Genomic DNA, 529051 nt, shown 5'->3' with positions numbered 1-529051 from the left:
TTTGCTATATATATGTTACTGTAAAAGCCCGAAGTACGGCAAAACCTAGGTTTTACCGGTAAATCCTAGTTTTTACCGATGCCAATCGGTAAAAGCCCGAAATGTTAAATCTTACTAGTTTACTTCGGGCTTTTACCAACACCCATATGGTAAATCCTAGGTCTTACCACGGCGACCGGTAAAGTTTGAATCATGCACTGATTCTTGAGATTATTAGATGATAATTTTTAAGAAAAAAAAACCGACTTCTATGGGGCCCGAATCGGCCCGGTGAAAGATTATGGTAGATGTAGAAAAGGAGGTAAAAACCACCCATTTTTCTAGTAGCATTTCGTTTCTGTAAGGGTCGCAGTTCTAACCTAACCTAACCCACTTTTGTTCGGTTCTGTGAGGATCGCAGTTCAAACCTAACCTAACCCACTTAACGGCGCATGCGGTGCGGTGTACGGGGGTTTGAGCGGGAGGGGTTGAGAATCAGTGCATGATTCAAACTTTACCGGTCGCCGTGGTAAGACCTAGGATTTACCATATCGGTGTTGGTAAAAGCCCGAAGTAAACTAGTAAGATTTAACATTTCGGGCTTTTACCGATCGGCATCGGTAAAACCTAGGTTTTACCGGTAAATCCTAGGTTTTGCCGTACTTCGGGCTTTTACAGTAACATATATATATAGATTATAGGTATATAATTGCCCAGATGTGTGCGTAAGACCTGTCTGTCTGTGTCATGCTTGCGGACAAACCTGCTAATATTTGGCGAATGTCAGACTCAGATGTATTTGCCGGAGATCTGTCCGCAGACACATCTGTGCCTAATTCCCGCTATTCATTACAGATTTGTCTGCCAAACACATAATAAAGAGCGTACTTCCATCTTAAGGGCCGGCGACGCACTTGCAACCCTTCTGTTATGCAGGTGTCCATATATGCGACATCAAACATCAAACATCAAACATCATCATTTATTCAGCAAATAGGCCACAAGGGCACTTTTACACGTCATCATTGAATTTACATACAAGCAAAAATAATAACATCAACAATTTTATAAAATAAAACTAACACGGTAATTGCTTACTCGTTTGCCTCTTATATTATAAAAAAGATCTAACAATACATTTGTACGTAAATCCCTACTATCATTCCCAACAAACAATTTAGTCGTATAACAAGTAGCTATACGACACGAAGTACTATGTATAAAGGTAGCATAACAGTCGTCATTTTGACTATTGGTGCATTATGCAACTAAATAGTCGGATAAACTTATTGTCGGGTAGCAAGGTCGAATAAATGTTTATTCGACCATTTTATACAACTAAATTTATAAAACTTATAGTCGTATAGCAAGGTTACCGCAAAAAAGTTAGAGTTTGTCGCGTCACCTCGTTTTGAGAGCACTCCCCTGAGTGCCGCAGCCAGTATCGGAATCCTTGGTGTCGACATTTCGAGTGAAGTCCAGTTCCGCGGTCATCTAGAGGGTAAGGCTAAATTAGCCTCCAAGAAGCTCGGTGTGCTCAACAGATCGAGACGGTATTTCACACCTGCCCAGCGCCTACAGCTTTATAAGGCGCAGGTTCGCCCACACATGGAATACTGCTCTCATCTGTGGGCAGGGGCACCCCAATACCAGCTTCTCCCTCTGGACCGCATCCAACGAAGAGCGGCTCGAATTATCGACTGCCAGCGGCTTTCGGAACGGCTTGACTCCTTGGCGCTGCGTAGAGATGTGGCCTCGCTCTGCATTTTCTATCGCATGTATAACGGGTAGTGCTCCGAGGAATTGTTCGGATTAATCCCTGCCGCTTCTTTTCGCCATCGCCCTACGCGACAACTTTACCATCTTCATCACTTGGATGGATGGCAGTCCTCAACTGTGCGTTTCTCCAGAAACTTCCTGCCTCGCACAGCCAAACTGTGGAATGAACTGTCGCCTGCGGCATTTCCGGACCGATACGACCTTCAAACCTTCAAGAAAAGAGCGTACTCCCATCTTAAAGGCTGGCAACGCGCTTGCAACTCTTCTGGTGTTGCGGGTGTCCATGGGCGGTGGTAATCGCTTACCACCAGGTGATCCGTCTGCTCGTTTGCCTCCTATTTCATAAAAAAAAAAGGTCGAATAAACGTTTATTCTAGCATTTTATACAACTAATAGTCGGTAAACTTATCGTCGTATAGCAAGGTCGAATAAACGTTTATTCTACCATTTTATACGACAGTCGTGTAGTAGGTATCACGACGACTCTTATAAAACTTTCTTACACGACAGTTGGTCGCCTAGAGGTCCTCATTATTATGGTCATAATAATGTCGTAGTCACGACAATTTTGTGGTATGAATGTCCATTATGCGACTTTTAAACTACTTATAGTTGCTTACACGTCGTAAAAGTGTTACTTATAGGACAGTCGACTAACTGTTACTATGGCGACCGCTATGCGTATTTAACACATTCATTGCCAGCGACTTCCTAGGGGAGTTCACTGTTCGTAGACGCTTTTCGCTACATACGGTTTTTCCCGTGTCATCGGCTACGCTCGTAGCGCGTAGCTCGGGCTGGCACTGAATGTGTTATACTACCGCTATTTAACCAACAGTCGAATAGATGTGGTAAAATAAACTTTTATACAACTTTTGAAAAGCTATGGCGACCATTCCAATTCAAACGTATAGATTATAGAACCTCAAGTTGTATAACTGTCGCATAAGGCATCTGCTTAATAATTTGTTAATCAAAATAATTAAATAAGTAAGAATTTTAAAAGCGCATCAACAATTAATTATAAACTTATATAAATTTAACTGCGCAGTAGTTTACAGATATTATATACTGTCTCCTATTTCATAAACCACCAACTTAATAAAAATGGCTACTTATACCTCCTTTCAAAGATACAAATTCATACCACTTGCTGTTAATATTGGTGTCATTTTTGACACAAGCCGACGCGGAACTTGCGTTGAGAAATAAGCTATTTATACGACTTTTAAGCGACGATAACTCAACTTAAAGTCGTATATTATATCGTATTTATCACCACTACTCTTCCTTAAGTCGAATAAGCGTCGTAGTAGTTACTATTTATACGACGAAGTGTTGAATCGGCGACGCATGTACGACGACTATGCAACTAAATAGGTATTATCACGACCATTACTCAACTTTTACGACTTTAAGTTGAATAAGCTGCGCCCAAATCGCGTCGTATTAACGTATATACGACGTTTATACGACCATAAAATTTGGTCGTATAAACCTAAATTTTGTCTCAAATTGTTAGTTGGGTTGTTATCTATAGATAACACACAGGGGCTAGGGGTACATACCTAGTGTAAATTTCATTTGATAGCGTGCCGTGACGTACGCGTTTGCGTTAAGTGTCATTGTGTATGGGATTTTAAGTTACCAAAACGTCCCACTTGGCGCGCTATTAAAAATCACATACATTAAAATAAGTTTTTGGCAAAAAAATCATTTTTGGTACAAGCTTTTATCGCTGACTGTACTTTTCTTACAACAGACAACTAATACTCATCGAGACAATTCTAAAAACCCCTAACACAATTAGGTTGCGTTGTTTCATCACAGAGTTCCTATGGCCACCTCCTGTCTCCGTTATCAGATCAGCTCAATGGTACCATAATATTGCATTGTCATCCGATTTATACATGCATGCAAAATTTCAGCTCAATCGGAAGCCGGGAAGTGGATCAAATTTAACTTGCAAGATTTGATTACACCCAGACAGACAGACAGACAACGGTCAGGTGAAACTAAATAAAAGCTTGTGAAAATAGACACGAGAACACTCGTCACGCCATCGTTTAAAATTTAGTCTAGGGGTTCTGAACTCGCTTAAGACTCGTTTATTTTGATGCGTCTTGGATATGAGTCACATTATTTGCCACAAACGTCTACTAAAATCCTTTTCCAAATAAAAATAAACCCTAAGGACTATTTTACAATCCCGATTTACGTGCTCAGACGCCATTTTTACTCCGACAAACTATATAAACTATTCGAAACTACTACTGCGCGGTGATTTGGCAACCAACGAACCCTAGTGTGGCTCATTCAAAGCAAATCTACTGACTAGCGTGCAGAGTAAAGAAAATAAATATAATTCTACGTTAATCTGTGGTGTAGGGTAGCGATGTGAGCATAATAATGCTGCCAAGAATATGTACAGTGTGGATAGACGAGGGAACTTCCCCCGAGAATTAATAAAGCAAATCACAATTCGTAAATGTAATATTTCAATATAAGTATTACGACAGCGAGGAAATGCTGACAGTATCTACGGCACCATGCCGCAGGGGAATAGTTCTTAGTTATTTATTTCAAGATTTGTTTTATTTATTTTTAGATTTCGTATTTAAGTTTTATAGGTAAGTTATTTACAGGTAATTTTGTTTTATTTATTGGTAATATTAAGTTTGTAAGTAATTTGTCTGTTTATTTCATTGCCCAAGAATATTTTTTTTGTTTACCATATTAAAATTTGAGCTCAGAACTTACATTGAACCTTCAAGTTTAAGGAGGAACTTGGCCTCCTTGTGAGTGTTCTACCGCTTTACAATGGGCGGTGCTGAAGAATTGCTTGACAGGATGCCAACGGCCGCTTTCTATCACCGCACCGCTTGCCGTCGGCAGGGTGTTCATCCACACCCTAGAACCTAAATGGTTGCAAACTGTGCGGTTCAAGAGGAATTTGCTCCCGGCTATGGAATGAGCTCCCGGCCGAGGTTTTCTGAGATTAAGTCTGAGAGAGAGAAAGGACTGTACAGGTATTTAAAGGGTCAGGAACGCGCATGTAAAGTGCGCATACCCCATAAGCTGCCGTCCTTATAAGGCAGGCAGTAGGTATTCTTGTTTGCTACCGACGTAGTATAAAATTACGCACAAGAATGTCTTACAAAATTGTCACAACTTAGGTAAATTAGGATCCACTATCCCACAGTTACGGGAGTCCGTCACAAATAAGGTCGGTTTCGTGTAATCCTGTCCCTAAGTGTTATTGGGACGTTTTGCGGGTCCAATGGGCTATGACAACCAAATACTGGGTACGATTCGACGTGCACGGGTCATATGACAACCTGAGAGGCTTAGTTTTATAGTAGCCTACAAAGGCTCGAGTGATGACAGGATTTTACTTGATTACTTAGAAAGTCAGATTCAATGTTACGAGTATCTCTCTTCGAAATTTTACTACCTGTCTTCAGTTTTTGATGTCTTATACGAGAATAATCGACGCTATATACAATGTAATAGCGCTGCACGCAGCGATGACATCAATCAAGGGACCACGGCCTTACAAAATTGACACAATCAAGGTAATTTAGGATCCCACATTTACGGCAGTCCGTTACAAATAAGGTCGGCTATGGTGTAATCCTGTCCCTAAGTGTTATGGGGACTTTTTGTGGGTCCAATGGGCAATGACAACCAAATAGGTAGTGTCTGCGATTCAAAAGCACGGGTCGTATGACAATATGGACAGCTTAGCTGGTTGGTCTACGAACAACGAACTAGATTAACTGCTTATAGAATTATGACCAACTATCACGGTAACCGAAGACAATACTAGGTATGTATTGTTTAAATTCTTCCTATAGTAAGGGTGACAAATTTTCTTCCAAACACACATATTTTATTCCAAGTTAAAAATGTAAAGCCTGACAAAATTTATCTAATTAAATACATTAGTTGAATTAAAAACCAATTTTAGAGTCATCGCTGGTGTATTACAAATTACTTTGCTGAAAATCGCAGCTAAATTTATGTACAGTCCGCATCAAATCAAATAAATGCAATCGTATGAAATAAAGCGCCAAAATTATCTGCCACCGTATGATATAAACCACTACAGTTCGTGTTCAAAAGTATATGTTATAGTGTAATTGTTTTATCTATATATTTAGACATATATCTCTTTTTGTTAAGCTGTAGAGAATGGTAGTAGATACCTACTTTTGACGCATAGTCTGTTGTCTGTCTGTCCGTAGCGTTGCTTTTGTTGCTGAATGTAGGTATAAACAAAATATACAATCAAAAATGCCTCTCACCCGAAACGCACACATCGTCTCAGTTCCAGTAGCAAAACAGGCAATCATAGTCACTTCAGGTACCTAATTTGAACCCGAATTTGGATAGAATATATTTTCTTAACCCGCAAACCTATTCGAGAATCCAATATTACAACGGTCCAGGATCGATGCCAATACGATTGAAACGATTACCGCAACATGTGGACTACGTCTCATAGACTCCACAGAACAAATGTGCAAGTTGCGGAAAGTTTCCGAAAAGTATTGCGGAAATTTATTGTGACGAGAGACCGAAACTTTCGTGGCACTTTTGAATTGTCATAGTGACTTCTCATTACTCAACTTCCGATATACACATATCGATACAATACAGAACACAACACAACATTATTAAAGAAGATAAAAAGTAGTGGTAAACAACAGGCGGTCTTATCGCTAAAGAGCGATCTCTTCATAATTTTTGAGTATGTAGTTGAAAATATGAACATGCAATAAAAACAATGAAGTGTTCCCTAACAATCAACTATTTCACATTTAATGAGGACTTTTCAGTGTTTTTTTTTTTAATTTCATGTTCAAAGTCTGTTATAGTGCTAAGTAATGTTCTATTAGTTTCTCTATAAATTCAAAAGTGCCTCGATAATTCCGGTCTCTGGTTGCGAGTCACATCTTGTGAACAAGAGTCGTCTAATATATATATACAGTGGTACTACTAAACGAAATTAATAACTAGCTTAAATCTAAAATAGGCCCTTGAGGCATTGTACCAAGGATGCTGGCGGCATTTCCTCGCTGTATCGCAATGCTGATACGTTGTGCGAGGTAGCCGCCAGCTCTTCGGTCACCAGTTACGTCAACCAGACGCTTCGCGATTTCTGCGAACAACTTATGCGCGCTGGGACCCCATGGACCTAGAGTTTCAACTCCAAATGGTACAAAATGGTACTCTCTACCGAGGCTCTTATATTTGTTACGTTTTAGAATTTCGGCGCTTTCCGCCGCTCCGCCCGCTTTTACAGTAGTCCGTTGGAGGTGGGACGGTGCCAGTGTGTCTACGCAGGCAGCATCCCACACCAACATCCGTCCCAAGCTCCAAGGAACTAAGGACACTCCAGAGTCGTCTTAAATGCTCCATCTAGAAGTACATATTAACTCAAATTTATAGACGGTCTATCGCGAATTTATTTTATTACCTTTATTTGCCGACGTTTCGACACAGGTATCACTGGTCGTGGTCGCGGCTAACTGATGTCCCAGCAAAATGTCAAAACAGAGATTTGTGCAACTACCCGACGAAAAGCGTATGAAAAAGTTTGGGGTAGACATCATATTTTCAAAGATAAAAGATAAAGATAAAAAATAGTTTATTCAAGTAGGCATATTACAATGCGCTTATGAACATCAAATAAAGCTATACCGGCTCCAACCGTACACCTCTGCCTCGAGAAGATTTAAATCCCCCCAAACCACAAACAAACCACCTACTACACGTACTTAATGTTCAAAACGCGAAAGTTTTAAATATTATATAGCAGTAAGTAATCCGTGCAACACCTTCATTGGCGCTCAGCGTTATTGCGTGTTTATTAGATTTGGGCCGTAACGGCCGTGTTATTTGCAATACGATAGATTTAATGGAAAAACGTTTGCAAGCGTTGAATTAAGCTATTATGCGGTAACCATCTGGCAATAATGGGCTTCACGGGGATTGCTTTTAAATTCGATTTTGGTATTTTTTTTATTTCCCATTTTTCGATGGTCTTTAGACCTATACCCTGCGTATCCAATATAATAACATTTTCAAAATTATGTTCGGGCTTCCTCGATCCTGCAGCGCCTCTGGGATGTTTGCCGATGCTAGTTTGCCGTAGAGATGTCAAATTTATTATAATTAAATTAATTTATTATGTTAATAACATTATAATCATCACCAGTAGCCGATTTAGGTAGGTACGTCCCATATTGAGTGCATCACCAGTAGCCGATTTAGGTAGGTACGTCCCATATTGAGTCCATCACCAGTAGTCGATTTAGGTAGGTACGTCCCATATTGAGTGCATCACCAGTAGCCGATTTAGGTAGGTACGTCCCATATTGAGTGCATCACCAGTAGCCGATTTAGGTAGGTACGTTCCATATTGAGTCCATCACCAGTAGCCGATTTAGGTAGGTACGTCCCATATTGAGTCCATCACCAGTAGTCGATTTAGGTAGGTACGTCCCATATTGAGTTCATCACCAGTAGCCGATTTAGGTAGGTACGTCCCATATTGAGTCCATCACCAGTAGCCGATTTAGGTAGGTACGTCCCATATTGAGTCCATCACCAGTAGCCGATTTAGGTAGGTACGTCCCATATTGAGTCCATCACCAGTAGTCGATTTAGGTAGGTACGTCCCATATTGAGTTCATCACCAGTAGCCGATTTAGGTAGGTACGTCCCATATTGAGTCCATCACCAGTAGCCGATTTAGGTAGGTACGTCCCATATTGAGTCCATCACCAGTAGTCGATTTAGGTAGGTACGTCCCATATTGAGTGCATCACCAGTAGCCGATTTAGGTAGGTACGTTCCATATTGAGTCCATCACCAGTAGCCGATTTAGGTAGGTACGTTCCATATTGAGTCCATCACCAGTAGCCGATTTAGGTAGGTACGTCCCATATTGAGTGCATCACCAGTAGCCGATTTAGGTAGGTACGTCCCATATTGAGTGCATCACCAGTAGCCGATTTAGGTAGGTACGTCCCATATTGAGTCCATGACCAGTAGCCGATTTAGGTAGGTACGTCCCATATTGAGTCCATGACCAGTAGCCGATTTAGGTAGGTACGTCCCATATTGAGTCCATGACCAGTAGCCGATTTAGGTAGGTACGTCCCATATTGAGTGCATCACCAGTAGCCGATTTAGGTAGGTACGTCCCATATTGAGTCCATGACCAGTAGCCGATTTAGGTAGGTACGTCCCATATTGAGTCCATGACCAGTAGCCGATTTAGGTAGGTACGTCCCATATTGAGTCCATGACCAGTAGCCGATTTAGGTAGGTACGTCCCATATTGAGTCCATCACCAGTAGCCGATTTAGGTAGGTACGTCCCATATTGAGTCCATGACCAGTAGCCGATTTAGGTAGGTACGTCCCATATTGAGTCCATGACCAGTAGCCGATTTAGGTAGGTACGTCCCATATTGAGTCCATGACCAGTAGCCGATTTAGGTAGGTACGTCCCATATTGAGTCCATCACCAGTAGCCGATTTAGGTAGGTACGTCCCATATTGAGTGCATCACCAGTAGCCGATTTAGGTAGGTACGTTTCATATCCGCGTGAATTTGACCGTACATAAATTCAAAGAAAGTTTAAGATCAAAACATAACACAAATTGTTTAATCAGAATCAGCCTCCAGCACTTTATTAAAAACTAGACATTTTAAAAAGACCTCGAAAAAGTACCCCGGGGAGCAAGATACGAAAAATAATCAGGAACGCCGCAAACGAGACCGCATTGTCTTATTAATTTAATAATTTCATCTCATTTCTGTAAATAAATGACCTTATTTATAAACGACTGTTTTTGTTAGAGCTAAGAATTGCGTAACGCTTATCGCTACAGCCACAAAGTTAAAAGGGCAAATTAATATGATTTTGATAGTGAGATAAGGCGTTTTGGTTTCGAAATCATCAGTCCTTGCGGTATACTTTGATGTATCTAAGTAGCGGTTTAGGGATGAAGGTTCAAGGATTTATCCTAAGTTGGAATTGGCCTAAAATACTTAAGGTGTAGTAGGTTTGGAAAACGGACTTTTTAAAAAGTCGTTGCGCTTTTTTTCCACATTACGACTGACATACATTTAACTAGCAATCTTGAAGCCTTTTTTGAGGGATTAAATGGATTTGAATCCTGATTTTTTCGACATTCGCTCAATAGAAAAAAAATACGAAACTATGTCTCAAATGCACTTTAAAAAATAGTAACAAATTTTACTCAAAAGCTAAAAATATGAAAATTGCTTCTACAAACCGGCAACATAATGTTTGAGGGGACTTATCGATCTCTTTTTTATTTATTTAAAACTTACAAAAATTTTAATTAAAATACATGGTATCCGCGCCACACACATCCATCTCGCTCACGCTTACGCTCAGTGAGAGTGAGGAAGAACACGAACAAGTAATGTGTTAGGACGCTGGGTAGTGAACAATGGTAATTTAACTATTTTTTTTAAAGTTTTTTTTATATAAGAATACCGTTACAATATACTAAAATTGGCCCCTTCTTCTTCTTCTTCTTTCACAATAACAAATGCATTGACCTAAAATTACTTAAAGATGCCATAATGATTAAAACCCGTTTGAATCACAAGGGAGATCAACTGACCTAAACAAAAATGACATCGAGGTCTATTTGGAAAATTCCGTCATGAATAGCTTAATGATATTATCAAAGAAATACGAGCTCAGAATAATAAAGTATTTTCTTATAATAAAGTTGTGATTCGCACGTACGTCGGAATAATGCGATGAAAAATAATCAGCTCGTAAAAGATTACGAGGTATTTTCGGAGCCAGTTTCTGAATTGTGCTCAGCTACGATGAAGTTTATTAAGATACTTCGCTGGCTCGTAGTTTAAAAGTATGAAAACGTGTACTAATTTATGAACGCTTGAATCTTGCCTGATTGCCCTGATTTGATCAGGGATTTTTTTTCTTACCTCCGACGCTTTGAGGACGGCATTGTCCCCGTGGTCTCGGAGAAAGACTGGCTAAAGTTGACATCTGACGTGGGTAGAGCGATAGCAAAAAGAAGCGGCAGGGATAAATCCGAACAATTCTTCAGAGCACTACCCGTTATACATGCGATAGAAAATGCAAAAAGTGTAAAAGGATCGGATTGACAAAGATACAGCGGTGGCAACAAGGACGACGCCACAACAGTAATGCCAAAGAGAATAGAGTGTATAGCGAGTTACTGTCATGGTAAATTATGTAGCCACAGTAAATTTACTGCCATCTTTTGACAGAATATTAAAACTGTTAGAACGCCATTTGGCTTTGATCTTTATTCTTTCACTGATATGTGTTAATTTGTTAAATATTGAAAAACGCCATCTACTCGACAGTAGGCCAAAGGTATGGTGCAATCTCTTCGAGCGATGGCGCCATAACCTTTGGTCTACTAAGGATAAGAATAAGGATCAAAGTCAAATGGCGTTCTAACAGTTATAATCTTCTGTCGAAAGATGGCAGTAAATTTACTGTGGCTACATAAATACTTTGACAATCAGTCTCTATTTCAAATTATCTTTGGTAATGCACTTGTAGTTCCGAACGTCCGAACGTCACATTTAGCCATTTAAAGCGTCCAACAGCAGCTATTAATAGTAAAACGATCGGCCCGTTTCGAACGACATGAATTCGATATGTCAGTGTCAAAATTTACGTTTTTTTTTTTCAAATAAAAACGTCACTTTTGACACTGACATATCTAATCTATATCGTATCTAGACGTACTATTTGACGTATCTTAAAGTTCGAATCGGGCCGAATATCAGTTAACTGTTTATGCGTATTCCCGGTGAGATTTTTAGTGCAGGCCGTAAAGGGATTATAACAACGACAACAATAAAACATGAAAAGTGCGTTAACGGCCTATATAACCTAGTTTATTGCCGTAGCTCAACCGAATTGAACGCTGACTTGGATTGAAATCGGTTAGGGCCATTTGCATCATTCGCTAACCCGGGGTTAACCGGTTAAACCTGGAGTTTCCATGGTTACCAGTATAATTAGACACTGGGTTAATATGGTTTAACCGCGGTTAACCCCGGTTTAGTGGGATGGCGCTTATTGTTTATTTAATATTTATCTTACTTGTTGCAGAATCTTTGCAGGCATATTCTTTTTCTAGATTAAATGAATCCAAATCGCATTTGACCAATTAAAAAATAATCTTCAAGTTATTGCAATAACAAAAAACAAACTAAGTAGCTAAGTAAATATCATAACGAAAACAAGAATAAAATTTAAACTCGGAAAATCTTGTATAATTTTTATCCTGAACAACTTTAAAGCGATGTGAACTATAAAAGTTGGATTCATTAATAACTAGCAAAGTGGACGGTCAGCAAGAATGCTCCGCTATCGATTATTCATAGTTTCTCGGTTGGAGGAGCATGACTCGGCTTGTTTTTCTATAAAACACTAGATTTATGGATTTTAAAATGCAGTTTGAACGAGTTTACTCTTATAAAACAGTTTTTCGCATATTAGCCAAGTATTAGGTAAAGCTACGGTTTAAGATACTATTTACAGATATAATATAATATGGGTATATTTTTTGCCTGAAATAAATTTGATTGATTGATAATAATTATATATAATACTTATATCGGTGCTGGAAAAAACTTGGCCCTTTTTTTAAACTGCTACATAGCTAGCATAGCGACATTTTTGCCTGAAATCAGTAAAAAGCTTCATCAAAAAAAATGTATAGTACATGTAAAGCTAATAAATCTACAAATGCAGCTCAATTTGCTAGAATCAATATTTATAAGTAGTATTTTGTTTAGATGCGTATAAAACAATTTAGAAAAGATATTTTCATTAAAATCCTACAGAAAAAAAAACATTTGTAATATTGCATACATACTTGTGACGGAAAGCATCGATATTTTGTTAGATTTTAGTTCGAATATAATACTAACATCATGATATATCGGTCAAACCATTACATCACCGGTAAACTGGGGTGACTTTGAATCGCGGGAAACATTGATCATCGATTTTGTAAACTACCACCTACCTACCTACCTACCTACAACTACCACAAATTATAAAACTCTTAAGGGGCCCACTGATTAACAGTCCGCCGGACGGTATCGGCCTGTCAGTTAGAACAAAATTTTGACAGTTCCGAACAACTGACAGGCCGATACCGTCCGGCGGACTGTTAATCAGTGGGCCCCTTTAAGCTTGCGTTCAAAATTAAACTCCCTATTTCTCAGACCTATTTTATTTGTTTTAAATTCACCATTATATCCGGTCCGTAAAATGACTGGAGTAGGTACAGTCGCCATCAGATATATCGGAGCGGCCAAGGTGTTCACAATATCTGAACACGCGCTCTAACGCCCTGACAATAGAGGCGTGTTCCGATATTTGTGAGCACCTTGGCCGCTCCGATATATCTGATGGCGACTGTACATACCATGAACCTTCTATACAAATAGCAAGAGAAATATACGTTACGTCCAGATCGCATAGTCACCTGCAATAATATGTTATGTTATGTTACAAATAAAATCGTGTCAGATATTTTTGCGGCCTTCGTTGTGTAACATATTGTTGCATTGCAGGTGCCTGTACGTGCCGGAGAGTTGTCAGTAGATAAAATTAGTGCCTGATTTCCACCAGACATTGACATAATATACGTAACGGCACCGTGATTATATTTGTGCAAAATGATATCGAAATAAAACTGATACTGTAATGTTAGTGACGTCATCAATTATAATGGATTTACGCTTAAATATGTATTGTACATAATACAACAATGATTCGCACACTATATTCTGAGCAGAGTGTATTCAGTGAGCTTAACAAGAGTTAAAACCCTATCGCTTTAGTTTATTCTATACATTTGCTTGGTGACGCGTGTATTTTGTTAAAACGACACAGTATTTTCTTGAGCAATGCACACGACGTTCACGCTTGAATAAATGTTCATCGTTCACCAAACTTAGTCAGCCCTAGCCACTTAGAGCTATTTGTTGTAGATATGACAGCGTCAAATGTGTCGGTCCGATTTCACGAAAAAGTGCGATCCCCTTATATCTCGGAAAGTTGTGAAGATATGATATTAAAAAACACGCTCAAAAGACGCATAATCACGAGAGCTGTAAGGTGCAAAAATAATTATTCGAGAAAGTCAAAAACAAAAAAAGTTATGGTCGAAATAGTGAAAATAAAATTCAATTTTTTCCGAATTTTTGATTTTGGTGCTCGATAATTTGGAAACGAAGAATGATATCAAAAATTTGAGAAAAACGGCTCTGGACAATTTAGTCAGCTACAATTTGAGCCTAAAACAAAGACGATCGGGTTAAGGGTTTGCCCTGTAGCCTAACCTTAAAATAGTCAAAAAGTCAGAACGACATTTTTCACAGGACATTTATGACTTCATGTTTCGCAGAGTTCGTTATCGGTGTTTGTTGTGAAAAAAGAGGGAGAGGGAGAGGGAGAGGGAGAGGGAGAGGGAGAGGGAGAGGGAGAGGGAGAGGGAGAGGGAGAGGGAGAGGGAGAGGGAGAGGGAGAGGGAGAGGGAGAGGGAGAGGGAGAGGGAGAGGGAGAGGGAGAGGGAGAGGGAGAGGGAGAGGGAGAGGGAGAGGGAGAGGGAGAGGGAGAGGGAGAGGGAGAGGGAGAGGGAGAGGGAGAGGGAGAGGGAGAGGGAGAGGGAGAGGGAGAGGGAGAGGGAGAGGGAGAGGGAGAGGGAGAGGGAGAGGGAGAGGGAGAGGGAGAGGGAGAGGGAGAGGGAGAGGGAGAGGGAGAAAATAAAAACTTATACAGAGAAACATAAAAAAGAAAAAATGCCACGAAATGGTCTCACCTCAGCATGTTGCTGGCGGCTGCTAGCAGATAGCTGATGCTGAACCCTGGCAGTACCTAGTGGAGCTCGGGTTTAATACAACATAAACACACGCTGTTTTGGTCATCGGACTCGCCTCGATGAGCACTTAGGAGAGTAGTACCCAAGATAGAGCTGATGCTGAACCCTGGTTGTACCTAGCGGAACTCAGGTTTGGTGCAACATAGGCACACGCTGTTTTGGACATCCGATTCGTCATGATGAGCATTACCCAAGATAGCTGATGCTGAACCCTGGTAGTACCTATTGGAACTCAGGTTTGGTGCAACATAGACAAACGCTGTTATGGTCATCTCTCGTCGCGTCAAACTGCTGTCAAGAATATTTCATATCTTGCAGCAAATGGGCCGCTGCCGATCACCACTTCTCGAGTTGACTACGGATTTGCCGTGTAATAATTTTCTTGTACTTTGAACATTAATATATCCTGCTTATTCATCGAAAAATGAAATATGTACCTATACTTATGCGCCACGGCGACAATTATTCAAACTTGGATACGCGTGTGGAAATTTTGCAATTTGTTTGTTCACATGCGTTATGTCCAGGATACTTGTGTTAGTCTAAGAATAAAATAATTATCATTCAACGTTGTAGTTTTATTTTGTAACTTTTTCCTTATCCAGACTTTCTCGTCGCTCAGCGACAATATTTTTTCGAATTCCGTAGATTCATTTCCAATGTGCTCGATAGTCGTGTGAGGCACGAAATCTGTGAATTTTTTCAAACAGAAACGTTAGGGTGATTCACTTTTGTATGGAGAAAAAAAAGTTGTAATATTCAAACAAACAAACAACAACACCAACACAATTCAACACAACACAACAACACAACAACAACAACAATTTGTAACAATTCTATGGATAAAATTTATCTGAAATAAAGAATTAATAGGTAATTAATAATATTTTTCCTGACTTTGCTCACCAATGGAGTCTCCCCACACTAAAAACTATCTATTTCAATTTTCAAAAGAATCGAATAACGTTTAGAGGTTGCACAAGTTGAAAAGGTAGAGTGAGAACCCCATACATTACATGAAAATGAACTATGTTCTAAAATGACAAAATATAATGAACTGATACTAAAATCAAACGAGAAATCTGAATTTTGCGTCTAAAACACGATAAAAGCACTTTTCCTTTGGAAACAGGCGGAAAAACTGAAAAATCTTAATTAGAACATTTATCGAGTAACCAAAATCCAAGTTTACTACTAATTTTAAAATTTATCTATATGTAGAAGGTTCAGTATCACACTACTCTCCGCTGTGATGGTAGCCGCTTAAACCATTTTCTACCCTCCGATGTAGAGTCGTTGGTTATTTGAAAAATCTTTGTTGATGTTGTGCAACCTCTAAATGTTGACCGATTTTTTTTTAACGTATAATATTTTTTTATCAGTTAGAACAAGAATTCGAGCAAAGTCAGATGAAAATCGAAAATTCGGAAAAACGAAACACCCTAAGAAACGTAATATTTGACGTATTCTAAAGTTCGAACCGGGCCGGAAATCTTATTTTAGGCATTTTATTCGGATCGTGCTTAAACTCATTGTTTGCTAGATTAAACTAGTGTTATCTCAATCTTTGAAGTCCCCCCTTGAAGTTATTTCGCGAGCCTCTCATACCTCTAAAGACAAAACACGTTTTAACTTGTTAAGATCTATGCCCCAAAGAACAAAGGCAAACTAAAGTCATTTGCCCTAATGATTAATCTTCAAGAGTTCCTTTTACAAGTTTACAAATATTTTTAATGAAATATTTTGGGAACTTCTTCAGGGTTTTAGATACCTATTCTCAGTAAGAAATTAAATGTAATGTAAATTGAACGCACGTGTAATTTTTATGGAACCAATAAGGATAAGCATTTTTGTAATACTTGAGGTAAATTTATGGATGATCGAGCAAATTTGGGAACGTACACGTGTATGGTATTAAAGATTAAAGGCCAGTAAAAACGGGAACAATTTTTCGCTAATCTAATTATATTGTGTGATCAAAGCAGGTGGTGTGGACACAAACGCCAATTATTTGGCTCGCCTATTCAGACCGCCGATTATGACCGATATTACCGATAAAGTGGAGGTGCGGACACAAGAATACCAATTTGTGACATGTTTGCGTTTGGGGGCATAAATCTAAAATTGGTGATTAAATTGAGATTGACGCCAATTTCTTTTCTGATCAAGTCGGTCGATTTGATCATCTCGTCTGACCGGCCTTAAACAATATATTTGTGTTGGGTGTGAGAAAAAAGCGTAATTGGTGAAACTAAAAGCGCCGTCAGTACACGTTGCGAGTATTGTCCACGTTTTGGGCACAAAAAATTGATTTACTTCACCTGTCCAATTAAGTACCCATATACCTACCTACACAGCCATGAGGGCTGGATATAAGATCCAAAATAATCATGTTAACAGTTGAATTTTTAAATTTCTTTGAAGTTTTTAATATTAGTAAATACAAGATAATCTTGAGGGGCTATCTCTGGTCTAAGTTTTTTCAGAGTTTTAATAAAATTCAGTCGCAAACAGCCGAAACTTTAACTAAAACTTAGCCAACCTAAATATCAAGTTAGTGAAAACAAACCATCTCATTTAAGCGGTAGACCTATAAACTGAAATTAATGGCATATACCTACTACTAAAGTGACCCCGGAGTTACGGCGATGGCGTTAGCCACGAATGCTGAAGCGATCGAATCCAGCCTCGAACACTGGCCATATCATGGTCACTTTTTTTAAATTCTATACCTATTTAAGTACTTTAGTTTGTGATTTATCCGGTTGTTTCTTCTTTCAAGTAAGACATCTAAATCAAATAATTAAAATTTTCTTTCTTGAACCGGTAGACCTAGTTTAGCACCGTAAAGAAAAAATACTTACACAAACGGGTCTACCGCGATGTATAAAAATTTAAAGCGAGATTTTAAAGTGTTGTATTATCGGGTATATATATTAAGGCGCTCTTAAGGGGCCCACTGATTAACAGTCCGCCGGACGGTATCGGCCTGTCAGTTGTTCGGAACTGTCAAAATCTTGTTCTAACTGACAGGCCTATACCGTCCGGCGGACTGTTAATCAGTGGGCCCCTTTATACTCGAGTTTTACGTTTTCAAGAGGGTGAAGCAGACGAGTGGTAGAACGGGCAGGCGGGCGCCCCGCGCGGCGCACCGCACCGTTCCCGCGCAGCACGTCTACGTCCTTATTCTGACGACATCGGTATTCTGAATTGTCAGTTCCGGGATTTTTAGTTCGGCAATTCATATTGAATAAGATTTATTAGTAAATTCGAATTTTGATGAGTACTTAATGAAATTAAAAACCGGACAAGCGCGAGTCGGACTCGCCCACTGAGCCCACCGAGGGTTCCGTACTTTTTAGTATTTGTTGTTATAGCGGCAACAGAAATACATCATCTATGAAAATTTCAACTGTCTAGCTATCACGGTTCGTGAGATACAGCCTGGTGACAGACGGACGGACGAACGGACGGACAGCGGAGTCTTACTAATAGGGTTCCGTTTTACCCTTTGGGTAGGGAACCCTAAAAATGGTATATAAGACGGTGAGGTCGGTGAGTGTACCTAAATAGTTATTAATTATATACAATATGAGTGTATACTTGACTGATCATGTTTTTGTAAAAATCGATTTCGACTGGCAAAACATATTATTTTTTGGCAACCGGGTTTTTTAACCTAATTAGACCCCGCTGAATCCGAAATTGCCGGTTGCTTAATCGAATTCTTGACTGGAAGTGAGATAGTTGATATTAAAGGTCCCTTTTTTTAGTTTTTCGTAAATAACTCTTAAACGGTGGCGCATAGCAAAAATTTTCTTAAACATAAATAATCTGCATAAAATTGCCTACATGAAAGATTCCGTACAATTTTTCGCTAGGATCAATATTCAAAGAGATATTAAGGCGGGAAAGTTAATAATTAACTTTTTGAAGGTCTCTTTTTTTAGTTTTTCGTAAATAACTCGTAAACGGTGGCCAATATAAAAAAAAATTGTTGACACAACATTTTCAATAAAAAAAGATTTAGTACATTTTTAGCAGGGATCAATATTTAAAAAGATAATAAAGAGGGAAAGTTAATTATAATAAATTCTAAGGTTCCTTGTTTTTATTTTTTCGTTAATAATTTGAAAAGTATGACTCATAGCAAAAACAAATTTTACACAAATAATAAACATAAAATTTCCTACAAGAAACATGTAGAACACTTTTCGCTAGGATCAATATTTAAAAAGACAAAGCATCCGGTAAGTCAATTATAATCAATTTTAAAGTCCCTTTTTAGTTTTTTGTAAATAACTCGTAAACGGTGTCCCATAGCAAAATAGGTTTTTATGAATAAATAATCTCCATAAAATTTTCTGCAAAAAACATCTGAACACTTTTCTCTAGGATCAATATTTAAAACGATATTAAAGGAAGAAAGTTAATCACAATCAGTTCACAGGTCGCTTTTTTTTTCGTAAATAACTCGTAAACGGTACCCCCGTTGCAAAAAAATATTATACACAAGTATTGAACATAAAATTGTCCACAAAAAAGGTTTTGTACACTTTTTCGCTACGATCAATATTTAATGAGGTATTAAAGGGGGTAAGTTAATTATAATCAATTTCCAGGTCCCTATTTTAAGTTTTTCGTAAATGACTCGTAAACGGTGGCCCATAGCAAAATAGGTTCTTAATGTCAATTAACCCCCCTTGGCTAAAAAGTGGCCTCCATGTTTAAAATTCATTTGTTAGTAAGATGTCCGTCTTTGGGTCACGAATTTACATGTGTGTACCAAATTTCAACTTAATTGGTCCAGTACTTTTGAAGAAAATGGGCTGTGACAGACGGACAGACAGACAGACAGTCGCACGAGTGATCCTATAAGGGTTCCGTTTTTTCCTTTTGAGGTACGGGACCCTAAAAACTAAAAAAAGTGACATGTGAATTGATTGTAATGAACTTTCTTCCTTTAATATCGTTTTAAATATTGATTCTAGAGAAAAGTGTTCAGATATTTTTTGCAGGAAATTTTATGTAGATTATTTATTCATAAAAACCTATTTTGCTATGGGACACCGTTTACGAGTTATTTACAAAAAACTAAAAAGGGACTTTAAAATTGATTGTAATTAACTTACCGGCTGCTTTGTCTTTTTAAATATTGATCCTAGCGAAAAGTGTTCTATATGTTTCTTGTAGGAAATTTTATGTTTATTATTTGTGTAAAGTCATACTTTTAAAATTATTAACGAAAAAATAAAACCAAGGAACCTTAGAATTTATTATAATTAACTTTCCCTCTTTATTATCTTTTTAAATATTGATCCCTGCTAAAAATGTACAGAATCTTTTTAATTGAAAATTTTGTGTAGATTATTAGTTCATTTTTTTTATATTGGCCACCGTTTACGAGTTATTTACGAAAAACTAAAAAAAGGGACCTTTAATATCACATATCTCACTTCCAGTCAAGAATTCGATCAAGCAACCGGCAAATTCGGATTCAGCGGGGTCTAATTAGGTTAAAAAACCCGGTTGCCAAAAAGTAATATGTTTTGCCAGTAGAAATCGATTTTTACAAAAATGTGACCAGTCTAAATTATTCAATTTGATTAATTTTATAGCCTTTTAAAATATGTTTATACAATTTATCAATCGTGACTGAATTCCGGATTGGTTAGATGGGTGTGTGCCTTTGCTGCCCAACTTGTTATAAAATGACAATATGACGGACGAATGTCTGAAATGTCACCGTATTTAAGAATTATTTTGCTTTTCTTCGTAAGTATGTTGAAAAACATTGTGTGTATAACATATTTGCATATTTATACTGTGATTACCCATTTTATGAAACGTCCGCTAAACTAGCACAGGTCCGACGCTGACAGTGGTCACGGGCGTACTGGCGTGAGGAATAGGCGCAAGGTATTGCCGCGTAGGGTGTAATTTAGTAGGCAAAATGTTGAATTCATCAAATGATGAATGAAAAAATTAACGTATCGATAAAAGGACAAGCAATAATGAAGATTTACTTAAAAGCTATCGACTGAAGTAAGTTTCATATACATTTTCGTCCTAGTACTTCTAACATAAGGAAATAAAGACAGTGTTAGGCATGTTTTCAACTTAAGATTCTATCGAGAAAATAATGAGCCGTCGTGTTTCTGACAAGCAATAACGTAGTTCAAGGACTGAAGTTATACATACTAGAAAATAATGCATGAAATCCTTGTAAAAGTCTGTAAATATGGTGACAAAAAAGTGCATTTTACTACACACCGCGCCTTAAGCGCGCGGGACTGCTGCGACTCGAGCCGCATAGACTAGCTAAGTCCAAAAAACTCACCCACGTCATGGGCCGTAAGGTGTACAATCATCTACCGCGGGAAATTATAACAGCACAAAGTGCTTCACTTTTTAAATCAAAACTTAAAAAATGGCTTCTCGAGCAGACGTTTTACGACCACAAGGAGCTATTTAATTAATTAATAATGTAAGTTAAACCTATGGTTTAAAATTTTATTTTTGGGATGAAATCTTATTTTATGTAGTTACACACTGTAATCTAGTATTGACATGTAATTTTTATTATCAATAAATTATAAAAAAAATATATATATATACTTATATATAAAAATACTTACGTCAACATCAATCCCTGGTTGAGGGAATATCCTCGTAAAAGGATACTCCTTAGGCAGATAGCTGAAGAACTCCTGCCTGCCCCGATACCACTTCACACTGTAAAGGGTCTCATTCCCCTCCAGCGTCCACTTGCAGCCAAGTTGCACCTCGTCGCCGAGGCGGACGGCAGATGGCGCTATTAGTTGGACGTCTTTTAGGGCTTTTGTGTCTGGAACAAGGAGATACATATATTTAGTTGAAAATTCTACTATTACACTTTAGAACAGCGGTCAGCAACACTTGCGGCCCGCGAGCCTCCCTGGCTATTTTGTATGTAATATTGACAAACGACAATGTCTGATAAAGTCATAAATATTAACAAAGTGCGGCCCGCGTCAACTTCGGTAACTACTATTTGGCCCTTGGCTGCTAAAAGGTTGCCGACCGCTGCTTTAGAACAATGAAAAGAGTAAGTCTATGGATGGCGTCTTTTCTTCAACGACTTTTATTTATGAACTTTGCGTGTTTTCAGATAAAAAGAAAATAGTTCAAGCTTTTATGTCAACATGGTTTAACAGGCAACCACATCCATTACATTCAACTGTTGCTTAATGAAACTAATTTATATTTAACGCTCTGACCAATTTGTGGTTTTTCCAATTTGATTTTATTTCGAACGAAGTTGTCATCGTGTCAACTAAATTATTCAAAGTTATTTTTTGAACTAGTAATCAAAACTAAATAAATAGTTTTCACCAAGGCACGTCGTGAAAACTAATTTGACTGAAAAAGCCCAGTTTAATCTAGTTGTCACCGAGGTCTTACGGAAAACTATATTTAACAAGGGAAAACCATTTTCATTAAAAACAACAACAGGCATATCCATAAATTCTTGGAAAAACCTTAACAAGGGGCTTCCGAAAATTCAGGGCAATGTATTGTATATGTAAAATGTACTAGTTTTTGTTGTTGCGGGCAAAACTGTGTGTGTGTGTGTGTGTGTGTGTGTGTGTGTGTGTGTGTGTGAGGCGGTAATTACGCACTGATGTGTTTTCCGGAGATTTGTTCCCAGACATATATTCTGTGCCTTATTCCTTGAGCTGTATTCAGAACTTGTTACGGTTTGAACTAGTTTGATACGACCTTGTTGATCGTCTTGGTGATTATCGCACGAGTTTCGCATGGACCATGCATTTCAAGGTCATATCAAAATAAGATCACAACTGTAAGGTGTTAAATCCGTCCTACATTGACAAATTTGGTGTTTAATAGGAGGGATACATTGACAAATTTGTCGGCCAGACACATAAGTGCGGACAACCCTAACCGGCGACCGCAACAATCACATTAACCGCTGCTGGATGCAATTACCGCCACGCCCGTGCTCACGACGGATAACCTATTAAACTTCGACGACGTATCAGTGGCAATGAAGGAAGATGTCAAACATAGCCTACCAAGCCGTTTCCGTCAGTGGAAAAAAGCGGCAGATTACAAAAATATAGGCGCAAAAGGGTAATCGTCCCCACGAATTAATAAATGATTGTCCCATAGAAAGTTTGAATTTGGCGCCTTTTTCTATTGACAACGTTGTTTGACCGGCTATTAATAACTAATAACTAGTGGTTCTGTGAGCTTTACAATTCGCAAACATAATAACTGATTTAAAAAAACGAGAGAATCGGGTGAGAAATGTGATCTGTAGGTAGAAGAGAATAACAACCAAACAAATCGGTCTATAATGAATGCATTTTTATCCAAGCTGAAACGGAGGTGTTTTTTCTTTTTTTTCCCATTCCAATAACTGTGTATGTTTGTAAATATATTTATTTATTTATATGAGCTTAGAATGTCCCAAGGCGCAGCGTGGGTAGACCCCACAAGGTGGACTGACGACCTGGTTAAGGTCGCAGAAGGCCGCTGGATGCGGGTGGCGCAAGACCGGTCATTGTGGCACTCTTTGGGGGAGGCCTATGTCCAGCAGTGGACGTCCTCTGGCTGATATGACGATGATGATGATGATGAGAATGTCCCAATCCTGGATAAAAGCCTCCGCTCCCTTTCCAAGTATCCCGGTCTTGACCTGTCTTCCACCGGTTTCTGTGGGCGGCGAGGTGATTTCGATAGCGACTGCAGGCGCGGCTCGCCCTAAAGAGCGCTTGTGCGGTGCACTCCCATTAATAATCAAAATGAAATCATAGTACCTAATTAATATAGTAATATATTAATTAGGTACTAGTATAGTAATATATTATTTAGGTAATATAATATTTAAGATCTCTCGTAAAAAAGTCAATATCAATTAAATAATTACCGTTATTCATTATAAGTTTATAGACCGCCTATACTACTCGCCCTACTACTAGCGAGATCGCCTCTGTCGATTGTTGTAAAATGCTTTGAAAAATAAGGGGGGGGGAGTAAAATTTCTAACGTCTGAAAACTCATTAACAGCAAGTGTTGAAGTGTTCACAATACAATAATTGGCTGGTAATTATTATACCTTCGTGTGACGTTAGCCGATCGTTTAAACAAGCGGTAATGGCGGCTGTGGTAATTAAGGACAGTTTAATGTAATCGGGTCGTTGGATTTTGTATTATTATAATATTTGATAACAAGGTAGTAAATTAGCAAGAAATTACATATATTAGTAAAACCAAGGCTATACTTTCTTCCCTACAGTTAAAAATAAATAAAAATAAACGTTAAAGCAATAAGGTGCATTGGGATAAGTTCGAACGCGGGATAATTTTGAATATAGCAACACTTACAGTACTGCAATGCTTACAATGCTATCTTGGTTACTGTTGCTATTTACAATAGAAAGCGCTTGTAACTCTGGAGAAATTTAAAAGAAAGTTTAATTACTAATTTTGAAATTGCGAACGATGCTATTAAGCTTAGAATAAATTTAAAAGTGGAAAAATTACTGTCTTGGGCGAGACTTGAACTCACGGCCTCTGGATCGATACTCTGCCATCTGAGCCACCAAGACCTCATCCATAGCCAGCAAACCTTTCCACCATATTATAGGTCAAGGGGACCCTTAGCGACATCTACCGCAAGAGTGTTACACTTCTTAAACGAAATACTTAATTTTGAAATTACTTACTTTAGGTGCCGTAATCCAGTCATTAAACTTTTTTTGCGTTTCTCTAAATTTGTCCATGAGTATAGTTTAGTAGACATTTGCCATTTAAAAACACCACTCTACGTAAGTAACCCAATATATATATATATATATATTTATATATTTAGCCTTTAGTCGGACAATACATTATTCATGTTCGTATATTTCACTTTTTTTCCATTTCTGTGTGTCCGTTTGCCAGATGCCTCTTCCAGTCTTCTCCATTCTGGCCTTTCTGTGGCCACTCTACCCCAAGTTGTTCCTGCGACCTGTCTTATGTCGTCGTCCCACCTTCTCTTTGGTCTACTTTTCTTTCTGTTTCCATCTCTTGGGTACCATTGCGTGACTAGTTTGCTCCACTTGTCTTTTCCTCTGACTATGTGACCAGCCCATTTCTATTTTTGTCTTCTTATCTTTCTAGTTATATCCTGAACTTTAGTCTTGTGTCTGATGTTGCTATTTCTTACTTTGTCCGTTCTCTTGATTCCTATCATACTTCTTTCCATCGCATGCTGGCATATGGAAAGTTTACCTGACATGGCTTTTGTTAGAGCCCATGTTTCGCTTCCGTATGTTAGTACAGGTAGGACGCATGTGTCGAATAGCTTGCTTTTAGTTGATATGTGTAAGTTTTTGTCCTTCATTATTTCTTTTAGTCCCCAGTATTTATTCCAGCTGTTCGCTATTCTTCTTTGAATTTCTTTCTTTATACTGTTTTCTGGAGACATTAATTGCCCAAGATATATGTATTCTTCCACATAAGATATTTGATTTATTAGATTAGTCATAATTTTAGTTTTTTCAGGGTTTAACTTCAGTCCAGCTCTTTCACTTTCCGATGCTAGATCATTAACCATCTTGTTTAGGTCACCAGATGTTCTTGCGAATAACACAATGTCATCCGCGAATCGCAAATGCGTTAGTGTGCGACCACTTACTGTTATTCCTAGATAAGTAACCCAAAAACAAAGTAAAAAAAAAACATGTTTGCAAGCTTATATTAGGGCGGCTACTTCATGGCCGTGAAATAAAAATCTATCAAAGTTTTTAGTATTCGACATAGCAAATGTTATTCAAATCTTTCAGTGAAGAAACATAGAGATCAAATGTATATTTACATATGTAGGTAAGTATCTACCATCTTTCACGTAACCTTTGTTTAACAAAATAAATGAACTGAACTGAACTGAAGAGCTATTCTGCCCTCCTACGCCAAATAGCGCTATCTCAATAACAAAATGATAATGAAAATGGAATTATCATCTATAAGTTAGCAATCAATTTTCTTTTGAGATAGCGCTATTAGGCTTAGTAGGGCAGAATTAATGTGCTAATTGATAGTCATTTAAACACGTGTAACAGTAACCGACCCGTTAACATGCGGCAATGGCGTCGGAGCGTAATCATAATATATTGCATTGAGTTTTAATGTGATTGTTGCAACACTCGCTATTACCACGCCTGTAGTTAAGTTGGTTTCTGTCAATACGTATTTATAATTTCTTTCAAGTTTCACTGTGTACTTTCCTTTGCTAAGTCTGGGTTTTTGTGATTTTACCCGTATTAATATTTCGTGCGTGTTTGAAGTTTATTTAAAGTTGTACAATTCACTTTTCACCTCAGCAGCTCGAACAAGGGTACTTTGCTTCTTAAAAACAGTGAGCAAAATGCGATTTTGCTCACTGAGTGAGACAAAATGACATTCAAGTGACCTTTATAGTCATTTCAACATGCGGGGTCTAATCAATCATCATCATCATCAACTACACCGGATCAAAGTTATTTACATCTCGTGCGCTTTTGAATCCCTTACTACGCTCAACATTCTAAATTAGATTCAACTACACGAGATCAAAGTTATTTACATCTCGTGCGCTTTTGAATCCCTTACTACGCTCAACATTCTAAATTAGATTCACTCGCTACGCTCGTGAATCTATTATAGAATCTTTCGCTTGCACGGGACTCAAAATAAGCACTCGAAGAAATATCAAACTTTGATCTCTTGTTGTACAAATAACTATTTTTACATATTTGTAATTTTGTATGTTATTGCCCCTGAGAAGAAATCACTAGCTGTTTCGATCCTAATAAGAGAAGCAATGTTTCCCTAGATTTTTATTTAGATTACCATTTTTCATTGTATGGTGGTCGGAAGGCAAGGAATAAAAAACGTATGGGAATATTGGGACACTTTTTAATATCATATTTGTTATCATAGTTAGTAGAGCTCGTGATTCTGACGGCTCGATTCGGAAAATGAATTAGATTTCTACTAGACTTCAACAAGTTACGATACGGATAATTTAAAGATATTTGTAAGATAGATATGTCAAATTTGACGTTTCCGCGATTCTGGAGGTCCTCTTGAACGATTTCGACAAGTTATGACTTAGATATCGAAGTCACATCTAGTCGATATCTAATGTAGATCTAGTTGATCTCTAAATCGTCTTAAGATCTTGTGATTACTCGAAATCCGAATAGGCCTGTGAGTAGGACTATCATAAAAATTCCCAAATCTGTAAAAGTGTACTACATATATATCCTACATATAACTCCTCCATCAGCCCAGCTTGATCAGCTTCAGAATATATGTATATATATATATTAATTTTTAGTAAACAAAAAACACTTATATTAAAACTACGAGTATTATAAAACTTCGCCAAACTGCGAAACAGTTTGTTGGCTAATGTATCAGATTTTTGTCATGTAATTTTTGTACCGTAAAACGGGGTGAGTAGGTTTCGCGGGGAGATGTGGGTTATGAATGGGGAGAGAAGGTTTGAGAGGGGGGTGAGAAGGGATTTTAAGGCTACTGCTACAAAAATAATGTATTCCAATTTAAAACGGAGCTATAGTTATACGCATAATAAAAAAAAATCAATCCAACAATCTTCCAAAATCACCTTTGTATGAAACCCCTCTCACCCCAAATACGAGGCACTACGGGGTGAGGTGGGTTTTCCTCTTTATCGTCAAAGTTATGAAATGGAACTACCCAAAATAAAATAAAAACTAACTTAATATATACACCATTCAGTTTTCATATGTAAAGATAAAATGTTATCGAGGTTTGAATTTCAGTTTTGACCCTACTCACCCCATTTTACGGTACTCCATAATCAATTTGGCTCCCTTCTACTAGAGCTGGTTATAATACGTGGAACAGTAATCGATCATTTAACGTGCGGGAACGATGGCGGGTAATTTCATCAAGGACGGCTTAATTCAATTGTTACGGTGCTTTGCACGGTGCTTGTATTTAGGCCCCGTGGGTTCAGGTTCTTCTCTCACTCTCACTGAGAGTAAGCGTGAGCGAGGTGGCTGTACTATCTTATCTGAGTAATGAAAATTTAAAAAGTTTATAGACACGACTTACTTACACGGGGTTTACTTACTATACTATTTCCTATTATTTCTAGACAATAAATAATTTCTATTCTATTCTATTCTATGAACTATTAAGAAATACAGGCGGATTTATTTAATTATAGGATATTATTAATTTTCCAAGTTTTTAAGCAATTAACTGCCAAAATAAATATTTAAATAGAATTAAATTAAATTCTCCAGCACTGGAATTCTTGGTCAATGCTTCTTTAGTATTTATGACTTCTAATTTCAGTTTATAATCTATTTATACATACTTATATGGTAGAGTGTGTCTAGGTACCTACTTAAAAAACATCAAAATATAGGTAAGTGTATAGTAAAGCTATTATTTATTATATAAATCGACAATAACCAATAATCATAGACAGAGCTATTTATCTAACGGTCCTAGTAAATTGAGTTGATTTGGCACGATGCTAAGATAAACATACAATTCGAAGGCTCTCCTACGCAAATTCGCTTAAGCCTACTAAGTGGGCACTGTTATGATAATGTATACGGGCCTACGGGGAATACACAGTTAAGAAGGGGCTTAAAGCAAGTAAATTAGAATGAAACAAAAGATATGGCGCACCGGATGAAAGTTGCGATGGAAGATGTGGCCGTCGCGTGTTTTTTTTTTAAATCTTTTTTCTCAATTAGGTAGGCTGAAAATATACTTCAGTTTAAAATTTTACACGTCAGATCTCGCGGCTATAGGTATCACTAGCTATTTTATACTCAAAAAACTTCACAATTAATGATTACAAGTATAAATAGTATATCTGGTTTAACTTATCGCCAGTATTGGATTAACACGCTGTATACGCACTGGTACGTATGATTAGTGTCGGTTAAGACTCGAGTCCTTTGATTTCTCTGCTTCAAGACTCGACTCCGTTTTTGAGACTTTTATAATTAAGTCGAGTCCTCTGCTTCAAGACTTGCTCGTTTTTGAAACTCTTATAGTTAAGTCTAAACTCGAGTTCTTTTCAACTTGTTGGAGACCCGAGTCTTTTGTAGAGACTTGAGTCCTTTTCAGAGAACTCTTGATTAAAAAAAACAAAACGCATTGTCTTTATGTAAAATTCGTGAATTAGGTACACAAATCATACAATAACGCCTAATTTCTTTACTGTTATTTAGGAAAAACCTTTTAAATTGTTGACGGAGTCTTTATTCGGGGACTCGAGTCCTTTTGAGTTGCTCTTAACACGTTCACTGCGTTACGGGGGCTTTTGAACCCCGTACGATGTCATCATTCAGTGCGGAGACTAAAAATCGTGTTTACTCGCTGGTGCGGAAGCTGTATCTTGGATATTTTTATGACTATGATAAAGACAAATATACATTTGAGTTTCTTGTCAAAAGTATAACCAAGTGGTATATTCAAAATATACGAGGTCTCAGGAACCCCGTACCGACCAGGGAACAAATTTCGCCTTCTAGTGCGATACGGGTTCCAGTGAACCCCGTATAGATTTCAGCTGGCCCGTACGGGGTTATGACCACAAAGTCACTAGTGCAGTCAACATTGCAAGACTTCTTATCGATAAATTAAAAATAATGCATTTGGGACGCATGCTAGAATGGTGTTATTGCAAAAACAATGTAGTTAACAATTGGTATAATTTAGAACAAGTAATATACTTCACAAGATATCATATCACTGAATGTGATGTATTGTTGACGGCTGCTCAGTAATTAATTTTTACACCAATCAGTTCCAGACATGTTGTGTCCGAAAGTGACGTTTTTAATATTAAAACTTTAGGTTTCAACCTGGAAAACGATGTCTAATTATTACTATAGTAAGCGTTAAAATATCGTTTGCTTTATTTCCCATCACTATCAATTTATCGACATAAATAAGGTATGTGCGTTACGGGGTTTGCTAAGCCCCGTAGTTTTTCAATTTTAGTGCGATACGGGGAGTAAATAACCCCGTCTTTTCATTTCTCTATAATTTCATATGTTTTTATCGTATCTACGTGCGAAGGGAACATGACGTAGGTAATTTCATACTCTTTAAATTTGTCAGAAAAAAAATTATACAATAAAATATTTCAGGACTTTATAGCAGTTTTAACATACTTGGGTGTACGGGGCACTTTTATACCCGTAACGCACCAAGGTGTAAACCACTACGAGGCGGATTAGGCCTCGTAACGCACTACATTTTGGGTAAAGGTTTTGGCTTGCCGCAGTGAACGTGTTAAAAAAGACTCAACAAAGGACTCGTTCGGGACTTAAAAGACTCAGAAGTTCTTTAAGCGCCGTTTTGTAAAAACGACCTGATTCCGTCAAATTCAGACTACGTACCATGATAAGATAATACAGTGAAACCTGGATAAGTGAGACTTCAAGGGACGAGCAGATTTGTCTCACTTAAAGAGGTATTCCACTTACCCAGGCTCTCAGTTAGCCAGGTATAAATAAATTTCTGTCTCATTTACAGAGGGTCCCATTAATAGAGGTGAGAATAGAGGATATATCTCAGTTATAGAGGTGGTTAATAAGGTATTTTGTAATTATCTTTAAATGTTTACGTAAAATAATCCTTGTCCCTAAATATTTTTTAAGTCTGTTTATATATTTCTATGAATTTATTTTGAATGATTTTCCAAAGGATAGATTTTTTCAATTAACACGGACTTCATTGCGTCTTAGAAATTTATTAAATAAAAAAAAATGTTTATTCTTGTTACACAAGATTTCAGCTGTCGTTTCGATAATTTTAATTACATAAAGTAACTAAATGATACTTGAAGTCGTTTAGACACAATTAAGCACATGCGGAATTTGTGGATAGACTAAGAGTTAGTAAGAATACGGAAATAGATCAATAAAGTCCAAGTTAGAGAGGTCATAGATTGACGTTATCTCAGATACAGAGGTAATTCGTATAAAATTCTAAAAAAACAATTAGGAAAATGTAATCTTATAAATATAGTCTCAGTAAAAGAGGTAAAATACACTCTCTGTCTCAATTATAGAGGTAAATGTGACTATAAAATTACAACAATTAATCCCAGTTATAGAGGTTCGTTTTATCTCACTAACAGAGGTAATTCAGTGCTAAAGTGTCGGGACCGCACCATGAGTCCCAGCTATAGAGGTTTCTCACATATCCAGGTCCCACTTAACCAGGTTTCACTGTATATCCATACGGGAAATATACTGTAAAATTATAAAGCAACAGAGCTTGTATATTCATTGGAAACACTGTGAGCGAAGCTAAATAATATGGTGTGCGGTTTACAAAGTGGTGGGTTTATCCAGATTTTGGAATATTGGATTTGCCGAAACATAAATGGGTGTACGAAATATCAATTTAATTTTATCAGGTAGCACTTCGGCGAATGACATTACTAGGAAACGGGACTAATCCCAACAATTTGTAGTAAAAGTACCTACTGTCTGATATTATTACGATTTAAAATGAGTACTTTTTTTATTTAAACCAGCAATGTTTAATTATCTCTTAGTTTTGTAATTTAAAAAAAAGTAATATGTTGTACACTTGAAACGGGCAAGATTGTTGATATCTTAGGTACCTATTTTTATGTAAGTATAACATGTTATAAATTTTGACACAAAGTTGTCAATAAATGTTATCTTATCTTATCTTATGGCCTAGTGTCTCTTTAAAGTTGTAAAGTAAAATTTTAGTCGTTTTCTTAAAAACAGGGCTTGCGGCGAATTTTGGATTGGTATGCTTAACGAACCAATTAAGCTAAGACAAAAGTGCTAAGTAAAATAAAATAACATTGTGATTGTTTTCGTTTACATGTTATTTTTTATTACTTAAAAAAAGTAATTTAATCAGACCCCAATCGACATCACGCGAGCTAGCAACGTTCTACTGGTCGAATTACTAACAAATCAGTTTTTTATTGTTAAAGAATTAAGCGAGTACTCAGGAGGCCAATTCCGAATTAACAATTGGTTACGATTTTGATCTTGTTTTGATATGACCTTGACGATCTCTCCCGCTAATTAGTGCAAGCGACATGCGATGGTAGTCGTGTCATTAAACATCTCGCTGGCGCTTTTTGGTGCGCGTGAAATACACTGCGTCGTGTTAAGACGAAACAGGAGCTGAGTTTTAAATATTTTAGGTAAATATACCCGTCTCGCTAACGGAAGCGGCACCTAAAAGTAGTGCGATACGGACAAGGCGAAAAATCCTGCGTAAAAATCTCAAAAATCGAGGTTTCGTACTCCTCTGTTTCCTCCTCCAAAACTTAACCAATCGTAACCAAATTTGGAAATCTAAATGATTATGAAATTATCTGTGTCGGACCGTTTTGCTTTTTGGCTAATTGATATCAGTTTTGAATGCCACGCCTCTCATTGCGGCATAGTCAATTAAATTTCTAAAGTAGAATCAGCCCCAAGCCCTAATCAACACCTCTTCTTCCTTGAGTTATCCTGGCATTTTCCTGCAATCTCATGATTTGACGTAGGCACTAGTTTTTACGAAAAAACTGCCATCTGACCTTCCAATCGAGAGGGGAACTAGGCCTTATTGGGATTAGTCCGATTTCCTCACGATGTTCTCCTTCACCGAAAAGCAACTGGTAAATATCAAATGATATTTCGTACATAAGTTCCGAAAAACTCATTGGTTTGAACCCGCGACCTCCGGATTGAAAGTCGCATGCTCTTACCGCTAGGCCACCAGCGCTCTAATCAACACCATATAGCATAAATGTGTGCTATTAGCTGAAATCACCAACAAATCCAATTTTCTGGTCACCAATTACAGTCTGTCATCGTAGGCAAAAGCTACATTTAATGTTTGACCAAGCTCGCAAGCCACAAATCGCCACCACACAATGTGGGAGCCTAGTTTATTTATTTAGTAGGTACATCAAATGTTCGCGTCCGTACTTCCGTGAATTCATACAAACTGTTTACCAAATATCACGCGAGATGGCGCTGTACCCGGAGCGGCGATTTCTATATCGCGCTATTGAAATGTTATATCTAGGTATTGTATATAAGGTTGGGATTATTTTTAATATATTTGCTTTTATGACTGGTTGTTTATTTTCATAGTCAATTCTTCTATAGTAAAGTGCGCCCTTTTTGAACGAGTCAGGAGTGCATATCTACTCGTATTAATTGATAAACAAGAACTGTAAGTTTAAGGTTTAAGCATTTTGTAAATTACTTAGCGCAATAGGTACACTCTGTAGAATAAACACGCTGTAACTCCGTCGAGCTCCGAGCTGGCGGCACTCAATCAAAAAGTAATGTTACGCGAGCCCGCTTAGAATAATTGCGCAGCGCTTTAATTGCCAGCTTGATTAATTAGTCTTACTTCAGATTACCTGCAAATTCTGCGTATTAACTAGTTTATTTAACATGCTTCACACCGAAGCTGCAGGAGCGTATTATGTGCACCCGTAGCGGTTATACCGTTATTTTATGTAGAGGTTTTTAATTATCTTTCAAACATATGGATATCTAATACATTTTAGATGGTAAGTGTGGTTACCATTGTGTTTTGGGTTTTAAAAATAAATAATGTTATCAAAATTTAAATAGGTACCTATCATAAAACCAATTTTTTATCAAGCAGATAGGTCTGCGAACGATACTGCCATTTTTTATATTAAAGGAAAAATGAAAAATTCATTGATTCTGGCTCTTGGCCTTTGTATGGAGGGTTGACTGACTTGGCCGACTTGCCCAATGTTAAACGATAATTCAAAATAAAAACTGCGTCAAAGATTATTTCTTCTACTTTTTCCTAATCAGAAAACTATACCGAATAAGCCCTTAAAAGGATCCCCGCTATTTTTGTTACAGCTTGTATGGGTAATATCGTATTATCTAATCTAAAATCACTGATTGAAATTGTGTTAATTCCAATAGACGGTATTGTAGGTATAAAATCCACATAAACCTCGTTATATAACTGGCAAAATAATTACGTATCAGGAAAATGTATTCGTCGAATAAAAGGTGTTAACTTTGGCATTTCCGTATAAAATTAATGAAATAAAATGTTCCACGAAGCTTACCTATATAAACCGTTCCTAAAATAGACGCTTTATTTCAATGTGTCTGGGTAAATCTGATGCGGGCAAATAATTGAATTATCATCAATTCCAGCTAAACTCACGTGAGGGATAATTTTCATGAAAATGGGAAAATTGACAGTGTAACTGGGCATTTTGACCGGTAAATTATGATTTAACTAGTTACTGAATAATCGACTCGGCTTTCGGCCGACAAAGAATATTGATCGGAAAACGGTTTAAAAAATGAGAAGATTACAGAAATAAAATTTATTAGAGACTTTTTTAGTTGCGGTTAAAAAAGACTCACTAAAAGGACTCGACGCGGGACTTAAGTTTACTTTTCAAGTTTTTAAAGACGCAAATTCCTTCCAACACTACTAATAGCTACACTTACAAGTAGTTATTTGTACTAGAATATATAACAGAACTACATACATATATAAGTTACACTACGTGACCGTTTCCTTAAAAGCTAAAGATAGCGGAGAGGTAACGAGTTCCTGGCATCAGCTCACATAAGGATGTGTAAGCGCCTTACAAAGGGCAATGCTTCCTTAAACGTTGTGCCCGCCCTATTCATATTGAACATTTTGTTAAGATTTTGATCTCATTTTGATACCACCATTTTGATTAGTGCAAGCATTGTGTGCGTGTGTGTGTGTGTGTGTGTGTGTGTGTGTGTGTGTATGTATGTGTGTGTGCGTGTGTGTGGCTGATTAGTGGTGATTAGTACGATCGTCAAGGTCATGTCAAAACCAGCTAAAAACCGTAACAAGTTTAAAAACTTATACCGTGATTAAATGTGAATCGCGCTCCTAGCTTCGTTAAATCTTGTCCTGGCTAAAACGACACCAGCGCGAGTATGAAAACGACTCCAATGCGGAAGTGACATGGGAAATATCATAAGGATTATGTCGCAAGGTATTAAATAACGTTTCACTACACCACTTAGTAAAGGTTCTCTTAATACATCAAAAATTATGGCAATTTTGAGTTATTTCCTCATTTTACCAAAATACTTCTTTGTACCTGAACTAAAAACTAAAAGAAAGCCAAGCCGTCGTAAGCGAGGAAACTCGAACGCATAAATAAGGCATTAATGGTCCAAAAAATATTTAATGTGGCGGAATTGTTTGACATGTAAATGAGATGTACATTCAATAAATCATCTGGAATATATATTACTTAAAATTGTTGTTAGGTATATGAGTTGTAGGTAATTAAACAAAAAAGTAGCATACCTATTATTAATGAGGTGGACACACAGATCTAGAGTGACGCTTACGCATAAATCACACATTCAGCTCGAAATTTCGTTAATATTTATCCGCAGCAGCACGATGAGATGACTTATTTTGGCGCCCAACATCTGTTAACAAAATATATTTAGAAAAATCTTACACTTACACCCAAGCATACGTTTTAAATTGCTTCCTCACACGTCACAAACAAAAAAGCCTTCATTGTTCACCAACACGACCGCCTAACAAAGGCTTAACTTGAGCTTCCATTCATATTCAAAATTTCTAGAAAATAGTTCAGAAAAACTTCCAATTTGCCGACTATTGTATCTTGACCTGTGTGCTCTTTGACTTTGCTCTGTTCGAAGAAAAAGTGCTATTTGGAAGATAGGTCACTGTTATTTTGGTCAGTTTCCCGGCCGCCGGGCCCAATGTTGTCACCGCTCCATCGCCACACTTTGACATTAAAATGTAAATTGAATCCTGTTTTTAAGTCGGCATGCGTGGGCGGTGTGCAACTAAACTTCAAACTCAATTTGGGTTTAGGTTTTTAAAACAGCGGAACAGTTTGGAATGCCGGTGCAATTGAAGCAATGGTGTTTTTTTTTAGTTTTATCTGCTAATAGATACTGTTATTTAGAACGAGCATAGACCAATTCAAATGCTGTTTTCATAAAATTTTGTAGTAAATTCAAACCAAATGTACGCAGTTATGTATGTAGTTAAATCTCAAAGGCTTTGATCCATTTTCATTGGTCTTCAGTAAATTTTTTGTATACAAAAAACTTATGTATAGGTATCTAGTTTAAAAAAAGTAAATTTAAAGAATTTCCAAACGGTTTTATGTTAATTTAACTTTAAAAATCGTGATTATAATTACGGGATATTTTTTTTTTTATACTATTTTCAGTATCCTTCGTGTACCACTGTCACATACAATCGGACAGTAAAAACCCTTGTACAACCCATAATTTACAAACAAATCCCTCTCACAATACTGTCTAGGTAAAAGAAAACCATATTTATATCTATATCAAATAATTACGTACAAACATGTTGGCAGAACACCGTACCTTTGGCAACGAAATTGCCAATTAAATACCGCCTTATACTCACCAGAATAAAGTTCAGAATTCGGTAAATTCGCAAGTTACAAGGTTAGGTGTTCAGCTCATATTTTCGCTGGTTAATCCATATTTATTCGGGTGACCCTACCACAGCTGCTAGCCTCCGATAAGGCTTATTACATTTTTTTTAGGAAATAGTGTTAATATTTTTGTTACAAGCTCTTTCCAAAGGGGGTTTTTACGAGCATTTAGTACATTTACTTTCACGGTTTCGTTATGGAGGGTGCTCTTTAGTATCGGGACTCGGTTGGGCTTTATAAGTGTACTCTCTGGAATAAATTATATTTTATATGTATGTGCACTTAACTTATGCCTTTTTTATATATACAGAGGTATAACATGATCGACTGTTAATATCAGACGTTGGATTTTAGGGGGCATAATTTAATGACATGTTGGATATTCCTATATCGATTTAAAAAGCATTCTACAGCATTGACGAATTTATAAATATTCGATGAGGTCGTTGACTACTGCACCATAATTAAAATTGTATTAATGTTAAACGTAATAAGTAAATTAATGTTTTTGTTTAAGAAAATGTTATGTAATAATTAATTTAATTAAAGAACATATGTATGTACCTACTAACATATATTTTATGTAAATATGTATAAAATGTGACCTGTAAAATCTGCTTTTACTAATAAAGATCTGTATTCTGTATTCTGTATACTCAATTATCGATACATTTCCTATAAAATACTTAATACTACTTGATAAAATCTGGCCATGCATGATATGGTAAGGGATGACTCACGTTAGACCAGGCCGGGTCCGGGCCGGAGCTTCCAGCGCTTCGTTTTCTATGGAAAGCATCACATGATCGCCGGTCATATGTCATAGAAAAGTAAGCGCTGGAAGCTCCGTCCCGGACCCGGCCCGTAAGTCTTCCATAAATCTAATTTAAATGAATGCATACAACATGATAACATTGAATAATTTTACGGTTTAAGGCCCGATTCGGATTTTGAAATAGACATCTATTAGACATATTTTAGACATCACCAAGATACGATAACGATATGTTTAAGATCTAACCTGTCAAATTTCACATTTGCGCGATTCTGGAGATACTGTTGAACGATTTCCACAGGATATGACTTAGAGATCCAATTCACATCTAATAGATATCTTACTCTATCTAACGTAAAAGTGACATTGGTTGCCCGAATTGCGCTGCAAAAGAGAACTAGTTGATATCTAAACTATAACGTATCTAGAATGGATCTAGTACGTGTCGTCTCTTGTGAATATCTTGAAGTTAGAATACGGCAGTTAGACTCACTTGTTTTTATTCACTCGCGCGACATGTTTCGGAAAACAAGTGAGTCTAAACCGTAAAATTATTCAATCCTTAAATCTTTTAAATTAATGTTATTTTTCCAACAGTGGCATATCTGATGCGTAGAATGCCGCAATCCAGTTTCACTGGCAAGTTGCAACTGATCGTGACGTCACAAATAGTTAAGCTTTGAATATTGAAGAGCATTATCGCGCCACGGCCTACTTCCGAACAATGCGATAGTCGAGTTGACTGATCGCGACAGTGGAAACTACGGCTAAGCGATGTTATTCGGTTGGAGCTTGCACTTTTACGATATTGTCTAAGAATATAATGTTTTTACAGATATGTTAACAATGTTAACATGTTAGTAAATATATATTTATGTTTATCACCAGACGGTATAAGAAGAAAACGGCTAGGAAGCACAAACGTACCTGCCAGTTAATGATCTCACAAATGGGGATTCAAAAGACCGTGCAATGTGGAGAGGAAAAACCAAAACGCCAATTCTAGCAGTCTGTAGTAGCGACTGGTATAAATAAACGAATTAATTAAAAAACGCTTTCTAAATCATTTAGAACTGATCATCCGTCGTTAGTCAGACCGTCATTGAGGCCAATCCTAACCTACATTATAGTGACAAAATTATGTTATTTTGCTATGATTCGCCCGTGCCTCTCGCTCGCGGCAATACATGTGTAGAAGAGTGTAAGGGAACCTTAACAGTGACTTAACGCTGCCTTAACAAGACTAACCTGATACCTAAGACATCTAGCCCCGCCCTCTGCTACTATTGACAGCTACGAGGATAGGATCTATCTCTGTAACTGAAATGTTAACTTGAAATATAAAGTGGTATATTCTTATAAAATAAACTACCATTGAAGACCTCAGATATTGTTTTATTAAAGAATAATACAACATGTATAAACAAGTATGTGGCGAACCTTTTTTGGTCGGCTTACGGCGGTTTTCGGTGAAGGAAAACATCGTGAGGAAACCTGCATACATCTGCGAAGAAATTCAAAGGTGTATGTGAAGTCCCCAATCCGCATTGGGCTAGCGTGGGGACTATAGCCCAAGCCCTCTCCCGCATGAGAGGAGGCCTGTGCCCAGCAGTGGGACGTATAATAATATAGGCTGAATTATTATTATTATTTTTACGGCCGCCTGCAAAAGCAGGCTGCTAAGTAGATTTTATTATTTTGGTGTCACTTGAACTGTCTTAAGAAATATATGCTTTTCAATGTCAGAATAAATATACTTAATACGTTTAGATTTTACAGGAATTAATTATTTCTTTATCTTAAAATAGGATAAAGTATAAGCGAAGTACACGCGCGTCTAATAATCATTATGATATCAAAACATAAGTTCGAATTGGCCTCACTGACGTTGAAACTCGCCATCACCTCTCGAATCTCGTTTGAGTCGGTAAACGCGTCCATTTGCAATGTAGAACGCGGACAGAGACTTTGGCGTACGTCCGATTTGTATTGTCACGATGGACAGTTGGGTCTGTGGTTTGAAATATAGGGAACGTTTTCGACTAAGGTATAATTAGATGTTGATGACTGGGTTTCGAAATTTAACAGAATAAATACAACTCTGTCTAATTGACAGAAAATTTAAAGTTTATTGAGGCCTACCACAAATGAATGCGTTGTGTACCCTTGCCGTAAAGAGATGCACGCTTTAGATGCACACTTTATGAAATAATTTAGTAAAAATATGTAAATGATGAAAGTACTGACGTGTTAAACTGAGTAGGTATACCTAAAAGAAATGAACTTAAAAATAAATGCTTGCAAGCACCATGATATGAAAAGATAAATTAATGAAAAAAGAAACTATGTAGGTACGTACGTACTTAGAAAAATAATAAACATGGACAAAGCTTTTTATTGTATTTTCTGTGTGTGTGTGTGTGTGTTTTTTTAGGGTTCCGTACCCAAAAGGTAAAACGGGACCCTATTACTAAGACTTCGCTGTCCGTCCGTCCGTCCGTCCGTCCGTCCGTCTGTCACCAGGCTGTATCTCACGAACCGTGATAGCTAGACAGTTGAAATTTTCACAGATGATGTATTTCTGTTGCCGCTATAACAACAAATACTAAAAACAGAATAAAATAAAGATTTAAATGGGGCTCCCATACAACAAACGTGATTTTTTACCAAAGTTAAGCAACGTCGGGCGTGGTCAGTACTTGGATGGGTGACCGTTTTTTTTTGCTTTTTTTTCCGTTTTTTTTTTTACGGAACCCTTCGTGCGCGAGTCCGACTCGCACTTGCCCGGTTTTTAATTATTGATTTTTGAACTTTTACTTGATATACAAATGTTTTCTTATATTATGGAATTTCTTTTGTGTGAATTTAAAATTATTTTGTTAATTATCTTAGAGATTAGAGAAAACATATTATGTAAAAGTTTCGTTTCGTCATCAAGGCACGAATTTGTAATTAAGTGATTATATTATAAAATTAAGTACTTATGCATGCTTAAATTTTAATCATCATGTTTACGCGTTATGGAAATAGCTATTCCATAAATATAAGATATTTCTTTTGTTGATTTTACATATAAAAAAAAAAGATATATTAAATTGAGGATTTCAAAATTAGGAACTTTTTGTTTTTGTTAATTATCTAAATGTCTTATTTTAATTTTTTTTCGATATAAAATTACAAACATGTATTTTTTGAACTATAAATGTACCAGTTTAAATAAAAAAAAAGATTATTGAGTTTATTATATTACGGTAACCTATTTTTTTTTCTCAAGGAATGGAGGTGTAGTGGGTGTGCTTCGCGAATACTCACACTACCTTAGTTTAGCCCTATATAAGCCCTTACATTATGTTATTCAAGACATTATAGATCGATACTACAAGCAAGTTGTTTCATTCAACGTCCCACCTCACAGTAGATTCTCTTTTGAAAAACAGTGGTTTAGAAATGAAGGAGTTTTGAGGTACTTAACAAACATTGAAGTTGTAAAAAAACATTCAACCGCACGAAAACTACAAAACAAACTGTAATATAAATAATATTAAAGTGGCAAGGTATTACGGGAATACCTTGGCATTTCTGATAGATTGCCTGGAAACGTTTTGTGATGTAATCTTCTTAGGAAACTGAGTAATTTCATTACCTACATCGTCGTTTTATGAAGCCGCTAGCAATACCTACTATTTCGTTAATAAGATTTTTTTTATTCAATTATAAATCACTACACCTTATAAAACAAACTCAAAAACGACTGAACGGATTTTCATGCGGTTTTAACCTATCAATAGAGTGATTCTTGAAGAGAATTAGTTGTATAATTTGTTAACCCGTGCGAAGCCGGGTAGGTCGCTAGTATAATTATAAATAAATGTATATATTTAGCAAAATAAAAAAATATGTCAAAAATCCAAAGAAGCTTAATTGTACAAATTACCTACAAGCTATGTGTGTAGAATTAAAATGATTTTTAAGTAAGGAAAACTGACAAAACAACCGTCAAAGACAGATTATCCTTGATATAATATATGTTCTCTAACTCTAAATCCTACAAACATTAATCATCAAAATGCCGTTAATTCTTATATTATTATTCATTACACTTTCTCGTAAAAGGTTTTGTTACATGTAGCGTCGCCTACATTTTCTGCAGAAGTCTTGTAGCGCGAAGTGACTGCCAATAAATTACTATCGCCAATAAATGTCAAAATCAAGATTGCTTTTGACATTTGCCGCAGCACAGCATTCGGTAGGTAGTATTTGGTAGTATTGTCGCGCTCCGAACTTAAAATTTTAAAACTAATCGGTTTTTAAATTTACATATCTGTGACATAAACTCTATACTGGTCATAGGGAATACCTATGTGTATTCCATAGAAAACGATCAAGATAAATTACCCTTTTGTCCAGTTACGAGTACCTATTAATTCACACAAATGCTTTGCGGTGTGCCCTCAAGACGTTGTTTCTTTCAATTTGCCGGACAAGTGACAATCGAGACAGGTCGTGTAACAAAGGACAACGTGCAACACCAGACACGAACAGGGTATACCTACCCATTATTTTTATTAGCTTGAGAGATTGTACTTGATGCTTAGATTAACCGCTTAGAATTTTTCATAGAGCGTGCTCGTGTCACCGCCAAGTTTTGTCTTATAATATATCAGACTACGGCAGTTAAAAGGTTGATACCTAAATATAACATAATATAAGAGATATTAAAGCGGATCACTCACATATTTTAAGTCAAAAATTGCTCGACATGTCTCGCTCGAGCAGCTTCAACTGGAGCGCGCGTTGGCTGACCGACACAGAAAGCGAGTCTCCGCGACCGATTATCGGCGAGATGCGAGAAACTACCCACGTTATTTTTTATTTCATTTTTGGTATTATTTCAAATGATGGGTTGCACACAAAACTCAACACGCAATTATCGACCAATACGATTATCGAGCAATTTTTGATTTAATAACTGGTGACTTGGTGAAATGTTTTAGGTTTTAAAGATACGGAGAAACAGCTAGAGCTCAAACTAGACCACCGGAACCGCCTATCCTCCCTCCCTTTTTGAGGGGTAGCCAAGAGGTAATCTCGTGGCTATATACTCACTGCACTTACTTTTCCCACTATAAATACACATAAAATATCAGTTTACTCTACCTAATTCTAGATACGACTGTAATACGGAACTAAGACAGGCACTTTACCAAAATCACCTGAATAACCAAGGCTCTGTTTAAACACCAGTTTACATAAACCCTTCTCATCATTAAATATACCAAGTAAGAGAGGCCAAGATGAACTGGTCACCTCACATTGTTTGATCCTCCAATGCCTGATTGTGTCGTAGGTCACATTCGATTTACCACACTGACAAGGCAACGTTTGTATCTGGGCAGACGGTGTTGGAAATGTACAAAGGCGCAGGTAACTAGAAGGATCCTAGATGTAATATACGGATCTTGACTAGATCTCCGGCCTCTTTGTCAAATTTCACTCGTCTAAACTCTAAAGAGAATTTTGTACATTCCGTTATGAAAATCCTTTGCTTATGTCCAGCAGTGGACCTCTTTCCTGAAAAGATTAGGGTAACATACGGGTTTAGACTGCACCAGATACACACAGTACGAGTATAACGCTGTTGCATTCTTAATCTTAGAATTACACCCAACTTATTTGGACACTAAACTTAAACTATACATGTGTACCTACATGATTTTTTTTTAAATATTTTATTCATGATCAACTAAAATACATTTTATAAATTAGGCACATAAAACTCGCCAAACTGTGAAGTTTGATGGCAAGGTACGCTCTTTTTTATATGCTAATAACTTAACCTAGTTATTTGGGTCATACCCGTTTTATAGTATGGTTACCTCGTTTCCTGTAGACATCGTAAAGTTAATTTGAATGTTGCACCCTTACAGGCGGGTTGCATTTTTCGAGTAGGTACTTGAGACTCAAGTAATAAATAATAATAATAAAAAACGGGTTATATATGTACCAGAGTCGTTAACTTTTATTGTATTATCTACAGAAGTGACCTTTTTCTAAGACGTGTTTGACCCATTTACTTAATTCTAACAATTTTACAGTAATATATAATATCACATAATAATAATATTACTTATTTATTATTATGTAAATGTTAACAAGGCATTAAGATAAATTGCGGTAGGAGTAGTAACCAGATTTTCGAGGATACGAATGTCACACAAAATACTTTATCTCAGCCCTAATCGAATTGATTTCGCCTGTATTTACACAGCAGATGTCTAAACGATACCAAAAGAACAATAAGCGTTCCAAGAAAATCCACACACAGCTTGATACAATTTGAACCTAATGCTCCACAGGTTACGATCGGAAATTGAATGTATTATTTGAACGAATTGAACTGACCGCAGAATCAGCCCGCAATCTATTTTCAACTTAGCGGTTTAGGACTCAGGGTTCTTATTGGGAAGTTGATAGTTTTGCAGAGAACTGCCCATGGCGTATTTTCGGTGATTTATATGAAACGTAATTGGTTTTGTTTTGGTCAAGGACGCTATTAACGATAGTTTTATAAGTGTAATGGTCGCAATAAGCGAACCTTCTTTTAATATTAAATTTGTCGATATTTTTTTCCAAACGATTTTGTATTGGATAAATATTATCTATGTTGAGCTATAGGAATTAGATCACTACTAATTCCTATAGTTCAAGATAAATAATATTTATAAATATGTTCTGTTAAGTTTGTTTATGAAGATTGTAATATAATATTTTTTTTATCTTAATTGGATTAATACCTATATATGTACTTTTTTCGGCCATAACCCCCTAAGACCCACCATATTGATAAAAAATGGCAGTTGAATTTGATATCAATACTGAAGGAAATATGGTTAAATTTCAATTGTTGCTCGTATAAAATCGAACGAAACAAAAGAGACACATTTACGGTAATCAAAAATGTATCGTTAATAACACACGTGCGTTATCTAACTAGTGAATAAATAAAATATAATTTTTATTGCCTACTTACAGCTATTATCGCCGTCTAAATACATCGAAAAAATAAACCAAGATCCGGGCAAACATAAGCAGACGTTATTTTTATAACCCTTTTTGTTGAAATCGACATAAGTGCTCGTTGAACGATGTAGGGACCCTCAGGAGGGTGCGAGTGCAAACATTTTGAATTAAAGCTCTGCTTACCGCGGGGGTTCCCTGAATAATTGCGGTTTAGAATTTATCGTTTTATGCCCACCTACGTAATGCTATTGGGATATTTTGGGCTATTGGGATACCAGAAAGCGAAACTTTAGTGTCGATGATAAACGTATTTCTTTATATTCAAGTAGGTATTTATATCTATTTTATATCATAACAGTTGATTAATGATAAAAAAGTTAAATCGCACGGAAGATTGACTGAAAAGGTATCATTGCGAGGGCTGGCGATTATACAATTTTTAACGAAAAAAAATGCATTGTAATTGAAGGTACTTTTCAGAGAATGCCATGTGGCACTAAGTCCGCCTTTTGTAGCTTTTTCATGTGCCATAAAGTTTTTAATAAGAAATACTAAGTACCTATTAGAATATACCTTATAAGTTATTACATTGCTATACTATATTTATATACCTACTCGTACAAGTCAAGCGCGATTATATGTCATGCCGCAGTGACGGGGTTAAGAGAATGGACGGAATACTAAACAGAGACATCGATATAGCCATACTAGAATACCCATTTCGATTTTTAATAATCTAGTATAACTTACCTTTTATAAACAGCTTTAAACAATGCTTGTTAGGCAGATTGGCTTTTCAAGTCTTCTTTTTTAATTAAATTTTTGTCAGACATCATTGTTGTAACATATAAAAAACACCTACACTAATTAACCGTTTCGATTTTCTCATTTGACGAATATAAATCTTCTTCGAGGATTTCCATGACGTTGTGATCGTTATCCGACTTTTTTAGGGTATTACATTTTTTTAATACCCCAAAAAAGAAAAGAAACATAAAAAGTAAAAGGAGGCAACAAGTGATCCGTATTTTTCTTGCAACCTAGCAAGTTATACCATCCAGTAACCTCTTACCCATGTATGAAACTTCTATTATTTTCATTAACAGACGCGTGACTGAAATAAAGCGAGCCTTTCAGCGGGCCCCAGCGAAAATTATAAAAAGGATTCATCCAACCGAACACAGATAAAAACTTTCCCTAATTTAATGTCTGAGACGGTGGGATTGGCTAAGAAATGTAGATGGCAGGTGATTTCGTTTTCAATTTTATCTGACGTGTTAAGTTAAGCTTTCAACTCTCAGGCCAATTCGAACGTACACTGACATCAGAATGATATTTGAATCATCAAATTTTAATTATCATTGTGCAGTCATTTCAGATTTAAAAATATCATTTCAGTTTTCTTTTTTTGGGAGTTAAACTAAGTTAGGAGGTTTGGTGTGGCGTGGCCAACGTGCCATCGTTAACGCTCTGTAGCGTATCGTAGTCATCTCTCTCTATCACTCTTCCACACTAGTGCGACAGTGACAGTTGCGTTTCTTTCGCTACGGTACGTTAACGATTGCACGTTGGCTACGCACCCAGTTAAATGCCATTCGTGTATGCCATAACGTTCAAATTGGCCTGTCTAGTTATTGATATCGAGTCACGTTCTAATTATAATAATAAGTTATGAATTTGATCTTAATTTGTTATGGATGATCTTTCAATGACAATAGTGCTGTTTCTGATTGAAGAAATATAGAGACCAATTCTAACGTACTCTTGACATCAATACCAATGTTGAACGGACTATAGAACTAAGTGCAGTAGAATTAGAGCAATTTATTGTTGTCTGTGTGTATAGGCCGCCATTAAGTAATTTTGAATTATTTGAAAACATAATGGAATCTGCCCTACTTAAAATATCATCTTCTAGTAAGAAATTGCTTATATGCGGCGACTTTAATGTAAATATTATGGAAAATTCAACAATGTCTTGTAGATTATTGAATCTTTTTAAATCTTGTAATCTCAACCACATGTTTATGGAGCCCACTAGAGTGACTGCTACTAGTGCAACCTGTATAGATAATATTTTCACAGATATTTTTCCTATTGCTAAAAAAGTTATCAGCAATTTAGAATCAGACCACTTAGGTCAATTAATGGTATTTGAGGCATTAAGGAAAAATACCATGAGAAAACAAATAACTTTTGTACCAGTAACCTCGGACCGCGTGGAAAGAATGAAGCTAAGTTTAGTTCAGGCGCTACCCTTTTTGTCTTCCGATATGAGTCCTAATAGTATGTATAATTCATTCTTTCACACTTTTATGGATCATTATAATGCGATATTCACCTCAAAATCGGTCGTAGTTAGTGGTGCATCAGTTTTTAGTGAGTGGGCTACTGCGGACTTACATCAAAGAAGACGTCAACTGTATGCCTTATATGAGGAACGGCGGTTTAATCAGAGTGATGAATTTAAAGAACATGTGAAGGAGTATTCGAAGAAGTTTAAAGTAGATTGTCATATAGCTAAGCGAAATTATCTAAGTCAGAAAATAAAAAGTAGTTCCGACATTGTTAAAGCAACCTGGAAAGTTATAAATGTGGAGACTGGTCGCTCTAAACACACAATTAAAGAGCTTAAACTAAACATTGATAACAAAATTATAGATTCCAATTTAGAAGTAGCTACAGAATTTGAAAAATTTTTCACCGAGGTACCAGTATCCACAACTAAGGATTTAAATTCATCACCCTCATCTGCTGTTACATTATTAAAACATAACGCTCCAGAGTGTTGTGGAGACCTTCATTTTGAACATGTTTGTACCTCAGATGTAATAAAGGCGTTTAAATCAATTAATGTCAAAAAAACTAATGACCTCTGGGGAGTCTCTGTCCATGCTGTCAAATCCTTAGTTGAAATTGTAGCGCCTGACTTGGTAGTTATATTTAACAACAGTGTTGATTGCGGCGAGTTTCCTGATCTAATGAAACATAGTAAAGTAATTCCTTTATTTAAATCTGGTAGCAGCTCTGACCCCACTAACTTTAGACCGATATCTGTGCTACCAACATTTAGCAAGATTTTTGAAAAATTAGTTCTTTCTCAATTAGTACGACATTTTAACGTTAATAATTTGATGCATAATAAGCAGTTTGGTTTTACACGGGGTCGCTCAACAACCGATGCCGGTGTTGAGCTAATTAAGCATATTTTCGATGCCTGGGAGGAGTCACGAGATGCTTTAGGTGTCTTCTGTGATTTATCTAAGGCCTTCGACTGTGTTTGTCATGAAACATTAATCAGGAAACTTCATTATTACGGAGTTAGAGGATCGGCACTGAATTTACTTAAGTCCTACTTAAATGGTAGAATACAAAGGGTCGATGTGAATGGACAGCGATCACCTGGGTCATTGGTCTCTATGGGTGTACCACAGGGGTCAATATTGGGGCCTTTCCTGTTCCTTATCTACATAAATGACTTGCCATTCCTTGTTAAGACCCACCATGATATAGTATTGTTTGCAGACGACACCTCACTTATTTTCAAAGTCAAACGACAGCAACAAGCTTACAATGATGTAAACAATGCCATTTCAAAAGTAGTAAATTGGTTCAATGTTAATAATTTATTGTTAAATGAGAAAAAGACTAAATGTATTAAGTTTGTCACTAGTAGTAACGTAAGGCATGTGCAAACAAGTGTCATTGTGAAGGATGAGGAATTGGAATTAGTTGATAGTACAGTTTTTCTTGGTATAACTTTAGATTCTAAACTCCAGTGGGGTCCCCATATTGCTACTCTTTCGAATAGACTGAGCTCTGCAGCTTTTGCAGTGAGCAAAATCCGTCAGTTAACTGACGTGAAAACAGCTCGATTAGTATATTTTAGTTACTTCCATAGCATTATGGCATATGGTATTTTACTGTGGGGCGGTGCTTCAGAGATAAATACCATTTTTGTTCTGCAGAAGAGGGCTATTCGAGCAATATACAAAATGAACCATAGAGACTCACTTAGAGATAAATTTAAGGAAATTGACATAATGACAGTGCACTGTCAATACATTTATGAGAATATTCTGTATGTACATAAAAATATTGTAAATTTTAGGAAAAATTGTGAAATTCATAATATTAATACTAGAAATAAACATAAGCTCGCAGTGCCCTTCACTCGGCTCCATAAAATTAAAAAATCATTCATGGGTAATTGTGTAAGATTTTATAATAAACTTCCAAACCATATTACTGAATTATCTATTAATAAATTTAAGAATTATGTAAAGCGTAAACTTATTTCTAAAGCTTATTATACCACACAAGACTACATGAATGATATTACAACGTGGGATTAATTGTTATTCGAAATGATTATTTATTTATTAGGTACATTTGATTATTGATGAGGAAATGGATATTCCGATGTAATACTATCTACTTCTTTTGTTACTTATGCTTTTTTTTGACATTTAGATTTTATTCTAGAAATTCTAGACTAGTATTTTTTTATACAATCTTTTTAATGTTTGACGATTCTTTTGTGAAATTCTTAGTGTTAAATTTGATATGTATAATAATCCAATTTTATTATGGAATAATATTAACATCAATAAATTGCTCTGATAATTAGATTAAGATTAATTACGATTCATAAGAGCTTGTTGCTAGGCCTACATGAATAAAGTATATTTTTGATTTGATTTGATTTGATTTACCCTGTCTAAAATGATATCAATAAGTTATCATTCGCGCTTGGACTTATCCGTACATTATTTTATTAGCGCGAAAGAAGCACTCGCGAATGACAACTAACTGACATATTTCAAATATCGTTTCGATGTCAAGTGTACGTTCGAATTGCCTTGATAATCTTATAGGCCAATTCTTCAGGGTTTTTTCCCTTATTTCATAGTTATTTCTTATTTCAAGTTTATATTTTTTCGTATGCCTAGTTGTAGTAAATGCCTAGACTATCGTAAAGCCTGCTGCATATGCACTATTAAGTGACAAATCGTCGCCTGAGAATACGTTTGTGTCATATCCATTTTTGAGCAAAATCGTTTTTAATGATTCCTATAATACGATAATACGCTATAATTGATTGATACTTACTAATCGGTAAAAAAAAATTTTTTTCAAAAATGTTGTGTCATATCCGCACTTTACTATAGGATAATTACACTCCGTTAACAGAAAATTATGACATATCTAAAACATTTATGTCATGTCAAACATTGTACATACGTTTATCATTAACTCATCAAAAACGACAATAAGAAAAATGCTTTTATTTCATGATTACCACTATATTCACAATATCTGTATGGACTAAATAGTAAACATATTATTATTATGTGCCTACATGATAAATAAGCTCAATATTTCGTAAATGTACAACTTTTCGAAAATAAAATATTTTTTTCTGCTTTTCGCTCTCTTGCAAACCAAGGTGGCATATGGCTCAAACGTAATTCTCACCCGCCGAAATACAGTATGTTCCTCCAAATCTTATCAGATTCTTTTTTGGCATAACATCCCACAAAATGATAAACTTGGATGTCCAATTTTCCCTTCTATTAGATTCCGACAACTCGCGATTATTATCTTCATTTTCTGACCGTACTGTGCCAACTTATTGCTGCAGTTGAACAGATTAGGAGCCAGTCGATTCTCGTACAAATTTAACGGGTATGTCCCAGAGTGGTGCTATGGAACGGCAAGTATAAGTTTGTGGGATTGTACTTTTATTTTAGTCACGCGTGCAACTTGGTATTGGAGTTGTGACTTTTGCTGCAGTTAGCTTCCCCATTTGAAATAAGTTCGTTCGTTAGTAAAAGGAATGGTGGTAGCTGTAGTTTTATTGTGAACTATAGAAGTTGTTGACAGTTTTGAACAAGCGTCATTAATTGGTGCATCTTCCTTTATAAATGACGACCGGTCTAGCCTAGTGGGTAGTGCACCAGCCTGTGAAGCCGATGGTCGTGGGTTCGAATCCCAGTAAGGGGATTTATTTGTGTGGTGAACACAAATATTTGTCCCTGAGTAAGTATGTATTTATCTATATAAGTATGTATACCGATAGTACAAGCTTTGCTTAGTTTGGGGCTAGGTGGATCTATGTAAGATGTCCCCTAATAAAAAAAAGGTTCCTTCTTAACGACAACGTTATACTTAGTTGGTAATTAACTGTATAGGTACGTAAGTACATACACATAACTAGCATTACTTTATTCGCTATAAATATTGCTTATTTATTATTTGTAGAGGTACAGAATTAGTATCCTCCATTGCGATTAGATACGGATACAACAGAGCAAATCACAATTCAAAGTCGGCCGGGGCCAGCATGGCGCATGTCGCTTAGACAATATGTCTTTTATCGACGCTTGCACTTGGCAAGTTGGCAGTGTTGGCTTTGTTATGCTAAGCGGGCATTGATTCGGACGGAGCGGCCTGGAGAATACTGGAGCTTTCATTTACAAAAAATAGGAGTCAGCATTGAGGTAGATTCTCGCATGCCCTAATGATGTAGAGTCGGACCAAGCTCACTCTACAGAGCCATTGCAATAAAACAACAAAGTGTGACAATGTCTTATTTTATAAAAATGGCTTCTATCAAATTTATGATGATTTCGCTAATGTCAAAAGTGTGCCCGTAGAGTATAACGTTGTTCGGTAGTTGCTTTTAGAATAGTGATAACAGGACTTTCAAATAGCCACAATGGAATGCTGAGTGTTGACTAAAGTAGCTAAGGTTAAACGCGTTTCAAGACTACTTCTTCATTATTTCACGTTACTTCACTGCATAATAAACTATAAATTTTACACTTTAAACAACAATGAGCAAATAAAAAACAAAATTATACCTATTCTCGATACGACTTCGCTATTTTGAAGTTCCGTCGCCGTTTTTAATAAACCGTCAAATGTTTTTTGAAAATATTACGTTAATAATGACACTTCCACACGTTCTGTCAAAGTTTTATTTACTATTTATATACACAACACACAAACACATCACTTGACAACTTTATACTTATATTTTCTAACATACTTTATAAAATAAATTTGTCACTGTCATCGCGTCACACCAGTGTTTTCATAATAGGCCATAAAACCACACATCGCTGAATAATTAAAATTAATAATTAGTGTAAGTTAAAATATAGTATTAAAACCATTCATTTATCCCGAATAATAAATTTCAAAACCATAAAATAACCTAACAAAAATTCTCCACCGCAGCATAAATAAATCATCCAATGTGTTAATTTAAGCGAGATAGTTCAATAAATGGATAATATTTGCAATTTGTAGTCTGACCTACATAAATTACTCGTTATTCACACGCTATTGTAATACATTTGGAATTAATGGCTTACGATGGTGTTTTATTAATTTTGGGCTTAAAAGTTATAGTCAATTCATCGTTTTACATATTAAAAATACCTTCAATTTAAATGGATATTTATTTTCGATAAAAATTGTATAACCGCTTACACATTAAAATCCCAAAAACGTGTGATAGGCTTTTATGACTCTGCGAAAATTACTACGTTAGTTATTTTTGTGAAATTCGCTGTTCAAAATCTTATCGCAGAAGGTTCACGAAATATAAAGTGAGCCGATCTCTCGAACAAGTTTGAACAACGGTTCGGTATATTTCGTTAACTTTAACAAGGGCATGTGTTTTTTCTTCACCTAAGCATAATGTCACTTATTATTAAGATGATGTTCAGATGTTACTCATTTTATTAAGGAAATTAACATCCAGTTGACATCCAAACGTCACCTTTATTGAGCATACTGTAGAGGTGTAGAACTAACTAGGTCGATTCGTGTAAAATTTTCTTATACATACCTATTAATCTTATTGAATTTGCAATAGCTGACGATACATTTATTATACCTAACAATAATGTGAATTATTGAACGCATGCAATATATCTCCGCCAGTACGTCAGTAACTATTTGAAAAAATGGCGCAAGGAATAAGCGACAAAGTAAAACACTTTGTGGCGACAAATGAAAAGCTGACTTTTTATAGGTACAGGATGTTTTTACGTTTAGCCATATGTTGAATCGTAATTAGGTTATTGCCGATTAAATGTGTAATTTTTAATGGAACCTTTTTTTTTGTTTTCCGGATTGGTCCTACGATACCTAAAGTCATTCAGTACGTATTTATCCCGTGGAATATGGAACTTAAAAAAAAACACTGATTTTAGTCGTCTATGTGTCCACTGTATCCTTGTTTGTATGTTCTAACGCATCTTTAGAAGAATTTTGAAGATAAGTTGTAAATTTTTGGACCTCAGAGTCCATTAAAAATAATTCCTATTTTTTCATTTAAGAATATTTAATAATGCTATTTGACATTTTACAAAAAAATAGCCCTACATTCCACATTTTATGAATTTAGATAGGTATTGTATCGACTGTAACAGATTAGGCGACTCTGTAAAAATGACTTATAAATAAATAAACTTATATTTTTGAAGTAAAATGGGTGTACCTGATATATAGACGATTGACATACAACAGCATTTCATAACTACTAAAGTTTTTTTGCCATTTTGCTAAAAAACCTTAAAGTGCCTAGATTTCCTTCCTGACCTAATATCACCAACTAATATGATACTGAAAAATGGCACATCCCACGTCTTCACACTTATGATATGCGCCCCACGCCCGACGTGTAAACGTGCCGGGTGATTTATAACGGCCCGATCAATGCCCGCCTTTATGCTCGGAATTTAGAGCACCCTGTACATTAGGTGATGCGATCCGTATGGAATCTGCATGCGATCCGATGATATGAAAGATTTGGTTTGATAGATATTTTCTTCCGCGCTTTGTTTTCTGATTCGTAAACTCTAAAAGAGCTCGTAAGATTGCATGGATGAACCAGAAGAAAAGAAAGCCGTTAGCGTTAGAGCATAATCTATCCCTTGTGTAAATTTCATTCGATAACATGACGTGACGTAAGCGTTTGCGTTAAGATTAAGAGTCATTTTGTATGGGATTTAAAATTTTCAAAACGTCCCTTTTGGCGAGATAAGAGTGCAAATTTTATTTTTAAGTGAAATAAATATTAAAATAAAATTAACATAAAACAAGACATAAGATTATATACGTAATATTTTACAACAAATTAAGGAGCCTTTTCCAGTTAATTCTTGAGAAATATAGGAGAAAATTATTATTGCGACTATCCGTGTAAACATTACACAAATCATATCACATAACATCCATTTTCCACAGAAATATACAGCAAAAAACACAAGTAACATGATTATTCTCAGATCTACTGTGCTCAGTATGAAAAATAAAGCTATGAGTGAGCCAGTAAATAAGATGCTACGCTGTTCCCATACATTACATCGTGGTTAGCCGAGTTATATTGCATCAAACCTCCTAGCAAGCGCGTCGGTATTGAATATCAACGACTATTTTAAGGAAGACCTCTAATTACATTTAGTTGTTACAGGGATTGAAGAACTATTATATTGGTTCGTATAAACGAATCGGCTCGGTTAACAGTAGGAATAGCACTGTACGACCTTCGTCTCTGAACTATGAACTTTGTTTGTTTTTCCAGCTACCTCCCGTTTTCCAGCTAGTCGTTGCGTCGCTTTTAAGAGGAAAGTTTAGCCTGATATCCGCGTCCATTTTGAGGTCCCTTTTGACATTGGAAATGTCTTTTCGTTCGCTCCAGTATACGGTCCGATTTCACGAAAAAGTGCGATCCCCTTATATCTCGGAAAGTTGTGAAGATATGATATTAAAAAACAGGCTCAAAAGACGCATAATCACGAGAGCTGTAAGGTGCAAAAATAATTATTCGAGAAAGTCAAAAACAAAAAAAGTTATGGTCGAAATAGTGAAAATAAAATTCTATTTTTTCCGAATTTTTGATTTTGGTTATCGATAATTTGGAAACGAAGAATGATATCAAAAATTTGAGAAAAACGGCTCTGGACAATTTAGTCAGCTACAATTTGAGCCTAAAACAAAGACGATCGGGTTAAGGGTTTGCCCTGTAGCCTAACCTTAAAATAGTCAGAAAGTCAGAACGACATTTTTCACAGGACATTTATGACTTCATGTTTCGCAGAGTTCGTTATCGGTGTTTGTTATGAATTATCGGGATTATGACGGCAGAATAACACTTGCACTGCGTGGGCTTTCAAAATCGCTGCAGATTTTTCTTGGTCTAACTCTATCTATCCTGTTTGAGACGGGCGTAGATAACGCACTATTCGACAATCTATGCATTCTTGTGGTGGTGGAAATAGAAATAGAGATAGAAATAGAGATAGAGGCAGAGGTAGAGGGAGAGGGAGAGGGAGAGGGAGAGGGAGAGGGAGAGGGAGAGGGAGAGGGAGAGGGAGAGGGAGAGGGAGAGGGAGAGGGAGAGGGAGAGGGAGAGGGAGAGGGAGAGGGAGAGGGAGAGGGAGAGGGAGAGGGAGAGGGAGAGGGAGAGGGAGAGGGAGAGGGAGAGGGAGAGGGAGAGGGAGAGGGAGAGGGAGAGGGAGAGGGAGAGGGAGAGGGAGAGGGAGAGGGAGAGGGAGAGGGAGAGGGAGAGGGAGAGGGAGAGGGAGAGGGAGAGGGAGAGGGAGAGGGAGAGGGAGAGGGAGAGGGAGAGGGAGAGGGAGAGGGAGAGGGAGAGGGAGAGGGAGAGGGAGAGGGAGAGGGAGAGGGAGAGGGAGAGGGAGAGGGAGAGGGAGAGGGAGAGGGAGAGGGAGAGGGAGAGGGAGAGGGAGAGGGAGAGGGAGAGGGAGAGGGAGAGGGAGAGGGAGAGGGAGAGGGAGAGGGAGAGGGAGAGGGAGAGGGAGAGGGAGAGGGAGAGGGAGAGGGAGAGGGAGAGGGAGAGGGAGAGGGAGAGGGAGAGGGAGAGGGAGAGGGGAGAGGGAGAGGGAGAGGGAGAGGGAGAGGGAGAGGGAGAGGGAGAGGGAGAGGGAGAGGGAGAGGGAGAGGGAGAGGGAGAGGGAGAGGGAGAGGGAGAGGGAGAGGGAGAGGGAGAGGGAGAGGGAGAGGGAGAGGGAGAGGGAGAGGGAGAGGGAGAGGGAGAGGGAGAGGGAGAGGGAGAGGGAGAGGGAGAGGGAGAGGGAGAGGGAGAGGGAGAGGGAGAGGGAGAGGGAGAGGGAGAGGGAGAGGGAGAGGGAGAGGGAGAGGGAGAGGGAGAGGGAGAGGGAGAGGGAGAGGGAGAGGGAGAGGGAGAGGGAGAGGGAGAGGGAGAGGGAGAGGGAGAGGGAGAGGGAGAGGGAGAGGGAGTAAGAATAAAATAATTATCATTCAACGTTGTAGTTTTATTTTGTAACTTTTTCCTTATCCAGACTTTCTCGTCGCTCAGCGACAATATTTTTTCGAATTCCGTAGATTCATTTCCAATGTGCTCGATACTCGTGTGAGGCACGAAATCTGTGAATTTTTCAACTGTTTCCTGTTGAAAATTTTAATTCAAAAATACCTTTTTACTATACGGGATAATGATTGATTTCCTCCTCGATATTTTTGGTATTTTTGGCATTTATAAATTACTCTAGTAGGTACCCGTATTTGAATACCAAGACAGAGATATAGGGGCCTCTTAGAATAGGGATGTCGATATTGTATTGCATTTCTTACACCGTGTCGCTGTTGAGACGAGATCTTATAATAAATATGCATTTATGAGGTAATTGAATGTTTTCGATCGGGAAAACTGCTCCACCACGCGTAGGTATCAGCTGGAACAGCTATTGGAAACCCATTAAATTGTGTATCGTATTCTTGTGCAATAAAGTCCAGATTCCAACTGATTTGCCAATGTGTCTTATGACTGATGAATTGTGAAGGAATTGCGGGCATAATCCGCTTTCCGTGAGTGGGTCGACAAGACTCAACCGAATTAGTAACTTGACAGGGAGATTAATTTGACGATCGGTAGAATCGCAAGGTGATAAAGAATTTCGATAATGTTAATTAAGACTTACTTTTATCAGGGAAAAAGTACACTACTTCTTCCTCATTTTGCCACGTCAGAGGGGAAACTAGGCCTTATTGGGATTAGTCCGGTTTCCTCACTATGTTTTCCTTCACCGAAAAGTGACTGACAAATATCAAATGATATTTCGTACATAAGTTCCGAAAAACTCATTGGTACGAACCGGGATTTGAACCCGCGACCTCCGGATTGAAAGTCGCACGCTCTTACCGCTAGGCCACCAGCGCTTCTGCGCTTACCGCTAGGCCACCAGCGCTTCTGCTCTTACCGCTAGGCCACCAGCACTTCTCTAAGCCACCAGCGCTACAGGGAAATAGTACACTATGCTATAAAAACTTAAAATGAAATATACATAACAGACTTTAACTGTTAATAAAAATATACTCTTACTTAAAGTGCCGTATCAAGGATGGTCGTAGCATTCCATCCTTTTGTGGCAATACTGATGCGTTGCGATAGAAAGTTGCAAGACAGCCTTCTAATCTGCTCTCTGTTGGTAATTAGCCTTTTACTTAAAACTTTTCATAGTCAATAACTAACAAATCATATATAGTTTCCAGCCCTATTTGATAATACTTTCAATTGTAGGTAAGATTTTGACTACTGTTTTTTGACGCGTATTTTTAACTATGTAATATTTTTTATTCCCTCGAAATTTGTGAACTATAATAGATTCTTTTTAATGATCAAATTGCCAGTGCCTGTAGATAGTTAAATTGTACATACATTTTTAATTAATTAGTAGCCTTTAGTTGCGATAAACAAACTAAATTAAAATTTACGTTTTGATTTTGGTCAAGAACAGTTTATAAACGAACTTAAATATATTCCAGGCTTGTCAGCATTCCACTAAGCAAAATTCACAGACATTATCTTAATAGACTTCGGGATGAGACTAGTTCAGGATCGGGATAAGTGGCGTTCACTATGAGAGGCCTATGCTCAGCCGTGAGCGACAAGAAACTAAAATGATTATGATGAAAAACAGAATAGGTGAGGGAGTGTTTATTAAATAATTTATTTTGCCCTCATCCTTTTATTTTTTCAAAATTAACTCACACATACTCAAAGCTTGGAAGTTCTGAATGTAGTAAAACTGACAGTGAGTCGTGTTCTGCGGAACACTACGGAAGTATACCAGAATGTTTACAAACAATGGAAAAGTGGAAAACTTACTGTCTGGGTGAGACTAGCAGGCCTATTCGGATTTCGAGATAATCACAAGTTCTTTAGACGATTTAGAGATCAACTAGATCTACATTAGATATCGACTAGATGTGACTTGGATATCTAAGTCATAACTTGTCGAAATCGTTCAAGAGGACCTCCAGAATCGCGGAAACGTCAAATTTGACATATCTATCTTACAAATATCTTTAAATTATCCGTATCGTAACTTGTTGAAGTCTAGTAGAAATCTAATTCATTTTCCGAATCGAGCCGTAGGACTCAAGACAGTCGAGACTTCGGAATACCGGCCCATCGCGCTACCAACTGAAGGTCCTAAGGCGCATATGAAGGATATGGTGGAAATATTCGCAGGCATCGGGTAAGTCTCGGCAGCTCAGTTGGTATAAGCAATGCGCTGGTATCCTGGAGTCGCGAGTCTGAGGGCCCGATTCGGATTTTAAAATAGACATCTATTAGATATCTTTTAGACATCACCAAGATACAATAACGATATGTTTAAGATCTAACCTGTCAAATTTGACATTTGCGCGATTCTGGAGATACTCTTGAACGATTTCCACAGGATATGACTCAGAGATCCAATTCACATCTAAATATCTTACTCTATCTAACGTAAAAGTGACATTGGTTGCCCGAATTGCGCTGCAAAAGAGAACTAGTTGATATCTAAACTATAACGTATCTAGAATGGATCTAGTACGTGTCGTCTCTTGTGAATATCTTGAAGTTCGAATCTTATTTGTAAACAGATTAGTATCTATGGTCGGGTAATCTACTGTGTAAAATGTCTGTGGCACAATCTGTTTAGTATTCAGTAATAGTCACGATAGTTTGAGAAACAATTTGCAACTGACGTTTCGATCTTATACATACCGCGGGACGTGAGGGTACTGCGCAAGTGTAGTTATAGTTGCCCTAAAGTATAGTGGGTCCAAGTATAGGGTCAGAAACGAGTGTAATGTTAAAGTTTAAAGGGCCTAAAGGCATTGCTGCAGTATTGCAGCATGACATTGCTGCAGACTGGCTTGCTGTCGCAGTCCTTAAATGTGGCCTAAGAACATAATATATTTGAGCTAATTTCTTATACCGGGTGTGGCCTGTAATATGAGCAAAAAATTAAACTGTAGGCTGTACTCCTCATACTGACCAACATTTGTTCAGCGACTTTTAAAAATAACTTGTGGTTTGATTTTTAATACACTTTAAAATTTATTCTAAGACGCAATGTATTGCGAATTTTGTTATGTTTAAGGCGTGACAAGCAACGTCAATCACAATGATATGGCGTGGCGATGGCGTCCATTGAAGATAATATTTATTTTGTATGAAAAATAAGGAGTCTAAATACTTCATAATTTTTAAAAGTTGTTGAACAAAAGTGTCACCGTTTGAGGAGTACAATATATGTTTTAATTATTTGCTCGTGTTACAGGCCACACCCGGTATATAGATCTGTCATTTATTTGACGTTGTTGGTAAAAAAAGTTTTTATGGTAAACAATGGACTCTTTGATGTCCAAAAACTTAGCTTCTTTAGAAAACCACCGCGTAACTACTATACGAACCGCCTTATTTTAGAGGTAAACCTGTTCAATACCGCGGGTAAGTGTGGATCACACACGCCGCGTGTTTGACACATTACAGCATTGATTAGTGCTTATTGCGAGTTCTATACTTGCTACTTGCGTTTAGAGGCAAATTTATGAACTCGCAATAAACACTAATCAGGCGCTAAATGTGAAGGCCAGCCATACTTATCCCGTAGCCACGCTTACAGGCCTATTCGGATTTCGAGATAATCACAAGATCTTGAGATGATTTAGAGATCAACTAGATCTACATTAGATATCGACTAGATGTGACTTGGATATCTAAGTCATAACTTGTCGAAATCGTTCAAGATTCGAGGATCTCCAGAATCGCGGAAACGTCAAATTTGACATAATATATCTAGCTTACAAATATCTTTAAATTATCCGTATCGTAACTTGTTGAAGTCTAGTAGAAATCTAATTCATTTTCCGAATCGAGCCGTTAGTGTATTGACTTTAGTTTTCTCTTAATGCCGGATTTAGTAAGTAACTTAATAAAAACCCCATAAAAAAGCTAAACACATCAATTTTCCCTAATAAAGTCTAAGTACAAACTGAATAAGCAAACATGTCACATTCCTCACAAACAAACTACCCATACGTACACGAAATCACTCTTAACTGGTGGACCTTATTATTATAGTAGTAAGGTTTATAATTTTTCAGCTTCAGGATATGATACCTACTTGTTTTCTCCCCCAACTCACTTTCTGGTCGACTTAGCAGTCCCTATGCTAATGCGGAGCAGGCATTCCTTTGTAAGGGACAGGACTATCCATTGTTGATAGCATAATACTGGGAAAACAAAAATAGTATACCGTATACTGGGAACACAATAGGTCTATCCATGCATTGCAAAGCGTGTGTGAGTCTAGTATATATACCGGGTCAAGCAGATCTTGTCAGTAGAAAAAGGCGGCAAATTTGAAAAATGTAGGCACGAAAGGACATCGTCCCATAGAAAATTTGAATTTCGCGCCTTTTTCTACTGACAAGATTTGCTTGACCATCTATATTTGACTAATTTTAGCGTATCAACACTCTCACCTCGATATAATATGAAAATGAGTAAATTGAGACGAAAGTGGAGGACCGCGGGAAATCGCCTTTTCATAAAAACTTAGTCCTCATTTTCATCTCTGGATATTAACATCATTGAAAATATTTTGACACAATTTGTTGTATATCAACCACAGCCATGCCACAGTTAGGGTTCATTAGCGTAACATTCCATTTCTGACCGCAGCTGCAATACTAGTACGAACGCGTCGGTGTTATTGTCAATTTCCATAGTAAAAATGGTAGTGCTGCTGTCGTTGGAAATGGACTGTCACCTTTAGACGGCACGCGAGCTCGCATGCATTACATTGCGGACCATTGAGGTTACATCAAACCAGCCGACCGATCAAGTAACGCAATGTCATGAAACTCGCGTGCGGTTCTCGCACCGTCCCGTAAATGAGCCCTTAGGAGCATTTAAGACTTGTATGAAATCGGTTATTTGCTCCTAATTTTTACAATAAACAACAAATCGTAATAAGTCAAACGTCCCTACGTAAAAGTCAATTTAGACTAAAATATAACTAATTTGCTCCAAAATTCGGTACCTAATTATTTTATCAGTATAATATGGAAGTCACAGAATAGGTGGCCACAATTAGTTAGTTAGTAGTTTAGCTTAATTAGCTGACATATAATTAGTCGGTTACCAACGTTTGCTCTGCGGTTAATGGAATATTAAATTATTATTCATTTATCTTTCATGAAATTGTAAATTCGCAACTTTAGGCAGTATCACAAACGCGAAGCCCATTATTTGTGCCAGCAAATATTATTTATATATGGAGGCCAATTCTGTTTTAATAATTTGTGATTTGAATATTGCATTGCGCGAGCACCAATCTGTGCGAGCAATCAGAGTCGTGCCATTAGACATCTCGCTCGAACTTATTGGTGCGAATGAGATACCCTATGACGTGAGTGTCGTGACTCACAGGCCAATTTTGTTCAAACTTACACTGATATTATAATGACATATGTATAACTTATATCATTAAGTTAGGTATCGTACATTTCACTCGTACTTGGTCTTGGATAGACAGTTTTTTATTGATATTAATCATACGCATTCAGTTACTTACTTTGCAATAATTAATTACAGAATGATAATAAATTTACATTCACATGCCAATAATTTATAAATTCACATAACTATAAAAAGGGAACATTAGGCAAAGCTCTGCGTAGTTGGCACCACTAGCACATACAGTAAACAAACCTCATTGACATCACCAATGACACATCATGCGTCACTAAGTCAATCACATGGCCTACCGTGAAACACGACAATCGAAAGTTCGGTTTCTGCCTCTCTAGATATCACTCTTGCTTATTCGATCGATAGAGAGGCAGATAAAGAAATTTCAATTTTCGCGTTTTGCGGTAGGCCACCTGTAAACAAACCGCCTTGGTGCATCAATGTCACAGTGAAAAATTGTCAAAAAACTGTTTAAGGCCTAGTATGTATATAAGTTACTCTATGGTTTACTAAACAAATTAATGCTGCACTCTGGCGGCAGAACATTGCAGTAATACTCCCTATTGATAATGTCAACAATTCTATAATTCAACTTCATTAGAAAAATTAATAACAATAACATAAGATATAATTCAAATTACAATACAATTACATAAATTATCTAATCTAAACAATCACGGGGCCTTAGTACCTAATATTAATTGTCAAGGTCGTACGTGTGTTGGCGCGGGGAAGACGCACGATAACTAAATAACATGGTTCAAATAGCATACTGTACGGATATGATGGTCGTTCTTGTCTACGTGACAGCGTGATAAAACGGTGTCCGTCACTTTCTATCCCACGGTGTTAAAACTGACAGTTATTTTATCACGTGGATAAAGATGGATAAAGCCATCCATAATACGCCGGCTGACGTCAGTGTGCGTTCGAATTGGCCTGTCAAAGTCTTATCAAAACAATATGAAAACCTTTAAAAAATGTTAAACTCCCGCTGCACTCGTAGTAGCGCTACGTACCTACTCGATATTTTTAGGCCAGTTTAAACGTACACAGCCGACATCAGAATTATATTCGAATAAATGTTATATATTGTAGTAGTTAATATATACATACTAACTATTATAGGTATATAACATTCATTCGGAACAGTATGTGCTATTCGCAATAAATACTAAAAAATAATTCTTAAGAAAGGAACCTAGAACCTACATAAATAATGACACTTAGAAATCAATGGACATGTCAAGTAAACAAAGTTACAGGAAATGAGAGCTTTTCGCCAAAATGTACAATTTCAAAGATCAATTTCAATTTCCTGTTCCAAAATTAACATGAGTTTTCTTTTGTTCTGTATTGCTTAAAACACAACTCACGTTTCCTCTTAAAAAGCTTTTAAAAACAAATGCCGAATATCATTAATCGTCCACATAAAGCGTTGACTATCCCGTTTACTTTCATCCCGTTAGTTTAAACGTATCAAAAGAATAGCCAACCAAAGGACAATAGGTTCGTGTACGAAACAATTGCCTTCGTAATTTATGGGACCGCAACATCCCAGCAAATGGGACCATAGCCTATTTGCATGTATCATTTTCTGTTTTAGTCAGCTACCAAGCGTATAGGGGCGGGAGAATTCGCTGTTATATTGGTATAAATATTATGATAAGCTGAATACGGGTTAGCAAAATTATTTTGGTATTTTAGAGGCTGTTATGTAACTTTTATATAAGTAGGTAAATACAGGTAAATTATTGAAAAGCGACTAAAAAGTAAGTTTTTACTAACAATAAAATGACCAATATTTATTTTGCAGAGGTTAAGAAGACAATATATTATAAAATTAAATCTAACAAACTTTCTAACAAAGGTAGACTGTGCGAACCTAAAATTAGAGTAAGAAAAAATGAAATGTAACGAAGTAAAATCAAACAATTTAACAAAAAAGAATTATTAATTTCGTTTTAAACGAGTAATGTCGTGATCAAAAGTAAATGATATAATTGATAAATAACCTTCCTTAACCTTTTTTAATTCGTACAAAATTAAGTAATATTAAAATATAAAATCTTTCAATATTACGTTGTGGATTCTAGAAATATAATAGTATTTGCGTTTTGTCCCTCGAGGCCGCAAAGATCAAATCATTTTTTTGTCTCAAGTACAAGTTGAGCGACTGGATAACATTTTATTTAATTAGAACATCGCATGGGTTGAGGACTAATCCCAGATCGGTTAGCCAAGAGAATTCAGAATTATCATAATAAATTTTATGAAAACTTTCGTATCTGAGACATATTTTTAGGACCAAACTTTCTTCGAATAAGTTTTAACTCAATTGCGTTGGAGTGCTAGGTATTTTACCAGTTCTTTTCTTAACTTTCAAGCTTCAAAGTCATCGCTATACATTGTAAAACTGTAGCACGAATCAGGTGTGAGTGCAAAAAAAATATAATGAGTCAGAAATATTATTGTGTTCTTGTTACATCGTAGTTTTTCATCATGTAAATATCTGATAAAACTTAAAAATACTAAATCAGTTTTCCTTGCTAGATATGATTATGCGGATTCATTTCTATTATGAGCTTAGGTTAACCACTAGACCGCAAGGTAAATAGAAAATCGGAAGCGTACTTGGAAAAAGTCGCCGATGGGGCTGCCAACAGAACCTCATACAACGGACTAGCTCGCATTAAGGACGATTCACATCAAACGTTCCGGGTCCAGGCCGAGACGTCCACTTCGTTTTCTATAGAAAGCATCATGTGATCACCAATCGCCCATCATAACAGGAAACGAAGTGTCGGACGGCTCGGACCAAGCCCGGCCCAATAGCGTGAGTCATCCATAACTGTAGGTACTACCTAGTACATTTCTATTGGATGTAAGCCATCCATCTTTATGTTCAAACATACCGACTTCGCCAAGTCAAACGTCATATCCAAACAACAGACTTAGACATAGCAGTTTATTTGCTTACTCCCTTGCATAAACACCACATATCAGAAACGATCCGCACTTAGTTCTCTCGATGAAAATTATACGCTATCGCCAACAATATTGCGAACAATATCACTACGATTATTTCATCCCCACACTGGCCATGTTGACTTATAGAGGGCTTAATTTAGATATTCCGTTGAAATTATGTGCTAATCGTTAGGTTGGTAGGGGCTAAATGTATTAAATTAAAGGTTTGTTGGGATTCGGGACCAATCTAAACTTTCGTAGTTTTATTGAAAATTTTGGTAAAATTGTAGACAAAGGATTTCATCTGCAAAAGTAATACAATGTACCTGAGTCTTTAAAAATTAGGTTTTATACTGAGTATATTCAAATAAGTAATATAATGTAACCTTTGTTTTGTACATACACCTTTTATTATACATTCTCGTGATACAGGTACTTTTCAAAAGAGATCCAGGAAACTTCATCAACTACAAATAGAAGCAGGTACTCAAGGTATGTACGTATTTTCTCGGAAACGTTCGTATTTGTCATGCTGCTTCAGTCAACCTCAGTACTTTTTGTACTGAGACTGACTGAAATAGCAAGACACGTTCGTACGTTTCCGTGAAAATACGATGGAAAATAATGATGCACTACATCTGTATATGATGAAGGACCAGTAACTCTAGTAACGGTGGTAGTTTTTCTTCCTTGACGAATCATAAGCGCATTGTAATGTGCCTGAATTGAAGAATAAATTTTTGACTTTAACTTTGTGCAATTGGCCCCAGCGTTCACTTTCGTAACGGTTTCCACCTCTCTTTACCCAATCATCATTAGTGATCGGTACGGACAGTGCCACACCGCGGGTTTCCGAGTAGAAATCTTATTTAGAATAACACTGAATAGAATTACTTTTTCGAACAAGATCGTGGCATTTTAGTCATGTCCATTCATGTCCAAATTAAGATTTTTGTTTAGCACCCATAGTACAAGTTTTGGGACTAGGTTGATCCGTGTAAGATATCCCTTAATATTTTTTTTATTTATTACTTGTCTATTTCCACGGATTAGGACTGTTTTCTAAACCTCCCAATTTTCAGAGCAGCAGTCTTTGCATAACAGTAATAGTTGGCAAAGCGTTCTGGCAGAGCGCTCCGTTATCTCCGCTTTGAGTAATTTATGATATGAAAATATTCTCTTCAGTTATCTCCGTTTAAAGGATGCATTTATTTTACACGCAGATGGGGATAATGCTTAAATCGTCAAAAACATCTATAATCGTACGTACGACTTTTGGAGCGTGACATGCTTTTACTTACATCGTTCACAGTAAAGTCCCGTTTTAATTTAAAATAATCTGGGCGACTGAGCTTTGCTCGAAAAGCATAAAAAAACTCAAAAATGCGCGTTTACCCAGAGATAAAACCTAGCTAGATCGATTTATCAAATTTCATCGAAATCGTTAGAGTCATTTCCGAGATCCCCGAAAATAAACAAGAATTGCTCTTTTAAAGGTGTTAGATTAGATTAGTTTAGATAGATAGATAGATTAATGTTTCACTAATAACCACTCTATGTGTCACGATTGCTATGAAATTCTGATTAATATCGCCCACAATGGGGTTATGTCAAGCAATGTGACATTTACGCCACATTTCCCGATTTGAATAGTAATACAAAAAGTTCTTGGTTCGCATTACGTCTCCACTGACACGCTTGAGTGCCGAAACACACGGCTTATTTCAAATTTCGCACACGCGCGACACGTTTAAGGAAAAGTGTGACAAATTTTATTAACGACATTGACGTGAGCAACAATGTTCCCTTAAAATCGTTACGTGTTGTGTTACGGACCATAGAATGTAAAAAAATATAGGTCTTATTTAATCTAAGATATATCGAAATAAAATTGTTGCGTTAAGGTGACATTTACGGCCTGGCCACGATATTACGCGACTGGCTTCGGCTAAGGCGACAACCATAGCTTGGAGCGAGATCGGATCTTTCGTTCCCACCTATGGTTTTCGCCTTAGTAAGCCAGTCGCGCAATGTAGTGGCCATGCCGTTAGATTGTGACTGCACAGCAGCGTAAAAGTGCCATTTGGATGTCAACACATTAACATCAATCACATCAATACGAGCGGTATCATGGTCGCATTTTTATCACCTGTGTCACTTTCGCAGTTACATATTTGTTAGAACGTGAAAGGCTTGGTGACAGATGACTATTTTCTTGATGAAATGAGTGACGGAATGATTGTTCAAAGAGTGACATTACTGCGGCGCTGTTGATGCCGCCACTGTATTTCTCTTAATTTCCTTGACAATATGAGTGACGGATTAACACATTCACTGCCCCCGACGCACATGTGCGTTCACCGTCATACAAGTTTGTTCCTAGGCCACGCCCCCTGGCAGTGAATGCGTTAAACATTTTATTTTATTTTTATTTTATTTATTAAAACTTTACACATACTCGTATATAAGTTGACAGTATAGCACCAAAGCACTTACGTGGTAAATACATATTTAAAATTCAAAATTGGAAATTTAACATAACATAACAGAAGAAAGCTTAACATTAACATTAGGTACTTACCATAGAGTTATATATTTGACAGAGGGAATGTCACTTAAGACAAACTGTGACACTGCAATGGCGGACGGTTTGAAAGTGTGCGTGTAGACGAGTGATAACCATGTAACACAAATTCTCCCCTAATGGTGAAACAATTATTTTCAATATCACCCTTGTTTTCAAATATTAAAATAGGACAGTTTTACGTTAGACAATAAAAAAGTGTGTACCTAACTGATTTTATAGGTCTTGAAAAATGCGCATTGTTGCACAATTACTTTGTGCAAATATTATTTTCAATACCTAATGATATTTAACTTGTAACATATCTGGTTTTAAACAAAAAATAAATATAAGGTTAATGTACTAGTGCTCGACATGTTAATGCCCAATAGATGACACCTTGCTGTCACCTGTATTGACAATGACTTCAGTTTCAAGATGACATGTACTGGACTGGGACCGCGTCGAGCACCATGAGTATGGTTTACCTTACATAACAAATAAACGTTAACTATCAAACATTATTCATGTAAACGTCTTTAATCTCCTTATTATCGGGAAATTACCATACCGACCTAGTTTGAAATGCAAAATATAAAATTTAGCTATTTACCTAAATATCCTAAATGATCTCTTATATACATAATGATTTAATAAGAAGGGCATCAATTACCCTACTTTCGGGAAATTACCCTATTCAACTTACTGGCCACACTCCTGTTTCGCATTTATAAACAATGAAATATGGAGATTTTATGTACTTACCGTGATAATTGATAAAATTAGCTATGAAAAGTTATTCCGTCAATTTTTTTCTTTCGATCGGTACAATTCTTGCAGGATTTAACTACGCATGCCGGCATATTTTACATTTTTCTTGGATAAATTTACTTCACTGACGTTTCGATCCGTCTGACGGCAAATTGGTGGATGAGGGCATTGAGATAACTGTCAATGTGTGTGTGTCACGCGTAAATACTAGGAAATTGGTGGATGATGGAATCACAGTTTTTGTCTTAGCAAAACTACGTCCGTAGTATTCTAGGTCCATGGTACTTACTAATAATAAAGAGATCAGGGATATATTTTAACATTATATACAGGGTGGCCGCCTTAGATCGGTCAGTATGGGATAATCCGAAACTATAAGACATACGACGATCTCTTCCCAGGAACCATGTCATCGATTTTAGTAACAAGAAAAACTGCATTCATACATTATAGTCGCTACAATAATGCGGCGGCAAACGTCACTCATTTTATCAAGGAAACTGACAGATACATCAAAGGCATCAATGCCGCCGCAGCAACGTCACTACAGTGATTCAGCTGCAGTTGACATCCGAATGTCACCTTTCCTGTTGCATTATTGGCGAGGGCGATGTCACTATCAATCTCTTTTATAAATTGAGGCATGTTACAAGTTATATTCGTAAATGTCGAATAGGTACGATCCTTACGTCGGTCGGAGGATCAGCTGGTACTATATCAGCGGCACGGCACTCGGAAGCAATTCCGTTCCGATTTATTACATCTATGTCGTTCAGTGTGTTTGTACCCTCTGATATATCGGGCTGTTTGGAAGGCCCTTAATTGTGGGCGGGACGAGGTAATTTGTCAAGTACGGTTATTATAAACAAACTTTACGTGGGTTATTTTTGAAAATAATAAATGTCCTATAGGTCATTTTTAAAAATATTGTTATAATGTTAACTTAGAAAATAAACTTTTTTCGTTATGTGTATCCTCTAGTCAGTGAGTCAATACTAGTTTTCACCAAGGTAGGTACTTTAAGAAAACTAGTTTTGGCTAAAAAATCCCAGTTAAAACTAATTTTCACCGATGCCTTACAGAAAAGTAGTTTTAACTAAATAGTGAAAAGGCGTTTTTTACTGAGTCGATACGGAAAACTAGTTGTAACTAGGGATAATGCGTTTTCACTTAAAACTGGTTTTTACGGTAAAAAATACACCATTGAACCACTTGAAATAACTTAAACATTGCAACAACACAACACTTAAAACTATTTGACTTTGCCATGATCCAAAATAGTGTCGTACCTACGTTAGTTGATATCGTAAGTCGATACAATCGATGTACTTAATTTGAAAAGCATCCATTTAAATCCCAGATACCAGAATCCAGATAAAAACCGTTAAACTGACTTCTCTTTGTTATTACTAAACTGGACTCTCTCCCCCCGTAAGTAATCCGTCCCCCCATTTCACCTCCTTAAAAAAGTAACCGCTTACCGATACATCAACAAAAAGTCGATAAAAAGGTGGCATGACCGAACAGAGGGCTTAAGATGGTCGCTTTTTTATCGTCTAATCGTGGTGGTCTAATCTTTACAAGAAGTCAGGTAAGGATGACGTAACAGACTGGCTAATGCAAACTTTTCGTTAGTACCTACATTTAATTTTTACTCATTTTAAATCGAGGACAAATGCCATGCAAACAATTGCAAGGGCAGACTTTAACCAAAATCTTCAAAACACGAAAACATGTATAATTTTAAATCATTTACAGTTCTACAGGATGATTCATGAGACGTGAGCAGGATCAAGCCTACGCATACAGTAAGTTATAAGCAACTGTTCCGTACCAGTATTTGTGGTTAATCTCACAAATTTATTTTATACTGTTTAAAAAAAAGTTTTAATTTATTTACGACATTTATGGTCTCCCTCTTAGTTTTATCCATTACAACTGCCAAATCGAATGACATCAGTCAGGTTACTTTTGAAAAATCGTATCTCGCTACACTTAGCACACATACACATTTTATTGTTTCATATTAAAAGTGCTGTCATAACGGTTAAAAAGGTTAAAATCTTTGTCAATTAAATATTGTAGGGTCACCATGATTGTAGATAAATAAATTTGTCCTTAGCAAAAAGTTTAACAACAGAACAAAAACGTGATTGTTTTATTAAATATTGTGGTGAACGATTCATTAACATTTACTGATTGTGTAGACTTATTCCTGCTCACGTCTCATGAATCACCCTGTATATCCGAGAGATCGAACAAGAACATTTTTAAACAGAAGTATATTTTCAGAGCAATTCAGTTAAAAGGTAAAAACCCATGCGATAGCCATTTCTTCCGTCGCATATTTTGTGTGGGTGCCATATCTTGTTTTTCTGAAATAAAGATTAAATTAATTACCTTAAATTAGACATCTTTTTTTTTCTATCGCGTTCGTGCCAAGCCGCGTATTTAAATGTTCAACAAAATAACATTTTGAACCAGTCTTATATATAAGCTTGATAAAAAAAATCTGACTCCTCCCTTGGAAGTAACGACTATTGTTCCCTGTATGTTTGGTATAACACTCTTTACGAGCATGTGTTAAAAAAGTATATTTTATAATCCGACTTTAAAACGTTACTGAAGTGTTATCATCACTCCCGAGCATGTAAGCAGATGGGTGTTATACCTTCCACTTTATTACGGTAACTTGAAAAAACTGCCATCAAATTCTACGACAGTTAGAACTTTGATGCCGCACTGAGTTTTAATAGTTCCCCTACATAACAATAAAACCTTAAGGACAATGTCCGTATCCCTGCCAACCGTAAAAAACAAATTCTGTTTACCTCCTTTTTACTCAAAAGAAGGCCAATAATAAGCCTGAAAGGAGATAAAAATGGTAACGAACCATCTACATAACAATACTCCTTAGAGCAGCGTTCGAACATAAAAATCTGTTATTGATATTTCATTATTAGCAACGCATCTCGCTCGCACCAATATACAAGTACCAGCAAGAAGCGCTGGCGGATGGTAGCAAAATACGATCAAGTTTACATGAATTCCTCAGTTCGAATCTGGCTCCTGTTATCGGCCTAGCCTCTTTATTGGGGATGCTTTGATGTAAAAATTTATTCTCGACCTCAAAGAAACGAACTGTCCCTATCGGGGACTAGTTTGGCATCTTAGTTCGTTAGATTTGCGTGATATTGATATATCGTTTGTGAAATTGGCGGTATTTTTAACTAGCTTACTCTCTTTGTGTTATCATTTTTTTCTGATTACCCACACCAAAAATTCTTCAAAACTATTAAACTTTAAGTTTATTGTGCTTTTCCCGTCTATTAGTTTATTTGTTAAAACAGTAGGTACAGTCAGCATTGAAAGTCTCTGTAGATACTTTAGAATGCATACTGTACAGAAAATGTTTTATTCAGAAAAGAATTTCAGGTTGGTGCGTTGTTTCAATACGTTAAGTATTGACGTTGTCTGTACATCAAAAAGTAGGAGTAAATAAAGAGATTGGTAATTAATTGTTTTATCTACACACTACTTACTTGTGCGTTCAAAAACCGCAAATTACGAGCAGTATAAAGATAATAAGGATTTTAACTAAATAAAAACAATTCGTGATGATAACGAATGGTGTTTGTTGTCTTGACATATTGTGTAAAAGAAGTACATATTATTCAAAATGTTCCTTAGCCAGTAACTTACAATTTTAGGTAACCAGCGAGATTAGTGACCTGTCACTGAAGGTCGTCCGACGCTGACGTTGAGCGGTGGAAATGTAAGGAGGAGAAATTGAATATGGACTCAGGCCGGGGTGAAAAGGAAAAGAGGCCTCGCACACATGAGAAGGATTGAGCTAATAGTCCCAACGCTAGCTTAAAAGCGGGATGTCGACTTCAAATTCTTTGCAGACATTTACATTATCTATCATCATATTTATACATAAGCAGGTCAGGTCATGATGTTTACTTGAGCTTATATGTGTGTAGATAAAATAGTGTATGTAACTGTATAGGTAGGTACATAATTAGGCATTAAAACATTTGTGTGATCCTATTATGAAACTCACTTCTCTCGTATTTTAATGCCTTTTAAAATAGAGCAGTTCATTTTGTGTCAAAGTTGGGACGACTCTGAGAATGTAACTATTTGTCAAAAAAAATTGCTTACACTTCACATTAGACTACCTTTCACGCATCAAAATGTAGTTTTCTAAAGAGTTGCTAACTATTGAAATATAAATATTTTTTTAATATGACAAAATACCACGCTTAGAATGATTTATTATTGCTATTCGTTTTATTTATTCATAAATCGATTTTATCAAACGACCAAACGATTCTAATCCATTCCATCCGGTCTTTGAAATGTCAATCTACATATTTCACAGTCCAAATTTCTAGCGCCAAATAAATTAAAACGTCAATCCTTATCCGTAAAAAAAGGTAATCGTCGACATGTCAACTCGAAATTTAAAATTCCGCTCTCTTCGTCAACTCGTCAACCGTACTCGTCGTCCGTTATAAATTTAACCTTAAATTCGAGGGCTTACAGTTGATTTTATAAAAAAAAACCGGCCAAGTGCGAGTCGGACTCGCGTTCCAAGGGTTCCGTATATTACACAATTTTTAACAATCAGTGCCGGATTAAGATATTTTGATGCCCTAAGCATTTCTAGGTGCCCCCTCTCCCTAGGGTCATCAAGATTACATTGATTTTTTGGTAAATTGAGAGAAGTTCATTGCCGCATTACAGCTGAGAATGGAAATCAGTCACATCATTTTATCACGAAAATTGACAGTGCCGCAGCAGTAATGTTGCAACAGAGTACCTAATGCTGTTGCAGTCGCCACCCGAATGTCACCTTTATCATAGCTTAGAAAGTAATAGAAACGCGAGCGAAGCGAGCGCGGAAATTTTTCGATATAAAAACGCAATATGATAGACAGTTGTACATTTTTACTTTTAGTATGGAAATCAGTCACATCATTTTATCACGGAAGTTGACAGTACTGCAGCAGTAACGTTGCAACAGAGTAATGTTGCTGCAGTCGCCACCCGAATGTCACCTTTATCATACCTTATAAAGTTATTGAAAACGCGAGCGAAGCGAGCGCGAAAATTTTTCGATATAAAAACGCAATTTTAGTTTTAGTCCCAACCAAGCGCGAATCCAGGATTTCATACAAGGAAGGGATGGGACAGTTTTCTATCAGCCTAGCTTCGCATAGGGCTCGATATTTAAGGGTCTCAGCGAGGTTGTTTTCATGCATAAAATATGCAGGAAAGCAGAGCTTGGAATTGAATTGGCGAAGTGTGAGAAAGGCAGTAGGCCCAGCTGCGAAAGAGGAAAGCTTGGATTTGGATCCACGCCCAAGTGTAATTAAGGCAGAAGATCAACTTTGCCGTAAGGCAGAAGGCCTCGCATAAGACCTAACGCCGAACCGCAAAAGAGTGGGTTGAAATCGAATCTATGCATGTAATCACGACTCTTCTACTGCGACCGATTGTTTCCCAAATAATTACGCGCCATTATTTTTGCAAATTAGCTTTTGGACAGCTAAAAAAATCGTGTGGTAAAAACGATGTGTCTGTCCCTAATTTTAAAATTTGTTCACCTTTTTCAACCTGGCATTTTGGTGCCCCCCCTGAACGTGGTGCCGTAAGCACGTGCTTGTTTTGCTTATTGGTTACAAAGTCTTTATTAATTCAACCATTAAAGTCGACAAGTACAAAAAACTTTGAGCTAGCTCTCAATTTAACATTTTTTTTAAAACATTATTTTTAATTTGACCTTACAATTACTCGTAAGTAGGTAAGACCGTTAAATATTTAAAATGATTATCTTATCAGAAAATTATCACCAATTACTATAAGAAAACTACTACTCTAAGTAATCCGGCACTGTTAACAATGTATTTTTTATGTGAAACGTGAGTGAAATCTCTTTAAAAAATCCGTAGGGGTCGGATCAAAAACTGTAATTAAGTCCGACTCACGCTTGACTGTACATTTCTAATAGGTTTTCCTGTCATCTATAGGTATAGACCTATTTTATGTATTTTTTTTTAAATTTAAGACTTAGTAGTTTCGGAGATAAGGGGGGGGGGATGGTCATTTTTTGCCTATTTTCTTGAATAACTTCTAAACTGTTTATTCGAAAATTATAAAAAAAATATATTTGAGATCCTTACAATAAGCTCTTTCATTTGATATGTAACATGATATAGTTTGAAAAATTAAATTTTTTCATTTTTTCATTTACCCCCCAAAAGTGCCCCCCATGTTTAAAATTCATTTGTTTACGTTACATGTCCGTATTTGGGTCACAAACTTACATATGTGTACCAAATTTCAACTTGATTGGTCCAGTAGTTCCGGAGAAAATCGGCTGTGCCAGACGGACAGACAGACAGACGCACGAGTGATCCTATAAGGGTTCCGTTTTTTCCTTTTGATGTACGGAACCCTAAAAACATAGATGAAATATCACAGAATTCTGTCGAAAACTGTATTTCTGATAATACTAATAACGTCGGGTCAGGGAAAGTCATTCCGGAACTCTGGCAACAAACTTTCTTCAATATAACGAATTATTAGATTTGAAGACGGCCAAGAATATCTGATATTGGAGATATATTTTTAGAAAGGTTTGCTTTTTGTCTAGAATAATAATGAAAGACCTTAATTTGGGTTCATTTAGGTCGGAAATTTGTTATATCTCGTGATTGTTGTTAGAATCTAGAAGCGAACGTGATTATTTATGTTTTATGGATAAAATTAATACACTCTGTTTTTTTTAACTCCGTTAATTTTCCTCGGTGAAAATTAAGTTAAACTACCCAAACGTTCTGTACTGCAAGACTACAAGTTTGCGGCATTTGTAAACTGACAATACCCTCCCTGGTCGGCGGATAAATGAAAGCCTTCATGAGGGCCCTGTCGACACGGCTGGTGGACGCCTCGGGAGACCACCACTCACTCGCACCCTCGTTCTCGGCTCGGCTCGCTCGGGCTGGCGCTTACCTTACCCAGCGGGACAACGCCGCCATACAAACAAAGTTACTTTAATTGTAAATAAAAACAAGCATCCGTCAAGTAATTAATAAATCGTATTATAGAACCCAGCATTGAAACCTTTTATTGGAAAGCGTCGTGGTAAGAAAAAGGTGAAATCATTTCACGGTACCGCCATCATAATTGGCATCCCGCTATAAAATCCTATCATCTTATTACATTACCGTCCCTTTCAATATAGTGAGGCTTCTTATTATATAAGACTATTATAAGGCCCATATATAATGTATATTCCTAACCTACCTACTTCGATCTTGGAATTATCGGACATGGTCAGCACGCGCGGTATCTAAATAGGTCGGAGTATCGCATGTGAAACCCTACACTCGCTCTATTGTTACATGCTAGCCGAGCACATAGTAATCAAATAGAAAGGTATATCCTTGTGTGTGAGAGGTAGTGTTTTAAGGTTTCATTATTTTTAATTACACACATATCATAAGCGTAAAAAAAACTGCAAATTCCGGCCAGCATATAGAGATGTGCCATGGGTACGCAATTCATGTTTTGTAGAACGAATTTCTTTCTTTCTTTCAGCATTGCGATACAGCGAGGAAATGCCGCCAGCATCCTTGGTACAATGCCTCAAGGGCCTATTTTAGATTTAAGCTAGTTATTAATTTCGTTTAGTAGTACCACTGTATATATATTGTATGTAAATAAATGTTTTAATCCATTTCTTATCGTATATCTTATAATTCGATTTTATAATGGCATTCTTTCAACATCTCTAAAAAACAAAAGAATTTCATTTGATTTCAATCCTAGTATTAGTCATGATAACGTTTTATTCGAAAAAAATGTCAATTGAAAACAGTGTAGTCAATCCCGCAACGGTTCTTGAACACATCATAAAGAGGTTTTTCATAATATGTGTAGATAAAGCAGTGTAATATACACGTAATGTAACTGTACATAATTAGGCCCTAAAATACGAGTGTGGGTTAATGAAATGAGCAAAGCGAGTTTTACAATACGATCACACGAGTATCATTATGTAGGCAGGCATACATTACTATATTATGCAATGGCAATTCCTCCAGACTTCGAGCTATCCCAGGCGTATTTCCCATTTCTAATATACCGTTTAGGTATTTTCTTTAAAGTATTAGTCTTTAAAGGCGCATTAATCAGACTTATTTAATTATTAAGCAAGTTGCATTCCTATAACCGCATCAAAACTACCTTAAAGCACTTCAATCTGCAATAAATTAACTCGTTTCTTAATCCTCGAAGTAAAAAGGCTTTTAGCTGATTAATTTTTCAACCCCCTGGAGCCGGTCCAAGGCATAAATCCTGAATAAAACAATTAGAGTTAATCTATGTTTAAACAGCGTCTCTTAGCTCGGAGACTTGTGTTTTTGTACAGCTTTGTTATTGTGAATGGAGATAAGTAAGCTTTTTGGTAACCCGTAATGATTTGTACTTTAGTTTTAGCCAAGGTAGGAAGAAGAGGGGGCTAAATCCTGGGTTTTAGACACACTATTATACAGGATGGCTAAAAAATAACTGCATTCCCGTTGCCAGGGAGATTTTGGGATTATACTGAGCAACTTTTACTATGGAACCAAACCCGAAATTGCGAATTTTGTGTATAAGACCGCTTTATACGTTCTTTATTCAGCGACGCATTACGCTTCTCTTTTCACTTCGCCCATGTTTACTTTGTGTTGTCATGCCGGCTAAACAATGTGGAAAATGTTTTTAAATGTGTTTGTTTTGTGGCTGAGGCTTGAAAGAGTTACTGTTTATTTATTTGTGTGTCGGTTGATTCAATCCTCAGTATGATAATCCACTGAAACCCCGTCCTAAGTGATTTAAGGTTTTTGCTCTTAGTAAAAGTGACATTAAATGTTTGCGCCTGATGTATTAATGGTTTTACACACTTTTATTTAGCTTCACTGCGATATTTGTACATATATTTATTTCTATATGTGTTTCAATACCTTGTAACTTAAATTAGAACCACTTCCGGGTGTTAGATTTAACTGAAATTATAATATAAGTAACAGTGAAATTTCCACTGACAATCTTTGTGGGCTTACACGTTTCTACCGAAAAATCGCAAAGTAGTTTTATCAACAATTGTAAGTTAAGTAATTAAAGTAAAGAAACTTACATTTTTAATGAACTATTATTAAAATTCAAATGTTTTTATACACTTACCCGTTATCCAGCCCAGAAGTAACACCAGCATCAGCTGACACACACCCATTTTCAACATTTATTACGAGTTTACTTATATTTAAATTCTCGTGAGCTCTTCGCACTTTTCATACACATACTGGTATTTTTTAATCACGTTTACACAATATTTTAACTTTTATTGCGTTGTTCATTGTTGATCGCCACACGCATGGCTGCCGTTATCTGTAACAAAAAAACAAACATTACTACATTAATACATTTGATAAATTCAATTCGATGGATGAATGTGATTCACTCTGGATTCAAATTGTTTTTTGTTAGTTATACCATAAAATATTTAATTAACAAACGTACAATGTTTAATATTAGGATGCCGTCCATTTGGATGAATCCATTGTAACGGCATCCATTTGGAAGGCTCGTCAGTGGCCTGCTTAAGAATAGCAATATTTCCGCCATAATTTACATTGTACGAGAAACAAAATAATAAATAATAATATTTTAAATTTTGGAAATTTTTCGCAGTCTACACATTGTATTTGTAGTTGTGACATACAGCATGACAGAAACAACAAAATATAGTTACTAAGTTGTTCTAAAATTTTGTTGATCATTAAACATATAGAATAACTTCTTAATTTACTTTTCCATAACATGCAAAAGCGGCAGTTTATTTTCAAGCATCTTCGAATATAAAAAATAACAAATTCTTAGAACAGAATTTTTGACCGGGCCATTTTTCCACACTGAGTTTTTAACCGGGCCGTTTTTCCGGGCCTAAGTGAATGTGTGAAGCCATTGCCCATGAATGATGGATGCCGCGTCGCCGTGCCGGGTGACAATAATGATGAACAGTCAGGTCCATAAATATGTATACGACTTTCATCCTATTTCAATTCATTAAGGTGAAATAACGTTTACATATTAATAATTGCCTTGTTTACTTATGAGTAAATGCTGATAGATGTTGGCCAAAAATGAAATACTAACTCCTAACGTCTACGTAACTTACTTTCTATGCATCTCGCTCGTACTGACATATTAGTGCGAGCGAGATGTATAGAAAGTAAATTACGTAGACGTTAGCATATATTATATGTCAGTGTTGACACTGTGAGTGAGTCGTGGTACGGGTATAGGTTGCCTTTTGTCCCCGCCGTCACTCGGGCATCGACAAATCAATTGAAAAACGTCCGTCTCGCAGTTGTAAAGCAACCCCTTTAATTAACCTCCACGGGCAGTTTATACCGGTTTAATGCCCGGGCAGTTTATACCCGGGTTGGAATACCCGGGTATTGTGTGAAGTCAATATCGGTTGCCTTATTGTCGATGTTCGAACAAGCCTTTGTCACGAGTCAGTCGATATTATTCGGTTGATTGAGTTGACTCGGATAGCAAGGATACCTATATATTAATCTGAGTTGAGACATTTGATAATGTCTGGATTTGTGATCGAATACCTAGTGCTTACTGAATATTATATGCCACAGGATTATATCAAACAAGTTCTAACTGAAGTTAAGTAACTACACGATGTTATATAACGATAGCTGTGGCGAGAAGCATACAGAAAATTGAAAATTGTCTGCGTCCCTGTCACTCCAATATTGCAAGAGTGATAGATGGGAAACTTCCGTGAGACATTGATCACACTGACATTATTAAATAGGTATATTATTTTTAGTTTATATACGTGAGTTTTTTTTAAAGGGCTAATTTTTATTAAGACCCGGTTTAATATTTTTTAAAAGGGCTAATTTTTATTACGGGTACAATAACATGACATAAACGATAAATAATAAAAACTTAAAATTACAGTTAATCTAAATACAAACTATTCTAAAATAAAATTATTTTATTATATTTTATAAGCCTATGGGAACCGAGTTCGAGAAATAACTAACCAATAATAAGTAGATAGACACCGTAGCCAAAGGTTTATACCCGGGTCAAAGTAACCGGGTATTGTATTAAACTATTTTGGTTAACTTATTGTGGAGAAACGTAGCTTTTGTCACGACGCAGCCGATATTATTCGGGAGATTGGGTGTTGTCTATAAAAGCGAGGATATTATAATATTAATCTGGCTTCAGACCGCAAATAACCATTTCGGGGACCAACTATGGACACTGAATCTTAAATATTAGTTGTTTAGTTTGAGTTTGATCCAAATATTATCGACGATAGCGATATCACTATAGTAGCAAACAAGTGTTTGATCAGTGTGATGGTGAGCGGCCACCGTAGCCATTGGGAGCTAGCAGCAGCACCGTATACCGTAGCCAATGGGAAAAGAATTCTTGCATGCACGTGTAAATGGCATGGTAATCACCTTAAAAACTATTCAGATTGATTTTACGCCTGCTACCAAACAGTTATTTATCCGTTTATAAAAAACTAAGTTATACCAAAAATAATAGAAATATCTTCAAATCGACCACCGATTTTGGGAATCGGTTTAAAAGAAAACAAAATCAAACATCATGTTACGCTCTTACACCAGAACTTTTATAACCCTTTCTGTAATTGAATTTTATTTTTCCTAATTCGTTCCTTTGTTGGACAGAACAAAGTCATATTTGCTTTGTACCAAGAGCCCTTACAAAGACAAAGTGACTTGAGACTTGAAAAGGGCCGAAAGCGGATCTTTTTGCCTTTATCAATCCATGTCAGCCTTATGAAGTTCAGTGAAATAATGTGGTAATCGGTCTTATCTTTTCAGGTAAATCAGAAATAAAGAATATTTTTAATAAATATAAAAATACCGGCCAAGTGCGAGTCGGACTCGCACGAAGAGTTCCGTACCATTACGCAAAAAACGGCAAAAAATCACGTTTGTTGTATTGTATGGGAGCCCCACTTAAATATTTATTTTATTTTGTTTTTAGTATTTGTTGTTATAGTTGCAACAGAAATACATCATCTGTGAAAATTTCAACTGTCTATTCATGAGTTACAGCCTGGTGACAGACAGACAGACGGACCGACAGCGTAGTCAAAGTCAACCAATTTGTCAAATTTAAGAGTCCGCAGCAAGCTCGGCCGAAATTCACCTTCCCATACAAACGGAGTTTCGTTCTCAGTTTAAAAATACCTGTTGGATTATAATGAAACTTTGCACATACAATGATATAAGGTATGTATTAATTGCCTCCAGCTTATAAAACAAACGAAATAGAGCAAAATCTAATATTGAATGAAAAACTTAAAAAAAATCGCAGATAAAGTGACAGCAGTGTGTAGAAAACACCAAACAAAGCGTACAGATTACAGATGTAGTGCATAATTGTTTTCCTTCGTAATTTCACGGAAACGTACGAACGTGTCTTGCTATTTCAGTCAGTCTCGGTACAAAAAGTACTGACGTTGACTGAAGTAGCATGACAAATACGAACGTTCCCGAAAAAATACGCAGGAAAACAAGTATGCACTACATCTGTCGATACATAATTTGTGGAAAATTCACGTCAATTTTCGTTGCATCTGTCATCCTGACACATTCATACTTTTCGACATACCATTGTCATCTTATCTTCAGCCCCCGGTCGATCAAGCGTTTTCTAAAGCTTTTCATCTGTCCAATAAAAGTTGTTCATTTCAGTACAACCCGGCAAAAGTATTATCTGTCATATTTCAAAAGGGGCCGAGTCACTTCGTATTTCTACGAGTATATTAATGGATTGCCCAGCGTTTATTCAACGATTCTCGGTCAATCGCTGCGGGTTGCTGGTCTATTATCTGGATTTTAAACCAACCACCGTATCCTGGTCTCTCGATTCACATAATTACTTTGTAATCGTAGAGCGCACTTAAACTGGATGTTTGTAACCTTCGAGTTCCTTGGTTGATAATGATAAGCGTCTGGATGCTGGTCTATTGTTAGGAAGAATGATTGATAAATTGAATTGAGACGGAAGAACGTTTGTCATAACATTGTCATTCTCTAACATTTATTGCGTTGATTTGAGAGAGATTTTAGTTATTTTGGTTTTAATTAAAATGAAAAATACGGCCTTTGACCGGACTTATTTATAACCTTAGCCTTTGCTCCATCGATGGTAATGGCGCCAAGCCAATGTAACGGGTGCAAATCCCGCTGAGGCCATGTAATTTTTCATTTAACTATCTATAAGTAGAACATGGTAGAACATAGGAATAAAATTTTCAAAGTTTTCTAATTCGAAAAGATACTTTTAAATCTAATGTTTAAAAAACCGGACAAGTGTGAGTCGGACTTGCCCACCGAGGGTTCTGTACTTTTAAGTATTTATTGTTATAGCGGCAACAGAAATACATAATCTGTGAAAATTTCAGCTGTCTAGCTATCACGGTTCATGAGATACAAGCCTGGTGACAGAGAGACAGACGAACAATGGAGACTGTATTTAAATAAAAGTAAACAAACAATTTGAAAATTTTCGGGTAGTTAGAACATTTATTGGTTAACCGACAAAATACAAAACCGCCTGGATCAGTCACTAAACGACCTGACTTTAACCTACATTCTAGTCAGGGTATAAACTTGCAGGTACCTAGTTATATTGTAAAAAAACAATAAAAAAATGAACAGTTCTCCATATGAATTTTAAGGATTTTTTCTTCTCAGTAAATATAAAACATTATTGTTGCCAACGTTTGGTTATTGGTACCTATAGGTACCTTCTTGTTATACCTTCGATATTTTGCAAAAACTATAGGTAACACAAAAAAGAAAACACCAAATCTTACTGTAAAAAAAATCGATACATTGTCCTCCTTTTAAAAAAAAGGAGAACATCAACTTTAAATTTACCACAATCAACTGCTTACACACATTAAAATGTTATCTTATTTTGTTCTACAATTCAAAAGCAACCTTATATAACAAGAGGTAAAGTTCGCTTTCCCAAAACAATGAATCGTCAGATACGCGGTGCAAGTAGATATTATCGCTTTTTCACGTCAAAGGAATTCCAGCTTTATTTCATATCGCCACATACGAGTTTGTTTAATTTTCCGCGTAGCCCGAGGCTCCCACTGACGTATCAGATGCAGGTTAAAATGCAGCGAATTATTCCGTTCTGTCGCAACTATTACAGAATAGCATGACACTATCAAAGTGTTTTGTGTAAATTCTGCTTTTGTGCCGTGATAAATGCTGTTTGTAAATTTTAAATATTTTTAGTACAGCCATTGTGTAATACAGGCGTTATAGGATGCGACGCTTTTAAATTACCTGCTCGAGCAGTATAACAAAAGATACGGTGGCTTTGTTTAAGTCACAGATTAGTGGGATTTTTTTCTATCTACGTGTAACTTTTGTGTGTTGTGACATATTTTTTTCTTTTCATGTCTGGAACAGTCATTGTCTTCTTCGATGAAATCTACTGTCATGAACATGTTATTTAGCTATCGTGCGTCACGCCCGCGTCAATACATGTACGGATAAGTACGAGAAATGCACGATAGCTAAATAACATGATTCAAATATTTCAAATATCATTCTGATGTCAAAGTATGTTCGAATTAGCCTGTGTGCCTTCAAATTGACCCCAAATAAAATTCTGAATACGAAACAAAGGTTAAGTCACCTTCACACAGCCTATATTAGCACTAATCGCGTCACAACCCAATAGCCTACTCGTCTAGACTTGTTATGTGCATCCAACCTGAAAATAGGTCTGAAGTGTATCGATTTGGGTAATCGGAATGGAAAATCGACGTGGGTGTGAGCGGACTTTATGATGTCAATATTTAGGACACGGCGAAGAATAAAGACAAAGTTTGCTGAACTCGCTCTGTTTCGAACTCGGAAAGCATGTTACGCGAGGCACGCACCTACCACGCGTGCTTTATCATTTCTACATATTATGCTCACTCAACACGTTGACGCTGACATGTTCGCCGATCGTTTAGCAAACTTGTGCAAAACTGCTAGACAATTTTTAAACTTCCATACTGCACGACATTGTATATGTATTGTAATCTTTTTTTTTAACATTTAATTTACTTTATATTTATTGTTTTACCCTATTTCTGATTTTAATTTCTTGTTTTCTTAGAGTGTACCTACGTAAAAATATAATTTTAATGTGTATGACATTTTTATGCGCATGATTTTATATTTTTGTATGTTTTTAATTGTTACTATTTTGACAATGTATCTGTTTTTCTAGCGTGCAAGTGACTTGGTCTGTAACTGTAAGCTTACATTAAAAAAAAATAAAAAAATAAAGGGGACGGCCGTTTCTCCATACAAACGTAGTCCCCATTTTCCTCTCTGGATATTAACATTATGGAAAATATTTTTACATAATTGGATGTTTTTAAACAGAGCTATGCCCGTACGTTTGATTTTTTTAAATATTTTGATTTTGGTTAAAATTAGGAGCGCAATACAGATTTCATACAAATGTTTAAAGGCTCCTCTATCTATTATAATAATAATTAAATTATACTAAAACATACATAGCTGTGGTTGATGTACAACAAATTTTGACAAAATATATGATATATGATGTATATTCAGAGGGGAAAATGAGGACTACGTTTGTATGAAAAGGCGGTTTCGCGCGGGTCCTTCACTTTCGTCTTAATGCCTCGGTCACGAAACGCACGCTCCGAGCGTTTACGCTCGACGCTGACGCCGACCGCCATACATTAGTTTTAACCAACAAAGAGCGTTAGTTTTAACCAATGGCGTTCGGCGTCAGCGTGGAACGTGCACGTTTGAAGCGTGCGTTTCTTAGTGTGAAGCCAGACGAGAGTAATTTATTAAGTTGTGAGTCGCGTGATCTCGGTTAAGTCACCTTGTACAATTTAATAATGTGTAAAAATCGTGAAAATTTAAATAAGAATCTTTACTGTTGGAAATCAATAACCAAACAAATATGAATCAACAACCTTACCACCTTACCTTTGTTCTTTATTAACAAATATGAATGGGTCTGTCAATCAAAATATGAATCGATTTACCTTGATTTGATGGTGGCACGAAGCTAAAATTACAATTTATTTATTCTTGTTTGACTTTCAATATGAACGAATTTTTCACCGTAAAAAGTGTTTCTTAGAAAGCTTTTTGAACTGGTCTTGAGGAAATATCACAGTTTTTAATAGGTAATTAAATATTTTTCTGCAGAAAACCCATAAAATTAATTTCAAAAATTTGAGAGTCTCTTCAACAATATCATTCCATGAAATCACGTTTTATGAATTAAAATAATTGTGTTCTACAAGGATGACTTACTAATAAGTGCTTTACATGAGCTTTACATGAGATGGCTACAAAAACAGGTGTAGCTTATGTAATTTGTTACCTTAACGAGCACCGTACCACAGCAGGCGACAATTCCCTCATAACCTCCTTTGAGATACTTAGGCATCCTCACTAAGTACCCATTATGGCTGCGGCAGACACTTTATCAAACAGACTTCCTGAAGTTGGTGTAATCTTGGAAGCTGAATAAAATGATTATTATCGAGTCAATATTGCTGGAGCATAGCTCTTAGTGTTCTCGCTACGTTGTTATCTTTGGCACAATATTCCTTATTCCTTTTATAATAAACCTTATCTAAATGTTCAGGTGAATAAACAAAGTGTTCTGTTTTGTCAAGACAAGTTTGATAATTTCATTCTGTGATGTGACGTAATCACTATTTAAACACTAACTATATTAATTTTATTGATTTCCAAAACCGATTACCGTTTGCAATATTTTTGTAACGAAAGTTCCAGGATTTTCGGCGCCTAACTATTTCTGGCGTTACAATAAACATTTCTTAAATGTTACAAAACGTGGGTAATCGTTTGTCCCATACCGCCATTTTGACATTTCTGTTGGTTAGAAAGAGACAAAATTAACAGAAGGTTGTATGAGGTTGCTAAGTTTTATGAATGTTTCAAGTTTCAATATAAAAAAAAAATTTGAATGCTGGGTCTAGAGCCTCAAATGACGATACATTCATTAAAAAATCACAAAATATATAAAGTCGTTAGCACTAAACAGCCTTTCAACACATCTGTGGCCCAGTTTACAGATATTTAAGTAATACTTAATTTACGAAAAATAAGGCTACATTTTGCCCTATTAAAATTTACAAAATTCAACTACATTGGGAAAAAGAAACATGGATCTTTGCACTGGGCAGTTCCAGCGTGTGCTGGACAAATATACCCCAAACTAAAACCGGCGAAGCTACATATTCATGAGCTAACTTAATAAAGCACTGTCCGAACCCATCCCAAAAACAGTTTGTTACCCGTCAAAACGCAGGAGACGTAACAATATTGCATTTCTTAAATTCCTAAAGTGGCTTACGGAGAATTTGACAAATTGTATCAGCGTACGTGGTGGCGTTGCGTGCATGCGAATCTGTTGCAAACGGATTTGTGTCTTATTGTAATGTGATAGGGTTTATTCGCGGGTTTTGGGAGGAGACAATAAATCTCTCGTGCTATTTCGAGATTTGATCTCGTGAAGCCTTATCTGGTCTGTTGACGTGCTATTTTGCTTTGCGGTTATTTAGGACCAGTAAGAATCGAAGTAAAGGAAAGATTAGGTTGCGCAACATGTATATGGTCGGCATTATTTATTTTACGGTTGAAATTTTGTATGTGTATGTAGGAATATAATACTTAATTATGGAATATTTTTTTTTCGTTAAAAAAAATCCTGGCTTAAAGGATGACTCACGCTAGACCGGGCCGGGGCCGGGCCTGAGCTTCCGATGCTTCGTTTTCTATGGAAAGAACCACGTGATCACCGATCAGCCGTCATAGAAAATGACATGACGGACGCCTCGACCCGGGCCCGGCCCGGTCTATCGTAAGTCATCCTTTACGCCTCCTCTCAAGATGAAGTGAAGAAATATTGTTCGTAGCAAATGTATATTTTCTCTCTATCTCGAAATTAAAGCTGAACAAACAGAACAAATATTCCAAACTTCCAGAAATTATTAACAATAAAATTACGCTATAATATTTAAATATTTTAAATTGATGAACAACACTGTAGAGGACTCTGAAAGTGAAATTAGTTTTAATAATATTGAAATGAAATCAGACACTAACCGATTCATCCTGCTACTCCATGTTAATAATTAACACTCAAAATAATATTTAAATTTAAATACGTTAATGAAAATACGAATGGCTTTTTAGTGATAAAATAAAATGAATAACAACCTCAACTCGAGAACTTATACAGAACAATAATCAAGAACCAAAAGTATTTAAGTAGAGACAAACAAGTGACAGTGGGCACTTAGAACGCGAAAAAACAAAGGAAAACAACAGAACATTAAAGTTATTATAAAGTGAGGCACTTAGCCAGGAAACGGTGTTATTTTCACTGCTAACCTACTATCCGTTTCTCGAAATCACGATCTGAAACTATTGTAGATACTAGATAATTGAACTAGTTACCAAAACCAGTACAGTTTTGTTTGAGGCGATAGCTCGCTTGAGTGGGAATAACTTCATCTTACGGAGTGTAGACGAGCTTTTGCCTCGAACTGTTATTTATAAGTATGAACTCTGTTATACCCACATGGATGTCGTGAAGTTATAAATGTAATTTATCCTTAAATATTCTTGAAATCATTTAAAACTGTGAACACTTTGTTTGTGGGCGTATGATAATGTATCACTTAGATGCTCTATATGGAAATATGTAGATCAACCTAAATATAAGTATCCTAGACGTCCTAAAATTTTACATAACAGACGTTGACACACCGTGACGTCTCATCTACAGTTGAAGAGGTTTTGCTTATGGAGCCATGCTAAAATGTATTGTTTGAATTATCACTACCTTAAGACGAAATAGGAGCTAAGTTTTAAATATTTTAGGTAAATATACCCGTCTCGCTAACGGAAGCGGCACCTAAAAGTAGTGCGATAAGGACAAGGCGAAAAATCCTGCGTAAAAATCTCAAAATCGAGGTTTCGTACTCCTCTGTTTCCTCCTCCAAAACTTAACCAATCGTAACCAAATTTGGAAATCTAAATGATTATGAAATTATCTGTGTCGGACCGTTTTGCTTTTTTGGCTAATTGATATCAGTTTTGAATGCCACGCCTCTCATTGCGGCATAGTCAATTAGGCCATTTTGGCCATTTTTGAAGGGCTCTAGGGCCTTAAAAAACAAAAATATTAATAAAAGCAAAACGGTCCGACACAGATATTGACAATATTAATCTGTGTTGAAAAAATCATTGCTCTAGCTTCAAAAACCACGGAGGAAAACGAGGAGTACGTTTGTATGGAGAAATGACCACTCCCGTTGGCTCTTAAGAAACATAGTCCCCCGCCGCGTCTGTCTGTTTGTACACACACATACATACATGAAAATTCGTTCAGTAGTTTTTGACTTTATGACAAACATACCATGTATGTTCGCCATAATGTCAAAAACTACGGAACGTATTTTCATGTGGTTTTTACTTATCGATAGAGTGATTCTTGAGAAAGGATTACGTGTATAATTTGATAACCCGTGCTAAGCCGGGCGGGTCGCTAGTGTAAAATAACAAAATATTTAAAGAAGGTATACTACTTGCTAGTTTCTCTTCTAGTTATTATGAATTTCTAGATCTATTTAGTCTGGTTAGCGCAACTAATTCGGGATAAGCAACAAGAAGATCATCCCAGGAGCCGGCCACTTAAGGCGGCGCCGACCGACTTCGTTCGGAGACGGCAGATGAATAATGGCCCCTTGACGGCGAATCTTCCAACATTGTGTCGTTTTCTAATGCGTCGCTTTAAACTTTGTTCTGATACTACAGGGTGATTCATGAGACATGAGCAGGACTAATCCTGCACACTCAGTAACTGATAATTGATCGACCACCGTCGTATTTAGGTGAACCAACCACACTTTTTCCTATTTTTTTACTTTTCTGTGAGGCCAAATTTAATACTCTACAATCATGGTCACCCTACAAGCCCTAATTAATAAACATAAAACCTCTTTAACCGTAATGACAGCATTTTGATTACGAATAAAATAAACTGTCAAACTTGAGTGCGATACGAGTTTTCAAAAGTAACCAGACCGTGATGACAGTGATGACATTCAATTTGACACGGAATATCGGTAGTTTAGTATTCTAATTTTAGGGTGACCATGCATGTCGTAAATAAATTAATAACTTTTTTTTTCAACACGACTAGAAAATTAACGTTAACCTCACTAATACTGATACGAAACTGTTGCTTATAATTTACGAAATGCGCAGTGTTAGTCCTGCTCACGTCTCCTGAATCACCCTGTATAGTCCGTATCTTTAGGAATTTAAATAAAAGTAAACAAGCAATTTGTACATTTTCGGATAGTTATAACATTTATTGGTTAACCAAACAAATACAAAACCGCCTGGATAAGTCACTGAACGACCTGACTTTAACCTACATTATTTGATCATAGTAATGTTTTCATCTATCCTCAACTGGCTTTAGGAGCCACTTAGGAGCCATTTGAGGGTAGATTTTGTTTACTTTCATTTAAATACCTAAAGATATACCCCCTTATTCATAATCGTCTACTAAAGTTGACAAGCCGATAATAATCGTTTGTCCCTTTCCATCATACCAATACGTCGGAAAGGGACAAACGATTATTATCGGCTTGTTAACTTTAGTAGACGTTTATGAATAAGGCGGATAGACTATACAGACAGAAAATAGCTATAAGATCAATACAGATGTAGTGCATGATTATTTTCCATCGTGTTTTCACGGAAACGCACGAACGTGTCGTGCTATTTCAGTTAGTCTTGGTACAAAAAGTACTAAGATTGACTGAAGTAGCATGACAAATACGAAAGTTTCCGAGAAAATAACTACGATGGGAAAAAAATTATTCACTCTATCTATAGTGGGGTGACTTTAAGATGTAGTTGTCGCCTTTGAAATTTCATTTATCCCTTCGGGTGGCAGCACCTCCGGTTGAACGGTACGACAAATGGCGCGGCCATTTTTTTAAATATGCCTCGGCGTGGCAGAGGCCGCGAGAAGGTTCGGTCATAACAAGCCCGTAATTGGCAGAGACCGTCTCGCGGCCTCTGTGCGACGCTGCATTTCGCGCCTAAAATAAAACCGTTAAAACTATGCCTTGCTTGCTCGCTCTTGCAATTCGTCAATAAACAAGGATGGTATTCCCTAACGGTCGAATTCCCGCGTAAAACAAAGTTTGTTAGAAATGACGTGATGTTCCTGCCCCACCTCGCCCATTACGCGCCGACCGTCGTCGAGCCGCGAACATTCAAACGGAATACGCACTGATAAAAAGTGAAATAAACTGTGTGAATCGTGTTAAATGTATTGTTTTGTCATAAAGACTGCTTTTTCTACAATAAATTGTTTTATTTCGTAACTATACGTATTTTTACATGAAAGTAGAAAAAAAATTGGTAATATGAGATTAGAACAAGTCTAGCATAATTCACATAAATAGAATAGAATTCATTGGTATACAATCAAATAACCCATTTTATGCTGAATTCAGTGATATATAGTTTGTATATATCATTCATAGATTTTTTTTTGGGAAACGGTCATATTTCTAACACGCGCCAAATTCGCGATGATCACCCGTTGAGGCCCCGCCACTTGACGTATATTTTTCCAAAATGGCGGCGCCACTCAACCGGCTTGTTATGTCTGTCCGTCTCGCGGCCACCGCCACTTACCGTAGAGACCTCGAGGAGGACAATGCCACTCGAAGGGTTATTAGACTAAATGAAAAGTAGCGGTAATAGAAGTATCCCAGAGCTTGTACCTATAACAGGTTACAAGCTTTCGCAAATTGGGTTTTTGGTTTTATTTAAGTACATGTAGATTTAAATACTACACAAGCTAATTTTTTACGTTATTTTAGGCAATTAAAAAAAATCCAGAAGGGAGGTCACGACCCTCATTACTGAGGATTACGACGCAAGGAGGAGGGGAGGAGGGAATTTTTTTTTTGCGAGCATCCACTATGAAAAGGATTTTGGCGCAGTAGCGCCACCATACATAATATCATTAACCCTCTATGATGCGTTCAAAACTGCAAATTAGTTTTGTTAGAAACATTTCTAATATGTGAAAAAAAAATATTGCGTAAATATAACGTCGATATCGATTTAATGACATTCAAATTTTGAACATCTCTGAAAAGCAAAGAAATTTCTAGTATCAGTCGAGTATGTAACTAACTGTACATAATTAGGCATTATGTAGCTCACTTTTAAACTAATATGAAATATTAATTTTACTACGTACAAGTTTTTTCAAAGTTATGAACATAAGTACTTAATTAATTTGAACAATAAAGTGTTCAAAATTTAACTAACTTATTCAAAATAAGAACTTTACGGCAACAAAAAGTTAACACTTTCTTGAAACAAGTCTTCAACTCGTTAATTTTGTAAGTTCCGAGAAAATTTTATTTAAGCTTGATTGACGAATATTTATTTTACAAAAAAACAAATTGACAGTCTTAATGTCTTAATAAATTTCCTACAATAAAACAGGGCTCAATAGTAACTTGTTAGTAGGGCAGTACTTTGAGCAATCCTGGGCACTCATAATACTAGAAATTTCTCTCGGTGGGCGAATCCGACTCGCACTAGGCCAGTTTTTTTTTTAATCTATTGGTTCTACTTTTGGAGTAAGTAATCATATTAGTTGAATTATCCCATTGCAGTGCAAAAGTGCCCAAAAACTACCACGCTTATCTTCGAAAAAACTAATGAAAAACTTTAAACCCAGCGTCGAAAGTAACAAAACAATTGCCGAACCGTAATGAATTAGCTGAAAGCCCTCAGTCGCGCAGCCATAACTTCCAATTACCACGCTTGGCACAATTAGCCCGCCTTATATATTGCCACGGCGCTTACCAAATTTCTAAGTCTTAATGAATTGATTCGGGATACCGTACTGCGAAAACATTTGGGATTCCGGATGCGAAAACAACTATAGGAGCTGAGGTTGCTAGTTGAATTCTAAAAATATCGGTATTTTCGGTTAAATGGTAAGTATTTGCACAGATGTATATACACAGAGAACATCATATAACTATACAATATTATATATATAATAATATAGTCGTCTACAAATTTTGTCTGTATCTTTAGGTATTTAAATAAAAGTAAACAAAATCTACCCTCAAATGGTTCCTAAAGCCAGTTGAGAGTAGATGAAAACATTACATAATCAAATAATGTAGGTTGAAGTCAGGTTGTTCAGTGACCGATCCAGGCGGTTTTGTATTTGGTTGGTTAACCAATAAATGTTATAACTACCCGAAAATGTACAAATTATCTGTTTACTTTTATTTAAATACCTAAAGATACAGAGTATAGTACCCACAACACTTAATGAGCACCGGGGCACTAAGTCGATCTATGTAAAATTTGTCCAATAATATTACTTTACTTACTTTTCCTATTCTGGATATCAATATTACCTCTACAATTTTGGCGCCGTAGTATTGCAGGTAGTATGACAGTATTAACCAGAGCTTAAAGCCCTGCTTTCCCAGTCCGTTTCGCACTCCATTAGCCAGTCAGATAAGCTGATTAAGCTTATCAGATCTGATCAACGATTTTTGGAGCTTTTAAATGTATCTGATCAATCGGAGATGGATTTGTGACGATGGAGCGTGTTAAATGCAATCTTTGTAGTTTGTACGAGCTTTTATTTTGTCTGGAAACTCTATTTATTGTTATTTTGATCCGGGACAACAGAGTCCCGGAGATTTGGGAGACGTACGCGGAGCCAAAGCCAATACGTACGGACCCTTTTGACAACTTAATTAAATGTTAAGAAAGATAGGTACAACAAATTTTCAATTAGTAAGGTGTCTGAGGCTTTTTATTCGTTCAAAATAGAATAATACTGTTAGCGTCGGACGGAAAACAAATGGTAAGTATAGAGTACCCCCCCACCCCTTATTCATAAACGCGCTACAAACCTCGATTAGCTAATTTAATCGTTTGTCTTTATCTGTCATTTTGAATTATGTATTTGTAAGAAAGGGATAAAACGTAATTTAACTAAATCAGGCCCGTAAAAATTTATGAATACGAATATACTAAGCTGCCACCAGGTAAGTAAATGACATTAGAGATAATCTGTAGGTATGAAACGTCATTTTCTTATTTATTTATTAATGAACTCAATAATAATTTTACTAGTCAAACCGGTTTCTTGTCTCTTCCGGTGCAAAAGTGCCCATAATGCTCGCAGCATTACCATGCTGGATGAATACCTAAATATCAGTATGAATAAAAAAAAATGTTGCATAGAAAAATATTTGTATGAATTTTGATCGTTCTGTTCGAGAATACGGCACATTATATATTATGATTGATGCGTCGTGGAGTAGGTACCTAGGTAGTATATAAATCTCTTGCTATTTTAAAATCATTTCTATCGAAAATTGTCAATCTAATTCGCAAAACGTCACCTCAGTCAGTTCGAACCGTTACATGGCATGACCTTTTTCTTCCAATAAAGATTGAATAAATAGGAACGCCCCCTTGTTGATAAAGGTTTTTTTTTTCAATATTACAGGATGGCCCAAAAACAGATGATGATTTATATTAAACGTGGTAGTGGCCTTATCTTGCTTATACCTATTGATAGTCTCTCAACTAACCCGCGCAACTGAAATTTTAATAACTTGAAATTATTCTGCAAAATGGTTAAACTTTTAATTTAAACGCGTTCATATTAAAATTAAAACATTCCTTCATCCGAAGCAAGTTTGCTTTGGCCAATCTAAGTTTTCTAGCTCGTCACAAAGTCGACTATTGCTCGTACCTAGCAATAGAAGCTTTTCTGTACGCGGCGATGAGCTAGAATAAGAAGAAGAAGATTTAAGAAGCTTTACTAGAGCTTACGCTAAGTAGTGTAGGCATCAGCACACATTCATCAATTTCATCATCATCATAAACCTTATTCATCTCATTGTTATCTTATCTTATCTTATTCCAGTAGTATATTCTGGTTACCTGAAAGCCTACTTTGCGAGAAGTTTCGATGATGCTTATATTTTTTAATAAACTGGACCGTCATCCGTAGGCTCCTGTTTAATCCTGTCCTGTTAATGTCAGCTCATGTTTGACCGTAACCGTAAGCACTAATCCGCATTATACTTCAGAGCATCTTTGACCTTTTCAGCAAGTCCATCAGCAAGTTCCTTTAACCTCATTAAGAATTCCCAATAACTCAATAACCAATTCTCGCTAAAGTCTTAAAACAGGGCGCTTCCGAAACGCAATATACGATAATACATAGTCCTCCTTTGACCTAAAGCTCTCTATCCAAACTTATCTCTGATGTAAAAGTCAGGAGCCTCAAGGGAAGTAAAACTTTATCCCAATCTTGATAAGACCGGTTTTGGCTTGGAAGTAAATAGTTGAAGTCTTACGGTAGTTTCATTGAGAAGGTTCGATATCGCAGATGTGATCTGGGTAGCCCTTGTTTCCTTATTTTGGGCTGTATTTAAAGGATGAGCGACATTCGGTATTGACAGTGTGTAAGATTTGGAGGGAAATGGAATAAAGATAGCATCTTGATGGCTAATGAAACTTCACCTTTGAATGGTTCGTTTCGACGGGTTATAATAAAAGCGGGTTTTACGAGTTCTGATCTTGAAATGATCGTATAGGCTTCGATAGAATAGTATATAGAAACAGATAATTACATATAATAATAATAAATATTAGGGGATATCTTACACAGATCAACCTAGCCCCAAACTAAGCAAAGCTTGCACTATGGGTGCTAGGCGACGATATACATACTTATATAGATAAATACATACTTATATACATAGAAAACAGCCATGACTCAGGAACAAATATTAGTGTTCATCACACAAATAAATGCCCTTACTGGGATTCGAACCCGGGACCATCGGCTTCGCAGGCAGGGTCACTATCCACTAGGCCAGACCGGTCGTCTGTATGTATAGGACACCTACAATGATCTGAGAGCTGCGACCGAGATTTAAATAGTAGATTGTTAACCAAGGGATGAAAAGCACTCATTTCAGCAGAGGTAGTTTGCCGTAAAAAAAATAACAGGCCAAGCGCGAGACGGACTGAGTTCCAAGAGTTCCGACTCCTGCTTAACTGTAGATTTCTTATAATGATAGGTAAATATCAATATTTTGTTTTTTCCAAAAGTTTAAGCCTAGTGGTTTGGAGCTAAGGCGAACAAAAAGGTTTTTTTTTTTCCCATTTTTTTAATAACTTCTAAATTATTTATCTTAAAACTATTAAAATTTGTGAAACACAAAATTTTTCACCACACCAACCCGAAGCACATATTAAATGTAAAATATCAAACAAAATCAAACCAAATCAAATCTAAATGAATGTTATTAAATATTTATCATCTAAACTTATCATTTAAAAGTCAATTATACCAGCAAACATAAGAAAACAACTCAAAATTTGCATTTGTTTACTTTGCCTCATATGTGAATAAAATGCAACTCTGCTATCAGTTTTTGAAGTGCAAAGTAAGCCTTTCCGAGCTGGTGTAGTGAAAAATTATTTGACATTCTTACAACAGACTCTTCCGTTTGATATTTAAAGTGACATAGTTTGCATTTTTTTAAATATAATTTAAGCCTCAAACACTCAAACCTAATAATTGTCTGTATAAACAAAATAACAAACTGAAAATGTACCATCAAATTGGCTACTCGTATTCTTATCGCAAATAATGTATTTAACGACTCACATTTTCACCAAGAAGAGTTTAATTTGACACTTTACTGACAATTCGACGCCAATTACTTTCGTGATTTGTTTCGACTATCTTTCATTTGTTTACACAATGTAGCACAAGCTCATAGATTACCGCAATTAGATTCCGCATTATGAAACGTTGTTTAAGAGGAAATGGGACGATCGCTTCTCCATACAAACGTAATCCCCTTTTTAGGGTTCCGTACCTCAAAAGGAAAAACGGATCACTCGTGGGTCTATCTGTCTGTCCGACCCCCCCCCCCCTTTATCTATCTCTGAAACTACTGGGCCTAAACTTTTGAAAAAAATACACAAAATAGAACTTTACCTATAGATGGCAGGAAAACCTATTAGAAATGTGCAGTCAAGCGTGAGTCGGACTTATGTACGGAACCTTTGGAACGCGAGTCCGACTCGCACTTGACCGGTTTTTCCTATCTCGATATTGACATTATGGAAAATATAACACTTTAAACTCTCGCGTTTTGTACACATATTTAATTACACAAACGAATTAAAGGTAAAAACAATGAAATTATATCGCGGTAGACCCGTTTGTGTAATTAAATATTATGGAAAATATGTTAACACAATTTGATGTATATGAACTATAGCTATGCCCCTTCGTGTGACTTTTTTCCAAAGAATAATTGCCCTAATTAAATGGCCCTAACTCTTACTTACCATATTTTAAAAATTCGAAAAAAATCAAACGAAGAGGCATAGCGGTAGTTATATACATCAAACTGTGTAAAAATAATTTCAATAATGTTAATCCCTAAACAATATAATATATGTGATACAAACTTAATATTAATTAAGTGCGTCGGTTGCACTGAATTCATGTTATCATTGGTATCACAGTAAAGTTAAAAAGGCATAAGTGCAATTATATATTAAGTATGTAATTTAATATGTGAGCGCATATTTGCGCACGGTTGTACAGCAAACATAAATGCTTATTAAGACTTCTGTCAGAAAGTTAAAAAGATTGCGAAATCTACACATGGAAAAACTTCGGAACCTTCTCTATTTATCATATTCCATTTCCAAAATGAAAGAATCCTTTGTTTCCTGTAAATTTTCCTGATATTTCCGAGAATTTTTCCAACGTTTTGCAAATTTCCACAACTTTCACATCTGTATTAAATGCTCTATCTAGTCTAACTGATCTGTGTACGATATATAAACAAGCTCGCGATGTCATTCCGATCTGACAAAGTTAATTACGATTGCAATTAATACGTAATGTATAATTAACTTTAAAACTGGGTCAGCGTGTTAATAAGAAGGCATGCGAAAATTTATTTTAATTTTAACTTCACTATACATGATGATTTTTAATCGGTGATCAGGAGTAGAAAAATATTAATATCTAGCCCAAATTAAACTTATTAGGCCAGGCGGCTTAGCACGGTCGCGTTTTTATCCCTTGTCACCATGCCTGTCACGTTCTAACAAGTACGTAAGTGCGAAAGGGACGCGCATAGTGATAGACGATAAAAATGGAACCGTGCTGCGCCCACAGGTCACACGCAATTATCTCATTGTATAATTATTTAAAAATTTAAACATATTTATAACTAATAACCACTAAATACCATGGTTATCCTACATGAAGTAACTACGATACGTCAAGTGTCATCGATATGGCGGGAAATTTGACGGATCTATGACTTTGTTTATGCATAATGACCTTCGAGCAACACGGAAGGGAGGCGGCATTCGCACTATTTCCCCTCTGCCGAGGTACAAGATTAGCGCGTCAATCTAATCTAGCGCGGGTAATAAAACTAGTTGCACTTGGATTTTTGACTAGACCGAGTCCAGACGCGCGCGTGAACACTGCTGCACAAAAATGCCTGTTTGCTCGGTTTTTTGTTATAAAAAGAGGTCGGGGACATCAAATTTACAAAAAGAAGGTGTTACATTTCACATGTAATATTTTTTTTTACATATCATACGTTTAATTACATTCAAACACAATTATTATATTTTAGTCTCATGTAATTGTTGGATTTATCGATTTTGCTCGCTCAGTACAAATTGCGGATCGGTCGAGCGACAAATCCGACTTCTCATCTCTCAGAATACAATAACATACTTCAACGAAAATGTGTTAGTGTGCGTGTTGTGACACTTGTCACTCGTCCGTACATAAAAAGAGACCGAGGTTTGCAAGATTTGTCTTTGACGTGTGTCATTTTCTATGTATTAGTGTCGTCATTACAGATTGGATTTTGTATGTAAGTGTGTGAGAAGTGCGACTGTGTGCACCTTTCCCCCCGCGAAAAATGGCAGAAAGATTTGTACGGTGAGATATCGCTTGGGCCCCTCCCTTCCGATGTGTCGGAAGCCGGTGTTGCTCTAAGATAATGACAATAACAATAACAAGTTATTACTCATAAATTATCAATTGCCATTAAGTTTGTAAAGAGGCTAACTCATAGATACCGATTAGTAGAGTGACAAGGTTTTTAGGATTAAATTGATCTCAAAAATAAAATTATGAAAAAAAAGCAAGTTCCATGTAATTACGACTTTAACGTGATCTACATCAATTACTGAGTTCGAAAAAAATGTTCCTGATCACCGATTAAAAATCATCGTGTATATGTCTAGTAATTGTTTTCAACTGGTAACTTTATTGTGTGTTAGACAGTATGATAATTTTGCTGATTGGCTTGAAACATTTTCCTCTTAAAGAGTATTTTGTATAGATATCTTTTTTGTATCTCTACTAAATACTAATATTGGAAATGCAAAAGTGTGTATGTATTACCTCTTCATGCTTAAACCGCTGAACGAAATTTGGAAAGGACCAGGGACGGACATTGGGTAGTTTATATCAATCATCATCATGATTATTCTTCGCAGACAAAGTCGCAGGAAGCTAGTTATAAAATGAATGTTAAAGTAGTAGTGTTTGGATTTCCCTAAAAAACGGAATGCAGATAAAGGTAATAAAAAAAACCCCTATATATATATATACATATATATATATATATATATATATATATATATATATATATATATAGGGTTTTTTTATTATATATATATACATAACACGTAACATCATAATACTTTTTACTTCGGGAATCATTAACTGAAGGGTTTATGGCTAGGTATGGTTTCAGTAGTTTGATCAAACCTGTCTCGTATCAGCCGTTTTCCATCACAACGTCAAAGCAAGCTACTTCAGCCGGAGGCCATGCGAAGTTTACCCTACTCGCCACCAGACTTAGTTGTTAGGATATGTACATAATAAAATATACTGCATATATTAATAACTAAGTCTGGTGATACTACTAGATTCAACATTGAAACACACAATTCTTACAAGCAGTTTTACTCAAAGTTGTACACTTATCTTACAAATTTGGGATTCCTTATGTTTTTTTCTGCTCAGAATCATGAACTCTTGCAATCCTAGTAGGAGCAAAATATTTTCAAATTGTTCCATACAGTTTACGAACATTCCGTTCCATGACTATCATACGAAGTCTATGGAAAATGGTAACGGAATGGAAATACACATCTTGGGACTCTTATTTTCTCCTATTATGAGACAGAAAAAGTGTAGTGTATTAAATAAAATTAACCACAATTTGTATGTATGCTATAGCTTGAAAAATATTAAGCTTCAGATATATGCAACACTTATAGTTCTTATAAATATTTTCTTACTTTTCTCTTTACAACATTTAAACTTACGTCTCCATTTAGAAGGGATCGGAACCGGTTTTTTGCAAAAACTTCGAAATAAGCATATATTTTGCATTACTTTATACTCGAAATGTAGGACTCAGTTGTGTTTTTAGGTAACGACTTCGTATTATTAGATTGCCTAATTAGAAATTAAATAATTAACAAGGAACGTATTCGTTCCCATACAAAAAATACCGGTATACGATCACTGCTATTTAGCCCTATCGTTCACCGGTAGAGTGTCACATACACATGAGCAAGAGTTGGATTGTTTTAAGTTCGAAAAGTTCTCCCTTTACGAATTATCTCACATTTTTTTTTGTTTTTTTTTTGTTTAAAAAGTAATTAAATGTAGCATATAGCGTTGTTGTAACACGGGCATTACATTTAACTCAACCAAACAATTGAAATCTGTGACATATCAATGTCATTTCGTACATCAATCGACCGAGATTGTACTTAAGTTTAGTAGCAAATGTATGAACTCATTCTAAACACTAATCAATATGTAAGCCGGCCCTAAGGCAAGTGTACACGCTTGTAGAGGCCTTATAGGAAAAAAATAAATTATGGATTATCTCCGAAATGGACTTAATTAGAACATCGGTGTCTTTGAGAAAGTTACTTGATTTAAGCTCAGGAATGCACCCTTGAAATTAACGGAAATAAAAAAAACACGGTGTATAACGTTACATTGCATAAATGTGAAGCGGTCTTAAAATAATATGCTGTGTCTAGTGGTTAGTTGTTACCACTACTTAGACGTCTTACATTAGCCGACCTATAAACTTTGGATAGGTGAGGTTTAACGCAAATGTTAAATAAGAGCTACTCTCATCGCAAACCATCCGTGCACCGTATGTCGTCATGTGACAAGCAAAACACACTAATTACTACCACAAGTTAATAGCCATAGTGAACCATATTAATACCTAAATAAGGTTGATTTTTGTTTAATATTTTTTAGTAATTAGTGACGTTTGCTTGTCACCTGACGATGTTTTTGCAGTAAGGTTTATAAATTGTCAGTTGAGAGAGGGCTAACGCAAAATTGTAGTTGTTATATAAATTTTTTACACATTTTAATAAACGGCAAATACCATGTAAAAATCACGCGGAAACTACATAACACATAACACTTTATTTGGCCTTGGGCAGACTCCAAACAAAACTGTTAAAGGTGAAGTTAGAAAAAAATTACAAAAACATGTCTAATTTTCAGTGGTACATCGTTACCCTATCACCATAGCAGTACCTATATTTTTAGTCATCATTTCAGCCTATATACGTCCCACTGCTGGGCACAGGCCTCCTCTCATGCGCGAGAGGAATTTTTAGTACTTAAGTATAAATTAGCTACCTAGTGATACAGCCTGAATTTTATAACAAAAATATATTTTCAGATCAATTGCAAGAAAAGTTTTTAAAAACCCGCGCGAATGAAACTGTTTTGATTCACGTTTATTTAACCTAAAAAATATATTTACAGTAAAAATATAAACATATTTTTATGCTACGACTATTCCTTTTATTTCAAAATTTCGTCTTACAAATTTAACACAAAATTTTTCCCTTGTCGTCGCAATTTGATTAACGCCCTCTTTTTTCTCTTTAACAATTCTAATTCACTCAATTCCACAGAAACTCTCAAACATCGTTACCAAAATGAGACTAAAGTACCCCTATTGACAAGTTTCCCGGGAAAGAAAACAATGTAGTCCTGTTCGGGCTATATTTTACACCATTGTCCTCTTGCCGGGGCAATTTTTCATGTAATTGCACTTCTCGACTTGGTTGGTAGTGAGTTTTTAGGCCCAGAACACACGTTGCGGTACAATACATCAGGCGGTCTAGCATGAGCTGCATTCTCGCGCGACTCCGTACATCAAGCGCGATTTCAAGTATGGTCTCGCGCGCGAGAACGCAACTTATGCTACACCGCCAGCGCGTTGTGTGACATAGATTTTCTTGAACGCTGAGGGCCTTTAGCATTGCAGGCAGAGGATAACACATTAGATAGGTACTCGTTTATTACGTGATTGATGGAAATTATGATTATGGTTACGTTGGTCGACTGTGTTGACGATAATTGTATGACCTGGCCAATTTTTATATTTGTGTCGTACTTCGCAACATGTCAGATGATTTCTAATAAAATATTACATATAAGTTAATATGTACGTAATATTTAGGTATCTCACCAATTTATTTTTCTATAAACAGATACGAAAATTGGGGTATTAATCATCTATACATATAATAAAGCTGAAGACGGTCGAAAGTCTGTACATGGAAGATATTTGAAAAAAAGTTGGCTGGGGATACTTAGAATCGATAACAGAACACGTTCCAAAAGTTTTTAGAATTTTTGTCTGTTTGTCTGTTTATCTGTTTATCTGTTTGTCTGTTTATTTGAACGCGCATCACGTGAAAACGGCTGAACGGATTTTGATGAAAACTTTACTAATCTGTCGAGAAAATCCCCGGCCAGGTTATAGGCTATAAAAATTCAACCCCTAAAAGGGGGGGTAGCCACAACACTCGATTGACTTAAGTTTGCCCCTGAATCTTATGGCGCTACTTAGGAAGGAGGGGCAAACTTTTTTCAAATATGTGCTACCACTATTGAGTACCCTGGTAAACTAACAGATGGCGCTGAATTTAATACGTTGTGACATGAATAAGCCACGGAGGAAAGATTTTGCCAAATTAACTCTAAGTTTAGAAGAGAGGGTACGGATATCAACAAAAATAATTGAATAATTATGTTGATTTAATAAATTAATAATACAACAAAATTAAACGACAGTAAATTAATTGCCCCTCATTGCACAGTGCCATCTTTTGGGGAACTGAGTAAACATTAAGTAATCAAGAAAACTAAAAAAGAAGTTTACATAGTTATCGTAGTGGTAAAATAAACACACATATCAACACGCGTATAATTGCATAATTATTTAAAATTAATAATTTTCTCCATCATGAATTATACCTAATCGTAATTATATCGCACCCATATCAAATCCATATTCATACGTAGGTATCGCCTCCTTTTTTAAGCACTTAATAATGGCCACGAAGGTGGGTACTTTGAAAAAAAAAACATTGACCTCTGTCATTTGCAGTGCCGGCCATTTAAGCAAAATAAGCACTTGCTTAGGGCACCACATCTAGGGGGCACCAAAACCAAAACCGTAGGCAAAAAAAAGCGCAGGCTGCATCAGCATTGCAGTCGTCGTGGAGTAGGTACCTACATGAAACTTTTATACGTGTACAAGTACCCATCTAATAACGAAGGGTTATAGGGATCAAGTAAGAGAGTGAGGGTACGTAAGAACATCTCCAACGTAGTCTTTCGATTTGAACTTACGCGGAGGCCCTTAAAGTCATGGAAAAAAATCTTGCTTTCGGGCTTGCGGCCAGCCGATTTTTTCGACATAGGTTTATAGCAAATTTTGCTCTCTTGCACGCCAGATTTGTCGGCCAAGCCGAGTTGCTCCTTAGCCGCGATCCTGAGACCTAACTGTCAAAGTGTTATAACGGGCCCCGTGAAAGCCGAAAACTAAAAGCATCCTATCGAGTAGCGCTTTCGGGTGAAGCTAAAGAGCGAGCAGTAGAAGAGTCGTGATTACATGCATAGATTCGATTTCAAGCCACTCTTTTGCAGTTCGGCGTAAGGGCTTATGCGAGGTCTTCTGCCTTATGGCAAAGTTGATCTTCTGCCTTAATTACACTTGGGCGTGGATCTAAATCCAAGGTTTCCTCTTTCGCAGCTGGGCCTTCTGCCTTGCTCACACTTCACATTGGCCAATTCCAAGCTCTGCTTTCTTGCATCTTTTCTGTATGAAAACAACCTCGCTGAGACCCTTAAATATCGAGCCCTATGCAAAGCTAGGCTGATAGAAAACTGTCCCATCCCTTTCGCGCCTGGTTGGGACTAAAAGTAAAAATGTACAACTGTCTATCAAATTGCGTTTTTTATATCGAAAAATTTTCGCGCTCGCTTCGCTCGCGTTTACAATAACATTATAAGATATGATAAAGGTGACATTCGGGTGGCGACTGCAGCAGCCTTACTCTGTTGTAACGTTACTGCTGCAGCACTGTAAATTTTTGTGATAAAATTATGTGACTTATTTCCATACTAATAAAAGTAAAAATGTACAACTGTCTATCAAATTGCGTTTTTATATCAAACAATTTTCGCGCTCGCTTCGCTCGCGTTTTCAATAACTTTCTAAGTCAAATGGCGTTATTTATATCGAAAAATTTTCGCGCTCGCTTCGCTCGCGTTTACAATTACGTATGATAAAGGTGACATTCGGGTGGCGACTGCAGTAGCATTACTCTGTTGCAACGTTACTGCTGCAGCACTGTCAATTTGCGTGATAAAATGATGTGACTGATTTCCATACTAAAAGTAGAAATGTACAACTGTCTATCAAATTGGGTTTTTATATCGAAAAAATTTCGCGCTCGCATCGCTCGCGTTTTAAATAACTTTCTGAGATATAGCAACTGCAGCAGCATTACTCTGTTGCAACGTTACTGCTGCAGCACTGTCAATTTTCGTGATAAAATTATGTGACTGATTTCCATACTAAATTTACTAAAAGTAAAAATGTACAACTGTCTATCAAATTGCGTTATTATATCGAAAATATTTCGCGCTCGCTTCGCTCGCGTTTTCAATAACTTTCTAAAATATGGCGACTGCAGCAGCAGTACTCTGTTGCAACGTTACTGCTGCAGCACTGTCAATTTTCGTGATAAAATTATGTGACTGATTTCCATATTAACAGTAAAAATGTACAACTGTCTATCAAATTGCGTTATTATATCGAAAAAATTTCGCGCTCGCTTCGCTCGCGTTTTCAATAACTGTCTAAGATATTGCAACTGCAGCAGCATTACTCTGTTGCAACGTTACTGCTGCAGTACTGTAAATTTTCGTGATAAAATTATGTAACTAATTTCCATACTAAAAGTAAAAATGTACTTACAACTGTCTATCAAATTGCGTTATTATATCGAAAAAATTTCGCGCTCGCTTCGCTCGCCTTTTCAATAACTGTCTAAGATATTGCAACTGCAGCAGCATTACTCTGTTGCAACGTTACTGCTGCAGTACTGTCAATTTTCGTGATAAAATTATGTGACTGATTTCCATACTAAAAGTAAAAATGTACAACTGTCTATCAAATTGCGTTATTATATCGAAAATTTTTCGCGCTCGCTTCGCTCGCGTTTTCAATAACTTTCTTGAATATGGCTACTGTAGTAGCATTACTCTGTTGCAACGTTACTGCTGCAGCACTGTCAATTTTCGTGATAACATTATGTGACTGATTTCCATACTAAAAGTAAAAATGTACAACTGTCTATCAAATGCGGCAATGAACGTCACTCAACTTACCAAAAAAATTCAATGTAATCTCGATAACCCTAGGGAGAGGGGGCACCATGGTCTAGAAATGCTTAGGACATCAAAATATCTTAATCCGGCACTGGTCGTTTGCGGAGTCAAACGATTTAGGACTCGCATTTTATACGCATTACCATGCCTTCCCGAAAAAAATCGAATCATTCGTGAAAGTCTCGCAACGGATTGAGGTTAGAAGGGGCACGTGGTCTTCCTCAGGAGTCTGAAGAAGACCACGGTGAGTGGCGCTCTAGCCAGGCAGGCCGCTTCGCTTTCGCTCGCGCGCGTATACCTTACTGTATCGTCCGATATACATCTACTACTCTGTCGTTTAGATCACGTGTAAATTTTGAATAAGGGCGAAAAAAACTATTAATTTTGGAGTGTAGTTTTATTTAGTGGTACCTAATTGTAAAATATTTTATCTGGACTACAATCCTCTAGCATATCCATCTGTCAACTTTACTTCAAGTTCCGCCTCCAGGGGATAGGGAGAAAAATTAGGATTTGAAATTAGCCGCTTACTGACACAGACCTAATTCCACGCGGGCGGAGCCGCGGGCACAGCTAGTAAAAAATATAATAATAATTCCTAAATGTTCAGCTGAAAGGTAAAATCGGTCTAAATTCGACAAAGAGATCACCTTTACTTAAAGCCTGATACACGTGTGTTTTCATACCCCTTCAAACAATTTAAGCGGTATTTTAGATTTAGATTGTTGTAACTTGTACACATTGCACACACAAACGCACATTTTCACACAGTCTAACGTGTCAAAGGACATCAGTAGCATTGGTCTCCAGTTAACGCCGCGCGCGGTATGCTACGTACAGTCGACGTCAAAGATATGTTTACACTTTTGCACCTTACCCCTTTGTAATAAGGCGAAAAATGTAAACGTATCTTTGACGTACTGTACAGTGTCACACACAGGACAGCAACAATTCAATAGATCGTGTCCAACGTGTCGCAATCACATCAAACAGAGACGCAATCCTAAGTCGCATTAAAGCTGTGTGCGTGCGTTCGTGTGTACCACTCCTAACCTAAGTCTTTATGCCGATGGAGTCATTGTTTGGCCGGGAATGGGTCTGTCGGTCGATGCCGGCTATAGAGGGGAAAGTTACTTAATTGCAATGTTTTCAGTTGCTAAACATACAGCTCGGGAAGTTTTTACACAGCCCTATTCAAAACTAAGGACGGAACACTCGAGAATGATGCTAAAGTTTTATCCAAAATTCTACGTAAATAATTTGACTTGAATATTTATAATTATTTATATTTAAGTACTTACCTTATAAAATAAATTAACTAAAACTAAACCTAACAAAAAAATAACATTCCTAAAACCTACCTTCTAAGCCTATGCCCCTCGGCAAGGTGCCCATAAGTAAAAGTAAGTAGGTAAAAAAAAACTTAAGTAAAAAAAAACCGGGCAAGTGCGAGTCGGACTCGCGAACGAAGGGTTCCGTACCATAATGCAAAAAAAAAAACGGAAAAAAATGCTAAAAGAAAACGGTCACCCATCCAAGTACTGACCACGCCCGACGTTGCTTAACTTTGGTCAAAAATCACGTTTGCTGTATGGGAGCCCCACTTAAATCTTTATTTTATTCTGTTTTTAGTATTTGTTGTTATAGCGGCAACAGAAATACATCATCTGTGAAAATTTCAACTGTCTAGCTATCACGGTTCGTGAGATACAGCCTGGTGACAGACAGACGGACGGACGGACGGACGGACGGACAGCGAAGTCTTAGTAATAGGGTCCCCCCTTTGGGTACGGAACCCTAAAAATATCTACAATGTTATTCATACCTACTTGCTGAATATCACCTTTTTGTTATATGGGGTAATATAACGCCCAGGATGCCTAGCCAAGGTGACAATCGCTTGCACTACGACAACGAAACGCTTTGTGTCTCTCTATCACTCTTCCATATGAGTGCGACAGTGACAGTTGCATTTCGTTCGCTACGGAGCGTAAACGATTGGCACGTTGGCTATGGGGCCTGAATATACTAATAGTTTATGTGAACTCTTTGAGGTTCCAGAAATCCAGACACTCTCTTCTGCTCATTGAGTAGAAGTCAGTTTTTTCCACTGGGTCGAAAACGATTTATCGGCCATAATATGGATTTATATTATCAAACCTAGTAAATATTTGTATACATACTATAGTATGTACCTGGACACACCGCTCCCTAAAAATAATGAATCGGAGTATGTTATAAGGAACTTAACCACAATATCTTCTCTCATGTGTGAGAATACCTAATTTAACTCGGTCTTGAATTTTTTAATGCTTAGCCATTTGAATAGCTTATTGTGTATAAATCGCTTTAAACGGTAAAACAACAAACGGTAAAAAATATCAAAAACAGAAAGATCCGCACAATTGTTCATTCACTATGAAAGCAAACAACTTTTTATGCCAGGAGGTACGAGAACTACCACAGCAGCCTTAAAACAGCCCATTCACTTTAATTATTTGTGATCATCAACATAATTCTTAAGAGCCTGCCTCTTGTCGGTGGAGTAACCGCTATACCGTTCTTCTCTCCGCCACTATTTTGAGCTCCTGATACGTCACTAGGTACGTTGATTATCTCTTCGGCTTGGTCCAAAAATGCACATCTCGGTCTTGCCATGCCTCTCTTTTTTCTATTCTTCCATCAATTATTACTATTATTAGAATTATTAATGTAAAGAGGCCTACAGATTAACAGTTCACCGGACGATATCAGCCTGTCAGTTAAACGCAAAAGGTGACAGTTCCGAACAACTGACAGGCTGATAACGTCCGGCGAACTGGTAATCGGTGGGCCCCTTAAGTATCGTGCCGTATCAGGTGCCCCAACATGTTTCCTCTTCTGTTTTCAATAGAGATCTTTTCTCACCTACCATTGTGATATATGTACAAATATGAAAGATGCTTGGACACCTTAAACCAAAATTTAACAAAAACATCATAGAAGTGAGAATTTGAAGAAAAGAGGAAGAAGGGGACACCAAGGAGAGCGTATATGGATGAAGTAAAGAAAAACTCAACGTCGTGACGTATCAGGCTGTCAAGGAGAAGGCAGAGGGATGACTTTCCTCCATTGAATGTCCTTCGCATATTTATCAATAATTGATAAGATATGGATCGAGGTAACGTACATAACATCTTTAGATAATAAAATCTGGGTTGAATGAGCTCCATGTATAATTATATTCCATTGTCATCAACACATGCTAAATTTCAACTCAATCAAATCATAACAATAGTGTATAGAAAAACACTGTATATAAAGTGAAACTAAAAGCGTGAAAAAATAAATTGAAACTGGCAAACGCAATCTAGCATCACAAAGTGGTCAAGCTGTTTCAATCTGTGACCGTTTAAAGCAAAGGAAACAGAAAATAAGAACCGAGAGCACTAAGAGGTAATTTCCATTTCGCGGCGAAGTTGGGATTCCTTTACCCGTTAGAACAACGCAATTAACAGAGCAATAACGTTATTTATTCATTACCACTAATTTTCTTTGTTAATAAAATAATTTATGTCTTATGTTTTAAGAAATATTTCCTTTTGAAGTTTATCTTTGAACCTGTTTCTATTGAACCTTCTGTTTTTTTCTTAAAGTGACATTGTGATGTCTCCCGCAGCTGTTTTACTGTTGAGATATTACCGCGGCGGCATCAATTTTATTTTTATTTTATTTTATTGGTATTCAGGACAACAACAGCCGTTATATAGGTCCTTGGGGGCCAGAGGCAGTCAAACTTTTACAAAAACTAAAATATATCCTAAGCCACTGGTGACCTCGTTCCTCGCTCAGCGCATTGGCATTGCCATCCAGCGAGGAAACGCTGCCAGTCTTGTGAGAACACTACCAATAGCCAGCGGAATATATAAAATTTATACCATACATATTAAGATAAGTTTAGTTTTAATTTGTATATTATGTTTATTGAATTGTATCAGCATGTATTGATTTTTAGGTTTAAATGATTTAAGTTTTTTTGAAAATATGACGCTTATAATGACACTCGTTCACTTTGTTCTATTAAAAATCGGTGCAAAGTTAACGTAGACGGACTCTATACCTATATATTTCAACTGTCTACTTATTATATATGTAAGGTACGTAATTTTCTGTTGAGATAAGAAAAGACCAACATTTTCGTAACTCAGAGAAAGATTTTTAGGATATAACGAATTAGGTACCTACGGTAAAATTGTGCTGTATGCGATTTATCGCGGCGAAAAAGAATAGAAAACTATGTCTATCCCCCAAATTTTATCGAAATCTGACAAAACATTAAAATCAAACAACAAAACAATATCAACCCTAACATTGTCACGTAAAATTGGCAACAATCGCTCCGGCGCGGCGTAGATAGACAGTAATTAATAATGAGCCCGCGTAATGATGTGGGTAATCGTTCGCGGCGGTAGGGTGTTCAGTTCGTGGCTAAGGTTCGACAATTAATCGCTTCCGGTTTGATTTTGAAGCGGAGCGGATTTTGGATTTTATTGGGCATTAATTAAACTTTGCATGTGACTTAAGGGGCCCACTGATTAACAGTCCGCCGGACGGTATCGGCCTGTCAGTTAGAACAAAATTTTGACAGTTCCGAACAACTGACAGGCCGATACCGTCCGGCGGACTGTTAATCAGTGGGCCCCTTTAAGGATGACTCACGCACGCTAGACCGGGCCAGGCCGGAGCTTCCAGCGCTTCGTTTTCTATGGAAAGCAACTCGTGAGCACCGACCGTGACATAGAAAATGACATGTCGGACGCCTTGGCCCGGGTACAGCCCGGTCTAGCGCGAGTCATACTTTATAAGACGAGGACGATCTGAGTCAAGATCGCTCGGAATATTGGATTTGGTTTTAAAAAAAAATAGAAAGGAAAAGAGTCAAAGCTTAATGACTAAGGTGTTGCTACTGATGCTGGACGCGGTCCCATCAGTACATATGTCATCTTGAAACTTAAGTCATTGTCAATAGAGGTGACAGCAGGGTGTGATCTATTGGGCATTTTAGCATGTTGAGCACTAGTACCACCACCTTACCTAGTTTTTTGTATGGATGTGATGTCAGTACAGTTCGGGGCTAAGGTTTAATGAATATCTTCCGGTTTGATTTTTTAGCGGAGCGGATTTTCGGTTTATGACTTTAATTAAACTTTGCAATGATGTGATTTAAGATAAGCGGAGATTTGATTACGATTGTAGGAATTGATGGATGTGTTTTTAAAAATGTGTTGGTGAAGGAAAAGGGTCAAATCCCATTAATTACAGTTTTCTGTATTTTTGTGCAGAACGCAGTTCAGTTTATAGCTAAGGTTTAAGGTTCCAGTTTAAGAGATTTAAGATAAGGATGTTAAAAAAACATGGGATAAGGTTGCCAAATTAAAGCAAACTATTTAATAGAACGAGCTTAATTTATAATTTGTGCTAAAAATTAGACAAGTGTTATTTTAGTGGCATTAACTCTTTTGTTAATTATGAGTTTCGCTTAGGCTTTTGGTGGCATTAATTATAGCACTATATAAAAATAAGAACCATTTTTAAATGACGTTTTTCGATTTTTCAAAATTGAAACACAGATGCCGCTGATTTATATTACGGCACTATGGTTCTCTAAGATTGCTTATTGGCTGCAACTCCGAAAAAACACAATTTTTTCTAGTAAATAAGTACGTATTTTTAGTATTTTCCCGCGCTATGCCAGTACTTGTAATGTACTATTAAAAGACTAGGTCTGCCTCTCGAGACGAGCGGGTCGTTACGGAACTGAGTCAAGGGGCCGCTACATCGTTACGTCACATTACTAGTCTTCAGTGGATCATGACCTGAGGTTAGATCGTTTACAGCAGTGTCATGAGGTTACATCATAAATGATAGTAATTTGATGGTCATTTGAGAAGAAAAATATGATATTATGAGAGGAATAGACAAGTATGCCTAGCATTATTTTGGTTTTACAACTTTACCATTTATGTATGTTACTAATAATATTAGTGATGTTTACTTTTTGTGTTGCTTTAGATATTGGTGTAGCAAATGAAACCGGCCAAGTGCGAGTCGGACTCGCAAACGAAGGGTTCCGTATCATTATCTATAAAAACGGTCACCCATCCAAGTACTGACCCCGCCCGACGTTGCTTAACTTCGGTCAAAAATCACGTTTGTTGTATGGGAGCCAGTGGCGTAGCTAGGGGGGGGCGGCGGGGGCGGCCCGCCCCGGGTGTCACCCATTTGGGGGGTGACACCCGACCGTGAACATCAGTAGTGCCATCTATAAAAATTCGTAAAACTGTGGCAGATTGCACAACCGCCATTAAGGAAATAATATACAACATGCCCACGAGGAACCCGAGAGATTTTGACAGAATATTCCTGATCATATTTAAAGACTAAAATGTCCTATAAACTGTTTTGGAATTCGCCTAGTTTCATAGTCCAGTAGCACCAGCATAGCAATGTACAAATTGCAGAACATTCCCAAAAAGCGGAAACGTTCTCGAGAATGTTCTCAGAACATGGAAATTATTGTTCCGCCATCTTGGATTTTTTCCAAAAAAACTTTTTTTTGACATAGGAATCTAGAGGCCTCTATCTCCCGCCATGCCAAATCTCAGCGCGCTCGCACCAACTTGAAAAAAATTAAAATAAAAGTCGGCCATTTTTTTTTTAATGCATTTTGTTTTGTCTCGGGGCCGTCTATGACATTTGGGCTGTAACCGCGAAAATCGAAGTTCGCAAATTGCGGGGATTTTTCTCTGTCACTCTAATTACGCCTTCATTGGAGTAAAAGAGAAAGATCCCCGCAATTTGCGAATTTCGATTTTCGCGGTAGCCGCTTTGGTCGAGCACCCCCCACCTATCACGCACCGTTTAAAAGTTGCCATACAAAATAAAAGTGGCCAGTTTTCCCGCAATTGTAGCATTTTTCCAAAAAAACAATTTTGATAGGTGTTTAGGGGATCCCGAGATTCCGTGGCCAAAATTTCAGCGCGCTAGTGCAAACTTGAAAAAAATTAAAAAAAAAGTCGGCTATATTGAAAAAAAAACATGGCGGCGTCAATATGACATTTGGTCGAGCACCCCCCACCTAGGTCTGACCGTTTGGCCGGGCCGTCATACATTTTTCTGACCGGAAGCGGTAGACCAAAAGTCGGAATTTTCTGGGGGTAAGGATACTACACCTAAACTATCGTGAATATTCATGGTATAAACTACGATAAATAAATAAATTGTCGTTCTCGAGAACATTCTCAGAAGTTACCGAGAAATTCTCATGTGGAAAGTTTCGCAACTTTGGAATTTTTTTTTTAAATTATGTGATTATTTCTGTAATTGACAAAAAAAAACTTAAAAGTATTTTTGGGTGACAGTTTTACAAATTATAGCATTTACATTTTATGTACAAATAATCGAAAAACGAGAAATCCTCATGTGGAAAGTTTCGCAAATTTGGAAAGTTTTTTTTTAATTGTGATTATTTCTGTAATTGACAAAAAAAGTAAAAATTATTTTTGGGTGTCAGTTTTACAAATTATAGCATTTATATTTTATGTACAAAAAATCGAAAAACAATTTTATTTTGGCGAAATTGACGTAAACTCTTTTAGTATTTTTTCCTTATTTTGGCCTCAGAAATGCATGGTTAAAATCTCTCGGGGTTCCTGGTATGTAACAATAATATGTTGGTGCCTCGTAGGTTTTTTTATTCAGAAAGTTTTTTTTAATTATGTGATTATTTCTGTAATTGAGAAGCTATGTCACTATTTCTAATTGGGTGACTCTGGACTATTTGAAATTCATTGTGAAATGGGATTTTACAGAATCTCTTTGAAATCGCGCACTTGGCAAAAAAAGTTTTTAATTTTTTTTTAACGTAAATTATTCGTATATCTTTCACGGGACAATGATGACTCGGACTTTTGGGAGGCGTGCGCGGAGCCCAGGCCAACATGTAGACCCTTATGACACTTATGAAATGTGGGTTACACCGAGCGGATGCTGTCCTTGCCCGTGTCATAGAACGCGCGCAGAGGCAACACCCGCCAGGGTGTGGACTATTGAGAGTTCATGGAATCTAAAATGAAAGCGATGGAGTAAATTGTGAGCTATGGAATATTAAACGTAATTTTATAATTGTAAAATATTAAACATATTTTACAATTTTGATTGAATTTTGGGGTGACACCCACAATTTCCGCCCCGGGTGCCACCCATGCTAGCTACGCCACTGATGGGAGCCCCACTTAAATCTTTATTTTATTCTGTTTTTAGTATTTGTTGTTATAGCGGTAACAGAAATATATTATCTGTGAAAATTTCAACTGTCTAGCTATCACAGTTCGTGAGATACAGCCTGGTGACAGACGGACGGACGGACCGTTTTACCCTTTGGGTACGGAACCCTAATAATGTAATCGAACGAGCGAGCGAAGCGAAGCGAAGTTCTTACATTCGACTTTGAACACGCGGCTGGCTAGCGGCACGCCCCGGCATTTCGATGTTTTTAAGCTGAACTGTCAGAAGATAGTTTGATACTCAATAACTTAAGTAAATTTGTTCTAATATAAATGAAATTGGGTAAACGTGTAGTCGAGGGCATTATATTTTAGTCATTAAAATATGAGCAGGCCCGATCAAGGGGTAATGAGCTAGAAGAGCTTAGAAGGCCAAAAAGCTGTTTGTGAGAGGTCTTGCGATTCTGGTCATTTTTTTTGCAAGAAACATGGTCGAGTTTAGTATCAAATGAAAGTGCTCGACTTACACTTTTATAGTATCGTTTTTAAATTTACCATTTTGAAATAAATAGCAAGATAAAAATAAAATAGAATAAACATAATATATGTATTTGATATTTGACAGGAAATATTTCGGCTTAGCACAGATACAGTTTATTTTAATCTCTATGGTGGTGACTTAAATTCAGGGGAGTTACAGCCGTATACGAAGCCCTTTATTCGAAAAAATAGCGCCATCTATATTACTTAACGCTAAACTTGTAAATGGCACTTCAAAATTGATGCAAAAAAGCAAATCTAGTCAGTAGAAAAAGGCGCGAAACTCAAATTTTCTATGAGATCATATCCCTTCGCGTCTACATTTTTTCTACTGACAAGAGCTGCTTGGCCAACTATATTATACATACTATTCTTTGCTAAAATCTATTAGCAAATGGCTCCACAGACCTTGCAATAAATCCACGCGATCTTTGATCCATTGCCGCCTGTAGAGCGACATAAAATAGTAGAAATTAAATAAAATGGAACTCAAAAATGTCCATACTGAATTGTTGCCATGTGTAAGCATTTTACGTCAAAAATGTGACAGTTACGTAGAAAGTGGCGCCCTCATTTATTTTCTATTATTTTATGTCGCACTATACGAGTACCTAAGTAGGTGCAACAAAGTCAATCGCTATATAATTTTTGGTTAACCGCGAGTTCTCAGTTCGGGGCGAACTACTAGTTAATAGTTGTGTTTTACTCTTAGCACGGGCCGTAGTAAACATTGTTCAGTATTTGCGCCGCCATGATTGTTAGCAATTTTTGTATGTTTACCATTTCAGAAAAAAATTGCATGTCTGCATAAGGCTTACCGAAAAAAATTGGTTGAATGTTGCGTAGGTAGGTATATTTAGTGATGGCAGTTTGTTCTAAGTGTTTAATTTAAATGGTATGCAATAAATACGCGCGTTTACTGCAAACTCGAACAATCCAACACCTCTAAACACGTTTAATTAAAAACTGAACAATGAAAAACACGAAACTATTACCATTCAGTATCACGACAAACGCGGGCACAAAGGCTAAACTTCGTTCGTTGAAAATGTTGCAAATGGTTTTGACATCTCATTTATTGAAGAAAAGAGTTTGAAGTAAAAGTTAATTCGCATTAAATTAAACAATGCATTAAATATAGTTGCATTACATCGTACAAAATATAACATATTGTGGTTTAAAGGGAACGAAATTGATAATAACATTTTTACCTACAAATAATGTTGAAAAAAAAATCTATAGGTAAGTAAACAAATTAAAACGCAGTCGGTTTGTCAATTCGTTAAGTCATTTGAGTCGTAGAACAAGACAATAAATACATACGAGTTATTATTTAGTTAAAAATTAAAATTAGTTATATGGGTATGTATGTGCGTTGTAAAGGAAGCAGAATCTCCTTTTTAATTCCTTTTGTTACAACGATATTCTCGCTTGCATTACAAGTTCGTAAAATGCCACCAGGGGCCTATTGCATAACAAACTACAACTAATATTACAAGCGGAACTCCTTTTCTAATTTCACTTATTAAATAAGGAGTTCCGCTTGTAAAATTAGTTGTAGTTTGTTATGCAATAGGCCCCAGATCGTTTCATTGCAAGCCACCAAGTTCTGGCAGCATGCAACTCAAATCGAAATCAATCCAAATATCCGCAATGTTTTCAAGATGTCTTATCTTTTAAGAGTGTGAATGGTGTATACGACCGTTTGGAAAGCAAGCAGTGTTCAAAAACTTCATTTTAGTGACACTATCGAGCACAGACGTCACAAAGACAGCTAGTCCTTTTGTGTTGCGAGGAACCTTTGTGGCTCGCTTTTATCTGAGCCCAATGCTCTGTGGACAGAAGTCTGTGCGAAAGATTATCAGATTTTATGACGTCGGAAATGTGGTTAATATCGAAATTGCAGATATCTATTAAAATACTTACAAGGTTACATTTAGAATCTTCAAAGTGACTCAAACTTTCTCAGGTCTAATCTATAATCTATATCTTTTTTCAACCGTGAAGTTAAATAATTGTTTAATAGGTACGTCGTTTTACCTATTCAATTGCAGAGTATGAATAAGAGTTGAAAAGCACATTGCACCTATGTGTATAAATATATGTATGACATATAAACCAAAAAATATCGTATTTACTGAAGAAATTATTTCCAGAATTAGTCTAGCCGTGTTTAAAAAATCGCTAACCTACAAAATAGGATGCCGCATTCCCAACCCGCACTTTTTACGAATCATTTAGTAACAAAGTACGAACCCAAAAACATTAAAATATCTAGTAAGTAGTAACACAGTTGATTTTCATGTCGAGTAAGCAGTCAATTATTTTTAGTGACTACACAACTTTCTAATGATTATGATGGAGCTGCCAAGTGGTCTAAGATAAAAGTACTTTCAGTATCAAAGGTAAAACAATACTGAGCTGCTTTAGATGGAAAAGCATTATAATTAGAAAAAGGAAAACAATAACTATCATATATACCCAGGCTTCTTAAAAATCTTTAGTTATTTCTAAAATTAAAAAAAAATCTATAGTAGCCGCATTGAACTTTAAAGAGTTTACAGTCTCAACAGGTTTGAATGTTGATTTGACATTAGTTGCATCTTACAGTCAATATCAAAACTAAAGTATTAAACCTCAAAATTTCTAAATATGACTGACGTATTTTCATTTTATTTTACTTTGTATATTTAGATAAATTTAAACTAAAAGTTTTTAAACTACCTTCTTAAAATAATATTATTATTTATTGCTCTTAAATATTTTTATTTTTCCTCGAACAACAGGGCGAACAAAATCTAAATCTTTAAATGTAGAAACTTTTTCAAAACCATACTACTGAACTAAATTTATATCTAAATATGGCAATGTAAAAAATTGCCATAAAAATATCAACCTCTCGCGACTCTACGTGCCTACGAGAATGCTGCATCTACATGTTAACACTCTATACATCATTTTCACCCCATGGGATTGAATTAAAAAAAAACATTTCATTATGGCTCTGGAAAGATGAATTTTTATTTTCGTTTCGCTGACTCAACCCTCAATTTTCATTATGATCGCAATGTCAACTAAGTTTTCTAGCCTACATAATTCACTTTAATTACTCTAGAGGGCAAAACCTAGTTTACTGTCTAGATAAACACAGCTTATTTTATAAATAGTAGTTAACAAGGACTTTGCACATTAAGTAGACTCATTAGGCTGGCCTGGAAAAACTTTTATTCCTCAGGTCACCTAGATAAAAGGACTGGATTAACTTTGCTATTTAATTACAGCAACGGTTATTTTTAAAATACTTTGATGAGGTTTTTAATTGAAATGAAAACTTTTCATGCATGAATAGCTTTACTTTCCGTATAGTGTCAAAAGATAACTACTAACCCCCTTATTCATAAAACTTTACGGGCCTGATTTAGTTAAATTATGTTTTGTCCCCTTCTTACAAATACATAAGTCAAAATGACAGATAAGGACAAACGATTATTAGCTAATTGAGGTTTGTACTTGTAGCGCGTTTATGAATAAGGAGGTAAGCATTTTCATCCTACTGCCCAGACTTTGGAAAAATCAGTCAATTGTTTACCGAATTTTTATTCTCTCGAGATATTATTTATATTTATATTTTCATGTCTCAATGATGTCAGTTTGTTAACAATTTTATAATTCGCGCGCATTTTTCTACTTGCATTGGCCTCATGGTAAATATATATGGAACTGTGTAAAAATTTTCTCCATATTGTAAATATTCAGGGAGGGAAATTGAAACTACGTTTATATGAAGTAGCCGTTGCCCACTATCCTCTTAAAGGGTCTTAGCATTCGAAGCGATAATAAACCTTAACATGCCTTTGTGCGGTAAAATACTCTCTACTTTTTGTGACTTTTTTTTAAATTGAAATAGGTTTTTGACAGACATTGGACGTAATACTTTAATGAAAAATAAATCCCCACTAAAAGAAAATAGAGGACTAGTTTGAAAAAAATATACTTTCATAAAAACTGGATTATTTTCCACTAAAGTACCTAAAAGTTTTAGATATCAACTAGCAAATAGCATAACTGATTGGTACCCGTGTTCTAACTGGGTCCCACAGGAGAATAATGGACGGCGTCATGCAAAATGTTGTTAACGAAAATATATTTTTGGCAAATTTTGAACTACGACTCATCAGATAAGTTTATTATATCGGCATGGTTCTCTCGTTATGCATACAAAGGTAGTATTTAGTAAAGTAGGGGATATACTTATCTCATACGTACCTACAGCTCTTACTTTTCTATATCTCCTATAAATATGTGTCAGGGGATCAAAGCAAGTTCAGGAGGTCAATTAAAACTTACGTTTTGACGTTAAATTTATATCTAAATGATGTAATTTTGTTCTCATTCGCTCTTACGTCTTGCTTGTGCCAATACTAGTTTGGCCAAGTACGAGGGAAATGGACACTCGGATGATAACTAAATGACATTATTTAGATATACCTTTGATTTTAAAGTATGCGTTCGAATTGACCATCAGATTTGAAAGATGCACCGACAGTAAAATATATTATAATAAGTGTGAACAATTAACCCTTGGACACATAGCTATAACACCACACTAAAGCTAAAATGTCAAATTCTGCATTTCGCATAAAACCATCCGCTTGAGTGCGTAGCGTGCTGTAAAGGACGTGAAACAAAAAACCCTGGCAGTGTGTTTTCAATAGTTGTGTGAGGATGACGAGCCAAATTTTTGATGAAACCAGGATCCCTGTTCGACTAGCGACGTTTGACGTATTGTGTTGATCTCCCGTTGATGTAGGAAAAAACATAAGTTCTCGAATACGTACAATGTCAACATTTACATGTGACATTAGCAATCCACAGTTAGGTGAGAACCAAACCGATCCACCCCGAGTTTATAGTTTTGGCTGTACCAAATGATTTTATCCACCGTTGATCGAATCAACACTTGATAGAATCAACATGCAATAAAATCAACTATTGATTTGACGTAGATGCGAAATCTGACAGTTGTACATGTCGAATTTGGCCCCATTATTAAAGCGATCACATATGTATTGTTATGATAAGATAAAGATAAGATAAAAAAAAGTTTATTCAAGTAGGCATATTACAATGCGCTTATGAACGTCAAATAAAGCTTTACCAAATATTATGATAGGACTTACCACACTTTTTTTAGCAAATCATGTCATAATAGCATCACATTTTGTCATTGACATAAGGAATAGAGTTGCTCTATCTGTAAATTGACGTCAATTACATGTAACTGACATCAATTTGTAAGTTCGGATCGGTCTTCTGTCTATAATGACTTGAGTCTGTGACTTATAGCCACTCTACTCCAGTCAAAGATAAAACTGCAGTCAAAAGTTTGGACAGGCATTATAGTAAGTGTAAATAGAATCCTGACTTTACAGTAACAGTCCTCAACCTAAGGACTCGACTGATTTATTGTAAGCAGCTTAGACTAAATGAGTACCTAGTCCTAAAGTAAAGAACTCCAAATACTCGATGTTTATAAATTATGGAAAAGTGGAAAAACTCATAGTCTCGGGCGAAACTCGAGCTTGCGACTTCGGGGTACCAGCCCGCGCTTCTACCAACTGTATAAAATTACTAAGGTTACCGGGGCTAACCGATTAAACCTGGAATTAACATGGTTACCAGTACAATTTGACACTGAGTTAACGGTTTAACCGGTAAACCCCGGGTTAGTGGGATTGTTCAAGTGGCGCTAAGACTTACCCCAAAGAGAATTAAATCGTCGTTTACTTATTTACCCGTTCACAGCGACCACCATATATAACAGCGCCCAGCGACATCTACCGTATGAGTATTACACTTCTTAATATGTAACGTTATCTGTGAAAAGGGTTATCGACGTAGTATCGTTTGCTGACGTTTCTGTTCAAAATAAAATTAATCCTAATACTCGAGCCTACACTCTTTATAATATAATGCCTGTCTAAGCGTTAGTCTCGCCCGAACTCTGCATGCAAATTGAAATGACACTGGATGGACGCAAAGGACAATGTGTGCAGAGCTGTCACTCACGTTTTGAATGGCGTTTTTTACGCTTTGTTCCAGTGAACGCGCTGTTTTTACTTCCAATTTTTTCGCACAATACTTTACAATAGAAGTGGCCAGGAATGAACAGATATGGCTTTTTACTCCGTTACCTTTTTTAATGATTGAGCTGTTCGAAATGATGAATCAGAAATACTTGGTTTTTAAATGCTTTTATTCAGTTTTACTCTCTCTTCGTCTGTTTTGTTTGTATGCGTTGTTCAACTAATTTTTTTGCTGCATTCTTTGTTTTCTATGTTATTCATTCATTCATTCATTCATTATTTATTCATAAAACATAATATTTTACATGTCAAATAAGGTTCATAAACTATTTATACACTAGTAGTCGAGGGTGGAAGCCCTAAACGACGGCGTTGAATGAACAAAAGATTTCCTTTGGCAGGATTGATCCTTAGGACCCAAGGATGGATTTAAGAAGTGGAGCCACCGAGATTTTTGATTTAAATTTTTAGGAGGAGGGCTCTCAACTTTATCTTGATATCTATATCATTTTAGTTACTAGGCCAAGTTTGGTATCGTTTTCGTATAAATCGGGGATGCCGAATTCATTTATGATATCATTCCGGAACCATTCTGAAGTAAAAACACATAGAATATGAAAAAAATACTTTTTATTTTTCCTCTTCACGCTTAAACTGCTGAACCAATTTAGTTGAAATTTGGCATAGAGATAGTTTCAGTCCCAGGGAAGAACATAAGATACTTTTAATGTCAAAAATAATCCCTAAAGGGTGTAAAAAGGGAGGTGGAAAATTGTATGGAGATTCAATAACCGCTGAACTGATTTAGATAAAATTTGGTATTGACGTAATTTGAGTCCCGGGGAAGAACATAGGATAGTTTTTATTCCAAAAAAAAAATCCTTAAAAATGAAAGGTAAGGTGTAGGATTGTATGGGAAATCAATAAACGCTGAACCGATTTGGATGAAATCTATATCTACATCTTTGATTTAGTTGAAAATGATACTAAACTTGACTTAGAACCTCAACTTAAAGAATTATTAACCTCAGACGTCGCAGACGCTTAAAAACCCCCCCACCCCCCACCTGCATCAAAAATCTGGGTGGCTCCACTTCTTAAATCCATCCTTGGGTCCTAAGGACCAATCCTGCCAAAGGAAATCTCTTGTTCATGCAACGCCGTGGTTGACCTTTTTATGCTCTGTGCACACTCAACTATACGTCTGAGGTAGGTAAGTATTTAACAGGTAGGTACATAGATTACTAATTTATTTATGCATGCATTGCATTATTTTCTGAGTAGGTTTGGAAAAACAGTTCATAACTTAAATTTAAATATTTGGGTCACTACACGCGTGTTTTATCTCTAAGGAACTATGAGGAAACTTTATCCTATAGGATAAGAATGCGATGATTTGTTCCCCTAAAATGTGACTGATACATAAGGAAGATTTTATGAAACGAGCGAACCGAGTTTCAGAATAGGATCACACCAGTGTTTTAATGCCTAATTATGTACAGTTACATACATTGTTTCATCTACACACATTTTATAAGTTCTCTATTATGTATTCAGGACCCCAATTTACTACGGGCATTGTGTGATGAACACAAATATTTGTTCCTGAGTCATGGGTGTTTTCGATGTAAGTATTTAAGTATGTATGTATTTATCTAAGTATATAAGTATGTATATCGTCGCCCAGCACCCATAGTATCAGCTTTGCTTAGTTTGGGGCTAAGTTGAGCTGTGTAAGATGCCCCCTAATATTTATTGATTTTTTTATTTACCTATTCATATATTGTAAATACTTTGACTTATTAATTTAGGGGACCGAGCCTCAGACTAGGTCTATTCACGCTACCTTTCTACGTAAAGAAATTTTTGGGGTGTAATACGTAGACTTGGCAAATGTTATCTCAACTATGAAACTCTGAAACAATATTTTAATTAGCAACGACCCCTCCCAGGAGAGGCTTTTGCTAATGTTCAAACGTTTTAATATATGAATATGTATATTTTTCATAAATTATAAAGCATTTTACTAATTTAGCGCTGTTTTCAATTTAAGTGGTTCTGACGTAAAAATTGTAGTTTTTATATTGAATTTCTACACGTTTTAATCAAGGCAAGTGGCATGAAAATATCAGACGGAAACTAAACTATGTTTGCAAGGGCAGAATCCAATCAAAACCTTAAAAAGTGAACGTTGGGTCGATGGAAAAATCACCAAAATATGTTTACTTTTCATTTATTTATTTTGAGTTGTATATTGTTACCCTGCATACCATAGCAGTATAAGTTTAGTATAAAATAGCTAGTAATATAGCCGAGGGATGTGACGAGCAACATTTTAAATGAGATATTGAGATGCTATCTATATCTTCCGGCGCAGCGCGACGCGCCATATGTTATGTTTCCTTCTAATTTTCGAGCTTTACGCTAATATAGCCTATCGGTAAGGCGACTTTCAAACCGACGGTCGCAGGTTCAGACCCTAGCTTCTGTTCTTACCAACCGTAATCAAGATGCCTTAGTAAGCGTTGGAGTAGCGTAAGTGTTGCTAAAGTACTTCATAGTGCTTCAGATATTTGCCATTTTCCAAATTACCCGCTTTTGAAGTTACTTTACCTACTGACCTTCCAGAATTGTTTACTTATAACACAAACATCAACACTACACGCCAACCCTACCCTCGTTTAGCTGCGGGTCCTGTCTCATATAAAAACTTTGTTTTTTGCTTACTTAGGCGGCACCAATGATTAATTGTTGAATCTACAAAATACCTGGACGGTTCATACAATAGCTGACCAACCATTTTTAAGAAAAACCATTTTAAGTATGATCCTTGATTGAATCTAAATCTCACGCCTGTTAAGTTCAATTTAGGTAGTTTTCTGAGGCGAATGCTTGGTAAGGGTCATGATTAGCAGCCCTGGATATTCGCTTCGAGAACAAATCTCATTAATCTTTGTTTTCCAAATGTTTTGTTGTTTCTCCCTCTTTGTTTTATAATTTGTAATTCGATCACGATTCGTCGCGGATGTGTCAAGCGATGATGTTTAGACTTTATTTAAAATAAACCAGAAAGAGATATAAATTGAGGGATATTCCTTTTTTCCCATCTACGGTTACCTTTGAGGATATTTTTTAGAATTGTTTTCTCACGAGAAGTCCACTTGACCCAGACATTATTGTCTTTTATTATCAAATAGCTTTTGCCCGCGACTTCTTCTGCGTCTGTACTTATTGGAAACTGTGATTATTAATTGATAAGTTGAAACTCTAGGTCCATGGGGTCCCAGCGCGCATAAGTTGTTCACAGAAATCGCGAAGCGTCTGGTTCACGTAACTGGTGACCGAAGAGCTGGCGGCTACCTCGCACAACGTATCAGCATTGCGATACAGCGAGGAAATGCCGCCAGCATCCTTGGTACAATGCCTCAGGGGCCTGTTTTAGATTTAAGCTAGTTATTAATTTCGTTTAGTAGTACCACTGTATATATATTGTATGTAAATAAATTATTTTAAAACCATTGATAATAAGTAAGTTTATCTTACTTAACTTTTTTAGGATGGTAATACTACAATAAGAAACACTCAGTGCGATTTATATAAAGAAAACTAAAGGCCTAAAGCGCCACTTGCACCATCCCACTAACCCGGGATTAACCGGTTAAACCGTTAACCCAGTGTCAAATTGTACTGACAACCATAGTAACTCCAGGTTTAACCGGTTATACCCAGGTTAGTGGGATGGTGCAAGTGGCGCTTAAAAGCATAAAATGCCTGCTTAAACCAATGCCTACAAGTTTATACTTCCAATTGTAAGACATTTTTATATCTTGTACAAAGTTTTTACTGAAAATAAAATAGATTTTTTGTGTTTTAAATGAAGCAAAGAATACCCGTTTAGTTTTTTATTTGAGTCCCTTTGTTTGAAGCTCACTTTTTTCACAATATTTTATTTCAGCTCAGGATCACATTACATTGTGAGCTAAATAGCTTTATTTCGATTTAAATTCTAAGTAATCCTATACGCATAAATCAACAAAGGTACCTATTACATTTCGGGGTATTTGTTTAAAGCCCAAATATTTGTAAATGGATTCAGGTTTTATCAATGACTAATGGTAAATATCACAACAAATTAAACACCTAATTGAAGCCAGCTAAATTATACAGTCGCCATCAGATATATCGGAGCGGCCGAGGTGCTCAAAAATATCTGAACACGCACTCTAACGCCTTGACAATAGAGGCGTGTTCAGATATTTGTGAGCGCCTTATCCGCCCCGATATATCTGATGGCGACTGTACACCAAACTTGCAGAAATTATCATCATCAAACTTGCATAAATCATTTTTAGGGTTCCCAAGGGTAAAAACGGGACCCTATTACTAAGACTGCACGGCCCGTCTTTGTCTGTCTGTCTGTCACCAGGCTGTATCTCATGAACCGTGATAGCTAGGCAGTTGAAATTTTCACAGATGATGTATTTTCGTTGCCGCTATAACAACAAATACTAAAAAAATAATATAATAAATATTTAAGTGGGGCTCCCATACAACAAACGTGTTTTTTTGTCGTTTTTTACGTAATGGTACGGAACCCTTTGTGCGCGAGTTCAACTCGCACTTGGCCAGTTTTTTGCAAATGCCGAATGTCCAAAGTGCTCGGAAGGCAAGTTGAATAGCAAATAAACTTAGCAAATAAATTATGTTATCTAAGTTCGTTTGAGTTATTTTCGTTTCGTAGTTCAGCAGTTAAGTGACCAAGTTACGTAAACTTACATTTAATTAATAAACAAACACCCGAAGTTATATTTACGAACCAATTTGCAGAGCCATTTGGGTCCTAATTGTGTTTATTAAGAAGTTTGCAACATTGATTATTATCGTGTTATTAAGAAATCAAAATGTTTCGCAAAAGGCTCTGATTTGTGGTAATTGAACGTGTTTCACGTCACTTTATAAGACACCCGCCCACCCGCCGAGTCTGTCTGTTTGTGTATATGATTGTTCTCGATAAACTCGAAAACTATTGAACGGATTTTCATGCGGTTTTCACCTATCATTAGAGTGATTATTGAGGAAGGTTTAAGTATATAATTTATTAAGGTTTTGTGTAACCCGTGCGAAGCCGGGGCGGGTCGCTAGTTATGAATAATTTCCAATTGCGACTGGGTGAATGTCATTTATGGTTGGTTGGTTACAGTGTACAAGTTAGTTATAAGAGTTTTTTTTTTTCTTTCTGTGTATGTATTGTATAACTGTGTACTTATACTGAAATAAATGGGATTCTATTCTATTCTATTCTATTCTATTCTATTTATCAAAGACTTACGGCTCGAATCGGAAAATGAATTAGATTTCTACTAGACTTTAACAAGTTACGATACGGATAATTTAAAGATATTTGTAAGCTAGATATGTCAAATTTGACGTTTCCGCGATTCTGGAGGTCCTCTTGAACGATTTCGACAAGTTATGACTTAGATATCCAAGTCACATCTAGTCGATATCTAATGTAGATCTAGTTGATCCTAAATCGTCTCAAGATCTTGTGATTATCTCGAAATCCGAATAGGCCTGATTGACAATGTAGCAGCAATGCGGCCGGCAGCACTCTGCACGGAAATTAGCTGTTGTTGGAAATTCAATCTTATTCCAATTCAATACAATGTAATTTTGATGGCTTTTAAACTACCTGAGTGCTATTTTATACTATACTTTGAGTACCTAGCGAGCGGCCTCGATGAAGTCAATATTTAAACCTTATTGAATTTGTTTAACGCATTCACTGCCAGGGGGCGTGGCCTAGGAACAAACTTATATGACGCTGAACGCACATGTGCGTTGGGGGCAGTGAATGTGTTAATTAGCCGATTGATAAAAATGTTATTCAATAGTCTTAAACTAAAAAGAAATAAAATGGCGTTTAAAATATTTTAAAATTAATTAAATTGCATTATTCCAATTCAAATGCTTGATTTATTCTTCTTCTTCCATGCCCTAACGGACGTCGGCGACCACCTTTGCCATCTCTCTCCTGCTCTTAGCCATTCTTGCCAGCGTGGCTGCGTTATCCACGTTCGTCCATTTTTAGGGTTCCGTAGCCAAATGGCAAAAAACGGAACCCTTATGGATTCGTCATGTCTGCCTGTCTGTGTGTCTGTCTGTCCGACCGTATGTCACAGCCACTTTTTTCCGAAACAATAAGAACTATACTCTGTGAACCGCATTAAGATTTTCACACAAAAATAGAAAAAAACAATAAATTTTGGGGGTTCCCCATACTTAGAACTGAAACTCAAGATTTTTTTTTCATTTTATACTTGTGGGGTATCTATGGATAGGTCTTCAAAAATGATATTGAGGTTTCTAATATAATTTTTTTCTAAAATGAATAGTTAGCGCGAGAGACACTTCCAAAGTGGTAAAATGTGTGTCCCCCCCCCTGTATTAGTAAGTAAGTAGTTTTTTTAATACGTCATAAATCGTAAACCGCAATTTTATTATGTTACTTGCTGCTACGGAACCCTTCATGAGCGAGTCCGACTCGCACTTGGCCGCTTTTTTAACACATTAATCGCCACTAAGTGCTACGGGTTACGCTCGTAGCGCGTAGCCACGGTTTTGCCGTATGTAGCGTGTAGTCGCTACGCACAGTGTACCCGACAGTCGGGTTCCAGGCCCTGAATGTGTTAAAGTTGTTAAGCCAGGTGACCCTCCTTCTTCCCCTTCCCCTCTTATTATCAATTTCTCCTTCCAATATTAGTTGTAGTAGTCATTAAAAATACAAACAATTCAAATTTTTTATTAATAATACAATCTATATGTTTGCCTATTATATTTGAGGAGTTCCCCCGATTCCTCATAGATCTCATTAGCAAAAATCTGTGAACACACAAATAAATGCCCTTACCAGGATTTCAACCAGACCTCTTGCTCCGTAGGCTCCAGCAGGGCCAGATTACATAGTAAAATAAAAGCTAATATTTTACATACAAAATAACTAATAGTATTAGCTTGTATTTTATTATGCAATAGGCCCCATGAAGGTAAAACAAAGTCAAAATTTGAAACAATAGTTATTTGTACAACAAGAGATCAAAGTTTGATATTTCTTCGAGTGCTTATTTTGAGTCCCGTGCAAGCGAAAGATTCTATAATCTAATTTAGAATCTTGAGCATAGTAAGGGATTCAAAAGCGCACGAGATGTAAATAACTTTGATCTCGTGTAGTACACAAAATTTTTCACCCTAAGCAGTGAGAACATACCTAGAGGGACAGAGATAATAGAACCCAAGTATATCGAACTTGTATTAGACCCCGCATGTTGAAATGACATTTGACTATAAAGGTCACTTGAATGTCATTTTGTCTCACTCAGTGAGCAAAATCGCATTTTGCTCACTGTTTTTAAGGAGCAAAGTACCCTTGTTCGAGCTGCTGAGGTGAAAATATTATTATCTATTAACTGAAATAGTTATCATATACTAAAGAAAGTTTTTTCTTTTAGTATATGACGTCTATTTCAGTTTATAATTTATTTTTGTATATTGTATAGTAGTAGTCATACCTACTAGTATACAATATACAAAAATAAATTTAATAAACACAAATCAAAATATTTGATAAAATTAAATTACTTTGTTTCCAAAGCTGTAAAATAATATTTTACAGCTTTCGAAACAAACTCAATTATTTTATCAAATATTTTGATTTATTACTTAATTATTAAAAGCCACATTAACGATGTCTAATTTGAAGGGCCATTAACCATAACGTTAACATTTATTATTGTGCCGGCAGTCGGAAACCAGTGTTTGTTGGCACTAATACGGGAAAATCCAGTTTAACTAAATTGCTATTTGCCTTAATAGCATGTTTTTCTTTACGGTTTAGCCTTAATTTACATATTTACGTAAGTTTTATTGTTTTAGCTTAGCTTATTAACTTAACTACGTTTTTATAAATATTAATATTTTTTGTCACGAAGCTATGTGTGTTTGTTTTTTAATATCACGCTTTTCATGCTATAATGTTAGTATAATTTCGTGTGAGGTAAAAATAATAAATATGTGAGGACAGTTATTTATACAAAAAAAACAACCGCATAACCCTGTTTAGTAACAATTCCCAACAGAAACATTTTTCAGCATCTGTGATCGAACAGTCGTAATGTAAGCTTTATTAAAAAATCGTTGTCTATTAAATTTTAGTTAATTAATAGGTATAAGCTTCTAAGTACACATTTTTTACGCACCACAAACACAAAAATAATACCAATTTTTTTTTTCAAAAAACTCACCTAAATAATCACTCCGTTCACAAAACACACCACAACACTAAACGCACTGCAAAACTGTCACCGTTCTCGTTCCCGATCGTAGCGCCGAGCGGTCGTAGCACTCAGGCGGCCGGCGCGGTTCAACTGAGCGCGTAGCACGGCTACGCGGGTCTACGGCGCGCGCAGCTACGAAAACGGTAATTCAAAATACACTGAATTGGACTAAATGATGACACTTAACTCGATAAATGATTTAACTGGTTAATTTAACTGGTTACTGATGCTTGGCTGAGCTTGAGTTTAACTTACTTGCAAGACTATGGTGAACTATAACTTTAAGGAGTATTGTGGAATCGAAATTAGATTTAACATAAATTGTTTTGGCTTCAGCTTACAAAATAGACAGTTGATTAATGGTTTTAAAATATATTGGACTTAAATTTTAATTGACAGCAGCGCAGGTAAATAAAAAACACTTTTTTTCAGTATCTTGTTTCTTTTCGTGGCGTAGTTTATAGTCCGTATTAAAATTTTGAGCATTTTACCAGTGGATTCTAAAGAGACAAATCACCTTCACCAACCTTCATCAATTAATCTAATCGTGCGTTAAGTCCCACATAATCACAAAGAGCCACAATTAATATTTTAATTATAAATCAAATTAAAATATCTTATGTTCTTGTAAAATTTAAGCAAAATTCTAGGTCCTATTATACACCCTTGCAGTACTCCTCTAACTACTAAATAATTATACGTTTTCGTCTATAGTGATTCTAGCGACTCTTATAAACATTCGTTAAATGATCAGACAAACTACAGACGTAAGTTTAATAGTAAGGTTTCAGGTACGGAACCCTACAAACGCGGTAAAGGAAGATGTTAACACTAGTCAAACTAGTCAAAGGGCTTGCTAACATCACGCAAACACCTCCAAAACTCTAATTTGTTATCCAAAGGCCCTTGTATTTTCTTCGGAAAACTTCGACCATTGTCGGTTTGCTTCGCGAAGATCCAAGCCTTTTCGCGTCATACAATAAAATTCTTAACTTAGTTTTTATTGATATGATACAGAGGCGTATTCTTATTGTAATAACAGGTTATGAATTTGATACAGATTTGTTATTGATAGTGATCGTACATTTTCCAGCATTTTTGGTGCAGCAGAGTGGTGTTAACGGAATTGGTATAGATAATTTCAACTGAAATGGTAAATTAAGGTTAATATTAATGTAATTAACGCTAATTAATCATTAGGGTTGAAATTATTTATACTATCGATTGGTCTCCTGTGCTCTCGACCTCATCAACTGACGCTAAGGTCTCTCTGTTTAATGATGCGATTTTAGGGCTTTTCGACAAACATGCGCCTGTTCATACAGTTAGAGTTCGGCGTCCGCCGGCTCCTTGAATCACTGAGGGCGTCCGAATGGCAATGAGGAGGAGGAACAGAGCTTTCGGGCTCTTTAAACGTGACCGCACGGATGACAATTGGAAACTCTTTAAGGCAGCTCGTAATCGTTGCAACCAGATGGTACGTACAGCGAAGCGTCAATTTATTCACCGTAATGTTTCCTCTTCATCTATGGCCGATGTTTGGAAATTCCTCAGATCTCTTGGCCTGGGAAAACCCCCCAATAGTTTTAATGGCAGTTTATTTTCTCTCAATGACCTTAACAGACATTTTTCCTCCGCTCCTTCTATTGACACCGCTATTAAGGCCACTACCCTATCTGACATCTCTTCTTTGCCTTCTCCTGTCACAGATTATTTCTCATTCTGTCCTGTCTCTGAATTTGATATAAAAGTCATTATTAAGGCTATCAAGTCAAAAGCCGTGAGTTGTGATGATGTCAGTCGTTACATGATTGTGTCAGTCCTCGACTGTGTGCTTCCTGTGATAGCTGACATCATCAACTCTTCACTGGCCTGTGGTGAATTCCCTTCTCTTTGGCGTAAAGCTTTTGTGATTCCGCTGCCTAAAATTAGTAATCCCACCATTCTCAGTAACTTTAGGCCCATTTCAATTCTCCCTTTCCTTTCGAAAATCGCTGAAGCGGTTGTACATAAGCAACTTTCGGCCTTCGTTTACTCGCACAACCTTTTAAGCCCTTTGCAGTCCGGTTTCCGACCAAGTCATAGCACCAGTACTGCGCTTCTCAAGGTAACTGAAGACATCAGGCGGGGTATGGAGAATCAATTGGTCACGGTCCTTATTCTTATTGACTTTTCTAACGCATTTAATACCGTTGACCATGACATTCTCCTTGCCTTGCTCAAACATATGAGAGTCTCTGAAATAGCCCTTCACTGGTTGGGTGCCTACTTGCGGGGGCGCAGCAGGCAATCCGAGTTGACCGGTCTTTGTCTGACTGGTATGATCTGGCGACTGGCGTGCCTCAAGGAGGTATCTTATCCCCACTTCTTTTTTCCACCTTTATTAATTTTATTACACCTGACCTTCGCTGTTCCTACCATCTGTATGCTGACGACTTGCAACTCTACGACCAGTGCTCCGTGACTGACCTCCCAACTTGCATTGATAAACTTAACCTGGACCTTTTTCATATCCAGAAGTGGTCTGAGAGGTTTGGCCTCTTTGTAAATCCGTCAAAGTGCCAGGCTATTGTTATAGGTAGTTCCAAACAGCTTGAAAAACTAGACTTGGACGCACTTGCACCTGTAATCTTTAACGGCTCCCCAATAACATTTAGTCGGAGCGTTAAAGACTTGGGCGTTCTTTTCGACAACACCTTGAGTTGGAGAGCACAGGTTACTGAAATCAGTCGTAAGGTCATGGGCTCACTTCATTATCTCAACAAACTGAAACACTTCTTACCGGCCAAAACTAAAGTTGCATTAGTTAACGCCCTTATACTACCCATTATTGACTATGGTGATGTCTGCTATCCGGACATAAACGAAGAGCTTCTTGATAAATTGGACCGCCTGCTTAATAACTGCATTCGCTTTATTTTTTGCCTCCGCAAATATGATCACGTTTCTTCTTTTCGCTCTCAGCTTGGCTGGCTTCCCATGCGACAACGTCGCAATATTCGCTTGCTTTCCACTCTTTTTTCTGTGCTTAATGATCCACTCTCTCCGGAATACCTCAAATCCTTCTTTCAATACTACGGCGTTTCTCGCGTCCGCCAACTTCGCTCTTCTGGCAATATGTCTCTGTCCATCCCTCCTCACCGAACCGGGTTCATGTCGAATTCGTTCACTGTGCAGGTGGCGCGTCTTTGGAACGGACTTCCTTTCAACATAAAAAATGCGCCTAATAAGTTCGCTTTCAAAAAATCCGTACGTGCTTTCTTTGCTAGCAGAATGAAAAAATCTTAGTGTATTATATATTAGTTTCATAATGTTTCGTCGTTATTTATATATAGGTATATAATATATACATGTACATATATATCATAGTATATTTGTATACGTAATTAATATGTTATTCGTAATTTATTGATTGTTTTTGCTGTTATAATTGTAGCACCGCTCACAATCTCTCTGCTTAGCCTTAAGGTTGACTGGTAGAGAATGCCTTATGGCATTAAGTCCGCCTTTTGTACTATAAGGTTTTCTTTTGTGCAATAAAGATTAAATAAATAAATAAATACCAATTCCGTTAACACCACTCCGCTGCACCAAATCGATTCGCGTGGTGTTAACGGAATTGGTATAGATAATTTCAACTGAAATGGTAAATTAAGGTTAATATCAACGTAATAAACGCTAATTAATCATTAGGGTTGAAATTATTTATACCAATTCCGTTAACAACACTTCGTGCACCAAAAACGCTGGAAAATGTACGATCACTGGTTATGGATATGAATTGTCAGATTGAAAAATGGCACATCTTCAACCAGAAACCTCACTTTTGACACTGACAGATCAATTCTAGATCAAATTGACTAACTACAGCATTAACAAACTATAGCAATACGACTTTAATTCTCAGGCGTTTGGTAAAAAAATGCTAGGTGATTTTCTATATTAGTAAAAGGTAGCTGCGCTTAGGGACTAAAGCTAGTTTAGGGTGGTATTCCATCTGCCCAATATCTTTGTCCAGTGTGTATAGCGTCTCACATTTTGCTTTAATGAGAGAGTGAGACGCAATGACATTGGACTAGACATGGGGTGGAATACCACCCATATATGCATTTTTATTTACTTTCAACTGACATGACCTGACCAGAATAATTCTGACCACCCGCCTCAGTTAAACGGTAGACATACCTATGCATCTTGTGATTTATTAGTGTGCTCAAGATGCAAATTGTGTGAAAAGAAACAGACATACATGTACACGTAACAGTAACATACGTACGACAGACATTGACGTAAATGTATAGTCTGAGTATCGATCAAGGTCATTGTTATCTTGCAAACTTGTGAAAGGTCAAAGTTGAATTGTTTAACAGTAAGGGACGAAAACTTTGGATATAGGTCTATACCAATGGGCTTGTACGGGCTAGCTATAGACGAAGAGTAAAGCCAGGGCTACACTAGGGGAAAATATCCCCCGACGCGCCAAATAAAAGAATCGCCCCAATCACCAAGACCTGGGGTCTCCAAACTTTTTTACCTGCCACCATATTGCGCCATCGGCGCCCCGGGGGGGGGAGGGGGTGCTGCTGTTAGGGCTGAAAGAACCTGGCTCCCGCGGGCCGGACGCTTTGGGTGTCGGCGGGCTGGATTGGAACGCGTCGCGGGCCGGGGTTTGGAGACCCCTGGCCAAGACCATCGTCAAGGTCGTATCAAAACCAGATCAAACCCATAGCAAATTAATAAATCTGAATCGGGCTCAAGGTAGCCCCTATTATAATTTTGTGGGGGTTAGAAACATGATAATAGCATAGACTAATATAAGTAAGTAAAGAAAGAGTGGTAACTACATACATCAGTTTTCTTACCAAAACGCGCGTTATTTCGTAGTCGACATCTAGCGTCAAGTCGCGGAATATATTAGTACTGCTAGTCGACAATAGATGTCGCGGCGAACAAAAACTCTAATGCTTAACAATTTTCAGGTAATATTCTAACCTGATTAGGTACTCGAAACTCTATTTTCGACTCCTTCTGCTTCCAATATTAGTTGTACTGTTTTAGCAGTACATTTTTCGTCATTAGCGACACTTCTGCCATCTGGTGTCAAGTAGCGGTACTGATCGTTCCACTACTTGACGTTCGATGTTGACTACGAAATAACGTGCGTTTTGGTAAGAAAACTGATGTATGGAGTTACCACTGTTTCTTTACTTTACTCTATGATAATAGTGAGTTTAGCGTTACATACGTTGTAGTATTTTCATTGAAACAAATACGTTGGAAAAGGGTCATTCCAGGTGATTTCAACAAATCGAGTGTGCCGTATGATTTTTGATTTGAATAAAAAAAATTGAGGATATACTTCATGGTGGCAGAAGTGCTGAACCACCGCCAGTTTTTTTTTTATCTTTTAATTTCCAAGTTTTGCCAATTCGAAGTTAGCAGTGGGGTTAAATTCCTGCTTTTACAAAATCAGACCTAACTTTTTTTCTATAAAAGGTAACGAAATAATTATTACTTTTTTTGATTAGGTAAGAAATGTGGATATTATACTGTATGACAAAATTTATCTGAATTAACTACAAAAAAAATGGTGACCACCCGAAGTGTATACCTAATTGGTCAATTATTGCAATTTTAAATTGGTTCTTGTGCCAACCCTGGTGCATATCAAATATTACTTTTTTCTGAAATATAAAGTACTTGCCGTGTTCATCTTGTAAAAAAAATATAATTGTGTTAGATCAATTACTTCTAATAGAAAAATATAAGTGAAAATTGAGAAATTCGAAAAATGCTCATGTTTGACTCTAAAAAAATCCATGTGGAAGATAAAATAAAAATTTGATTTTAGTCAGCAAATATAGCTGATATCTTCGTTAATTAGATTTAGAAAAAAAAGTTTTGTTATTTTGCCTATTTTTTGAAATATGATTTTTTAAACTGCTCATCTCATACATTTTCGCTCTTGTTGTATTTATGCAGATTAAAATACATATGACCTTAATCTTATAAATATGAATGAATTCGATGGAAAAATATAAATAAAATCCAGACGATTGAAATTTACTTTATATATTTATACAAAAAAAAATCATTTGCAAACCTTTGCTACTTCAAAATTTTCTGAAGTTGAATAACGTCGCACTTTTAATTCACCACTTCATTATCTCCTAGATAAATACGATTTCCTATAGAACTTCGATAAGGATTATTGGGCCGTTTACTTATTACCCATGTAACATGCAAATAAAGCTTGTTAACAAGTCAGGAGGCGTCGGTTATTCACTACACGGCCATGGTATAATAATATACTCCGCCTGGTACTCTATTCCCGTCTTTTCTAGGTCACCTAACTGACACAAGCCTACGTCATCATGCGACAGCGCTATATGATAATATGCGATAGCGCTATACATAGCGGCCATGTTATTGTGACGTAGGCCTGTGTCACTCAGGGAATAGAAGACCATGTTTTATTAGACCATGTACACGGCTAAATTAAGAAACATTCGCAAGTGATTCACAATCCTTGTCAGGTAACAGTGCATTGTCGAATTTCCACCCTCATTAAATTTACAAATGAAATTATTGCCATGTCAAAAAAAATATTTGAACATAAAAAACGTAAATAATATCCGTATGACCAATTACCGTCCCATTTTTATTAATTTATAACATAAAACATTTTGTATCGATAGTTGTAAAAAGTAGCATGTTAAAAAAATCATATTGCAAAAAATAGGCAAAATAACAAAACTTTTTTTTCTAAATATAATTAACGAAATTATCAGCTATATTTTCTGACTACAATCAAATTTTTATTTTCTCTTCCACATGGATTTTTTTAGAGTCAAACACGAGCATTTTTCGAATTTCTCAATTTTCACTTATATTTTTCTATTAGAAGTAATTGATCTAACACAATTATATTTATTTTACAAGATGAACACGGCAAGTACATTATATTTCAGAAAAAAGTAATACTTGATATGCACCAGGGTTGGCACAAGAACCATTTTAAAATTGCAATAATTGACCAATTAGGTGTACACTTCGGGTGGTCACAATTTTTTTTGTAGTTATTTCAGATAAATTTTGTCATACAGTATAATATCCACATTTCTTACCTAATCAAAAAAAGTAATAATTATTTCGTTACCTTTTATAGAAAAAAAGTCTGGTCTGATTTTGTACAAGCAAGAATTTGACCCCACTGCTAACTTCGAATGGGCAAATATTGGAAATTAAAAGATAAAAAAAAAAACTGGTGGTGGTTCAGCACTTCTGCCACCATGAAATATATCCTCAATTTTTTTTATGCAAATCAAAAATCATGCGGCACACTTTTTAATTCAAATTTGTTGAAATCACATGGAATGACCCAAAAGCAAAAGTATCAGAGTGGCTATCGCACTTGACCGAATTTATTTTTACTCCCAGTCTACCCCTTGGAAGTTTGCAAAGTGTAATTCCATCGGTTCCTGGCGATCGCGGGGCCATTTCATCTGTTGTTCCTAATGCTTACAGTGCGGCCCGCCAATGACATACTATTGGACTCGCCATTTAGGAAGACACGCTTTTAATCTCGTCATCTAGGAAAAGGAGGGGCCAAGATAATGATCGTTTATCAAAAAAAGCTAATCGAAAAGTAAGATATATTTTTATCGTATGGCGATTAAACTAAAAATGAATTATATTCACCTATAACAGAACTCATTTTAGTATAAGGCGGCTAGTTATTGAAGGGTGGGCACTTGGCCAGTTATTGAAACCTTAATACTAAAATGAATTCGGCTTATAGGTGAATACAGTTCATTTTAGTTTAGGGTTGCCAGTTATTAGCCAGTGGCCAGTAATTGACGATTTACCCTATTACACCCACGGGCTCATCGTACTTTGTCAGTGAGCACTCCAAGACGGTATGTGAAATAGTTTGCTTTGGGCCTCCGCATTTACGGTCCCGCTTAGCGCCACTTTCACCATCCCACTAACCCGGGGTTAACCGGTTAAACCTGGAGTTACCATGGTTACCAGTATTTGACATTTGACACTGGGTTAACGGTTTAACACATTCATTGCTACTAAGTGCTACGGGTTACGCTCGTAGCGCGTAGCCACGGTTTCGAACAGTGTACCTACCCGACAGTCGGGTTCTTGGCCCTCAATGTGTTAACGGGCCCTTAGACTCCTAGAGGTCTCAGTAGACGGGTTGGTCAGAAAAGCTCTGCCAACGTCGGTAAGAGCGTGTACAAACAGAGCAGTTGTTTGCGTCGTATTAATTGATTTCATTAGCGCCGATGAGAGCAACTATTTGCACTGTTTTAATGGACTTCGATTTTTGTAAAACACGCAAATGGTTTAAAATGACGTTATACTAATTTCAAATTATATAAATATACTAGACGGGCTCGCAGCTCCGCTCGCGTAAATGAAATAAAAAGTTTGTCTTATGTTTAGTTAAATACCGACATTATTATGTATTCAACCCTGCCAGGGTTTAAGTATAACTGTGATAGGGATTTCTTATTTGTAGCCGTTATTTGGATAACTTAATTCGCAAATTTCTCAAAAAATTATGTGATTTGATGAAAGGCAAGATTGTATTTTTTCATCTACCTACGTAGGTATTTATTTAAAACTTGTTTCAACATAAAATATTATTTATTTTTATAAGCCTAGTTGCAAAAACGTTCATTAGATTAATTTCCGCCTTAAGACGAATATGGACGACCACCGCCCATAAATCGCCTTTTCATGCAAACGTAGGTAGTCCCCATTTCCCTTTCTGGATATTAACATTACTTACTACGGCTACGGTGACGCAACGACCCAAAGTGAGTCCTGGCCTCCGACACCAGATACGCCATGTTTCTCGGTCTTGCGATAGCTCTCGCCAGTCGCCAACGCCATGGTTGAGGTTGAGCAGGTCTTGCAGCAACTACGTCGTTTCAGCGGCACCTAGGACGTCCACTCGGGCGTGTCCCATTTTGTTGTCCCAAGTACGCTCTCTTCACGGCACGATCCTCTCCCATTCTCTCTAAGTGTCCGAGCCACTAAAGCGGCTAGCTTTGGTCTCTCAATATTGCGCCACTATATCGGAACACATCCTTATTTCTATGGCAACAAAGTTATATTAAGATATTTGGCTGACTGCTGACTGTACATTTGCTTATTTTCACCAGGTCGCTCAAAAATATCTGAACATGCACTTTATCTACCTACATTATAACTTACTATCAACTTTGTATTTTTGACCCATTATAACTTAAAAAAAAAATGTTCTCGGTGAGATATGTTTAAGGAAACAGCATAATCTATATTGTACTAGTTACGTATATTCTATCTATATTGTTCTTCACTTGCATGCTTCTGTTTTATCTCCTTGTATTAAAATAATAATAAAAAAAATAATAAATGACCACCGGCAGCTTGGGCCTTGCCCCGCTGCTGGCGGCACCCTAGGTTAGGTTTTTTATAATGTGTTTATATGTATTTTTTATCGTTTTGTAAGTAAGTGTTTTTATATTTTACTTTTATATTCATATTATAAAAACCCTAACTTAAGACGAAAAATAAATAAAGAGAATAATAATAATAAAAATAATAATAATAAGTACTTACCTGCGCCTGTTCTCGAGAATGGTCGTGCCACGCTCTATTGGGATCGATCTATCATCACCGACAGGACTATTGTCGCCAATAAGCCTGACATCGTGCTGATAGACCGATCGCAGCGCCGGGCCGTGCTCGCCGACGTCACCATCCCCCATGATGAGAATCTCGTGAAGGCCGAGAAGGACAAGTCCAGCAAGTACCTAGACTTAGCTCACGAGATTACCGCCATGTGGGATGTTGACTCGACGATCATTGTTCCGATAGTTGTGTCAGCGAACGGTCTCATAGCGAAGAGTCTCGACCATCACCTAGAGAGACTCTCGCTGGGTGGTTGGATCAAGGGTCAGATGCAGAAGGCGGTAATATTGGACACGGCGCGTATAGTACGTCGGTTCCTCACTCTGCGGCCCTGACCACCGGCAGCTTGGGCCAAGCCCCGCTGCCGGCGGCACCCTAGGTTAGGTTTTTTATAATGTGTTTATATGTATTTTTTATTGTTTTGTAAGTGTTTTTATATTTTACTTTTATATTCATATTATAACAAACCTAACGTAAGACGAAAAATAAATAAAAAGAAATTTAAAACAACAAAATACAAATTATTAATAATATGATAATTGACCGAAGCGAAGCGAAGGTCTACGTTTTGACTCGGGCATTTTGCTTTCGTATGTCCGGATGTTCTCCTCTACAGGTCGCAATTCTTAACCGATTCTCGTGAAATTTTGTGACCGAATTTTATGACTAAATAAAATTTTTTTGTCAATCCGGTTTTTGGAATTTTTTAAAAATGGCGGAGTCGTGATACCTGGCGCCTAAACAAATAGTCGTATCGATATCATAAGACTTTTTTCTTTTTGAAACATGTTTACAGAGTTAATAGCAAAAAACCGGGCAAGTGCGAGTCGGACTCACGCACGAAGGGTTCCGTACCATAATGCAAAAAAAAAACAAAAAAAAGCAAAAAAAAAAACGGTCACCCATCCAAATACTGACCACTCCCGACGTTGCTTAACTTTGGTCAAAAATCACGTTTGTTGTATGGGAGCCCCATTTAAATCTTTATTTTATTCTGTTTTTAGTATTTGTTGTTATAGCGGCAACAGAAATACATCATCTGTGAAAATTTCAACTGTCTAGCTATCACAGTTCGTGAGATACAGCCTGGTGACAGACGGACGGACGGACGGACGGACGGACGGACGGACGGACAGCGAAGTCTTAGTAATAGGGTCCCGTTTTACCCTTTGGGTACGGAACCCTAAAAATGCAGAAAAAAATTATCGCTGGTTTAGGCGGTATTTAGATATTTAATTTTAACTAATTTTAATTTGAGAAGGAGTAGCTAAATTTCGTCAACCCATCTAAGAACTATTTGGCTCAGTTTGTAAACGTTCGCTTTTTCTGTTTGCACAGAGGGTCTGGGTTCGATCCCCAGTAATTGTATGCTGGGATATTATAACTTTTTGTATTTTTTTACACATAAATTTCGTATTGTTTTTCTTTAATTTACTATACACCGTGTTTTTATTGAATTCCGTTAACTTCGGGGTATAGTTAAGTACGTTTATAAGAACTAAATGGCATAGTCAATTTTCAAAAAAAAAAATTTTTTTTGTTTTCTTTTTTGTTTTTTTTTTGTTTAAAAAGTAATTAAATGTAGCATATAGCGTTGTTGTAACACGGGCATTACATTTAACTCAACCAAACAATTGAAATCTGTGACATATCAATGTCATTTCGTACATCAATCGACCGAGATTGTACTTAAGTTTAGTAGCAAATGTATGAACTCATTCTAAACACTAATCAATATGTAAGCCGGCCCTAAGGCAAGTGTACACGCTTGTAGAGGCCTTATAGTAAAAAAATAAATTATGGATTATCTCCGAAATGGACTTAATTAGAACATCGGGAGTCTTTGAGAAAGTTACTTGTATTATTTTGATTGATAATGATAAGTCATATATGGCATAAGTCACTCGTATATTAGGCTATAGACCAGCGGTCGGCAACAAGCGGCCCGACTCGCGGCAACCTCTCACTTGTGGCCCGCGACCTCCCTTGGCTATGTTGTATGCAATATTGTCAAACTACAATGTCTGATAAAGTCACACATATTAACAAAAGTGCGGCCCGCGTCTACTTCCTTAACTACTATCTGGCCCTTGGCTGCTAAAAGGTTGCCGACCGCTGCTATAGACTAAGGTTGAGATTGACAGCACTTTTTATTTTACTTCGTGTAAAAAAACGCCGAAATAACTGTATACCAACATAACAAACATAATTTAGGTTACTTTAACTTACGAATAATTTGGTCTAGTCTGTAGCACCACCGAAACGAAACTAACCGAGAGTTGCCGAGAAACGGCCGATCGTCGTAAAATAAAGATTGTTATGGAAATTTCTTTTGCTTATTGTAAATTAAATACGTATCGAAAGCGATAGTTTTTATGCTCTAGTCTATTCCCATATTTAGATAATAGATTGAAACAGTTTTTTCTTATCATACGTGCGTCGTATTTGAGAAACGTGTCAAAAACTTTTTTAGTAATTTGTAAGGCGCCATCTCGCTTCTTCCCTCGTTTTTTATCCCGTTCTGGTTTTCGATTTTATATATATGATAGGTAGGTATAGCCAATTAGCCAGTCAGTATTTATATGCTTACCTAAAACTTGTGTATGGAGATCACGGTCAGTTTTATCATCTATTGTGTCATATTCGTTAGATACTAAGTTATGTGTTCTCAGTTAGGTACATAATTTTGAAAATGACGGCAACCATCCCAGTCGACAAAAGCGCGACCATCATGAGCCCACTGCGCAGGTTTAAATTCCATCTTCACGATATTTTCCTTCACCGAAATGCAACAAGTAAAATTTATTTTTTTTAACACATTCATTGCCAGCTCGAGGAAATAGCACGTGTAGCGAAAATCACCCACGAACTGAGAACCCCCTCTAGCGGGTCGCTAGCAGTGAATTAACACATTTAGTTCTACCACGAGCTACGCGCTACTAGCCTAAGCGACAACACGGAAAATACCGCATGTAGTGAAAGGCGCCTACGAACTGAGAACACCGTAGCGGGTCGCTAGCAATGAGCACCTAGCAGTAGCGGGTCACTGGCAGTGAATGTGTTAAAGCAGTTTTTACTTCACCTGATGGCTAATCAGTGGAAACCTATTATAGGTAACTACGGAAGCCTAGGGGCCCACTAATTAACAGTCCGCCGGACGGTATCGGCCTGTCAGTTGTTCGGAACTGTCAAAATTTTGTTCTAACTGACAGGCCGTTACCGTCCGGCGGACTGTTAATCAGTGGGCCCCTAGATTCCGAAGTCGGCAAACGGTCGGCACAAGACGACAAACAAACAGATCGCGACGTGTTTCCTTAATTAGTCGGGGATCAGCGACACGCCATTTATAATTGCACTCTGTCTCGCGCGGCGGCCGTAGAACATGTCGATTAAAATTAAAAAATTATTTTTATAAACCAATCAGGGAATTAATTTATAAAAATTGCGTTAACTTAATAATTGGGTACTTTCCTCTACTTAAACTGAATTATTTCGCACTGTGCACGAAATAAAACACCAGATAATTATTAGAAAAACATAGATAGCAGTTATTGTTAACCACAATTTATATGTAATAAATTTGATTGAAATATAAAAATAGATGAGTTGACCGTGACGTCACTATACACGTTTTCATATAAATTCCATATTAGCAAATCGTTTTGACAATTCTATAAAAGAAGCTGATTTGACTAGTAGGAAAGTAGCCTATTAGGTAATAATGTTTGACACTCTCGCGCCTTGAGAGACTCTCGCTAGGTGGCTGGAACAAGATGCAGAAGGTGGTCGTTTGGATACGGCGGGGGTAGTTCTCTCTCTTTCTCTCTCTCTCTCTCTCTCTCTCTCTCTCTCTCTCTCTCTCTCTCTCTCTCTCTCTCACTCTCTCTTTGCGGCCTTGACTACCGGCTACCCGATGAAAGTCGTGCTTGAAATGCGCGGTCAAGGTCATATCAAAACCAGGTATAAACCATAACATTGTTATATAGGAATCGATCAAGTACAACATTTAAAATACTGCGGCTCTTGTGCCGCAAACCCTTTCATGCATTTTTTTTATTACGTTTTAATTATTTTCTACTTTTTATTTATCTAATTAAATTTTATTGCTATACAACAAAAATATTGGGTTGTACAGTCACCACACGGGATTGTTATGACATTAAGGCTCACTTGCACCATCCCACTAACCCGGGGTTAAGCGGTTAAACCGTTAACCTAGTGTCAAATTGTACTGGTAACCATGGTAACTCCAGGTTTAACCGGTTAACCCCGGGTTAGTGGAATGGTGCAAGTGGGCCTTAGGGTTCTTGCTAAATTGGAAATTCTATAGCGTAAGTATTGAACTACCAATTTAGACAGGACCCTATATGGCGCAACAATCGCGGAGCGTAATGGCACCTTGCGTTTCCATAGAGCCACATTAAAAGCTACAATAGGTACATTTTAACATTGCAACTCAAAGAAATACCAAAGGTAGCAACAGAAAGTGAAATGTCTGTTAATATCTTCTCTGCGTCGGTAGCTTGTAGCAATTATCATATTCTAAAACAATTCGATTTGAAAGTAAGATAATGGGAGTGTTCCTGCTGTAATTAATTTAATTAAATCAAGCGACGCTCGCTGGCAGTTAAATTGTGATTTTGGATGTTGAGTAGGAAACTGACGGGGAGTTTGAGAGGAACAGTGTTATTGTTAAGATTTTCGAAAGTGGGCCTATTTCCCCCTTAACTGTAAACGGGCCCGGGGATCCGAGCAATTTTGAATTTTATATATGTCATAAATATATATCAAATTTGATATAGCCTGTCGGGCTTTCCCACAGCTGAGGGGCAAAGAGGGTAATATTTATGAGTACGTATCTTCATATATATATTTTTTGGGTATAATAACTGGACACATTTTGCGACGGATTTTATTGTATCTCGAAAATTGTGTCCTGGGAATGATTAATTAATTGATTGGTAATTAATTAATCATCTGGGTTCATTAAGTGTTATTTATTTTACCTCATAGTTGTTACTAAATATATACTCGTATTAAGTAAAGCTCACTTCTCAGAAGAAATGCTAGTTGGACACAAAAGTTAATAGAAGGGGCAAGATGGTTGGCCACCTGATACGGCACGACAGATTCTTTCTAAACATCCTGGAGGGCAAGATTGAGGGGAAAAGACGCAGAGGAAGGCCCAGGCTCACATATCTTAGCCAAATAAAAGATAGAGTTTCTGTCGTGTCGTACGAGGGAGTTAAAAGGCTGGCCCAGCAGAGAAGAGTGGCGATTACTCCACCGACGAGAGCATAGCTCTTAAATATTGGTGATGAAATAAAACTTTAAAATCAGAAATATATCCTGTTTCAGAATTCCTTTGATCAACCCAACCTAGAATTATATTTGCAAAAGCAAATAAATAAGCGCAAAAAATTTGATGATCAAGTTTGTTAAAATAAACGTATTTGACAGGTTTCAAATTGATGGTTTGCTTTGAGGAACACTTTAAAATTACATAATTAATGTCATTAACGGATCTAACGCGATTCAATTTCATTATTTTACTTTTAAATTACTGGTACATACAATTTAATAGCATCATTGGAACTTCTATTAGACTCAGTCTGGTGATCTCAATTAACCTCCTAAGGGCCACTTGCACCATTCACAAACCCGGGGTTAACCGGTTAAACCTGGAGCTACCATGGTAACTAGTACAATTTGACACTGGGTTAATGGTTTAATCGATTAACCCCGGTCTAGTGGGGTGGTGCAAGTGCCGCTAAGGTTCACAGTCCTACCTATTATATAGTTAAGTATTTATTTGTGATTTAGTTCGATGAAATTTAAATCACGTTCTATTTTGAAAACAAAACGACGTCAACTAAATTTCTTAGCGCACGTTGCACCATTCCACTAACCCGGAGTTAACCTGTTAAATCGTTAACCCAGTGCCAAATTGTAGCTAATGGTAACCATGGTAACTCCAGGTTTAACCGGTTAACCGGGTTAGTGAATGGTGCCAGTGGCCCTTACACTACAAATTTTGGCCTTTATTTCTTGTATTGTATGGTTCAATTGGGCCTTAGGAGGATAGGATTCATAGGCCTCCTGCACGGATATGATGGTCGTTCTTGTCTACGTGACAGTGTGATAAAACAGTGTCCGTCACTTTCTATCCCACGGTGTTAAAAAGTGACAGTTATTTTATCACGCGGATAAAGATGGATAAAGCCATCCATAATACGCCGGCAGTTCTTCTTAGAGTTTATCAATGATCATATTATATCTCTTCCCATAATCATAATACAAATTCAGCAGTTCTTTATACTATCTTTGATATTTAATTGTTTGTCCCAATCTCCCTCGGAATCCAAAAATAATGTGCACACCTTAATGTATTCATATTTTTGCCACTTTAGTCTTTCGGTTATTAATACCTTGTTTGTACCTCTATACTTTGTATCTTTAGGTATTTAAATAAAACTAAACAAACAATTAGTAAATTTTCGGGTAGTTATAACATGCCCCAAAATAACCAAAACAAAATCTATCCTCAAATGGCTCCTTAAGCCAGATTTTGTTTACTTTTTTAAATACCTAAAGATACAGAGTATAGTCTCATATATCAACTGGCATTATAATAAATCAATAAAAAATATTTTACAAATAAAGAGTTGGCAATATGACACCTCAGAAATATAATTACAACACGTGGGCCGTAATAATATTGTTCGACAGCCTCGTGGTATTAAAATAATGTAACACTAGAATAGATTATGTTTCGAACGCGAACTAAAAGTCAGGATTTCAAAGTCAAAGTCTATGATAAAGCTTGTTTTCGAGCGTTCACTCGGATATTTATAAATTTAGTTTGACAAACGAAGCAACTAAGCTTTAGATACGTCACTATTTAATTTACATCAAATGAAACGAAAATCGTATTTCGGTTTCTGCCTTTTTATCGGTTGTTCGAACTTGCGTATTCGAGCGATAGAGAGGCACGTAAAGAAATTTTTAATTTTCGTTTTTCACGGTAGGGCTTTTAATACCTACTCATATAATGACCTGGCAATCACGCGCGCGCTTCCCGCGCATCAACAGCGTTTTTAAGCACTCCATAATAAAATAATTAGTTTAACTGGTTTAAAATATGATTTGTGACTCGTAACTTATACTAAAACATACCTAACAACTTAGTGGATCAATAACAATAAGTGTAATAAAAAATATAAGTCGCAATAAAGTACAAAGCACAGAAAACCCGGTCCGTCTCAGTGAAACGTGTAACTGTATTCAAAATCGCCCGCACTTACGCCCTTTAGTATACACAAGCTAGCTGCATAGTGACGGCGAGGGATTTCCAGGAATCGCCGCGAACTTTGGTGAACTTTATCGCTAGTGCAACATTCCTTTGGCAATTTGGCACCATGAGTACCTGTGACGAATGCCGAAGACCAGTGAAACTTGCTGAAAAGCTTGTATGTTGCAAATGCAGCTCACTATACCATTTCATTTGCGTGAACCTAACTGCATCTTATTTTAAAAAGAACTCAAAAACGAACTGGACGTGCGTAAAGTGCACCCCTACCGCCGCCGGACAGACGCCGCCTGTCAGGACCAGTTCACCTGATAACAGAGCTGCAGAGGAGCAACATACTCAACCGGAGGACATGAGTTCGCTGATATCAGAAATCCGCCTACTGCGTGACGACATGGCTGAACTTCAAAAAGATTTTGCAAGTCGCTTTGATTCTTTAACCGAAAAACTCCATGCCTATGACGCGCGCATTAGCCACCTAGAAGAAAAGGAAAAGGAGAACGTTCTACTTAAAGCCCAAGTTGCAGACCTCCAGAACCAACTGAATCAGCAAGTTCAACACACACTCAATTCGGAACTGGAAATTATAGGCCTCCCTGAGACCCAAAGTGAGAACCCGTACCACATGGTATTGACTACAGCCTCAAAGCTGGGAATGGCCCTCGAAATGGAGGATGTGAACTACGCGTCGCGAGCGGGACCGCCGCGCCGCAGCGGCGATAAGAGCAACACTCAACCACGATCGTTAGTAGTTTCCTTTGTGCGGAGGGCGAAGAGAGAAGAGTTTCTGAAAAATGCTAGAATCCGGCGCTCATCGCTTAATAGCAAGGATGTTGTTCCGGCAGAGCCCGAGAGGAAAATGTATGTAAATGAGCGGCTGACTAGTGACAGTAGGCATTTATTTCGAGACGCACGAGCTTGGGTCAAAGAGCATGGATACAAATACTGTTGGACACGCGGAGGGAAAATATATGTTAGAAAGCACGAAGGCAGTGATGGAAGCCCAGCCATACAGATCAGATCGGATGCAGATCTTCAGAAATTGTCAGGGAAACGAGACGAATAACTTAAGTAAGATACCTTATATTTGTTGGTTTGTTGTAGCTGGTTTTCTCCCATTAATAAGATTGATATTACATTATTTATATCCAATATAAAAATTACTCTACTTGGAATCGAATATACATACACAATACACTATCCTAACACTTAATTATACAAATACACATATTTCAAAAACACATAACTTAAAACACACATCTAGACCTACAACACACATTATTCAGGGTAAATATTTATTACTTCTAAGGGACGACGCTCATAATACATCATGGCATTTTCTGCTCAGAGCACTACTATTCCTAATTTTCATTTTTTCTCTATGGCTGCGCTAGATTTCATGACTGAAATAGACAATTCTTTTAATATTGAATGCCATGAAATTCCAACTCCCGAAGAATGTAGTCCCTTTATCACGAAATATACATTTAAACTTCTTCATGTAAACATTAGGAGTATGCAACGGAACTTTGATAACTTCTTGTTGATATTTTTCAGATTAAACATTACTTTTGATGTAATTATCTTTAGTGAGTGCTGGATTAACGATAATTCTACGATTAAACAAATCGAAGGATATACATCATTCTGTACGAAAAAATACATAAATAAATCCGGCGGGGTAATAGCTTATGTTAATAACAAATGGTCACCAAACGTCTCGGAACCAGATATAATTGAAGCAAACTGTTTAAAGATAGAAGTTCCAAATATTTTTACTGTTCTAGGCTTATACCGGTCTCCGTCATTTCTTAATACTGATAATTTTATTTTGTCCCTAGATCAGCTCCTTAAATCTGTTAGTCGAAATCCCTGCCTTATATTGTCCGGTGATATAAACATTAACATTTTAGATGCCGCATCAGACGAAGAACATGTATCCAATTACTTGGAACTGCTTACTTGTTATGGGCTACTGCCGTACATAAACAAACCGACACATGGTAAAACCTGCATAGATCACATATTCGTAGAAAGCACATCTGAAGCTGAATCGGTCGTTTGTTCTACTGACCTCACTGATCACAGTTTGATTATGATAGGCATTAAAACACAACATCAGAAAAACGCAGCTCTGAAAAGATCAAAACTGAAAGTTGACTATGCAGGGCTTTATAAAAGTCTTGAATCTGTAGAATGGTCTCCCCTTGGAGACACTAAATCGGTCGACGACGCCGTGTCTGAATTTTCCACTATAATCTTAGATGCTATCTCCAAAAACTCTAAACTCGTCAAAATAAGCCGTTCCAAGTTTTGCATACATCCGTGGATGACTCCTGGACTCATTAGGTGCTCAAAACAGAGAGACAAACTCCATCTCATTTCCAAACAATTCCCGGAGGATGATAATAAAAAACTTATTTACGTAAGATACCGCAACTTTTTCAATAACCTTCTCAGAAAGATAAAAGCTGAATACCATAAAAAAGAACTGACAGCTCACCAAAAGTCTCCCAAAAAGTTGTGGCAAACCATTAATAAAATTACCCATCGCAATCCATCAGCACCCGCGGCTCAAGATCTGACCAAAATTGAAAACAATGAAAGGGATTCATTAAACATTTGCAATGAGTATTTTTCCTCAGTCGGGCAAAACCTTGCAAACAAAATACTCGTACAGGAGAATGAAACCGAAGAGTCTCTTGCAAATAAGCTCAAAATTAATTGGTCCCCATCGAACTCTTTATTCATGTCCCCAACAGATAAACAAGAAATCCTTTGCCTCATTCAAAAATTAAACCCTGACAGCTCCCCGGGGCTAGACAACATAAACAATAAAATTTTGAAAGCCATTGCCCCAGTGATTGCGGAACCGCTTGCTGCGATATTTAACTTGAGTATTGAGACTGGTGTTTTCCCTTCTGCTTGGAAAGTAGCAGCAGTGGTACCGATTCATAAAGGAAGCACAAAAGACATACCCAGTAACTATCGGCCAATATCTCTATTAGGATCTGTTTCAAAGCTCTTAGAGCGAATTGTTAGCAAAAGATTAGTGGCTTATCTAGAAACTAATTCTCTGCTATCAAATCGACAGTTCGGCTTCCGTAAAGGATTATCAACAGAAGATGCAGTGTCGACGCTAACAAAAACAATCTCAAAGCACTTGGACGAGGGGCGGGCCTGTGTCGGAATCTTTCTGGATTTAGCAAAGGCATTCGACACAGTTTCCGTTCCCATCCTGCTGAAAAAACTGGAAGCGTATGGAATCCGCGGCAAAACATTACATTGGTTCTTCAGTTACCTGACTAATAGAAGCCAGTGCGTTAAAATCGGAGAGCACTTAAGTGATGTAAAACCAATATCGTTCGGTGTACCACAGGGCAGCATTTTAGGTCCCACCCTCTTTCTCTTATACATAAATGACATATCGAGTATCCCAGTAAAAAATGCCGACGTATTGTGTTACGCCGACGACACGGCTATAATTTTCCACGGCCCTTCTTGGGATACTGTCATTGACACTGCCGAAAACGGAATTTCTCTAGTATCCAAGTGGCTGAAGCAGAATCTTCTCACCCTGAACACATCAAAATCCAAGTTTCTTTGTTTCCATAAAACTTCTGCATCATCTCCAAGACTTCAGCGTAATCTTAAAATCCATAGTCCTAATTGTCTTTCCCATGTAACTCCAGCTCAACACTGCAATTGTGACTTCATGTCAAGAGCTAGTTCAATTAAATACCTCGGAATTTTAATAGATGATAAACTTAACTTCAGAGGGCATATGATTGCTGTCTCAGGAAGAGTAAGGAAACTGATATATACAATGAAAATACTCCGTGAGTCTGCTAACCTTTGCCTACTTAAAACAGTTTATTTGGCCCTTGGACAATCAGTAATAAACTACTGTATTCTGGCCTGGGGAGGCACCACATCGACAAACCTTTTAAAACTTGAAAGAGCACAAAGAGCAGTTCTAAAAGTAGCCCTGAGAAAGCCGATTAGATATCCCACTGTTAATTTATACCGTGAAGCTCAGGTACTCAGTGTCCGAAAGCTATATTTATTAAGAGTCGCGTTACATGTACACAAATCAGTCTTAAACTTGCCCCAATATAATACATTACTTAAATATCGAATATTCAAAATACCTATCACCTCAGTCAAGACTTCATTTTCTCACCGCTTTGCAATCTTCCTGTATCCCCGTATTTACAATCGCTTAATTAGGCTCTATAAATTTCAGGAAAACTCAGTAATTCAAACAAAAAAACTATTATTAAACTGTTTGATGCACCTATCCTACTCAGAGACTGAAAACCTCATAAGGATACCATATTGATACAAACCTTCATACTCATATGGACATAAACATACGCACTCAATCACACACATACACACACAACACATCCACATTCACAAGCACCCACACATACACACACACAATCATAAATTAGACTAGTAACTTAAATTTATTTTTATTATGTTAAGTCATTATTTTTCCTTCTCAGTTTGTTTTACGTTCCTTTCACAGTGTTCAGTATTACCTGCTGACTAGCTTTGTATATATTCTAAATGATAAAACTAGTGTAATTCAGTTTTGTAATAGTCTCACTGAAATACTTTATAATTATTACCTTTACTGTTATATATTTTTTAGATAGTATTATAAAGTGTCAAGCTCCTCCACAGGACAGGCGTTGCCTAGTGTGGAGGTCAGTAAAAACTGTACCTTTGTGAATATTCATTAGAAAATAAACATTTTATTTTATTTATTATTTTTATAATCGCACACAATGTTTTACTTGTACTCGTATGTGTATTGCTCAAACTGCATGTCATTAGGGCTAGCGCTATGTCCAATTAGGATTACTTTAATAAGTTGACGAATTATCCTTTTGCCATTATGTAGCCGTGCGATTGCCAAGTTATTATAAGTATTAAAAAAACGGGTGTTACGGTTTTAACACCCCCTGACACTGAATAAAATAAGCGACTTCGCTTTACATTTCAAAACTTTTTTGTAGTAGAAGAATTGCGTTGCATCTTTTTACATGTAGGTACCTAATGTTTTCGATGGGTATATTTATCGTCAAATTGTGGATTTATCATAGTAGTGTTCGATTAACGAATCTACGCAATTAGAAAACTAATTCAACTTGCTGCAATGAGAACATATTTGCTTGTGATTGCGTCTGAAAATCCTCTTCAAACAGAAAGTTTTTTATTTATTGCGCCTTTTTAATATAACAGCAATTAATATATTAGCATATTTTATGAAAGTACTCAACTGTATAAATACATATAATAGAATAAAATAGAAATATAGATCTATACAGATGAGCACTTTGCACAGGCAAAAGTCCTGCTTTGTACCACGTGTGTTTGAAAGGATTGAAAGTCTGACGTCATAAATATCCACTCAGCCACCACCGCTTCAACTTTAAAAAAGAAAACAAAAACACGATATCCTTAACGGTAAACTTAAAGTGGTCCATCCGTTCCATAAAATAAATAACCTACCAAGAGGTAATCTTGGTCAGCTCGAACCTAAAAGCACATACCGGTCTAGCTCACAAATACCGGTACCTAACGTACAAATACCGGAGTTTAGGTATCTAAAGTGTAGGAATACCGGGCTGAGACGGAAGTGAGGTGAGCGTCACGTCGTCGCCACTACCGGCCGCGTATTACTGAACCCTACTCGCTGAATTGATGTGCCGTCGGAGTTTCGAAAATTGCGTAATTTCCACATGAAAAAGTAGCAAAAACTTCTCATAAGGTAGAAATACTAGTGCTCGACGCTACACTAGTATTCGACATGGCGACATGGGCACTTTATATCAAAGTAACAAGGATTAAATTTGAATACAGAAAAATCTTCGCCGTTCAAATTTAACCTATATTACTTTGGCATAAAGTGCCCTTGTCGAATACTAGTGCAGCGTCGAGCACTAGTACTTCTACCTTATTTGTCTAAAGGACTCAAAACTGTCTATTTACAAAATAATTATCTCCTTATTTTTATATTTTTTATACTTTGTAATAAAACAACGTTACTTCATTAAAATCGCCTCGATAACTAACTTTACACACAACTTTACTTTCGCAGATAACTTTTTTAAAGAAAAGTACAGTCGTGTAGAGTTAGACCAAGAAAAGTCTGCAACGATTTTGAATACTTTGATAGCTCACGCATCAGTGCAGGTGTTATTTATTATACGTCATAATTTCATGAATGTGGATTTATAATTATTTTATTTAGCTACTTACATATTGTTTAAGAATGTTTATGTAGGTATACGCCATACGATTAAATATATAATTTCATAGAAGTTTGACGTTTAAAATAACACTTGCACTGCGTATGCCATCAAAATCGTTGCAGACTTTTCTTGGTCTATCTCTATAAATGCTTGTATCAAAAATTACAAAGAAAAATGATAAAGTCTTATATAGACGGACGAGCATGAGCCATTTTTGTCACAAAACCTACTTATCTTACTCTCTACATTTTCAGTTAACTATACCGTCTTGGCTGGGAGTTTGTAAAACAAACCCTCCTCAAAATCAGCGCGCTCTCTCAACTGTACTTCAAATACGCGACATCCGCTATCTCGCTCTGTTTTAGCACCTGCCTCCGGAGAAACCTAAACTTTTATTCCAAAACGACACAAGTCCACGTAAGTACATACATAATTACGATTTTCATAAAGTCACGTCGGAGAATACAGTAACACTTTTGTACAGAAAACTCACTCAAGGAATTATAGTAAAGTAAATTTATGCCTAAGTAAGAAACCTAATTAGTTGATAATTATAAACTGGTAAGTACTGATAAAATTTAATGTGTATTTTTTATTTAACAAGGCCTCTATTGTCCTAGGCTGTGATGAAACCAATTTCTATTATGGCGTTGTTTAAATATGGCCGCGAATGCAAAAACCGCTAGTTTGTTTCTAAGTAGGTACCTCTAGCCCTAAGGTACGAGTATTCGAGTTTTTAAGTTATCGAAAAATTGCCGTCTATAGTGAAAGAAGCGCTGGTGGCCTAGCGGTAAGAGCGTGCGAGATACTTTCAATCCGGAGGTCGCGGGTTTAAACCCCGGCGTACCAATGATTTTTCGGAACTTATGTACGAAATATGGTTTGACATGTACCAGTTGCTTGTCGGTGAAGGAAAATATCGTGAGGAAACCAGACTAATCGCAATAAGGCCTAGTTTCCCTGGGTTGGAAGGTCAGATGGCAGTCGCTTTCGTAAAAACTAGGGCCTACGTCAAATCATGGGATTAGTTGTCAAGCGGACCCCAGACTCCCATGAGCCGTCGCAAAATTCCGGGATAAAGGGAGGAAGAAGAAGTGAAAGAACTTAGCTAAGTACCATGAAGATATACTTAACTACTGTTTCTATGTTCTTCGATTTCGCTTTTCTAGGAAACGGACCATTGTGTACGTATGTATTTGCCTTAACTGTTTTTTTTTTACTTTTTTGTAACCCATTTGGCGATTAGAGATTGACCCAACATCCAGGTCAGTCAATATCCACAACACAATTTATGCCCGCGGACGGTCTTGCCCGGCGAACCGGGTAACGGCACAATAAATTGACTCGGCTTATCTCTTAAAAGCTTTCGGCGAAGGGGTATGTCAACTTTTAGGTTAGGGTAGCCATCGTTATACAAACGTGACGTGGGTAGGTAATTTGGAAAAATGTGTTTTGATGACGCGCTGACCGCGACGGCTGCTAACAAACGTATGACCCGTCTTATTGTATGCGCTACGAATAGTCTATGATATTAACAAATAATAAAAAACCAAAGTACAAAAACGGACTTTGTGGCTCATGACAACTTCCTGCCTTACACAGATAAACTGTGGTATAAACTGTCGCCCGCGGTATTTCCAAAGCGGTACGACCTTCAAACCTTCAAGAAAAGAGAATATTAGAAATCGAAATTTTGGAATTAACTTTTATGGTAGATTTTAATTTTGTCTGTGTGATCGATAAAATTTCCACCCGATTTTTTATTATAGTTTTTTCATAACGGTAAATAAACTGATAAAAATTTTATATGATTAAAAATTTAAATATATATAGGAATAGACACGATTGAGCCTCAGGATAAAAAGCGAAACGAAAAAGAAATTACGACTTGGCAGAGTTTTTAAAATGTCAACTCGTTCGCAGAGTTTCAGTGGCTAAATTGAATCATTCCTATGGATACCAATAACTAAAAAAAAAAACATTTTATTTGATAGATTTTCAAAGCGCTATTATTAATTGAATAAACAATGGCAATAAAAGCATTCGACTAATTACTTTATAGTTTGTTTTTACACAAACTGCAGCACAAATTCGATATACATACAGATGTAGTGTATAATTATTTTCCACCGTATTTTCACGGAAACGTTTCGTACGTTTCCGTCTCTTGCTGTTTAAGTCAGTCTCGGTACAAAAAGTGCTGAGGTTGACTGAAGTAGCATGACAAATAGAAAGAAAGAATATACATTTATTTAAGTCCACAACATATTAGGTACATATAGAAAAGAAGACATACAGACATAAAAAAACATTGGACGCTAAAATAGAACCCCCGTTCAGCATAATGCCCCGGCAATCCGTGGCGCTGGTTTTCAGTGGAGACCTGACTTAAAATTATGAGACGACACTTGCCAACGACAACTCCTAAGTCCCTGCGTACAATTTTTTGTACATATTCCTAAATCTATTTTGAACTTTTATTGTGTAACTTATGGTTCCAATTTATAAAACAAAACAATCGCTTCTGGGTCTCAGGAGGTTAAAACAACAGGTCACCGCCTAAAAGGAGCTTAGCAAAATAAAAAATGCAAGAACGCTCAAATGAGGTTTTTAATAGGGAAAATCTCGAGCGCGTAATTAGACCGGCGGTCCTAAGATGTATTCAAATTAAAATGGACGGTGACAATCACAAGGCTTTGTTCTCTGATGGTAATTCATTTAGGTGATAAGAGTTGCTAAACCTTTGATGGGTCTATTTGAAAGATTCTTTTATGTAGGTAATAAGGGCAGACCTAAACAGAAATATCCCGTACCTATCTACCTAATACCTTAGTACTAAAAATACGTGATTTCCGAACCAGGATTGCCTGACTCGTAATACCATACGTCCTCACTCACGCTCGTCTCAAAAAGCATCACGCGTTCTAAAGAATCTCGCGGTATGGTACTAAGGTTAGGGATATTCAGACTTGTAAGCTATAACGTTAATTTAAGGCCTGTAGGCTCAGAGAACGGAATATTTGAAAAGTCGTAGCGCTTTTTTAGATCACAATACGGTTGCCAGGGACTGTAGCGATTCGAATTCTGTGTTTTTGATTTTCGTACATAAGTTCCGAAAAACTCATTGGTCTGAGCTGGGTTTTGAACCCGCGACCTCCGGATTGAAAGTCACTAAGATATTATTTTTTGACCAATGGTGACATTAAAATTTTTAACAAATCCCCAAGATCTCATTATACTTCTGTTCGAAAAAACCGAAGTCAAAAAGTTTCTAAATGTTTTTCTTATTTTAATGCGACTTAAAATAATTCTGGCTTAAGCGATGATTTTAACAACTCGACAATCCCTATAATTATTCATAAGAGTGCTTAACGAATTAGGGGCGTATTACGAGTCGAACAAAAGACAAAACCTTCTAATTACGCGCAATAATAAATTCATCTTTAATTATACCGGGCGGAGCGATCTCGTCAAATGAGCGCGCATTAACCGAACGATTGAGTCATTATGTTACCGCAGTAGACTTTAATTGAGTCTGAATGTTGGCTTTATTATAGTCATTTGTGGGTCATGGTTCATAATCAATCATTTATGATAAACATGTCCCTCGAAGGGATAATTTCGCCTTTGTAGGTACTTAGATTTTCCTAATTTTAAGTTACTTTTTGTTTTTATACTACAAAAAAAGAAATAATACGTTGAATTACGGAAAAGAACAATAAAATGCCTTTTTCTAATTCCCGTTTCAATTTATCCCCAATATTATGACTATTTCGTATAATAAAATGCCTATTTAATTAATAGAATAGTATGTTTAAACGCGATAGTACAGTCAACAACACTCCCAGCTGTACATCGGTGGACTTTATGCCTTTTGTAATAAGGTCCACCGATGTACAGCTGGGAGTGTTGTTGACTGTACAAACAGCAACACTCCTGTACATCCAGGGTTGGGCAAAATACTGGCTTCCACGTATTTCAAATACAAATTACAAAATACATTTTTAAAAGTATTTGAAATACCAAATACAAACTACTTCGGTGACGGGTATTTGAAATACAAAATACAAATTACAGTGTGTAAAATAATGTATTTCAAATACAAAATACAAAATACCTTTCAATTTTTTTGTTTAACCATTTAGTTTTCTTAACGAATATCCTTTCTTATAGGGTCATTGCGCTAGTTTTCGTCTAGCTCTAGTTTTTGTCCACTTGACGAAATTTGAATATAAACCTACATTGTTGCACAAATTTGGACTGATTTCAATCCTTAATGTCGAAACAATAAAAAAAACGATCCATTTTAGGATTATAGAATTTAATAAAATGTATTTTGCAGAAATGTATTTTGAAGCTTGAAGTATTTGTAATACAAAATACTTAATACATGTGAGTGCAGTATTTGAAATACCAAATACAAAATACTTTTCTAGGTAGTATTTGAAATACAAATACAAAATACTAAAATGTATTTCAAATACATGTAATTGAAATACTGCCCAACCCTGTGTACATCGGTGGACCTTATTAAGTTATTGCAAAAGGCACCGACGTACAGTGAACAGTGTGAGCGATGGTACCAAGTGGGCCGAAAATCGATGATCCCTATCCAAAAAGTACCTTAACAATGAAAGGAATTACTCAAATTCCCTGTAAATATCCGGAATCTAATTAACAAATACTTCCAAGCGATATTTCATTGCTGATTTATCGTAGCTCGGTAAATCATTGCGTAGTTATACTTAGAAATAGGAGTGAAGGGGGTTAACTTGGATTTCTGGCGGAAAAGCCACTCGGAAATTTGGCTTATTTTCTTGAGCCAGCTATCAGAATAAGGTAGACATCCGAATGCTCGTCACTTTTCCACTGCGAGTCATTTTTATTAAACTGGCGTTATTATCCATAGAGGTGTTATTTTGTGAGTGCTATTTATTCAGCAATAGAATGTCGAGCACCAGGAAGTATGCCCTATGTGTGCGTAGCACTGTACCAAGGAGAAATTCCCGAAGTTGCCAAATATCTACAGGAAAAGTTGTCAGAAATTTAAATTTAGGAAAAAATGGACCAGACCTTAATATAATGAGAATTTTTACTCATTTTATTTGGTATTTTTAGACAATCCTTTTGGCATTGTCGTTAAAATTACCATAAGGGCTAAGATAGCCGGCTCTTTACTATTTGTCACCAAGCCTGTCACGTTCTAACAAGTATGTAAGTGCGAAAGTGACGCATGACACAACAGGCGATAAAAACGCGACCATGATACCACTTGAGGAGTTCTGCAGGCCTAAGTATTATGGATGGCTTTATTCACCTGGCAAAATATGTGTCACTTTTTAACAGAGCGCGATTGAAAGTGATGAATACCGTTTTATCGCACTGTCACGTAGACAAGAACGACCATCATATCCGTACTGAATTCCAAAGTTTGTCTACAAGCTATGCACAAATAGTACGCGTTCCATTAGACCCCGTGTAGTAGGAAATCCAATCGTGCTCCCCAAGGTGTCACCCGGCCGCTCATATCTGGAGTGGTAACTCAAGCGACTAGATACAGCGATTAGGTCTCAACCATAATTGTCGGTGACCTGAGACAACTAATGGAAGCACAAAAGGCGATCAACTGAGGAAGGTCGGGTAAAGCGAACACCCCAGGCAAAGCGAATTCGGGCTCCCAATCCTAAACTATTCGACTTTGTCGCACCACGCGCCTATATGATGTTCAGGATCCTTCGCTCTATGAGCGGCAAGCGTCACAGGGAGCGGTCGCTGCGAGCGTCGTCGGTGACGAGTCATAATATGCTTTTAGTCCAAAATATTCGATTTTGAAAGGTAAGTACATTGTATGTTATTTTGTCATAGTAATTATCTCGAATTTTAATTCAAGATGCTTCTATTGCTTATTAAAGTATCTTCCTTTTACAACGCATTTCTTTTAAAATAATCCAACGGTTATTTTTTTTTTAATTCTTAATTTCATTAACTGACTGAATGGGCAAAGTGGATCGGGCAAGGCGGATAGCGTGTTCACTTTGAATTTATTAGGTAATTTTTTTTATGATAATATTTTGTTACAGATGGTATATAATATAAATATCAAAAAAAGATCGATCATGGCTCCTGCCTAACAGACGTCATGGAACCATTTCCATGACGTCTGTTATCAAAACGTGGATTCGCTGTGTTAAAATGTCTTCAGAGATGCCGTGAAGACTTATGCTTATGAAATTAGTGAAAATATATCAAAAGTTACTTGTGACAGCTTTTTCTAATTAATATTATTGAAATGATCTTATGTTGATTAATTTTCACTTAGTTATTAAGTTCACTAAGATTTTATGAGTGATATTTGCTTTGCCCGGTGGCCTGTTTCACTTTTCCCGGCACCCTGGGCAAAGCGAATAAAATATCTTTTTTACGTTTTGTTCAAAATTGCAGCAATTATTAAACATCGGAGGCTAGTGTTGATTTAAATTAAAAGTTTATTAAATAAAGACTTATTATTGACCCTTTTTTTCACTTCTTCCTTGTTAAATTTTTCTGTTAAGTCATGTCAAAGCTTAAGGTGTTCACCATAGTCTAATAAAACATGGTCTTCCATTCCCAGAGTGACACGGGGCTACGTCACAACAACATGGCCGCTATATATAGCGCTATCGCATATTATCATATAGCGCTGTCGCATGATGACGTAAGCGCGTGTCAGTTAGGTGACCTAGAAAAGACGGGAATGGAGTACCAGGCGGAGTATATTATTATACCATGGTGTTCACTATACCCAGACTTCCCCTACTTATAATACCGGTTTTATCGTGAAAACGCAATGTCTTCCAGATAAATTTCAGTAAAATAACAAAAAAAATCTTAATGTCTTAAATGCACTCAGGTGTGGATAGCTTTCATAAACTTGCGTTATTCTTATCTCCAGCTCCTACCTACCTTTACCTTTACCATACTTTAGTCTGGCTTTAGCTCAGTCTAACTGCGCGTAGCAATCAATATTTCTTCGTTTCGTCTGCAACACAAATGGAAATGTGTCGTCCAGGATATTAAAATGTTAGAAGCCTATGACTTGCGGCAAACGCTCAAACTGTCAACTCGCATCCACCAGTCTGTTGTGGCTTTCAACACTATCGAAGGTAACCAGTTATTTGATGCCGCCAACTAAAGTGTTTCTGTTTCGCTTGCAGAAAGCTTCGCTTTAATACCATTCGTTTACCATTAATTAATTAATTTTCTTGTTATTTATGTTACCTGTCGTGATTGTTTCACCGGATGGTCTTATCGGAAGATCAGCGCTGGAAGTCGCCAGCAACATGCTGAGGTGAGACCATTTCGTGGCACTTTCTCTTTTTTATGTTTCTCTGTTCAGGCCCCGTAGACAATATGCCAATCGCTAACGCTCCGTAGCAAACGAAACGCAACTGTCACTGTCACACTAATATGGAAGAGTGATAGAGAGACACAAACCGATTCGATGGCGAAGCGATGGCGATCGTCACCTTGGCTAGGCCGCCAGTATAAGTTTTTATTTTGTGTTTGTGCTCACGAATAAAATTATTTCTATTTCTATTTAATAGGTAGGTACATTAAGAATGCATATTGCATAGGGTCACCATATGCTACACCGTGATGAGCCCGAACCGCTTCCGTGTAACTTGAAACTACTATTTGGCTTTAAGGTTCTCCTTATGCGAATTTCGTACAATTTTATTGATAAATTTTCTCTTAATACGTAGATTTACTGCACTTTAAACCTTGATGTTTGGGTAGTACATAATCGTTTGTCGTCGCCAAATTAAAAATAAAAATAAAATTATAAACTGACTTTTGTTTTTAAGGCGACAAATGACATTCGGATTCAGACCAGCAGCAGTAGGTATCATGGTCGCATTTTTATCACCCGTCATGCCACGCGTCACTTACATATTTGTTAGAACGTGACATACATGGTGACAAATGATAAAGAGCCGACCATCTTTGCCCTACAGCATAACTAAATAAATATTAGAGGGACATCTTACACAATCAACCTAGCCCCAAATTAAGCAAAGCTTGTACTATGGGTGCTAGGTGACGATATACATACTTATATAGATAAATAGATACTTATTTATATAGTTATATACATAGAAAACACCCATGACTCAACAACTCAACGGAACAAATATTTGTGTTCATCACACAAATAAATGCCCTTACCGGGATTCGAACCCAGGACCATCGGCTTCGCAGCAGGGTCACTACCCACTAGGCCAGATCGGTCGTCGAACTGCAGCGCGACATTACTGCCGACTGCATTGCTGCCGCCATTGGGCCCGATTCGGATTTTGAAATAGACATCTATTAGACATCTTTAAGACATCACCAAGATACGATAACGATATATTATGTTTAAGATCTAACCTGTCAAATTTGACATTTGCGCGATTCTGGAGATACTGTTGAACGATTTCCACAGGATATGACTTAGAGATCCAATTCACATCTAATAGATATCTTACTCCTACTCTATCTAACGTAAAAGTGACATTGGTTGCCCGAATTGCGCTGCAAAAGAGAACTAGTTTTTTATCTAAACTATAACGTATCTAGAATGGATCTAGTACGTGTCGTCTCTTGTGAATATCTTGAAGTTCGAATACGGCAGATTGTGTCTTGTATTATTCGTCCATGGTACTAGTCAAAATAAACTGTGCACAGTGAGCTCTAGGAATAATAACACCGTTCATTTCGACGCAACCGTTCGTTTTGTTTGTACAAAGCGAATCCTTTGTAAAACAGTTTATTGCCTTTATTGAGCTATGTGTGGTTTGGGACTACCTTTATTTGGTTATAGGTTTTTTCAAATCGAAACTGCAGTCGTCAAACAATTAATAAAATGTTCAAAAGCGGGAGCATTTGACCGTTACGTAATCGACATTTGCAGTCATTTTTAGGGTACCGTACCCAAAGGGTAAAAACAGGACCCTATTACTTAGACTCCTCTGTCTCCTCTGACTCGTCTGTCCGCCTAGCGGAAGTTTTGCGAACTCTTATTTTCAATAAATTGCAACATTGATTGGTCGCTAACTATCAATGTTACAAAACCCCGTTGAACTCAAATAAAACCCCGTTGGGTTTGATTATGACACATCCGTAAAGGATGACTTACGCTAGACCGGGCCGGGCCCGTGCCGAGGCGTCCGACATGTCATTTTCTATGACGGCTGATCGGTGATCACGTGCTGCTTTCCATAGAAAACGAAGCGCTGGAAGCTGCGGCCCGATCTAGCGTGAGTCATCCTTAATATTGGCTTTCTCTAATGTAAGCTTTCATATAATATAAGTGGGATATATCCTACACGATCGAGGGTCAGCCCTACACGTTATATTTCATTTCTCGTTATATTTCGACATGATATTAATAATTCTTGGCGGATTGGAACGACTGACAGCTTTCAAGTCAAAACCCCATTTGCTATTCAGGGCTGCGCAGCGCTTATATTTTTATATCAACTTTTTTATTTTTTTTAACTCTATAGCTATTCAATTCAAGTATAGCTATTCATTTATCGCAGATAAATGATCCATGTTACATTAAAATCACGAACACAGTTAAAATCACAATAAATAGCTACCTATTTATTTATTTATTTGTACCTAGATGTACGTACATTTTATTAAAATATTAAAATAAATAAAAAATTCCGTCATAAAACAAATAAAATGCCACATTAAACAATTACAAAATTAATATTAATAATTGCTAAAATTTCGTCAAATCAATACATGTATGCTATTCCAGTGTTTCGCTATGGGGGAGTCCTATTGTTGTGCGTATAACAATCTGAAACGTCAAGATGTGTATACTGTATACAATACCTAACAAACAACAACATACTGCATAATCCATTTCAGTATTTTCTTAATTTAAACAACGATACGATATTGATATCGAAATGTTGATAATCTGCCGTATTCGAACTTCAAGATATTCACAAGAGACGACACGTACTAGATCCATTCTAGATACGTTATAGTTTAGATATCAACTAGTTCTCTTTTGCAGCGCAATTCGGGCAACCAATGTCACTGCAAATATCTGCAAAATCGCGCTAATGTCAAATTTGACAGGTTAGATCTTAAACATATCGTTATCGTATCTTGGTGATGTCTAAAAGATATCTAATAGATGTCTATTTCAAAATCCGAATCGGGCCCAATGACATTACTGACCTGGAGTGGGGCGACATTACCTGTGAGTCCTAAGAAAGGTGTCCTTATTGTTTTGTTTTTACAAGCTGTTATTTAACTTGCAATGTACCTATGTATGTAACTATGTTTGTACGGGTCAAATCTTGTAAGTTAAATTTGACCCACTTCCCACTTCCCGGTTTGCGATGAAGCTGAAAATTTGCATTCATATGTAAGTCGGGTGACAATGCAATAATCGAGCTGATCTGATAATGGAGACAGGAGTTGGTCAAAGGTACTCTGTGATAAAACAACGCAACCTAATTGTGTTTGGGGTTTTTAAAAATAGTTTCGATGAGTATTAGTTGCATATGTAAAGAAAAGTACAGTCAGCGATAAAAGCTTGTACCAAAAATGAAATTTTTGCCAAAAACTTATTTATGATCTAGGCCAAATCTCATAGAACCAAACTAGAGACAGGTAAAACCTATGATGTCACTGTTTACACAAACCTTTGACAGTGGCCAACCCCATTCGATAAACATGAGCCTACTCTAATCCGGATACAACTGTACATAAACCAAAGGCCGCCCCAAATCAAATCGCTCAAATTGATCATATTCGATAGTAAAAAGGGCCCACAGCCGACCCTTGTGGCATTCGGCAAGGTGTTACATGGCAAAGCTCTCAAGTCAGTCAAGTGAGACCTTTAGACTGCCATTACCGCGTCACACGTCATAGCACCCAGGGTGGTTAGTATGTAGACTGGACAGTAGAGACCCTACCTATAGCTGGCTGTAGGTTTGATTCACAGTACGTATGTAAATGCAATATTTTGCCAGTTGCTTAAATGTATGTATGTAAACACTTAACAGTCTGTTCTCTAACATAAGAATCCACTTTTCTATACAATTAGTATGCCATTTTGGGTACTTAAGTTGGGGCACCGACCCTGTACATAAGATATTTAATGTTGCAGTTAGTATTTTCCTCGCGTTGGTGTGGTGTAAATTTGTGTGTTTCACTCGGGAGCAGAGTTTGTCATAGCCTCGTGCCTTGAAATCCTCGCAATACTACTCGAGGTTCAATTTTGGAATCTTTCGCTTGCTCGTCTATCATATTAGCACAAGAGGTTAAACAACACTTTGGCTCCTTGTAAAACAAATGACTATTTACAACTTCTGCGCGGATTAAATTACAAGTGGAAAATTTAAGTACATAGTAGTTGGAGGCCCGGGGAAGGCTATATAATAGTTTTTATTCATCATCATCATTCCATGCATACGAAGTCGCAATCAGAAGCTAGTTATAATACATAGAAGGGACCTACATATTAAGGATGACTCACACTAGATCGGGCCGTGCCCGGGCCGGGTCGCCACACACGTAATTTTCTATGACAGCAGACCGTAAATCACGTGGTTCTTTCCATAGAAAACGAAGCGCTGGAAGCTCCGGTCCGGCCCGGTCTAGTGGTCATCCTTTAGGCAGAAAGACATGTTTCAAATATACTTTCTGACGAGTTATCTAATCTACATAACGACTTACATAATTCAGTAACACAGTGTAGTATAAAAGCGATAGTCGCAACTACTTCATAATAACTCCGCGCGTTCGCAAGTTTCCAACAAAAAGTTGCTCTCGTTATCGTGACATCGTTTATCTCAACAATTTCGCTCCTAACTAACATTATTTCTTTAGCTTTTAGATAATGAGAAACATTTTATCAAACGATATATTTTTTGCGCAACATAGGTTAGATTATTTCTAGTTTTTATCATAATTCTCACTGGAAATTTTGCTCTTTCAAATAGGTAATATTATAATATATAACTACCTGATTTATTTTTTATATTGATTGTTTTGGCTCGTTGCTTGTTACCTACCGTGATTCTTCTCACTTGATGGTCTCATCGGAAGATCAATGCTGGAAGTCGCCAGCAACACGCTGAGATGAGGCCATTTCGTGGAACTTTCTTCTTTCTTAAGAGAAACGCTTCTTATATGTTGGTATTATGTTTGGTTTGTGTTTACGAATAAAAATATTTATTTTCTATGATATTTCATTATGATTTTTCATTATGAATTTTATAACACTCCGTTGGAAAACAAGATAGTAAGTCGGTTCCTGTATCCTATGGTTGCTTACAATGCTACAGCATCACATTGTTGATGTTCCTATAAAATTTGCTATGTTCATATATTTTACTTAACAAAATTACTCAATTTTCATTTTATATACCTCAAATTAGGACTTCTACTCAATTAATTAGTAACAAAACATTTGCGAAAACTAATACAAAAGTGTTGTTAAACAAAAACTAAATCCAAAAATAACTCCAATCATTCTGCTCTAAAACTTTCCCCGTTAATTCTCGCAAACAAGCGAAAATGAAGCGCGCATTCGTCTTCTCCCTAACTTTCTGTTTGGGGCACTGTTTCTTCGACATACGAGATATAATGTCGGGCACTATGAATCGTCTCCCAGGGGAATTCGCGGCGGCCATTAAGGACATCGCGGAGGGTCTGCCCGCGAAAACGATGACCGTTGTCCGGGGGAACTCGACGAATTTAAGGTAAATAATTGGGTTGTAATCATTTTGAGTATTTAACTTGCTGTGTTTAAGGATGACTGACGATAACCGGTTCGGGTCCGAGCCGAGACTTCTGACACTTTATTTTCTATGACGGGTGATCACATGATGCTTTCTATAGAAAACTTAAATGTCAGACGCCTCGTTCCGGACCCGGGCCATTCGAGTTGGAGAACTTACATGTAATATTATGTACAGCGAGCTGCAAAATTGTATGGACACATTTTAAATGAGCTCATTGATATCTCCATCAGATTTATTCGCTCTATTTTATGAATAACTTTTTTTTGTAACGAAAACTAGTGTTATAGACATAGATGTTACGTAAAGTTCATACAAGATTCGTGTAATTAAAGCACTTCGTTTAAAATAAAAGCGTTAGTTCCAAAAGTGACTTAGAAGACGTAACCAATGGCAACGACTTAAAAGAACAAGTCCCGTCCAAATAAATACATTTTCACCACACCAGCTCGGAAAGGCTTACTTTGCACTTCAAAAACGGATAGCAAAGTTGCACTTTGCTATCAGTAATTCACATGTGAGGCAAAGTAATCAAATGCAAATTTTGAGTTGTTTTCTTATGTTTGCTGGTAGAATTGACTTTTAAATGATGATTTTGGATGATAAATATTTAATAACATTCATTTGAATTTGATTTGGTTTGATTTTGTTTGATATTTTACATTTAATATTTGCCTCGGGTTGGTGTGGTGAAAAATTTTGTGTTTCACTCGGGGGGAAATTTTGTTTAACCCTCGTGCTTTGAAACCCTCGCAACGCTCAAGATTCCATTTTTCGTACCAATTTTGGAATCTTTTGCTTGCTCGGGTATCAATATTAGCACAAGCGGTTAAACAACAACTTTGCCCCCTTGTAAAACAAGTACCTATTTTAATGTTATAGTGCCGAAGATACGTACGAACTTTTCTGCTTGCTGAGCGCGCACTCGGTCCAAGTTATTAACTTAGACATCAAGACAAAGGAGAACAAAGAAAAGGTAATACATTTAAAGAACCGTTAAAAGATAAATATATTATTTTTTGGAGTACCGTATTCAATTAGGTAACCTTATAGTTTCGCCATGTCCGTCTGTCCGTCCGCGGTTTTGCTCCGTAATCGTGAGCTGCAATTTGGCAATTATATATAAATTAGTCACGCCGACAAAGTAAGGACTTTTTTTTCACTTCAACCCTTTAAAGTGGGGTGTCCTTGGATAGGTATTTCAAAACTAATAGGGTTTTTTGATAAAAAGAATATTTTCTGAAATACTCGCTCCGTAATTGAAAAAAATGTGTGTAATCTAGTTTGTGCGGAAAGCGTACAGTCGTGGAATGTATGGAGCCCAATACATTCCACGACTCTTCTCTTTCCGAACTTCTTTTTAACTTTTGAATTAAGCATATATCCTGACATGCTCATTCCCGGTTTTTAAGGGTTTCCTAGGGGCTTTAACCAGGACCTCCACTATACGTTTGTTTTACTGACTACCGAATAGGCAAGTCAAGTCGTCAGACTCGACTTGTTCCCTTGTACTCGTATAAGTAACAAATGGCTAAGTCATCATCATCATCATTCAGCCTATATACGTCCCACTGCTGGGCACAGGACTCCTCTCACTCGCAAGAGGGCTTGGGCTATAGTCCCCACGCTGGCCCAATGCGGATTGGGGACTTCACATACACCTTTGAATTTCTTCGCGGATGTATGCAGGTTTCCTCACGATGTTTTCCTTCACCGAAAAGCAAGTGGTAAATATCAAATGATATTTCGTACATAAGTTCCGAAAAACTCATTGGTACGAGCCAGGATTTGAACCCGCGACATCCGGATTGAAAGTCGGACGTCATATCCACTCGGCCACCACCGCTTCTGGCTAAGTATTATGCTCATAATATACTTCTTCACAGTATTACGCTTTGGTAAAAGAAGCTCTGGACGTCTCTGACGAAAGAACGAGCCTCATACTCTGCGAGCCATATGAATGCGAAGCAATTCTATCAGAGGTTTGTATTCACGTAAGAGTGACAAGAACTAGCCTGCAATCCCGTTGCCAGGGAGGTTTTGGGATTTATATATACTGAGCAACTTTTACTATGGGACCAACCCCGAAATCGCGAACAAAAATTTGGCTGTTTCATACATAGTTATGGGCTGGTCGATTTTATAAGGGAGGGTAATTTTTCGCGATTTCGGGGTTGGTCCCATGGTAAGTGTTGCTCAGTATAATCCGAAAACCTCCCTTTTTAGCCACCGTGTATAGTCCGACAAGAAATTGTAGAAAATTATTGAGGGCGCCACTTCCCAAGTAACTGTCACATTATTGACGTAAAATGCTTAAACATGGCAACAATTTTAGTATGGAATTTTTTTAGTTCTATTTTATTTCATTTCTACTATTTAATGTCACACTATACTCATGGACAAATTTAGAGGAACGCAAAAAAGGGTTTAATTACTGGATTACAGCAGCTAAAGTTATTGGAAAATTACTTTGACTTTGACTTTGATTCGTACCTAATTAAACTTTTATGTTTGCGTTTCACTAAATTTGTCCATAAGTTACGCTCTCATTTTAAAACGACGTTCTGAAATAACATGAATTAATTTTCGTTGTTAGAAATTGTAATAGTTAGAGCGAGAAGAAAATTTTCTACCCGCTCTATCTTTTTTGTAGGTACCTACCTATTTTTTAGCAACGAAAACAACCAGATATAGATATATAAATGTTGTTGTTCATACCAATTTCAAGTAATTTAATTATGTCGTTTTAAAATGAGAGCATAACTACGATTGTATGGGAGCGGCTTTTTGGCGGCTGGTTCGTATGATTCTATGTTCCTATCGTCGTTTCCGTGTACATCGTCCGTAGCATTACGAGACAGACAATACACAGACGTAGATTTGACGGATTTAGGCGGCCAAAAGTCGATTTTGCAAAAATCAACATATTGATAAAAAAAATATCACGTGGGGGTAGCCTATAGACCCAGGTACATATTGTGGTACCCTCCCCACTCCTTATCGTCAAACCTGAGCTGCACAACAGGCAGTCGAACTTTGACTATCGCTCAGAGCGCATGTTCTGTTCTCGACGCTCCTAAAAGTTTCATGTTTTCCAAAGTGTATATTTTTTTTCTGGTATTTTCATAAAGTTTTATTGATGGAATCCAGTTATTCAGGGAAGAATTTATATATTTAAATCATTTTATATTATATTTTTGACGTTTATCATATATTTTGAGCCAGTTAAATATGACCTTTCACAAAATGTTGTTTTTTTCATAGATTTAGTTTTTCAAATGTCTTTTTGTTATACTTCGGGGTGCGTCCCTGTAGTGTGTTGTATACATTTGAATAGAATGCTTATTCCTCTTTATGTTGTTTACAAAAATAGCCGCAAATAGCCGCCAACGCCGGCCTTCGACGCTTTCAAAGAAAATTCCTTTTCTTTTAAATTGATTTCTTTTTCTTTTTACAGGTAGGTATTCCTAGTACTTCGGGGAGAAAAGTTCCCACTCGAAAATATATTTTAGAGTAAATACAAGAGCAAAATTTACCTTTTTTTAATTTTCTTTATTAATATTTTTAAGATTTTTTTTTATTTTTTTTTTTATTGATAATATATAATTGTCTTTAATATAAAATCACGTTTTATAATGTTTTATCCCATTTTGAACTAATAAAAACCCTAAAATAATTTTGGCCGCCTAAATCGGTCAAATCTACGTCTGTGCAATACGTTAACCATTATTGCAAATTCACCAAATTAACGTACGTACTGTACGTAGGAGTTTTTAGATTCAGACAAATTGTCAAAAAGTCAGTAACAAAAATAAAACAGAAAAGGAAATAAAAATTCATGCCCTTAGATAAATGTTCGAAACACAATATCATAAAAATAAAATTATATAAGTGGGCGTAACAGCTGTGTTCATGTTCGTATATTATGAACGCCTTTTTATAAAAAGAAAATATAACAATATTAAAGTTATTGTTAATACGAAATTGAATATTTTCAAATGAATGTAAGAGCGAGTTTTGAATCTTTAAAATACTAATAAAGATCCTGATGAACTGAAAACCTCATCTTTTGAAGTCGGTTAAAAGAGACAGTGGTAATGTTCCAAAAACTATGAATAACATTAGCTATTACGCACAAATTCGTTCGCATAAAATCTGAAAGTAGGTTAGGTAAGTACCTCCCTACGTAGACTGTATCATAAATTATTAATATCGTTTTCAAGAAACAGATACTTAGGCCCACTTGCACCATTCCACTAACCGGGGTTAACCGGTTAAACCTGGAGTTATCATGGTTAGCAGTACAATTTGACACTGGGTGACGGTTAAACCGCTTAACCCCGGGTTAGTGGGATGGTGCAAGTGGGCCTTATAGTTCGTTTTTTTAGCATTAGAAAGAACTTCAAGGAAGGAAGAACATAAATGATCGTATTAGATTCATAATTGTTACATATTTGCCGTAACTTATTTTTAAAACGTGTTTTTCAATTAAAAGACATATCAAGATTGTTTACCTTATTTCTAATGCTAAAAAAACAAACTATAGTTACCTAGTTCTTTTGGTAAGGCTCAGGTAAGGTTTAACTAAATTATACCGACTTATACCTTTTTCATGAAATTGTATTGAATATATTAAAACGGGTCACTCACGTATTTTTAAGTCGAAGCTTGCTCGACATAATTATTTCGCTAAATAACGAGAGGCTTCAGCGGGAGCACGCGTTGCCGGAACTCCTCTTCTGAACACTGTGAAACTCCTCTCTATGGAGCGAAACATCAGGAATCTTCGACTACAAAAAATACGTGAGTAGTTTTAATATATTTCATTAGTACTGAAATTAGGTACCTATTTATGTTGTTGTGTGTCTAGTTGACGGAAAACAATCTGATCCACCGCACGATCCTGTACCTGTTCTACTGGTCGTACGGGCCGGTCAGCAAGCGGTTCCTACTCACCCTCTCGGAAGCCATGAGGGTAGCTGTCGTCACCAACCCCCGGCCTGGTGTGTGAGTACATTTATGTTGTGTTAGTTGACGGAACAATCTGATCCACCGCACGATCCTGTACCTATTCTACTGGTCGTACGGGCCCGTCAGCGAGCGGTTCCTGCTCACCCTCTCAGAAGCCATGAGGGTAGCTGTCGTCACCAACTCCCGGCCTGGTGTGTGAGTACATTCATGTTGTTGTTAGTTGACGGAACAATCTGATCCACCGCACGATCCTGTACCTGTTCTACTGGTCGTACGGGCCCGTCAGCAAGCGATTCCTACTCACCCTCTCGGAAGCTATAAGGGTAGCTGTAGTGACCAACCCTCGGCCTGGTGTGTGAGTACATTCATGTTGTTGTTGACGCAACAACCTGATCCACCGCACGATCCTGTACCTATTCTACTGGTCGTACGGGCCCGTCAGCGAGCGGTTCCTACTCACCCTCTCAGAAGCCATGAATAGCTGTCGTCACCAACCCTCGGCCTGGTGTGTGAGTATAATTGTTTATTTAGGCATTTATATAAAAAAGAAAAAGCGGTGATATAATGTATAAGTCTTGATTTACTTATTGTCCTATGTCCCCTAGGTGGGCCAGAGGGCGTCCACAGTGCGCCGCCATCTGGATCGGTTTTGAGGTTCGTGCTTGAGTTCGCTCCAAGTCTTCCAGATAGCCTTCGCCTCTGCAACAATAGTCCGGCGCCAGGTCTGTTTTGGGCGGCAACGTTTCCTCTTTCCTTGGGGATTCCAGTCGAGGGCTTGTGTCAGGATCCCTTCGGAGTGTATGCCCAATCAAACTCCATTTCCGGCGCTTGATCTGCTGGTCGATCGGGGTATCATTGCAGCATCTCCACAGGTTGGCATTAGAAATTTTCTCGGGCCAGTATATACCGAGAATGCAGCGGAGGCAGCGGTTAATACAAACCTGAAGCTGGCGCGAGATGTCTTTTGTGATCTTCCACGTCTCGCACCCATATAGCAATACGGTTTTTACGTTTGACCGGAATATTCTGAGCTTGACTCTCCGTGTCAGTTTGCTTGATTGCCATACGGGGCGGAGCTGTGCGAAGGTTGCTCTTGCTTTGACTATTCTCGAAGCGATGTCCTCCTCGGTCCCTCCAGTTTCCGACACGACGCTTCCGAGGTAAGTAAATTTGTGGACTTGCTCCACAGCCTCTGTGCCAATAAAGGTGACACAAAGGGACACAAGTACCGTGCCGCTCCGCACGGTACTTGTGTCCCTGCACCTCATCTCCTGCGTCTTCCGGGTGTTGACTTCGAGTCCCGCCTTCATTGCCTCACTTCGAAGGTCGTCCAGCTTGGCTTGCATATCAGCGCGTGTGTGGCTCAGCAGGCATAGATCATCGGCATAGTCCAGATCTTCTAAGATGTTGGACAGTCCCCACTCTATGCCGCGGCGCTTATTGTCAATCGTTTGATGCATGATGCCATCGAGAACAACAAGGAAGAGGAGAGGAGAAAGAAGACACCCTTGTCGCACACCAGCATTTACTTGGATATCCTCCGAGACGAGGCCATTGTGCGTCACTCTACAAGAGTAATTCTTGTAGATAGCCTTTATGAGGTTAGTGATTTTCTCGGGGACACCAATTTCACGCAGCCTGTTCCAGATACTAGCCCACCTTAGCGTATCAAAGGCTTTTTCGAAGTCTACAAATGTTAGGTTTTTTTTTTTTAGTTCTAACATACACAATAAACAAATTTACACATTTGAAATTTCGCCAAACTGCGGAACAGTTTGTTGGCGAATAAAAACACTCTTTTCTTAACCTATTGTGTGCGCTTACATAAATTACATAACTTAAAATAATACACTATACATCTACTTAATTGTGAATCTAATTCTACTTGCTAAATAAACTATTTTAAACATGCAGATACGTCTGCGAGCGATATTCTACTACTTGCTAATTCTACAGACTAATTACTTGGGTTCTGTTTCACAGAATTGTCTAGTAATGACGTTTTTACCTTATTTTTAAATATTTGTTTAGATGAGCAGTCACTTTCCGGAGGAATGCTATTGAATATTCGTGGTATCAGATACTTTCGCGTTCTCTGTCCGTAATAGTTACATGCTCTCGGTTCATCATATTTCTTACGTACTAAGTTTCTTAAATTTCTACGATATATTTTTGGAGTTTTAAATAACGGTGACATATATTGTTCTACAGCTAATAAATATCTAAACTTTTCTTGAACAGGTAATATTTTAGTTTTTTTAAATAGTATATTGTAGTCCTTGTTACATTTTTCTTTAGTTTATTTGTCAACCAGCATTTTAATTAACCTAAGTTGTAAGCTTTCAATCTTATGTAGCTGTGTTTGGAATGTGCGGCCATAAGCCACCAGTCCATAGCTCAACGACATACATTACATACATTTCCCTCTGCCATTCAGTAGCCTGTTCTAAAATGATACGCAGTGAGTTGACTTGATCCGTGCATGATCTGTGGGGTCGGAATCCAGCTTGCTCTTTGCGTATGAGAGGTTCAACGGCCCTCGACAATCTATCCAAAATGATCTTGCAGAGCACCTTAGATGGGGTCGAAAGCAAAGTAATGCCTCTCCAGTTGCTACAATCGCTGAGGTCTCCCTTTTTTGGCACGGTGATGAGAAGTCCCTTGTTCCAGTCATCCGGTAACTCTTCAGCAAGCCAAATGCTATTCAAGAGTGGTGTTAGGGCATTCACGGCGGTCGGCAAGTCAGATTTTAGCATCTCCGCTGTGATGAGGTCGACTCCTGGGGCTTTGCCGTTTTTGAGCGATTTGATGGCATTCGCTACTTCTTGATTCGTAGGTGGAGACACGTCGATATTCAGTCTCAGCAAGGGCGAGCTGTCTGCAGGTGTGTTGTCAGTGCTGGGGTCGTTGGGGACGAATGTATAAGTAGTATGTGAAAAAATCTTTATGTCGCGCTGCAATACTGCTCCAATAATGCTGCCGACTGCATTCTGCAGCAAACGTCAAATTGAATATTAATATATATCTCATTAAAATTACCAAAAGAATTACCTTTTTAAAGTTTCCAGCAACAGTAATGCTGCTCGTGCAGTCTGAATTCGAACAGTACCTTTAATGTGGGGTCCCTTTGTTTCCCATAAAGTCTTAAGTCATAATGTGTTGTTTGTCATATTATCATTAGTCCTAAAACTGAAACGGTTAACTATTCAGGATTTTCGTAAGGTTATCCTATAGATAGGTTAGGTTAGGTTTGTTTTATGGCAATTCTGAAAAGTTACGAGTTTCTGAGAAAATCAAATTATGACTAACGAAAATTCCGACAAACAATAGTTACATTATGACTTAAAACTTTTTGGGAAACAATAGAGACCCCTTTAATGTATTACAATAAAATACTTACCTACTTTACTCATGACAGCATCTTCTTCACCTGAACAATAATAAATCAACATAGAACAGCTAAATATTTTTTCCGTGGCCGCACCGAAACCAAACATCACCCCTATTCAGGACGCTAATAATTCATTTATCTCCCTCGGGAACAAAATAGACGCCGTCCAATTACCACTAATTAGTAAATAATAAATGAATGGAGTATGTAATAGGTAATTTTCCCGATTCATATTAACTATATCACTTGGGACTACGATTATATGTTTACTTTATAAGCTCAGTGATGGCGGTATATTTTTTATACATACTTAGATGGAAATGTCTTTAAAAGGCTTTTAAAGAACTTGTTTCCTTTGATAATAATTATAATAAGAGGTGGCTGACGGGCCGCAGCATGTATGTACATATGTTTTTTTTTAATAGGTTTGCGTAAACTGAATTAACATTTTTACAGCCTCAGTCTTTGATCGAAATCCAATTATTTCATCTTCAGTTGCTTTCTCAATTCATCAATTATGAAGCAAAATAAAATATTTACTGCTCGATAATTCAAAGGGATTCTTGATTTTCCCCATTTTCCGGGGAGAGGCCAAACAACGCCCGATTGTCGGCCGCTCTTGCCGTATTTCTTTAAATTACATTTTGTCCAGAAGAGTTCAATAAGTCGGAGTCGAAACAGTGGAAGATGTCTCACTCTTTACGATATAATCGGGAAACCTCGGATGTAAAGCAAACGGTGAATAATGGGATGTTATTCGCTGCGTGATTCATGCATGATTGTGACGCCACCCTGGCGGGTATGGAACAATTTATCTGACAGTTGACAGCTGTCAAATAGTATAAAGATGTCGTTCTATGATTTTTGACCCTTCATATTTACTTGATTTTTAATTTCATATAAACATTCCAGTTATTTTTAAGTAATTATCCAGCTAAGAAACGGCATACTGAAGACGAAATATTAGTTTTTAAATAAGTATACATTTCTTAATCAAACTGTATATATTACTTTAGTCTGCAAAAGAAACCTAATATTAATTTAATTGATGGATGCCTTCAAGTACTTTCAATATTCATGTAGTGATCAATCTTTATATACTTTCGTCTTTCACGAAGTTGCACAGAATACGAGCCTAGCGGCCACGTACTTAGTAATTTGATTGGCCGTCCGGTTAGGACTTCGGAACATGTTTTATGAGTGCCAAGGAAAATACGACTTATTGGTTTGGAAGTTTTTTTCACTATTGATGCCGTGGGTTATTGGATTTCGTGATTGCTTGGGGCCAGACAGGCTTAATTTTTGAGTGGCTAGGTAGAACTTCGGCCGATAGAAAAATGTTTCAACATTTATTAGCTCTTATCAAAAACAAAATACATTAAGTACTTATATTTTAATGACTTTTGATGTCGGCTCTTTTTGCGAATTACATGTATTTCAGGCTAGTTTGAACAACTAAACAAAATATATGACACGCTCTAGGGTAAACGAATAGGGCCTTATTTACGTACTAGTAGTTAGAGGTACCTAAACTGCTGAGAGAACCTTGCCTCCGTACATTAAAAAAATCTAATATCAAATACCCATAGTGTTTTTTTTCCACAGATTCCGTATTTACTACAACCAGGCTACGCCCCACCAAATTCACCATCTCTCCCTAGTCAACTGGTGGTCAGGGACATTGTACAAGTCGCCAGTGCTGCCGCCGGCTGACAGGGTGTACCATGACTTCAAGGGGAGAGTGTTCAGAGTACCCGTATTACACGTGAGTTCATTTTCTACTATAAATTATCCAAGTGTGATGAAAAACATTGTGTGCGCCACGGGCGGTACAGGAATTACAAACTCGTGTTAATTAAGCCCTCACCTTCTGCTTCGGGCTTCAATTCACGCTCGTTCGTAAATTATTGTATACCGCCCTTAATACACCATAATAACTGTCTTAAATTGGAATCACATATTCGCAGGCCCCACCCTGGCACTTCGTGAAGTATAACAACGATTCGACCGTCAACGTCACCGGAGGACGGGACGAAAAGCTACTTTCTCTGCTCGCCAAGAAACTAAACTTTCGGTAATCTTCTTACTAGTTGCGATCCATCCATTTTCTTTGTTTAAAAAGAAGTGGACATATCTATTATGAAATAAAATATTACGGATATTTACATACATACCTACACTTCAATGTGTCTTCAGTCGTGCGATGCTGCTGTGAATAATGTTAACACAGTCCCATCACAGTCCTCTTTGAGACTTTTTTCTTTATACTGTGATGCATGCGCTATATACGCGTACGCATCACGGCAAGTAGTAGCGGCATAAGTCACTTATTACATAGTAACGCCATCTTTCCGCAACTAGCAGTAGACTAGTGGTCAGCGGGTTGACAACATGTAAACAAGTGACACGGTAATTTAGATCTCGAAATTGAGGGTGTCGCGAAAAAACACGGACGACCGGCAAAATGGAAAAATAACACAGAAAAGGAAATGTTACGCCGTTAATAAGACGGCGATTAATTAAAACACGCAGTTTTACGGACATATTACGCCATAATAGTATCGGTGGGAGTTTGTTGTGATATTTGTGCGTGTGAGTGCCAGAGATAGTCACGGGGTAAGTGTACCGGCTGATCATTTAGCTTAATTGATGTCACTTTGTGATTATAGAAGTTTTTTAAATATAAAAGTGTTATTCACACTCACTGTGCGACACTTTGTTCACAGCATACGGGAACGCCCTTTCTGTCGGGATAATAATTTATGGAAATTATAAAAACTCCCGGAATAGCATTGCTGAGAATACCATCCATAATTTCGCTACAGTTGTCACGAGACGATTTGGACTTGAGGCTGGAGCGCTCGGCTGCTGAGCAAGTGGCCCGGGTTCGCTTCCTACGAAAACGAACTCTTTTATTTTTGTTTCTTTTATTTTTTTGTTTTTGTTTACATTTAGTGTTTTAGTTTTATCTTCATTTATATTAGTTTTTATGATTTATACTTTTGTGTAACCCCTGGTCGTTGACGAGAATCTCTTAGTTATTTTAGCAATATCGTACACTGTGTCTATTTCACCATATTTTAATATTTAAGGTTTTAGTTGTATTCAATAAATATAGTATAAAGTTAACTGTCACCAATTGTTTTATCTAACATCGAATTCAAGAACCCGAATCATTACATTGGCGCCTAACAGGTATTCGGTGGTTTAGATCAGTCCGTGGTGACAGTTGGCAGCAAAAGTTATTTTTTGTAACAGGTTTTGCTTTGTTAGTATTAAGTTAGAGATTAGAGTTAAGAGATAATGGACGTCAACGCCCTGCATAAGGATGAGCTGGAGTTTGAGTTGGCATGCCGGGGTGTCTCGGATTGTGAAACTGTAGCGACTATGCGAAAATTTCTTCGGGCAATGTTAAAACGGGAGGCATCCGGGGAAGCCTCTATCTCTATTAAAGTTCCCGCTGGATGTCTTGAAGATCCGGGTAAGGAAATTCTATCTTGCAGGAACAAACTGTCATCTCTGGTAACACTTATTTCGGAGTTGTCAGACAGCCCAGATCTTGCACTGATCAGGCGGTTACAGTCCCGGTTGACACATCTGGCTAACCGCGCAAAGTTAATAGTACCCTTAGCTGTAGCTGACACGGAAAGTCACTTGGATTTGCTTGAGGATATTGATGAAGCTGCGGTGTCATTAGAGGGGCTGAAGGAGGAGGAGGCAGAGGACGAGGCCGTCATCTCGGAGCAGGACAAGGCCATGTTACACAGGACATTGGGGGAGGAAGCGGTGAAGATATTAGGAAGTTTAGGTATAGGACAGCCTTCTAGCAAATCGGGGTCAAAAGTAATTGGAGGCCATCAACACCGTGTGGGTGACGCAGTAGTTCCACCGGGCACTGAATCTTGTTCAGCATCGGCAGCTATAGCAAGTCGTGCCAGCTTTGAGAAGGGCAATATTCATAAGGAAGTACAATCGGGAAGTCGGGGTGAAGTTCCGAAGGTTGCTTCGGCTTCGCAGGGATTACAGAGATCGTCGACATGGGATCCGGAATGTCAAAGGAGGAAGTTAGTCCCAATTAAAGATTGGGGGGTCAAGTTTAGCGGTAGGGACACTGTGAGCATCAATGCATTTCTGGAGAGGGTTGCGGAGCTCAAAGAGGCTCGTAATGCAGACGACGATGATTTGTTTCGTTATGCCGTTGATCTGTTTGAAGATGAAGCTCTCATATGGTTTAGAGCAAACAGGGGTGTGGTTTCTAATTGGTCGGAGCTGGTGGACCTCCTGGTTGATACTTTCCAGGCACCAAATTATCAGGATGAGCTCTTGGAGGAAATTAAGCGGCGAACTCAAAGTAAGCAGGAGAGGGTTGTCATATATTTATCAATCATGCAGAATATGTTTAACCGTTTACCCATGCCGCTTACGGAATCACAAAAGTTGGTGATTCTAAGGAAGAACCTGCAGCCTTACTACCAGAAAGAAATTTGCCGTGACACTTTTGATTCGGTAGCAGGATTGACGTCAGTACTAAGGGTGATTGAACGAACCAAGATTCGTTGTGAAGGGTTTAAGGAGCCAACCACGGATAACTTGTCTCTGGAGCGTGATTTAGCGTACAAGGGTACCTTGAGTGCCATGCAGCAGGAGCGCAAAGAGGTGGCAGCTATAGACAATAAAGTTGTCGGTAGATCTGCGCAGTCGAAGTGCTGGAATTGCAGGAGTCCGGGTCACAGATTTAGGGAGTGCAACTTACCAAGGCAACGGCTCTTCTGTTATAAATGCGGCCGTTTTGGAAATACTGTACAGAAGTGTCCTTGCAGTAAGGCGAATGAGGGAAACGGTCAGTCGGAGTCGATGCCTGCCGATTCGACCCCGCAAAAGTAAGTCATTCTGTACCGGATGACTGGCAGCAATGGCTAAATACTGTCTCTAGATATTTTAGGACTGGCGAAGTTTGCAACATACAGCGCAGTGATAGGGATAGACGGTACTATGCGGATATAAGGATTTTGAACCAGCAATTCCTGGCTCTATTGGACTGCGGAGCCGCAATTTCGGTAATCTCTCCAGACTTTTGCGCTAAAATGACAAGCCTAGGTTTGACGGCACAAAAGGTGCCCGTGCAGGATATATCTATGGCTGATGCATCCGTTCTTACGATTGATACTGTAGTCCATCTGCCGATACAGTTTCGAGGAGAGTTCAGGGTGGTTCCCTTTTTTGTCATGGACCCTTCAAAACATGAAATCGTGTTAGGTATTAGTTTTTGGGACGCTTTTGGGTTGACAGTGGCGGAGCAGAAGTTGGCTACGGAAATATCGGAAATAGCAGTTGTAAGTTCAGTGGTTTCGCGAGAGGAGTTAAATGACAGCCAAAAACAGCGTTTAGGTATTCTACTAGAAGAGATGGGTAGGGACATAGGAAAGGGATTAGGGAGGACATCGCTTATTAGTCATAGGATTGACACAGGAGATAGCTTACCTACCAGCCAGCGACAGTATCCTTTCGCTCCGCCTATTATGAGGGAACTGGAGAAGGAGATTCAGGATATGCTCGATGACGACGTAATTGAACCTTCGTTCAGCTCTTGGCGTTCTCCAATTCTGTTAGTAAAAAAGGCATCGGGTAAAAATCGGTTGTGTCTTGACAGCCGTCAATTAAATAAAGTGACAGTAAAGGACTCTTACCCGTTGCCGAGGGTGACAACTATTTTAGACAGCTTAAAGAACGCGCAGTTTTTGTCAACTATCGATTTACGTTCTGCGTTTTGGCAGATACCTTTAGAAGACTCTAGTAAAGAAAAAACTGCTTTTGGCCTCGCGGGTAAGGGTCTTTATCAATTTAAGGTCATGCCTTTCGGCCTCTGCAACGCTTCTCAAACTCAACAGCGCCTGATGGATCGGCTGTTTCCACCCGAGTGTGAAGGTAAAATATTTACCTATCTGGACGATATAGTGGTTTGTAATGGTAATTTTGAAGAGCATTTATCGTCGCTGGCCCTTGTAAAGGACAAGCTGAAAGAGGCAGGTCTGACCATAAATCTTGATAAGTGTGCTTTCGCGAGACCATCACTGAAGTATTTAGGGTATATCGTCGACAAGGAGGGTCTTCGAACAGATCCAGACAAGGTTAGAGCCATTCTGGATTATCCTAGGCCCTCTACTTATTCAGAGTTGAAGCGCTTCATTGGCTTGACCAGCTGGTATCGGCGCTTCGTCCCAAACTTTGCCATTGTGGCGGCCCCACTGCATGACTTGACGAAAGGAGGAAAGAAGGGAAAGCAGATTCTGTGGAACGCGGAAGCGCAACAGGCATTCCTTAGTCTGAAAACGGCTCTCACCTCTGCGCCAGTGCTAAGAGTACCGGATTTCACAAAATCCTTTTCGGTTCAGTGTGATGCTTCCAATAGGGGCACTGGTGGAGTGTTAATTCAAGAAATTGAGGGTATGGAAACACCCATCGCTTACACTAGTAGGAAATTGACGGAAAGGGAATGTAGGTATTCGGCATCCGAGCGAGAGCTGTTAAGTGTCCTGCATGCGGTTGAACAGTTTCGCCCTTATATTGAAGGAACTCATTTCAAGGTCATCTCGGACCATAGCGCTCTCCAGTGGTTGCATCGCAATAAGGACCCTCATGGTCGACTAGCGAGGTGGGCCATGCGCTTACAGCAATTCGATTATGAAATTGTCCATCGCAAAGGAAAGTTTAACACTGTGCCTGATGCCTTGTCGAGAGCTATTACGGAGGATATCGACCTTCTGGAAATTACGCCACAAGATAAAGACGACTGGTACAGGTCGGAAGAGGCCAAAGTCATCGGGGGGACTAATGGACCAGAGTGGGAGATCAACCAAGGACAGCTATGGAGATGTGTCAAGCTAAAACAATTCCCAGACGAAAATTACGATTGGAAGCTTGTCATACCAGAGAAACTTAGACAACAGATTATGAGAGAATGTCATGATGATCCGACTGCAGGACATTTGGGTGTTAAGAAGTCTGTAAATCGAGTCAGGCAGCACTACTTCTGGCCGACGTTAATCAAAGATGTTAAAGACCATGTACGGAAATGTGAAGTGTGCGCAAAGTACAAATATTCCCAGATGAAACCGTCTGGTTTAATGGGCAGACAGCGAAAAGTAACAGAGCCTTTTCAAATGGTCTCTATGGACCTGATGGGGCCCTTTCCAAGGTCAAAGAGCGGCAATACCATGCTTTTGGTCATTACGTGCTGGTTTAGCAAATTTTGTTTTTTATTCCCTTTAAGAAATGGAAAGGCATCAGCGATTTCGCGAATTTTAGAAGAAAAAATTTTCTTAGTGTACGGAGTACCTGATGTGATAATTTGTGACAATGGGAAACAGTTCGTGTCGAATGAATTCAAAGACCTAGTGTCCGGCTATGGAGCAAAACTTTGGTATACACCGTATTACCACCCGCAAGCAAATCCAACTGAGCGTGTGAATAAGGTGATTGGAGTGGCGATCGCCTCCTATGTTGAAGATAATCACAGAGAATGGGATAGGTATATATCTCACATTTCCCACGCAGTGAACACGGCTGTACATGAAGTGACGGAAAGAACTCCGGCCTATCTTTTTTTTGGTCGGGAGACGGCGATACAAGGGTCGAAAGCGTATAACTTTGAGCCTAACGATCACATAACTATTAACCAAGAGCGGTTTCAGAGAAATCTTAACCTACGTAACAAAATATATGAAGATGTTCGCGAAAACATGACGAAATCTTATGAAGCCAATGCCAGGCGTTACAACCTCCGGCGACGGACGTGTGACTATAAAGAAGGTGATCTCGTGTTGAAGCGTACCAAACATCTGTCATGTGCGGACAAAAGCTTTATGGGCAAGTTAGCACCTAAATTTGAAAAAGCTGTCATTGCGAATAAGGTTTCCAACGATGTCTATAGACTTCAAGGTCTTAAAGGGAAAAATTTGGGAACCTGGCACGTTAGCGATTTAAAACGCATTGGGTGAATCCAGTCGGATTCTTCAGAGGTGAGGGGATATGTGATGCATGCGCTATATACGCGTACGCATCACGGCAAGTAGTAGCGGCATAAGTCACTTATTACATAGTAACGCCATCTTTCCGCAACTAGCAGTAGACTAGTGGTCAGCGGGTTGACAACATGTAAACAAGTGACACGGTAATTTAGATCTCGAAATTGAGGGTGTCGCGAAAAAACACGGACGACCGGCAAAATGGAAAAATAACACAGAAAAGGAAATGTTACGCCGTTAATACGAGTAAGACGGCGATTAATTAAAACACGCAGTTTTACGGACATATTACGCCATAATAGTATCGGTGGGAGTTTGTTGTGATATTTGTGCGTGTGAGTGCCAGAGATAGTCACGGGGTAAGTGTACCGGCTGATCATTTAGCTTAATTGATGTCACTTTGTGATTATAGAAGTTTTTTAAATATAAAAGTGTTATTCACACTCACTGTGCGACACTTTGTTCACAGCATACGGGAACGCCCTTTCTGTCGGGATAATAATTTATGGAAATTATAAAAACTCCCGGAATAGCATTGCTGAGAATACCATCCATAATTTCGCTACAGTTGTCACGAGACGATTTGGACTTGAGGCTGGAGCGCTCGGCTGCTGAGCAAGTGGCCCGGGTTCGCTTCCTACGAAAACGAACTCTTTTATTTTTGTTTCTTTTATTTTTTTGTTTTTGTTTACATTTAGTGTTTTAGTTTTATCTTCATTTATATTAGTTTTTATGATTTATACTTTTGTGTAACCCCTGGTCGTTGACGAGAATCTCTTAGTTATTTTAGCAATATCGTACACTGTGTCTATTTCACCATATTTTAATATTTAAGGTTTTAGTTGTATTCAATAAATATAGTATAAAGTTAACTGTCACCAATTGTTTTATCTAACATCGAATTCAAGAACCCGAATCATTACAATACTTAAGTATATACTCTGCTAGATGCTATGCTTCTTCGTAGCCTGTAACATAGGTATCGTAAAATGGGGTGAGTAGGGTCAAAACTGAAATTCAAACCTCGATAACATTTTATTTTTACATATGAAAACTGAATGGTGTATATAATAAGTGTTCCGGACGTTTGTATTTTAGTTTTTATTTTATTTTGGGTAGTTCCATTTCATAACTTTGACGATAAAGAGGAAAACCCACCTCACCCCGTATTTGGGGTGAGAGGGGTTTTCATACAAAGGTGATTTTGGAAGATTGTTGGATCGATTTTTTATTATTATGCGTATTACTATAGCTCCATTTTAAATTGGAATACATTATTTTTGTAGCAGTAGCCTTAAAATCCCTTCTCACCCCCCTCTCAAACCTTCTCTCCCCATTCATAACCCACCTCTCCCCGCGAAACCTACTCACCCCATTTTACGGTACTCAGTTTTGCCGGTATTGTAGCAAAAATGCTTCGTAGTGGCGTAAAGACAATGTCATGATTAGCGCTGTAGGTTTATAAAAGTTTAATTTTAGTCTCCTTTATTGGTCTAAGGAACAGGAGCATAGGACACATTACCCGCCTTCAAAAAGAAAAAATCGGTTTGGTCTTGGCTAAAATGTACTAGTTAGGGTTCCGTACCCACAGGGTCAAAACGGGACCCTATTACTAAGACTCTACTGTCCTCTGTCCGTCTGTCTGTCTGTCACCAGGCTGTATCTCATGAACCGTGATTTTCACAGATGATGTATTTCTGTTGCCGCTATAACAACAAAATACTAAAAATTACGGAACCCTCGGTGGGCGTGTCCGACTCGCACTTGTCCGGTTTTTTTTCAAGTCAAACACTTTTTGCCCAATAAGTTACACTACATTGGCCTACTAACAAAAATAATAAGATACAAGTAGGTATTAAGTTACTAGTTTATGTATTGATGTAAAATATGTTCGAGCCAGATACAATTATTGCTTACATAGAAGATGTTTACTTTATAAAACCATGTTTGTATATTTACATTAGTTAAGTTCTATTTAAGTGTATTATGATTGTTATAATTTCGGATATTTTTAAATGAAATAAATATTTAAAATATTATTCTACTTGTTTAGGTACGAATACTACGACCCGCCCGAAAGAAGCCAGGGAACAGGGATTTCTGGGAACGGGACACTTAAAGGCACACTCGGCCTAATCTGGAAGAGGGTAAGATTCAAAGGGTGATTCAAATTACTAGTATTTTTACTTGATTTACATTCAATCATCTGATAAGGTTTAGCTTCTTCTTCTTCTTCCTCGATTCCTCATGACTGAGGGTGGCGACCACATAAGGTCGTTATTTTGTGCACCAAGGCTCTCCATTCTGCACGATTTTCCGCCGTCCTAATAATAGGCGCCTGTGTAGATCCCTGGCAGGCCTAGGTTTAGGTACATAAGTACAAAAGATACACACAAAAGACTAGGACAATTTGAATTGCAATTCTATTTGAATTATTTAGTGTGTGTTTATCCAATTAAAACTATATACTTAGGTCTACATTCCCTTGAAGCTGTGAAAAAATCAAACTTCTAGGTTAAAGTAAAAAAAGCTAAGGCCGTAAACGCCGCAAAAAATGTATAGGTATTTCGTTATTCTCTAGGGTATCAACATTTATGGGGTACTTCCCGTTGACCTATGCAGAACTATGAAAGGTAAGTAATATCGTCTTACACTGTACGGGGAAAAATCTGAAAAATATTAATTTCTATAAAATAAAAATAAATGTACGGAGCCCTCGGTGGGCGAGTCCGACTCGCACTTGTCCGGTTTTTTAATGTTCCGTAGCCAAATTGGCAAAAACGTAACGCCGGAGTTTAGTCAGCCCGTCTGTCCCTCTGTCTGTCTGTAGTTTAAAAGTTAAAATTAAAAAATAGCTATATCTTGGGTGGCACTCCATATTCTCTCTCCATACGAGTAACTAAAAGCAAAAAAAAAATTGTGGCACATTAAAGGTTACTGAAAACGTTTTTTGATTAAGTGAATAATTTTGTAACGAATCGTTTAATCGAAAGTCAAAAACCCCGCTAATTTGAACCAGGCGTACAAAAAAAGAAAATATAGCTTCATATACTTTCCAAGAAAATTGTTATAAACATAATCGGTTGAGTATTTTCCACAAAACTTATCTTTTTATTAAAAGACGTACGTGAAGGTACGATATTTTGCTTCTATGGCTTTTTCATATCGTATGAAGGTACGGAACCCTCCACTATGCGTGGCCCGACATCCACTATGCCGGTTTTTATAATCAAAGTTTGCCAAAGCCTTTGACATTAAACAATATCGCTTTCAGCAATTTAATGAACAAAGTATTAACATTTTTCGGAGACAGTTTTAAACTCAAATTCGCTCGAACGAACTTGAACAAAGACATAAAATTTAATATTTAATTTTTTGTACTTCAACCCTGTTTTCATTTCATTTGATAGATTTATTCTGTGTAGTACCTATATTGAAATGAGTGCCCTTTCCATTTACTTGGCAAATAGTAATTTAGTTTTTGAAGAGAATCGTTTAAATTTTGTGTGTATTGTTTTGTCTATGTTTAAATAAATCTGTCTCAATTGGTATTTTGATATTTTTCTGAGATATTTACCTACAAATTTTAATAAGCTATGGAAATAATTACTATAAATAAAATGATCTTTGCTCCAGTTTGTCGTTTTCATACTTTAACAAATTGTGTTGTTGTGCGGTGTTGTGAGTGTCCATGGGCAACGTTAATCGCTTACCATCAGGCAATCCGTCTGCTGGTTTGCCTCCTATATCACATTACCTTATATTAATAATTTCATTATTTTCTTTAACTACTATAAAATTAAAAACCGCCCAAGTGCGAGTCGGACTCGCGTTCCAAGGGTTCTGTACATTAAGTCCGACTCACGCTTGACTGCACATTTCTAATAGGTTTTTCTGTCATCTATAGGTATTATAAAGAGCTATTTTGTGTATTTTTTTTCAAAACTTTTAACCCAGTAGTTTCGGAGATAAAGGGGAGAATGGTCATTTTTTGGCTCTTTTCTTAAATAACTTCTAACCTGTATATTTTTAAATTATAAAAAAAAATTTGAAGTTCAAAAGTTGAAGAAGAAGAAAATGAGCTCTTTCATTTGACATATAACACGATATAGTTTGAAAAACTTTTTTTTTTAATTTTCTCATTTACCCCCCAAAAGTGGCCCCCATGTTTAAAATTAATTTATTTACGTTACATGTCCGTCTCTGGGTCACTAATTTACATACATGTATTAAATTTCAACTTAATTGGTCCAGTAGTTTATGAGAAAATAGGCTGTGACAGACGGACAGACAGACAGACAGACAGAAGCACGAGTGATCCTAAATAAGGGTTCCGTTTTTTCCTTTTGAGGTACGGAATCCTAAAAATGTAAAATATCGTAACCCACATAAACCAAGTAATGGTAACATTCCATTTCTAACCGCAGCTGCACTACCGGTACTGAACGCGTCGCTGTCATTGTCAATTTCCATAGTAGAATTGACAGTAATGCAGCTGCGGTTAGAAATGGAATGTTACCATAAGAAAGCGCCCTTAAAGTTTATCTTTGTTGACAGAAAGCGGATTTCTTTCTCGGCGACGTCTCAATGACATGGGAAGGTCTGCAAGCCGTGGAATTCTCATTCCTGACCCTGGCAGACTCTGGGGCCTTCCTGACTCATGCACCAGCCAAGCTCAGCGAGACCCTGGCCATTATCAGACCCTTCCAATGGGAGGTAAGGTATCTAAATCATGAGAAGGTCTGCCAGTAAGAAAGCTTCCATTTCTGACGCTGGCAGACTCCTGGGCTTTCCTTACCCAAGCACCTGCTAAGCTGAGTAAGGCCCTGGCCACTATCAGACCCTTCAAATGGGAGGTATGGCAGTTCAACTATTCGTAATTTTTAATCTGATCCTAACTCATATCATTCATGACATTTTGAGGTCTATTCTGAGTTTTATAGTTTTTCTAGTTGTTGTCCAATGGGAACTAGCCACACAACTGAAAAATCAGGATAGTTGTTGTTGAAAAATCAGCCTAAATAAACCGATTTTTTTAAATAACGTATTTCAGATGTCTTTCATATTACGCGGAAACGTAATATTGATAAAATACAATACAACATAGGTTGAATTTTGCTATTCAAATTTAGTAATATTTTGAAACCAAATATGTAAATTATTTTCATTGAAATGATTCCAATGTTATTAATAGTAATGCACTTTCACACATTATGCTAAACAATACAGTAAATAACATAAACGTAGGTATCTAATCCAATCTGAATTCATCAAAAGTACATTCTAGAATAGATCCACTGGTTGATTCATATTCATTTGGCTATCAAATTGGTAATCCCCGGGCTACAGACGGACAACGAACTTTAATTGGCTAGGTGAATGTTCTATTACATTTCGAATCTGGGGAGACGGTCCAATCGAATTCGGGGTTTATGATTCACCGCCCTGCAACCTAATCGTAATATCTCGAGGCGATTTTCGCACCTTTATTTATTTGATATTATTTAATACTATATCTGTATCTTTAGGTACTTAAATAAAAGTAAACATATAATTAGTACATTTTCGGGTACTTATAACATTAATTGATTAACCAACCAAATACAAAACCAACCGGATCAGCCGGCCTAGCCAAGGTTACAATCGCTATCGCTTCGAAAACGAAAAGCATCATGTCTCTCTATCACTCTTCCATATGAGTGTGACAGTGACAGTTGCGTTTCGTTCGCTACGAAGCGTAAGCGATTGGCGTCTTGGCTACGCAGCCTGTTACTGAACGACCTGGGGGCCGATTTTTGAATTTCGACCGCTCAATTTCGTGTATTTCGTTCAATAATATCTCCACTACTAGGCATTTAAATTCTACTAATAGAAATGAAAACGAATGGTCAATACCACTCGATTCCAAATTTCTATCGCGCGTATTTCAAAAATTAGCATTTCTCCGTTTTCCACCCATTTTCGAGTGACGAAATCGATCGATCGAAATTCAAAAATCGCCCCCCTGACTTTAACCTACATTATTTGATCATGTAATGTTTTCATCTAACCTTAACTGGCTTAAGGAGCCATATGAGGGTAGATTTTGTTTACTCTTTTATAAATACCTAAAGATACAGACTATAGCTCCTGCCCGCGACTACGTTTGCGTGGGATGATGATTGATAAAAATTATCCTGTCTTTTCTTCGGGCCTCTATCTATCTTCATAACACATTAAACACATACAAATCGGTTCAGCGGTTTAAGCGTGACAGACAGCCATACAGGCATTGTGCTTGTAAATTCCGCTTTGTGATCTGTCAAATTTCCAGAAAAGAAAACCTTATATCGTGTTTTCGGGGTTTCATTTCGGTTTTCAAAACCATAGTTATGTCCAAATTTACAAACGCAGCCACGCAGAGTTACTTTCGCATGTTTAAAAATATTAGTAGGGATTATAAGGATACAAATGATGATGATGATCCTTCCGGCCGATTTCGACCATGGCGACCACTTCGACTCCTAGTTAGCTCGGCGCTCGTGCGCCCGAATATGGCTGACATAGCCGATCTTGGAGGTGAACCTCCGCGCACATTGAGGGCACGTGAGAACACCGGCCACATTGTGGTAGTGAATGGAAGCAGGCTGGCGCGCTTTCAGGTCATCGCGTTTAGCGTCGAGGTCAACTTTACGTTGCTCCTCGAAACCGTGCACTTTGTCATGGACCAGCCTGCGCCACTCAGGACGTTGTGCTGCCAAACCTTCCCACTGAGAGGGCTCGATGTCGCATCTTTTCATGTGTCGTTTCTGAACATCTTTGTATCGGAGGAGTTGTCCGCCAAGTTTCCGCTTACCTTCCTCTAGTTCAGAAATAAAGATGCGCTTCGCCACTCTCTCCTCCGCCATACGAGATACGTGACCGCACCACCGAAGCTGTCGACGCATTAGGTAAGCCTCTATTCCACCGACCTTGGCTCGTCGCAGAACTTCGGTATACAAATACATAACAACCGTATAGCCGGTTAATGATAACAGTTTGATTTTTTTATAGTGTTAAAATACAGTTGACAATGAGGGCAGAGGGCGATATAATTGTAGTTATAACGTTACCAACCAATCTTACCTAAACTATACATTTAATAACCTACCCATATCTAAAATACCAATGCTACAAATGTATCATAAATATACGATGTTGTTCTAAGCTGAAATCTATGTCTATAATATAATTAATTTAACTCAAAGTATAGCCCAAACCCTCTCGTGGTTCAGAGGAGGCCTGTGTCCAGCAGTGTGACGTTTACTCGTATAGGCAAAATATTTATAGTATTATAATTTAATTTATAACATATCAAATATGACTGTGTCAGTTTCCCCACGAGGCTAGTATTTACCAAAAATAAACCAAGATTAAGTCTTGCTCCGAGAATAAACTAAATTAAGACCTTTGTTTGCTCTTGGTGGCTTTCCATTAAAATGAGCTGCCAACAACTGAGGGCCTTCCGCAAACTACGTTCGACGTGTTGCCTCTTTGTCACACTTACGTACGAATTTACAAGTGTGAAAGAGACGATCAGGTATCGACATTGAGGTGCACGCTATCGAGCTGATCTGATGATGGAGACAAGAGATGACCATGGGAACTTTGTGATAAAACAACGCAACCTAATTGTGTTTGGGGTTCTTAGAATTGTCTCGATGAGACAGGCATGTGATAAGAAAAGTACAGTCACCGATAAAATCTTATGCCAAAAAAATATTAAATATGACTTTATTTCTTCAACTAAGATAAGAAAATAATTTATTGTATAATTTTTAATAATATGTCTAGGTATGGCCTTTGGTGTGTGCAACGCTGCTGGTGACGGGGCCGGCGTTGTGGGCAGTGATCGCAGCGCCATCTCTGTGGCGGAATGGCCGGAAGAATCAACTGGCGCTGTTCAGCAACTGCTGCTGGTTTACCACGTCTCTGTTCCTCAGGCAATGTAAGATACAAGATAAAATCTACATAGGTACATAGGCCTTTTATATTTCAGAATTTGAATAAACTAGTGCTGCCATCTGCCAACTGAGGTTATAAACTTGTAGTTTAAACATTTTGGTGGCAATATGAAGAAAAAAAAGTTATGTCTCGACTGTGTTTTTTTTTTAAATTGTAGATAAGCGCTGACTCTCAGAAGCGGTATCATGGTCGCATTTTTATCACCTGTCATGCCATGCGTCACTTTCACACTTACATATTTGTTACACCTTGACAGGCATGGTGACAAATGATAAAGAGCCGACCATCTTAGCCCTACAGGTCGGCATTATGCTGAGGTGAGCCCATTTCGTGGTAAACAATATGTAAATATGTTTTTAAATTAAATTCTCCTTATAATCTTACTTTTGTATGTATGTTAGTTTATCACGAAATAAATGAAATGATTTCTGATGAAATAACTACCTATAGAGGTAAACTGGAGGACATCCCTCATAGCTGAGCTCATAGGGATAACTTCGCCCTTGTACTATATTTATGTTCTATCTGATATACCTGTATCCTCCTCTCTTCCGTACAATAAAATGTTACTTACTGCTTTCAGCATCAAGCAAAGAACCTTCCAGCACCCATAAGGCTCGTCTCGTCGCCGTGTTGATATCCTTAGGAGCCACCTACGTCATCGGCGACATGTACTCAGCCAACCTGACGAGTCTGCTGGCCAGGCCTGCGCGAGAGGCGCCGATAGGGACTCTGCAAGCTTTGGAAGATGCGATGAGATACAAGGGATACGAGCTGGTGGTCGAGCGGCATAGCTCCTCTTTAGCTATTTTGCAGGTAGGTAAATCGCTTTTCACCACGTCGGCTCGTAAAGGCCTGCCAAGCCTAAAATACTGGCGACCTTACCTCATTTTATAACTATCGAATGATGTTCCACACGTTGAATTTACTTTAAAAAATTATACACTTTTAGTTACATGTCGTCGGCCTAATTCGCATACCTCGTAACTCCATTTTTTTTTTGATAATCATGTTTTGACACTTTTATATAGTACTTTCCTGAACGCATCTAACGGCAAAACTCTTAAATACCAAAAAGAAACCGTTTACGTTTAATAAGCAAAATAGAAAACCTCGCAACTCCCGACCGCTATTTTGTAAAAGGATTAACTCGTATCTCCCCCCCCCCCCCCCCCCCCCTCGCCACTTCAGTACACTCTGCGATGGCGTTGTGACTGCACGTCAGTTTTGCGTAAAGAAGCTTTTCTGTTTAAAGTTTAATAAAATAATATATTTTTTGATCCACAATTACCTTGTTCAGATCAAAAGATTATCCTCTATTTTCAAGGATTATTATAGCAAAACTCTTAACTCCCGATTAACTTTCGAAAATTTTCAAGAAAACCTCGTAACTCCAAATTTTCCAGGTTCAGGTGCTTTAAACAAAAATTGGTTTTAACAATCTGACGGCTAAATTTAACTTAACATTATGTAAAAAAAAAACTAAGCAAGTCTTCATGCAAAATTTTTGGTAATTAAGTTTTTTGTGCCTCCTGTAAAATTTGGTCAGATTGAGTTACGAGGTTTGCGATTTAGGCCGACGATGTGTGGAATACATTTTTTATAATATAAATCTTAACTTCTGAACTAAGTAGCGGCTCACAAAATACACCAAATAGTTTCCAAGTAAAATGGCTGTGACATACGGACACAGCGAAACTTTACGGGTTCCGTTTTTGCCCTTTAGGCTACGGAACCCTAAAAATCGAGTATTTCTTTAAGGCGCGCAATCCGAAAAATGAACATCATTCCAACTTTCAGAATGGTACGGGCGTATACGGACGGCTGGCGCGGCTGATGCGTCGTCAGCGCGTCCAACGCGTACGCAGCGTTGAAGTCGGCGTGCGGCTTGTACTGGCGCGTCGCCGCGTCGCCGTGCTCGGCGGCCGAGAGACGCTGTACTACGACACAGAGCGCTTCGGTAACTACACACTACAGAAAGCTGTAGATGAGGGCGTAATTATCTCTAGGATATTACGAGAAAGATACGGGCGTATACGGATGGCTCATGCATCTGTAGCGCGTCTAGAGTAGCGTTGAAGTCGGCTTGTGGCTCGTACTAGCGCTTCGCCGTGCTCGGCGGCCGGAAGGCGCTCTACTACGACACAGAGCGCTTCAGTAACTACACACTATGTAGATGAGGGCGCAATTATTTTCTCTAGAAAGACTCCACACCAGCGTCTTTCGAGCGTCGGCGTCTAGTCAACTCTATGGCTACTGCTCGACAACATGTGAGCGCAACTGCGCAGCGACACCGTTTTCCATGGCGCCGACTAGACACCGCCGCTCAAAAGATGCTAGTATGGGGTCTCTCTAAGATTTTGTTAGAAAGGTACGGGCATATACAGACGGCTGGTGAGACTCATGGGTCAGCGCGTGAAGTGCGTGCGCAGCGTTGAGGTCGGCGTGCGGCTCGTACTGGGGCGCCGCCGCGTCGCCGTGCTCGGCGGCCGGGAGACGCTGTACTACGACACAGAGCGCTTCGGTAACTACACACTACAGATAGCGGTAGATGAGGGCGCAATTATTATCTCTTAAGATTTTGCTAGAAAGGTACGGGCGTATACGGACGGCTCATGCATCTATAGCGCGTGTAGAGTAGCGGTGAAGTCGGCGTGTGACTCGTACTGGCGCTTTATTATTTGCATTTGCTATTATTTATTTGATATTATTTGCATATTGTTTTGATATCAGGTTTGAATTGGCCTCTTTCTTTCCATTTCTTCGTGTCTTTCTTTCCATTGCCATAACAATCTTAGAAGTGACATAAGAAAATCAGTTTGAAATGTACTTTATTGGGCGTTAAAATTATGTATCCGCAGCCGCGCAATGCTGCTATCAACATTTGATAAACTCTTAAAGCACTTCAAACCCGCTTTAGAAATGAAAGAACTTCCATCTCTATTCTCATTTCTGTATGCATTTTTATTTACTTATCAAAATAGAATAGGTTAAGATACTCAACGAAGTGCAAGTTGTTATAATAAATATCAACCATCAAAAGTGCAATCCAAACTCGCGCGCAACTTGCCCGCAACTTGCCAGCAACTTGGCCGCAACTTTGTTCCAGGCTCCCACAATTTCCACCTGAGTGAGAAACTTTACACACGCTACTCGGCGATCGCGCTGCAGATAGGGTGCCCATATCAAGACACGTTCAACCATGTGTGAGTATTATATTATTGCTCTTCGACTTGGTAGCTGTTTCAATATTATTATTAAAACAGCTACCAAGTTATTTTAATTTTATCCATAAATTTAACCTGACATTTCTTTAACAATAGTTCCCTTATATACCTTCTAATATTTGTAATAATACTAATAATGTTTACTTAAAATGTGCTTCTGCTCCTATTATCACTTATTTTAACTATAGTTAAGCTGCATGCGATCAAAACTTTGTATACCTGTACCTGCACTCGTGGGTAAAACATAGAGAAACCTGCCCATAATTTAACACCTTAAACTATGTTTTTACAAATAAAAAAAATGATTCTGATTCTAATACGTTTTATGTATCACTGTCATAGTAAAAATTAATATAAAACTTTGTACGCTACAACATTGGTTATTAGAATAAAGAATACATTAATTTGATCGATGCTTAATGCTTAATAAATTAAAACATATAAAGAAGTGAGACATTTTCATTAGTGATGGGTAGGACATCAATTTAAAATGAGTTTGTATGAGTACCTCATTTTCTAAGCAACAGAGAAGCAACACGTCGAACTTCCTTTTGGTGACTGATTCCTCGCGCCATTTTGACAAGTAAGTTAGGATCAAAAAGGCTTAAGGTGTATGAAAGCTTGCAGCGCTTACGCTTGTTGTCTTTCGTGTTTAATTTTTAACGTATTTTCGGTGGTGACGCGAGGTTGAAGTAGGGCGCGTGTCTGTCTCACTCCCTCTTTGGGTATTTCTAATTCATTGTTTCATTTTGAAAGGATTTTTGAGGTGTTCATGTCACAGAGAGGCAGTGAGTGGTACAAACTCAACGCATTTCTCGGTGGACCTTTTGTCGTTGCAATAAGGTTTGTAGTTCGGCAGTTGACAGTGTGGGCCATTACTCGTTTCTTCATTTGAGACATTTTGAGTTTTGAATGTCGGCGAGCAGACGAGCACCTCGTGCCATCCAGGGACTCTTTTGCAAGTTGTGAGGAGTGTATGAGTTTTTGAGGTTCGCGAGTGAATTTGAAAGGATAAGAGTTTTTTGGAAATTTGAAGTGTGTGAATGATTTGTGTGGCAAGAGGTGTTTGTGATGCGCGCGAGTAAATGAGTAAAATGAATAGAGGAGTGAAGTAAGACATTTTTGCGGTATGAAGTACTGCGACAAATTAACAAAATGAGTGGTACAAATGAGGTGCCTCGCGAGTGAGCGACTCAACACTAATTTTCATTAAAATGATGTATTCCAAATGTTATTGAAGTTCATTGGAGTTAAGTAATTGATTACTATATAACAACACTTTAGTCCATTAAATATTATTGGATTATAAGTCTAGACTTGAAACATATTTTGAGACCGTCACACGGGCTTGATAGTAAAAAAAAAAACAGGAATCAAATAGAAAGCATAATATGAGTACTAATATCACTGTGAATACGAAAGACCGGATAAATAATAAAAGGAAAGATAACAATGGAATACATAAAGTGATTTATTCTCTAAGACCACTGTTTATCTTCGAACATATTTTTGGAGTGTTTAGATTTCGGATCAAAAATAGAGATTTGATATCAACTGACTGGAGAATTAAAGGAATTGGATTAGTTTTGGCGATGATTTTTACTGGCATTTATGGATCATTTCTTCTCAACTGGAAGCCTTCATTTCAACAGAAAATTACAACAATAACTTCATTAATTACGATTTTAGAATATTCTAGCTCGGTTGTATGTTTCATATTGTATATTGCAGTTGTAATAATTCATTTGTTATTAAGGAACACTGTCAACGTTCGTATTATCTCAAATTTTGCGGAAATAGACTCAAGATTAAACCTCACCGTGATGGAAAGCTTTTACAGAACGGCAAGGAACTATAATTACACCATTATTATTGCAACACTCGCCATAAATTCGGTATACTTCATGTGGTACCGGTACTCCTTGAGTAGAAATGTCACAGATTTTATTTATTTTTGTTTTGTCGGCAGCACATACACGTTGCATGACGTTGAAATTTTGCTTGTATGTGTCTTGGTTCACATGCTTAAAGTCCGACTGGTTATACTTAATAAATGTCTCGATGGGCTTGTCAGAGAAAATAAAATAGTACATTGTGTATTAAGGGCGGGAAATAAGAAATTACGAACGAGTGTCAATTTTAAGCCCGACGCGAAGCGAGGGCTTAAAATGTTCACGAGTTCGGAATTTCTTTACCGCCCGTGGCACACACAATGTTTTTCATCACACTTGTAAGGAAAAAAAGGAGAATTAATAAAAACAAACTTCTGTATAAAACACTTTTCCGCCCTAGGGCGGAAAAAATCTTTTCCGCCCGCAAGCCCTACGTGTAAATAAGTGTTTTTCATCACACTTGCTCGGAAAAGATTTTTTCCGCCCTAGGGCGAAAAATTCAATTTCCCGCCCGCAAGCCCTACGTGTAAATACATCTTTTCCGAGCAAGTGTGATGAAAAAAAACATAAAGTATTCGCTACGACAATTCGCCAGGATAAAATGGAGACAAAACTGCATGAACTTTCTCAGGTGTACGACGTTATCGGAGAGACAAGCCGCTTGATAAACAACCTCTACAACTTTCAAATCTTCATAGCGTTAATATGTACGTTCGTTTACGTACTGGTTTCTATATGGGTGCTCCTGTATTCGTTTAAAAAAGAGATGGTTTTTGCCGACTTGATATTGTCCATTTTTTGGAGTGGTATCAAGTTGTTCTACTTGCTGGCGTTGTCGCTTGTTTGCGACGGGTTGTTGGCGGTGCGGGAGGACACGAAGGTGCTGGTGAATGAGCTGGTGATGGACTATGAGCTGCCGCCGAATGCGCGCACGCAGGCCAAGGCGTTTATTCAGCTGATCGACGCGCGCCCGCTGAGCTTTCACATTTACGATGTGTTCACTGTCGATATCACTTTGATGCTGAAGTTCATAAGCGTTTCCACTACATACTTAATTATCATTATACAGATTTCAAATTTTGTTTAAATGATAGTCAAAATAAATGATGGTTGAGTATTTGCACAAATTCGATATAATGTACCGCGTCTTTGAAGCGTCGCAGTTGTGTACATACTATGCACAATTAAAGTTTAATAATGGTTTCTTCTAGTTTTATTCGTTCCTTCGATCAAAGCAACAGAAAATTAAATTAACCCCTTCAATAAGAATATGAAAATTAATTAGTTATAATTTATTACCCGCTTTATAACCTTTTTATTTACACACTATTAATTATTTAGCTTTACTGCGTATATACCTACTTACCTATCTTCTTTGTATAGTGCTTCAAATCTTGTAACTAACATTTGTACCACTTTCCGATATCTGAATCACTTGGAAATTGGAGTACCTACTATCGTAATTCTGGTGACAATGCAATAATATGCTAAAATGGAGGTGATTTGATGATGCACTCGGTAGGTAGCCATAGCACCTTATCACACCAGTCAGCATAACCATGGAGTTTGAAAAATACTCGGTGCCTATCTCGTCGCATAATAGTTGATTGTATGCTAATGTTACGCATAAAACTCTTTTCGCATAATTTTTCTCCAGCTGAAACAGAAAGTATTTTGCGAAAATATTTTGCATAGGTTGTGTAGAATAGGGTATAGTCCGACAAGAAATTGTAGAAAATGAATGAGGGCGCCACTTCCTACGTAACTGTCACACTTTTGACGTAAAATGCTTAAACATGGCAACAATTTAGTATGGGATTTTTTTAGTTCCATTTAATTTAATTTCTATTACTTTATGTCGCACTATAGGTTCGGTCAGGTTTATTTCATAATTTTTCAGAAATGTTAATAGTTTCAATACAATAACAATTATGCGAACTGATTTTTATGCGTAACATTACATTAGGACAATCAATTATTACATTTATTACTTACTTACTTGGTTGGGCCAGTGACACAAAATGAGTCTTGGCCTCCAACACAAGAGCACGCCACTTTAATCGGTCCAGAGCGGTATCCCGCCAGCTTTCGCCGACGCCGAGCTCACGGAGATCTGCCTCCACTCTCTCTGCCCAACGGTATTTAGGACTAATTATTATGTTCATTTCGATATTGTTAATACCCCAAGCGTTTTTAGCTGCACAAAATATAATAACAGGGGACATTTTCAGCTTAATGTCCCTATTTGAAGCCGGCATCATAGCCAAGATGACCATGGACGAGTACAAGAATCTGCCAGAACACTCTCGAAGGTCCGACCCGGTCAGCGAGTCTGATCAGGACAGCTCGGAACTCAAGGACTCCACTGGTACTACGTCACAGGTATTGTCAGTGCTTTACTACCATCGGCTACTAAAGTAACGCAGCGTACTACGTAGGTGAACAACACGCGAATGCAAAGCGAAGCGATGCGGCGCGGGGTGAATCAATCCTTTGATACCTATAGAAGTGTCCGACGTGCGCGATCTCGTTGCGAACGCGAACGCATTAGGCCCGCCGCGCCGTGCAGCGTCGCGTTCGCGAGTTGTTCGCTTAGGTACGTAAGATGCAGGGTAAGGACACTAAGCACGAAAATTTCGTACATTGACTCTCGCGATTGAACGCTAAATATTGATCATTCATAATCATCACTTAAAAAAAGTCCATTCTACCAGCCAACCATGGGAACAACTCAAAATTTGCATTTTGCAAATGCAACTTTCTGATCACTTTTCGGAGAATAAAGTGACTGCTGTATTCGAACTTCAAGATATTCACAAGAGACGACACTTACTAGATCCATTCTAGGTTAGATATCAACTAGTTCTCTTTTGCAGCGCAATTCGGGCAACCAATGTCACTTTTACGTTAGATAGAGTAAGATATCTATTAGATGTGAATTGGATCTCTAAGTCATATCCTGTGGAAATCGTTCAACAGTATCTCCAGAATCGCGCAAATGTCAAATTTGACAGATTAGATCTTAAACATATCGTTATCGTATCTTGGTGATGTCTAATAGATGTCTATTTCAAAATCCGAATCGGGCCCTGATTCTTTACTAGCTGCTCTCAGTTTACCCTTAATTCTGGATTCGCCCTTCATACATTGTAAGGCAGAGGGGCGGCGTAGTAAGTGTAATTTTGGTTGTAGGCGCAACAGGTCGAGTCGACGAAGGGGCTCACCCCCGTGTCGCTGAGCATGCTTCAAGGTGCGTTCTGCTTGCTCGGGATCGGCCATTTACTGGCAGGTAATACTTTTGTTCCAAATGTTTTGTTGTTGTTGTTTTGTTTTGTTGTTGGGTTCTTGTTTAACACTCCTCTACAGCAGTACTGTACACAATCGCGATAAGAAAGTAGCAAAATAGAAAAATATTTGTGTTGTAACCTATGCTCATAAATTATGTGAACCTATGCTCAAATACCTTCATTTGGAGATACTATACAGTGTGGAAAGATATGTCGGGCCCTGGAGGGAAACTACCTTAAATCCTTATTACGTTGGCTCATTTTACTTAAAGGAGACATTCCTTTATTTTTAAAAAGAAACAAAACTACATTCAAAGATTTTTTTTTAAATCGCTTGTCTCGACCGGGAATCGAACCGAGTAAAACTTCCAAAAGATAAACACTCGCTATTTTTTTCCACTAGTCGATACAGTTAATGATAACATTTCTCCGAGAAAAATTAGGTCTTACACTCGTCTGTCGTACAAAATATCCATAAAATCGCATATTTAGTACTCAAGAATATTTTTAGACAAGCAAAATTTAAGAAAAAAAGAAAAATCTTTGAATGCAGTTTTATTTCTTTTTAAAAATAAAGGAATGTCTCCTTTAAGTAAAATGAGCCAACTTAAGGATTTAAGGTAGTTTCCCTCCAGGGCCCGACTTATTTTTCCACCCTGTATATAAAACGAGGGCATACGAATCAGACTATGCTTAGATGTGATATAATATACTCATAAACAAATTCAGAGGAACGCAAAAAAGAGGTTTAGTTACTGGATTACAGCTGAGCACCTAAAATAATTTCAAAATTAGTACCCACTTAATTTTAGTACATTGTGCAACGTGGGAAGTAAGTGAGATTTTGTAAGCGAGGTCTAACTAAGCGAACGATGCCGGTGGCCGTTTAAGAAGCGTAACGCTCTTACGGTAGATGTCGCTAGGGTCCCCTAGACCCATATGGTGGAAAGATTCGCTGGCTATGGATGAGGTTTTGGTGGCTCAGTTGGCAACGCGCTGGAGTATCCATCCAGAGGCCGTAAGTTCAAGTCTCACCCAGGGCAGTAATTTTTCCTCTTTAAATTTATTCTAAGAATAATATTTGCTAAGCCAATTTTTAGTGTCCTATCATTTTCCAGCTATAGCCCTAGCAGTCGAGATCCAACTCCACCGTCGTACGAAAAAGAAGGGGACCATAGAACATTCACCAAGCAAAAAAGTGGTCCGATTGAGCGTTCTCAGTAAAGCATTTAAGTGCCTGAGAAGACTGTTCAGGCGGCTGGCTGCAGCCGCTCACAGGCAACTCGACAGAGCATTGGGACCTGCAGTTTAAAGGCCCCAGTACATAATGGTCAAGGATGGGCCATGACAAGCCATCGCCATTGTGTAAAAGCGGCAATGGTATACAATTGCGGACGACTGGCCATCAGTTGTCTATCTTGGTGCGCAATCGGGAAGTTGTCGTTTTTTTGACACTTCAAAGGAATCGTATGGGAATCGTGGCGTAGCGTGGCCTGTGGTGTTCACTCAGTCGCCCATGGCCCGTCGTTAGCCACTGTGTCGTTAGCCTTAAAAGTCAAATATCTGAAACCATATTTAGAGGGGCAGACCACTTTAGGGCCTGCTGTTTAAGACCATAATTGCGTTATACTAAGCAGAAAATATCTTATATAAAATAGAAATAAACTGTATGTTTAAATGTATTCATAGACTACACTACTATAATTAAATTAAGCTTCAATGTAAGTGAGCCTTTGAAACTATTAGTTGCTTTTATCTCGTTAGCAATAAATTCGACTTATTATAGTAACGGTCTTTGAAATTGCTTTAGATTGTAATTTTAATATTATACCAACTGTAGCTAAAAACGATCTCACTGTGATGAAAGTAACTGTGGAATTTAAACTGTTGTGAGACATACTAACATTGAATAATTTTACGGCTTAGACTCACTTGTTTGCGAGTGACTAAAAACAAGTGAGTCTATACCGTAAAATTATTCAAAGTAATCGTGTACTCGTATTCCTATCGTATAGATAAGATATTCTTTGAAATCTATTTTTACTAAGTTAAGTCACAAACTATTTAATCGTCTTTTATTATGTTAGTACGCCAGTACCGACAGCTGAGACTAGATTATTGTATCAAAAAGTTAGTCCCGTGTCAACAGAAACAAGATAAGAAAGTTAGAAACTCGACGCTTGGTTTATACCACAACTAAAAGTGATCAGACCTTCACGTCATGGAAAAAGTTGTGTACGTGCTGGTATTCAATATTTATGACTGCCTTTAATAGTTTTATATTTTATCAATGTATTAAGACTCATGGTAAAACTTAGCTCAATATATTATACAGATAATGTTAGTAACTCGAATTTTAACTTCAAAGATGTTGGCATCGAATTATTGCCACGAAGTTTTGCGCCTATACGGCCCAATTCGAACATTAAGATACGTCAATTAATAGATCTAGAAACGATACGGATTAGATATGTATATGTCAGTGTCAAATGTGACGTTTCTTCAAACAAAACCATATCGTTTCTAGATATTAATTGACGTATCTTAAAGTTCCAATGGGGCAGTATAGTACAGTAAATTACATACTTATTTAAAATACGTTTCAGGTTTTGGGCTAGAATCTGTCCTTGGAAATATACAGGCCAATTCTAGTTTTAGTTATTAGATCTCATTCCAATATGATACTGATATGATACTTTATTATTTCTTCAACCAAAAACGTCACTTTTGACACTAACAGATCTGTGTCATGGCCAAAGTGGCTGGTAGATAGCCAAACGGAGACGCCCTGTCTGTAATTTTCGGTATAAAATAGTCTGCCGATTTTTACGGGGGGGGGGGGGGGGCACGTCAAATGTATACGTAAAGTAAAAATAGCCATATCAGATAAACGTCAGTCTATACATTGTGTGTGACCATTGGCCGCCTATTTTCGACAGAGGGGAACGGCTGTTAATGGCTACTCCGTTTGGTTATATCCTCTAAGGGCCTAAAGGATGACTCATGTTAGACCGGAGCTTTTTTTATTGAATAGTGATGGAAATATGGATGAGTGAGGAGTGAATTGGGCCTACTATATGCCATTACAAAAGGCAGCATTCCCGCTCACGCAACCTAGATACGGCAATACCGAAATATGACCTATATTTTACACACACAAAATTTAACAGTGCACGTAAAATTTACAAAATAAAAAATTAACTATATAAAGCAGCTCTGCTTTAAAAAAATATATACGGAATGGAACCCCGCATTTATAATAATTTACCAGAAAACATACGGAAACTACAAGACGTAGGTACATATATTCAAAAAAGGACTTTTCAAATTCCTAGTAAATAAAGCATAGTATTCTATAAAAAAATATTTAGACGACTATGGCTTATGATGACTAAAGATATTCTATTTTAATTGTATTTGAACTGTATTTTAGTTGTATGTTAGTTTCAAACGTAATTTAATACTAATTTTACTTGTATTCATTTTATAAGTTATAACTTTTGCAATATTGAATTAGATTTTTGTTCACTTAGACAGTTGTATGCCAACCGGCAAAACATAGTGTTCAAATGTATATACCTAAGACCGATTGTATACCTATTTTTTACAAATAAAGCATTCTTGATTCTGGTTCTGACCGAAAAGAGCAGCAAACGTTACACGTGCAATATTTGACGTGCATTTTTCCAACATCGTGCGGCCGAATTGGCGGGCGCAAACAAAGCTGCATGCAAATGCGATGCACAATACTGACAGTGCAGATTGCTTTATACAGTAGATATGTCACTACCATACCCCGGTTTGATGGGTACAATTTGGTATGACGTTTAGAAAGTGCGAGGACAAGTGAAACTTACTATAAGTCGATGTTGATAAAATTATAACGTAAGATAGCACCATTATGTATTTTATTAATATGACATATTATAATCGTTAATTGTTTTTATATACAATAAAATTAATTTAATTATTACTCGATGTTATTTTAATTATTGTCAGAAACTTGAGTCAATGTTAGAAATAAACGAAACGTTTACTTCAAGAATGAGTCACATTAATTTATTTTTATGTTTTAGAGTTTTGTTTTATCAATATCGATAACACTTAAGTCGATATTTAACTAATCACTAGCGCTGGTACATTTTCCCCCGAAAAACAGGGCTATGTAGTATAATATTGATAGCTTATTATGCAGTTGGAACGTTCGAAGACCGATGCTGCGCTTTAAAGACTGTGTTAAGCGAGACATTTCAGCGTTTGAAATCGACCACCATGCCTGGGAAACCTTAGCTGGAGACCGTGATGGATGGCGCAAGCATGTTGTGGAGGGGAGAAGGCAATGCGACCAAGCCTGGTTTGATAGCAGAAGGTGTCGCAGAAAGCAAACCGGGACTGGTATCTCAGGTGGCATGAGCTTTCTCTGCCAATAATGTGAGAGGTCGTGCCGCTCACGCATCGGCCTCCACAGTCACCAAACCCGTTGTCTAAACAGCAATGTATAAATCGTCTGCAATAGACGCAAAGGCCTGTGATGATGATGATTATGCAGTGAACTAACGTGACAGTGTGCAGCTAATGAAGAATTAAGACTTGAAACGCGTTCAACCATTATTTAGTCAACACCCAGCAATCCATCATGGCTATTTGTTAAACCCAGCTACCATTTTACTAAAAGCAACGACAACGGCATGCTCTACGAGCACACTTTACTATCGAAATTTGATGGAAGCCATTTCTAAGTTTGGTTCGTAGAATAAACGATGTAAATTTGAATTTATATCTCTACTCGAAAGTGGCACATCTTCTATTGTATTCATCGTGTTATCTATGCTGAAAACAGATGCGCAAAATAAATGACGTAACTACACAGAAACTTCCATGACGATAAGTCCTCCCGCTACGACAAAAAAAAAAGCCTATTCCAGGAAAGATCAGCAAGGCATGTTTGTTAGCCGATAAACATTTTCATTTAGGTACCTACCTACAATCGGAAAGCTCCCAACGGATGATTTTGTAAATTTTCACCGAAATGAAGTTTAGAGGGAACCAATTGTCACCAAGAGGGCTTATGGTTATAAAAAGTTTGAAATCCCTAGAGCTAAGGCTACGCGAAGGGGTAAAATATTTGATAAAAAACCTAATTTCGGTATATGTCGATACGCTTTGTCCACATTTTAACGTCAGCACAAACTGATAAATTTATAATGGCTCCTCTACACGATGGGCCAGCGCCAGGCCCAGAAAATTAACAATGCGCACCACGATATAAATTTTCAATGTCAGAAATCATTAAGAAACAATTTCAAACTATGATGGAAATTATAGATTTTGTTCAGAGAAAGGTTACCTAATTAGACCACGATTTATACCTAAATTATTAAATTATGATGTCAAATGTCGGGTTTGAACTAAGCACTTTAATTAAGGGCCCGACTGGTCCTAAAGCGAAGTTCCCTAATGAACAAAATCCGATTTAGTTTGGCAAATTAATAATTGGCCTTGTCAAAACGAATCTGACTTTTGTTTTATTATGTGTTCATTTTATTGAAATTATAAAAAATGTCATTTGTTTTATTGACTAACAGATGCCCGCGATTTGGTCTGCGTTAACTAGAGTTTGCACGTTTGTGATGCACGGGTTGCAAATGTTACAGCAGGTTCAAGTCTGAAGCGGTGAATTTTTCCATTTAGGTTTAGGTTTAAAGATATTTATTCTCATAAAAGACATACAAGTCACTTACACGAGAACAGAGTTACAAAGTAAAAGTAATCTTATCTACGGTAGCATACAAAAGTCGCTCGAGAGGTACACGCTCACGCAACTATTTTTTTTAAGGTGGGTAGTGGTTTAAAATATATTGCGATAATTTAGTTTTAAACGAAGTTGAATGAGCCTGTCCCTCTCAGATCAGACGGTAATTTATTATAAAGCTGTGCACCTTCATACGTAAACATTTTTTTCCCTAATTGTGTTCTTATCTTTGGTAACACAATGAAACTTTTTCCTTTAAAATAAAAATTTAGACTTTATTACCAATAATAGCCATAATAGTCAATAATATCTAACAAAGCATGCTTTCGTTAAAACCCATCCAATTCTCCTTGCATTCCAACCCGCCAAAGCTAACTTCTTCTTTTTTTAATTTTCCAGTTTCTCGCCAGTGGGCACCGGCCCGTCAATTTTTCGAACCTGCAGCCAATGCTGACATTTGTTCTCAACTGTGGAGTAGTGTGGAGTCGCTCAGATATTATTAAATAATCAATTCTTCTTATTTTATAAATTGCATATGACACGAAAGCATTGAATTAAAGTGAACAACTGAACAAATATAGTAACAATTTTGAGATTCTGACTTTAAACTGCAGTAGGTAGGTATTATAATCGCAGAGATTCTGTAGTCACTATTAAAGTACTTTATTCAAATAAATGAAAAATTTCATAACTTACTTCAATAGTGACTAAACTAATAAATTGATTCAATAAAGTTAGTTACTTTTTTAGCCAGACAGTAGCTCCATATTTACCTAGAAATAACATTACCTATATCTAACGTCTTAACTCTCTTAAAACACATAAATTCTTTCTTAGGTGACGTTATTTGGACTAAGATAAAGATAGTGACAATAACCTAATGGAAAGAAACGAAGTGTAAACAAACCCATAATAGTAATTAGCCGTAACTTGTTTACGCCAGCTACGCTAATAACTTTACTTCGGCAGTGTCCACGGAAAAATAACTTGCTTTCAGTCCCACCACTAGCACAACTGCCCGATTCGAACTTTAAGTGTGTCAGTGTTAAAAGTGACGTTTTTGTTTGAAGAAGCGTCACATTTGACACTGATGTATCTAATCCATATCGTTTCTAGATATATTAACTGACGTATCTTAAAGTTCGAATCGGGCCGCAAGTTAACAAAGCTCTATTTTAGCTCTACAAACAACCAATGTTGTTCAATAGATATTATCAAAGTCGCTCACTCGGAAAACTGCTCAAAACTTAAAGCTGCGTACAGAACGAAGTATGACACCGTTACATTATACTAAATTGGGACTTTGTACGAAAAGGGTTGACACCCGAAACTTTGTTGATAAAAACTATCAGTTTGCCGCAAAATAATATCTGCGAATACCCTACCGACGTCAAATCGCGGAGAGTTTCTGTGTTAGTTGAAGGATACATCAAAAGTTGGGATAACTTGGTTATTCACGCAGAACGATGATACCAGAGGGGCTACCGCGAACCGTTTCTTTCGTTCATCTTCAATTTGCCTCTCTATCGCTCGAATGGACAAGAGTGATCGAGAGGCAGATAACACAATTTCGAGTTTCGATTTTTGCGTTAGGCCCTCAGGATTCGGGTCATCAGAAGGGACATTGCGAAGTTTTTTAACACAATAACAGTTGTTTCTAGAGCGCGCTAGAGATCAAACCTACCTACACCAAACACAAGTCGTAAAAAGGTATTATCATGAGTTAACATTTAAAATTTGTCATTAATACCCACTTAAAATTGATTTCATTATTTGCAATACCTACCTCTTTCATGTACCTACGTGGTGAAATGGGGACTGCTGAATGGGGAAGCGCTGGTGGCCTAGCAGTAAGAGCGTGCGACTTTCAATCCGGAGGTCGCGGGTTCAAACCCCGGCTCGTACCAATGAGTTTTTCGGAACTTATGTACGAAATATCATTTGATATTTACCAGTCGCTTTTCGGTGAAGGAAAACATCGTGAGGAAACCGGACTAATCCCAATAAGGTCTAGTTTACCCTCTGGGTTGGAAGGTCAGTTGGCAGTCGCTTCCGTAAAAACTAGTGCCTACGCCAATTCACGGGATTAGTTGCCAAGCGGACCCCAGGCTCCCATGAGTCGTGGCAGTATGCCGGGATAACGCGAGGAAGATGATGAAGATGATGGTGAAATGGGGACTGCTGCTGCTCCTCAAATTCCTCGATTGAATTGAATTTTAAGAACCCTTATTGTATACGTGTTGCACAAAATACTACGAGTGTAAAAGAGAAAAGTTCTGAAGCTCCACTCAAAATACCACATGATGATTTAGTAATGATATGGTAAAGATAACGCGAATATTTTTAAATTGGGTACCTATTTAATATCAAAATATTTCGCGGGTTCATGAATGAATTAAAATCAAAATCAACGAAAACGACGCTTTACCCGCATGAGACATATTTCGAAATACCAACAAAATGTCATCAAACTCAAATGATCAAAACCGCCATATCGTCTGCTCCAAAATAGACCTTAAAAACTATTATTAAAGTAGATTTTAGATGCGATTCGAATAACGCTTGAATGCAGTTTAGTTTTGAACGAGGACTCATAGTCGTGAAATTAATCTCGTACAGGTATACTCAGATAAATTATAAGCGGACTTTGTGTAGTTTCTGTCTGCGGATCATTAATTATGAACCTCTGTGAATAACATGCGAATATCACCCGATTTTCCAACTAAGGATGCGGCACAGCAGTGAAAATACAGCGGCGACACTTTAAAAAGTAATCTGAACGTGTAACAAGACTACAAAGTATATGTAACTGTAGTGCATAATTATTTTGTATCGTTTTTTTTAGGGAATCGTACGAATGTGTCTTGCTATGTCAGTCAGTCTCAGTACATAAACTACTGAGGTTAACTGAAGTATCATGACAAATACGAAGGTTTCCGAGAAAATACGATGGAAAACAATTATGCACTACATCTGTATGAATATTTGGGGACAATCTTACACAGATCGACCTAGTCTCGAACTAGGCAAAGTTTGTAATATCGGTGCCCTAAGTTAAGTACCTCTTACCGGGATGCGAACCCAGGACCATTTATTTGCTTATTAATCATCATCATATCAGTCGAAAGACGTTCACTGCTGGACATAGGCCTCCCCCAGGGATCTCCATAACGACCAGTCTTGCGCCGCTCTCATACATCCGCTCCCTGCGACCTTAACTAGACCGTCGGACCATCTTGTTGTGGGTCTTCCTGCTGCGTATTCCGGTTCGCGGTCGCCACTCAAGAACCCTTTCTGCCCCATCGGCCATCGCGTATCGGTCCTACGTGCAATGTTATTAGAGTTAAACCAAGAAAAGTCTGCAGAGATTTTGATTTTAACGTCAAACTTCTATGAAATAGGCCCCGTGCATAAACTATAGGGGGCAGCATAATGAGCCGTCAGATTTTTGGCGCGAGGCGTAAATGTGTCGTTTACGAGTATGCTTCCGATGTAGCAAGCATAGCAAGATGGCAGAACCTACTATGCACATGGAAACGTACCGACGAGAACGGCAGATGGTAGCACTTGCTTTGGCAATGTACATGTGCACATATGTTTCCGATTCAGGCCACAAGATGACAGACCCTCCACCACGCACGGTCCCTATACCGTTTAAATAACACTGGCACTGCGTGTGCTGTCAAAATCTCTGCAGACTTTTCTTGGAGTCTAGATAATTTAAAAGTCCAGAAATCGTCTTGATCCCGCTGTTATAATCTTTGGCTACAGTGAAATATTCAGTGATTAAGGTAAAAGCAGGTGTAACGCCGGAGCCTATCGGCGCGCTCGGCAAGATTGAACATTATACACCCGCACCCCTAATAACCAAGGTCAGGGGGAGGAAACTGAAATATGTGCTGCCTTATTATATTACCTTGAGAGGTTACAGCTGGAAGATGAATCTGTAAATTAGACAAACATAGTGGGTATATTAAATTAATTTTGTATTAAAACGCCGTGAGCCTTACCACTTTTAGCAGTGTTAACCGACATATTCGCTAACGTCTGCGTAACTTACTTTGTATGCATCTCGCTCGCTCTAATATGCTCGATACCGAGCATGGCTCGCTCCATGGCTCTATGTGCTACGCGGATTCTATTCACAGCCTCCTTCGTGAGCGTCCATGCCTCGGCACCACAGGGACACATTGGTTGAAGAGGCGAGTTTTCAACAATACAAAGTGGTATAACCGAACCGCGGAGGCCAAATTATTTAAACTTATATTTTGACAGCATAATGATGTGTTTTTTTATGGATGAATCATTTATTTACAAACAAGATGTATACAGTGGTACGAGTATTACTAAAATAAATTAATAACTAGCTTAAATCTAAATAAAATAGGCCCTGTATGATGTATTTTCATTTTGTTACGATTCTCTCGTGCGTCCCGCTCGCGCCAATACATGTACGGACAAGTACGAGTGAAATACACGCGCAAACGATATATTTTTGATGTCAAAATGTTCGTTCGAATTGGTGGACGGCCGCGGCCTCACGCTCGCCGGTGCGAATTAAAATCAAACTCAAGTTTCTGACGTAATTGTCCCCTGGAATGTTTAATCTCGCGCACCTCGGAAAGACGGTTACAATAAAGGTAGACCTGGATACTTGGCCGAGACCCGCATTAACAGTGTTCGAGCTTTTGGTAGAGGGGATACTGAAAGTTTTTGGAACCTCTTTTATTCTGATAAAAGCTTGGAATATTAGCGTTTTTAACCGTCTGCGTCTAAAGCGAATTAGTCGGAAATAAATGTAACCTGGTATAAATATGTTTAAATACGTGTTCAAAACGCGAATGTTTTATATATTATAATATTTTAAGACTCAAAATTCTTTTCGTTGGCTTGTTTTTCGTCCCAATAAAATGGTGCGTTTTTGTATGGGGTGAAATTTATTTTTAATTTTTCTCAAGAGAATTATAATCTAGGCATGCAATGGCACTCAAATTTTAAGGGTTCCGTAGCCAAATGGCAAAAAACGGAACCCTTATGGATTCGTCATGTCTGTCTGTCTGTCCGTCCGTATGTCACAGCCACTTTTTTCCGAAACTATAAGAACTATACTGTTGAAACTTGGTAAGTAGATGTATTCTGTGAACCGCATTAAGCATACGTGTGGGGTAATGCTATGGATAGGTCTTCAAAAATGATATTGTGGTTTCTAATATCATTTTTTTCTAAACTGAATAGTTTGCGCGAGAGACACTTCAAAAGTGGTAAAATGTGTGTGTGTGTGTGTGTGTGTGTGTGTCCCCTGTAACTTCTAAAATAAGAGAATGATAAAACTACAAAAAATATATGATGTACACTTCCACCGAAAATTGGTTTGAACGAGATCTAGTAAGTAGTTTTTTTAATACGTCATAAATCGTAAACCGCAATTTTATTATGTTACTTGCTGCTACGGAACCCTTCATGGGCGAGTCCGACTCGCACTTGGCCGCTTTTTTTTTTATTGGTTAAGTTAAAAGACAAAAATAAAAGCGTGACAGAGTGGTCAGAAACAAGACAACGAAAATAATTTTGACCTTTAAATTGCGCCCAGTGATTACCCACCCTTGTACTTTGGTCCCCCCCCCCCCCCTTTGTACTTTGAAACTCTGGCATAGTTGTGCGCGTGTTTGAAAGCGTAAAGTTCGAGGGATCTTTCCTCCTCGTGCTTGCGACCCGGTCGAACCCAATCGGCGTATGACATGGCCAGGGCTATAACCGTGAAAATCGAAGTTCGTAAATTGCGGGAATCTTTCTCTGTCACTCTAATTACGCCTTCATTGGAGTAAAAGAGAAAAATCCCCGCAATTTCCGAATTTCGGTTTTCGCGGTAGGCCCCCAGTTCTGGAATTGGGAACAACCGAACTAAGAAGCTGCAACAGCATGTTTAGCAACTAGTCGAGTTGCGGCAAAAGTTGCTGACCGTGGGGCGTAGTGATGGGCTGTTGACGGGAAAACTCCCAGAAATATATACCTACTTACGTTCCCCAAACTAAAGGCGGTTGTCACTGACATCCGTACCTTTATCCGTACCAGTGACCTTATTTGTTAAATATCTCGTTTTAGGGTATACATGGATTTCTATTACAGGTACACTGAGGTACACAGAAGATACGATATATTTATAAATATTTCGTTAAAATCGCAGAGGTCCACCCGCCATCCTGACGCTCACGCTAAAATAATCAAGGTAAAGAACCGTTCGGATTCAAATTATACTAGTATTAACAGCGTAACTTTAATGCCGACCGCATTGCTGCAGTAAATGTTAATAATCCGGACAGAAACATCGATTTTCATTTTTGCAGCAGTAATGTACCTAGTCGGCAGTGATGTCGCGCTGCAATACTACAACACAGTAGATTAAGGAAGAATGTTGAGTGCTACCGTTCGCCAACAAACTGTCATGCAGTTTGGCGGAAAAATATGTCTAATGAATATTGTGTGTATTTTTTATTGATTAAATGAAAAAAAAAATCTACAGTACAGTGATTCTCAAAATAGTGGCATCTAAACCTGTCATCGAGTTTTTGAATTGAATGTATGTTTATTTGCTCTTTTTCATATGAAACAAAAATGTATCTAGATAAACTAAAACAATGTTTGTCGAGGCCAAGTCATTATTTTTATTTAAACAGCTTTTAAGAAATACAAGACTTGGAAATGCCTAATAGGTACCTGAATAAGTCTACAGCAAGAATATTAAGCATTAAAGACGCTGAGCGTGTGGTGGTGGTGCTAGTGCTCGACATGCTAATGCTCAATAGATGACACCCTGCTGTCACCTCTATTGACAATGATTTAAGTTTCAAGATGACATGTACTGGGACCGCGTCGAGCACCAGTACCACCAACTTTTGATGTAAACACCAATTTTATGGCGTTTACACACCGTTCTTTCCCTTGGAGAATATTTCAAGAACAGGAACATTCCCGCGGCACAACACTAGTCGTGCGTGCTCACTGGAGCTAACACTTACAAGTTCTTACTATATCTTATTGTTGAGTTGCTCACTTTAGCAGGAAAAGGTGGCCGCATGGTTCCGTAACTCGAGGAAAACGAAATTAAATTGGTATCGGTATGTGTAGCTACATCTACACCGAGGAGATAGGTATAATCTTGCTAACGGTTTAAGATATTAGGTAAGGCAACGAACACCATTCATAAACAATAAATATAAATAAGGAAATAAATAAATATTAGGGGGACATCTTACACAGAGCAACCTAGCCCCCAACTAAGCAAAGCTGCTACTATGGGTGCTATGCGACGATATAAATACATACTTATATATGTAGATAAATACATACTTATATACTTAGAAAACACCATGGGACTCGGGAACAAATATTTGTGTTCATCACACAAATAAATGCCCTTATACAGGGATTCGAACCCAGGACCATCGGCTTCGCAGGCATAGTTACTATATACCCACTAGGCAAGACCGGTCGTCTAATTAGTACATAAGAACCAACCAATATAAATGTATATATATATAGGTATAGTACATAAGACACAATAAGGTACAGTCGAGGTCACAATAGTACATTACGATACAAGTGCAAAATAGTAGATTGTACAACAAGGGCATAAAGTGACCTATATATTTGTACCCGAGGCAATTTTTTGGTCTGAGCGAAGCGAAGACCAAAATAGTAGACGAGGGTAAAAATGGACATTTATGCCCTTGTTGTACACTCTGCTTTTCACTTCGATTGCGAGGAAAATATACAAAAAATCAAATATTTTAGGTTATTTCAACGTATTTATTCAAGACTAAAGAAAATTGTTCTTGGGCCGGTCGGAGGCGCGGGGCACGCCGATCGGGAGAACGCCGGTCGGGGGCGCGCCGGCAGGGCTGGCAGTTTGTATGGCAGAATTTGGACTTTATTGCTAAGTCAATAAGGGTCGTAATAGATGATTTTACTTTATGCTCTAGAGCATAAAATGCGATTTTATGTCGTCTACGCACGACATAAAGGTGCACTTTTTGAGCATGAGAAGTGAAAAAATATTTTACACGCCTCTAAGACACTGACAATAACGTCGTTTAAATATATTTTTGGAACGTTGGCTAGTAAAGGTGTTTGTGAATTCGAGCGTAAGCATCGTCAAGGTCACAGTAATCAAGATTGTTACACCACAATTGCCTCGCATAGTACACAAGCAAAGTTACAAACAAGTTGCTAAAAAGGCCAAGTAATCCCCCACAATTCGGGCTTACATTTTAATCACCAGTTCGGTGATCGATACGCGAAGATTTATTGTTCAGATCGCGCCCCATTGTCAAACTTGTTGTCGACGCCCGGACCCTTTTATGAAATTCGCAAACCATTGTTTTGATCCGGATTTAAAAAAAAAGTTTGAAAAAGTTCCCTTGCGCTGACCACACTCGAAAACGCGCGCGAACGAAACAGCGGCGAAAATCGCCTTTAAACCATAAAGTACAGAGTTGAAACCTTTCAGTGTACGATTTTCGAGGTGTGAATTGAGATTGCCATACTAAATAACGAGGTCATGAGTTTTTTTGCCTTTTGTCGGTCATTTAAAACTTTCATTAGTGAATTCGCGCGCTAAAATTCTCACTTTATTTTCATTTGGGTTGTTTAATTAAATTGCTTGTGAATTGCGCTGAGTGACGTCCATGTTGGATTGCTGTGTTTCGAGTGTGGATGTGTGCTGGAATTTATTTGATAGTAAACTGTGTACAGTCGACGTCGAAGATATGTTTACACTTTTGCACCTTACTCCTTTGTAATACGGCAAAAAGTGTAAATATAACTTTGACGTCGACTGTACTCATAATTATACTTAGTCGCGTTTGTCTGTATTCTGTCGCGCTCAAACTTGTCGAAAGGAACATTATTATAACAGGTATTCATTAAGAGGGGCTGTTAGTATACATATAATAATACAATATATTATCTTGCGAACGAAACGCTACAAATGTTTGAACACGTCGCTTGAAAGCTTCGTCTAAAACTTTGAAACAACAGCGAATTCAGATAAAATTCATAACCTACCAACAATCAAAATTTGCTAACAATCAGTAATAAGTATACGCCGCCGCCTTAGTTCCCAGACGCCCACATACGGCGCGATTCGGGAAATGAATTAGAGATTAACTAGATACGATATAGTAATGATATAATCTTTACTATTGCATATCTAGTGAATCTCTAATTCATTTCCCGAATCGCGGCGCCAGCAGCCATAAGGTACCTTTTGCCGTGGAACGTCACATATCTTTACTATATCGTATCTAGTTAATATCTAATTCGTTTCCCGAATCGAGCCGCTAGTCGAACAGCGTACCAAAATTAGCGTTTATATATATAACAAAAAATTATAATTATAGCCTAAGGTTAGTTTGTTCCTCGCCCAAGGGATTTACACTGCTAGATTCTGCTCATGAAATACCTGCTGCAGGGAGGGTATTACCTAGCCTAGCCTAATTTTAATATTTTCTTAAGAAGCTTGGTTTTTAGGTTTAGGCTATAGGTAGAAGCTTAAGCTAATATTTGGTCAAATTTTATTTTAGGTATTATATTTTTGTTGATAAGCCGCTTCAAACAATATTACAATACAATATGTAATTATACGACCTTCGCAGTCTTAAGGGGCCCACTGATTAACAGTCCGCCGGACGGTATCAGCCTGTCAGTTAGAACAAAATTTTGACAGTTCCGAACAACTGACAGGCCGATACCGTCCGGCGGACTGTTAATCAGTGGGCCCCTTTATGTTTTTTGGAAAGTTAACTACCTTAAACTGAGATTAGGGGAGACCGAGGTGAGTTGTGACAGAGGAGAGTTGTGATATCGTCGATTTTTTGCAATCTATTAACTAAAAACTAGGTCGCAATAGCGCGCGTTTGTTAGTTCAAGTTACGAGCTAACAAACTCACACTGTTGCGACCTAGTTTTTAGTTAATAGATTGCAAAAAATCGACGATGTCACAACTCTCCTCTGTCACAACTCACCTCGGTCTCCCCTACTTTGATTTGTGGGGTAATGATTGTGATGTTCTCTTTCCATCATCAATCTAGTTTACTCTTAGTGGAATTCTATTGTTTGTAGGTAAATAAAACAATTCATTATTCGGTCCACACAGCGCGCCCGCAACAGCCGCCGCCATGATGAGGACTAGTGTTGCCAGCGCATCTGCTTATTTATTGATGAACACCACAATGATCATCGGTTGATTTTTGAAAGCGAGATTAAGAATTTTATGATGTGGTTGACAACCTTACTTAACAGAAATACATCATAAAAGTGTTCTTAACCAACTCCTTAAGCCTACCCGAGGTTTTTATCGATTTTTGACAAGTTTTGAATCGTATCTCCTTTTTTTGACGAACGGTTATCGGTTTTTCAATCTTTTATCTCCGGTTTTGTCCACCGGATTTTGAAAAAAATGAATACTTATTTTTTTATGAGTTTTTTACACATTGTCTAAAAAAAACACTTTTTTCGTATCTAGTTTGCAGTGAAGGATCTTACATGTACGAAATCTACATATTTGGGTTCGTCTTTGACGTCTCGAAAAACGTGCACAGGGTTTTAATTTTAAACTAATTAACACAAAAGTTATGCAGGCCTTTTCGGATTTCGAGATAATCACAAGATCTTGAGACGATTTAGAGATCAACTAGATCTACATTAGATATCGACTAGATGTGACTTGGATATCTAAGTCATAACTTGTCGAAATCGTTCAAGAGGACCTCCAGAATCGCGGAAACGTCAAATTTGACATATCTATCTTACAAATATCTTTAAATTATCCGTATCGTAACTTGTTGAAGTCTAGTAGAAATCTTATTCATTTTCCGAATCGAGCCGATGGCCAGAAAACCAGTTTTTAGCCTATAATTGTTCCACTTTTGATGCCAAATATCTCGAACTATTATTTACACAGTATATAATATTATTTACTACAGCCTGTGTATATATTATTTACTACATAATATTTCGAATACAATGAACTTTGAAGTAAATATGGGACACTATATTGCTTAAAGCCGTTGCTGTTAATATAATAAGCTACAAAAAACATTAGAAAAAAAACTAAGGGATTCAGATCGAAGGTCATTGGCGTGGGGTAGCCCCTTAATATACTTAGTTTATAAATCGATCAAGGTTACCCCACGAATCAAAGTAACCCCAGTTTACGGTACTGTTTAAACCCGCTTACAAAAAATACTACAATACACAGCGGGTAACATACAGTTTGAAATTTCTAAACAATTATACATCTTCCCTAAGGGTTCGTATACATAATTAGAATGCCGGTCTCAAAACAAATTTCCATATGCCCAGTTTTTCTGGTGGTATAAGTTGTCCAATTTGTAACGTTAAGGCGATCCTCGTCAGCCGGACAGATTGAGCCTACGGGAGACGCGATGGATCAAACCGAACGTATAGCCAAGAGCGCTGAGCTACGAATACACTACTTTTGAGGTGAAGTTGCCACGATGCCTTTGGAAACAACAGACCAGGCCGCATTTTGAATAGTGGAATTTGATAATTTGGCCCTTTGTTGCAGATTGGACGTAGAATGATGAAAAAACACGAAAATTGCCGCCGCACGCCGCACCGCTTATATACATACAACATATTACACAATATAGTCTTTTTCAAACTCGAAGGGTAAGCTGATTTATTTCATAAAGCAATTGTAGGGTTGTGACAATGCAAATAATAAACGATTTTTTTACGATTCTCGATTAAATATGCAAAGGCCATATAATCGAGTCTATTTGGTGATGATTTCTATTTTTAAGTAAACGTACCTGGTCTTCACAATGAGGGTTTCCGCGATCAAGATTTTCACTAGATGGCAGCACCGTGACGAGAGGTCTTTTTGACAGCTGCTGTCAAAATACACCAATAAAAAAAACATGGTTAAACATGATTGGTGGATTATGACAGCTAGACCTCTCGCCACGGTGCTGTCATCTAGTGAAAAACTCGATCGTGAAAAAATAGACGCGACTGTAACAATTTTTGACATTCGAGCGAAACCGATTCGGTCGATGGGTAGAGTCAAACTCTATTGCAATTGAGTTCCGAAACTCAACGATAAAGTCAAAGTCAAAGTCAAAATATATTTTATTCATGTAGGCCTAGGAACAAGCACTTACTAATAGTTATTAGGTACATATTATGTTAATCTAATTATCAGAGCAATTTATTAATGTTAATATTATTCCATAATAACATTGGATTATTACTCTTACAGATCATTAACACTAAGAATTTCACAAAATGATCTTCAAACTTAAAAAAAAATGTATAAATAATATTAGTCTAGAATTTCTAGAATAAAATCTAAATGTCAAAAAAAAACATAACAAAAGAAATACATACATCGGAATATCCATTTCCTCGTCAATAATCAAATATACCTAATAAATAAATAATCATTTCGAATAACAATTAATCCCACGTTTTATTATCATTCATGTAGTCTTGTGTGGTATAATAAGCTTTAGAAATAAGTTTACGCTTTACATAATTCTTAAACTTATTAATAGATAACTCAGTAATATGGTTTGGAAGTTTATTATAAAATCTTACACAATTACCCATGAATGATTTTTTAATTTTATGGAGCCGAGTGAAGGGCACTGCGAGCTTATGTTTATTTCTAGTAGTAATATTATGAATTTCACAATTTTTCCTAAAATTTACATTATTTTTATGTACCTGCATACAGAATATTCTCATAAATGTATTGACAGTGCACTGTCATTATGTCAATTTCCTTAAATTTATCTCTAAGTGAGTCTCTATATATATGATCGCAGGTCTCTATGGTTCATTTTGTATATTGCTCGAATAGCCCTCTTCTGCAGAACAAAAATGGTGTTTATCTCTGAAGCACCATCCCACAGTAAAATACCATATGCCATAATTTAACTAAAATATACTAAACGAGCTGTTTTCACATCAGTTAACTGACGGATTTTGCTCACTGCAAAAGCTGCAGAACTCAGTCTATTCGAAAGAGTAGCAATATGCGGACCCCACTGGAGTTTAGAATCTAAAGTTATACCAAGAAAAACTGTACTATCAACTAATTCCAATTCCTCATCCTTCACAATGACACTTGTTTGCACATGCCTTACGTTACTTTTAGTGACAAACTTAATACATTTCAGTGGCGGCGCGTCAAACATATCCATAGGCAAGCCGGGGCTAATTTAGCTTACATATTTCCTTTACAACTCTGCTCAAACGTCCAAGAACAGGCAAGCCGGTGGGAATCAGCTTTTATGGACGCGCCGCCACTGATACATTTAGTCTTTTTCTCATTTATCTCATTTATATATATTAAAACGTATCTTTTTATTTTTATAACAAAATAATATACGAGTATATTAAAGTAAGGTTTAGGTGTATTTGTCAAAGTTTTGTGTAATTCTTGCGAAGCTGAGATCATAAAAAAACCGATGATTTTACTTAAAAACCTAAATCTAAAGCTTAAATTCTATTGGCAACATTTTTCCATTAATTATTATTTATCATTCGTAGCTCCTTGCACCGCGATCCCTCATATCCAAGCAGCAGCGGCGCTCGATCTTCGTCTACCCATACAAGTACCTATACTTACATGCGCTTTGATCACTTCTTCAAACAAAATGTAGCCTATTTAGATACGTCCTGACGTTCCCACGGGCGATGGCTAGGTCCAGATACGGCTAATATTAATGGCAGTTTAAGGGTTGGAATTAATCAAAACCCTTGTTTGCGGATTTGTACTTTTGGCTGCTATACCTACGGAAGTAAAACTTTCAGTGTATAAATATTTATTCATTAATCGCTCGCGCTAAATATGTTTTCTTATATTATGCATAAGTAATCGAATATTAGGGATGAATGTTGATGGACGGAGAGCGGATGATAGACCCAAAAAACGATGGATGGATTGTGTGTAAGGGGATATGAGAAAGAAAGGAGTGAGTGCTGAGGTGACGAAAGACAGAGGAGAATGGAAGAGGAAAACATGTTGTGCCGACCCCACATAACGTGGGATAAAGGCAGGGAAAAGAAGAAGAATATTTTTTTCTCGCATGCGTATTGCTTTAGTGCTTCTTGTGTATGAACATAAGGGACTCGACAGGACAGGCTCAGGTAGCAATGCACGCACGAGAACTTTCCAAAGTTGCGAAACTTTCCACATGAGAATTTCTCGGTAACTTCTGAGAATGTTCTCGAGAACGAGCATTTATTTATTTATCGTAGTTTATACCATGAATATTCACGATAGTTTAGGTGTAGTATCCTTACCCCCAGAAAATTCCGACTTTTGGTCTAACGCTTCCGGTCAGAAAAATGTATGACGGCCCGGCCAAACGGTCAGCCCTAGGTGGGGGGTTCTCGACCAAATGTCATAGAGGGCCCTGAGACAAAACAAACTGCATTAAAAAAATCAAAATGGCCGATTTTTTTTTTTAATTTTTTCAAGTTGGTCCGAGCGCGCTGAGATTTGGCATGGCGGGAGATAGAGGCCTCTAGATTCCTATGACAAAAAATTTTTTTTGGAAAAAATCCAAGATGGCGGAACAATAAATTTTCATGTTGCAGAATGTTCTGAGAACATTCTCGAGAACGTTTCCTCTTTTTGGGAATGTTCTGCAATTTGTACATTGAGCCGCTCAGGCTATGTATTTAAATAGTGAAAAATATTTTTAGTCAATAAATAATTTTCTATTTTTTTTAATGGCGTGATAAATGTTATTTTATGGGTCTCTGTTGTTTCCCAAATAGTTTTAAGTCATAATAATAATAATAATAATAAACCCGCAAGGAGGGTGGGTGGGACAGGATTCTCTGCCTCTGGCTTGCCTTAGCCGGCCGGCCAGAGTGGAGTCGTTAGAGCTATAAGCTCCACGGGTGGAAGTGAAATATGCATAAGACGCGAGTTGGCACAGTGGCTGTTAACAGCCACTGGGTAGAAAGCGGCGCACACCTCTCGACACCCCTGAGCCGCTCACACCGGTGTTGCCCTTGAGCCATCCTAGATGTCGCTTTTTGTGGGGGCCCATCTTGTGAGGGCGAGTCACCGTCTGCCGGAAATAAAATTGCATACCGTTTTATTAGGCAGGCGTCCGGTTTTTTACCCCATAGCTCAGTTCTTAGTCCATCGCTTTCACCCAATAACCTAGTTCATTTTAGATTCCATCAACTCTCAATAGTCCTTACACCCTGGCGGGTGCTGCCTCTGCGTGCGTCCCATGACACGGGCAAGGGCAGCCTCCGCTCGGTGTACCCCTTACATTTCATTAAAGTGTCAAAAGGGCCTCTACGTGTTGGCTTCGGCTCCGCGCACGCCTCCCAAAGGTCCGGAACACCATTGTTCCGTGATGGGAAAGACATAATAATAATAATATTCTTTATTGTGCACAATGAAAACATGATTAAATACAGCAAATTAACATAAATAAAAAACTAAGCAACAACAGGCGGTCTTATCGCTAAAGAGCGATCTCTTCCAGACAACCTTCAGGTAGTAGAAATTATCGAAGGGAAGAAATAAGTATAAGGGTAGCAAAAATAAATGAAGTGCAAGATCAGGAAAAAAAAAACCAGCACAACTAAATATATAACAATATGAATACATACATTAAAGAGATATATAAATAAATAAATATATAAATAAATAAATAAATAAATACATATATACATACATATATCACACAACACAGAATCAGACAGACAGACAGAATCTAATTATTAGCGAGTTTGAGGAAGTGACAGATAGTGAATTTTGAGTTGAGCCTTAAAAATGGGAAGCGATTTAGCATGTCTTAGCTCAGACGGCAGAGCATTCCACAACCGAATCGCTTGGAAGGTAAAAGAACCGTAATAATGTATTGTTTGTCCGAATTTTCGTTAGTCATAATTGGTTTTTCTCAGAAACGCGTAACTTTTCAGGATTGCCATAAAACAAACCTAACCTAACCTATCTACAGTATAACCTTACGAAAATTCTGAAAAGTTAACGGTTTCAGTTTTATGACTAACGATAATATGACAAACAATACATTATGACTTAAGACTTTATGGGAAACAAAGGGACCCCGTTATTTTATACGATAAACAATTCGTCTTTCAAGCCACTTGGACACTATTTCTTTAAATCTTTAGAATTTTTAACAATGATTTTTCTACTTGAATACCACGTTTGTTTAATTGCTAAAATAACAAATATCTAATTTTCTATCAAGTTAAGGTACCTACGTTTTGATAACAGTTATGCCGAAGTGATATTTCGGTACAATATCTTATTTTTGCCAGAAAAAGTTCTAGATACCTATACTAGAAAATAGGTGACCAAACGACAGAGGACACGTTATATTAAGTGCCTTAACTTGAATGACCCTTAAGGACCTTAAATAGCCTACGACCGACAAACTAAAATTTATAGCTCTTCTAAGAAGCCTAAGGTCACCCATCTTGACCCACACAAAGACTCAAGGCCCAAACTAGAACAATTCGCGTTGGTACCTACATGTGAGCTCATAAATTAAAGTTTTCAAGTACAAATTAGTGTCAGGCGGGTACCACTTTATTCTCAAAATCGTCCGATATTACTTGAGCCGGGGTGCCCCAAAATGTACCTATATAGGAAGATTCAGGTTCAGGGTGAAACACCCTGTATAGTACAAGAGGACAGAAGTTGGCTGGTTGTACAGTAGTTGGGTAGAACGGCCGTCATCGTCATAGGAGTCGTGGACGGTATCGCTGGGACAGATGCCGAATTAATCAAGTGCGTACACGGAGGGACCAGTGAGGCTACGAAACAAGCGTTATATCTCGTAGCCTTATTTGATCAAAATAACCAACCTACTGATTTAGTAGTACTGTGTCGTCATCATCGCCATTATTCTCGGACCGATGCCTATGTGGCCCGCACCACAAAACCGTTTCTAGAAGAAGCCCTTAACGCCGAACCGGAACCCTAAGTGACACGTTACATGTTTCATAAAATACATACATGTACCTACCTATAATATTATTATATGTATTCAAGAAATGCAATATATTCTCCGACCGCTGCCTGCATGGCCCGCACCACAAGACCGTCTCTGGAAGGCGCCCTTAACGCCGGGCCGGGACACTAATTGACAAGTAACATGTTTCGCCAGTTACAACGCTTGCATATTTACGCACTACCTTACACTAAACTAATCAAATGATCTCGAAATTGAAACTTTGTTATTAATAGCTATTAGAATGTTCAATCCGTCATTTTATCAAGGACATTACATTGATGTCAATCAATTACCCCCGTTAACGCCACAGTAACGTAACAAAGCAACAGAAATTCTGCTGCCGATGCCGTCGTCATCCGAATATCAGCTTAAAAGATAAATAGAAGACTTTAGACCAAGTTCGGGAAAAAGTCTCATAAACTTGACCCAATGCTGTGAAACTTTGGGTATGCGATATTTTATTCTCTAGATACGATCAGGAATAGACTATAAAGGTGACATTCGGATATCAACTGCAGCTGCATGACCGCTGCCTATACTGTGGCATGAATGTCGCCGTTGTATCTTTCGATTTCCTTGATAAAATTAGTGTTGCGAATGCAACTTATTATTGTATTAAAAATATTTCCCATGCAGTAGCTAAACGCAGCCGTCGGGCTCGGCTAAAAATAGTATTCGGACTATTCGGAGGCTTTTTCTAAAGTTCCAATAGCAGCGCCCCACATATCTTGTATCGCGGCCAATCAGTGGCATTTATATTAAAAACCACTTTAAAACCATTTTGTACTGTTCAAATTATGCAAAATCACTTTCTCATTCGATATAATAACCACCACTTCTGCACTTAACCGTTTCATCAGGAAAACCCTTGTAAACCAGTACCAATCTTAGAGGATATAACCAACGGAGACGCCATGTCTCAAATCGTCGGTACAAAATAGTCTGCCGTTTTTTGCGGGGGAGGGGCACATCAAATGTATAGGTACGTCATGTCAGATAAACGTCAGTCCATACATATGGTTGACAAGTTGTTGACCATTGGCCGCCTATTTTCGACAGAGGGGAACGCCTGTTAATGGCGGCTCCATTGTTAATTACTCCGAGGTACCAATGGAAGAATACAACAATTCACTGTACATCGAACCTTTTTATTTGAGTCGAGATCCTGACCTGCACGACGGCTACAATGAGTGACGGTCTGAACGTCATAATCGCGGCATAATGCAACGCCAAACGTCGAACGAAATATGGCGGCGACATACATCAACGCCTCCGCAGTAATGTCGTAAAACAATTAATGCAGCTGTAGTTGACATCCGAATCTCATCTTAATCATTCGGGTTCCTGGAAGGTACTTACACTGTACAAACTGTATACATAGACCAATCATTAGCAACACTGTAGCGTCTCATACGAGTATGTACATAAATACCACGTATACGTAAGCTACGCTAGCAGCAATTGAGGAACTAAGATATTCACTGACATTTCCTACACGTTCTCAGAGCAACTGTGTTGCATTTCACTCCAGTGTTGCGTTTTTAAGGTTGTTTCGCGTGGAAAAACTTTGGCAATGACTGACGGAAAAATCGTAAAATAGTGACTTTTGAGCTCTGAAAATTGCGAGTCAACTTTTTATTTTTGCGCTGTTTCATTCTGCGCTGTATTATAAATAAAATGAGTATCAGTAGGTGCAAAGAATTGTGTTGTATTACTATGTATGTATTCTGAAGTAATATTGCTTGTTAAAGAAATAGAAGTAGTTTTTTGTCAATTCAACCTAGGTAGGTATTTCTCATAAGTAATTAGCGTCTCGATGCGAACATTGCTTATGAGAAGTCACCGCGGTACGATACCGATCTGTCAGTGTCAAAAGTGACATTTCTTCACCAAAAAATAGTTATTTACGATACAAGTGGCGATATATTCGACACGAGTTGAGAATTACCTATTCGCACGTGTATCGTACAATATTTTACAGTACATTACATATGGCGCTTTAAACTTTTGACATACGCACGAAAAGTGTTATACGCACTAGTGCGGCAAAATAGGACCATATGTACTGTAAACATAATTTCTGACACTGGCAGATCGGTATATCGTACTGTCAGTGGGGAGACACTCCTCCTTTCGGGTATTCTCGGCTCCGTTCGGCTCAGCATTGCTCCGATGAATTAGGGTTGGCACAACTTGACGTCCCTTTGTGTGCACGACCACAGATAAGATAATGACTTGAATTTTGACAACCCTAAATAGCCGCAAGGGACAGCATGATTGGTCCCTGAATCGCTATCAAACTTTGGTTTTGTAGGGAGTGTCCTTTCTGTACGGTAGTATTATTATTTATTCTGTGCCGCTGTGATGTGACTTCTTATAAGCATTGTGCGATTGTTAAGGAAATCAAAGAAGGATGATATCTAAGTGCCTAAAAATACAAGCTTCCGCCAAACAGATCGCCTCCCACTTCTCCCCCTTAGAGCGTTTACACATTATCCGATCCGATATCGGATGTAGGAACCTACATCCGCGTAGTCAGGCCGCGGGGGCTCGCCCGGATGCCGTCTTTAGCAGGCACGCACACTACAACAAGCATTATTTTGACGACCGGTCTGGCCTAGTGGATAGTGACCCTGCCTGCGAAGCCGATGGTCCTGGGTTCGAATCCCAGTAAGGGCATTTATTTGTGTGATGAACACTATAATATTTGTTCCTGAGTCATGGGTGTTTTTAGAATAGAATAGAATAGAATCCTTTATTGCGAACCATAGTACATAATAAAGTTGTTACAATAAAACATTTTAGAACACATGGCACCCTGGTAGGGCATTGCAAATTAATCTTATGTCTAGTTATTTATGGAACATTTTTTTTTAAACTAAATAGTGTTAAGTAACTGTAACAATAAATAATACTGTAATAATAATAAGTCCTAAACAGTCTTTTGTCAGGAGGCAACAAAGTGCGCGCCTTCAACGCCTGGGTAATGCCCCTACTCACATACTCCTTTGGCATACTAAGGTGGACTCAGACCGAGCTGGAGGCCCTGGATCGGAGGGTCCGATCACTGTTCACCACACATCGTATGCTACACCCACGCTCGTCAGTTATGAGATTGTACATCCCACGGAAGTGTGGAGGCCGAGGCTTCCTAAATGCCAAGGATCTCCATAACCGCGAGGTGTACAATCTCAGGAATTATTTCCTTAACAACGAGTGTGGGATGCATCGTGATGTGGTGGCAGTAGACAGGAACCTAACGCCGCTCTCCTTGGCAAACGAGAACTGGCGCAAACCTGTGGTACTAAGTACTGCGGATCGCAAGGCGGCATGGGAGAGTAAGGTGCTACACGGGCGGTTCTACAAGGCCCTCACGGGACCCGACGTGGACCTGCTCGCGTCGGTGAACTGGTTACGATTCGGGGACCTCTTCGGAGAAACCGAGGGTTTTGCCTGTGCAATTGCGGACGAAGTGATGATGACGAACAACTATCGGAAATATATCCTGAAGGACGGTACGGTCGACATTTGTCGGGCATGCCGCCGTCCCGGAGAGTCACTCAGGCATATCATTTCCGGTTGTTCTCATCTTGCTAACGGCGAGTACTTGCACAGACATAATCTCGTAGCCAGGATTATTCACCAGCAACTTGCTCTTCTATACGGCCTTGTGGACCGCGAAGTACCGTACTACAAGTACTTACCTGCGCCTGTTCTCGAGAATGGTCGTGCCACGCTCTATTGGGATCGATCTATCATCACTGACAGGACTATTGTAGCCAATAAGCCTGACATCGTGATAATAGATCGATCGCAACGTCGGGCCGTGCTCGTTGACATCACCATCCCCCATGATGAGAATCTCGTGAAAGCCGAGAAGGACAAGTCCAGTAAGTACCTAGACTTGGCTCACGAGATAACAGCCTTGTGGGATGTTGATTCGACGATCATTGTCCCGATAGTCGTTTCAGTAAACGGTCTAATAGCGAAGAGTCTCGACCAACACCTTGAGAGACTCTCGCTAGGTGGTTGGATCAAGGGTCAGATGCAGAAGGCGGTGATCTTGGACACGGCGCGGATAGTCCGCCGGTTCCTCTCTCTGCAGCCCTGACCACCGGTAGCTTGGGCCTTGCCCCGCTGCTGGCGGCACCCTAGGTTAGGTTTTTTATAATGTGTTTATATTAATTTTTATTGTTTTGTAAGTGTTTTTATATTTTACTTTTATATTCATATTATAAATAACCTAACTTAAGATGAGAAATGAATAAAGAGATAATAATACTGTTACATAAGATAAATAAATATCCTAAATAATAACAACTTTATCCTAGCTTATTTCTTGAATTAAGTAAGTCCTATGTTAACTTATATTTACAAAAAGGGTTAATAATATTGTTAAGAATAATAATTATTATTAGTAGTACTTATACTTATGAAAATTTATCCCCCATAAACTCTTGGACCGAATAGTATACCTTCGATATTAAAAGTAGTTTTAGTTTTGACACGAATGGGTTAAGGTTTTTTATATTTCTTATATCGTTTGGCAGCTTATTATAAATCTGGATTGCTCTGAAATAAGGGCCTTTTTTGTAAATATCCAAAATTGGTTCCGGGGGGATGAGGTTATTGTTACGACGTGCACTTTTACAAAACTCAAATAACTGTATGTTCTTCATGACAAAAGTAGAAATTTCTAAGATGTAGAGAGAGGGGAGAGTTAAAATTTAGAGATTAGTGAAATGTTTCTTACAACTGTCTGTTTGTCGTATATTGGTTAGTATGCGGACACATTTTTTTTGGGCTATAAGGAGATCGTGGGCGTCACTGCTATGTCCCCATAGAATAATACCATAACGTAACCAGGCTTGGGCGTAAGAGTGGTAAGCGGACAAAGCGCACTCTGTATGTGTGTTTGACTTCAGAATGCCCAGAGCTAAAATAAAACTTGATAGTTTAGATTGAACTTTATTAGCAATGTGTTTTTTCCAGTTGATATGATTGTCTATAGTTATTCCTAATAAAGTGCATTCAGTATCTTCATTTATATTTAAATCCTGCAACAGCGGTGTTTTCTTTGTATATAAGTATGTATTTATCTATATAAGTATGTATATCGTCGCTTAGCACCCATAGTACAAGCTTTGCTTAGTTTGGGGCTAGGTTGATCTGTGTAAGATGTCCCCTAATAAAAAAAAAAAAAAAAAAAACATTATGCCTACACATACTCGTACGCACACTAACAAATATTATCGGTCCGACAGCTGACGGGGGGCTCCGTCATGGCGGAATTTATAGGAAGCGCCTTTCCGATATCGGATGTCGGAAGGCGCCTATGACAAAAACAGCTGCAGGAGAGTGCCATTGGCATTAAGTGCGCCTTTTTTGCGTTATTTATCGTTTTTTAGTAATAATGATTTATTAAATGCATAAATAAATACAGAGAAACACATAATATCTTACATTTTACTTCCTTCCGACATCCGATCGGACAATGTGAAAACGCTCTTACCAGATCGCGGCCTATCATAAATAAATCGTCGAACCTGTCATCTATGCGTTACAAACAAAAAGTAAACATTCCCTACATTTCTTATTGGAGTTCTTCGCGTTGTTCAGTCTCCTGCGGTAACGAAACTCTGAAGTTACGTCCCGAGGGGTACGTTCCGACGCACATCAATCTGATACGTATTTGACAGATAAGTTCCTGCATCATATTTCTTTCGCGCATTTGGGATTCGGTGTGGATGTCGAGGTGTTGTTTACCTGCTTAAGATCAATAGAATAGGCTGTTTGTATGTATTTTTTATAAAAAGTTATCCTTCATTTGCTCGTAAGTGAAAGGGGAATGAAATGAACACTCCTATAAGATTATCTCTCAATTTGTGAACAGGTTCGGTAGTTAAGTAGAATTTTTCTGTCGTTTCCTTCTTTGGAAAAAGTTCAAGAGTGGCCTAAAAGACTTACCTACCTAAGCGCCAGTAGGGTCTATGGCACTTAAGACCATTGTAAGCGAATGATTTTAATTTTTTTCATTTTTTAAGCTTATCGCGGGGTCTACTGCTCTTAAAGCTCTACTGGTTTATAATTTCAATCAATGGTGTAGTGTATGATATGGGGAAAATTTCTGAGCAATTCTTCTCAGGCTTTCATAGTTATCATTAGCTGATTCTAATTGTTTGATAAATTATAGATTGGTCGGTGCTTTTCAAACGGGACCTTCCACGTGACCTCTTTTCCACAAATGAATCAGGAAAACAAAAATAAATCGTTTGCCTTGTGGCAAAAAAAAAAAGATGAGTATTGTTACTCATCTTTTCAAAACACAGCATTTTTTCAGTTCACGTGAATTGCTACAATTCATAAACCCCCGATCCCCGTAGCAAACGTCGAACGTAACAGAAAACATGATTATTTCCCCTGAATTTATTGGATCAAATTCACTCACAATTTTATTGAGTCCTTCGGCGCTGGTAATATACAAACAATTATGAGAGCCTCGATAAACCCCGGACAATTTGAACGTTTCAACGGCCGGGGCAATTTCCGCCCGACTGCGAAATAGGAAAATCTGAAAAAACATGTCTGTCTGTCGCGCAACAACGCTGGAAGAGACGTGGCGCGTTTCTTTAGCCTACAAAGTTTTTGCCCGGTACCACAGAAAAGTAAAAATGAAGACTAGTAACAACCATCCCTACTAAATGCTCATAAATGCAAAAGTAACTCTATCTGTCTTACCGTGTCGTGTTACCTCTTCACGCTTAAACCTCTAAACCTTTTTAGATTAAATTTGGTAGGTATGGAGATAGTTTGAGGCCCGGCCTTCCCCGGGCAACGGTGATCCACAAGAACTATCCTATATCGAAGGACATCATCATCCACGCAGAAAAAGTCGCGGGCAGGAAGCTTCTGTTACTTTCTCAAGTCAAGCCCCCAGTTTCTGTTATTCACTTGTCTTTCAGCCGAACTATTAAAAACGAGGCCCCCATTGTGTTTTTGGTGACGGACAGTATCTGCAATCACGTTTTCGCGGGTTTCTGTGCATGTAATTTCAGAATCTATTTTGCCATCAGATTACGGTAAGTGGTGAGGAAAAAGTAAACAAGCGGATATCCAAGCCAAGATATGCTTTGAGTTTGAGCGAAGTATTTGAAAAATAGCACTTAAATATTAGCACACACGAAACAGCGGTCAATTTGAGTGAAATAAGTTGTTTGTAAAAAAATACATTTTTGATACAAGCTAACCCCTGACTACTTAAGGGCTGATTTAGACGGCGCGCGAACTCGCATGCGATTTTAGTTATATTGCGGGTTTTGATCGGTCGGTTGATTTGGACGTAACCAACAATCCGCAATGTAAATAAAACCGCATGCGAGTTCGCGCGCCATCTAAATCAGCCCTTAACAAGCAACTGATACTCGTCGAGATAATTCTAACAAATCTAAACACAATTAGGTTGCTTTGCTTAATCACAGAGTTTTTATGGCCACCTCCTGTGTCCATCATCAAACCAGCTCGATGGTATCAGAATATTGCATTGTCACCCAGCTTAAGAATAATGGGAAGTGGGTATAATTTAGCTTGTAAGATTTGACCAGAACGTACTTACATATGTACATACATTGTTAAGTAAATGCTTGTATGTATTATAAAATTGATTCCCGTCAAAACCAAGAGACATCCAGCACCGCCGAATCCGTTCAGTCCCGTAATTGTTTAAAATGCGACGACCGCCGACCAGATGTCGCCGCAAAAAATATACAATAAGAACGGCCAAAATATACAATAAACCGTTTCATATGTGCAGATATATGCGGCTAATCTTTCTGCGCTATCATGGCCGCGATAAAGCGACGAGTGATACAGATTATGGACATTTGGGGTGGTATGAAGTGTGGCGTGCTTTTTTTGGGGTAACCATCAATAGTTCTTATGGTCGGGGTTAAACTAAGTAATACATTTACTGTAACAACTAGAGAAAATAACTGACTAGAAATATAGTTTTGGAAAGATTTAAAAAGGCCATGTAAAAAAAATAACTTTTATCATGTTTAGTTTTTTTTTCTGCTGTAGATTTTCTAGTGAGTCAGTATCCGTACAAAAAATACTGAGGGTGGCTGAAGTAGCATGACAAATACGAGCGTTTTCGAGAAAATATGATGGAAAACAATTATGCACTACATCTGTAGGCAAGGTTAACTAATATACTAAACAAAAAAAGCCCATGCTCGAGCTCATAAGAAACATAATTCCATAACTCAAGATCTTTGTAAGAAAAAATTTAATAAACACACACATCACACGAACTTCCGCGAGTCTTCAGTCGCATTAAATTAAATTATTTAGCCACGTTTGCGCATTGTGTATAAGTATTTTTTGTCTCCGGAATTTAATATTTTTCATTACGTCGTGCTTTATGACGGGGCTTTTATTGAATTTTATCGCGTTATCGGGGTTCCGTATCCGGGGGTGCGGAACCTCATTAGCTAGGGATAAACATCCATCCAGATATACACGTCTCAGATACATCTGCGCGAGGACTCTCGCTAAATTGAACCGGGTTCGGGCCGAAGTGTCCAACACTTCGGTTTCTATAGAAAGCATCACGTGATTACCGGTCATCCAACATAGAAAACGAAGTATCGGCCTGGACCCGGAAATTCTAGCGTGCCATCCTTAACTCGAAACAAAAATTGTCAGTATGTCCGCCAGAAACATGTCAGACAGATCACACGAACACAATCCAAAATACTTACGTCAGATTGGTTTTTAAATAAAAAATAAAACTCTAGGTTATCTAAAACTACATAACAAGTGTAAATCAGTGTCACGTGTTAACGGGATATCGCCACGAAAGTGAAAAAAATGTGATGGTGCGGAAAAGGCCATTTTTTTCGAGTTTACGTATGGAGCATGAAATTTCATATAGGTATTTCTTGTGTTCCTACTATTTGTGATGGTGCGGAACTCTCGTTGCAACCCCGACTCGCACTTGCTCAAATTATTTTTGATAAAGCGCGTCGCTCTGCGCGAATGTATTCGGGAGATTTTAAACGGCGCCAGGTTTTGTAAGCGTTATTGTGGCGGAACTAATATGAGTTGAAATGAGAACGTGGTGATTTATAACGGGTTTACATTCCCTTATTTTATATTACTATACTCGTATATGTACTAACCGAGCGTAGGTTAACCACTTTAACCAGTATAGCTCTGCTAACTACGGATTTTGAATAGCCATATCCTGACAAGATTTTATTTGGCATTAACTATGTTGCGGATTTTCAGTTTTACCATTAAGTAAGCATAGAGTGCTCACTCCATACATCAGTTTTGTTACCAAAACGACTATTATTTTCATAGTCGACATCTAGCATCGAGTAGCGGAATTATTAGTACTGCTACTCTACACTAGATGGCACGTGTGTTGCGATCGACGAATAATGGCATGTGGTCCGTTTTTCAAAGTCAAAAATGTACTTAGAGCTTCTTCTATATATATTTATTCCGGTACTGTATACAGGGTTACAAGCGCCCTATATAAACACTCCAAACCCTTCAAGAAAGTAACACTAACTGTAGAAGAAAGCTCCAATAATGAGATTCAACTTACTAAGTCTCCGAAGTTCGCGTTCTAGCGTCAGACGCAATTAAACACTTAACAGTCTTCATTAGACTTACATTAACTGGGTTATGCGACTTATAAATTGTAAGATACTTACACTTTCGCCAGTCAATGTTAATCGCTCAATTTCACAAAGATTTTTAAAGGGTTTTATAAATTGGATACAGTAAGTATCTATCACGATGGACTGAACTGTAATGAAACTGATCAACACAGGTCATAGTGGGGTGCTAGAACTCTAAATTGTGGGTGTAAATTTAGTCATTATATTACAAGCACTCATTAAGCGTGCATAGTGAAAGATTCCGTAATTTCGATTTTCGGGCACGAAAATTCATATAGATATTTCTTGTCATATTTTACTAGAATATTTCCGAGAACTTTTTCAACATTTTGGAAAGTTTCCGTAACTTTTGTAGACATCGGCAGGATTGCAGTTACGTTTGTTCACCACTATCGCTGTATAAAAATGTGCCCAAGTAAAAGTTTCTTCGACTCCAGCAGCTCAATTCGGATTTCAGAATTTGTTATTTTTAGGGTTCCGTACCTAAAGGGCAAAAACGGGACCCGTTTACTAACACTCCACTGTCCGTCTGTCCGTCTGTCCGTCACCAGACTGTATCTCATGAACCGTGACAGCTAGACAGTTGAAATTTTCCCAGATGATGTATTTCTGTTGCCGCTATAACAACAAATAGTAAAAACAGAATATAAGAAATATTTAAGTGGGACTCCCAAACAAACGTGATATTTTTCCCGTTTTTTGCGTAATGGTACGGAACCCTTCTCGCGCGAGTCCGACTCGCACTTGGCCGGTTTTTTTAACTGTTTTGATATGAGCTTGACGATCGTCTCTGTGATTGGCGCGCTTCTCTCTCACGCACGACTTCCACTTCATTTCGCATTTAAACTTAAACTTAAAATCTTCAAGGTCGTATCATAACCAGTTTAAACCCATAACAAATCTGTAAACCTGAATCGGGTACCAGGTGACTGGTTTACGATAAATATCATTTTATTTCTACAGTGATTGGCGGTTGTGCTGGAAGTTTTTAACGCGGCTCCCTGTTAATCGTTAAACTTTTGCGGAAGTAGGAAAACAGCATCGCTATTGGGCACCGGGTTACAAACAAATGCGGATCGGTACGGACACTTAAACAAACTTTTTTTAAGTAGAAAATTACTGTGAGACTCAGATATTTTACAAGCTCTTTAATAACTTGCAATGTATCTATGTAACTATGTTTCTGCCTACCTTACCCGCTAGCGTAAAAAATAAAATCAACAAACTTAACGTCTCCCCCTAAACAGCAAGCGGAGGTCATTTCGTTTTATACACCTACTCAGGGCCCGAGTACTATCCGACAAAGAGCAACCGGCCGCCCGTATTTCTAGCGAGGACCGATTGACTCACACATATGATACAACATAGAAAAAAAAACTCAAGGCCCGATTCAGAATCAACAATTTGTTAAGGTTTTGAACTTATTTTGATACGACCTTGAAGATCGCTCATGGTGCGTAGTTAATAAAACGTCGTGTGTGAGATTCGCGCCAATCACAAAGACGCTCGTTAAGATCGTATCAAAACCTGATCAACAGCATAACAATTTTGAAAATTAGGATCGACCTCCCAGCTCTCCCATTACCTATTACTAAATCCCGGGTAGTACCTAATCGCATTATCCTTTCATTTGCACTTGGGTTACTTACTGAAGCTATCGATTTCATCAGTTGATTACATTTAACTAATAATTTTATAAAACGAACTGATAAATATTAATTATCTTTACTATGATGTCAAAGTTTACAATACATACAATACAAATCTTACAATCTACAATACAATACAAATCCAAAAATTACTAATGTCTTAACCTAAACTAACAACTAACATAACAAAAACTATTCACAAAATTCGTTCCGAGTCTCTCCAGATGCAAAGGAGCCCATCACGCTCGCCGCGTTGCCACGTTGAACCGCGATGGACAACCTGTGCATAAGGAACGAACTGATTGTATCTATCGAATGCATTTTCAGGGTACCTAAATGTATAAGATTATATTTAACGGCTTTTGGTTTACCGTGGCCGATAACGGAAAATCAATTTAAGAGCGACTGTATTCAATCTTATACACTTATGTCCACTGTTTTATCGTGACGGTCAAACGTGCCGTCCACAGTAAAGTAAAAAAGCCTCTATAGACTCTCAGTAGATTGCGCGACGGGGTCTGATGTATGTTCTTAATTAACCATCGTTTTACGCATCTATTTTAATTTAACCGCTCTTAAAGGGTATAAGCTACTTTTAAGCAGTATTCAACCTGAAGTACCTACCTAGTATCGCTTATTTTAAGATGATAATTATTAAAACTCTTAATTTAGCCTCTCGTGGCCTCATATTCCACAAATTTAAAATAAAAACACAACCGAGGTTTTAAAAGAGTCTAATTATGATTTAAATTTTTAACAGATTTTAATTTAAGTCCTGTAAGGTAAACGTACTGGTGCTCGACGTGGTCCCAGTAACTACGGTACGGTAGATGTGACAGCAAGGTATAATCTATTGGGCATTAGCATGTCGAGCACTAGTACGTTTACCTTAAATGCACATAATCTTTGCTATTTTGAAAAGAACGAACTTGAATAACTATAGAAGTCTGATTAAAGCTCAAAAATGACCCCACGGAAATAGTGCCGCGTGCGAACTGCGCGCAGCATGTTCACAACGTCGAACATGGTAATACCACATTTTTCCAAGTCAAAAATGTATTGATAACTTCGTATATACCTCCATATCCGTTGCTGATTGAAAATTCATTCTTCGGGGAATGGAGGGGAAGTGACACGGGTAGAATCTCCACAGCTCTCTCTTAAAACAGCGCTGACACCTTCATGGGTTCACATCGTGTGCGTCTCTCAAGGTACAATATCCATAAAATAAGTTAAACTTTCATTGGACTAACCTCATGTGAAAGGTATTCTCACGGGAGAAAGCTAGTGAATTACAACCCCTTTCAGAGACTAAGTGCATACTTGCGCAGGCTTTACTGAGAGCTGGCTGTATGCTGATCATTCGCGCGAGTTCGGGCAAGAGCCCGCGTAAGAACGCGAACCAGAGAAGTTCTATGGAGACTTCCTTGTAACATTTCGGTGTAATGTACCTATTGGGTTACAACTTATTATTACAAAAGTCCTCCACTCGACTTTTTTTTTATCCATTTGAGAGTTTATAAAGCAGACGTTTGATGTGTGGAAGAGCGACACGGAACGGTGGCATCACCAGCACATTAGTCACAATCACAACATACTTTTGTACAAAATGTGGGCAAATCCAGTTTAGAACCCCTAGTGTAAAGGAGATCGTCGATTTTGATGGAGAGTAAACCATCACGTATATGGTACAGACTATTACAGTAATTATATACGCATTTTATTACTGAAAAAGATATAATATTGGGTAAAAATGGAACGGGAATTAGAAATATATAATTAAAAGACATTATATTATTCATTTCCGTAAATCAATAATTGCTCTAAAGCCTCCACGTACACGTCCGGTGGAGGGCACCGGGTCTGCCACAGCAAGCGGCGCACATCGGGCGGCTCACCCTGCAGGGTGTAGTTTTTTCCTTTTGAGGTACGGAACCCTAAAAAAGACCGGTATTTCTAAAGTTCATTGAGAGAGCCCTGTGTCTAGGACGTCTTTCGGCTGACATAATGACGAAATACAATTATAAGTAATGCGTCTTTTTACTTCACAGGATCATCCCACTCGCGCCAGCGTTTGGAACACACACCTGATGTTGGTTCAAAGCAATCACATTACTTTAGTACATCATGCACTGACGACGTTAACGACCTAATTCCTGCGATACTTCGTTTTCACGTAAACACGCAGCAGCAATTTCCAATAAAATACCTTTTGGTTAGTAATAGAATAGTCCCCATACAGAAACCTCGCGATACACGGGGCAAAACGACAATCGTATGGTCGTAATTATTAATTTATGAAATTATGACCCATTTCGCACCTTGTCACAGTAACGATCAATATGAAAGTCGATAGACACCTCATACTATTGTCACTGTGACAAGGTACAAAATGGGTCATAAAATTAAAACTTTAAACTGTACGTCGACAAACGCCAATCAAAAAGAAAGGCTGTATCGGTATGACCGATGCACGATGCTACGAAAAGTATTTCCAATTTCCATACATTAGGGATATATAGTTGGTCAAACTAATTTGTCAGTCAGTAAGAACCAGGAAAACTATAGGTACTCATCCTTTTCTTTTGGGTGCTAGTACCAGTGGAAGACAAAGACAGTATGATTCTCTCTGTCTATGATTGAACTGAGACAGTCCTTTGACTATAAGGTTCGAATGACGTTTTCTATTGAAAATTTTCATCTTGCCTAGACACATTAAACTTTTTTTTCTTCGAGCGTGAAAACTCTTGTAACTTACCGGGTACCGAAATTTCATTAAAATCGTTGGAGACGTTTTCATCTATTTAAGAAACACAGTAAAATAATATTTAAGTAGCGAAATAATTACTTAACTGAAAATAACTTTATGATTCAATCTAGTTTATATTATATTACTAATTTGATTAAAACATTTATTTACATACAATATATATACAGTGGTACTACTAAACGAAATTAATAACTAGCTTAAATCTAAAATAGGCCCTTGAGGCATTGTACCAAGGATGCTGGCGGCATTTCCTCGCTGTATCGCAATGCTGATACGTTGTGCGAGGTAGCCGCCAGCTCTTCGGTCACCAGTTACGTCAACCAGACGCTTCGCGATTTCTGCGAACAACTTATGCGCGCTGGGACCCCATGGACCTAGAGTTTCAACACCAAATGGTACAAAATGGTACTCTCTACCGAGGCTCTTATATTTGTTACGTTTTAGAATTTCGGCGCTTTCCGCCGCTCCGCCCGCTTTTACAGTAGTCCGTTGGAGGTGGGACGGTGCCAGTGTGTCTACGCAGGTAGCATCCCACACCAACATCCGTCCCAAGCTCCAAGGAACTAAGGACACTCCATCGGGCCTCTTGCCATCATCTCTGATAATGCCAGTCGGCTCAAGAAGAGCAGGCACATTGATGGTGGCAAGAGACCGACGGACTATGTCATTAAGCGACGCATATCTCGAAAAACGGCCTGCACTTTTTTGACAAGATAATCCGTGGTGTCCCAGTCGGTCCACGTCCGTGCCACAAGAGCATATGTGTGGCGTACACACCGAAACCCCGAGTCGCAAACCAGTCGCCAGTCTAAGGGAGGCCGGATCCAAGAAAGTACCAGTATTGGGCGAAGGATGGGCATGTAGCCAGTAACCGGCTTCCCGGGCTCCGACCGCCAAAAGCCTCGCGCGGTCTGGACCTGTACAGTTGTTTAGGAGAGTATTGTAAGTTAAATCACAGTAAACATTATCCCAACTCCTTTGTGAATTTGGGTTGTCTGGAAATTGTTTGCCTGGGCAAGCAATTTTAAAAGCATTTTTGGCATCCTCAAAGCCCGCAATCTCACAGTTTGTGGGCAAAGCCCTTAAGATATTTCCTATGAGACCAGACGTGCTATGAGTGGACGCCAAAAAGGCTGGGGAAGCCACACTGGAAATTTTGCGAATTCCTAAACCTCCAAACCGAATGGGGAGGGACGCTTGAGACTACTAATTTTAGATTCCATTGAACTCCGTTCTATAGAAAAATAAACGTTGAAATCACACCATTAATTGGTTAATTAAGAACAAGCAAATTCCACTCTTCGATAAACAGAATTTAAGACAACTTTTCCCAAGTCAGCGAGTGCACAATTGAAGTGCTATTTGTCTTAACGTCTACCTACTTAAGGCTGTTTCAAACTCTCAGTTTGTTTTAAAATTAACGTTTGAATTGTGACAGTATTCCAAACTGGATATAAAGTTACTGCAAATTGACAGCTTTGCAAAGTTTCCGAGACGTGCTGTAAAAACTTTTAATGATTTCTCATTATCTTATTATTCATTAATGTATAAGTAATTATGTGTGAGTATTTTTACAGGTGAACAAGTGCTGTTGTAGGTTTGGTTTTTAAACATGTCTGATATGTCCGAAATATATATACAATAAATACAATATATGGTGGTGGTACTGGTGCTCGGCGCGGTCCCAGTACATGTCATCTTGAAACTTAAGTCATTGTCAATAGAGGTGAGAGCAGGGTGTCATATATTAGCATGTCGAACACTAGTGCCACCACCCTATGTGTTTTAAACTCCTCAGTATCCCATCTTCCGCGGCTGTTAATGCGCTTAAAAGTACATTCTGATAAGACCGGAAATATATTAGATACCTAGGTACCTATCACGCGTTTTTGCACTAAGGCGTGTGATTACCGGGTGGAGGGTGGAGGGTTAACAAGACAAAAAATACCTAACCTAAACCTAATCGAAAGACACCTTATAATACTGTGCTCATTGTTGTTTCCAAGTCAAACGCTGTCATTTTCTCATGGCGTAGTTTATTATTAAATTTACTATAATTATAGTAAACTAAACTATGTAAACAACAATGAAGTCTAAATACATCATCCGACTTACGAAAGCGTGTCCTAATTAAACACACCCGACAAGCGATGTCAATCGGATCGCACCTAATTTTATCCGAACTAGTTGGCTAGAACTATTCGCCGTGGAGCTGACTAAAGGAAGGCATTGGAGAAATTTTAATTCGAGAATACTCCTGTGTGTTCGGGAATTCGAATTGAACTTGAGAATTTCGAAATTAATTTGAAAGGTGAATATTGTTCATTATAAAAGAACACCCAATAAAAGCTAAGTAGAATTAGTGAAACAGATGTACTTGGGATTAAACATTTCTAAGACATTTAATACTATAAAATATAATCGAATATATATTTAATCTCCCGTGTTACATACCTTCAATGTTATATCACTTGCGAAAGAATAATTAAAAATTTAACAAAATGAAGAAGTACCTATTTAAAAAATAAAATAATAATCCACCAATTTGTGAAGCGAAGTGCCTACCTAATCCTACTAGTAAAGGAACAATAAGTGAAGCAAAATTGATTAATGATTAACTTGTATGAGACTTTTTACACATTTTTCTCAATAGGTATAGAAAATAAAATTTGTTTATATTTCGCATTATAATATATCTATTTCGTTAGATGTTATTTAATGAAAAAATAATCAATACAATCTCTACCTAATAAGTCAATACTTACTCCAAATCTCTAAACTTTAAATATTAGAATAGTTCAGCTTTAGGTGAAAGAACTTGATTCTTTTATCTCATTAGCTGGAAGCCCGTGCGGTCGGAAATAGTGAAAAGTGCCGGATCCGGCCCCGGACTAGTCGGTTTTAATTACGCGCGTATCGCATTCCGGATTGAGGAATCCACTCGATTAGCCGGATTCTTCGCCGGCGCAAGACGGTTTATCGGAATGCGCGGAACGGCGGATTTATCGAGTTACCTAAGTATTTTAAGTCGTGGTTGCGTGCGTGGGTGTTGGGAAATTTTTAAACTATGAGTAAAGAGCTTATCTGGGGCGACCAACTGGGAGACGTCCGGTCGGAAGACCTAGGTACCGATGGATTGATGAGGTCCAGAAAGTCCTGTGTGACATCCAAGCGCAGTGTTTTTCAAACTTTATGGGGTCACGGCCCTTTATGACCACAAAATTTTTTTCGCGACCCCCCTACCCCGTCTCTACGTTTTTCTATCTATGTATATAGAGTCTGTGCGGAAAGAGAAGATCGTGAAATGTATGGGATCCCATACATTCTACGGGTCTTCTCTTTCCGCACACTCTTAACAAATTTGGAACCACAGACCATGCAGTGTTTGGATTGCACCTTTCTATCATTCACTCAGTTACATATGCATTTTGGAACGCACTCTATATTTATTTATATAGGATGGTATTTATTTTTATCGCGGGAGCAAAAATCCGTAGGTAAATAAAGGACTTACATATTATTAAGTAAATAAAATTAATGGATTCTTAGCAAAAATTGAAAGAGAAAAGCGTGCCTGGGAAGTATGTGGAGCTAATTCGGTCAATGTACAACCAATGTTGTACACGCGTCCGGTCAGCTGCTGGCACCACCGCCAGGTTCAGTGTCACGGTAGGCTTGCACCAGGGATCGGCCTTAAGTCCTTACCTCTTCCTGCTTATTATGGACGCTCTGTCGTCGGACATACAGGAGGAGGCACCCTGGTGTATGCTTTTCGCTGATGACATTGTGCTTGTGGGTGAAGACGGACTCGAGGTACAGAGCAGACTTGAGAAATGGCGGCATAAGCTGGAGAATGTTGGCCTGAAGATCAGCAGATCTAAAACTGAGCATATGTTCTGCGATTTCGGCGGTCTCTCCAGTTTCGCTGCCATGGAACTCGATGGCGTTACGTTGCCGGTCTGCTCCGACTTCAAGTACCTCGGTTCGCTAGTACAGTGCGATGGCGATATTGACCGTGATGTGAAAAACCGGATTAGTACAGGATGGATGAAATGGCGACAGGTCACGGGAACCATTTGCGACGCCCGAATGCCTCTTCGATTGAAGGGTAAAATTTATAAAACCATCATAAGTCATGTATGGATCAGAGTGTTGGGCCCTAAAGGTGACGGATGAAAAGAGGTTGCATGTAGCGGAGATGAGAATGTTGAGATGGATGTGTGGTGTGACAAGAATGGATAGGATAAGGAATGAGTATGTAAGAGGAAGCCTAAAAGTTGCACCCATAGTAGAAAAAGTAAGAGCGAATCGCCTAGCGTGGTACGGGCATGTGATGCGGAGGGATGAAAGTCATGTGACGAAAAAGGTATTAGGAATGAATGTGGAGGGAAGTAATGGGAGAGGAAGACCGAGAAAAGGGTGGATGGACTGTGTGAGAGATCAGAGATGATATGAAGCGAACGCAAGTGAATGATGAGATGACGGGCGAGAGAGAGGTATGGAAGAAAAAGACATGCTGCGCCGACCCCAAATGAATGGGATAAGGGCAAGCGAATGATGATGATATTTAGCAGTGGCTCTAGTGTGCACGTTGATGGGCTCTTAAGACGTTCGACTACGAAATGACGTTCAATAGCCAAAATATGAATGCACTTTGCAAATGCGTCTGCCAAAGGTGTCGATAGTCATTAAACAGAACGATGGAAGTGGAGACATTGTTAAAACGGCACGGGGTTGAATTGAATAAGCATGACAAATGGCATTAATAGAGTAAAAACAAAAAACAACGGGTTGCACTGCGGGAGTGCCGACAGAAGTGAAAACTCAATGACTAGTCCAAAATGTCTGCAGCACTATGTATAATTGACCCATCCTCCTTTCTATTGAAACACTTTAGTTCCGAAATTGCTGGCCAGTGAGCTTAAATTTGTAGCGTTAATTGTTTAAAATTCGAATAGAAATTGTAAAGTTACCTTGGAGACCTCACATCTAAATATATTTGGTCATGATATTTTGAGTTTTATTCACCAGTACTAGAGTTCACTTTTATTAGCGATTTCATCAAGATGTAGCTTTATTGAATTATATTGGAGTGATATAAAGTTAGAATGTAACTGTGAGATCCTCGTATTTCAACCCGTACAAGATTAGAACATTGAGCTTTATTGCTTAATATAAAAGTCCAGTTTTAAATAATTGACCTGATTATGATACGTTATGACTAAAGTTCTTTGGTGAATAACATTGTCCGTCACACATAACATAAAGTCACGCAAGCGCCCTGCGCCGCCTGGGCTGAGCTGGCCGATCTCAACGCCCCAGTGAAAGAAACATTTTGGCACTTGCAGCTGATAGAATGCTAAAATTGGAATTTGTATCCATCTTGTATCAAAGAATGGCTGAATATCCCAATCTAGCAAAAGGAGCCCTTAAAGTTTTGATCCCATTTGCTACTTAATCTAAGTTTGCTCCATCTCAGGAGGTGTGGATAAATTTTGGAACCCTTGGGAGATACGTTTTACCTTGGATTGACAAAACCACTCGATGTAGAAGGAACCCTCCGTCAAATTTAATGTCACTACCAGCAAGGTTGTTGTAGATCAGACACTGGGAATAAAATCGGATTTTAACACGAATTTACCAAAAAAAAACATTCAAAGTGGCGGCCATTTTTTTACAATGTTTGACTACTAATTCATATTAAGGTAAGTACTTTTCGGATCCTCAGATATCAAATTTTATCACGATTCGAGCAAATTATCCGTCGGACGTACCGTTTTTGAACTACAAGCAAAAAACTGAAAAAGAGCTAAAAATTTTCCACTACTCCTGGAATGGAGCAAACTCGGATTACACTAATTCAGAACCAAATGAAGGTATTAAGATGATTTCCAGCTTGCTGGGAATTAATTCCTGGAAAAAATCTAATTTGACTGGCCTGACAGATCTTAACTTATTTAACTGTTTAATAAATACAGTTTACCTATCTACCTAATAATGATTTGTTTTATTGATATGTACGTTAACGACCATTACAGTTTAATGGATTGGATTATTTCTAAGTTAAATAAAATGAAATCTGCTTTCCATAAGTCTGCTTTCAAAGCTGAGCTTCGCGACCCCCCTGGACAAGTGCCGCGACCCCCCTGGGGGTCGCGACCCACAGTTTGAAAAACACTGTCCAAGCGGCTGAATGGCGTCAGAATGGCGAAATCTAGTGTCGGAGGTACACTTCGGGTCGCTGAGCCAGCGAAGTAAGTATGAGTAACTATTAGCGTCTGCTTTGGTAGGCCAATTAATTTGGGGCCTATCATAGTTAGGTCACAAGTTGTTAAGGAATCGGGATCATTAAAAACAATCTGTCAATTTCCTTGATAAAATGAGTGACGCCCGTAAATTAGTAACGCCCGTTACCGCATCGCTGCCGCAATTTAATAATAAATTTTATGTATATTTTAGACATACCTGCCTAAAATACTAACTTAAATAAAGAAGTTAAATGTTATTGAATTGGATATTTGATTCGATTTGGGCATCAGTACAGTCGGCATCAGATATATATTGTAGCGGCCAAGGTGCTCAAAAATGTCTGAACACGCACTCTCACGCCTTGACAATAGAGGTGTGTTCAGATATTTGTGAGCACCTTGCGAAGCATCTGATAGCGAACGTATCTACATTACACATCTCGCTCGAATTCATATATTTGAGTGCGTATGATTGAAATAAAATTGAAGCCTGAATTTCATATGTTGCCAAACAAATACGAAAAATAATATGTCTTACCAAATTATTGAATAATAATTAGATTTTATCCCAATATACCGTAAAATGGGGTGAGTAGGGATTGCGTGGAGAGTTGGGTTATGAATGGGGAGAGAAGGGATGCCAGGGGGGTGAGATGGTTTTTAAAGGCTACTGCTACCTAAATAATGTATTCCTATTACAAATGGAGCTATAGTAATATTCATAATAAAAAAAATCGATTCAACAACGTTTCAAAATCACCTTTTGTATGAAATCCCATCTCACTCCAACTACGAGGGACTACGGGGTGAGGAGGGATTTTGTGTTTATCGTTAAAGTTATGAAATGGAACTACCTAAAATCATAAATAAACTAAAATACAAACGGCCGGAAGATTTATTAATAAAATTAAGTTTGCATAAAATGTAAAAATAAAATGTTATCGAGGTTTGAATGTCAGTTTTGTCTCTACTCACCCCATTTTACGGTATATGCCAATATATTGGGAATCCCTTTTTGAATCCAAATGTGATTGAATACATTATGTTTATAATCAGATTGAATACAACTCATGTTCAATCGAGATTAGTTTTCGCTGAATGCATGTCTAGAATTTCCAATAAATCATTAGAACATTATCAGAACTTGCAGAGACCGAAAAATCAACTTATTAGTGAAAATAGAAATTTCATCCAAATCCGTTTATTTCCATATCTCTAGCAGTTATTATATGGGATTATGCAAGTGAACGAGTCCCTGGGACTTTAGATTAGTTTTCGATATAGACTGCCACCAATAGACTCCATTCTCTTAAATTGACATTTATCTTCTGCTACTTAACTGCTTCAGAGCCCAGGATTGGTCCACATCATATATACTCCGCGTTATAGCAAAAAACTAATAATCGAGGTTGCCACACGTACCATAGTCTGTGATTATTGCATCATGTAGGGTCCTAGCTAAATTGGTTGTTCAATACTTTATACGTTATAGAATTTCCAATTTAGCAAGAACCCTAAATGGCATAACAATCCTGTGTGATGACTGTAGGTACCTACCTATAGCATCTCACACTTACATTCCTGCAACCTGGAGATATGCGTGAGAAAGAGGTTGTAAACGGTATTACCTGATAGACGGTCTTCTCCGCATTGACCTTAACATAGTATTTCTCAATCATCATCAACATTTCAAGCAGATGAAGTCGCGGAAACTAGTAGCCCATAAAAGTGCCGACACTCCTCATTTAGTAATCAGGGAACCTAAAATAGCCTTTTAGGTTCCCTGATTACTAAATGAGGAGTGTCGGCTCTATGAACACCATACAAAAAGGGCTTATTTTGTATGGTGTTCATAGAGAATTGACCAAATGTACCTAATGCGAAAATGATCTGTGGTTTGCAACTACCGCTCGCTGGATTTCAATTGCTTCGAGAATTTAAAATTCCATGAACTTACTGGGATTGTTTGTCGATTTTCACTCTTTGTGTAACTTGCAACAGGCGATTCGATGTCGATTTGTTTTGAAATCTGCAGGGTTTAAGATTAGCTTGTATTGTAATGTTCTTGTTTTATAACATTGGAAAGAACTCTACAAAGAAAAGTGTTGGTCAAGGTATATTTGCACAGTGACAATAATACCGATGCGATTTAGGGGCCGCCCACTGATTAACAGTCCGCCGGGCTTATCAGTTATTCGGAACTGTCAAAATTTTGTACTAACTGACAGGCTGATACCGTCCGGCGGACTGTTAATCAGTGGGGCCCTTTAACTGGCTTTCATATCCATTATCAATGTGATTAATGAAATGGCACTGGAGAAATCTAATTCCTTTGCTGCACAGGGTTTTTTATCGGATGGCCAAAAATACGTTAACAATTTTTTAAGGAAATTTTTTAAGTGTAAACTTCTTTAGCGGCGCTGTACACTTTTTGTGATGTGGAAAAAATGTTAAACTCGCGACAGGTAAGATTCGTAAGACGTAAGACGGACACGTGACCTGATCAAAAAACTGTTTTCTTTATTGATTTAAATGCCATCTAGTGAGTTTCCCTCTAACTGGTACTAATATAACTCGAGTACTAACAGTGATATGCTTAGGGGTTTCAAGTATAAGAATAAGAATAAGAATAAGAAAGTTTTTATTGTCCACTGTGTAGGTATACATATAGATGATCTTTACAAATAAATAGTATCAACAGCTGCCCTTTGCGAACATACAATACAATTCTTAAAACTACTTATAAACTAAATTATTTACATTTTGTTGCCACATGTATCGTCAAAAAATTCTTTAAGATTGTAGTACACTTTCCCAATCAGCCATTTCTTTAATCTATACTTAAAAATATTACCTTGCAAAATTTTTAATTCGTTCGGTAATTCATTAAATACACGTATTGCTGTTAAAAATGTGCTCTTGTAATACATTGTATTGTTAGCAATTGGACGCATTAAATTAAATTTATATTGAGTCCTTATATTCTCTCTTAACGAGTTTTTCTTGATAAAATAGTCTGGGTAATTTTGAACAAATAGACATAATTCCATGATATATATACCGGTAAGAGTGAGAAGACCCTTTTCTTTAAAAATACTTCGAAGCGAATGTTGGTAATGTAAGCGGTATATGGTGCGTATACATCTCTTCTGCAAAATAAAAGTAGACTGTATATCGACTGAGTTTCCCCAGTAAATGATACCATATGTTAATAATGGATACACATTCCCGAAATAGGCATTTCTAACTATGTTTTCTGAACATGTTGCGGATAATATTGACAAAGCGTAGCAGTTGCTGGAAATGCTACTGTTAATATTTTTAATGTGAGCTTTCCAACTTAAATGGGTATCAATAGTCACTCCCAGAAAACTAATACTCTCTACTTCTTGTACCGACACTCCGGCTTCGTAATGCGACGACATAACGCTAGATGGCGTTAACCTCAATTATACACAGTGCTGCAGACATTTTGCACTAGACGCTTCGTAAGACGGACACGTGACCTGATCGAAGAACTGTTACAATGTCATTGAGTTTTCACTTCTGCCGGCACTCCCGGAGTGCAACCCGTTGTTTTTTTTTTTACTTATTTTGCGAATATTGTAAATATATATTGTAATTAAGCAAATCAATATAAAAGTCATATCTTGAGAGGCTCGCTACACTCACTATAGTCGGACCAAGAATGTTATACTCATAATTTCATAGAAGTTCGACGTTTAAAATAACACTTTCACTGCGTGGGCTATCATATCCGCTGCAGACTATTCTTGGTCTGACTCTACCAGCGTATATTGTCCTCTTTGTGCTGTTAGTCATCAACATTGGTTTTGACAGATTCATTTCTAAATGTCATTCTATAGTTATAGTGAAGTAAAACTATAATAATTTAATGTTTTAGCTAAGCGATGTAACATCTCCCACCTCTCTCCTCAACTAACCCTAATTTACCCCTACTTAGCTAAACCTAGACCTACCTAAAATACTAAAAATTCCAATAAGAAAATCTAAAATTCTAAATAACCTTTAAAATACCGCAAACCGTATCTACCTTGACTAATTATTATAAAATAATGCAAATAACCTGAATAAATTCTAATTAAATAAGTTAATATCTTGAATTGGATCAGTAGATTGGCCAAATGATCGTTTAGTGTTTATGTAGGACCCTTCGTCGTAACCGCTAATAGTAACCAAAATCCTTTTCGCATAATAGGAAAGAGTTATGAATTATACGCCTATAAATCCTAATATTGTCAAATAATTATTAAACCATGAATTATGTCAGAGTAAAATATGTCAGAATTTGAAGAAAGGTCATTGCAGGTTGTAGTAATGTTTGACTTAATCAGATTAAGTCTGTAATAAGATGTAATCAATAAGTCAATAGTAAGTATGTCAAAATCAAATAAGTCTGTAGAATGTCATAGTTAAATTGTCAGTAAATTATGTCATAGTCAAATTGTCAGTAAAGTATATCAAAGTAAGTAAAGTCTGTCAAATGTCATAGTCAGTTGGTCAAAGTACAAATACTAATAAATGTCACAATATTTTGTTTTTGGGGTATAGATATCGCTCCGCCTCCGCGACACCCGTGATCATCATCCAGTTGCAGGTCAGAATCCCCGCCCCAGTTCTGAAGGAACTATATTGTGGTCCAGAAGGGACATCTTTTAATAATGACAGGCCTATTCCATCATTTGACCATGTCATTATTTTGTGACATTTTTCGTCAACAATGAGAGGACATTCAAAGGGACAATTTAACATAACAAAATACTGGTAGTAGAGCAGCTGTATTTGATCCACTCAAATTCTCCAGAATACTGTAATTTTGTAGTATACGTATTTTAATATTCAATGAAATGATATTATCCAAACTTTAATTGTAGTCATTTTGAATCACACTTTCGGACCAAAATAATCTACGATCGTGCATCTGCCTTGATCTGAGCCCGGATAAATCACTCATTGAAATAAGGTTTTATGATAATATATGACCTTATATTTTTTAAAGGTCAAGTGTGAAAATCACAGATAATCTGCAGAAAACAGAATGTAATCGTCATACAAACTGCTAAGGGACAGGCAAAACAAATATTTCTTTGTAAGCAAATTGATTCTACAATACTACATTATATTGTGGTTATTTACTTTAGTTTTTCCCACAATATATTTCTACCAGTAGCGTTGCAAGGGAACAAATATATACAGTCATGTCATGAGTCAATATGTCAAGTTTGTCAATAAGTCTTAAATAAATATATGTAATAAAATCCTAACAATCCCTAACCCCACACTACATCCTAGCTACCGCTATTTTGAATTTAACCAATAAACCCATAATTAAGAACAACAAATGCAATAAAAATAGCCATATATGTATCGAAAGGAACCTAGCTACCTACTGTAAATATCTAATGGCTTTGATATATTAAAATTATAAATCTAGATCAATCCTACAAAAGCCCTAGACCTGATAAATAAAAACCCTAACCTAACAGCTAATCTATCCAACTATTCTACCGATATATTTGAAAACTAGCATCCCGGGATGCACATTTAATTTAATCGCGTAATTACTCGATGTGCAATGAGTAATTTCTATGCTATAGCTAACTAAGACGAGTGAGGAAGCTCGATTTAGTCTAGACCCTATTCCTCGTGTGCTAGCCATACTTCCACACAGTGGATTGGGACAGCAGAAGTAAGGCCGGAAAGGGGTAATATAAAAGTGAATATATAAGTATATAGATACGGGATAATTGGACTAGAATCTGGCTTTTTTAAGAAGTCTAGATGACAACCCAAATCCTCCAGATCCTAATGGGTGACCCTGTCTTAATAAAAGCAGGAACTGCCAGGTCCCCACCTGGGTTTTATCAAAAACACCGCAAGTTAGTAATCTGCGCTGTAGTTGCCACCGTTAGGTTACCTGCACAACTTACTAACCCCCCAACACTATGTTGGATCGGAACTAGTTCTCTCTAACCCATAAGTATGAACGAAACAACTCACTAAACTAAATTAAAATTAATATATAGAGTATTCCAACCAAATTCATTTCAGTGCTTAATATCACTAAAATAAACCAGGCCAAACACTACACATATTACACACAATTAAAACACAAACTAATTAATTTTCACTGGAAACAACTCAAGATTTTACAATCTTTAAGACTCTATTGACTTATAACTTAGACTTCACTTAGTATATTATAACACACTAGCGCTTGTCTAAGCACAAATCAATAAATAATTAAAATTCACTAAAAATTACAAAACCACTATGAACAATACTAACTTTACAATATTAATAAGTCTATTGATTTATAATTTAAACTTTACTAGTACAATATTAAATACTAGCACTTGTCTGAACCACAAATCAATAAACAACACAAAAGGAATTAAACCCACTAAAATTAACACAATTTAAATGTACTTCTCTAAAATTATTCAAGTAAAACCCCACAACAAATTACACTACATTATGCTCCAATCCAAACTCTACCAGCATCATGAGAAACTAGCAAAGTCCAGGTCAGGACACAATATAGGTAACCTAGATAGACCTAGCTAGAGAACCGACGTCCGACGGTTTGCGGAAGGCAACGAAGAGTGATCCCGTAAGGGACTCTATTGATCCCTACCTTAGATCCCGTCATCCCTGCTATTTCCCACTTTCTTGTACGTCATTGGTTTCCCCATAACCAATACTGAATTTCATAATTTCGTACAATCCTCTCACTAATTACACCTTATTTCCTAATTAAAATAAGGTCCAAATTGACCTACTTTTGGGTGTGGTTTAAACTATTTCTTTACGCCTATGGGATTGACATTACTGTTTTTATTCTAACCACCGTTTGTTTTTCTATATGAAACATAATGTAGAGCCCCGCCCTTTGTTATTTCTTTATAATATGGTTCAATTTTGCATAGAATATTTTAACCAAAACAAACATTATTCATTCAATTTTACGATGACGTGCGAAATACAAGTCGACACACTTGAAACATAAGAAACCAAACTGATTTTTAACAGATTTTTAAACTATAAAGCTTTATGACATTGAAATAAAGTTCAAATTATTTTATGAGTAAGTATCTTAATATATTGGTTTACTATAAATGACTAGGCTCTCCAAAATTTGTTTCTAGAATTTCAGACGAAATGGCCCACTTGAGATATGAGAAGAAATATAAATACTTAAATTACCGTGGGACACAATATTGGAAATTTAACCGACTTAAAAATAGAACAATACTATGTTCACATATAATGTTAACATGGAAGGAGCCTCTGACATGTTACAGCGACTCTTCAAAATATTCTCCTCCAGCTGTAAAAACAAACTACGTTTTTTTTGGTCCATTTTGTACTGTAAAATCGTCCAATAATATCAATATTATTTAAGTTGCTAAACAGTTCTACTTAGTTATAAGTAACTAAGTACTTCTAAACAAAAAGAATTGAATTTGAACACAATAAGAAAAACTTACCAAATAATAAATACCAGAATAAAATCAATTCACAAAGTTCGGAAGCCGCACAGATCCCCTTATGTTATAAACAAGCATATTCCCAGATACAGATAACCTTTAGTCACGGGATTTTATGGTTAACTAAAACTACTGGAAGATGTAGCTGGGAGCTGAAATGGAAAATTTGCTTTTGTTTATAAAAGATTATACAGATTATACCGCGTAGGTATGACGAATTAATAATAGGTACACTATGTACGATAAGAGCGTGACCGGTAAAACTTAGAAAAAAAGTAAAGAGGTATCATGTCAAATACTGTCATATGAGAGTATTGTAATTACATATTCATGCTTTATTTTGAATAAGACGTCCAGTCTCCTGAATCATGAATAATACCTTGGTATCTTTGGGGCATAATTTCGACCAAATTTTCAGCTAAAATGCAAGGTAAAGACGTACGCACAGACTTCAGTTCTCCAGTTAGGTCAATAATACTAAGAGTGTTATTTCCTCGTAATTTAAGCTTCATCCATGCCCAAACATTTTGAACTGGGTTGGCGTCGGGTGATTGTGAGGGCCAATCCAAAACATCGACGCCATTTTCAGTTTTTCATGCAGTACAGTGCTGACTTCGGCAATTAGGGTCACTATTCTCTTGCGGGATCCAAGAAGCCCTATCCTTTGGAAACTTTTGATAACAGAAGGCGACAAAGCCTTTTCATCCATTTTTACCATTTTATGGGCGTCCAGTGTATCGGTGCGCAAGTGCAAATGACCGAAACCATGCTTCGAGAAGCATCCCCAAACATGTTCCTCTACTGGGTAATTCTCGGTTCGCACGAGCACTCTATTATTTGTCGTAGAAGAAGCCTAAGTCAAGTAATTAACTGCCCATAAAGAAACTGCATCGGGAAAAAAATATGATTGCAATCTCGGTTTTTGTTTTCTTTCGCCCACGGTAGCCTTTTTTTCATATGTTTTTCAGTAAGGGAGAAGCCTCTTCACCGTACTGCGATATTTTAAACCATTTTCATTCAAACGGCTTTTGATTGTATCTAAAGATATCTGCAAACATTTTTTCTCCAATTTTACTTGTCCAGAACCGCCAGAACGCAATGATAGAAATGGATTTTTTGAAAACATATGCAAGACCCGTTTATCCTCTGTGTAGGAGGTCATTTTTGTTTTCCCGCGTTCTGGTAAGTCGTAAACAATTTTATTCTCCATATAATGCTTCATCCACTTAATTACAAACGCTTTCAATTTATTTATATAAAATCAGCAGGTTTTCGTGACATTTTGGGCCCTTTCGGGTACGTACAGAGGAACACTGCCTCATAACGTGAATCGTATGCGGCATTCTTTTTTTTTATTGAACTTTAGTGGGGAAACTGTCAAAAGTTTTTTATTATTTTTTACGAAGCATTTTAGACAAAAGAACATTCTATTCAGCCAGTACCTTTTTTTCTGTGCCACATCCTTAAAATATACATAAACACTGGTCACGCTCTTGTCAAACACACTGTACATACATTTCGAACCCTTTACAGCGTTCGTGGTCAACGGGTGACTCTGTAACGTCTTCGAAACGTTGGGATGTATTATAAATTCATTATACGCAATACATACAATCCATTTCCATAGTAGATGACTTAGTACAGTCACGCTCCGTAATTGTTACGCCATTTAGCGTTCTACCTAAATTGGACATTCCATAGCTTAAGTATGGAACTACCAATTTAGATAGGACCATAAATGGCGTAACAATCGCGGAGCGTGATATTACAATGAGTTATTCTAAACTATGCTACTATGTGCGCCTGGCTAACGGTACAGAATACAAGAACCAACGAACGAAAGTGTAGGAGAAGAACAGTACAAGAAATAGTTGATTTACCCAATCATTTTTCATTTGGAAGTTTTATATTTCATTTCAGCTCCCGGGTTCCGAATTTTCCTGTAACTGTCGTTCCTAATAACGGCCCGGGCGGCGTATTATTTCTACTTTGCCGAAATAAAGTGTGCGTGTCGAGCCACGCCCAATTTGGCCAATTGACAGCTGACAACTTTGCCCTTTTGTTTTACAGTTGCCTTTGCGATTGTATTTATGTGGACGGGCGGGATTGATTTTGTTTATTATATAATTTCGACGAACGAAATGACGAAGAAATTTTCGACGTAGTTACGTAATGTGCTTATTATAATCATAGAGTGTCGTTATGGCGCACCAGATGTATGTACCAACTGTAATAGTACATTGTGCTACATGGGGCGTAAGTTGAATGTTGCAAACGAGAGTAAGTTAAATCGCGACGGCTTGCCGGAGCGATTTATAGACTCGAGTTTGCAATATTATTACGCCCCAAGTTACACACAATGTTTTTCATCACAGTTGCGATACAAATATTAAGTATAAAGACAAAAAAAACTGTTAATTATGGCACTAGAAACTTCATAACTCCCTAGGGAGAACGCTTTTGCTATAACTCCCGCTAAACCTGCGTGCAATTCCACATTTACTGAGCGAGTGTGATGAAATAGTTATTTGTTTTACGAGGGGGCAAAGTTGTTTGATTAACCGCTCGTGCTAATATTGATACCCGAGCAAGCGAAAAATTCCAAAAGCCCACGAGCGTAGGCGAGTGGTTCGAAAAATGAAATCTTGAGCGTTGCGAGGGTTTCAAAGCACGAGGGTTAAACAAAATTTGCCCCCGAGTGAAACACAAAATTTTTCACCACACCAACCCGAAGCAGATATTAAATGTAAAATATCAAACCAAATCAAATCCAAATGAATGCTATTAAATATTTATCATCCAAAATCATCATTTAAAAGTCAATTCTACCAGCAAACATAAGAAAACAGCTCAAAATTTGCATTTGATTACTTTGCCTCACATGTGAATAAAATGCAACTTTGCTATCAGTTTTTAAATTGCAAAGTAAGCCTTTCCGAGCTGGTGTTGTGAAAAAGCTTTTATTTAATTTGTAAAATGTGTATTATGTATGTATGTTCGGTTCAAATCTTGCAAGCTAAATTAGACCTACTTCCTATTATATTGAACTCAAACCGAGGGCGTGCCGCTAAACACGAAAAACGAATTTTCATTACCTAATCTCTAGCGCTCGAATCTCGAAAGAGTGCCTCGAATGCCTGGAGACCTAGCTTAAGCTAAGTACAAATTGTTTATATAAAACGCCAATCAAAACTTAAATAATGTATGGACACGATGATGTGACTTGTCGTTGCATCGGTCATACATTTTTAACACTTCATTGACTTAATTTCTATCTCGCACAACTAAATTATTCAACGAACTGTCGCTCGCGGTATTCCGGACCGATACGATTTTCAAACTTTCAAGAAAAGAGCGTACTCCCGTCTTAAATTCCAGCAACGCACTTGTAATCTCTTTGGTGTTGCAGGTTTCCATAGGCGACAGTAAATGCGACAGAAGATTCGTCTGGTCGTTTGCCTCATTTCAAAAATATACGTGACTACGGCCCCTATTGTTTTCCTGAAATACGGAATCAGGGCCACTACCACTATCCATCACAATCTGGGGTCTACCGCGAAACAAGAAAATCGAAATTTCATTATCTAACTTCTAGTCGAGCGATAAAGAGGCAGATAACATAAATTTCGATTTTCGCGTTTCACGGTAGGCTCTTGTTAACAAACCGCCTTGATGCATCAATGTCATATTTTATTGTCTGTGAAAACTTGTCAATAAACAGTTTAAGGCACAGTATGTATAAGTACGCGTCGTGATCAATTCCTTTGTTTTTAGCTCATTAATATTGTTTAAAGTGTAATATTATACAGTAAACTAATGATGAATGTGGTAGTGTGCAGTGAATGGAGAATTAATCTTGAAGCGCGTTTAACCACCATTTTGGAGTCAACGGCCGGTTGTCCACGTGCTTCTTGTAAAGTCCGCTATCGCTTTACAAGAGCGAATAAAATCACCGTACACTGTCTTGTACTAACCGTACAATTTCAATCGTATTACCTTGCTACTACGACCTTGATACTGGCGAAATAGCCCCACTGGATTGAAGCCATAATTTTTAAAAGAATGAATGTATAAGTTACTCTATGGTTTACTAGCTAGCTTAGTGCTGCACTCTGGCGGCAGAACATTGCAGTAATACCCCCTATTCATGGCCAAGCTAACACGACAACGGAGCGGTACAGAACTCGAACAATAACCGAACTATTACTCGATCGAACTTGAAATCAAGATGGATGCCGCCGGTTGACATACATGTTTTTTCTGTACATTTATCAGGCGGATTGATGGATCGCACCTCGCCTCAATAATCTGCCTTCGCAGGCGATTTGTCAACGCACGACACCTCCGGGACACAAGCTTCAAAGAGTTACCTGATGTCAGGGATTTGGATATGTTTTAGGATTATTCTAGCCATCCCCAAACCGCCATACAATTTTCGATTTGGCGGCAAATTTTAAAAGTGAATGACAAACGAATAAAACCTTAATATTTTTTACTCGACTGCACAACGCAAAGGTATCATCTGTGAAAATTTCAACTGTCTAGCTATCACGGTTCATGAGATACAGCCTGGTAACAGACACACAGATGGATAGACGGACAGTGGAGTCTTAGTAATTGGGGCCCAATTTTTTAGCCTTTGGGTACGGAACCCTAATAAAAACTGACTAGAGCTCAACGAGGTTGCGAAGAATTAGGTTCAGCAACGCGCATGTAACTCATCTGGAGTTGCAGGCGTACATGCTACGGACATTGCTTACCATCAGGCGGGCCGTATGCTTGTTTGCCACTGACGTAGTATAAAAAACATCATCATCTTCCTCGCGTTGTCCCGGCATTTTGCCACGGCTCATGGGAGCCTGGGGTCCGCTTGACAACTAATCCCGAGAATTGGCTGGACCAGTTTTTACGAAAGCGACCTTCCAACCCAGAGGGTAAACTAGGCCTTATTGGGACTTTTTCGGTTTTCTTACGATATTTTCCTTCACCGAAAAGCGACTGGTAAATATCAAATGATATTTTTTCGTACATAAGTTCCGAAAAACTCATTATTGGTACGAGCCGGGGTTTGAACCCGCGACCTCCGAATTGAAAGTCGCACGCTCTTACCGCTAGGCCAGCACCGCTCAGGTAGTATAAAAAACATATTATTCTGAAACCACAATCTGGCAACATTCGTCGTACATATTTATACATTCTTTTGGAAAGGGCTTGCGTGGGAGGGATTTCCAGAAACTTAAGGCCGTTAGAAATATGCATGAGTACCCTTGTTTGCCTCCCACATGCTGCGGTATATAACTGCGTTTTTTTTGTGATGAATTTTATAGTAAAAGAGTTGCCAAATGGCACATTTTGGTGTTCACTAGCTTCAAAAGTTGCTAAACTCAAGCACCTAGTTTTCCGAGTTAGTATCACGTACGATTGGCCATCTGAATAACCTTATAGATAGTCTCGGAACTTGGTCCATTAGCACTCGCATTAGGGTAACGGCGGGATATCTGGCTCAAGATTAACTCCACTTTCACCGCTGTTAAGACAATGGAGTTTAGCATTCACAAGTTACCGTCTATTTTTTTATAGAGTTAGACCAAGAAAAGTCGGCAACGATTTTGATAGCATATACTCAGTGCAAGTGTTATTTATACGTCATAATTTTATTGAATTTTGACGTTAGTTTCCTGGGCCTGAAACTTGATTCGGCCAATTATCTATTATCCTCTATCTCAGATTAGAAGAGTTACGCGTGACAAATTGACCCCAATTGGGACAGGATAAGAAGGGAAAATATCAGGTGACGTTTCGTCGGCGGCCGAACTTTTTAATTGGCAGGACGGACGAGAGACGGAGACAACAGACAGATTTTTGCCGACTTCTAAGAGAGGCGATGTACCCTATTTGACTGTTTTTGAGTCACCGCCATACAATTAAAATTACGCTCTCATTTTAAAACGACATTATGAAATAACATTCAAGTGGAATATATTTATGTTTGGTAGAGTCTGTGCGGAAAGAGAAGAGTCTTAGATTGTAAGGGAGCCCATACATTTCACGACTCTTCTCTTTCCGCACAGACTCTACCTACCAGTTTTTTCTGAGAATACACAAAGTAGAATTTTGGTATGATACTGCAAAAATCCATACCAAACTATGGAACACTGGTTCAAAAATCGGCTACCATTTTTGGAATTTATTAAAAGAATATAATTAACAGTCCCTAAGACGGGGCATTATTTATTAGTTTGAAGTTGTTCGGACGAACCTAGCCTGACGCTGCAGGCGCAATACGTCACAGCGACAGCTCATACATCCCGCGTGTAATCACTAGCTGCAATGTATACAGAGGTGAACACAGAGGGGCCACTTCACTAAAAAAATGCAACAATCTTACACAGATCAACCTAGCCCCAAACTATAGTTCGTTTATTTTAGCATTAGAAAGAAGGTAAGTGATCTTGACATGTCTTTTAATTGAAAAACGCTTTTTAACAATCAGTAACTATTACTTATGAAAGCAGAAGAATATAAATGATCGTATTAGATTCATAATTGTTACATATTTACAGTGACTTATTTTTAAAACGTAACCCAGAACGTAAGCTTGTAAATGTACTTTCAATGGTTATTTGCACCTCCATAAAATAAATTTGTCAGAACGCAACCTCTATTAATGAAAACCTCTATAATTGACACAACGATTTTTTGAACCTCGTTAATTGGCACGGCCTGCTTAAATGAAAAACCTGGTTAATTGACAAAAAATTGCCGGTCCCTTGAGATTGCAATTATCCAGGTTTTACGGTACATACATACTTAAATACATACGTACTTGGATAAGTAGGTACGGTCGAAAGTTTTAATTTATGACCCATTTTGTACCTTGTCACAGTGACAATAGTATGAGGTCTCTAGCGACTTTCATATTGATTGTCACTGTGTCAAGGTACAAAATGGGTCATAAATTAAAACTTTGGACTGTACATAGAAAACATCCATAACTCAGGAACAAATATTTGAGATAAACACACTAAATGTCCTTACCGGGATTCCAACCCAGGACCTCAAACTTCGTAGGCAAGGTCACTGCCAACAAGGCTAGGTCGCCAATAAAAAATATCCTATAAGCGCCACTTGCACCATCCCACTAGCCCGGGATTAACCCGTTAGACCATTAACCCAGTGTCAAATTTTACTAGTAACCATGGTAACTCCCGGTTTAACCCTTAAATGCATAGTGTTGCCAAATGTCTACAAAGCATTAAAAAAAAAGGCTTACATTCTTGAACGCACTTTTATACCAAACGTCAAGTAGTAGGGTGATGATTTCAGGGTTAAATTTATGCAATACATTTACATTCGTTGTTCGTTTTTTATCATAGGTATATCACAAATAGTGTACCTTTCTAATAGTAGTAAAATATTTCATATATCTATTACTGAAAATTACATATTTACATAAATATGATTTACCCAATTAAACTTCTATCACTGATTTCGCAGTGAAAATCGAGGTTATATTTTTTTTTACTATTTTTCCTAGAATCGGCAAACAATTATGTGATACATATATTAATTTCGGGCAAAAAGAAAAAATCATGCATTTAAGGGTTAACCGGTTAACCCCGGGTTTTTGGGATGGTACAAGTGGCGCTAGTGGCTCTGCACCTAAGGTTGTTGTGTCAGATATTTAAGCGTTTTGTTGTGTAAGTTTGCACTATTTTAATTAAAGTATTCTGTGATTTTTGCCGCGCAAGATGAGTTCCGATTTAAATTATGATTAGTTGCAGCAGGTAGAGTATTACACAACGCCACCCCTCCATATCCCTGGGGTTGCTTCATACAATTACACGTAATAGCTTCCTCTACAAAGGATTAGGATTCCAACTTGGGATTTCAAAGGAACCAGGGGGCTGATTCTGTTTTAAGAATTTGAGAAGTTTTATTTCTTACTTTGATACTACCTTAAGTTGTGTCATTAGGCATTTCACTGTCTCTAAATACGTGTCTTAAATAAAGATATTTTTTACTGATTTACGGAATACGGAATTACTACGTTAATCTCTCTATTGAGCCATAACGTTGACGGTCCGCTTTGTACTGTAAGGTTTTTCTTTCGTGCAATAAAGATTAAATGTGACGTCCCACGGTCAAAGGTACCTTATGGCGGGTATGGAGTTAAGCATACCCCAGTAATCTACAATAAATAAGCTATCGATAACACAAAAGATCAACCTTCTAGGTTGCGTAGTTACAGAGATATGATTTTTTGAAAATAATGTTGTGAAATGAGCAACTTTACGATAGAAAAGTTTTAAGTTTAGCCGCCTAAAAAACTATGTTCCTGAAGTAAGTTACATAGTTGACTACAAATAATAATACCTTATATATCTGAGATTAAAAAAATACTGCGACTTGTTCTGTAATGCAAATAGAAACTTTTGATATCGACTGATTTATGTGTATACTAACCAATCTCTTGAAAATAAAGTTTTATTTCATTTTCACGATTGATTGCAATGAGCTCTCAAGATTTAAATTTTATCTATTAGAAAACGACACTGACAGACAGTTTAAGCAAAAAACAATACCGATTTAGAGGTGAAAATGTATTTTCTGACTTTTTCATATAAAATCACAAAATTGAATATTTTTACTTTTAATGTGACACACAATCAATTTTTCTGAGCACATATGAAAGAAATTCTGTCATTCAAATGAAATAAATCCTAAAACCCCAACTAAATACTATATTTAACCCCTTATGCCACTTTAAACTTACATAACAATAACAGTATTTGCTCCATACATTTACGAAAAGGTACCTTATGGAAATAAATCTAATAATACATCACTACAAAATATCAATCATATTACAGTTTATCTTTTATGAATAGAAAATATTAATTTACATTAAACTGCCCCAAATTTAATTAGTTCTTCGTCATAATAATCTTAAAAAGTCCAATAATTTGTATGTAATGAAAAGGTACCTTGTGATTAAGTTACATGATGAGGCACGATGATGATGGAACAGTTACGATAAACTAATAATATTTTGGTAATGGTATAAATCGTCTATTTCTTATCAATAATATATTTCGGTTGCTATTGAAGATAAGCGGCATTGAGGTTCAATGACCTCAGATATTCCATAAGGTAATGCGTCGGGTATTGGCATTTTTCAGCAAACCAATGGCTGATTTACTGCATGCGACCAAACCAAATGAAGATTATTCTAGTTAAGAAAGACTTGACGAGAGTAACTTGGATTTGTGATGTCGGTCTATGTACGGTTATAATAATTGCGAGGCGCCCCAACCAGAACTGAAATTATCAAATTAGTTTTGCAGAATGCTAATACAGTTCTATACCAAACTTCTTTTCCCGTATTTACTAGTTTTTTTGGGAATTTTCAATCTTTTTTCCATAAGGTACCTTTTCTACTAAACTCTGAGACGACATTACTAGGCTTATAACTAACTTATAACAAAAATAAAAACAGGTAAACAAACGTTACGCATTAAGGTTTCAGATCACACAATAAAAAAAAATTGAGCATTTTTCACCTCTTTACAAAACATTTCATATCTCCGAAACTAGAAACCCTCATAAGGTACCTTTTCCCGTGGAACGTCACAAATTAATTAATTCATAAAGGTTACTCATTATTTTACGCACTTAAATTATCTAAATACTTTGATATAATTATTTGAATAAGTAGTGTTTTAGAAAGCGAGAGCTGAATAAATAACGTATGGTATAGCTATAAGAAAAAAAAACTAAATTACGAGCATTTAAATAAATCAAATATATTTTTATTGTAATGTTTGATAGTACATATTTTTATTGTAATTTATTATTTGTGAAAAATAAATTTGTCTTTTTATTAAATATAATTTACCTATTTACATTTTGTTTCTCTCCCAAATTGGCCAGAACCTATCAATATAACTAAAACACAATTACACTATTAACTAAGACGCAATTAGCTCTATAAATTTCAGTAAATTGTTAATTAAGCATATATCCTTCAGCCTATACATTATACAAAAGCCTTCTAGGTTGTCAATAGAAGCAACCACAATGAGCCACGTGTAGTACACAACGTAGTAACCTTTTAGATCACACATGTTACTCCATTTCAAACTATATTACTCACAATTAAAGCTCAATTTCGGATGAGGTAATGTTGGATCATAATTCATTGTAGTTTTAAATTCGAGTATAGAATCTATTCTAAATTTGCTAAATGAAGTTTCCATATACAATATGTAATTAATATCGTATTGTTATGCTACGGGTAGGCGGAGAGGAAATTAAACAAAGAGTTAAGAAAAGTAACTAATTTTATTCTCCGCCGCAAGCACACGAATAGGTCGTAGGGTAGGGTTCAAGGCCGGCCCCAGCTGACGTCCCTCAGCTCGTCCATCTCCCAACCCGCAGTGGCTCCGGCAGCTTCAGGGGAGTACTTGCGTGGTGGAACTGTCCTCGGAGCAAAATCAGTACCGGCCTTGAACCCTACCCTACGACCTATTCGTGTGCTTGCGGCGGAGAATAAAATTAGTTACTTTTCTTAACTCTTTGTTTAATTTCCTCTCCGCCTACCCGTAGCACTGGCGCCCAACGTGGGGCACGAACCCACGACCCTGAGATTAAGAGTCTCATGCTCTACCGACTGAGCTAGCCGGGCTGTCTTCACAGCTACGGTTCTAGCCGTAACTAGGCTCCCCAAAGGGGATTTAAAACACTAAAAAATGATTCAATTTGCACTAAATGAGTGCAGGAACGGAATGAATAAATACAATCGAACAAATTAATTCTCGCCGGGCACGACAGACGTCGCTGCGCGAAGGCAAGCGAAAGCTAGATCTGTCCTGACTATGATCGACTCGCGCGCGGGCCCGCGCGGAGAGAGGGTCCGCGGGACGGGGACGCCGCTAGCCGGTTTACTTCGAACAAAAGAGTGTTGCACGAAGTACAGTGAGTCGTAATAAGAAGGAACAGTTTTGTAAAAATAATATTAAAGTGTTACAAGTTATTTATCAATCTAATTTAATTTTATAAATGTAACCTAGGTTACGTAACGTATCTACGTTACAGTTATTTGAATCAAAGAGTATCGGAAATCGTTAGAGAAGTACGTACAAAGAAATATTTTGGACGTAAATGTATCACAAATTGAATAAATATTTAGATTAAAATCTAATTCTCTTAGAGCTTGAAACGCTTTACGACTGTTTTTATTTATTCACTGCGTTTCGATTCTATTTTAAATTATTAAATTATCGAACCTACCTATATAAAATGAAATGCATTAAAGCAACCTAAATCCTAGAAAATTCTAAAGTTTTTATCAGGCATCCTTAATGTTTAATGGATTGGATACTAAAGGCAAAGACATTTTAATTGCGACAGCAATGCAGCACAGCTTTGCAGCAGGATATGACAATTATCCGGACATCAACAAATATGTACTTGTATGCATTATGTACACCATGCCACCTAGATCTATAGTTTAGTAGCTCACCAAACGAAAATAAAAAAATGCCAATCGGGGGAAATAATTCGTGTATAAATAAACGTATTTTGGTTTTTTGTATTTTGTAGGGAATGTTAAATTGACAAGCATATTCCTGCCCCGTCAGAAACTCATTCAATATTCAATTAATTTATTTAAGAACATAATTCCATATAAAATGACATTCCAATAAAAATAAAATAAAATGTATTAGTAAGAATAGGTAATTCTAAGGAAACTATGTTACTCTCACACAGTAAATTAACTTGGTAAAATTAATTAAAATTAAAATGACAGTTAACTATTTTAGCGTATTCTTGCACGAGTGAATAAACTTTCTAAACTGTTTTTCCAATATCACTTACACGGTTGTTATCCGTTGTTTGCAAACCCGGGTATTGTATTCCAAACAAAACTATCCATAAATTTGAAACTAATATTTCACTTTAATATAATACAAGAGTATGCGACATGTTTGAGAGGAAATATTCAATATAGTATGCTTTATACTTTATTTACTTGTAACATTGTATTACTACGAAATAATGGTTAATTAAAAACATTTTATTTTAGTACAAAGATTTTACGTGATAGCTACTCCATAAAAAATATTTTTTTACGAATATTTAAATATCTGTAGGTACCTATTACGCAAGTTCAGGTTTATAATTTATATTGTTAGTTTGATTTTGTTTTTCGTTTTATACGCGGAAAATGTAGGAGTCAGTGACGACTGACGACCGCCTACTTACATTAAAAGCTTAGATTAACCTAATTATTGAGTTATAGATACGGAATTAAACATGAACAGTCCTGGGTGCTTAGCCAACATGCCAATCGTTAACGCTCCGTGGCCGTAGCGTAGCGTAGTCATTCATATTAGAGCGACAGTGACAGTTGGGTTTCGTTCGCTACGGAGCGTTAACGATTGGCATATTGGCTACGCTACGCAGCCTCCTGGGAGCCTAGCCAAGGTAACAATCGCTTGCGCAACACAACGAAACGCTTTGTGTCTCTCTATCACTCTTCCATATTAGTGCGACAGTGACAATTGCGTTTCGTTCGCTACGGAGCGTAAACCTTGGCACATTGGCTACGCACCCTGATAAACATAAACTGAAATACAATATATGTTAAATACTAACTTAAGTGGCCATCGGTGGACTATTATGACTTTACATTCCGACGTTTCGAGCCCTATACGGCCTTTTAACAAAATTAAATCAAATATTAGTAAAATTCTCTTATATTATAATTAATTTAAGTACTTAACTACCTTATTTGTTCCCGACAACTTCTGACACGGTCGTAGCCATCGCCTCCTAGCGAATGAAACCTCTCACACAATAGCACACCAGTACCTACTCTCCAATTTCACACTTCTCAACAATTTCTTAGATTTTGCACCTGACTGCAACTTGTTTCCCAACAAACATCATAAACTTTATAAAGATTTTTTACATTTTTGTGAATAAACATAGTCATCATCACTATACCTTAATTATTGTCATATTCATCATATAATTTTATTACTATAGCTTTACTACAACATATTCAATTTTACAGCGCATTGGCGCCCCTAGCTGTAATGCTGTAAAATTATCGCTGAATAAATACATAACGGACCATCTCACAGATCTTTATAAAACCCATTCTGTTTTCATTTGAACACCAATTCACTTAATGTACGGTTTAAAACGGACTGGACCATTCCGAACATGCCCGCAATGGATTCAGCACTAAAGGCTAGCACCTATTTAATTCAGTCCGCGTCTAAACTTTAAATTCATCTAAGATTAAAGTTATTTAACAGTCCCATCACGAGTTCTTTGCTCTTTCATTACTTAATTTACAGATGTAATTAACTAAATCTTCGTTAGAAAAGGTACGTGCCCATTTTTTTGGGGTCGCCTTTGTTTTGCTAAAGAAAAGAAAGTCTGAGATAAAACAGTTTGCGGGAGTGATACGAATACGAATTAGTTTTATGTTCTGAGCTTGTTTTTGCAAATTGTGACAAAACATATTGATTTAGTATCATAACGATAAGTGTGATTCAATTTATTGAATTGATAGTTATTGGATTGAACCATAAAAAACGAATTACAAAAAAAAATGTTTTTTAAATTATAATATCTAGGTATATAATTTAATGACCGCGGCTGATCTTAAAATCAGGCAGGTCGTAAAATGCCTGTGTGTTGTTTTGACGGTAGTCATATTAAACCAATGGGATCCCTTTGTTTCCCATAAACTTATTGTTTCGAATTTCGATAGTCAGAAATTGATATCCATATAATTTATGGACATAAACATCAATAGTCATAACTGTTAAGTATAACGTTTCATAGTTATAATGTTAAACATCTATAATATTAAACGCAAAAGTCAAAAATCACAAAAGTTATAAAATTGATGAGCATAACATTTAAAGGTATATCAATCATTATTCAGAAATATTTTTAAAGCATATATTTTATCGGACTAATGGTTCGTTAGTTACCTTGTGTCCCTCAGAGCGGAAATAGGAGCCCCGCGAAGCGGGGCTCCGTCGACTCGTTGGCGGGACGAAATGGCTTAATAAGGTACATGAAAAATAAGAAATGGCGGGGAAATCAGTAAGCCAAACAATAAAAAATGTGTTTCCTCAGGTAGGTTCGTTAGTTACCTTGTGTCCCTCAGAGCGGAAATAGGAACCCCCGCGAAGCGGAGCTTTGTCGACTCGTTGGCGGGACGAAATCGCTTAATAAGCTACATGAAAAATAAGAAATGCAAGAAAACCGGTTAACCAAACAATAAAAATCTGTTTCCTCAGGTAGGTTCGTTAGTTACCTTGAGTCCCTCAGAGCGGAAATAAGAGCCCCGCGAAGCGGGGCTTCGTCGACTCGTTGGCGGGACGAAATGGCTTAATAAACTACACGAAAAATAAGAAATGGAGGGGAAATCAGTAAGCCAAATAAAAAAGAATCCCCAGGTTAGGCAAGCATGCAATTTGTATTGTTTAATTTTATAACTATTGACAATATGACTAATAAAAATGATGATGGAAAACGTTATGGTCTAAAAAAATCAGAACTTAAAATTTAGGGAATGCAATAGAGCCCCTACTTATCATTATAACCTGCGATAAAAGACCTTACAACGATTATTGTAAGCAAGTTTATTGCCTTCAACATTATGTAATGGTATACCTTCTGGACTTTGAATATTATGAGTAACAACAATGAGTAACAAAACAAAAACAAGACTAACAATAATAATGACCTGCAAAAATCGGAACTGCAATTTATATTGTTAAAATTTATGACTATTGACAATATGTCTAATAAAAATTATGATGGAAAACGTTATGGACTGAAAAAATCGGAACAAAAAATGTGTGGGAACCAATAGAGACCCTAAACCAATATGTAGAATGTAGATAGGTAGCATAGGTTCGTTAGATTCAGATGCCCGAAGGGCAAACTGTCCGGAAATAGGAGCCCCACGTAGTTAGTACCGTGCTCGTGCGTTTTCTTGTCCTAGTAGATTCTGCCATCTACTCGTAGTGGGCTACATCGGAAGCATAAAATTCAGATTTACGCCTCGCGCCAAAAATTACGTTTACTTATACATTTATTTATCATTATAAGGACCGTATCGTTAATTATGGATACAGATAAAACCTGGTCTTACTTTTGACGTGTGTATTATTTTGTATTACCTACTATGTTCTTAATCTGATATAAGAAGGTTTTACATTTATTTTATTTTAGGGACTTTATGATGATTTTAATCCCGCCTAGCAAATATAATTTGGACAAGCCGATCGAGCTTAATTTGAGACTATTTCACCGATTCCTTGGTACGATATAAAGAAACAAAGAATCTAAGTGTATTTTTCATGATTGTTCAATTGAACATCCACAGAATAAATGTGGTGAATTTTTATTGTATCCATAATTAACGATACGGTCCTTAAGAGTTTCTGGCCGATTCAGAACGATATGGATTAGATGTGTCAGTGCCGAAAGTAACGTTTGTGTTTGAAGAAACGTCACATTTGACACTGACATATCTAATCCATATCGTTTCTAGATCTATTAATTGACGTATCTTAAAGTTCGAATCGGGCCGTTCGGCACTTTCAAAAATGCATGTGTTATTTGTTGTCCATACAACACAACAAACACAAACGTAGTCTCTTTTTCCACTCTGGATATTGAATCTGACGCCTCCTGTGCTGCCCTCTACAGTTCATACATGCTCCGTATAGGTATCCTTCCTATCCTATATGATCCTTCCTTGTTTATCCTCCAACCTACCTTTTCCGGAATTGTACCAACACCAATCAATCACTTCATTACCTTTCCAATCCAAATGTTGTGAAGTCCGGATTAGGCAGATACGTAAATCAAATTGGATTATTGAAGCAACAGCGCTATTAAGAGGAAAGTTGACGACCGCGGCCGCTTCTCCATACAAAAACGTAGTTCCCATTTTCCTCTCCGGTTATTAAAATTATAGAAAATGTTTTTTCATAATTTGATGTGTATTATCCATAGCTGTGCATAGCTTCTTTTGACTATTTTCGTTTTTTTTTTTTAAATTAGGCGTTAGGAGCGAAAAACCTCAATTTTTTTTATATATCTTAAGGTGATGTTCGTATGTCAACTGCAGCTATAGGCCCCGTGCATGAACTATAGGGGGCAGAATAGGAGCCGTCAGATTTTTGGCGCGAGGCGTAAATGTGTCGTTTATGCTTCCGATGTAGCCCACAAGATGGCAGAACCTACTATGCACAAGGAATCGTACCGACGAGAACGGTAGATGGTAGCACTTGCTTTGGCAATGTACATGTGCACATATGTTTCTGATTCAGACCACAAGATGGTAGACCCTCCAACGCGCACGGTCCCTATATTACTGTTGCGGCGTCGTTGCTGCCGCCGCTGTCATCTGTCAAACTCCTTGATAAAACGAGTGGCGGAATGAACGTCCGTGAATCCGGCGGCGAATGTCACTTTGTCTCCTTTCTTCTTTTATCAAAGGAATTCACACATACAGCGACGGCAATAACGATGCCGCAACCGAAATGCAACTGCAGTTCACATCCGAACGTCACCTTTGTAATTAAAAAATCTAAAACGTCTAAGGGCCTTTTGCGCCAGCCCCGGTTAGACACTAATCCGGAGTTAACCGTTAACCCAGTGTCAAATTGTAAGAAAGAAAATACATATATGTCAAACCACTGTGTGACTCTAGTTAATATGTAAAACATAGAAGATATTTCGATTAGTTGAAATTATCCCGCAGTCTAAATTGCCCCGCTGTACCTTAGATCAGATGGACGTTAAAAAGGACCGTCCCCCCCCAAACACAATCAGCGTAATGCTACGGTAATCCGCAGCGCTGGTAACCATGACAACTCCAGGTTTAACTAGTTAATTAAGTTAGTGGGCTAACCCTGGATGGCACAAGTGGCGCTATGGAAACTTTGGGTAATATCACAATATCACAAGTCGTGTAAAATATTTTCCATAATGTCAATATCCAGAGAAGAAAACGTTTGTATGTAGAAGCGGTCGTCCGCCGTCCTCTTAAAGGCCGAGTGGAACATATAAATCAATTAACGGGACAAGCCGTGCCGAGCCGTGGCCCATTTCTGGGACATCCACCCTATTTTGGCGACACCGACCCAACGTTGGTTTAATTCAAATATTACTTGTGGAATTGAAGGCTGGGGCGGGCCAGGAAAACTGATTGCGTGATACGATTTGCCAACATAACTATTATATACCTCCCGCGTCAAATGATGGTCCCTATGACAGTTCTTTTTTATATGGAGTAGCTGTCACATAAAATGTTTGTAGACTTAGACCAAGCAAAGTTTGCAGCGATTTTGATAGCCCACGCAGTGCAAGTGTCATTTTAAACGTCAAACTTCTATGAAATTATGACGTATAAATAACACTTGCAGTGCGTGGGGTGTTTAAAATTTAAACTGGGCTTCCGAGCCTTGTACTAATTCAACCCGCGCTCTCGCCCGTCAGTTTAGTGGCCACAAAGCTCCTTGGCGTCGCCATATTTACATAAAACCAATTACCGCGCGCGTCCACCGCAACACTTGGTTAAATTATATCCCAAAAGCCTTTAAACTTGTATGGCGCCACCAACAGTGACGTCAGGTCTATGACAATTACTAATACTTATACATATATCCGAGATTAGAAATTGTCATTTGTCATAAAAACGACTCACGCTGAAACGATCTGGGCCAGCGTCCGACACTTATTTTTTTCTATTACGGGTGATCAGTGATCACGTGATGCTTTCTGCAGAAAACGAAGTGTGTCGCCTCAGACTGGACTCGGACCGGTTTAGAATTAGTACATTAGGTACATACCTAGGGAGGTAAATTCGTAAATGCTCCAGATCGCAGGTGTTTGTGGCCCGAACCGAAGGTGAGGGGCCATAAATATGCGATTCCCGTCCCGTGGGAAGAAAATCCCACTTACGGGCCTAGGGTGACGTAAAAACTGTTCCAAACCTCCGGTTTCACCCGCCCTGTAAAAGCCGCCAAGAATAAAGCCGGTTCTTTCGCAGGGGCCCAGTAAATCGCTAATCAGGCACACGTTTAAATCAACAGAGCGGCCGCCACGTGCCCCGCGTGCCGATGCCGGGCCCGGTCGCACTGATTAACTTACAGTTGAAAAGTGCAATGTTGCACTGACGGCGCGTTTCGGGAAATGAATTAGAGATTTACTAGATAATATATGAAATAGTAAAGATATGTGACGTGCCATGGCAAAGGGTACCTTATGTCAGCTGCAATAATATTGGAGCGGCGTCAAAAATAGCGTAAGCGCCAACCGCCATAAGGTACCTTTTGCCGTGGAACGTCACATATCTTTACTATTTCATATCTAGTGAATCTCTAATTCATTTCCCGAATCGCACCGTGAGTAACTTGGGCTTCCGTAAAATGAGCCTACTTTTCTCCAAATTTCGAAAAAATATTGAAATACTGTGGTAGGTTGACATTTATGCCGATTTAAAGTCGGTAGAGTGGTAGACCATCGCCATTGTCATGTTACATTGAAATAAGATTGTGATATAGCTTTAACGTAAACTGAAATAGATAATATTAAAAAAATGTAGGAACTAAATTACCTAGTGGGGAGTAAAGTAAGCACATTTTGCGGTGAGGAAGTTTTAAATACTTAAAGCAAAAATTTTTTTTTTTTAACTTAGTTCCGAGCGCTTTAACCAACTGAGCTCTTGAGCCTTGCTCGATCTGTGTGAATCTTTCTTCATACCTACTAACTTCCTTCTTTTTTCCCACGCCGCCTCCAACATCTACCTCATGAGTTCCAAGCCATTACTTGTGCCAATTCTTGGAATAAGATTGCCAAAACTAGGCCCCAGGCTCCTTTAAAATGCTGTCAGGAAAAGATTTTGATTAGGAATAGGAAACGCGGGACGTTAAACATATAAGTTGGCCTATTTGGCTTGCTCAGTTATTACGAATTAGCTAAACCGGTAGAAACTAACAGTTGAGTGATAAAATATGACAAAAAGAAAAGGGAAATTAATAAAAATCAATCGCTAACGGCGGTCGCTAATTAACTGGTAGTTAAAGCAGTGCTACCGGGAGATTAAAGAAAAAGCTCGTGTAATGAATCGGACATCTTTCGTTCGTTAGAAAACGATCTTGCGCCCTCTGATTACGAGTTTCTGGAATTGTAAACGCATTTTATATGCACATATGTTCAAACGAGCAGGCCACGGCTAATGACGAGGTTTTTTCAGGGATTTTTTCATAGGGTCCGATCGAGCCAGCTCTATACAGTTTGGTGGCTTTGATGGCTACATAGGTGAGGATTTTATTTTTTAAACTTTACCTATTGCACAATTTAATAATAAAGAGCACAAATTGCGGACTTGACGCCTTAAATCAGATCGACGGGAAGACTGCGAACAGTGCCGCGTCGCATGGCACTTTCATGTAAGAATCCGCGAGTAATGGGCCCCAACTTATTACGAACGTCTACCCGCCGAATTAAGAACTGAAATATCTGACGAAGCATTTGAACGTCAACTGAGGAACTTTTTATTGAATAACCCGTTATATTCAGTGGACGAATACATGGAATCAAAATTGAAATAACTGTTGACATTATACATAGCTTATGTAAAATTGATTTTATTTGACATTCGTTCTGAACTTATTAGTCTTATTACCTATGATTACCGCTCTTAGTTTTAGTATGACGATCATTATGAGATATTAGACATGTATTCGGTTATTTATTCAGTTTTTTTTTATTTTTCAATTTGACGATAGTTCTCAAATTTCTTTTTACACGACTGCCCAAACAAAAAGAGTGTATTGTTTTCAGCGTTCATGTTTGTATGTATGTGAGTTTCTTTATTCCACCTTAACTTCTGAATGCCTTAACCGATTTAGACGTATGATACATCATTAGAATCCTTACGTCATCCCGGGTGACATAGGCTATGTGACGTCATTATAAAAACAATATGGCGGACTTAATACGCCATATTACGCAACCTTTAGAAAAAAATATCGTGCAAACCTATCGAGTAGGGTATCAAAATGAAGGGCTGTGAAAGCTGATTATTAATGTATATGCAACATGTGAGTTAAAGTATAAGTTCGAGAAAGTAAGAATTGACAAAATATGTTAAGAAAAGCTTATCTCATAAAACCAAATATTATTATTGAATGGGATACTTATTAAAATAAAAGGAAGGGGTTTGACCGCTGATCATAAAAAAATAGAAATTTACTATATTAGGTAGGTACATACTACTCATAGTTTTTAAAATATGTTCTTAATTGCGCTAATGGAATAGAAAAGTTTAAAATATAACTTCTATTTATTAATCGACACGATGCAGAGTCCGTCTAAGCTAACTCTGCACCGACTTTGGCAGAACAAATTGTGAAAGTATCATTATAACCGTATGTTTTTATTTCATTTTAACATTTATGATGATGATATTTTCTCACTTTGTCTTAGCGAATGCTATGCATAGTCAGCTTGGTATTTTCTGGAGTAAGTGATTTCTTATAACAAAAATGGTAGATTCTTTCCTAGGACGCCCGACGAACGTGGCGCGCTGTACGCATTCCGAAACCGGGCGCCTTCGGCACCCATACTAAAGGAGTCGGGCGTAGGTAGCCCGACGTACGTGGCGCACTGCACGCGGTCTAAAGCCGAGCGCCTTCAGCGCCCTTATACTCTAAGCGTCGGGCGTAGCCCGACGTACGTGGTGCGCTGTACGCGTTCCAAAACCGAGCGCCTTCGGCGCCCTCATACTAAAAAGTGACACGTTGTACGCTTAGCAAAGCCGGGCGCCTTCGGCGCCTTCATACTAAAAGAGTCGGGCGTAGCCCGACGTACGTGGCGCGCTGTACGCGTTCCAAAACCGGGCGCCTGCGGCGCCCTCATACTAAAAGAGTCGGGCGTAGCCCGACGTACGTGGCGCGCTGTACGCGTTCCAAAGCCGGGTGCCTTCTGCGCCCTCATACTAAAAGAGTCGGGCGTAGCCCGACGTACGTGGCGCGCTGTACGCGTTCCAAAACCGGGCGCCTGCGGCGCCCTCATACTAAAAGAGTCGGGCGTAGCCCGACGTACGTGGCGCGCTGTACGCGTTCCAAAGCCGGGCGCCTTCTGCGCCCTCATACTAAAAGAGTCGGGCGTAGCCCGACGTACGTGGCGCGCTGTACGCGTTCCAAAACCGGGCGCCTGCGGCGCCCTCATACTAAAAGAGTCGGGCGTAGCCCGACGTACGTGGCGCGCTGTACGCGTTCCAAAGCCGGGTGCCTTCTGCGCCCTCATACTAAAAGTGTCGGGCTTAGCCCGACGTACGTGGCGCGCTGTACGCGTTCCAAAACCGAGCGCCTTCGGCGCCCTCATACTAAAAAGTGACACGTTGTACGCTTAGCAAAGCCGGGCGCCTTCGGCGTCCTCATACTCCAAGCGTCGGGCGTAGCTCGACGTACGTGGCGCGCTGTACGCGTTCCAAAACCGGGCGCCTTCGGCGCCCTCATACTAAAAGAGTCGGGTGTAGCCCGACGTACGTGGCGCGCTGTACGCGTTCCAAAACCGGGCGACTGCGGCGCCCTCATACTAAAAGAGTCGGGTGTAGCCCGACGTACGTGGCGCGCTGTACGCGTTCCAAAGCCGGGTGCCTTCTGCGCCCTCATACTAAAAGTGTCGGGCTTAGCCCGACGTACGTGGCGCGCTGTACGCGTTCCAATACCGGGCACCTTCGGCGCCCTCATACTTAAAGCGTCGGGCGTAGCCCAACGTACGTGGCGCGCTGTACGCGTTCCAAAACGGGCGCCTTCGGCGCCCTCATACTAAAAGAGTCAGGCGTAGCCCGACGTACGTGGCGCGCTGTACGCGTCCCAAAGCCGGGTGCCTTCGGCGCCTTCATACTAAAAGTGTCGGGCTTAGCCCGACTTACGTGACAGCGTGACACGCTGTACGCTTACCAAAGCCGGGCGCCCTTGGCGCTCTCATACTCAAAGCGTCGGGCGTAGGCCGACGTACGTGGCGCGCTGTACGGGTTCCAATACCGGGCGCCTTCGGCGCCCTCATACTCAAAGCGTCGGGCCTGGCCCGACGTACGTGACACGCTGTACGCTTACCAAAGCCGGGCGCCCTTGGCGCTCTCATACTCAAAGCGTCAGGCGTAGGCCGACGTACGTGGCGCGCTGTACGCGTTCCAAAACCGAGGCGCCCTCATACTAATGGAGTCGGGCGTAGCCCAACGTATGTGGCGCGAAGACCGCGGTCCAAAGCCAGGTCCAAATCATAAAAAATATGGTTGGTTTAAAAAATCTAAAAAGTATAAAATAAAATATATTAATTAAAAATTAAAAAACACGACTGCGAAAAAGCGAACTGAAAAGTCAAAAATAATTTTTAGTTGTGGTAGTTACTCAACTTAATGAATGTAAATTAGAATATAAGTGTTTAGTGAAGGTTATAAACAACAAACGCAAAAGTTCAATACTCATTTAGGATCGTGACTGTACCTGTGTATTTTATTTCAATTGCAGTCGAGGACCTTTTAAATGGGAATGTCAATACATCAAGGTCCCCGACTGCAATTGAAATAAAATACACAGGTACAGTCACGATCCTAAATGAGCATTAAACTTTTGCTTTTTTTTGTCTCTGACAGTTAGTTTGGTGCAGGATTGTAGAGAGTAGACACAAGTCGCGACTACTATAAAATATACTTACACAAATATAATAAAACTACCTAGTGTGAGCTAGAGTGTGAGACATGTAGACATTAGTCTCAAATTGTTTTAAATTCACATAAGTTGAAAAACTTTTCAGAACGAGTTATATCATCATCAAAATTTAAGAGCATGGCTCTTGTCGGTGGAGTATGCGCCAGTTTTCGCGGTCCTCGGCCAGGTTTTTTAGGTCCCTGATGTAAGACACGACAACGAGTTATATAGCATCATGTATCTTCTTTCTGGATGTACTATACAGTAAATGCTTAGAAATAAACACCAAACAAAGGAAAATTCTCCACTTTCGATCATACTTGACGACGAGCAAATACAAACAGGTATGTACGAGTATGTAGCCATGTAAAAAGAACGAACCAGTGCGCTTCAAAGATTTTAGATTTGTACAAGGGAACAGTAGGCACGATTCGCTTCTTACTATGGGGATAATGACACAAAAACAAATATTGAATTTTATATCTAATTCTAGCTGAGAAGATAGAAAATGAGCAATCGCAATCCAACGCGGCAACGCAGCGAGCGTGATGGGCACCTTTACGTCGGAGGCAGCCCGGGACGGGCTTCAGTAGGCAATTTACTTTATACTTATTTAGTTTAGTTTAAGTTTAGTTTTTAATTAGTTTTATGTTTAGTTTAGATTAGATTAGATTTATTTCACAACATATGATTACACAAATTACACTAATGTCAATTTATAAGAATCTATATTGTGATCGTCAGAAATAAATTTAAATAATAACTTTTAAAAAAATCTATCAGAATAAATTATAGGCCGAATTCAACTATAAGTAGGTATATATGTGTACTTATGTATAGGAAGCCATACAGATATAAGTATTTAATTATTTAGGTATACATTTTGGAAAATTGTGAAGTTTCAACTTGGAAAAGTTTCCTAAACTTTTAATTTTAGTATATAATATTCCATTTCCAAAATGAAAGTTTCCTTTGTATTTGTATCCTGTAAAAATTCCTGAAATTTCCGAGAACTTTTCCGACTTTTTGGAAACTGCACAACCTGCACATCTGTAGGTATAATAAGATTTTTTTAATAGCAGCCTTAGAAACCAAATTTGATTCATAGCAGCCTTAAAGTTGCCTACTGTCGAAACAAATAACTACACATTCGAAGCACATTCAAGCGAAAAATCGTACACGATTTGTCTATCGTTATATTGTTTTTTTCAGCGCACCTTCGTTGTTGTTTGACTCGCGAAAATACTTTGAATACACTTTGGATTGTTGGGTGTTCGGCAATGCGTAACTTTCCGGCTTCTGTGCCAGCAATGTTGATAATGCGAATTGGGATTTTGTTTCTTGGCGCCTTGCTTCTCACGGATTACAGAAATTGGGAATTAAGGTGGGATCAGACGGTTCATTTTTTGTTCATTTTCTAGTTTCATTATTCATCTTTCACTCAAAGTGACACGTCTGAACACAAAATGAACCAAAAATGAAAAATGAATTAATTAGTGAAAGAATCCAACAATGTTGGATATTTTCATTCGGCATCTTTCACTCGCACTCCGAATGAACAAAAAATGAACAGTGTGAACACAGAAATGAACGTTCATTCGGATTTTGCATATTTTTCTCGAAACCTGTGGGTATACTACCTACTATCTAGCTAGACAAAGATAACGTAAAAGCAATAAAATAGTGTTGAAGTGGACCGAACAAAGTAGGATATATGGTATTTCTAGGTACTGTATAAATATCCCAGAGTTCCAAAACAATCGCCAGTAGCAAGGTATCGCAGTAAAATTTGGAGTTTTATTCGGCTAGGTATACTGTCTCTTATTAAAGTGTTTTCTTTCGCTATTAACGGACCTATTACTAATAATAGAAGTTTTACAAAATTAATTTAAGTCATCCGCAAATGATTGCAATACGATTTCGGATCTTCATCGGCTAGTTCTCTCAGCAATGTATTCGAGGCTCCAAATAAATTTCTTCTTGCGATCCAAGGTCGCAGCCACTACCGACGACGCTTTCATTATTGCATCTTGTTTGCTAAAATCTTTATTAAATTATCACAAATTAACTTATACCAAGACGCACACCTTCATTCGACGCCATAGTGAAAGAAAGGAAAAAATGAACAATATTTCTAGCAGCCGTGTGAACGTGAAATGAAAGTAAAATGAAACAGTCACTCGAGTGAACATTCATCCCACCTTTACTAGCGGACAGAAGGACGGACTGACAGACATGAAGAAACTATAAGGATTATTTATTTTATTTAAACTTTATTGCACAAACACAGGAAAAATTTACAAATGGCGGGCTTAATGCCTAAAGGCATTCTCTACCAGTCAACCATTGGATCAAACAGAGACAAATGTTATATAGAGAAATGTAACCGAGAAGTCAAATGTTATCGATAAACCTACAAAATTATTATTAAATACTAATATTTATATGATATACAAAGATAAACTACTACATAAAAGATGAAGAACATTATTTAAATTCTTCTGACAGAAGAATTTAATTTAATTCCTGTTTGCCATTGGAACCCCGAACGCAATCACTTGAAAACTTGTATCCAAAGTAGGTAGTTACTTCTAATGCTCCATTCGGTACGAGTACGTGAATGCAGCGTCTTATGTACGACCGCAATCGAGAAGTAGAAAGCCAAAGTGAGGTGTACAACTTTACCTCAAGTTGGAGTGTTAACTGTCCCGCCGGGGGTTGTGGTCTGTTACACACCCCGTTACCTTAAACATTCTTCAAGCGTGCCTGTAGCTTCATTACGGTGTCAGTATGATGATGAATTTCCTGAAAACTTTTGTTTCGTCATTACGTTCAAGTTCCATTCTAAAATTTTGTAATGATAAGGCACGCGCCGCGAAATTTTTAATAACGTTTAGAATGAAAATATGTGTATTATTTTAGGATGTGAGTAAAGATATATAATTAAGATTTAATAAAATGTAGATATAAATGATAGGTTTAATTTCTAATGAACTTATTTACCAATAAACCAAAGTGCCGAAGAGATAGAGGTCTAATAAAATAAGTACCTACTACAAATATATCATATATATCTACTTACTAAATTAAAATTTACAGCAGACTTCCAAGAAAGGTTCAAAGGTGATATTAAATAGAGTTTTTTCCTGTTTAATTCGAATTGAGATTTCTTCGAAAGGGGCGTACAGAAGCTAAATATTTTATAAAATCTAGTCCTTTCTAATAGGTACAGTAAGCTCCGCATAATAAGCTTCTGAAGGTAATTACGGCAAAAACGTATCCAGCGTGCAGCGCGAAAGGGTGTTAACCGTAAATAAATGTATGAAAACATGTTGCAGTTAGTAAAGGTATAAAACTAATTCCTAATTAGATCGTATTAAGCGGATATTTGGTTTCGAGTATAAAATGGCTGTGACATACGGACAGACGGACAGACGGACTCTGTAGAATGGTACACAATCATGTAGGTACTAATTCGTACCTACCTACCTACCTACTATTTTATTGTCCACATGAAAAACGCCCGTGTTTCGAATTGGTTTTGACCCGGATGGGTATTAGGTATATGTATTTGGAGAAATTAACAAAATAAAAGAAGAGAATCACTATGTTTTATAATATGACATCCGCTTAGTAGGTACCTATGACGTGTTCGTCACTTCCCTTCGATATCATTATAAGCGGATTCTACTGTATTATAAATATAAACAGAAAAACAGACTGATAAATGAATGCTTCTGCAATCGACACAAAGCTTGATGAGAACTTCCCTAAACCAAGCCACCGAAAAATCCCGATTTCCCGATAAAAACTTGACCCAAACTCGACAAAATAGTTTATCACCTTACTCCATCTAATTGAAGCTAACTAATTTTCCAGTTAGGTGAACGGTGAACGAATGATTGACCGGTTCAATCAGATCGGGTTGTACCGGGGAACGCCGTGTTGCTATTGCTCATTGAGTCCAGCCAATTAGCCTCACGCATGAAGTTTACATTGAACGAATTATTTTTTATTCGGATGTTTGTTGCCGTTATATCATGTAACAAATGCATTTCCGTTATTACATTATCGTTTAATTGCTTAAAATAATAAATAAAAAGTACACAAATTTTCCCGCGAAAAGCTAATGAGCGAAACGCAACGCCATTGGTCGAAAAGTCACGTGACGTCACTCGTTTCAACAAATTTTAAAAAGCAACCAAGAATGAAAGAGATGGCATTATGACCTGACTCACCACTAGTAGCAAATGTCAGTTGCGTTTACATCGATTGACGTCATCAGTTCTGTCAAATTCGCGCCAAAAATTATGAGCGTTTCAACCGCTTAAAATTATTCAACATTTTTATTTATTTTAATAATATTATGGGAAGGTTTATAAAAGTATTTTTTTATTTTTTCCGGTGTGTAAATTTACAAACGATATAAATAATGATTTAAAAAAATATATTAATTAAAAATTAAAAAACACGACTGCGAAAAAGCGAACTGAAAAGTCAAAAATAATTTTTAGTTGTGGTAGTTACTCAACTTAATGAATGTAAATTAGAATATAAGTGTTTAGTGAAGGTTATAAACAACAAACGCAAAAGTTTAATACTCATTTAGGATCGTGACTGTACCTGTGTATTTTATTTCAATTGCAGTCGGGGACCTTGATGTATTGACATTCCCATTTAAAAGGTCCCCGACTGCAATTGAAATAAAATACACAGGTACAGTCACGATCCTAAATGAGCATTAAACTTTTGCGTTTGTTGTTTATAACCTTCACTAAACACTTATATTCTAATTTACATTCATTAAGTTGAGTAACTACCACAACTAAAAATTATTTTTGACTTTTCAGTTCGCTTTTTCGCAGTCGTGTTTTTTAATTTTTAATTAATATATTTTATTTTATACTTTTTAGATTTTTTAAACCAACCATATTTTTTATGATTTGGACCTGGCTTTGGACCGCGGTCTTCGCGCCACATACGTTGGGCTACGCCCGACTCCATTAGTATGAGGGCGCCTCGGTTTTGGAACGCGTACAGCGCGCCACGTACGTCGGCCTACGCCTGACGCTTTGAGTATGAGAGCGCCAAGGGCGCCCGGCTTTGGTAAGCGTACAGCGTGTCACGTACGTCGGGCCAGGCCCGACGCTTTGAGTATGAGGGCGCCGAAGGCGCCCGGTATTGGAACGCGTACAGCGCGCCACGTACGTCGGCCTACGCCCGACGCTTTGAGTATGAGAGCGCCAAGGGCGCCCGGCTTTGGTAAGCGTACAGCGTGTCACGCTGTCACGTAAGTCGGGCTAAGCCCGACACTTTTAGTATGAAGGCGCCGAAGGCACCCGGCTTTGGGACGCGTACAGCGCGCCACGTACGTCGGGCTACGCCTGACTCTTTTAGTATGAGGGCGCCGAAGGCGCCCGTTTTGGAACGCGTACAGCGCGCCACGTACGTTGGGCTACGCCCGACGCTTTAAGTATGAGGGCGCCGAAGGTGCCCGGTATTGGAACGCGTACAGCGCGCCACGTACGTCGGGCTAAGCCCGACACTTTTAGTATGAGGGCGCAGAAGGCACCCGGCTTTGGAACGCGTACAGCGCGCCACGTACGTCGGGCTACACCCGACTCTTTTAGTATGAGGGCGCCGCAGTCGCCCGGTTTTGGAACGCGTACAGCGCGCCACGTACGTCGGGCTACACCCGACTCTTTTAGTATGAGGGCGCCGAAGGCGCCCGGTTTTGGAACGCGTACAGCGCGCCACGTACGTCGAGCTACGCCCGACGCTTGGAGTATGAGGACGCCGAAGGCGCCCGGCTTTGCTAAGCGTACAACGTGTCACTTTTTAGTATGAGGGCGCCGAAGGCGCTCGGTTTTGGAACGCGTACAGCGCGCCACGTACGTCGGGCTAAGCCCGACACTTTTAGTATGAGGGCGCAGAAGGCACCCGGCTTTGGAACGCGTACAGCGCGCCACGTACGTCGGGCTACGCCCGACTCTTTTAGTATGAGGGCGCCGCAGGCGCCCGGTTTTGGAACGCGTACAGCGCGCCACGTACGTCGGGCTACGCCCGACTCTTTTAGTATGAGGGCGCAGAAGGCACCCGGCTTTGGAACGCGTACAGCGCGCCACGTACGTCGGGCTACGCCCGACTCTTTTAGTATGAGGGCGCCGCAGGCGCCCGGTTTTGGAACGCGTACAGCGCGCCACGTACGTCGGGCTACGCCCGACTCTTTTAGTACCCAGGTAGCACAGATTAGTTGTATAGCAGCCGCATAATGAAGTACGAATACGCTTGAAGCTGGAATATAAAAGCTGCATAAGAGCTGTATAAGCGTCTTTTCAGCTTTTATAACTCTTAAATGGGCACAAATTAGGCAGCCTTAAGTTCACATAGCTACTTAAGAGCGTTGTAGCAGCAATTTAACGGAATTATAAGGGGTAACAGGAGTTATAAGAGGTGTATATTGGCTGGGTAAGAGACCACCAGTTACCCTTTATTCAGCTAATATGTCACATGTGCGCCCTAATACCGGGAAAGATTGACATTGGGCTGAATAAAAGATATTTAATAACATACTTTTACACCTCTGCCTTAAAACTCAGCTATTATATTTAGTATAGTGACGACGAACGCAGAGGTGAACATATTTATATTGAAGCAAAAACGTTAAACGCAACGACACCATAAGTCATTTTGTTAAATGTTTGTACATGATCTTTTATATATTAATGCGAGAAAGATGTTTGGGAATGCAAGTTTATTGACATTATATATATACATTATCTAAGAAAATTTCAGTGCGCCATGAAAATAATCAGTATTTATTTATTTTAATGATATAAATAAGCTATGTGTAAAAACTATTTCAGTGGTTTGGACAGAATTATGAGATAAAAAGTTAATAATGCGTTATAGGAAGTACTAAACTAATGATTTAGGTTAAGAACTCAGGCACAAAACCATATTGTTACCCTTAAAAGTTGGAAAAGCAATTTCAATTTTATAGGTTATATACAATAAAATGGCGGTCAATCTTAAAAAGCAACGTGAACCGTTAAAATTCTTATATGCAGCATACGACTGTTATATATCTGATAAAGATACTTAAGTGAACCACTATAAAGTCCAAGTCGTTATTTCGATACACTAGTGAACCTCTAAACAGTTATAAGGCATCTTATGAACGTTTTAACAGCCGCTATGCAGACAGTCCCAATGGTAGTATAATAGGCTGCTTAGGGGTAAACATGTTCAGCGCTAAGCCGTATTATGCGCCACATGTGTTCGATTATACGTCTATTGGTTTCATAATAGTTCACTCGTTCTCCCTTATAATAAGTCAGCGAAATAAAAACTGCTTTAGCGGTAAACATGTTCAGCGATAAGCTGTATTATGCGCCCCATGTGTTCCATTATACGTCTATTGGCTTCATAATAGTTCATTCGTGCTTCCTCAAAAAGTCAGAAAATAAAAGCTGCTTAGCGGTAAACATGTTCAGCTATAAGCTGTATTATGCGCCCCATGTGTTCCATTTATACGTCTATTGCCTTCATATTAGTTCAATCGTGCTCCCTTAAAAGTCAACGTAATAAAAGCTGCTTAGCGGTAAACATGTTCAGCGATAAGCTGTATTATGCGCCACGTGTGTTCCATTATACGTCTATTGGCTTCATAATAGTTCATTCGTGCTTCCTTAAAAAGTCAGCGTAATAAAAGCTGCTTAGCGGTAACCACGTTCAGCGATAAGCTGTATTATGCGCCACATGTGTTCCATTATACGTCTATTGGCTTCATATTAGTTCACTCGTGCTCCCTTAAAAGTCAGTGTAATAAAAGCTGCTTAGTGGTAAACATGTTAAGCGACAAGCTGTATTATGTGCCACATGTGTTCCATTATACGTCTATTAGCTTCATAATAGTTCACTTGTGCTCCCTTAATAAGTCAACGTAATAAAAGTCCACAATTACCTCCTTATACAGCACATGGCATAATTTTATCCACTAAACAGACCTTATAACGGTTAAAGCATTTGATAACCCTTAAAGCTGTATAGGCTCGTAGCAAATATACCTTTATATCACTCTTTGCGTATTAATGGTAGTTTTCAGAGCCGTAATGCAGCTTTTAATCAGCCCTAAGCTATATAAATATCACTGAGATCTATTATACAGCTGTAGGACCACGAGTGTGCTCTTATAAGTGTCTTAATACGCACAGAGCGTTAGACAGAACTAAAAGTGAGTAGTTATAGAGCTATCTGTGCTACTTGGGTATGAAGGCGCCGAAGGCGCCCGGCTTTGCTAAGCGTACAACGTGTCACTTTTTAGTAGCGCGCCACGTACGTCGGGCTACACCCGACTCTTTTAGTATGAGGGCGCCGAAGGCGCCCGGTTTTGGAACGCGTACAGCGCGCCACGTACGTCGAGCTACGCCCGACGCTTGGAGTATGAGGACGCCGAAGGCGCCCGGCTTTGCTAAGCGTACAACGTGTCACTTTTTAGTATGAGGGCGCCGAAGGCGCTCGGTTTTGGAACGCGTACAGCGCGCCACGTACGTCGGGCTAAGCCCGACACTTTTAGTATGAGGGCGCAGAAGGCACCCGGCTTTGGAACGCGTACAGCGCGCCACGTACGTCGGGCTACGCCCGACTCTTTTAGTATGAGGGCGCCGCAGGCGCCCGGTTTTGGAACGCGTACAGCGCGCCACGTACGTCGGGCTACGCCCGACTCTTTTAGTATGAGGGCGCAGAAGGCACCCGGCTTTGGAACGCGTACAGCGCGCCACGTACGTCGGGCTACGCCCGACTCTTTTAGTATGAGGGCGCCGCAGGCGCCCGGTTTTGGAACGCGTACAGCGCGCCACGTACGTCGGGCTACGCCCGACTCTTTTAGTATGAAGGCGCCCGGCTTTGCTAAGCGTACAACGTGTCACTTTTTAGTATGAGGGCGCCGAAGGCGCTCGGTTTTGGAACGCGTACAGCGCACCACGTACGTCGGGCTACGCCCGACGCTTAGAGTATAAGGGCGCTGAAGGCGCTCGGCTTTAGACCGCGTGCAGTGCGCCACGTACGTCGGGCTACCTACGCCCGACTCCTTTAGTATGGGTGCCGAAGGCGCCCGGTTTCGGAATGCGTACAGCGCGCCACGTTCGTCGGGCGTCCTAGGAAAGAATCTACCATTTTTGTTATAAGAAATCACTTACTCCAGAAAATACCAAGCTGACTATGCATAGCATTCGCTAAGACAAAGTGAGAAAATATCATCATCATAAATGTTAAAATGAAATAAAAACATACGGTTATAATGATACTTTCACAATTTGTTCTGCCAAAGTCGGTGCAGAGTTAGCTTAGACGGACTCTGCATCGTGTCGATTAATAAATAGAAGTTATATTTTAAACTTTTCTATTCCATTAGCGCAATTAAGAACATATTTTAAAAACTATGAGTAGTATGTACCTACCTAATATAGTAAATTTCTATTTTTTTATGATCAGCGGTCAAACCCCTTCCTTTTATTTTAATAAGTATCCCATTCAATAATAATATTTGGTTTTATGAGATAAGCTTTTCTTAACATATTTTGTCAATTCTTACTTTCTCGAACTTATACTTTAACTCACATGTTGCATATACATTAATAATCAGCTTTCACAGCCCTTCATTTTGATACCCTACTCGATAGGTTTGCACGATATTTTTTTCTAAAGGTTGCGTAATATGGCGTATTAAGTCCGCCATATTGTTTTTATAATGACGTCACATAGCCTATGTCACCCGGGATGACGTAAGGATTCTAATGATGTATCATACGTCTAAATCGGTTAAGGCATTCAGAAGTTAAGGTGGAATAAAGAAACTCACATACATACAAACATGAACGCTGAAAACAATACACTCTTTTTGTTTGGGCAGTCGTGTAAAAAGTCATGCATGAGGCTAATAGCTTCTTTATACTTTAGCTAGGCTTCCACGCGCCCTGAAAAGATGAAGAATATTTTAATAATTATAATTATCTAAGTAGATACCTAAAGTCGGAACACGCTAGGTTTTCATACCAAGTACTACGTGCAATATGGAGTTATAGCGATAGGTACTGGCAGAAGCTAGTACGTGGTCGCAGACGAAGTCGCTAACAGAAGTTAGTGAACGTAGAACGTAGTTAGTGTTAATGTAGTTAATGTCCTTTCCCGGGCCTCAAATGATCTCCATACCAAATTTCATCTAAATCGTAACAAAACCAAAAGATGAAGCTAGATTTTCGGAAACGGCTCAATTCGCTAAGCTCTTTTTTTCAGAATCTGAAAAAAAAGATAAAAACAGAGGCTTATTCAGATTATTAACCGAAGCGTAGCGAAGGTCTACGCTTAGACTCGGGCATTTTGCTTTTGTATGTCCGGATGTTCTCCTCTACGGGTCGCAATTCTTAACCGATTCTCGTGAATTTTGTAACAGAATTATATGATTCGATAAAAAAAAATTGTCGAGCCGGTTTTTAGATTTTTTTTTTAATGGAAAAGTTGTGACAGCTCGCTCTTAAACAAATAGTCGTATCGGTATCATAAGAGTGTATTCTTTTTTAAGCATGTTTACTGATTAAATGGCCAAAAATTCGAAAAAATATTTCGCTGGTTTTGGAGGTATTAAGATATTTTAGTTTGTATGTCCGGATGTTCTCCTCTACAGGTCGCAATTATTAACCGATTCTTGTGAAATTTTGTAACCGAATTCTATGATTCGATAAAAAAAAATTGTCGAGCCAGTTTTTGGATTTTTTTCAAAATGGAAGAGTTGTGATAGCTCGCGCTTAAACAAATAGTCGTATCGGTATCATAAGATTGTATTCTTTTTGAGACATGTTTACAGATTAAATGGCCAAAAATTCTGAAATTTTATTTCGCTGGTTTTGGAGGTATTAAGATATTTAGTTTTTACTTGAGAATGAGTAGCTAAATTTCGTCACCTTAAGTAAGAACCATCACGGCGTATTTTGCAAACGTTCGCTTTTTTTGTTTGCACAGAAGGTCTGGGTTCGATCCCCAGTAATTATATGCTGGGATATAACTTTTTATATTTTATTTGCACTTATCGTATTTTTTTTTACTATATATTATTTTCATCGTGCCCAATAAGATATGCTCGCGAGGTCTACAGCTCACAGAGCCACTAGTAATAACAAGTTATGAATTTGATCTGGATTTGTTATGGATATGATCTGTCAGCTGTTAAATGTGACATTTCTGGTTGAAGATGGCGAATAAAAAGATAGACGACACTCTCTTTAGCTCGGTAAGCTTTGAGAACACATGACCACAACTCGGCAAGTGAAGTAAAAAATTGATTACTGAAATCAATTCATTTGCGGGTTCCTCGTTTTTGTTGTCACCTCATGCCCTGCTTTTTGTCGAGCGATCCATCGTACCCAATGAGTCTCGACACTGACTTTAATTAGCCTACGTCGTTTTTCCTGAAACCTAGTACCTAATACAATGGGCGAATAAAACAAGAAGAGTGACGACGTATACAAAATGGTGCTACTCCCATAATATATTCAGCTTATTGCCAGATGGCGTCACTAAGGGCCAGTTGCACCAACCACATTTGACAGACTGATCAACGTCACTCAGCAGTCAACTATGAAACTTTCCATACAATAAAATTTAACGGTGACAGGCGGTTTGGTGCAACTGGCACTAACACTGGTTAACAGTCTCAGTTGCATAGGGTATTTGACTACTGTATTTAAAATAAATTATTTTATACCTTGCATGAAATAAAGCACCAGAAGATTAATAGAGAAACGTAGACATTAGTTATTTTTAGACACAATTTCTATTTTAAAACCCGTATAAAACTATAAAGAGTAGGTAATTTGATTGTGACGTCACATGCTAGTGATTCATATAAATTCCATAGTAGCAAAACCGTTTTGACATTTCGAAACAAGAAACTGATTTGACTAGTAGTCAAATACCCTATTGCATCCATTTTGTTTGGTACTTGTTCGGTATTAAAAACCTTCACGCGCTTTACTATATTCGTTTTCTAGATTTAAAACAATGACATGTAAATAATAGCCTCACTTTTTTATTTAATCTTGTACCAAAAGCACTTTATTTTTTATATTTCTAAAAGAACCAATGGAAAATATGTGTTCGTATCAATAGACTTCGATATATATAGTTATATAATCCACCACATTTTTTGGTCCTTCGAGCCGGAACCGAACCAGTATCACCTATGGATGACAGTACAGTACTTATATAGACCTATTATACTTTTGGATTCGTGTTCCGCAGCGACATCTGTTGGAATTATTTTGAAGAGGTCTCAGGGTTCATGGGGTCGGCCGGTCGAAGTATTTTACAGATGGCGCCAGCATAGGTTTAACCTATCAGACTATCGGTTCTACGAAAAGTGTCAAATTCTTGTTTTTTTTAAGCCTCATATGTGACGTTATCTATGAAAAGCGCCATCGAAAATAAGGTCCCTTTTCGTAGATAATGCCCCATATAATCAAACAAGTAAACCCGCCATGCTGTCGCCAGCCATAGTAATCTTTGACAGTTGCGAATCCTATTTTGTTTGACTCTTAATTAGTTCAATAGATGGCGCTGAATACCGGAGGAACGCAACTTAGCATACACACTTGCCAGTCTTCTTGTTTAATTGTCCATGCTAATATAACAATAACAATAACAATATTTTTATTGACTGTCGACGTTCGTTAATCATTAAAATAGAAAAGTAATTATCTGCGCTGCGTAGATTGGTAAACGCGCAGGAAAATAATATCGTTTCATAAACGTTTTAATGGGAATTAAATTATGTTTGTCCGCCAGAACGCGGAATCATGACACGAATATAATATAAATGGCCGTTTGTGAAAATCTTGTAAAATGTGTAAGACTGTAAGTTAATAGTTAAATTAAAAAGAGGTTAGAATTTACCATAGAGACTTACGGCTCGATTCGGAAAATGAATTAGATTTCTACTAGACTTCAACAAGTTACGATACGGATAATTTAAAGATATTTGTAAGATACATATGTCAAATTTGACGTTTCCGCGATTCTGGAGGTCCTCTTGAACGATTTCGACAAGTTATGACTTAGATATCCAAGTCACATCTAGTCGATATCTAATGTAGATCTAGTTGATCTCTAAATCGTCTCAAGATCTTGTGATTATCTCGAAATCCGAATAGGCCTGTTATACATTTCTGTTACATTGATTACTGAAATCAATTCATTTGCGGTGGTCCCTCGTTTTTGTTGTCTATTTTAGTTATTTATTTTAAGGTTATTATAATGTAATGTTTACCCAGGTATCGGCTGTTGGATTTTATTTATAAATGTTGCTTTGAATTTTTCATGTCACTTTGTCACTGTAAATGTTGTATTGACTTGTAAAAGAGCCCTTGAGGCCTACTTGGAGATTTTTTTAAATGATTTTTCACATAAAATGTTGTACACATTTTTTTGGTAATTTAGCACATTGAATTATTTATAAATGTAACATTTAGGTACGTACAGTAATAAAATACCTACGGAGAACATATTATTTCAATTACTTTTAAATTAGGCCTTACTAAAAAGAGACTTGAAGGAAGTGTCATAGGGACCATCATTCGACGCGAGAGGTATATGAGTGAGTTGCAATAAATTTGTACATAGTTAAGCACCTGTAATTAGTCTAAAGTTAATTGATTCCATTGTGTTACCACAGTTAAGCCATTTCTATTTAAGAGCCCATCAACTTGTACACTAGCGCCACTGCTAAATAATCGTGATTATTTAAATGTAACAAAAAAGGGGGCCCCTACGTACTGAATTTTGTATTTAGGTACCTTTTGAATACATCAAACTAGTTTTTATGTTGCTGGATTCGTCGATCTATGAACTCAAATCAAAAACAGCCGTTTTAACTTTGGACGCATAGATTGACGAATCCAGCAACATAAAAACTAGTTTGATGTATTCAAAAGGTACTTAAATACAAAATAGAGTAATAGCGGCCCCCTTTTTTAAATATATTTCGGTAAATTTAAATAATCACGATTATTTAGCAGTGGCGCTAATGTGCACGTTGTGTATTTATTGTACTTAATTCGTACACATATAAGTCTATCTATAGCATTATGCTCACACACAACACACTTTCATGCATCTAACTTCTAACTAAAGTTAGATGCATGAAAGTGTGCTGTGTGTGAGCATAGTTAATTTTCGTAACACAAATGAATCAATTAAGTTAAGACTAATTACAGCTTCTTAACTGCACTTAATTACGTTTTTTGCAATTCACTCATATAAGTAGCACTGTGCTTACCAAATTAGTCTTCTAAACATTATAAAATGCAGTTATATAACATATCACACCGTTCTAAGAATGCCACTGCATACAACCTAGTACAAAAACCTAGCGCTCATTGTTTTACCTCAAACTGCGCACGAATTGCAGCTTTAAATTAAATACGTGGCACGTTCCGCCGTAATGAAACAAGCAGGTAAGTTGTCACTCATGCACGCTCTGCGACATGGAGTCTGCATTACAAAGCCTTCAATTTGTTCCAGTAATTAGTGACACTAGCGAGTCGCTAGAACGTTAGCGGGACTGGTAGTAGAACGTCGTAACCGGTGCAGGTTTAGGTTGTGTGCAGGTGAACGTTTGGCGCGGGCGTTTGTAAACGCGCGTTTACGCGAATGTGGAGTCTGGAGGACCAAAAACATGTGACGCACGCATATATGTCTTATAGGGACCGTGCGCGTTGTGGCCTGAATCGGAAACATATGTGCACAGTCATGTACATTGCCAAAGCAAGTGCTACCATCTACGGAAGCATAAACGACACATTTACTCGCGCCAAAAATCTGACGTCTCCTATGCTGCCCCCTAATAGTTCATGCACGGGGCCTTACGTACCTACGCTAGATGTGCTTTACAAAACCTTATTCAATTTGTACCGTCAGTAATATAGTGACACTGGGGAGTCACTTGAACGTTAGCGGTGCAGGTTTAGGTTGTGTGCGCAGGTGAAACGTTTTAAGCGCGGGAACAGATAGAGTTTTCAGCTTTTTAGTCAGTTTGTGTGCGAGTTTTGGCTGATTTACGTCTCTCGGGTCTACCCGTAGAAACAAGAAAAGGGCGTAATATTTGACACCCTACCTTTAACGTGTATCTAATGAAATGAGTCTGTCCCGAGCACTGAGGCATTTGCCGTGGTTCGTCAAATACGCGCGTTTGCGAACTTCTGCAGAACGCTCCAACAGAATTCAACCTAAACACGTTACGTCGTTTCACAATGAGGACGCCTGTGGCCTATTTTATAAAGCTACAAGTTACAATTTACAAGCGGAAGTCTCGTTCTAACACATAGGGTTAGAAAGAGACTTCCGCTTGTAAATTGTAACTTGTAGCTTTATAAAATAGGCCACTGGTCGTTTATATAATTGCCGGTATTACATTTTCTTCCAGCCGATTTTGCGGAGGCATTAAACATTCAGTTTGGAGTCTTGACAAAGTATGCAGTCTGGCGCCACAATGTAGAATAGTTTCGAGTTCACTCAACTTACCTACAATTTATTCTGTGTAACATTAACATAATTTTGCAGATTCTAGGTAAATAGTAAATTAAACTCAATTTCAAAGTCGGCGCGCGCAGTCGAAGAATTAAGGATTTTTTTTTCTTAGTTTTTACGCATAGGCCATATATCGGGTGGAACAGAACGAAGGACTTTTACGCAAACTGGGAATTATTCAGGACGCGTACTTTATTTTTCACTTATTAATCACGTTAATATTTCGAACCGTTTTTGAGAATCAGTTTGTTAAACATTAGTGCGAAAATCTGTATGTTTCAACCCTAGCAAGTAGATCCTATTGAATGACATGACATATGTCAATTTAAAATGTAAATAACTTTGTAGGGTTGTCACTGATGCAAAAGTATTTCATTTTAATGATTTTGTTTTACTTTTAAATCCAGCTTTACGATTATAATAACCCGATTGTAGATCACTTAGATAACCCTATCTTTTCAGCTCAGTCTCTCGAAATGTTCCACCCTGTATATAACTAGCCAAAACAAATCCTTTATAATTTCAGGATTTTCTACACAGCACAGAACTTGGCACCTATAACGACACATATTCTATATTCTTATGAAAATATTTTATTTCAGGCACAAGGTATCCATATTTTTACCTACAAGATTATATTAGTAGGTAACAAATAAAAATAAAACTATAAAAATAAACGTTAATGTTAGCAGAACATAATAGGAAGATACAAAGATCTTAATAATCTTAATATTGAACTTGGCTCTCTCATTTCACATTTAAGTTTTTGTTGGGTACATATAAGCCAAAAGCCAAAAAACTATTGATAAAGGTGTTTATCTGGAGCATTGCGTTGTATGAAGGGTTGCCAGATGGTCGGGATTGGGCGGGATTCTCCCGATTTTTAGCATGTGTTCCCGATTCCCGACAAAGCGAACATTGTCCCGAAAAACAGCTTCACGTTATAAAACAATAATTTCAAGTTCCGAACTGGGCGCCGGCCGCTGTCAGTTCGTAGTTCCAATAATGTAAAATATCGTTGTTTTTAATACAATTAGGTACCGACTTTAATTTGAGTGTTTTTTTTCCCGACTTAAGTCCCAAAATCCCGAAAAATTTATATTTTTTCCCGATAATAGCGCTTTTCGATCTGGCAACCCTAGTTGTATGCGAGTGAGGCATGGACACTGAGACAAAAAGTTAGAAAATGTTGGAAGCTTTCGAAATGTGGTGCTGGCGAAGGATGGAAAGGATTAGCTGGACTGAAAGAAAGACGAATGAAGAGGTCCTGAGTATGATAGGAGAAAAGCGATGCTTATTAAATGCAATAAGAAATAGGAGAGGTATGATGGTACCTTACACGGCATGACAACTTTTTCCTAAACATCCAGGAAGGCTGGATTGAAAAAAACAAGAGAAGGAGAGAGAGAGAGAGAGACCTAGAATTACTTATCTCAGCCAAATAAAAAATAATGCGTCGTATGAGGAAATTAAAAGACTGGCACAAGAAAGAAATGAGTGGCGATTACTCCACCGACAAGAGCAAAGCTCTTAAATTATGATGATGATTACATATATAACTGTCATATACAGGGTGTCCCAAACTTATGGGACATGAAGGGGAAGTACCTTAAATATCGTAGATAGTGTATTTTGCTCAAAGAAGACTTTATGTTATTTTTAAAAGTTAGTAATTCTGCATTCATAGTTTTTCTAAAAATTACTTGCTTCGTCTGGGAATCGAACCGACTTAAATCTCAAAAAAAAAACACCTACTTTTATGATGCCAATCGAAAGAATAGCTAAAAAATAATAACTCTGCTTAAGTAACGTTGTATTTTAAAAGAAAGGAACAACGTGAAATTAATCATTTTAATCAAATTAAAAACATACATGAAACTGCCGTAGTCAATTAAGTGGGTATTTTTTTGTAAATTAATTAATTAAATGCTCAAAATGTGATCCCTCTTATCTTACGCAAATCGCCAATCTTTTAATGAGTCCGCTGCCTGTTGATTTTCTTATCATTTTATGGTGAATTATTTCTTCTTTTGGGGATACGTGAAAGATAAGCTATACAAAAAGCGATACGAGAACGTGGGCGAGTTGCAAACAGAATTGTGCCATATCACATCGAGTGTTCACCATAATATGATAAGAAAATCAACAGGCAGCGGACTCATTAAAAGATTGGCGATTTTCGTAAGACAAGAGGGATCACATTTTGAGCATTTAATTAATTAATTTCCAAAAAAATACCCACTTAATTGGCTGCGGCAGTTTCATGTATTTTTTTAATTTGATTAAAATGACTAATTTCACGTTGTTCCTTTCTTTTAAAATACAATGTTACTTAAGCAGAGTTATTATTTTTTAGCTATTCTTTCGATTGGCATCATAAAAGTAGGTGTTTTGTTTTTGAGATTTAAGTCGGGTCGATTCCCAGACGAAGCAAGTAATTTTTAGAAAATCTATGAATGCAGAATTACTAACTTTTAAAAATAACATAAAGTCTTCTTTGAGCAAAATACACTATCTACGATATTTAAGGTACTTCCCCTTCATGTCCCATAAGTTTGGGACACCCTGTATATGGCTTCGTATGCGCTAAAGGGTTTAAATTAAAGGAGGATATTCCTATATCACCTCGCTCGAATCTAGTGGCAGCCAGGCTGGAAAAGGAAAGTACCTACGGAACCTAATATAGTCATAATAACTCTACTACTTACTCCCTATGAAATATTGACTTGTATTCCGATGACGAGTTAGATTAGGTATACGTACCTATAAATATGGTCCCATCACGCTAGTTACACCGCGGCATAGTCTAATAAAACATGGTATTCTCTTCCCAGAGTGACACAGGCCTACGTCACAATAACATGGCCGCTATATATAGCGCTATCGCATATTATCATATAGCGCTGTCGCATGATGACGTAGGCTTGTGTCAGTTAGGTGACCTAGGAAAGACGGGAAGAGAGTACCAGGCTCCAATTTCACCACGGTGACAGGTGCGACAATTGTAAAACATCACTGTTGCTGACGTCACAGGCATCCATGGGCTACGGTTACCGCTTACCATGGGGCGGGCCGTATTCCTGTTTGCCACCATCATTGTTTTATTAATAAAAACTTTATTATATCGGAAAAAAACAGATATTTCTCTTGCTAAGTTTATGACAATTGTCACAAAAAACACTACAATTGTCACGAAATTCCGACATATAACTCATTACCTGTCAAGAATTACCTACAATTCGCCTAAATCTTGACAATTGTCAGAAACTTCGCAAAAGAAATATCTGTTTTTTTCCGATATAATAAAGTTTTTTTAAAATAAAACAATGATGGTGGCAAACAGGAATACGGCCCGCCCGATGGTAAGTGGTAACCGTAGCCCATGGATGCCTGTGACGTCAGCAACAGTGATTTTACAATCGTCGCACCTGTCACCGTGGTGAAATTGGGGCCGGCGGAGTATATGTGTCGTAGTCAGATCGTATAATCCGCCGTATTACATTACGGCTAGCCGTTTTCAAAAACAGGGGCGTTTTGAAATGCGGCGGTTCGACGATTAGCCGGATTGTCATTGCGACACGTTCTTCAATAAGGCGGCCTACGTTTAGCCGCATCGTACTACTATTTTAGATTGTAGAGTGACCAGTTCTTTCGGTCGCCTACGTAACCGGAGTTTGACAAATGTTTGCAATTTAATTTATTTTTACCATGGTCCCACCGCACTACATGTGTTTCTTTTCCAAAACATTTCCTTCACAACTTAAATAGACGGAGCCCCGCAAGCGGAGCTCCTATTTCTGGGCCGTTTGCCCCTCGGGCATCTGAAGCTACCTAACGAACCTAACCTACTTACCTACCTACGCTTTTTTCCCCAAAGTGTAATGTTTTCACGGACGTCTCACTAAATCAATAGGTAGGTATAGGTTAGGTTCGTTAGGTAGCTTCAGATGCCCGAAGGGCAAACCGCTCAGAAATAGGAGCCCCGCGAAGCGGGGCTCCGTCTAGTTAAGTTGCGAAGGAAATGTTTTTTGTAAAGAAACAGTCCGACGAACTTCAGATTTGATGGATACCCCAGCGTTTGTCAGGCAGCGCCACGAGTGTTAAAAATGGGAACTAAAAACTGTCAAAGCGGCGGCTAATGACTCGCTGTATTACATTACGGCTAGCCGTGTTGAAGAACGTATGGCGTCGAATACATTCCGGCGGATTCTCATTCAGCCGCATTCAATCCGGCTAATCGTTAAACCGCCGCATTTCAAAACGCCCCTGTTTTTGAAAACGGCTAGCCGTAATGTAATACGGCGGATTATACGATCCGACTGCGACATATGTAAGGCACCGCGGTTGAGTAGCAAATGTCCATAAGCGGCTGTTGCAGACTCTTTGGAGCCTTTATTCTTCTTTTACCCCAAAGAATATAATACTCACTAGGAGAAGAACGATAACTCCATACAAAGAAATGTCCCTTTCAAAAGTTCGTTTATACTACTAGCGCTCTGTAATTAGAATTGACAACCCGTTTAGCCTAGCGGGTATTGGCAGTAATCCAGTTCAGGAAGCTAATGGTCCTGGGTTCGAATCCCAGAGAGGGAATTTATTTTTGTATTTTTTTCTTTTTTGTTGGGGTCAGGTTTTTAAGAGCCCATCAACGTGCACACTAGCGCCACTGCTGAATACATTAAACTAGTTTTTATGTTATTGGATTCGTCAATCTACCCGTCCAAAGTTAAAACGGCCGTTTTTGTTTTGAGCTCATAGATCGACGAATCCAGCAACATAAAATCTAGTTTGATGTATTCAAAAGGTACCTAAATACACAATACAGTCCGTAGCGGCCCCTTTTTTAAATACATGTCGTTAAATTTAAATAATCACGATTATTTAGCAGTGGCGCTAGTGTGCACGTTGTTGGGCTCTTAAATTAGCATTTCACAAATAAGTAAAAAAATACGTTAAAAGATAATGATTAGGTACTATATTCAGAAATTCGTGAAATATAAAAGGTAACAAAAAGTTACGTATTATTAAGATATAAATATTTTCATAATACATATGAATACATACACTGATATGGCAAATGGTTACAAGTTGTTATTACATCTATCCGGTTATCGGACATTTTCTGCTTCACAGCTCCGCGCAGCGTTCTTGGTCACCGGGAAACTAGTTTGGATATGCGGCAGATACGTGCCCTTCTGAGCTTTTTCCAAGAAATCATATGACGGCCCAGGATTATATTATTATCTCACGCTTAAGCCATCTGCTGATTCACTTTCTAAAACAAAATAGTCAAAAAATTAAACAATATAATCTATCTTCCTAATTACTAACGTCGCTAATTCCTAGGGTTACCAGCTTAAACAATGTGGGGTTTTACATCTATGTTGAATTTTGATTATAATTTCGGACGCGATATAGCGTCCGCGGGACTTACGGGGATAGTAAGATTAAATTATTATATTTGAATTTGGTAATTAGCACGCTCATTTTTATTTAAAGATTAATATATATCTTACCTTGAAATTATCGCTGTTTCTGATTTACTACAACGGTTTCCACACACACATTAGGGCTTTCCATAATCCGGATAAGAATTGTTGATAAAGTCGCCATTGCCGGATACATACAGCAAGGAAGGAAGAGAGACAACGGTTTAAATTTAACTAAGTCTGTGCGAAGACGCATTTAGATATGTTGCTCGTACATATGAATAGATTTTATTTTTAAAATTAATAGGTAAATAAATAAATTTCAAGTGAATAAATCGTTTTATATGAAAATTGATATTTTTGCATTAAATGACTTAAATGACAGCATTGACATTACAGACTTTTATCTCGTCTATGTTCTTACCGGCCAGACCCAAATCAAGGCCTATCAAAGAGGCCAATTGACAAAGATTTTTTTTATTTTATCAAGGAGGGTAGAGGCACGTCTACCCTTCGTAGATTTTATGAACATAGACAAAGACAAACTGAAATATAATAGATAATAATATACATATATCAAAAAATAAATAATAATTTACATATGACTACTTCATAAAATACAAATCAAAATAATTTGATTTGTTCCTAGAAATCGTATCTATAGACAGCCGGTTCTAGCAATGTTGCTGTAGTAAAATATTTTGATGTTAATTACTGGCAATCTCGTCTGGGAACGGACAACACATGTACAATTTTGAAGGGTCACATCGTTTCAAGGAAGTCAATAGGCCTTAAGCAAATTAGAAAAATCTGCGGAAATAATTCGTGTAGTTTTGAAAATTGGTACAGGTATACCTTGTGGTGTCCAGATAAACATACTAAAAGTCCTCGAGGGTAGGGGGTGTGCTGAGGGTGTAGGGGGGGGGGGGGGGTTGAATGTACCTTTTTTCATATTTTTGCTCATATCTCGAATATCTGTACGAATAGCATTATAATTACTTCGGACAAAAGTTTTAACATAAAATTTACTACAAATTTGGTTATGTTTATTTTTACTCTACAATCAATACTTTAGGAGCTACAGGCTGTTAAAGTTAAATAAGAGATAAAAAATAGACGATTTAAGAAAACGTCGTTTTTTTGTAATAAATAAAAATATCATATCATATCATATCATATCATTTATTCCATTGTAATCATGTTCATTTGTACATTTGGTCTTACATTTGGCAAGTAGGTAGGTACATGATACCCTGCTAGGGTGTACAATATAGGATTTTAACTTATACCTAATTTTAATTTCAAGAAATATTAAATGTCAAAGAAATAAATAATAATAAATTAAGACTAATTCATGCATAAAAGATATTCACATAATCATTAATAATCATAAATCATAGTCATTCTAAAAATAAAATTTAACAATAAAATATAAAAATTAAAATAAAATTTAAAATAAAATTTGTTTAGATTAAGCAAACTAAGCGACCTGCTGATAAAATATAAAAAAACCGGCCAAGAGCATGTCGGGCCATGCTCAGTGTAGGGTTCCGTAGTTACCCGTCTGTTAAAATAGACTATTTGCAAAAACTCAAAAACAGCTACTTATACCGATTAGGTTCGCTATATTTTTCCTTGAAAGTCTTTACTAAGCTATGTTTTCACGATTTTTTTCAAATTTTTTGGACCCATAGTTCAAAAGTTAGGGGAACTAAAGGGTAAAACACAACTTTTTTTCTTTCTGATCGATTATTTCCGAAAATATTAAGTTGATCAAAAAATGGTTCTTGAAGACCCTTATTCGTTTTAAAAGACCTATACAACGACACCACACCTACACAACTGTCTTAAACTTAAAGAAACTGACATTATAGATCTTCAGATTGGTCGTGTTCGTGTCAAATGCTGTGTTTTTCAAATTCCTTGTAAATACTAAAATATAATTAAATATACTTGCTCAATATCGAAGGTAAAATCCTCTTATCATTTAAATACAGTCCATCGCCCATCCGATCTTTTTCAGCGGCAGTACTTACCGTTAAAGACTGCACGCTCTTTTGAGACAAAAAAAAAGAATACCTTCGTGAATTGAGCACTAACTAAATAGGTACTAAAACAGTGAGAGCGTGTATGAATTAACATGGTTCGGCTTACTGATAGAGCACGTTGGGAAAGCTCGCTTCATCAACGATTCCCCTGCGCATACATTGCCAGCCAAACTGCAATCTATGGATAATGTATGAACGCGCATTAGAGATGGTAATACAGGCCAGGCCGCGTAGCCAACATGCCAATCGCTTACGCTCCATAGCGAACGTAACGCAACTGTCACTGTTGCGCTAATATCACAGAATAAATAATAGTACTACCGTACAGACAGGAAACTTACAAAACCGAAGTTTGACAGCGTTTCAGGGTCGAACAATGCTGTCCCTTTCTAATAAATGGCACTATCCCTTTCGGCTATTTAGGGTTGTCAAAATTCAAGTCATTATCTTATCTGTGGTCGTGCACGCAAAGGGAGGTCAAGTTGTGTCAACCCTCGGAGCAATGCTGAGCCGAGCGGAGCCGAGTTTGCCCGAAGGGAGGAGTTTCGCACCCCTGCTAATATGGAAGAGTGAGAAACAAAAACCAAACAACTTTCAGTCAATCCTCTTTAATAAATCAGTTATTAGTTCACACATAATACAAAACAAACAATATTTATATAAAATACATTTGCTCGCTAATTAGCTAACTTAATAATTAATATAAAATACATTAGTCTGCATAATCTAGTTGAATGTTTAATCATACAAATCGACTCCGGTATTCGACCGCCATTTGCATTTTAATGCCAAAACCGATGCAACGGTAATATTATGCATAAATAATTAGATTCCAAATTAAATGTTCGCTATCAATTTAATTAATGTGGTAACACTAAATACAAATCGTTCATATCAGATCAAAATGGATTTGTATCGCCCACACAGTTAACTGTCTAAAATAAACCTTATTACAAAAGGCATAAGGGTATCGTCTTGAGTCGTCCCATTCGTTTTTGGTCAAGTTCTTAAATTAGTCCTATTCTGCTTTCGTCACTCATTCTACATTCGTCACAATCGTCGGTGCATGGCTTTCGATGTAGAATGAGTGACGAAAGCAGAATAAGACTAATTTAAGAACTTGACGAAAAACGAATGGGACGACCCAAGACGATACCGGCATAAGGTCCACCGATAGACAGTTAAGTGTTGCTGTTTGTATAACAAGTATTATTTCGGAATTCTTGTTCCCAAATTAAGAATGATGATGAGGAAGCTTACAAATGTGTTACCGTAAACGAGGTGGGCCATAATTAAAAAAAATCACAGGATTTTTGGTAGTAGGTAAATATGAAGTCATTAACAATTTAACTAGAGTTAGACCAAGAAAAGTCTGCAGCGATTTTGATAGCCCACGAAGTGCAAGTGTTATTTTAAACGTCACACTTTTATGAAATTATGACAGTTGCACTGCGTGGGCTATCAAAATCGCTGCAGACTTTTTTTGGTCTAACTCTAGTTACTTGAACAATTCGAGTAATCGAATATGTATGCGAATTTTGGGACCGTTTTAAAACGGCTGCTATTTAACTGATCACCAGATTTAGTAAAATTTAATACCAAAAAAATCTATTTTACCACCCTAAAATCATGAATGATCACCAAAATTATAACACCATTTTAATGTGAAATGATTACCAATTTTATTACATTTTACTATCCTTTTAAAGGAAATGACACCAAAATAATCATTATTAACCCAAAAATAGTCAATGATTACCAAATTTCAATCCCCATTTTAATGTGAAATGATAACCAAATTTTTACATCTTGCTATCCTATTAAAGAAAATGACACCAAAATAATCATTGTAAACCCAAAAATAGTAAAATGACCACCAAAATTAGAACTCCATTTTAATGTAAAATGATAACCAAATTTTTAAATCTTGCTATCCTATTAAAGCAAATGGCTCCAAAGTAATCATTGTAAACGCAAAAATAGTAAATGATCACAAAATTGTAACCACATTTTACTTAAAAATGTGCAATTATTTAATATATCGTTATCCTATTAAATTAATTAATCCACTTCGTCACCTTTTTCTAGTAGCATTTTATTTCTGTAACAGTCGCAGTTCTAACCTAACCTAACCCACTTTTCTAGTAGCATTTTGTTTCTGTAAGGGTCGCAGTTCTAACCTAACCTAACCCACTTTTCTAGTAGCATTTTGTTTCTGTAAGGGTCGCAGTTCAAACCTAACCTAACCCACTTTTCTAGTAGCATTTCTTTTCTGCAAGGGTCGCAGTTCAAACCTAACCTAACCCACTTTTCTAGTAGCATTTCGTTTCTGTATGGGTCGCAGTTCAAACCTAACCTAACCCACTTTTCTAGTAGCGTTTCGTATCTGTATGGGTAGCAGTTGAAACTTAACCTAACCTACTTTTCTAGTACCATTTCGTTTCTGTAAGGGTCGCAGTGCTAACCTAACCTAACCCACTTAACTAATAGCAGTTTAACTTACTTTTCTAGTAGCATAACGAAATGCTACTAGAAAAGTAGATTAGGTTAGGTAGGTATGCGGTGCGGGCTACGGGGGGTTGAGCGGGAGGGGCTAGTAATTTTGGCATCAGTTTACTTTATTTGGTAATATGTATAAATTTTTTGGTAATCATAGTGGTTTATTTAGGTGAAAATATCGCATTAATTTGGTCTTCAAGATTTGGTGATCATTAATGATTTTTGGTGATCATTCAATATATTTGGTATTTGAATACAATTTGAAGTGCAGTCATAATTAAAGTGGTGGTACTTTTGTATTTTTAGGCCTTATTTTTTTGGTGTTCAGTATTTTTTTTTGGTAAGCATGATTTTTTATTTAGGGTACCAAAGTATTTTTTGGTGGTCATTATATTTGTAGCCTTTTAAAACCATTAAGTAACCCCATTTTTTCCTAGTCACACCATTTTACCGGTACGGTAAAAAAGTTGAAAAAGTTCTCGGATTTTTTTTTTAATCACAAGAAATAAAGGAAGTTTCCATTCCAAGGAAATTGTTAGACGTTTTAGAGATATTTCTGAAGAAAATTGCGAAACTGACTGGCTTACAGCCTGGCAAAAAGAGTAGAAATTTAAAAGTGGCAACACTGTAGTGTCGCCCCTTTAAATTTCTACTCTTTTTTGCCAGGCTGTATATCGGCTAAAACCGGTTTCTGTTTAATTATGGGCTGTACAGTCGCCATCAGATATATCGGAGCGGCCAAGGTGCTCACAAATATCGGAACACGCCTCTATTGTCAGGGCGTTAGAGCGCGTGTTCAGATATTGTGAACACCTTGGCCGCTCCGATATATCTGATGGCGACTGTACTATTATTGTAGATATTTATTTCACCAATTTTGAAGAAAAACTTTTGAGTACAGAAAGGAACAATTAGAAGTATTAGAACTAAAATTCCTCGTGCGGGATCAGAGGGCCTATCTCGAACCACGTTCGACGTGTTGCCTCTGTCGCACTTGTAAATTCGTACGTAAGTGTAACAGGGAGGCAACACGTCGAACATGGTTCGAGGTAGACATTCAGTAGCTGTACAACCGTTTCTTGAATAAGAAAACAGTCGATAGCTAGTCTGTCTCGGCGAAGAGAAATGACCTATGTGCACACTTCCATACCTTGCCATCAGCAAGGTAAGAGTGAGCTTAGGCCTCATTTAGACGATGCGAGAACTCGCATGCCAGTTTCATTACATTGCGGTTTTTGATCGGTCGGTTGAATTGGACTTAACCAACAGTCCGCAATGTAACTAAAATCGCATGCGAGTTCGCGCGCCGCCTAAAAACTCTAAAGGATTATGAAATAAATGTCATCTTAAACCTTTGTTTTTTATAAACCAGGTACAAAAATGACTGGTTGCCGAAATTTTCCATTTCCAAATTGAAGACTTCCTTTATTTCTTCTTAAAATTTCCGAGAACTTACAACTTTTTAAAAACTTTCCGCAACTTACATGTGTAAGGTGTGTATGGGTACCAAGACACCAAATCGCGGCCGTGATATACCTACTAGGTTCAGCCTCTTACTAACGATATTAATTAGAAAATGACGGATAACTTATCTCACGTGCAAAAACGGAATTGTGTAAGGCGACGACCTGAATCAAATGGTAATAATAGTGTTTTTTTTAAGTACTTTTATCGCCGATTGCACTTTTCTTCCAGCAGTCATACTAAATATATTCTTCGAGACGATTCTAACATTAACACAACAACAACTCTGAGTTGTTTTATCAGTTCAGTATCACCTATTACCTATGGTCCTTAGGTCTACAATCTACATCATCAGATCGGTTCAATGTCATCATTATATTGCATTGTCAGCGGTCTTAGCGGCGCTGTGGTCAAACCGTGCCGCGGACTAGAGGCCTAAGGCAGGATAAAATCTTGTAAAAAGGATTAAGCACACTTCTTAAAACAGGCAAGTTACTTATTGTCGGTAATATTTTTTGTATCAGATCAACATCTTACAATGTATACTAAATACAAATATAATTACATAATTTACTACATTAAATAAGGTACATATCAAACCTTCGTAGAAAACTAAAAAAAATACAATCGTTATAGAAATTCCACAATTTCAGTATAAAATACATCAGCCAAGCTATGTTACTAAGCACACAAATTAAAAATATTAAAGCTAAGAATATTTTCTCAGTAAACAACGTAATCTAAATATGCTTTAGTCTAAATTCTTACAAATTAAAATAAGACTACAAATAAAATTCTTAATAATTACCGTAACATTCTGTTACAAATGAAGGTCGGCCTTATGCTTATGAAAATCAAGTCTAGTTGAATCTCCTGATTATTTTTAATTCAGAGAAATTAAATTATTTCGTGATGTAGGGTAATTCCCCACTTTCCCCAGTAACTGGCCACCCTAAACTAAAAATGAATTCTATTCACCTATAAACAGAATTAATTTTAAAGGTGGCTATTGAAGGCTGGCCGGTTATTGAAACCTTATACTAAAATGAATTCTGTTTATAGAATAGAATTCATTTTTAGTTTAGGGTGGCCAGTTATTGGCCGGTGGCCAGTTCTTACACGTTTCCGTATTATGAAACCATCATAACACCTAGATATGAAATTATGGTGCAACGCTGCTTCGTTTACATAGGGGTGGTATTCCATCTGTCCGATTTCTTGATCCAATGTGCATTGCGTCTCACTCTCTCACTAAGCAAAATGTGAGACGCAAATACACATTGGACAAAGAAATTGTACAGGTGGAATACCACCCTAAGCTGTTTTTATATCCTATGTGCCACCATCAGTTTGGCACTGACATAAGCGCTATCGAGAATGTAACTTACTTTCTATGCATCTCGCTCGTACTCGCATATTAGTGCGAGCGAGATGTATAGAAACTAAATTGAGTAGACGTTAGCGTATATGTCAGTTTTGACACTGCCAGTGACTCATGATACTAAAATGACAATTCGTTTGACCAGTTTCATGCCAATTTACTACATATGTAGTGCATAATTATGCTATCTAATAATTAGTAGTGCATATTTTCCATCGTATTTTCACGCAAAGCGTTCGTGTCTTGCTATTTCAGTCGGATTCGTTACAAAAAGTACTGAGGTTGACTGAAGTAGCATGACAGATACGAACGTTTCCGAGAAAATACGATGGAAAACAATTATGCACAACATCTGTAACCTACCCAATGATCCTGCTTTCCTGACAAATCGGTTGGACAAAATGGTTGAACCCTCTGTCATTTTAATACCCGCGATAGGATACACGAAGTGCGGTCGGTATGTCGGTTGCCTGGCAACCTTTGATATGCATGCGGCGACCGATCTAACCTAATTGCAGTTACTATTTGAACTAAACTATGTTACAACTCTGAATGTGGAAGTCACAGCTTATAAAGTACTTTGCTCGCATATTTCCTTTTGAACACGCGCCCTTTCAGCTCTGAAACAAAAGAAAACCTTGAAGTTATGTATACACTTACTTGAAATACCCTCTAGTGCAGTGAAAACGGGTCAGTTTCTATAGAAATATCTAGAAGTACAAAAACTGGATATGGTAAATGTGGTGAAGACGGCATACGTATAATATTTTCCGTTGGTAATAACGTCATAGGGCAGGAACTCTCGTATTCGTGGGTGTTTTCAAAAAAAAATTACCATTTACTTTTTTTTAGAGAAGCGACAAGAGGTTGTAGACGGTCTTATCCCATAGACGGTCTTCACCCAATTGACCTTATGTTATATCATTATATTATCTGTAATACTGAAATGAAGATTAAAGTGAAAATTTAATATTGTACTCATAAACATAGTACAGGTACTGTTTATTTTATAAAACTAACTTTAAAGCAAAAGTCAGTAAAACGTGTTAGTAGTTTTAGGATTAGGAGTTTAATATAAACAAGCCGCGCTCCGGCCTTACCCTAATATTATTATTTCGGCTTTAAAATCGTCCGGGAAGGATTTCGTTTGACCTTACATTTAGGGTTATCAACACAAAACAACATTGACCGTTTATAGGGAGAACTTAGATATTATACGGCAAAAATTACCAGCCTGTAACATCATCCTTTTGTATTTTTTCCTTAAATGTAGCATTTTAAGGACTTTAAAGGGGCGATGAGGCTTGATCGTGTATTTTTTTTAATCTGGACCATATTAACCCTTAAATCGTTTGACATTCCTTTTCATCATTCGATTTCAAACCGTAATTCTTATTCTAGAAATGCGTTTTTGTTTTAAGTGTGATGACAACCAGTGCACTGCACTGGTTCACCAGACGAGCCGAGGGCAAACGGAAACACGGACATCCTTTTCGCCGCTGGAAAGATGACATCGTGTCAGTTGCCGGAAACCACTGGACCCGCCTAGCCCAAAACAGGAACGACTGGCATGAGATGGAGGAGGCCTTCGTCCAGAAATGGATGATTCCCACGTAATTTACTAATTGTTTACCACCTAATTTTAATTTAATTTAATTTATTTATTAAAAGACAACAATGGCCCATAATGGTTAGTAACAATTAATATTAAAAACTAAGTGTTAGTGGAACAAAATCATAAATCGACAAACACACACACACACAGACAGCAATAACAATAATAATCACCTAGTAGCGGTTAAAACACGCTCAAAATGCCGCATTATAGGTGAGTCGTATCGGCCCGCTACAGTAGCCAGGATGGGGTTGGAGCTAGCCCGCACTCTGCAGAGCAACGAGGCAGTTCTCTTGCCTATTATTGCATAGTAGTCGTCTGTGCGAGCTTGTGAAAACATGCCCGATGCGCTGCAGAAACGGGACAGCCCCAACAACATCCTGAAACCATTATTATATTGGACGCGCAGGGAACTGATAGTCTTCTGCGTATAACTAGTCCAGAGGCTGCACGTGTAGAAAACCTGACAATAGGCTTTAAATAACGTTATTTTTACCTGTTGGCTACACCGTGCAAACCTCCTTATTAGCATATTGCATCGGACTGCCAGTGCCCTGCGCTCCCTTTCTATATCTAATTGGTCTTTAAGGTCGTCGATGACATAGTGTCCAAGATACTTAAATGTATACACGCGCTTGAGTTCGTTATTAATGTTATTATGAAGTTTTATGGCAGGTACACTTTCCGGTAGCTTGCCTCCGACGGCCTTAAATACCATATATTCGCTTTTCTTAGCGTTATACAGTAAGCCATGTTTACTTACGTATTCCTCGCATATGCTTAGTAGTTTTCTCAACGCCCTGATTTTAGTATTTTATTTTTGTTTTAAGTTTTATACGTTAAATAAGTTAATAATGATGTACCTGTACTCTTCAGGGAAATAAAGGCTATTTTTATTCTATTTATTATGATGACAACTTAAGGCGATTACTTACATCAATACTGACAACGCGACTGTGCGGAGATACGCAGTCTTAACCATTCACTCGTCCACGGCAAGAAACGTTTATACCTACAGAATACTTAGCGCTCTAAGCCCGTCCAGCAACCTAACTGGAATTCAGGCCACATACAAGCTCTAGACATGAATTTGTACAAAAATTATATTCTCTTTAAACGGCATTTCCCACATAAATACTGAGAACGCGTTGTGTGGAGATACGCGGTCTTTACCGTTAACTCGTCCACGGCAAGAAACGTGTATACAGAATACCTAGCGCTCTAAGCCCGTCCGGCAACGTAACTGGAATTCAGGCAACATGCAAGCTCTCTAGACATGAGTTTGTGCTTTAGTATTATAATTATATTCTCTTGTTAAGACTTACCCTCCTATGGTCTTAAAGAGGTATTTAGGATGTTGTACAAACAGCAACACTTAACTGTCCATCGGTGGACTTTATTGCAAAAGGAATAAGGTCCACCGATGGACAGTTAAGAGTGTGAGCGATGGTACCAACTCTTTGTTATATATTTACATAGATACATGTAGTGATGTAACCAGACTAAATTCAGTAAGGCATAGTTGCCCTTCTAGACCAGGTAGCCTAGTCTGAACCATTTTTATGGCGCATCGGTTTGCGGTTTCTATTACAATTAGGGTTGCCAACTTTTTTTTGGTGGAATATAGTATTTTCCAGAATAAGGCATCAAAAATATAGTACATTTCAAAAAAATATAGTACTTTTAGATAAAATACTAAACATGAGTGTAATATACGTTTAATCGGAAATATAGTATTTTAGCGTATTATATATTTTTCCAAAAGTATATAGTACAGAGAGCCAAAATATAGTACAATACTATATAATATAGTACGGTTGGCAACCCTAATTACAATAGACAATAGAAACTCAACTGGCTCAGCTTGAAAACTAAAGTATACGAGTGTAGTATAGTCGTTAGTTTTCAAGCTGGCCCTTACGGCTAACTCTTTATCTATTGTAAGTAAATCCGCACGAGCTACTACCTGCAAAAAAAATGTTCGTTGTTTGGTGTACAATTCTAATTGGCACCTGAGTGCGCGCTAGTCCAACACTCAAAATACCAGTTTAAGTGCGCTCTCCGATAACGCGCCTTTGGGCTTGTGCACAAATCACGCGAGGTTCGATAGGGGGGGTGGAATCACGAAAATATCACGACAGATCACGTTGGGGGAGGGGGGGTATAAGGAGACCTCACGTGTATTTTTCTACAGTGAATGAACCTAAGAAAAAATACCTACCACATGAGTAAGAAGATTTTTCTGGGTTTCTTTAAACATAAATCTTCACTTCGCACTTCAATTCAAAATAGCGAGTCTATTTTACGAAATTTTGGAGCGCGTGGCCTTGACCGGTCGGATAAAAAAAATACACGAGAGGTTATGTGGAGAAGGGGGGGTAATCAAAAATCTCACCAAATATCACCAAGGGGGAGGGGGGCTCAAAAATTAGCCAAAACACCTCGCGTGATTTGTGCACAACCCCTTTGTTACGCATCTTTAGACTGGTTCTGTTGCGTTCGACTCGCCGGCACTCAGTAGCCGGTAGAGGGACCACACAAAATAATCGCAAGATATTTTTCCTTAATTTTGAATCTTATTGCAATTTCCATAGGGGTTGTAATTAAATAACTGGTTAAAGTGACCGAACCTTTTTTATGCAGGTAAGTAGCACGTGCGGTTTTACTTAGAATAGAAAATGAGTTAGCCGTCCTTGCCAGCTTGAAAACTAACTACTATACTATACGTTGTATCACCGACGCGGCCGCGAGTAAGTATGAGGCGTTCCTCTCCCTCACACGCATGGATTTATACCCGACAACCTTTTCGTTTGCTCATACAATAACATACCTCGTATCACCGACGCGGCCGCGAGTAAGGATGAGCGGCGACCCTCTCTCTCGCACGCATGGATTTATACCCGACAACCTTCTCGCTCGCTGTTAAGTGTTAGTCACGGCACAGGACGGCACATGGAACAATAGGTTGTTGTTAGTAACATATAGGTATCCAACCCAATCAATTAAAATTATACAGTATATTAACTTACTAAAGGCAAAGCGTAAAACGGAGCTGATTTGATAGTATTAAATGATTACAATTAGTACAGTTACTGAGTGTAAGTTTTTGATTTGTGAACGTGTACGCGCACTATAAGTAGAATGATATCATACGAGGAATTAATTTTTCCCACACGGGCCCATTTAAGAAATCCAGCCTGAATAATATACGCTTTCCGTCAGTTTACGTACTGTATAAAAACCAAATCTTTACCCAAACAAAAACCATGTCAACTTACAAATCGTCAGGTGACAACCAAAACTTATTAATAGCAAAAAAACCTCGTTTGGTACTAGTATAGTGTACGGTTCCGAACTTGCGGTAGTAATGAATGAGTTTCAGTAGTGACCTGACGACATAGACATATAGTTGCATACAACAACACATGACACACGACCTTACTGCCTAGACATTAAGGTGTAGAGTGGCGTACCTTGCGTGTTCCTCGTTAGTGACATTAAGGTGTAGAGTGGCGTACCTTGCGTGTTCCTCGTTAGTGACATTAAGGTGTAGAGTGGCGTACCTTGCGTGTTCCTCGTTAGTGACATTAAGGTGTAGAGTGGCGTACCTTGCGTGTTCCTCGTTAGTGACATTAAGGTGTAGAGTGGCGTACCTTGCGTGTTCCTCGTTAGTGACATTAAGGTGTAGAGTGGCGTACCTTGCGTGTTCCTCGTGAGTGGCGTGCCGTCGCGCGCCAGGCTGGAGCCGAAGCCCGGCGCACGCGGCGCCGCGGCGCGCCGCAGCGGCAGCGCCTTGCCCACTACCGGCTTCACCATGGATACTGTATAAGCAAACAGAATTTAGTAGAGAGGCGTATTGTTAACGTTCATTTGTAGTCACAGTTTTACTGCCATCTTTCGACATAGGAAAGATGGCAGTAACGACGCCAAAGACGTCGATCGTTTTTTGATGAAAATCTACTAAAAAACACCCCACTTTTAGGTTGGCATAATGCACATTATTCACAAAACTAAATTTTACCCCCGTGGCGTCAGTGGCACGGCAAATGGATGCGCCGTTTGGCGTTCAAAAAGTTAAAACTTTTAGAACGCCATTTAACAGTTGTTAAAATGTCAAAGGTGTCGCCAAAATACATGAGTTTACTGTAAATTAGAAATCACAGTACTTAGCCTTAGCACAACAGCTCCGCGCCACAATAGTGTCTCCCGAGAGAAAAGAAGCCGTCCCTGTCTACATAATACAGTTACAAAAAGACGTGAAGTCTATCTTACGGGCAAGATACTGTCGGTATGCCTTTGTGCTAAGCCTGCAGATGTACCTAAAATAAAAGTTAAAGAGTTCCCGGAATTTCTTATGGATCCAAATAACAAAGAAACTAACTGTAAAGTATACTCTTAATTTTTTTTACTAAAATTCAGCGATGCGGCAGCCATTCTGATGATTCCATTACTCGGTAAACTAGGTACCCAAATAACTATCTCAAAATAGTGGTTGTGTCCAGATTAAAACTAAATTAAATTTATATTAAAATAAATAATTATTTAATACATAATAATTTTTAATTTCATCTAAAATCAAATAAAATAAGACTATTTACCTGTGTGTTACATTTAAAGACATAAAATAAATATTTACCTTTGTCATTAAAATTAATGGTCCTCTGTACATTTGTCCTGTCCGTCAGTCCTCGCTTCAAATACACAGGTTCATGCTTCACATTCAGTTTCAAATTAGGCTCCAATTTTGGTTTTTTCAACGCCTCCATTTTACCGGCCAACACAAAAGTGGAGTTCAAGTCGTTTGGATCTATAACTCCAGCATTTTCTATATCAGACACCACATCAGCCTCTCGCTTCACCTTTTTAGCCGAGTTCAGTGTTCTCGTCGCATCTAAATTCTCGAAGGAATCATCGATGACTATAGTCTCGTTATTGGCCAGCTTTATAGGCGTACCCTTGCGTTTCTTCGGCGAGACTTCACGGTTCTCTGCATCGGTTAGGTCATCGCTATCCGTGACTATATCGACTATAGAGTTCAATTTACTCTGCACATCATCTTCGTTAATATTTAGGCAAGAAATAGATTTGAAATGTGGGTCGTTACACTCATTCTCCGTGTCCCAGGATATAGATTTCATAGATTTAGCTTTTTTCATAAGATCTATGTATTCTGTAGCTAACGCTGGAGGTACTTTATCGTATCCTTTTAAGGTTAGATATAGTTTTCTGAGCATGCTGGGCATTTCGCTCATGTATTCTGTGAACATGTTGATTTCCTTGTTCTGTATCCAAAGCAGCTTGTGTCTGAGGTTGTCACTCGCTTTGGTTAGTCTTAGTTCTCTTTGGAGGATGACTTTGTCTGTGAAGTCTCTTAGGTCTGGGCATTCAGTGGCAGCTTGTTCTAAGGTAGTTTGTAACCTTTGCCAGCTCTCGTCGCATTTGGTTTGTGCTGCGAGTATTTTCTCGTCTAAATTTTGGGCCTTTTTCTCGTAGCTTTCGGCGGCGCGCTCTTGGCGGGGGATGTCTTCTGTGACCATCTGGATAATGGAATAATCGATAAATTTCAAAATGTAACTTAATTCTGATTCAAATGGAATAATTATAAATTTAATATTTAAGCAGTAAGAAATTTGCTCAATTAAATTTGGAGCTTTATGTAAGTTTTTAACTGGAGTTTATAAAGTAGTTAGAAATTGTTGGAAAGTAATTGGAGCGTATTAATAACAAAAATAGTTCGACAGAGGCACAGAATATAAAGTTAATATTAATTAATTGATGTCCTATCGCTATAGCATATTAGGTTGTTTACTAACCTCCTTATTCATAAACGCGTACGCGCTACAAAACTCAATTAGCTAATAATCGTCTTTATCTGTCATTTCGACTTATGTATTTGTAAGAAAGGGATAAAACATAATTTAACTAAATCAGGCCCGTAAAATTTTATAAATAAGGGAGTAAGTAGATATTTGTTATATTGGAATCTTAATTTTTTTAATCAATAAATCTATTTAACGCGTTTTGAATATAATTATACATCAATTAGGTACAATACCTATTAAGGCTATGCCGTGTAAGGTTTCTATTTAATTTCCAACTGAACAGAAGGCGAGGTAATTATTAATTGATGTAGTTAGTAAGTCTTCTATAATCTACAAACCTTAGAAATTAGAAGCATAAATCAAGCCTTCCACATGGCTAGCACACCTTGCCGCGGCTCGCGCGACTTGATAAAAGATGTCGAGCAGATGCGTTATTCTCACACGAGTTTTAAGAAAATGTGCTAGCCATTCTGGGGGCCTAGCAAAGGTGACAATCGTTGATAGAGAACGTCAATCGAAACTTAAATAATGTACGGAAATAGTCACGTGACTTTTCTTAGCATCTGTCATCCATACATTTTTGGGGATCAGTTCCCAAAGGGTAAAAACGGGACCCTATTACTAAGACTCCGCTGTCCGTCTGTCCGTTTGTCCGTCTGTCCGTCTGTCCGTCCGTCCGTCCGTCCGTCTGTCTGTCACCAGGCTGCTACTCGAGAACCGTGATAGCTACACAGTTGAAATTTTCACAGATGATGTATTTCTGTTGCCGCTATAACAACAAATACTAAAAACTAAATAAAAATTTAAGTGGGGCTCCCATACAACGAACGTAATTTTTTTGTCGTTTTATGCGTAATGGTACGGAACCCTTCGTGCGCGAGTCCGACTCGCACTTGGCCGGTTTTATTTTCTTTTCGTTTGTGGATATACGATTGTCGTCTTGGCTAGTTTCCATGTAGTAGTAGTATGTATCCCATGTGAAGACCGCCGTACTGAACATTTTTTTCAGTACACAAATACGAGACATGATAAAACGGTAAATAAGTAGTACATATAAGGACTCACCAGTTCAATGGCCTCGTTTGAGGATCTATGCGCCAAGTCGGCTACGTGCGTAAAAGCACGCGAGCGCAGGCGGTGTCGCAGCGCTAGCACCTTGCCTGTACACACATTAATAACATTGCGATCAGCTTTATCCAAAAAATAAATGTCAAGCTATGAAGCTACTAAGGTCCATTGACATATCTTACAGAGCATAAAATTTAATACATATTTAAAATATCCATCGAGTGTAGAGGAGAACAACCAAACACACAAATATAAGCATTTTTGCCCAAACTGGAACGGAGACGCACCATCGCTCGCGCCTCGCGCTCGCTAAATTATTATGTTAAGAACAAAGCAAAAAAAAACACTACGCATTTGTGTCAATCTCTCTGAAACGCGGGACTAGACGTCAAGAAATAAAACTTTACCAAATATTATGTGTCATGTGGCAGAAAAAGCTTACCCCTTGTTCGCAGGCCTAGTAGATGCATCTCGCAAGCGACGTGCAACTTCTCTCCTTCCAGGATACGACGGCGCCACTCCGCTCGTGCTGTTGTGAAAAGTGTAAAAACATTTCAATTTTTATTTCTACAATCCGGCAACGCTAGGTTTGCACAGACTTGGCAGTGACAGTGTTTGGGAGTGACATACTTGCACTTGGTGAAAAACTGTGGAAAAAAAGTGTTATTTCACGGCAGTAACAGCTGATTTTACCACTTTGTTTGTTACCAATTTGTCAATAGAAAAAGGCGCGAAATTCCAAAACTCTGTGGGAAAGCCACCCTTCGCGCCTATTTTCAAATTAGCGAGATGTTCTGTTCCTAGTGACCTGGCCTGCTTTGATTTTGAAAAATGTTGTACACTTTTATGAATTTTGCCTGTACGACGAATATGTATTTGTTTAAAATCAATTTATGTTATTTCGACTAACAATAACAACTATAACAAGTTATGTGATGAAAAACATTGTGTGTAACACAAGCAATAATGCTTTTGATGTAAAGTTTTTATTTGATTCTTGTTAAAAAGCCCTACCTTTCTCCTTGGCCAAGTTGGGCTGCTCCTTAACTACTGGAGGTGCCACACTACTTAACGAGAGCTTGGCCTCCAATTCCTTAACTTTCCTCTTCAATTCTTCCACTGTCTTCACGTACTGCGAGAGTTTCATGTCGCCATCCACTACGTTCTTCTTGATACTTAGCTGTTAACAAAGTCTTTAGTAAATAACTAGTATACTCGGTTTTACTCTACATTTATATGACTTTTAATATCGATAAGTACTTTATGCAGTTGCCAATAGGGACCTTTTGATATGGAGAGCCACATTGTAATTTATTTCTGTGTGATGTTAACATCCTATGATACTAATATAAATCCCACAAAACGGTAAAACGAATTTAAAATTGAATTGGCATACAGAGAGGTTTGTAATCTGTACCTAATGAGGCAGACAGCCGGCTTAGCCAAGGTGACAATCGCTATCGCTACGACAACAAAACGCTTTGTGCCTCTCTATCACTCTTCCATATTAGTGTGACAGTGCCAGTTGCGTTTCGATCGCTACGGAGCATAAGTGATTGGCATGTTGGCTACGCGGCCAGGACACTTTTTACACGACTGCCCAAAAAAAGGAGGTATTGTTTTATACAAGAATAAAGAATTAATTCAATGAATGATGAAAGTCAGTTCGGTAGTAGTAAGAATGGATGGAGGGTCAGAAGCAGTGTAATGGTATTTTCAAACTTGCTACCAGTCCAACATCATTACAAATGTTGATGTGTGAATATGACAACCTGAGCTTGTGTCACGCCTGACTGTCTAGCGCGAGTTCTCGTTGCGCAAGTCCATACTTGAAGTCTCGCAAGATGTATGGAGTCGCCCGCGAGAACGCAAGTCACGCTAGCAGGTCAGGAGTGTTAGGCCTCGTTTTCTTGGATCATAAGCAGTTTTTGTATTTACCTGTATCTTATTAGCGCGCGCAGCGTACTTGAGCGTGTTGTAGGTGTCTTCATAAGTCGCGGCGGCGGGGGAGATGTTTGCAATCATCACAGTTTTGCAGTTGCCGCCGAGACTGTCCTTTAGGAGGCGCGTGAGCTTCGAGTCCCTGTAAGAACATACTAAATTAGTTAATTTTTTTTTTTTTTTTTACTTACGTGACACGCCGGAATTGCAAGCGACCATACAATAACAACTTAGATGATTGTAAGCTTAATGATCAATATAAGTTTTAAATATTATGTCACCTGTAAGGTATGTAGCTGCTCCCGTCAGCAAGCTTGTTGATGCAGTTCCCCAGCGATAGCAAACTCCGGTTGATATTAGCGCCCTCTTTGAACCGCTCGCCGCTGCAGCCTGTGGCGGACGCGCGCTCGCTGCCCGCCAAATCAATCATGGACAGTTTTACGACGCGGGCTTGGCCGGTGGTTTTGTACCGCATTTTTATGTACACCTGAAAGATATACTATATTAGAAAAATCTGATATTTACTTTCATGGCATGTAGATGTGCCTCGGCCGAGGCAGCGCGCTCTGTCGAGGGTAGTGCGCGCGCTGCCTCAGCCGAAGCACGTCTTTATTGGCCGTTTGCCGCGCGAGAAAATTTCCTCGTGACGTTGCTCGCTCTGTGACCTGTGTGGACCCGCCTATTGATCAGAAATTTTTTCAAACTCTTATTTTTTAGTTGCAAAAGTGAGCCAGCCACCGATCGCCCGTCATGAGTAGTGTCTTGTTGCAAAACCTTACAACTACTGGAGAAACCCTGAATACCCTAGAATAGAAAAATACCTGAAACACTGCATGACTCCTCGAGCTCTCTGCATTAGCGTCAGTTGGGTGCTGGGTTCTGTTCTTGTTCCCATTCTCCAGCATATTCAGCAGCTCCCGGGCAGTGTTGATGTTCTCTAGCGTCATGCCGGCCACCATCACTCCGTACTTTGAGTCTTCTCGGAGTTGGAGGGGGGTTTTAGAGGGTTTGAGCAGGTCAAACACATTTTCATTGTAGACCTAAGAACATGTGTTTTTTTAATAGGTATTCTGAATTATGATTGAGATAGTAAGTTGGCTCATGCATTATGTAAATTACATTAACATCACAATAGTTATTTTGTAACATTTATAATATACTAGCGACCCACCTGGGCTTTGCACAGGTTAACAAATTATACATATAAACCTTCCTCAAGAATCAAACTATTGATAGGTGAAAACCGCATGAAAATCTGTTCAGTCGTTTTTGAGTTTATCGTGAACATACAAACACACAAACAGACAGATGCAGCGGGAGATGAAAAACAAAATTGTGTTTCACTACAATTATTTTGTAATCCTTTAACAGCCCAGATTAAAAAGATAAACAATTTAAGCCACATTGCCTCTAGTCCTAAAAATTCTGCATAAGAAAACAATACAAAATGATATAGGGTGTGTTATAGGGTGGTAATTTTTACGTATCACAGTGTTTTATAGAAGCCAAAAAAGTGACATCCTCATTTTATTGCAAATTACTGAAGTTTAGATCATTACAAATGCGAGACTAAAACTCCCGCGTGTCCAATTTGCGTAGTTTATGTGTAATAATTTTTCGAAAATCGTGTTTTAGGCCCCCGGGATATTACGAAAAACGTTAATAATTTGCAAATTATTTTGTAAACTTTCCGTTGTTTAGTGCTATTGGATAAACCATTCAAAGACGCAAATTTAGTGGCAATTGTGACTTCTCTAGGTATATTGGTTATAAAGATAATTATTAATGAATTTATTGTTTTTGGTTTTCATTTTTTTTCTTCCATGTTCCGCCGTAGTAGGAGCCCATATTTGTATGACAACATTTATATGTCTTCTATCCACCCTATTTTTTACAAGACCTAATTCCGTGGAACATTCAAGTAATCATCGAAACACTTTATATCCGGGTTATCCGGCCGCTAGGGTTGGCACTTCGGTATTTTTATTTATACGCCATTTTCTTGGGGATATCTGGTTTCGAGTTCATATGGAAGAAAATGTGATCCCACTGCTTCGAGAACTGATTTATTAAGTACCTATCAGGCAAGTGAGAGTCGGGTTCGCATACGAAGGGTCTAAAAAAAATTTACCATGTCATACAGTGTACGATGACACAGATCCTCAATGTGCAACTCCAACTCGTACTTGACCCTAACTTTATTTTATTTAATTTTTAAACATTTAATAATTGGAATTTAAATTTAGGGCAGTATGTTTCAATATATTTTTTGTTTCAGATGCTGATATGGACTTAGAAGATATACTGAATTTTAAAAGAATACCGGTGATGCCTGTGGATTTGGAATCGCCGTTTGGATCGCCAAGGCTTAAAAAAGAATTCTTGAGAGAAATTTTTGATTTTTGATGATTGTGATGTTGTATTTAAAAACTTTATTTATAATTAAATACAGAAGAGAGCTGTTGTCTATTTTTTAGTTACATGTAATTTCACTGATTACTGCTTTGTTTAAATTAAACTGTTGATGATAACTGATCTGAAACTTGTATTATTTAGACTACTTTCATATGTGTAGGTTTTTATTAACATATTAAAGTTTATTTTTACCACCCATAAAAGTGCTATACTGTGTAAAGTCTATTTCAATAGAACTTGCTAACTATGTAAACAAACAACTTAACTTTGTTTTATCACTGTACCTCTTTGAATTTTCACACCACCTCATCAAATACCATTGAAACCATACACATATACACTATAGAAACGGTCCGTTCCGTAAAATACACAAACATATAACTGTATCTTGGATATTTAATTAAAAGTTTAAAATGGGTTCATAAGTTAGGTTATTAGGACCTGCTGGAATGACGGTTTTGTTTCTTTTCAATTCTACAATTGTCTGTGATGGGTAGTGTTGTGACTAAAGTTTGTGATATAAACCCGCTACACACTACCCAACCCACGCTCTGTACCTACCGCCGCGGTTATAAAATACATCAATACATCATTCTTAGGTACTAATTTGTCTTTTGATTGTGATTAAACAAATTAAAAATAAGTAACTACTTGTTTTATACTTTTGGTATTTTATTATTCGATATGGTTTGACATTAGTAAAGTAGTAAGTAGGAGTCTTGGCCATCACTAGTAAATTCATCATTCAGAGACAATTTCAATATGGCGGTTTGTTTACACAGTTAGCAAGTTCTATTGAAATAGACTTTATACAGCGTTAATATTATATCCGGGTGTACCCGGATATTGGTAGTGGCAGCCCTGACCGAAAATTTTAATTGGCTTTAAATTCAATCTTCCATGGAATTAGGTCTTGTAAAAAATAGTGTAGATAGAAGACGTATAAATGAAGCTGTCATACAAATATGGGCTCCTACTATGGCGGAACATGGAGGAAAAAAAATAAAAACCAAAAACAATAAATTCATTAATATCTTTGTAACCAATATACCTAGAGATGTCACTATTGCCTCTAAATTTGCGTCTTCGAACGGTTTATCCAATAGTACTAAACAACGGAAAGTTCATAACACGATTTGCAATTTTTTTTAAGTTTTTCGTAATATCCGGGTGCCTAAAACACGATTTTCAAAAAATTATTACACAAAAACTACGCAAATTGGACACGCGGGAGTTTTAGTCTCGCATTTGTAATGATCTAAACTTCAGTAATTTGCAATAAAATGAGGATGTCACTTTTTTGGCTTCTATAAAACACTGTGCGTATTACATCCAGGTGTGCCCCATAAAGGGTTAAAGGTGTTTATGTAATTTATTTAACACAGATGAGATTATGAATCAGCTTAGGTACTAGCTGAAACAGCAATTGAGTTTAGTTCATCTAGTTTGTGTCACTTTTAAAGCGAGGTTTAGACTAGCAAGAACTTGCATACAATTTTTGTAATCTGTTTTGCGATTAGTGCTTGATTTTCTGGCAAGTGCTAGATTTCACTTGTAAAAAACATTAATTAAACTTTAAAATTACTTACTTCAATATAAGAAACACCAATGTCAAATTCTCTCTCCTTCTCAAAGGAATGTATAGTGTAGAAGAGATGCTCCATAGTCAGGTATGTTATCCCCGGGTTCTCCTTACTGCCTATCATTGTGAAGGTCTTGCCCGCTCCCGTCGCGCCGTACACGAATACTGAACAGTTGTACCCCTCCATCAGTGACGCCAAAACATCTTTAGTAGTCAACTCAAAAATATCCTTATTACTAGCTGTCTGGCCACAAACATTGTCAAATACAAACTTCAACTCCTTATTCACTCGGCGTAACACATTCTTTGTTGGCTGCTGGACGCCTTGGTAGAAAAACGGACGCATTTCTTCCTTGGGATCAAAAACTAACATAGTATCGTCGACAACATCGACCACCACACGGTTGTTTGCCGCTTTTTCCCTTTCGTTCAAAGGGCGGACGCGAACCACCACTTTTATATTAGCTGCCATGTTCAGAGTAGATCCACACTTTGAGGGCAAAGCACCAGACCTTGACTTTGCCCCGATCAACGGAGCAGCTCGAACCATTTTCATCTCAACACATCTATCATCAATATAATGAAATTACGCTGTTTCTGAACACTGCGATTAATATTTTCAACTTGGTTTCCAGTCATATGACATTCAATGAAACTGAATTATTACTTTAATTAAAAGTTATTGAAAAATAGTTCGTAAACAGTCAATAAGTCAACGACTAAACAGCGTCCACTATGTAACCGTCAAGATTCAAATTTTGAACTGACAGTGAAGGGAACGCGATGCGCTCGGTTTCACGTGCGACAGCACAGACATGGTATATTTTCTGATAGAAACATTATGTTTCATGCTTTCATGCGTTATTATTGAATTTTGCTTGGAATTTAGTCACTAAATTAAATTTTATTAATCAAAATACATGATTTTGAACACAACATCAATAATATAATATTCATCATTCATCGGTCACGCAAGCGCCATCTATCAATAAAGAATGCCGTCTATTTATTATTTTCTTCTAGAAACAATCTAGGAACGCTTCGCTCGCAAATGTACAACATAGTTCGCTGAACATAGTAAGTACAAACTCTGGTACAAACATGGTACAAAGTAACATTATTATATTATGTGAAACTCCCTATTAGTTTTTATATTATGTTACTTTTCCAGTTGAAAGTGACGCCTGCGATTTTACAATAGCAAAAAACAACCAGCAAGTATTTTTAAATAATAAATACTTATACCTCGACGGCGTTGGCGAGATGACCTCGATGCCATTGACAGGAACTGGTGGGAGACGGGTCAAGACCGGGATAGGTATAGGTACATGGAAAGGGAGGACGGAGGCCTTTTCCCAGCAGTGGGACACTCTGCATGGACTCATATATAAATAATAATAAATAATACAAGCAATATTTAACTACCCTGACGCTTTATGTACTTCTGCATCGCGTGACGATCGATGTTGGTTTTTTGTCAACATCAAAGGCTGCATTTTGATAGTAAACAAAGCACCTGAACTATATTATTACGGTCACAGTTGACACACTTTGTTCATAAATAACCTACCTAGGGGCAGTAGGGGCTCTTTCCCACTGAACATCCCGTTTTTTGCGAGTAGGTACCCAATACCGTCTTTACCATAAGGGCACACGAGGCCCGTGCCCAGGGCCCCCATCCTTAGGGGGCCCCGAAGGACAGACAGTAACAGTACATTTGATTACCTACCCATAATAAAAGAATAGAAGATCATATTAGACAAAATATATTAGTTGAATTAGCTTTCTTTACTTTCCAACAGGGCCCCAAATTCATGTGTGCCCAGGGGCCCCAGTATAGTTTAAGACGGCCCTGTAGGTACGTACAGTTTTCTGCAGATTCCCGTTTTAGTAACTAAAAGTCGAACAATACAGAAAGCAATTGGTAACTTCTGCGGTTCTACAAGGGGAATTAAGGTACACGAGCATTGTGTTTGCGGGATACCTACATTTTTCATGCTACTAAAACGGGATCCTGCAGAAAACCGTACCCGCAAAAAACGGGATGTTCAGTGGGAAAGAGCCCTAATATGCATTTTACTTAGTCAGTGTTCAGCTTGTAAAACACCTCATTCAGTGTGCATTTTACATTTATTTTAAAGGTGATAAAACAAGTGATAGCGAAATCTTGTGATAGCGAAATCTTTTTGATTGCCTCCGCTTGCTCGCTCTGATAAAACAGAGTAGAAATTAAAAAGTGGCAACACTGTAGTGTCGTCCCGTTCTCTTATATAAATTGATTTGAAAGGGACGACACTACAGTATTGCCACTTTTTAATTTCAACTCTTTTTTACAGACTGTAGCACATGGTCTAATAAAACATGGTCTTCTATTCCCAGAGTGACACAGGCCTACGTCACAATAACATGGCCGCTATATATAGCGCTATCGCATATTATCATATAGCGCTGTCGCATGATGACGTAGGCTTGTGTCAGTTAGGTGACCTAGAAAAGACGGGAATAGAGTACCAACTGTAGCATTAGCACAAAAAAAACATTAAATATCGAATTGGTATGTATAGATCTTAGAGGATATAACCAACGGAGACGCCATGTCTAAAATTTTCGGTACAAAATTGTCTGCCGTTTTTTGCGGGGGAGGGGCACATCAAATGTATAGGTACGTCATGTCAGATAAACGTCAGTCCATACATATGGTTGACCATTGGCCGCCTATTTTCGACAGAGGGGAACGCCTGTTAATGGCGGCTCCATTGTTAATTACTCCGAGGTATAGATGGTCAAGCAAATCTTGTCAGAAAAAAAAGGCGCGAAATTCAAATTTTCTATGAGACGATATCCCTTCGCGCCTACATTTTTCAAATTTGCCGCCTTTTTCTACTGACAAGATCTGCTTGACCAACTTTATAATCATAACACCATAATCATAATCATTTATCCGTATTACCTAAATTTAAATTAAATTCATATCGCCTCTAAGAATTTACCTGAATAAAAGGCTTTATTACCTGTAAGCTGTGAGGTTTTACAAAATATTAAAATTGGTCGCGTACCTAACAGCAAAGTATGAGAAGTGAAATATTTTTTTGTCCAAACAACCATTGCATTATGAATATTATTATAATTTAATATAGGCACTTATACGAGTACTGCCGGGCTAGCAATGATTGGCGCGACAGTATCTCGCGGCGAGATAGACTAGACTACCGTCCCTCTTTTATTAACATACTTTAGTTTAAAAAAGACGGATAGTCTATCTCGCCGCGAGATGCCGCGAGATACCTACTGTCGCGCCAATCATGTGCTCGGCCTACAGATGATGCCCTAATAACACGCTTTTCTATGCAGCTAAGCTAGTATAGGCTAAGTATTATTTATAAGTATTTTATCTAAACGCTCGAATAGTGCACGATAGAAATAATAAAATATAGTTAAACCTCATTGTACTACGAACTAAATCAAAATTAATTTCGTTTCCAAGAAGGCATTATTGTGCGGACGTCGCTGTATAAGAAACAAACACAATTTCCTCTTAATTTCCGCCACTGATCTTATCAGGGTGTAATGAGAGTCTTCGCATTCAACGGGACTTCCTCCCGAGTTTGGCAGGGTTTTATTGGCCTTTATAATATAGCTGCAAAGGAAAAGAGGTTACAAAGTCGTACTCTTGACCATTCTAAGAGCGTTTTCACATCGTCCGATCCGATATTGGATGTAGGACCCTACATCCACAATGTCGGGCCGCGGGATGTAATGGGGCGGGCGCGCCGTTGTTTCAGCGGCACACTACAGCAAACACTATTCGCCTACATACTTATATCTTCTTCCTCGCGTTGTCCCGGCATTTTGCCACGGCTCATGGGAGCCTGGGGTCCGCTTGGCAACTAATCCCAAGATTTGGCGTAGGCACTAGTTTTTACGAAAGCGACTGCCATCTGACCTTCCAACCCAGAGGGTAAACTAGGCCTTATTGGGATTACTCCGGTTTCCTCACGATGTTTTCCTTCACCGAAAAGCGACTGGTAAATATCAAATGATATTTCGTACATAAGTTCCGAAATACTCATTGGTACGAGCCGGGGTTTGAACCCGCGACCTCCGGATTGAAAGTCTCACGCTCTTACCGCTAGGCCACCAGCGCTTTTTTTTTTCGCCTACATATACCACACGAATAAAATTATCGGCAAGTAGGTACTTATGTAGTTACCTACCTACTCATTTACCATCAGTTACCAAGACTACGAGTTTAATGACAATATTGTTAATAACCGTAAAAAAATGGATAATTTTACTATAAAATTGTTGATTGAGCTTTACAAGACAATTTCACGTTTATTAACTTACATGCTTTTATAATAACAACTTAACAACTCGCATTTTCGTTTTGAACAGGTTAAATACCCGCGAGAAATTTAAAACTATTAACGAAAAATATAACTAAACAACGTTGAAAGCATAATTTCTTAATTATGCTTACGCAAAATTGATTAAAATTAATAGTTTGTATTATATTCAATGTTATATTAATAATTGTCGTTTGTAACTGGATTATTATTATATAAGGATTAATAAACTTTGTAGAAGGGAAAGAAAATAATAGAAATTAAATATTCAAGTTACCTTACCTACATACAAATCCAATCACGGAAGTCTCACACTGTTATTACAAAGTTACACAAATCACATAGGTACCTTATACGCCATCAAACATTCATTGCTACTGCAATTCACTACTAGAATTCTCACGCCAATTTTGAGTATATTTGATCGGACAGTTCATTTATTCGATAGGTTCAGAGAGCATTAGACTTATCTTTGGAAACCATCCAACGTTCAAAAATGTCGATAGAGAGACATATAAGAATTAGAAATAAAAAATCATCGTGTTATTCACTTCAAAACATGCTAAAGTGTCTTGAAGACCCTGAACACCCGTCACTGGGTCCGTTTCTCCGCTATATAAACCTCACGGGAAACTGGCACCCGAACATGGAATTAAAATCCACCCGTTTCAAACAGGTGGTCTTTTACATAACTATGACCTTTTTCTTCACCCAGTATTTAAAGTGTGTGATCGGCTTAAGTCTAAGTGCCCTACTTTTCATTCTAAAAACCCTCCCTTTTCACATGGGCACACCTAAGAGCATCTATTTCCGGAAGGACCATCATCTCTGGCAGAAACTGATCGACTACATGTCACGCACAGAACTGCGACAGCTCTCTGATGAAGATGAAGAAGTGATCGACGTTATGGACGAGTATATTAGGAAGGGTAGACGAGTCATTTACCTATTTTGGGTAATGGTTATCTGTTGCAATATAAGTTTGTTCACTGAGCCGTACACGAAAAAACAACCGCTTTTCCATTTTTACCTTCCTTTCAACCAAGAGGTTCCACCAGGATACTATTATTCTATGGTTCTTCAGACAATTCTCGGTAATATAATGAGTTCATACGTCATCTCTTGGGACTCGTTGGTAATGCCTATGTTCATATTTTTCGCTGGTCAGCTCAAGATTTCTCGCGTCTATTGTACCAAAGTTATAGACCCTGAGAGCAAAGAGCGAACTCACCAGAATATTATAAAGTGTCACCGTTTCCACATGACTCTCATTGAGTAAGATATCATTTTATTAAGCTTGCTTATTCATAACACTTACATAGTAATGAATTTCAAAGCCAAAACGGTTTATCGATTTGATAAGATATTTTTGAGAGACTTACTCCTGTAAGTACCTACTCTTGCTTGCCTTTTGCTCTTGCTGACAAATTGCTGTAGGTACCTACTGTTTTATATGCTAGGTAACCACGATAATGTTGCTATTGCCGCTACAGTAGCTTTCGTTAGTAAAATGACAACGTCCTGTAACTTCTATTTAAACTCTCCGTCACATCTATTTGCAGACACCAGAAATTACTCCAAAAATTGATATCATCCGTGATGTTCATATACCTCATTGCGGTATCTATCAACATAGGAGCCAGCATCATAGAAATCTCAAATGTAAGTGCCTACAATTTTAATCGTCTCCTGCACACACATTTTGTGCTGCGGGTATCATTTAGTCTACGCAAAAAAAAAAACACTCGCTATTTACAATTCTACTATCTTTCGCTATATAGGGTCTGATACTTGAGTGGCGACGGCGAACCTTACTTACCTACTTACTTATTTATTTATTCCAAACACAAACGAAATATAATTTATTTATCATAGCTTTTTTATCATTTCAGGCGTCGAGCGATTTACCATCACTGACGGCGGCCATGCTATTCGTATTTGGCGTTTTAGTCCAACTTTTGATATTCTATTGGTTCAGCAATGAAGTTACAGTAGAGGTTAGTAATAAATAAATAATTAATGGTATTAGAAAAAAATACTGTACTAGTCTCTATACTCTTGATAGGGTACCTCGTGGCATCCTGTCAATCCTGTGACCTCAAGTCTGGGCAAACCAGCGGGCGGGAGCGCAGAGGACATTAAATTGATCAATGTGTATTTATTTTAATCCGTTAATAGTTTTTTTCGAAACATTGTTAATTACAGAGTTTATCAGTTAGCTCCGGTATATTCGAAAGCAAATGGATAACCATGGATGCGAAAACACTAAAGGAAGTAGCTTTGCTGCAACTCACCACGTCCAAACGGCTTTGTTTCAATGCCGGACCATGTAATGAAATGTCTCTCAGCACCTTTATTGCAGTAAGTAATGAAACTTTAAATTATACCGTGAAGTAGGTATCTATTTCAATTGAAACTTTAGGTATATTTAAGTACTAGCTACCCGCCCCGGCTTCCAGACAGACGCAGCGGGGGACTTTATTTTATAAGGTGTAGTGTGTAGTGATAGTGATAGTCATAACCGCTAAATGTGCCACGAATATTCGGCTTATAAACAGGTGATCGAGTGAAGATTATATAGGTATTAAACATGCCACTAAACCGACATACCTATGTAGTCGTAATGTGTTTGCTTCAATCACAAAATTTATAAATCATTTATTTACATACAATATATATACAGTGGTACTACTAAACGAAATTAATAACTAGCTTAAATCTAAAATAGGCCCTTGAGGCATTGTACCAAGGATGCTGGCGGCATTTCCTCGCTGTATCGCAATGCTGATACGTTGTGCGAGGTAGCCGCCAGCTTTTCGGTCACCAGTTACGTCAACCAGACGCTTCGCGATTTCTATCACAAAATTAATTTATATTTACTTAGTAGGTACTTATTACCAAATCCATCTGAAAGGCGAAAATATTGTTTTGCATTTGTTAATAGCAAATTATTGCGCTTTCTCTTCCAAGCTAAATATTATGAAATTATAAAGCGTGTATAATATTGTTTCAGATAATAAAAACCAGTTACAGTTTCTTTACTCTACTAAAAGAAACACATCAGTAGGAGCCCAAGCTCAATTCAACTTTCTACATATCCACACAAAATTACTGTTAAATACAGTCCACCAATAAACTAAATAGCATGTACAATAATGGTAGCAGTAGGTTTCCGCCTGTACATCCAGATGCAAAAGGGCATGCCCACTTTGTTAATGATTTCTATTCATAATGTGTCCATGCAATATTGCAGCTCGCTGTACCTAGAAAGAAAGTTGTCTAGCAAAGCTCTTATTAACAGTAGACACTTACACAATCGGAAATGATATACATCACTCTTCTACGGTATGCCTCTGAGACCTGCAGGCCTATTATGGATGGCTTTATCCACATGACAAAATATCCGTCCCTTTTTAACAGAGCGCGATTGAAAGTGACGGATACCGTTTTATCACGCTGTCACGTAGACAAGAACGACCATCATATCCATACTGGACAATTAAATCGGCTCATAGGAAACGCATTGATGCCTTTGGAATGTGGTGCTGGCGGAAAATGCTAGTCATATCGTGGACCGAACACCGGACCGACGCCTCAATACTCAAGGAGCTCGGAGTAACCACCAGGCTTTCAACCACATCCGGGGAGTACTTGAATTCTTCGGACATAGCCAGGAAGACTGGAGACAACCTGCAAAAGTTTATGGTCACTGGTTCGGTGGAAGGAAAGAGAAACGAGCCGCAGTCCAACGCGATGGTCCGACCAGGTTAGCAAATCACTATCCATCAAGGTCCATGATGCCTTAGAAGTCGCAAGGGATCGAAGAGCCTGGAAATTTGGCCGCCAGAATCATGTGCTCGTAGCAGGTCACGATCCTCAGCACTGAGGAGAACGAACTGAACGAAGCAAGGAGGAGGAGGACACAATAGGAAAAACATGAAAAACACAAAAACTGAACCAAACATAAAGCCTGTATCGAATAACAATAAAATTGTCTAATTTGGTCCCGTCCCTCAGTCTAATCCGGGCATTCCCAGAGGGAACTAATGGCCAAAGTTGATAATGAAAGAATAATAAAATTTACCTGTGAAAAGTCTTACAGACATTTAAAATTCAGAACATATTTATGCAATTAGGTCGGACCTTAGGGGCCGTCTTTCAGAATCGTTGAGGAGGGATTTAGTATAGAAATTATTAACGACGAATTGATAGAATTAACTTTGATCAATAAAGGTTCGCTCCTTTCTCTTGTTTACTTGGTAATTTTAGTACCTTTTTTCTAATCCATCAGCAATTTAGGAGTATTTTTTATAGAATACCTACAGCGCTCCCGGCTTTTGAAGAACTTATAAATAAAATTTCGCCGCAGCCTTAGACCTATCACCACCTAAAGAAAGTTCTAGAATTTTTCCATTACAGATCGATTCAATTAGAAGAGCCACACGAAATGGTCTCATCTCAGCATGATGCTGGTAAACTTCCAGCGCTGATGAGACCATCGCCCCTATTTCACCACGGTGACAGGTGCGACAATTGTCGACATCACTGTTACTGACGTCACAGGCCTCCATAGGCTAAGGTAACCGCTTACCATCGGACGGGCGGTGTGCTTGTTTGCCACCAACATTTAAATTTAAAAAAAAACTCCATTATATCGCCAATAAATAAGTGTTTATTTTGCGAACCTAATGACAATTGTCACAAGAAACACGACAATTGTCACGAAATTCCGACACAGAACTCATTTCCTCAAGATTTACCGAAAGTTCTTTTAAATCTTGTGACAATTAATTCGCTGCCCCAATATTACAGGGTTCTATGTGACATTAAGTCGAATTTCAAGTATATTGAAAATGTAACATAGAACCCTGTAATATTGGGCCAGCGAATTGTCATCATCACCATCATAAACTTCGCAAGAGGAATACCTGTTTTTTGCCGTAATAATATATATTTTTTTAATAATACAATGATGGTGGCAAACAGGAATACGGCTCGGCCAATGGTAAGCGGTAACCGTAGCCCATGGATGACTGTGACGTCAGCAACAGTGACATTTGTCGAATTGTCACACCTGTCACCTTGGTGAAATAGGGGCGTGAAACAATAACGACAGGTAACAACAATAAATTAAACCATAGATTTAAAATTGTAGAAGTCCATGTGTCTGTCCACTAAGGTTTTCGATTGGTTTTCGATGTAAGGTCTAAGGTCAGGTGGGGTATGAGAAACATTATTTTGCTCGGTGCAAGAAGAAACCGTATGAGGAAAGTTCTTTGATTTATCATTTAATTTTGTTTTTAACATCTTTAAGTATCTCTAACTGTTTATTTTCCCTATAAGTGTTTTACTTGTCCCGTAGTTTCTCTTACTCGACGTAAACTTATATATTTTATTTCTTCACTTATAAAGTACAGAATGCCTGCCCCATAGTCTAATAAAACATGGTCTTCCATTCCCAGAGTGACACGGGCCTACGTCACAACAACATGGCCGCTATATATAGCGCTATCGCATATTATCATATAGCGCTGTCGCATGATGACGTAGGCCCGTGTCAGTTAGGTGACCTAGAAAAGACGGGAATGGAGTACCAGGCGGAGTATATTATTATACCATGGCCTGCCCTACAATCTCGCAAGTCGACTAATTCACTCCGGCCCACACCTCCAGAATTAACATATAAATTGTTTGTTGAATCCGGTTTAAATTATTTCGCCAACTTCTCAAATTTACATGGTAATTGCTAAAACTCAAGATTTGTTGTTGGATCCCTGATTGTGGATATCTTTGGGGGTAGAGATAGATATTTGGAAGGCAGATTACGGAGCGTGGCTAGCATGCCTAAAAAAATATAGAAAGCAGTAGGTTTATTAAGTATTCGGAAGCAGGGGGTTATTCACCCTGGTCCCTGGGGCTCAAAGGTACCATTCCCCGAGGCCAAGGGCTGCGAAGGACGGCCCAAGCTAAATCTCGCGGTCAGTTTTGACCAGTACGGTTACCATCAGTTTCTCACTGACACAAACGCTGTCGAGAACGTAATTTACTTTCTATACATCCCGTTTGCACTAATATGCGAGTGCGAGCGAGATGTATAGAATAAATTAATAATAAATTACGTTCCCGACGGCGTTTACGTCAGTGACAAACTGATGGTAACCGTACAGGTGAAAGAGAACGCACAAATATGGAGAGGTCGAGACCATTAGGTTGTGTTTGAAAGTGATTGGCAGAAGATTGGAAAAATGGAAATTCGCGAAATTGTCTATCAGTTTGGTATGTGTTTTTTTAGGCCAATATCATGTTATTTCAACCCATAGCCAAACTCTGGCGCCTCCAGACCGTTAATATCTCCATCTCCAGTATCAAAGGTGCCTCGTAGAGAGGCGAAACACATGTCGCACTTTTGGTGGAGGTGGAAATAAATATATAGTTACGAGTGGCCAAGATGCTCAAATAGGTAAGTATGTAGAACTGATTAGGTAGCACTAATTGACCAGTACTAAGTATGTATAATCGTGAATTAGATAAAAATGTATTATTGTTTTATTTTTTGGACTCATCATGCTAGCCTTGTTCGAATACACCGGTTTAGCGTGAGATTTGCATGTCTTGCTTTAATTTCTACGTAAGTTCGCTCTCGTAATTGCTTATGGAGAGGCTAAGGTGTCTGTTTATAACCAAATATTCTGTACAATATGGTAATTCCGGTAGGGAAAGGAAATCAAGTACCTTAATTGGACATAATATTTGACGCGTTTCAAAGAAAGTCGGACCGAATTAGGAACTACCCAAGAAGCTTAGCTTTGTAATATAAACATAACCTTTAATAGGAATAATAGGTTTTACCATTAGGCTCTACCTTGTTCTGCCGGGTATTACTTATTAGAGTTAGACCAAGACAAGTCTGCAACGATTTTGGAAGCACACGCAGTGCAAGTTTAGTGTTATATATACTTACGTCACAATTTCTGTCCGGAGTGGAGTCGTGAGGGCTGCGTTCTCGAGGGAAGGTAGATGTGGAAACGTAAAATTGCCTACCGTTTGCATACCATCAATTGACAAGCTTCTTGAAAGCGTTGAAACCTCCTTTATGAGGGTCACCTCAATCGTAAACAATAGCAGTAAAGATACTGCTGTTACAAATTCGAGTTCTACGAAAATAAGCAATATAAAAGCTCCTACTCGCCCCTAATAGTAGTAGTTTATGTGACTGCTACATAATGCCTAATTATGTACAGTTACATACACTGCTTTATCTACACACATATTATAAACTTTCTATGATATATATTCACTAACCTCATATTACAGCCGACATAGGGGCACTTTGTTCTCTGGCGGAACTCGCGGATATGAGGTGGCGTCTCCGAAATATCTTTATCGCACATTTTAAGCCCCCTCCAGACTATGCACGTGAATCGCGGGCGTAACCGCGAACGCGAGTGTGGAGTCGATTTCGCAGGTCTGCGTTCTGAGGGCCTACCGCCAAGCACGTTCGACATGTTGCCTCCCTGTCACACTTACGTATGAATTTACAAGTGGAACAGAGAAGCAACACGACGAACGGGGTTCGCGGTAGGCCCTCAGGACTCCACACTCGCGTTCGCGGCTTTGCGCCGCGATTCGCGCACGAGTGTGGAGGAGGCTTTACAACATTTTCACAGATAAGAAATTTGCTGTAACAAAACAGTTTATCGTAATGTGCGAGATTATTTACGGATTTTGAACGCATCATAAAGGGTTTATGATATGTGCGTAGATAAATATTTTTTCTTCCTACTATACCCAGTTAGTTACTAAATCACCTTTATTAAATTACGCTTCATTCGAAGACTCACAACACAAGTGTAAAGCAAATTCAATTTGCAAGTCGCCCGGATAACTGACGAAGGTCGAGAATGTCTTTTTAAAAAATGTTGCCCCGGATTCTTGCGTGTTGGCCACTGAGATTGTAGCAGACACGAACAAATAATAAAGATTAAGTAACATCAAAATATATTGTAATGGGTCACTCACTCTCATTTGATTTTCAATGAGAAAAAGACTAAATGTATTAAGTTTGTCACTAGTAGTAACGTAAGGCATGTGCAAACAAGTGTCATTGTGAAGGATGAGGAATTGGAATTAGTTGATAGTACAGTTTTTCTTGGTATAACTTTAGATTCTAAACTCCAGTGGGGTCCCCATATTGCTACTCTTTCGAATAGACTGAGCTCTGCAGCTTTTGCAGTGAGCAAAATCCGTCAGTTAACTGACGTGAAAACAGCTCGATTAGTATATTTTAGTTACTTCCATAGCATTATGGCATATGGTATTTTACTGTGGGGCGGTGCTTCAGAGATAAATACCATTTTTGTTCTGCAGAAGAGGGCTATTCGAGCAATATACAAAATGAACCATAGAGACTCACTTAGAGATAAATTTAAGGAAATTGACATAATGACAGTGCACTGTCAATACATTTATGAGAATATTCTGTATGTACATAAAAATATTGTAAATTTTAGGAAAAATTGTGAAATTCATAATATTAATACTAGAAATAAACATAAGCTCGCAGTGCCCTTCACTCGGCTCCATAAAATTAAAAAATCATTCATGGGTAATTGTGTAAGATTTTATAATAAACTTCCAAACCATATTACTGAATTATCTATTAATAAATTTAAGAATTATGTAAAGCGTAAACTTATTTCTAAAGCTTATTATACCACACAAGACTACATGAATGATATTACAACGTGGGATTAATTGTTATTCGAAATGATTATTTATTTATTAGGTACATTTGATTATTGATGAGGAAATGGATATTCCGATGTAATACTATCTACTTCTTTTGCTACTTATGCTTTTTTTTTGACATTTAGATTTTATTCTAGAAATTCTAGACTAGTATTTTTTTATACAATCTTTTTAATGTTTGACGATCCTTTTGTGAAATTCTTAGTGTTCAATTTGATATGTATAATAATCCAATTTTATTATGGAATAATATTAACATCAATAAATTGCTCTGATAATTAGATTAAGATTAATTACGATTCATAAGAGCTTGTTGCTAGGCCTACATGAATAAAGTATATTTTTGATTTGATTGATTGATTGATTTATCTCTACAATAATATGTTTCATCCGTCTCCGCTGAGTAGATGGACTGGACAGTCAAAAGTATAAATTCCACTCGGATCGAGCCTACAACTACATGGAAGCACCATAACGCCAATCGCTAATAATATAGGTACCTGTGAAACTGATGTTGGTGGGTCGACGTTTTAACAAAAAATGTTATTTAAAAATTCCTCGAGATTCCTCTTTCAAAAGTAGCGACTTTTTTGGAAAGAAGTTCCTTTTCGGACGGTACGGATGGGGGCTAGGCAAAACCATACCAGCAACCCTGAAGCCAGTTGGTCTACTATCTGCGGCGGATGGCAAAAGGCCCGACGGCTGCTCGCTCGTACCTTGGTTCCTGGGGCGGTCCCTGGCGTGGGATGTAACATGTGTTGATACGCTGGCCCCATCCCACGTCCGGGGCTCTGCCAGGAGGTCAGGGACGGCAGCAGACGACGCCCAAATTACCAAGTGTCGCAAATATGCATTCTTGAAAACGAATTATGTATTTGCGGCACTTGCAATTGAAACTCTCGCTCCTTGGTCGTCAGACACCAACTAAAACTAGTAAAAGAAATTTCTACCAAACTAGTCTGGGTGTCTGGCGACCTACGCGCTGGTGCATTTTTTGCACAAAAACTCAGCCTCACTGTGCAGAGGGGGAACGCGGCCAGCGTCCAAGGAACAATGCCTCAGGCTAATTTAGGGCTAGATTTATGATTTATTTAATTTGTTATTTAATCTCTGTTTTATTAATATGCAATAAATATGTTATGCTCTTTGAAAATTTGTCAAGTTAAGCCGCGGCCGACCAAGAGCAGTTGAAGCTACCAAAAGTCAGCTAGAGTAGTCTGCAGCGATTTTGATAGCCCACGCAGTGCAAGTGTTATTTTAAACGTCAAACTTCTATGGAATTATGACGTAAGTATAAATGACAGTTGCACGCACGGGCTATCAAAATCGCTGCAGACTTCTCTTGGTCTAATTTTACCCCCATAGAGTAGGTAATTTCTTTTTTTTTATCAGGCGGGTTTCATACAGCCGGCTACCGCACTAGTGCCCCTGTGGTCTGTTTGCTGAATAAATGTTTGACGTTTGGTAAAATATTTTTTCGTCGGAAAAACCGTCAACAGCGATTCTCGATTTATACCTAAGTGTTTTTAATCGGAAATGTCGGATTTGCAGTTTTATTTTTGTGCTAAAAGCGTCACAGCTACATTTTAAACACGAAATGTAGGTAGGTACCTTAAATTAGTTAACAGTTAACATGAAAAAGTTGAATAAAACCGGATATCGATCAATATGTCTGGAGTCTGGACTTGTTCCGAAGCCGAAATTAAGATGATGAGGAGCGCAAAAACCACGCAAAAACTTAGTTTCCGAGGATTTGCTTAACTTTTTGGAAACTTTCTGTAACTTTAGGTACCTACATATTTTTATGCAATCCAACATAATTTATTATGGGAAGTAATTAAATGATCAGCCTGATCAGATGATATAAAAATTTTAAACTTTAAACAGAAATGCCCTAATATGTTAAGTAAACATTTCAGGTACATTGTTAAATTACTTAATGAAATATTAAATTAATCAATATAATTATTAAGTAAGTTTACTCTAAATATACTAAATTGGTAACAATTTTACTACAATAAATTTCGGTACCACTGGTAGCAGTACCCACTACCTGTAATGAACATGTCCCATCCCTACGCTTACACGTGTCAGCGCGCCGTGTTTGGAACGACCAATCGCAACGCCGTGAGCACCTCTCCCGCACCTCACAGTTTGGTGATTTGCGTCGGGAAAAAAATGCCCAATATTAGGTTTCTAGAGGCTGTGGTCCTACCCCTAAAGAGCTATTGCGGATTGGTAAAACGGAGGCTTTTCTAGTAGCAGTTGGCTAAGAAAAGTGGGTTAGGTTAGGTTAGAACTGCGACCTTTACAAAATCCAACTGTTGCTAGAAAAGTGGGTTAGGTTAGGTTAGAACTGCGACCTCGAGAGAACTGTAATAGCCGGTTTAGACTCGCGGCTCGCGGCTCGGCTCGCGGCGCGTCTCGTGGTTCGCCTCGACACACTCGCGTTCGGCTTGTCATTCGGTTATAAACCTTATGCCGTGCCGTTAGTGTTTTTAATTATATTAGCTCGACGAGCTTACGAGCCGCGAGACGAGCCACGAGCCCACCGTTTACACTCACGTCTCGTGGCGCGGCTCGCGGCTCGGCTCGTGGCTCGCGCGAGAGTCTAAACCGGCTATAAAGGAATTTCATACAAAATTGAAGTCCTAGGCCGGGAAGTAAGTTTTTTTTAAATTTCCAGTTCACAGATATTTGTGACACAGCATCGTGGCATTCAACCAATAAAAAAAAACTATAGGCAGTATTTGCTTTATGGTTCGATTTCTTTTTTTTTTCATCTTTATAGGGCTGTATCTCCTAAACCGTGCGTCGTAGCGCAAAAATAATAAAATGTTCGTTCCTCTGTAAGAAACCCCTAATTAATATTTAAAAAAAACACAAAAAATAAAATATAACATGAAAAACTTTATAAGCTTGTATCTCCTAAACCGTACGTCGTAGCGCAAAAATAATCAAATGTTCGAAAAAAAAATATCTGTATGTTATAGAATATTAGAGTCTGGCTAGCCAAAAATTGTTGACAGATATTTCGTTGTTGTATCACTAATTCATTTAAAAAAAAGCTAAAAGTCAGTTGTCAATTTATGTCATTCATTCAAATTGTTTGCGGTTTATAAGGTTTAGTACTCTGGTGTGGGATTGGGACTGAGTTATTTCCCGCCTCTTATCCAGAGAACTTGATTTCAAAATATAAAACAATCCAAGGACCATCTACAGGGCTTTAACTTTTTACCTGCATGGCAAATTTCTCCAGTTTACATGGCAGTTGTGTAGCCGAAAAGGTGACAAAGAGACAGACAGAATTACTTTCACCATTATAATATTAGTAAAGTTGTAATGTGATTTATAGACATAAACCTGATTATTTCTGACCGGTATTGTTACTATTTGTCTTGCCACCGACTTCAAACATATCAGTTGGTAACGCTTATACTTAAAAACGGATAATATTTTATTTCATCCTTTTTGAAGTCGGTTTTCTTTTTTTTTGTAAAAGTTTTTATTTTTCAATTTTTAGTTTTAAGGCATTGTTAAAAGCTTATGAGTGACGTGTGACGCATGAATGAAAAGCATAATAATGCGTATCACTAAATTCGAAATCATTCCTGTCACTACACAATTTCCCGACTCCTCAGTAGCCTTACCATAAGTCTTACACTGACATATTCGCTAGCGTGTGCGTAACATACTTTCTATGCGTCGTGCTGGCATCCTATTAGTGCGAACGAGATGTATAGAAAGTAAGTTACGAAGACGTTAGCGAATATGTAGTAGAGTCAAACTCGTGGTAGTTGCCTCATTCCCTTATGAATTCCGTCATTAGATTAGAACCAACAATGTTATGGGAACACCTTAGAGGTAACTTTGTTCAAACGAAAAAAGAATTACTCAAATCGGACCACGGGTTTCGGAGTAATCTACATTTATAAAATCATCATCATAATCATCAACAATCATCATCAACAGGTCCACTCTATCAAATTAGTGATTTTCAAGAGGAAATGCTTGATTTGCTTAAGACAATACTAGGGCTTCCAATACCGGGATCCCGGGATCCCGAAATACCGGGGTCCCGTCTGTGAAAACGCATTTTTCAATACCGGTATTTTTTAATGCAATATATTGCATTAAAAAATACCTGCCCTCTTAAAGCAATTGGCGGTATCTCAAAAAAAAAGCATTTTTGAGTTAGTTATACCATCGTCTACCTTAAAACATTCTGCATAAGGTGTACGAAACAAAAAAGTCGTATTTTATCTATAACATGACTAAAAACCGCAAAGAATATTTTGCATATCTCAATTTTCCCACAGTTTTCGAAGCCATTTAGCAGTAGTCTAATATTCCTAAGGTATATAGCAGTATATAGTCAATTACTGCCAAACTGCTACAAAAAACTATTTTTTAAGATGAACTATTAGAAGGCGAGTGACCGTATCTTTAGTTACGGCCAAATCGCTAAGTATTCTGTATGCAAGATACCTACTGTCCTTCGTGCAATTAGTACCTACCTATCTAGTAACTCATTGTCATTACGAATTGTTGTTAACACAGCGAGGAGAAATATTTGCATAATTCTTTGAAATTACCATTCATGCTTAAAAAAGTAGATTAAAGAGAATTAAAGTGACCAGCTTAATTGAACAGATTTAAGGTAAGAGTCATTTTTTATAATTAGCACTTGATTGAATTTCAATGGATCACAAATACATAAATACAATCGGAATGTTAGGTGTTTAGTGAGTTTCGTATATTTTATATAGGTTAATATTATTCGTTATGGGTATGAGTACGAAATACTCTTCGTCAAAAACAGATATTTGAAATAAAGTTAAAAATTAAAATTAAAGGATGTCTTAATATCGACCTATAAGTATTTCGTTTTTTGTGCTAATTACGCAGTATTAATTTATTTATACAAAACGAAGCGCCGGAAGCTCCGCCCCGGCCCCGGCCCGGTCTAGCTTAAGTCATCCTTAATAGATATGTATATTATATTTTATTTAGACGCACACGACCTTACGTAACTCTTACGTTGCGATTTTCGGGCCAAATTATTGAAAAAAAATTTATTTCAGATTTACTATGTCTAGCAGGAAAATAAAAATGTTAATGGAGTTGGCCAGGAAAAATAAACTGCTCAGAGAAAGTTTAAAACTTCACAAAAAACTAAAGCAAGATATAGAGATATTAATTTATTTATTTATTGTCTTTGTTTATGTTATTGTTCATTTATTGTAAACTACGTGTATGTGAGGTGTGCAATAAAGAGTATTGTATTGTATTGTATTAAAATCAAAAGTGCTCCCACCTCCAAAGAAAAAGGAGTAGCCTGCAGGTATATTCGAAAATAAAAAAGCGCAATATAATAAAATCAATGAAAAATATAATACCATCCAATAGAATGAAATTTTGGTACGAATTACCTGTATCCAGCGCATAGTTTCATGTCATCAAAAACATAGAAAATGATTAATTTTCTTTAAATTAAAGTTACAATTTCTATCTTTGACTATTAAATATATTATTACAATATACCAATATGTTTTTTGTATGCAATTCTTATTCATTTGCAGCCAAAATATATACACTTACTTTTGTAGGGAGCTTTATATACCGACGCTAAGGGAAACAGCGACAACTAAGAAATAAAACCTAATAATACGTAGCGTAATAGCGGTATCTCAAATAAACGACAAAAAAATAATATTTGTATGATAACAACCCTATATATGATAAAAAAAGACACATGATTATATGAAAATTCTGTCGCAGTTAAAATTAACTCACTCTATGGTGACGCGAAATCAATTTTCACGTTTTCTCAAATATCTCGAAATGTCTAAAAATTAGTTACCGCCAATTGCTTTAAGAGGGCAGTATACCGGGATCCCGGTATTTTCAAAAACAAGGAAAATATGCCGATTATACCGTTTAAATTCCATTAAAATGATTAAATTCGGCTGTATCAAGAATATTACTTGCCCATTTAAAAGTATAATAAATATTAGGGGACATCTTACACAGATCAACCTAGCCCCAAACTAAGCAAAGCTTGTACTATGGGTGCTAGGCGATATACATACTTATAGAGATAAATACATACCTATGTACATAGATTACAACCATGACTCAGAAACAAATATCTGTGTTATCACACAAATAAATAATGCTCTTACCGGGATTCGAACCCAGGACCATCGGCTTCGCAGGCAGGGTCACTATCCACTAGGCCAGACCGGTCATCATAATAATTAAAGAAGATCATTTAATTGAAACAAGATCGGTGCATATGCATACATAAATATTTGGTGTTTATTAATATAGTTAGTTCTTAAAATTATATCAAAGAGTGGAAAGAAATGAGCAAGGAATTGTATTATAGCAAACGAATTTTTGGTGGCAAATTTTGAATATAGTCGGCTGGTTTATTAGGTTGAACTAAAAATGTGACTAGTGAAAGTGGTAAAGTCAACAAGGCAGATAAAATGATTGCCAACCTGGAGGGTGAAATTATAATAGGGAGTATTACTCAGCGAAATGCTATACATGGAAGTATTCTGTCCGCTCAATTATGACCCAACGCAAACTACCCCGCGATAGGCGGTACTTACAAACTGCTCGATTGGCAATCTCAGTACCACCGAGATGACAGTCAGTGACAAATGGCTAAATTGATTTATAAAAACAACGTTTTTTTGTAATTAAAAATATATTCATGTGTCGTGAAGTGGTGCAGAAGTTATTTTAGTTCATACCAAGGACAGTGGAATCACTTTTCACTTGTAGTAAACAGATAACTTCAGTAGAATTTGGAAAAAACATGACGATTTGTTTTCAATACTACCGTGCTAAGCTAAAACGTAACAACTGCATACGACTTTCATAACAACATACGACTTTTTAAATTGCGAGGATAATAGGGATGGTGTTATGCTAAATGAAGTAGACTATTTTATTAACTTGTGTTTGGTTTAGGTATTTCAAATTCAAATTCAAATTCAATTTCTTTAATGTCAAAATAACACATGTCAACAAAATCACAATAGAACTACGAAATATACAACTAACACTAAATACTCAACTACAAAACACTAACACTAAATTAAAAACACATAACCAGATCAAGGAAAGAAGAAGAAAATAGCTTAAACATAACAAATACATCACAAATGTCATTATTTACGAAATTATTTAATGTTAAATTTACTGTAGAATTCCTTAACCGTAAAAAATGCCTTATCAATTAAATATGCTTTCAACTTCTCAACAAACAGGTCATAAGAAGCCGCCTCTTTAATCTCACGGCTCAGGCTGTTAAAGATTTTAATTCCAACTACCCCCAACGAGTTGGATGTTTTCGCAAGCCTGACAAAGACAGACTTAATGTCCCTATCAGTTCTCCTTTGTTCAGGTCGACGCATTTTCTATATAATTATAAATGTAGTAATAAATTCCTTCTTACAGATTTGTATTTTCCTTTTTTATTTCATGAGATGGAGCTATAAAAATAGCTCCATCTCCATCCTAGTTATCCTAGTTATTTCAAATTAATAATCAAATTTGGTATTGTCATTTTACATTACTTTCCATTCAGATTCCCACAAGATGCTATTCGCAGAGAACTATGGAAAAAAGCTGTCCAATTAGAGAGACATGAAATTGAGTGAATGCCTGGCAAGATATCTAGAATATGTTCTATTCATGAGATATAACCCGTGAGATAATCATACCCGGTCTCCTATATGTAGATACATTTTTCCTATCATGCTTTCACTGAATTAATTTAACAAATACACACATTATCTGAAAATATTGATCATTTGAATCCACCCTCTACTGTCACATATATGTAGGTTCTCTTTCTCTCTCAAGCCATTTCCGTCAGTAGAAAAGAGCGGCAAACATATTAACTCACATTATAGACGGGTCGAATTATATTCAATTACCTTGATTTACCGACGTAAATCAGTTTCGTTTCGTATAATGTGAGTTAATATGTGTTCAAAAAGCGAAAGTTTAAAATATTATAAGAGCGGCAAATTTAGAAAATGTAAGCGCGCGAACGGCTGTGGTCCTATACAAAATTTTAATTTTGCACCTTTTTCTACTGACAAACTTGCTTGACCGGCTATATACATATAAAATATTCTGAACTGAAAGTGGGGATTTATTGTGACTCCGCCTGTTCAAATATTTTTGACCCGATTCGTGTACCCATGTAAATTTTGCAGACTGTATAGCCAGTCCGATTTCTAAGATCAAGTTCGCCATACATTTACTATGGCGTACTTGATCTTAGAAAAACGGACAGACTATACCTGAACGTGACTTCGCACTGCCATGCAGATTGATAATGAAATATACAGAATACTTATTATAGCGGAATACATTTATACAACAATGATATATTTACTTATGTTGAGTTAGTCTGACATGTCATAACAACATTTTAACTAGTTATCTTTTAATCTGCATTAAATTATTATACGTGAATTATTTGACTGGTTCTTCATTGTATGGCATAAGCCTATCCCTGTCCAAGTCATATTCTAATCAAATATGAAACGCGAACTCTCAGCGGCCAGTACGTACAGCAAGAAGGTTATTGGCGGATTAATGTCGCTGATTGGTAGTTATTGACATTATATGCATTTCATCTACACTTAGCTATGTACCATTAGTGTAATAAAGATGACTCTTATTTTGTTTACGAGCTTTGATTACAGGCTCTGTAAACGCGTCGTCTTATTTGAATGTAGGCGTAATTGTGTATGTGTGCTAATTTGGCCCGAGAATTTGAACGGTAATGTTCCTAAAGGCGGTATCCATGGTTATATATGATCGCAGGTATTACTGCACTGTTCTGCCGCCAGAGTGCAGCACTAATTTGTTTAGTAAACCATAGAGTAACTTTACATACTACGCCTTAAGCAGTTTTTTGACAAGTTTTACTATGACATGATGCTTCAAGGCGGTTTGTTTACAGGTGGCTTACCGCGAAACGCGAATATCGAAATTTCGTTATCTGTTTCTCTATCGATCGAATAAGCAAGAGTGATAGAGAGGTAGAAACCGAACTTTCGACTGTCGTGTTTCACGGTAACCCATGTGATTGAGTTAGTGACGCCCTCTATGCAGAGTTTGGCGTAATATTCCCTATTATTGCAGATGGCGATTATTGTTTAATATCCTAAGCTAAGGACATACATATCTGGTGTTACAGTGAGCCTTTTTTTAATAAAACTCAAAAAAAATAAGCGATTCATAGTCAATACCGGGATCCCGGGATCCCGGTATTGATGAAAACAGTTTCAGTATTAATACCGGTATTGAAAGAAGTCCGGTATTTGGAAGCCCTAGACAATACCCAAATGACCATACATGTGCCTTTAACAATTGAGGAGTTCCCTCAATTCTTCATGGATCCCATCATCAGAACAGCACCAGATTAATGTGGGACCACCTCGGAAGTACCTTCTTTCGAACAAAAAAAGAATTGCTCAAATGGACCACGGGTGTCGGAGTAATCGCTGAACGTCCTACATTTTAAGAAATCGTCATGATTATCATCAAAACAATCATCATCATCAGGTCCACTTCATCAAATTGGTGCTTTTCGAGAGAAAATGCTCGAGTTGCTTAAGAAAACACCCAAATCACCATACATGTGTTTTGAAAAATTGAGGAGTTCCCTCAATTCCTCATGAATTCCATCATCAGAACAGCACCAGATTAATGTGGGACCACCTTGGAAGTACCTTCTTTCGAACAAAAAAATAATTACTCAAATCGACCCACGGGTCTCGGAGTAACCGGTGAACATACATAAAAAAAAAAAAAAAAAAAAAAAACATAGCCACAACCGAATACAGAACCTCCTCCTTCTATGAAATTAAAGTCGGTTAAAAACTGCACTGTTTACAACTCCTAAACAAATTAGGAGGTTGGTGCTCTATAAATATTTTGATATTTAGCATTTAGCATATTTGGCATAGTACTTATGCATTTTTTTGGTGATGGATTAATATTACGGTATTATCGATCTAGGTCTTATTTAAACTTCATTTCATTTTTCGCCTTGTTACAATGGTATATGGTGAGAAAGTATTATCATATGTGTTTATCGTTGACTGTACTTTACATAGTGGTAGAAATTATGTGAGCTGACTTTGAGTGCACGTTAACGTATATTTAACTTATATCCTTAGGTACCTTACGTGTGCACAGAAAATCAAAAATATTTTCTAGTATCAAAACTATAATTCCTACTACACAAAGTGTGACAAGCCCAAGATTTTTTGAATTTCCCGCCAAACATTTGTGTAATATTTCAGTAGCCAGACTCTAGTTTATACACAAAATACCCAAACTTGGCGGGTGTTCCTATCTCGGAAATATAAAAAAAAAACTGAAAATTAAAAGTGAAAATTTTACTAATTATAAGGATATTTGAAACTCCATTTTTTAGGGTTCCGTACCCAAAGGGTAAAACGGGACCCTATTACTAAGACTTTGCTGTCCGTCCGTCCGTCCGTCCGTCCGTCCGTCCGTCTGTCTGTCACCAGGCTGTATCTCACGAACCGTGATAGCTAGACAGTTGAAATTTTCACAGATGATGTATTTCAGTTGCCGCTATAACAACAAATACTAAAAACAGAATAAATTAAAGATTTAAATGGGGCTCCCATACAACAAACGTGATTTTTGACCAAAGTTAAGCAACGTCGGGAGTGGTCAGTACTTGGATGGGTGACCGTTTTTTTTTTGCTTTTTTTTTTCGTTTTTTTTTGCATTATGGTGCGGAACCCTTCGTGCGCGAGTCCGACTCGCACTTGCCCGGTTTTTTTTAAATAAAAATACATCTAGATTACTTACATAATGTGTATAAGTTACAAAAAAATCAGTTCAGTAGGTTAGATACAAAAAAAAATGTAAACCAATTTTCTTTTTTTTTAGTTTTCTCATAAATCTGCAGCATTTTAGGGTGATTTATTTGGTGAAATAGCATCTTACATCTGGGCTAATAAATTGGCAAAACGGCAATCAATTTGGCTTCTGGGGCCGGTGCCCCATACAAACACGGCTATACCCTTTACTTAAATATTAAAATAATTAATTAAAAAGTAACTTAACTAATCTAGCCTCCTTCAACCCAGTGTCCTACTCATAGTCATTATTAAAATCAATGACATCTATATCATTTTCTATTAGAACAGAACAGAGTTGCATTATTGAGTTAAATTTTCAAACGAAGCAAAACCGCCGTCTATTGTAATTGTAGAAGGATAAGAAAATGATAGTAATTAATTATTCAAGTACAAATCCAATCAGCGAAGTATCGCACTGTTATTACACGTAACACAAATCACGTGCCTGAAATTCTCACGCCAATTTTCAATTTATTTGATCGGACAGTTCATTTATTCGATAGGTTCAGACAGCATTAGACTTATCTTTGGAAGTCATCCAACGTTCAAAAATGTCGATAGAGGAATATAAACGAATTAGAAATAAAAAAATATCGCGTTATTCACTACAAAACATGCTAAAATGTCTTGAAGACCCTGAACACCCTTCGGCGGGTCCATATCTCAGCTTTATGAACCTCACGGGAAACTGGCACCCGAACATGGAATTAAAATCCACCCGTTTTAAACAAATGGTATATTACATAACTATGACCTTTTTCTTCAGTCAGTATTTAAAATGTGTGATCGGCTTAGATCTCAGTGCTCTCCTTTTCATTCTACAAACCGCCCCTTTTCACTTGGGCACACCTAAGACCATCTTATTCCGAAAGGACTATCATCTCTGGGAGAAAATGATCGACTACATGTCACGCACAGAGCTGCGACAGCTCTCTGATGAAGATGAAGAAGTGATCGACGTTATGGACGAGTATATTAGGAAGAGTAGGAGAGCAATTTACCTATATTGGTTTATGGCTATCTGTTGCAACATAAGTATATTCACTGAGCCGTACCAGAAAAATCAAACTGTGGAGAATGGGACGGATATTTACGTACCGCTATTCCAATTTTACGTTCCTTTCAACCAGGATGTTCCACCAGGATACTATTATTCTATGGTTCTTCAGACAATTCTAGGTAATATAATGAGTTATTACATCGTCGCTTGGGACTCGTTGGTAATGTCTACGTTCATATTTTTCGCCGGTCAGCTCAAGATTTCTCGCGTCTATTGTACCAAAGTTATAGACCCTGAGAGTGAAGAACGAAGTCACGAGAATATTATAAAATGTCACCGTTTCCACACTTCTATAATCGAGTAAGATATCATTTTATTAAGCATGCTTATTCATAGCAGTGAATGTTAAAGCCAAAACGGTTTCTCGTCTTGTATGAGATATTTTTGATTACTGTGATGTACTTACAGTGTACAGTTGCTTGCCTTTTGCTCTTACTGTGAGGTTGTCGTATATGCTGGGTCATCATGGCCACAAGGTTATTAAAGTAAAAGTAGCCATGATAATGTTGCTATCGCCGCTACAGTAAATAACTTCCGTTACAAAAATGACAAAATCCATTATTTTATCTTATCTCCGTCGCATCTATTTGCAGGCACCAGAAATTATTCCAAAAACTGATATCATCCGTGATGTTCATATACCTTATTGTGATATCTATAAACTTGGGATCCTGCATCATACAAATCTCAAATGTAAGTGTCTATAATCCATCTACTGCGCACATATTTATTGCTGCAGGTAAGTATCAAGGTCTTCGCAGAAAAAAATAACAACGGGTTGCACTCCGGGAGTGCCGGCAGAGGTGAAAACTCAATGACATTGTAACAGTTTTTCGATCAGGTCACGTGTCCGTCTTACGAAGCGTCTTACGTCTTAAGCCCCCCATTCACACACCTACCTTGTAGTCCGCCTCGTAGTCCGCCTCGTTGGGTAGGATTGTGTATGGGGGTTGCGGACTACGAGCCGTCCGTCCTACAAACGGCTAAACGGTAGGACGGCTCGTAGTCCGCAACCCCCATACACAATCCTACCCAACGAGGCGGACTACGAGGCGGACTACAAGGTAGGAGTGTGAATGGGGGGCTTTACGCTGTCGCGAGTTTAAGGTGCAGTGGGTTCAGAAAACGAAGTTTTTAAAAAGCCGTAGCTCTTTTTTGGATCACAATACGGCTGCCATACATTCAATTAACAATCTTGAGGGCTTTTTCTAGTGACTTCCGCGATTCGAATCCTAAGTTTTTGACTTTTGCTCGATAGAAAACGATCACGAACATAGGTCTAAAACGGACTTTAAACATTCGTAACAATTTGTGCACAAAAGATAAAAATATGAAAACTGCTTCTAATAACGCGCAATTTTATGCTTGAGCGAATTCCGCGATTACTTTTTTTTTTAATTTAACATTAAATAAATAAGTTCAAAAACATGATATCAGCGGTCCCGTGCACGCAACTTCTTTGATCAGATGCCCGCTGGGCTTGAACGAAGGCGGTCCTATCGCGGGGCGCACTAAACTGACAGTTGGGTTTTGCAATTATTTTGACATTAAATCATATACGTATACGAAAAAGTATACCAGTAGACAAATTGTATTTAAAAAAATAGGGTAAATTAATTATCATCACATAGAGCTCGGGTCTCATCTTAAATTTGATTTGTTGTTGTTTACGGGGGATAATTATTGAAAAACGCAGTAAACAATCTCAAAACAATACGGTTCTAAAATCATTTAAGTAATTTGCTCCTTCAAACCCCGCTTAAAATGAAAAAAGTTTGAAGACTCATACTTACTGATTGGAGTTAATTTTCATTATGCTGGTATTACCTAATATTGCGTAATTTTAAAAACGTACCCATGTGACTTCTGTACGTCAACGTCAATGAACTGATTGTGATGACAATTTTGTGATCTTGTATTTATGTTAGAGAACTTTTGATCTTCAAATATTACCTATTAATACGGAACGATATGTAAATATTTCGTGTACTACTTGAAAATCTTGAAGCGGTACACCTATCTTGTTGCTGTGAGGTCCGCCCAGATATATAATGCGGTTACGTGCTGTTCTGCAAACCTTCATGAAATCAAGAATAAATAAACGACTATGGTCTAGCCTCAGTCCTAGTGAGTTTTTGCGGCTCGTGAGGCCGGGATATACTTGCCTACGAGGCTTACAGGCCAATACCGTTGCGGACTGGTTTACTGTGATTGTCTATGTATCGATTGTTATCCAAATTTACTATAAAATAAAACAAAGTTTCTAGTTCAATTATATTCTGTGCATATTTAATTTTATTTTTTATACCTCGTCGATGACAAACAAGCATACGGCCCGTCTGATGGTAAGCAGTCTCCGTAGCCTATGGACGCCTGCAACTCCAGAGGTGTTAGGTACATGCGCGTTGCCGTGCCTAACCCTCCGCACCCTCGTTGATAACTGGCAACCATACTCACCGGCAGGAACAATACTATGAGTAGGATCTAGTGTTATTTGGCTGCAGATTTCTGTAAGGTTGAGCTCTGCTCTAGATCTGGAATGACATCCGCTGTGCTGTGTCCTACCATACAAAGCGAGATGTAATTCACAGTGCCCATACCTCTCTTTTGGAGGTAGTTCAAGGACCAGAGGAATGTCCATATATCTTAAGTATTTCCGTACTAAATAACTACACAGATTCAGATTCTGAACATATAACCGTAAGTTTACCAAAAATTTGGCGTAGCTGTACAGTCAGATGCAGAGAAAAACAATCCGCCAAAATTAAATTTCCACCCTGCGAGGACTTTATTTATTGATAAAGATAACGATATGTTTGCAAAAATGTAGTGATGAACATAGGTGGACAGTAATTTTGGATGCGTAGGGGAGAGCGGGGAGAAACGCAACACTTTGTACTTTGAACTTAGTTTCTGGCTAACCGTTATTATTTTGATGAAATTAATGTAGTCATATATAACTTCATTGCATGTTCTGTACATTAACATCTTGATTAACCTTATAATTGTGTATTTTGTATGTAAGTACCAGAGTGACTAAAAAATCATCTTTTGTTACTCATGTCCCGTTGGCGTGCAGAAAGTAACACGTGTGGGTCAAAAGTAACAAGACACAGTGGGCTGTAATTAACATAATATGATAGGTATATCAAATCAAAAAAGTACTAATTAAATATGTAAATTATTATTGATCACACACTTTAATATTTGCATTTTAACTACATAAACATTAGCATTTTAAGAAAACAAATCAATATTAAGTCCTCGTTAGAAATTGTTTTTATTTCAAGTGATGAGGTCAATTATTCTGTTATAAACATGTTTTCTACTCAGATAATTCAGGGTCAGAGTTTTTTCACTCACAAATATGGCATACATCGTTTAAATCAGGGGTCTCCAAACTTTTCCGTCGGCGCCGAGGGGGGGGGGAGGGTGTATCTGGTTGCTGCTGAACTGATACTGATAGGGCTGAACACCTGGAGCCTGCGCCCGCGGGCCGGATTGGACCGCTGTCGGCGGGCCGGATTGGAACGCTTCGCGGGCCGGATTTGGCCCGCGGGCCGGGGTTTGGCGAGCCCTGGTTTAAATCATCATTGACGCATTAAGCATGTGACACCATATTAGATTCAATAGGTATATATTGTATGGGATGTAAATGTTACTTTTGTACCTATACGGCTTTGTTACTTTTGTACCCGACCGCATTTTTCTGAAAACATGAAAGATATCTTTGAAACGGAACGTGGTCGAGAAAATAAATTGCAATCAATCTAATCAATATCCCTTCGGGTGGCAGGGCCTCCGGTTGAAGGGTAGGAGAAATGGCGCGGCCATTTTTTTAAATATGCCCCTGCGTGGCAGAGGGCGGGAGCCGGACACTTCCCTAATTGGCGGCGAACCGGGAGACGGTTCCGTCATAACAAGCCCGTGAGTGGCAGAGACCGTCTCCCGGCCTCTGTGCGACATCGTATTTCGCGCCTAAAATAAAACCGTTAAAACTATGCCTTGCTTGTTCACTCTTGCAAGATGCATTCGTCAATAAACAAGAATGGTATTCCTTAACGGTCGAATTCCCGCGTAAAATAAAGTTTGTTAGAACTGTGTGAATCATATTAAATGTATTGTTTTGTCACAAAAACTGCTTTTTCTACAGTCAATTGTTTTATTTCCTAATTATACGTATTTTTATACATGAAAGTAGAAAAAAAATGGTAATAATATGAGATTTGATCAAGTCCAGCATAATTCACATAAAATAGAATGTAATTCATTGGTATACAATCAAATAAACCACTTTATGCTGAATTCAATAATACATAGTTAATATATATCCTTCATACATATTTTTTGAGAAACGGTCATATTTCTAACACGCGCCAAATTCGCGATGAACATCCTGGAGGCCCCGCCACTTGACGTATATTTTTCCAAAATGGCCGCGCCACTCAACCTCAACCCACCGTTAAATCTGAGGCGCCGCCATACAACGGCTTGTTATGTCTGTCCGTCTCCCGGCTCCCCGCCACTTACCGTAGAGACCGGGAGCCGGACAATGCCACTCTAGGGGATATGCAAATATTCAGAAAATGTATGTATTTTAATACAACGTAAACATCAAATAACTAAAAGTCGAAAAACGTACTTTTGATTCGAAAAATCACGTTGGGTCCTCTCACACAACCTAATAGCACGTGGCGCCCGTTTCGACTGAATGCAAGTGAAGGGGGCGCCACTGTCTATCACCTAATAGCAGCGGAGTGGTGTTTTGACTATTAGATACACCTACAGAGCAATAGTTACTTTCCTTTCCACCCGCCGTTACGTTTGTCCCCGCTCTCCCCTACATTTCACTTGAAAAAGCATGCAAAATGTTCTTATTAGCTAGGTACTACAATTAAATATATACAGATTGAAGCTAAGCTAAGGTAAGTAAGTTATACAATAATAACATCATCGGAATACACATATGATTTCAATGAAATTGTCATTGAATTGATTTTGCGCCTTATCGAAAGCCCTATTGAATAGAGTAGTACCTAAATAACGTTTTTCATCTGACGACTTCTGTATTTATTCGGTTTATTTAGTACGCGTATCTAATGAATTCGATTTTAGTTAATTTACATTTAAATACGTCACATGTGACATGAACAGACAAGGAGAGTAAGATAAAATATATTGTTTCTCTTCCTTCTTTCAATGGAACTTTTTTAGAGTTTCTCTTCCTCAAAGGAGGCTAGTGGTTAACACGAAACTCAAAATACTCTCATTTGCATCTTAAAAAGAACAGGATGGGTCACTGACCTGTCCCAGTAAAGTGAGGTAGTGTGCGTGAAGTGTGCTTGTGTGTGAAATGGGGTAATTTGACAGAATCTGAAAATTTTCCTCGGGCATACCTCGCCTTAACATTTTTTCCCTATCACAAAAAGTGCACAGCGCCGCTAAAGAAGTTTTCACTTCAAAAATAGTAGGTACACTCGCTATTCACATTCTATTGCGCTATATGCGCTCCACTTACTATCAGTATAATATATGTCATTATTTTGACATTACTTCAGAAATATTAAAAATGTTTAATAACTTCATTATCGTCCATCATTCTTTCTGGCATTTCTGATTCCATCATTCTAATCAATTCACTGTCAGTATTAATGTCATTTCTAGTATCATTACTTTGACATAACTCCAATACTGACGGAAATTATTAAAATAAACTTCATTACTTGCCGTCATTCCTTCATTACAATCACTAAAAACCTCATTCCTTCAAAGTAATGTCAGTATTCATGATAGTGTCGGGGCCGTAATAAATACATAAGGATACCTACGATAGCTTTGATTCGACACCAATCTCGATGTCCAAGAAAGCAGAAAGCGATTGGCTTTAAAATAAATATGTAATAAAAAAAATATTCAGTGGAACCAGGCGTGGCTCACTCCGCAATTTCGTCGCTTTGCTACAGGTAGCTTAATTGTACACAATGGGCCAGCGCCGGCCAGTCCAAGGGACGCAGCCATGCGGTAGAATGAGATAGCAATAGCACTTGCTCCCTCTAACGCATAAATGCGTCCCCCAGACTGGCCCACGCTGGCCCATTGTGTACAGGGGCCTTAAAAGTATATCCGTTCCACACCAATATTGGTGGTTAGCCTTAAGCCGCTCGTGGCGCTGTCGCCACCTAGCGGCCATATCTGTCCCGATCGTAACAGACGCGTTTTGTTAGAGAGTTAGTCTTCTGTACCTAGTAGGTACAATCATTTATTCTGTGGTGGAACTTATTTCTTTTCTTAAGCCTCCTCCACACTCGTGCGCGAATCGCGGCGCAAAGCCGCGAACGCGAGTGTGGAGTCCTGAACGCAGACCTGCGAAACCGACTCCACACTCGCGTTCGCAGCTTCGTCCGCGATTCACGCGCATAGTCTGGAGGGGGCTTTACAAACACAAATGAAATAAGTAAAAACCTACTTGTCATAAATGCGAGTTCTTCAAAACAAGCGTAGTAGGTAAATCAGTTATGTTGTGATTACCTATTTATATTGTTAATACTAAGGATTCAAAAGTGTAATTAAAAAGAAAAATTTTATAGGCCTTGGTTTATTTTTAAGTGGTGACAGCGAACCTTACTTATCTACTGACTTATTTATTTATTCCAAACACAAGAAATATAATTTTTCTACTCATCGACTATAATCTGTGTATTACAACTTCATATACAACTCTATAACCTCACTCTTTTTAACGTTGTATAGTCTATGGCACTTCCGACTCAACTAATATAATTGTATTGATACGGTTTAGTCAATTACAAAAATTTTGAAATTAGAACTTCATACATTTCGATAAAATATTGCTTGTTTAAGGAGACTCGACTCAATACAAATTAGCCAACGATGGCGTTTCGGAACTAATACCGTCGCGGGATCTGTCATACTTCCGTCTACTTAAACACGCTGCTGCGTCGCGTCTGCTTTGTGATTGGTTGGCCAACTCAAACTTTTTTTCACAATGGACGCCCACGAGATTTTCACTGCATTGAAATTTGAAAACTTGTAAAAGTGTTAAAGTTTTTGTTTTGTGAGTGAAACTGTGAAAAATACTAAATGAAAATGACTGACAGCGATGAAAATATGTTGCCCACTACTCAGGAAACGTGATTAGATTGAGTGTTGCATTATTCATTATTCAGTAGTAGAACTAGTTAAGTATTGCATTGGGTTAATTTTGGTAATTTTTTTTCCCGTAATTACCCCGTAATTAATTACCCCAATGCACCTTACAAATGTACGTAGTAGTTTTTCATATTAACTGTTTTACTATTTCTGTTAACTTGAGTAAAATAAGTCAGGTAGTAGAAGTAGAAAGTATGGTATTATTCATTATTTATTTTAGTTATTTTAGTTAACTCGTAGAAAAAGTATTGTATACAATAGTGATATAATCAAGTTTTTCAATCTCGTACCTACCTTACTTAGGCAACTCAGCAAGCTTCGTTGCCTAAACACGGTACTCGACTGAAAAACTCTCTATTAGGGATGTACCGACTAGTCGGGAAAGCCGACTATCCGGCCACATTTGTAGTCGGCGATTAGTCGGCGACTAGTCGGCAAAAATGGCCGATTAGTCGGCACTTAATTAGTGAAAGAATAACAGAAGAAAAAGAAATCAACAGTCAATATTTACCATATGTTTTATGTCTATTTTACTAAAATACCTATTTAGGGTGCATACGAAAACTTTTTTTCATATAATTGACCGTTTGATCGTTATCGTATGTTGGTGGGCTGGTGTTTTCCTCTACAGGTCGATCTCAACTGATTCTCGTGTAATTTCATGGGCAAGTTCGATAGTTAAATATTTTTTTCTACTCCCGTACTTTTATTTGTCATTTAAAGGGTTGTGCATATACCTTTAAAGTTTAAACCCCTATCTTATAGTTGTCAAGACAAGTCTTTAGTCTATTCCCAAAAAAAGTATTTGTGCATAATACACACGCAGTATCTTTTTGGCACTTTTACGATACTGAAACGACGCCGCACTCTTGTTGGTGTGTATTTCACGGAATGAAATAAAACGATGTTGAACAGTTCACAACTATATTGATAATCCAGTATATTTTACAATCGACCGTTAGGATTCCAAACCGTCATACGACTGAACTCGTTTCAAGTCCGATGCCCGTTCATTCTTCAATCCACCCTCAATATCGAATAATCAACTGTCAACTTATTAGGTCCGTCTACCTACAACTAAAATGTTAGTGGGTGGTTACCTTCATTATAAATTAATGTTACAGTCGGCCATCCGATTTTAAAACGAGTCCCTTCGTTTAAGAGATAACTCATTGAACAGATTTCACTCAACTATACATCATTTAGAATCTTCATATATATTTTTTTTCATGAGATAATATTTGAGCAAACACAGATCATGTTACTTTTTCATTTACGATATTACATTAAATCTACATGATTTTAATCTAAGATAAATAACAAAAGGAAACAACATTTAACATCCTGAATATAAATCAGTCTTAAAACTAAGATGTCAAAGATCCGTCTTTAACATTCAGACATAACTCATTTTGAGCTATGTTCAGTCATGATAACCTTAATCATGCTCCAAACGATTACCGGTATTGATTCAACATCTCATCCTAAAGGTAATAAATCTGAATTTGTCTAACGTATGCAATCTACTCTTCCGAGGAACTGTCATCAGTAGAAGATTTGCTAGTAGGATCATTATCATAACTCATCCACGGGAATATCTTATCAAGCGAGACTATACCTTCATAACGTCTACCTTTCTTCGTAAGGGGTGTGTCTTCAATTACAAAGCGGTCATGGGGCAAGACTTTTTTGATTCTATAGGGCCCTTGACACTTGGATTCAAGTTTCTTCGACTGACCTGTTCCTCCAACTATAGCTCTAACTACCCTAACTAGATCTCCTTCTTTATACTGAGTACCCTTCTTTCTACTCCTATCAAATCTATCTTTATTCTTTTCTTGGTTTTTCTCTATGGAATCTCTTGCCTGTTCCCTAATTTCTTCTAGGTTTGGTTCTACTACATCTCTATCTATTTCCTCTATCACATCGCTTAAAATTCCCTGAGAAGCGTTGGTCGCTTTCATGCCAAAAAGTAACTCGTTCGGTGACTTCTTCGTTACCTCATGCACCGTAGAATTAATTCCAATTTGAACGTCTTGGACATATTCATCCCATTTATCAGGGCTTTGGCCGTGAGACATTGTGCTAAGGGCAGACAAGATGGTGCGATTATAGCGCTCCACCTGGCCATTGGCACGTGACGTGGCCACTGCGTTCAATATATGTTTGATTCCTAACTTTTGGGTAAACGTTTTAAACTTTTTACTCGTAAAACTTGTACCTCGGTCTGTCACTAATCGCGTAGGGGGTTTGAAATAGCTAAAGTAATTTTTGAAGACCTTTATATTTTCCTTCGACTTAGTGCTACGGACAGCAGTTAGATTGACGTATTTGGTGAACGCGTCCACAATCACAAGTAGGTACGAATTTTTGCGCTTACTTCGTACGAACGGTCCTAAATGATCTGCATGTACCGTGTGAAATGGCACTTCGACTTTTGGAATCGGGTGAAGTTCTCCTTCTTTAGCCCCAGCCGGAATTTTGTGGTGGGCGCATTCTAAACAAGCCGACACATACTTTTTGGTAAACCGACGCATCTTGGGCAAGGACCGGAAAACCCCTCTTTACGCTTAATCCTATCAATTCGGTAACCCAATCGATTCGGTTACCTTATCATTCGGTAACCCTATCATACTGTTACCTGATTGTAATGGTAACCTTATTGAAACGGTAACCCTAACCTTTAACCGAGTTAATCTCAAAACCCCATCGCGATAGGGTTTTTGTTAAGGGTTTTTAACAGGTTTTCATTCAGTTATGGTAACCTTTATTATCGGTTGCTTACTGGTTTGCTACATTAAAGTAGTTTTAGTGATGTGCCGTCAGAACTAAAAAAAATACTAAAAAAATTGTTTATTTAATTTAATTTATTGAATTTATTTAATTTATTGAATTTATCTTTCTATAAAACATTTATTTACATACAATATATATACAGTGGTACTACTAAACGAAATTAATAACTAGCTTAAATCTAAAATAGGCCCTTGAGGCATTGTACCAAGGATGCTGGCGGCATTTCCTCGCTGTATCGCAATGCTGATACGTTGTGCGAGGTAGCCGCCAGCTCTTCGGTCACCAGTTACGTCAACCAGACGCTTCGCGATTTCTGCGAACAACTTATGCGCGCTGGGACCCCATGGACCTAGAGTTTCAACACCAAATGGTACAAAATGGTACTCTCTACCGAGGCTCTTATATTTGTTACGTTTTAGAATTTATTTAATTTATTTAATTTATTTAATTTATTTAATTTATTTAATTTATTTAATTTATTTAATTTATTTAATTTATTTAATTTATTTAATTTATTTAATTTATTGAATTTATTGAATTTATTTATTTTTTTGAATTTATTGAATTTATTGAATTTATTTAATTTATTGAATTTATTGAATTTATTGAATTTATTGAATTTATTGAATTTATTTATTTTTTTGAATTTATTGAATTTATTGAATTTATTGAATTTATTGAATTTATTGAATTTATTTAATTTATTTAATTTATTTAATTTATTTAATTTATTTAATTTATTTAATTTATTTAATTTATTTAATTTATTTAATTTATTTAATTTATTTAATTTATTTAATTTATTTAATTTATTTAATTTATTTAATTTATTTAATTTATTTAATTTATTTAATTTATTTAATTTATTTAATTTATTTAATTTATTTAATTTATTTAATTTATTTAATTTATTTAATTTATTTAATTTATTTAATTTATTTAATTTATTTAATTTATTTAATTTATTTAATTTATTTAATTTATTTAATTTATTTAATTTATTTAATTTATTTAATTTATTTAATTTATTTAATTTATTTAATTTATTTAATTTATTTAATTTATTTAATTTATTTAATTTATTTAATTTATTTAATTTATTTGATTTATTTATTTTAATTATTTTAGTTATAATATAATAATATTTATAATAAGAACACACCACACAGGTAGGTATGAAGATAAACAAAGGAAAGGCAAAAAACTTGTTTGTGCTGGAGGCTTCATAGATCGCCCATGCCAACCTCGGTTATTCAATAATAAGTTGAATTTAAGTGTGCGGAAAGATTACAATCGTTTGAACTGGTCAAAAACCTCATAATGAGGTAACTGATAGACTGGGTTTTTATTTCGGTTACCGGTAACAGAGGTTAACTCGATCTGATACGGTTACCGAATCAAAGTGTTACCTTATTAAGCGGTTACCGTTATGGTAGGGGTTTTTATAAACACCTCTAAAATAACCCTATGAAAAACCCCGGTTAAGGTAACCGGTTCCTGTCCCTGATCTTGGGGAACCAATAGTGTGATTTTAGCCGCTGCAAGGTTTTTTCGAAGCCGAAATGACCCACGTCATCGTGGTTGGCTTTCAATATTTGCCAACGGACGCCTCTAGGAACCACCCAACGCATCGTGTTCTCATCAATGATACGATACACTCGACCGTTTTTCAATTTATATTCTTTATGTATATTTACAATTTTTGTAGTTGAAGGGTCTTGTAGAATATCTTTAATATGTTTCATTTCCGTATCACTAGATTGGACAGTCGTGATCCAGTCTTCAAGGTTCACTGAAAGGACGTCGAGTACGTGTGGTGGTTCCTCATTGTCGTTGATGGGACTGCGGCTAAGCGCATCAACGTGCGCCATTTTCTCTCCTGCTCGATATTCAACTTCACAATCGTACTCTAAAAACTGTATCCACCATCTTGAGATACGAGGAACAAGATCCCTCTTTGTGAATGTTGAACGTAGGGCATTACAGTCGGTGACGATTGTGAACTTGACCCCGAGCAGGTATACCCTAAATTTCATAAGTGAGCTTACGACAGCCAAGGTTTCAAGCTCAAAGGAATGTAGCTTTTGTTCGTCGATAGTCGTTTGTCGACTATAGTATGCTACGGGGCGCCAAGGGTCGGAACCTGAACGCTGCAGCAAGATGCCAGCTAAGCCCATTTTGCTTGCGTCTGTATGGAGCTGCGTTTCAGCAGTATGATCATACAGAGCAAGTACAGGCCTTTCGACGAGACGTTTTTGTAGGCTCTCAAATGCATTAGCCTCGATTGAAGTCCATCTCCAAGGGGTGTCCTTCTTCAAAAGACTCGTCAACGGCCTAGCTATTAATGCGAAATCCTTGACGAATCTTCTAAAGAAGCTTGCCAAACCCAGAAACCTTCGAACGTCATGCTGGTTTGTCGGAACAGAGAATTTTGAAACGGCTTTCACTTTTTGCAGCCCAGGCTTGACACCCTCTTTACTTATTTCAAATCCCAAAAATTCAATACTCTGTTGGAAGAAGTTACATTTTTGCTTCTTAAGAGTAAGACCACTTTGCTGCAGTACACTAAGAACTTCTTCCAGCCGAGTCAAGCCCCCCTCAAAGGAGGCCGCTGGGATCAAAATATCGTCCATGTAGATAACAACATATTTGATCTTGGCCAGGACCTTATGCATTACCCTCTGAAATACTGCTGGTGCGTTTGCCAGGCCGAATGGCATGCGGGTATACTCGTACTGCCCATCCGGCGTGACAAACGCAGTCTTCTCTATGGATTCTTCTGCAATGGGTATTTGGTGGTACCCTGACGCGAGATCGAGCGTTGTGAATACCGTCTGTCCAGATAACTGGTCCAGCAAATCTTCAATCCGAGGCAGGGGGTAGTGATCGCGTTTAGTTTTATTGTTGAGTGCGCGATAGTCGACGCAGAGTCTCTTTTCACCAGATTTCTTGTGTACCAAAACAATTGGACTGGCATAGGGTGACTTGGACTCCCGAACTATCCCGCACTCAACCATGTCATCTACCATACCCTGGACAAGTTGCCGTTCTGAATGTGACATCCTATATGGTCTATAAACCACAGGTTCCGAGTCTTTAAGCTGGATAACCATTTCAGCTTCGGTTGTGAACCCTAAATCACGTAAACCAGTTGAGAAACAGGTTTCATATTTATCCAGTAATCTATTCAGCTTATGATTTACATCGGAAGGCAGATTGTCTCCACATCTAATCGGTTCATCTGAAATGTCCTTCTGTTCAGCTGTAACTGACACATTCTGCACATGCTTCACCGCATTCAAATATCTGGCGCGAGTAACGAGTGAACCCTTAAGAATGGTTAAAGGCTTTGCACCTAAATTCTGTACGAGTAGCAAACAAGTGCCTAAATTGATTTCATACTCACCCGGCAAAAGATAATATTCACTACCAACACCCCCCCTAACCGAGCCACTAACGTAGACAATTCCGCTGAATTGTTTATCCGCAATGACCCGAAGTGCACTCATTGAGCCTTCAGCGATTGTTACGTCTTTTTCCGCTTTAAGTAACAGTTTCGTGTCATTGTCTTCATCTACTCTCACAAATCTCAATTCCGATGATGTTTTGATAATGCAAACATTTGGTCGTTCTGTATAGGAGTGTCCTAATAGCAATGAACAGTTAATAAGATGGTCGTCAACTATATAAATCTCTACTCCCTTTTCAGTGACGCCCTGAACATCAATTATGGCTTGGGTATGCCCCAACGGAATGTATGGTATTAAACCTAGCCCCTTTAAAACAGTACCATTAACTGTTGTCCACTCTAGTCCTAACGTTTCCGCATCTGACTTACGGATAAGAGTAGTCTCAGAACCCAAATCTACGAGACTAGCTATCGGTTTGCCATTAATTTCAATTACCATCTTATATTTACTGCTGGTATTGTCATTTGATGAGTCATGCAGATTCTTGTCATCTTTGTTCACATGGATAACTCTCATAACGCTTTTATCCTTTACTTCAGGTTTAGTTGCCTTTTTGGGACAGTCACTAATAGCATGACCTATAAAATGGCAATACGAGCATTTAACAATGGGTTTTGGGCATTTAGAACACGGGTGTCCCTTCTCTTTGCAATTAAAACACACCACACTATCTGAACTTTGCCGTGGTTTAAGAGGGGTTGCGTCGCTACTGCTAGTTCTGTAACTTTGTTTACTAAACGTGTTATTATTATTAGAAACTTTTCTATCTTTCTTCAGGTCTGTGCTGTTTTCTTTATTCTGAACTTTAATGGTTTTAAAGAATTGCAAAACTTGTTCTGTTTTCTCAAAATGTGCCGCTTGAGCGCCTACCCTGACCCCTCTGTCGTCTACACCATGTATAATGCAATCTATAGCTTCCCTACCGAAAATTTTGCAGCGATTTAATAATTTTATTTTCGAGAAATAGTACAATTCTAAGGATTCGCCGAAACGAGCCCTCTTAGCTAGCATCTCTGTTAATAAATCTGCATAATTCTCGGTTGCAGGGAATGATTCCGCTAGAAGAACTTTCCATTCGGGCCAAGTTCGTTTCAGGGATGGTAACCCTTGGTACCATAACTTAGCATGACCAGTTAGCTTAGGCAAAGCATAGTGGATAGTTTGTCTGTCGTTCCATTTATACATTTCGGCACATTCATCCACTTTGCTTAGCCAAACAGTAATTGGTTGCTCCCTACTCAATGGGTCAAAGTCCGGAATAACATTGTTTAAGGCAGGAAAACTGTTATTTTGTTCATTATTCTGTTTCTTCATAACCTTTAAAAACTCTTCAAAGAAACGAGATGTTGAATCATACCTGACCTCGTCGTCCCTTCCAGGGCTCAGTCTTCGATCACGAAGCTCCAAGTACCTCCCGGTACTCTCATTGTCCCTTGCAGGGCTCCGTCTCCGATTTCGGAGCTCCATGGACCTCCCGGTCTCCACGCTGATGTCCCTGTCCGGTGTTCGTCTCCGAATAACAAGCTCTGTGAACCTCCTGGTCCTCTCACCTTCTTCAGGGCTCCGTCTAGAACTGCGTAGCTCCGAATCTCTATGACGCGCGCGTTCCTGAAGTTCCTGTCGATCACGCTCGTTCCTCAATTGACTTTCTAAAACACGTAAGCGCTGTCTCTCGAGCTCCAGCTCCTCCCGTAGCCTATCGTTGCGCAGAGAACTACGACTACGAGTACGACTTCGCGTTTGATCATGTCTCCGATTGTGAAGGTAATTTTGTTCGTCGTTAAACATACGACTACGACTCCGACTGTGCCTTCTGACGATTGAGCCAACACTAGGGTTTCGAGTTCGACTGCGACTCCTAGCCGTTCGAACACTACCAGTACGGCTACGGTGACGACTCTGCCTAGGAGTGGATAAGATTCTCTCTGACCTTATCTCTTCTCGGTGACCGGCATTTGGCACACGGTGTGCAGCAATAGTAGTCCTTGGTCCTTGTAGCACAGGGCTGCTTGGAGCTGGCTGCCCATTGTCATCATCATCCTCCATTATTTAATTTTGTCTGAAACTTGCAATAAACACACTTGTATATGTTATCATAGCCTTGTTAGAACTAAGAAAACTAGAATAGTTTCTTCAGACAAATAAGTTATAATTTAATGACTCAGTGTTCATAGGTTCATAAAAGTATAATGCATAATATTGACTATTACTGGAGGGTCAAACATGTAAATGTTCACTTTATCTTAACATGGGATCATTCAACATTATAACCTACATAACATTTTGACAATTATTTTAATGCAAACATGTGTCTCGTCAACTGAAGGGTCAATTGTAGGATGTTTGCTAAAAGCACTTGTGTACCATTACTTACTAAAGAAATGTATTTTGGTAGGTTAAAGTGCCATAGATGTAAGGTTGAAGCAGTGACCTACAAACATGTAACTAAAACTAAGTAATGACTGTGTTTAGTTTTAACACAGTAGGTATATAGATAAAGATCAACCATTTAAAAATATTTCGTAGGTCCTGCCATGCTCAATGCCTTCATCTTTATTACAGTAAGAACAGAACGCTGGTGGCACCAAGGAATATAACATTTTATTAACAACAATATTTTGTAATAAGTAAGTAGCCTAATACTACTGCATTTCAATCACGATTAGGCAAATAAACTGTCAAGTCTTAAACTAATAACGCATAGACAGATAGTTCCCATACGGTGAACCTGCCAAAAGTGAAGCCGAAACACGATGGATGTGTGCGTGCGGCGCTCGTGTTTTACGCTCAGCAAACACACACATATATACAAAATATGTTGCCAGTATTCATTTACATCTCTCAAAGTAGGGGAATTTTAACAACATCCACCCTTGGTTATTAATAATTTGGAAGTGTGTAGATTCGATTTTGTAGCAAAAGCTTTTTGTTTATTTTGGGATTTATAGATAGATAGATACAATTCCAAACAATTATGCATCCGGGTTTATTAAATAGTAAGTTTTCCCACAGCTAAACTAACTGTGTGTGTGTTTAGCTTTTGGGATTTATTGCATTTCTGTACTTTGTGAAATAAGGTTCAAATAAATAGCTGATAAGTTTTTACTATTTTTTTTATTCAACAAAATAAATGTGCATAAAATAATAAGAATAAATTTAAATATGACAAAGCATATTCGACTGTGTTTAGTCGGTTTCCAATGTTTCCATATTGCGTCATTCCGATTTAGTCTAATTATTTTCTTCCATCTCGCAGACAGAAGCAGATCAGTCAGAAAACTGAAACGAACATTACACATAATAAAAATAAGAAAAAAACTAAATACCTAAATAATTAACTTAATTATAATTTTCTCTAATTGTACAATGAAATTCAATTGAGCGTATTTATTTTAAAATGTAGACGTCATGTCCCATTTGGAGGAAAAAATATTCACTACACTGGCAACATTTAGAAGAAATGGCGGCTGACGAAACATTGAATTTTTGTAGTTACGATTACGTAAAAATATCACATTAAACTCTATACTTACGCGTGAAATGTAATGTAAGTCTGTTTGTTTTTATGATATGATGCGTTGTGACACCCATTCAATGCATAAACAACCATTTTTCCTGTGTTTTTGATTTTTAAACGGGAGGTGTACACAAACCGACGTGACCTTGAGTACTGCCAGGGCCGTTCGAATACGGTGACACGAGTGCGACGTGACGTCGCACTTGAAATGGCTTCACTAGGGATGTACGAACACTCGATCTAAGTCTTATAAATCTATGTGTCAAGTCTTATGTAGGTACTCCACAGTAGAATGAGTATTTTTTTTTAATAATTTGATATACGTCGTTTGCAATGCAAGCCTACCTCTACGGGAATAAGGTAGGAAGTGACATGCACCCTTACTGGTACACCACGATCGCATAATTCGGTCTCTTTTTTTTATGATTTGGCTGTGCATTAAATTGACATTGTTCTATTCCAAATCCATTTATAGCCATACAAAATGATTTGGTAGGTTTGAATTCCAATAACAGTTCACCAAGTCAAATTTAAAACTAAATGAACAACTTTTTAATATTGTTATCATTATCTTACTACAACATTTGAAAATTGTCGGTAATCACGTTCTATTCTCGACATACTAGATAGACTATGTTTTATAAATCTCTATAATAATTCTTCATAATTCTAAGTTTAACAAATATTTACTGTCGTGAAACCACTAAATACCTTTGATTATGATCATTTGTCATCCAAGCGGAAAAGAAAAAAAAGATCTAACCGAATTAACGGTAATTTACCTTTTCGTGGGCCTGTGTTTTTATCCCGTCTTCTGAAGTTGAAACGACGCCGCACTCTTGTTGGTGTGTATTTCACGGAATGAAATAAAACGATGTTGAACAGTTCACAACTATATTGATAATCCAGTATATTTTACAATCGACCGTTAGGATTCCAAACCGTCATACGACTGAACTCGTTTCAAGTCCGATGCCCGTTCATTCTTCAATCCACCCTCAATATCGAATAATCAACTGTCAACTTATTAGGTCCGTCTACCTACAACTAAAATGTTAGTGGGTGGTTACCTTCATTATAAATTAATGTTACAATACTTCGTGTAATCACCACTTAAAAAATATTGTATGAAATACATTGTTGCCAACCTAATTTTAATTGTCATCTTTGACAGATGAGTGAACCATAGACATGTTTTTTTTTATTTCATTCATTCTTTTCCCGCCCGTACCCTTCACTCTTTGCCATTTCTTGAATTAAAAATATTCGTTAAATTTATAATTTTATTTCATAGTAATTGATTTGTCGTAGAAAAAGTACCTATTGTATGCAACGTTGTTTAACTGAGTCAAAAAATACTTGTGGCGTCTTCATTAACAATTTTCGGCTTCGCCTCAAATTGTTACTCACGCCACTCGCCTTTTTTGACCTCTCTTAAACAACGGTTGCATAAAATACTATTATTACTATTCAGTTTTTTATGGGGAACTATTTATATTATTGCAAAATTTAGAGACAGACAGGGCACGTTGCTCGTAAAGACGCTGACCACATGGGATAGGTTCTTAACTGGAGACTACGTACGGGAAATAGAGCCTTAGAAATAACTCCTACAAACTGTACCTACTGACGGTCTGCTCAGTATCGCAAAATAAAAGACAGAAATTGAACGAGGATTCTTGTGATAAGTCTTTGAACCTGTAAAGAACACCTTTTAGCCAAGCTACGAGTAATATGATGAATACCGCAACCAAAGGAGCAAAACTATTGTTTTTCACCTGAACTTATACGAAACTAATGATCTGGCCGACTAGGCGACTAGTCGGCCGACTAATCGGCCATTCGGCCAAATCAATAGTCGGTACATCACTAATAAAATACTATTAATAGCTTTTTTGTCATTTCAGGCGTCAGGCGATTTACCAGCAATGATGGCGGCCATGATATTCGTATTTGCCATTTTAGTTCAACTTTTGATATTGTATTGGTTCAGCAATGAAGTTACAGTAGAGGTTAGTAATAAATAAATAATAAATGGTGTTAGTAAATAGTACATTATGATACAAGTTTGCTACGTTGGTCATTACACACGAGGCGATATTGATATTGTGCTTGCTTTCAGCTCGCGCGCAATAAGAAAGCCGATGTATGTAATGACCAATGCACGTGTTGCTTACGACGTTTTTCAACATTCTTGCGAGGAAAAAATCTAAACTATAGTTGACTACGGAACCCTAAAACGGTTCAATTTTAAGTTCCACGTTACGAGCAAGTGTGTTGAAAAAATATCAATTGAACTAGTTTTAATACTCCCGATACCTCGTGGCATTTACAAAGGATTAAATAGGTAAATCACGACGTTGAAAAAGGGACACAGGCAAATGAAAAGAATGCAAAGCATCGCCCATCATTTATGAAGGACCAAATACGACTGTTTGCAGAGCTGGGGACAAGACTTTAAAAAATCCGTTAATCGTTTTTTTTTAATCCTTATTCATTTCAGAGTTTATCAGTTAGCTCCGGTATACTCGAAAGCAAATGGATAACCATGGATGCGAAAATACAGAAGGAAGTAGCTTTGCTGCAACTCACCACCTCCAAACGGCTTTTTTTCAAAGCCGGGCCATGTAATGAAATGTCTCTCGACACCTTTGTTGCAGTAAGTAGTGATCCCTGTATTCCTGTGTAAATCCTTAATATATACCGGGAAGTATACGGGGTGTCCCTAGCCATTGGACAAAGCCGAAATTTACATATGCATTAGGGTATTTAGAACCAGTCAGTATACAAAGTATCATAACAATCAGTGTAGCGGTTACGAAGAAATTAATAGAATTACGATTTTATTACTTTGGAGCAACATGTATGTGTTAGTAGCATAATAGTATGAAACCTTCTTCGACTGTTTTGATGATTTTTTTTTTGTTTTTTTTTTGTATTTTTAATTTATTTAGAACACAAACAGTCACAATAATGCAAATGGATTTTTAGTACAATGTAGTGTACTTAACATACTTAAGAAACAGACCTGGAGGTTCATTAATGAGTAGGTACATAATGTTAACATACATAATAACCGCAGAAAGAAAAATAAATTTGAAATTATGAGCCATACCTACTTAATTATATTTACCAGTCTTCCAAACAAAATCAGTATTGTTTGAAATTATATAGAGGGTAGGTAAGTAGAAGATTGGTAAATAGGTTTAACATCAATACCTATATATTTTAATATTATCGGATAAGTAGTCATCAATTTAGGTAGGACAGTCGGAAAGTTACATTTATACATTTTGTTATTTAAAACGATTTTTAATACTTAAAACTAAAACAATTTACGTTTAAGTTCAATTTTGAGACTAGACAAGGAAGAGTGAAAAGGATCAATATCAGGTGAGTGCTTATTAACATAACTAGGGACTCGTTTGAAAAAAGTGTGCCGAGAGTAATTCTTACGAGCAAAGCAGAGGACGAAACGCAACTGTCACTGACACTAATATGGAAGAGTGATAGAGAGACACAAAGCGATTCGATGGCGAAGCGCAAGCGATTGTCACCTTGGCTAGGCCGCCTGAGGGGCTACCGCGAAAACCGAAATTCGCAAATTGCGAGGATCTGTCTCTTTTACTCCAATGAAGGCGTAATTAGAGTGACAGAGAAAAATGCCCGCAATTTGCGAACTTCGATTTTCGCGGTAGCCCCTCAGGCGGCCTAGCCAAGGTGACAATCGCTTGCGATTCGCCATCGAATCGCTTTGTGTCTCTCTATCACTCTTCCATATTAGTGACAGTGACAGTTGCGTTTCGTTCGCTACGGAGCGTTAGCGATTGGCATGTTGTCTACGGGGCCTGATATGAAATAGAGATCGAACGTAGGGGGAGGTGTGGACAACTGAAAGTGACTAATTCTAAGAGATTCGGACATTTTATTATTCCATTAAGAATTTTAAATAAGAACATTACATCTAAATAGTGTCTTCGGTTATAAAGGGAAAGAACACAAAACTGCTTCGCTGCTAAACGTAGTACGTTCGAAGTAATTGCCCGTTCTGTAACAGAGAGATTTTAGAAAAATATTTTGGATCCTTTCCAGGCGATCAATATGAACTTGATACTGAGGTGTCCACACAACACAACCAAATTCTATACTCCTAACAAAGGAATAGAATAATAGTTTATAAGTATTAGGGCGCCTGAAGGGCTGTCCGATCCTGAGAATCATCCCTAACTTTTTATAAGCTCGCTTATATATTTATGACATTAATAAGATTCAGACTTTTGACAAATGTCATAATTGCCGCACGTTTTCAAACAAATTGTCAGAAGCATTGCCAATTATTAATACAGTATGTTTATTGTTGTTGTTGATTATTGGAAATAACTTTTGTTTGATAATTTATTTTTTTACCTTTTGTTCTAACTAAAAAAATATTACCGTTAGAGCATTTCTGAGAAGTAACCCTACGTGGGATTTCAGGGTTTGTCCAATGGCTAAAGTCACCCTGTATATTTCAATTGAAACTTTAGTCATATTAATCCAGTCATATTATTTGATCATATTGTAATTTCTCTTCCAAGCTAAATGTAAAGTTATAAAGCATTTATAATTTATTGTTTCAGATCCTAAAAACCAGCTACAGTTTCTTTACTCTTCTGAAAGGAACAAAGTAGGAGCCCAATCCCAATTCAACGCTTTACCCATCCACATAAAATTACATAGTGATTACTGTTATTTACCACTTTGATCGCCATTAGAAAACTATATAGCACGTCGAATAATTATTTCGTTAAGTAGCAGCTTAGTAGATTTCCGCCTGTGCACAGATGCAAAAGAGCATGGCCACTTTGTGTATGAATTCTATTCATAATGTATCCATGTCATTGCAGCTTGCTGTACCTAGAAAGAAAGTTGTCTAGCAAATCACATATTAATAGTACTTAATAACCTACACTTCTTACACAATAGCAAAACCATGAACAACACAAAAAGTGAACCAAATACCGGGTGTGGCTTGTAACAGGAGCAGTAAATTAAACAGTAGGCTATACTCCCCAAACTAACCAACATTTGTTCAGCAAATTTTAAAAATAACACGAGTTTTGATTTCTAGTACGCTTTAAAGAGGCAATGTATTGCGAATTTTATGATTGACGCGTGACAAGTAACGTCAATTACAATGATGTGTACGCTACATTAAAGACAATAATGTAAAATAGGAAGTCTAAAGGATTCAGGAGATGTGGGTATAATAATCCCTCGGAGTAAAATGATTCCCCATCGTATCTGAGCATCTATTGGTGCCATCTATCTAAATATGCAATAAACTTATGCCCCGTGACGGCCAGTTGCCTCTTAAGGCCGTTCCCGTACCCAAATGAAATCTACAATCGAGCCTCTCCTCACCCCACCCGTCCCGCCCCTAGATACAATGACGATACAACAGCGCCACGCAAGAAGTAGTGACTTAAATGAACTAACAGGACACTGATTTGTAAAACGTATTACTAAATACTGAAAAAAAGCATGCTGCATCTCATAGATGGCGTTAAAGTTAAATGGGAAAAATAAATGAAACATAGTGTAAATTAAATATTCATTTTAATGAAGTCAACTCTTATTTCAATAATATTTAACTATAAGGGTAAATACAGTTTATATTTAAACAAATTAATGACTGCAAGTTTTCTATAATATCATTATTTATTAGGTATACTGTGCAGGTATATCATCGATATTTATTAAAAAGTTAGGGCATACCGATACAAGTGAGAAAAATAGGTAATTCGCACATGTATCGTACAACGTTTTACAGTACATAATATGGCCCTTTAAATTTTCGACATAGTTACGTAATGTGCTAATTATTTAGATGATGAATTGATGACAATGTTTAACCGGTAGATGGAGTGATTATTAAATTCTAGAATGTTTTAAGTTATATGGATTACTAATTAGTACGATCAGTATATATTAAATTAAGTAATAATTACGTATTTCACTGTGTAATAAATATACATTTTTACTTACGTTAGTTCATTGTTTGTTGGAATCTTCCGAGTTGTCTTTTTCGAGATGTCTTCTTTTTATTCAATTGCTTGTTACCCATTATAACTTAAAGGTTTTGGTGCACACGGTATATCACTAGGACACACAACACAGCACAGTTTTTATAAGTAAATCTTATATTTGTTTTGGGGACACCTAGTACAGGTCCGTCTGGCACGAGCGCTCAGCCATCACTGTCTCATTTCGAAAGACGGACGGAGATAGAGCATGCAGGCCGGAGTCGATATTTTGTTACGATAGAATTAGTTGATGTTTATTTATTTTAAAAATATTGCCTCTAATTATCGTTTTTCTAAAGCTGTCAAATTACTGTTATAGTTATGATTGATTTTTCTCCTTTTTTTGTTTCATAGTGTCACATAGTAAAGAAACGAGTAAAGTTGGAGTAAAAATTCGAATTGGAGGTTACTTTGGGAATAAATTGTATCGAGCGAAGTGTTATGAATCGTGTATCGAAAGCTGTGTTATTAAAGATAATATAATCAAGAATTATATATATTTTTCCCACGTCTACAAATATCACCGTTTCTTAGAAAAATAGGATAATTATTGGGGTATTTTTACATTTCTGGCTCAGGGAACGGCCTTAAAGTGTCATGACGGTACCAGCATGCAGCGAGATTTTATTAGGAAATAATTAAGAAATATATGTCTAATCTACGGTATGCCTATTTTCCGATTTCCATTACTTTTAGCATGTTACGTTTTATTCAAATTGTGTTTCACTGTCGGATCTAAATGATGTTTAGCTATAATTTAACGATGTTTATACTGACGCTAGTTTTTTGATAGTTATATTTTTATCGTTGTTTTCAAATTTGGTGTTTGAGATAAAAATGATCCCTATTCGTAGGCGTAAAATGATCCCTGGTATCATTTTACCCCCTAAGTAATTTACTATGAGCATTTCCTGTACGGCCATAACATATCATGTCGCGAATTTATGTGCGCAAAGCCACTTACTTCCGAAAAAATTACCTTAGGAAGAAATGCTAAGGGCTCTTAATGCGATTAAATTATGGATTGCGTTTTAAAATAGCAAGCAAAATCTGTGACCCTGACGGCGTTAAAAATAAGGCCAATATAGAAAAAAAAATAGCACTCATCTTCTGAAAATAAAGAAACGCTGGAATCGACTGACTTAAATGATTAAGACGAAGAAATCTTGATATTACAAAGGAATCATCTGTGATTATTTTAACTCTACCCTAGAGATCGTTTTATACATACCGAAAATGATCCTTTACTAAACCTTTAGAAAACATAACATAATTATTGAAATATATAAAAAAACACGAGAAATAAGTATGCAGTTACTTAGTTAAGTAAATGGACTATTCATAAAGACCTAAATCTTGTGTTTTTGTCTCCAACTGTGAACACAGTAAAGTTTCTCCCTTAAGGGGATCATTATACCCACATCTTCACATCATCTTCAAAATCGCAGGCAAAGACTCAAAATAGAGAAACATGTAAGTGATAAATGTGATGTAACATATGGAGTTCCCCAGGGGAGCGTATTAGGTCCCACGCTCTTTCTAATATACATGAACCAACTTTGCAATCTGCCTATCGAGCAAGGGTCCATCAATGCTTACGCTGATGACACAGCGGTTGTTTTCTATGGCGATACCTGGGATGATGTGCGTAGGTATGCGGAACTTGGACTAGCCAAAATTGCCCGCTGGTTTCAGGCAAACCTTCTCACCCTAAACACGGATAAATCAAACTATATATGTTTCTCAAAATACAACAGGACACAACCAGGCCACATGTATACAATCAGGATTCACAATTGTAACGATTTAAATCAAACGAACTGCTCTTGTTCAACTATCACTAAAGTTGACTATGTTAAATACCTCGGCATTATGATAGATCAGCGACTAACATGGCATATGCACACAGAGCTGATCATGTCACGTACTCGCAAACTCATATGGACATTCAAAAATTTAAGACATATTGCCACCAAAAAACTCCTCAACCAAATTTACATTTCTTTAGCACAATCGGTTCTTACATATTGCATTCCAGTCTGGGGTGGAGCCACTAAAACCAAATTCCTTCAATTAGAAAGAGCTCAACGAGCTTTACTCAAAGTTGCTCAAAGTTATGTATTGTAAACCGTACAGGTTCCCAACCGATAAGCTGTATGAAGATAGTGACCTCCTATCGGTGAGAAAACTGTATGTGTGGAATGTGACTTTGCGGAGACATAAAAATACTAGGTATAGTCGGGAGGATACTTCAACAAGGTCCACAAGGAAAAGGAAACTAAAAACTACACAGAAATAGAAGATTTATTAGTTACAATAATGTAACACACACACACATACACACACACACACACACACAGGCAACCACACACACACACACACACACACACACACACACACACACACACACACACACACACACACACACACACACACACACACAAGTGGCCTATAGTTAGATATTTAGTACTTTTCTGTTACTCATAATATACTAAATTTATGGTTCCTGTTAGGTTAACCTATGTAGGTATTGTTAATTTTAATTTTAATTTGAATATTTTAATTTTAGTTATATTTTTGTTTCTTTTAACTGATTGTTTTGTTTTGTTACTTAGCAAACCAGTAAGGAAGAGCGGTGTCTCTTGACACAGGTATCTTGTATACTTAAAAAGAGACACCAACCTGCACATTGTTAAGCTATTAAGTTACTGAATAAATCATTTTTATTTATTTTTTATTTATTTACATCTCCCCTAATTTTTAAAAGTTGTTGCCACACCCATAAAACTTGTATCGAATAACAATAAAATTGTCTAATTTGGTAAGAGAGGTACTTAAGTCCCTATTTTGGTAACGTCCCTCAGTCCAGTCCGGGCATTCCCAGAGGGAACTAATGGCCAAAGTTGATAATGAAAGAATAATAAAATTTACCTCTGAAAAGTCTTACCAGGCATTTAAAATTCAAAACATATTTATGCAATTAGGTCGGACCTTAGGGGCCGTCTTTCAGAATGGTTAAGGAGGGATTTAGTAATGAAATTATTAACGACGAATTGATAGAATTAACTTTGATCAATAAAGGTTCGCTCCTCGCTGTTGTTTGCTGTTTTCTTGGTAATTTTAGTACCTTTTTTCTAATCCATCAGCAATTTAGGAGTAATTTTTATAGAATACCTAGCTACAGCGCTCCCGGCTTTTGTAGAACTTATAAAAAAAAATACCAGCAACCTACTATGACAGAATGGCGGAAGCATATTCAGAAGGCCGACGCCAAATGAAATGGGAAGAGGTACGGAGAGAAAGAAGGAGAAGACCTAGCTACAGAGCTCCCGGCTTTTGAAGAACTTATAAAAAACATTCGTCGCAGCCTTAGACTAGGGATGTTGCGGATATACGCATCCGCATCCGCGGAACATCCGCATGATTTTCAACATCCGCATCCGCATAAAATCGATGCGGAGCATCCGCATGATGCGGATGTGGACCAAGTCGGTAACAGGAACGTATTAGCGGCGGCGCCGGCGGCGTAAGTGCTAGGTAATTTCGTCATTATATATAACGAAATCGTCTAGATCCCGAAAAGTCAGCCAAGTTACTGTTTATTAAATAAAACGCACCTATATTCTTGCTCAAATACTAAACGTTTCGTTTTTTTTAAATAAAAAATGCTAAAAATGTAATATTTGACGTTTTTTAACCAAATCTTGACATCCGCCTCCGCGGATGTCAAAAAATCTGCATCCGCAACATCCCTACCTTAGACCTACAGCCCCCGCTACCCTCGTGCGCGAATCGCAGCGCGAAGCCGCGAACGCGATTGTGGAGTCGAGATCGCAGATCAGCGAAATCGAGCACAAATAACTATAGATCCTCGAAACGGATTCAAATATCGAGCTGCATTCGATTTTAAGACGTAAGTGACCTTTTATAAATACAAATAATAAATGTACCTACCCTATGTAGCTTTATATTCAAACAAACTCGGGGCAAGAGAAACCGTATGAGCAAAGTCCTTTGATTTATCGTTGGATTTAGTTTTTAACATATTTAAGGACTTTAAGTATCTCTAGAACTGTTTATTTTCCCTACAAGTGTTTTTCTTGTCCCGTAGTTTCTCTTACTCGACGTAAACTTATTTATTTTATTTCTTCACTCATAAAGTACAGAATGCCTGCCCTACGATCTCGCAAGTCGACTAATTCACTCCGGCCCACACCTCCAGAATTAACATATAAATTGTTTGTTGAATCCGGTTTAAATTATTTCGCCAACTTCTCAAATTTACATGGTAATTGCTAAAACTCAAGATTTGTTGTTGGATCCCTGATTGTGGATATCTTTGGGGGTTGAGATAGATATTTGGAAGGCAGATTACGGGGAGCGTGGCTAGCATGCTTAAAAAAATTAGGAAACAGTAGGTTTATTAAGTATGCGGCAGCAGGGGGTTATTCATACTGTGGCCCAAAGGTGAATAACCAACCAACCACCAACCAACCATTGCCCGAGTCTCGCGGTCAGATGTGGGCGTATTTGGGGTGGTACGACAAATACGCCCGCCAGGTGGAATTTATTTATTTATTTATCGTATGGCTTCGTTACTTGTCACTGGATACAAAAAAATATTAAGTAAGTATGCTAACAACTTATAATTAAAATTTCGCCCTACTCAGGTAAGCAGCCGCTTCTTCAGCCAGGATATTGAAGTCATTCACATTGCCCATATATTTTGTGAGGGGACATTCCTGCACTATGTGCCAGGTGGAAGAGAACTCACAAATATTGAAGATGGCGGGACAATTACGTTGTGTTTGAAAGTGATTGGCTAAAGTAATTGTCTATCAGTTTGATATGTATTTTTTTAGGTCATCAATATCCCGTTGCCTGACTCCAGACACATGTCGCACATTTGGTGGCGGTGGAGGTGGAAATATAAACGAGCGGCCAAAGTGCTCAAAAATGTCTGCATACTCACTTTAACTTCTTCATAAGAGACTTTTTGAGATACTTGCAATACAAATATGCTGTACACATACGTAAGTATCTATACATACAATAAAGCTGAAGAGGGTCGAAAGTCTGTACATGGAAGATATTTGAAAAAAAAGTTGGCTGGGGATACTTAGAATCGATAACAGAATACATTCCAAAAGTTTTTAGAATTTTTGTCTGTTTGTCTGTTTATCTGTTTGTCTGTTTATTTGAACGCGCATCACGTGAAAACGGCTGAACGGATTTTGATGAAAACTTTACTAATCTGTCGAGAAAATCCCCGGCCAGGTTATAGGCCATAAAAATTCAACCCCTAAAAGGGGGGGTAGCCACAACACACGATTGACTTAAGTTTGCCCCTGAATCTTATGGCGCTACTTAGGAAGGAGGGGCAAACTTTTTTCAAATATGTGCTACCACTATGAGTATATACCCTGGTGAACTAACGGATGGCGCTGAATTTAATACGTTGTAACATGAATAAGCCACAGAGGAAATATTTTGCCAAATTAACTCTAAGTTTAGAATAGGGGGTACAGATATCAACAAAAAGAATTGAATAATTATGTTGATTTAATAAATTAATAATAAAACGATATTAAACGACAGAAAATTAATTGCCCCTCATTGCACAGTGCCATCTTTTGGGGAACTGAGTAAACATTAAGTAGTCAAGAAAAAAATTAGTTTACATAGTTACGTAGTGGCAAAGACATATGTAACTTCGTATAAGATGAATGTAGTGGTAAAATAAACACACATATCAACGCGCGTATAATTGCATAATTATTTAAAATTATAAATTTTCTCCATCATGAATTATACCTAATCGTAATTATATCTCACCCATATCAAATCCATATTCATACGTAGGTATCGCCTCCTTTAAGCAGTTAATAATGGCCACGAAGGTGGGTACTTTGAAAAAAAAAACATTGACCTCTGTCATTTGCAGTGCCGGATTAACCCTTTTAAGCAAAATAAGCACTTGCTTAGGGCACCACGTCTAGGGGGCACCAAAACCGTAGGCAAAAAAACGCGCAGGCTGCATCAGCATTGCAGTCGTCGTGGAGTAGGTACCTACATGAAACTTTTATACGTGTACAAGTACCCATCTAATAACGAAGGGTCGTAGGGATCAAGTAAGAGAGTGAGGGTACGTAAGAACATTTCCAACGTAGGCTTTCGATTTGACCTTACGCGGAGGCCCTTAAAGTCATGGAAAAAGATCTTGCTTTCGGGCTTGCGGCCAGCCGATTTTTTCGACATAGGTTACCGATTTTATAGCGAATTTTGCTCTCTTGCACGCCAGATTTGTCGGCCAAGCCGAGTTGCTCCTTAGCCGTGATCCTGAGACCTAACTGTCAAAGTGTTATAAAAGGGGTCCCGTGAAAGCCGAAAACTAAAAGCATCCTATCAAGTATCGCTTTCGAGTGAAGCCAAAGAGCGAGCAGTAGAAGAGTCGTGATTACATGTATAGATTCGATTTCAAGCCACTCTTTTGCAGTTCGGCGTAAGGTCTTATGCGAGGTCTTCTGCCTTATGGCAAAGTTGATCTTCTGCCTTAATTACACTTGGGCGTGGATCCAAATCCAAGCTTTCCTCTTTCGCAGCTGGGCCTTATGCCTTGCTCACACTTCACATTCACTTGGTCAATTCCAAGCTCTGCTTTCTTGCATCTTTTCTGTATGAAAACAACCTCGCCTCAGCAAAGGGATGGGACAGTTTTCTATCAGCCTAGCTTCGCATAGGGCTCGATATTTAAGGGTTGAGACCCTTACCAACCCTTAAATAACCAACCTATGATGGGTATCAGCCTATGCGAAGATAGGCTGATAGAAAACTGTCCCATCCCTTATCTGTATGAAATCCTGGATTCGCGCCTGGTTGGAACTAAAAGTTAAAAATGTACAACTGTCTATCAGATTGCGTTTTTTATATCGAAAAATTTTCGCGCTCGCTTCGCTCGCGTTTACAATTACATTATAAATAAATAAATAATAATAAATAAAAATGTTATTTATTTAGGTATGAACCCATTACATTACAATAATAATTACATGCTAAATATTATTTATAAATTAAAGCTATAACTTAAAAAGTAGGTACTAATTAAATTAAATAGGTGCAGCGGAAATCTCGCTCACACAGTACGTAGCAAGTTGTGTATACTACATTTACAATGCTGTTCGTCGATTCGCTCACTCTCCCGACAAACGACCAGTGCCTTTTACGCATTATAGCGTAAAAGTCATCTACTCTGTTCTCAGCGAACATACCAGACGCACTACACCGCCACGGTAGATGTAACATTGCACGAAACGCGTTGTTGTACTGTACTCGGAGTCTGTTGAACGATCGTTTCGTGAAATGGTACCACAGCTGACTAGTGTAGAACGCCTGACAGTATGCCTTGAACAGAGTAATTTTGGCTTGGTCAGAACAGTGAGCAAACCGACGCGCCAACATGTTGCTAACATATGATAAAGGTGACATTCGGATGGCGACTGCAGCAGCATTACCTACTCTGTTGTAACGTTACTGCTGCAGCACTGTCAATTTTCGTGATAAAATGATGTGACTGATTTCCATACTAAAAGTAAAAATGTACAACTGTGTATCAAATTGCGTTCTTCTATCGAATAATTGTCGCGCTCGCTTCGCTCGCGTTTTCAATAACTTTCTAAGATATGGCGACTGCAGCAGCATTACTCTGTTGCAACGTTACTGCTGCAGCACTGTCGATTTTCGTGATAAAATTATGTGACTGATTTCCATACTAAAAGTAGAAATGTATAACTGTCTATCAAATTGCGTTTTTCTATCGAAAAATTATCGCGATCGCTTCGCTCGCGTTTTCAATATCTTTCTAAGATATGGCGACTGCAGCAGCATTACTCTATTGCAACGTTACTGCTGCAGCACTGTCAATTTTCGTGATAAAATGATGTGACTGATTTCCATACTAAAAGTAAAAATGTACAACTGTCTATCAAATTGCGTTTTTATATCGAAAAATTTTCGCGCTAGCTTCGCTCGCGTTTTCACTAACTTTTAAATATATGGCGACTGCAGCAGCATCAGTCTGTTACGACGTTACTGCTGCAGTACTGTCAATTTTCGTGATAAAATTATGTGACTGATTTCCATTCTCAGCTGTAATGCGGCAATGAACGTCACTCAACTTACCAAAAAAATTCGATGTAATCTCGATGACCCTAGGGAGAGGGGGCACCATGGTCTGAAAATGCTTAAGGCATCAAAATATCTTAATCCGGCACTGGTCGTTTGCGGAGTCAAACGATTTGGGACTCGCATTTTATACGCATTACCATGCCTTCCCGAAAAAAATCGAATCATTAGCGAATGTCTCGCAACGCATTGAGGTTACAAGGGGCACGTGGTCTTCTTCAGGAGTCTGAAGAAGACCACGGTGAGTGGGTGGCGTTCTAGCCAGGCAGGCCGCTTCGCTTTCGCTCGCGCGCCTATACCTTACTGTATCGTCCGATATACATCTACTACTACTCTGTCGTTTAAATCACGTGTAAAATTTGAATAAGGGCGAAAAAAACTCTTGATTTTGGAGTGTAGTTTTATTTAGTGGTACCTAATTGTAAAAATTTTATCTGGACTACAGTCCTCTAGCATATCTATCTGTCAACTTTACTTCAAGTTCCGCCTCCAGGGGAGAGGGAGAGAAATTAGGATTAGAAATTAGCCGCTTACTGACACAGACCGAATTCCACGCGGGCGGAGCCGCGGGCACAGCTAGTGTATGTATATGGGTCACATTTGCAACTTTTTTGTACCTTTGTCTATTTTTTTCTTAACATTCTCAGTTTCGTTGCGAATGTTAGCTATAAAAATTTGCATTTTTGTATGGTTAATTTTCGTTATAAATGTTAAGTAAAAATTAGACAAAGGTACAAAAAAATTGCAAATGACCCACATGTCTGATTAGGTAGCACTAATTGACCAGCACTAAGTAGATTCAGACCACAGAAAGTCTGCAGCGCTAAATAAAAAGTAGCTTTTAGGAATCAGTATGTGACAACACCACAGAAAATGGATTAAATAGTCTTGATACTTGTGAAATTGTGGGTTCGAGCTCGAAACCCAGCTCGTACCAATGAGTTTCTCGAAATGTTAGAGGAAGTTCATAAGGTAAGTATGCCTATACCTATTAGGTGTGTTCATTTTGCTGTGAAACCTTAGTCTAATAAACCAATATTATATTATCTACATATGGTGCAAGTATTAAGATGTTTCATTCCACTTACCCGTCATCAACTCCAAATTTTGTAAACATTGTCTATTTTGAGCTTGAATCGCCTCGTGCTGATTTTTTACTAGTGTAAAATTATCCGTCATGCGGAAAAATAACTCCCGCACGCCGGTTTTGTAAGGTTTCACCATGATTTCCCGTTCATCACAAAACACAACGAATATTTAAACGATTTTGACAAATGTGACGTCCAGGCTCCGTTGTGTACTGGGTGATCAAATGAAACAACTGTTATCACTCGTGCACTCCGCCAGCTACCCACTCGCCATGACACTTCTCCACGGAGTGAAGCTAGCGGGTAGTTGCGTCGTACTGTTTATTGTGTAATCGTCACATCTCTCCCTTTTTATAATGATTTATTTATTTTACTTTATATATTTATCATGCAACAATAGTTCAGTTTATCGTATTATCTTATACTCGCTAGGTTAATTTATTTTTCCAATCTAGGTATACTACCACCGGTTCGGAAAGGTTAACCTCAGACCCGAGAAGAACCGGCGTAAGAAACTCGGCGAGGTGTGGATGTATTCATTTTACAACAGTTAAATAATAAATATTTTCCAACACTAGCAAGCCTTTAAATCTGTAAAACTATTATTTTACTTTTACAATTTCTTCTTAGGTGTCAGTCCCTCTCCTTCTCCTATTTGCAGTTTTGAGTTTTTTATTCAATTGCTTATAACTCAAAGATTTACTTTTCCTTTTGATGCTTACACATTTCCAGGTATTTTCATTAGCATACAATATAATATTTGCCTAATTAATACCTATTTCATGATTTAGGTACAATAACATTGTAAGCTTGCCAAGCGTCTTGGACATTAGTTACTTATTGGCAATAACTGATTGACTCTGTTTTACTAGTCTTGTATGATGTTAATATATATAATGCAATTTAAAATAGTTGAAGATAATCCAAGGTCAAATAAAGTAGGAATGTTACATTCGTTGTAGAGGTACCACGTCAAGTATGATTAGTTTTACTTATGAATAGGTTAAGCAAACAATAATCTATATAAATAGATTTATATATTATTAATTTGTTAGGTACCTACTAAGATTTACCTGCCTATTTGACCATTATTATTATTAATTGCATTGCATACATATCTAATTATCGTTCTTTAATTATAATACTTGAATAATATAATCTTGACATCAATTAATCCAAATATTTATTTTATTAATTTTATTGCTCAAAAAGTAACACAGCAAATATAATATCGAATGTAATATTATTCTAGCAACTTACTTATGCGAAGAATCATAATTACAATTTATGTTATGTAAATAACCTAACACTTTACTAATTGAAAGCTGATTTGTCAATTGAATTGTGACCAGTAAGTATTGTATTATTACTTCCACAATAATTACTGTCAGACTGTCACATAAATATTATTATTTGTACTTGTACACTTTTTCTTCGGTTTATTTCAATTACTTGCAACATATTTTATAAACCTGAAACATAGGTATACACCTTGTATGTCTGCTTCCTATATCCTGCCATTGGTAAGTATGTCATTTAATTTCAACAAACATCTTCCAACGAACCAATGGAATTCCATTATTCTAACCATGATCCCATGAAATACTGAGTACACCAGAGTACAGTTCGAATGTTTAGGTCCTTTACCATTTTATCGTTACGTTTAACGTTTCTAAATGATAAGACCTAGGTTTTTGGTCTTTTGAGTCTTAGTGCTCAATTAGTACAATAAATGTGTACTCTTGGGTAGATCAATGAAGTGGTTCAAGCTACAACTTTGATCTACTAGTTTTACTTAATTAGTTAGCCTCAACAAATTAAACATCAGGCAAACTGTCATTGAGAGCGATCAAAATCACGGTTAATTCGAATACTTATTGTTTTTATTTTATAATGTGTAGGTACCTACACACAGTATTTAGTTATTTGTTTCTGTTTTGATTTAATGTATCGGTGCTGAGACTATGTATAATTTCTAATGTATGTATTGTCTCAACCGCATACCTAAGCGTTTTGGCATCCTTAATTATTGTAAGTTTAATTACACTTAATTATAATTAGTCATCACATCACACACATCACTCATCTTCATCTGAGTAGGTGTACCTACTACCTAGGTAGTTTGATTATTTACCCTTTATATCATATGAATTCTAATATACGATTTTGAGTCAGAAAATAAACCATGTAACCATCTGTATTTGTAACACGCAAACCATCAGCATATTCGTTTCTGTCATTTCATGGAAAAATTCATGGCTAATACGTCGGTGCCACATCATAGGAATAATGTAACATGAGTACTTACATTATTTTTTGTAGTGACCCCAATTATTGATCTATCTTGCATTGATTACACTTTTGGATTTACATTTGGTAACCAGGCTCACGCACAGTAGCCATTGTCAAAGAGTTAGTGTAATAAGCACGCGTATATTTCTTCTTTGCTTAGTAAACATTCCTCCCGAGCTACGTATCATCAATTATTTACTCAATAATAGTTGTAAAGTTAACCACTGTTCTTATGAAAACAGTCGACAAAATCAACTGTGCATATACATAATTGTTTTTATTAACATTGATTGTAAACAAAACTATAAAATTAGGTATAGGTACTAGATCTACGTTTTTACAGTAATATTTAAATTCTGCATTAGTTTCTTTAATACTCCTCTTACGTGAGTTTGGAATTTCATAACCTACTTACGTAAGTACCGCCTAACAAAATCGTTGCAGTTTTAATATTTTCGTATTATGTACAACCGTACGTCAATCGTTACACAGAATATCACCTCGCCCAAAATTTTGTATTACCTGAATACAATCGGCAGCTCGGGAGGAAATGGACAAATACGGTAGCTATTAGGTTAGGATTTCCATACCTTAGATTTGTTTTTTTTTTCCGCCACCGTTACCTTTCCTTTCCGTATTTTTTTGTAATATTTTACCCTCGTCGCCATCTGTGACGTCCAGGCTCCGTTGTGTACTGGGTGATCAAATGAAACAACTGTTATCACTCGTGCACTCCGCCAGCTACCCACTCGCCATGACACTTCTCCACGGAGTGAAGCTAGCGGGTAGTTGCGTCGTACTGTTTATTGTGTAATCGTCACAACAAACACATACCATAGAGAATGACGTTTACTGACTGCTAAAAAACATTGCCATATATAGTTCTTTAATTCACTGTCAAATTATTGCGCTGCAAAGTTCATTTGGTCTGACTCTATGTAAAATCGTGGATTAGATAAAAAAAAAATGTTTATTTTTTATTTTTATCATGTAGCTACTCATCGTGCTAGCCTCGTTCGAATACACCGGTTTTGCGTGAGATTTGCATGTCTTGCTTTAATTTGTACGTAAGTTCACTCTCGTAATTGCTTATGGAGAGGCTAAGGTGTTATAACCAAATATTCTGTACAATATGGTAATTCCGGTCGGGAAAGGGAATCTAAGTATGTACCTTGGACATAATATTTGACGCTTTCAGGGAGAATTGGACCGAATTAGGAACTACCCAAGAAGCTTAAAGCTTTGTAATATAAAATATAAACATGACATTTAGGAATAATAGGTTTTTTTTTACCAGGCTCTAACTTGTTCTGCCGAGAAGCTTAGTGGGTGCACCCCACGAACCCGAGTACGGAATAAATAATAGTACTAGGTACAGAAGACTCACTCTCTAACAAAACGCGTCTGTTACGATTATATAGGACAGATATGGCCGCTAGGTGGAGTCGCGAGGGCTGCGTTCTCGAGGGTCAGTGTTGCCAGATCTACTGATTAAGCAGTAGATCTATCTGATTTTAAAAATATCTACTGATCTACTGCTTTTTGCTGCTGAGCTACTGATTTTTCGAAAACGAATGATTATTCGTCGTGACCGGATCATCTAGTTACTTTATACCGTCGTATCGTGTCGTCTAGCCTTTACGAAGTTTTCTGAAACCGCGGTTATTTTTTATCTATAGTGTGATTAGGCTTCATTTTACTATATCTGTGTTAGGTAGGTAGATTGGTATTTTTTTATAGTATTGGTCGGCGTCGTCGCCACTATAGCCTGGCAAATGAATGGTATAGTAATAGTAGAAAAAAAAAAACTTCGGACATACAGGAGGATGCTCCCTAGTGTATGCTTTTCGCTAATGATATTGTGCTTGTGGGTGAAGACGGACTCGAGGTACAGAGCAGACTTGAGAAATGGCGGCGAAAACTGGAGAATGTTGGCCTGAAGATCAGTAGATCTAAAACTGAACATATGTTCTGCGATTTCGGCGGTCTCGGTCTCTCCGGCAGTTTCGCTGCCACGGAACTCGATGGCGTTAAGTTGCCGGTCTGCTCCGACTTCAAGTACCTCGGTTCGCTTAGCTGGTTCAGTGAGATGGCGATATTGACCGTGACGTGAAAAACCGGATTAGCACAGGATGGATGAAATGGCGACAGGTCACGGGAACCATTTGTGACGCTCGTATTCCTCTTCTATTGAAGGGTAAAATTTATAAAACCATCATAAGACCTGTCGTCATGTATGGATCAGAGTGTTGGGCCCTAAAGGTGACGGATGAGATGGGATTGCATGTAGCGGAAATGAGAAGGTTAAGATGGATGTGGGGTGTGACAAGAATGGATAGGATAAGGAATGAGTATATAAGAGGAAGCCTGAAAGTTGCACCCATAGTAGTAGAAAAAGTAAGAGCGAATCGCCTAGCGTCTTATGGGCATATGATGGAGAGGGATGAAAGTCATGTGACGAGAAAGGTATTATGAATGAATGTGGAGGGAAGTAACGGGAGAGGAAAACCGAGGAAACGGTGGATGGACTGTGTGAGAGATGATATGAAACGAACGCAAGTGAATGATGAGATGACGGGCGAGAGAGACGTATGGAAGAAAAAAACATGCTGCGCCGACGCCAAATGAATGGGATAAAGGCAAGCGGATGATGAGTAGAAAAAAAACTTTTGCTCATTTATTAATTATAATAACAGAAGTAAGAGACAGAATGATACTCTTCATTTTACTGTTACTGACAATTTGATTTGCCAGCTATACTCAATCACACCCAGTTTGTCAGCAGAAAATGGAAAAAAAAAACAAATTTTCTATGGGACGTTGGTGTCAGGTCAGAGAATCAAATTTTTTTTTTTCAATTTTACCTATTGCAGACATCACTTTTTAAATCTACTGCTTTTTTCCCCTATCTACTGCTAAACCGATTTTATTTCTACTGAATATTTCAGATTTAATCTGGCAACACTGTCGAGGGTTGATGTGGAAATGTACGTGGCGAGTTGGCTATAATATGTCCAGTGACACCTCTCTACCCTCATCACACCGGAGTTGCCCTTGAACCATTCTAGATGTCGCTTTGAGGCCCATCTTGGGGGGCGAGTCGCCGTCTGTCGGAAAATGCCTACCGTTTGCATACCATCAACAAGCTTCTTGAAAAACACTGATTGAAACTTTCACGATTATTAAACATTATTAAATTGCACAACGGGACTTAATCGCGAATTTAAGTTTTAAGATTTACCTCCGACGTTTCAAGGACGGCGTTGTTGAACTGATAAACAAGACAAAGTGCGGGTAGTTCGAAAAACTCGCACGGCTAGAAGATGTTGATGTCAACTTGAGCCAGTCTTCTCCGAGACCACGGGTACAACGCCGTCCTCGAAACGTCGGAGGTAAATCTTAAAACTTAAATACGCGATTAAGCTTCTTGAAAGCCTTGAAACTCCTTTTTGAGGGTAAACATGAGCAGTAAAGATACTGTTATTACAAATTCGAGTTCTACTAAAAGAAGCAATGTAAAAGCTCCTACTCGCTCCTAATAAATATTTTTTCTCCTTACTGTACCTACAGTGTACACAGTTAGTTACTAAATCACCTTTATTAAATTACGCTTCATTCGAACACTCACACAGTGTAAAGCAAATTTAATTTGGAAGTCGCCCGGACAACTGACGAAGGTCGAGAATTTCTTTTTAAAAAAAGTTGCCCCGGATTCTTGCGTCTTGGCCACTGTGATTGTAGCAGAGACGAATAAATAATAAAGAATAAGTAAGATCAAAATATTTTTTTAATGGGTCACTCACTCTCATTTATCTCTACAATAATATGTTTCATCCGTCTCCGCTGAGTAGATGGACTGGGCAGTCAAAAGTATAAATTCCACTCGGATCGAGCCTACATGGAAGCACCATAACGTCAATCGCTAATATACCTGTGAAACTGATGTTGATGGGCCGACGTTTTCACAAAAAATATTATTTAAAAATTCCTCGAGATTTCTATAAGAAATCTTTCAAAAGTAGAGACTTTCATGGAACGAAGTTCCTTTTCGGACGGTACGGATGGGGGCTAGGCAAAAAAAGTGTAAGATTTTTCCTTCACGAAAACCCGTCACGACACTTTCTTAACTTCGTTCCAACTGTTCCACGACACTCACGAATTTTTTGAAGTGAAATAGTAGTTTGTGTTACAAGGGATCAAAATGATATATTTCCGTCAAGGGCGTACATTGAATCCTGAGCGTAATGAGGGATTCAAGTGTTAACGCCCAAGACGAAATAATTTTGATACCGTGTGACACATACTGCTTTTCACATCAACTATGAGGAAAATAAAAAAATCTTAGTGTTGACACTACAGTGTGGCCACTTTTTAATTTCTACTCTTTTTTGCCAGGCTGTACATACGATTTTCATAGTTAATTATATTAATATTTTATACTGGCAATGAAATGTCCTTGAACAGAAAAGTGCCACTTTGATCCCTCCTAGCAGGGAAGAAAAATCCATTTTCTGATTAGGTGATGTGAAAACTTCTTTAGCGGCGCTGAGCACTTTTTGTAATGGGGAAAAAATGTTAAACTCGCGATCAGGTAAGATTCGTAAGACGTGTCCATCACAATGTCATTGAGTTTTTCTTTATAGATTTAATTTATTTATTTATTTTATTTAGAAATTTAATTCAGGCAACAAGGCCCATATTACAAATACCTTACAGACTAACATACATATGTATTTTATAAACTTAAAACTAAACACTATTTAGTCGACAAAACGGCGTGGCTCCGTTGCATCGGCTGCTCTTGTGTTAAATGCCATCTATTGAGTTTCCCTCTAACTGGTACTAATATAACTCGAGTACTAACAGTGATGTGCTTAGGGGTTTCAAGTAATGCGACGAAATAACGCTAGATGGCGTTACACCTCAATTATACATAGTGCTGCATACATTTTGCACTAGATGGCGCTGTTATTTTAATATTTTGAGTTTTCACTTCTGCCGGTTTTTTAAGCTTTCTTTTACATGCACACCAAACACAACAAAAGTCGAAAGTTTGTATGACGCTGAGCTTTGTTTTGTGTCAAGAATAGCAGTTTTTACGACTTACTCCTCTCTAGCTGTGGTAAAACGGTCACTGCAGATACAGCTTGAGTTTAAACATCAGGTTTAATGTTACTTAGGTACCTACCTACTGTTGCCGGAATGTTTCGACTCGTATAAACCTTCGAGAATTTTTTGGGGTTTTGAGTACCTATTGCTTGGAAAAAGGTGGATACCTACATTAAATAGATAAGTACTTTGTGGCCATAAATTTGGTCGGACACAGGAACCTGCCAGCACAGGATTTGGCTGACCACTTTTTTACTGTGCTCAAAGGCAGCTAATATCCTACTATAAAGTTTCATTCTATTTTTCGATGAGGTTTTTTTCATGATTTTTTTGTAAGTACCACTTTCTTGCATTTGCACATAATTTGCCAAGTTTAGCCGCGGCCGACCAAGAGCAGTGAAGCTACCAAATGTCAGCTAGAGTTAGAGCAAGAAAAGTCTGCAGCGATTTTGATAGACCACGCAGTGCAAGTGTTATTTAAACGTCAAACTTCTATGAAATTATGACGTATAAAATAAATAACAGTTGCACTGCGTGGGCTATCAAAATCGCTGCAGAATTTCACTTGGTCAAACTTTACCCCCATAGAGTAGGTAATTTCTTTTTTTTATCAGGTTTCATGCATCCGGCCATCGGACTAGTGCCCCTGTGGTCTGTTTGCTGAATAAATGTTTGACGTTTGATGTTTGATAAAAATGATAAAATAATTTTTCGTCGGAAAAACCGTCAACAGCGATTCTCGATTTATAAGTGTTTTTTAATCGGATATGTCGGAATTGCAGTTTTATTTCTGTGCTAAAACCAGCGACACACCTAAATTTTAAACACGAAAAGTAGGTAGGTAGCTTAAGTTAGTTAAGAGTTTTAAACGTTAAATATGGAAACAAAACTTAAATATTCAAATAATTAATTAGATTATTAGAAAGTAACTTAATCTAGCCTCCTTCAACCCTTTTTTTATTAAAAATTAGTAGAATTATTAAACGAAGCAAACGGATATATGTCTCTATTTCTTACACTTGGTTAAAATGTCGTCTATTGTAACTGGATTAAAGATTACTAATCTTTCTAGAAGGGTAAGATAATGATAGTAATTAATTATTCAAGAACAAATCCAATCAGCGAAGTATCGCACTGTTATTACACGTAACACAAATCACATGCCTGAAATATTCACCATCAAACATGCATGGCTACTGCAATTCGCTGCTATAATTCTCACGCCAATTTTCAATTTATTTGATCGGACAGTTCATTTATTCGATAGATTCAGACAGCATTAGACTTATCTTTGAAAGCCATCCAACGTTCCAAAAATGTCGATAGAGGGATATAAACGAATTAGAAATAAAAAAATATCGCGTTATTCACTACAAAACATGCTAAAGTGTCTTGAAGACCCTGAACACCCTTCGGCGGGTCCATATCTCAGCTTTATGAACCTCACGGGAAACTGGCACCCGAACATGGAATTAAAATCCACCCGTTTTAAACAGATGGTATTTTACATAACTATGACCTTTTTCTTCAGTCAGTATTTAAAATGTGTGATCGGCTTAGATCTCAGTGCTCTCCTTTTCATTCTACAAACCGCCCCTTTTCACTTGGGCACACCTAAGACCATCTTATTCCGAAAGGACTATCATCTCTGGGAGAAATTGATCGACTATATGTCACGCACAGAGCTGCGACAGCTCTCTGATGAAGATGAAGAAGTGATCGACGTTATGGGCGAGTATATTAGGAAGAGTAGGAGAGTAATTTACCCATTTTGGCTTATGGCTATCTGTTGCAACATAAGTTTATTCACTGACCCGTACCAGAAAAATCAAATTGTGGAGAACGGGACGGATATTTACGTACCGCTATTCCAATTTTACGTTCCTTTCAACCAGGATGTTCCACCAGGATACTATTATTCTATGATTCTTCAGACAATTCTAGGTAATATAATGAGTTCTTACATCATCTCTTGGGACTCGTTGGTAATATCTACGTTCATATTTTTCGCCGGTCAGCTCAAGATTTCTCGCGTCTATTGTACCAAAGTTATAGACCCTGAGAGCAAAGAACGAAGTCACGAGAATATTATAAAATGTCACCGTTTCCACACGTCTCTAATCGAGTAAGATATCATTTTATTAAGTATAGCTGTGTCTTGTATGAGATATTTTTGAAATACCACTGTACACTTGCTTGCCTTTTTTGCTCTTGCTGTGCTGTCATAGGTATACGAGTATGCTAGGTCATAATCATAATGGCCAATAGGTTAATTAAAGTAAAAGTAGCCATGATAATATTGCTATCGCCGCTACAGTAAATAACTACCGTTAGAAAAATTACAATAGTTATTTGTACAACAAGAGATCAAAGTTTGATATTTCTTCGAGTGCTTATTTTGAGTCCCGTGCAAGCGAAAGATTCTATAATGATGAATCTAATTTAGAATCTTGAGCGTAGTAAGGGATTCAAAAGCGCACGAGATGTAAATAACTTTGATCTCGTGTAGTACACAAAATTTTTCACCCTAAGCAGTGAGAACATACCTAGAGGGACAGAGATAATAGAACCCCCAAGTATATCGAACTTGTATTACCCCGCATGTTGAAATGACATTTGACTATAAAGGTCACTTGAATGTAATTTTGTCTCACTCAGTGAGACAAAATGACTCAGTGAGCAAAATCGCATTTTGCTCACTGTTTTTAAGAAGCAAAGTACCCTTGTTCGAGCTGCTGAGGTGAAAAATCCATTATTTTATCTTGTCTCCGTCGCATCTATTTGCAGGCACCAGAAATTATTCCAAAAATTGATATCATCCGTGATGTTCATATACCTTATTGTGATATCTATAAACTTAGGATCCTGCATCATACAAATCTCAAATGTAAGTGGCTATAATCTTAATCGTCTACTGCGTACATATAGTTGGTCAAGCAATATTCAACTGTGTAATTAAAAAAAGAAGTTTTAATTAGTGTCCGACCGAAACATGTTTTTTTGCCGAAACCGAAACCGAAACCGAATGTTCGGCTTTGGCTCTAGTTTCGGCCGAAACCGAAACCGAAACCGAACCTTTTGTAGACTTGTTAAAATCGTTGAAAAAATGTCATAAAACCGCTTTTACACACATATTATGGGGCTGTCAACACCCAATGCCCTTGAAATTGATGTTACTTAAGCAGTTTTTTAAGAAAATTACTAGAGTTATACCAAGATAATTCTGCAACGATCTTAATAACACACGCAGTGCAAGTGTTATTTTAAACGCCAAAACTTCTATGAAATTATGACGTTTAAATAACATTTGCACTAGTTGCACTGCATATGCTATCAAAATAATTGCAGAATTTTCTTGGTATAACTCTATTCATTCACCAGTCAAGCCAACATGATTGTAGATACAGGATGAAACAAAAACGCGAGCGCAGCGAGCGCAAATTTTTTGTTGACAATATCGCAAGGCCGGGTACCGATCTTCACCTGGGCCTAAACGTCCGAAGTGCCCCAGTGAGGCGAACTTTCATGCGAAGTCAAAGCCGTGCTTCAGGCTTCAGGATAAGTAGTTGAGCACAGACTCCAAGCAATGTCCATTGTATTAAAAAGCGAGATATTTCCTTGAGCGCTGGTGCGACTTTCAATCCGAAGGTCGCAAGGTACAAACCCCGGCCACGTACTCTTGACGTACTCGTACCAATGAGTTTTTCGGAACTTTTATACTAAATATAATTTTGATAGTTACCTACTATTTGCATTTCGGTGAAGGAAAAACATCGTGAGGAAGCCGGACTAGTCCCGATAAGGCCTAGTTTACTCTCTGGGTTCGAAGATCAGTCTGATGGCGGTCGCTTTCTTAAAAACTAGTGCCTACGACAATTCTTGGGATTAGTTGTCAATTGGACCCCAGGCTCCCATGAGCCGTGCCAAAAATTCCGGGACTACGCGAGGAAGATGATGAGTTTTCTTATTATTCCTTTGCCCAGGCCCAGTAACATGCGACAGTGCTAATCTCATTTACTCCGATACAATTAGACAGTGTGCGCGTTATAGGTATTAACAGCCTCTTAAGTCTGCGTCAACCGTCTAGTGGCGCCCTCATTAGTGGAACTATGTTTTATAATAAACCAATTAATTTATGTACCTACTAGCTGTGCCCGCGGCTCCGCCCGCGTGGAATTCGGTCTGTGTCAGTAAGCGGCTAATTTCTAATCCTAATTTCTCTCCCTCTCCCCTGGAGGCGGAACTTGAAGTAAAGTTGACAGATGGATATGCTAGAGGACTGTAGTCCAGATAAAATATTTTACAATTAGGTACCACTAAATAAAACTACACTCCAAAATCTATATGTTTTTTCGCCCTTATTCAAATTTTACACGTGATTTAAACGACAGAGTAGTAAGTAGTTGTATATCGGACGATACAGTAAGGTATACGCGCGCGAGCGAAAGCGAAGCGGCCTGCCTGGCTAGAGCGCCACCCACTCACCGTGGTCTTCTTCAGACTCCTGAGGAAGACCACGTGCCCCTTGTAAGCCAATGCGTTGCGAGACTTTCGCGAATGATTCGATTTTTTTCGGGAAGGCATGGTAACGCGTATAAAATGCGAGTCCCAAATCGTTTGACTCCGCAAACGACCAGTGCCGGATTAAGATATTTTGATGCCCTAAGCATTTCTAGACCATGGTGCCCCCTCTCCCTAGGGTCATCGAGATTACATTGATTTTTTTTGGTAAGTTGAGTGACGTTCATTGCCGCATTACAGCTGAGAATGGAAATCAGTCACATCATTTTATCACGAAAATTGACAGTGCTGCAGCAGTACCATTGCAACAGAGTAATGCTGCTGTAGTCGCCATATCTTAGAAAGTGAATGAAAACGCGAGCGAAGTGAGCGCGAAAATTTTTCGATATAAAAACGCAATTTGATAGACAGTTGTAAATTTTGTCTTTTAGTATGGAAATCAGTCACATAATTTTATCACGATAATTGACAGTGCTGCAGCAGTAACGTTGCAACAGAGTAATGCTGCTGCAGTCGCCATATCTTAGAAAGTTTTTGAAAACGCGAGCGACGCGAGCGCGAAAATTTTTCGATATAAAAACGCAATTTGATAGACAGTTGTACATTTTTACGTTTAGTATGGAAATCAGTCTCATAATTTTATCACGAAAATTTACAGTGCTGCAGCAGTAATGTTGCAACAGAGTAATGCTGCTGTAGTCGCCATATCTTAGAAAGTTTTAGAAAATGCGAGCGAAGCGAGCGCGAAAATTTTTCGATATAAAAACGCAATTTGATAGACAGTTGTACATTTTTACGTTTAGTATGGAAATCAGTCTCATAATTTTATCACGAAAATTTACAGTGCTGCAGCAGTAATGTTGCAACAGAGTAATGCTGCTGTAGTCGCCATATCTTAGAAAGTTTTTGAAAACGCGAGCGAAGCGAGCGCGAAAATTTTTCAATATAAAAACGCAATTTGATAGACAGTTGTACATTTTTACGTTTAGTATGGAAATCAGTCTCATAATTTTATTACGAAAATTTACAGTGCTGCAGCAGTAATGTTGCAACAGAGTAATGCTGCTGTAGTCGCCATATCTTAGAAAGTGAATGAAAACGCGAGCGAAGCGAGCGCGAAAATTTTTCGATATAAAAACGCAATTTGATAGACAGTTGTACATTTTTACGTTTAGTATGGAAATCAGTCTCATAATTTTATCACGAAAATATACAGTGCTGCAGCAGTAATGTTGCAACAGAGTTATGCTGCTGTAGTCGCCATATCTTAGAAAGATTTTGAAAACGCGAGCGAAGCGAGCGCGAAAATTTTTCGATATAAAAACGCAATTTGATAGACAGTTGTACATTTTTACGTTTTGTATGGAAATCAGTCTCATAATTTTATCACGAAAATTATTGCCAGGATCGCACGTACCGAGTTGAGTGGCGAGACAGTAAAACGAAGTATGAAATTGTTACTCGGCCGAGTACAATTTCCATACTACCTTCCTTCCTTCCATACACTCTACTCGGTACGTGTACCGAGCCCATCAGAGACTGCACTGCACTGATGGCCTAGCGGTAAGAGCGTGCGACTTTCAATCTGGAGGTCGCGGGTTCAAACCCCGGCTCGCACCAATGAGTTTTTCGGAATTTATGTACGAATTATCATTTGATATTTACCAGTTGCTTTTCGGTGAAGGAAAACATCGTGAGGAAACCGGACTAATCCCAATAAGGCCTAGTTTCCCCTCTGGGTTGGAAGGTCAGATGGCAGTCGCTTTCGTAAAAACTTGTGCCTATGTCAAATCATGGGATTAGTTGTCAAGCGGACCCCAGGCTCCCATGAGCCGTGGCAAAATGCCGGGATAACGCGAGGAAGAAGAAGAATTTTATCAAGAAAATTGACAGTGCTGCAGCAGTAATGTTGCAACAGAGTAATGCTGCTGCAGTCGCCATATCTTAGAAAGTTATTAAAAAACGCGAGCGAAGCGAGCGCGAAACTTTTTCGATATAAAAACGCAATTTGATAGACAGTTGTACATTTTTTCTTTTAGTATGGAAATCAATCACATAATTTTATCACGAAAATTGAGAGCGCTGCAGCAGTAACGTTGCAACAGAGTAATGCTGCTGCAGTCGCCATATCTTAGAAAGTTATTGAAAACGCGAGCGAAGCAAACGCGAAAATGTTTCGATATAAAAACGCAATTTGATAGACAGTTGTACATTTCTACTTTTAGTATGGAAATCAGTCACATCATTTTATCACGAAAATTGACAGTGCTGCAGCAGTACCATTGCAACAGAGTAATGCTGCTGTAGTCGCCATATCTTAGAAAGTGAATGAAAACGCGAGCGAAGTGAGCGCGAAAATTTTTCGATATAAAAACGCAATTTGATAGACAGTTGTAAATTTTGTCTTTTAGTATGGAAATCAGTCACATAATTTTATCACGATAATTGACAGTGCTGCAGCAGTAACGTTGCAACAGAGTAATGCTGCTGCAGTCGCCATATCTTAGAAAGTTTTTGAAAACGCGAGCGAAGCGAGCGCGAAAATTTTTCGATATAAAAACGCAATTTGATAGACAGTTGTACATTTTTACGTTTAGTATGGAAATCAGTCTCATAATTTTATCACGAAAATTTACAGTGCTGCAGCAGTAATGTTGCAACAGAGTAATGCTGCTGTAGTCGCCATATCTTAGAAAGTTTTAGAAAATGCGAGCGAAGCGAGCGCGAAAATTTTTCGATATAAAAACGCAATTTGATAGACAGTTGTACATTTTTACGTTTAGTATGGAAATCAGTCTCATAATTTTATCACGAAAATTTACAGTGCTGCAGCAGTAATGTTGCAACAGAGTAATGCTGCTGTAGTCGCCATATCTTAGAAAGTTTTTGAAAACGCGAGCGAAGCGAGCGCGAAAATTTTTCAATATAAAAACGCAATTTGATAGACAGTTGTACATTTTTACGTTTAGTATGGAAATCAGTCTCATAATTTTATTACGAAAATTTACAGTGCTGCAGCAGTAATGTTGCAACAGAGTAATGCTGCTGTAGTCGCCATATCTTAGAAAGTGAATGAAAACGCGAGCGAAGCGAGCGCGAAAATTTTTCGATATAAAAACGCAATTTGATAGACAGTTGTACATTTTTACGTTTAGTATGGAAATCAGTCTCATAATTTTATCACGAAAATATACAGTGCTGCAGCAGTAATGTTGCAACAGAGTTATGCTGCTGTAGTCGCCATATCTTAGAAAGATTTTGAAAACGCGAGCGAAGCGAGCGCGAAAATTTTTCGATATAAAAACGCAATTTGATAGACAGTTGTACATTTTTACGTTTTGTATGGAAATCAGTCTCATAATTTTATCACGAAAATTATTGCCAGGATCGCACGTACCGAGTTGAGTGGCGAGACAGTAAAACGAAGTATGAAATTGTTACTCGGCCGAGTACAATTTCCATACTACCTTCCTTCCTTCCATACACTCTACTCGGTACGTGTACCGAGCCCATCAGAGACTGCACTGCACTGATGGCCTAGCGGTAAGAGCGTGCGACTTTCAATCTGGAGGTCGCGGGTTCAAACCCCGGCTCGCACCAATGAGTTTTTCGGAATTTATGTACGAATTATCATTTGATATTTACCAGTTGCTTTTCGGTGAAGGAAAACATCGTGAGGAAACCGGACTAATCCCAATAAGGCCTAGTTTCCCCTCTGGGTTGGAAGGTCAGATGGCAGTCGCTTTCGTAAAAACTTGTGCCTATGTCAAATCATGGGATTAGTTGTCAAGCGGACCCCAGGCTCCCATGAGCCGTGGCAAAATGCCGGGATAACGCGAGGAAGAAGAAGAATTTTATCAAGAAAATTGACAGTGCTGCAGCAGTAATGTTGCAACAGAGTAATGCTGCTGCAGTCGCCATATCTTAGAAAGTTATTAAAAAACGCGAGCGAAGCGAGCGCGAAACTTTTTCGATATAAAAACGCAATTTGATAGACAGTTGTACATTTTTTCTTTTAGTATGGAAATCAATCACATAATTTTATCACGAAAATTGAGAGCGCTGCAGCAGTAACGTTGCAACAGAGTAATGCTGCTGCAGTCGCCATATCTTAGAAAGTTATTGAAAACGCGAGCGAAGCAAACGCGAAAATGTTTCGATATAAAAACGCAATTTGATAGACAGTTGTACATTTCTACTTTTAGTATGGAAATCAGTCACATCATTTTATTACGAAAATTGGCAGTGCTGCAGCAGTAATGTTGCAACAGAGTAATGCTGCTGCAATCGCCATATCTTAGAAAGTTATTGAAAACGCGAGCGAAGCGACCGCGAAAATTTTTCGATATAAAAAACGCAATTTGATAGACAGTTGTACATTTTGCTTTTAGTCCCAACCAGGTGCGAATCCAGGATTTCATACAGAGAAGGGATGGGACAGTTTTCTATCAGCCTAGCTTCGCATAGGGCTCGATATTTAAGGGTCTCAGCGAGGTTGTTTTCATACAGAAAAGATGCAAGAAAGCAGAGCTTGGAATTGACCAAGTGAATATGAAGTGTGAGCCAGGCAGAACGCCCAGCTGCGAAAGAGGAAAGCTTGGATTTGGATCCACGCCCAAGTGTAATTAAGGCAGAAGATCAACTTTTCCATAAGGCAGAAGACCTCGCATAAGACCCTACGCCGAACTGCAAAAGAGTGGCTTGAAATAGAATCTATGCATGTAATCACGATTCTTCTACTGCTCGCTCTTTGGCTTCACTCGAAGCGCTACTTGATAGGATGCTTTTAGTTTTCGGCTTTCACGGGGCCCCTTATAACACTTTGACAGTTAGGTCTCAGGATCGCGGCTAAGGAGCAACTCGGCTTGGCCGACAAATCTGGCGTGCAAGAGAGCAAAATTCGCTATAAAATCAGTAACCTATGTCGAAAAAATCGGCTGGCCGCAAGCCCGAAAGCAAGATTTTTTTCCATGACTTTAAGGGCCTCCGCGTAAGGTCAAATCGAAAGCCTACGTTGGAGATGTTCTTACGTACCCTCACTCTCTTACTTGATCCCTACGACCCTTCGTTATTAGATGGGTACATGTACACGTATAAAAGTTTCATGTAGGTACAGTCAACGGTAAAAATATGGGTGTAGACAACTTACTCAAAAATATGTCCCATAGTTCTTAATTCACTGACATAAGAGTTATGGGACATATTTTTGAGATGATTTGTACACCCTTATTTTTACCGTTGACTGTACCTACTCCACGACGACTGCAATGCTGATGCAGCCTGCGCGTTTTTTTTTTGCCTACAGTTTTGGTGCCCCGGTACTTTGCTTAAAAGGGTTAATCCGGCACTGCGAATGACAGAGGTCAATGTTTTTTTCTCAAAGTACCCACCTTCGTGGCCATTATTAAGTGCTTAAATGAGGCGATACCTACGTATGAATATGGATTTGATATGGGTGCGATATAATTACGATTAGGTATAATTCATAATAGAGAAAATTTATAATTTTAAATAATTATGCAATTATACGCGTGTTGATATGCGTGTTTATTTTACCACTACGTAACTATGTAAACTCATTTTTAATTTTCTTGATTACTTCATTTTTACTCAGTTCCCCAAAAGAAGGCACTGTGCAATGAGGGGCAATTAATTTACTGTCGTTTAATTTTGTTGTATTATTAGTTTATTAAATCTACATAATTATTCAACTATTTTTGTTGATATCCGTACCCCCTCTGAAACTTAGAGTTAATTTGGCAAAATCTGTCCTCGGTGGCTTATTCATGTCACAAAGTATTAAATTCAGCGCCATCTGTTAGTTTACCAGGGTACTCAATAGTGGTAGCGCATATTTGAAAAAAGTTTGCCCCTCCTTCCTAAGTAGCGCCATAAGATTCAGGGGCAAACTTAAGTCAATCGAGTGTTGTGGCTACCCCCCCTTTTAGGGGTTGAATTTTTATAGCCTATAACCTGGCCGGGAATTTTCTCGACAGATTAGTAAAGTTTTCATCAAAATCCGTTCAGCCGTTTTCACGTGATGCGCGTTCAAATAAACAGACAAATCGATAAACAGATAAACAGACAAACAGACAAAAATTCTAAAAACTTTTGGAACGTGTTCTGTTATCGATTCTAAGTATCCCCAGCCAACTTTTTTTCAAATATCTTCCATGTACAGACTTTCGACCGTCTTCAGCTTTATTATATGTATAGATTTTGTTGATATCCGTACCCCCTCTGAAACTTAGAGTTAATTTGGCAAAATCTGTCCTCGGTGGCTTATTCATGTCACAAAGTATTAAATTCAGCGCCATCTGTTAGTTTACCAGGGTACTCAATAGTGGTAGCGCATATTTGAAAAAAGTTTGCCCCTCCTTCCTAAGTAGCGCCATAAGATTCAGGGGCAAACTTAAGTCAATCGAGTGTTGTGGCTACCCCCCCCTTTTACGGGTTGAATTTTTATAGCCTATAACCTGGCCGGGAATTTTCTCGACAGATTAGTAAAGTTTTCATCAAAATCCGTTCAGCCGTTTTCACGTGATGCGCGTTCAAATAAACAGACAAACAGATAAACAGATAAACAGACAAACAGACAAAAATTCTAAAAACTTTTGGAACGTGTTCTGTTATCGATTCTAAGTATCCCCAGCCAACTTTTTTTCAAATATCTTCCATGTACAGACTTTCGACCGTCTTCAGCTTTATTATATGTATAGATACATGAATCAGTATATGTAGGTACATCTTAATAAATATTGTTGTCTTACTTATTCCCCAACTTTTGGTCTTTGTCACATAGTTTAGTTTCATAGTACGAAGTACCATTTCGTAAGTTTCGGCCCGGCCGAAAGGTTCGGCCGTTTTTGGCCGAAACCGAAACTACAGCCGAAACATGATTTTTTGGCCGAAACTGGCCGAAACCGAAACCGAAACCGAACCTTCGGTCGGACACTAGTTTTAATAGGCCTTGGCTTATTTTTAAAGTTAAAATTTAATTGTTAAAATTTGTAATTTCAGGCGTCAGGCGATTTACCAGCGATGATGGCGGCCATGCTATTCGTATTTGGCATTTTAGTTCAACTTTTGATATTCTATTGGTTCAGCAATGAAGTTACAGTAGAGGTTAGTAATAAATAAATAATAAATGGTGTTAGTAAATAGTACATTATGATACAAGTTTGCTACGTTGGTCATTACACACGAGGCGATATTGATGTTGTGACGCGCAATAAGAAAGCCGATCTGTGTAATGAAATAACCAATGCACGTGTTTCTTACGACGTTTTTCAACATACTTGCGAGGAAAAAAACTAAACTATAGTTGACTACGGAACCCTAAAACGGTTCAATAAGTTCCACGTTACGAGCAAGTGTGTTGAAATAGTATTTTTCACATCACCTATTCGGAAAAGGGCTTTTTCTTCCCCGCTAGGAGGGATCAATGTGGCACTTTTCCACCCTGCTTGGGGGGATCAAAGTGGCACTTTTCTGTTCTACGACACTGTTTCTGTTATTTTTTGCATTCCTTTTTTTAGTTTGAATAATATTTTGAAACATAATAATTGTGTCAACACTAAGATTTTTTTATTTTCCTCATAGTTGATGTGAAAAGCAGTGTGTCACACGGTATCAAAATTATTTCGTCTTGGGCGTTAACACTTGAATCCCTCATTACGCTCAGGATTCAATGTACGCCCTTGACAGAAATCTATCATTTTGATCCCTTGTAACACAAACTACTATTAATTATAATCCAGTGAAATTGTAGAATTTTGTAACGTGGCTCTTCTGCGTCAAATCTGGTAGTTCTGATTTTTTGCAGACTTATTTATGATGTTGTCCCAATTAATAATCCAAGTTTGTGACCTTGAGCGCCGAACGCAACTTTGTCAAAAATCGAAAAACTTGCGAAAATTTCGGTTTTTATTTAGTTTTGGGCGATTTTAACCCTAAAGGACTAGTTTTTGATAGTAGGTACCTTCCTTAGACGTTTTTAAAGAAGACTAAATTTTCTACAATACGAGATTAGAACGGTCTCTGTAGATTGAATAGTTTCCGAGATAAAGGCTTTCAAAATTTAGATATTTTTGAAATTGAGCTCGTAAGCTAAGTGAGTGCAGTGAGTATGCACTTTTGACTCAGGCGATGCCGCTTGGCACGATTGTTCCTAAGGTCCTAAGGTCAAACATTGTTCCTAAGGTCAAACAGCAAGCTTGATTATATCACTATTGTATACAATACTTTTTCTACGAGTCAACAAAAATAATACTTTAAACTAGTAGAATCATATAGGTAAACAAACCAAAAGTATCATCATCATCATCATCATCTCAGCCATAAGACGTCCACTGCTGAACATAGGCCTCCACACAGTATACTAACCTCCACATATAGGCCTTCACAGTATAGTAACCAAAAGTATACAGCTAAGATACTCGAGCAGCCGCGATACCTTCATAGTCGTACGCGTCCTTCGACACCTTCTCGTAACTCATGAGGCCCTGGTACTTGCTCCGCGCTAAATTAAATTTTTAGACAGTTTTTTTTCTCGATTTTGGCCAACGTAGCCTATGGAGACTAACAAGCAACGCTAAGTGATTTTCGTAGTCTATGGATGTTGCTATATTAACCTTTTGAACGCCAAACGGCGCCTCCATTTGCCGTGCCACTGACGCCACGGGGGTAAAATTTAGTTTTGTGAATAAATAATTCCAACCTAAAAGTGGGGTGTTTTTCAGTAGATTTTCATCAAAAAACGATCGACGTCAAATGCCGTCTTTAGCGTCGTTGTCACGATTTTGCGTTGAAGTCAATTGCCGTCTGTGGCATTCAAAAGGTTAAGGGTGTCACATGCGCGTTTCTGACTTATGAAGCAATTGTTTCTACTATACAACCTAAAATAAATAATTAATTTGAGCTACGGTTTTGTTTCGTCCTCTTGACCGCGGCGAGCTGTGATTGGTCAATTTCATTATAGTTGACTAAACCGTATCGAAATGAATGTTATAGTTAAGTTGGGAGCCCATACATTAAAAGTACCCAATTACAGTTTGGTATACGAAATCTTAATTCAAGAATTACAATCGACGAGTAGAAAAAAATATAATTGAACTTGTTTTAATACTCCCGATACCTCGTGGCATTCACAAAGGATTAAAATAAATCACGACGTTGAAAAAGGGACTCCGCAAATTAAAAGAATGCAAAGCATCGCCCAACATTTACGAAGGACCAACTACGACTGTTTGTAGAGCTGGGGTCAAGACTTTAAAAAAACCGTTAACCGTTTTTAATTTAATCCATAAGGATTATTCATTGCAGAGTTTATCAGTTAGCTCTGGTGTATTCGAAAGCAAATGGATAACCATGGATGCAAAAATACAGAAGGAAGTAGCTTTGCTGCAACTCACCACGTCCAAACGGCTTTTTTTCAAAGCCGGGCCATGTAATGAAATGTCACTCGACACCTTTGTTGCAGTAAGTAGTGAATCCTGTACGGTTACCATCAGTTTATCACTGACATAAACGCCGTCGAGAACGTAATTTACTTTCTATACATCCCGTTTGCACTAATATGCGAGTGCGAGCGAGATGTATAGAAAGTAAATAACGTTCTCGACGGCGTTTATGTCAGTGACAAACTGATGGTAACCGTACTGTATTCCTGTGTAAATCCTTAATATACATATACCGGGAAGTACCTATATATTTATAAATAAATAAATAAAACAAATAAATATTAGGGGACATCTTACACAGATCAAACCTAGCCCCAAACTAAGCAAAGCTTGTACTATGGGTACTAGGCGACGATATACATACTTGTATAGATAAATACATACTTATATACATAGAAAACAACCATGACTCAGGAACAAATATTAGTGTTCATCACACAAATAAATGCCCTTACTGGGATTCGAACCCAGGACCAACGGCTTAGCAGACAGGGTCACTATCCACTAGGCCAGACCGGTCGTCGAATTTCAATTAAAACTTTAGTCATATTAATCCAGACATATTATCTGCTAACGAAAATATTTTTTTGCATTTGTTAATAGCAAATCATATTGTGATTTCTGTTCCAAGCTAGATGTAAAGTAATAATTTATTTTTTTCAGATCCTAAAAACCAGCTACAGTTTCTTTACTCTTCTGAAAGAAACAAAGTAGGAGCCCAAGCCTAATTCAACGCTTTACACATCCACATAAAATTACATAGTGATTACTGTTATTTACCACTTTGATCGCCATTAGAAAACTATATAGCACCTCGAATAATTATTTCGTTAAGTAGCGGCTTAGTAGATTTCCGCCTGTGCACCAAGCTGCAAAAGGGCATGGCCACTTTGTGTATGAATTCTATTCATAATGTATCCATGTCATTGCAGCTTGCTGTACCTAGAAAGAAAGTTGTCTAGCAAATCACATATTAACAGTACTTACTAACCTACACTTCTTACACAATAGCAAAACCATGAACAACACAAAAAGTGAACCAAATACCGGGTGTGGCCTGTAACAGGAGCAATAAATTAAACAGAAGACTGTACTCCCCAAACGAGCCCCAAACTTACTAACATTTGTTTAATTTTTTTTTTAATAACATGAATTTTGATTTCTAGTACGCTTTAAGGTTCCGTCACACAGGCGCGTTTTCCGGGCGGGGCGTGAGCGCGGCGTGAGCATTTTATATGTAAAAGCGGCGCGCCCCGCTCACGCGCCGCCCGCAAAACGCGCCTGTGTGAAGGAGCCTTTAAAAAAGCAATGTATTGCGAATTTTATGATTGACGCGTGACAAGTAACGTCAATTACAATGATGTGTACGCTACATTAAAGACAAATATTTATTTTGTATGTAAAATAGGAAGTCAAAAGGATTCATAATTTTTAAAAGTTGTTGCCACACCCGGTATAAAGCTTGTATCGAATAACAATAAAATTGTCTAATTTGGTAAGAGAGGTACGGTCAGCCATGAAAGTGGTAGACCACTTTCTTGGCTGACTGTACTTAAGTCCCTATTTTGGTAACGTCCCTCAGTCCAGTCCGGACATTCCCAAAGGGAACTATGGCCAAAGTTGATAATGAAAGAATAATAACATTTACCTCTGAAAAGTCTTACCAGGCATTTAAAATTCAAAACATATTTATGCAATTAGGTCGGACCTTAGTCTTTCAGAATGTTTAAGGAGGGATTTAGTAATGAAATTATTAACGACGAATTGATAGAATTAACTTTGATCAATAAAGGTTCGTTCCTTGCTGTTGTTTACTTGGTAATTTTATTACTTACCTTTTTTCTAATCCATCAGCAATTTAGGAGTAATTTTATAGCATAGCTACAGCGCTCCCGGATTTTGAAAAACTTATTTAAAAATTTTTTCGCCGCAGCCTTAGACCATCACAAATGAGATCCTCGAAACGGATTGAAATATCGAGCTGTATTCGATTTAATGACGTAAGTGACCTTTTATAAATACTGTAAATATGTACAAATAATAAACGTCCCAGTCTCATTGTATTTTTCTATTCAAAATAAAGAAACTTCTAGGAATTTTCCATGAAAATGCAATAGATTCATATTCGTATTTGAATTTCATCACCAAAATAATCCACTACAGATTAAATAGATCAACATGATCAACTGTGTAATGTTTAATCAAGAGTGAAACCGAATCTCTATTAGACTGCCGTAAAAATAAACTCTCTAGCTAAAATTTACAGCGTTTTAGGTTTTAAAATTATTTTAAACGGGTCACTCAAAAATTGCCAATCGGGGGAAATAATTCGTGTAGGTATAGTATAATATAAGCGTAGCATAAAGAACATTTTTTGCTACGGGCCACCGTATAGTATAGTATACGAGTTATTTACGAAAACCTATAAAATACCCGTTAGCTTCAGTCCACCCTCCGGTAGTTTTTAGTAGATTGTTAACCAAGGGTTGAAAGGCACCCATTTCTGTCGAGGTAGTTTGGCGCTCGAACGCAGTGAGAGCGCCAATAGTCCGAGACGGAAATGGTGCCTTTCACCCGAGTTAAACACTCTACTTTTCATATCGAATGCGAGGAAACCAAACAAGACAATGCAATTTCGCAAAATCAGTAATTGAAGTACCTAATAGACCTACGGCCATGATTTTTTCCTTAGGACTTACTTGCAATCGGAGACTTTACATGTGTGAAGATTAATAACCCCTAGCGAAAATCATTTAGATTGCAATATTTACGAAAACACATTTTTTAACAAACTGCAGTAATTTTAAAATTATTTGTTCATTATAGTATGAAAATCAGCGGGATTGCCTCTTGCTTTTTAATTTTATACTTTTTCGTTCTAAAAGCCGCAACAGACTACCGGACCGCACCGCGACCTTGGTGCGCCGCACCACGTAATAACATAATAAAAGTATTTTAAATAATAAATAATAATATAAGACATTTTTATCTTGTACTTTATTTTATTTTCATGAATATAGTGGTAAATAACTTTAAAAACCCATTTAATAACGTACAAACGTTTAACTGTGGCTGTATACGATTCTGCCTTTGCTCATTTACGCAAGGGTAAGGTTTAAAAAAATATTTTTGGTGTATTCCTTTTGGTTCCCGCCTTATGAAATCGAGTAAATAGAATTCAACGAAAGAAATCAAGAATAATTTGTTTTTAACAATTTACTTACATCATTTTTTATAAAAAAAAGGATCAACGTGGGATTAGTAAAATTAAACAATTACCAATTGTTCCAGGCGAGGAAATAAAGACACTATTTTTCCATTTTGTTTCCACCCAGTTGTTCGTGAGACGGGGACGCAGAGGAGCACACCACTTTTCTGCGCTAGAGCATAAACGTATCACTTTCTGCGCACCTTTTAGAACAACAACGACCCACTTTCAGAGCGTGAGATATGAAAAGTATGTTGTTTAATACATCATTATTCATTACCTACAACTATGCCGAAATACGCTTATACACGAATTATTTACCCATTTTTCCTTCGTTTGGTGGCCTATTTTGAGTCTCACGGGGTCACGGAAGTTTTATAGTTATAGGTTTTGTATAAAAAATGGGCCTCAGGGTTCTCGGAAACCTACATTATGCGGACTCCAATAAGCACTTAGTCGGTTTTTGAAGGACCCCGTACCTAATATGGGCATATCCCATACTAACTTAATGTAGGTATGAATCTGAATAAAGTCAGTTGTTGGGAATATTGTGTACGATCTCTGAACATATAATCCGAGGCTATAGACAAAAACTGGAGACGATAGCCACCATATGCAATAATTATATTCATCTGAATTTATTCAGTAAACACTATTAACCACTAACAGGGATATTCCAAAGACGTTTAAATCAAGATTGTGTGGGATGTGCTGCGCCAAAGGCTCTTGAGAAAAAGCCGGTCAAGTGCGAGTCGAACTCGCATCCCAAGGGTTCCGTACTGCACACATTTTCGAACCAGCGAGCAAAGCGAAGTTCTTAAGTAGGTACATTCAACTGTTCATTCAATTGTTCCACACACGGGTGGCTAGGGGCACGCCCCGGCTTTTCCGTGTTTTTTAACTGAGCTAACAGAGGATAGTTAGTTACGCAATTATTATTTATTTTTTAATTTTTGCATTGGTTAGGATCTCTGTTATTTCAAGGTAACAGGGCTATAACCGCGAAAATCGAAGTTCGCAAATTGTGGGCATTCTCTCTGTCACTCTAATTACGGTTTCATTGGAGTGAAAGAGAAATATCCCCTCAATTTGAGAACTTTGGTGTTTGGTGCACCTCTCTCGGATGCTTCAGGCCTTCGGCCCTACGCAGAGCTTGGCCTAGACCTTCGCACTAGCTGTCCACACCACGTTTCACGTAAACAAGTGCGGTTGTGGCCCTGATAGAGGTTATCCGCAATTTTTATTTTTAAGTCCGGCTCATGCTTAACTGCAGATTTCTTATAATATTACGTTTTTCCAGTAGGTATAGGTAAAAGAACTATTTATCGCGTTTTCCAAAATATACGCCCAGCAGTTTCGGAGCTAAAGCCCTCTCCTTTATCTGGTAATATTTGCCTAATATTTTCTTAAATAATAACTTGTACACTATAGTTATTTAAAATTAATTATGTACCTAAACCTTTTACTCAGGTTGATCTTCTAGTTTTTATCACAAGAATTATCAAAATTCCCGTTATATAGTGATTCTGCTCTGTTTTCACCTTAATAATCTAGAAATTATAACGATTCGTTTCATAATTATATTGATTTCATGGAGCGGGCCCAATCGCTTAGCAAAATATAGAACAAAATCGACGATCTCCTTTGCAGGAAGCATGCACATGTCGGAGGCTCCGGGCCTTCAGGGCCTTCGACCTTCGCATTCAGTCACTTGTACTATAATTGTTCTGTGTTTGAGCACTAACCTCCCGCAATTAAGCCTGCGGCCGTGCGTTTCAAAAAGCCTCTAGGGGACGCTTCGGGCCTTCGGCCCTACGCGTAGCTCGGCCTTCGGCTTTCTCAAAAGCTGTCCACACCACGTTTCACGTACCTAAACCATTACGGCTGTGTCCCTAAAACAGCCCAACCGCGTTTTTTTTTTTTGTTAAGTCCGACTCACGCTTGACTGTAGATTTCTAACAGGTTTTCCTGTCATCTAGAGGTGAAGAACTATTATGTGTATTTTTTTCAAACTTCTAGACCCAGTAGTATCGGAGTTAAGGGGGGGGGGGATGGTATTTTTTTGCCTATTTTCTTAAATAACTTCTAAACTATTGCAGACAGAGTTATTAAAAATATATATTTGAGATCCTCAAAATAAGCCCTTTCATTTAATATGTAACACGATATGGTTTGCCAAACTTTGTTTTTTAATTTCTCATATTCCCCCTAAAAGTGCCCCCTATGCTAAAAATTCATTTGTTTTTATTACATTTCCGTCTTTGGGTCACAGACTTCCATATGTATACCAAATTGGTCCAGTAGTTTTGGAGCAAATAGGCTGTGACAGACGGACGGACAGACAGACGCACGAGTGATCCTATAAGGGTTCCGTTTTTTCCTTTTGAGCGTCATTCATATTTACATAATATTATTTAATACATACAAATTAAAAAATTAAAATTATTAATTAAAATAATTATATTATGATCGTCATTCATATTTACATAATATTATTTAATACATACAAATTAAAAAATTAAAATTATTAATTAAAATAATTATTGACGTAATCATGACGTAATATGGAAGACCAATAGGTACTTAGATGCTTGTACCTAGAGATGTGCCGGTGAGAATGTTCTCGCTCTCGGAAATTCCTTCTCGTGAGAATTTCCACACTTTCTCGAGAACATTCTCTTAAACGGAAATTTCTGAGAAAGTGTATTAAATAAAAGCAAAGTTTGGGTTTTTATTGTATTTAAATCTTCCTTTAAGTGGCTACTAGGGGTCGGCAAGACCGTTAAACAAGAAAAGATTTCAAAGGCTACTTTCTCTACGTTTATGGGAACGTTCTGGCGAAATTTTCGAATAAAATAGTTAGGAGATAATGTTTGAAATTATCAATTTGCATGTTATTTGACATCAGTACATACGTACACTTTTAGAAATGAATTGTTTTTTTTCTAAGCATGTTTTTTTGTATCTATTTCCTTTTTAAGGACATACTCGAGAAATAAAAGGTTTTATATTTAATATTACTATTCATTTTACATATGTGGAACCAGTATGTATTATTTACAAGAAATTAAACCAGCTACTTATTATGATAAATATAATTAAATTATTATAAATTTTATTAATTGATGCTGCTTGCAATCTTTTATAAATGTATAATTAATATTTTGTTATTTAAGTATCAATTATCAATTTGCTTTTACCTGCTAGGATAATCATTTTGTTTTTAGTACAAATATTTTTTACTAAAAACTTTATTTTAGCACATACAGAAGAGTTTACTTTAGAACTAAATAGTTTTTATCATTCTAGCTTTTAAGTCTAAGTAGGGATTAACCTTTACGCCAGGTAAGAAGAGATAAGAGAACTACTGTTCTTTAATTACCATGACATATTTTCAACAATGCTTAAGACTCTCGAATTACTTCTTCGCCATCGGGGTAACTCAGGTAATTTATAAACAAAGAAATCCTTAAACCACACGTGGGTTTTGTGGTATAGATAAAGATAATCTACCACTTCAGCGATGACCCCACTCTATTCGCGTCATTTGTTCCCTTAGGATATAGTTTAGCCACATTTTACTTAGTGTCATCAAAGCTCATACGCCGAACGGTTGTAATTCTATGTAAAATGGTACTCGTGTTTGTTACTAAAAATGAAGAAAAGTAAAGTTTTTGAATATTTTAGAACGTTAACAGACAATAACCGTGTTAAATATGTGTGTTTGTTTTGTGATGTAATTTATATGAACAAAAATGCAACAAGATTCGCGCGGCACATTGTTTTGAACTGTAAAAATAGCCCCACTGAAGTAAAACGGGATTTGGAACCAAAAACACATAAAGAAACTGTCCACAATCATTCGGCAGCTTCCGAAGAGCCCATTGACGAAAACTATGTAGATAAGGAAGGCGATACCTTTAATGAGGTAAGCTGTTTTTAATTATTTTTATTGTGTTTGTTTCAATCTTAACTAGATCGTTATCCACATTGTTAAGTCTGTCAAATAAATCCAAAGATAATAAATAAGTAATGAAAATATTTCAGAAATCAATGTATGTTGCAAGGTTGTCGAAAAAGGCGTATTAAAGCTTTACATATGAAATGAATCTTATGAAATATAACTATTGAAGCGGATTATATCGCGTATATTGAATTCATAATACATCCCGACGTTTCGAACCCTTTACAGCGTTCGTGGTTAAATGAATCTTATCTTAATATTATCTTGTTTCAGAAACAAGTTCACAAAGCTTTAGCTAGAGCAGTTTATGTGACTGGCCAACCGCTGTCCATATTTGAACATCCTTTGTGGAAACAAGCGCTTCAACTTCTAAGGCCAAATTTTAACCCGCCTTCTCGCAAGATGGTTTCGACAGTACTCCTTGAGGAAGAATACGAAGACGTCAAACAAAAAGTCACAGAACAAATTGAAGACGCCAATGTTTTGCATATAGCAGCCGATGGCTGGACGAATATAAGGAAAGATTCAATCCTCAACATTATTATTTACACACCGAAGCCATATTTTCACTCATCGATTGATACCCAGAATAATCGACACACGGCAGAGTATTTGTCTGAAAAGATAAGCCAAACCATGAACGAAATCGGTTCTGAAAAGTTTCTTGGTATCGTCGCTGACAATGCTGCCAACATGAAGAAATGCGGAAAGCTGTTGACTGACCAGTATGAACACACCACTTGGGTTGGATGTCTGGCCCATACTCTAAACTTGTTGATAGGCGATGTGCTGAAAATCGATTCAATTCAAGAAAGCTTCAAATCAGTTATCGCAATTGTAAAATCAGTTTTACAATCAAATATCTACAGCGCAGAATTTAAAAAGATAGCTCTCGAAAAATCATTGAATGTCACGCTGTTGTTCCCCGTCAAAAAGAGATGGGGTAGTTATCTACATTGTTTAGAAAACTTTCTAAAATCAAAAAGCATACTTCAGACGATGGTTGTCAATGAAGACAACAGAGACCTACAAAAACATAAATTAAAATTATTAAGCGAGACTACTTGGCAAAATGTCGCAAACCAAATAACTTTTTTGAAACCGATTGTCAAATGGATCACAATCTTAGAAGGAGATAGCTGCTCATCCATCTGGTGCATCGAGCTCTTAAAGAAATAGAAGAAGAACTGGAAAGCGATAATTCAAAAAGTATTTTTGAAGAATTTCCTTTAAGAGATTTGAAACTTAAATTAAAAACCAGAAAAGAAAACTGCGTGAAACCTATTCACCTTGCTGCAGTTATTTTGGACCCAAAAAACCAGGGTACTACTCTCAACGACGATGAATATCTAGATGGATGTTCAACAATAATGACTATAGCACAATGTGACGCAACGCTTATTCAGGAATTATCGGACTATAAGTGCCGAAAAGGTCTTTGGGAAAGGCCTTTGATATGGCAAACGACAGCAAATGTCGATCCAATATCGTGGTGGCTAACCTTCTTTCTCAAAACAGTGTTAGCAAAAACAGCTCAAAAAGTCTTACCGGTACCCTCTACTTCAGCCTCAGTTGAAAGATCATTTTCTACTCATGGACACATCCACACAAAAAAAAGGAATAAACTCAAAACTGAAAGAGCAGCTAAAATCTGCTACATATCCCATAATTGGAAACTTATGAACAAAGCGCTGAGGCCTGAGGAACCAGCAAGATCGCCAAGATCTGATTCAAATACTGAAAACACTGAGAACTACGGTCAAAATGTCGACGACGAAGTTTCCTGGGACTTATCGTTCGAGAACATTGATTTTCGATCTGTCACAGATCTAGATGAAGACACAGACTTGTTAGAATAGATATTTTTAACATTTCATTGTTTATTTATATGTTTTGTCTTTTCCATTGATGATTGATGTCTTAACTATGTGATTATTATAATAAGTGAACTAGATTATGTATTAGTTATGTTTTAAGTTTTTGTTACAATTTGTTGCTGATTGTTGTATAATAGTCATGGTAACTGATTAAATTATTAAGGAGTTTATTTACTAGCATATTAATTACATTTTCTAGTTAACTATTTAGTAGATTTTATATTAATAATAATTGATAACAATAACAATTATTTACCTGAATTAGTTCAATTTTAGTTTATATTTCTAATTGTTGATTTTTAAAATAATAATCATTGAAAATGATGCAAATATTTAATAGTCTATGTAACATTTATATTTTACAGCAATACAAAAATCATTAAAATACTTTTTTCCTATCGCACTATCTTTTATTAACATAAAAACTCCTTTAACATGACCCAGAAGTTGCAAAGAAAGTTCCCCGGAGAACATTCCCGAGAACATTCTGGGGAAATTCTCGAGAGCATTGAGAATTTCCTCCTAGAATATTCCGCCGTGATTAAATGTTTCACATAAAGCCATAAATAATAACCATAACTAAAGCTCTATGGAATATAATCAAATATTTTAAACATTTCGGACACTTTCTCGGAAATTTCCGTCCGAGAGAATGTTCTCGAGAACATGCCCGCAACATTCTCATGTTCCCGCACTTTCTCGAGAACGGCACATCACTACTTGTACCTACATAATTCCAAATAGGTCAGTCTTTCTATTACAACGAACGTTAAATACGACTTGATTTGTTGGACACGGTGACGTGTCTTGCAGAATTAGGTACAGGGTGTCCAAAGGCAGATTTCTAGTTTCAAGTTTCAAAGTCAATTTACAATAAAAAACTAAACAAATACATTTTGTTATTTGATGGCATTAGAAAATTCAATGTTGCGGATTTTCTTTTCAATATGTCTCAGTGGTCAGTATCTCAGCGTGTTTACGCAATTGAAGCCTATTTTAAAGCCAACGAATCGCTAGTTTTTGCACTGAAAATTTTGTTCACATTTCAATATTCAAACATCAAACATCAACATTTATTCAGCAAATAGGCCACAAGGGCACTTTTACACGTCATCGTGTCATCATATTCGTCGTGTAAGTGATGGGCCGAGTGTTAATTTGATTAATTTGATTCGGTCATGGGGGCAAAGGCTTCGCAAAACTTCTTCGGTCCAGAATATCCCAAGACCAAGCCCCAGACGGTACACTCGGACGCCGGAAAACATATTGAGTGTGCAGCGGTGTTTGGAAAAATGTCCACAAATCCAATTTTTTTGAGAATTCCAGACGCCAAGCAGGTTACTGTCAATAGTGAAGACTCTAGACAAATGATAGTGGATTACTTTTTGCCAAATTTGCTAGCACATCCATCATACTTGTCACACACCTGGTTTCAGCAAGATGGTGCTACACCCCATACTGCCGGAGTGTCCATGAATGTGCTTCGCGAAAAATTCCCTAGAAAATTCATATGCCGTTTTGGTGATATCACGTGGCAACCACGATCGCCCGATTTTACCCCTATGGATTTTTTTCTATGGGGGTACCTCCAAAGCAGAGTTTATAATAACAACCCACGGTCTATAGCTGATTTAAAAGAAAATATCACCAATGAAATCCGCAACATTTCGCCGGCTATGCTGCAGCGTGTGCCTAGTGCTAAACGCGAGGCTCGATCCGCTTCGAAGAACGCGTACGTGTTCACTAGGGCTTCCAATACCGGGATCCCGGGATCCCGAAATACCGGGATCCCGTCTTTTTAAACGTATTTTTCAATACCGGTATTTTTAAATGCAATACCGGGATCCCGGTATTTTCAAAAAGAAGGGAAATTTGCAGTATAAGCCCTTTATATCCATTAGAATGGTCTTATTCGCCTGTATCAAGAAACTTACTACACGTCAGACACATCTAACTTGCATCTAACCTAGCCCTTACTTTATTATTGAAATAAGATCGTTGCCTGTGCGTCAGATAAATATTTGGTGGTTGGTGGTGGATGAATCCTATCACTTATCAGTGACATGAATATAGTTAGTTCTTAAAAAAATATCAAAAATTTAAAAGAATAAAGCAAGGAATTAATGAGGAACTGTAGCAGTAGAATGGCAAACTAATTAGGCGGAAATTTGAAAAAAAGTTGGTTGGTGGGTTGTTTGACTAAAAGGGAGTTGGATAGAATTATTGCCAACCTGGAGTGTGAAATAAAATTAATGCAGATGGCGACATTGATTGTTTATTGTTCTAAAAGCTTTTAGGACATGTCTGGTGTTACCGTAACCCTTTTTAATTCCCCTTTTTATTAAAACTATAAATTTTTAAGCTATTCATATTCAATACCGGGATCCCGGGAGCGAATTTACAAAAGCTATACTATTTCAGTCACGACTCAGATTCTAATGGGTGAGCTTTTGTTTATGCATATTACTTGACAATATCTATACCGTTTCGGTAAAAAGTAGTCACTGAAATGGATTAGCTTTTTGCATACATATTTTCAAATATTATTCACGCCAAAACCTAGTCGAGTTTAGTAAGTTCAGTCACGTTTGTATGTGATATCAAAATTTTAATAATACTCATTCTAGATATTTATTATTCATTTTATACAATCATAATATTACACATCATTAATACAATTATTGTAAAAAAACCCTAAAAATAATTCAAATAAAACTTAACCTACACAAAGCTTAAAATAACCCACCCTGCATCGTACCTGGCTCAAAGGTCCCCATAATGCCTGCAGCATTCCCCCGCTGAACTGCTATGGAAACCTGTTGAACTAAGTACGACCCAGAGCGAGGATCACCACCTCTCTCCCGCAAACGCCGGCCTATTTCCCAAAAAAAAATACTCATTTACTGAAATGGTTTAGATTTTGTCGCGATATATTTAAACATTAATGCTCTCACAATACCTAGTCGAGCGGAGTCACCCCGTCATTATTCAATATTAATCATCGAGTATTATTTGTACGACACTAAAGTTCACTGAATATTGATTTCAACAATTATTTTTTTACTAAATTACCTTTCACCTAGTATTCATGTAAATTGCCAAAAAAGTAGTTTAGGTTAGTTTGATCTGCAACCTCCAAGAAAACGAAATGTTGCTGGAAAAGTGGGTTAGGTTAGGTTAGAACTGCGACCCCCAAGAAAACGAACTGTTACCAAAAATGTGGGTTAGGTTAAGTTAGAACTGCGACCCTCCAGAAAATGAACTGTTGCCAGAAAAGTGGCTTAGGTTAGGTTAGAACTGCAACCCCCAGGAAAATGAACTGTTGCCAGAAAAGTCGTTCTATGTAAAAAAAAGTCGGTTCGCTGTTTGGTCGCAGTTCACCTAACACACTCCTACTCGCTTCGCTCGTCGTCGCACCTATCTTGACTCAGTGAACTCTGTCAAATGACTAGACGATATCGTATTAATAAATATCTAGCAAATTGAATGATTTGACCAAAGAAATGTACTCCAAACGTTGTACACATAATAATAATCTACTTAACAATAATTCTATAAAGTAAAACGTTGTCATGATGAAAATTTGGCGAATGTTGGTTGCCAAAGTAAATCATCTGCGAAAAGTTGTCTGGCAAGTGAAATTCGGACAATAAAACTTCGGAGAAAAGGCAGAACACCGTAGTAAATCTTGGTCCTTAAATAAATCATCTACTTCGTTATGTACCAATGTATTATAAAATACAGTTGACTTTTAATTATTATATTACGATTTCACACTAAATATGTCCTAATAAGAAATCCCAACTGATATAGTTCTTAAATGAAAAAAAAAATTAGGCATTTTTAAGTAATTAGCACGAACGGTAATTAATACAATACAATCGGAGTCATTACTAAAATATTATTCAAGTTTTAGATCGCAACAAACTAGCATTTGTAGCAACAATATCCATATTAATTTAGCCAATAAAGTCTATACGATTTCAGTAAATTTCTGTACTGTAATGGATTAGGGTTTGGTCAAGTTTTGTCCAAACAAATGCTAATCCAGTTCAGTTCGCATCTGGACCTTATCATTATAGGCTTTGTAAATTCGCATCCCGGGAAGCTGTCATAGAGCAAGCTTACGAATAATAATACAAAATGGAAACATCTGCAACCAAAGCAGATAGGGCAAAGGAAAAAATGTGCAATTACCTTCTTGAGTGTTACAAATATTGACTTTAAATGCTAATATACCATCTAAAGCTGAAAGTATCATCTATATGGCCCTACACTACTACTCAAGTAGTTAGTATTCGCTTATTTGGCACCCTTTTAAATCCTAAGTACTTAATCAACGCTATTACAACACTACTTTAGCGCTCTTCTACTACAACAGTTTGTAGTCACCTATATGCAACCCATCTAGCTCCTAAATAATTAATTAACACTATTGTAGCTCCACTATACCGCTCTTATGTCTCTTTTTTTATCCGCTAACCCTACTGTAGCACTGTTATAAATCTATGGTGATAAAATTTGTGGCCAATCCGGGGTTAAAACGGGGTTATAGCCGGCTATAACTCCTATTTTTAGAGCACTAACAACACCTAAAGAGTAAATAGGCGCTTATATAAATCTCTTCTAACCCTTAAATTTGGCGCCTAATGTTAGTTGGGTAGTCTCTTCCATAGTCCCAGTTATCAGTCCATTAGCAGTTCAACCCAATAATAGCCCAGTTCTTTTTGTTCCTTTTTCTTGCAATAGTCCTACACTAACCGGGACTATAGTGCAAACAGGGATAATTGTCGGTTGGTGTCACATTACATTTAGAGTTAATTGTCTTATTACAAGGGGCCTCTACGTGTTGGCTTCGGCCCCACGCACGCCTTCCAAATGTCCGCGACCCCATGGTCCCGAGAATTTGTAATCAGACAGACATAATAATAAAATATATATACATGTAAAATATATAGATATTATTCAACTTGTCAGACAGATATTTAATATAAGGTTAAAAAATTGTAGGTGTAAGGTTTCCGCGCGACAAGAAGCAGTGAAAATAATGTAAAAACATATCACATATCGATAAAATTGAATTGTTTATAAAATTAAATTATCTGCATTATAGGAGACAAGACAACTTGCTCGTGGGAAGAAGGAAGAGATTTGATTAAGAAGTTCAAAATAACTGCGTGTAGTTCCGGACTTTTGTTCCGGCCCTTGTTCCGGGCCCCGAGCTCATCTCCTGTACACGTTACTATGGTAACGCGCACTAACAATATGAAAAATTTGAATAAATCCGGATATCGACCAAAATGTGTAGATATCGACCAAAATGTATACCAAAACCGAAATTGAGACTTTCTTAACTTTTTGGAGACTTTTATCCAAAACAATTTACATTTTATAGTTCACAAATTACTTACATTTTAACAAGCCAACGTTCAACGTTTCATATATGTATATGCACACCTAAGACACTGACAACAAGGTTGTGTTTAATATATTTTTGGAACGTTGGCTCTATACCGTACCTACCAACATGGTTGTGGCGTAGGTAAATTGTGAAGCTAAAAGCCTCCTTCAACTCATTGTCCTACTACTAGTTTTTTTTAATTTGCCACTCTTTTGTACCGACGGTAATTGCTTGACAGAGTATAAATACCATTTCGAGAACACGTAGTACCACACAGCGGCATCGTATCACGAAGGTATAACATTAATGCATTGTCTTTGGCCCAAACTCGGAGTTGCCTCAACGGCTGTCAAAAACTTTCGGCATATTAATTCTGAACGATAAACTTCCAGCTCGGGTTGTTATTATTAAAGTTGTGGAAGCTGTATTACCTATTGCTGCACTTTTTAGCCGGCTACGACAAAGGCGTAAGAAATAGTACATTACGATACAAGTGCAAAGTAGGAAATTCGCAACGAGTGGCGATACAAATAAAAATCGACACGACTTGCGAAATACCTATTCGCACATGTATTGTACAACGTTTTACTGTAGGTACATATGGCCCTTTAAATTTTCGACATAGTTATGTAATGTGCTAATTATCGCACCAGTGCGGTAAAGTAGCACCATATGTAGGTACGTACTTGAATAGTTAATATTTACGATATAAGTGCGGAAAAGAGGAAATTCGAAACGAGTGCCGATAAATTAAAACACGACCGAAGGGAGTGTTCTAAATCGACACGAGTTGCGAATTACCTATTCGCAGGTGTATCGTACAACGTTTTACAGTACATATGGCCCTTTAAACTTTTGACATACGCACGAAAAGTGCTATTTTACGCACTAGTGCGGGAAAATAGGACCATATGTACTGTAAAGGTTATATCTCATATCTCTTCTTATATCTCTCGTGTGATTCATTATTATTATAGATTTTTTCATGGATATTTATTTTTTTATCTTTATAACGCGGTCATCTCAATATTAAAGTACCTAATATGGCCCAAAAATCACAAGTATTTTAAGTCGAAAATTGCTCGAGCTTCTACAAATCATCAGGCCGCGTAGCCAACATGCCAATCGCTTACGCTCCGTAGCAATGGAATCACAACTGTCACTGTCGCACTAATATGGAAGAGTGATAGAGAGATACAAAGAGTTTCGCTGTCGTAGCGATAGCGATTTGTCACCTTGTCTAGGCCGGCAGGAGCCACACGCGTTGGTGGACCGACTGGTACTACCAACCCTATTTTTATCAACCCTTACAATGACAACTGCTCAAAAATATCTAAAAACAGACTCTAGTCAACGATTTAAATTATGGCAACTCCCAACACGGTTCAGAGCATTAAAACAAAAAAACAACACTTTGCAACACCGTCTCCCCTTCAAATCGACAAATCCCGAGCATTTACGTTCGTATGTGTTTAGAACACAGATAACTGGCCCACTAGATGGAGCATGTATAGTGCGAGTGCGACATGAAAGAGTAAAAATAAAATGGAACTAAACAATTTCCATACAAAATTGTTGTCATGATTAAGCATTTCACGTCAAAAATGTGACAGTTACGAAGAAAGTGGCGCCCTCATTTATTTTCTACTATTTTATGTCGCACTGTATATCAACAACATTCGTGCATTCCGACAGGGTTCACGATGACGCGCTCTTGGTACACAGCTGCAAAAGTGCATACCCACTCCCTGAATGGAATTCTTTAATAAGGTGGGTATGCATTTTTGCATCTCGCTGTACCTAACAAGTTTAAAAAAATTACCAAGTTAATTAAATACTTAGAGTCATTCTAAGCTAACTTTGCACTGACTGACAGAACTAAGTGTGGCAGAGTTATCATAAACGTCATATTTTTATTGAAATTTTATTTGAATGCCAGTTAATGCGGAGTTAGCGTTGTAAGGACTTTTTAAAAATAAAAACTCCTGTTTGAAAAACTTCAAAATCATTCTTCATCTGTCCTTTATAAAGGTCTCTGGGATCCAGAATGGTATCGCTTGCGTTGACGTTTACGGCTTATGCGTGTCTAGCATACGTATTACGTAAGTATACCTAAAGTACCTAAATATAAATTGTTGTTGAGCAAAATAACGTAAAATACTTTAAACTCTCGCGTTTTGTACACAATCATAATTCATGTCATTATTAACGGGTCTTCAAAGTAAGATAATGAAATTTAATCGCGTTAGACCCGTTAATAATATTAATTAAACGTAGGATACTGCATAAAGTCAATGGATCGGCTCGCTGCCTAGTAATAGTAGTATGGATTGAACGTCGCATGCACGCTCTTACCACTAGGCCACTAGCGCCAAGAGAACGGAATCTAGAGCAGGTAATCTATATGCGAATGTGTTTACAAAAACCGCCTCGGGGAATAATACGTCGAGTCCGCTTACTTCAGCCCTTATTTACATAAATGTGACGTTCCGTATAAAAAGGGCCCAGCGGCGTCTGGGGGCTTCCCTTTTCGCCAAGGCCAATCGCATGTAGGTCTAGTAGTTTTGAAACTGTTGAAGTCTTTAAATAATTTAAACTATTATGCACTATCTACTTATACCTATACTGATTTTTAACCTTCCACCATACAAAAAAATTGTCTTGTGCATAAATTCAATTATAGTGAAGGAAATATGGTTGATTTTTTTTTTGTTTCGAAATCGGACGAAAAAGTGTTCTAATTGAAAATTGTTCAATTAACGTTTAAGGGGGGTTTCAGAAAAACTGGTACCATTTATTTTTTTATCCAGAAACCATCAACTTTTGGGTTATTTTGACTCAGAATCACGAGTACTAAGTCAAAGTCAAATATACTTTATTCATGTAGGCCTAGCTAGCCTAGCATCAAGCACTTTGACTGAGACTATTGAAATGAGACAAAGAAAAGTGTCCTCATTTTTCATACAAATTTTGGGTGTCAGTTTTGTAACGGTCCATACTAAACATATGTGAAAATTGTGAAAATGCGTTACAAAACTGTCATTTTTTTGGGACCCATTTTTTTTTCTTTTTAAATCGACAGTTCTCGTGATTCTGAGTAGAAATAACGCAAAAGTTGATGGTTTTCGAATAAAAGGTACACTTTTGAATAGGATAAACATGATTCGTAGCTTACCGGCTGTTACCAGTGAGATTTCGAAATTGTAGTCCTCCTAAAAGTAATTGTAGGTTGTAGGTATAACCAGAAATACGAATCACTTCGGTCCTTTCTTACCATCCCATCCCTACAGCTACAAAAAGTTAGTCGCTAGGCCCAAAGGTGCATTTTAACCTGTAGGTACGACTAAATTATCGCCTAGTTAAGTGTCGTCAATGTCGACGTCACTAGCTTGTAAGTCTGTTTTCGAAGTCGCTTCACGTTCGACAGCGACACCGCAATCGGAAAACCATCTCACAGTACGGTTACCATCAGTTTGTCACTGTCATAAACGCCGTCGAGAACGTAATTTACTTTCTATACATCTCGCTCGCACTCGCATATTAGTGCAAACGGGATGTATAGAAAGTAAATTACGTTCTCGACGGCGTTTATGTCAGTGACAAACTGATGGTAACCGTACAGGTGTGTCGCGGTCGACAGGTAGAAGGCCACAGATGTGAGAAATCGAGAATATAAGAGATACGGTTTTAATACTTTACTAATTCGCAATATAGGTTACACCAGGCGTGGCTCACTCCGCGATTTGATTACATGCGGCCCACACCAATTTTGGTGGTGTAGTTACCGCTAACCGCTACGGCACGGACGCCTGCTCGCGCTTGCGCCACCTTGGGGTCATATCTGTCGTAATAGACGCGTTTTGCTAAAGAATATTTTATTATATGAACATGAACCTTCTGTACCTATTAATATTATTATTTATTCTGTGGGTATACATTCACATAACTTTGACCATCTTTTGCCATCATTTTCCTAATCAGAATCAATGAACAATTGAGCGTCAATAAGTATGCTTGAACCAAACTTGGCTATTTTTAGCGCTTTTAAGGTTTCATTTTACTGGACATGATTGGACATTTTTTTTAATTGTCAAGGTGTTTGTTGACCTAGAAAAAAGTCCTACCGTTTAGCCGTTTGTAGGACGGCTCGTAGTCCGCAACCCCCATACACAATCCTACCCAACGAGGCGGACTACAAGGTAGGAGTGTGAATGGCGGGCTTAAGAGGTTTTGTGGTGAGCTTTGAAAGAGAAAGGTATGCAAGGGAATATGACGAGCTAATCCAGTCAATGTACAACCGATTTTGTACACGTGTCCGGTCAGCTGCTGGCACCACCGACAGGTTCAGTGTCACTGTCACGGTAGGCTTGCACCAGGGATCAGCCCTAAGTCCGTACCTCTTCCTACTGATTATCGACGCTCTGTCGTGTAGTTCACGTTGGTGTGACTGCACATAGCTTCCCGAGATTCCGAGGAAGTGTGATAGCGATAGCGCCAAATCTCTCCGTTGTGTAATCTACCAGTCAGGTATCCCATTACTACTGGAGTCGGGGGCTATCGTGTACCAAATTGAAATCTCGCTGCAGCCTTTATTAAGCCATCGCGACGATCCTGTCGACTTGAGCGGCGCTAGGGTTGACAACAGTGCCAATTCAATCGATGAAACAATACTAATTTAACCTCTTTTCAAGACCGAAGTGATCCCAAAGGTAAGTGCTCCGTGAACAAAGTTTTGCACCGGGCACTGGAAGTGACAAAAGCAGGTAAAAATCTCAGACTAAATACCTATATAAGTTATATAAATAACAGTAGGTATATTATGTGATGGTAACTAGTGTAACTACTGATGCGTGATGGTCATATACAACTTTCAATACCTAAGTACCGTAAAAGGTACGTAAGTACGTAAGTAGGGTCAAAACTGAAATTCAAACCTCGATAACATTTAATTTTTACATATGAAAACTGAATGGTGTATATAATAAGTGTTCCGGACGTTTGTATTTTAGTTTTTATTTTATTTTGGGTAGTTCCATTTCATAACTTTGACGATAAAGAGGAAAACCCACCTCACTCCGTAGTGCCTCGTATTTGGGGTGAGAGGGGTTTTCATACAAAGGTGATTTTGGAAGATTGTTGGATCGATTTTTTTTATTATGCGTATTACTATAGCTCCATTTTAAATTGGAATACATTATTTTTGTAGCAGTAGCCTTAAAATCCCTTCTCACCCCCCTCTCAAACCTTCTCTCCCCATTCATAACCCACCTCTCCCCGTGAAACCTACTCACCCCGGTTTACGGTACTCTATACCTCTCGCGTAGGTCATCATCATCGTCGATCGTCATAGGGACAATCCGAGGCGGGAGGTAAACTATCAACAAGAAAATCCGTTTTTTGCGATCTAATTATAAATAAGTACCATTTTTAGAAACGAAATGTTATACAATTTTACTTATCTAATTACGCTGGCTTAGAGACCCCGAAGAGGTTAATACTTACAACATTAACAAAAGAAAAACAAAATAGTTTTTTTTAGATCTTTAATCTTCACGTAAATAAGAGGCAGCCCTAACCCCGTGTACCGAAACTCGTTACCCTAGTGCCGTGACGAGTCTAAGGATCCGCGCCGACCCGACACCTGTCCAATTTGCGTCATACGCCAAGCATTAGCTGAATATGACGACGTCACACGACGTACCAGCTGATTAAATAGCACGGGGCCTATTAGGTACTACACTTGATATGTTGTAATGTTATAGAAAAAATATATAAAAGCAAAGAGACAGTAGCAGCAGGGTATCAGTGAAATATCAATAACACTCCAAAATGTCTCTTACACATTGCATGATTGGTGTCGTTACTAGAATTAGACCAAGAGAAGTCTGCAACGATTTTGTTAGCACATGCAGTGCAAGTGTTATTTTAAACATCAAACTTCTATGAAATTATGACGTATAAATAACACTTGCTCTGCGTGTGCTATCCAAATCGTTGCAGACTTGTCTTGGTCTAACTCTATGCCCTATCGTGTTGCTTTATTAGCTGACAAGCTAATAAAACAAACGATCCTAAACGAAAACTGTCCAGTTTCCAATATAATCCAGTTTTTCAGCGCCAGAAATCAATTTGTCCCGCTAATTTATGGATAAAAACAAATATTTGTTCCCCCTCTATTTGCACAGCGCAATTCGGGCGCCAATTTGGCAATTTCGTGTAATTCATTCGGAGCTAATGTTGCCATACGTCAGTATTATTCCGGACATGTCTGGGTTGTAGCATGGTCGCATTTTTTCGCCTGTCACCATGCCTGTCACATTCTAACAAGTATGCAAGTGCGAAAGTGACAGGCATAGTGACAGGCGAATAAAATCCTACCATACTACCGCCGGGAGTTTAGATGAGCAACTTATTGGTAGATGTCCGGATTTTCTGCACACCTCATAGAACTCTTTCAGAGCATAAGAATGGAAAATAAAATTGTATGAAAAGTAATGGAAAGTATACCAAGAGTATGTTATAAGTGTGACTGCTATAGTTATTGGCCACTACATAATAATTGGCCTTTCCTAACAAATCCAAAAGAAACAAGCGAAAAGAAGTGTTAATAGTCACCCTACGGTCATTTCTTAGGCAGCTAATCTTGACCTGGTGGGGGACCAGAGGACCCAAATCTGAAGTACCTAATATATTCTTTCAAACAAAAAATATTTTTCCAGATCGGTTTAGCTGTCTTCCTAAAAAGAAAATTAGAAATAAAAATCCCGACGAATTGGGAAGTTCCTCTTGTTTAAAGCCAGTTAAAATGATAATAAAAACTCTCAGTGAGACAATGAATTAGTAATACTTTTTCCAAACTTATTTAGGATTTTTCATTTACACACATGGCAACCCTATCCAGAGCTGAAAGTCCATTATTTACACTCACGTGAAAATATATTTTTAAAAACAATCCAATGTTCAGCCGATTGTTAATGTCAACATGCACATGAAAATTACGCGCTGTGTAAATGATGTTGCGTTTTCGTATAATATAGTTTATTTATGTACCTATGACTATTGTATTAAATAAAGCGCAATCAAGATTAATTTTATTGAGAGGCTATTCGACGTGTGACGTGGTATGCCCCACTTAGTAGGTATGACATTTAGTAGGGCCATAGAGCGTGACGTGGCTCCATGACACGCTATAATACACTTGTCACTTTGTCGAGTCAAATCATTGCGTCGGTTCACCGTCCAGTGCCTGTTTCCGCCCACTTGGCGTACCTAATAGTTGCTACAGAGAATTGCGTATCATTTGAATATACAGGTATAATAAATAAATATTATAGGATAAATAAATATTATAGGACTATTTTACACAGATCTACCTAGTCCCACAGTAAGCTCAATAAGGCTTGTGTTGTGGGTACTAGGCGACGATATATATAATATACACACATATATAAATACTTATATACTTAGAAAACATCCATAACTCAGGAACAAATATTTGTGATGAACACACAAATAAATGCCCTTACCAGGATTCGAACCCGGGACCTCCTGCTTCGTAGGCAGGGTCACTACCGACTAGGCTAGGAGGCCGTTATATATTCAAATTATACGCATTTCTTGAATATATAGGCATATCTTCAAATTATACGCACTTCCGTAGCAACTACGCCAAGTGGAAGGAAACAGACACTGGACGGTAAATTGACGCAATGACCCTAGGGCCCTATTAGGCCCTCAGTCATAACAATCAATCAATCAATCACTTTATTTGCAATGAAACATAATTAAATGCATGCAAATACAATTATTTGGTGCACAATAAATTCAAAAAAAGTATAATGGATCAATCACAACAATAGTAATTACAGATTAATAGAATTTACAGAGCAAAGAGTATAATAATATATAATAAAAACTAATATATAATTAATGTAAGTATTTTAATTATAATATATAATTAAAAACTTATAAATAAAAAATCCCTAAGTCATGGTCGCTCGGTAGTTAAAGTTGTAATCCTGTACTATCCTAAATATTTGTATTGCACTCAGGGGCAGAGTTGAAAGTTCTCGGCGGCAAAGTGAAAATAATGGTTCGGTGCTTTACGGGACTTTGTCAAAGTTCGCTTGAGTTCGCTACACTCGAGCGTTTGGCTAAAATGGCTAAATTATTCCCCGCAGATGTACATGCAGTGAGCTAAGCTATTTTTAGCATTAGAAAAAAGGTAAACAATCTTGATATTACCAACCAACTTAGCTTAAGAGCCCATCAACGTGCACACTAGCGCCACAGCTAAATAATCGTGATTATTTAAATTTGGCTGGTTTCGTCGATCTAGGAACTCAAAACAAAAACGGCCGTTTTAACTTTGGACGCATAGATTGACGAATCCATCAGCAACATAAAAACTAGTCTGATGTATTCAAAAGGTACTTAAATACACAATACAGTACGTAGCGGCCCCCTTTTTTCATTATCTTTCGTTAAATTTAAATAATCACGATTAATTATTTAGCTGTGGCGCTAGTTGTGTGCACGTTGACGGGCTCTTAATAGCTTGGTCTAACTCTAGGTATTATACTGGTATTATACAACTAGCCGTGCCCGCGGCTCCGCCCGCGTGGAATTCGGTCTGTTCTGTTTCTCTCCCTCTCCCCTGGAGGCGGAACTTGAAGTAAAGTTGACAGATGGATATGCTAGAGCAGCTAGAGGACTGTAGTCCAGATAAAATATTTTACAATTAGGTACCACTAAATAAAACTACACTCCAAAATCAATAGTTTTTTTTTGGCCCTTATTAAAATTTTACACGTGATTTAAACGACAGAGTAGTAGGTGTATCGGACGATACAGTAAGGTATACGCGCGCGAACGAAAGCGAAGCGGCCTGTCTGGTTAGAGCGCCATTCACCGTGGTCTTCTTCCTAGACTCCTGAGGAAGACCACGTGCCCCTTGTAACCTGAATGCCTTGCGAGACTTTCGCGAATCATTCGATTTTTTTCGGGAAGGCGTGGTAATACGTATAAAATGCGAGTCCCAAATCGTTTGACTCCGCAAACGACCTGTGCCGGATTAAGATATTTTGATGCCCTAAGCATTTCTAGATCATGGTGCCCCCTCTCCCTAGGGTCATCAAGATTATATTGAATTTTTTTGGTAAATTGAGTGACGTTCATTGCCGCATTATAGCTGAGTATGGAAATCAGTCACATCATTTTATCACGAAAATTGACAGTCCTGCAGCAGTCATGTTGTCACGTTGCAACAGAGTAATGCTGCTGCAGTCGCCACCCGAATATCACCTTTATCATAACTTAGAATGTTATTGAAAACGCGAGCGAAGCGAGCGCGAAAATTTTTCGATATATAAACGCAATTTGATAGACAGTTGTACATTTTTACTTATAGTCCCAACCAGGCGCGAATCCAGGATTTCAAACAGAGAAGGGATGGGACGGTTTTCTATCAGCCTAGCTTCGCATAGGGCTCGATATTTAAGGGTCTCAGCGAGGTTGTTTTCATACAGAAAAGATGCAAGAAAGCAGAGCTTGGAATTGACCAAGTGAATTGAATTGGCGAAATGTGAGCAAGGCAGAAGGCCCAGCTGCGAAAGAGGAAAGCTTGGATTTGGATCCACGCCCAAGTGTAATTAAGGCAGAAGATCAACTTTGCCGTAAGGCAGAAGGCCTCGCATAAGACCTCACGCCGAACTGCAAAAGAGTGGCTTGAAATTGAATCTATGCATGTAGTCACGACTCTTCTACTGCTCGCTCTTTGGCTTCACTCGAAAGCGCTACTTGATAGGATGCTTTTAGTTTTCGGCTTTCACGGGGCCCCTGAGACCTAACTGCCAAAGTGTTATCACTTTGACAGTTAAGTCTCAGGATCGCGGCTAAGGAGCAACTCGCCTTGGCCGACAAATCTGCCGTGCAAGAGAGCAAAATTTGCTATAAAATCGGTAACATATGTCCGCGTAAGGTCAAATCGAATGCCTACGTTGGAGATGTCATACGTACCCTCACTCTCTTACTTTTAGTATGGAAATCAGTCACGTCATGTTATCACGAAAATTGACAGTGCTGCAGCAGTAACGTTGCAACAGAGTAATGCTGCTGCAGTTGCCACCCGAATATCACCTTTATCATGTCTTAGAAAGTTATTGAAAACGCGAGCGAAGCGAGCGCGAAAATTTTTCGATATAAAAACGCAATTTGATAGACAGTTGTACTTTTTCAATTTTAGTATGGAAATCAGTCACATCATTTTATCACGAAAATTGACAGTGCTGCAGCAGTAACGTTGCAACGGAGTATTCGTAATGCTGCTGCAGTTGCCACCCGAATATCATCTTTATCATATCTTAGAATGTAATTGAAAACGCGAGCGAAGCGAGCGCAAAAATTTTTCGATATAAAAAACGCAATTTGATAGACAGTTGTACATTTTTACTTTTAGTCCCAACCAGGCGCGTAAAAGTTTGCCCGTCTTTCCTAAGTAGCGCCATAAGATTCAGGGGCAAACTTAAGTCAATCGAGTGTTGTGGCTACCCCCCCTTTTAGGGGTTGAATTTTTATAGCCTATAACCTGGCCGGGGATTTACTCGACAGATTAGTAAAGTTTTCATCAAAATCCGTTCAGCCGTTTTCACGTGATGCGCGTTCAAATAAACAGACAAACAGATAAACAGACAAACAGACAAAAATTCTAAAAACTGTTGGATCGTGTTCTGTTATCGATTCTAAGTATCCCCAGCCAAATTTTTTTCTAATATATTCCATGTACAGACTTTCGACCCTCTTCAGCTTTATTATTAGATAGTAATAGTAATAGTAATGCCTTACTTACTAGTGCGCGACACTAATTTCATTTTTTTTTTGGACAGAATTATAATAATTTATAATTAAGGAGCCCGATTCAGAAATAAGAAGTTATTACGGTTTGGATCTTATTTTAATACGGCCTCGAGTATCGCTCACGCTGATTGGTGCATGCGGAATGAAGTAAAAGTCGTGCTTGAGATGCGCGCCAAAAACGATCCTCGTGTCAAAACCAGTTCAAAAACTTAACAAATTGTTAATTTTTTTTTTAATACGTCATAAATCGTAAACCGCAATTTTATTATGTTACTTGCTGCTACGGAACCCTTCATGGGTTCGCTTACCTTCTTTCTAATGCTAAAAAGTGGCCAAGTGCGAGTCGAACTCGCCCATGAAGGGTTCCGTAGCAGCAAGTAACATAATAAAATTGCGGTTTACGATTTATGACGTATTAAAAAAAAATCACAGGTTTCGTGCCTCACACGACTATCGAGCACATTGGAAATGAATCTACGGAATTCGAAAACATATTGTCGCTGAGCGACGAGAAAGTCTGGATAAGGAAAAAGTTACAAAATAAAACTACAACGTTGAATGATAATTATTTTATTCTTAGATTAACACAAGTATCCTGGACATAACGCATGTGAACAAACAAATTTCAAAATTTCCACACGCGTATCGAAGTTTGAATAATTGTCGCCGTGGCGCATAAGTATAGGTACATATTTCATTTTTCGATTAATAAGCAGGATATATTAATGTTCAAAGTACAAGAAAATTATTACACGGCAAATCCGTAGTCAACTCGAGAAGTGGTAGCCACATCGCCGTTATCGTCACTCGAGTCTTGATCGGCAGCGGCCCATTTGCTGCAAGATATGAAATTTTCTTGACAGCAGTTTGACGCGACGAGAGATGACCATAACAGCGTTTGTCTATGTTGCATCAAACCTGAGTTCCAATAGGTACTACCAGGGTTCAGCATCAGCTATCTTGGGTAATGCTCTACCATGTGATCATCATGACGAATCGGATGTCCAAAACAGCGCGTGCCTAGGTATGTTGCACCAAATCTGAGTTCCGCTAGGTACAACCAGGGTTCAGCATCAGCTCTATCTTGGGTACTACTCTCCTAAGTGCTCATCAAGACAAGTCGGATGACCAAAATAGCGTGTGCCTATGTTGCAACAAACCTGAGTTCCTTTAGGTACAGCCAGGGTTCAGCATCAGCTCTATCTTGGGTACTACTCTCCTAAGTGCTCATCGAGACGAGTCCGATGACCAAAACAGCCAAAACTGCAAGGGTTCAGCATCAGCTATCTGCTAGCAGCCGCCAGCAACATGCTGAGGTGAGACCATTTGGTGGCACTTTCTCTTTTTTATGTTTCTATGTATAAGTTTTTATTTTGTTTGTGCTCACGAATATAATTATTTCTATTTCTATTTCTACCTCTACCTCTACCTCTACCTCTACCTCTACCTCTACCTCTACCTCTACCTCTACCTCTACCTCTACCTCTACCTCTACCTCTACCTCTACCTCTACCTCTACCTCTACCTCTACCTCTACCTCTACCTCTACCTCTACCTCTACCTCTACCTCTACCTCTACCTCTACCTCTACCTCTACCTCTACCTCTACCTCTACCTCTACCTCTACCTCTACCTCTACCTCTACCTCTACCTCTACCTCTACCTCTACCTCTACCTCTACCTCTACCTCTACCTCTACCTCTACCTCTACCTCTACCTCTACCTCTACCTCTACCTCTACCTCTACCTCTACCTCTACCTCTACCTCTACCTCTACCTCTACCTCTATCTCTATCTCTATTTCTATTTCCACCACCACAAGAATGCATAGATTGTCGAATAGTGAACACGTTATCTACGCCCGTCTCAAACAGGATAGATAGAGTTAGACCAAGAAAAATCTGAAGCGATTTTGATAGCCCACGCAGTGCAAGTGTTATTCTGCCGTCATAATCCCGATAATTCACAACAAACACCGATAACGAATTTCTGCGAAACATGAAGTCATAAATGTCATGTGAAAAATGTCGTTCCGACTTTTTGACTATTTTAAGGTTAGGCTACAGGGCAAACCCTTAACCCGATCGTCTTTGTTGTAGGCTCAAATTGTAGCTGACTAAATTGTCCAGAGTCGTTTTTCTCAAATTTTTGTTATCATTCTTCGTTTCCAAATTATCGAGCACCAAAATCAAAAATTCGGAAAAAATTGAATTTTATTTCCACTATTTCGACCATAACTTTTTTCGTTTTTGACTTTCTCAAATAATTATTTCTGCACCTTACAGCTCTCGTGATTATGCGTCTTTTGAGCCTTTTTTTAATATCATATCTTCACAACTTTCCGAGATATAAGGGGATCGCACTTTTTCGTGAAATCGGACCCTATACTGGAGCGAACGAAAAGACATTTCCAATGTCAAAAATTAACAATTTGTTAAGTTTTTGAACTGGTTTTGATACGAGGATCGTTTTTGGCGCGCATCTCAAGCACGACTTTTACTTCATTCCGCATGCACCAATCAGCGTGAGCGATACTCGAGGCCGTATTAAAATAAGATCCAAACCGTAACAACTTCTTATTTCTGAATCGGGCTCCTTAATTATAAATTATTATAATTCTGTACAAAAAAATATGAAATTAGTGTCGCGCACTAGTAAGTAAGGCATACTATTGTATAATACCAGTATAATACCTAGAGTTAGACCAAGCTATTAAGAGCCCGTCAACGTGCACACAACTAGCGCCACAGCTAAATAATTAATCGTGATTATTTAAATTTAACGAAAGATATTGAAAAAAGGGGGCCGCTACGTACTGTATTGTGTATTTAAGTACCTTTTGAATACATCAAACTAGTCTTTATGTTGCTGGTTTCGTCGATCTAGGAACTCAAAACAAAAACGGCCGTTTTAACTTTGGACGCATAGATTGACGAATCCATCAGCAACATAAAAACTAGTCTGATGTATTCAAAAGGTACTTAAATATAAAATACAGTACGTAGCGGCCCCCTTTTTTCATTATCTTTCGTTAAATTTAAATAATCACGATTATTTAGCTGTGGCGCTAGTTGTGTGCACGTTGATGGGCTCTTAAGCTAAGTTAGCGGCGATTTTGATTGCCCAAACACTCGATAAATACATCCATACCCACACACCTATTCACACTAATGTTGTAGTACTGTAGGACGCTGAAGGTAAGCAATTGCAACAGTCAATTTAGCTAATTTGAAGGTACCTGTCTGTATTCATCGAAGCGCAACGATGAAATTGCTGGCATTAGGTACCTACATTATTTACGCTACAAGGGCCTCACAGTGAAACTTGTGGTGCTGCTCTGATCAGTCGAATTTTAAAGTGGTAAGTATTTATAGGTACACTTACTTTACTATCAGTTGTAAGAATAATAAAAAAAACAACGGGTTGCACTTGCACTCCGGGAGTGCCGGCAGAAGTGAAAACTCAATGACATTGTAACTCTAAATATTAATAACAGCGCCATCTACTGCAAAATGTCTGCAGCAGTATGTATAATTGAGGTTAACGCCATCTAGCGTTATTTCGTCGCATTACTTGAAACCCCTAAGCACATCATTGTGAGGACTAGAGTTATTGGTAGTACCAGTTTCAGGGAAACTCACTAGATGGAATTTAAATCAAAAAAGAAAAACTCAATGACATTGTAACAATGTCCGTCACACGTGACGTCACGCAAGAGCCCTGCGCCGCCTAAACGTAACAGCAGGCTCAGGCATACATTTTCGCCGCGCGGTAGAAAGAGAGGGTTACGTCTTAAGCCCCCTCCAGACTATGCGCGTGAATCGCGGGCGAACCCGCGAACGCGAATGTGGAGTCGATTTTCGCAGACAGCGAAATCGACTCCACACTCGCGTTCGCGGCTTCGCCCGCGATCACGCGGATAGTCTGAAGGGGGCTTTACGTCTTACGCTCTCGCGAGTTTAAAATTTTTTCCCCATCACAAAAAGTGCTCAGCGCCGTTAAAGAAGTTTTCACTTATTCAATATTGATGACCAGTGTAATGTGACCTCAAGATCCGTAGAAACTATGCGTAATCGGAGATCGCACTTGTACTGGTTATTTTGTAGCCTTTAACAGGGACTCGCCTTGGAATATAGAATTTTGCATTAGGTATAAATTTAATAACCAAACGATTAATTTATTGGAGGCAAGAAGATTTACATTAAAAAAAAATTGAAATTCGAGTAGGTACTCTCCGACATCTAGTGATAATTACTTGAACTAAATTCAAGGTCTAAAAGCTTAGGTTCTAGGTTCACTTAGGTCTTAGATTTATTTATGTGTCAACTATCATGTACTATTATTAAAACTCAAAAAGAATAATTAAGTTACCTACTCAAGTCGTACCTGCCGCTGCGGTGGACCGTACCTAGCTAGTGAGTATTATATTCTTTGACCGTAGCCCACTAGTTGCCCACTAGCCCTTAGCCACCCCAGCATTAAATACCATGTTAATACCGTGCACGTGTAACGAAACGTAAGATCAACGTGCCAAAAACAAAAGTCAAAGTCAAATTGACATTTGACAAGACATATTTTGCATGATAGAAATTGAAACTTTCTCTTTAGTCTACAAATTCCACGGTGGATTTATTTACCAGCAATCATTTTTATAACAGAAAAGTGTTAGAAAAACGTAAAACCTGCCATTGCCTGAAGTTTGGAACAAATGCACTCTGACCTCAAACATATAGGTTAGTATGAAGTTGTCTCCGTTTTGATTTCGAATGGCATGACTTTAGCTCACACTCTTTTAGTAGTATTTTATCGAACAATGTCCACCGCGTCAACAATATTGACGCCGCTTGGCGTCCGGGGTATGAAAATATTAGAACGTGAAAAATTTTTTCGCAAGATCCAAACGCCCGTGTTGAAAGTTCCGGCAGAAAAGTTGTCAAAAATCACACCAAATTGCAAGGATTACTTCCTCAAATTAGAAAACTTTAAACCTGTACAGAATGACAGTGATAATAAGCATAAATGCATCTTCTTTAATCCTGATAAAATTGGTATGTATACTGACATCGCAGAAAGTCATCGCCAGGGACTGTTACAAGTTGGAGTCACTGAAAATAACTTTGAGTTGAAAGATATTCAGTTGTCGTATGAGAACTGGTCTTATGGGACAATTTTCAAGGCTGTGTTGCCAGAAAATGAAGATATAGTCAGCGGTTTCACTCAAGTTGGGCACATCATTCATCTAAATTTGAAGGATCATCTATTGGAGTACCGTTCGCTTATAGGTCAAGTATTTGTAGACAAGATTAAGAGTTGCCGCACTGTGGTGAATAAGAGCAGCATCATTGACAACACCTACCGTAACTTCAGCATGGAAGTCATTGCCGGGGAAGAAGATTTTATTGTGACCGTTAAAGAAAACCAGTGCAACTTTATGTTTAATTTCTCCAAAGTTTACTGGAACTCTCGTCTTGGACAAGAACATGAGAGGATCCTAGGTTTTGTAAAGCCTGGAGATGTGCTGTTTGACATATTCTGTGGCGTAGGTCCATTTGCCATACCAGCAGTGAAGAAAAAATGCAAAGTATTTGCTAATGATTTGAATCCTGATTCCTTTAAATGGTTAAACCATAATGCCAAGTTAAATAAACTTAATATGAGTCTTTTCAAGTCATATAACCTGGATGGGAAGGATTTTATTATAAATAATTTCAAAGAACACATTACAGATTATTGTTTAGGTAAAGAAAAGTTAGAAAAGGGAGCAAAATTACATATAACAATGAATTTGCCAGCCATAGCTGTTGAGTTTTTAAAATACTTCAATGGTTTAATTGAAGATCAAAGTCTTGCTGAAAAATTGGACTTTGAAATAATAGTTTATGTGTATTGTTTTGCTCCAGGTGAGGATGTTATGGCAGCAAAGACCATGGTCATTGAGAACATAGGTTGTGACATATCGGATGACATAATAGATATTTATGATGTAAGGAATGTATCACCGAAGAAGGAGATGATAAGAGTCACTTTCCGACTCTGTAAGAAAGTTCTATTTAGTGTTAGAGACAGTGTCAGTGAACCACCTAAGAAAAAACTTTGTCTAGAAAATGAATAGTGCATTTAAATACACTTGTGTTCATGGACTTTAAAGTGAAGAATTTATCATGTTTTCTAAGATTACAGTTTTTAGAATTATAATACCTACTGTTAACACATAAGAGTATTTGAATAAATGTTTTATTATAATGAGTGTTTTATTTGATCATCACATATTACAATAACAATGTATGATAAATAAGAATATTTATCAGCATCTGAGACCATTTGTAGAGATAATTTATAATGAAAGAATATTGTGGAACTGAAAGTGGGTTTTAAAGTAGTGTAAAGACATATTTAAAATACATAGAATCTTAAATATACCTTTAAACGAATAATTCTTGTATATATGTATATTTCGGGGATCTCAGAAACGGCTCTAATGATTTCAATGAAAACTGCTATTTGGGGGTTTTCTAGGAAAAATCGATCTAGCTTAGCTAGGTCTTATCTCTGGGAAAACGCGTATTTTTGAGTTCTTATATAATTTCCGAGCAAAGCTCGGTCTCCCAGATATTACTCTTTATTGGCACACCTCTTAAAGCTTAGCTAATGCTCTTATACAGCTTAAAGAAAACCAATTGATTTAAATTATTTTTTCTTAAATATTTTAAGTATACATCTACTACTTATATATGAAAGAAAAAGTGACCAGGGCTGGAATTGAACCAGCATCCTAATCTAGAGGCTTTTCTTTCATATATGACACATATTTCAGTTAGTAGCTTCAGAAATTTCAAGAGTGGTAATAATTACTACATGTAATAAACGCATACTTAATAAATCTATTTGAGCAAATAATTAGGTTACTAAGAAAATTGAGTCAAATCTTAATTTTCTAAAATTTGCGTACTTCCAAAGAACCTTCAGTCTTTATTTGCAAAGTTCATTTGAATATTAATTGTAATTAACATACTTATCAGCTGGTTAAACATTACCAACAAAGCATATATGGAGATTTGGAGATACAGGTTACCTTGTTATTTTATACTTTTAAGTAGGTACCTACTTAGTACTTGCCATAGTCTAATAAAACATGGTCTTCCATTCCCAGAGTGACACGGGGCTACGTCATGGTCAACAACATGGCCGCTATATATAGCGCTATCGCATATTATCATATAGCGCTGTCGCATGATGACGTAAGCCCGTGTCAGTTAGGTGACCTAGAAAAGACGGGAATGGAGTACCAGGCGAAGTATATTATTATACCATGGTACTTGCTTAGTACTTTACATAAGTATTACTTTTTTTTGCTTTTCAGTTTTGTTTGAAATCTCGGTAAATAAAGGTAATTGAATAAAATTCGCGTTAGACCCGTCTATAAATGTGAGTTAATATGTGCTTAGTACTGATAATTAAGTAAATTTTAATTCACTTTTTTATTTATACTATTGGTCAGCACTAGGTCACTAATGGTTTCTATTAAATGTAATGCAAGCTATAATTTTAGTGACATTCTGAGAGTTATAATGTTCTTCAATGGAAATTAGACTTTCTTTTTTTTTACTTAAGGTTCAAAGTCAAATGGCAGAAAATGATGTATAGTTGTATAAACACAGGTTTATTCAGCAGTATGTTGTATTATTTTCAGCGTAGTGTGCGAAATGCCGCAGAAGGGTGAGGCCGTGTGTGTGGTGCTCCCGGACTTTACAGATGTCTTGGAGGAGTGTGAACAGGTTGGTAATGTTGGTATTACAGTAAAGGGGCCGACAGATTACCAGTTCGGCGGACGACATCAGCTTGTCAATTGTTCGGAACTGTTACCTTTTGCGAATAACTGACAGGCTGATATCGTCCGCCGAACTGGTAATCTGTGGGCCCCTTTAGGGAGCAACATGCCTCCCTCGCTAGTATCGCGCTACTGAATCGCAGAAGTCGCCTTTTTGCAGCGATGCGAGCGCGCGATAGTGGCGGTGCTAGACGAGAATTGATTTTTGACAGTAGGTGAATTGACTTGCCCTTATTGGTGTATTCCCATTTGTGCCCGTCCCGAGCGACCGCCCGGCGGGGACCAATGGGAATACACCCTTATTACATGAAACTTAAGGCCATCAGCACAGAATAAATAATAGTACTAGGTACAGAAGACTCACTCTCTAACAAAACGCGTCTGTTACGATCAGCACAGATATGGCCGCTAGGTGGCGACAGCGCCACGCGCGGCTTATGGCAAACCCCAAAATTGGGGCCGAACGGATGTACTTTTAGCTACCTGTAGCAAAGCGACGAAATCGCGGAGTGAGCCACGCCTGCCATCATGTAAACGGTAGGCCTTCGATTCGTATAAATATAGGGATCAATTAATTATCAATTTATTATTATTATTATAATTAAGCAAATCTTGTCAGTAGAAAAAGGCGCGATATTCAAATTTTCTATGAGAAGATATCCCTTCGCGCCAACATTTTTCTTTGCCGCCTTCTTCTACTGACAAGATCTGCTTGACCAACTATATCTATTATCTAAAATGTTTACGTTACTCCGATTATAAGTATAATGTGATATTTAAGCCCAATACGTATCGTAAACCTATAAATAATATGGAGTAGGTAGTTCGTCCGCCATATGCTTGGAGGATAAAACCAAATGGAGACGCCTTGTCTGTAATTTTCTGCACAAAACAGGGCTATAACCGCGAAAATCGAAGTTCGCAAATTGCGGACATTTTTCTCTGTCACTCTAATTACGCCTTCATTGGAGTAAAAGAGAAAGATCCCCGCAATTAGCGAATTTCGGTTTTCGCGGTAGCCCCTCAGTCTGCCGATTTTTGCGGGGGAGGGGCACGTCAAACGTATACGTAACGTAAAAATGCCATGTCAGATAACCGTCAGTCCATACAATGTGTATGACCATTGGATTTTCGACAGAGGGCCTGTTAATGGCTACTCCGTTTGGTTATATCCTCCAAGGCCATAAGTATATTATTTATTGCTTTTAGTATTTTGACGGTACAGTCGCCATCAGATATATCGGAGCGGCCAAGGTGTTCACAATATCTGAACACGCGCTCTAACGCCCTGACAATAGAGGCGTGTTCCGATATTTGTGAGCACCTTGGCCGCTCCGATATATCTGATGGCGACTGTATGTACGTATATCCTCAGGTACTACGAAAATGCTTCAAGAAATACAAAATCGACGAAGTATTCCTGTCGTTCAACGGCGGGAAGGACTGCACCGTGCTCCTGGACATAGCCATCAATGTACTGACCGATATATACAAAGACAAATCTGTGATAAAGAACCTTAAGGTGCTGTATATAAGGACTAAAAGGTAATTTTATCATGAATTCTTACACGCTTTAAGACGAAAGTTAACCACCGCTCAGAAACCGCCTTATATCCTATACATATAAAGATCCTCCGATGGCCAGTAGGTAGGTACTATTGTTTATTTTGTGGCAATGACTAATAAGGTTTTTATTTTAAAGCATTTAATAACAGGAGTCGCCTTTAACAGCTTACCCTCGCACAAGAAAACCTTGCACAATTGTGCATGCAAACTTTTGTATGGACTGACGTTTATCTGACATGGCTATTTGTACGTGACGTTAAAATGACAGACAAGGCGTCTCCAGTTACGAAACGCTCTAAGGGTTTAATACAATTTTAGTAATTTATTAATATGTAACATATAAACGTAAATGCAGAGAATGTGCCTGTGTTCAATTGAATTAGGTACACTCGATTAAGTTGGTTTAGATAAAAAAAGGTTGCGCGTGTTGAATAATCTTGACGTAGAGTATGTTTTTTAACATATTTAATATTTTTAATAACATTACTACAAATTCGGTAACGCAATATTTGTTATGTGTTCTCTTTCTCACCCGTGGAAAGTATTTTTATTTTGTCGCTTGATTTAATTTCTATATAAAGTTTAACTCTTGACTTCATAAAAGTATAATTAAAGTTGGTCAAGCAGATCTTGTCAGTAGAAAAAGGCGGCAAATTTGAAAAATTTGAATTTCGCGCCTTTTTCTACTGACAAGATTGCTTGACCATCTATATAAAATATCTTACGTGAGGTCACTATTGAGTATTTAATTATATATTAACAATCTGCGTTTCCTTTCCAGTCCATTTAAAGAACTAGAAGAGTTTGTGAAACAAGTGGAGCTCCACTATGGGATCACACTGGAAGTGACGGAAGGCGAGTTAAAAAGCACCTTGCAAAGGATAATGGACAGAGACAATAGGTTAAAGGCCTGTCTTATGGGCACGAGGCGGACCGACCCGTATAGTCATGATTTACAATTTATGCAGGTAAATATTCTTTTACTAAATTTACTTGTGCTAACTACTAGACTAGTACTAACTTAAGTGGCAGTGGGCGGGGCACATTGTACGTAGAAGCTATGGCCATTGGGGCGGAAAGATTCTCGAGTAGCGACCACGTACCGGAAGGCGCAGCGTGGGTAGGCGCATAATGGTCCCTGGAAGGGTATAACATAACATGTTGTTCACTATATGTTGTATACGGGCCTTATAAGGCTTTCACTAGAACTATATCGACGTATGACATTTTTGATCCCAGCACCTCCACCAAGTCACGGCACACAAAACTTGTATACTGTCAAAATATACGTTTACGTCTATTTTAGTTTACTGTTTCTTTTTTTTACTGTATTTAACTGACCACCGCTGGACCTTAAGTCGATATAATAAGGTCTACCTACGAATTATGAGTAAACCGTGTGGACGATGGTCGATGGTACAATTTTGTCCTCGATATTGCAGAAAACTGATGCAGACTGGCCCCAAATAATGCGCGTGTCTCCGCTGCTGAACTGGTCGTACCACCAGATATGGAGCTACATCCTGGCGCGGCAGGTCCCGTACTGCAGCCTCTACGATCAGGGGTAAGTTCCGTCCAAGGACTTTTTTTTTCCACTTTACTCAAACTAGATGCTAAGTTATTTTGTTATGCCGCAAACTTTGACTTTGAATGACGGCCCACTCATATTGGAGCGTATTTTTAGGGTTCCGTACCTCAAAAGGAAAAAACGGAACCTTTATAGGATCACTCGTGCGTCTGGCTGTCTGTCCGGCCATTCCCCTAGCTTTATCTTCGAAACTACTGGTTCTAACATTTTGACAGATGACAGGAAAACTTATTAGAAATGTGCAGTCAGTTTTTGATCCGACTCCTACGAGTTTTTTAAAGACATTTTATTCACGTTCCACATAAAAAATATATTGTAAAAAATTGGGCTAACGGAACACTTGGAACGCGAGTCCGACTCGCACTTGACCGATTTTTTTATTTGTGTCGAATACAGCGTAATAAAATATAGTTTTATTATAATTTAGAAACTAATCAAATTACGAAACTCGATAAACTGTAGCTAAACTAATTTTAAGTACAATTTTAATTAAGAACCAAAGCAAATGACCTTTACCGTTACGAATAATAAATACCAAAAAAATTGTAAATTCGTTCGTTCTACCTGTATCAAAATGGTTTATTCATAACTTTATTGCACGATAAAAATAAGTACAAATGGCGGAATGGCTTATGACATTCTCTACCCAGTCAACCATATAAGGTAACGAACGTGGGTGTAGTAAGATAAAAAACGGGTTGCACTCCGGGAGTGCCGGCAGAAGTGAAAACTCAATGACATTGTAACAGTTTATCGATCAGGTCACGTGTCCGTCTTACGAAGCGTCTTACGTCTTACGCTGTCGCGAGTTTAACATTTTTTCCCCATCACAAAAAGTGCACAGCGCCGCTAAAGAAGTTTTCACTTCAATAATTCAGTAAACTTAACTTGCTTGTGAAGCATGCGTTTGAAAGCAAATTTGCTTGCATTGTATAACTTTTTTACCTTAATCCACAGGTACACATCGATAGGCAGCACACTGAACACGTGGCCGAACCCGGCGCTAGCCGTAGACTCGGGTTACCGACCCGCCTGGCAGCTCGTCGACGGAACCCGAGAGCGCGCCGGCCGGGTCCCACCCGACGCGCAGAACGGAGTCAATGGGAAATGTGAAAAGCTATAGCCAGTTTTGTATGTACGACGACCAGATGAAACCATATATACACGTAAATACATCCAACCCGGCCAGTCCTGTCACGGTCGCCATGTGGTGGGGCGACGATTAAATGAAACAAGTGTAACTGTTCTCACGAAGCAAGCATAAATCCTTATATCTAAACGTAATAATAATGCTATGCACACCTCACTCGTAAACGTAACCCGAAAGCGCGCCGGTCGGGCCTCACCCGACACGCAGAATGGAGTCAATGGATCTTGAAAAGCTAATATACATAGGTAGTTCCGTTCGTATCAGGAGTAGATAAATGCAGATTAATATTTAGCGGTATGAGGCTTTTTTAGGGTTCCGTACCCAAAGGGTAAAAACGGGACCCTATTACTAAGACTCCGATGTCCGTGTGTCTGTCACCAGGCTGTATCTCAGAACCGTGATAACTAGACAGTTGAAATTTTCACAGATGTTGTATTTCAGCTGCCGCTATAACAAAAAATAGGTACTAAAACAGAATAAAAGAAATATTTAAATACAACAAACGTGATTTTTTTTACCGTTTTTGCGTAATGGTACGGAACCCTTTGTGCGCGAGTCCGACTCGCACTTGGCCGGTTTTTTTTCGTAATCATGAACACGAGGGTCACAAATGCAAAAGCCATTCAAATTAAAATTGTTCTACGCTAATAAACTATTTAAATTTGTATTAAAATCACCAGTATGTAGTTTTTATGTCTTGTATCAACGTCAGGCAGCTTTATTTAAATAAAATTTGAAGTTCTATATTTATTGACCAAGTGTTAGATAATATTTTAGTACTATTTATTTATTAGACAAACAAACTTGGATTGCATTTCATGATATAATCATTTGCATCTGGGTTTTATGTATTTTTGTAAAGTTAGGGTTGGTTGCACCAAACCGTCTGTCACCGTTAAACAGTTCGCTAAATATAAATGTATGGGAAATCTCATATTTCAATGCTGACTTAAGTTAGTCCATCAACTGTGTTTGGTGCAACCGGCCCTTAGGCCCACTTGCACTATGCCACTAACCCGGGGTTACGCGGTTAAACCGTTAACCCAGTGTCAAATTGTACTGGTAACCATGGTAACACCAAGTTTAACCGGTTAACCCCGGATTAATGGAATGGTAGTCGTGGAATTTGTAGACGTAATAGTTAAATTTTGAAGATATAATTATTCGTAACTTTACTGTACTTTTGAAATAGTGTTACCTTTTTATGTGATATTTTTGAGTATGAGTGCACCTATATTTTTACACTTGGGGGTTGTGCACAAATCACGCGAGGTGTTTTCGACTACTTATTGACCCCCCCTTGGTGATATTTGGTGAGGTTTTTGGGTACCCCTATAACCTCACGTGTATTTCTTTTTTAATTTTTCCATCCGACCGGCCAAGGCCACGTGCTCCAAATTTTCGTAAACAAGACTCGCTCGATTTATGTTTGACGAAACCGAGAAAAAGTTTCTACATCATGTGGGAGGTATTTTTTCTTACTTTCGTTCACTGTAGAAGAATACACGTGAGGTCTCCTTATACAAACCCCAATGTGATCTGTCGTGATTTTTTCGTGACCCTACCCCTCCCTATCGACCCCGCGTGATTTGTGCACAAGCCCTTGACTGTATGTACAGTCGCCATCAGATATATCGGAGCGGCCAAGGTGCTCACAAATATCGGAACACGCCTCTATTGTCAGGGCGTTAGAGCGCGTGTTCAGATATTGTGAACACCTTGGCCGCTCCGATATATCTGATGGCGACTGTACTTACCTCTGGCGTTGAATCAGTCCCTATGACAAGTAGCTGTCACGTAAGAGGCTATTGAAATATCATTAGATAAGTTTTATTTCTAATTATTTTAGCTCCAATTTATATTTCTCAGCAAGTTATCTCTAAAGTACTTATTACGTTACGTTAGTACGTTAAACGTACTTAAGATATTTTGTGTAACAAAATTAGTTATGGTACTCGTACTCGTAAATTTGTCAAGATGTTAAATTAATTACCTAACAATACTGACTGCAGTAAATCAAAGACCTTTATCCGCACATTACCTTTCATATACTGACTTTATACGTATAATAGGAGAGCTATGTCTACACATTTTAGGTACAGTAAAAATGTCAGGTTGCCATAAGAATTTTTTTACGAAAAAAAGAATACGACTTTTATATAAGGGTTGATTTAGCCCCGCTATCCTCCAGCCAGGTCTGTAGGGTTAGACCAAGAAAAGTCTGCAGCGATTTTGATAGCCCACGCAGTGCAAGTGTTATATAAACGTCATAGATAATTTCATAGAAGTTTGACGTTTAAAATGACACTTGCGTGATCAAAATCGCTGCAGACTTTTCTCGGTCTGACACTAGTTCTGTGTTAGGGTATGATAGGAGTAGTATGAGACAAATTTTAAGCTTGCCTCAAATATCTACACACGACCTACAGTAAAATATATTATAATGTCTACCAGCTCGTAGTCTCGGACCAGTAGTAATTCAGAGAATATAAGGAATATCTATTGAAAATCTGCGCCCTAGAACTCTGGTATCTTTAAGTTAGCGGTGCCGTAATTTCTACTTAAAATCTTGTGTTAAATTTATTTCGATTAAAACACATTCACTACCAAGAACCCGCTAGGTGTTTCCACTTTGTATTGAAAATGGGGCGCTTGGCACTAAAAGTGTCAAAAACCTGCAGACGCGTTGTCATTGGCGTTTAAGGTCTTTATATTAATTATTTTTATTTATGTAGGTATCAAATATAAATCTCTAATCTAATATTCTCTTTGTATGTATTGAATTCGTACTACGACTATTGTGAATTGTGGTTTTGACTTACGATGGATTTTATATAAAATGTATAGTTTTGTGGTGATCCAATGCACTATTTTGTTGTATAAATATTTAAATTAAATTGTTTTAATATTTTGAACAAGCTTAACACAATAATTTAAATCCAAAATAATATGTGATGGTAGCATACTCATAGTTCAAATATACGAATTTATTTTATTGTGCTCTTTTGTTATTATTAATTTTTCCATAGGCCCATTTACGCCCTCTATCCCTTGCAGCTAAAGGTCTGTTTTATAGCGGTGCCGTCATATAGCGGCCGCCTCCATACAAAATAATACGGCTAAATATGGATGTAGTAGTATTTTGTATGGAGACGGCCGCTATATGACGGCACCGCTATCCTAGGAAACCAGCCAGCAGTTCTTTGGCAGCCAGTTACGAAAACCATAGTTATGAAAACGGACCAAAGGATTGAAATATATTTAACCCTAGCCATGTATTGGAAATAATGTTCCAGTACAGTACCTACTGATTAACCTACCTCAAGTCCCTATATACATAACATTTAAACCTAACATAGGTACCTAAATAGCCCTGAATTTGTCACAAGAAAAGGCCCTCGGTCTGAATAATTTTATTTTATTTGTTTTCCCTCCATACTGGCTTTTTAATTATTTATCTACACCCGAAGAAAATAAAATAGTTAATAAGCAAGTTACCTGTATGACTGAAAATATAATAACTGATAGGTAGGTACCTCCTTAAATATAATTGTAAAATAAATAAGTTCTTTATCTACTCTCCGGGTAACCCTTTACCTCCATTGGTCACTAAACTGCTTAAGTACCTAAAAAGGATAATAGTATGAAATGGAAAATAAAGTAGATAAGGTAACTAGCAATATATTTTCTTGTCAAAATTGAAATTCAGATAATATTTCTAATTGTACTTTATTTTTTGTAACAAGTTTCTTCCGGTTAATTTAATTGTATAATTTGTTGATTTCTTGAATTCATTCACTTGTGTATAACTTTTATCTTGTATTCCATATCATATGGTGTCAATCTAACCTGAAAAGAAAGCAACATGATATTATTATAAGTCATCATATTCCTCGCGTTTGTCCCTGGCATTTTCCACGGCTCATGGGAGCCTGGGGTCCGCTTGGCAACTAATGCTTAGACCAAGCAGTTTTAAATTAAAGTACAAAAGTAACTCAAATGCCTGCTACTAACAGTTATGCATTATTTTGTCAACAATATAATTGGAATTTTTTCCCTAACTATCGTCTTTGCTTCATAGTTGTAGTTAGCGCAAGTAATCACTTGTGCATGCTTGTGCTTAGGGCTCTGAAAGGACTGAAAGTAGGAAGCAGCTATAAGCATTAAACTAATAAGATAACTTACCGGGCAATGTCGCTCCTTGTTTGATTCCGACTTTAGCTAGGCCATTCAACAATCGTAGTCAGACATTTCACTTTAGAGTGTTTTTAATATATGTGACGTCCCACGGTCAAAGGTACCTTATGGCGGGTATGGAGTTATGCATACCCCAGTAATCTACAATAAATAAGCTATCGATAACACAAAAGATCAACCTTCTAGGTTGCGTAGTTACAGAGATATGATTTTTTGAAAATAATGTTGTGAAATGAGCAACTTTACGATAGAGATATTTTAAGTTTAGCCGCCTAAAAAACTATGTTCCTGAAGTAAGTTACATAGTTGACTACAAATAATAATGCCTTATATATCTGAGATTAAAAAAATATTGCGACTTGTTCTGTAATGCAAATAGAAACTTTTGATATCGACTGATTTATGTGTATACTAACCAATCTCTTGAAAATAAAGTTTTATTTCATTTTCACGATTGATTGCAATGAGCTCTCAAGATTTAAATTTTATCTATTAGAAAACGACACTGACAGACAGTTTAAGCAAAAAACAATACCGATTTAGAAGTGAAAATGTATTTTCTGACTTTTTCATATAAAATCACAAAATTGAATATTTTTACTTTTAATGTGACACACAATCAATTTTTCTGAGCACATATGAAAGAAATTCTGTCATTCAAATGAAATAAATCCTAAAACCCCAACTAAATACTATATTTAACCCCTTATGCCACTTTAAACTTACATAACAATAACAGTATTTGCTCCATACATTTACGAAAAGGTACCTTATGGAAATAAATCTAATAATACATCACTACAAAATATCAATCATATTATAGTTTATCTTTTATGAATAGAAAATATTAATTTACATTAAACTGCCCCCAATTTAATTAGTTCTTCGTCATAATAATCTTAAAAAAGACCAATAATTTGTATGTAATGAAAAGGTACCTTGTGGTCAAGTTACATGATGAGGCATGATGATGATGGAACAGTTAGGATAAACTAATAATATTTTGGGGTTAAGATGGTATAAATCGTCTATTTCTTATCAATAATATATTTCGGTTGCTATTGAAGATAAGCGGCATTGAGGTTCAATGACCTCAGATATTCCATAAGGTAATGCGTCGGGTATTGGCATTTTTCAGCAAACCAATGGCTGATTTACTGCATGCGACCAAACCAAATGAAGATTATTCTAGTTAAGAAAGACTTGACGAGAGTAACTTTGGTATAATAGCAGTCTACTTGGATTTGTGATGTCGGTCTATGTACGGTTATAATATTTGCGAGGCGCCCCAACCAGAACTGAAATTATCAAATTAGTTTTGCAGAATGCTAATACAGTTCTCTACCAAACTTCTTTTCCCGTATTGACTAGTTTATTTGGGAATTTTCAATATTTTTTCCATAAGGTACCTTTTCTACTAAACTCTGAGACGACATTACTAGGCTTATAACTAACTTATAACAAAAATAAAAACAGGTAAACAAACGTTACGCATTAAGGTTTCAGATCACACAATAAAAAAAAATTACGCATTTTTTCACCTCTTTACAAAACATTTAATATCTCCGAAACTAGAAACCCTCATAAGGTACCTTTTCCCGTGGAACGTCACATATAACCATAAATATATTCGGGAATGGCTTATATTGTTGAATATTTAGATTTTAAATCTGCAAACAAAGTGTAATTCGCGCCTACCATGGACCTATATAATAGGGACAAGACATATTGTTCTATACGTACAATTGCTTATAGAAATAGCACCCATTTTGACGGCACAAACATAAATATCTATCTATCTCGTTTTTACTCAGCACTGTCACCCACAGCAAAAAAGGATGACAGTATTTCGGTACGTACATAAAGTGGTTCATGAAAATACGTAAATACCTAATGCGGCCGAAAATCCGCCATGTTTAGCGGCCTAAATGTCATTGTCAGTCAGTTCAGCCGGTAGTTGTCCTGTCAAAAAGTCGTGGTGAAAATGAAAATTATTAATTATCTTTCAGTATTTAGCTTCTGTTTGAAAATAATTGAAGCCAAATGTGAACAATTACGTCGCGAATATACCAGTGTGTAGTGTATTAGGGTGCTGCATAAGAAAAACACCAAATCAGCCATCTTTAACCTTACACAGGTACGCTATAATTTACATTAAAAATATTGGTTATTGTTAATGTTCCTGGGAATTTTAAGGATGTTTCACATTATAAATAGCAAGGTTCTTATGTGCAGTTATAGATCATGAAGTGATTTGACTTATTTAACTATATTTTTACGCTTAAATAATGTAAACATTTCAGCTAGGGTTGTACTTTATTTATCGACTTTGATATCGATTTATTATGATTGTTTATTTATATTTTCTTACTTTATCATGCTACCCCGCTTAAAACCAACTAAATTATCTTAATTAAATAATTAAAACATGTTTTACAGGTTACCAAGAAATGAACATAAAAAGAAAAAGTGGTTGGAGACGGAGACCCTGACTGACTCTCGGGAGCCCTCGTGTCCGTGGGGTCGTTACTCCACAAGCTGCCCTGCGGGCTTTTTTTATATAATTATTATAGTTTTTTTTATGTAATTCGACATTAAGAGACCATATAGGTACATCACTAAGTAATTGTAATATGTTAGTTTGAATTTGAACTGGTAGTTGCAGTTAGTTGTATTTTATAAAATTGTTGATGTATTGTTATTATTATTGCTTGTATGTGAATTCAATGTTGACGTGTACAAGTGCCCTTTTGACCTATTTGCTAAATAAATGTTGAAGAAGTTGAAGTTGAAGAGCGGAAGTCATTCCTTATTTTTGTAATTAAATAAATGTTCTGAAGGTGTTTTGGTTTTTTTTCACCCGTCGTTTGATAAGTTTGAATTTGTATCGCTCTCACTTATAGGTACGGCGCACCAAGGTCGAGGTGCGGTGCGGTAGTATGTTACGGACTTTAGGGTTGACAACACAACAAAATTGATTGTAAAGCGCCCTCCAGACTATGCGCGTGAATCGCGGGCGAAGCCGCGAACGCGAGTGTGGCGTCGATTTCGCAGATTGTTCACGCCTTCGCGCCTTGTTCTCCGTTTTTTGTCGGTATTTCGGCCCGCGTCAAAGGAGACGCGAAGCGCGAACTTGCAAGACTCCACATTACACAATATTTTGGCTCCTCTGTGGCAAGATAAATATTAATTATATTATGATATATTATATTAAGCAGCTATATTTTACGGTTTTACAATAAAACAAAATGGAAAAACAGCTAAATCACGTATGATGCCATAGATAACTAACAGTTAAACTCGATCAGCTGATGCTTTTCCGCCATATTGCCGCAAACCAAACTGCGAAATCGCCGTGAAGCGTGCGAGTGTGGAGTCATACGTCAACTTCGCGATATGTTCGCTCCGCGACGTCGCGCCGCGATTCACGCACATAGTCTGGAGGGGGCTTAATAGAGAGGTAAAGTCTAAGAAAAACACGTACACTTATTCTGACATCCAAAACAGATGGCGCTGTACTGCGCCATGTGTTTTGCGGTCACTGAGTTGTCAAACGTCAACTTTTGAAAATCAGAGTTACCGCAAAAATCGCAATATATATGGAGTTGAACAGCGTCATCTCTGTTTACCTGTTAAATTCGAAGCACGAAATTGTCTTAGATTTTACATATCTTACTCAATCAAAGTATCTTTTCACATAACAATATACTCATAAAGAATATTTACTTACTATTAAAATATAAATTCCTCAAATAATTCATACATATTCATTATTCATTCATATTTTAAATAAAATGAGCCGAGAACGTTCAAAAGTTATCGATGTATCGATAAAACCTAGTAACAGTAAAAATCTTTTGGGCAGCACTAAAACCGCCATGTTTAGCGGCCGGATGACGTCACACTGGCACGCATTTTTCGTTGACGTTTCACTTCCATAGGTTTCATATTTCAGTGGCGCCTACAAAACTTTTCTCTTTGAGAATTTTGACAACTCAGTTTGGCATTTATGACTGGGTTGCTATATAAAATAAAAATTCTACCATAAAATTTTTGGTAGGAATGCGTTCATAATACGGCAATACGATTACCGATTAGTAATTTTAACGTCCTGTTATTTTATAGTTGGTGCAACGCATTTTATTTAGCAATCGTTAAGACCCCCACGTCAGCGTTAAAATTTAACGAACCGTGCTTACGTTAGCAGGTGGTTTGGTGCAACCCGCCCTTAGTCAAATTTTAATATGATAAATTGTAGAACGTATAATTACAAAACTAAGCTAATTTCTGATATTTTAAAAATAGAATAAAGACAATTGGTTCTTATGCTACCTACGTAGTTACTTTCTGATGCACAATCTTTTCAAAAACTATTTTTAACAATTTTTTATCGAACGGCTGTCGCACTATGACTTCGAGTTCAAAACACGAAATGACTTGTTGAGGCGGATTGCTCTGAAGTTGGTTGGCACAGCGCCATCTATTTTACAGTGACGGAACTAGCGCGAAAAACTGGTTAATCGACTGGACTCCAAAGTCGCATACGCCTTCAAATTCAAAAGTTATAACGTGTTGACGGACTTGCCTTGTAGACGGACTTGCCCACAGTGACCTTACCGTTTTTGAACTACAAGCAAAAAACTGAAAAGGAGCAAAATTTTTTCCACAACTCCTGGAATGGAGAAAACTCGGATTACACGAATTTAGAACCAAATGAAGGTATTAAGACGATTTCCAGCTTGCTTGGGAATTAATTCCTGCAAAAATTCTAATTTCACTGGCCTTTGCGCAAGCGCGCAAGATTAGACGGCTGAAATGAAATTCCATTTTACGAAATTTCTGAATAACGTTTCGTTTAAGTATAGCAAATTAGTAGGTATGTAATTGACTTTTGTCGTCAAATTCGGCGTAAACGATATTGTCATAGTCATAGCCTCTTAAATCTGGTTAAGGTATAAAATAAATAAAACTAAAAACATAATATTACCAGTACCTACTGTATTTAATACAAAATCTTAATGCCTAACTTAATGTAACATATAGGTATGTACAGATCACAATCAGCTTATGTACTAAGATTTATTTTCAGTATTGGTCGGTTTCACGTGTTTTCTTAGGAATTCCTGGAACATAGCCACATCCTCTGGTTTGTCATCTGCAAAAAAAAGTGAGTGTGTCAGCTCCGGCGCACGACTGGAGTTTAGGTACAGTCGCCATCAGATATATCGGAGCGGTCAAGGCGCTCAAAAATATCTGAGCACGCCTCTATTGTCAAGGCGTTAGAGTGCGTGTTCAGATACTGTGAACACCTTGGCCGCTGCGATATATCTGGGCTATAACCGCGAAAATCGAAGTTCGCAAATTGCGGGCATTTTTCTCTGTCACACTAATTACGCCTTCATTGGAGTAAAAGAGAAAGATCCCCGCAATATGCGAATTTCGGTTTTCGCGGTAGCCCCTCAGATGGCGACTTCTTACTTACGAACGATTATAAAATGTAAGATCAAAACTCTGCAAATTGACAGTTATTTGTCGACATTGAATAAATGTGTCGTAAAGGTACATTCTCGCTTTCCATAAGGACGCTCTGACAGGTTATTCCTATAAAGATACTCTATTCTATTTGTATTATCATTTGCATTTGGCTTAAAGGCATCCATAAACTTCCAATAAAAAAACAAGAATTTGACACTATTTCAATGTCTTTAATGTCAAAAACATATGTATTGTAGCGCTATAATGAATGAATGGCTGTAAAAAAAAACTCCTACCAGCCAACCCCATCTTCTGAAATATGTCATGTCACAAGTATCTCCGGCTGTTGCTCCGTGCCCTCGTCATCGCTGGAGCTCTCGTCGCCGGGATGCGAGAGATACACGTCGCTCATCTCTCGCCCCATTGGCACCTCCTCGATCAAACTACGTTTCTCTACCTACATGAACTGTCTGTAATATTACAGGTCACAAGTATTACCTATCTCCGGCTGTTGCTCTGTACCCTCGTCATCGCTGGAGCTCTCGTCGCCGGGATGCGAGAGATAAACGTCGCTCATCTCTCGCCCCATCGGCACCTCCTCGATCAAACTACGTTTCTCTATCACCGCATCTGATGAACTATCTGAAATAGGGTGACTGCTATAGTTATTGGCCAGTATATAGTAATTGGCCACTCTTAATAATAGGGTTTCAATTGGCTTGTTTCTTTCTGATTTGTAAGGAGTAGCCAATTACTATACCTATACTGGCCAATAAATATAGCAGTCACCCTATATGCAGCATAATAGGGAATATTAGGTAAAGCTCTGAGTAGGTGGCACCTTTGTGGCACATACAGTAAACAAACCACATTGACACATCACACGTCACGTCAATCACATGGCCTACCGCGAAACAAGAAAATCGAAATTTCGTTATCTAATATCTCTATCACTCTTGCATATTCGAGCGATAAAGAGGCAGATAACTAAATTACTATTTTCGCGTTTACCGGTAGGCCCTTGTTAACAAACCGCCTTGATGCATCAATGTCATATTATATTGTCTGTGAAAAATTGTCAAAAAACAGTTTAAGGCACAGTATGTATTAGTTAGTCTGTGAATTTACTGAGTCGGTAGTGCTGCACTCTGGCGGCAGAACATTGCAGTAATATCCCCTATTAACATTTTTACGTTGCTCGTTGGATTGAAGGAAAGTTTTTACAGGTACAATAGTCTAATTTGGTAGAGATATTAATTATCACTGGGGTATGGCATTGTGCGTGTGACTGCTGCTATTCTGGCATCATATAGGGTGGTTTTCGATAAACTGCACATATTTAAGGGCGTGAAATTGTAGCCAATTTTATCGGTAAAACTGATTATATTGTTTCGCTTGTAGTCATTAGTTTCTTTTAACAGATTTTTAAACTTTTTAGCAAAAATTTGGGTGGTACACCTAATTGACGTGGTACCTATATTTTTTTATTTAATTGTTCAAAAAGACCGGTTAGTGAATATCGATAGCAGTAAACAACCAACCTGAAGAAAAAATCTGCAAAAACATATTATTTGTGAAAACCTGCTATATAAAATCTGTTTCTTTATGGAAAATCTCTATGGATATTTTACTTCATTTTTATTACTTATTCAATATACTTGGTCAAGCAAATCTAGTCAGTAGAAAAAGGCGTGAAATTCAAATTTTCTATGGGACGATAACCCTTCGCGCCTACATTTTTTAAATTTGCCGCCTTGTTCTACTGACAAGATTTGCTTGACCAACTATACATACTTGGGCCTTTTAATAAGTCCTCTTCATTCTTTTTCTGTTCCTCTAACTTCTCTGCTCGCATTTTTAACCAGTCGGCTTTGTATTCACTGTAAAAGATTTCGCAGGTTAATAGCATAATAAGAATTTCATTTGATATTTACCAGTCGTTTTTCGAAGGCAAATATTGTGAAGGAACTTGTCTTGCCAATAAGATCCAGTTTCTAGGTTGGAAGGTAAGATGGCAGACGTGTCGAGATGATATTTTAATTATTGTAAGACATTAGCGAATGTGACAATGACTATATTTCATCCTTTTTTTTTCATGATATAGGGGGCAAACGAGCAAACGTCCGATTCTTTGTCAAAGCAGACAAGGTAGCAACAATATAATATAATAATATACATTAATAGTACATTGTGTATTAAGGGCCATAAACAAGAATTCGGCATCGAGCTCCAATTCACACTCGGTTGTAATTCCTGTACCGCCCGTGACACACACTAGTATTTTATACAATCGTGATATAATAGAGAGCTTTTCAGTCGAGTACCGTGTTTAGGCAACGAAGCTTGCTGAGTTATACTTTTTCTACGAGTCAACAGAAATAATACTTTAAACTAGTAGAATCATATAGGTCAACAAACCAAAAGTATAAAGCTAAGATACGCGAGCAGCCGTGATACCATCATACTCGTAGCTCCCCGGCCGCGGCCCGGCGGGTTGGTCAACGACACCTTCTCGTAACTCATGAGGCTCTGGTACTTGCTCCGCGCTAAATTCAATTTTTAAACAGTTTTTCTCGATTTTAGCCACCGTAGCCTATGGAGACTAACAAGTAACGCTAAGCGGTTTTCGTAGTCTATGGATGTTCGAAATGAATATTATAGTTGAGTTGGAACCCCATACATTAAAAGTACCCAAATGCAGTTTGGTATACGAAATCTTAATTCAAGAATTACAGTTGACGAGTAGAAAAAATGTTTTTCATCACAATCAAAAGGAACAAATAACATTTACCTAGTTTCGGACGTACATTACAGCCCTAGGTCAACATTTAGGATTTACGGGCCGCATCGCCTAGCAAGTGTGATGAAAAAAATACAGTACAGCCCTCAGTGGAAATTTAGGATTTAAAGACCACAGCGCCCACGAGTTAAACACTAATAAATAATAACAATAACACCTTTTACGAGTAAATGTGATGAAAATTTATTAAATTTACTTACGTCTCATATTCTTCAGCTGCTTTGTCCACAAGTGTAAAGAATTCGTCAAGGCCCTGAAAATATAAATATTTGTTTGTAAATGATCGCTAGACTATTCTGCCTCTGCTATACAAAAAGACACAATAGATGGTTCATTACTCACCGCGCCTGTATGTGCACTAACGCCGCAACATTTAAGGTCTTTATAGAAGGTGTCTAATGCGAGAGCCATGGAGCGCGCCAGATTGCCGACGTAGGTGGCCCCGCCCTCGGCGTCCCCTTCGGCGTCTAACGCCTCTTGGAAGGACTCGAAGTCGCGCATCCAGTCGACGGCGTATGCGTTGTCTACTACGTCCGTCTAGAAAATTTATTTTCAAACGTTACAAATTCAAAAAATATTCGCAAGTAAGCCTCAAGGTTTTATTTACTATACTCACACTAGTTACTAAAATATGTTCAATGACATTATATAGCGATACGAATAATACATTGAAAAAACTCCCTGTATAATATGAATACCAACCTTATTCATGACAACAATGAACGGCAACCTGGCTTTATAGAGTATGGAGCAGGCATATAGCATGTTGGACATGAATGTCACCGGTGATACACTGCGGACTGTGTCCATGACATAGACAACTACAGTAGGACAGGAAGCTGCAAGTGTCTCCGTGACTATAGTGCCAGATGCTGACCATGTGAATACTTCTATTTGACCTGAAATACAAATAAATCATTTTAAGTTCCATGTATCAATAAATGAAAATGTAGGACTCTGTTGTGTATTATTTAGGTAGCAACTTCGTATTATTAGATTGCCAATTAGAAATGAAATAATTATCAAAGAACAAAAAAATACCATTTTCATTCCCATACAATTTTTCATTTTGACTTATTTATTTACCTATTTGTAAGAAAGGGATAAATATATATTAATTAATTAAGGCTAGTACTAAGAATAAAGGCTATTCTTATCTTATCTTATAGTACAGATGTAGTGCTTAAAACCAAAATATTACTTTGCTAATCCGTGAAAAGATAACGTGCTAGTCAATCAGTGCTAACCCGTTATACTTACTTGCGTATTTTTACATGCAATTAATATTCCCACCCTCCCACCGCAAAAATAAATACGCAAATAAATATAACAAACCACCACCAAAATCTTATCTATCTTTTCGCGGATTAGCAAAGTAATATTTTGTTTTATTTATAATGGATTTCCGCAAAGTCCGCCTGATTCTATTCACCAGATGTAGTGCATTATTCTTTTCCATCATACTCTCTCAGAAACGTTCGTATTTGTCATGCTACTTCAGTCAATCTCAGTACTCTTTTACCGAGACTGACTGAAATAGCAAGACACATTCATATGTTTCTGTGAAAATATGATGGAAAATAATTATGCACTACAAGTACCAGGAGTATCAATCACACAATATTTGTGTTTCTGTCCGGCCTTTTCAATGAGTTCCACTACTTGACCAAACTTGGTGGAGAACAGATTTAGGGATGTAACAATGCCTCCATTCGGGCCTAGGCCATATTGCTTCATGACTTCCTTATAATTCACTGTATCTCTTATATCTGCAACAGAAACAAATTGTCTATACCTATCTGATTTACATACATGGACATAATTATTATTAGAGAATAAACTGCCGAACTTTTCGGGCATGCCAGAACTGAATTTCTTTTCGGTAGTGTCCGTCCGAAGTTTCGGTTTCGACAGGTTTCGGCATAAAACTCATGTTTCGGCCCAAGGTTTGCTTTCGGCTCAAACTAGACCAAATCGAACCTTCGCTGTCGGTTTCGGCAAAAAATACAGTTTCGGTCGGACACTACTAGTTATACCTATTTTATTTGATAAATATTACCAATATTAGCTGGATACGGCACTTCACGGCATGCCGGATCTAAGTTGATTATATACGGTCTGGCGCCTTCCACGACATGTCCCGCAATACGTTTGGTAAACGAAGTCTTTCCAGCACCAGCCATACCTAAAGACATGATTAAGGAAGAAGAGTTAAGTTTTATTATGTTTGTTTATTTCTTTCTATGTTTTTATCAATAAATTTACTTATCTTAAGGAAGAAGAACATTACAATATATTCGATAACATGAATATCGTACAATATCCTAACCTAAAATTATCAAACAAATAGGTTTTTTGGAATCTTGATCCATTGCCTCTACTTTAGGTGCAGCCATTATGAAACCAATGTCATTAGGTTTGAACAGAAAAATCCTATTTTATATAATTTTAGAAACAGAAGAGGGTTTTTATTAAAAATGAAAAATCAACAAATTTACATTCACAATTTTGGTTGTTTTTGATTGGATTGTTTTTTTGACATTGACATTGACATTCAAGCTCTTCGAGTCATTGCTTGTACGGCTCCACCAAGGCTCCACTGACTTGCAAATTGCATGCGATTTTTGAAAGTTTATTTATATTCGCGGCTTGTGGCTCGGCTCGCGGCTCGTCTCGTGTTCGCCTCGAGCTCGTAAGGTCGTCTAGCATCCTCGAGAGCATCCTCGTAAACCATCAATAGTACTGTGCTCGTACTCGCTACGCTGGAGGTTCAATTTTGGAATTTTTCGCCTGCTTGGTTGGGCACGAGAGGTTAAACAAGCACCGCCAGTCCGCTATGAAAGCGATAAAGAGATCTCGGACGGCAGGATCGAGTGTGTAGCATGCGCCATTCGTCTTGCTAGCACTCGCCACATGTACGATTGTGCCACAGAATAAGTAATATATAGTACTACCGTACAGAAAGGACACTTCCTACAAAAGTTTGACAGCGATTCAGTGTCGAATCATGATATCCCTTTCTAATTTATGGCCTCTATCCCTTTCGGCTATTTAGGGTTGTCAAAATTTATAGGTTTTCTCGCTCTCACTTATGGGTACTACGCTACAAGGTAGTGGTGCGGTGCGATATGCGGAGAAAGAGATATCTGTTTCTCGCTCTCACTTATGGGTACTACGCATCAAGGTCGCGGTGCGGTGCGATAGTGTGTTACAGCCTTAATAATTGCTCGGAGCCAAGGCCTGTTCACTTCCTAAGAAAGTTATGTCCCCAAATAATTGCGCATGTGTGCGCCTTAATCTTCTATGTGTGCGTTGGCCTCCGGGAAAAAGTTGCGAGTAATAAAAATAAAAACATTTTTCTACAGCAACATTGCTCCCAACTCTGATTTAAATTATCACGAATTTTATACAATATTAATCATAAAACGGGACTTAAAACGCTTAAAACTTAATTACATGCGATTAAGTTTTATAATGAATATTTGCTTCCAACTGTCTTTATCAATGTTCATAAAATATATGGAGGGTAGGTACGTCTACCCACCATAATAAAAAATATATTTGTCAATGACTCTGTCCAACTGCTGTGGTTAAAGTTCATAACGAAAATTTTATTTATTAACTCTTTAAATAATACATACAACGTGTACCGCTACGTACCACTTAAGACTGTAAGTCTGTACCTACATGGATTACAGCAATGCACATAGAAAATGTGCTAAATGCGGAGCAACGGCTGTTGAAGCAGCCAGAGTGAAATTTACAACTTTAGTGGGTTCAGAAGGAACCGAGTCATAACGCATCTGGAAAGCGTATTAATTAACCGTGAAGAAATGTATGAATACAAGTTGGAAATCTGTGTAAAATGCCGTATGTAAAGTGTAGTGTATCTGTGTGTAAAGTGTAATAGGTAGGCATGCCTAATGTTATTTGTATAAAAGGTACTGAAAACTTTGTGAATGCGCTTTATTAATGTCTATTTTTTTATTAAGTTGCCAGTTGCCAGTTTTCAGTGTATACTTTTATATGTAAAACATTTTTTAATAAATAATATATATAATGTTATAAACATAAACATGCCTTTTATTTAAATCAATTGATAATACCACAAACAAGGGGTAATATTTGCATCTTGCATATATTTCGTGATATGAAGATAACAAATATGTTTATCAACAGAATTACTACCTACCAATACCCGCCAGGCTAAACCGGTTGTCAACTTTAGTTCCATTGGTACACAAAGACGGCGCCACTAGTATAAACGTATAAACGGTTGGGGACATTTTTTTGTATGGAGTTACCGTTCTTCTCCTAGTGAGTATTATATTCTTTGCTCGGAGCAATGCTGAGCCGAACGGAGCCGTGTTTGCCCGAAGTCTGGAGTGTCTCCCTACTGATTGTGCAGAACATTCAACTATAGTTTGTCAAAGGACTGTCTAATTTCAATCATAGACAGAGAGAATCATACTATCTTTGTCTTACACTAGGACCCAAAAGAAAAGGATGAGTATAATTTTCCTGGTTCTTACTGACTGACAAATTGGTTTGACCAACTATATTCAACCAGATCTGGGCTATAACCGCAAAAATCGAAGTTCGCAAATTGCGGGCATTTTTCTCTGTCACTCTAATTACGCCTTCATTGGAGTAAAAGAGAAAGATCCCCGCAATTAGCGAATTTCGGTTTTCGCGGTAGCCCCTCAGAATTGAAGTGTCTCTATGGTATGGAATAGAATGGACTCTATGGTATTGCTAGGTCTGCTTATTTTTGAACGCATCCATATCTTTTCGAAAAAAAAAGTAAAACTCACTACGTTGTCTATGCTCAACTAGTTACCAGAGACAAGCAACCATAAACACACTTTAGAGTCTTATTCCAGAATATTTTGAACTTAAGGAGAATACTTTTATATAAATATTTCTTTTATAATACAGTTTTATAATTTTTTTTGACAAAATCCAGGTTATTTATTATTAATTATATTTTTAAATATTTTTTTTAACACATCTTTAACATGTTCCAATAATAAAAACTAAAAAGATATTATTTGAACCGGAAGTTCTTAGAACTTCGACATGTTTCGTGAAACCCCGTTGTTTTGCATCAAGAAAATGCAATGGCCGCCATCTTCGACTCTCGTGAATGTTTTGATCGTAGTTTCGGACTTTGAGGCCTATTTTACAAGTGCTATGCAGTTATTTGACGGAAATTGTTTCGCTACACTGTAGGAGTTATTGTTACGTTCACGCACAGGTTAGTACTAATTTTATTAAGTATTTGCTGTACAAGTGTTTACATCTGGATTTCTAAGTTCCTATCTAATGCGATACTCACTTTTATGATATAATATCTGTGTGTTTATGTTATAAAAGATTTACATTATGGGATTTATGTTTGGTGGAGTCAATATTATTAATATCCAATTTATATAAATATACAAACCTCATTTGCGTATGTACTTATATTTGTAGGCTCTTTGTTTCTACTACTTACTTGAGACTTCCAATTATGCATTATTTCCACCCAATCAATCAATTCAATGCTTTATTTCTCTCATATTTAATGTTATTAGGTTAGTGTTTACTTCTTTTGATGTTTATCAGTGAGACATTTCAGTTTTCGTGCCACAATAATGGCGGCAGTGGATTAACCTATCTACTTATTTTAACCTTTTTTACCAGCATTCTTGCGTTTTATATGCTTTATTTCATATTAATTCTTTATACATTCTCGTAGGGCATGAAATAAATCGAGTTTCATCACTTTTTGGACAATGACCTCGACTGTCACATTATCCTATTTGTAGACTAAAAATATTTGAGCGAGAAAATTACGATGTGCATCGCGTGTTGTCGTGTGAACTGTGAAGATTTGTGGGTAAAGAATCAATTTTCGATTGCAGTCACATGAAATAAGGTCGGAGGCCGCAGTGGTCTCCTCGGCGTCATCTCGGGCTTGACCCAAGATGATAATATTTACAGCATGTCAGCTTCTCCAGACTTTGATCCTGCTGCCCGGCAAGTAAGTCCCGAACCCCTACACCTCCCCCTTCACGACACTAATGTCCTGCCGTTGCTAACCATGCTACTCACTACATAACCATATATTCTTATTGGCATGATCTTCCTTACTCTTTTTGCTCTTGAGAAGCGCAAAATATCGTCCTGGTTTCATTCTTGCAATGAAGACCATTTACAGACAATCTTTAATTACATAAGATGTGTGTAGGTATCTTACTAAAATAAAACTGAAGATATTTTCAGTAAAGATTTTATCAGTTTACTTTCTGCAACTGTTTTCTACTGTTTTGAATGTTGTGTTTAATAAAGATTTTGAAACCGAGGTGCATTTTTAATAACCTATTAGGATTAGTAGTCTTATCATTATTATTCATGTTATATTTTTATATATTGGGTAAGTGTAGCAATAAGGATTTATTGATAATGCAAACAGGTTCACAATTTATCACCACAACCTTACAATAATAAATAAAATTTTGATATGAACAACCTGAAACCCTATATAACATTATGATGACAATTGTAAATTCATGGGTTCACTGACACAAATTAATATTGTTAATATAAGCTCTACAAAATGTTTCTGAAATATTACTGCGGCAGATTGCATACATTGTGTACTTCATTAAATATGCTAAGTTATTTTACAGCTGACATTGTTACAACTATAATGTGAGGAATATGCATGTGTTCAAATATACAACATGTTTAATTTGCCAAAACTTTGTTACAGGATTACCGGCCGGCCACCTCCAGTGAAAATGTGTATGAACATGTTATGGAACATAAATTAGCAGATAATATGAGTGTACCAAGCATTAGAACTCCAGTTTTAAGGGCTCTGCCCCTTTCCCCCACTGATGGTGACCCTGAACCTGATTCTACTCACCCTGAAAGTATTATCCAGTCCGCACGCAGTAATATTGATAAAGAAGTAGAGTACCACATTACTGACAAGAGACGGGACACAGAGATGTCTGTAGATGCACTATCTGGACTTGTAAGGATTGAGGAAGGCCTTGATAATGTAGGACGCATCACTTACCCTATTATTCAAGATGGAGACGACTCTGGTGATGGCAACTATGAAAACACAAGTGCCACTCTCATCCAGGCTCCACTGAACACTGCAATTGTTCAGAATGTCGCAAAACTGCCACAGAACTTCACTATAAATGTAGATGCCACTGTAAGCAACATTACAGCTATTCAAAATGTATCACAAGATGTGGGCAATCAGACTCTATGGCTGCCTACTATTCTCACAAGCGCTGCTCCTACTGACAGCAAAAGTGAAGAGGAGAGATCACAATCTGGTCTATCACAGATCATTATAACCAGTGAAAGCTATGTCAATGATACAAATCAATTGGGAAGACGGACAAATATAGTAACGGAAACTAGCTATGCAAGCCGACCCAAATCATCAAAAGTGCAAATTTTGAGCAACATATCTATCCCAAAGAACACAAGTTATTCATCACAGTATATAACCCAGGGCAAAGAGCTTGCCTCACAAGTGTATGGCACACAGAACCATGTATACAAGTTGAGCACTAATGTGATGTCACAAAAGCATTTAAATAATTCAGTACTATGCTCGAAGCCTCCAAAGAGTCAGTCTCTAATCGGCTGCTCTACGTTGTCACCTCAAGTAATCAGCAGCCCTATCAAAAACGTTTCTTATAGTCACACTTTTACAAAAAGCTCGAATTTGAAATCTTTGGGCAAAGTGAACAATGGTGCTAACTTAAACGCCGTGGTCGCGGCGTCCTCGGGCAACACGCAGTGCCATATACTATCGCGGGTCGTCTCAGGCCCTAACAAGATGTCCGTTCACTCAGGCAGAAAATCTGTAAATACTTTAAAACAGGCAAAAAATTCCGGACAGCTCTCGGGACAGAAGAATCAATCGAGAGCTATCAAGATAATACAGCAGGCAGGCACTGCACATAAATCAGAGTCCAAGGCCTGGCCTGTCGCTAGTGTGGCTACATATAAGAACCAGCAGCCGATATATGGCGTAGTGGACTCAAACACATCTAAGATCATACAGAAAGTGGGTAGTCCAACACATAAGAGTCATCATCAGATTCAAAAGTTGCCTTCTAAAGGGGAGAGGTTGGTTCTCCAGTCGCCATGTGGGCCCGTGCTTATATCCACAGCGCCTATAAGCACAAGCATGCCGCGCGGGCCTCACTACGTCCAGTCTGGTGCCACGCCCAACTTAAGATATGTACAGACATATACTCCGACAGACAATCAGCTCTCTACTGTGTCTCAAGTGTCAGCGAACCAGCAGCTGACTGCACAGATATTGCAATCGCTAGCGCAGCCCAAGCTGATGCTGCATCCCAGTGCAAATTCTCCACTGATACCACCTCCTCAACCTGTGGAGGAACCTATGGAGCCAAAACCGATTAATCAAAGGAGGATTGTGTTGTAAGTGCTCCTCATATCACTTTTTTAACATCTCCATACAAGGGGTTGCTATATTTTTAGTATCATAATGTTGAATGTTGCTTACTTAAAATAGTTATTTCGTAGGCTTTTTTTGCAAGATTAGAAACATTAACGATAGGCGAACTTTTGTAGACAATGTTTTGTAAATTTAGTCCTAAGACTAATGTTTCTTTCCTGTTTCAGCGGGGACAAGTCGACTCGTTTAACCGCGGACGATATAATCGGCAGCGAGGAGCGCCCGAACCTATCGGAAGAATTACAGCGGTACACCTTCCACGACCTGGCGCTCGTGATGCTGGACCACACGTACGCGGCGCCCGGGCAGAAGCAGCCCGCGCCGCCGCCCGCCCCCGTGCCTGTCTACGCGCCGCCGCTGGCGCTGCCGCCCGCCGTCGTGTCGCCGCCACCGCTACCGACGCCTCCGAGCCCGTTGAAGAGGCACTCGCCGGTTATAATGTCGACCGCGCCTTACGAACCGCCGGCACCCCTACTAGCACCCATTCCCGTCGCTCCACCCCTGCCTCTGAGCACTTTAACTTACAAGCCTCCGGCGATTCAAGACGACGATACCGCCTCCGTCATCTCGTCGATCGACGGCGACCGTCGCCCCGCCGCCGGCGGCAGCGACACCGAAACCGCACCGGAAGGCGAGGAGGAAGGAAAAACTCGATGCGTCTGCGAGTTCACACACGACGACGGATACATGATCTGCTGCGACCGCTGCGGCGAATGGCAGCACGTTGACTGCATGGGTATCGACCGGAACAACATCCCCGATGCCTACATGTGTGAACTGTGCCAACCTCGAGCTGTAGACCGAAGACATGCGCGAGCGATCCAGCTACGAAAGCGAGAGGAACTTAGCGCGCTTGGCGCTTCCGATACGGACTCTTCAGAAAGCACCAGGATGCCCGGAGCGCGTCGCAAACGACTCCTCACTGTCACCACTTACACTGACACTAGCGGGTCTTGTGTCACCACGTATAATTCGGCCACCCCTGCCGTGCCTACGTTACCACCGCTACCCCCAATGCCGCAGCCGACCCTCACTCTACCCAAACGCGGCCCTAAACGCCCTAAGAAGGCCGAAGTTGTCAGAAAAGGCACCAAGAGAAAACTTACAGAAAAGAGGGTCAAACGTAAGAAAGAGATGATAATGAATCGAAACAAGTACACCTCGAGCGTATCCAGCCAATCACACTGGGGAGAATCATTTGAGCAGGCTATGACTAACCATTACAGCCCTGAACTGAGGGCGAAAATAATGAAATACAGCAGTAAACTAGGAAACACGACGAACATGTCATCCGCTATCACGGCGCATTTGTGTACCACTGTACCACACGCCGGCGGCAAAATCCTTATTGCGACAAAGGACTTGAAAGAAAACACGCCAGTTATAGAGCTTAGAGGGAAATATATGCTGTCGAACCAGCACAGGCCACAGCTACAGAATTCAGCGCGTGCGGGCAGCCAAAAACCTGGGCCTTTCGTCTTCTTCTATAGACTGCCTAAGGATAACACGCAGATCTGTATCGATACAAGAACTTATGGCAATGAAGCCCGGTTTGTTAGGAGATCTTGCAAACCCAACGCGGAACTCCAACACTGCATCATCAAAGGCGCGCTACACGTCTACTTATACACTATTGGGACGATCCCGTCGAATACAGAAATAACAGTTGGGCACGACACTAACGGCAGCAAGCAGCCGTGCGCTTGCGGCAACCCTAAACACTGCAAGGTCAACGGTTTAAATTCCTCACTAGTTGGGAGGAAAAGCATCGATTACCCTCCAAGAGAAAAGAGGAGTAGGAATAGGTGTTCCAGCTCATCTTCCCCTGCGTCGCCACCGCTGGCACCCGTTCTAGCTTCCCCGGCTAAAGAATACCCTTGCCCAGTAACACCCATCAAAATAGAAAAGAAATCACCCATAAAATACGAATACTCACCAATGTCTCCTGTAAAAAGCGCCATCATGGCCCTCAACTTTGACCAGCCAATGAAAACAGAGATCCCAGAAGATATCAAACCAGAAATGGATTTAACGGCCAAAGAGGAGATGAAACCGGAGATAGATGAGCCAGATTACGTGAAAATGGAGACTGAGGAGGTGAAACCGGAGGAACCGGTCCCAGATCCTGAGCCTCAACCTGAACCTGAACCGGAACCGATTAAGGCAGAACCAGAAACAATCAAAGAGGAAGTGAAACCTCAAAAAGAAGAAACTAAGACAGAGCCTGAATCTAATGAAGAACCTGTAAAACAAGAAGTGCCGAAAGAGGAAGTTAAAGAGGAAATAAAGGAAGAGCCTAAAGAAGTTAAACAAGAGAGTCCAAAGAAAGAGACACCTAAAGTGGAAGAAAGGGAGCGTAGGACTAGACGAGATGGACTTGATGATGAAAGACCGGCTACAAGGGAATATACAGCCAAGTCGGCGTGCCACGATCGATCGTCCAGGTCTAGTAGGAACACTTGTACGAACCAGGACTCTTTGGATGATAAAACTGATGATTCGCAGGACAAACTGCCGAACAATAAGGACAAGGATAAGAAGAAAATGGTAAGTTATCTTTCAAAAACGTGTAAGAACTACTAGAAATCATATTTACTTTCCCAATTGGCTATCATCATTTTTAGGGTTCCGTACCGAAAAGGTAAAACGGGACCCTATTACTAAGACTTCGCTGTCCGTCCGTCCGTCCGCCCGTCTGTCTGTCACCAGGCTGTATCTCACGAACCGTGATAGACAGTTGAAATTTTCACAGATGATGTATTTCTGTTGCCGCTATAACAACAAATACTAAAAACAATAAAATAAAGATTTAAATGGGGCTCCCATACAACAAACGTGATTTTTGACCAAAGTTAAGCAACGTCGGGCGTGGTCAGTACTTGGATGGGTGACCGTTTTTGTTTTTGCATTTTTTTCCGTTTCTTTTTTCATTATGGTACGGAACCCTTCGTGCGCGAGTCCGACTCGCATTTGCCCGGTTTTTTGATTAAACATCCTTATGAGCATCGTTTTCAGATTACAATGTGTAATCAGAAAACTTAACAATTGTATTAATTATGTCTAGTCTATTAGCTATTATTAAACTTTACTCGTGATGTGAAATTGGCTTAAATTATCATACACTTTACAGAAATTATTGAAAAAGTTTTAGAGATAATCTGTATTCTCTCTAACTAATGATTACAACTTTTCTTTTAGACTCGTGAGGAGCGTAAAATGGAAGCCATCATGAAAGCGTTCGAACGCATGGAGAAAGCGGAACAACGTAAACAGGAGGTGAAGGAACGGCAAAAGCGGAGGGAATCAGATCCTCACCCAAATGCGGTAGACAAGGATGATGATGATGACTTCCAGTGCAGCTCCAAAAAGAGGAAGAAGTAAGTTATAATAACTTGATATGTCTAATAAATAACTCTTGAACATGTAAGACAACTTTTGAAACCACCAAAGGGGTTAATAAATACAAGAATAGGGTATCATTAAGTGGGTCTGATGATGGACACTGAAAGTGGCCATATAATTAAACAACTGACAACGTAATTTTATCTTATAGTGGTTTTTTTAGACATCCATTTATTTATTTATTTAATCTCTTTATAGTAGAAGTGGCGGGTTTAATACCTTAAGGAATTCTTTACTATTTAACCAATGACTATTTACTCCTCATTTGAATCATCTTGAGTAAATGGGGAAGAAAAGTATAGCTACAGCTTCAAAAATTTTGACAGAAACTTATTGATTGCAGAGTTTATCACCTCCGATATAATTTAATGCAAATATTGAACATAGAGATCACGTCACGAATTCAATCTTCATTCTTATAAATATTGTAACCTCTTTCTAAGACGCAAAGGGCGAGCCCGCACAACATCCCAGTCCAACCGGCGGCGCCTGAACTCGGCCGACAGCGACCTGGTGACGTCGGGCGACGAGCCGCGCACGCCGCCGCGGCCGCAGCGCAGGGACAGCGCGCCGCACAACAACGAGGCCGACAGGAGGAACGATCCCATCAACGAAGTAAGCTAAACAAGTACTATTTTAAATTTACCTCTTAAGGCGGTCACATTGCAGATGTGGATCCGGACGCCGCTCCGCTGTCCGAGAGCGTCGCTGTATACGTTTATAGCGATCTCGCTCGCACGCCCTTCGCATTAGTCTTATAAGCGCGTAACTCATCTTTAAGCAGTTGAGAGTTTTGCGACTTAGGCAGGTATAGAGGCAAGTCACAATTCTTCATTCCTTCAAATACAAATATGAGGTTTCAGAATTTACCCAATGATATGATTAGCCGGGTCCACATAAAGCGAGTATACGCGCGAGGCAATTTCCTCGCGCACATAACGGCCAGTGTAGACGTGCCTCGCGCGCGCCGCCTCGGCTAAGGCACGTCTACACTGGCCGTTTTGTGCGCGAAATTGCCTCGGCTATTGATATGTGAAGTTACCAATTCCTCACTACAGTGATGGGCGGAAAAAAATAAGCTTAATTTAAGTAAAGCTTGCTTGTCACTGAATGAATTTAGTTGTAGCGCCATATACGTTGATTTTTGCGCGTTTAACATCAATACCTCATTTGACCTGCTGAGGTTATCTGTTGTTGACATTGAACTGGAAGTGCAAAACTGCAAATATATCCGTTATTGACGTTTAAAAGTTAAGCTAAAATGTTGACTTAACAATAAAGATAACCCACTCGAGTGCTTATTCGATATTCCTTTTGTATTTATTTGTTTTTCTGTAGACTAAGATGATAATAATATGCATATACAATGTATGCATATTATTATCATCTTAAGGTCACAAACTTGGCTGTGGGTGTACAGATCTTGCCAAAAAAATTCTACTTGGAGCGAATATATTTTAATTTTTTTTTTGTTGCAGGATCTCGGCCTAAGCTCAGCATGTTTACTAGTAGAAGCCGCTGTCGGTTCTGTGGAATCCGCCTTTAAACTGCCTAAGACTAAGAAAACTATGGCCACGGAATGGATAGGCCGCTCGCCCGAGCGGACACCGTCGCCCTACAGATCTCCGTACAGACCGCCTTTGATGTCCGCCACATCTTTAGAGAGCCTCGTGAGAGTTGCCTCCACGATGATTGGCGATTTAAGTGGGGCCCCAGACTTCCACGAGGAAGATGCGACATCCCCACCCAGAACCCCCGGCCGGGATCGAAGCAGGCCTCCAAAGAAGGCTAGAAGGATTACTCGGAGCACCCCTCCAACTGAAGTCGTGGAAACGACGCCTACTGTGATACCCCAGCATAGTGCTAAGAAACGGTGGCTGAGACAGGCCATCAGTGAAGAAAGCGACTCTCCTAATGCGGGTGCGTATTGTCATGCTCATTTGAGGTACTTTGATAGTAATCAGTTGATGTTTTATTGTTTAAATTTAGATGCGTTTGTTGCAGAATCTCCGCCCAACGAAATAGTGACGCCATTGAAGAAGCGACGGTTAGCGAGAGAATCGCTATCCTGCGAACCTAATAATATTGTGCCTGTAAGTATCGCATCAACTAATCTAATGTCGTGTCATATAATATTCTTCTATATGTATTCTTGGTTTTTTCTGCAGTGTCACGACGAGGTGTCACCCAATTTAACGTCTGAGGATTCTCCGGTGAAGGACGACGGCGGTCTGATCCGGCAGTACAACGTGCGCGGCATCATGGAGGGCGTGTACGGCCGCGACCGCACGCGCTCCGACAGCGGCCAGGGCTCCGACGACCAGTGTCACCCCGACCACGACGTGCTGAACGTCAACATGGCCACCACCGACACCGAGCACATCCGCCGCATCATCGGCGTGCCCACCCCCGAGGACGAGCTGCCCCCGCCGGCCAAGCCCGACTTCACCACCAACAACAACAACGTCGAACCCGACGACCCCAACTACGACAAGGTCGTCCCCATGGACATCGACACCACCGTCACCCCCCAACCGAAATTAGAGAGCAGTGAACCCACCAACTGTGATATCAAAGGGTTGGACCTGCTCAATGATAAACAGAACAGTTCCCGATCTGCAGATACTAGCGGAAACTCATCCCCGCAGCGCGACGAAATGGACGACATACAGAAGAAGATTCACTCCTTCCACACCGAAAACATTCTCTTCCTCAAGAGCAGGAACAAGAAACCTCCGAAAGAAAAGCGGAAGAAGGTCAATCTGAACTTCGATCTCAACATGGTGGACGACCAAATCAGTATTCAATTGCGCACAGAGAAGGAGAGTTCGAAGTCGCCGGAGATTAATGGTGACATTCACGACGATATCAGCAATTCGGCGTTACTGGCGCCCGAAAACATACCTTTGCCCGACGATCCGGGCCCGATTCCTCCTCTAGAAGCGATACCGTTACCGGAGGAGCCGATGCGGCCTATAAAGAAGCAATATACGGGAAACATGAAGAACTCCAAACTGGTGATTAATGGAGTTATGCACGACTCATACACGATCGGAGACTCGATGGCTCTGCCGGCGCCGGAGAACATCCCCCTGCCGGAAGACCAGGCCCCGCTATCTGTGATACCGCCGCTGGAGACGATTCCTCTGCCCGAGGAGCCGCGGCGGCCGCTCAAGGCCCGGGTCAAGCAGATGATGGAAAAAGAGGAGAAGGAAGCTTTATCCAACGATACGGATTCCAAGTCGTCCGAACTCAACGGGGAGGTGCATTCCGAAGTGGATTCTATCCCTCTGCCGGACGACATCCCTTCACTAGAGGCTATCCCTCTGCCGGAGGAACCGATGGAACCGGTGCGAGTGCCCGCGTCCCCCGCGAGCAAACCTGAAGAAAAATCCTTACCGGTGAAGGATAAACCCTCAGTTCTGGAGAGCCCACTCCCCTTCTCGTCGAGGTTCAGCTCGACCGGACTGTTCTCGGGGATCTTCAGCAACTTCTCGCAACCCTACGACGTGCCTGCGGCCGCGGACCCGGTGCCGTCTATAATAAAAAGTGCAATAGATAGGACTACAAGTTTAGACAATAGTATATTCGATAAAGATAGTATTACGGGTGTGGACGAACTGAAGAGTGTGCAGGAGATATTGACTCGCGTGAGCAACATGGACTCGAATAACAGTGTGCTGCTGTCGGGGGTGCTGCAGGGCTCGGGCTCTGGGGCGAGCGCGCTGGAGGCGGGGGGTGCGGGTACCGCGGGGCTGCACGGGCTGCCGGGGCCCGCCAAGCCCTTCGGCGCGCGCGCCACCGACCCGCGCCTCAACCCGCCGCCGCAGGACAAGCCCAAACCAGTCAGAAGGAAGGTAACTCACACCTACATTACTAAATAAAATATGTAATAAAAACGACTTCCTAGGAATATTTTATCAATTCGAACTGTTCTCGCATTTGCGCGTTACGTATTTTCGTTTAAAAATTTATCCTGATGACCCCTATTTGCACATCAAAAGTGAGTCAAATTATCACTTGCTTTGGGGTTCGACGACAAAGATATGTTTACATTTTTCGCCATTATTACAAAGGACTAAGGTCCAACATTGTAAATATATTTTTGACGTAGTCTGTACGTTTTTCTAGCAGTCCTAATCCCAACTACATACTTCTCAGTTTGTACTATTTTTGCCGTCACGTCAAATTAATCTGCGACCAAGATAAAAATGACCTTGAATTCAAACAAATATCTATAGAAACTTAATTATTTTACAACTCCATAACTTTATGCATTCGCATTCCCATTATCATGAGAATTATTTAAAACATTTAATACTAACTCCTTTAAACACAATTCAGTTCAAGGTCACAGATAAGAACATGTCAACAACTAGTATCTACTTATCATTTATTTCATAACTGTACTTACAGTTACCAAATGTTATTCCATTTTTAACACAATTTGTGACAAATAGTCATTCATAAAGCTGTAATTGCCTTGACATACATAAAACATGTGGCGTACTGCGAAGCACTTTCTCTAATGGGTGCGTTGACCTGTACAGATGCTTGTTTATTCCACAAGCGTTGCGGAAGCCACGTTAGTTATTGGTGGGGGTCAGTTTTACTGCGCGGACGAAGCCTAGTACGTAACGTATGAAACTAGAGAAAAACCTAAGTATGTTTCTTTTTGGAAAAATTAAGTTGTCTATGTAAATCTTCTGTCTTGTTCGGGTAATATGTATGAGAAGGAATCCCACCAAATAAATATGTGACGTCCCGCGGTAAAGGTACCTTATGGCGATTGGCGCTTACGCTGATATTAACGCCGCTCCAATACTATTGCGGTGTTATGCGACGTAAGCGCCAGCTGCCATAAGGTACCTTTTCCCGTGGGACGTCACATATAATATAAAGTGTTGACAACTGCATCAAGTTATTGTTTTGATTAATTAGATATTCTAACTGGACGTAGTTTAAGAGCAATTAATTTAAGTAATTTCGATTGATAATTTTTGTGTGTATTTTGCATTGTCAAGCAGCGGTCTCGAGACTATAAAATGTCGTCTCGGTTTACCATTTAATTCCTATGCTTAAAATCTGGTTCATTTTTAAATATCCTCTCTCGCTCACCACCCTCCATATATAACGTACGCTAAAGAGTCAATTCAATCGACTAAACACCATAATATAACGTATCTCGATGCGAGTTCTCGCTCCGTCCAGTACCGTCTTTACCATAATGGCCCAGGGCCCTCATCCTCAGGGGGCCCTGAAGGACAGACAGTAACAGTATATTTGATTACCCATAATAAATAGAAGATCATAGTAGAAAAATGTTAGGTTAATTCGCTTTCTATACTTTCCAATAGGGCCCCAAATTCTTATGTGCCCAAGGGCCCTAGCATAGTTTAAGACGGCCCTGGCTCCGTCTAACCCTGAAAAAAAAATGAAAAAATGTTTATTTGTTAACACAGAGGGTACAGGTGTGAAGTTTGAAGTCTTCTAGTAAGTATAGAATACTTGTGACAGAAGACCCCGCTGAAATGTGTCCCCGCTGTCTAACCCTGAAAACTAACATATCTCCTCTCCCCCAGCTCTCTATCACCGAATACCGCAAGCGGCACCGCGGGGCCCTCAACGAGGAGCCCCACCCGTCCGAGGGCGAGGCGCACGGGCCCGAGTGGTCGTCGGAGTCCTCCGGGGCCTCGGGCGCCGGCTCGCTGTCGCCGCAGCGGCTCGACGCGGCCGCCGCCGCCGCCGCCGACGACTTGGAGCAGAGGCTGCATCGGGAGCTCGCTAATGCGCATTTGCCTAAAGGTCAGTTTGATCATATTTTATTTACGGCGATATTTAGAAGCGTTTACGAGAATCGTGTGGTAGATCCAGTTTCAATTTATTTGAAAAAAAAAAAACAGAAACACACAGGCTTTAGGCAGAAATAGAGCACAAAGGAAAATAAAGTGTGTGACCAACAATATCGTCCACAGATTACTAGATTATTATTAGTATTAATGCACTAGTTTCTAATGCGGTTGCCGCATACAAACTTTAAAGGGCCCACAGACTAATTCACGATATCAACCTGTCAGTTGTTCGGAACTGTCACCTTTTGCGATTAACTGACAGGCTGATATCGTCCGGCGAACTGGTAATCTGTGGGTCCCTTAAGGATGTCAGGCAAAATATAAATAAATAAATGTATATTACAGTGATAAAAAATTGCAAGTCCGCGCCACAAAGACAAAACAATGTCGCAACCTTGAACGTAAAACCAGCTTATTCAGTTGTTTTAATCCGTGGAAGATCCACCAATGTTGCAAATGTTGCAATACCAGTTTTTGTTCAGAAAATTACGTTTTGTGTGTAGATTAAAAATTATTACTATGTTTTTGGTCCGTCAGGTCCTTCTACGGTCAGTTAAGAGTGTTGATGTTAATAGTATAGTAATGACGATTATTTTAATTGTTTTGCCTCTAAAATTTGTCTTGGATTATACAATTATACATAGTCTATCATAAAAGCTCTAGTGGTTTAGCCTAAAAGCGTGCGGCTTCAAAACGTCGTGTATTCAAACCTGGGTGGTATTAATGAATTAGTTGCTATTTGGTGAAGAGGACCAAAAAATCGTCAGAGAACCTAAGGCCAAGTTTTCCTACTGGATTGGAAGGTCAGATGGCAGTCACTTTCGTAAAAATAAGTTGCTAAAACCGGAACCCAAGCTGCGACGGAAAATATGCTCATATCATACAAACTTGTATGTTTATGAAGAGTAGGGAATATCTAAAAGTTATGGAACGCTCGTTCATCGTTAGCCGGGTCCACACAGCGAGCATACGCGCGAGGCACGTCTACACTGGCCGTTTTGTGCGCGAGGAAATCGCCTCGTGCGTATGCTCCTCTGAGTCCTCTGTGTGGACCCGGCTATTCGCGTATGAAATTACACGAATCACTCATTCGAGCAAGTGTCAGTTGTTGACAGTAAACAACAAAACGTACAAATTAAGCTTCTATTGACCGCGTTCACGTTCCGCGACTAATTCTTCCAATTAGATAAACGCATGCCGCATTTAAATGTATAAACACAAGCTATTTTCATCTCTATTCGCATATTATAAAGTTTATTTTCATTTAAGACTTACTCATTGTAATGTCGTTGAAAAGTTAAATTGCTACGTTTCAAGATAAATTCATCTCTACTCCAAAGAATTAAGGTTCATTATAAGATTGCGCAACTTAAATCGTTTTGTAAATAAATCTATGCGCTTTATCGACCGGCTTCCTTCGTAAACGCACTTTTGAAGGGATGTACTGTCGAGCTAGAAAGTGTAACATAGTTTGAATTAGTGAATGAACAAACGAATGAAATGAATGAGTCAGTGTTGACATAGTTACAGTAATTACATCACGTGTCGTTTACGCATATGGTGTGCACGTTTTGTGACACTTGTGTTTATGTAAACATTATATAAACGATTTCATGACGACGTATTGCTATAAAGAATGTTTTGTAATTATACAACAATCTACATTCTTGAATTGGCAACTAGATCTTAGAATATCGAGTTCTTGTGCCAGAAATATAGTAAAATACAGTACCGCTCAAAAGTTTAAGTTCACCCTTTGTTTTCGGTTCTAAAGAGTCCTTTTGTGCCGTGCCTGTGTCCACCCCGGCTTCGCAAGGGTTCCACGAAACCTTATCAAATTATCACCTGAATCTTCCTCAAGAAATCTATTGGTAGGTGAAAACCGCATGAAAATCCGTTCAGTTGTTTTTGAATTTATCGCGAACATACAAACACAAACAGACAGACGCGGCGGAGGACTTTTTACAAGCCAACACTTTTCTATTCACATATACGGCAGAGGAAGCGAGCAGCAATAACACTGAGATTGTGCAACGCTCGCTGGCGGCTCTTATCACAACGGAAACTTATTGTGACTTACTGCCATCCAGTTTCACGATTTACCCGTCAACTGACTAAGGAGCAAGAGAGTTTTTGTAAGCTTTTTATGTAAAAACCCTAATACTACGGACACACTATGCTCCGCGCGCAAAAAAACGACCTAAAAGCTATCAATGCAGTAACGGAGACAACCCACAACCGCGTGATGTGGCGCAAAAATACTATGAGGGCTGACCCCAAGTAAAATGGGATAAAAGCCAGGACCAAGAAGAGAATACACTATGCTCCTCGCGCTGCCGCGATGTCGCCCGCTCCGGCCACACACTGCCCTACTCGCGCGATTAATCGCGACGCTCCTTCACTTCATATTGCCGGCCCTTTCTCGAGCCAAAAAACCGACAAAATAGGGAGCGTTGGGCATGATGAGCGTCACGACGAGTAACGTAACCAGTAGGGCTACCGCCAATACCGAAAATCGTCAATTGCGGGCATTTTTCTCTGTCACTCTAATTACGCCTTCATTGGAGTAAAAGAGTAAGATCCCCGCAATTTGCGAATTTCGGTTTTCGCGGTAGCCCCTCAGAAGGCCTCCCGCGAACCACGTTCGACGTGTTGCCTCTCTGACGCACTTGTATATTCGTACGAACACGTCGAAAGTGGTTTGCGGTAGGCCCTCTGACAACGTCTCTGCCTACTTCTCTCGCTACTTTCCATGCCACTCGTCGAGTATTTGGCCGGTATAAGATTGCAATATCATCATAAGGGCTAAAAATCAGTAATGGTTTTAGACTGTCAGTCAATCGACGGACGGACAGTCGGATTCTGAAATGAAAAACGGTAATTTGATATCAGGTTTTGCTAGTCGGTAGCACTAAGCGCCATTTATTTCGCTTTTTAGGGTTCCGTACCCAAAGGGTAAAACGGGACCCTATTACTAAGACTTCGCTGTCCGTCCGTCCGTCCGTCCGTCTGTCACCAGGCTGTATCTCACAAACCGTGATAGCTAGACAGTTGAAATTTTCACAGATGATGTATTTCTGTTGCCGCTATAACAACAAATACTAAAAACAGAATAAAATAAAGATTTAAATGGGATCCCATACAACAAACGTGATTTTTGACCAAAGTTAAGCAACGTCGGGAGTGGTCAGTACTTGGATGGGTGACCGTTTTTTTTTTTGCTTTTTTTTTGTTTTTTTTTTTATATATGGTACGGAACCTTTAACAAACATGAAGTCACTAACATATTATATTTATTAGACTCAAAACTGCCAGACTAAGTACGGGTACTAACACCACTCCAGCAACACTCTTAACTGGACCTTATATTTTCTACAATAAGGTTTAAGATATGCGCACAACGATGCGCCGTGCCCCTTGGGACCTTGAACACGCGATTTCAATATTACGGCGCTACTGCGTAGTAGCGAGGTCTATTGTATAGGCACTGTTGCCGTTTTAGGGTCATTTATACCGATTTCTGCATGGTTTGTGTGACTAATTTCAAGAAATATGTAATTAAATGTGGATTTGATAATGCAATATAATATTACTGTACCGTAAGCAAAAATATGGCAAGTGATTAAACAAGATTTAGTCATTGTAATAAAAAAAATTACATTATTAATAAATCTATTCGCAACACCTTAACAGGATTCGGTAGTTTTTAAATTAGAAATAATGTAAGTTTAGTAACTAACGATAATAAAAGTCGAGTTTCACCGTAAAGAAATCCATTTCGTACTTAGGACCATAGTTAAACTAACAAAGATACATACCAGAAAGGAAACTTACCTAATTACATAAAATAGGATGGTTTAATGAACAAAATAGGCAATATTTGTTGTTTCACTGTTTTCGCATTTTGGACCTACTTATGTTAAAACCAGAGCTATTGCAGTATAGAATTCCTATCTCCATACTTTACCGTTCGTGTAATTCCATTCATTCATCATTACTTTCATTCTTCTCTTCAAATCGGGAGACGTAACCTATCGAGTGTTGCGACGTCTCGTATTGATTTTGTGTAGCCGCGAACTGCCAGATGCGACTGACGAACGTCTGACCCAATTCACACTGCGGTGCAATGTTACACGAATTGAGTCGATGTCCTCAATCTTCAGTGTTATTTTAAACGTCAGACTTCTATGAAATTATGACGTATAAATTAAATAACTCTTGCGCTGCGTATGCTATCATAATTGTTGCAGACTTTTCTTCGTCTAACTCAAAGTCCTCAATATTGAAAACAAGTTTACAATAATAAAACCAAGCGAGGCTTTACAAATGTCAGTCATGTTAGCTTCTTTACAAAAACGCAGTAAGTCTTACATTTCAACAACTTTAGTCTCTCAGACAGTTGAGTTCGTCGAAACCGCATAAATCACAGATCGAATACTCATTAGACGGAACATTTAAGACTACGTAGCTCGCCGCTAAAATAATAGTAAATTGCCATGAACATTTTAAAGCGTGAAGTGCGTAGTGGGACGATTTTTTTAAACTTTCGAAGCTATTATTTTCAAACGTAATAATCATAAACTTTTCCAGTAACCTTTTAAGTCGTTTTCAAGACCTGTCTAATGACGTTCCATACGTTGATTAGTACTGGATAAAAATGTGACGTTCAACGGCAAAATGTACCTTATGGCGGCTGGCGCTTACCCGTGGGACGTCACAAATATTTTCACTTTTAGTTACATGTACGGAGTAATCTTTGCAAAAAAATTCATTTTTGTTAATTTTAACTTTTAAAATAAGTAGCGCGGACGAACATGATGAAACTTTAAGGGTCCCGTTTTTGCCATTTTGGCACGGAAGCCTAAAAGGGTGCAGTATGCGTCAAAATACAAATAAAAGAGTGCTTAAGTATGTTGAGGTCGAATCGAGTCTCATGTTGCGTATTGTGGAATCTATTCAAGATAATCTAAAGCATGACTGCATAAAGTAATACCTCGGGCACCTTAATTGCCTACGATTTGCATTTACGTAGACGCGAGCATCCATGTATGCGATACACGTGCGACTTATACAATCATCGATACAATTAACCGATAAAACACCTTACTGCTACAACATAAGGTCTACCTATGAACAGAGTTTATGACTCTTATGAGTTAATCGACTTTTTAGTAAATCGACACATAATAATCCTTATGGTAAAGATATTAGGTCTACCTTTGTTCAGTGAGTGTCGAGAGTGTTGTTAGTACACTTGCACGTAAGTGGTGAGATCACCGCGTTTTTATTGTGAATACATGTGTACCTGTGTTAACAAACAAACATGTTTTAAAGAAGTTGTCTATGTCTCCTAAATACTTCGATATTTGCCCAAACTTTAATGCGTTACGTATCGTAACAAAAATCAATACCAGAGATTTTCTTTATCTCTAATCTACCATTCGATGTTGTGCATGGCCTAGCTGTTTCTTTTTTACAAAATATTTAAAACTACCTACGTATACATAATCCGCTTTAGCGAGATACCCTGCCACTGATTGTTAGATTTAAGTGTGTGTCTAACTTGCAGGGCGTTTTTCTAACCCTTAGCCATATTCTTCTATGTGGATTTCGGGGTTGCTCGCATAATGAAAATTATTAGGTATGACTAAGAGCGGGGCCACACTGGAGATTAGCGTGCGAGTGGAAAGCGAGACGAGCGCGCAAAGAGTTCGCCGCGAGCGCGCCTCGCTTTCAACTCGCTCGCAAATCGCCAGTGTAGCCCCGCTTTCACATATTCAGCTCGCAGAGTATGGCTAAGGGTCGAAAGAATACTCTGTACATAAATGCAAGTTAGTCATCTTCATATTGATTAAACTCTGAATTTCTTTTCACTAGTCGCACCTTCGGAGAGCGGAGCGCTTACAGGTAGCGAACATTATCTCTAACTGGGAGTGGGGAGGTTCTTGACATTTCAGACAGACTAACGACAGTAAACTGTCAATTTTTATATTGAGCGTCGCCGCGCGCCGTCGCCGTTTGTCAAAATTGAATGTGCTTGCAATTCACATCGCCTTTGTGCATGTACAAGTACCAAACAGCAGCAGATTTTTTATTAATGTGGCGTCGATCGATCATTTTTAATGGTCTGGGTGACATGCTATGTGTTGAACCGATATCCATACTCTGGTTAAACGTAAAGCTTTACTACGTTTAATTACTTTACGTTAAACTTTTTAACTGACCATATATGCAAATTAGAAATAAAATCTGAAATTGTTAAAGAACATCTCCACTTCCTACATTAATTAATTAAGCTCAAGTAAGACTCAAGTAATTACAACCAATTAGTTTAACAGAATTTTTGTATTAACAAAATTTCCTTATGTGCAGGAGTGTTTGACGCGCAGCCGACGGCGTCCGAACGGCAGCGGGAGAACCTCAGCTCGCGGCTGCGGCGCGAGTTCGGCCTCGCCCTGCCCGAGGACGAGCGGCACGAGGCCACCACAGGTAACTAGCGCCCCCCAGTGGTAGTTAGTAACACCCCATAGTTCTCTATATGCAGGAGTGTTCGCCGCACAACCCACGGCGTCCGAACGGCAGCGGGAGAACCTCAGCTCGCGGCTGCGGCGCGAGTTCGGCCTCGCCCTGTCCGAGGACGAGCGGCACGAGGCCACCACAGGTAACTAGCGCCCCCCAGTGGTAGTTAGTAACACCCCATAGTTCTCTATATGCAGGAGTGTTCGCCGCACAACCCACGGCGTCCGAACGGCAGCGGGAGAACCTCAGCTCGCGGCTGCGGCGCGAGTTCGGCCTCGCCCTGCCCGAGGACGAGCGGCACGAGGCCACCACAGGTAACTAGCGCCCCCCCAGTGGTAGTTAGTAACACCCCATAGTTCTCTATATGCAGGAGTGTTCGCCGCACAACCCACGGCGTCCGAACGGCAGCGGGAGAACCTCAGCTCGCGGCTGCGGCGCGAGTTCGGCCTCGCCCTGTCCGAGGACGAGCGGCACGAGGCCACCACAGGTAACTAGCGCCCCCCAGTGGTAGTTAGTAACACCCCATAGTTCTCTATATGCAGGAGTGTTCGCCGCACAACCCACGGCGTCCGAACGGCAGCGGGAGAACCTCAGCTCGCGGCTGCGGCGCGAGTTCGGCCTCGCCCTGCCCGAGGACGAGCGGCACGAGGCCACCACAGGTAACTAGCGCCCCCCAGTGGTAGTTAGTAACACCCCATAGTTCTCTATATGCAGGAGTGTTCGCCGCACAACCCACGGCGTCCGAACGGCAGCGGGAGAACCTCAGCTCGCGGCTGCGGCGCGAGTTCGGCCTCGCCCTGCCCGAGGACGAGCGGCACGAGGCCACCACAGGTAACTAACGCCCCCCAGTGGTAGTTAGCAACACCCCATAGTTCTCTATATGCAGGAGTGTTCGACGCACAACCGACGGCGTCCGAGCGGCAGCGAGAGAACCTCAGCTCGCGGCTGCGGCGCGAGTTCGGCCTCGCCCTGCCCGTGGACGAGTGGCACGAGGCCACCACAGGTAACTAACGCCCCCCGTGGTAGTTAGCAACACCCCATAGTTGTTGATGTTCTAAGGCACTTCAGAAGTGCAGAGGGCCACCACGCCTTCCTATTTTTCCTTCCGTCGTCGAGCGGTTTCCATCCGAAAGCGATGCTAGTGTTATTTTCTACACAAGTCTTTTAATTTTGCATTAAACAGAGCTGCCTGAGAAGGAATAAGTGCCAAGTTTAGAAATAAAGGAATAATGGAATCGTTTAAAGACTCCAACTCGGGACTCCGGGATTTCAATACGACGCCCTTATAAACAGAGCAGCCGACCCTTACCCGATTACTGTTTGTATTATCTACTTATATTAAAATGTACTTTATCTTGTTCCAGAGGGTGCGGCAGTTGTTCCTGCGCGGCGCTGCGACAGATAGACCCGTAAGGCATATTTTTGTAAATCTCACGGCGCAGGGCGCCGCTGTATAGCTAAGTTAACGTACGTTTTGTAACGCGGGAGCGCCCGAGCGCTCAAACTGTATATTTCCGTTTCACTTCAGTGTTTTTTTCACGGTTTTTCTGCAAGTACAAATTGTTTTTATTTCCCTTTGTAAATATTGTACATAGGAGATGAATTAAGATAGGATGTAGTGGTACATATGTATAATGGTATATTTTTTTTATGTATGTATAACGTTTATGTATGTCGGATATATTTATTTAATAGAAGGACCGTCTATAGAAGGATTGCTAGGATTTTTGTACGCATAATGTTTAAGTAAATTATAGTTGTTTTTATTATTTGTTTTACTTTTTAGCGTGTATAGAGCTATGCGGGCTCCTAAGTGTAGGTCTCGTTAGGGTAGCGTTTCCGGTGTAACGGTTAGTTTGGATACCGATTTCATGTTAGCCATTATTAGAGGTTAAATCTGTGTTATAATTTAAGTAAGCGCTTTGTTACTGCGTAGATAATGGCGGCTGCGGAAGCACTTGCAGGGACAGCCTATACAAGCTATGAATATGAGACGTTAAAATTCGAAATCGAACTGAACATTTCACGCTATTTGTACAAGCACGTATAGGAAAGTTGTACAAGTTGTATGACATTATACGTTCCATTTTAGTTACATCGTCCCATATTCAATGCATCTATGATCCCGCATCACAATGTCGAGGCAGCTAGCTCCGATCCACACCCACGTTATCGTTGGAAATTATTGCAAACGGCAAAATAGTCAACATGTGTAGCAAGCTTCTGTTTGACGGTTGACTGGTAGAGAATGGCTTTAAGTCCGCCATTCGTAGAGATGAATGCATCCCCTCATATAATGTTTGTATTTGATTTAGCAAAATATATCTCGAGACGCACATAATACTCTAGCACGGTTTTGTAGCAAATACCTATTAATATAACTAGCAACCCGCCCCGGCTTCGCACGGGTAACTTAAAAACTTAACAAATTGTACACCTAAAGCTTTACGTATCACTCTATTGATACCTAGGTGAAAACCGCATGAAAATCCGTTCAGTAGTTTTGAGTTTATCGCGAACATACATACAAACAGACAGACGCGGCGGGGGACTTTGTTTTATAAGATGTGAAACGGATGCGAAAGTAACACACGTCTGTATTTCTGTTACTTATTTACTATGAAAATATTTTTAGGATTCTCAAGTCTCCCGTTAGTGAGAAATTGGGGATGGGCGTAGGCGTTACTTATTTTGGGAAACCCGGGGTGGGTGTACCGTAGGAGGTAGGGGGGCTAATAACAAAGCGAAGCCCACAAGGGCAGAGACGCGAACACAGCTAGTAGAATATAAACGTACCATGATTGGTATTTAGCTATTTTTAGGCGATTTATATTTGAACCTTTATAATAGATACTAGCAAATATATTGCGTTCAAAGTTAGCTGTAAATTGTTAAAGCTTGAAACGTGCACGAACTGTAGAGGGCAGCACAGGAGCCCCCTGTTTATTGGCGTGAAGTGTAAATGCCAAGTTTAAGCTTCCAATGTAGCCCACAAGATGGCAGAACCTACAATGCACAAGAAAACGTACGTGAGCTGTAGAGTGCACTTGATTTGGCGTGAAGTGTCAATGTAGAGTTTATGTTTCCGATTCAGGCCACAAGATGGCAAGATCCTCAAACGCGCACGGCCCCTATAGGCTCACATGTTTCGACTAAAAAGCCGTACTGCAATGATTTGCATCTATAACTTCATAAGCAACTATACCTTTACTGCCATATTCAGACAATATTATGGCATACACGTGATCAGTGAATTTTAGCCCTTATTGTACACAAAACAAGGTGCATGCTCGCAGTGAATAAGATTTAACAATAGCTAGTAAATAGAAGTTATTCGTCTCATCGAAGCGATCGTATAGTGGCCGAATTATAAAAAAGAGACACACTGAAATAGAGTGCTGAATTGAAAAAAATCTTGTTGACCAAATAGGATTTTTTCTAGTATTTTTACAAATACTAGCCAATATATTAGAAAATAATTGGCGGAACGAGCTTTGTAAAATTTAATATAAGTAAGGCTTTAATCTATTTGATTAAGTTTACAGTTTATTTGATTAATTTGCGTAACGAAAAGTAGTCATACTTGAGGGTCACTTTCGTTACTCAATGAAATTAAATAAATTGAAGACGAATTGAAGTCAATACTTTTCTTAATCTATCGGCGTGAAAATACCGTCTAGTGGGACACTATTTTGACAGCACGTTTTTGGGTTCATTTCAGCAATCTATTTTAAAATACTTTTAGCAACACATTGTCACATCCGACTGCAACCCCTCAAGCAGCAGAAGTTGCTAAGCGGGCGAGGTGTTCGAAATTACCTTGATGCGCTCTTATTCTCTTAACAATAAAGTCGTCAAGATCATTTTGAACACCTCGACCGCTTAGCAACTATTGCTGCTAACTTTACCATGTCTATACAACATGATGTTTTTATCTTCGTGCAATTAGGGGAAACTATGTAAATAATTAATTGAGTGTTATAATTATAATAGCCAATTATAGACTCTATAGATACAATTTTAATTGAATAAGCCGTGATTTTAAAATGTTTTTTTAAGATGAAGTCTGTAGGATAATCGGTAAAAATTTCATGTTGTATATTAAGATTGGGAAGCGGGCATAGTAGAGTTCATACATTTGCAACTAAGCGCAAGTAGCCAATGTATGAGGTCACAATAAACAGTAATCAATGTGTAAACAGGCCCCAATGTGAAGCAACACTTATCCCACTTATGCCACACATACCCGAGATGTAGTGCATAATCGTTTTCCATCGTATTTTCTCGGAAACGTTCGTATTTGTCATGCTACTTCAGTCAACCTCAGTACTTTTTGTACCGAGACTGACTGAAATATCAAGACACGTTCGTACGTTTCCGTGATACGATAGACAATAATGTAGCACTACATCTGTATTGACCTTATTTCTAAATAAGAAAGGGCGTAACCAAAACTGTGCTCATGCTTCCCCAAACTCATATAAATCACGCAGCTACAGTTTGGACAGCGATTACATATTCCCGATGTCTCTGCTATAAGACAGACATTTCTGCTTTTGCTTTTAACCCGTCGAACGTCCACCATACAACAAATTGATTCAAAGCAATTTGACCCATATTGATCTGTGGTAACACACGTCTGATATTGAGTGGCTACGACCCAAATTGGGTTAGTATCACAAGTGTGATAATAGGGCGCTCCACGGGCTAAGTCCAATCTAATCTACTTATAATCTCATAGTTCTCACAGAGGCTTAAGAACAGCAAAAGGCAAAGTGTTGACAGTATAGTTTACTAAGGAAACACCACTTATGCTAAAATTCAGAGCTAGCTGGGTAGAAATTATTGACAAGATGAACTCTTAATCATACCTTCCTGAAATAATTGTGTGGTATAGGTTTTAATATGTATGTAATTAATCTGGTCTAAACTATGGCTGCGAGATCCTCACTATTCATACATACATACATACACTACAATAATCGCGACGACGAGTAAATGTTGTGCGACACTAATCCCAGTGACTTACTTATACGTTTGCAAAATATTTTATTCGTTAATAGGCTAAAACGTTGCATTTACACATAACACAATTAAACACTTTAATTATAAACCTGTAATAAAGAAACTCATATACATACAAGTATGAACGCTGAAAACAACTCCTTTTTTTGGGCAGTCGTGTAAAAAAAATAGGCAGAAACAGCGTGATTCTTTTATTATTTCTTTATTTACTGTCCTCGAACGCATTTAAAAATCTCGTAGGGTAACCTCGCCCATTGTGGACTCTAGCAAAAACTGGCTGCCATTGTCAGGTATTTCGCCCTACAACGCACTATCAATAGATTGATAACGCCATCATAGCAGAACCCCGGCAGAATTGATTTCATTCATTGTAACATAGTATGTATTATGAAATTAGATTTATGAGATGATTTGTGGCCTAATAAACGTAATAGACGAACCAACGAGCGATGAGGTTGCAATTTAGTTAAGTTTACGTCGTGGTACAGGTGGTAAGACCAATATGCTACACATACAGGAACTATTTTTGGTCGGTTATAAATCTTAACGGATTTTATTTTCAATAATTAGGAGGCACGTGGGATCCTGTTAGGATTCGGCTGAATCTATTTACTTTCGCATGGAGTTAAAAAGTGTCTCCACATGCATTACGTATTTCGAGTTGTGTTAGTCCCTGGGAGTTAAACTCTCTTCAGTCGTTGTAATGTTAATAAAATATCTGGGAGACCGAGCAAAGCTCGGAAAACATATAAAGACTCAAAAATGCGCGTTTTCCCAGAGATAAGACCTAGCTAGATCGATTTTTTGGCCCCGAAAACCCCCATATACCAAATTTCATCGAAGTCGTTAGAGCCGTTTCCGAGATCCCCGAATACATAAATAAATAATATAAATAAATATACAAGAATTGCTCGTTTAAAGGTATTAGATAGATACATTTCATGAAAATGGTTATAAAGCAGTTAGTCTTACCGCCTAAGCCTGTATAATGTAGCAGCTACGTTTAAGCGCCCAGTCGAAGCGACTCCATCCCTCAAAGTTGCTCAATGACAAAACGTCTGCTTTTCGTGTTCGATAAACTTAAGATTTTCGTATCCCCCTAATCTGAATGTTAGAGTAGTACCCGCGTTCCTGATAGGCAGACTAGTTACGAAGGTGAATTGAATTTTATCTTTAGGCCAGTGCTATTCAGTGTGGTTACTATTAGTCCCCATTTTGCCGGTAAATACCGGTAAACATTTTCAATGAATACACGTGCATTAATAGTTTTCCATCGTATTTTCGGAAGCGTTCGTATGTGTCATGCTACTTCAGTCAACCTCAGTACTTTTTGTACCGAGACTGGCTGAAATAGCAAGACACGTTCGTGAGTTTCCGTGAAAATACGATGGAAAATAACTTTGCACTACATCTGTAAATGGGGATATTGGGGATAAAATAGGAATAGCCAATGATTTCTCACAAATACAGCATTTAAAGATGGCTGTCTAGTCTGTGCGCTTCCAGTGTTATATTTAGGCATATTAGTTATTTCGTTTCGTATATTTAGTACACTACAATATTCATCACATTTTCTTCGTGTCATAATAGGCTGGATATTTCCATATTTGTTTATGTATTTGCTTGTTTGTGTCACATATGATATGACCTTAAATATGTCCAAGTACTCAATAAGAGTTCATTAGAGCAACAAATATTTTACTTTATGCAAAATGATTATGTATAGGTATTTATGGCAAGCGTGTATCTGAAAGCGCACGGGCATAGACAATAGTTCAACAAAGAACTGTAACTTGTGTTATAGGGTTATTCATTAATTTTGAAAACACTGCAACACCCGGTACTGGAACCCTATGCTATCACGCAGAAACTTATTTAATTTTAGCTTACATAAATAGGGTAAATGCATTTATTGGCAACCAGACTACTTTTTGACAGGAGTGTTAAAATCTTGGTGGAGTCAATGAATGGATTATATCCCCCTATTCTGTTTCGTTACACCAGTCCATTTCAGGACTAGTTTTTAAACATTTATTGAATATTTGTCCCAATGCAGTTATATTGCCAGTTCTCGTGGGCGACGCTAAGGCGCAACGGAAATATTAATTGTGTTCAATTTAATGATTATTTATATTCTCACTTGGTTATAATTTTAGACGCTACCTTCGCAAATCGCCTAGTGTCTCACTAGCTACTTAATACTGCAATTCAGTTTTAATGCATAATTATATCTAAGTCGTTACGTTGCAATATTTCACCTAAAGGTTACGAATATACATTATTTTAGCAGCTTTCAAGATGGATTCGTAAATAACATTTGATTTTAATGCTTTATATTTTGTTTTGTATAACGAATTATAGCTTTTTTTGGTGTATGTTTTGTGATACAATCAATTTTAGATCAATAATCTAAATGGGTAAATAATCCTTAGATGAAATGAGCTTGTAAATATTTCGATCTGGTTGTTTATTAGATACAGCATAATGCTTATTGTGTCCAAGTGTTGAAGTGAAATAACCACAAGTTTTTTAGTGGAAAGTAAATGAAAGTGGTTATTTTACAGTGTGGTTGAAATTATTTGTGCTGAACGTTCAAATCCACGTTAGCCAACGTAGTCCAGATGACAATAGCACATCGGCAAACGTCATATGAATAGAAAAAATGTAACCGGATAACCATATGCTACGAAAAGTCACGTGACTTTATTCATACATTATTTAAGTTTCGAATGGCGTTTTCTATTCGCGATTGTCATCTTCTCATCTCGGCCTGTGGTTAGTTAAAAACATATTTCTAATTTTAATGGCAATTAATTTCAACTACCTTCACACGTCCAAACTGTGAACTGTCACTTGTAAAGTGATTTTATCAGTATTGTGCGAGACGGTGAGGTTGTATTATAAAAGGCCGTCCGCCGAGGGCCGTCGCATAATCAACACGTAGATTTTAGATAGTATGTTTGTGATAATCACAGAAGCTATCATCTGTACAGGTGTAGCGCATAATTGTTTTCCATCGTGTTTTCTCGGAAACGTTCGTATTTGTCATACTACTTCAGTCAACCTCAGTACTTTTTGTACCGAGACTGGCAGAAATAGCAAGACATGTTTGTATGTGAAAATACGATGGAAAATAATTATGCACTACATCTATAGAGCGTTTATGTACATAGTAGCGGGTAATATGTAAGTGAAAAGCTATATTTTGTTATTGTAAAACGAAATGCGCCCTCTAGTTTGCCATACCGCAATCCTTTTGTGCTCCCATCCCGTACCGTTTCTGTAGCGTGTTGCGATTAACAATGGAATATTTTGCAATATATTAATATAATTTTTTATTCACTAAGTGATCGTAAAATAGAGCTGTATATTATCCAGATGTTAAATATTATTATTTCTTTCTTAATGTTTGAACTAAGCATGTAAAATTTAAAATAATAATATAGAATAAAAGATGTTATGATAATTAATTACATAAAATCTTCGTTTGAATCTCGCCTTTCCTTTTTCCTTTTACTGACACTTAATATAAACCTACAGATTTCCATAAAGCTGGAAAAGTTCTCGAAAATTCAGGAAAATTCACAGGAAACAAAGGAAACTTTCATTTTGTAAATGGAAGATTTTGATTCATATCCTTTTCGTAAGCTAATGTAAAATTTTGGCTATTAAAAACATGAGCTTAATATTGACTTGCTTAACCTTTTGAACGCCAATGACCGATGAATCCGCACCGCAGGTCCAACGCCAAAGACCGATTAATCGGTCACAGACCACAGAGCAACATAGACCTTCGTGCAAATGCATAAAGTTCAATTTCAGTTTTGACACTTTGGTGACGTGGCGTCTGAGTGACAGCTTTTGTGTTTGACACGGCGTCGAAAAGGTTAAGTTGAATGTAGGGACGCCCTGCACTGATCAGTGCTAAAGCATACCTGTACTACAAAAATACGAGAATTTTCTGAAATTTTTCTATGAGGAAATTTCGCAATTTTGGAGACTTTCCAACGGCACCTCAGTAACGTCACTCCTTCACGCCGCCCAAAATCTGTAGTCTTAAAAATATTTTTGCAGCCGAGATAATACCTTGGGCACCTATAATCAAAACAACCTTCGATGCCAGCTTACTATGGAGTGGATCATACGCTTGTTTGCGGTCTACCAGTCGTGGTGTAAAAAACTTCACAGTCAAATCATTTTTGAGAATCAGTAAGTATCCGTTAGAGATAAAAATCTCATTTTCCAAAAATAGTGATAGACGTGTTCTTTCCGCATCATGTATTTTATCAGTAGGGATTCACTCTCATGGTCTAAGATCCCACATATATGGTCGACCTTCACCAATCTGTCTTACGGATGAAACTATGAAAATATGAAAGAAAATATGTTCCAGAACATAAATAAATAGGGTTGCCTAAAGAAATATGGTCAAGGCTAATTTTAATAAATTTTTGATAAAAATTTTTTTTCGTCATATTTCACCGATTTGTCTGACGAACGAAATAGAAAAGAAAAAAATGTATGTGACCATTATTTTTTCGCTTCAATCCCATAGTGTGACATATCGTTGGATAGGTCTTTTGAAATAAATACGGTTTACAAAACATTTTTTGATAAAGTGAATATTTTAGGAAATAATCGCTTCGAAAGAAACAAAATGTATGTTTTTTTTTTGTTACTAGCCCATGTGTGTGTCCCACTGCTGGGCAAAGGCCTCCCCTCTCCCTTTCCAGTCCTCCCTGTGCTGAGCAAGATCCCGCCAATCCCGCTGGAATGCATCCAGGTCGTCCCGCCATCTCTTTCTCGGTCTGCCTCTGCCTCGACTACCCTGGGGATGCCAGCTAGTGGCTATTTTGGCCCATCTGTCATCATGCATCCGGCAGACATGTCCAGCCCAGTCCCACTATAGCCTGGCGGTCTTCACCCCAACATCAACGACTCGGGTTTTGGAGCGAAGCTCTGTGTTCCTCACCCTGTCAGATCTTCGGACACCCCGGATACTTCACTCCATTGCCCTTTGGCAAACCTTGAGCCGGGATTTCTGAGCCTCAGTTAGTGATCAGGTTTGGGCACCATAGGTGAGGATGGGCATGATGCACATGTCGACGAGCTTGCGCTTCAGTGCAATTGGGAGTTTACCCTTCATGAGTTCCTTCATGGACCAGAAGCTCCTCCAGGCGTTTTCGATCCTTCTATCGATCTCCTTGTCCTGGCGATCTGTGAAGGAGACTATCTGGCCCAGATAGGTATACTCGTCGACATATTGCAAAATGTTACCATCCACCGTCACCCTGTGCTTCTTGCTGTTGGTCATTAACTGGGTTTTGGATCTATTCATCGTTAGACCAACCTCAAGGCTTGCGTTGCTAAGTTCCTGTAGCATACATTGCAGTTCGGTCGCCGATGTTGAGAAGAGTACGATGTCGTCCGCGAATCGAAGGTTTGTCAACCTCTTATCGCCGACCTCGATACCCTTTGTCTCCCAAGAGACCGCCAGTTTTTTGAAAACTTCCTCCAGGCAGCTGGTGAACAATTTAGGAGAGAGCGGGTCACCCTGCTTCACTCCCTTAAGGATTTTAAATTTGGGACCTGGTGCGTGCAGCTTGATGCTGGCCGTGCTACTTTTGTATATCCGTCCAACGAGTTCAACATACGTGTGGTTTATTTGTTGACTACTCAGTGCCGCTAAGATGGCTCTATGTGTGACACTATCGAAGGCTTTATTGTAGTCAACAAACGCCAAATACAATGGTTGTTTGAACTCGTTGGATTTCTCTACAATTTGATTTAGGGAGTGAAGGTGGTCGATTGTAGAAAAAGAGGGACGAAAATGTATGTGACGATTTTTTTTTTCGTTTCAACCCTATGGTGTGGGATGTTGTTGGATAGGTATTTCAAAATAAATAGGGGTTTTAGAAGAAAATTTTTTGATAAAGTGAATATTTTCCGGAAATAATCGATTTGAAAGAAACAAAATGTGTGTGACAATTTTTTTATCGTTTCAACCTTACATTGTGGGATGTCGTTGGATAGACCATTTAAAATAAATAGAGATCTATAAACAACATATTTTGAAAGTGAATCATTTCGGAAATAATCGTTTAGAAAGAAACAAAAAGGTTTTTCCTTCTAACTTTTGAACAATCGGTCCAAAAAATATGAAAAAAAAACATGAAAATAGTGCTTAAAAAACTCATTCAAATAAAATTAATACAAACTTGATCAGTTAAGCCGTTTATGAGTTATCGCTAAAAGTCTTCCCTTCTTATTTTATTTAAAAGTCTGGCAACCCTTATCTGTGACCGGATTTTCGCAGGCAACCCTATACCATTGTATTTGCAATAAAATTACCATCATTTTGATGTATAATTCAAGCGTCAGACAGATGAGTGCAATTATCGATATAAAATCACCTCTTTAAACACGGCAACCACATAATAGTGACCGGAAAAAGATAGGCAACCTAGTTGATTTATGTTGTACAAGTTGTATACTTTCCATTGAAACTTATTTCGTTCGTCAGACAAATCGGTGAAATTTGCCGAAAAAATTTTTTTTTCAAAAATTTATTAAAAATAGCCTTGACCATATTTCTTTAGGCAACCCTATTTATTTATGTTCTGGAACATATTTTCTTTCATATTTTCATAGTTTCATCCGTCAGACAGATTGGTGAAGGTCGACTATATGTGGGATCTCCTACTATCACTAGATTACCCCTAACCATACGAGTATGACCACAGAATAAATAATAGTACTAGGTACAGAAGACTCACTCTCTAACAAAACGCGTCTGTTACGATCAGGACAGATATGGCCGCTAGGTGGCGACAGCGCCACGGGCGGCTTATGGCTAGCCACCAAAATTGGTGTGGAACGGATGTACTTGTAGCTACCTGTAGCAAAGCGACGAAATCGCGGAGTGAGCCACGCCTGGTATGACTAATGTGGTAGATATAAGGCGATGGGTACAACTCAAACTATTATAAGTAGGGACCTAACGAACGTGCCTGTCTAAATAAAGGGACTAAAGAATAAAGATGGACTACCTTCTACCTTTGCACTGGGTACTTACCATACTTTTATTGCTTGATGAACTTTAACCAGCCTCGTCCTGGCAGCTGTTCATTGGTGGATTTAACAGGCGTTGTAAAATCAATTTGAGGGAGATGTTTGGCAGGTATAGCATGGCTTCGAATATGTAAAACAAAAGAGTGTGAAGCAAAAAAGCAGCATCGGATATTCTGAAAAGGGCTCGTGTTATAAGAAAACGCATATTTTATCGTAAAATATTAACGTATAATTCTTAACTGTATTTACAAAAATATCTATTCAGTATTCATACAACTCAACATCGAATATACATTTAACACAAATTTCTTAACTATTTTACATCCATCTTTACTCTGTTATAATTAACAACTCAGTCTTAGAGCGTACACTCGTGGAACGTGTTTAGTTGAAGGACAAACGTAACCCATTGACTGCTAAAGACGTCAACTGACGCGCGCGGGTGCAACCCAATATCAACCTTCATGCACTTCGACAAGATTCACGATGGCGCGCCGCACACGATAGCCTTGGCGTTCAAAGGTTTAACCAGAGACCAGAATATTTAAAGCATTAATAATATAAAGCATCTCTATTTCGGCAGATAAGCTCAGGCTGCAGTTTGCCCTTCACTTAACGTCACGCCATCTAGTGAGCGCTCTGGAAGAGTAAAAACATGGCGTTCCCCCATTCGCGCGAGAGCTTTTCCAACGCGCGTTAAAAAAGCGCTTAAATCTGTCCGCACTCTAAATTCGATTTAACGACCAAGGCTTAAAGTCGAAAATCCAACAACGCTTGATAAAAAGCGCCACCGCTGTCGTGTGAATACATACATGGTTATCCATTTGTCATGCAAACGCTTTTTTAACGCGCGTTGAAAAAGCTCCCGTGCGAATGGGGGCTAACAGTAATAGGCCCAACCTAGCATGTACATATTAGTTCAGTTGTCTGTGGTAGCTAGTACACATAAAAATATCCATATAATGAAATATTCTTAAAATAGATAAAAACAAATTCATTGTTGCAATCGGGCTAAACGAAATGCTTGTAGTTCTACAAACAGGATAAGTATGTACATACTAATTATAGTCGACGTCAAATATGTGTCGCTTAACTTCAAACTCGGGTAAATCCATTCGACCCTCTCAGCAAATATCTACCCTATTACCTTATCTTAATACCAAAATCGCATAATCTGACAGATTTACCCGAGTTTGAAGTTAAGCTACTCATATGTAGATAGAAAGTGGCCAAATCGTAGCAAACCTTTGTTGATATAAAAATAAGGATGTGTTCCGATATATTTGGCCGTCACTACCTGTTTCATGCTGACTACAAAATGAAAATACTGGTAAAGCCCTTAGTTGCGTTTGTGCAATATACAACAAGATAGAGTCGAACCAAGAGAAGTCTGCAACGATTTTGATAACACACGCAGTGCAAGTGTTATTTTAAACGTCAAATTTGTATGAAATTATGACGTATAAATAACACTTGCACTGCGTGTGCTATCAAAGTCGTTGCAGACTTCTGTTGGTCTAACTCTAACATGTATGTAGGTAGGTTAATTATAATATATCTCTACTTTTAATAATACCGTGAAAATGGGATCTCGAAATTATAAAATATGTGTATTACCAGAGTATTAGCTTAAAAAATAATTAGTCTTCTCGTGTAATAAAAATGGTGCTATAAATCACTGAAGACTGAATAGTCAATGTACTTTATGTAATTAAATATCCTTTCCAATTGCAACAAATCATTTGTCAAATAAAATAACGCTCTTTGACTACTACCGTTGGTTCACAGCCATAACTAAGAACTAGAATCATTAACTTTACTTCTAGAGTTAGACCAAGATAAATCTGCAACGATTTTGATAGCACACGCAGTGTTATTTATACGTCATAATTTCATAGAAGTTTAACGTTTAAAATAACACTAGCACTGGTTGTGCTATCAAAATCGACTGGTCTTGGTCTGACTCTACCTATATATTTACACATTATGGCTTAATTCCATATTTTTATTGATTCTGGCAAATTCTGGTTCAGAAAAAATACATAAAGCGGGTTAAATAAACAAAATACAAAATTGTGTCCAGTATTTTGGACGTTGCCGAATTAAGGGTTAAGGCCTTAACTTAGATCTTAATTCGTCCACAATGTAATCGATTCCCTTTGTGTCGTGACGATCATTACACAATGAAGCCAATTAATTCGCAAATAAAGTCAAGCTTATTAACAATTTTAATGAAATTCATCCTTTCAACGCGCGTTAAAAAAGCGCTTGCATCCGTCTGCACGCTAATTTCGATTTAACGACAAACGCTTTAAGTCCAAAATCCAACAACGCTTGATAAAAAGCGCCACCGCCATCGTGTGAATAAAATGCACTGTATCCATCTGTGTCATTCAAACGCGCGTTGTAAAAGCGCTCGTGCAAATGAGGCCTAAAAGCTTATAAAATTACAACTTGGGCAGAGGCATATTGCCTGTGATATATCTATTTCTAAATAAATTAAATATACCAAAGGTAAATAAAATAGCATATCTGTTTTGGAATGAGTTAATATTAACAATAAATATTAACATGACACTTAAACAACGATTCTAAATTAAGATATCTAAAATATTTACGTATATTTTTTTCCGAACATATAACATTGGAAGTAGGTACAGTCAGTGTTTCTTAATAAGTACATTGCAATTACCAATTGAAACATACCATGTTATAGTTAGCATATAAAAAGGTACATAGTACTTGCATTTATTACAATCTGTTAAAATAGGGAATTTAACTTTAAAACCCGTTTCACCACTTCTTAATACAAATATTATTATGAAATTAAAGGATAATAACCAGGGACAGTCAGAACCCAAATGACTGCAAAGACACATCGTTTCGCATGAAATATAATTAACTAGGAGATAACAATATTAGAGAAGCTATTTCATAATTGGGAATTTGACTCCTTGAGTTTTATATGTAGGCACGTACGAAATGCAATAAGCAGATTTATAAAAAAATATTGTAATTTCAACTCTTAGAGAAACGTTTCGATCCTTTCCGATCACTTGCGCCCTATTTATTTACACTGGCTAGTTATTTGAATTAGGAACGCAAGAAAGATGCCTCTTCGGAGATCAAACGTACACTGGTCTGGTTGCGAAGTGGTACAAGATTTGTGAAACAAGGTTGTTCTGTGAGGCCTCATACTAACGAGCGCTTTTTCAACGCGCGTTAAAAAAGCGCTTGAATCCGTCCGCACGCTAAATTAGATTTAACGACCAACGCTTAAAGTCGAAAATCCAACAACGCTTAATAAAAAGCGCCACCGCCCTCGTGTGAATAAATACACATGTATCCATTTGTGTCATTCAAACGCTTTTTTAACGCGCGTTGTAAAAGCGCTCGTGCGAATTTGGCCTTAAGCGACTGCTATTCATCAAAACTTAAACTTTAACATTCCACGTACCGAATATCGATTATTGTCATCGATACTTAACACTATATACCAAAGTCATAACACTTAACTGAATAAAAATAGATAAAAAATCTTAAATAACTTAAAACCGTTACCGTTTAAACTTAAAATCGTCTTTGCACTTGATCGGCACTTAAACGTCTACATAAGCGTCCATTTAATTTTCCAGACACTACACATTTATACTGTAATGTGTAATCAATAATATCGTACTAAGCGTTACACAGGTGTGGAGTTTGTATTGAACTTTGCAGGTTCAGCGAGTTTCATTGAGTGTCATTGAGGTTGTATTTATTTGGTGGTTCCTTCGTTTTCACTCCAATATGACTATGGGGCCTCGAGGCTGCTCTAGCGGAATATAACATAGTTATTCTACCAATTAACAGCTGTCAAATAATATTATTCACATTGTAATTTCTCTTTTTTCCCGAGGCGTGTGTTGTTGCTTGTATTTTCCTGATCGAAATAATTCCATCGCCATTTTTAGCGATAAAGCCGTACAGGCTGTACGCACAAAACACACACGTTACAAAGACGTTCAAACCGCGGTCATTTTTACCGCGTCAGGCGCTTAATAATCGCAACGTGCGCGTCTCTCATCGTAACTCAAGTGGATCTCGCCTTAGCTTTAGAAATTGTTAGTTCAGACGATCTATTAGCGACAGCTGAAGGCCTAGCTGCCACCGGGCGCCGCTCCCGGCCGCCGAGGCGGCAGGCGACGTGACAGAAATATTTTGGGGCCCGCTCACACCGCACCAGTTGCGCTCACGCTCCCTTTTCAAATTGAGACAGCAGACGTCATTTAGGTGACGATGCAACGTTACAGCAAACAATGTATCCAGCATCGGGTCCGGTTCACACCGGCCGCCAGTCCTGGTCGCGCGGCTCTTGCTTGACGTGGTAGTTGAGGCAGGGCTGGAAGTTGACGTGGATGGTGACGGGGTGCAGCGGCGCGGCCAGGTGCGCGGCGCGCGCGTCCAGCGCGTCGTACGGCCCGAGGTGCCGCGCCAGGCACGAGTAGTCCACGCTCAGCGGCACGTAGTACTTGCCTGCGAGAGGATACGATGTTAATGTTATAGCTGAGAGAAAAAAATAGAATAGAATAGAATAGTTTTTTATTCGTAAACACACAGACAACAGACATACATAGAAAAAACATAGTGAAAAATAAAGTGTCACGAAATGGTCCCATCTCAGCATGTTGCTGGCGACTTCCAGCGCTGATCTTCCGATTAGACCATCAAGTGAGAAATAATCAAGGTAACAGACAAAAAAATAAGTAAAGAAACATAAAATAAGCCGAAAAATAGATTACACACATTTTACACAGCTAATACAAAAAAGAGATGAATTAAGTACACGGATTAACCGATCGAACTTGTACCATCCGGTCGGGTCACATCGTCAAAATTAAATCTGAACTTACTAACACTACTAAAATTGTGATGTCGAAGGTGGAAAGGTGCGTTTATTTCTACCGAATGTAATGTTTGCTGTAGATTGCAGTTGCGTAAACCGAATCGTGACGCATTCCCTAAACCGAGACGTACGTCTACAGTATATATATGTTATATACTATATAAGTAATTAAAAAAAAAAAAAAAAGTCCGTACTGTATACAATAATTAGATTGTCCAGCGCTACCTACCGTTCCACATGACGCCATACAGCACAATCTACTTTAGCGTGTGTTTTCATAGAATAGGCAGGCAGGTAACGCTGATACTTCAAAATCATAGTTGACTGGGCAGTGGGCACGATATTAATGTAAGTATTAGATGGTTTTTAAATATATTTCTGTACTGGGTAATATTTTTTCTTCATAGTCTCTACAACTTATCTACATCTCTTCTTCTATCAATAACTCAGATTGTGCAGAAAGAGAAGAGTCGTGGAATGTATGGGGCCCATTACATTCCACGTCTCTTCTCTTTCCGAACAGATTAGTAGTAGCAGGCGGGTACTGACCAAGCGAGTTGAGCGCGAACACGGGCACGTACTGCGCGGGCGGCGCCAGCGGCTTCTCATAGTGTTGGTGCGGGGACTCGCTCGATGTGTCCTGAAGATAAGTAAGTAATTCTGTTAAATAGATTCATTATTATATAACAACAGTAACTGCTGGTTAAGAATATAGGGCGCCGGATGAATGACATGAGCTGCGATCTGGAAACTGAGGGCCTTACGCAAACCACGTTCGACGTGTTGCCTCCCAGTTACACGTTACGTACGAATTTACAAGTGCGACAGAGAGGCAACACGTGGAACGCAGGTGGGATATCGAAAAGCTACATCCCCTAAGTTAGCATTTTTAAGCATAAACGAAACGAAATGCTCATTTAATACGCCTCAGCCCATTCACGTTGTGTGCCACCAATTGCAGCCAGATGGGTCATGGTTTTCTGAAGTTGGACAATAATTGTTCCATATTTTAATTACACAAACGGGTCTACCGCGATATAATTTCATTGTTTTTACATTAAATTCCGACGTTTCAGCTGAGTTGCACCACGGAAAGACTGACGTCCCAGCAAATGTCAACGGAGATATAAATAAAATAACACTGAACTACCCGAAATTATATTATATCGCGGTAGACCCGTTTGTGTAATTACTCGTATTGTAATTATTGTATGTGTACAAAACGCGAGAGTTTAAAGTGTAATAATTGTTCCACTTGAGTTGTAGTCCATATGAAGTATGTAGGTACCTGTGGCGAGGTGTCCCTCGCGTCCTCCGTGGAGCCCGAGTTGGAGGTGGAGGTGGTGGAGGGCGCGGGCTTGGCGGCGCGGCGCCGCTTGTGGCCGTAGTTCTTGTGCGGCGCGCCGCGCACACTCATGTCCGTCGCCTGGAAATACCATAACATTATTACTTTTGTTAGTGGTGGTATCACTCAATTTTCGGAATCGGCTCGCGACTGCTCCGAGCAGTAATGAAGCACAGCTTAGTGCCTAGCGAGCGAGAAAAGAACAGTAAAAGCATAAAACTTTGCCTTTTAACATAACTTTACCCACCGCGTCACAGTTCAGTAGAAGCTTCAACCAGTATTTCACTTTTACTGAACTGTGACGCAGTGGGCAAAGTTTTATACTTTTACGGAACGTTTTATGCAATAGGATGGACACGGCACGACCATCTATTTTGATAGACAGCGATTTCGTTCGCTGTCCGATGTGTCGTTTCGCTTGTGTGTGCTACTATTTAGTAATTATTCTGTTTTTAATTATTCTATTTAGTAATTAGTAGCGCCAATCTAGTGTCCTAGTAGGTACTTCTAGTGATCTGATGTAATAAGTAGGTGGTAGGTAGGTATCTATTTCGAAACTGGGCATATCTTGATACATTAAAGTAAAGGACACCGACTAACGACTGATATTAAACAGCTTACCTCACAATCCTGAGACCTCGAAAATCTTCTCTCAATCGAGTTCTTGAACTTGTACGAGTGTAAGAAGTCCTCGCCGTGTTCGGGCTTCCTAATGGTCCGCAGCGTAGGCTCCCTCTTGCGGTGCCCGTCCAGCGCCATGGGCTCGCCCTCCGGAGGCGCCTCGTCGGGTGCAGCGACCACGTTGGTCACTGGAATCAATGCGAGAATGCGAGCGAGTTATAACCGCTTCATACATCATCACACAAAAAACTCACTATTGTATAAATTAAATAAAAATTAAATATAACTAAACAAAAGATGACCGCCAGCCGACGTATTGGTATGATGGAAAGGGACAAACGATTATTATCGGCTTGTCAACTTTAGTAGATGTTTATGAATAAGAGGGTTAAGCTTTAGGGCAGCGGTCGGCAACAAATGGCCTCTCGCTTGCGGCCCGCGAGCCTCCCTGGCTATTTGTATGTAATATTGACAAACGTCAAAGTCACAAATATTACCAAAGTGCGGCCCGCGTCAACTTCGTTAACTACTATGTGGCCCTTGGCTGCTAAAAGGTTGCCGACCGCTGCATGTGTCCAATATCGTCCCGCCTAAAATTTGCTAGGTACACAATGACATTGCCAACGATGGTTTTTAAGAAAGCTAATGTTGTATGGCGGGAATAAGTTTTTTTTTATTGACTGTGTTAGATCTCGAACTAAACTTTAAATTAAAGCTATGGGGAAGGTAACTGCTTTCTGATTGTATATGGTTTCCTTAAGGTCTCCCTATCTCGCTTCCTTGTCGTATAGAATGTAGACGAGTGCCATCTACAATTGTCTTTCACCGGCCTTCCCCATACAGCCAGGTTCTAAAGCTATTTACCGGTGCGATTGCGATCCGGCATAGTCCTTGGCAGTGGCACCGCCAGACTTCGAAGTGTGCGTACTGCTATAGAGATGAGACCCTCTGTGGAATTACTCTCAGATTTTATATCATGCTCGAAAGTTGATGATCATACAACTATGTAGGTAGGTAAAGGCGCTTTTCGACTTGAGACCTACATGTAATAGTACACAGTGTTATGAGTATCTACGTATACCATAAGCTGTCGAATGAGGTAACTCCTGAGAAAACTAGAAGTCTAGTACGGTAAGGGTCAAACAGATCACTGTGTTATGTCTTTCCTGTAGACATACACAAGAGTTAAGGGCTATAAAGGTTAATTTTCTTATTTAACCCTTATCCACATGAAAAGGTCCTCCTTTTATTTAAAGAACTATGATAAAATCATTACTTACATGCCCACAAGCTGTTAACTATTGCCCACAGGAGAGAAAAGTAGTGTGTTCGCGAACACTAAATTTTTCTCTCCTGTGGGCAATAATTAACAGCTTGTGGGCATGTAAGTAATGTTTTTATGCCAAATAAATATTTTCTATTTCTATTTCTATTTCTATAATGATTTTATCATAGTTCTTTAAATAAAAGGAGGACCTTTTCACGTGGATAAGGGTTAAATAAGAAAATTAACCTTTATAGCCCTTAACTCTTGTGTATGTCTACAGGAAAGACATAACACAGTGATCTGTTTGACCCTTATACTTAATGCACGTCGCCGGTTGAAGCTTGACGAATACTTACTTCCTGCTCGAAAACAAAAATCTATACCGATCACTATTAGGTATTATAACCCCGACCCCCGACTATCTTCGAAGCAAGCGTGTAGCCATTGTAGCCAACGGCGAAGCCTTCTGTCTCTTGTGACTAAAACTCGTACTATGGTTCGTTTTTTTAAGCATTAGAAAGAACTTGAAAGCAGGTAAGCGATCTTGACATGTCTTTTAATTGAAAAACGCTTTTTAAAAATCAATAACTATTACTCATGAAAGCAGAAGAATATAAATTATCGTATTAGATTCATAATTGTTGCATATTTGCCGTAACTTATTTTTAAAATGTGTTTTTCAATTAAAAGACGCATCAAGATTGTTTACCTTATTTCTAATGCTAAAAAAAACGAACTATAGTTCGGATCGTACCTCTATCGCACTCCATCGGATACTGCTCTGGCTGTTCATAGGGCTCGGGCTGCGGGGGTTCCAGGCGGCGTGGGACCACGCCGTCGCGCGGCACGTGGCTGTGCGAGGAGCTGGAGGAACTGGCAGTCTCTGAGGAGGAGGTGGGGTGACGCTTCTCGCGGGGGACTTCGCCTGGAGAGAGATGAAGACCATTAAAAGATGAAAGTTTGTTTTTGACGGCTAAAAATAGATATTTTTCGAGAGCTGAGTCATAAAAGTTATAGTTATAGGGACTTTACCTTAAATGCTAATAAACTTTAGGGATCGGTTGAACGGATAGGTTTCAGAACTCTGTGGCAACGTTTATCTACACAATGCATTCGCCTATATCCCAGCATCTCCACCATTCAATCTTTCAGACCCAATGAGGCTAATTTAACTTAAATACTCCCAGAACTTGGTAAACTCTGCTAGATATAGAATTATAATCCCACAGAGCCCTGGGGTAAAGCTATTGCAGTATTTATATACTGCTTATTTCTGGCTAAACATAGGTATACAGCAGGATAAATAATCTAAAATAGTCTACCTTTAGTAATCATCTCGACGTGTCTCTGCAGATGCGAGGCGAGCTGCACACACAGCCCGTCCGCCGGGCCGTAGCCCTGCACCTCCGCGAGGAACCTGGCCGCCTCGTTGACAGCCTCCTGGAAGCCAGCACGGAACTCCTCGCCCGCCACACGATCGGCAGCTAGAACAGAATCCGCGACAACATGGAACCGATGCGCTGGTGCCAACGCATCGGATTCAATCATACCCTGCAGGGTGGTATTCCACCTGTGCAACGTCATTGCGTCTAACTCTCTCATTAAGCAAAATGTGAGACGCAATACACATTCGACAGATGACAGATGGAATACCACCCTAAGCAAAACATCGTCTTTGTCATCGCTAGGACGTTGGACCGGCTTTTGTTATGGCCTAAGAGAGTCCGAGGTCTTGCCTAAACTAAACATCTTCTGCTCAATAAAAATTTGAATGAAGTTTCAGCATTTTCTTTTGTTTTTAACGGTTTTTTTTTAAGTTAGCTTAGTAGCCAGTTGTACGGTTAAGTAATTTAATTTCAGTACCATTTCGTATACCTTGTCACAGTGACAAATAGTATGAGGTCCCTATAGCGCTAAGCGACTTTCATATTGATTGTCAATTGTCACAGTGACAATGTACAAAATGGTATTGTCCCTACCTATTAAATTCCTCGAATATACACTGAGTCAAATGATTACCTCCTTTTCTTCTTTCGTGATGAAATATCTTAATACCTATGAAGCGTTTGTTATTCGAACCACACGGCCTTTATAAAACGGGGTCAGACGCGTGCTTCGCTTGTTACTATACTCGTACTCGTAGGTATACCTTTTCATTTATTTATAATATTAACACAATTAACACCTGTGCCACTTCACGATTTAAGTACACGACGTTTTTACGATCTTAATTTATGCACGCAGTGTGTTCTAGATAACTTCAAGAATAACTAAATTATATTATAATAAATGTAGTAACAAACAGAAATAATACCCTTTTTTGGGCAGTCGTGTAAAAATCTGATCTACGTTGACAAAATGCGAAGTAAGTTTAGTATCAGATATCAGATGCGTTGCACTTCTAATTACCTAATATTAATAAAATACGCACGGCATATTTTGTTTAAGTATACAATTTATACATGCCACGTATCATATGCTGCTATGTCGTTCATCGAGATGGAATATTTTAATGCCTCTATTTTTAAGGTAAGCACTTGAAGCACTTTTAAGTGCAACATTAACACATCCGCGGATTCCCTTATCTTTAAAAAATAACGGGCGAGGAGCTGTCATCCGCGGTAAAACATTGAACAGTAAATCCTGATTGCCAGACAAATCTAACCACATCTGACCAGCGGTCTGACGAACTAAGTAGGAGTAAGTAAATTATTGAGAAGGGTTATTTGAACATTTACACTGTCAATCGATTCTTGTAAAACTAATCAGAGTTGTAAGAAAATTCAGATAACTAACTGTTTCTCTTATCCCAGGCCAAATTAACTGTTGTACAATTTTCATTGCTACTCCTAACCCTAAAAATATTTAACTCCCCTAGAACCCTAGAAGAGTAGGAAGTAGTTTAGTTTTTTAAAGTGATTTTACAATACATACAAGGAAGGACGGATGCAGGGAATTCATACTCGTAGTCGTAGACCTAGTAGTTATTGACACTTCCTAAGTATGCTCTAAGTAATGTATTAATAATATTTACGATTAATTTGAAAATGACTTAATTACAAGTACGTTGTATTTACTACTCAAGACATAGAAGTTATTTATTAAGGTACTTACCTATTTAACTAATCTATACCTACTACAAATTTTTATATTAAAGGAAAAAATAGAAAACGTTACGCTTCCGGCAGGACTTGAACCCGCAACCTCTGCAATCCGTGCATTGCTCCTAAACAATTGAGCTACGGAAGCCTACCAGAACCTCGCAAATCTTTCCATTCCTTCCCTTATGTACCTATACACGCCTTTGGGGTGGCGTAAAGCGACCATCTATTCTATACTAGCCAAATCTACAAAACATTCACCGATGTGACCCGTTACCTCTGCATTCGCCCTTTCATCTAACAATTCTCAATCGAAACAACCCTCCTGAATAACCCATCGGCGCCCTTACATCGTTACCTCAGTTACCTCGTTACCTCAAACTCAAAACTGGCAACCCGTGCGGCTAACAACTCCACCGACATAGTAAAGACATTACCGTAGTCGCTGCCCAAGGCAAGGCCATGGTACAAACCATTGGCTCGCTCCTGTAAGAACTTGAGGTGTCGTATGGCCATCTCGATGATCTCGGTCTTCTCGACGCGGCCACGGCCCTTCTTGAGGTACTCGGGCGGGATGAGGCGGGACAGGTCTGCGAGGCAGTTGTTCATGCGGTCTCGCCGCCGCTTCTCGATGATTCGGTGGGACATCGGGTCTTGCTGTAGGAGAAATGGAACGTGATAAGCTTTTTCGTGTTATTTGGTGCACAACCACTGTTAACAGACTGATCAACATCACGCAGCAGAGATCTATGAAACTTCCTCAGGGGTACAATAAAATTAAGCGAACGCTGACAGACGGTTTGGTGCAACCGACCTTAAATTCAGTATTTACTCGTATGTTACAGGTGATTTATATTTAATATCTATACCTAAAACCTGACCAAAAATGTAAAAAAAATATAAGGTTTAAGTATAGCTAAGCTAAAATAGTTGTAGTATGTACAGTCGCCATCAGATATATCGGAGCGGCCAAGGTGTTCACAATATCTGAACACGCGCTCTAACGCCCTGACAATAGAGGCGTGTTCCGATATTTGTGAGCACCTTGGCCGCTCCGATATATCTGATGGCGACTGTACCTATGTACTTAGCTACTATTTATAAAGAAAGAAAGTTTCATAACTGTGGTAAGGTAAACGTACTAGTGCTCGACATGATAATGCCCAATAGATGACACCTTGCTGTCACCTCTATTGACAATGACTTAAGTTTCAAGATGACATGTACTGGGACCGCGTCGAGCACCAGTACGTTTATCTTAATAATAAATATGTAAGTAATAGCTTTTTTGCGTAGAGACTTGAAAGTCTTTAATATTGAAGGGCATTTCTCAGGAGGGCCATTTTTACGTGTCCAGGGCAATAAATGATTGAATTTACTGTTCAATAAATCTGAATTAATTTAGGCATGATCTTCAGCCTATATTCTGCCTGGGACACTAACAAATTATTTATTTATTATTTATATTAATACAAGAAAAAAATTTTCAAATGCCAAAAATGATGTTCGGTGGGAGTGTCCCGCACCCAGATTTTGTGAAACAAAAAATTATTACTCAAGATGGGGCATTAGATCGGAGTTGTTATAGGTATTCACGCATAAGGTATTAGTTAACTTATCATATTATTTATATCACAATAATGTGTTTGCTCAACTCATTGAATAAAACCAAATTTACGATGTGTCCCGGGCTAGTGCCTGATTTCGGTGTAATTTGCAAAACATGTCGGTACTCCTTCAAAGTTGTAAACCAGGAACTCAGTGTCTCAAACATAGTATGCTTTAGTTGTGCCTTAACCGTTAAATAGAGTAGAGGTACAGTCACAGTATAATAAAGTGATTTTTTAAAGGTTTCACCGTCCTTCGGTGGGTTTGGTTCTATGTTTTTTTGAGATCGGTGGTGCATTTTACTCCGAAAGTTTTAGTGCATTTATCGTTATGGAAGTGATTAAGAAATCCTCTAAAGTACGTAAATCCATCATTATTACATCTCCTCTGTATTAATCATGGTATTTCTGTAATTGCTAAAAACCGATTAATTTTGACATCGCTGGTGTTGATTTCCTTGGATTCGGTGGATTTTTTGACCACCGATATCAAAAAAGTGATCACTGAATTCAAATCCTGCTTTGTAAACTAGTTTGTTGTACTAATTAATCACACCTAAGAAGCGCAAGATACGTTGTATAAACGTAAAATTATCTTTGTAAGTAAATTAAGTCATAATAGGTACAAATAATCACTAGTTTACTATGAGTAGTTTTTTTAAACAGACGTGTGTTGAAACTTGTAGACCCAATGTTTCTTTCTCTGTCTTGATATTCTCTTCAAACCAATGAAGTAGGTAAAATATGTTAATTGTCGTCTGTATCACCTGAGGCCCCTACACCTCGATACCTTTAAACATGTCAGCCATGTTAAATGAATGCAGTCAATTAGATCCCACTTCGTTTACAATAACTTGTGTATGTAAGTACTATGCAAGGTGCACCCAAGGGACAGGATGTTCAGAACAAGGGATTAAAAATAAAGTGGCCTTCTAATGTCCAGATCGCTTCAAAGACGCTGAGCGTACCTTACTGATCGATATTTCTAAAGGATAGCCATATACACAAATTGAACATAACAAATGTTTTAACAATCCTCAATGTCTTATGTCTTTAAGTCTAAATATAGGAGTTACAAATTAGCTCAAGTGTTTGAGGGTGCTGGAGATCTCCAGTCCAAAAAGTGTTAAAATAATGTTGTTTCATTGTTTCTCTTACAATGTGTTACGGTGCGGTGTGCGGTTAAGAAGATTAGGTATGACCTAAACCTTTTGAACACCAAGGACACTGAAGGTTGATGGGAGTTGTTGTGCCTAGTAGGACAATAATAGAGTTAGACCAAGATAACTGAAATAATTAACAGGTAATTAGATCTTCAAGCATTAGTCGACCACTTCAAATAGTTTTAAATTGATGGAGTTCACGCTTTAAAACTCTGTTATTCAAAAACACTTGTTTTCCGTATTGCATCACATTGTTTTCTAAGTGCATTAAATATTTTTTGAGCATTGAACACCACTCATAAGTTTCTTGTTTATCGGATGTAGGTAACATAAGTATCTTTTTGATGCGTGTGCGGTCGGATTGTATGAAACAAACATCTTCTCCTTTATGGCACTAATGTGCGAATATGTGGTCGACATGTCTGAAACTCGTTCCAGGACCATACATCGCCCATCACCCTATTATATGAGGACAGTCAAATAGTGTGGGATATCTTCTAGATATGTTGTTTTACAAGCCGTAATTAGGTTATTTTAAAATCTTCAAGTTATGTAAGCTTTCGAGATCATTAGCCTTGTTACATCGCTTATAATCAAATAAGAATGAAAAAAAATATTAAAATTTAATATGATTGAGATATAAATTTGAAATATGATTTTTGTATATGCATTATTGAATTCGGTGACGCCAATTGATTTCAGTGCCTGCACATGATTTCGGTGTTTTTTAAATCTCAAATATCTTAAAAACTATAAGGTTCTAATGGAGGCCTCCACTACCAATATTTTTTATATTAAGGCTAGATTTTAGGAAATAAAGTCGCATATCAATTAAGTTTAAAAATAAATTTGGCACCGAAGTCAGGCACCGAAGGTCATCTCTGAGAAACGCCCTGAAGATTTTTATTACAAAACATAATTATTCACACAGTCAACAATATTCTTTAAATCAACAATAAACGATTAATTGTTACCCGAGACATGAAAACAAATCGATTGACTCTTGTTTATCAGAATGACTGCATGATAGGTAGTTTCTACAAAACTACCATGTAAGAAACAATACATTCATTACACAGTAGGTAAGTACAGCGCCATCAGATATATCGGAGCGTCTAAGGCGCTAACAAATATCCGAACACGCCTCTATTGTCAGGGCGTTAGAGTGCGTGTTCAGATATTGTGAACACCTTGGCCGCTCCGATATATCTGATGGCGACTGTACTATATACACATACACATAAGCATAAACATAGACTGCTAAAATCCTTTTGCCGTAGATATTAGCCGGATAAAAATAATCCTGACTAAAATACGCTCAGCTGCATTTTAGCCGCAAACAGCGATCTATAATTACCAAAGTAGGTATTCACCAACACGTGCACACGTTTCTCACAGTAGGGAACTACGCAGTAGCGTCACGTCACGTCTGGGTATGCGATGGACGAGTGTGGCGGATGAGACATCATTAGCACTTGAGACTCGAGTGGTGAGTAGTTTGAGGCAGGTCAGGGTAGGGCTAATACCAAACACCTGCAGGCCTCAGACTCGAGACGAGACTATTATCAGGGGTCGTCCAGATATCATGTGATCATATTTGGCCTATTTTTGACCCCCCCCTCCACCCTTGGTGATATTTGGTGATTTTAACGCAACTCCCCCTTGCCACAAAATCACGTGATAATTATGATGCGGGTACCCTTAAGGGGCCCATTGATTAACAGTCTGCCGGACGGTATCGGCAATATTAAAATTTTGTTCTAACTGACAGGCCGATACCGTCCGGCGGACTGTTAATCAGTGGGCCCGTTTAGACGCTAAGCAATCAAGGCCATGGCGCCGATGCGAGCTTTTATTATGATTATTATGAATGTTTTAAAGTTGGTGCGATGAATGTTTTTTATTGGGTAAATAGTGTAAATACGCATATAAAATAGAGCGGATTATTTGATCTGATAAAATTTTTGATTATTATTGTTGTTTTTGACTTTCCCGCTTTGAAAAATAATTACACGTGATATTATCTCTGACCCCCCCTCCCCCATCGTGATCATTCGTGATATTTTTGCTACCATAAAGAAATAGGGCTGATTTAGACGGCGCGCGAACTCGCATGCGATTTTAGTTGCATTGCGGACTGTTGGTTACGTCCAATTCATCCGACCGATCAAAACCCGCAATGGTATGAAACTCGCATGCGAGTTCTCGCATCGTCTAAATCAGCCCTAAGTAAGCATAGAGTGCTCATTCCATACATTAGTGTTGTTACCAAAACGACTATGATTTTTGTAGTCGACATCTAGCGTCAAGTAGCTGAATTATCAGTAGGACTCCAACTGGACAATAGATGTCGCGACGAACGGAAAGTCTAATGCTCAACAATTTTCAGCTAATATTATAACCGGATTAACCGGAACTCTATTTTCAACTCCTGCTTGTAATAGTTGTAAATTGTTAAGCAATACACTTTTCATCTGTCGCGATATGTCGATACACACGTGACATCTAGTGTCAAGTAGCAGTACCTACACCTACTGATAATTCCGCTACTACGAAAATAATACTTAGTAGTTTTGGTACCAAAGCTAATGTATAGAGGACTATGAAATGAGCACTCTATGCTTAATACTCGTACTTATTTCTGCATTACTATGTTAATACCTATTTTTTGATATTGAATTTTTTCTAATAAACCTGATAACTAAATTGTAGTGTGACTACTTAACGAAACAAGTAAAACATTTTTTTCATAAAATCATTTGATTTGTTCCCTAGGATATCGATATAATCAAGTGGTTAGGATTTTGCTGATTTCATGTAACCGAGGGCACCAAAATTTTGATAGGTACATATTTTTAATTTTTAGTTTTAGTTATTTTAACCGTAGTTAGCTTTAGTTTTATATTCCCGTTTATGTCTTTTAATAATAATTATTAATAAATGTTATAATAAAGTGGATCCATTATTATAACTACATGTAACGTTGACATATCGTAAACGATTTCTGTAAACCTCTGTAGAAACGCGGCACGTGGTGCACGTGCGTTGCTCGCATTAAAATGCAGCCTTGGCCAGAAATATGGCAGCTCCCGAGATTTTCATGGAAAAACTAATATTTTTACAGAAATTTCTAGAACTGTAAGTTTAAATGAAATAAGAACCGACTGTATATAATGGCATTTTATGGTATTTACTATTTAGTAGCAGTTGGAATTTACCAAATATTTAAGCTTTCCAAGAGAAAATATACCTACTACATATAAAAAAAATACCAATAACACTAGGCACGTAGTAGTGTAGGTGTGACTTTAGTATTTTAAGAGTTCCCTCGGTTTCTCTAGGATCCCAGCACACCAATGCAATGTGTAGCAAGGAAAATGGGACCAGTGGGAGTTATATAAAACATCTTTATCTGGCTATAAAATCGCTATATCCCCAGCCGTCATTTAAACAAGTCGAATTCGCCTCCAGGTACAGAAATACGAGATAGTGCAGCATAAATTGGCATTAGGCCGGAGCGTGGCGGGCCACGTGCGGCGTCCACGTTGCACAACTCGCCCGCGCCTCGGTCACGTAACTCCACTCTACGGACTAGAAAAATATACTTCATTGCCCTTAAATAAGATCTAAAATGCGATGGATTTTGTCGGCGACTTCGGACTTTAATTGGATGAGGTATTTGACACTGCAATCGGGTTTTTATGTCATTGGTGTGTCGCTGTTGCGTTTCGGACTAGATTTAATTTTTTGATGATTTGTTCTAGGCGTAATGCTATTTTCGGCCTAGGACTTAGTATTAATAGACAAACAAACCCTGTAAACTACGAGATCCATGGACAAGTCAAATCTTGATTATAGCCCAAACTTGTCGAGCACCCTTGTTTTGCTCAGATAACCACCGGGGTCAAGTAACTAGAGAATTCGGTAGAATTTTCCTTTGAGATAACTAGGTTAATTATCTATGAAGATCAACCTAATAACTGAATAGTCACTAGTGCTACTACTAGTTAAGCAAGTTCGATCACCAAGCAAGGAAAATTCCGAACATTGACCGTAGGTAGAAGTGGCGGCGCGTCCATAAAAGCCGATTCCTATAGGCTTGCCTGATTTTGGACGTTTGAGCAGAGTTGTAAAGGAAATATGTAAGCCAAATTAGACCCCGGCTTGCCGGCGGATATGTTTGACGCGCCGCCACAGGTAGGTAGACACGTTGATATATACATTCCACGACTCTTCTCTTTACGAACAGACTATAATTATATGACGCTGTGCTGTCAGACACAAAACATTTCAGGCATGGAAATTAAAGTAAAGCTCTCCGAGGAGGTCAAAATAAATGGCGTTGAATATGCTTTCATTGTAGTTTTATGTCTGTGAGAACGATTAGGAGCCAGATTCAGAATTAACAATTTGTTAAGGCTTTGATCTTATTTGATACGACCTTGAAGATCGTTCAGGCTGATTGGTGCATGCGAAATGAAGTGAAAGTCGTGCGTGAGATGCGCGCCGATCACCAAGACGATCGTCAAGTCGTATCAAAACCAGTCTCACTTTGCGTTTGAAGTTATAAATAGCAGTGTCAAATGCAAACTCATAAGGTCGGCTGACACCCGTGCCGTGGAAGTATCTAGCGCAAAATACTATGATTATTGCAGCATGATTTTAGCAGTCCATGTATGTAGAGTCCGTCTAACTAAGGATGATATTCCACTATCTCATTAAGCAAAATGTGACATTGGACCAAGAAATTGGACAGGTGGAATACCATTCTAAGCTAACTCTGCAGCGACCGGGCCAACGACTAATATGGAAGCGTAACTATAAACATCAAATTCCTATCTAATTATGATGTTTACAATTGCGCTGCCACACTTTGTCGCTGCCGGTTGTTATAGGGACCATAAATACAAAAGTAGGTATAAAAGCGGGCATGTATAAACTTGCCCTGGCGACCTTCCCCTTCTTCAGAAAGCCGGCCTGGTAGTCCTCGTCCTCTGAGGGCGCCGCGAAGCCCAGCTGCTCGCCATTCCGAAACTCTTCGGTGGTGTTGTAGCTGCAACAAGACAAAAAATACGTTAATTAACGTTACTTTTAACAAGAAAAGAACTGATTCAATTTTAAACTTCAAAACTTTTTTACAAGAAAAGAACCAATTTCTTTTGAACTTTACGAACAAAATGCCAGCATTCTATAGTATCATCAGAAGTTTTGCTTCACCATTGCGCCACGCCACCCCAAAAGTTATATACTTCCAATCCTGATAGTAGAATGAAAAGGTACCTAGAGTGACCTAGACAAACTGTAATATCTCCTATATTTTCGGTATTACAGAACCATTTTCTTGCTCACCTGTATATGTTTAATTACGCTGGGATAGGATTAGGACACGACCTTTACGACTTATTTGATCTTCAAGGCATACTGTACAAGAATATAACTTACGCAAGTAGAGTAGTCAAGATTTTGCCGATTTAAATTTCCCGAGGCTCCGTCACCTCACCACAGAAGCATGCATATTTAAGTCACGTTTCCACATCTCATGACGACTGAAATCATACACGGCTTCACGTGTTGACTGGAGAGCTATTATTATTTGTTAGTCATTCTCGCGACGTCATATCTTTGCGTCACGTCATGCCATCAATCGTGGACTCGTGGTTTAGGTATATTATTTAGGATTAGGTGAGAAACCATATATTATTTAGGAGTAGTTGACTGAATCGGGGTAAAAAACTAAAATTATCGGATACCATAGAGCAGGGTTCAATAGTCTGATTTTTATTTTTAAAATAAAATGACTATCGCGGTCCGATTCTGCGGTCCGCCATTTGATGACCCCTGCCATATAGATTGAGATAGTTATATAATTCCTGATATAGTATAATGGTAAAGGCTTCCGGCGCTTCGTTTTCTATGGAAAGTACCACTTGATTACCGATCAGCCGTCATAGAAAATGACATAACGGACGACTCGGCCCGGGCACGGCCCGGTCTAGCGTGAGTCATCCTTAATGGTACCTATTTCGGCTAAGATATCATCATAGAGTAGAATTAGGTACCCATATCTCAAAATAGATATTTTTTACAATAGTAGGTACCCATACCCACTCTGTAGTCACTTACCAATTCAGAACCTATGTACAATTGTACATACGACAGCTTTTGAATTTATTCATCAATACAACGATGAATAAATGATTCAATTGTAATTCAGTATACCTACAATATGTTTGTGAAAATCGGCCAAGAGTAAGTTCCGAGCAAAAACATTAGTGTTCTGTAGGGCATACCGCGAAAATCTAAATTCCGTTGGCTGCCTCTCTGTTATTCGAATATGCAAGAGCGATTAGGGTTGCCATTTGGAAAAATGGAATATACTGACAAAACTCCGGACATTACCCTAAAAATCCTGATATTTCTGGCCGGTCATTTCACGCAAAATGACTCCCTTATTCCAAAACCTTTCGTGAGCCACACACGTAGTTACACCAAGCTACACCATAGCCTTCCCTTTCTTCTGTCCAACTCCAAACTTTTAGCTAACTTCTAGTGAGGTTGAGGTTTTTAAAAACCCCTCACACTCGCCAAGTCCCTCGCAATCCTGTGGCAAAGGACCAAATATCCTGACATAGGTATGGCAACCCTAAGAGCGATATAGGGGCAGATAACGAAATTTTCTCTGATACCGAAATCATTTTCAGCATTCTATTTTTATAATTTTTGTACGAAACCCTAAAAATATAAATATGATGCGCGTGACTCGAAGAATAAACACGCCGATATACATTTATACTTGTCATAACTCATATTGGTACACGTGCATGTACACGTAGCAATTCGTGTTTGCCTGCGCTTATATTTATTTTGGGGAGTTAATATGTATGTAGGTACCTATACCATGGCGTGGCTCACTCCGCGATTTCGTCGCTTTGCTACAGGTAGCTAAAAGTACATCCGTTCCGCCCCAATTTTGGGGAAAGCCATAAGCCGCGCGTGGTGCTGTCGCCAGGTCGCCACCTAGCGGCCATTTACGCGTTTTGTTAGAGAGTGAGTCTTCTGTACCTAGTACTATTATTTATTCTGTGCCTATACTGTTTGTGTAAATGTCACGTTGTAGAGGAAATAATTAAATTGTATAGAGTCAGACCAAGACAAGTCTGCATCGATTTTGATAGCACACGTAGTGCAAGTGTTATTTATACGTCATAATTTCATAGAAGTTAGACTCTATAAGTATACGTTGCTTTCCAGCGACGAATGATTATTTTTATTGGCAAGTCTTTATTCTAGACATTATTTTTTAAACTATAGGTATACTATACCTAACGCAATACCAACTGGTGACTGAGATAATAATGCTATCTTCTTTACCCATGTTAAGACCAACCAAGAGTGAAAGAGATGACATTATGACCTGACTCGCTTAGTTTTTGCGGAAAGTATAATAACATAGATACCGGTTGAAAACGTCGTGAAACGACAACGCTCAATTCATGGCATGTTGGCGAGGCCAACTATAATCGGAAGCCAAAGTTTTATAATGTACCTATGGAGGCCTTAAGCCCGTCACAGACAAAGCGATAATAATATACCAAAAGATACCTTAATGCTTTTACAACAAGGCATCTTAAGATACCTTAAGATGTTATAGCTCTGTATATTACGATATATTATGTTGGTATATTTCTTCTCTCTCACAATGTAGGTGCTAGACAGAGGGCGATATATATTTTGGTATCGTTGTCGTGTGTGGTGCTTAGCTATACTTTAAAATATATTTCGGTATGTTCGGTACCTTACGGTATGTAAGGGCAACTTTTACTTTACAAAAAATATTTGGCTGTTTCATATACATTTTGGCTGGTCCATTTTCTATGGAAGGGTAAATTTTTTTTCACGATTCCGGGGTTGATCCCATAGTTAAAGTTGTTCATTATAATCGTAAAACCTCCCTGGCAACGGGAATGCAGTTATTTTTTAGCCACCCTGTATACATTATCGCTCCGTCTATGACGGGCTTTAATTCTCTGCTGGTACTACACGTGCTGGTAGCGTCAAATGACGCGTCACGTGTGAACTTGCGTCACGGTCACCGTCACCGTAGCCTTCATCCTATATTCTCGGATATTTATACGTACATTAATTATGCGTTAATTTAATGCTTGTGCTGTTTACGGTACCATTCGCCCACACTGTTAAGAGCCAACGGGAGTTGTCATTTCTCCATACAAACGTACTCCTCGTTTTCCTCCGTGGTTTTTGAAGCTAGAGCAATGATTTTTTCAACACAGATTAATATTGTCAATATCTTGTGTCGGACCGTTTTGCATTTTTGATATTTTTGATTTTTAAGGCGCTAGAGCCCTTCAAAAATGGCCAAAATGGCCTAATTGACTATGCCGCAATGGGAGGCGTGGCATTCAAAACTGATATCAATTAGCCAAAAAAGCAAAACGGCCCGACACAGATAATTTCATAATCATTTAGATTTCCAAATTTGGTTACGATTGGTTAAGTTTTGGAGGAGGAAACAGAGGAGTACGAAACCTCGATTTTTGAGATTTTTACGCAGGATTTTTCGCCTTGTCCTTATCGCACTACTTTTAGGTGCCGCTTCCGTTAGCGAGACGGGTATATTTACCTAAAATATTTAAAACTCAGCTCCTGCTTCGTCTTAAGTTATAATTGTCCATGGGTAAACCTTATTTCAAAAGGCATAAGGTCCACCAATGGCACAGACCAACCCCTATAGACCGAGCTTATAGGACGACTCGCGGTCACCGCCCGTATGGTGTATAGGTCAAATATAAGATTGTTCGCGCGCCGCTCCGATCAGTTGCGCCCAAGGTTACGACCTGTTAGCAGTGTGCACGAGTCTAAGAAAATAAATCGTAAACTATTGAATTCATTGGGAAATCATGGGATATTGCAGCGTAAAATGGTGTGGCAAGTCATCTAAGACTTCTACTTACAAAACAGATGGAATAACATCCCACAGGAAAGCGAAATTCATTATTTCATTGAATAATGTTTCTTGTCCGCGGGGTTCATTTTATACTGGTCAGTAAGCAGAGGCGAAGTATGTCCGTCCCTTTTCGTCAACTTGAAAATGCAATGCGCTACCCCTTTCCCTTTCGACTAGTGATGTGACGATGATGGTTTTTCAGTTGCGGAAACTTCGTGCTTCGTCATACCGTATTGTACCATTTTAGACATAATATATAGGTAACATGTTGTGTAAGTTTTTTTAGAATCCTCTAGGCCAGCGGAGCAGTTAGGCCGCATGTCACGAGATGGACCTGATGATGAACTTCAAAGAAGTGCGAGGGAACTCGGTATTGGTTTGTGATACAAATATGTTGTATGGGTTATTTAGAATCCTCTAGGTGAGCAGTTAGGTCTCATGTCACGAGATGGACCAGATGATGAACTTCAAAGGAGTTCGAGGGAACTCGGTGTTGGTTTGTGATAGACATATGTTGTATGGGTTTTTTAGAATCCTCTAGGGGGCTGTCCATAAATTACGTCATCGATTTTTGACGATTTTTGACCCCCCCCCCTATAATCATCCAAAAATCATGCTTCAAATGATCCCATTTCCTCCTACTTCATGCTACCGTCATCCGATGTCCAGACCCCCCCCCCCTAATTTGAAATGACGTAATTTATGAATAGCCCCTAGGTGAGCAGTTAGGTCTCATGTCACGAGATGACCTGATGATGAACTTCAAAGAAGTTCGAGGGAACTCGGTGTTGGTTTGTGATAGACATATGTTGTATGGGTTTTTTAGAATCCTCTAGGTGAGCAGTTAGGTCTCATGTCACGAGATGGACCTGATGATGAACTTCAAAGAAGTGCGAGAGAACTCGGAGTTGATTTGTAATAGGCATATGTTATTGGTCCATTTGAATATGTTTTCAATACAACCTTCTATGACCTTAATAAAACGGACAAAAGAAAATAATTGTATGAGATTTTGGCGACACTTTTTTCTCGTATCGAAAGAGATTGCGATTCTGAGTGGAAATAATATAAAAATTCTAAACTTTAAAATTCAAGTTCTGGGTACTTTAAACAGAAATGCCCTAATATGTTAAGTAAAAAATTCAGGTACATTGTTAAATTACTTAATGAAATATTAAATTAATCAATAAGTATAATTATTAAGTAAGTTTACTCTTAAGTATACTAAATTGGTAACAATTTTACCACAATAAATTTCGATGTCACTGGTAGCAGTACCCACTACCTGTAATGAACATGTCCCATCCCTACATTTACACGTGTCAGCGCGCCATGTTTAAAACGACCAATCGCAACGCCGTGAGCGCCCCTCCCGCACCTCACAGTTTGGTGATTTGCGTCGGGATCAAAATGGCCAATATTAGGTTTCTAGAGGCGGTGTTCTGTGACCAATGGACAGTTAATAGTGTGGCTGTTTGTACGTAAAACGTTGACAACGGTTTACAAATAATATAAATAAGAGGGCCGATTTGGAAAATTATTTATAGTCAGACTACTCAGACTAAGCCAATCGGCAGCGATTTTGACAGTACAGAGTGTGCAAGTGTTATTTTAAACGTCAAACTTCTATGAAATTATTACGTTAAATAAAAATTGCACATGCGGTCTGTGCTGTCAAAATCGCTGCCGAGTTAGCTTGATCTGACTCTATATGTAAATATATAGGTATATATATGCATTTCAGCTCCACGGCACCACGTTATATTTATTATTGCATTTTTATAGTTTCCGAATCCGATGTCCGACCGAAGTTTGGGTTTCGAATGTTTCGAATTTTATCAGGTTTCGGCAAAAAATCATGTCAATGACACAGCCAAAAAAACTTCCGAAACTTTCGGCCGCGCCTAATAAAACTGTATTTTCGGTAGTGCCCAACCCAACCAAAGTTTTCGGTCGGCAAAAACTCTGTTTTCGGTCGAACACTATTATATTTTTATCGGTATTACATACCTCAAGTAGGTCGGTAGGTAGTCAAGTTTTACGGCAGTAGGTAGGTACAGTCAACAACAGAGCTATGAATACAGGCAAAGTGTGAAAAATATGTATACAGTACTTTATTGCCTGTACATTAAGGTCGTGTATACATATTTTTGGCACTTTGCCTGTATTCATAGCTCTGTTGTTGTCTGTACCTACGCAAAATGTCAAACGCCAAACGCCGAATATAGCTTAGACAAGTGTGTAAAAATAAACGCTAGATGTGGTGTGAGTTTCGACACTGACCCCAAGTATATTTTCCGATACACACCGAGAAACTGTTTTCCATACACTGCAATTGTTATATTTATCTCCACAGGCCACAATGAAGAATTAGAAGCGTTGATAGCATAGCGGTGCGACTTTCTTTTAAACTGGAGTCGGGGTTCTACCCAACAAACCCAAAATCTATTTAAGTTAAAAGAAAAAATGGACTGTCCCGACTATTGCCAGTCTTTCGTAAATTCCTGACGTTTCCTGGAAATTTATTATACCCGCAAATCTTCAGAAAAATCGCGTTTGTACGGGAGAACGGTATACAACAGTGGTGGGCAAACTTTTTTCATGGGGGGGCAGAAAGTTAAGGAAATTTAAGTGGAGGGCCAGAATTGTAGCCAAAATTTATTTTGATTTGTGATAATCGTGGGCCAATGCCATATAGGTACTAATTATTTCATAGGACCGGCGGCGGGCCTGATAAAATCCATTCGCGGGCCGGAGATGGCCCGCGGGCCATACTTTGCCCACCACTGGTATACAATTTTATGGAATGCTCTACCGATCCCTATCTCGCCAATTCAACACCGTCATGTCAGATATGAAACTTATTAATAAACAATAAGTCGATATTTTATTGAAAAAACGTTGGTAACTTATCTCTCACGTGTTCAACCACGTTTCCGACGGTTGCTGGGTTGTGTTTGAATAAGCGTGTTTTTTTTTACCTATGTGTAAAAAACCACAGTTGGTAGTCAAGTATTTCCGGAGCTACCATACACATACATAAATAAATAAATAAATAAATAAACTTTCGACCTAGCTTTTGCTCAATAGGCGTGATGTAGGTGATAAAAAAGGTAAAGGCGATAAAAAGGGGTTATCACATTTTATCCTTTCGCCAGACACCTTTTATTAAGGATGACTTATGCTAGAACGGGCCGGGGCCGGGCCGGAGCTTCTGTCGCTTCGTTTTCTATTAAAAGCACCACGTGATCACCGATAGGCCGTCATAGAAAATGACAATGTTATGTCGGACGCCTCGGCCCGGTCTAGCGTGAGTAATCCTTTATTATGCTTAATTGCTTACATATTATACCAGCGTTCAGCATAACGTGTCCCTGAAAAAAAAGGAAAGGAGTAATAACCGCTTAAGCCCCTTGACCTATGGCACAGTGCCCCCACGTATACCTAAAAATCAAAAAGTCACCGACTAGGACGTGACGCTCGCTCTGAGTGGCAATCGTGCTCACTCAAGCGTAGTGAGATTATTTTATTAAATCCTTTAGGCGGTTATCATACTGGATGCGATACGCACGACGCGCCGATGTTTGAGCGAGACAACGCTATGCGCGTATTATAGCGACATCCCGCTCGCATATCGGAGCGACCTGCGAATCGCACCGCGATATTCCGTATATATATACGGAATAACCCTCCTTTTCCTCTGCCCAACTCCAAACTTTAAGCTCGCTTCTAGTGGTTATTTGAGGTTTCTAAGAAACCCGAGTCCCCCCGCAATCCTGACAATGGACCTAAAATCCTGACATGTCAGGAGGAAATCCTGACGTATGGCAACCCTAGCGCCGACAGACATACAGATCAACGTGACAAAGGGTGGAGGTGAAGTGCCACTAAACTGAAAATCGTAATTAGATTCCAAAAAAAGTAAGACAATGTTGCCACTTTTTACTAGCGCGTCTTGTATTTATGTAAAAATAAGTACCTAAATAAAAGTACTTTTTTAAATCGTAGGAGTAAAATTACCAATAAATAAATTATCTTAGGGTGTTTATTTATAAAAAGGAATTTACTATTTTACAAACAAATTATTGCAGTGGCAACATTGTCTTACTTTTTTGGAATCTATAGTTCGTTTTTTTTAGCATTAGAAAAAAGGTAACAATCTTGATGTGTCTTTTAATTGAAAAACACTTTTTAAAAATAAGTCACAGCAAATATGTAACAATTATGAATCTAATACGATCATTTATATTCTTCTGCTTTCATAAGTAATAGTTACTGATTTTTAAAAAGCGTTTTTCAATTAAAAGACATTTCAAGATCGCTCACCTTCTTTGTGCTTCTTTCTAATGCTAAAAAAACGAACTATAATTACGATTTTCAGTTTATTAACGTCCTATTTTCATACGAATTTGACCTCTTGCAAGTCTTGCAGAGCTCGTGCTGACAATGAGTTCGCTTCGTCTCGTCCGACTACCGTCCCGAGATCCAGTTGTTTATTTTTTTATTTTATTTATTTTATTTAAAACGAGACCATAACTTCGATTGTATGACGGCGGCTAAGTTCGAGTGACTCTTAAGAAACTTTTAGTGCATGGCAATATCGGCAAATGTACCTACTCACCTATTTAGTGTATACGTGACTAGATGCGTGTATCTACTTATGATGTAGGATAGGTTAATATACATATGTATATAGTAAACATTACAACCGTTCATAATTACGTATTTATTTAAGATGTCTCAAATAGGAAAGGTCGACAACTCGCGACCTGCACAGTGATGTCACCACGCGTCGTTCAAGTGAACGCAAATCGGGGAGTTATCGACATTCGAAGAAAGTCAACGCCCGTTAATATCGCTCTCGCACTATACGAGTGACAGGGATGCAGATAGACAATTTTCGAATTTCGTCGCACACGCCCTCCAGAATCCTCGTGAGAAACGCTTAGCTGCAGTACTATACTGTATGCATTATTATTTGCGTTATTTTACACATTATGACTGACGTATATAGAGATGTAACTAACCCAAATCGATTGTCACAGCAAGCGATTACGATTGGATGGCACGTAGACTGAGGTACCTATCGAATTGTGATTGTGACATATAATGAATATTTTATTTGCGATTTAAATAAAGCTAGAATCATATGGGTTTCCCGCAAGGTAAATGCATTTAATACACCGACCGAGTAGGTCGCACCCATCGTCAAAATCTAAACTAACTGGGGATCTATTTTAAAGTTTATTTATGTTATTTCTGTGTCAAATTTGTTGTCTGTTAGGTGACGATAAATATATCCATATTTACAGTTAATTATCCACCTTTTCCTTATTTTTATTAAAAGAAAAATGAAAAATTCATATCGATATAAGTAGACGACTACCGATACCGATTCATAACGGTGGTGTCCGGCCAACCCTAAAATTAAAAAAAAAAGACGTAGAACGTAAACGTTCGCAGTGCAATTGTTTTCCTTTGTGATTTCGATGTGCAAAACATTTTACGTTGTATTGCTGTTGTGAGTGACAGATGTCAAATAACGCAAATAACGACGCACACAGTATAACCGCCCACGGGCCCCACGGCGCAAATAGTTGTCACAGCTACTGTAAATCCAGTTTTAGAATTTCTTGCGCGCCAATACGATTAGGGTTGCCGCAAGAAAAACAGAATATCTTGAATAAAATCCGGAGTTTTGAACATCACTTCAAAAATCCTGTCATTTTTTGGGCGCCGATTTCTCCAAACGTAATTCAAGGTTCAAATAATTTTATGTTTACAATATAACACATGTCTAAAATACGACACACAAGTAATCAAATATAAGTTATTATAAAAACAACATTCTAATAACATTCATAAATTTACATCTCTTATTGTAATTCCGATTGTATGGCAGCGGTTAGGTTCGCGTGACACTTAATAGTGGATAAACGCTAAAGGTTGCGTAAGGTCTGCCCTGGTGCTATGCCGTTTGAACTAATTTTACTACCTACATAAAACTTAACGTAGAAAACCCACAAAATCGATATCCAAATTCCAAAATTGTCCAACATCATCGAACAAAATAAATCATCGAAATTCGAAAATTGTCCAAGTATCTGCCTAATCTGCGTTCCTTTGACTCTAATAAACATGAGCGATAGAAATGAACGTAGGTCGTAGATTTTTCGCGATAGCTGCCCGCACGTGCTGCGTTCACGTGAATTTGCGAAGAAACACGCCACGCCAAACCGGCTACGCCGATACGGCCGTTGCTTTTTGTAATCAGTCTGTATTATTATTTCTTTTATAGGTAAGTAAATTTCTGTTTTCGCCTTTTTAGCCATATACAAAGAGGAGGTGTCTACTATTTTATTTCAAAACCTTTCGTTGGCCATTAGACCCTTGACTCGCTATAATACGCTGTAATTACTGTAAGACCGTGTCCCGTTCCTCTGCCCAACGTCAAGCTTTTAGAATTATATTGCCAGTTGGAGTCTCGAAAAACCCTGTCACTAGAGTCTGTGCGGAAAAAGAAGAGTTGTGGAATGAATTTGGTTCCCATATAATCCACGACTCTTCTCTTTCTGCACAGACTGTATTGTAAGCGTGACGCTGGCCATATTTAAAAACCGGGCAAGTGCGAGTCGGACTCGCGCACGAAGGGTTCCGTACCATAATGCAAAAAAAAACGGAAAAAAAAAACGGTCACCCATCCAAGTACTGACCCCGCCCGACGTTGTTTAACTTCGGTCAAAAATCATGTTTGTTGTATGGGACTTATATCTTTATTTTATTCTGTTTTTAGTATTTGTTGTTATAGCGGCAACAGAAATACATCATCTGTGAGAATTTCAACTGTCTAGCTATCACGGTTCCTGAGATACAGCCTGGTGACAGACGGACGGACGGACGGACAGACGGACGGACGGACGGACGGACAGCGGAGTCTTAGTAATAGGGTCCCGTTTTACCCTTTGGCTACGGAACCCTAAAAAATTGTATGCATTTGACTATGTCAAGGCCTGTTTGTTTTGATTGTCATTCCACAACAGTATTCATTGTAAACATGTCATGTAAGATTTTATAGTAATACATATTAAGGGCATTTTCACTTAATTGAACACCTTTAACGACCGGTTAGCAATCGTTACAAAACTGACGGTCAATGTCAAATCCCATACATTTTGTCAGGAATGTAACGGTTAGACGTTACTGAAACACGACTTAAGTCGCGCTTAACTTGTACAAGTTAAATGAAAATGCCCTTAAATATTACACTTATTTCCAACTGCGTTCCCCCGCAATCCTGACAAAGGACCAAAAATCCTGACATGTCAGGGGAAATCCTGACGTACGGCAAAGGGCAAGTATGGCAACCCTACCACCTAGCTTTACTTTCATTATGGGCTGAACCCATGGATGTAAGCATGGTCTAATAAAACATGGTCTTCCATTCCCAGAGTGACACGCGATTACGTCACAATAACATTGCCACTTTATTTCAACATAACATGTTACATGGGTACATTATACCTATGGTTAATAAGTTAAAATATTTCTTTATAATTTTATAATTTTCATTTATATGTATTTTAGCTTAAATTTTACAATAACACGTCATTTTTAATTACTCGTTAGCAATATCTTCCGATTCACGAAAGAAATTTCAGACTTTCGGGTAATTCTGTTTATACTACTGGCAACACAGGATAGCGCTGTGGACATTTGACAATTCGGATCTAGATAACTTCATGCCCTGACCGTCATCCTTGTCGAACGCGTGTTAATTGTTATTTCCTTCTCGCTCAGTGTCAGCAGTCGCAGTGTTTTCCAAACTTTTCACGTCGTAAGCTTGGTAATTAATGTGTAACTGTGAATTAGTTTTTTAAACGTTTGTCTTGTATAGATAAATAAAGTTTAATTTAATACATTAGATTTGTTTTATTTTACTATGTTTCTACATGAATAACTTAAAATTAATGCCGTTAAAATAATTTTCACCGTTGGTTAAAATTCTCCCACATTTCAAAGTTTGAGAACCTGTAAACAGCATGATGACGTAGGCGCGTGTCAGTTAGGTCATACGCGAATCTCGGAATGGAGTACCAGGCGGAGTATATTATTATACCATGGATGTAAGTAAAGGTCATTGGCTGAACCCCGAAATCATGAAGAAATTTCGGCTGTCCCATAGATAGCATAGGTGTGTCGTTCAAATAATTTAACTAAATTCAAGCTCAACCAGCGCAAGTAGCGAAATCATCTAACATTGAGGGTAGTAGTAGTAGGTGTAAAAATATACAATAGCTTGAGCCCGGAAATCAAAGAGGCAACTTCTTACAAGTTGTTTGTCCATAAACTAAAAAATTACTTGATTTATATAGATGGTCAAGCAAATTTTGTCAGTAGAAAAAGTCGGCAAATTTAAAAAATGTAGGCGCGAAGGGTTATCGTCCCATAGAAAACTTAAATTTCGCGTCTTTTTCTACTGACAAGATTTGCTTGACCGAGTATAGTATTAATGAATTTTATGGATATTAATTAATTTTTAATTTATTTAGTCATTATTATTATCGTGTAATCGCTTTTCATTTTTATTTTTTAATTAATTGACTTGTGTATATGTACAGTTTTAGGTTTAATTTTATTAGTTTTAGGTGTGTATGTGATTTTATTTTTATGTTTTTGACATGTATGTTTTTACCATATTAAACGCTCTGAATCTGAATCTGTTGTTCAAAAAGTTTCAAGATTTTAATTAATGCTGTACAAAATACTTATACATACATATAGGTACGAAGTCGATATACTTACATTATATTACATTGCCTATTTTTATTAAAAATCTTTTTTGAAAGACATGTATTGAAATAAACTCTATGTCCGGGTCTCACGGAAACCTAATTCATCCATTGCCATAGATATCTAGGGACTGGCTTTACGGGCAATAATAACGAGGCTTGACAGGGGCCAGTACAGCGGTGTGACACCGCTACAACGCGATTGGTTGATGAGTTCGCATCACGCGCGCAATTGGTTGATGAGTTCGCATCACGCGCGCTATTGGTCGCAACTAGTTGCGTTAAGAATGCACGATTGGTTGGAATTCGTGAGTAACACCACTGAACTGGTACCATTTTTAGTGCCCGTAAAGCCAGTCCATAGATATATACGTTAATGAATTCATCATCATCATCCTCCTCCTCCTAGCGTATTACCCGTACTATGTCGGGGTCCGCTTTCGTACTTTTCTCCTTCCACTTCGCTCCAGGAAGCCTAATTACAATTGGAATTCTCCAAGGGACCGGCACTTGAAGGGCATGAATGAAGGGCGTCAGTGGCGTCACGATCTCGAAGTCTCCTCTACACCGCGCTAAGGGCGGCATGACGTCACCGACACGTGCAGACATCACGTGAACGGAAACTTCCGGCGCTGCGGGTTGTGTGGCCTTTAAAAGGGCTATTTCCGATAAGTAAACGCTATAGCCTCCATGACACGACATGACAGCACGTGGGCAATATGAATTAATTGAGATAAGCGATTGCACCATCGCACCATCTATTATACCTAGTCTATATCTTTAGGTATTTAAATAAAAGTAAACAAACAACCGATACGTATGGAAGTCCAAGGGGGAGGCCTATGTTCAGCAGTGGACGTCTTATGGCTGAGATGATGATGATGATGATGATGATGATGATGATGATGATGATGATGATGATGATGATGATGATGATGATGATGATGATGATGATGATGATGATGATGATGATGATGATGATGATGATGATGATGATGATGATGATGATGATGATGAAACAAGCAATTTGTAAATTTTCGGGTAGTTAAAACATTTATTGGTGCAATCAAGGCGGTTTTGTATTTGGTTCACCCAGGGATCGGATACAGGTATTTTTTGTATGGGAACGAAAACGGTGTTTTTTCGTTCTTCGTTAATTATTTCATTTCTAATTGGGCAATCTAATAATTCGAAGTCGTTACTTAAATATACACAACCGAGTCCTACATTTCGACTTCGAGTATATAGTAATTCGAAAAATATGGTTATTTCGAAGTTTTGGCAAAAAACCGGTTCCGATCCGATCCCTGGGTCAACGACTTGACTTTAACCTACATTATTTGGTCATGTAATGTTTTCATCAGAATACAGAATACAGATATTTATTGGTAAAAATAAAAGTACATTTTACAAGTCAGAATAAAATACAAATTATACAAGTAATAAAACAATTATAGTTCAATAAAATAATAATAACAAACAATCATAATTTTCGTTTCACGGTGTTGGGTCAATGATCTTTGGTTAAGGTTATACACATAAACTCATCAATTGAGTAGCATGCGTGTTCAATAAGCAATAATTTAAGATTATTTTTGAAAATTGAGTCACTATTCGACCACCTATCCTCATCTCATCTATCCTATGTTCATCTATCCTCAACTGGCTTAAGGAGCCGTTTGAGAATAGATTTTGTTTACTTTTATTAGTAAAGATACTGAGTATATATATACTCGGACCACGCTAAGTTTTCATGCCAAGTAATACGTCAATTATGAAGCTTATACAGGCTATGGCTATCCTTAGCCATTGGACAAACCCTGAAATCCCACGTAGGATTACGTCTCAGGAATGATCTAACTTTAGGTAATATTTTTTTTATTAAAACAAAAGATAAAATAAAAACTTTTTACAAAAAAAAGCAAACCGACTTCAAAAAGGATGAAATAAAATATTATCCTTTTTGAAGTCCATGCGTTACCAACTGATATGTTTGAAGTCGGTGCCAAGCCAAATTTTGAAGCATACCATGATTTTGGTGCGATTCGATAAGGATGTACCTACGTTGGATTGCCTTACACGACGACAATGAACGTACTTTCTGTAGGTACAGTCGACGTTAAAAATATGTTTACACTTTTCGCCTTATTACAAAGGAGTAAGGTGCAAAAGTGTAAACATATCTTTGACGTCGATTGTATCTAAGAACACACCTCAGAACACACGATCAAACCTTCTTGGCTCAGTCTGTACCATGTTTGTCGGCACATTAGTGGAAATCCAATGCATTTTTTTCCGTCGTATTTTTAAAGAGCATTTCTTACTAATGCTCGAACAGTCAGCACGCAAGTGAGTGTGAGATTGGGACTGAGTAATTTCCCTACTACTACTACTACTACACTTCAAAATATAAAACAATTCAAGAAATTTACCTTCTTGCCAAATTTCACCTAAAGCGGTTTAGTTGTTTAGCCATGAAAATGGCGTCAAAGAGGCAGACACAATTACATACACATTTGTAATAGTTATTAGTACAGTTCTAATGGGATTTATAGCCATAAAGCTGATTATTTTTGACTGGTATTGTTACTACTTGGCTTGGCACCGACTTCAAATATATCAGTTGGTAACGCATAGACTTCAAAAAGGATAATATTTTATTTCATCCTTTTTGAAGTCGGTTTGCTTTTTTTTGTAAAAAGTTTTTATTTTTCCATTTTTAGTGTTAACGCACTGTTAAGAGCGCGACGCATGGATGAAAAACAAGATCATGTTTAACACTAAATTCGTTCGTCGTACTTTAATAAATATGTAATCAGGAATTTTCTCGAGTCCGTCTGGGAAATTATAATTCCTGTCACTACTACACTAAATCCATCCTCCGCCCCGCCACTGATCCAATCCCTCAACGCCCCGATCACTCAATCTCACAGCGCATCAACCCCTGATCCAGGAACCCCTCGACCCTGAACCAGGAATTTTCTCGAGTCCGTCTGGGAAATTATAATTCCTGTCAACTAAATCCATCCGCCCGCCCCGCCACTGACCCAATCCCTCAGCCCCCCGATCACTCAACCTCACAGCACATCAACCCCTGATCCAGGAACCCCTCGATCCTGAACCAGCAACCCTTTAACCGCCATTCCCCGACCCCTTAATGGCTGACCCCTTAACTCCTAACCCTAACCCCCGATGAGTAGGCATACCAGCTTACCACGAGTTTGACATTTATATATTCGCTAGCATGTGTGTAACTTACTTCCTATGCATCTCGCTCGTACTAACCTTAGTGTGAGCGAGATGCATAAAAAGTTACATTTAGATGCATAAGACGTTAGCGAATATGTCAATGCCAAACTCGTGGTAAGGCTACAGTTGGAGTACATCAAATTGGTGGTTTTCGGAAGCAAATGCTCGAGTTACTTTAGAAAACCCCGAAATCACTTAACACGTGCCTTTAAAAATTGAGGAGTTCCCTCAATACCTCATGGATTCCATCATCAGACCAGAACCAAAAATAATACGGAAACACCTTGGAGGTAACTTCTTCCAAACAAAAAAATAATTACTCAAATCGGATCACAGGTGCCGGAGTAATCGCTGAACATACTTACATTTAAAGAAATCATCATCATTATCATCAAAATAATCATCATCATCAGGTCTACTTCATCAAATTGGTGGTTTTCGGGAGAAAATGCTCGAGTTGCTTAAGAAAACGCCCAAAACACCATGCATGTGCCTTTAAAAATTGAGGAGTTCCCTCAATTCCTCATGGATCCCATCATCAGAACAGAACCAAATTAAAATGGGACCAACTCGGAGGTAGCTCCTTTCAAACAAAAAAAGAATTACTCAAATCGGACTACGGATGTCGGAGTAATCGGTGAACGTACATAGAAAAAAAAATAGGCACAACCGAATACAGAACCTCCTCCTTCTATGAAATTGAAGTCGGTTAAAAAATATATTTTCAAACAAAAGTTATTTCCAATAAGTAATCGATAATCGACAACAAAAAGAATACTTAGGTACATTGTATACTGGTTCTAAATACCCTAATGCATATGTACATTTCGGCTTTGTCCAATAGCTAGGACTTTGGACACCCTGTGTATGTATGTATTCTGAATTCTGACTGCCTAGTGCAAAGATAGTGTTTCTTTTTGGTTTGAATCAAATAACAGACGTAACTAGTTTATAATTATTATGGTACATTTATAAAACCTTGAAAGATCACGTCACATAACAGTAGATCCTCAGAATCAATCACTGTCAGCGTCATCACAACATAATAATTGATAACGTAAATAACCTGATAAGTGATAACACTGATAACCGATATCGTCTCGGATTTGCGATCAACATTCGAGAATGACATATGTAGTAGATCAGTGGTGGGCAAAGTATGGCCCGCGGGCCATCTCCGGCCCGCGAATGGATTTTATCCGGCCCGCCGCCGGTCCTATGAAATAATTAGTACATATATGGCATTGGCCCACGTTTATCACAAATCAAAATAAATTTTGGCTACAATTCTGGCCCTCCACTTAAATTTCCTAAACTTTCTGGCCCCCCATGAAGAAAGTTTGCCCACCACTGTAGTAGATAATGAATGATTTATTTCCTATTGGCTCCTCTACACGATGGCCCAGCGCTGGACCAGCGAGATGGCCATGCGATAGTTATATGGCTCCTCTATCACGATGGCCCCGCGCTGGACCAGCTAGATGGCCATGCGAATGGTTAAGAGCACGCACTAAGCCATCCGACTAAACTACCCTCTCTACACGCTGACCCAGCTTAGTGGGCCAATATGATGGCCCATCGTCTAGAGGAGCCATAATAGTATTGATGGCAGCGCCAAGTCTCTCGCTATCTCGGAATCGCCCGAGTTGATTCGGATAGGAGGTACAAACCATGAAATCATATTGTGCTATCTTAGTTGGCCAGAGGCCAGTGTGTGCCGAGGTAAGCCCTAACCTTTTCGCCGCCATTGACTTGATATAAAGTCAGTTGTCAGTAGGTACATTTCGTACCCCACACGCCACGACGTCATCTCACATGAACCGTGTTACCAACAATTACAAAAAACAATGGATAACCCTTCGTGCGCGAGTCTGACTCGCACTTGGCCTGTTTCTTTCGGATATGTCATCTATTTAGTTGATAAATTATCATGTTTATATTCATAGGTAAACATTTATATTTAATATTAATTTATTCGTACGTTGTAAATATTTCTTGAACCTATTACTGCTTGATTTTGTGTGGAGAATGCCTTCTGGTTCTGGCATTATATAAGTTCGCCATTTGTACAATTTTACCGTGCAATATAGTTGACCGAAGCGAAGCGAAGGTCTACGTTTTGACTCGGGCGTTTTCCTTTTGTATGTCCGGATGTTCTCCTCTACAGGTCGCAATTCTTAACCGATTCTCGTGAAATTTTGTAACCGAATTCTATGAACCGATAAAAAATTTTTGTCCGGCTCGACAAATAATTTTTATCGAAATTTTTCAAAATGGAAAAGTTGTGATAGCTCGCGCTTATACAAATAGTCGTATCGGTATCATAAGAGTGTATTCTTTTTGAGACATGTTTACAGATTACAGATTAGATGTCAAAAAATTCAGAAAATATATTTCGCTGGTTTTGGAGGTATTAAGATATTTAATTTTGTATGTCCGGATGTTCTCCTCTACAGGTCGCAATTCTTAACCGATTCTCGTGAAATTTTGTAACCGAATTCTATGATTCGATAAAAATATTTATTATTTATCAAGCGCGGGCTAAGCGTATTGTAAGCAGGTTCGATAGATAAGGTTTTATTTAATTGTCAAATTAGATTCTCTAAATTCTTCTAAACAACGGCGGCATACATTTACTCAGTTTTAAGCTCTGCTCGCGAGGTCTACAGCTCACAGAGCCACTAGTTTAAATACTTAAATGAAAATCTTTGTAATGGATTTATTGACAGCTTGGTTGGTGGTCGTGGTTGGTTGCAGCTTGGGAAAAATGCTTTCGCGTATTTCTGTCCGGCTATTCAGCTGTTCTCCCCTGTCGCAATATACGCTCACGTCTACGTAACTTACTTGCTATGCATCTCGCTCGCACTCGCATATTAGTGGCATAAAACTGGTGGTAGACGTACGCCTAAACAAAAAATTAACATAAACATGTCACAAAAACAGTTTAAAACGTCACTGAAAAGGTTTCCACTCAGAGGGCCTACCGCGAACCGCGTTCGAGGTGTTGCCTCTCTGCCGCACTTGTGATACCGCACCTTTTGAATACCTTGACGCTGGTCTTCCGTGGAAACCCTTCCAAAAAACGCGACATAGCAATGCTAATCTAACTAATCATATAAGAATTGCAGTCAGTTTATACTGTTTCTATTTCTGGATATCATTATCAATATTATCATCATATATCCACCCACAGACTACCCTCTAAATATACTACACACAAATAGCCTACCCTAGGGAATCACCACGTTACGTTACACCGCGTTGCGCGCCGCGTGCCCTTGCACGTGGACTCCAACGCTGCCGATTAATTAAAATATCCCTAAACAAAAAGAGCTGGAATTAATTTTAGGCTGTTATTTAAAGTTGAACAAATAAGCATAACAATAGGACTTTGTCCGAAGTTATAAGAAACTTACTTCAAAGTTCAAACCTATTTTTAGAATTTTATTTTTGCCCTCTTAAGTTTAACTTTGCGAACTGGAGGGCTTCGTCACTTTTTTGTTCTTTAGTATATATGTAACATCTATTTCAGTTTATTTATAACCCCTTAGGGTTAATAAAATACTTATTATTAGGTATTTAAAAATATTTTTTATTGAAGCTCTACAATATTAAAAAAATATTACACCGCGCCGTGCTAAAACCGTGGCCGTGGGTGTACAAGCATATATTGGCAAGGCGGCAAAAAATGTAGGCGCGAAGGGATATTGTCTCATAGAAAATTTAAATTTCGCGCCTTTTTCTACTGACAAGATTTGCTTGACCATCTATAGTAGCCCATACAGCATTGGAGACTGTGTCTAGCTAGACGTAGTGTTTCCGTGTTTCGTCCATAGAAATACGTTCATGAGCAATTCTCAAAAAGTTTGTACATTTCGATCACATCTTAGATTTCTATAAAAATTGGTATGCTGGTAAAGTACATGAAGCTGAACAACTGCCACCATATTTCCCAAAATGTGGTGGAAGTTGTTCAGCTTCATGTACTTTACCAGCATACCAATTTTTATAGAAATTTAAAGTGGTATCCAAATCCATCAGACGGGACTGGTCAAATCAGTCGATTTGATCAGAAATGAAACTGGCGCCAATCTCCAATTTTAGATTGATGGTGACATTAGAGCCCTCTAAATTGAAAAAAATGCCCCAGAACGAAAATACTGGTCTCACAAATTGGTATTATTGCGTCCGCACCTCATTTTATCAGTAATATCGGTCATTATCGGAGGTTGAATTCGGCGAGCCAAATTGGTATTTGCGTCCGCACCTTCTGATTCGATTGGGCAATTGAATCAGATTGGCGAAAAATTGACTAATCTGGATACGCCTTAAGATGTGATCGAATTGTACAAACTTTTTGAGAATTGCTCCCATAAGCGTAAGCAAAAATGACAGGTCTGTGTCTTGTACGTCGCTGTTGTTTTGTTTGTATAAATAGTGTTGCCATAAGTATGAAATTAGTTTACCCTATTTTTAGGGTACTTTATTATATTATGTTATACGCTATTCAATTAGGTAGGTATAGGTAGGTCCTCGTATCGTGTACCTATATCTTAACATTCAAATATCCAATGTATAAATAAATGAATACAGCGACCCAGATTATTTCTTCTTCTGTAGAGATTTAAATTACAAAAAAGCTAACTGTTTGATGTTGTCAAAATATAGATTACCTGTGCCACGTGATACGACGCAGCTCATGATGAATAGTTATTTTTTTACAAGGGGGCAATGTTGTTGTTTAACCGCTCGTGCTAATATTGATACCCGAGCAAGCGAAAGATTCCAAAATTGAACCACGAGCATAGCGAGTGGTTCGAAAAATGGAATCTTGAGCGTTGCGAGGGTTTCAAAGCACGAGGGTTAAACAAAATTTGCCCCCGAGTTAAACACAAAATTTTTCACCACACCAACCCGAAGCAAATATTAAATGTAAAATATTAAATCAAATCAAATCCAAATGAATGTCACTAAATATTTATAATCCAAAATCATCATTTAAAAGTCAATTCTACCAGCAAACATAAGAAAACAACTCAAAATTTACATTTGATTACTTTGCCTCACATGTGAATAACATGCAACTTTGCTATCAGTTTTTGAAGTGCAAAGTAAGCCTTTCCGAGCTGGTGTGGTGAAAATAATATTAATAGGTTTTTGTAATGAATGAAATTGATTGTCTTCATTAAAATATTGTCTTTATGTAGATGTTTATTTTATAAAGTTCAAGTTTAATTTCCAGCGTATATTTTTAATACAAAGATAGAAAACACCAGGTAGCGTACGCAAGCCACACATGGAAAACGTTAAAGTTTTATTATAGAAACATAATGTTTTATTAATAAAGCGATATATTTTTACTTTAACGCATATTGTAATTAAACATGTAAATGTGCATACAATTTTGTCAACACGCAGTAACATGGATAAATATTAGGAGATCGAATTAGTAACGTATTATGTAACGTAACGTAATGTCACGGAAAACGTTCTTCAGTATGGTGTTCGTATTTAATGACCAGCATCATACGTTATGGGTCGGTCATAATATGGTCATAATGTTTTTAAAAGTAATCTATGTTTAATCCAATCGAATATAATATAGATACCTACTTTTGTTGCATAAGACTATTTGTTTTGTTCTTTTATTGGTTAATGTAATAATAATTTTATTTATTTTGGATGCAGATTCTAAAACGCCCAATCGGTGTTCAAAAAAACACCGAAAATAGATGCTCTGTGGCGCGTAAGTAAATGGGTATTTCTTGGTATTTTCTTAGTCGTCGAAAACATGAAGAATTAAGAGTTTTTATGTTTATGTCCTTGTACAATTACTTTAAGGTCGTGATTTGGTTGACAAATTAAGAGAAAAATAGGTATAATATATGTTAGGGTCAATGCCTTCATGGAATGCAATAAACCATCACCGTCACTTTTACAACGTTGTGAAATCTAATTGAGACGCAGATAACCTAGGTCGCATTTCAAGAATCGTAAACTAAAAGAACAAAAACCTATAAAGTAAACAAAATGCAACGAATATAGCGGCTGAATAGTGTAGCGATAAGGCCAGTCTATGTGTGTGTCTTGGCTGTGTGCGTGCGGTCACGTTTCGCGCGGCGTGCGCGGCCGCGCGCGTGCAAGGCCGCCCCCCGTGCCGGGTCTCGTGTTGACTTAACACTTGTTCACACCACACTTCGCGATCTATTTTACGAACGGAAAATGTAGGGACGATCATTTTCACTTGGTATCTGCCTTATAATTAGTTAATCATTGTAGTATGTACATAGGTATCTATAATTACTAATTAGCTATAATGCCATTGTTTTATGTATATTTATATTTCTTGTTTAAATTTGAATATCTGAACAACATAGACATCTGGTATTCATGTGTTCATATTTGTATGAATATAATTATTTATTAATGTTATTATATTTGAAGTATGCGGCGAGCGTGATGGACACCTTTGCGTTGTCTTATTTGACTAAGTTTTTCTTTTGTAACTTTGTTTAAGTAGTTCGGTTCCTACTTATTTTTTAATTTAAGTAATTTAGTTTTAGTGTCAATGACATACATACATATTATGTCAATGTTTAGTGTAGTTTTATTTCTGAATATAGTTTATATAGTTATTTTTTAATTATAATTTACACTTAATGATAACTTTAGATTCACATTTTTTAAATAGCCTGGTTTAGTGTCCCACTCCCAGCCCACTGCTGGGCAAAGGCCTCCGGCCTTTCCTCCATTCAACTCAATTTTATCATTTGCATTTTAAAATATATTTTAGAATCTGAAAATTGTATAAGGCAGATGTGATGTGAACGTGACCTTGTGAAATCTGCGCAGTAGGTACTTAGGTACTATTTTCGATCACGCCCGCTTTCGCCATTGACTTCCGATACCCAATTATAATTACAGAGCTGCTACTTATTCCTACGTCATTTTTCATAAATCATAAATCTTTATTTGCAATAGATATAGTATTTTACAGATCTTAGGCTAATATATACAGGTCCATATATCTAGACTTATATAAGTCATGCAAATTTTACTTTTATTAGCTTACTCGCTAAAATAACCTAGATGAAATAGCCTAGATTTTCCTTCGTAAAGTCAAATTATTAGCTACAATTGTATTGTAAAAATTTTATATTATACCTATTTTTTTTTTCAGAGAGTATTAATAAATGATAGTATGATAACCCTAAATTTTGTGCCCTAAAAAAGATAAGAAAAAGCCAAACCAGGAAATAAAAGAATGTGTTACACTCACAATGGGTTAAGTAAATCGCTTTGGAGGAATTCCCAATGTTTTCAATATGTAATTATAAATTATTTTACGATTACGAGGTTATAGCCAATAAAACTTTATCCCCCTGCTGCCTAAAGTAGTTTTTTTTTTATTAATAATTTTGGAACACAATAGACGGTGCGGCGCCGGGGTTCAGGCAGACCGAAAAGGAGATGGCGGGACGACTTGGACGCATTCTACCCCAAATGGTGGGAAAATGCCGATGACAGGGTCGAGTGGAGAAAACGAGGGGAGGCCTTTGCCCAGCAGTGGGACACCAAAGTGACCAAAGTAGTCTAATAAAAAAAATTTGTTGCAGATATGACAAAATCCTCCAAATATTTCACTTTTGTAGGTATTCAGAATCTACACCGGCCAATTTAGCCCAGTTTAGCCTAATAAACTGAATTTAGATACAGGACACCTACACAACAGGAAAGTGATGAGTCGCGCCTCGTGGGCCTCGTGCTGCACGAAGGCTAACGCTGACAGTTTCACAGTTTTGTAATCGTTTACAACATGTGCAGGTGCACTGTTCTGTATTATTGTGTTCTAAGAAACAGAAGTCCAACTTCGAGGGTTGTTTTAAATGTTTACATTGTTGAATTGGCCTCCATTTTGAACTACAATGGAATAAAAAAAGGTTCCAAATTTAAAATTGACTCTGGGACTCGGCAGGATAATGATATTTTTTGTGGGAATTCGCAAGATTATGGAAAAGAAGCCGTTTGGAAAATCGAAGTGCAGAAAATGATTTATAATATATGTTTTGCAAATACATATGTAAGTATTTAGTTTACTTTAGTTTTTGTATTGAAGAAATTTAATCCAATCGATATGTCTTAGTCACATCAAGCAGGCGTATGATGACAGGATTATCCACGTGATAAAGGAAACGTGAAACGTCACGTTTTCCTCGCCAATATATGATACAGGCACTGTCATTATCACGCATGTTACCTAGAATAGTAATCTTCATAATTGTCATATAAAATCCATACTGATGCGTATTGATACGATATGCCATTGTACCAGTAGCCTTTCTATCTCATTAATCTTTTCAAAGGCCATTAGGATTATCTTCTCAGGCCACTAAGCCGGGAGTACGCGTCACATGATTCATAAGCATTGCACTATTCAGTCTATTCACAGTGCACCAGATGTACTTGCATCAATAGCATTGAACTCTCGGCTCGTGACGCACATGCTATCGAAGGCTAGCACTGATTACCTATTGCAGAATCCTCTACTATAAGTACATTTACTTTGTAAGGGCTGATTTTAAAATAAGGGTTCAAAAACCACATGCTTAAAAGTACATGACACAGAATAGAATGGGGCAAAGCGCCGTTATTTTTTGTCGGAGGTCAGATCCTCTTTGGAACACTAAGCCAGTAAGGTACAGAAACCTTAAGAAGAGTCCCTAACTTTACCTTTGTGTTGTGGTTTAAGAAAATTCCAAAGGGACCACGTCTAAACTGCATCTAAAACGGGAAAGCGTAAAATATATGAAAATAAGTTGCAGGGACCAGTGAGAAATGGCATATTACGCGAGAAATCGTGTTGAGCTGATTCTAATGAATTAAGTCCATGTATACATTGGGAACTCATTCAAGATTAGCTGGCGTTTTTAATGGCATTTAAAACACAGGCGCGTCACGCAGCGATAATGCGGTCGTTAATGATAAAAGTAAATTGCAAACACAATGTAACTCGGTGCTTCAGACTCGTGCGTTATTTTAGTCTCACGTGTCAGTATCACACAACGGCATATGATATATGTAGGTAGTCATCATATCCTAATAATAGCTGTCGCTATATTTGTTGTATTTTAATTATGAAAGTTTGTGCTTGAATGTTTAGAATTTAGATGTTTTGAACCACAATAATTCCTCTACATGTTTGATTATATATATATATATAGGCATATAGCAGCGTAGCCACCTCTATTATCCCGTTTTCGGATGTAAGCCACTTCTCCATTTTTCCATTATCGTCGATCTGTTGCTTTCTGCATACAATCCATAATTCTTTCGTCTTATGGACGATCCGCCTCTGCTCTACTGTGCATAGAAACATTGGATAAGTAGTTGCATAGGGACTTCCCTCGACAGTTTGTCTCGCGTAGTATCCACATTCATCCCTGACAATAGTGACAATGTATCTACCTATTGCTCATCTCTATTTTCAGCGCTCAAACAACTACTCCACCATGTTTCTATCTCTTCTTTTCCGGTACATTTGCACAATTTTGAGCGTTAACTACGGAATATTCTAGCCATCTTTCTTGTTAATGTGGTGGTTTTCATCCCTGTATTCAAATTCTATGATTAGGAAGTTTAGTTTTAAATTTAGGTTAGGTATGTGAAGTTATTTATATTAACTTTACCTTTTTAGATGAAGAATTTGTTTTGTTAGCCACAGTTTAGGACCTGCGATGGCTGCCATATTAAACAGTTAACTTTGTCCAAAATCAGTGCTACCTATATTGGTCACAAACCATTAATAATTTTGTCTATCCTTAATTCTCTGACGATGCTTTGAGGAGAAACTGTATTTTATTTATGTATATTATATATTATTTACGATTTTCCAGTTCGTTTTGTATTCAGCTCCGTCAGCTACAACAATCAAAGCTCTATTGCTGTAGAAGTGTAGAGTCTGTTCGGAAAGAGAAGAGTCGTGGAATGTATTGGGCTCCATACATTCCACGACACTTCTCTTTCCGCACAGACTCTATTTATATTTTATCAAATTTGCTATCTGCAAGCGCCCAACTTATTAATATATATTCGTACTCAGAAAAGTGTTATAGGTATGTATAAGTAGAATTAACTGTGTATTTCTGATGGACTATTGATAAATTAGTGAATTCTATTGTCATGCTGTTAAATAGGTATTTTTCAATCGGGAATATGAATCAAAATACCCTTCGGGATTTGGCGCATCTAATAAAAATGCATCCGATCTATTCTTTTAACTTAGCCAAATCTAAAGAGAACAAAATCAATTATTCTGTATAAAAAAACTTGGCATTTTGCTACATTATACTCCGCCAACTCTTCAGATTAAATTACAAATTAATGTTTTCCGTGTCTCGTGTCTAATCTTTAAGACACTAGATACCATTTCTTCAGATTCCCGGAAACTTTGAAGAAAATATTAGTACACATTATTTTGTTTACAATTTCGGTTATCGCAATTGCTTTTATACTCGTAGAGATCATATTACACTTTCTCTACTATCAATATGATCCGTTCACGTGATCCTCTTATCGGAAAATGGAAACGTGATGCCATGGAAGACTTACTTGGTAATCCGTTCTTCTAAACATAATTAGAACCTTCTGCTTCCATGTTTTGTTGTACACTTGTTCTTATATTACTTGTCTTTAGAGTATCTTCAGTTAAAATTCTCTTATCGGTATTATTATTGCCTGTAAATTGTGCATTCTGGAATGGACTTTATTGATAACAATTAGGGTATGTCTTGTTGTTTTGCTTTTCAATCGCATGTGTCTGTGCTTTCTTTAAATTGTCCTTATGTCCTTCTTCATATGTCCTTAGGTACCTACTCTTGAAACATATATGTAGGTACAGGTGTTTGTTATATAATATTCAACGACATGTATAGGTATATAATGAATAATGTAAGGACATTATTTACACGTTGTTTCTAGTTTGAACTAAACAAGATTTTGTATATTCATGGATAGCAGGTATGTACACAAGCAGGTGGTAGGTGGAAAATTCCAGCTTCGACACGTCTATAAATTTCAATTCCAATATATGTAGTTGAACACCTTACCTTAGACTTAGAGCTTATGATACAAGTTCCTGCTTATGTCTGCTCTCTGTTTATGATATGATGTTTGGCATAAAAGCGGAGGTTTCTTCTGAATTTTCCCTTATACGCTTTATTGTCCTAAAAATATGGATATCAAAAAATATTGATCGCCTTGTCTCTGCTGACCAAATAAAGGAATAGAGAGCCTGATATAGAAGTCAGTGAAAGCAAGTCATCCAAGTAAAATCAAATAAATATGTTTTATCAAGAACTACATATTTTCAGTTATGTTGGGGTTAACTACTATTAGTAGTAGGTACTAATAGTAGTTAACCCCAACATAACGTATTACAAATGTATACTGTTGTATGTTGAAACAGTGTTAGTATACCTATATGATGTGGATGATAATGATAATGATGGTGCATCCTACGAAAAATACCTATAGACGCAGCTGAAGTGTTCCTGTAGTAGTACTTACATGCACCTACTATTGTATGAATACAGCAAAAATTTTGACATATTTTGCAGCTGTCTGCGGTTGAAGTGTTGTGTGTGTGTTACTACCATAAGATTAGTTCCAGAAAATACCCAAAATAATTATTTTCTTGTTTGTCTTCCTTCTATTTTAAAAATATGCCAGAAGTCCGGTTACCTGGAAATTACAGAAATTACGTTCTCATGAGATATAACTATACCTTTCGTATTTGACGGCATGCCCGTTCTCTTCCCAATAATGCCTTGTTTCCATATTTACTTCGCAACAGAAAAGATCACAATGTCAACACGGACACAATCACGTAAATACTGAATTGATAACACACACTTCACAAATATATTTAAGTGAGGTCTTCGCAATCCATTTTCGGTAACCAAACGCCGTAGTAGAGTAAGGTTTTTCCGTTAATCTGCATGTATAATATAATGCACGAAACGAACGGGTGGCACTAGCGAGCGCCCCGACTAAACGTTTGAACAAGACTGACTGAATGCCGGCCGGTTGAGTCACATGACTGGCGGCAACAAAATATGGCACGGCACGGGGCACGGGCAACGGAATGTGCGGCGCCTGTGGCAGGCCACGCTTGTCTGCACGTGACTGGGACCTCGCCGCCCACGCCGCTGTCCCCTCCGGGCCCGACTCTTCATTGTTAGTACCACGTTACGTGCCTGGAGAGGAACGTAACGTGTGAACGGTGAACGTGGCCTGCGCGCAGGTGATAAGGCATCAGTAATGGGTTGGTTATATTAGGTCATATAAGTGACTTATTAGTTCCCAATAAGGACATAAAGGGGATTTCCTAATTAGAATTATCAGAATTAATAAAAGCTTCAAACTGCTGTTATTTTATTTTTTCTACTTGTGATTTCGCCGTTTGAAAAAGAAAAATAAAGTGCATTGCTGCATCTGAAAACCTGAGTTGAGAACTTTGAGATAGAGCAGATCAGATTCTTCAGAGCTGCAAACAAAGTTGTATCCCACTGCTGATGTTAATATACTTATTCAAATAAAATAAAATAAATATTCAACCGCAAATAACGGCTTAAAATTCAAATCAACACCATAATTACTAATTAGTTAGTTGCCAATGTCGCCATTGCTTGGCTATTGCGAATCACATGTCAATTTTTTTTCTAAATAAATAATACTAATACGTTTTCAAAAATGTTACCAGTTACCACCATGTATGTGACCGCAATTTGTCAATATCGGGGGGAAAAAGTCAACGTCTTTAATTTATATTTTAGTATTAAATATTTCTTTAGTTTTCGTTTTCCGAGTATTTTTGCTTAGTGAACCTTTGCTTAGAGTATAATTGTTATAATTAATTATATTAATGATTATTACCTATATTATTAATTAATTTTATTCAATATTATTTGTAAATAATTGACATGCTGTAATATTAATATTATACAATAAATGATTATGACATAGATTTAATATATAGAGATCCCGTCTCAGCGAGCTGTCACTGTTGCCACTTTTGTTTAGTGTACGATTAACAATGAGGCCCACCTTGCTGTAGCCATGTCGATAAAGTCACATCGATTAACTATCGACATTTCTTGCAATTTTAATATTACTTCAAAGGTTTAACGGTACCTAAAATGAACAAAAACGCTTTTATTCTTTATTGTGGTTATCAGATCACAATTTTATCGTCACGCCCCAGCAGGGAACGAAGGGAAAGTTCAGATATTTAATTAAAATACATAAATACCTACTAAAATATGTGTTCCGCAATAATTGAATTATTTTATTATATTTTAATATATTTATTATTCATTAGCATTTCAATTATGTTTATAGATATTGAAGCTTCAATTAATAGCTATTTCGTCCCGCTGTGTAGCGTTTATCGATATATAACATGATTAAAATCGACTTTTCACATCCCTAAAAGAGCACACATATACGCTTTTACGCACACATACACAGCCTGGGCGCATCAAACAAGGCAACACTTGATTTGAAGTCCATCTTGTCAACAGTATGGTTGTCCTTTTTTGACAAACGGCATTTTTAAAAGAGCGAGGAGAGAGAAATGATACTAGTTGCTGCGCCGTGAAAGAGAACAGAAAACGTTGGGCCCTTGGATTATGATTTTTTTTCTTATGTTACATACAACTAAGTTTATAAAAAAAGTATTATGAAATAAAACTTGGCATGAGTAGCCACTAGCCCTTAACCACTGACGTATGAATGTGGTACGTCGTGAAAGTTGCTATGACGTTTCGTCAAAGTTCATAATTGGTTACCGTAAAAGCAGAAAGCTTTACAGGTACCTAGTTACTGCTTGCGTACAGAATTTTATTACAGACGCCTTTTTAATTTTATCGCTTGATAATTGATGATCCAGAGTTAGGTAAAATTGTTAAAATGAGGAAAATATATAGACTAAATTTATTAATTACTCCAGTTTACCCACTTGATAATGATAGGTCTCTGGGTTTACCTATTTCGGTTTCTGGTTTTTTAGTCACTTTAAAAAAAGCACTGATGGCCTAGCGGTAAGAGCGTGCGACTTTCAATCCGGAGATCGCGGGTTCAAACCTCGGCTCGTACCAATGAGTTTTTCGGAACTTATGTACGAAATATCATTTGATATTTACCAGTTGCTTTTCGGTGAAGGAAGACATCGTGAGGAAACCGGACTAATCTCAATAAGGCCTAGTTTCCACTCTGGGTTGGAAGATCAGATGGCAGTCGCTTTCGTAAAAACTAGTGCCTACGTCAAATCATGGGATTAATTGTCAAGCGGACCCCAGGCTCCCATGAGCAGTAGCAAAATGCCGGGATAACGCAAGGAAGAAGAAGGGTTTTTTAGTCAATTGCGTTGCATTGCACTTGCGCGACATGTTTTGTAGAACCTAGGTCTCCACCATAACATAAATCCCTAAGAATTAATAATAAAAACATTTTTTTATTTATTTTATTTTATTTTATTTATTTAGAAACAAACAGTCTCGTATTGCTACATTGGATACAATTGCATTTAGTAATATTGTAGACTTACAGTTTCCTTAATTGGATTATATAAACCTAAACATTAAAATATGAAAGTACATAAGAATTAAGAATTATTTATTCATTTAGCTGTGCACAGATTGTCACTTAACTGAGACGGTTAATAAGATGTTTTTTTAATTGTTTGTGAGAGTCTATCTAAATAGCTTATGGACAAACTTATTTTTAAGGGGTCATCCATTAATTACGTCACACGAATTTCTAGGTTTTTTTACCCCTCCCCCCCTCCTTGTCACACTTGGTCACATTTGGCAAACCCCTCCCCCCTGGTGTGACGTCACATTTCTTCAATGAAATCGGCAAATATTTATTTAATATTTTATCAAAATATTTTTGACAAAAGAAATATTAGTAATTTTATAACCCAAAACTGTTTAAGAAATAAAATTAAACGAATAAAAACGATTATCGTTTCTAAAACTTGTTATTTAAATGTATATTGGCGTATAAAATAATTTAAATAAATTTTGGTTACTGATGAAGTTAAAAGTGACGTCACAAAGTTTGTGACTCCTCCTCCCCCTTGTCACAATATGTCACATTTTCTTGACCCCCTCCCTCCCTCTAAACGTCACACAAAGAAAATAATACACTCTTTACGCAGTTTACGCCCCGTAGAAAATTTATGATATACACCGTGTTTTTATTGAATTCCGTTAACTTCGGGGTGGGGTATAGTTAAGTACGTTTATAAGAACTAAATGGCATAGTTAATTTTCAAAAAAAAATTTTTTTTTCTTTTTTTTTTTTTTGTTTAAAAAGTAATTAAATGTAGCATATAGCGTTGTTGTAACACGGGCATTACATTTAACTCAACCAAACAATTGAAATCTGTGACATATCAATGTCATTTCGTACATCAATCGACCGAGATTGTACTTAAGTTTAGTAGCAAATGTATGAACTCATTCTAAACACTAATCAATATGTAAGCCGGCCCTAAGGCAAGTGTACACGCTTGTAGAGGCCTTATAGGAAAAAAATAAATTATGGATTATCTCCGAAATGGACTTAATTAGAACATCGGTGTCTTTGAGAAAGTTACTTGATTTAAGCTCAGGAATGCACCCTTGAAATTAGCGGAAATCAAAAAAAAAACACGGTGTATTAAGTAAAATTAAGTTCTCACAGACTCACTGAGTTTATTAGGGGTACCATTATATTTTATTCAGTTATATCTAGTTCTGTTCCTATACTCTGTATCTTTAGGTATTTAAATAAAAGTAATCAAAATCTTCCCTCAAATGGCTCCTAATGCCAGTTGAGGGTAGATGAAAACATTACACGATCAAATAAAGTCTGGTCGTTCACTCAGTGACTGATCCAGGTGGTTTTGAAATTGGTCGGTTAACCAATAAATGTTATAACTACCCGAAAAATCGACAAATTTTTTGTTTACTTTTATTTAAAAACCTAAAGATACAGACTATAAGAAACAACAAATAAATAATCCTCACATATTTAAGCTCATTGCTCACGTCCACTGTCCACTCACGTCTTACGTCATTACAAGCGTCACTTAACGGACCTTATCTTTAACACTGTTACGTATTACTTGGTATTACTATAGTTCGTTTTTTTAGCATTAGAAATAAGGTAAACAATCTTGATGTGTCTTTTAATTGAAAGACACATTTTAAAAATAAGTTACGGCAAATATGTAACAATTATGACTCTAATACGATAATTTATATTCTTCTGCTTTCATAAGTAATAGTTACTGATTTATAAAAAGCGTTTTTCAATTAAAAGACATGTCAAGATCGCTTACCTTCTTTCAAGTTCTTTCTAATGCTAAAAAAACGAACTATAAGTGAAAGCATGTTAAAAGGAGCGAAATTAAGTAATTGGTTGTGCTGCCGATATAAGTAACGTATTAATCGTACCTAATAACTGCTGTTTTTTTATAGCATAGGTACCTTGTAGTTTAAAAAAAAAAAAAAAATGTTTTTCTATTTCTATTTCGTCAATTTTCGTCTTTTAAACGGGTCCTATTGAGCAATAAGTACTGCGTAGATACGACCTTTTGGTAGAATGGTTTTTGCTATGTTCTTTTTAGTGTTCCGTACAAAACTTTGTTCACGGAAGACTTATTTTCCTATTATTTCGTATCATGTTTCGGGACACTCCTTTGTATAGTAAGCGAAAAATGAAGTGAGCCGATGAATTGTTATCTCAGGGCTCTTTTACAATAGGGCAATAAAACAATTAACTCCCGGTATTGCTTACGTACCTACTTGGACTAAACAATCTTGATCCCACTTACTTTTCTAAATTTTAATTTCTATTATTTACTAGTATTCCAACTTTTCAATTCGACACTATTGATTAAAAAAATAAAAGATTTGTGTAAGGAAACCTTAATTTCAAAGTAAAAACTGTTTGTGTCGAAAAAAAGTTTCATTTACCTAATAACGTGTCGATATTATCCCAGAAACTCAAAGTATCATAACTAGTTATTCCCACTATATCGACGGAAGTGCGGCAAAGCACTTCACACCTCTTTTGCCCTTTTGTATTCGTAAACATAAATGACCAATTGGCTCACTTTAGTTTTATACTTGTACTAGTTATTAATTATTTATATTTTTTAATTCTTAATATCCTGTTATAGGCAATATTAGGCAAAGCTCTGCGTAGGTGGCACCTTTTTGGCACATACAGTAATACCACAAAACCACATTGACACACGTCAATCACATGGCCTACCGCGAAACAAGAAAACCGAAATTTCGTTATCTAATCTCTCTATCACTCTTGCATATTCGAGCGATAAAGAGGCAGATAACTAAGTTTCGATTTTCGAATTTACCG

General features: G+C 38.0%; 12 protein-coding genes, 2 long non-coding RNA genes and 1 other non-coding gene across 24 annotated transcripts; 10 read left to right on the top strand and 5 right to left on the bottom strand.

Moving 5' to 3' along the window:
* Nucleotides 1-21429: 21429 nt before the first annotated feature.
* Nucleotides 21430-126772, bottom strand: LOC134793415 (uncharacterized). The gene is made up of 3 exons (XR_010144544.1): nt 126441-126772; nt 76417-76620; nt 21430-21564 (listed from the first exon to the last, which is right to left on the bottom strand). It is a non-coding gene; the product is annotated as an uncharacterized LOC134793415 (long non-coding RNA).
* A 35400-nt stretch (nt 126773-162172) lies between these two features.
* LOC134793873 (ionotropic receptor 40a) lies at nt 162173-196626 on the top strand. The gene is made up of 15 exons (XM_063765588.1): nt 162173-162500; nt 163422-163515; nt 164426-164521; nt 167410-167546; nt 172507-172666; nt 172869-172975; nt 180979-181072; nt 183483-183641; nt 186738-186891; nt 187492-187724; nt 188709-188868; nt 190018-190114; nt 194259-194409; nt 195220-195316; nt 196433-196626. The coding sequence occupies exons 1-15, from the start codon at nt 162316-162318 to the stop codon at nt 196624-196626; spliced, it is 2118 nt and encodes a 705-aa protein (XP_063621658.1). The 5' UTR covers nt 162173-162315.
* Nucleotides 191455-192582, top strand: LOC134793874 (uncharacterized). The gene is made up of 2 exons (XM_063765589.1): nt 191455-192222; nt 192574-192582. Exons 1-2 carry the CDS (start codon nt 191527-191529, stop codon nt 192580-192582), a joined length of 705 nt encoding a protein of 234 aa, XP_063621659.1. The 5' UTR covers nt 191455-191526.
* Nucleotides 192588-193114, top strand: LOC134793399 (uncharacterized). The gene has a single exon (XM_063764973.1). It carries the CDS (start codon nt 192629-192631, stop codon nt 193112-193114), a length of 486 nt encoding a protein of 161 aa, XP_063621043.1. The 5' UTR covers nt 192588-192628.
* Nucleotides 196627-198150: 1524 nt separating the features above from the next.
* LOC134793414 (uncharacterized) lies at nt 198151-512299 on the top strand. Its single transcript, XR_010144543.1, has 3 exons — nt 198151-198163; nt 250668-250773; nt 512169-512299. It is a non-coding gene; the product is annotated as an uncharacterized LOC134793414 (long non-coding RNA).
* Nucleotides 256591-256663, bottom strand: Trnak-cuu (transfer RNA lysine (anticodon CUU)). The gene has a single exon. It is a non-coding gene; the product is annotated as a tRNA-Lys (tRNA).
* On the bottom strand, nt 296326-312315 carry LOC134793342 (kinesin-like protein KIF18A). 2 transcript variants are annotated; one of them, XM_063764890.1, is made up of 11 exons: nt 311596-312315; nt 308413-308631; nt 307873-308078; nt 307589-307733; nt 306665-306830; nt 306093-306179; nt 305648-305742; nt 303397-304297; nt 302459-302581; nt 301591-301679; nt 296326-297765 (listed from the first exon to the last, which is right to left on the bottom strand). In XM_063764890.1, the coding sequence occupies exons 1-10, from the start codon at nt 312142-312144 to the stop codon at nt 301597-301599; spliced, it is 2574 nt and encodes an 857-aa protein (XP_063620960.1). In that variant the 5' UTR covers nt 312145-312315; the 3' UTR covers nt 296326-297765; nt 301591-301596. The 2 variants fall into 2 exon arrangements, with proteins under 2 accessions (XP_063620960.1, XP_063620961.1); XM_063764891.1 differs by lacking the exon at nt 301591-301679 and having other exon boundaries at nt 311596-312314.
* On the top strand, nt 316409-319046 carry LOC134793377 (odorant receptor 49b-like). Its single transcript, XM_063764948.1, has 5 exons — nt 316409-317209; nt 317497-317596; nt 317827-317931; nt 318140-318295; nt 318948-319046. The coding sequence occupies exons 1-5, from the start codon at nt 316431-316433 to the stop codon at nt 318999-319001; spliced, it is 1194 nt and encodes a 397-aa protein (XP_063621018.1). The 5' UTR covers nt 316409-316430; the 3' UTR covers nt 319002-319046.
* Nucleotides 336112-358343, top strand: LOC134793372 (odorant receptor 49b-like). The gene is made up of 5 exons (XM_063764935.1): nt 336112-336979; nt 337273-337372; nt 355540-355644; nt 356136-356291; nt 358252-358343. The coding sequence occupies exons 1-5, from the start codon at nt 336171-336173 to the stop codon at nt 358300-358302; spliced, it is 1221 nt and encodes a 406-aa protein (XP_063621005.1). The 5' UTR covers nt 336112-336170; the 3' UTR covers nt 358303-358343.
* LOC134793371 (odorant receptor 49b-like) lies at nt 377435-391099 on the top strand. The gene is made up of 5 exons (XM_063764934.1): nt 377435-378492; nt 379155-379254; nt 387909-388013; nt 390213-390368; nt 391013-391099. Exons 1-5 carry the CDS (start codon nt 377684-377686, stop codon nt 391061-391063), a joined length of 1221 nt encoding a protein of 406 aa, XP_063621004.1. The 5' UTR covers nt 377435-377683; the 3' UTR covers nt 391064-391099.
* On the top strand, nt 420221-430779 carry LOC134793390 (FAD synthase-like). Its single transcript, XM_063764965.1, has 6 exons — nt 420221-420386; nt 423344-423428; nt 424857-425026; nt 425829-426015; nt 426490-426611; nt 427593-430779. Exons 2-6 carry the CDS (start codon nt 423357-423359, stop codon nt 427756-427758), a joined length of 717 nt encoding a protein of 238 aa, XP_063621035.1. The 5' UTR covers nt 420221-420386; nt 423344-423356; the 3' UTR covers nt 427759-430779.
* On the top strand, nt 420380-421785 carry LOC134793365 (tRNA (guanine(37)-N1)-methyltransferase). The gene has a single exon (XM_063764928.1). The coding sequence runs from the start codon at nt 420425-420427 to the stop codon at nt 421763-421765; it is 1341 nt and encodes a 446-aa protein (XP_063620998.1). The 5' UTR covers nt 420380-420424; the 3' UTR covers nt 421766-421785.
* LOC134793380 (GPN-loop GTPase 1) lies at nt 436983-442759 on the bottom strand. Its single transcript, XM_063764951.1, has 9 exons — nt 442587-442759; nt 442317-442442; nt 441859-442026; nt 440960-441156; nt 440600-440794; nt 440458-440510; nt 439243-439337; nt 437956-438087; nt 436983-437137 (listed from the first exon to the last, which is right to left on the bottom strand). Exons 1-9 carry the CDS (start codon nt 442651-442653, stop codon nt 437055-437057), a joined length of 1116 nt encoding a protein of 371 aa, XP_063621021.1. The 5' UTR covers nt 442654-442759; the 3' UTR covers nt 436983-437054.
* LOC134793349 (uncharacterized) lies at nt 445355-473050 on the top strand. 5 transcript variants are annotated; one of them, XM_063764900.1, is made up of 13 exons: nt 445355-445514; nt 446164-446282; nt 447015-448723; nt 448928-451307; nt 451959-452137; nt 452606-452777; nt 453641-454082; nt 454152-454255; nt 454331-456019; nt 457745-457967; nt 463892-463921; nt 465420-465536; nt 465898-473050. In XM_063764900.1, exons 2-13 carry the CDS (start codon nt 446244-446246, stop codon nt 465936-465938), a joined length of 7125 nt encoding a protein of 2374 aa, XP_063620970.1. In that variant the 5' UTR covers nt 445355-445514; nt 446164-446243; the 3' UTR covers nt 465939-473050. The 5 variants fall into 5 exon arrangements, with proteins under 5 accessions (XP_063620970.1, XP_063620972.1, XP_063620973.1 ...); XM_063764902.1 differs by lacking the exon at nt 463892-463921; XM_063764903.1 differs by lacking the exons at nt 465420-465536; nt 465898-473050 and adding an exon at nt 464387-464526.
* Nucleotides 476836-523787, bottom strand: LOC134793364 (transcription factor cwo). 5 transcript variants are annotated; one of them, XR_010144537.1, is made up of 11 exons: nt 523404-523787; nt 495559-495671; nt 488322-488501; nt 486070-486231; nt 485502-485672; nt 484345-484428; nt 483481-483668; nt 482803-482940; nt 482064-482154; nt 480048-481144; nt 476836-479820 (listed from the first exon to the last, which is right to left on the bottom strand). XR_010144537.1 is itself a non-coding variant. In XM_063764924.1 (10 exons), exons 1-10 carry the CDS (start codon nt 523454-523456, stop codon nt 480951-480953), a joined length of 1374 nt encoding a protein of 457 aa, XP_063620994.1. In that variant the 5' UTR covers nt 523457-523787; the 3' UTR covers nt 476836-480950. The 5 variants fall into 5 exon arrangements, 4 of the variants coding, with proteins under 4 accessions (XP_063620994.1, XP_063620995.1, XP_063620997.1 ...); XM_063764924.1 differs by having other exon boundaries at nt 476836-481144; XM_063764925.1 differs by having other exon boundaries at nt 476836-481144; nt 488322-488505; nt 495572-495671.
* Nucleotides 523788-529051: the final 5264 nt, after the last annotated feature.

Source organism: Cydia splendana, chromosome 9 (assembly GCF_910591565.1).
Source record: "Cydia splendana chromosome 9, ilCydSple1.2, whole genome shotgun sequence".
Taxonomy (NCBI): domain Eukaryota; kingdom Metazoa; phylum Arthropoda; class Insecta; order Lepidoptera; family Tortricidae; genus Cydia; species Cydia splendana.
Note: the sequence above shows the minus strand (reverse complement) of the source record. Positions and strands in the feature narration are given on the sequence as shown.

Coding starts and splice junctions, on each gene's coding strand:
- LOC134793874 (XM_063765589.1), top strand. CDS start 191,527: ATGAGTACTAATATCACTGTGAATACGAAAGACCGGATAAATAATAAA.
- LOC134793364 (XM_063764924.1), bottom strand. CDS start 523,456: ATGGAAACAAGGCATTATTGGGAAGAGAACGGGCATGCCGTCAAATAC. Junction 486,232..488,321: donor CTTACAGGAGCGAGCCAATG/GTTTGTACCATG, acceptor ATTCTGTTCTAG/CTGCCGATCGTGTGGCGGGC. Junction 481,145..482,063: donor GTTCGCGCTCAACTCGCTTG/GTCAGTACCCGC, acceptor ATCCTCTCGCAG/GCAAGTACTACGTGCCGCTG.
- LOC134793349 (XM_063764900.1), top strand. CDS start 446,244: ATGTCAGCTTCTCCAGACTTTGATCCTGCTGCCCGGCAA. Junction 454,083..454,151: donor AAGCGACTCTCCTAATGCGG/GTGCGTATTGTC, acceptor GTTTAAATTTAG/ATGCGTTTGTTGCAGAATCT. Junction 456,020..457,744: donor CCAAACCAGTCAGAAGGAAG/GTAACTCACACC, acceptor CCTCTCCCCCAG/CTCTCTATCACCGAATACCG.
- LOC134793399 (XM_063764973.1), top strand. CDS start 192,629: ATGGAGACAAAACTGCATGAACTTTCTCAGGTGTACGACGTTATCGGA.
- LOC134793873 (XM_063765588.1), top strand. CDS start 162,316: ATGAAGCGCGCATTCGTCTTCTCCCTAACTTTCTGTTTGGGGCACTGT. Junction 172,976..180,978: donor GCCAAGAAACTAAACTTTCG/GTAATCTTCTTA, acceptor CTACTTGTTTAG/GTACGAATACTACGACCCGC. Junction 187,725..188,708: donor CCTCTTTAGCTATTTTGCAG/GTAGGTAAATCG, acceptor TCCAACTTTCAG/AATGGTACGGGCGTATACGG.
- LOC134793377 (XM_063764948.1), top strand. CDS start 316,431: ATGTCGATAGAGAGACATATAAGAATTAGAAATAAAAAATCATCGTGT. Junction 317,210..317,496: donor TTCCACATGACTCTCATTGA/GTAAGATATCAT, acceptor ATCTATTTGCAG/ACACCAGAAATTACTCCAAA. Junction 318,296..318,947: donor CTCTCAGCACCTTTATTGCA/GTAAGTAATGAA, acceptor ATATTGTTTCAG/ATAATAAAAACCAGTTACAG.
- LOC134793371 (XM_063764934.1), top strand. CDS start 377,684: ATGTCGATAGAGGGATATAAACGAATTAGAAATAAAAAAATATCGCGT. Junction 379,255..387,908: donor GCATCATACAAATCTCAAAT/GTAAGTGGCTAT, acceptor TTGTAATTTCAG/GCGTCAGGCGATTTACCAGC. Junction 390,369..391,012: donor CACTCGACACCTTTGTTGCA/GTAAGTAGTGAA, acceptor TATTTTTTTCAG/ATCCTAAAAACCAGCTACAG.
- LOC134793372 (XM_063764935.1), top strand. CDS start 336,171: ATGTCGATAGAGGAATATAAACGAATTAGAAATAAAAAAATATCGCGT. Junction 355,645..356,135: donor GCAATGAAGTTACAGTAGAG/GTTAGTAATAAA, acceptor TATTCATTTCAG/AGTTTATCAGTTAGCTCCGG. Junction 356,292..358,251: donor CTCTCGACACCTTTGTTGCA/GTAAGTAGTGAT, acceptor TTATTGTTTCAG/ATCCTAAAAACCAGCTACAG.
- LOC134793342 (XM_063764890.1), bottom strand. CDS start 312,144: ATGAAAATGGTTCGAGCTGCTCCGTTGATCGGGGCAAAGTCAAGGTCT. Junction 305,743..306,092: donor ACTAGGCCTGCGAACAAGGG/GTAAGCTTTTTC, acceptor ATGTGTGTACAG/GCAAGGTGCTAGCGCTGCGA. Junction 301,680..302,458: donor ACTCACGAGGAACACGCAAG/GTACGCCACTCT, acceptor AACACTTAACAG/CGAGCGAGAAGGTTGTCGGG.
- LOC134793390 (XM_063764965.1), top strand. CDS start 423,357: ATGCCGCAGAAGGGTGAGGCCGTGTGTGTGGTGCTCCCGGACTTTACA. Junction 425,027..425,828: donor CTGTATATAAGGACTAAAAG/GTAATTTTATCA, acceptor TTTCCTTTCCAG/TCCATTTAAAGAACTAGAAG. Junction 426,016..426,489: donor ATGATTTACAATTTATGCAG/GTAAATATTCTT, acceptor TCGATATTGCAG/AAAACTGATGCAGACTGGCC.
- LOC134793380 (XM_063764951.1), bottom strand. CDS start 442,653: ATGGCTGCACCTAAAGTAGAGGCAATGGATCAAGATTCCAAAAAACCT. Junction 439,338..440,457: donor GCAGCTGAAGAATATGAGAC/GTAAGTAAATTT, acceptor AATCTTTTACAG/TGAATACAAAGCCGACTGGT. Junction 437,138..437,955: donor AGAGCAACAGCCGGAGATAG/GTAATACTTGTG, acceptor TTTTTTTTGCAG/ATGACAAACCAGAGGATGTG.
- LOC134793365 (XM_063764928.1), top strand. CDS start 420,425: ATGACTTTAGCTCACACTCTTTTAGTAGTATTTTATCGAACAATGTCC.